The 576,716-nt window shown below is 47.3% G+C and overlaps 5 protein-coding genes and 1 long non-coding RNA gene across 18 annotated transcripts; 4 read left to right on the top strand and 2 right to left on the bottom strand.

Moving 5' to 3' along the window:
- Positions 1 to 92,211: 92,211 nt before the first annotated feature.
- Positions 92,212 to 128,578, bottom strand: SMUG1 (single-strand-selective monofunctional uracil-DNA glycosylase 1). Of its 2 annotated transcripts, none has more exons than XM_069233493.1 (3): positions 128,327 to 128,578; positions 117,172 to 117,465; positions 92,212 to 101,472 (listed from the first exon to the last, which is right to left on the bottom strand). In XM_069233493.1, the coding sequence occupies exons 2-3, from the start codon at positions 117,463 to 117,465 to the stop codon at positions 100,942 to 100,944; spliced, it is 825 nt and encodes a 274-aa protein (XP_069089594.1). In that variant the 5' UTR covers positions 128,327 to 128,578; the 3' UTR covers positions 92,212 to 100,941. The 2 variants fall into 2 exon arrangements, with proteins under 2 accessions (XP_069089594.1, XP_069089593.1); XM_069233492.1 differs by lacking the exon at positions 128,327 to 128,578 and adding an exon at positions 119,179 to 121,061.
- Positions 128,579 to 128,614: 36 nt separating this feature from the next.
- On the top strand, positions 128,615 to 202,481 carry LOC138295284 (NACHT, LRR and PYD domains-containing protein 12-like). Of its 4 annotated transcripts, none has more exons than XM_069233484.1 (13): positions 128,615 to 130,888; positions 135,258 to 135,567; positions 136,415 to 136,450; positions 151,311 to 153,015; positions 157,904 to 158,074; positions 163,429 to 163,599; positions 166,928 to 167,098; positions 167,752 to 167,922; positions 169,525 to 169,695; positions 177,843 to 178,013; positions 182,516 to 182,683; positions 188,533 to 188,611; positions 201,907 to 202,481. In XM_069233484.1, the coding sequence occupies exons 2-12, from the start codon at positions 135,291 to 135,293 to the stop codon at positions 188,600 to 188,602; spliced, it is 3,282 nt and encodes a 1,093-aa protein (XP_069089585.1). In that variant the 5' UTR covers positions 128,615 to 130,888; positions 135,258 to 135,290; the 3' UTR covers positions 188,603 to 188,611; positions 201,907 to 202,481. The 4 variants fall into 4 exon arrangements, with proteins under 4 accessions (XP_069089585.1, XP_069089584.1, XP_069089583.1 ...); XM_069233483.1 differs by having other exon boundaries at positions 128,615 to 130,922; XM_069233482.1 differs by having other exon boundaries at positions 128,615 to 131,014.
- On the bottom strand, positions 201,376 to 358,393 carry LOC138295285 (NACHT, LRR and PYD domains-containing protein 12-like). 6 transcript variants are annotated; one of them, XM_069233486.1, is made up of 13 exons: positions 358,306 to 358,393; positions 333,239 to 333,552; positions 319,997 to 320,032; positions 311,632 to 313,321; positions 309,816 to 309,986; positions 308,545 to 308,715; positions 305,844 to 306,014; positions 297,451 to 297,621; positions 279,125 to 279,295; positions 272,017 to 272,187; positions 239,441 to 239,608; positions 222,855 to 222,933; positions 203,925 to 205,171 (listed from the first exon to the last, which is right to left on the bottom strand). In XM_069233486.1, exons 2-12 carry the CDS (start codon positions 333,513 to 333,515, stop codon positions 222,864 to 222,866), a joined length of 3,267 nt encoding a protein of 1,088 aa, XP_069089587.1. In that variant the 5' UTR covers positions 333,516 to 333,552; positions 358,306 to 358,393; the 3' UTR covers positions 203,925 to 205,171; positions 222,855 to 222,863. The 6 variants fall into 6 exon arrangements, with proteins under 6 accessions (XP_069089590.1, XP_069089587.1, XP_069089589.1 ...); XM_069233488.1 differs by having other exon boundaries at positions 333,239 to 333,547; positions 358,306 to 358,376; XM_069233490.1 differs by having other exon boundaries at positions 333,288 to 333,552; positions 358,306 to 358,373.
- Positions 358,394 to 367,600: 9,207 nt separating this feature from the next.
- Positions 367,601 to 460,743, top strand: LOC138295282 (zinc finger protein 773-like). Of its 4 annotated transcripts, XM_069233479.1 has the most exons (10): positions 367,601 to 367,718; positions 373,587 to 373,720; positions 394,624 to 394,746; positions 402,878 to 403,004; positions 412,528 to 412,641; positions 430,262 to 430,369; positions 438,110 to 438,223; positions 446,025 to 446,140; positions 452,214 to 452,325; positions 458,301 to 460,743. In XM_069233479.1, exons 2-10 carry the CDS (start codon positions 373,670 to 373,672, stop codon positions 459,278 to 459,280), a joined length of 1,845 nt encoding a protein of 614 aa, XP_069089580.1. In that variant the 5' UTR covers positions 367,601 to 367,718; positions 373,587 to 373,669; the 3' UTR covers positions 459,281 to 460,743. The 4 variants fall into 4 exon arrangements, with proteins under 4 accessions (XP_069089580.1, XP_069089579.1, XP_069089581.1 ...); XM_069233478.1 differs by lacking the exons at positions 367,601 to 367,718; positions 373,587 to 373,720 and adding an exon at positions 376,335 to 376,550; XM_069233480.1 differs by lacking the exons at positions 367,601 to 367,718; positions 373,587 to 373,720; positions 452,214 to 452,325 and adding an exon at positions 376,335 to 376,550 and having other exon boundaries at positions 446,025 to 446,138.
- Positions 460,744 to 480,922: 20,179 nt separating this feature from the next.
- Positions 480,923 to 526,726, top strand: LOC138296928 (uncharacterized). The gene is made up of 9 exons (XM_069236449.1): positions 480,923 to 481,167; positions 482,091 to 482,405; positions 511,409 to 511,574; positions 511,961 to 512,345; positions 513,367 to 513,432; positions 523,600 to 523,751; positions 525,696 to 525,764; positions 526,090 to 526,155; positions 526,611 to 526,726. Exons 1-9 carry the CDS (start codon positions 480,923 to 480,925, stop codon positions 526,713 to 526,715), a joined length of 1,569 nt encoding a protein of 522 aa, XP_069092550.1. The 3' UTR covers positions 526,716 to 526,726.
- A 1,407-nt stretch (positions 526,727 to 528,133) lies between these two features.
- On the top strand, positions 528,134 to 533,174 carry LOC138295281 (uncharacterized). The gene is made up of 2 exons (XR_011203562.1): positions 528,134 to 531,808; positions 532,815 to 533,174. It is a non-coding gene; the product is annotated as an uncharacterized lncRNA (long non-coding RNA).
- The last annotated feature ends 43,542 nt before the right edge of the window (positions 533,175 to 576,716 follow it).

The following is a 576,716-nucleotide window of genomic DNA, read 5'->3' as shown; positions in this document are numbered from 1 at the left end:
CGGACAAAGGAGGCAATGTTGTTCTAATGAATAGAACGGATTATGTTCAGGAGATACGATCACAACTGGGTGACTTACATTGTTATGAAAAGTTGGACTTTAATCCAATCTTGAAATTGAGTGGTATTATCAATGAGAAATTAGAACCTTGGTACCAATCCGATTTATTGAATAGGGATGAATATCTGTACTTGATGGTAATGAAATCTAGATTTCCTTGTTTCTATACGCTGCCCAAAATACATAAAGATTTGCCCTTTTCCCCGGGTAGACCTATCATTTCAGGTATAGGCGGCCCAACTGAAAAACTGTCTGAATATGTGGATGTATTTTTGAAACCTATAGTACAAAAATTACCATCGTACATTAAGGACACAATGCATATTTTAAGTATTCTTAATGATGTAGAATGGGAAGACGGTATGTTATTGGTTACCTTAGATGTGGTTTCTTTATATACGTGTATCCAACATAATGTGGGTCTGGAAGCTACAGAGTGGTTTTTGAGCAAGCAACCTGTGAATAGGTGGCAACATACGAGGATGTTATTGGAAATGATTTCAATGATTCTTGAAAATAATTATTTAATCTTTGAGCATAATTGGTTTAGACAAAGACAAGGGGTGGCTATGGGCTCCAGATTCTCCCCCTCGTATGTAGGAATCTTTATGGGCCGGTACGAGGAAAGGTGGGTCTGGGGTCCAGGTGCTGCCCACTGGCCTACTCATATCCTCTATTGGGGTCGTTATATTGACGATTGTATCATGTTATGGACAGGGGGTGCCAATCAATTATTGGATTTTGTTGAATATTTAAACTCTAATGACATGAATGTTAAGTTTAAGTACAGCACGACCTGTATAGAATTTCTGGATGTAGAATTGTACATAGAAAATGGTCGTATTGAGAGTAAATTGTTTAGAAAATCTACTGCCTGCAATGTAGTATTACACGCAGCAAGTGCACATCCTAAACATCAAATTGAATCAATTCCTTATGGAGAGATGGTTAGGGCACGGAGGAATTGTAGTAATGACAGGGAATTTGAAAAGTGTATAGAAGAAATGGGTAATCGCTTTAGAAGTAGAGTCTACAGTGATAATATTATTACTAAGTCACAGAATAGAATAAAACATGTTCCGAGGCACGCAACGTTGACATCAAGAAATAAAAATGCACGGGTGCACAAGGGAGAGAAAGTGAGACTGGTTACAGATTTTACAGGTAGTACAGGGATTTTGAAGAAATATACCACCAAACAGTGGCATATTTTACTTCGAGATGAAATAGTGACTGAATTTTTAACCAGTAAACCTATCTTTACTTTTCATAGGGGGAGGTCATTGAAAGAGATTCTCAGCCCAAGTTTCCCTAGAACTGCTCCTAAGGCCAATTGGTTGCGAACAAAGAGGGTAGGATTTTATAAATGTGGAGATTGTGGACTCTGCAAATGGGCCTGCCATGGGCAGAAAGAATTCTCTAATGTATTGGGTGAAACATTTCCCATTAGGTCCAGTATGAACTGTAATACTTCCTTTGTGGTTTATGTTTTGGTATGCAAGTGTAAGAGATATTATGTCGGTAGTACAATCCGACCCCTAAAAGTAAGAATTGGAGAACATGCCAGAGCCTTGGCTCAGCAGGATTTTAGATACCCTGTAGTAGCGCATATGATCAACTGTGTATCTCAGAATGCAAGAGTCGGATTCACTTTCTTTGGCTGTGAACAGGTATTAAAAGATCAGAGAGGTGGGAATAGGGAATTAACGTTACGAAGAAGAGAAGCAATGTGGATAATGGGGTTAAGGGCAGTAAAAGATGGTCTGAACTCAGATAGGGAATTGGAATATTTTCTGGGGGCTTCAATATATTACTCTACAAGAGTTCGGATGGTAATCTTAGAAGCAACATTGTCAAATATGGCATTATACTATGATGTGACTGGTGTAGGTTATAGCATAATGTGATGATGTCTTTTGAATGATTTGTTATAAATTAACTACAAATTGTAAACCATTATGACAAATAATGTGATGGAATGGAATGTAATTATTATTCATGCACAACTCTATAACCTTCGGTGGAATATATGTGAAGTGATATTATGGATCAGTTCCCAACACCTTTCTTTTTCTCTTTCATATTCACCCATATATAGTTTATTATTATATTTTGTACTTTTCATATTTTAGTTTTATACTAATTAATTTTCAAACTTTAATTAACAACTGTTTGTTGTCATAGTACAAATAAGTGGGCTATGTTATATTAGAGTATTTATCTTATATTAACGTTTGGTTGAATGGATATACTAATTCATACCAGGGGTTTTATAGGATACTGTCTTTAATGAGACTTATTTATGATTTCCCGTTGTAAAGGAAGAGGAAGGTATCATCCTTTATAATTATAAAATGATGGTTTAATAATTCATATTTCATTTTGTTGGAGTAGTGCTTAAACGGGCAGTTTTGTTGTTGTAGTCCTCTTTTTATGTCTAGCGAAATACCAGGAGAATGGTCCTTTTTCTGTTTCGATGTAGGCTGAGTATTTATTAGTGGATGAGGGAAACGCCGAACACGGCGGTTACCTGTTTGATTGGTAACAACTCATGAGGAGCGTTACCGGTGTGTGATCTGCGTTTTTGTTTTTGGGAACGAGATAAGCGGCAAGTAAATTTGGAGGCGGTTTCTTAGCAGTACACGGTTCCCTCGAAGTGCATGTCGGAGGAATTTTGAGAAGGTACAAACAATCAAGGAGATATTAGAACTACTTGGCAGTAATAGGGCAACAGGAGGCCCTTTATGATCGCGGTTGCACAAAACATTTTAGGTATTGGTGGGGGAGTTGTGAATTTAATTATTTTCTGCTGAATTAATACACTATCTAGAGTTTGACAACAATGGGCAAATTAAAGAAGGTTTATGAACATTCTTTCGTTACAGGATAATCTTTGGTGATTTATATATGGGCCGAGCGGAAAGAACAGCTGTAGACTAACTGTGACAACGGAAGTGTTAGTTATTTGAAACCTTATTTTACTTAGCTTGTATTTTGGAATACTTTGAGGTAATTTTTGACCGGGCTTTTATCTCCCGGGTTACTTTTGACTATCTAGGGTGGACTGGTCTGTCTATTTGTATTGTGACAACAAATGGGTTATAACTTATTTGAATGTTAATTCTAATTCTTCTTTGTGTGGTCTTTAATTACAAAGATATTTGTAGTGCATGTATATCGTTTTTTCTTTCCACTTTTCGATATAGTGATTTCTAGTGCATGACAAGGGTAGTCACATATTGGGTGCTTGCATGAATAAATATTGGAATACTCTCAGAGTGATCTGGGTTATTTGATACTAATCCATTCACAAAATCTCGCTTAGATATGGGTTTTCACGTTGGCACCACTGCTCTACGTATCCGTCAATGAATTCATTATTATTATATTGAGTACATTTAATGTCTCTTTAATGACTCTTGGGTTCCAGAACTACATATTAAGAGAAGCGACTATATTCCAGCCCTGAGGAAGTCAAGTGACGAAACACGTGTTGGCTGTGAGGTCGTTGTAAAGAACTTGGACATTTTTGATTCACTATGGATTTCTATTTGAACTTTAGGTGATGATAAGGATTATGGGAACAATTGTGGTCAAATTAAATGGATTTTGGAATTTGATGGAACAACTCTAATATATCCAGTTCATTTTGAAGGAGATGGACCGATGAAATTGTACTTGTGTTATTATAATACTGACATGTAAGGGGCACTTTGATTGAGGGAGTGAATATTAAACTAGATATTTAAAACAATAAGAATTCAAGATCTTTTGACATGTCTATTATGTGTATATCAAAATAATTATTATTTCAAGAAAGTGGTTGTTCTTGCACATGTAAGGTGGTATATTCATTAATAAAATAGGAGTCTTTACATTAGGGAGTTTACTCTAGGTCAACGAGTGCCACAGCATGTGCATAGCCATGTAAGTATAAGTATGGATCTTATAAAAAATAGATTTATAAGCCCTGGTGAGGTAAAACAGCCAATTTCGTTTTTCCCTCATTGACGTGAATGGCCTCTATAGGCTAAAATGGGGAGACTTTATCTTAATTTACTAAGTCCCCTTAAGTGTCAGATACCTCAAGTTAGGTATAACATTAATTGGTATAATAAATCCCATAACTTACAATTGTTGGATTTAACATAACTTGTTTAGGTAAAAAGTTTAAAGCTCTACCTAAAAAGTTGCCAACTTCAGCCTGTAGTGCTCTCCTCTGATTGGCCAGCCTCTGGCAGCCTGGCCAGGATGCCTTGATGAGGTGTGAAGTGGCCTGGTTCAACACAAAGAAATGTGCCTGGGAGAGGAGATCCTCTCTCAGCAGATGGGGAAGCAGGAAGGGGGGAGGGCTGCCAAACTGGTCTTCAAAGGCAGGGAAGGACATTTGGAGCAACCCAGCACCTCCCTCACGTCCTGCAACCCCAGACAATTTGGTGCCCCTTGATTAGATTAGGAGAGGGCAGGAGAGGGGTGTGTTTAAGATTTTTAGCCACACCAGTGGGTGGGCTTAGCCAGGTGTAACCTCCAAAAATCAGTTTCAGCCATGATGGATTTTTGAAGAATGTTGCCCCCTGGGTTCGATTTTCGCCACACTTCCCAGGAAGTGGTCATCACAGAGGGAAGGACCCTGCATCTGATTGGAGAACTAGGACCCCCCTGTTTTTCACCCAGGAGCAAGGATAAAACTGGCAGAGCTGCATCCACACCTCAGTCCCCTACCACATCCGAAAAAGGAGGAACGTCAGAAGAAGAAGGACTGCTGGATCCCGTCCTGCACCTGAACACTGCACTCTGAAGGATTGAACCAGCTGCACACTTGGACTTCATCACTAAAAGGACTTTGCCTGTCTTCTACTGCTTTAAGAAGGGATTCCCTGTTTGCTACAGGTACAAAGGAGCTGCCCAGAGTCCCCTGCATCAAGTCCTGCAAGCAGAGCCCAGCTGACCAGCGTCCAGTGGCCATTTGAGGATTCTGGCCAGGTGCATTCTAGAAATTGTAGTCCCAACTCCCAAGGAGCAACTCAGAGCTTCTGGAGTTTAGAATCAAGTTGTGGACACTTCAAGGACCCAAAACAGACCTCTGGAAGAAGATCCAGAAGTTTGGAGATGTTTGGAGCATCTCCATAAGTTGGAAAGGTGCATTGTGGGAGTTGTAGTCCCAGATCCCAAGAGGCAAACCAGAGCCTCTGAACCCTTGGCTGGTGCTGTGGACCACTTTCCTGAATCAAGAAACACTTCTAAAAGTAAGTCTACCTCGTGGGTGGCCTGAACTTTGGACTTTGTCCCTTTCCAGTGTGACCTTTTTTAACCCTTTGAGCGATAGATGCTTCTATGCGCTAGAAAACATTAATTCTTTCAAAATTCATATATCAGGTTCCCCTTATCCGATTTTGGTCATTTTGTTGTCATTTTAAAGATAAAAATATAATCTATTTTTTATAAATCGGTGTTGGATTTTTATCGCGTTTTGTGTTTTACTTATTTACTGCTTTGTGATTTTTAAATGCTTTACACATTTGCCTCCTAAGTTAAGCCTTGTCGCTGGTTGCCAGGCTACCAAGGGTTGAGCTGGGTTTAATTTATTGAGACCTAAGTGGAGGTTAGTCGCCTATTCCTAAATGTAGGTACTTACCTGCCCTTACCAATAATCCATTTTCCAACATTCTCCCACTCCTGAGGCAATGAGAAAAACAAAATGGTGGCAGCAACTTTTCTGTCAGGTTGCAGCCAGCCAATCAGTTTCTTGCTTTTCCTCTGAATCCACTGAGGATCCGAGGAGGATCTGCATCCCTATATATACAAATTTGTTTTTTATTTAATAACTAGAAAACTACTGAACGGATTTACACCAAATAACAAAAAGACCTCCTTCTGGACCAAGAGCAACATTTCTGCCAAATTTGGTTCCGCTCAGTGGTTTCGGTGCTATCGCTGTTGAAAATCCATATGGAGAAATTAATGGGGGAAACTCGTTTTGGTACCCCCTTTTTTCTCTGCTCACCCCAAAACTTTCCAGACAGCAGCTAAAGTGACCACTTTTATTTTCTGGAAAATTTTGTGATGATTCATCAAACAGCGTCAAAGTTATTAGCGAATCTAGGTCCTAACTATAACTACCTAGTGGTGACCGCCACTAGGTAATATATATATATATATATATATACATATGGAATTGTAGTGATGGCCTCTGGCTATGGCAGATATATGAATATATATCTATATATAGATATATATATTCACTGAAAACACCAAAGGTTACAGGGGCATTATAGTTAGGAAATAGAATTTTTAAAAACGTGGAAATTCAGCAGTTATAGGTACCTCAGCTAACTATAACTGGCACTCCCGTAATGCACTGCTTATGACCTCACATATTACATCACTCATGACATCACTGATGACATCTAATATGACATCACTGATGACATCATCCACACAAACAGTCATACCCCACTCATTTGCTGATACAAACTATTCTATACCCACACACACACATCTACTCACATACTTATTCATAGATGCATAAGAGTAGTGATATACAGACATTGATTTAGTCAAACAGCCACTGACACAACAACCACTCACTCACCAATGCACTACTAACTGAGGTATTCACAGACTCATATAGTTACTGACACGCCCACTCACACTCACGCAGCCCATTAACAGATCACTATTCTAGTGACACATCCAGTTAATCAGCTGTAGTAACACTGACACACCCACACACTCACCCATAGAATCACTGACACAGTCACTGACTCATTATTACAGTCACTTACACACGCAATCACTCAATTATACAACTATTCACACACCAAATAACTCACATGAACAGGCACTTACATAAACACTCAGTCACCCATACAGCCATTCACACAGCCACTCACTGACCAACACAAGTTCTCACACATCCACTCACTATCTTATATAAAAACTGATTCACTGACTCAGTTTACGATACAGCTACTCATACACCCACTGACTCTCGCATACAGTCACTGACAGCCACTCAGTTATACTTTACAGCCATTCAGACACTCAGTGAATCATCCATACAGTAAGTGATTCACCAAGTCACTCACCAATACAGTGACACCCATTCACTTATCCAGACAACCACACTGACACCCACTCACTCACACATGGAGCCACCCACAGACCCACTCACTAAATGTAATGCAGCTGCTCACACAGTCACTTGCTCACCTATACAGCAAATTACACATCCATTCAGTCTCCCATACAGCAAATGATTCAACCACTCATTCACCCACAGACACACTCACACACCGATGCAACACTTACACTCACTGGATGATGTCATCAGTGATGTCATATGAGATGTCATCATGATTTCACTGACCATGTCGTGAGTGATGTAATATGTAAGGTCATAAGGAGTGCATTACGGAAGCACCAGTTATAGTTAGCTGAACTACCTATAACTGCTGAATTTCTACAGTTTTGTACAAGTAAATTTAGAACCTAACTATAACGTCCATGTAACCTTTGTTTTTTTCAGTGAATTTCTAAGGTTTGTTTCATTTTATATCCTAACTATAACGTCCCTGAAACCTTTGTTTTTTTCAGTGAATTTCTAAGTTTTTTTTAATTCTATTTCCAACTATAACCTGCCTGAAACCTTTGTTTTTTTCAGTGAATTTCTATGGTTTCTTTCACGGACAGTAATTTTAATTACTATATATTAATCCAACCACCGCAGTGCACGGCCGTGTCCATGCGTGGCGGCGGTTGGCCACAGGGCCTGGCCGGAGCCAAACCTCTATAAGCACCCAACAGTGCAAGTCCTTCACCCATACAAGGGGAGGTTACCTGCAAGACCTGGGCTGCAGCCAGACCCTGCGGCCAACACTCCCCAACCATCCAAAACCACGCTGCCCACAGCCCTTTCGCCGTGCATGGTGGGATTTAGTCGCAGCTTCTCTGGGTGTGAGAATAGGTGCGAGAGGGTGTATCTGGGGGTGAGAGTGGCTGTCAGATTGTCTGTCTGGGTGTGAGAGTGCGTACATCAGTGTTTAAGTGGGTGCGCCAGTGTGAGAAAGTAGCCTCTTTCTAACCTTGTTACCCCCACTTTTGGCCTGTTTGTGAGTATATGTTAGGGTGTTTTCACTCTCTCACTGGGATCCTGCTAGACAGGGCCCAGTGCTCATAGTGAAAACCCTATGTTTTCAGTATGTTTGTTATGTGTCACTGGGACCCTGCTAGCCAGGGCCCCAGTGCTCATAGGTTTGTGGCCTATATGTATGTGTTCCCTGTGTGATGCCTAACTGTCTCACTGAGGCTCTGCTAACCAGAACCTCAGTGGTTATGCTCTCTCTTTGCTTTCCAAATTGTCACTAACAGGCTAGTGACCAATTTCACCAATTCACATTGCCATACTGGAACACCCTTATAATTCCCTAGTATATGGTACTGAGGTACCCAGGGTATTGGGGTTCCAGGAGATCCGACAATTCTTACACAGGCCTGCCACTGCAGCCTGAGTGAAATAACGTCCATGTTATTTCACAGCCATTTACCACTGCACTTAAGTAACTTATAAGTCACCTATATGTCTAACCTTTACCTGGTAAAGGTTGGGTGCTAAGTTACTTAGTGTGTGGGCACCCTGGCACTAGCCAAGGTGCCCCCACATCGTTCAGGGCAAATTCCCCGGACTTTGTGAGTGCGGGGACACCATTACACGCGTGCACTATACATAGGTCACTACCTATGTATAGCGTCACAATGGTAACTCCGAACATGGCCATGTAACATGTCTAAGATCATGGAATTGTCACCCCAATGCCATTCTGGCATTGGGGAGACAATTCCATGATCCCCTGAGTCTCTAGCACAGACCAGGGTACTGCCAAACTACCTTTCCCGGGGTTTCACTGCAGCTGCTGCCAACCCCTCAGACAGGTTTCTGCCCTCCTGGTGTCCAGCCAGGCTTGGCCCAGAAAGGCAGAATAAAGGACTTCCTCAGAGAGAGGGTGTTACACCCTCTCCCTTTGGAAAAAATGTCAGGGCTGGGGAGGAGTAGCCTCCCCAGCCTCTGGAAATGCTTTGATGGGCACAGATGGTGCCCATCTCTGCATAAGCCAGTCTACACTGGTTCAGGGATCCCCCAGCCCTGCTCTGGCGCGAAACTGGACAAAGGAAAGGGGAGTGACCACTCCCCTGACCTGCACCTCCCCTGGGAGGTGCCCAGAGCTCCTCCAGTGTGCTCCAGACCTCTGCCATCTTGGAAACAGAGGTGCTGCTGGCACACTGGACTGCTCTGAGTGGCCAGGGCCAGCAGGTGACGTCAGAGACTCCTTCTGGCTCTTACCTGTGTTGCTAGCCTATCCTCCTTCCTAGGTAGCCAAACCTCCTTTTCTGGCTATTTAGGGTCTCTGCTTTGGGGAATTCTTTAGATAACGAATGCAAGAGCTCATCAGAGTTCCTCTGCATCTCTCTCTTCACCTTCTGCCAAGGAATCGACCACTGACTGCTCTGGACGCCTGCAAAACTGCAACAAAGTAGCAAAGATGACTACTGCAACCTTGTATCACTGATCCGGCCGCCTTCTCGACTGTTTTCCTGGTGGTGCATGCTGTGGGGGTAGTCTGCCTCCTCTCTGCACTAGAAGCTCTGAAGAAATATCCCGTGGGTCGACGGAATCGTCCCCCTGCAACCGCAGGCAACAAAAGACTGCATCACCGGTCCTCTGGGTCCCCTCTCAGCACGACGAGCATGGTCCCTGGAACTCAGCAACTCTGTCCAAGTGACTCCCACAGTCCAGTGACTCTTCAGTCCAAGTTTGGTGGAGGTAAGTCCTTGTCTCCCCACACTAGACTGCATTGCTGGGTACCACGTGATTTGCAGCTGCTCCGGCTCCTGTGCACTCTTCCAGGATTTCGTTTCTGCACAGCCAAGCCTGGGTCCTGACACTCTAACCTGCAGTGCACAACCTCCTGAGTTGTCCTTCGGTGTCGTGGGATCTTCTTTTGTGACTTCGGGTGAGCTCTGGTTTACTCTTCTTCGTAGTGCCTGTTTTGGCACTTCTGCAGGTGCTGCATGCTCCTGAGAGGGCTCCTTGTCTTGCTGGGCGCCCCCTCTGTCTCCTCACGCAATTGGCGACATCCTGGTCCCTCCTGGGCCACAGCAGCATCCAAAAACCCTAACCGCAACCCTTGCAGCTAGCAAGGCTTGTTTGTGGTCTTTCTGCGTGGGAACACCTCTGCAAGCTTCTTCACAGCGTGGGACATCCATCCTCCAAAGGGGAAGTTCCTAGTCCTCTTCGTTCTTGCAGAATCCACAGCTTCTACCATCCGGTGGCAGCTTCTTTGCACCCTCAGCTGGCATTTCCTGGGCATCTGCCCAATCTCGACTTTGTCGCGACTCTTGGACTTGGTCCCCTTGTTCCACAGGTACTCTGGTCCGGAAATCCATCGTTGTTGCATTGCTGGTGTTGGTATTCCTTGCAGAATTCCCCTATGACGACTTCTGTGCTCTCTGGGGAACTTAGGTGCACTTTACACCTACTTTTCAGGGTCTTGGGGAGGGCTAATTTTCTAACTCTCACTATTTTCTAATAGTCCCAGCGACCCTCTACAAGGTCACATAGGTTTGGAGTCCATTCGTGGTTTGCATTCCACTTTTGGAGTATATGGTTTGTGTTGCCCCTATCCCTATGTGTCCCCATTGCATCCTATTGTAACTATACATTGTTTGCACTGTTTTCTAAGACTATACTGCATATTTTTGGTATTGTGTACATATAACTTGTGTATATTTGCTATCCTCACTCTGAGGGTACACTCTGTGATACTTTGGCATATTGTCATAAAAATAAAGTACCTTTATTTTTAGTATAACTGTGTATAGTGTTTTCTTATGATATTGTGCAAGTGACACTTGTGGTTCTGTAGTAGCTTCACACGTCTCCTAGTTCAGCCTAAGCTGCTCTGCTAAGCTACCATTATCTATCAGCCTAAGCTGCTAGACACCCTATACACTAATAAGGGATAACTGGGCCTGGTGCAAGGTGCAAGTACCCCTTGGTACTCACTACAAGCCAGTCCAGCCTCCTACATTGGTTGTGCAGCGGTGGGATAAGTGCTTTGAGACTACTTACCACTCTTGTCATTGTACTTTTCATAAGAGAAAAATATACAAAACAAGTTCAGTGTGTGTACACATAGCTAAAAAGTTTTGCATTTCCTCTTTTCACTCTTTTCTAAAGTGCTGAAAAGTACTTCTAAACTTTCAAAAAGTTCTTAAAAGTTTAAAAAGTTTTTTTCTGTCTTTCTAAAAAGTTCTGAAAACTTTTTTCTCTTTTTCTATCACTTTAACTCTCTCTAAAAATGTCTGGCACAGGCCAAAATGTTGACCTGTCTAAGATTGCATATGATCACCTTAGCTGGAAAGGAGCAAGGAGTCTCTGCATAGAGAGAGGTTTGAGTGTAGGGAAGAATCCTTCCTTGGAACTGTTACTTAACATGCTTAGAGAACAAGATAAGGCTAAAAGTGCCCCATCTGTTGAAAAAGTAGCTAATGGTTCCCAATCTGATCCAGGGACTCCCCCAGGAAAAGATTCAGGAAAGAAAGTTCATAGCCTGCCCATTACAAGACAGTCTAGCATAGTTGTTACTGAGGTGGAGTCACATCATACAGATGATGTGCTCTCACATTACACTGTCAGCCAAGCTGTTAGGGTGCCCTCTGTAAGGGACAGGTCTCCTTCTGTTCATTCCCATCATACCTCTGTATCTAGGAATGTCCCTCCCACCAACCCTGATGACAGACTGTTAGAAAGGGAACTCAATAAGTTGAGGGTGGAACAAACCAGACTGAAGCTTAAAAAGCAACAGCTGGATTTGGATAGACAGTCTTTAGAAATAGAGAAGGAAAGACAGAAGTTGGGTTTAGATACCCATGGTGGCAGCAGCAGTATTCCCCATAGTCATCCTGTAAAAGAGCATGATTCCAGGAATCTGCACAAGATAGTTGACCCCCAATATGGCTGACCCAGTTACACCAAAATCCCAAGTTTCCATCTTTAAGTTGTTTTGGGACATTTTTAAGAACACACACACTAGCAAATGGTCAGTGTCCTTCCATTGCTCTCTTCAAAGTCGTTCCCCCACTATGGTTGACACAGTTACACCGGCATCCCAAGTTTCTATCTTTAAGTCATTTTGGGACATTCTTAAGAACGCACACACTAGCTGTGGCACCTGAGATTTTGAAACAGGTCCATGCTAGGATTCCTCCTTTCCTCCTGAAATTGCCAAGTTTAGGGGCTCACCACAATACAGTATCAACAACAAACAGGTCCATGCTAGGATTCCTCCTTTCCTCCTGAAATTGCCAAGTTTAGGGGCTCACCAAAATACAGTATCAACAACAAACAAGTCCATGCTAGGATTCCTCCTTTCCTACTGAAATTGCCAGGTTTAGAGGAGCACCACAATACAGTATCAACAACAAACAGGTCCATGCTAGGATTCCTCCTTTCCTCCTGAAATTGCCAAGTTTAGGGGCTCACCAAAATACAGCATCAACAACAAACAAGTCCATGCTAGGATTCCTCCTTTCCTCCTGAAATTGCCAGGTTTAGAGGCGCACCACAATACAGTATCAACAACAAACAGGTCCATGCTAGGATTCCTCCTTACCTCCTGAAATTGCCAGGTTTAGAGGCGCACCACAATACAGTATCAACAACAAACAGGTCCATGCTAGGATTCCTCCTTTCCTCCTGAAATTGCCAGGTTCAAGGACGCACCACAATACAGTATCAACAACAAACAGGTCCGCTTCTTGGAAGGTCGTGGGCAGTCAGCCACGGTGCCTTCTTTAGCATCGAGGGAAATCAACTGTGGAGTCCTTCAATGCTCAATACTGTCCTCGTTGTAATTTAGTATCAGTATGCGGTCCCTTCCAAAGCGACCCCACAAAGCCAGGGCTTGCTTCAGTGTGTGCACAGCTCCTTGAGTCCCTCACGGGTGAGTAGTGCGCTTTACAAATTCCTGATTGATTGACTGACTGTACATGGATAACACCAGCTGGCCTTCGGGTTGTTTCATAACTCGCAGCAGAGGGTCCAATTGCACAGCGCACTCATCAGTTGCTTATTTCACACTCACCAGTGGTACCTTGCTTGCTACACCTGGAGGCGTTGAAGGGACCATAATGTAAACAAAATTGCATTACGTACACTCTGGGTGTTAGTAAAATCCATATTTTGGGGGCACCATTTCATCGTTAAACATTTTGCGCATTTTGCAGCAGCCGATCTTATACTTCGTGTAATACAAGTTTAAAATAGTGAATTACATATTCACAGTGCTGTCTGTCACACGTTTGTCACAGGCTGCGACCTTGTGGCACTAAAAATACTCACCAAGCTAAATCTTACAACAAAAAAAATATTATTCACATTAATGCATTTACCAATGCTTGTTTTCTCTTGTTGTTACATAGGCAATTATTTTTATTTTTCTCCTTTGTGCATTATACATTATAGATGATCCCAGAGGTGTTAACATTATCTCTGGCAGATGTTTCTATCCAATAGTTGCTGTTGTTGTCTTCGATATATTTCTATAAACACATGGCCATATGCTTTTTCCATAGGAAATGGTTCTTGGAGTCCCCCTTTTTTGTCTTTTTACAGAGCAGGTTTGGCTTCTCAAGGCAAAGAGCTATTGCTCAGTGGCATTGCATTTTGATCCTGGTAGCCCAAGTATCGGCTGAACATTGCTTCAGATCCCATCATGGCAGCAAGTAGTTTTTGTGTTCATTTTGTTGGTTGTCTTCCAACACATTTTTGTCCTACTGCCCTGGGTAACACTGTTCCCATGCTTTTCAATGCTTTTATAACTTTACTTGCTATGGTCTTTTCCACAGTTCTTAGGGTGTATAGTCTGTTATTACTCGTCTAAATTCTTAAGAGCGTCCACACTCTTTTTTCTTGTTCTAGACCGTCTTGGTCTAGTCAGGAACTTTAGGAGAAATCAGTTTGCATACCCACCTCCTGGGATGGTATTACTTTGGTATCTAATTCAAAGGCAAGGAATCTGTAGTTAGATGTCTCTGTCAGATGAACAAGTTACTTACCTTCAGTAAAGCATCATCTGGTAGAGACAGGATCAAGCCGCAGATTTCTTCCAGACCCTCCCATCCCCCTGTTCTGCAGACTGAGTTCTCTGTTGTCTCAAAGATCCTTCTATTGACATTAACATACCTTCATTGGGATTTCGTAATTATTTGACACAAAGATGTCTTTTGCTTTGGTACACTGTTTCCACAGGCAGTGTCTATAAGTGGCTCTGCATTTTTGGCACGAAGAATAGTCATGGACCAAACTGACTCCGTCGATGTCACATCTGGCGGACAATGTTGGTACGGAGTCATGCAACTCCCTCTTCTGGCACGCAGACGTACTGGGAAAAAAGTTTCTGGATCAAGTCTGGCACCTGGGGAAGAATTCAAAGGTAAGATATCTGCATCTAGATCCTCTCTTCACCAAATAATGCGTTACCGAAGGTAAGTAACTTGTTCTTTGAATCTATCTATGTATGAAAACAACGGCCTTTCAAGGTTGGATTACTGAGTAATGTATGCAAAAAAGAGCAGGGAACCCTGGGTAGTTCCCAAGTTTGATTGTATATCTTTTCCTTTACACTCCACAACACCACCAACACTCCAAATCTGCTCACCTCAAATGTCTGTTTTTCTAGCAGAGGTTTAAAGCAGAGGATTAGCACAGTGAAATATAATATAGACATATTGCATATAAAAACTCATGCTATGATATGAAGATTGATAAACTACGAAAGCAAACCAGGCAAAGCATTATATTTCTTACCAATGCAACTGGATGCAAAAAGCTAAAAATAGAAAAAATCAAAAAGGGTACAAACTGTCCTTTTGGCACACTCTTCTCCAACTTATTTCAGAAAAGCATGAACAGACTTTTCACTTTTGTGATGAAATTGATTTGAGCTTTGCTTATTTCTTCCCAATTGGTGATGGGATCATGAAGTCTCCATGATATCGAGGAGTCTTCGTCGTGGGAGCTGTGACACTTGAAGCGTCATAGGATCAAGTGGTCAAGGCGATGATCCTTTGTTTTCGGCTTGCAATGGTGTGTGAAGAAGATGGGCATATGCACTGGAACAGATCATTTAGGTTTGGAGATCCCTGAGATGATGACATTTCTTGTGGATCGATTACTGTTGGAACAGGTAGTTGAAGCATTGGACTTATTGCCGGCTCGAACACAGAAAAAACAGTTTGCTCATCAAATTGAGTATACTTCACGAATGGCAATTGCAATGCTCGGCAATAAGTTGGCAGATGTTGATAAACACCGCTGGGAGCATGTCTATTGGAACTTCCAGGATGGTTTGTTGCAAACAGTTTATGCATCAAAGGACTGTCAGCCACTCACATACAAATAGAATTTCAGGTTTTCACTGCACTGCTTTTCGGATGGATAATCAAACTTAATGTTGTTGGTTGAATCTGACTTTTGTTTTTTGACAAGAAGAAAGATGAGAATACCACTGTCAATAAACAGAAGAATTGTTGGAAATTCGTCAAACAGACTTGAAAACAGTGAATGTAAGGAAGGAAAAAATAAGCCTACAAACAGTCTTAAAATCAGGCAAAAAGCCAGATCCAATGCTTTTGAAGGCATGCATTATGCCAGTTGTGTTTGATGAATGGAGGACGAAATCTCCAAAGTGAGTAGGACACTGGGGGCCAGATTTATCAAACTGTCACCCAGTGCAGCACAGTAGCAGCCAAAAAAGCTGTGCTGTGTGTCAGGGAGGGAGAGCACAATATTTACAGAAATATTATACTCTCCTCTCTCTCCCTAGCTCTGATGCAGAGTTTTGCTGCAGAGTCTCACGCACACACCTTTGTGTCATAGTGCAAGGGTGTGTGCATGCGTCTAGCATAGGTTTTATATTGGAAGGTTTCCCTTCCTGTACAAAATACTATGGCTAAACAACTTTTAAAAATGTTCCTGCTTTGTATGTATGTTGTACAGTGCTGCAACCATGAAAAGTCGGAAAAGAAAGGAGAAATTAAAACAGTTCTCCTTTTAACACCTGCTTTCAAAAGGCGTTAATTTATGACACAAAAGCCTGTCTCAGCTTTTTGGTAGATATGGTTTTGCAGCAAAATGCATGGGTGGTTGCATGGGAACGCCCATGGGACACCCCATTGTCGATAAGTAACACAAAGCGCACTTGGCTTCATTTTAGGCAATTTCCAGCGCAAAAGTTAAAAAGTAAATAATAAAAAAAACATTTTGTGCTGGTATGCATCACTTATTCGATGAATACACAGAGCTAAATGTTGGTAAATCTGCAGGAGTTTTTGAATCTCTGAGGCATGACGGGATATTTGTAGGTAAGAGGTTTCTGCTACTGAAGTTAAGGGAACCTCTCTCTGCATTAATATCACAACAGGTTTGTTTAACTTATCAAGCCACATATTATCCTAACTATTTTGGGCTAAGGAACATTTTCAAAACTCCTTCCAGGGCGGGTTGGGGGAGCATACAAGGTTATACCACATAATCTTAGGGTGTCTGATACTCTTGACAAATATGGTTGGCCCCTGCTCATTCTGCACCGTGTTTCATTTGTAAATACAAAGAGGAACCGGCATTCCCTTATTTAAATGCTGACAATCGCAAAGAAATGTATTGTTTTCGAACCTTTGGCCATCACTACATACATAAAACTAGCAGTGCCCGAGAAATATATAATTATACGCAATATGAACACTGCAAAGCACTGCCCACAAGTAACCATCCAATTTTTTTTTTTAAATTCCATTATTTCAGCAGTGCCGGCAGATCAAATGGGTCAGCTTTTTATTATTCACGAGAACCAGAAAGACTTCAAAAGAACCTGATTACTAATCTCAAACTGATATATTCCCATTAATTTATTAAAAATCTCACTATTCAAGTCCATGAGTAATGGAAAGAAAATATCAATAAAAAAGTATTGGAAACAGTTTTTATTGACTTTTGCAACTGAGTGTGCCTTTAAATTTCGAGTGGTTCCAAATCCCAGACAAGCTGTCTGCTGAATTGTTTTGTTCACAAAAATAATTTCTCTGGGAACTATACATGCTCAAAATGAGGCCCTTCTAAGAAATGTGATTACTGCTTGAGGGGGTGAAACCCTACTCAAGGAAAAACCTCAATCCTTGTAAGGGTGAAGTCACAGCAAACCCTAAAGTAACCCGTGCTCGGGCGCCTGGTAGCTTGGCACAGAGCAGTCAAGCTTAACTTAGAGGCAATGTGTAAAGTATTTGTGCAAAACTTCAAACGTAAACACAATTAAATTACAACACAAAAGGATCCCACACCAGTTTAGAAAAAAAATGCCAAAAAAATAAAAATCCAATCAGTCAAACCGGAGACGCAGGTTTAAAGCTTTCAATGAAAATAGCACCAAAAATCACAAAGTGCCAACTGTGGATATCTGATTGCGCCGGACCGTAACAAAGCCATAGGTTCAGGCTCACCGCGATGGAGCATGGGCCAGCTATAGAGACCCAGTTAGGCCCGCTGACCGAGGGTACCTTAAGTCTTGGTTGCAGAGGGTTCTAGATCCCACGCCAGGATGCGTCACACAGCTGAGGCAGTGCGTTCATTCCAAGGAGCTGGGAGGCTGCAATGCGAGAACCTGTGTTGTCGTCAAGGCTGCCATTGACAAGAGATTTGTGATACAAGGGCCTACGTCAGGAAAGCTTCGCACAGGCGGCCGTTCCGATGCAGGCAGCGAGGTCGATGCGGAGTCCTTTGCGTCAGAGAACCCTGCAGTAGAGATGATGCATTGGTTCTGCTCGGGTTTGCATTGAAGAGCAGAGGAGGTGCGTCAGTTCTGCTGGATCCACAGATGGGCTGGCAGGGCACATACAGGTCTACTTCCAAGAGTCAAGAACTGGGATGACACCGCTTGGCAGGGTAGGACTCACAGATGGCAGAGACCAGGTTCTGGGTTCAAGATTGCTGGAGCTTTCTGTCCCTGAGGCTCTAGTCAGGAGGCCATCCAACTAGCCCTTGGAGTCATTTTGGGGTCCTGTGTTCAACAAATGCAGGTCCAGTCCTTCTCACCTAAGCAATAGGGCAGTACATAGCAGGTCAGCACAGCAGGGCAGCAGCTCCTCAGAGCAGCAGTCCAGCAGAGTGGCTTGGCTTCCTGGCAGAGTATCCACAGGTGCAGAAATACACTGAAGAGGCAGTGTCTGAGGTCCAATATTTATACCTGGTGCCCTTCCTCTGGAAGGTAGTAGAAGATTCTAGAAATTCTCTTTAAAGTGCACAGGTGTCCTGCCTTCCATGGCCAGACTACCTACAAGGGTTATGTAACCCTTTGTGTAGAGGCAGGACACAACCTATCCAAGTGTAAATTGGGCTGTGCTCAGTTCTGCCCTCCCATCCTGCCAGTGATGGCCCATTCTGGCAAACCTAAGCTCTCTATTGTTTGTGGCTGTTTAAAAGGAATACACAAACTCCAACTGTCTGCTACACCCAGTTATGTGACTCAGAGACAGACTACAGGCACTAAATGGCTAAAGCAGGAAAATGTCAACTTTCCAAAAGTGGCATTTTCAAAATTGTAACTTAAAATCCAACTTTACTGTAACAGAGGATTTTCCATTACAATTCCAAAGAAACCAAACATGAACTGGTTACCCATTACCATTAGAAAATTAATGCTTATTAAATACAATAAGGTAACTCCAATGTAATGCTACGGGAGAGGTAGGCCTTGCATTAGTGAAAAATGTATTTACTCTCTACTGATGAAGGGCTAAACCCAGAAACACGTATCTAGAAATGACTGTACTACCAGCACCAACTTTGGTGAAAAACTACAGTAACTTTAAAGTAAGCACTGCATTTACCAGAATGCAATAGGGTGAACTGTGCTGGGATGAAAGGCAGTGTGCTCCCTCCGCCCTTGTGTTTATTTGAAGCACACTGGGACTTTCCCCTGAGATGAGGTCCAATATCAGCATGTGACAAGGTTGTGCGATGCTCCCCCTGCTATTTTAATGTATTTTGACGGTCTAGAGAAATTCCTGTGTTTTGAAGGGAACAATTTGCTACAGATAAAGATGCATTGATCCCTGTTCTGCTTCAAGCAGATGATGCAGTGTTAATTTTGAGAACTGCACTTGGTTTGCAAACACTTTTAGACAGTTTCAAAAATATTTAGGGATAATCCAGGCCTAAAAGCTAATCTTAGTAAATCTTTTATCATGAAGGTGGAGCCTAAACACACAAAAACTAGGACATTTCAACTACAAGGTACAGAGATAACCAAAGTAAAAACTTCACATACTTAGGGACTGAGTTAGACTTAAATGTGAGCTTTGATCCTTGATACAGATCACGTGCACTTCAATATCGAAGATCTATTGACTCAGTTTTCAAGTTTGCTAGGACTTGGTCACAAACCAGTACAGGAAATTGTCACTATCATACCAAGTGTGTTGCAATAGCATGTTATGTGCCGGGCTCTGGGGATTTAAGAAAGTGGACTCACTCCAGAATTTGGAAAATAGATTTTTGTGGTGATTGTTGGCTGTCCCCCAATCTCTGCCCTCCTCTGTCTGTCATTCTGAGGTTGGTGGTAATTTTTGGGAAGATAGAGTCAAACTCAACCCCTTGCTCCTTTGGTAAGGATGTGGGTGATGCCTGAAGCCAGCTTCTCAAGGGAGGTGAACTGTGACTGCCTATCCTTGGATAAGCAATGGGCCATTCCCTGAGGATTGCTCTCTGCGTATCTCTGAGGCTGTTTCAAAACCAGAGAATATTAACAGTGGCACCAAAGGAATGGTGAGAGAACTTGTTTTATAAACGGCAACAGGAGTGCTGCCGGAGGGATTTTTTTTTGATAAACAAATTTTTATTGTTTTAAAAAAAATAGAAAACTTCAGGTAAAGCAAATAGACAGAGCAGCGGACATTTACAGTGCAATACATTTTAGTGACAGACCACCAAGGACGACAGTGTTTGGACGCAAGCATGGCCCAAAAGGTGACATTCAGTGTTAGTTCCATTACCACAGCCATGCTTGTGTTCTCTGTCCATTTTATGGTCATACAACCATCCATCCTCCCCAGATTTTCTCAAATTTCTGGGGGCAGCCTCTGGATTCATATACCACTCTCTCTTGGTTTGCGCACCAGTCAACACCTTTCCTCCATTTTTTAAATGACGGGCCTTCAGGGGAGATCCAGGCAGCAGCAATGTCTCTTTTGGCGACCAGCATGGCTATGGCGGCCAGGGTTCGTTTAGCCCGTGATCCTCCCATCTCGTCCATCACCCCTAGCAGGGCCAGCTTCACGGACCTTTGTATCTCCCGTCCCAGGGCAGTCCCAACCTCTCGGAACACCCTGCCCCAAAATATCTGTATTACGTGACAGGACCAGGCCATATGAAAGAAATTAGCGGGCCTGCTCGCACATCGTGGGCATTGGGCAGAGGGGCGCAGACCCACACGGTGCAGTCTGGATGGTGTTAGGTAAGCTCCATGTAGATAATTGAATTGCACTGTGCGGAGTCTAACCGATACTGCCGGTTCCCTAGGTGCCATCAGGGCCTCCCTCCACTCTGACTCTTCCAGGGCCCCAACCCATGACGCCTATCAATCAATCAAAGAAACTTATAGAGCGCGCTACTCACCCGTGAGGGTCTCAAGGCACTGGGGGGGGGGGGGGGGGGGAAGGAGATCACTGTTCGAAAAGCCAGGTTTTAAGGCCCTTCCTGAAGAATAGGAGGTCCTGGGTCTTGCGGAGGTGGGTGGGGAGGGAGTTCCAGGCTTTGGGGGCCAGATAGGTGAAAGATCTGCCTCCAGTGGTGGTGTGTTTGATGCGGGGAACTGTGGCGAGAGAGAGGTCGGTGGAGCGGAGGTGGAGTGTGGGAGTGTGGAAGGTCACTCTTTCGTTGAGGTAGGTTGGGCCGGTGTTGTGGAGGGATTTGTGTGCGTGGATGAGGATCTTAAAGGTGATCCTTTTATCTATTGGGAGCCAGTGGAGGGATTTGAGGTGTGGTGAGATGTGTTCATGGCAGGGGAGGTCGAGGATGAGGCGTGCTGCTGAGTTCTGGATTCGCTGTATTTTGCGCTTGAGTTTGAGTGTGGTGCCGGGGTAGAGGGCGTTACCGTAGTCTAGCCTGCTGCTGATGAGTGCATGGGTGACGGTCTTTCTGGTCTCTGTGGGGATCCATTTGAATGTTTTTTTCAGTGTGCAGAGTGTGTTAAAACATGAGGAGGTGACGGCGTTGATTTGTTGAGCCATTGAGAGGGAGGGATCCAGGATGATGCCGAGGTTTCATGTGTGGTTTGCGGGGGTGGATGCGGGGCCTAAAGTGGTGGGCCACCAGGAGGAGTCCCAAGTGTTTTTGTGTGGGCCAAAAATGATTATCTCGGTTTTGTTGGAGTTGAGTTTGAGGCGGTTGGCTGTCATCCAGGCAGCGGTGTCAAGGAGTGCAGCGTGTAGGTTGGTTTTGGCGGTGGTGGGGTTGCGGGTGAGGGAGAAGATGAGTTGTGTGTCATCAGCGTATGAGAGGATGGTGATACCCTGAGGTTTGAGGATGTTGGCTAGTGGGGTCATGTAAATGTTGAAGAGTGTGGGGCTGAGGGAGGAGCCTTGTGGGACTCCGCAGGTGATTTTGGTGGCAGAGGATTGGAAGGGTGGGAGACGGACCTTCTGGGTTCTGTCGGTGAGGAAGGAGGTGACCCAGTCTAGGGCTTTGTGGCGGATCCCAGCGTTGTGAATGCGTGTGCGGAGTGTGTGGTGGCAGACAGTGTCAAAGGCTGAGGAGAGGTCCAGGAGTATGAGTGCAACGGTCTCGCCCATGTTGACTCTGGATCTGATTTCGTCGGTACATGCGATGAGAGTGGTTTCCGTGCTGTGGTTCTTGCGGAACCCAGATTGGGAGGGGTCGAGTGTGTGATTTGCCTTGAGGAAGTGGGATAGGCGGGAGTTGACTAGTTTCTCTGTGACCTTGGCTGGGAAAGGGAGGAGGGAGATGAGGCGGTAGTTGGAGAGGTCGTCTGGGTCGGCTTTGGGCTTTTTTAGGAGAATGGTGACTTCCGCGTGTTTCCAGGGGTCTGGGAAGGTGGCGGTTTCGAATGAGCTGTTGATTATGGCTCGGAGTTTGGGGGCGATGGTGGGGCTGGCCTTGTTATATATTCGATGAGGACAGGGGTTGGAGGGGGAGCCAGAGTGAATGGAGTTCATTGTCTTTTCAGTTTCTTCGTCAGTGGTGGGGGCCCAGGTGGTGAGTAGGATGGGGGGGTGTGTGGTGGGTTTGTGTTGGGCGGGTGGAGGTTTGCGTGTGGAGGGTGTGTGTGGTATGAAGCTGGTGTGTATGTCCTGGATTTTGCGGTGAAAATGATTTGAGGGGGAGTTGCAGAGGGTTTGTGTGTGCGTGGGGTCTAGGTTGCTGGCTTTGGGTTTGGAGAGCTCTTTGATGATGGTAAAGAGTTCTTTGCTGTTTTGGGAGTTGTTGTCAATACGATCCTTGTAGTGTGCTCTTTTGGTGGTGCGTAAGAGTTGGTGGTGGTTGCGTGTGGTGGTTTTGAGGGCAGAGAAGTTTGTGGTGGAGGGTTCTTGTCTCCAAGTTTTCTCTGCTTTGCGGCATTTGCGTTTGGACTCTTGGAGTTCAGCGGTGAACCATGGGGCGTTCTTGATGTTGCGGGTGGTGATGTTTTTTCTAAGGGGGCGCGAGAGAGTCTGCGCAGGTGGTGATCCATTTGTTGAGGTTGTGTGCGGCGGTGTTGGGGTCGGTGGTGTTGGGGGGGTTTGTGTCAGTTGGGAGTTCAGGTGCTCTGTAGGGATCTTGTCCCACATGCGGTAGGGGGTGGTGGGTTGGTGGTGGTGTGTGGGTGGTTTGTTGTAGGAGAAGTGGATGCAATGGTGGTCCGTCCATTGGAGTTTGGTGGTGTGGGTGTAGGTGACATGTTGGTTTGAGGTGAAAATTGCGTTGAGTGTGTATCCAGCCGAGTGGGTGGGGGCTGTGACCAGTTGTTTGAGTCCAAGGTTGGTGAGGTTGTCTAGGAGGGAGGAGGAGTTGTGGTCGTGAGGGTTTTCCAGGTGAAAGTTGAAGTCGCCAAGGAGTATGTAGTCTGTGGAGATGAGAGCGTGCGTGCTGATGGTGTCAGCAATGGTGTCACAGAAGGGGGGGCGTGGTCCTGGGGGTCTGTATACGAGTGTGCCTCTGAGGATGGTGGTGTTGTTGATGTGGATAAGGAAGTGCATGTGTTCTGCGTTGTTGAGGGTGTCGAGGGTGTTGGTGGTGACCTTGATGGTGTCTTTGTGAAGGATGGCAATGCCGCCTCCTGGTTTGTTAAGGAGGTCTTTGCGTTGGAGTTTGTAGCCCTCCAGGGTGGCTGTGGCTATATCTGGCTCAGATGAGAGGTTTGTCCAGGTTTCTGTGAGGAAGACGATGTCAGGTGAGTGTGATGTGATGAGGTCCCAGAGTTCTATGGCATGTTTATGTAGGGAACAGGTGTTTAGTAGCAGGCAACTGAGATGGTTGCGAGTGGTGTGGTTATTGTGATGTGTGATTGTGTTGGCGGGGTGCTTGTGGTGTTGCTGTGGGTTGAGGTGGTATTGGCGTGGGGCGTGTGCAGTTTGTGGGGTTTTTTGGTGGGTGCGGATGTTGTTGTGTGGAGGCTGTTGTGTTTGGTGTTGGTGTGGGGTGTGTGGGAGGTGGAGCAGGAGAATAGGCAGGTGCGGCAGGTGAAGGGGCCTTGTGTGTGGGTGGGGCTGGTTTGAATGCAGGTGGGGTGAGCTCCGGGGTTGAGGGAGTGGAGGGAGTGGGGGTGGTAGTGTTGTCTGGGGGGGTTTGGCTAGGTGGGTCGGGGGGGACTGGCGCTGGGCGCGGACGGGTGCGCCAGCTGCGCGGCTGCACAGCGACCGCCATTAAGAGGGGGAGGTGGGAGGGAGGAGCAGCTGGGAGGTGGGAGGCGGGCGGGAACGGGAGAGCGAATGGGGGGCGGGAGGGGTGGGGCCACAGGGAAGCAGAGGCGGGGAAAGCAGAAGCCGGGGGAGCGCACAAGGGTCAAAATGGCCCAAAATACGGCAAAAATATGAGAATAGATACGGTGAAAAACAGTTGAAGACGCACAAATAGGAATCTACATACAAAGCACAGTCTAGTAACGCTTACGGCAAACAGATGAAAATAGACACGGTGAAAAACAGTGGAAGACGCACAAATACAAATCCAGTACAGTGCACAGTCTAGAAACGCTTACCAGCACCCACTAGACACCAGGGATGAGGCGCAGGCGGGTGCCTGGGGGTGGAGGAGTGCCTCGAACACGCGATCAGCCGCGTGGGCGGGGGTCGGGGAAACGGCACAGCAAGGTGGTGCTGCCGGCGCAGGGGAGCGAGCTCCGGCCAAAAAGGTCAGGGATCTCTCACCTGCGTCGCGCAGCAACTGCCATTAAGAGGGGGAGGTGGAAGGGAGGAGCAGCTGGGAGGCGGGAGGCGGGCGGGAACAGGAGAGCGAATGGGGGCGGGAGGGGGGCCGGGCCGCAGGGAAAGCAGAAGCCAGGGGAGCGCACAAGGGTCTAAATGGCCCAAAATACGGCAAACAGATGAGAATAGATACGGTGAAAAACAGTTGAAGACGCACAAATATGAATCTACATACAAAGCAGGAGGAGGGCCTCGAACATGTGATCAGCTGAGTGGGCGGGGGTCGGGGAAACGGCACAGCAAGGTGGTGCTGCCGGCGCAGGGGAGCGAGCTCCGGCCAAAAAGGTCATCTAGCTCTGATGGAGTTCAGGTCCCCGGGAGCATTGTTAATTAGCATTTTATATATTTGAGAGACACCTTTCCCCCCCAGGCTACCCATAAGTAGTTTAGCCTCAAGTGGGCTAAATTCCGGCAGGGGGCCGGCGGTCGGCAAGTGGACCCTCAAGGCATGTCTGAGCTGAAGATATTTGAAGAACTGTGACTGGGTTAGTTGGAAATCTATCTGTAGGTCGTGAAAAGACTTCATAGTTTCACCCTTCCATACATCACTTACCAACGAAATGCCCAGCAGGTCCCAATCTGTGAACCCCTCTAGTGTCGCTGTCACGCTTAGCCACTTCCCTGTCCATAGTGGGGTCTGATGTGTGATAATGGCGTTCCATTGAGTATGTCTTAAAGCTGCGCGCCATGCCAAGAAGACCGCTCTGGTTATCTCTTCCATATCTTGGGGGAGGGGCTTTCCATACAGTATTCCCAGGGTACGTGGGAAACCCAGGATCCCCAGCTCCACTCGGTACGCCGGGTCACCCCATCCCCCATTAAACCAGTCGTGAATCACTATTAGCTGGGTGGCTAGATAGTACAGGTAGGGGTCTGAGGCACCTAGGCCCCCGTCATACGTCCCTCTCCGACAGTGGTGGGTCGCTACTCAGTGTCTGCCACCTTTCCATAAGAACTGTCCCGTGGCGCTTTCGAGAGCTCTAAACCAGGAGCGTGGGATTGGGAGGGGAAAGTTCTGAAAGATATATAGGAGCCTTGGCAGGATCATCATCTTGTATAGGGCCACTCGGCCCATTACATTCAGCGGCAAGGTTTGCCATCTCTGCAGGTCTGACTTGATGCGTGCCAGTAACGGTGTCAGGTTCTTGGCCCATGCTAATTCAGGTAGGATGGACACCCAAATGCCCAGGTACTTGAAGCTGAGTCGACGCAGCGGTATTGTGTCCTGCCAGTCAAAGCAGTCACGTGAACTAGCCAGCGGGATCAGTACTGATTTGGTGGGGTTCATTTTAATCCTGACGCCTGTTCATAGCGCTGTGGAAGACAAAGGCTACGTGGGCCTGTTGTACTGGGTCTTCCATGTATAGCAGAACGTCATTGGCGTATAGTGCTATCCTATCCTCTTGGGAATTACCCCATTTCCAACCGCGGTAAACCGGAGCCGCCCTGATCATCTGGGCTAGAGGCTCAATGGCCAGAGTAAACAGAAGGGGAGACAAGGGGCATCCCTGTCGTGTGCCCCGTTGAATTTCAAAAGTTGGAGACAAAGTTCCATTAACTTGCACGTGGGCTGTGGGATTAGCGTATAGTGCTTGAACCAAACAACAGAATCTAGGACCAAAGCCTGCGCGTTGAAGCACCAAGAAAAGGAAGCCCCAGTCAACGAGTCAAAGGCCTTTTCAAAATCTATGAGTAAAAGGGCAAGGTCCCGGTGTAGCCGGCGACGTTCGGCCAATGCCATGTGTAAGCGACAAATACAGTGTCGGGTACTGCGAGTAGCCATGAATCCACATTGATCTGGATGGATCAGTTGTGGCAAAACCCTTAGTGAGGATAGCGGCAAAGATTTTAACTTCAGTGTTGATCAGTGATATCGGTCTATAGTCAGCGCAGTGCAGTGAGGGGGTTTGGGTTTTGGGGAGCACCACAATGGTGGCGGTATCTACTTTTCAGGGGAAGGATCCACCCTTTTCAATCTCTGTAAAGAGCTGTAGCAAATATGGTGTTACATCCTCTTTGAAAGCTTTATAGTATTCGGAGGGGAACCCGTCGGGTCCTGGTGTTTTCCCGGCACCTAATGTCGATATGGCTGTTCCTATTTCCTCCGCATTAATAGCTTTGTCTAAAATCTGCACTTCTACCGCAGGCAAAAGCGGGAGGGGGACCTCATCTAGCATACGTCGAGCCAGCTCCAGATCAACCAGGGCAGACTTTCAATGCAGTGCTTGGTAGTACTTGCTAAAGGCGTTCGCTATCTCTGGGTGTTTTACCACAAGGCTACCCTCTCCGTCGTAGATTTCCGGGACAATCTTGGAGGTATGGTGGCGACTCACCAGCCAATATAGCATTTTCCCGAATTTGTCCCCCCACCCATAGACTTTCTCCGTGGTGGCTCTCCACAAGTGTTTTGCCACCTTCAGGGACCGATCCCGGATCTCCCCCCTCGGATTAGGATTAGTTGTCGTTCCGTTTTATCGTTTGGGTCTGTTGTGCTTTTGTTTTCAAGCTCCATTGCCCGGAGCTCTAATTGTTCGATGTGCTGGGCTCCTGCGCATTCTTGTTCCCGGTACAAAATTTTAGCTGTGCCCCTTAGTACCGCCTTACTCGCCGCCCACAGAGTACCCGCTGAGGCTACTGACCCTTCATTCATTTCGAAGTAATCTTGCTGCGCCCGTCGCAGTTGTTCAGTATAGTTCCTATCTTGGAGGTACCACGCATTTTAGCGCCACATGGGACGTGATTGAGACCGGGCGGGGCCCACGAAAACCAAAGTGGGGCGTGGTCAGAGACTCCCCTCGCTAATATCTCAATATGAGAGAGGGCTGCACAGTCCGTGCTTGGGAGCAGCACCAGGTCGATTCTGGAATGTGACCCCTGAGCTGCCGAAGTGTGAGTAAATTGTTGCTGTCTTGGGTGCCATACCCGCCAGGCATCACAGAGCCCCGTTGCCGAGAGCCATCCCGTGATTCCCGCCGCTGCCGCCTGTCTGTATACAGAGATCGGACCGGCAACGTCCAGGCCCGGATCTGGAGTTGCGTTAAAGTCTCCCCCCACCATCGTAAGCCCAGGTGGTAGGTCTGAGAATAGTTTGGTGACATCGTCAAGGGTTCTTCGAACCAGTGGAGGAGGAGCATAAACACTGATTATATTAATTGCAGCTCCCTCGACCCTTCCGGGGATGGCTACACATCGTCCCTGTCTGTCCCTCCGCACCTGGATGTTTGTCATGGGGAATGTGCGATGCAGTAGTATACCCCCCCCCCGGATCCGCGCATGAATCCGGCGTGATATACCCTAACGAAGCCCCTGCGGGTCAGGAAAGGGCAGTGGTCCCCCAGGAGGTGTGTCTCCTGCAGCAGGAGTATTTCCGGCCAATGTCGTGTATGAAGGTGAACATTGCAGTACGCTTAATTTTGTCCAGGAGGCCATTGACATTCCATGAGACCACTTGTGTTTGAGTCATGATGGGCGGGTGTTTGGAAAGTTCCCGTGGTGTCTGTCAACATTTCTTGTTTCTGGGCTTGGGGATAACGAGGGCCCCCATTTCGCCCATGTCGTCGTGGGGCGTGGGACACTTCTATGTCAGTTAAGTCTCTACTATCCCTGCTCTGTGCATTAAATGAAAAACCCAAACATGACAGTAACATATGAACCATAACATTTGCCTTTAAAACCAGCCCCCCCAACTCCTGCCCCACCCCATACTTCCCCCCAGAAGCATCTGTCGCCCATGTGTTGCACCTCACTTCTAGAACTGGTGAGGTGAAACATCAACTAATAGGGTAGCAGTGGTGGTGGACCCCTCCTTGATGTCGGATCGAGTTCAAGAGCACAATAGACGATGTTAGCTTATGTTTGATATAGCTGCCATCTGCCCAGCAAATTGGTTCTTTTGTCTGGGGATCTCTCCGTGAGATCACAGTGCCGGGCTGCAAGATAGGTCTGTGTCCTCTAGAGACCCGGACCGGGCCTGTGTTGTATCTCGTGATCCCGGTCTCCGGGGGCGTCTTCAGAGTCCCCCAGCGATCGTGGGTTCTGCAGTTCTATCTGGTGGGCCCCGGGGGGGAGCCCGAGTGGGATCCGCGGTGCACCCTGCGTCGCCTATAACGGGTGCGGCGACGTCGATCGGACTGCTGCCCCCTCTGGTGGTTCGGCATTGTTTCTTGTTGGAGTCGCGATCCGCCTCTGTAGGGACCCAAGGGAACTTCCTCTGTCAACCAGTTCCAGGCCGTGGTTGACCGATCAAAGGAGTAAGTCTTGTTGTTGTGGACCACCCGGAGTCGCGCTGGAAATAGAAGACGATATTGAATGCTCATCGATCTCAATTTCTGCTTCACTTCAGTGAATGAGCGGCGTTGCTGCTGCACTTCCCGTGTGTAGTCAGGGAAGAGGAGGACCTTCGCCCCGTCGCAGACAAGGTCTCCTTTAGAGCGTGCCTCCTGTAGCACTGCGTCCCTATCTTTAAAATTGAAGAGACGGAGTATCACTGATCTGGGTGGGGAGCCTGGTGGGGGTTTCGACTGAAGGGCCCTGTGGGCTCGTTCAATCGTGAACCATGGCGTAAGACGATCCGCCGGCATCCAGGAGCGGAACCAGGTACCTGGCCAGAGACGATTCTATTGTGGTTTCAGGAAGGCCCACCACACGAAGGTTGTTATGCCTCGACCTCTTTTCAGCGTCCTCAGCTCTCCGGTGCAGTTCTGAAATGCGGGTGGTCAGTGCGGAGGCCTGGGCCTTGAGAGCAGTCACATCATCCTCCATTGTGGAAATTCTGGATTCGGTTTCCGTAATTCGGGCTGTGGCATTGCGGAGGTCTTGCCGGATCAAGGCTACGTCCACTCTCACCTCTCCTATTTTCGTTTCAGCGGCCACCTGGGACGCCTGGATCACCCGAAGAATCGTTGCCAGGTCGCTGGATGCTGTCCGGGGTTCGCCACCTCCACTCGGGGTACGGTCCTCCGTCCGGGGACCAGTAGCGCCTGTGAGTGAACTGGTCTATACGTGTTTGCGCCGCTGCTTCCCGTGATGCCTTGTCTTTGCCCATGGTATTTCATTCCCGGTCTCTGTTCCACATAGGACTTGGTGGACATGTTTACGTCACCGTCCAGCAGGGTCGACGCACCACGGTGTAAGGCCAAGGATGTTAGATCAGGTAGGCCGTTCCGTCCCCGGAGGGGCAGCCACTTGGTTACAAGGATTCCGGGGGCCACAGTCTGCAACCACCAGCTTGCTCTCGTTCAGGTGTATAATGACCCCCAGGTGATTCCAAAGTCTTGATTACTCTGTCAGGTAGGGAGGAGGTTTCCAGTGGGAAAGAATGCCAGTCCCTACCTCTCAGCCTGAGTTCGCCAACTCAGTTGGGGTGTTGTTGCTTCCAGCGGAGGGGGAGACAGGGTAACACAGGAGAGGACCTCGCACCAGCAAAGCTGGTCCCCGCTTCCCACACAGGCGGCTGCTCCCCCTCACGGCTTCCTCCCAGCAAGTCTTCTTCGCCCCTAGGCTCCAGCGATAAGTTCTCAACTAGGCGGGGGAGCCCCCCGCTGGTGCACGTTGGTCACCCCGTGACCCGGGCGTCCCGGTGCCGCGGTGTCCACCCGGGACTCAGATCCCAGGGTCCGGGCAGCCGCAGGAAGCTTCTCGGCCCGCGACCAGGCCGGTGTTGCCTTCAATCCCCAGAGGTCTCGTCTCGGGTGGGGTGAGGCCGCCCAGCAATCGCCGTCTCAGCCAGTCCCGGCCGAGTCCGCCACGGCCCTCCGACAGCGGCGCGGCCTGTCCCCTCTCACCTCTCAGGAGCGCTGCTCCGCTCCCCCACAGCGCCGAGGCGCCGCTGCGGGGCACTTGAGGTCCACAGTTGCAGCGGAGTCCCGGTCACCAGCGTCCCGTGCCGCGGCCCCACCCGCCATCCGCCATCTTTGGCCGCGGGCGGCCGCTTTCAGTGCGCTTGCCTGCGGTCCGGCGGTGCGGCGCTCCGCTCCTCACCTCCAGATCCCACAGCGTCTAGGAGCCGCAGAAGGGCGCGCAAGATCCACAGGCGTTGCGGCGGCCCCAGTTACCAGCGGTCTATTCCGAAGCCCCGCCCGCCGTCCGCCATCTTGGCCTCGAGCAGTCGTTCACAAATCACCCATCTATAATCTGGCAGAAGGGTCGGAGAAATTAGCTTATGATTCCAGTGGGGCGGCGGAGTCCCTGGGGTCCTTCAGTGGTGCAGATGGAGCTAGATTGTGTGCTCTATAGAAGGCGGATGACGGAGGGGTCCGGAGCACTACGAAAGTACGACCGCCATCTTGACGCCTTGGCCTCGCCCCCGCCGGAGGGATTTTAATAACTCACAAATAGCCCCAAATTATAAATCCATCAGATCCTCAGCAGGGCTGGAGTTTTACTTGTCCTTTCTTTAAAATGAGAGATCTAGTTTTTATCTTCCTAGGTTGCGCTCTAACATTATCCACTGATTGGTGGCCTCTCCCTTGCAGGGCGCCAGGTTTATGAATCTCCCTAAGTGCCGCTGTGATTATGGTTCAAAGCACTTTATGTAGTCCTGCACATTGTACTCTTCACACAGGAAGTGTTTGTTTAGTTCCAGTATTGTGTGCTGCTAATGTTAGACATCATAAGATAGTCTTGTCTTCCTGCAAAAGCTGGATGCTCCACATTCCTGCTAAGCAGTGATTGATTTTATCAAAAAGCTCTTTAGCAACCAGAAAGAGGCAGGCTCAGAAAAGAAGAGTGATTATGTGAGTGAGCCTCTGTGCATGGATGAGGAGATTCGTTTTTCTCTTAGTTTGAAGTGTGTACTTCTTGTTACACGTTGTATCTGTATGTTTATATGTTCTTATGTAAGAAGTTGTGTTTTATTGTGTTTTACTTGAATTGTGATTTTATGGCTGGATTGTCAGCTAAGTAAAGTCCTTCCTTCTTGGTTTCTTTGACCCTCGTGCACAGTTGAACAACTCATTGCATGTGTGTGTTTGCCACCACCCACTTGAAGTGGTGTTTCAGCTGCAACAGTGGCCTTGGAGATGGCCTATGACCTGAACCTTTGTCCTAGGGTCCTACCCCATCCCTTCAGAGCACACACATGCCCTTTCTTCGTCGGTTAAGTGTGAGTCACTGGTGCGCGCAACCCACGTGTGACCCCAAACAGAGGTGTGGCTGGAAGTTATGGCCACTGGGGGCTCTGCCTTGTTTCAAAGTGAAGGAAGTTACAGTCCATAATGACCAGAACTTTCCACCAAGGCCCTGTGAAACCTCTCAACTGCTACAAGTTGTGATTTGTCCGACATCTTTTTAATCAAAGCACTTAGAATACACACACAGGCAGCGGTCGAAACACATTCAAAAATGTACGGGTACTGTGATGCTGAATGCTGTGGGGCCAGGGTAAGTGAGCGTGAGGGGGAGGTCAGTGAGCGTGGGGGAGGGGTCTAAGGTGGGGCTAAAAAAATATTCTGTAGGTTTTTTTGGTCTTTCACAGTCAAGTAGCTAAATATAAAATAACATGCAGGATAAATGAAAAATAAATGTTAAAACATTGTAACTCATTGGGAAATGCACTATAGTACATTAAGAGCCACAGAATTAAGACTTGATTGGTGCAGTAGAGAAACGTGACATGTATTTTTAATGGTTCGAGGTGACAGAAAGCACTGTGAATATGTAATTCATTATTTTAAACTTGCATTACACACAGTATAAGATAGACTGCTACAAAATGCGCAAAATATTTAACTTAAAATGGTGCTTCCAAAATACAGATTTTAGTAAGATAATGTACATAATGCATTTTTCTACTGTCCCTATACACAATATAAATACAATTGCAATTAAAAGCATGCACTTCACAGCTCAGTTGTTAATTCTTTGCACTAACACTCAAAAAGACTAAGGCCCTCATTACAACATTGGCGGTAAATCCCACTTACTGCCATGCAGAAGACCGCCAACACACCACCGCGGCTGCAGAATTCCGCTACAGCTATTACGACCCACAGCTCGGAATCTGCCAAAATCCAGACACCCACACAAGTCCGCCACACCAAAGGTCAGTGATAAACTGCAAAAACAAAACCTCCACCGTCACGCCAATAAGAATACGCCTACACTATCACGACCCACGAATCCACGCGTCGGTCTTTCAACCGCGGTATTCCATTGGCGGTACACACTGCTGCGCTCAAAATACACACACATCTCCAAAACACAGCCACATTGGACAAATCCAAATACACACACCTGATAAACATACACACACCACACCCACACACCCAATACAACATAAAACACACACCCACATCACCTACAAACCCTTTCGACCTAAAGAACGAAAGAAGGCCAGAGAGAGACACCACCAGAAACTACACCAGCATCCACAGGCACACAACACCATCACACATACACATCCACGCACAAAACACCACACACCCCGAAACATCACCCCACACATGACAACATACACCACCTCACACATCACCCACACCACCCCCACCACCCCATGGCCCCGCAAAGACACCCCAGGTTTTCTGAGGAGGAGCTCAGGGTCATGGTGGAGGAAATCATCCGGGTAGAGCCACAGCTATTCGGATCACAGCTGCAGCACACCACCATTGCAAGGAAGATGGAGCTATGGAGGCGAATTGTCGACAGGGTCAACGCAGTGGGACAGCACCCAAGAACTAGGGATGACATCAGGAAGAGGTGGAACGACCTACGGGGGAAGGTGCGTTCCGTGGTCTCAAGACACCACATAGCGGTTCAGAGGACCGGCGGCGGACCCCCACCTCCTCCCCCACAACTAACAACATGGGAGGAGCAGGTCTTGGCTATACTGCATCCTGAGGGCCTCGCAGGAGTAGATGGAAGAATGGACTCTGGTAAGACAAAGCTTTAACTACTTCATCCCCCACCCTACCTGCATGCTATGACATACCCCCACCCTCACCCCCATCACTCCAACCCCTCACATATGTCCACTATCACAAACCACACATCCCAACACCAAGCCCTGCATGCAACACCAAAGCATTGACACCCATCACCAATGCATGGCCATTGCACATACCCACACAGACCCCTAAACAATTAGCACACAAGCTCCAACACAGGAATGGAAGCACAGGGGTACAGGCTCACCCACCCATTGCACACCTTGGCACACACAGATGCAATAATCATGCCTTTAAACCCCTGCAGGACCCCTACCCAACATCACGGACAGGAGGTTCCAGCCATGTCCACTCCACCCACAGAAGAGGCCCAAAGTGCTGACAGTAGCTCTGTCCAACTGGATCTAGATGACCAGCCCGGCCCATCTGGGACCTCGGGACAGTCCGTTCCCCACACGCTGGCAAAAGCCACAACAGACCCTCCCCCCTCTGCCAACACCTGCACAACACCCACCCAGCGGGCCCATACCTCTGTCCCCAGGACACATCAAGCAGCAGTGTGTCCACCACTACAGGGAACCCAGGCTAACTCACCACCCCAACAACAGCAGGCACCTGGGGGCAGTGGCGGTGGGCACACGGTTCAGGGGACAGAGGCCTACAAAAACCGGGGAACTGGGAGGGCTGCTGTGTGACAGGGGGAGGACAGGCCCAGGGAACCCACTTTCCACAAGGCCCTCTCCAACATCATGGGAGCATACCACCATTCCCAGGAGACTATAGCAACGGTACTGGCAACTTTCAGTAGACCCAGTGGCTGCAGGAGGAACAGTATTTGGGGCTTAGGGAGGAACTCAAAGCCATCAATACCACCCTGGGCACCATTGTAGGGGAGTTGAAGGAACTCGTCCACACCTGGAGGGACACTGTGGTACAACAAGGGGCCCCTGACACTAGCCTGGACGATGAACTGCCCACCACCTCCGCCGGCGCTAGTGGACAGGAGGCACCGCCACAGGACCAACAGGCCACCAGCACCCCACCCCCTGCAGAAGGAGAACCACCCCGCAAGAGGTCCCTGAGATCCAGGAGAAAGACAGAGAACAGTGCCAAGACCCCCGCCAAGAAATTAGACCACCCTGATTGTCATCCCCCTGTCCCACTTCGTAACCCTGTTAATCCATCAACTGCCCCAGCTCCACTTCCTATGCCCCTTTGGACAATGCACCTGTGAGACTAATAGACTGGACTCTGCCATGGACAATCCTCCACCATCACCCCTCACCATTTTACAATCCCCTCCACTATTTAGCACTTCAATAAACACCCTTAAATCACAAAACAATCTGGAGTCAGTCTGTGCTTTCGTAAATGTGTATTTGCAATAACTGAAGTAAAAAGCCATATCCATTGTATTGTCAGCATACCTATGTCACACAGCTCTAGTCCATGAGGAAACAAAGCAGATGTCACACATTGGGACCCACATCTGTGAAATAGAAAGGGAAAGTGACAACTCAGGGTCCATACACTGGGTGTAAGTGACAGACAGATGAGAGGTACTACAAGGGTATTAGATGTAGCAGTCAGTGATGTCTTCTTACCTGTGTCTCACTGGAAGTATTGTTGAATCACTGTGTTCCTGTTGTCGATATCCTCTTCTTCTGCTTCCTCGTCTTCACTGTCCACAGACTCCACAGCTGCAACAACACCTGCTTCAGGACCATCCTCCTGCAGAAAAGCCACCTGTCGTCGCAAAGCTAGATTGTGCAGCATACAGCAGGCCACGATGATCTGGCAAACCTTCTTTGGTGAGTAGAATAGGGATCCACCTGTCATATGGAGGCACCGGAACCTGGCCTTCAAGAGGCCAAAGGTCCTCTCTATAACCCTCCTAGTTCGCCAATGTGCCTCATTGTAGCGTTCCTCTGCCCTTGTCCTAGGGATTCCTCACTGGGGTCAGTAGCCATGACAGGTTGGGGTAACCAGAGTCATCTGCAAATAGAGAGGGACAACTGTTAGACACACACTAACCCTAAGGGACTACCCCAGACCCAGACAAAGATTCACACTGTAAAGGATCCATGTCCTCACCTAATAGCCACACACGGTGCATCTGGAGTTGCCCCATCACATAAGGGATGCTGCTATTCCTCAGAATGTAGGCATCATGCACTGATCCGGGAAACTTGGCGTTCAGATGGGAGATGTACTGGTCCGCCAAACACACCATCTGCACATTCATTGAATGGTAACTCTTACGGTTTCTGTACACCTGTTCACTGCTGAGGGGGGGACCAAGGCCACATGTGTCCCATCAATGGCACCTATGATGTTGGGGATATGTCCCAGGGCATAGAAGTCACCGTTCACTGTAGGCAAATCCTCCACCTGAGGGAAAACGATGTAGCTGTGCATGTGTTTCAGCAGGGCAGATAACACTCTGGACAACACGTTAGAAAACATTGGCTGGGCATCCCTGATGCAATGGCCACTGTTGTTTGAAAGGACCCACTTGCCAGGAAATGGAGTACTGACAGGACCTGCACTAGAGGGGGGATTCCTGTGGGATGGCGGATAGCTGACATCAGGTCGGGCTCCAACTGGGCACACAGTTCCTGGATTGTGGCACGGTCAAGTCTGTAGCTGAGTATAATATGTCGCTCTTCCATTGTCGCCAGGTCCACCAGCGGTCTGTACACCGGAGGATGCCGCCATCTCCTCACCTGCCCCAGCGGACGTGCCCTATGGACAGAGTCACCCAACACTGAGGTATCAAATAGAATATTTATTGCACACATTTGTCAATCCGCTATGTGCCTGTCTTAGTGAGTATGCAAAGCCTAGATATGTGTGACGCATTTACAATTAATGCCATGTGGCCCCCTGAAATGGCGGCTGCCTGACTTGTAAGGTGGGACAAGGGGATATGAGGTAACTGCGCTGGCATTGTACACCGTCGCAAGAGGCGGTCATAGCCCGCCGCGCAATCCTGCATTGGTTAACATTGGGCCCTATGGGTCCCAGGAACCAATGACGATGTACGCCGGCGGTGAGGGTACGCACCGCCGCGGACGTGACCGCCATTTTCTCTCTGTACACTCACTTGATACCTGATCTTCGACAGGAGAGGACCTACACTGCATGTGCCGCTGTGACCTGTGTCTGGAAGCGACGATGGCTCGAGTGTCTGGGCAAAGGGCCCCTGCCTTCACCACTGAGGAGTTGGAGAAACTAGTGGATGGGGTCCTCCCCCAGTACATGCTACTCTACGGTCCTCCAGACAAACAGGTAAGTACACTGTGTGCATGCTGTATGGGCAATGCCTGTGTGGAGTGGTGTGGATGGGAGATGGGGGGGAGAATGAGGCGTGCATGAAACGATGGTGAGTGCATGTGCGTCATGGCAAGGGTAGGGACGCGGCCCAATGACTGTGATGGTCCGGACGGTTAAATCTTCTCCTTTTGCCCTGTACTATTCCTGTAGGTCAGAGCCCACCAGAAGAAGGATAATTGGCGTGCCATCGCCAAGGACGTCCGGACCCTGGGGGTCCACCACAGATGGAGCGCCCACTGCCGGAAAAGATGGGAGGACATTTGCCCCTGGAGCAAGAAGACGGCGGAGGCCCAGCTGGGGATGGCCCCCCAACGTGGGAGGGGTGCCCGTCGCACCATGACCCCCCTGATGTTCCGGATCCTGGCGGTGGCCTATCTGGAGTTGGATGGGCGTTTGAGGGCATCACAGCAGACGCAAGGGATCGAGTACACTCTCATTCAGCTGATTCAACGCGCATTGGAGGTGTCTGGGTGGGGGAGGTGGGCTGTGGGTTCCCCTAGGCCAGGGCGAGTTTAGTAAGCAAGGTCCCTTTGTAAGGCAGGCCATGTGGCACCGCACCCCACCAGTGTTCTGAGCCAACTACACCTAGTCAGGCTCCTGTGACTCCCAGGTGTGCAGCAAGCGGGCATAGGCCTTGTGCCCCATGTCCCTGTGATTAATTAGGGAACCATAAGTGCATGGCGTAGTGCAAAGGGCTGCTGTCTCTGTAGTGTCTGCCAACGATAGCGGTATTGCATACACTGAACATGTCTTTCTTCTGTCCCCCCCCTGTAGGAGGCTAGCCTGGTTTGTAGTGGTACCAAGGGGTACTTACACTCTGCACCAGGTCCAGTTATCCCTTATTAGTGTAGAAGAGGTGTCTAGCATCTTAGGCTGATAGAAAAGGTAGCTTAGCAGAGCAGCTTAGGCTGAACTAGGAGGCGTGTAATGCTCCTACTATACCACTGGTGTCATATGCACAATATCATAAGAAAACACAATACACAGATATACTAAAAATAAAGGTACTTTATTTTTATGACAATATGCCAAAAGTATCTCAGTGAGTACCCTCAGTATGAGGATAGCAAATATACACAAGATATATGTACACAATACCAAAAATATGCAGTAATAGCAATAGAAAGCAATGCAAGCAATGTACAGTCACAATAGATTGCAGTGAGAGCACATAGGTACAGGGGCAACAAAAACCATATACTCTAGAAGTGGAATGCGAACCACAAATGGACCCCAAACCTATGTGACCTTGTAGAGGGTCGCTGGGACTGTAAGAAAACAGTGAGGGTTAGAAAAATAGCCCACCCCAAGACCCTGAAAAGTGGGTGCAAAGTGCACCTAAGTTCCCCAAAGAGCACAGAAGTAGTGATAGGGGAATTCTGCAAGGAAGACCCACACCACCAATGCAACAAGGATGGATTTCCAGACGAGAGTACCTGTGGAACAAGGGGACCAAGTCCAAGAGTCACAATCAAGTTGGGAGTGGGCAGATGCCCAGGAAATGCCAGCTGTGGGTGCAAAGAAGCTGCCACCGGATGGTAGAAGCAGTGGATTCTGCAAGAACGAAGAGGACTAGGAACTTCCCCTTTGGAGGATGGATGTCCCACGTTGTGAAGAATCTTGCAGAGGTGTTTCCGTGCAGAAAGACCGCAAACAAGCCTTGCTAGCTGCAAGGGTCGAGGTTAGGATTTTTGGATGCTGCTGTGGCCCAAGAGGAACCAGGATGTCGCCAATTGCGTAAGGAGACAGAGGGGGCACCCAGCAAGACAAAGAGCCCACTCAGAAGCAAGCAGCACCCGCAGAAGTGCCGGAACAGGCACTACAAAGAAGAGTGAACCGGAGCTCACCCGAAGTCACAAAAGAAGGTCCCACGACGCCGGAGGACAACTCAGGAGGTCGTGCACTGCAGGTTAGAGTGTCGGGGACCCAGGCTTGGCTGTGCACAAAGGAAATCCTGGAAGAGTGCACAGGAACCGGAGCAGCTGCAAATCACGGGGTACCCAGCAATGCAGTCTAGCGTGGGGAGGCAAGGACTTACCTCCACCAAACTTGGACTGAAGAGTCACTGGACTGCGGGAGTCACTTGGACAGAGTTGCTGAGTTCCAGGGACCACGCTCGTCGTGCTGAGAGGGGACCCAGTGGACCGGTGATGCAGTCTTTTGGTGCCGGCGGTTGCAGGGGGAAGATTCCGTCGACCCACGGGAGATTTCTTCGGAGCTTCTAGTGCAGAGAGGAGGCAGACTACCCCCACAGCATGCACCACCAGGAAAATAGTCGAAAAGGTGGCCGGATCAGCGATACAAGGTTGCAGTAGTCGTCTTTGCTACTTTGTTGCAGTTTTGCAGGCGTCCAGAGCAGTTAGCGGTCGATTCCTTGGCAGAAGGTGAAGAAAGAGATGCAGAGGAACTCTGATGAGCTCTTGCATTCGTTATCTAAAGAATTCCCCAAAGCAGAGACCCTAAATAGCCAAAAAAGGAGGTTTGGCTACCTAGGAAGGAGGATAGGCTAGCAACACAGGTAAGAGCCTATCAGAAGGAGTCTCTGACGTCACCTGCTGGCACTGGCCACTCGGAGCAGTCCAGTGTGCCAGCGGCACCTCTGTTTCCAAGATGGCAGACGTCTGGAGCACATTGGAGGAGCTCTGGGCACCTCCCAGGGGAGGTGCAGGTCAGGGGAGTGGTCACTCCCCTTTCCTTTGTCCAGTTTCACGCCAGAGCAGGGCTGGGGGATCCCTGAACCTGTGTAGACTGGCTTATGCAGAAATGGGCACCATCTGTGTCCATGAAAGCATTTCCAGAGGCTGGGGGAGGCTACTCCTCCCCTGCCTTCACACCATTTTCCAAAGGGAGAGGGTGTAACACCCTCTCTCTGAGGAAGTCCTTTGTTCTGCCTTCCTGGGCCAAGCTTGGCTGGACCCCAGGAGGGCGGAAACCTGTCTGAGGGGTTGGCAGCAGCTGCAGTGAACCCCCGGGAAAGGTAGTTTGGCAGTACCCGGGTCTGTGCTAGAGACTCGGGGGATCATGGAATTGTCTCCCCAATGCCAGAATGGCATTAGGGTGACAATTCCATGATCTTAGACATGTTACATGGCCATGTTCAGAGTTACCATTGTGACGCTATACATATGTAGTGACATATGTATAGTGCACGCGTGTAATGGTGTCCCCGCACTGACAAAGTCCGGGGAATTTGCCCTGAACAATGTGCCGGCACCTTGGCTAGTTCCAGGGTGCCCACACACTAAGTAACTTAGCACCCAACCTTTACCAGGTAAAGGTTAGACATATAGGTGACTTATAAGTTACTTAAGTGCAGTGGTAAATGGCTGTGAAATAACGTGGATGTTATTTCACTCAGGCTGCAATGGCAGGCCTGTGTAAGAATTGTCAGAGCTCCCTATGGGTGGCAAAAGAAATGCTTCAGCCCATAGGGATCTCCTGGAACCCCAATACCCTGGGTACCTCCGTACCATATACTAGGGAATTATAAGGGTGTTCCAGTATGCCAATGTAAATTGGTGAAATTGGTCACTAGCCTGTTAGTGACAATTTGGAAAGAAATGAGAGAGCATAACCACTGAGGTTCTGGTTAGCAGAGCCTCAGTGAGACAGTTAGTCATAACACAGGTAACACATATAGGGCACACTTATGAGCACTGGGGCCCTGGCTGGCAGGGTCCCAGTGGCACATACAACTAATACAACACATATACAGTGAATTATGGGGTTAACATGCCAGGCAAGATGGTACTTTCCTACACCCCCCCCCTCTTTTTGTGGTCCCCCTGTTCTTGTGGGCAATAGAATCATCAGGGGGAGGAGCAGTGGCACCGGAGCAGGAGGGAGCTGCATCCCACATGGCCCTGGAGGGCGACAGTACGGAGTCTGAAGCCACCAGTGGGATGGAGGGCGAGTGGAGCTCCACGGCGGGGACAGGAGCTGAGATCAGCGACACGGACTCCTCCTCTGATGGAAGCTCCCTAGCGGTGGCGGGCCCCTCTGTGCCCCCCGCATCTACAAGTACAGCCGCCACCCCCCCTACCAGCACCGCCCTCCCAGCAGCCCCTCAGCCAGTGCCCCGTGGCTGCTCACCCAGGAGGGTGGGCATCACCTTCGCCCCAGGCACCTCAGGCCCTGCCCCAGTCAGCCCTGCTGCCCTCAGTGAGGAGGCCATTGACCTCCTCAGATCCCTCACTGGTGGGCAGTCTACCATTCTGAATGCCATCCTGGGTGTAGAGAGGCAGTTGCAACAGACAAATACATACCTGGAGGACATTCATTCTGGCCAGGCAGCCCAACAGCAAGCATTTCAGACTCTGGCCTCAGCACTGATGGCAGTCATTGTCCCTGTGTCCAGCCTCCCCCTCCAACTTCCTTCACCCAGACCCAATCCCCAGTACCTCAGCCTATCCCAAGCACACCCTCAGACCAGCATGCACACACCTCAACACACAAGGGTAGCTCTGGCAAACATAAGCACCACACATCCCACAGGCACTCACACAAGCATCATACCCATGCAGACATACCAACATCCACTGCCTCCACTGTGTCCCCCTCCTCCACGTCGTCCTCCTCCCTCCCAATCTTGTCTCCACTCACACCTGCATGCACTACATCCTCAGCCACTACCTCCATCATCAGCACGCCCATCACCACACACCGCTCATGTGCAATCACCACCCCACTACCATTCACACATCCCCTGTATCCTCTCCCAGTGTGTCTGTGAGCCCACCTCTCAAACGCAGCCACACACCCAGCCAATAGCCATGCACTTCACGACAGCCTCCAGCCCATGCACCTTCACCCAAAGTCAGCAAACGTACACCTCCTACATCCACTACCTCTTCCTCCACTCCCATACCCCTTCCATCTACCCATCCCAGTGTGTCTAAAAAACTTTTCCTGGCTAATATTGACCTCTTCCCTTCACCTCCCCCACCCCTTTCGTCCCCTAGGGCATGCCTTTCAAGGTCCCAACCCAGCACCTCAGCCACCACATCAGCCGGACCAGTGGTGGCAACAGTAACTGGCTTCTGGAGTGTGCCAGGCAGCAGGGCAGGCAGTGTGCAAAGGAGCAAGACTACGGACAGTCCCCCACCTCAGAAGCATAAGAAGTTGTCCACTGCCCGGAGGGAGAAGGGCAAAACACCTACCATCAAGCCCTCTCCCAGGACTACAGTTGGGAGTGTGAAGACAGCTGCGCCAACATCCAAGGTGGGGAAGGGGCACAGAAAGCAAGGCAAGTCCCCGCAAACCTGCACAGCGGACAAGACCGCCACCAGCACCACTGCCCAGGACACTGCTGCCACCAGCACCACTGCCCAGGACACCGTCGCCACCGGCACTGCTGCCCAGGACACCGCTGCCACCAGCACCACTGCCCAGGACACAGCCGCCACCAGCACCGCTGCCCAGGACACCGCCGCCGCCACCAGCACCACTGCCCAGGACACCGCCGCCACCAGCACCGCTGCCCAGGACACCGCTGCCACCAGGACAGCTGCCCAGGACACCGCCGCCACCAGCACAGCTGCCCAGGACACCGCCGCCACCAGCACCGCTGCCCAGGACACCGCTGCCACCAGGACAGCTGCCCAGGACACCGCCGCCACCAGCACAGCTGCCCAGGACACCGCCGCCACCAGCACCGCTGCCCAGGACACCACTGCCACCAGCACCGCTGCCCAGGACACCACTGCCACCAGCACCACTGCCCAGGACACCGCCACCACCAGCACCACTGCCCAGGACACCGCCGCCACTAGCACCGCTGCCCAGGACACCACTGCCACCAGCACCGCTGCCCAGCACACCACCCCACAACCAGAACACACCCAGCAACAACACCCTCATGCACCACACCAACACCACCCACCACAACCACCTCAAATGCCTGCTCCTCAACACCCGCTCCCTTCACAAACATGCCATAGAACTCTGGGACCTCATCACATCACACTCACCTGACATCGCCTTCCTCACAGAAACCTGGACCAACCCCTCCTCGGAACCCGACATAGCCATCGCCACCCCCAAGGGATACAAACTCCAACGCAAAGACCGCCGCAACAGGCCAGGTGGTGGCATCGCCATCCTACACAGGGACACCATCAAAGTCAACACCAGCTCCCAAGACACTATCGACAACACAGAACACATGCCCTTCCTAACCCACATTAACAACAACTCCACACTCAGAGGCACACTAATCTACAGACCACGCCCCACCTTCTGTGACACCATCGCCGACACCATCAGCTCGCACGCCCTCACCTCCATAGACTACATCTTCCTCCGTGATTTCAACTTTCACTTGGAGAACCTACAAGACCATAACTGTACCTCCCTCATAGACAACCTCACCAACCTCGGACTCAAACAACTGGTCACCGCACCCATTCACCCAGCAGGACACACGCTCGACGCAATTTTCACCTCAAGCCAACACATAGCCTACACCCACACCACCGAACTCCTCTGGACTGACCATCACTGCGTCCACTTCTCCTTCACCAAACCCCTCACACACCACCATCAACACACCACACCCTACCGCATGTGGGACAAGATCCCCACAGAACGCCTGAACTCCCAACTGGCTCACAACCCCCCCACACCAACGACCGCAACGCAGGAGCACACAACCTCTCAAAATGGATCACTACCTGCGCAGACACACTAGCCCCCCCTCAGAAAACACATCGCCACCTGCAACATCAAGAACACCCCTTGGTTCACCCCCCAACTCCAAGACTCCAAGCGCAAATGCCGCCAAGCGGAGAAAATATGGCGACAGGAACCCTCTACAACCAACTTCTCCACCCTCAAAGCCACCATTCGCACCCATCACCAACTCATATGCACCGCCAAAAGAGATCACTACAAAACACGCCTTGACAACAACTCTCAAAACAGCAAAGAACTCTTCACCATCATAAACGAACTAGCGAAACCCAAAGCCAGCAGCATAGACCCCTCACACACACAGGCCCTATGTGACGCCCTATCCAACCACTTCCACCACAAAATCCTGGACATCCACAACAGCTTCATACCACACACACACACCACACACACCCCTCACTCACTTAACTCAACCCCCACTCATGACCCCCCCACCACACTCACCACCTGGGCCCCCACCACACACAAAGAAACCGAAAAAAACATGAAGTCCATCCACTCCGGATCCCCCTCCGACCCCTGTCCACATCACATCTACAACAAAGCCAGCCCAACCCTTGCCCCCATACTCCGTGACATAATCAACTCTTCTGTTGACTCCGCCACCTACCCAGACCCCTGGAAGCACGCGGAAATCACTGCTCTCCTAAAAAAAAAGTTTGCCGACCCAGAGACCCTCTCCAACTATCGCCCCATCTCCCTCCTCCCTTTCCCCGCCAAGGTTGGCGAGAAACTAGTCAACGCCCACCTATCCCACTTCCTCGAAGAAAACAACACTCTTGACCCCTCACAATCCGGGTTCCACAAAAACCACAGCACGGAAACCGCCCTCATTGCATGCACTGACGACATCAGGACCAAAGTCGTCAAAGGCGAGACTGTCGCACTCATCCTCCTAGACCTCTCTGCAGCCTTTGACACTGTCTGCCACCACACACTCGGCACACGCCTCCACAACATAGGAATTCGCTACAAAGCCTTAGACTGGCTCACCTCCTTCCTCACCGACCGGACCCAGAGAGTCCGCCTTCCACCTTTCCACTCCACCGCTACCAAGATCATCTGCGGAGTCCCCCAAGGGTCCTCCCTCAGCCCCACACTCTTCAACATTTACATGATCCCCCTAGCCAACATCCTCCGATCACACGGAATCCCTATCCTCTCCTACGCAGATGACACCCAACTCGTCCTCTCCCCCACCCGCAACCCCACCACCACCAAAACCAACCTACATGCTGCTCTCCTTGACACTGCCAACTGGATGACAAATAACCATCTCAAGCTTAACTCCAACAAAACCGAGATCATCATCTTCGGCCCCAACAAAACCATATGAGACGACTCCTGGTGGCACACCGCCCTAGGCCCCGCACCCACCCCCGCAAACCACGCACGCAACCTCAGCATCATCCTGGACCCCTTCAGGACACAGCAAATCAATGCTCTAGCCTCCTCCTGCTTCCACACACTCCGCACTCTAAAAAAAATCCTTCAAATGGATTCCCCCACAGACCAGGAAGACAGTCACCCATGCACTCATCATCAGCAGACTAGACTACGGTAACGCCCTCTACGCCGGCACCACACTCAAACTCAAACGCAAACTCCAGAGAATCCAGAACACAGCTGCACGCCTCGTCCTTGGCCTCCCCGCCACAAACGAATCTCACCACACCTCAGATCCCTTCACTGGCTCCCCATAGACAAGAGAATCACATTCAAGATCCTCATCCACGCACACAAATCCCTCCACAACACCGGCCCAACCTACCTCAACGACAGAGTGAACTTCCACACTCCCACCCGCAACCTTCGATCAGCCGACCTCGCCCTAGCCACAGTACCCCGCATCCAACGCACCATTTTTTATTGATACAAATACTTTACACATTGCCCCTGAAATCAAGCCTGCCTGCTCGTGCCAAGCTACCAAGGGGGTCAGCGGGAGTTAACTGAGTGTGATTCTCCTTTACCCTGACTAGACTGGGGGTCCTTGCTTGGACAGGGGGTAACCTGACTGCCAACCAAAGACCCCATTTCTACCAGTATCTCAGACTACAATCCGAAGACCACCTGCCCAAACATCTCACCTCTCTTAATGAGAAACCCAACCAGGATGCTTCCGATGCTGCACTTATCCTGAAAGAATGGGTACCAAACTCTGCAGGTTCATCTCCCAATGTCCACAGCATCTTCCTTGTTACTGCCAAAACCTGCCCTGCTGTCAACATACAACCATCCTTGTGACTAAATACAAAAAACCTCCTTTGCTCCCACCCTCCCCCCCCCAAGGTAATCTAAAACCATGCCATGCTTCCACCGAGTACACTGGGCCTCCAATCTTGTGAAAAACAATTGACACTCCCTTCCCAACCTGATCTGTCTTTGATTTTGCCAAAAGGATCTTCCCTGCCCCACCCTTGGCCACCACATGTTCCACCTTAGACTCCCCCCTTGCTTGTACCTAAAGCTCAGAAACCCAAAAAGTTCCAAAAAACAACCATACCATACAAAGCTTGATTAACAACACTTCAAACATAGAATAACAGACTCCCCACAAACTTCTAATCATTATTATCACTTTTTGTATTGCTATCAGTCACCTGATTAGCTGTGCCCTCTTCAGTTCCTTCGACCAATCTGACAATATTCTCCTATCCAACTCACCTCTAGGAGGTTCGTAACCCCATAAGAATTTTCAATAGAGGCAAATACCAGCCAACTTTCCTGCAATTGTGGGAGTGGACACTCTTCTGTTGATGTTATTTGTGATAACTTTTACTACATCCTCCAGCCTATCAAGCCTCTCTCATCCTAGGCCCTACACTGAGCGCCTCCTCTCAAAAAGTCTTACCATACGAGCCTATAGGCATTCCCTGTGCTCACTGCAAGGGAATTCTCCACCAGTTCGATGATCCTTACTCCACCAAATTCCAAACCTCTTGTGGTACCTGGATCTTCTGCATATCTGCTCAACCATGGAATCTCTGCCAGTGTGAAAGGGGCAAAGTGTCTGCAGTGACACCTGGCACATGTCTGGCTCTGAACATAATGTTATACAGATTAATCTCTACAGAAGCCTCAACGATCTCTTATATTTTGTCCCATGGCCATTCACCAGGTCCACTTCTGTCTTGTTGTTCACGCAAAAAGTGACTCTTTTGTTCACCAGCTTTCTTCCCCTCACTACCAGAGCAAGCAACAAAGGAAAGAATTTAAAAAATGCTACACTAGGTAAATGGACAAATGTACACAAAACACAGTAGGACAGTATACACCAACAATATGTATTTCACAAATTGACAATAGACTTCTGTTTTCCATCTTAAGGGCCACTGTTCAGCACACCGCTGCCCTTCTCAGAAGATACCGAAACCTTTGGCTCCTGCCGCATCCGTGTAAATCTGGACCATCCACTGAAAATCTTAATTTATAGACCACATTGTGACTTCACTAAAACCTTCGAAAAACATCAACCACACTTCAAAGTCTACTTTGAGATCTGCTGTAATTCGCACCCTGTGATGAGGCAATCTTGCTCTAGCCATTGCAAAACCAAGCCTGTGACAGAATGTCCTGCCTGCACGCACCACCCGGCATGCAAAATTGAGGTGACCTAACAATTTTTGTATCTGCGTGAACTGGAGTTTGTTAGCCGCCTCCACCACCTGGTCAAACAACCCTACTAACTCCTGTACCTTCTGTCTGGGCAACCTAGCCTCCATTTGAACAGTATCCAACTGAGTGCCTAGGAAGGTCAAACATGTACTGTGTTCCTCTGTCTTTTCTGGCGCTAAAAGAAACCCCAACTCCTCTGTAACCTCTGAAAAGATTGCAGGGCTGCCTCACATGTTCTATCTCCACCTACGCCAACAAACAGAAATCATCCAAATAGTGGGTGAGTAGATCGTGATCTGTGCTGAATGAAATACACCACTGTAGGAAAGAGCGGGAGGTTTTAAGCAGCCTGCAAGATATCACCTTGCCCATCGGGAGCGCTTTATGCACGTACAACCTACCTTGGAATTGAATGGCCAGTAGAGAAACATCACTGGGGCAACCTGAAAGGAGATTTGATATCACATTTAGCTAGCTCCGCTCCAGGGCCCGCCCTCCTCACCAAAGCAATCGCTACATCTAAAGATGCAAACTTTGCTGCAGTATGCTCCTGTACAATGAAAACATCCACAAAAAGCCCTGCTGGTAATTACAGATGGTGAATGAACCGGAGTTCACTCCCGCAGTCTTTTTAGGGACAACCCCCAGCAGTCAAGTCATCAAGTCTGGCAATGGCCATGACTGAAAAGGGCCTGCATTCTCCCCTCTTTAATCTATTTCTCAAGTTTTTCGTGCACTAGCTTGAGGTGTTCTTTGACCAATCATAGGTTGTCTGCCCTGGGGCCGAGATAGCTGAAACAAAAACCAGTTTTCACCCCTATGTCAATAGAAACGCTTCTTCTCTGTTGGGATGGCGAGAGAGCCGCTCCCGAAGAGCTGGTTTCTTAATTGGAGTACAAGCCTTTGTTTCCAGCTGGGTAGAACCATATTCCACCTCTCCCCATAGCTTATCCAGTTTTAGGACAATCCTCGCCCTGAACTCCTCACACCAGGCCTTTCCCCATCCCCCACGCCGTCAAAACGTCTCCAATCAATAATCCTCTGATTAGTTGTCTTCGTCCCGCTGGGTGTCCATCCCCTGTTGTCGGGACGGTTGTGCTGAACTGCTCCCTGTCTTCGGTCCGGGTGGTCCAGGTCACCCCTGACCTGGACCAGTCTTGCTCCCCTCGGCTGCCGATCTCTTGCAGGGTTCTCCCATCGGTGTCCAGCAGGTCGCCCCAACCTGCAGGATCTGTGGTCATGGACCCTACCCTGCCCACCCAGCACTCCTACTGTTGGCTCCTTGATGCTCAATCCACACCCATCTACCTGCCTTCACCTGGGCTGGATGCAGGGGCTGAGTTCTGTGTATGTCTCTCCTAAAATGTCCTTGCATACCAAAGTTCTGTCTAATGTGCACGCTACTGGCTGATACCTGCACTCTTAAGGGCTGTAACTGATCTCTATAAAGCTCCACCGCTGCCATCATCATTGAACCTCCCTAATGAATGATTTGAGTGGCTTCCCACTCTCTGCTGACGTAAAGTTTGCCCCTTTAATTTGAGATGCACCGCCGTGCTTAAAAAGCAGCCTTTTTCCCCGCAGCCCTACTTCTTTGCCCTCAAACCTGTTGGCAGAGCGTTCCCTCTTGAGCACTGTACTGCCCCCTGCTGTTGGAACTGATCTGCAAGGTAAGCGCTCGGGCTATCGCGCAAGGTGTCACTGTGCTGTGCAGAGGTTGGGCAGACACTGCTCGTGCCTTTCCCCGGTCGCTGCATGCTGACTGGGCGTTTTCTCAGGGTGCCATGAAGGTGCACCCGGCCTCTTCCCACTGCACACCCTGCATCCTTCACCTCCCAGCTAACAGCACCATCACTCTCTGCATCTATGGGCACATTCTCAAAGGGGGAGCACAGAAGCAGCAGAGGCTAGAAAAATGGAGCGGCCCTCGCCACCTAGAGAGGTTTCCGAGCAATAAGCAGACCACTAGCGCCTACAACCATCATCAGCCTCCATTTTATGAACAGAAATATAGGGCCAGATGTATGTACCTGCAGGTTTGCGATTTCCTAATAGGGAATGTTTGTGATTCGTTATTAGCAAATTGTAAACTGCTATGTAGTACAGTGTGTTTTACACTGTTTGCGATTCCCAAATGGGTCTCAAGAGACCTGCCTCATTAATATTAATGAGGCAGGTCACAATGTAAGACCCATTTCGGAATGGCCACAGTCACAGGGATGGTGGCCTGCTGGGGTCAGCAGACCACCATGTCTGTGGTTGCTTTATCAATAAAGCAATCTTTTTTTTGTAATGAAGCCCGTTTTCCTTGAAGGAAAACAGGATTAATTACAAAACTAAAACTGAAAAGTTTTCTTTTAATTTTTAGGTCGAACATACTAGCGCGCAAGCACTGCTTTTCCGACGTGTTGGTAGTTATCTGAGCTGGTAACCACACCCACGGCACACCCATCACTATCACTCGTTCATGGCCTTGCCTTTAAAAAATCCTTTGTTATCATTGGTAAATGCTTTCCACTTGTCCCTCCTTCGGGCGGTTTTGTTACCGCCTTGGCCATCAACCCTGTTACATGGATAATTGCACTAATGCTGATAACTTTGACTGCGAGCAAACGTCTTTCTCCATTTGCCTCTATCCTTCACGCTCACGGCAGCGCTTTGAATCGGCTCGCTTATGTCAACTGTTTTACTTTTTATTTTCAGTTTGTGAGGCAAGAAAGTTCCAGTTAGAAATGTAAAACGCTAATAGCTCTAACTTGAGCAAACGCAAGACCCTTTGCATTACAAATGCTCGTTTAAAATGCAGGCACTTTAACAGTAGGCAGTGGTCTGTGGGACCATTAACTGCTCCTAAAAAATATTTCCATCCCCATTCACAAAAGGGTCCTTTGGGGACCCCTTCCTTTTTGCGAATGGGTTACCTCCAACTTGTTGGTGATAACTGCAAATGATTTCTGACTGCATTCCAAGTTGCAAAACATTCTTCCATCTTCCTGCAGCTCAATATTAGGAAGGGACGAGACTGTCAAACCTATTTGGCGAGTTGGTAATAGATTACAGACTCGCAAAATAGGGAATGATATATAGGGAAAGGCCTTTTACCTGTCGCAAATGGCCGGATGGGTTGTTTGACCGGTAAATGAGCTTCATACTTCTGGCCTATAGTCTGTAATGTGCTAAAACATTCAAAACGCTCTCCCAGAAGAAATTAGCTGTAAAGTCTGGTATTTAAATTGAGGAGCCCTATCAAAACCACTCCCAGTGTTCAGACATCTCTAGTTGTTTTTTCCTTTTTTATTTTGGTAGCTTTATCTAGCATGAACACATCCCAAAGGTATTGGAGTGCATTACACAAGCAGCAGTTACATTACACAAGGACACATTCATCTTTTGTAGGCACAGGGAGATAAAACGTATCCAGAATAAAAGGATGTTGAGCCGACCCCAAGACTCATACCTGGTTCCCCAGAGCCAAGGTGGGCATATCAGGCCGATAGGTCACATCCCCTCTCCCCAATACTGTTGTCACCGTATTCAGTGAAACGTCAGTCACTCTATCCTCATTCAGGCAGTATCACACTTCCAAGGGATAGCTTTTATAGTGGGTGGTGTGGAGCCCTAATCAATTAGTCAACATTTATAATTCATTTTACCTGGATGAACTCAAAGCAAACACACTCCCTCTGATGTGCTCTACCTGTGTTTTTTTAATAAAAATATTATAGAAACATGAAGTTTGTATAAGTTTACGAACTACATCAAGAGCAATGACCATGGACGTGAGTCAAGGATACCCTAATGCTAAAGGCCCTTGCCACCCTGGGGCAGAAATCTGAAAAGATGGGGCATGAAAAAAGCATAAATTGCTCTCTAGATAAGATATTTAGTTCTGTGGTTTCATTATTCAGATACTCACTTTAACTTTCTGCTGTTGTGCACCTCCCTTTAGGGATATCAGGATCTGAAAGAAAAAAAGGCAACACCCTTAAACCAGACATACACCCCTTAAGAGGACTCTGAAACGTCCGACCACTTCCTACCGAAAAGAACAAGTCGAGGGGATTTTGATGTTAAGTTATCAGCATTTATAAAGCATACATTTTCTTAAACTGGCACTCTTTTCATATGTGCCTAAGATTTACCTCACTGATTTGTGAACAGCTGTTCTGTAGTTTTTGCTGGGAAGAGACTTGTTAAAAGTCTTCTTCTCCAAGTGTTGGTTGAAGGCTAAAAGAACATAATTCTGGATAAGGATCTTGGCAGTGTGTTGTGTACGGATGGATGTGCCAAAGACGTTGCTGTTTCTTCACTAAGCTTCCTGGTGGACTTTCAGGCAGGTCGCGCATGTTCATGGTGTTTCTAGAGGTTGATGAACAGGTCATCACAATGATCCTGCGGTCTTTGAATCCAGTCATATTCACTTTTTGGTGCCCTCCTACAGACTACATTACAGCAGGCCTGGCAACACTTTAATGGGATTCCTTTCAGTTCCACTTGACCTGTTAATATCAGGATCTTCCTGTGAAGGATAAGACCAGTAACTACAGCACTAGCTTGTGAGAGGGATAAAAGCTGTGCATCAAAGATGATATCCAGGTCTTTTCACATTCTGGGATGTGAACACTAGGATGACCCAGCTCTTGGGCCAGTCAAACAAAGCTTGCCATTATCACTAAACCTATTGCAGGGATCTCTGCGGTGTGCGAAAGTGACATATTTCTTTGGGGTATTTGCAAACATCCAAGAAAATATCATAAAATGACAGAAAATGAAACTTTGAGGTTTGTTGGTGTCTTGCATAACGTTTGTCACATGAGTGCGCCCCTCATGCAAAAAGTCTCAAATGTGACTAGCTGAAGACTGGTTCGAACAGAAAAATGGCCCTCAGCCTAACATGTTCTCCTCACATCAGTCTTCCATGGGTAAAATGTTTACCAAATGCATTAATACAAAGGAAATTGTCTTTCAACCAATAGAAAATGAGGTCTAGATATTCTGTGATGTTTGACTCTCTCACTTGGTATGCAATCAGCAGTAGATTGAGTATCATTGGCATTTATTTATAAGCAGATCTAACTTAGTCTTGTACCCCACAGTAGCAGGCTACACCATTAGAGGCCATTAGAGGCCCACTCTGCGCTGCTAAAGTCCCAAGTCGAAAGCAAGGGCCTTTAACAAGGGAGTGGGACTTTAATGCTAATATAGCCCAGCTACTGAGGTCTATAAGGCTATTAGAACATTCTGCTACTAGCGAGCAGAATGTTCTAATAAATAAAACAAAGGCCTCATAGAGCCCAAAGAGATTGAAATCCCCAAGGTTCCGTGAGGTCTTTGTTGATAGCAACAGCTGTGATGGAATGTTGGCGCTCTGGGCTTCTACTGGACATTAGAAGCCCAGAGCACTCCATTGTGTCCAGTGGAGCTCCCAACGTTCCAATGTTCTAATTTATTGTCTCCAATGGAGCTCCCAACATTCCAAATTTCTAATCCATTGTCTCTAATGGAGCTCCCAACATTCCAATGTTCTAATCCATTCTCTCCAATGGCCATCCAACGTTCCAATGTTCTAATCCATTGACTCCAATGGAGCTCCCAACATTCCAATGTTCTAATCCATTGTCTTCAATGGAGCACCCAACGTTCCAGTGTGCTAATAATGCTGCAACATGTGTGCCAAGAGACGCTTCTACATTTTCAAAATTTGCAGTAAGACAGATGAACCCTATGAGAGACTGCAAGTCTCCATTCCTGCTGACGAGTCTTCTGTTCCGATGAAGAAATTACAAATCTATGTAAAGTTACGCCACACAATTGCCTGATTCATTGGGTCTTTCCATAAACTGAAGAGAGATCAAGGGGAGTCAGAGATTCTTACTTACACTAATCCGGAACTAAGTTGAAGCCTTTTTTTTTATTGTTGGCACCTATGGTTTCTAATCCAAATAAGGGCCAGAATCCGGTTGATGGTCATGGTTTCACTGCTAATGGTTTCTGCTGGGATTAATCTTGCTAGAAGTTGGCCAAGAATTTCCATGGTCTTCAGGGTTTACAGTGCTTTTTTCACAAGGTGTATAATGAATGCATGTTTGAGTTCACAGGAAACAGTTTCACTAGAGAAGGAGTTTTGAATCATGTGTGATGTCATCCGAGAACAGAGAGAAAAACTGCCTCAACTCTCTGCCAAATCAAGGTAAATTCTCAGGGTCAGAGGCTTAGGTTTTTTGAGCGCAGGTTGCCAATGCTTTGCGGGCTGACCTCGGAAACCGTAATTCAACAAATCAGCAAATGCAAATTGACTCTGGAAGACTGAAAAACCATACTAAAATCAGCATTTAACATCAGAGAGCTGTGCCGTTGCAGACAGGCAGTCATCACCTGCTTGGGTTCTTCAGACATTCAGCTAAACTGCAGATTGGTGAAATACCTAACGAGTAGAACAAAAATCAAAAGATGGCAGCTGTACAACCCTCCAAGCTGAGCCTAGAATCATGACTTTTTCTCCACAATAACCATTCTTGTCACAACCTACTCGTAGTCTGTGTCTGTGGCCCACGGGAAGTGTGGCGAGGTTCTTGTTCTTGTAGGTTCTGCCTTGGCCCAAATAGGGGCGACCCTTTCTGGTAGCCATGGTGCTGCTGACGCAGGGAACGCCAAAGGCAGTCCGTGCCCTCCAGTAGGAGGCCCGGAGGGAAAATAAATCCCAAAATGGGGAAAAACCTCAAAAAAAGAACTCCTGAAAAAAAACAAAGGTAAAAGAAAATCAGAACTAAAAGGCAAAAATGACCAGGAAAAAGCTGGAACAAGATCAGAAAATCAATATCTGGCGCAGAAGAACAGGAGCAAAGATCACCACCCAAAGGAAGTGTTGCCGTGCAAAGAGAAAAGGAATCACAAACCTTACATACCCAAAGAACAGGAAGTGACCGACAGGAAGTAAAAGTCACTATATTGAATTGGGATCAAGTCTTAGAATTCTATAGGAAAAGCACCATAGTAAATAGGGACCCGGTGCATGCAGGGGAAAAAGGAAGGCATGCTGGGAAAGAGAAAGGAAACATGGGTAGGAAAGGAAAGCATAAGTTAAGATGAAAACAAAGACAACAGAAAAGATGGAAAAAGAAAATAGAAGGTGAGTGGGGGATGCAGGAACTAACGGGGGCGCGCAGCACCACTGTAGAAACGAGGCCCCATGCCCAATATTAGGCCTCGCTAAAGATAAGAAAGGCTTGGGGTGCGGCGCGTCCTACTGCCGCGTCCTGAGCTGGACATTCGGCTCGCGCAGCGTGCCGCCTCACGACAATTCTGCCCTCTCACTTTATTATACCTTTTTGCACTGGCTAAAAGGGCACATCAGGCACTTTAGCCAGCTTGTTTTCTTTTAACGTTTGACGGGGGAAGCACCTCACGGCCAACCATCCTGACATAACAGTAACCCTGCCTTGAAGCCTAAGTTTAGTTTTTCAAATAGGTTAGACATAGGTAGGAATAGTCCTTAAAATTGCTATCTACAGAATTGAGTGGGTATCTTTATTCTTTCAGTGCCCTGGCTGTTTCTGAAAAGATTAGTTGTTGATGAGGACGACCACTCAGGTTGTTACAAAGGTTTTTTATTGCAGTTTTATATAGCAAGAGCTTGGCTCATGGGCATTACTCAGTGTTAAAAATGTGGTTTCTAGTTGGCTAAGGTATCCACCTCAGTCAGGCAGAACCCACCACTCTAGTCAGGGCAAGTAAGTTACACACTAAAGATGACATGAGCTCACCCATCGGTAGTGTGGCACAGCGTAGCCAGAATTATCCTCAGAGGTCATGTTGAAAGTGTTTGCACAACATACTCATTCCAGTGACACAAGGAATACACCACAAAAAGAGACTCCACACAGAGTTATATATGAATATGTCTTATATTGTAAGTATAGATCATGGTTCAAACAGTAGGTCATGAAAGGTAGTGACTTTGGTTTGGGGCAAACTGCTTATCAATCCCACAGTATTGCTATACAGATCCCTAAGGTGCTGGGCTACCCACGTGCCAACTAGGGAGATTACATTAAGTCTTGCAAGGAACACCCAGCTCGCCTTCCTGAATGCAGCGAGGGATCTAGATGAGGAGGAGGCTTCCCCCACAGGAAGGGTCTGCAGAAAAAGGCCACCCACAGGCACGGCTCCCAGTAGAGAGAGCGGGTTGAGACCTGTGCTGCCTCAGAAGTGTGGGGAAACCCTCCTTGGGTCCCCTTCTGCACGACAGTCTTTGAAAGGGTACACGGCAGCCACAAGTATAGCTGTCCTTTGGCGAGTCCACCACAGTACTCCCCAGAGGGTCCTTGGGGATGGCAGTGGGCAGCTGGGGCCCTCACTATCGTGCATAGGGCCTGCGGTACGGAGCAGAGTCACGCTGGGACACGGCTCAGTTGGACTGTTGGGTTCAGCCACTGTAGTCGGTGAGGCGCCCACCATGCGCTCTCTGGGAAACAAACACAGTGCCTACCACGTGCTGAGTGAATAATAAGAAAAGAGCTCCAAGAAATTACAGAGGAGCGCTCCTTTTGAGTTTAGTGACAGACTGATTGTGGAAACGGGCAGCGCTCGCCAAGCACTAGGGGTATACACCGACAGGGAACTTAGAGCAGCATTCCCTGGAGAGCACTTAGGGCACAGAGTATAAGGCACGCAGGCCAACACAGAAGTCAGTTTGCAGAATGACAGTCCCTTGACAAATGTAGCCAGTAGCAGGTCAGCACAACAAATTAAGTTCTCTAAAATGGGTGTTCCTCCTGGTAGCTCAAACAGAACCTAGGGACCCCACACTCAGAGAGCAGCTGGCAGCAGAGCAACAAACAGAAATGCATTCCAGGGAGTCCTGTATGGCACCCAGCAGCAGCCGGTAGCAGGGCAACCACAGAAAAGCAGTCTAGATGAGTCATTTTTGCAGTCCAGCAGTCCTTCCGGCAGAGGTTCAGTCCCAGTTCAAAAAATGCTCTACAATCATGGGGTAAGAGTCCCTGTACTTATACTCCAGCTCCCAGTTTCTAGAAGATGGGAGAAGGTACCAGCCAGATCTGACCAGTTCCACGGATTTCCCTTCTCCCCTGCTCTGGCTCCAGACTTTAGTAGGGGGTAGATAAGCCCTTTGTGTGAGGGCATGATGCAGCCTGTTAAAGTGTAAAGAATGCCCCACCTCTCTCTGTCCCAACCCAGGAAGACCATCAGTATGTAGATGTAACCCTGTCACACCTATCCCTCCCTGATGGATGGCTGTCTGGAGAGTATGCACAAAGTGGAGCTATGACCCTGCCCTAGATGTGGGTTAGAGTCAGGCTGCAAAGCACCAGAGTTATAAGCACAGAGAAATGCCGCCCACTTTCTAAAAGTGGCATTTCTAAAATAGTAATGTAAAATCCACCTATACTAGTAAAGTTCTCACTACCATTCCAACCATGCCCATGTTACTCCTTACAGATCAAAAATTACCACTGAGGGATATAAAGGAATTCTCAATGCAAACCTATGAGAGGAGCAGCACTCACAGCAGTGAAAAACGAAATAGGCTGTTTGTCACTACTAACACATGTAACACATAAAAATATATGTCCTATCTTTTCGCACTTACCTTATGGGTGAGTTAGCTGTAGTAAAAAAAAAAGAGTTCAGGCCTTGGCAATTCGTTTGACTTGCCAAGTCAGTGTGGCAGTAAACTGCGCACGCAGGCCCTGCAGTAGCAGGCCTGAGACAGGTTTGAAAGGCTACTTCTGTGGGTGGCACAACCTGCACTGCAGGCCCACTAATAGCATTTCATTTAAAGGCTCTGGGTATATGGTGTACCATCTTACAGGGGGACTTACAGGTAAATTAAATAAGCCAGGTAAGACAGGTGTCCACCAATTATACCATGCTTTAGGGGCGAGAGCACATGCACTTTTGCATTGATTAGCAGTGGTAAAGTGCGCAGAGTCCAAAAACCAAAAAAAAGAGGGTCAAACAAATGGGAGAAAGGCAAAACGTTTGTGGATAACCCTGCAGAGAGGGCCATTTCCAACAATCAGTTACATATGGGTCTTTGTAGGCATGGGGAGGTTAAGTGAGCATGGGGAGGTTAAGTGATTTGCTCAGAATCAATCACAGAATGTGGAGCCAAGGCCGGGATTCGAACCTGTTCCCCAGTTCTAAAGCTCTAAGCAGTGGGCCACACCTGCTCCTTTGTAGAGTGGTGGAAACTCTTTTATGTTGTCCAACAACTTGCTTTCTTCTGTACGGGTCTGAGACCTGCTGGCCATCCTCCACTGAGACCTGCTGGCCATCCTCCACTGAGACCTGCTGCCATCCTCCACTGAGCCGTGCTGGCCACCCTCCACTGAGACCTGCTGGCCACCCTCCACTGAGCCCTGCTGGCCACCCTCCACTGAGCCCTGCTGGCCACCCTCCACTGAGACCTGCTGGCCACCCTCCACTGAGCCCTGCTGGCCACCCTCCACTGAGCCCTGCTGGCCACCCTCCACTGAGACCTGCTGGCCACCCTCCACTGAGCCCTGCTGGCCACCCTCCACTGAGCCCTGCTGGCCACCCTCCACTGAGCCCTGCTGGCCACCCTCCACTGAGCCCTGCTGGCCACCCTCCACTGAGCCCTGCTGGCCACCCTCCACTGAGCCCTGCTGGCCACCCTCCACTGAGCCCTGCTGGCCACCCTCCACTGAGACCTGCTGGCCACCCTCCACTGAGCCCTGCTGGCCACCCTCCACTGAGCCCTGCTGGCCACCCTCCACTGAGACCTGCTGGCCACCCTCCACTGAGCCCTGCTGGCCACCCTCCACTGAGACCTGCTGGCCACCCTCCACTGAGACCTGCTGGCCACCCTCCACTGAGCCCTGCTGGCCACCCTCCACTGAGCCCTGCTGGCCACCCTCCACTGAGCCCTGCTGGCCACCCTCCACTGAGCCCTGCTGGCCACCCTCCACTGAGCCCTGCTGGCCACCCTCCACTGAGACCTGCTGGCCACCCTCCACTGAGACCTGCTGGCCACCCTCCACTGAGACCTGCTGGCCACCCTCCACTGAGCCCTGCTGGCCACCCTCCACTGAGCCCTGCTGGCCACCCTCCACTGAGCCCTGCTGGCCACCCTCCACTGAGCCCTGCTGGCCACCCTCCACTGAGCCCTGCTGGCCACCCTCCACTGAGACCTGCTGGCCACCCTCCACTGAGCCCTGCTGGCCACCCTCCACTGAGCCCTGCTGGCCACCCTCCACTGATTTCAATTGTTGAATGGCTCACACACAAAGGCAAAACCACGGTGAAGTTGCACCGGGACAGCCACGGCAAGCAAAATAAATATGGACAAAACATGTTATCAGCAACAAATGAGCATATGAAGATAATTTCACTCATACATGACCACAGTGCAAAGGTCAAATTCAATGTTATTTCCACAGTGCAGTCACACTCTACAGGACCCGAGACAGCAAGGGTTATTTTCTTACAGAAGCGTTCTGGGTCAGTGGAGCGAGAGAGCAAGTCGGGGGATCCTGGCAAGGCCTAGTTACTGTGACTCCATCTCACTGCACGGATGTAACCCTTGTGCTCTGGACATGAAGCACCACCCCTGCATACAACTGAATGTGATGTGGGTAACATGCTACTTAGAATGTCGGAATGTTAGGAAAAATATAATTGGACTGAAATTGTGTGTCACATATCTTTTTTTTTTTACACATAATATCCAATGTTACTGGTGTCATCAATCTACGAAAATCAACCTTATACGATTTTCATAAAAACCATAAAAGCACACAGCATAGTATAAAATACATATTCCAATATAGAATAAAATCATGTGAAGAGCGCGCAGTGACATGTCATCGCTTTACAACCAGCCTTTTGCTTATCTGGCCCACTGAGCTTCAAAAGCTGGTCATTCTAAGGCAGACAGCCACAGAGGCAATTATTGTAGAAACAAAAGTCGGGACGACATTGGTTAAAATTCATTTCTGAAAGGATAGGCCATATAAAGCGCCTACGTGAGGTTTACAAGGCGCCTCGCACAGATATGCTGTCGCAGGGACACCAGAGCAGTCGCTAAGCGCCTGGAAGCGGAGCGGCCACGGAAAGTGTCTCATCTAAAGCGGGACCTGTGGCGGGAGATCCGCTCCAGGCCAGACGGGGTGGGCCCGCTGGACACCGGAAGCCGCCGGGTTTGCGGGAGTCACACTCTCAGCATTAATAGTTTAGTGAACAATGATTACAGGGCAATGTTTCAGGCATAGGAAGGTCTGCTTGCAAGGGTCTGGTACCTTTCCATGTATTACTAAGGTGCAGGGAGTGGGGTCTTCCCCTCCCAGGAGTCCTTGTCCGCGCTCAGCAACGGACACAGAGCAGGTCACACTCTGAGCAACACACTGGAGTGGATCAGGCTTGAGTAATATGTTACAGTGGCTTTGTCATGAAAGTAAACATACATGAAACCTGTCTCAACTAGAGCAAGTCAGCCGTAGATCCACCAGGGCTACTAGTTACAAACTGAAAGCAGTCTTTCCCACATAGTCTTTACCACACAGCCTTTACCACACAGCATTTACCACACAGTCCTTACCACACAGCCTTTACCACACAACATTTACCACACAGGCTTTACCACGCAGCCTTTACCACACAGTCGTTACCACAGTCTTTACCGCACAGCCTTTACCACAGTCTTTAACACAGAGCCTTTACCACACAGCCTTCACCGCACAGTCTCTACCACAAAAGCTTTACCACACAGCCTTTACCACACAGTCTTTACCACACCGTCTTTACCTGCATGACTTCACCAAGCAGGCCCCTTTTAGTAATTTACACTGCATATTTTTACCACTTAGGTAAGTACGTATTTCTTTTTTAATGTCAAAATTCTGTAGTTTTCTTTTAAAAAAGCATTGACAGAGCCAACAGCTCTTCCTTTGTAATGTGTGCCGAACTATTGCCTTTGACAGCATTTCTCTGAAGTATTGCTTAAAAAATAGAAGAAAAAACAGGTCAAAACACTGGAGTAAACGCAATCACATACATCTCATGCCAGCTAAAAACTGAACCCCGAGTTTAATGTTCAAGAATCTACAAATAAGAGATAAGTGTTGGAATTTAAAGTGAAACGGTTTCCAGTCATTAGGTCCCATGTGTCAGCCCAGAGAGCGGATGTATGGCCCATGCTAAGTGTGGTGTATTGCAAGAGTGGAAGGGGCCAGGGCTCTGGTGAGAGCAGCTGTTGTTCCAGCAGTGTGTGGTGTGTGGCTGCACGTCCCTGGCCTCCAGTGTGGGCAGTCAGTGCATACAACCTGCACTGGGTTGCAGGGTGACTAGCAGGTGCAGGGTTTGCCCAGAGCTCTTGTTCACACTCACATTCACAGCGGGGGTGATGGTGTGAGGGTCCTGGACTCACTGGAGCAGTGTGATGGATGGCAGTGTGTGGCTGCAAGTCCCTGGCTTCCAGTGTGAGCACTGAGTGGACACAATATGCACTGGGATGCAGGGTGACTAGCAGGTGCAGGGTTTGCCCAGAGCTCCGGTTCACACTCACACACACAGCGGGGGTGATGGTGTGAGAGTGCTGGACTCACTGGAGCAGTGTGATGGATGGCAGTGTGTGGTGTGTGGCTGCACGTCCCTGGCCTCCAGTGTGGGCAGTGAGTGCACAAAGCCTGCACTGGGTTGCAGGGTGACTAGCAGCTGCAGGGTTTGCCCAGCAGCTCCTGTTCACACTCACATACACAGCAGGGCTGATGGTGTGAGAGTGCTGGACTCACTGGAGCAGTGTGATGGGTGAAATGTCTGTGAGGTCAGCACCCAAGAGATGCTTTGGAACAGTTGTGTGTGCACTGAATATGTTCCGGATGCAGCCACATGAAACATTCACACAATGTAATGACAAGTTCACAGTCTCGAGACTCTGGTCTGAACTTCTGCCTGTGTTACTAGTTTGTGGGGACTGGGTGTGGGGTGGATTGGCTAAGGCTGCAGTGGATGCAATGTAATGCATGTGTGCAGTGTGCAGACTGCAGGGCAAGCAGCCGGAGTAACCCCCCCGGGACGAGCCCTCCTTCTAGTAACGCAAATGTAATCGGTATTCCTCGTGCAGTGCAGAGGCGGGGCCTCCTGCGCACCTGAGAACCATCACTGATGAACTCAGGGTTAAAGGGACTGACCGCTTTCTTCTGTGTAACGTCCATTAAACCCAACTCTGTGAGGATGATGCTCACTAGCCGAACTCACAACAAATCTGGGTCCATTCTGGGACGTTCCGATGGCTCACACCAGTATCTGACTACTGCCGGCGCTATGTGGCTAGTACCTTCTATCTGAGGCTAGAGAGGCTTCCATGCGCTACACAAAGGGAATTCATGAAACTATTTAAAAATCAGAAGGAAAATCACCAAGGTACCTTGTGGCCACTAGGAATCTTGGCTCATGGCTTTTACACTCCATTGTTTTAAAGTTACTTATTAAATATTTAAAGTGTGTCTAACTACAGCAATCTCGTTTGTGGTTCGGTGAGACAATTAAATGACTCTTAATGGTGGGGTTTATTCTGCAGAGTGTTTGAAAGTGCTGCCCAGTTTAGTGTCTGGCGTCTTTGAACTCTTGTGACTGTTATTTAATGGTTGTTTCACACTGCACATTGTAGTTTGTAAAACAATAAAGGTGATTGACTTTAGTTAACCTCCTGGTGACATTTGTGAATGATCTGTTGGGTACGGTTGCACATCTTGCAGGGCCACTCATGCTGCCATCTTTCTGATGTTGACAAATTGAGCAGAAGAAGCTTTCGGGTGCAGGCACCAGCAGCAGGAGGTGGGCAAACAACACTCGCAAGTGTCTTCCGGCTTCACTCTTCGCCCCTCTCCCAGACCGAGGTCTCCAGCTACGCACTTATGCTAGGAAAATCTGTCTGAGATTGCCTCGTGGGGGGTAGGTTATTCTGTGTCAGGACCGGAGGCTCCGATTATGCTTCTCAATCTTTACTACTAAAAATACAGCAGCCAGTAAAAGAACAGTAAACACAGAAAACACACTAACATGAGGGTTTGAGCCACGCCCCTCGCATAAACACCAATAGCAGTCCAACACAGTCTATATACTGGACTCCACAGTCAGATAAGCCTCATCCTTTCATTGATGTGTACAGCTTAATGTGTTTGTATAATTTGTGAGAAAGTATCCTCTTTCTAGCCTTGTTACCCCCACTTTTGGCCTGTTTGTGAGTGTATGTCAGGGTGTTTTCACTGTCTCACTGGGATCCTGCTAGCCAGGGCCCAGTGCTCATAGTGAAAACCCTATGTTTTCAGTATGTTTGTTATGTGTCACTGGGACCCTGCTAGCCAGGACCCCAGTGCTCATAAGTTTGTGACCTATATGTATGTGTTCCCTTTGTGGTGCCTAACTGTCTCACTGAGGCTCTGCTAACCAGAACCTCAGTGGTTATGCTCTCTCTGCTTTCCAAATTGTCACTAACAGGCTAGTGACCAATTTCACCAATTCACATTGGCATACTGGTACACCCATATAATTCCCTAGTATATGGCACTGAGGTACCCAGGGTATTGGGGTTCCAGGAGATCCCTATGGGCTGCACCATTACTTTTGCCACCCATAGGGAGATCTGACAATTCTTACACAGGCCTGCCACTGCAGCCTGAGTGAAATAACGTCCACGTTATTTCACAGCCATTTACCACTGCACTTAAGTAACTTATAAGTCACCTATATGTCTAACCTTCACCTGGTGAAGGTTGGGTGCAAAGTTACTTAGTGTGTGGGCACCCTGGCACTAGCCAAGGTGCCCCCACATTGTTCAGGGCAAATTCCCCGGACTTTGTGAGTGCAGGGACACCATTACACGCGTGCACAATGGTAACTCCGAACATGGCCATGTAACATGTCTAAGATCATGGAATTGTCACCCCAATGCCATTCTGGCATTGGGGAGTGTAGGAGGCTGGACTGGCTTGTAGTGAAGAGGTACTTACACCTTGCACCAGGCCCAGGTATCCCTTATTAGTGTAGAGGGGTGTCTAGCAGCTTAGGCTGATAGAAAAGGTAGCTTAGCAGAGCAGCTTAGGCTGAACTAGGAGACGAGTGAAGCTTCTACAGTACCACTAGTGTCACTTGCACAATATCATAAGAAAACACAATACACAGATATACTAAAAATAAAGGTACGTTATTTTTATGACAATATGCCAAAGTATCTTAGTGAGTACCCTCAGTATGAGGGTAGCAAATATACACAAGATATATGTACACAATACCAAAATATGCAGTAATAGCAATAGAAAACAGTGCAAACAATGTATAGTCACAACAGAATGCAATGGGGGCACATAGGGATAGGGGCAACAAACCATATACTCTAGAAGTGGAATGCGAACCACGAATGGACCCCAAACCTATGTGACCTTGTAGAGGGTCGCTGGAACTGTAAGGAAACAGTGAGGGTTCGAAAAATACCCCACCCCAAGACCCTGAAAAGTGGGTGCAAAGTGCACCTAAGTTCCCCAAAGAGCACAGAAGTCGTGATAGGGGAATTCTGCAGGAAAGACCAACACCAGCAATGCAACAATGATGGATTTCCAGACGAGAGTACCTGTGGAACAAGGGGACCAAGTCCAAGAGTCACGATCAAGTCGGGAGTGGGCAGATGCCCAGGAAATGCCAGCTGTGGGTGCAAAGAAGCTGCCACCAGATGGTAGAAGCTGTGGATTCTGCAAGAACGACAACGGCTAGAAACTTCCCCTTTGGAGGATGGATGTCCCACGTCGTGAAGGGTCGTGCAGACGTGTTTTCGTGCAGACGTGCAGAAAGACCGCCACCAAGCCTTGCTAGCTGTAAAGGTCGCGGTTAGGGTTTTTGGATGCTGCTGTGGCCCAGGAGGGACCAGGATGTCGCCAATTGCGTGAGGAGACAGAGGGGGCGTCCAGCAAGACAAAGAACCCACTCAGAAGCAAGCAACACCTGCAGAAGTGCCGGAATAGGCACTACGAAGTGGAGTGAACCGGAACTCACCCGAAGTTACACAAGAGAGTCCCACGACGCCGGAGGACAACTCAGGAGATTGTGCAATGCAGGTTAGATTGTCGGGGACCGAGGCTTGGCTGTGCACAAAGGAAATCCTGGAAGAGTGCACAGGAGCCGGAGTAGCTGCAAAATACGCGGTTCCCAGCAATGCAGTCTAGCGTGGGGAGGCAAGGACTTACCTCCACCAAACTTGGACTGAAGAGTCACTGGACTGTGGGAGTCACTTGGACAGAGTTGCTGAGTTCAAGGGACCTCGCTCGTCGTGCTGAGAGGAGACCCAGAGGACCGGTGATGCAGTTCTTTGGTGCCTGTGATTGCAGGGGGAAAATTCCATCGACCCACAGGAGATTTCTTCGGAGCTTCTAGTGCAGAAAGGAGGCAGACTACCCCCACAGCATGCACACCAGGAAAACAGTCGAGAAGGCGGCAGGATCAGCGTTACAAGGTCGCAGTAGTCGTCTTTGCTACTTTGTTGCAGTTTTGCAGGCTTCCAGCGAGGTCAGCAGTCGATTCCTTGGCAGAAGGTGAAGAGAGAGATGCAGAGGAACTCTGATGAGCTCTTGCATTCGTTATCTAAGGAATTCCCCAAAGCAGAGACCCTAAATAGCCAGAAAAGGAGGTTTGGCTACCTAGGAGAGAGGATAGGCTAGCAACACCTGAAGGAGCCTATCAGAAGGAGTCTCTGACGTCACCTGCTGGCACTGGCCACTCAGAGCAATCCAGTGTGCCAGCAACACCTCTGTTTCCAAGATGGCAGAGGTCTGGAGCACACTGGAGGAGCTCTGGGCACCTCCCAGGGGAGGTGCAGGTCAGGGGAGTGGTCACTTCCCTTTCCTTTGTCCAGTTTCGTGCCAGAGCAGGGCTGAGGGATACCTGAACCGGTGCAAAATGGCTTATGCAGAGATGGGCACCATCTGTGCCCATCAAAGCATTTCCAGAGGCTGGGGGATGCTACTCCTCCCCAGCCCTGACACCTTTTTCCAAAGGGAGAGGGTGTAACACCCTCTCTCTGAGGAAGTCCTTTGTTCTGCCTTCCTGGGCCAAGCCTGGCTGGACCCCAGGAGGGCAGAAACCTGTCTGAGGGGTTGGCAGCAGCAGCAGCTGCAGTGAAACCCCGGGAAAGGTAGTTTGGCAGTACCCGGGTCTGAGCTAGAGACTCGGGGGATCATGGAATTGTCTCCCCAATGCCAGAATGGCATTGGGGTGACAATTCCATGATCTTAGACATGTTACATGGCCATGTTCGGAGTTACCATTGTGACGCTATACATATGTCGTGACATATGTATAGTGCACGCGTGTAATGGTGTCCCCGCACTAACAAAGTCCGGGGAATTTGCCCTGAACAATGTGGGAGCACCTTGGCTAGTGCCAGGGTGCCCACACACTAAGTAACGTAGCACCCAACCTTTACCAGGTAATGGTTAGACATATAGGTGACTTATAAGTTACTTAAGTGCAGTAGTAAATGGCTGTGAAATAACGTGGACGTTATTTCACTCAGGCTGCACTGGCAGGCCTGTGTAAGAATTGTCAGATCTCCCTATGGGTGGCAAAAGAAATGCTGCAGCCCATAGGGATCTCCTGGAACCCCAATACCCTGGGTACCTCAGTACCATTTACTAGGGAATTATAAGGGTGTTCCAGTATGCCAATGTGAATTGGTGAAATTGGTCACTAGCCTGTTAGTGACAATTTGAAAGAAATGAGAGAGCATAACCACTGAGGTTCTGGATAGCAGAGCCTCAGTGAGACAGTTGGTCACTACACAGGTAACACATTCAGGCACACTTATGAGCACTGGTGCCCTGGCTGGCAGGGTCCCAGTGACACATACAAATAAAACAACATATATACAGTGAAATATGGGGGTAACATGCCAGGCAAGATGGTACTTTCCTACAGAACCCCCCCTCCCCCAAACGAAGGACAATAAGACTAGCCATGACCTGATGAGTCTTCATTGTCTAAGTGGAAATATCTGGAGAGTCCATCTGCATTGGAGTGGGTACTCCCAGATCTATGTTCCACTGTATAGTCCATTAAATGTAGGGATATGGACCACCTTAACAATTTAGGGTTTTCACCTTTCATTTGTTTTAGCCAAAGTAGAGGTTTGTGGTCTGTCTGAACAATGAAGTGAGTGCCAAACAGGTATGGCCTCAACTTCTTCAGTGCCCAGACCACAGCAAAGGCCTCCCTCTCTATGGCAGACCAACGCTTTTCTCTAGGGGTCAACCTCCTGCTGATAAAAGCAACAGGTTGATCCTGGCCCTCAGAATTAAGTTGTGATAAGACTGCCCCTACCCATAATTCAGATGCATCAGTTTGGACAATGAATTTTTTGGAGTAACAGGGGCTTTTCAGGACAGGTGCAGAGCACATGGCCTGCTTCAGCTCCTCAAAAGATTTCTGGCAGTTTGCTGTCCATAATACCTTTTTAGGCATTTTCTTAGAAGTGAGGTCATTAAGAGGGGCTGCTATGGAGCCATAGTTCTTTATGAACCTCCTGTAGTACCCAGTGAGGCCTAAAACGGCTCTCACCTGAGTCTGATTTGTAGGGGGAACCCAATCTATAATAGTTTGGATTTTCCCCTGAAGTGGTGCAATCTGTTCTCCACCTACCAGGTGTCCCAGATAAACCACTTTCCCCTGCCCTATCTGGCACTTTGAAGCCTTGATAGTGAGGCCTGCCTTTTGCAGGGCCTCCAAAACTTTCCATAGGTGGACCAGGTGATCATCCCAGCTGGAGCTAAAGACAGCTATATCATCTAGATATGCTGCACTAAAAGCTTCCAGCCCTTGCAGGACTGTGTTCACCAACCTTTGAAAAGTGGCCGGTGCATTTTTCAATCCAAAAGGCATTACTGTGAATTGGTAATGGCCTCCAATGGTTGAAAATGCAGTTTTTGCTTTTGCATCCTCTGATAACTTGATCTGCCAATACCCTGCAGTCAAATCAAAGGTGCTTAGATACTTGGCAGATGCCAGTGTATCTATTAGCTCATCTGCCCTGGGTATAGGGTGAGCATCTGTTTTGGTTACCTGGTTGAGACCTCTATAATCAACACAAAATCTAATTTCCCTTTTACCATCTTTGGAATGAGGTTTTGGTACAAGTACCACAGGAGAGGCCCATGGACTTTCAGAGTGCTCAACCACTCCTGGTTCAAGCATTTTCTGCACTTCTTGCTTTGGTCTTGACATGGTCAGGCTGCCTACAGATCTTACTTTTGACAGGCAAGCTGTCTCCAGTATCTATAGTGTGCTCACACCAAGAAGTGGTGCCTGGCACAGTAGAGAAGAGTTCAGAAAACTGACCCAGGAGATTTATGCAGTGGTCTTTCTGCTCAGCAGTAAGACAATCTGCCAAAACTACATTTTCCACTAGAGCATCTAGTTCTGTGGAAGAGAAGAGATCAGGGAGAGGGTCACTCTCTTCTTCCTGTCCCTCATCTGTTGCCATGAGCAGGGTGAGATCAGCCCTGTCATAGTAGGGTTTCAGGCGATTGACATGGAGCACCCTAAGGCGACTCCTGGCAGTGCCTAAGTCAACTAAGTAGGTGACTTCACCCTTTTTTTCAACAATAATGTGGGGTCCACTCCATTTGTCTTGGAGTGCTCTTGGGGCCACAGGCTCCAAGACCCACACTTTCTGCCCTGGTTGGTACTGAACCAAAACAGCCTTCTGGTCATGCCATTGCTTTTGGAACTCTTGGCTGGCCTGAAGGTTTTTACTGGCCTTTTTCATGTACTCAGCCATTCTAGATCTTAGGCCAAGTACATAGTCCACTATGTCTTGCTTAGGAGCTTTTAAAGGTTGTTCCCAACCCTCCTTCACAAGTGTTAGAGGACCTCTCACAGGGTGTCCAAATAGGAGTTCAAAGGGGCTGAAGCCCACTCCTTTTTGGGGTACCTCCCTGTAAGCAAAAAGGAGGCAAGGTAACAGGACATCCCATCTCCTGCGGAGTTTGTCAGGGAGTCCCATTATCATTCCTTTGAGAGTTTTATTAAACCTCTCAACCAGTCCATTTGTTTGTGGATGATAGGGTGTGGTGAACTTGTATGTCACACCACATTCCTTCCACATGGCCTTTAAGTAAGCAGACATGAAATTGCTTCCCCTGTCTGATACCACCTCTTTTGGGAAGCCCACCCTGGAAAAGATTCCCAGGAGGGCCTTTGCCACTGCAGGAGCTGTAGTGGTCCTTAGAGGAATTGCTTCAGGATATCTGGTGGCATGGTCCACTACCACCAAGATAAACCTATTGCCTGAAGCAGTAGGAGGGTCAAGGGGGCCAACTATGTCAACCCCTACCCTTTCAAAGGGAACCCCAACCACTGGCAGTGGAATAAGGGGTGCCTTTGGAGTGCCACCTGTCTTGCCACTGGCTTGACAGGTTTCACAGGACTTACAAAATTCCTTTGTGTCCTCTGACATTCTAGGCCAATGAAACAAGGGGACAAGCCTGTCCCAATTTTTCATTTGCCCTAAATGTCCAGCTAAGGGAATGTCGTGGGCTAGAGTTAGGAGGAAACTTCTGTATTCCTGAGGAATCACCAATCTCCTGGCAGCTCCAGGTTTTGGATCCCTTGCTTCAGTATACAAAAGGTTGTCCTCCCAGTAAACTCTGTGAGAGTCACTGACATCCCCAGACAGCTTGCTGCCTTAGACCCTCTAGTGTGGGACAGGTATGCTGTGCCACATTCAGCTCCTCCCTGGCAGGCCCCCCTTCACCCAAAAGCTCAGCAGTGTCTGCTTCCAGCTCCTCTGATGTAGGTTCTGCACAGGGTGGAAATTCTTCTTCCTCAGAAGTTGAATCCACTGTAGAGGGAGGGATAGTAGGTAGTGTTTTACCTTTACTAACCCTAGCTTTAGGGAGCACTTGGTCCATTCTTCCAGGATCCAAGTCATCCTGTCCTTTTTGCTTTTTGGCCTGAGCCCTGGTCAAAGTAAAAATATGCCCTGGAATGCCCAGCATTGCTGCATGAGCCTCCAACTCCACTTCTGCCCAAGCTGATGTCTCTAAATCGTTCCCTAGTAGACAGTCTACAGGTAAATCTGAGGCAACCACAACTTTCTTTGGACCAGTAACCCCCCCAGTTGAGATTCACAACAGCCATGGGGTGGCTAAGAGTGTTGTTATGAGCATCGGTTACTTGGTACTGGTGACCAAGTAGGTGTTTTTCAGGGTGGACCAGTTTCTCTATTACCATTGTAACACTGGCCCCTGTGTCCCTGTAGGCCTGAACCTCAACACCATTTATTAGGGGTAGTTGCTTGTACTTATCCATATTAAGGGGACAAGCAACCAAGGTGGCTAAATCAATAGCCCCCTCAGAGACTAACACAGCCTCTGTGGTCTCCCTAACCAGACCAACCCCAACTAAATTACCAAATGTGAGCCCAGCTACTCCCTTGGATTGGCTATTAGTAGGTTTGCTCCCACCACCACTGCTATTACTAGGGGCACTAGGTGTAGCAGCAGGGGTTGTAGTGGTAGGAGGCTTGGTGCTTTTCTTTGGACAACTGGGATCTGTTGTCCAATGGCCTTTTATTTTACATAAATAGCACCATGGTTTCTTTTCTTTGTTTTGATTTGAAGAGGATTTGCCCCCCCCCCCACCAGAGTGTTTTTGCGGGCCTGATGATAACTAATTTTTAGATTTGTCCCCAAACTTGTCAGAAGACTTACCATCCTTCTTCTTGCCATCCCCTGTATGAACTTTTCTGTTCACCCTTGTTCTGACCCATTTGTCTGCCTTCTTTCCCAATTCTTGGGGAGAGGTCAGATCAGAGTCTACCAGGTACTCGTGTAACAAATCAGACACACAATTATTAAGAATATGCTCTCTCAGGATTAAGTTATACAGGGTTTCATAGTCAGAAACTTTACTGCCATGTAACCACCCCTCCAAGTCCTTCACTGAATGGTCAACAAAGTCTACCCAGTCTTGTGAAGACTCCTTTTTGGTTTCTCTGAACTTCATCCTGTACTGTTCAGTGGTTAAGCCATAACCATCTAGGAGTGCATTCTTAAGAACTGTAAAATGATTGGCATCACTTTCCTTCACAGTAAGGAGCCTATCTCTACCCTTTCCACTGAAAGATAGCCATAGGATAGCAGCCCACTGCCTTTGAGGGACCTCCTGTAAAACACAGGCCCTCTCAAGTGCAGCAAACCACTTGTTAATGTCATCCCCCTCCTTGTAAGGGGGAACTATCTTATGCAGATTCCTAGAATCATGCTCTTTTGCAGGATGACTATTTGGAATACTGCTGCTGCCACCATGGGGTCCTAACCCCAACCTCTGTCTTTCTTTTTCTAAATCAAAGGACTGCCTATCTAAATTCAGCTGTTGCTTCTTGAGCTTCAGCCTGGATTCTTCCACTCTCAATCTATTGAGCTCCCTTTCTAACACTCTGTCATCAGGGTGGGTGGGTGGGGCATGCCTTGAAACAGAAGTATGGTGAGAATGAACAGAGGGAGACCTGGCCCTAACAGATGGCACTCTAACAACCTGGCTAACAGAAGTAAAACTCCTACTATGATGAGAAGGAACACTCTTACTGTGATGTGAGGTAACACTATTACTGTGGTGTGAATTCACATCAGCACCAGCTATGCTAGGTGGTCTGCTAATGGGCAGGTTGGGAAGGTTCCCTTCTAAATCCTTTGCTAGGGGTGCCCCAGGGTCAGATTGGGAACCATCAGCTAATTTCTCAACAGAAGTGCCAACTCTGGTCTTATCTTGTTCAATGAGCATATTAACCAACAGTTCTCTAGAGGGATTCTTCCCTACCCCTAAACCTCTTTCAATGCAGAGACTCCTTGCTCCTTTCCAGCTAAGGTGATCATAAGCAAGTTTGGACAGATAAACAGTTTGGCCTGTACCAGACATTTTAGAAAGTGTTTAAGGGATAGAAAAAGGAAGAAAAAGTTTTTCAGAACTTTTTAAAGGACAGAAAAAAAACTTTTAAAACTTTTTAAGAACTTTTTAGAAGGTTTAGAGGTACTTTTCAGCACTTAGCAAAGAAGTGAGAGAAGAAAAGCAAAACTTTTTGGTTAGGTGTACATACACTGAACTTGTTTTGTATATTTTTCTCTTATGAAAAGTACAATATGACAAAGTGGTAAGTAGTTGCAAAGTACTTATCCCACCGCTGCACAACCAATGTAGGAGGCTGGACTGGCTTGTAGTGAGTACCAAGGAGTACTTACACCTTGCACCAGGCACAGGTATCCCTTATTAGTGTAGAGGGGTGTTTAGCAGCTTAGGCTGATAGAAAAGGTAGCTTAGCAGAGCAGCTTAAGCTGAACTAGGAGACGAGTGAAGCTTCTACAGTACCACTAGTGTCACTTGCACAATATCATAAGAAAACACAATACACAGATATACTAAAAATAAAGGTACTTTATTTTTATGACAATATGCCAAAGTATCTCAGTGAGTACCCTCAGTATGAGGGTAGCAAATATACACAAGATATATGTACACAATACCAAAATCTGCAGTAATAGCAATAGAAAAAAGTGCAAACAATGTATAGTCACAATAGAATGCAATGGGGGCACATAGGGATAGGGGCAACACAAACCATATACTCTAGAAGTGGAATGCGAACCACGAATGGACCCCAAACCTATGTAACCTTGTAGAGGGTCGCTGGGACTGTAAAGAAACAGTGAGGGTTCGAAAAATAGCCCACCCCAAGACCCTGAAAAGTGGGTGCAAAGTGCACCTAAGTTCCCCAAAGAGCACAGAAGTCATGATAGGGGAATTCTGCAGGAAAGACCAACACCAGCAATGCAACAACGATGGATTTCCAGACGAGAGTACCTGTGTCTCTAGCACAGAACCCGGGTACTGCCAAACTGCCTTCTCCGGGGTTTCCACTGCAGCTGCTGCTGCTGCCAACCCCTCAGACAGGCTTCTGCCTTCCTGGGGTCTAAGCAGCCCTGGCCCAGGAAGGCAGAACAAAGGACTTCCTCTGAGAGAGGGTGTTACACCCACTCCCTTTAGGAAATAGGTGTCAGGGCTGGGGAGGAGTAGCCTCCCCCAGCCTGTGGAAATGCTTTGATGGGCACAGATGGTGCCCATCTCTGCATAAGCCAGTCTACACCGGTTCAGGGATCCCCCAGCCCTGCTCTGGCACAAAACTGGACAAAGGAAAGGGGAGTGACCACTCCCCTGACCTGCACCTCCCAGGGGAGGTGCCCAGAGCTCCTCCAGCGTGCCCCAGACCTCTGCCATCTTGGATTCAGAGGTGTGCTGGCACACTGGACTGCTCTGAGTGGCCAGGGCCAGAAGGTGACGTCAGAGACTCCTTCTGATAGGCTCTTACCTCTCTTAGTAGCCAATCCTCCTTCCTAGGTAGCCAAACCTCCTTTCCTGGCTATTTAGGGTCTCTGCTTTGGGGAATTCTTCAGATAACGAATGCAAGAGCTCACCAGAGTTCCTCTGCATCTCCCTCTTCACCTTCTGCCAAAGGATCGACCGCTGACTGCTCAGAACGCCTGCAAAACCGCAACAAAGTAGCAACACGACTACTAGCAACCTTGTATCGCTTCATCCTGCCGGCTTTCTCGACTGTTACCAGGTGGTGCATGCTCTGGGGGTAGCCTGCCTCCTTCTTGCACCAGGAGCTCTGAAGAAATCTCCTGTGGGTTGACGGAATCTTCCCCCTGCAACCGCAGGCAACAAAAGACTGCATCAACGGTCCTCTGGGTCCACTCTCAGCACGACGAGCGTGGTCCCTGGAACTCAGCAACTCTGTCCAAGTGACTCCCACAGTCCAGTGACTCTTTAGTCCAAGTTTGGTGGAGGTAAGTCCTTGCCTCCCCACGCTAGACTGCATTGCTGGGTACTGCGTGATTTGCAGCTGCTCCGGCTCCTGTGCACTCTTCCAGGATTCCTTCGTGCACAGCCAAGCCTGGGTCGCCGACACTCTATCCTGCAGTGCACAACATTCTGAGTTGTCCTCTGGCGTCGTGGGACTCCCTTTTGTGACTTCGGGTGGACTCCGGTTCACTTTTGTTCTAAGTGCCTGTTCAGGTACTTCCGCAGGTGCTGCCTGCTTCTGTGAGGGCTCTCTGACTTGCTGGGTGCCCCCTCTGTCTCCTCATCCAAGTGGCGACATCCTGCTCCCTCCTGGGCCACAGCAGCATCCAAAAACCCTAACCGCGCCCCTTGTAGCTAGCAAGGCTTGTTTGCTGTCTTACTGCGTGGGAACACCTCTGCAAGCTTTTTCACGACGTGGGACATCCATCCTCCAAAGGGGAAGTTCCTAGTCCTCTTCGTTCTTGCAAAACACCAAGCTTCTTCCATCCGGTGGCAGCTTCCTTGCACCCTCAGCTGGCATTTCCTGGGCTCCTGCCCACTCTCAACAGTGTTGCGACTCTTGGACTTGGTCCCCTTGTCTTACAGGTACTCAGGTCCGGAAATCCACTGTTGTTGCATTGCTGGTGTTGGTTTTCCTTGCAGAATCCCCCTATCACGACTTCTGTTCTCTCTGGGGGTTGTAGGTGCACTTTACACCTACCTTACAGGGCCTTGGGGTGGGCTATTTTTCTAATCCTCACTGTTTTCTTACAGTCCCAGCGACCCTCTACAAACTCACATAGGTTTGGGGTCCATTCGTGGTTCGCATTCCACTTTTGGAGTATATGGTTTGTGTTGCCCCTATACCTATGTGCTACTATTGCAATCTATTGTAACTTTACACTGCTTGCATTACTTCCTTTTGCTATTACTGCATAATTTTGGTAGTGTGTACATATATCTTGTGTATATTTGGCATCCTCATACTGAGGGTACTCACTGAGATACTTTTGGCATATTGTCATAAAAATAAAGGACCTTTATTTTTAGTATATCTGTGTATTGTGTTTTCTTATGATATTGTGCATATGACACCAGTGGTATAGTAGGAGCTTTACATGTCTCCTAGTTCAGCCTAAGCTTCTTTGCCATAGCTACCTTCTATCACCCTAAGCTGCTAGAAACACCTCTTCTACACTAATAAGGGATACCTGGAGCTGGCACAAGGTGTAAGTACCTCTGGTACCCACTACAAGCCAGGCCAGCCTCCTACATAATTGCACTCACCTGGTATTCACTGTACGAGGAACAGTTCTGTGGCGCGTGCGTTTGTGGTGCATGTTGCGCCGCCACAACTCCTTTTACAAAAGCTTCCCCTTGGTAATGGCGGCCTTATGCACTTACCGACAGGAAACCAGGTTTTTCCGCTTTTAGAGCAGCTTTCGCCTCCTCTGAGGCATTGGCTTTCCGCCTTGCTGATCGGTGCAGCCGGAGGGTCAGGCAGCTCTTGCCTGACGTCCGATACACATGGGAAGAAGCGTACTGTAAGACGTGCAACATAGTACAACTGGGCTACGCACGCGTGAACGACCTATGGGAGGGGCAGTAACGTTTGGTCAGCTCCCCTCCCCATACATCGATTGACGCCAACCCCAGGCTGCAATAACAGGGGTTTTGTCGAGTGGTGGAATTAGAGATCCTGCTACTATCGGTTCGCTCCCGTTTTAGAGCGTTTTGCGAACCAGTTCCTGGTGCAGCTTCATTCTTGTTCTGACACCCCTGACCAAAGAAGGCTGGGGCTGCAATAATTACATTGTTTTTTTTCCAATATCTTCATTGGAACATCTTGAATATTGCTTCCCTTTGGGACTTGGACTGTGATATTATTATCATGTCAGATTATGAATCTCAACCTCCTTTATAGGCCTGGAGATGTATCAGCCTTACAAGGAGGAGGATTACTACTTTGAACCCTGCCTTGAACAAGTCATTCACTCCTCAGTGAAAAGATCAGCTAACTTCCACTCCTCTTCAGCCTTTGCTTCCTCCTCCTATTCTTTTTTCCCAACTAAACAAATCCTTTATCGATTGCGAAATTCAAGATCTGCTTGCAAAGAAAGCTATCGCACTAGCTTTCCAACACCCAAGGGGTTTTTGCAGCCACGTTTTTCTGGTCCAAAAGAAAGGAGGCGGTCAGAGGTTAGTTCTCAACCTCAGACCTTTCAACCTGTTCATAGTCTACTGCCAATTTCAAGATGGAGTGCATCCATCTTTTGAAAGATCTCCTTTAGGACAGAGACTGGATGGTCCATCTTATCAGTTCCCATTGCCCCTTCCCACAAAAGGTTTCTTCAATTCTGTTGGAGGGGCAATTGGTACGAATATTTGACTCTCCCCTTTGACCTGTTTACGGCTCCGTTGGTGTTCACCAAACTGTTGAAACCAGTGGTGGAACACCTATGCGGGAGGGGTATCCGCTTGATCATCTATCTAGACGATATGATTCTTTCGGCACAAGATCAGTCCTCGTTGTTAACTCATATGTCATGGGCGGGAAATCTTCTTCAGGGTCTGGGGTTTGTGATCAACCACAAGAAATCATCCATAAGTCCGTCTCAGCAAATGGAGATCTTAGGGTTCCTAGTGGATTCAGTCAAAGCTCAATTGCTACTTCCTTCCCAGAAAATTATATCGATCAAGAGAGAATTGAGGGTAACATTATTGAATCAGACGGACTCTTTGAGATCCCTAGCTCGGATTGTGGGCCTATTTGCTTCTTCGATCTAAGCAGTTTTTCCGGGGCCTCTGCATTACAGAACCTTACATAGACTGAAGATTTGCTACCTTCATCAGGGTCTTTCGTACGATCATCTGGTTCCATTACCTCTCAACGTCTGAGAGGAACTCCAATGGTGGCTTTCTCATGTAGAAGCCTGGAACGACAGGGCCATTTTAAGAGTGACACCAGAGATTGTGACACAGTCCAATGACAGTCGTTGGGGCGGGGGAGCAAGATGAGGACAGTTCTCGACAGGAGGTCAGTGGTCATCCGAGGAGCTTCGACTCCACATCAATTGTCTGGAGCTATTAGAGGGGTTTGTTCGCCATCAGATCCCTCTACCAGCTCAAGAGCAACTGATGCATTCTCTTGAGGATGGACAATGTGTCCGCGGTGCGGTACATCAACGGCTTGGGAGGGACAAGGTCCCACCTATTGGCGAATATTGCCAGAGAATTTTGGCATCTATGTCTATCACAAAAGGTCATGGTGATAGCAGAAATTCTTCCGGGCAAAGACAATCAAGTGGCGGACTGGAACTCCCGGTTCCTCAAGGTGGATCTGTTTGCATATCGTCTCAATTTTCAGATTCCCAAATTTTACAGCTGGAGACCGGATCCACTGGTGCTGGCAACGGATGCATTTTTACAGGATTGGTCACCTCAAATGAATTATGCCCTTCCTCCGTTTACCATGAATCCAAGAGTAGCGGCGCTCACGCGACGCCAAGCAGCATCTTTGATTCTCATCACTCTGGTGTGGAAGAGTCAAACTGTGGTTTACATCTCTTCTGGAGCTGTCTATTGCTCTACCTCTTCAGCTTCCGGTCTTCCCACAGCTCCTTCTGAACCCTGTGGGATCTCCTTGTCCCCTTCTGCTATCCGGCAACTGACTCTTATGGCCTGGAAGATATCAGGAGACATACACAAGTGCAAGGTCTTTTGTCTTCAGCTGCCTCTTTTATACAAGCTTGGGCTCCATCCATTTGCAAAAGATACTTTCTGGCATGGAGAAAATGGGCGGTTGGTGCCTTCGAGGGAAAGTGGAATCCGAGATCAAAGACATAATAAACTTCTTGTCAGAATATGCTGAAACAAGCGTGTTACAGGTCAGTAAATAACTTTAGATCAGCTATTTCTGCAGGTCATGAATGGATAAATAATAAACCAGTAGGTCAACATCTTCTGGTATGTAAATTGCTTAAAGGTATCAGGGTGGCGAATCCACCCAAACCATGTTATTCACAACTGTGGGATGTAAATATTGTGTTATCCTTTTTGAACGACTGGCCTGACAATCATTTGTTAACAATGAAACAACTATCGGCGAAGTTGACCATGTTGTGTTTAATCTCATGTCGCAGAGTTTCTGATGTGAGAGCTTTAGATTTAGCAGGGTTAGTCTCTCCTTCTGGAGTTTCGTTTCTTATTTCTAGACATACAAAATGCATATCTACTTCTGTTGATTATCCTGCTTTTCCTCATAACGAACATCTCTGTGTGGTTAAGTGTTTAAAGGTTTATGAGGAAAGTACAGCTAGTTATAGAATGGATCCTCTTGGACCTCTTCTGACATATTCAAAAAACTTTTCCGACCGGTCTCAGCTGCCACTCTGAGTTCGGTGGGTAATGTCAGAAGCAGGCATCAATGTATCCTCATATGGTGCTCATTCCACCAGAGGTGCTATGGCGTCAAAATCTTTTCTTTTGGGTTCTAGATTAGAAGACATTCTTAGAGTCGCTGATTGGTCCAGTGATTCTATGTTGAAAATGTTTTATTATAAGCCAGTAGTACATGTTTCTTCTTTAGTGGTGGATCAGCTTTGAACCAGCATAATCAGAGCCTCCGGTCCTGACATAAAATACAAAATGTTCTAGCTATGCAACAAGAATTGTAGATTCTATTAAGGACACAGAGGATTATCCCACCCATTGGGTCAAATATATATATTATGGAGGTTTATTTCTTGTATTGCATTATTATGTAGGTGTATTTGCCCTCCCTTGATTTTGTCCGTTAAAGTAGAATTGGATCTCATTTTTTTCTTTTCTTACAGAAACTGATTCCAAACAGTGGTAAAGATTTGTGGATCTTCCAGGTTCGTTGTTGGCAAGAGCTGGTGATCAGTCTGGGGATGTTGGAGCTATCCAGGAGGACCATGTCCGGAACTGTTCTGAGAGTGGTATTGGACTTTTGCAAAGAAAGAGGAAGTCAGATGGTGCCTCTCTAGTTTATAGGCTGTGTTGGTCTGCTATTGGTGGTTTATGCGAGGGGTGTGGTTCAAAGCCTCATGTTGGTGTGTTTTCTGTGTTTGCTGTTTCTTTACTGGCTGTTGTTGTTTGAGTAGTAACGATTGAGGAGCATAATCCTCGCCTCCGTGTCCTTAATAGAATCTAAAATACATGTCGCAAAGCTAGAACATTGTGTACTCTTCCTTTGCTTATAAATAGGGGTGAGCAATAAATTCTGCCCCACGTTACGGGTGTAGCCTCAATTAGTGAGCATGCCAAAACGAAATCAGCTGACGCTGGCCAATAAAAGCAAAAGAAATGAGAGTGACATTGAATTCAACCAACAGCAAGTAACGGGAGTGAGGGGGTTCCAAGCCTTTTTAATTTTTTTTGTCTAATTCACAAGTCTTGCAAGCGACAGTGCATGCGCTGTCTCAGGCAAGACCTAGGAAAGAGAAGGTCAGGGTTAAGGGATGGATAAGGGTCCAGGGCGGTAAGAGTAAAGATGGGTTGAGGTAAAGGGAGATAAGGGGCCTTTAGGATTCAAGTGTGGCTGGGGTAAAGGGAGGTTAGGGCTTTTAGGGTTCAAGGGAGGGTAGAGGTAAGGGTTTTCTAGGGCTCAGGGGCAGGTAAAGGAGGGTTTAGGACTGGGAAGAGGTAAAGAGAAGAGGTTTAAAAAAGAAATTGGGCGGGTTTGGGAGAGTTGCCACCCAAAACAGAAAAATAAAAAAAGATGAAAAAAGGGGGGTTGGGGAGTTACCGCCCCAAAATATATATTTTCAGGTAATATACATATATATTACCTACCTATATATATTACCACTGGAGGTCACCAGTAGGTAGTTATATTTAGGACCTAGTTTCTATAGACAAAGCTGTTTTTTGCTTCCCTGTATCTTTGGCGCCGCTTCACGAATCTTCACAAACTTTTAACAAAAACAATTCTACAGCCACGTGAGCTGCTGTCTGGAAAATATCGGGGTGATCTGTTAAGCGGGGACCAAGATAAAGAGGGAGGGGGTAGTGAAATTTAGAGCATTTCCAATGTTAATTTCCATAGGAAAAATTGAACAGCACAAAAACCACTAAATGGAATTACACCAAATTTGACAGAAAAGTAGCTCTTGGTCCAGAATGAGCCCTTTTTAGGGTCGAGCCTGCGTTGCGTGCGCTCGCGCATGCGTATCGCAGGGAGACTCTTTTGTATTTAGAAAAGGGCTCGGAGCCCTGTCAACTTCACGTCAGTGCTTTTTATTGGTTCGTGGGCTTCCCAGATAAAATCTGCTTGCTTTCATTAGTGGAAGGCACACATACGTCATGCCTTTTCCGGTGGCAAGCCCTCCTCGAGCGCAGCGACCAAGTACAGAAAACATGCGACGCTCGCTGTTTTCCATCGGGCTCGTGGACTTTTTTTTCTCTAATTTAGAGCGCGATCTCACTTGGCAGAAGTCGAGCGCTTTACATACTTGATTTCACTTTTTCGGGTTATGTACATAAATGTACTTTTGCCCCATAGGTGAAAAGTCGGGTTAAGAGTTCACACCGCGATCAGCTCTAACATGGCAAACGCGAGACCCGTCGCATTGTAAATGCTTGTTGTTATTTGGTGTAAATCTGTTCAGTAGTTTTTGAGAGATTTAAGGAAATCCAAATGTGTATATATAGGGGACCCCTGCCGATCTCGTGCTGAGATCTGGTTGGCTAATAACACTTTAACAAAAGAAGTGTCAGCCATCTTGAGACTCGGCTGAGTCCCAGAAACAAACATAATAAAAATACAAAAGGGACCAGGGTACGAACACCCTGACTCCTTAGCTCTGGTGCTGGGGTCCCTTAGGGACACCATCTGGGCTAAAAAGCATTTTTTTAAAAATTTGCCGGTCAGATCTGCGGCAGGTCCTCAGTAAAATAAAAAATAAAGTGCGGTCTCCTGCGCTTCCTTATCATAAAGCCCCTGGGTGGGCCCAGTCCCGGAGGCATTTATTTAGAAATGTGGGGGGGAATATGGGGGAGGCACCTTCCCGGGGCCTAGACTATATATGCGGGGGGCCGTGTCCCCCCTCTCCACTGCCCTAGGGACTGCCACCTCTCCAGAACTGTGTTATAATGCATGGGGGGGTGGGAAGGGGGCAGCCAGCCCCCTCATGCTGCCCCAGGGACCACCACGGCCACCCTGGGGTGTTTAAGAAATAATATGCAGGGGCGTGCGCCCCCCCGTGCCCCAGGGGCCACCACTCTCTGGGCTAAATGTAATTTATTTGTGGGACCACCAGCCCATGGGGCACATACTTAATAATGTAAAGGGGGTTTGTTTGGGACCCCTATTCGCCCCGGGCCCACCACCTCCCCGGGGCTATCTTAATGTTTTAGAGGGACCGCATGGTCCCCCTCATGGAGCCACAAATGGCCCTGGGGACCACCACCACCCTCCAGGGTCAGCTCCTGCTATGTCCCGGGGTGCCCAACCCCAGGACATTACTGTTTGTTACACTTCAGGTTTTGACAGCGGGACCTCTAAAGCAGGTCCCGCTGTCAAAATCCAAAGCTTTCATTTCTGTCCCCTACATGCGTGCAAGGGAGAAAGATGAAATGCTTCCGCAAGCATGTAGCTGCTGCTTCAATCAGCTCCTTGGTTGCAGAAGCAATGGGAAATGCGGGGGATGCCTTGAGGCGTCCCCTGCAGTCCCAGATAGCCCGTTAAGGGCTTGTTTTGAAAACAAATGTTAAGAATAAACACAAATACATATAGGGAGCGTGAGGGAGCCCTTGAGGGCTCCCCCACAGTCCTAGATAGCCCTTAAAGGGTGAAAAAAGAGAGCCAGAAAATAAAAAACAAGATAGCGCAGCTTGAAGGTCAAGGACTTTCACACTGAGCACTAAGGGGTCAAGTCCAGCTGGACTCATTTCTCTCTTTTTTAAAAAATTACAAATATTTAAATGAAAAATAAAAGGTGATTTTTTTTTAAAATAAAATATATTTTCATTTTTAAATTAAACAAAAATATTCCTTTTTAAGTATATCAAACATCAAAGCCTCTCACAGATCCACTCAGTTAGTTACGCACCCACGACGACTCTCACACACCCACTCACAGAACCATTGACAGCCTCATGCACCCACATGCCCGCACACACTGATGCACCCGCTAAAACACTGATGTACGCACTCTCACACACAGACACTCACAGCCATTCACCCCCAGATACACCCTCTCACACCTATTCTTACACCCAGAGAGGCTGCAGCCAACTCCCACTGCACACGGCCAAAGGGCTGTGCACAGCATGGGATTGGGTGGTTGGGGGGGGGGGGTTGGTTTCAGGCCAGGTCTTGTGGGCAACCTCTTTTGTGCACGGGTAAAGGCCGTACACGTTGCAAGGTTGAATGCTTATTGAGGGTTGACCTCAGGTGGCCAACTGCAGCTGCGCACAGTGGTTGGATTAACGTATAGTAATGAAAATTACTATACGTTAAAAAAACACAAAAATTCACTGAAAAAACAAAGGTTACAGTGACGTTATAGTTAGGAAATCGAATTTAAAAAAACAGAAATTCACCTAAAAATCCAAAGGTTACAAGGAGGTTATAGTTAGGCTCACATTTTAAACGTATGAAACCAAATAAATTCATCAGTTATAGTTGAGTTACCTCCCTGTAACCTTGGGTTTTTTAAGTGAATATATATATGAGTGTGCAGCTGTATAGTTGGAACATGGTGTTCTATAATGCACATTATGTAGATGTATTATTTGGGGGGTGTACTTACAATTTTTCTCAGGTCGACTTGTGGCGTGTGTATTTGCCAATGGTAATATAGGTGTTCGCTCTTGACCTTTTAGCATGTTATTCTAACCACCCTTGCATCATGAGACTTGAACATTTTTTCCTGTGTAAATAGTCATTAAATCTCTGATATCTATGGGATTCAAGGTAAGGGGTGATGAAAGCTAAAGGTTATGAAGCGGGTTGGATGGAGACCCCCACATTACAGACTGTCTCAACTGTGGCTTCGTAGAGACAAGCAGTAATACACAGCATTTTCTTTGGTAACAATTGCTGTTACTGAACAGCTATGGAGACTATGGGGGTTATAACAACTTTGGAGGAGGTGTTAATCCGCCCCAAAAGTGACGGTAAAGTGACGGATATACCACCCGCCGTATTACGAGTTCCATAGGATATAATGGACTCGTAATACGGTTAGTGGTATATCTGTCACTTTACCGTCACTTTTGGGACGGATTAACACCTCCTCCAAAGTTGTAATAACCCCCTATGTTGTGAAGCGCAGATGCGTTTACACTGTCACTATATGCTTGTCTGGAGTGTCAACTTAAAGCGAAATATTTGTAAGGAGTTTAAATCAATCAACATGTGGGAAATTGTTTTAAAGCATTAATGACTGCAATGAGCATAATGCACTGGTTGATTCGACAGGCTAATGAGAAACAGACTGGAAGCAATGTTGATGAAACAGCGTGACTGCAAACAAATATATTCCAGCCGCTTGCCTTTGGGCGGCCACGTTAAAGCTAGATGTGGCTAATGAACATCTGAATTCTGCACTCAGTACTCTGGAAAGTGGTGATGACAAAAGTGCATGACTGAAAAAACTCTGGACCTGCTCAGAATGAGACCTAGGAAACACAAGAGCCTGATTTAGAGTTCGACGGACGGGTTACTCAGTCACAACAATGCCAGAAAGCCTGTCAGCCGAAATATAAATCCCATTATATCCTATAGGAATCGCAATACGTCAGGTTATCCATCACTGTTGTGATGTAGTGACCTGTCCGCCGAAATACAAATCCCATTATATCCTATGGGAATCGCAATACGTCAGGTTATCCATCACTGTTGTGATGTACCAACCTGTCTGCCGAAATCTATATCAGGTCCTTAGGGCTAGAAAAAGAAGTCTTCGTAGCGAGTCCTAAAATCCTTGGTTCTTAATGACCTTGCGGGACACTGAGCTTCGTACTAGACAAGCTGAAGAGCGCTGGAGAAGATATGATTCCAGCGTTGACAAAGCTCCATACCATTGCTACACATCCTCGGTGCCTACGCAGCGATCAAGGAGGCCAAAGGGGATTTTCTTATTAACAAATCTGGAGAAGCGCCTGCAGCTTCCTAATGTACCTTTTTCACAATTAATTTCTTTCTTTAAGAAACCCAACTGTCCCACCGGCTAGAGACCGCGATTGCAAAAGGTCTGTAATATTTATGCATCATCCCTCTTTTTCTAACAAATGAGACCATTTACAACAGCATTATATCTCTCTGTACTTTGTCTCTGCCAGAGTTGTTAATAGCTCCCTGGAATGGCCCAGTCTGTGAGCTCTTTCGAACTGAACTCTTCATTGAAACACCGTAGTTCCTCCTCAAAGCCAAACCCGGTTTTCTCCCTGGACCATTCCCAGTGAAGGTACTATGCAAGTTGGCACCTTGCCTGATTTGGACCATCACAAAGTTCTTTCATACTAGTTTAGCAACAGGCATTGGACCTGACAGGTGGAAAGTGAGTGTGGGTTCTGAGTATCTGCCAACTACGCTAATACCAGTACTTCAGAAAACATTTTTTAAAATGGTGGCCACTCAGCTCCCCAAGTTTCAGGAACATTCCATTTTCTAGACCAACAACAACTGCCATTTCGACTGGGTCCATGGACTGACTTAATTCTTCTCTTCCTGTGGTGGACAATGGAGAAACCACCGCCTTGGTCTTATTAGATCTCTCTACTGCTGTACATGGCGGACGATGTCAAGCATTTGGCCACGATTGGGACAGAGGAGGCCGCTAATACCTGGCTCTATCTTTTTTGGCCAACTGCACCATACTTTTATCAGGGCCACCATCTCCGCCAGACAAGTCTACCAGTGGTTTTAGAGTTCCCCAAGGCTCTTCCTTACTTCAAATGACTTTTAACATCTTTGCATGATGCCTCCCTCCGTGTTCACACTGAAGCATTGTGTGATTTCTGTACAGATGTGACAGAGCCACAATTTTTTAAAATGTAAAGCTGGGAAAGAAACAAATCTCTGCTCTTGGACAATAATCCTACCAATGGGGCAATAGGCTGTGGCCCTCTGAGATGGGTTCTTCGTCCACCGAACCATCTAAGGCTAAAGGAGCTGGCATTTCAAGTGGTGTCCTTGTGTATTTTGGCACAATAAACTTTCTGTCTGCAAACATCCTGCTGTTAATGTTCTTTTCTCAACTGGATAAATGCAACAGCCTATACATGGCACTCCACTGGTTACCAGTTGTGCAAAGACCTTCGCACCATTTTCTATTCAATGTGCCTCGTGCTAAAAAATCTTCTCAGTGTGGCTGCTCCATCTGCTTCCTCACGCTTGAACTGTGGAACGCTCTTCTGCTGGTTCAGGAATCTGGACTATGATTGAGCTTAGAGATGACTCCATCCAGAACCCTCTTGCTGTACCAGTGACCTTTATAAATAATGAAAATGTCACTTACCCAGTGTACATCTGTTCGTGGCATCAGTCGCAGTAGATTCGCATGTTCTGCAATAGCTCGCCATCTGGTGTTGGGCCGGAGTGTTACAAGTTGTTTTTGTTCGAAGAAGTCTTTCGAGTCACGGGACCGAGTGACTCCTCCTTTTGTCTCCATTGCGCATGGGCGTCGACTCCATCTTCGATTGTTTTTCCCCGCAGAGGGTGAGGTAGGAGTTGAATTGTAGTAATAGTACCCATGCAATGGAGTGACTAAGTATGCACCTATTTAAGGTTGAGATGATACATATATAGATAATTGAAGGTAACTTCCAAACTGCTACAGGCTCCCGGGGAGGCGGGTGGGCACATGCGAATCTACTGCGACTGATGCCACGAACAGATGTACACTGGGTAAGTGACATTTTCAGTTCGATGGCATCTGTCGCTGTAGATACGCATGTTCTGCAATAGACTAGTAAGCAGTTATTTCCCCAAAAGCGGTGGATCAGCCTGTAGGAGTGGAAGTAGTCTGAAATAATGTCCTTAATACAGCTTGACCTACTGTGGCTTGTTGTGCGGATAACACGTCTACACAGTAGTGCTTGGTGAATGTGTGAGGCGTAGACCATGTGGCTGCCTTACATATTTCTTGCATTGGGATGTTTCCTAGAAAGGCCATGGTAGCACCTTTCTTTCTGGTTGAGTGTGCCCTTGGTGTAATGGGCAGCTGTCGTTTAGCTTTAAGGTAGCAGATTTGGATGCATTTAACTATCCATCTGGCTATACCTTGTTTTGAAATTGGGTTTCCTGCATGAGGTTTTTGAAATGCAATAAAGAGTTGTTTAGTGTTTCTGATGTTCTTTGTTCTGTCAATGTAATACATTAATGCTCTTTTGACATCTAATGTATGTAGTGCCCTTTCAGCTACGGTATCTGGCTGTGGAAAGAACACTGGAAGTTCCACTGTTTGATTTAGATGGAACGGTGAAATAACCTTTGGCAAAAATTTAGGATTGGTCCTTAGGACGACTTTATTTTTGTGTAGTTGTATAAAAGGTTCCTGTATAGTAAACGCCTGAATCTCGCTTACTCTTCTCAGGGAAGTAATGGCGATGAGAAATGCCACCTTCCAGGTTAGGAACTGTATGTCGCAGGAGTGCATGGGTTCAAAAGGTGGACCCATAAGTCTAGTTAGGACAACATTTAGGTTCCATGAAGGAACAGGTAGTGTTCTTGGTGGTATAATTCTCCTAAGGCCCTCCATGAATGCTTTAATGACTGGTATTCTATATAGGGAAGTTGAATAGGTAGTCTGCAGGTATGCAGATATTGCTGCAAGGTGAATCTTAATGGAAGAGAAAGCTAGGTTAGATTTTTGTAAGTGAAGCAAGTAACCCACTACATGTTCTGGAGTTGTGTGTAATGGTTGTATTTGATTAATATGGCAGTAGCAAACAAACCTCTTCCATTTACTTGCATAGCAGTGCCTGGTGGATGGCCTTCTTGCTTGTTTTATGACTTCCATACATTCTTGGGTAAGTTGTAAGTGCCCGAATTCTAGGATTTCAGGAGCCAGATTGCTAGATTCAGCGATGCTGGATCTGGGTGTCTGATCTTTTGGTTGTGCTGTGTCAACAGATCTGGCCTGTTGGGCAATTTGGTGCAGGGTACCACTGAGAGGTCTAGCAGCGTTGTGTACCAGGGTTGCCTTGCCCAAGTTGGTGCTATCAATATGAGTTTGAGTTTGCTTTGACTGAGTTTGTTTACCAGGTAAGGAAGGAGAGGGAGAGGAGGAAAAGCGTAAGCAAATATCCCTGACCAGTTCATCCATAGGGCATTGCCTTGGGATTGTTTGTGTGGGTACCTGGATGCGAAGTTTTGGCATTTTGCGTTCTCCCTTGTCGCAAACAAGTCTATCTGAGGTGTTCCCCAGAGTTTGAAATAAGTGTTCAGAATTTGGGGGTGAATTTCCCATTCGTGGACCTGTTGGTGATCTCGAGAGAGATTGTCTGCGAGTTGATTTTGTATCCCTGGTATAAACTGTGCAATTAGGCGAATTTGGTTGTGAATTGCCCAATGCCAAATTTTTTGTGCTAGCAGGCTTAACTGCGTGGAGTGCGTCCCTCCCTGCTTGTTTAGATAATACATTGTTGTCATGTTGTCTGTTTTGACGAGAATGTATTTGTGAACTATTATTGGTTGGAAAGCTTTTAGTGCTTGAAAAACTGCTAGAAGTTCTAGGTGATTGATATGCAGTTTTGTTTGATGTACGTTCCATTGTCCTTGTATGCTGTGTTGATCGAGGTGTGCTCCCCACCCTGTCATGGAAGCATCTGTTGTTATTACGTATTGTGGCACTGGGTCTTGGAAAGGCCGCCCCTTGTTTAAATTTATGTTGTTCCACCACAGAAGCGAGAGGTAAGTTTGGCGGTCTATTAACACCAGATCTAGAAGGTGACCCTGTGCTTGAGACCACTGCGATGCTAGGCATTGTTGTAAGGGCCTCATGTGCAGTCTTGCGTTTGGGACAATGGCTATGCATGATGACATCATGCCTAGGAGTTGTAATACCATCTTTGCCTGTATCTTTTGTGTTGGATACATGCGTTGTATGATGGTGTTGAAATTTTGAATTCTTTGTGGACTTGGAGTGGCTACTCCATTTGATGTGTCTATTATGGCTCCCAGGTATTGTTGTACCTTGCGTGGCAGAATTTTGGATTTTGTGAAATTGACGGTGAACCCGAGTTTGAAGAGGGTTTGTATGATCTGATTTGTGTGATTTGAGCACTGTATGAACGAATGGGCCTTGATTAGCCAGTCGTCCAAATATGGGAACACATGTATTTGCTGCCTTCTTATGTGTGCAGCGACTACCGCTAGACATTTGGTAAAGACTCTTGGTGCGGTTGTTAATCCGAAAGGCAGTACCTTGAATTGGTAATGTATTCCTTTGAATACAAACCTTAGGTATTTCCTGTGCGATGGGTGTATTGGTATATGGAAATAAGCATCCTTGAGGTCTAAAGTTGCCATGTAGTCGTGTAGTTTTAGCAATGGCAATACTTCTTGTAGTGTGACCATGTGGAAGTGGTCTGATTTGATGAAAGTGTTCACTACTCTGAGGTCTAGGATTGGTCTCAGTGTTTTGTCCTTCTTTGGTATCAGAAAGTACAGTGAGTAAACTCCTGTGTTTATTTGTGTGTTTGGCACTAATTCGATTGCATTCTTTTGCAATAGTGCCTGCACTTCTATCTCCAGGAGATTGGAATGGTGTGTTGTTAAATTTTGTGCTTTTGGTGGTATGTTTGGAGGGAATTGTAGAAATTCTATGCAATAACCATGTTGGATAATTGCTAGAACCCAAGTGTCTGTAGTGATTTCCTCCCATGCTTTGTAATAATGACCTATTCTTCCCCCCACTGGTGTTGTGTGGAGGGGGTGAGTCACATGTGAGTCATTGTTTAGTAGTAGGGGTTTTGGGGCTTTGAAATCTCCCTCTATTTCTAGGGAATTGCCCTCCTCTATATTGTCCCCGAAAACCTCCTCTATACTGTCCCTGGTAAGTGGACGGTGTTGCTTGTGAGGTGCTGGCTTGTGTGCTTTGACCCCGAAACCCCCCTCGAAAGGGCGTTTTACGGAATGTGCTGTAATTCCCTCTGCTCTGCGGGGAGTAGAGTGCGCCCATGGCTTTGGCAGTGTCCGTATCTTTTTTGAGTTTCTCAATCGCTGTGTCCACTTCTGGACCGAACAGTTCTTTTTCATTAAAAGGCATATTGAGAACTGCTTGTTGAATCTCTGGTTTAAATCCAGACGTTCGGAGCCATGCATGCCGTCTGATAGTTACAGATGTATTAATTGTCCGTGCAGCTGTATCTGCAGCGTCCATGGAGGAACGTATCTGGTTGTTGGAGATGGTCTGTCCCTCCTCAACCACTTGTTTCGCCCTATTTTGGAAGTCCTTGGGCAGATGTTCAATGAGATGTTGCATCTCGTCCCAGTGGGCTCTGTCATAGCGCGCAAGTAGTGCCTGGGAGTTTGCGATGCGCCACTGGTTTGCAGCTTGTGCTGCGACTCTTTTACCAGCTGCATCGAACTTGCGGCTTTCTTTATCTGGGGGTGGTGCATCTCCAGATGTGTGAGAGTTGGCCCTTTTCCTAGCTGCTCCTACAACAACAGAGTCTGGTGGCAGCTGTGTAGTGATGAAAACCGGGTCCGTAGGAGGCGGCTTATACTTCTTTTCCACCCTTGGTGTGATTGCCCTACTTTTGACCGGCTCCTTAAATATGTCTTTTGCGTGCCGGAGCATACCAGGGAGCATAGGCAGGCTTTGGTAGGAGCTGTGGGTGGAGGAGAGTGTGTTGAACAAGAAATCATCCTCGACCTGTTCTGAGTGGAGGCTTACGTTATGAAATTGTGCTGCTCTAGCCACCACCTGAGAGTACGCAGTGCTGTCTTCTGGTGGAGATGGCTTTGTAGGGTAGGCCTCCGGGCTGTTATCTGACACTGGGGCGTCGTATAGGTCCCATGCGTCCTGATCTTGGTCACCCTGGCTCATGGTGGTGTGAGCTGGGGAGTGAGATGGAGTTTGTGCTGGTGAAACGTTAATCACGGGCGGAGGAGAGGGTGGTGGTGTAATTCTTTTAACCACTTTTGGTTGTGGTGCTTGTTCCGTCTGGAACTCCAACCTTCTCTTTCTCCTAATGGGGGGAAGGGTGCTTATTTTTCCTGTCCCCTGCTGAATGAAGATACGCTTTTGCGTATGGTCCACATCAGTTGCTTGTAGCTCTTCCTCAAACCTATGCTTTTGCATTTGGGAGGTTAGCGAGTGCTCTTCTGTATAAGAGCCTGAAGCTGGGTCGCTTGCAGTTTGTTTCGGCGTCGAAACTTTGTCTGCGTGTTTTTTCGGCTCCGAGGTGACTTTTTTCCTTTTCGGGGCCGAAACCTCTCGGCGTCGAACTGTTTCGGTGCCGCTGTCTCGGCGTCGAGCCGTGTCCACACCGGCATCTCGGTGTCGAGGCTTGTCTCCAGCACTTTCTCGGTCCCGAGAAGGCTGCGTGCCGGTGTCTCGACCGGAGTCGGACGATCTCGGCACTGTTTGGGCCTTTTTCGGTGCCGACGGTCGGTCACCGAATTTATGGGTGGAGCCATGGCCTGGTGGCAGTGGCGTCCCCTGGGCCTTGTAAATGTTTCTTTGTGTGGTTTTCGACGTCTTACTCACGGTTTGTGTGTCGTCGAATCCTTCGGAGTCTGAGTCTTGGATCGAGAAGGTAGCTTCTTCTTCCTGTTCCTCGAACTCCCGTTGGGCTGTCGGTGCGGACGCCATTTGAAGTCTTCTGGCTCGACGGTCTCGGAGTGTTTTTCGGGACCGGAACGCACGACAGGCCTCGCAGGTGTCTTCGCTGTGCTCAGGTGACAGGCACAGGTTGCAGACCAAGTGTTGGTCTGTGTAGGGGTATTTATTGTGGCATTTGGGGCAGAAACGGAACGGGGTCCGTTCCATCGGCGTTCCTCAGCACGCGGTCGGGCCGACCAGGCCCCGACGGAGGATCGAAAAACTACCCAGAAGGGCACCGGAGCTCTTCGATCTTCGATGCGGTGTTGAATCTAGGTACGCCGATCCCGAACGCAACAATACCGACGAAAATCTTCCGAAATTAACTATTTTTTCCGTTCCGAAACTCGGAGCGACAGGAACACGTCCGAACCCGATGGCGGAAAAAAAACAATCGAAGATGGAGTCGACGCCCATGCGCAATGGAGACAAAAGGAGGAGTCACTCGGTCCCGTGACTCGAAAGACTTCTTCGAACAAAAACAACTTGTAACACTCCGGCCCAACACCAGATGGCGAGCTATTGCAGAACATGCGTATCTACAGCGACAGATGCCATCGAACATATAATAATCAAATAAAACTAAATGCAAGCTTCACAATACAATGAGAGACAATCAAGGGCAGATGGAATACCAAAGGCAGGATACTCCTTGTGCCTGTTACTCATAGGGCACACTTTCTCTGTTTGTGCCACTGCACACCTTGAAACAGGTGCGCCGGGTGCAAACAGAGAAAGTGAGCCCTATTACCTTGAATGCGCTGCCACCAGGGCAGCTGGGAACTTATGCTGCCCCCAGGGCAGCGCATGCAAGTAAAAAAAAGGAGCAGGAGCTTTGAAGCCGCTCTGTGTTTCACTGTATGACCATCAGCATTTTTAAGAGGGATTAGAGATTCCCGTTGTTAGACCAGGCATCCTTGGCGTGGGTTCCCTGGTCTTTTTGCCTCTGCTTCCCGTATTTTTGACTTTATGCTGGACTTCATTTTACTGGTTTTTGATACTCTGGGCACTTTACCACTGCTGCTCAAGTGCAAGTGCTCTCTGTCTAAATTGTATTGGTAATGGACTTTTCCAGAATTGGCAAATTGGAATTTCTAATAAGCCCCTAGTAAAGTGCACTAGAGGTTCTCAGGGCCTGTAAATCAAATGCTACTAGTGCCAATCTACCAAGGGGTTGAGCAGGGGTTATCTTAGGTGTGTGACTCCCTTACCCTAACTGGAGTGGGGGTCCCTATTTGGACAGGGTGTGAACTGAGTGCCAACTAGAGACCCCATTTCTAACACCCGTGCAGGCGGGTACATTGAGTGACTGCACCCGCCTGCAAAGGGATGTCTGGGGGTCCCTAGGACCCCCTTTCCCTCCTCAAGAGGGCTGCCATCAGGGGGTGTATTGTCAGTGTGCAACCTTTTAGGTGGCACAATAGCAGACCACCTACAGACCGCTTCTTTGCCTCTGCACACGCATCTATGATATGACACAGCGCCAGAGGCAGAGGGATTCCCTCACTTGATGGGGCCACACCCCATGCAAATGAGAGAACACCCTCTGATGATAGCGCTGGAACTTTCTGTGCACTAGCGCTATTGGTATTTCATAAGGGGCCCCACACGCATCTGCAGCCCCTTCTGTAATGCCAAAGTGCCCTAGGGTGCACAAAGCCGGCACACATGCCCGTTGCACTACCGGGGCACTTTGTATAATATGGCCCCTAGAAGTTAGCATGACCGGTTTACTAGAGTTTGTTTGTTCACATTATCTGACTACGACTCAAGGTATACCCTGCACACTAGTCATAATCTGTCCAGCTGAGACCTCTAGAAGTTACAGGAAAGCAAAAAGGTCTGTTTGACTGGATTGGGTATCCATCTTACCAATGCAATTTAAGGGACAGCCATGTTACCTTCCATGTCATCGTACACATCTCCTTTCTGGAGCAGGCCAATCCCTCCCACCCACCCAACACCCCGCCCCCCCCCCCCTAAGAAAAATGGAAAGCAAGAACATTAGTTTATATAGCAGGTTGTGTCGACAATTCGAAAACTGGTACAGTACACTGTGTTACTCCTTTCTGGGTCATAACTGCAATAAACAAGAAATATTAGGTGAAAACGTTAATCATTTTGTATACTTATTTGCCAAGAACTTTGCTTTTTGTCTTCAGTGTCATTTTCTGCATTTTTGCAGGGCTGATTTGACACGATCTGGTGACCGAACACTGAAATTAGACTTTTTGTTCCAATCTTTTTTCATCTCCGCTCATTAGGGGCCAATTTTGATGTTCCCAGAATTCAATCAATCTGGATTTGTATAGTGCGGCTAATCACCTGTGAGGGTATCCACGCGCTCAGATGGCCATGCCACAATCAAAATGCACTGCCTTGTTAGGCTCAAGCAATGAGAGAACAGTACAAAGCATGTGCTCCCGCCATGATAGAAAAACAGCATTTAATTTTCCAAAAATGTGAATGAAAACAGCTTCCTTCTAATCAGTCTTACCAAATCAGTATAAATTAAACACCAAATAAGTTGCCTGCATGCAGTTTGGGAACTCTACAATCCAGGTTAATTTCCTGGGACTCACTTTCATTGATGGCTTTTATAAATGAATATTTTCACATGCAGCCTCTGAAACCAGTGTGAAAAGTTTGAAAAACATGTGCAAGGGAGGTTAAAGCCAATATGTGCAGCAGACAATTACAGTACTTATGTACACAGATCCATCATAAAAAAAGAAGTCACATCATCCTTTAGCAGGGTTAGGAATGTGTTTGTGGCACTGATGGATGGACTGCTGGTATCCATATGTACTTAGACTGTTCTGCTATTTATGTTCATGTGGAAGACAGGCCATTCAGCAATCCATATTTTTCACACTTTGAAAACTTTTAAACTAATATATTTAATTAAAAAGTTGGTGAAAATAAATGCAGTAATCAACATTTGTCAACAAAGGAAAGGACCTTTTCACAATGCCTCCTGCTATAAAAGTAATTCCTTGTAGACAACATGATTGTGAAAACAGAAATACGAAGAATGATTCCGCAGGACTGCCCTGTTCTCCAGTTACAAGGTGCCTTTGCAGGATAGCTGCACTATCCCGGCTTCTTCCAGTACCACATCGCTATCCCTTTCTTCTTCGCCCCATCCATCGCCTCTCAACCTGCCCAACTTTACAAAGGTGCTTTTCACACCATCCTCTATGGCTTAGCGTTTCCTCTGACCTGAAAAACTACAAATGGGTTAGGGACACTGATGTTGATAACAGGTGTATTTCATCCAGTCCATTGCTCCGACCAAGTTGCCTGAATACAGCATTGAATTCCAAAACTGTAAAGGTATCACCAGAGAAGCCATTTAATGGAACTGTGGGTATCAATTCTAACAGGGACCATTATACGTATGGCCTCTGTCCCAGAGCAGCAGCATTTCAAGGCCTGCTCCCCCAGATACTGCCAACTCTGTCCTGCAGAGAGACTAGCCCTGGTGAGCTTGAATAATTCTTAAACAGCATTGTTTTCCTTTAATGTATTTTTAATGTGGGTGATGGCTGAGTCTGTAACAGGCATTTTGCAGATAAATGTTGCGTTTTTTTCATGCAACATCCATAAAAATGTTTCTTTCAGATCAAGAGGACCTCACCTGTGGGAAATTTGAGGGCATCGTGGTGATTATTTGCATATTAGCGAGCTGCTGCTGTATAAATATTGACAGCACAAATCATTCCCTCTGAATATTAGACGTAAACACATTTGAATTTGCATGAGTGTGCCTGTGCTGTGTCAATAACCTGGACAAACGGGACATGAAAGAACTGAAATTGGATCATAAATTCAAAGCTGTTCTCAACTAGGGCCCCCAAAATACATTTGGACCCCAAATTCCTTAGGATGTCCCTGAATTCTAATGCTCCCTAGTACAAACACTGATTGGCGAGGACTCTAGTGGGTACCTGGTGGCTCAAGATTCTGTACAAGATGCCAAAAATCCACAACTAACCCGAAATTAAGGTTGCTTGACTGCTAATTACAGCACTTCTTAAGCCAAACTAGAGAACATTTTCTATGGACTGGAAGACTTTCAACATATTGATGGTATCAATTATCCCATCTATATTTTTGATGGATTCCTTAGTCTTCTAAGCCATGGTAGACTCTGGGATCTTCAGAAGCAATGAATATGGTTCAAATGTCCCTGATGAGTCTACAGCACTCCCAATCAAAATGGGTCTCTACACTTACCAAGATGTTGGAAAACCTAGTTGCCATTTGCTACAAAGATAAAAAAAAAGGAAAATGTTACTCACCCAGTAGTCATCTGTTCGTGGCATGTAGTGCTGTAGATTCACATGCTTTGCATCTGGCATCTAGTGCTGGGTCCGGAGTGTTGCAAGTTGTTTTTGTTAGAAGAATCTTATCGAGTCATCGAGTGACTCCTCCTCTCGGTGATACTGCGCTTGGGGATCGAGTCCTTTGTTAGATTGTTTTCCCGTGGGCGGGCGAGGTAAGGAGTATATTTAGAGAATAAGAAAAAGAGATGTCCGTTTAGTGTATTTACATATATACAATAGTTATTTGAGTGCTACTACAACGACCACAGGTTTCTGGGAAGATGGGGGGGGGGCACTTGTGAATCTACTGCATTACATGCCACAAACAGATTTGTAACCACCTCTGAACGTGGGGCAAAGAAAAGTGCCTCTTTGTGAGGGGGAATGAAGAGCACCCATGGCTTTTGCGGTGTCCTGCTCAATGGGGTCCTGGTGCAGCTCAACATTATGGAAGGCGGCTGCCTGCACTACTACCTGCTGGTAGGATATAGTGTCCTCTGGTGGGGAGAGTCGTGCAGGATACATATCTGGGTCTGTAATTATCATGGAATCGGGGGTCAAATGTGTCCCACGGATCTGGGTGCTGCTGTGTCTCTCCCAAATCCTCCCTGATAAATAAAGGGGAACCCTGAGATGTCAGATCTCCAGCAGGAGAGGCAGGTGAATGAGGAGGGGAGCGGGTGGTAAAGAAGCAGGGAGTGGAGGTGGTGGAGATGGTGGATCAGGGGGAAGGGGAGAAGGCTGGGGAGGAGTAGTGTTAGCCTTGTCCTTAGTGACTTTTATGCTGGTTCAGTGTCCAAAGCCTGCTGGAAGAATAGTTTCCTCTGTGACAGAGGCGGAAGCAATAATGTGCCCTGTTCCCGTCCTGAATATGGAGGCGGCACTGTTGAGCTTCCATAGTCTCAAAAATAGGCTCCACTGGTGATGGCACAGCTGAAGACTAGCTGGAGTCATTAAGCTCCGAAGAAGTTGACCTCCTCGTTTTCGGCACCAATGGTTTTGGTCGGCGTCCTTTTGTTGGCACCGAAGCAGAGGTGGAAGCTGGTCGGCTTGGAATCAAAGTACTTGGTGCCAAAGTCTGGATCGAAATGGCTCAGACCAAGGAGCTGAAGGTTGATGTCAAAGACTGTGTTGTAGTCTTGGTTACTTTCGGAGCTGAGCCGGAGGGCAAGGCAGCCTAAACAGTTTTTCAGATCCGACCATGGCCTGAGGACAGTGGAGGTCTAGCGACCTCCATAAGGGGCCTTTTAGCAGTTTTAGGGTGCGAAGGAGGGGCCACAGTACTCACTGGTTGTGCTGATGTCACCTTGTGGCTTTCAATATCTGCCTGGCCGTCAGATTCCTGGATGGGGAAGGCCTCCTCTTGCTTTGGCTCCTCCTGGGTGTGCTCCTCCCCAAAGATGTCCAGGGTGTCGTCTGGAGTCTTGTGCACCATTTCCAACCAACAAGCTCTTCAGTCCCAAAGGATCTTCCTTGACCAGAAGAATTTACAGGTGTTGCAGGAAGCTTTCTGGTGATCAGAGTAGAGGCAAAGGTTACACACCAGATGTTGGTCGGTGTGGGGGAATTTTGAGTGGCACTGAGGACAGAAACGTAATGGCATCCATTTCATCAGCTCAGCATATTCTTCGGTGCCGTGTGTTTGAGGTAGGCTCGAACAGGTGAGGTCACCCCATAGGGTGCACAGTCAATGCCTGGACTGATGAGTGGAGATGAACGCGAAGATGGAAATACGCAATTGAGTAAACAATACTGTTGATAAAGGAAAGATGGAAGGAAAGTTTCAAACTGGAGTGAGTCGAAAGACAGAGCAAAGACGCATGCCCCAACCTGATGGCAGAGAGAAAACAATGTAACAAAGGAGTCAATGCCTATGCACTGAATCTCCAAGGAGTCACTCAATGCTGTGACTTGGAAAAATACTTATTTGAAAAAATCAATTAGCAATACTCTGCACTCAACACTAGATGGCAGGAGTATGCAGAGCATGTGTATCTAGAGCCACACATGACATCAAACATAGGGTTTGATCTTATCAGAATTTGAGAAGGTACAGTTCCAGCAGACTTGGTGAAAAAGGTAATTGTCCATGTGATTTTATTTCCTAAAACAATAAAGGGGGGATTGAGAGCGCTGGCATGCTAAGCCCACCGCACTGTCAGTTAATGCTGCCAACTCTCCTGAGGAGCCTATGAGAGCCACTGACCGATGTGACTGGGAGGCTGTCAGGAAACCATCAAACAAACTCATACTGAATGCTATTGCCCTCCTCCCCCCCCCGTTAGAAAGATTCAACACTTCAGAACCATTTAAGGGTTCTGGCCTTATTATAGGCTGTCCTATAGTTCATGGGTACTCTCAAACATTTTCCTAGGAGCTGCAATATGTGGTCAGTGGTGTGCCCGAGGGCCGCACTGATGCCAGCCTGGTGGGAATGGGGCTTAGTAGGGGGAGGGGTTAAAGTGGGTGCTGTGGCAAGCGCAGGAGATTCAAGTGGAAAAAGGAAGTAACTCAGTTATTGGATTGGAATGAAATAGAATTGAACATTGTGAAATGAGAAAACCCGAGATCAATCCTGGCTTCCCCAGCTGACTAAATGTGATCCTGGACGACTGCCTAATTCCACTTTGCCTCCTTTTTGTTCATCATGACATTTCACCTTGCAATACATGAGTTCAGGATGTGTGCTTTACAAAACCTTCTCTTGTGTTTTATATAATAAACTATAATGTTGCCCACGTATAGGAACAATCCCGACCGCCCAGAAGGTTCTACATGACAGATGACTTGCTCTTACTTCACTATTGGCATTGCTGTCAGGTTGGACTGATGCATTAATGTTTCTAGGTTTATTGTTTAAAGCTATGAGTTTTAAAATTACCACTGAATGCACTGATATTTTGTGATATACTAAGGTGAAACACATCCTCATGTTAATGAAATACACTTTTTTGAATTTTGAAGAGGCTTTGTTGTACAATGTCCTAACAAAATGAATGCATTCCTAAAGTTAAGCGGTGCTTCTTCTAGTTAGTTTAAGTACCCAAGTTGTTTATTTCGCATATGTCTGAATGTTACTGCTCGATCACACACACAGCCCAGTGCAGCAAGACAGGAGAAGTCTTGTTATGTTTTGGTCCTGAAGAAGCGTCATAGGATCTTGTTAGACCACTGTACGCGAAACATGTTGACCATGTCTTAGGAGCCTTGTGATAATTTCCCTTAGCTCCAGTACCAGGTTGAAAGTGGTTGAGCATTATCTCTCATTCCACACTTTCCTTATGTTTTTAATCTTGGTCCCAGTCCTATTATCCTGATTAATTAAATCTACCCTCCTTTTAGGACTGAGAACCAATTTTTATCATTCACTCTCCTGCCACAAAACAGCACTTTAACATCAGGTCTTGTAGTATCCGCCACCACGGCTGCTACCACAAAAGATCTCCGGCAAAGAGCCCCCTTCCGGGGAGCCCGTCAGACATTGCAGTGCCGGTCTGACAAGGAGCTACCCGATGATGAAGCATGACATCCACTTGGATGTGTGAGGGCTCTTGCTCCTGAACTTTTATGTTCCCCTAGTTCACCATTCGTTTGTTTGGAACAGTGTACACATGTTTGTATGTTCAGCTATTCGGGAGACCGTACACTGGACAAGCTAACCTCCCAGTCCCTCTCTTTGTTGATACTGTTATTGAGGTCATCTGTAAAACGTTTATGGTTTTAATTCATTGAATTAAACATTGTTTGGACTTTGGGGGCTGGTCACCGGGTGCTTTGAATAGAAGGACATTGTTGTACCGCTCATATCAGGTTTAAAGCACCCCCCTAGGAATCACAGTTTTCTGATTTCTAGTGGGAATATCCTATATTTGCACCAAATAACATTGGCGTTTAATTGTGTCACCATCCCGGTCTAGTCGCTCCTCATTCTAATGGCCAAGAAGGGCTGCAAAGGTATACAAGTGCCGGCTTCTTGATGGGGAGTTCTAATAACTTTGGATTAATAACCTCAAATGTCGATCTGAGCACATATCCAAACCGTGACTATTGTAAGTTGTTTGCCTCCTATTTAGTCAGTCCGAGTTTCTCTCTCGCTACCAATTACCTGCAGGTGCAGTGCCCTGGACTTCCACGGTCTTTACAAACAAGAAACCGACCCTCCAGCCTCTGCTCCCACTTACACACATCAGTATGTCCGATATGCACAGATCTAAAGAAACACATTTTGGAAAATGTTTTTAATAACCTCAGTCCAATGCATGGGGTTTTGGAAAGGAAAACGATCAATCCGTTTAGAAAACGTCTCATTGTCTTTCAGTAAAGAAGTGACTCAGAAAGGTGTCCAACTCCATGTCCCCTCCATGTCTTGAGGGGAGAGCTCCTGGGTTACACACCAGGAATACTCTTTCTGTTCCAGGCGGGCATCTGTCCCCTCGATGGAGACAAGCTCTGTACATGAACCCAGTGTAGTGTTTACTCCAAGGAGCAGCAAACGTTTCAAACTGCTCAGAATAATATGAAATAACTCCAGCCTTTAAAGCAACCTAAACCCTACATGTAATCTCAGCAGGTTTATGTCAACATATCATATAATATATTCTCACTCTGCTCAGAAATATGAACCCCAGACAATTACTGACAGTACCAACAAGCACCCACAATTTTAAGGTGAATATTTACATTCGCACAAAGTTACATTTCAGATCAAACCATTAACAGTGCACAAAATTAAACCCCAGACTCCAAGTATTGGCATTTAAAGGTCACACCAGACTACCAAGCATGTACTCTGCGGGTGGGACCCCAACGATACCTCACTGGAAGTGTCGAGTTTGACAGACTCACTCACATGAAAGCACTCTTGCTAAAGAGTGAAAACAAACTCATTTTGCATACTAACCACACAAAAAAATGTCCCCCTCAGAAACGGGCCACAACAGACTAAACACGATCATTTCACAATAATTATTATAATAATAAAGATTTGCAAAAACGTTTTGAATAGCTCAGGTTCTAGAGGGCATGCAAACAAAAACATATAAACACACATGCAGAAGGAGGTGCACCAAGTAACACAGCAGGAATATTCTCCATACACTTGTCTGCTACCAGAGAATGAGAGGCGAATGTAGTGTAAACTCAAAGACAAGAGGCTGGATACCGCTAGGTGCTAGGGCTCTCGCAGGGCTAGGTGAGCACAGGTTTGTGTAGCTCCTCAGTGTAAAACAGCAGTAATCCTTTCCATTACATTTAAATGTGCTGCAGAAGGATCAAGAGCTAAGGACAGTAAGTGTAACAGACTCTGCCCGATTAAAGATGGACCATGGTATTCAAAGCTGGCTTCTCCAATGAGTAGCTCGTGAGCTACTGGTAGCTCTCCAGCTACTTACAGGTAGCTCTCCTGTGTAAAGCACACCGTACTAAGTTATAAACTTTTTCTTGACTAAACACATGTATCCCAAAATTGAAAATCACTTATTTAAGACATAAGTGTGAATATTTTCAGAACACATAAGCTGATATTTGGGGTATAATGTTATTTGAAGCTCAGTGTTTGACTAATACATCATGCAGGATTGGAGAGATTACTCTTACTACCAAATGGGGAAAACCATTCTTCATAATACTGCTGGCAACCCTGCCTCATGCACTGAGGGCATCACTGCTGCTAATCCCGTGTGGGGAGGTAACTAATGTCATGTTTTCTGATATGCTCACTATCAGAACACTAATAATATCAGTCGCTTGGGATGATTTTCACTGAACATAAGTAGCTCTTTATATGGAAAGGGTTGGAGACCCCTGAATAAAATGCTGATGAGTGAGTCAACAGAAGTTCTTGGGGCGATTTAGCAGCAGGTCTTTACAGGTGGCAGCAATATAAGGTTTCTGCTAAGAAAGCACTAAAGGAGGAACGTAAAAACAGTGGAGCAGAAGAAGAAATACAAAACAGAATAATAAAACAGAGGTCCATTCAACTGGGTCTGAAAAAGAAGCATCTGTAAGAGTGGGTAGAGATACTTCAGTACATCAGATCAAAGGTTGCTACCAATGAAGATCTCCCAATGCCCATCAACATTGACGCTGGTAATCTGCTGAAATGATGTACAGCGCAGCCTAATGTAATGTGGAGGACAGCCGAGGGACAGGTATACCAAGCACTCATGGGGTCTGTGTGTCACACACCAGTGTAAGGCGGAGAGAGACTGCCCGCTGCTCAGATCAAATAAATGGAAACTCTATTGATTTACAGACTAAGGCTCGAAGAGATGTGGTGAAGGCGAAGAACTGGTTAAAAATGTGCGTCTGAGTTGAAAAGCTAATAATGAAGCTGTAAACACTTTCGAGAGCAGTGGAGGGGACCACAGCCTGGCCTAGTCCGGCTTGGCTCCATAATTCAATCACTAGCTGAGGCGCTAATCCCTGCAAGGTTTTAGGAAGTAAAAAACATAACAGCAATAAATAAAAGTTGCAAATGCTTTAGTCAATGACCTAGCTGAGCAAGTTGTGGCCGAACCGTGTGGTCCTGAATAAAACGTCACTGGTTCAGCTCCGGCTCTTTGTACACAGAAACGGTTGATCCAGAATTCAGCTGCTAGCGTCTACTGTCGAGTGGGAACTGTGGTCCAAGCTACATGAGTAAAATATTGTCAATATCTTTACCTGCCAAGGCCCTTCTTCCACAGTCATGGAATTTAATACAGACTGACCACTTAAAGCTGCCACTGATTAATAATGGCAAGAATGTGATCCTCAGTACATTCCCCTGAGCTTGTATTTGTAGTGTTGGTAACAGCTTCCTGGGCTTCGGTCCCCAATATCACTTCCTGGCTATGATGCCACCAGCAGAGGCATGATTCCCAACTCCTCCAGCTGTGTTCGTATAATGCAATCCCAGCCTTTATTGGCCTGAGGGTTTCGGGGTGATGGGTGCATCACCCCCTTCACACAGATATTCATCCCTGCAGATGCCAAGGCCTTCCGCGCCCGCTGCTCTGCATACCTCCCGATGCCAACCACAGTCCTGACGCCAAGCACTGTCACAGCCTGGCACAGGGCATCGTCGCAGACCCGCAGGAGGCTCTCGCGCTGTATCAGTGGGAGGTCGGTGGGCGTCAGGTTCTTTCCAGTGTGGTTCATGAAGATAAGTGGGCAGTGGTTGTGCACAAAGCAGCTGCGGAAGAAGACATCTGGCTCCTGACAGAGGTTCTTGAAGAAGCCCCAGAAGCGGGCACCACTCACCTCGCTCTGGGGACACTCCAGACCCCGGATCGGTCGCTTTGGATGCTCGGGTTGGGGCTTCTTCACCTCACCGCTGATTTGCAGCCAGCCTTTCACGTGGTTCACCTCGCCAAAGGGTACCTAAATAATGACAAAGGGAATGTTAAAAATAAAGCGCTAATCTGAACCCTCCATAGTGCTTTAAATGGGCAGGTACTGTCCGGTATTTAGTACCTGCACGTCTTTAATTTGAAAGGGAGAGTACCGGCACTTCTCACCTCTGCTGCAGTACACTTATTGGGAGAGTACCTGAAAATCTCAGCACCTCTTCAATACATTTAATGAGGGGTACCAGTACTTCTCAGCACAGCAGCAAAAGATTTACTGGGAGAGTAGCAGCCCTCCTCAGCACTGCTGTAATATATTTAACAAGTACTCACACTCCTCAGCATTGCTGCAATATATTTAATGAGTACTCACACTCCGCAGCACTGCTGCAATATATTTAATGAGTACTCACACTCCTCAGCACTGCTGCAATATATTTAATGAGCACTCGCACTCCTAAGGACTGCTGCAATATATTTGTGAGAGTACTCACACTCTGCAGCACTGCTTCAATATATTTAATGAGTACTCACACTCCTGCAATATATTTAATGAGTACTCACACTCCTCAGCACTGCTGCAATATATTTAATGAGTACTCACACTCCTCAGCACTACTGCAATATATTTCATGAGCACTCGCACTCCTCTGCACTGTTGCAATACATTTAATGAATACTTGCACTTCTAAGCACTGCTGCAATATATTTAATGACGGGTACCAGTACTAAGCACAGCGGCAAAACATTTAATGGGAGAGTAGCAGCCCTCCTCAGCACTGCTGCAATATATTTAATGAGTACTCACACTCCTCAGCACTACTGCAATATATTTAATGAGAGAGTACTCACTCCTCAGCACTGCTACAATATATTTAATGAGAGTACTCACACTCCTCAGCACTGCTGCAATATATTTAATGAGTACTCACACTCCTGCAATATATTTATTGAGTACTCACACTCCTCAGCACTGCTGCAATATATTTAATGAGTACTCACACTCCTGCAATATGTTTATTGAGTACTCACACTCCTCAGCACTGCTGCAATATATTTAATGAGTACTCACACTCCTCAGCACTGCTGCAATATATTTAATGAGAAAGTACTCATTTCTCAGCACTGCTACAATATATTTAATGAGAAAGTATTCGCACTTCTCAGCACTGCTGCAATATATTTAATGAGAAAGTATTTGCACTTCTCAGCACTGCTGCAATATATTTAATGAGTACTCACATTCCTCAGCACTGCTGCAATATATTTAATGAGAAAGTACTCATTTCTCAGCACTGCTGCAATATATTTAATGAGAAAGTATTCGCACTTCTCAGCACTGCTGCAATATATTTGAGTACTCGCACTCCTCTGCACTGTTGCAATATATTTAAAGAGTACACCCACTGCTGCAATATATTTCATGAGTACTCGCACTCGTCACCACTGTTGCAATGCATTTAATGAGTACTCGTACTTCTCAGCACTGCTGCAATATATTTAATGAGAAAGTATCCACACTTCTCAGCACTGCTGCAATATATTTAATGAGTACTCACACTCCTCAGCACTGCTGCAATATATTTAATGAGAAAGTACTCATTTCTCAGCACTGCTGCAATATATTTAATGAGAAAGTATTTGCACTTCTCAGCACTGCTGCAATACAATTAATGAGTACTCACTCCTCAGCACTGCTTCAATATATTTAATGAGAAAGTATTCGCACTTCTCAGCACTGCTGCAATATATTTAATGAGTACTCACATTCCTCAGCACTGCTGCAATATATTTAATGAGAAAGTATTCGCACTTCTCAGCACTGCTGCAATATATTTAATGAGTACTCACACTCCTCAGCACTATGGCAATATATTTAATGAGAGAGTACTCACTCCTCAGCACTGCTACAATATATTTAATGAGTACTCACACTCCTCAGCACTGCTGCAATATATTTAATGAGTACTCACACTCCTGCAATATATTTATTGAGTACTCACACTCCTCAGCACTGCTGCAATATATTTAATGAGTACTCTCACTCCTGCAATATATTTATTGAGTACTCACACTCCTCAGCACTGCTGCAATATATTTAATGAGAAAGTACTCATTTCTCAGCACTGCTGCAATATATTTAATGAGAAAGTATTCGCACTTCTCAGCACTGCTGCAATATATTTGAGTACTCAAACTCCTCTGCACTGTTGCAATATATTTAAAGAGAGTACACCCACTGCTGCAATATATTTCATGAGTACTCGCACTCGTCACCACTGTTGCAATGCATTTAATGAGTACTCGTACTTCTCAGCACTGCTGCAATATATTTAATGAGTACTCACACTCCTCAGCACTGCTGCAATATATTTAATGAGTACTCACTCCTCAGCACTACTGCAATATATTTCATGAGCACTCGCACTCCTCTGCACTGTTGCAATACATTTAATGAATACTTGCACTTCTAAGCACTGCTGCAATATATTTAATGACGGGTACCAGTACTAAGCACAGCGGCAAAACATTTAATGGGAGAGTAGCAGCCCTCCTCAGCACTGCTGCAATATATTTAATGAGTACTCACACTCCTCAGCACTACTGCAATATATTTAATGAGAGAGTACTCACTCCTCAGCACTGCTACAATATATTTAATGAGAGTACTCACACTCCTCAGCACTGCTGCAATATATTTAATGAGTACTCACACTCCTGCAATATATTTATTGAGTACTCACACTCCTCAGCACTGCTGCAATATATTTAATGAGTACTCACACTCCTGCAATATGTTTATTGAGTACTCACACTCCTCAGCACTGCTGCAATATATTTAATGAGTACTCACACTCCTCAGCACTGCTGCAATATATTTAATGAGAAAGTACTCATTTCTCAGCACTGCTACAATATATTTAATGAGAAAGTATTCGCACTTCTCAGCACTGCTGCAATATATTTAATGAGAAAGTATTTGCACTTCTCAGCACTGCTGCAATATATTTAATGAGTAATCACATTCCTCAGCACTGCTGCAATATATTTAATGAGAAAGTACTCATTTCTCAGCACTGCTGCAATATATTTAATGAGAAAGTATTCGCACTTCTCAGCACTGCTGCAATATATTTGAGTACTCGCACTCCTCTGCACTGTTGCAATATATTTAAAGAGTACACCCACTGCTGCAATATATTTCATGAGTACTCGCACTCGTCACCACTGTTGCAATGCATTTAATGAGTACTCGTACTTCTCAGCACTGCTGCAATATATTTAATGAGAAAGTATCCACACTTCTCAGCACTGCTGCAATATATTTAATGAGTACTCACACTCCTCAGCACTGCTGCAATATATTTAATGAGAAAGTACTCATTTCTCAGCACTGCTGCAATATATTTAATGAGAAAGTATTTGCACTTCTCAGCACTGCTGCAATACAATTAATGAGTACTCACTCCTCAGCACTGCTTCAATATATTTAATGAGAAAGTATTCGCACTTCTCAGCACTGCTGCAATATATTTAATGAGTACTCACATTCCTCAGCACTGCTGCAATATATTTAATGAGAAAGTATTCGCACTTCTCAGCACTGCTGCAATATATTTAATGAGTACTCACACTCCTCAGCACTACGGCAATATATTTAATGAGAGAGTACTCACTCCTCAGCACTGTTACAATATATTTAATGAGTACTCACACTCCTCAGCACTGCTGCAATATATTTAATGAGTACTCACACTCCTGCAATATATTTATTGAGTACTCACACTCCTCAGCACTGCTGCAATATATTTAATGAGTACTCACACTCCTGCAATATATTTATTGAGTACTCACACTCCTCAGCACTGCTGCAATATATTTAATGAGAAAGTACTCATTTCTCAGCACTGCTGCAATATATTTAATGAGAAAGTATTCGCACTTCTCAGCACTGCTGCAATATATTTGAGTACTCAAACTCCTCTGCACTGTTGCAATATATTTAAAGAGAGTACACCCACTGCTGCAATATATTTCATGAGTACTCGCACTCGTCACCACTGTTGCAATGCATTTAATGAGTACTCGTACTTCTCAGCACTGCTGCAATATATTTAATGAGAAAGTATCCACACTTCTCAGCACTGCTGCAATATATTTAATGAGTACTCACACTCCTCAGCACTGCTGCAATATATTTAATGAGAAAGTACTCATTTCTCAGCACTGCTGCAATATATTTAATGAGAAAGTATTCACACTTCTCAGCACTGCTGCAATACAATTAATGAGTACTCACACTCCTCAGCACTGCTTCAATATATTTTATGAGAAAGTATTCGCACTTCTCAGCACTGCTGCAATATATTTGAGTACTCAAACTCCTCTGCACTGTTGCAATATATTTAAAGAGAGTACACCCACTGCTGCAATATATTTCATGAGTACTCGCACTCGTCACCACTGTTGCAATGCATTTAATGAGTACTCGTACTTCTCAGCACTGCTGCAATATATTTAATGAGAAAGTATCCACACTTCTCAGCACTGCTGCAATATATTTAATGAGAAAGTATTCGCACTTCTCAGCACTGCTGCAATACAATTAATGCGTACTCACACTCCTCAGCACTGCTTCAATATATTTAATGAGAAAGTATCCACACTTCTCAGCACTGCTGCAATATATTTAATGAGTACTCACACTCCTCAGCACTGCTGCAATATATTTAATGAGAAAGTACTCATTTCTCAGCACTGCTGCAATATATTTAATGAGAAAGTATTCACACTTCTCAGCACTGCTGCAATACAATTAATGAGTACTCACACTCCTCAGCACTGCTTCAATATATTTAATGAGAAAGCATTCGCACTTCTCAGCACTGCTGCAATATATTTAAAGAGTACTCACACTCCTCAGCACTGCTGCAATATATTTAATGAGAAAGTACTCATTTCTCAGCACTGCTGCAATATATTTAATGAGAAAGTATTCGCACTTCTCAGCACTGCTGCAATATATTTAATGAGTACTCACACTCCTCAGCACTACGGCAATATATTTAATGAGAGAGTACTCACTCCTCAGCACTGCTACAATATATTTAATGAGTACTCACACTCCTGCAATATATTTATTGAGTACTCACACTCCTCAGCACTGCTGCAATATATTTAATGAGTACTCACACTCCTGCAATATATTTATTGAGTACTCACACTCCTCAGCACTGCTGCAATATATTTAATGAGAAAGTACTCATTTCTCAGCACTGCTGCAATATATTTAATGAGAAAGTATTCGCACTTCTCAGCACTGCTGCAATATATTTGAGTACTCAAACTCCTCTGCACTGTTGCAATATATTTAAAGAGAGTACACCCACTGCTGCAATATATTTCATGAGTACTCGCACTCGTCACCACTGTTGCAATGCATTTAATGAGTACTCGTACTTCTCAGCACTGCTGCAATATATTTAATGAGAAAGTACTCATTTCTCAGCACTGCTGCAATATATTTAATGAGAAAGTATTCGCACTTCTCAGCACTGCTGCAATATATTTAATGAGTACTCACACTCCTCAGCACTACGGCAATATATTTAATGAGAGAGTACTCACTCCTCAGCACTGCTACAATATATTTAATGAGTAGTCACACTCCTCAGCACTGCTGCAATATATTTAATGAGTACTCACACTCCTGCAATATATTTATTGAGTACTCACACTCCTCAGCACTGCTGCAATATATTTAATGAGTACTCACACTCCTGCAATATATTTATTGAGTACTCACACTCCTCAGCACTGCTGCAATATATTTAATGAGAAAGTACTCATTTCTCAGCACTGCTGCAATATATTTAATGAGAAAGTATTCGCACTTCTCAGCACTGCTGCAATATATTTGAGTACTCAAACTCCTCTGCACTGTTGCAATATATTTAAAGAGAGTACACCCACTGCTGCAATATATTTCATGAGTACTCGCACTCGTCACCACTGTTGCAATGCATTTAATGAGTACTCGTACTTCTCAGCACTGCTGCAATATATTTAATGAGAAAGTATCCACACTTCTCAGCACTGCTGCAATATATTTAATGAGTACTCACACTCCTCAGCACTGCTGCAATATATTTAATGAGAAAGTACTCATTTCTCAGCACTGCTGCAATATATTTAATGAGAAAGTATTCACACTTCTCAGCACTGCTGCAATACAATTAATGAGTACTCACACTCCTCAGCACTGCTTCAATATATTTAATGAGAAAGTATTCGCACTTCTCAGCACTGCTGCAATATATTTGAGTACTCAAACTCCTCTGCACTGTTGCAATATATTTAAAGAGTACACCCACTGCTGCAATATATTTCATGAGTACTCGCACTCGTCACCACTGTTGCAATGCATTTAATGAGTACTCGTACTTCTCAGCACTGCTGCAATATATTTAATGAGAAAGTATCCACACTTCTCAGCACTGCTGCAATATATTTAATGAGTACTCACACTCCTCAGCACTGCTGCAATATATTTAATGAGAAAGTACTCATTTCTCAGCACTGCTGCAATATATTTAATGAGAAAGTATTCACACTTCTCAGCACTGCTGCAATACAATTAATGAGTACTCACACTCCTCAGCACTGCTTCAATATATTTAATGAGAAAGTATTCGCACTTCTCAGCACTGCTGCAATACAATTAATGAGTACTCACACTCCTCAGCACTGCTTCAATATATTTAATGAGAAAGTATTCGCACTTCTCAGCACTGCTGCAATATATTTAATGAGTACTCACACTCCTCAGCACTGCTGCAATATATTTAATGAGAAAGTACTCATTTCTCAGCACTGCTGCAATATATTTAATGAGAAAGTATTCGCACTTCTCAGCACTGCTGCAATATATTTAATGAGTACTCACACTCCTCAGCACTACGGCAATATATTTAATGAGAGTACTCACTCCTCAGCACTGCTACAATATATTTAATGAGTACTCACACTCCTCAGCACTGCTGCAATATATTTAATGAGTACTCACACTCCTGCAATATATTTATTGAGTACTCACACTCCTCAGCACTGCTGCAATATATTTAATGAGTACTCACACTCCTGCAATATATTTATTGAGTACTCACACTCCTCAGCACTGCTGCAATATATTTAATGAGAAAGTACTCATTTCTCAGCACTGCTGCAATATATTTAATGAGAAAGTATTCGCACTTCTCAGCACTGCTGCAATATATTTGAGTACTCAAACTCCTCTGCACTGTTGCAATATATTTAAAGAGAGTACACCCACTGCTGCAATATATTTCACGAGTACTCGCACTCGTCACCACTGTTGCAATGCATTTAATGAGTACTCGTACTTCTCAGCACTGCTGCAATATATTTAATGAGAAAGTATCCACACTTCTCAGCACTGCTGCAATATATTTAATTAGTACTCACACTTCTCAGCACTGCTGCAATATATTTAATTAGTACTCACACTTCTCAGCACTGCTGCAATATATTTAATGAGAGAACTCACACTCCTCAGCACTGCTGCAATATATTTAATGAGAAAGTACTCATTTCTCAGCACTGCTGCAATATATTTAATGAGAAAGTATTCGCACTTCTCAGCACTGCTGCAATACATTTAATGAGTACTCACACTCCTCAGCACTGCTGCAATATATTTAATGAGAAAGTATTTGCACTTCTCAGCACTGCTGCAATACATTTAATGAGTACTCACACTCCTCAGCACTGCTGCAATATATTTAATGAGAAAGTATTTGCACTTCTCAGCACTGCTGCAATATATTTAATGAGAAAGTACTCATTTCTCAGCACTGCTGCAATATATTTAATGAGAAAGTATTCGCACGTATCAGCACTGCTGCAATATATTTAAGTACTCGCACTCCTCTGCACTGTTGCAATATATTTAAAGAGAGTACACCCACTGCTGCAATATATTTCATGAGTACTTGCACTCGTCACCACTGTTGCACTGCATTTAATGAGTACTCGTACTTCTCAGCACTGCTGCAATATATTTAATGAGAAAGTATCCACACTTCTCAGCACTGCTGCAATATATTTAATGAGAAAGTATTCGCACTTCTCAGCACTGCTGCAATACAATTAATGCGTACTCACACTCCTCAGCACTGCTTCAATATATTTAATGAGAAAGTATTCGCACTTCTCAGCACTGCTGCAATATATTTAATGAGTACTCGCACTCCTCTGCACTGTTGCAATATATTTAAAGAGAGTACACCCACTGCTGCAATATATTTCATGAGTACTCGCACTCGTCACCACTGTTGCAATGCATTTAATGAGTACTCGTACTTCTCAGCACTGTTGCAATATATTTCATGAGTACCCACACTCCTGCAATATATTGAATGAGTACACAATGAGCGGGTGCTTGCACTTCTCAGCCCTGGTGCAATATATTTAATTAGTACTCACACTTCTCAGCACTGCTGCAATATATTTAATTAGTACTCACACTTCTCAGCACTGCTGCAATATATTTCATGAGTACTCACACTTCTCACCACTGTTGCAATGCATTAATGAGTAGTCACACTTCTTAGCACTGCTGCAATATATTTAATGAGCACTCGCACTCCTAAGGACTGCTGCAATATATTTGTGAGAGTACTCACACTCTGCAGCACTGCTTCAATATATTTAATGAGTACTCACACTCCTGCAATATATTTAATGAGTACTCACACTCCTCAGCACTGCTGCAATATATTTAATGAGTACTCACACTCCTCAGCACTACTGCAATATATTTCATGAGCACTCTCACTCCTCTGCACTGTTGCAATACATTTTATGAATACTTGCACTTCTAAGCACTGCTGCAATATATTTAATGACGGGTACCAGTACTCAGCACAGCGGCAAAACATTTAATGGGAGAGTAGCAGCCCTCCTCAGCACTGCTGCAATATATTTAATGAGTACTCACACTCCTCAGCACTACTGCAATATATTTAATGAGAGAGTACTCACTCCTCAGCACTGCTACAATATATTTAATGAGTACTCACACTCCTCAGCACTGCTGCAATATATTTAATGAGAAAGTATTTCCACTTCTCAGCACTGCTGCAATATATTTAATGAGTACTCACACTCCTCAGCACTGCTGCAATATATTTAATGAGTACTCACACTCCTGCAATATATTTATTGAGTATTCGCACTTCTCAGCACTGCTGCAATACATTTAATGAGTACTCACACTCCTCAGCACTGCTGCAATATATTTAATGAGAAAGTATTTCCACTTCTCAGCACTGCTGCAATATATTTAATGAGTACTCACATTCCTCAGCACTGCTGCAATATATTTTATGAGAAAGTACTAATTTCTCAGCACTGCTGCAATATATTTAATGAGAAAGTATTCGCACTCCTCTGCACTGTTGCAATATATTTAAAGAGAGTACACCCACTGCTGCAATATATTTCATGAGTACTCGCACTCGTCACCACTGTTGCAATGCATTTAATGAGTACTCGTACTTCTCAGCACTGCTGCAATGTATTTAATGAGAAAGTACTCATTTCTCAGCACTGCTGCAATATATTTAATGAGAAAGTATCCACACTTCTCAGCACTGCTGCAATATATTTAATGAGTACTCACACTCCTCAGCACTGCTGCAATGTATTTAATGAGAAAGTACTCATTTGTCAGCACTGCTGCAATATATTTAATGAGAAAGTACTCGCACTTCTCAGCACTGCTGCAATACAATTAATGAGTTCTCACACTCCTCAGCACTGCTTCAATATATTTAATGAGAAAGTATTCGCACTTCTCAGCACTGCTGCAATATATTTAATGAGTACTCACATTCCTCAGCACTGCTGCAATATATTTAATGAGAAAGTACTAATTTCTCAGCACTGCTGCAATATATTTAATGAGAAAGTATTTGCACTTCTCAGCACTGCTGCAATATATTTAATGAGTACTCGCACTCATCTGCACTGTTGCAATATATTTAAAGAGTACACCCACTGCTGCAATATATTTCATGAGTACTCGCACTTGTCACCACTGTTGCAATGCATTTAATGAGTACTCGTACTTCTCAGCACTGTTGCAATATATTTCATGAGTACCCACACTCCTGCAATATATTGAATGAGTACTCAATGAGCGAGTGCTTGCACTTCTCAGCCCTGGTGCAATATATTTAATTAGTACTCACACTTCTCAGCACTGCTGCAATATATTTAATTAGTACTCACACTTCTCAGCACGGCTGCAATATATTTCATGAGTACTCACACTTCTCACCACTGTTGCAATGCATTAATGAGTAGTCACACTTCTTAGCACTGCTGCAATATATTCAATGAGCGAGTGCTCGCACTTCTCAGCACTGCTGCAATACGTTCAATTAGAGAACACCAGCACTTCTCAGGAAGTAGCAGCTAGTGTACATAAGGAGTACCTGCACTTCTATATTTCAATTTAAAGCACTGCCCTCCCCTCCCCCAACACTACTGTGAATCTTGCGCTGTTATGAAACATTGTCAGTCCACCCATCAATGACTTGGCCAGAGATGTGATTAAGCTGCAGTGCTGCTCCAAGGATACTGCTAACATACCAGAGTCGCCCTTGGTTTAGTCTTCCTCGAGGTGGCCCACAGAGCACTTTGGTTAGCATGTGCAGCCTCACCCTGTGCTATATTGTGACCAACACAAATGCTGATGACTGAGAGAAGATTTAGTATTGATGGCATCCATCCCAGAGAAAACCATAAGCAAATAAACCATTTCAGATACTAAACTCCAAAAATAGGATATTGCAAGTTTGGTGAGATTTACACCTTTTGCGCATTATTCCTGAGGAAGCATATATTTCCCCACTTGACTGATAACACAGTACAAGTTTTCACATTATATCACCCGTGTGCACAGAACACCCTGATCCCTTGCTATTCGTTCCTTTGCACGCCCTTTGAAAATCCTTGCTCTTCTGTGGACAATTGCTTGCATTTGTCCCTCCTTTTGGTGTGCTGCTCACACCCAATGAACTAGCCCCGTTACTTGTAGGCTTTCACTTCTGGGCCACTTGTCTTACGTTCGCGCACTATTTTTTTTCTTTTGCAGCTCAGCCTCAGGGAGCAGCAAAACTACGTGCTGTGCAACCCTGCACGTGAGCCTCTCATAATTCTGGTTTATTCTGCTCCCTCCGTGACCCAAAGCCCACAGCTTCCGCCCATCCTCCTCGGCGCTCTGACTTCAAGAAATCCAGTAATGCTTTCTCTAGTGCTGTTTCTCACCCAAGCCATTGTTTAGTTAACTTAAGTTCTTTCAAAACCATGCTCAGAGTATTAATGTTATTTTAAACTTTGGCTTTTTGAATTTTCATATAATGTCACTGCCAGTTCAACACTGTGTAACGGACACAGCGTTGACTCTTTTTGGAAACTTCCAGCAGGGTTACAGTGAAGATATGTGTTGAAAGGCCAAGGATCTGACTCGGTATATCCTGTTGCACATGGAGGAAATGTCTGGCCAAAAGTAACATGACTGTCAGCTATTTCTTTCAAGCTTACGAAATGTCAACTGTGGAAACTCTTTCAGACATTCCAGGGCAGTCAGGGTTTACTTGGCTCAGACAGTGATAATCAGAGCCTTTTATCAAATGTGGCCTGGGTTTTAACGTTATTACTGAACCCAAAAGTCAGCAGCAAGTAACCACATTATCACTTGACCCTCACAGTGGTGGAGTCCGGCTTTCTTAGGGAGTTGGTATGGGTATTCACTCAATAAACCATCTGATAAATAATGAGTCATTGTCCAACTAGTACTTTGGTCTGTACAAGAAAATGACTTCATTAGTAACACACAATGCTATCACTGCACATAAACCCCAACAGGCATGTCAAATGGAATACCAGTGGTAACTTAGTAATTATGATAATGCACTGGACAGTCTTTCTGGGGGCAGGGTTTTCTCTGGTAAAGTTTACTGGTGCTTGGCCCTCTGAAGGCAAAGATATGGGAGCTGTATCTGAGAAAGCTCTAATGGGCTCAGCTCATCCATCTGCTCAGGAGTTTGCATGTCCAGTGCCAAAACATACATCACCTTCATTGCCTTTCTGTCTTGGGGTGTGATTGGTGGAGGTAGGGCTGCAGTTCATCACTGGTCAAGGCGTCACTGCTCCTCGCAGTGTACACACTGCACGTCCCGCTGAGCGGGACTGGCCTGCTTGTCTTCCTGGCTCAGACGATGGTGGGGGTCCACCACCATGTGGTGGCAATGCCTTTTGTTGCTTTTTGGGCCTTTTTTCTATGTGTGCTACATTATTACGTTGAGTTAATGTTGTGTTGTACTGTGGTATTGTTTTACATTCCACGTTGACTGTTGAGTTATGCACCATTATGCGTTTGTGGTGTTGTTATATTACTTTGTGTTGTGCAGTATTCTGTTGTGCTGTGCAATTATGTTAACAAATGCTGCTACACTTCTTGCAAGAGCAGCACATGCCTTTTAGATTCCAGTGACCAAAAGCCATTTCCTACTGCCTAAAGTGGTAAGATACATCTGCTCTGAGCTCTTCATCTATAAGCCCCCAACCATCCCAGAAAAGTGAAAGAGAACTATCCTAATTTAGCACTTCCCATCTCATTTCACATAATAGCATCCTAGATGTTTGAGTGGTGCAGTCTACGTAGCACACCTCTGGGGAAAACATGTGTAGGTTGTGTTTTTTTAATCATAACAATCAATCCCCAAAGCATTCTGCACACAACTTCACCAAGAGTTGGGTCGACATTTTTGTCTCCCCTATCACGCCATCTTAAGCCTTTGCTGTACTGGATAAAGCTTTGGGCCACTCCAGACAAGTCATTTGGAGAGACACTGGGAGATCTTCCCTGTGGGTAAAGTGCCCTGTCCCTACCCTGGTTCAAACACATTTCATACCTTTCTTTAGACCCTCCCAATATTTTGCTCTCACCTCACAAAGAAGAGAAAGACGGCCTTTTAGTTACAAGTAATTATTATGAATGAATTTGGAGCAGCAACTCACAACTCATCTTATTGAGACATAAAGCCCCGAATTTAATTGCTAATTAAAGTTTCAGGGGTGGTCAGCTCGGGCTCGAAATCATGTATCCACTCCCCCATCCACTCTACAGGACTTAGAACTCGGCAGACAGGTAACACTGTCACAACGGTGGCAGATATCCCATAAACTGAAATCTAAATCCCATAGGATAGAATGTCCATCCGCCGAATTCTAAATCAGGCCCTTTATGGTAAATCTGCACAGGGAGAATTTACCAAATGGTGACTTTGCAAGAAAATTTAACAACATAATTGCCCTATCAGGGAAAGGATGACATGACTGAAACATGCACACTTTGTATTATTCTGTTCTTTATATGAACATGCTAGAAAAGATGGCTTTGACCACTTGTCTTTTCACATAAGGTGTCCTGTCTCACTCATCTACTACATAATAAAAATAACTTTGCAGTTGTACAGGGCTTCATACAACACTTCTATAGTTTTGTACTGCTACATATTACAGGTGTATCTGTTATCCAATTCAATGTCACTAAATTATGGGTGTGTGACCTGCTCTCAATGCACTTTCAAGTTTAGAGTATGTCATGTAATTTGTGCCGCCTTCATAATCCAGAGCTGGCCCTCCCGGTGCGTGGCCAGTGGTACACCGAATTAAGGCCACAGCTAGCGGATAAAAAGGGTTGGCTGGTGGCGAAATTCCTTTCAGCCAGTGCATCGGTAAATTACATGACTGTGCGGGCACGGTGTTTTTCGAATAATTATCGATTTTCCACATTTGACCAATAGTCCATCATCTGCTGCATAATCTGCAGTTGGCAACAAGAAAAATTGTTTCTAGATCAAACGGTTCAAAAGTTACTAAAAATGCAGCAATGCATGTGTTGCAGCAGAGATCTTTGCAGAGGTTGACTGGTCACCTTTCTGTTGCTTCTTGCTATATGTAAGTGTTAAACCGGGACCAGTAGAATGCAACCTATGCCCAGACAGTGTTAACAAGTGTAAAAACTACAGACAAATGAACCGCATTATGCTGTATAATTTGCCTTTTTTTGTCGCATAATTTACTCCACCCTGTTGCATAATTTGGCATTCCCTTGTCACATAATTCCAGTGGCCCTGCTTTCAACCATCGTGCATATGATGTCCCCAAGTAGACCATGGCCCCAAGGATTGTGGGTATAGTGCACAACTGAAAAGAGAGGAAGATAGTGGCAAAGTCATATCACTGATATTCTCATACATGGATTTAGTCCTAATATTAGGATGGGGGACACCGGGCAGCTAGAATACAAGGCAATGACAGAGAAGGCAGCCCTTATCCTTGGTCATTTGCAGGGAGTCAATGCGCAATAATCACATTTCCCATGTGCAGGAGGTGAGCAGCAGTGTGTTGGTGACAGAAACTTTGACTGGGGGTTGAGTGTTCAATATTCAACCTAGTAACCAAGTTCCTGAAGCAATGAAGCACCCGCTTAGATAACATTCCCTGTTGATGGAAAGCAGCGTTTGAATGGGAGCCCTTGGCACTGACTTACAACGCCTTCTCTCCCACCGCTCTAGTGGTCAACAAACTTTAAATCAGCCGAGCAGGTCGCGAAGGGCAATTCACTGCTTACGCGGAATCGAAACCAGGGCTGTTCACTGGAATCAATTGCCAATGAGCCTCTGTGGGCTTTGCCAACTCTACTCAACTCAAATATACCAGTGTATGCAAGGGTCCTCTCCAGAACTGCCAAAAAAGAACGCACCACCAGTGAAACCTTAAGTTTGTCCAATAGCTTCTAGTTTGACAGCTACCAATGAAAACAGCTAATACAACATTTAAGAAAAGGCGATACAACAAACAGATGCCTCTGCGTCCACCTAGGTAATGCACGCAAATCCTGAAAGAGAACTGCAGGGCCTTGCAGTTCATGATAGCCCCTTCCAAGAGTAAAATTACATTTTCCTCTGTCCAGTCCAATCCATCACTTTAACCTCACATAAGGCAAGACTTGAGATTGCTGTAGTAACAGCAACCACACTTTATTATTAGTTTAGAGTGCAGACAGACAGAGGGGATGAATTTCAGCAGATTACTTGAGTAGTAGGTAGATGCAAGATTTGCAGGCAGCAACAGTCCTCTTACCCCTCAACATTCACCTGCCTTGCAAAGGACCCTTTATGTTCTCAATTCTATCCCTCGAACAGTCACAGCACATGCAAAGACAGACACACGCCAGTCGAGCGGGCACCTGTCACCTTCATATCTTAGTAATAATTATTATGTAGGTGCACATTTACTTCCCAGTGGCTGCTGCAGAAACCCCCCTTGGAGAGGAGGAAAATGAAGCAGCGTCAGAGCTCAGAACCTGCACGTTTGCACTCATGAAATCAAGGGAGATCAGAAAGCGACACGGCTAAATATTATGCAAACGGCCAAGTATAGGTAAAAGATTCTGATCACAAACCAACGAGTGAGCGTGCAAACCTTTCTCTCAAACTGCAGGACCCTTAGATCTAGGGAGTAAAATATGAGATGTGGGAGGGGACTCACAGATTGGGTTGTTGGCATGTAACAATAGGCCCTGGTTCTGGCAAGATGTGTACTGTTGGTGTTCCCTGCGTAACGGGTGGCTTACCCCAGTCTGGGCCATCCCGAAGGGGCCGGGGTTCATGCCCAGGAACAGCACCTCCTTCTGGGACTTGCAGTACTTCCTTACGTAGGCCTGGTGGGGGTCCCAGGCATACTCCAGAGGGTTGTAAATGTACTGAACCGGTTCCTGGAAGGACAAGGCCTTTAGCCGGACGTTGAGCTCCAGCTCGGCCTGCAGGAAGCGGTCAGCCACACTCTCCCCTTCCCAGAGGGTCTTCATTTCAGACACAAAACCTCCTGGCCCATTGAGGGCAAGGGAACCTGCCAGCTCGGTCATCATCTAGAAGGCAGAAGAGAAGAAAATGTTGTTAATGCGGAAAATGCTCCTAACTGGTAACGGTCAGTACTGAAATCACAGCGAATTGAAAGAGGATCGGATGTCAAACATTTGTACCAAAAATAATTGATCAATCAGGATTTGTAAAGCAGAGCTAATCGCCTGACAGGGTATCCAGGCGCTTGTAGGTCACAGAGAGAGCAGTGAAAACGAGGGAAAAGCAAAGAGCAGGCACGCAAAGCAGAGTGAAAGCAGTGAAAACAAGGGAAAAGCAATGAGTAGGCACACAAAAAAACAGAAAAAAGCAGGGTGAAAGCAGTGAAAACAAGGGCAAAGCAATGAGTAGGCACACAAAAAAAACAGAAAAAAAGCAGGGTGAAAGCAGTGAAAACAAGGGCAAAGCAATGAGTAGGCACACAAAAAAAACAGAAAAAGGCAGGGTGAAAGCAGTGACAACAAGGACAAAGCAACGAGTAGGCACACAAAAAAACCCTGAAAAGGCAGGTTGAAAGCAGTGAAAAGAAGGGCAAAGCAATGAGTAGGCACACAAAAAAAAACAGAAAAAAAGCAGGGTGAAAGCAGTGACGGGAAAATGTAAATAATGTATAAATACTCAGTTGTATGCTAACTAGCAAAAGTATTTAGAAACAGAAAAGCAAAATTATGTTAAATAATGGACTACACAACTGCAGTAATCATTTAAGGTGTCCTATATGTACAAGCCCTGAAATCAGTAGACATCTGACATTTTCTAATATTTCAAGAGACGAGATACCCTGCCACTGGAGATAGTGAATATTTGTAAACATAACCCGTGCAGAGGAGTCCAAAAAATGTTCAGCTTTTGGATTGAACATTTTGACAGCAGACATGAGACCCGTGTTGTATGTAAATTGAGCATCAAGCTCTTTACAAATCTATGCAAAGTAGAGAAATAAACGTCCTTCTTTAGGTGCTCAGACGGTGGAGTTCGACTTGGAGACATCAAAATGGCTGGTTTGTTTTTTTCCCTACAGAGGTACTGACAAAATAATAGGTCAGTTTGTTACTCAATTTATGGTCTCAAGGGTAGAGCCCTTGGATTGGATTTTTCTTGCACCTCAGTTCCACACTGTTCTGCTAAACCTTTAGCCTGACTTAACAATTAAGTCCACGGACTGTCTTGACGGAGTTCCACTAAACCGATTCTTGTTAACTTAATTAGGTCACATGCTCTCTGCAAGTCAAGGTCTCTTTGTCTGTAGTACTTCAGATACAATGTGAACCTTTCAGAGAAAGAGTTCCATACACTGCAATGTAAGTAAGAAACCAAAAAGTGTTCAATGTTCTGAAGAACTCCTTTAGCTTCTGAACTAGCCTCCTTGTCACATTGTTGTGATTATATTACACGAAGAACAATGATACTAGGCTCAAATCTAATCTGTACTTTTCTAACAGGAGTACCAGTAAGGCCACCTCGTACCAGACAGTCTTTCTAGCTCCACTGCATATATATTACTCTCTTTCTGAGCTTTCACAAAACACTTGTGCCTTGGTGAACTTTGGGAGAGGAAAACAGACAGTTTGCAATGTTGAAAACAAATGTCTTACTGGTTGTATGTTAGTTACTGTTCCCACTAACGCAAGGTTTAGGCGATTGACATGGCAGTGAATACAAATTGATTGTGAAGCGATCTCTCTTATTTTTGCTTGGACACCGTTAAAACAGCAACTCACAAAGGACGCTCCATTATAGCAATGTGCAACACATTTCTTCCAGGATAAGTCCAGCTTTGTGTACTGCTTCAGCAATGGCCTCTGCATGGATGGAGGCATCTATCTTCTCCTTATTGTAACACCCTGGGGCATCCTCCTGAAGATTTCCATCAGCATCAACAAAGCCGATAATAAAACTCAGCTGCTCATTATGCGAAACATCTTTGGTTTCATTAACTAGCACTACAAAATATGTTGTCACTGTTTTAACAATGCACTCTCTGACAAGCGCTGCCACCAGAGTATTATTGTGTAAATAAGAAGAGGTACAGTGCCCATATCTCCCGGACATTTTTGCATTTAATCCTCTTATTGTTATAAGAAATAATCTCTAACAATTAAATGTTCCCTATTGTGAGAATCTTCAGTTTAATTCGTGGCAGGGAATGCAAGGCACGAACCATATTAACTTAAGCAGCTCCTTCACACGTCTATTCTACTCAATTTCTCGCTCTGCACCTCTTACTAGTATGGAAGAGACTGACTGCTGACAGTTTGTAGGTTGTTGTATCTTTTGAAGTTGGTTCAAGCAATAACTGATGGTGTATGCTTCCCTGACTTTGGACAAAGAACGAGTACGCTTTTCCCACTTACTGAAGCCAATATCAACAAATGCAACATTGCCACGTTCACGCCGCCCTCCTCCCACATTAACAGCACTAAAATGGCAGCATGCAAAACAATAAGCATCATCTTTAAGGATCGAATACTCCACCCAAGGCTGGGTTTTGTACTCTTCCTCTAAATATTGTATTGTATTGTAATCGTATTTATATAGCGCTTACTACCCCTGACGAGAATGATTGAAGTTTGGGTTGCTCTGGGTCACTATATGGATTCAGTGACATGCCGGCTGACAAGAATTCTCTTGCCGGGTGGGATTGTTATGTCGGTGTCTGACTAGTTTCTCTGATTTTAGGTACCTCTATCATTTCACTCCCCCATGAAAGAGCTGTCTGCATTGTCATCACAGTAGGATGAACAGCCAGCAAGGGAAGTAATGTCTAAGCTGCCAACATAAGAAAAGTCTTCAACCTCAGTGTGAAATGAGCACTCAGCACTGCCAGCGTGAAGAAATATCAGTTATGTAAACCACAGCAGAAGTGTCGCCGGGGAGAAGCAGGGGGCGGCGCAGGTGGTGTCTCGGGTGTCATGAGACTGAGCAGGTGCCTCGGGTACTCGGACACCTCTTGCTGCCTCCAGTAGAACCCGGGGGGGTCTCGGGTGTCATGAGGCTGAGCAGGTGCCTCGGGTACTCAGACACCTCTTGCTGCCTCCAGTAGAGCCCGGGGGGGTCTTGGGGTGTCATGAGGCTGAGCAGGTGCCTCGGGTACTCGGACACCTCTTGTTGCCTCCAGTAGAGCCCGCGGGGGGTCTCGGGGTGTCATGAGGCTGAGCAGGTGCCTCGGGTACTCGGACACCTCTTGCTGCCTCCAGTAGAGCCCGGGGGGGTCTTGGGTGTCATGAGAGCCCGGGGGGGTCTCGGGGTGTCATGAGGCTGAGCAGGTGCCTCGGGTACTCGGACACCTCTTGTTGCCTCCAGTAGAGCCCGGGGGGGTCTCTGGGTGTCATGAGGCTGAGCAGGTGCCTCGGGTACTCTGACACCTCTTGTTGCCTCCAGTAGAGCCCGTGGGGGTCTCGGGTGTCATGAGGCTGAGCAGGTGCCTCGGGTACTCGGACACCTCTTGCTGCCGCCAGTAGAGCCCGGGGGGGTCTCGGGTGTCATGAGGCTGAGCAGGTGCCTCGGGTACTCGGACACCTCTTGCTGCCTCCAGTAGAGCCCGGGGGGGTCTCGCGTGTCATGAGGCTGAGCAGGTGCCTCGGGTACTCGGACACCTCTTGCTGCCTCCAGTAGAGCCCGGGGGGGGGGGGGGGGTCTCGGGGTGTCATGAGGCTGAGCAGGTGCCTCGGGTACTCGGACACCTCTTGCTGCCTCCAGTAGAGCCCGGGGGGGTCTCGGGTGTCATGAGGCTGAGCAGGTGCCTCGGGTACTCGGACACCTCTTGCTGCCTCCAGTAGAGCCCGGGGGGGGTCTCGGGAGTCATGAGGCTGAGCAGGTGCCTCGGGTACTCGGACACCTCTTGCTGCCTCCAGTAGAGCCCGGGGGGGTCTCGGGTGTCATGAGGCTGAGCAGGTGCCTCGGGTACTCGGACACCTCTTGTTGCCTCCAGTAGAGCCCGGGGGGTCTCGGGTGTCATGAGGCTGAGCAGGTGCCTCGGGTACTCGGACACCTCTTGCTGCCTCTAGTAGAGCCCGGGGGGGGTCTCGGGTGTCATGAGGCTGAGCAGGTGCCTCGGGTACTCGGACACCTCTTGCTGCCTCCAGTAGAGCCCGGGGGGGGGGGGGGGGGGTCTCGGGTGTCATGAGGCTGAGCAGGTGCCTCGGGTACTCGGACACCTCTTGCTGCCTCCAGTAGAGCCCGGGGGGGTCTCGGGGTGTCATGAGGCTGAGCAGGTGCCTCGGGTACTCGGACACCTCTTGCTGCCTCCAGTAGAGCCCGGGGGGGGGGGGGTCTCGGGGTGTCATGAGGCTGAGCAGGTGCCTCGGGTACTCGGACACCTCTTGCTGCCTCCAGTAGAGCCCGGGGGGGGGGGGGGGGGGGGGGGGGTCTCGGGTGTCATGAGGCTGAGCAGGTGCCTCGGGTACTCGGACACCTCTTGCTGCCTCCAGTAGAGCCCGGGGGGGGGTCTCGGGGTGTCAGGAGGCTGAGCAGGTGCCTCGGGTACTCGGACACCTCTTGCTGCCTCCAGTAGAGCCCGGGGGGGGGGGGGTCTCGGGGTGTCATGAGGCTGAGCAGGTGCCTCGGGTACTCGGACACCTCTTGCTGCCTCCAGTAGAGCCCGGGGGGGTCTCGGGTGTCATGAGGCTGAGCAGGTGCCTCGGGTACTCGGACACCTCTTGCTGCCTCCAGTAGAGCCCGGGGGGGGGGGGGTCTCGGGGTGTCATGAGGCTGAGCAGGTGCCTCGGGTACTCGGACACCTCTTGCTGCCTCCAGTAGAGCCCGGGGGGGGGGGGGGGGGGTCTCGGGTGTCATGAGGCTGAGCAGGTGCCTCGGGTACTCGGACACCTCTTGCTGCCTCCAGTAGAGCCCGGGGGGGTCTCGGGTGTCATGAGGCTGAGCAGGTGCCTCGGGTACTCGGACACCTCTTGCTGCCTCCAGTAGAGCCCGGGGGGGGGGGGGGGGTCTCGGGTGTCATGAGGCTGAGCAGGTGCCTCGGGTACTCGGACACCTCTTGCTGCCTCCAGTAGAGCCCGGGGGGGGGGGGGGGGTCTCGGGGTGTCATGAGGCTGAGCAGGTGCCTCGGGTACTCGGACACCTCTTGCTGCCTCCAGTAGAGCCCGGGGGGGGGGGGGTCTCGGGTGTCATGAGGCTGAGCAGGTGCCTCGGGTACTCGGACACCTCTTGCTGCCTCCAGTAGAGCCCGGGGGGGTCTCGGGTTGTCATGAGGCTGAGCAGGTGCCTCGGGTACTCGGACACCTCTTGCTGCCTCCAGTAGAGCCCGGGGGGGTCTCGGGGTGTCATGAGGCTGAGCAGGTGCCTCGGACACCTCTTGTTGCCTCCAGTAGAGCCCGGGGGGGGGGGTCTTGGGGTGTCATGAGGCTGAGCAGGTGCCTCGGGTACTCGGACACCTCTTGCTGCCTCCAGTAGATCCCGGGGGGTCTCGGGGTGTCATGAGGCTGAGCAGGTGCCTCGGACACCTCTTGTTGCCTCCAGTAGAGCCCGGGGGGGGTCTCGGGGTGTCATGAGGCTGAGCAGGTGCCTCGGGTACTCGGACACCTCTTGCTGCCTCCAGTAGATCCCGGGGGGTCTCGGGGTGTCATGAGGCTGAGCAGGTGCCTCGGGTACTCGGACACCTCTTGCTGCCTCCAGTAGAGCCTGGGGGGGGTCTCGGGGTGTCATGAGGCTGAGCAGGTGCCTCGGGTACTCGGACACCTCTTGCTGCCTCCAGTAGAGCCCGGGGGGGGTCTCGGGTGTCATGAGGCTGAGCAGGTGCCTCGGGTACTCGGACACCTCTTGCTGCCTCCAGTAGAGCCCGGGGGGGTCTCGGGGTGTCATGAGGCTGAGCAGGTGCCTCGGGTACTCGGACACCTCTTGCTGCCTCCAGTAGAGCCCGGGGGGGTCTCGGGTGTCATGAGGCTGAGCAGGTGCCTCGGGTACTCGGACACCTCTTGCTGCCTCCAGTAGAGCCCGCGGGGGGTCTCGGGGTGTCATGAGGCTGAGCAGGTGCCTCAGGTACTCGGACACCTCTTGCTGCCTCCAGTAGAGCCCGGGGGGGTCTCTCGGGTGTCATGAGGCTGAGCAGGTGCCTCGGGTACTCGGACACCTCTTGCTGCCTCCAGTAGAGCCCGGGGGGGTCTCGGGGTGTCATGAGGCTGAGCAGGTGCCTCGGGTACTCGGACACCTCTTGCTGCCTCCAGTAGATCCCGGGGGGGGGTCTCGGGGTGTCATGAGGCTGAGCAGGTGCCTCGGACACCTCTTGTTGCCTCCAGTAGAGCCCGCGGGGGGTCTCGGGGTGTCATGAGGCTGAGCAGGCGCCTCGGGTACTCGGACACCTCTTGCTGCCTCCAGTAGAGCCCGGGGGGGTCTCTCGGGTGTCATGAGGCTGAGCAGGTGCCTCGGGTACTCGGACACCTCTTGCTGCCTCCAGTAGAGCCCGGGGGGTCTCGGGGTGTCATGAGGCTGAGCAGGTGCCTCGGGTACTCGGACACCTCTTGCTGCCTCCAGTAGATCCCGGGGGGGGGGTCTCGGGGTGTCATGAGGCTGAGCAGGTGCCTCGGACACCTCTTGTTGCCTCCAGTAGAGCCCGGGGGGGGTCTCGGGGTGTCATGAGGCTGAGCAGGTGCCTCGGGTACTCGGACACCTCTTGCTGCCTCCAGTAGATCCCGGGGGGTCTCGGGGTGTCATGAGGCTGAGCAGGTGCCTCGGACATCTCTTGTTGCCTCCAGTAGAGCCCGGGGGGGGTCTCGGGGTGTCATGAGGCTGAGCAGGTGCCTCGGGTACTCGGACACCTCTTGCTGCCTCCAGTAGATCCCGGGGGGTCTCGGGGTGTCATGAGGCTGAGCAGGTGCCTCGGGTACTCGGACACCTCTTGCTGCCTCCAGTAGAGCCTGGGGGGGGTCTCGGGGTGTCATGAGGCTGAGCAGGTGCCTCGGGTACTCGGACACCTCTTGCTGCCTCCAGTAGATCCCGGGGGGTCTCGGGGTGTCATGAGGCTGAGCAGGTGCCTCGGGTACTCGGACACCTCTTGCTGCCTCCAGTAGAGCCTGGGGGGGGGTCTTGGGGTGTCATGAGGCTGAGCAGGTGCCTCGGGTACTCGGACACCTCTTGCTGCCTCCAGTAGATCCCGGGGGGTCTCGGGGTGTCATGAGGCTGAGCAGGTGCCTCGGGTACTCGGACACCTCTTGCTGCCTCCAGTAGAGCCCGGGGGGTCTCGGGGTGTCATGAGGCTGAGCAGGTGCCTCGGACATCTCTTGTTGCCTCCAGTAGAGCCCGGGGGGGGGGGTCTCGGGGTGTCATGAGGCTGAGCAGGTGCCTCGGGTACTCGGACACCTCTTGCTGCCTCCAGTAGAGCCCGGGGAGGGGGGGTCTCGGGTGTCATGAGGCTGAGCAGGTGCCTCGGACACCTCTTGCTGCCTCCAGTAGAGCCCGCGGGGGGTCTCTGGGTGTCATGAGGCTGAGCAGGTGCCTCGGACACCTCTTGCTGCCTCCAGTAGAGCCCGGGGGGGGTGTCATGAGGCTGAGCAGGTGCCTCGGGTACTCGGACACCTCTTGCTGCCTCCAGTAGAGCCCGGGGGGTCTCGCGTGTCATGAGGCTGAGCAGGTGCCTCGGGTACTCGGACACCTCTTGCTGCCTCCAGTAGAGCCCGGGGGGGGTCTCGGGTGTCATGAGGCTGAGCAGGTGCCTCGGGTACTCGGACACCTCTTGCTGCCTCCAGTAGAGCCCGCGGGGGGTCTCTGGGTGTCATGAGGCTGAGCAGGTGCCTCGGACACCTCTTGCTGCCTCCAGTAGAGCCCGCGGGGGGTCTCGGGTGTCATGAGGCTGAGCAGGTGCCTCGGGTACTCGGACACCTCTTGCTGCCTCCAGTAGAGCCCGGGGGGGGGGTCTCGGGTGTCATGAGGCTGAGCAGGTGCCTCGGACACCTCTTGCTGCCTCCAGTAGAGCCCGTGGGGGGTCTCGGGTGTCATGAGGCTGAGCAGGTGCCTCGGACACCTCTTGCTGCCTCCAGTAGAGCCCGCGGGGGGTCTCTGGGTGTCATGAGGCTGAGCAGGTGCCTCGGACACCTTTTGCTGCCTCCAGTAGATCCGGGGGGGTCTCTGGGTGTCATGAGGCTGAGCAGGTGCCTCGGACACCTCTTGCTGCCTCCAGTAGAGCCCGCGGGGGGTCTCTGGGTGTCATGAGGCTGAGCAGGTGCCTCGGACACCTTTTGCTGCCTCCAGTAGATCCGGGGGGGTCTCTGGGTGTCATGAGGCTGAGCAGGTGCCTCGGACACGTCTTGCTGCCTCCAGTAGAGCCCGTGGGGGGTCTCGGGTGTCATGAGGCTGAGCAGGTGCCTCGACACCTCTTGCTGCCTCCAGTAGAGCCCGCGGGGGGTCTCTGGGTGTCATGAGGCTGAGCAGGTGCCTCGGACACCTTTTGCTGCCTCCAGTAGATCCGGGGGGGTCTCTGGGTGTCATGAGGCTGAGCAGGTGCCTCGGACACGTCTTGCTGCCTCCAGTAGAGCCCGTGGGGGGTCTCGGGTGTCATGAGGCTGAGCAGGTGCCTCGGACACCTCTTGCTGCCTCCAGTAGAGCCCGGGGGGGGGTCTCTGGGTGTCATGAGGCTGAGCAGGTGCCTCGGACACGTCTTGCTGCCTCCAGTAGAGCCCGTGGGGGGTCTCGGGTGTCATGAGGCTGAGCAGGTGCCTCGGACACCTCTTGCTGCCTCCAGTAGAGCCCGCGGGGGGTCTCTGGGTGTCATGAGGCTGAGCAGGTGCCTCGGACACCTTTTGCTGCCTCCAGTAGATCCGGGGGGGTCTCTGGGTGTCATGAGGCTGAGCAGGTGCCTCGGACACGTCTTGCTGCCTCCAGTAGAGCCCGTGGGGGTCTCGGTGTCATGAGGCTGAGCAGGTGCCTCGGGTACTCGGACACCTCTTGCTGCCTCCAGTAGAGCCCGGGGGGGTCTCGGGTGTCATGAGGCTGAGCAGGTGCCTCGGACACCTCTTGCTGCCTCCAGTAGAGCCCGCGGGGGGTCTCTGGGTGTCATGAGGCTGAGCAGGTGCCTCGGACACCTTTTGCTGCCTCCAGTAGATCCGGGGGGGTCTCTGGGTGTCATGAGGCTGAGCAGGTGCCTCGGACACGTCTTGCTGCCTCCAGTAGAGCCCGTGGGGGGTCTCGGGTGTCATGAGGCTGAGCAGGTGCCTCGGACACCTCTTGCTGCCTCCAGTAGAGCCCGTGGGGGGTCTCGGGTGTCATGAGGCTGAGCAGGTGCCTCGGACACCTTTTGCTGCCTCCAGTAGATCCGGGGGGGTCTCGGGGTGTCATGAGGCTGAGCAGGTGCCTCGGACACGTCTTGCTGCCTCCAGTAGAGCCCGGGGGGGTCTCGGGGTGTCATGAGGCTGAGCAGGTGCCTCGGGTACTCGGACACCTCTTGTTGCCTCCAGTAGAGCCCGTGGGGGGTCTCGGGTGTCATGAGGCTGAGCAGGTGCCTCGGACACCTCTTGCTGCCTCCAGTAGAGCCCGGGGGGGGTCTCTGGGTGTCATGAGGCTGAGCAGGTGCCTCGGACACGTCTTGCTGCCTCCAGTAGAGCCCGTGGGGGGTCTCGGGTGTCATGAGGCTGAGCAGGTGCCTCGGACACCTCTTGCTGCCTCCAGTAGAGCCCGCAGGACTCTGGGTGTCATGAGGCTGAGCAGGTGCCTCGGACACCTTTTGCTGCCTCCAGTAGATCCGGGGGGGTCTCTGGGTGTCATGAGGCTGAGCAGGTGCCTCGGACACGTCTTGCTGCCTCCAGTAGAGCCCGTGGGGGGTCTCGGGTGTCATGAGGCTGAGCAGGTGCCTCGGACACCTCTTGCTGCCTCCAGTAGAGCCCGGGGGGGGGGTCTCTGGGTGTCATGAGGCTGAGCAGGTGCCTCGGACACGTCTTGCTGCCTCCAGTAGAGCCCGTGGGGGGTCTCGGGTGTCATGAGGCTGAGCAGGTGCCTCGGACACCTCTTGCTGCCTCCAGTAGAGCCCGCGGGGGGTCTCTGGGTGTCATGAGGCTGAGCAGGTGCCTCGGACACCTTTTGCTGCCTCCAGTAGATCCGGGGGGGTCTCTGGGTGTCATGAGGCTGAGCAGGTGCCTCGGACACCTCTTGCTGCCTCCAGTAGAGCCCGTGGGGGGTCTCGGGTGTCATGAGGCTGAGCAGGTGCCTCGGACACCTTTTGCTGCCTCCAGTAGATCCGGGGGGGTCTCGGGGTGTCATGAGGCTGAGCAGGTGCCTCGGGTACTCGGACAGCTCTTGCTGCCTCCAGTAGAGCCCGGGGGGGGGTCTCTGGGTGTCATGAGGCTGAGCAGGTGCCTCGGGTACTCGGACACCTCTTGCTGCCTCCACTAGACCCGGGGGGGTCTCGGACTCCTTGTACTTAGTGAACGCATCCGATACTGGTCTTTGTGTTGGGTTTTCTAGCAGGGAAAGGCGTTGTATTTGTTCCTTTGTAGCTGGACTCAGGAATTTTACGCTAAAATGGCAAAAATCCTGAAGAAAAGAGCACAACAGAGGGGAGCGCAGGGCCTTGTGCGCGTTTCAAGAGCCGTTTCGTGCGCAGCTCTTGTACCGCGCGTTATTTTCCGCCGGTTGCGGCCGTGTGCGGCCGCGAGGGTCCGCCTCTGCCCCGGGGGACCGCGCGCGGAGACCGGCTGCGGGGGGCGCGGGCGCCAAACCGTGTGACGCACATCCTACACGTCATCTGTGCTCATCCACGTTTATTTTGTGATTTGTGAAAACAAACGCAGCTGAGAGTGGGTTCAGGGCCTGAGCCCCCGCGGAGGATCAATCACCACCCTGAGGAAACACCGGCAGGGTCGGCATGGACTTCGCGGGTCCCCGGCGCCTTTACCAACACCCCCCTCCCCTGAGGACACCGACAGTTACCGGGCCGAGCTCGCGCGCACTCCCGCTGCTCTCGCGGGACTCCCCGGGAGGACAGGCAGGCACTGGCGGGACGGAAGCTGCACGTATCGACGAGCACGTTCATGTGACGTCAGTGTCACGTGATGGGGTAGAGGGGTATTCTGCAGCTGACCCCCCACCCCGGGGAGGCTCCAGCCGTGAGGCGCGCTCTCCGTGCAGGTTGGAACTTGGCAGCGGTGATGGAAAAGCACTTCCGCTGTACACCCGCTAGTGACGTCAGTTCCTGTCGACAGTAGCACGGTCACCCGACGACAACGTGACGTCATGACGTCAACGTGACGCTGCGGACCCACGGCCTTGTGGTGACGGACGGGTAGAGCTGTTCGAAGCTCGTGTCCGTTGACAGCGGCCCCTCGGGGCTGCCGTATTACAGGATCCACCGCATTAAAGGAGCGTGCTCCACCTCACGCCTGTGCACGGGGCTCATTACACACACTGCCTCCGAACCTGTCAGAGCTCGGCCCGCGTGTGCGGGCTCAGGGTCCGGCTCGCCTCACGCCTGTGACAAGAGCCTCTCCCCTCAGACAGCCACTGTGAGAAGCGAGCGCCTCGCGAACGTAACCTCAAGCGCCCTAGCAGTAAGACAAGTCCTGAGAGGATGTACACAACGCACAGCCAGGTTTACACTAGAGCTGCCCACTTCCAGGCGCTATGCGCCTCACCCCGCTCTCCCCGGGGGCTGGCAGGAGGCGGGCCCCGGCCTCGGGCAGTGGCTCACTCACCCGGAAGAGGCGCGCCGAGGCCCAGCCAGGAACACACACCCTCGGGGACAGCCAAGAACAAGAGACTGCGGTAAAGCCAGGAAGGGGCACCCTCGGGGACAGCAAGGGGCAGAGCCACTGAGACACAGCCACCATCAGGGCAGCTAGGAATGTGCGCACTGAGGCCCATCCAGGGAGAGGCATCCTCAGGGACAGCCAGGAACAGAAACTGAGGCACAGCCAGGAAAGGGCACCCTGAAGGATACACCACCACCAGGGACGCCCAGGAAGGAGCACACTGAGCCACAGTAAGGAAGAAACGCACTGACGCCCAACCAGAAAGGGGCACACTGACACCCAGCCAGGAAAACACACTGAGACACCCTCAGAGACAGCCACAGCCCGAGGCACAGCCAGGAAGGGGCACCCTCAAAGGAAGACATACACTGAGACCCAGTCAGGAAGATACACCGTCAGTGACATTCAGGAAGGAGCACACTGAGACACAGTAAAGAAGAAACACACAGGTCCTACCAGGAAGGGGCACACTGAGACACAGCCAGGAAGAGACATCCTCAGGGACACCTACGAACAAAGACTGAGTCACAGCTAGGAAGAGACACCGAGGCACAGTAAGAAAGAGCGCACTGAGGCCCAACCAGGAAGGGGCATCCTGAGGCACAGCCATGAAGAAACACACATTCAGGCACAGCTAGGAAGAGGACCCTCTGGGACAGCCAGGAACAGGTTCGCTGCGGCACAGCCAGGAAGAGACACGCTGGGGGACAACCAGGAACAGAGACTGAGACACAGCCAGGAAGGAACACACTGAGGCACAGCCAGAAAGAAACATGCATTCAGGCACAGCTGGGAACATACGCCCCCTGGGACAGCCAGGAACAGACTGAGGCACAGTCAGGAAGAGACTCTCAGAGGCAGCTGGGAACAGATACTGAGGCTCAGTTAGGAAGAGACACCCCAAGGGACAGCCAGGAAAAGAGACTGAGACACAGCCAGGAACGGATACTGAGGTACAGCCAGGAAGAGACACCCCCAGGGACAGCCAGCAACAGAGACTGCGGCAGAACCAGAAAGAGACACCACCAGGGACAGCCAGGAACAGAGACTGAGGCACAGCCAGAAAGGGGCACACTGAGGCACAGCCAGGAAGATACACTCACCGAGGCACAGCTGGGAAGAGACACCTTTAGAGACAGCCAAGAACAGAAATTAAGGCACAGCCAGAGAGAGACATCATCAGGGACATCCAGGAACAGAGGCACCGAGGCCCAGCCAGGAAGGGGGCCACTCGGAGAGAGACACGCACTGAGGCACAGTCAGGAAGAGACACCCTCAGGGGAAGACACACTGACGCACAGCTAAGAAGAGAAACACACTCAGGCCCAGGCACCAGCCAGGAAGAGACACACACGCATGCCCAGACAGGAAGTCACACACTGAGGCACATCTAGTAAGACACACTGAGACACAGCCAGGAAGAGACACCATCAGGGTCACTCAGGAAGGGACACACTCAGGCCCAACAAGGACGGCCCCCCTGAATCACAGCCAGGAAGAGACACACTGAGGCACAGCCAGGAAGGGGCACACCTAGGGACAGCAAGGAACAGAGACACTGAGGCACACCAAGGAGGAGACACACTGAGGCACAGTCAGGAAGGGGCACACCCAGGGACAGCAAGGAACAGAGACATTGAGGCACACCAAGGAAGCGACACACTGAGGCACAAAAGGAAGAGACGCACCGAGACACAGCCAGGAAGAGGCACCTCGAGGGGTCTGCAGTGTCTTAGGAATCAGGGTGAGGTGTTTTTTGATCCCGTGGACCGGAAGAAGTAAGGAGCTGTATGTGGATTAAGATGAAGTGTGTCTCTCTGCTCTTCCCTCTCCCCTCACCAGGCGTCTGCCTCTTCGGGGGTCTGCTCTGGTAAAATCACATGCCTTTAGCTTCGGTAGTGTCCTTACAGCCTTTGTGTTTGATCATTGTATAAGTCAACGCCTCACCCTCTTTTATCACTGCCTCACGTATCCTGCACCCATCTTCCTTCAGCTCTTAACTCACCCCAGGCTCACCCACCCTCTACACATCTCTTCATCTCTTAACTCTACCTCACCCACCTTGCACATATCTCTTAAGTACCTCACACACCCTGCACCCTTTGTTCATCCCTTAACTCTACCTCACACACCCTGCGTCCCTCTTCTAATCTCTTAACTCTACCTCACACACACAGCATCCCTCTTCTAATCTCTTAACTCTACCTCACACATCCTGCTCCCCCCTTTTAATCTCTTAACTCTACCTCACACCCTGCATCCCTCTTTTAATCTCTTAACTCTACCTCACACATCCTGCATCCCTCTTTTAAATTTTTAACTACCTCACACACCCTGCACCCTCTGTTCACCCCTTAACTCTACCTCATACACCCTGCATCCCTCTTCTAATCTCTTAATTCTATCTCACACACCCTGCTCCCCTTTTAATCTCTTAACTACCTCACACACCCTGCACCCCCTGTTCATCCCTTAACTCTGCCTCACACACCCTGCATCCCTCTTCGAATCTCTTAACTCTACCTCACACACCCTGCTCCCCTCTTCTAATCTCTTAACTCTACCTCACACATCCTGCTCTCCCCTTTTAATCTCTTAACTCTACCTCACATCCTGCATCCCTCTTTTAATCTCTTAACTCTACCTCACACATCATACATCCCCCTTTTAATCACTTAACTACCTGACCCCCCTGCACCACCTGTTCACCCCTTAACTCTACCTCATACACCCTACATCCCTCTTCTAATCTCTTAATTCTTCCTCACACACCCTGCTCCCCCGTTAATCTCTTAACTACCTCACACACCCTGCACCCTCTGTTCATCCCTTAACTCTGCCTCACACACCCCGCATCCCTCTTCTAATCTCTTAACTCTACCTCACACACTCTGCTCCCCTTTTTTAATCTCTTAACTCTGCCTCACACACCCTGCACCCTCTTCTAATCTCTTAACTCTACTTCACACACCCTGCACCCTCTGTTCATCCCTTAACTCTACCTCATACACCCTGCATCCCTCTTCTAATCTCTTAACTCTACCTCACACATCATACATCCCCCTTTTAATCACTTAACTACCTGACCCACCCTGCACCATCTGTTCACCCCTTAACTCTACCTCATACACCCTACATCCCTCTTCTAATCTCTTAATTCTTCCTCACACACCCTGCTCCCCCCTGTTAATCTCTTAACTACCTCACACACCCTGCACCCTCTGTTCATCCCCTAACTCTGCCTCACCCACCCTGCATCCCTCTTCTAATCTCTTAACTCTACCTCACACTCTCTGCTCCCCTTTTTTAATCTCTTAACTCTGCCTCACACACCCTGCACCCCTCTTCTAATCTCTTAACTCTACTTCACACACCCTGCACCCTCTGTTCATCCCTTAACTCTACCTCATACACCCTGCATCCCTCTTCTAATCTCTTAACTCTACCTCACACACCCTGCTCCCCTCTTCTAATCTCTTTACTCTACCTCACACATCCTGCATCCCCCTTTAAATCTAACTCTATCTCACACACCCTGCATCCCTCTTCTAATCTCTCAACTCTACCTCACACACCCTGCCCCCTTCTTCTAATCTCTTAACTCTACCTCACACACCCTGAACACCTCTTCTAATCTCTTAACTCTAACTCACACATCCTGCACCCCTCTTTTAATCTCTTAACTCTACCTCACACCCTGCATCCCTCTTTTGATCTCTTAACTACCTCACACACCCTGCACCCTCTGTTCACCCCTTAACTCTACCTCATACACCCTACATCCCTCTTCTAATCTCTTAATTCTTCCTCACACACCCTGCTCCCCTCTGTTAATCTCTTAACTACCTCACACACCCTGCACCCTCTGTTCATCCCTTACCTCTGCCTCACACACCCTGCATCCCTCTTCTGATCTCTTAACTCTACCTCACACACTCTGCTCCCCTTTTTTAATCTCTTAACTCTACCTCACACACCCTGCACCCCTCTTCCAATCTCTTAACTCTACTTCACACACCCTGCACCCTCTGTTCATCCCTTAACTCTACCTCATACACCCTGCATTCCTCTTCTAATCTCTTAACTCTACCTCACACACCCTGCTCCCCTCTTCTAATCTCTTTACTCTACCTCACACATCCTGCATCCCCCTTTTAATCTCCTAACTCTACCTCACACACCCTGCATCCATTTTCTAATCTCTTAACTCTACCTCACACACCCTGCCCCCTTCTTCTAATCTCTTAACTCTACCTCACACACCCTGAACACCTCTTCTAATCTCTTAACTCTGCCTCACATCCTGCATCCCTCATTTAATCTCTTAACTACCTCACACACCCTGCATCCTCTGTTCATCCCTTAACTCTACCTCACACACCCTGCATCCCTCTTCTAATCTCTTCACTCTACCTCATACACCCTGCTCCCATCTTTTAATCTCTTAACTCTAACTCACACACCCTGCATCCCTCTTCTAATCTCAACTCTACCTCACACACCCGCACCCTCTTTTAATCTCTTAACTCTACCTCACATCCTGCATCCCTCTGTTCATCCCTTAACTCTACCTCACACACCATGCACCCTCTGTTCATCCCTTAACTCTACCTCACACACCCTGCATCCCTCTTCTAATCTCTTGCCTCTACCTCACACACCCTGCTCCCCTCTTTAAATCTCTTAACTCTACCTCCCACATCCTGAATCCCTCATTTAATCTCTTAACTCTATCTCACACACCCTGCACCCTCTTTTAATCTCTTAACTCTACCTCACATCTGCATCCCTCTTTTAATCCCTTAACTCGACCTCACACATCATGCTCTCCTCTTTTAATCTCTTAACTAACTCACACACCCTGCATCCCTCTTCTAATCTCTTAACTCTACCTCACACACCCTGCACCCACTTTTAATCTCTTAACTCTACCTCACATCCGGCATCCCTCTTTTAATCCCTTAACTCTACCTCACACACCCTGCACCCTCTGTTCATCCCTTAACTCTACCTCACACACCCTGCATCCCTCTTCTAATCTCTTACCTCTACCTCACACACCCTGCCCCCCTCTTTTAATCTCTTAACTCTACCTTTCCCACAATAAACCCGTCTCTCCTGTCATTTCTGCCTCACACAACCTGCACCCCTTCCTCTCTTAATATTATGTTTGTGTTCTTCATTTTCTAACTATACTTCAAACACCCTGCATCTCACTTAATGCATTATTGACCTCTTCCTCACCCACTGTCTTTTCATCTCTAAGTTCCCCACGCACCCTGTACTTGTCTCCCTCTTTATGTATCACCTGTACCTCAGCCTACACACCTATCTTTAATCCTGTGCCCTTTTCCATTAATGATGTGTCCTTGCACCATGAATGTTGGCCAATGTCCCATTAATGATGTGACCAGATCCCATTAATGCTCTGCCTCTGTCTCATTAATGATGTGCCTATGTCCCATTAACAATGTGCATACGTCCCATTAATCATTGACTCTGTGTCCATGCCCCATTAAGGCTGTGTCAGTGTCCTATTAATGCTGTGTCTATATCCCATAAATACTATTTCTATGCCCCATTAGTGCTGGGCCTATGTCCTACTAATGCTGTGACCATGTTTTATTGAAATTAAGCCCATGCCCCATTAATGCCGTGCCCATGTTCCATGAATACTGCCCCCATGTCTCATTGCTGCTAATCACCTCTCCAAGACATAATAGTGGAGCTTACTGGCAGGACTCGTCAATAATGCTTGACCCCGTCCCATTAATATGGTGCTCATGTCGTTTTAATAACGTGCTCATGTCCTGTTAATACAGTAGTACCTCTTCCATGTCCTATTACTACTGTGCCCCTGTCCTATTACTACTGTGCCCCTGTCCTATGAATACTGTGCCACTGTCCTGTTAATACTATGCTCATGTCCTATTACTACTTTGCCCCTGTCCTATTACTACTGTGCCCCTGTCCTATTAATACTGTGCCACTGTCCTGTTAATACTATGCTCATGTCCTATTAATACTGTGCCCCTGTCCTATTAATACTATGCTCATGTCCTATTAATACGGTGCCCATGTACTATTAATATTGTGCCTGTGACCCATTGCAGTTGATCACTCCTGCAGGACAGAAAGCCCTTTGGATGGCAGGACAGGCCAGGCACCTGCTGTTCTTACATTTCAAGGAGTTGGAAAAAAAGGAATTGCAGCAATGCAGATCACTCCTGGAAAAGTACCGTGCGAGAGAGGGGCACACTGAGATGTCCAGAAGACGGGGCAAAAAGGCAGCATACATTGTCCTCGCCGATCAGATGATCCAAGACTATGAAGATGATGGAGCCCTGGAGATAGCAGTGACAGTACTGGGTGAAGTGAGGCGAGAGGATCTGTCAGAGAGCCTTGTAAAGGCATCCCAGACATGTGAGCCACTGTGTGTATAGAGAGGGTCATGGGGGACTGCGTCTCGTAAAACATGTGAATCACTGCCATCTGTGGCTATTCATAGCTCCCAGACATGTGAGCCCCTGTTTGTATTGGGAGGGTCATGGGGGACTGCGTCTCGTAAAACATGTGAATCACTGCCATCTGTGTATTCATAGCTCTCAGGCATGTGAGACTCCACATGTGCTTGCTGGTATGTGTCTGTGGCTCCCAGACATGCGAACCACTGTGTGTATAGGGAGGGTTATGGGGGACTGCGTCTCGTAAAACATGTGAATCACAGCCACCTGTGTGTATTCATAGCTCCCAGACATGTGAGCACTCCACATGTGCTTGCTGGTATGTGTATGTGGCTCCCAGACATGTGAGTGAGCACACATGATGGGCTCCAGTGGGCTGTCCGATGGTTTCTTTAGCAAGGGAGTGATCGTTGCATTTTAAGGCACTAGGCACAGTACCTATTGCAGAGTTCTGTGTAATATGCAGATGAGTGCTTACAATTAATCTGAGATAGAGTTGTATTCGAATATATTGTTGGCTGAGAAGCACATATAGCTTCCAGGTCACAGGCCACCGTCCCTCTCAGAAAACTGTGGGCTTGATTCACAAATGTAACTTACACTTTTGTGTCAGTTTACTACATTTCAGTATTCACAAACCTGCCACTGGGAGTCTAGGTCCTTAACCAGTGCAGTCTGCAGCCTCAGACAAGCTCAAAGCGCACATCATCGTGTTCACTTCCTCCCCTTTCCTGGGTTTTTACTGCACAAGTGCATTTGCATGCTGAGTTTTTAACTTCTGTTCCTCTCATTTTATTGTTTTTCAGATTTGGATCAGAGACGTTGTGAAAAAAGAGAACAAAGTAGGTTTATGTTGCAATGTTTGATTGGTTTAAATATTGGGGGGGCCTCCCTCAAGAGACGTGAAGCTACTGAGGAGCAGAGCTCTGTACAAGGTGGCTGGGGTGGGACATGCATTTAGGCAGGAATAACTGTTTGTGGGGGCTGGCCCCCAGTAACAGCAACTAAATAAACAAGTGGTTTGAGGGATGAGTATATAACCATCCTCCCCAAAATGTGAACGTTTCAGCAGAACTGTAAAAACTGCTGCCAGTAGGACGGGAAGTCAGGGTAGGTGTATTGGTCTTGGGGTTGTGGGGAAGTGTGTGAAGCGTTTGTCATCAGTGAAAGAGACGATCCAACAGCACATCAACAATACAAAGGGCCTCATTACAACCTTGGCAGGCGGCGGAACTGCCGTGCCCATTTTGACATCCCCGCTGGGCCAGCGGGCAGAAACAGAGTTTCCGCCCACTGGCCCAGCAGGGATGTCGGCCGCAACATGGGAGCCGGCTCCTAATGGAGCCAGCGGTGTTGCGGCCGGGCGACGGGTGCAGCTGCACCTGTCACGCTTTTCACTGTCTGCTGTGCAGACAGTGAAAAGCAGTGTGGGGCTGTGCCAAGGGGCCCTGCGACTCCCCTTCCTGCTCGCCTTTCCATGGCGTTTCCTACCGCCATGGACAGGCTGGTGGAAAGGGGACTCATCGCCTGGACAGCGCTGCAAGCCGCGCTGCCCAGGCAGATTAAAACTGCTGGGAAGACCGCTGCAGTCATAATCAGCAAAATTGTACCGCCAGCCTGTTGGCGGTACAATCGCCGAAACAGCCCTGGCGGTCTTTTACCGCCAGGGTTGTAATGACGCCCAAAGTCTTCTTCTGCTGTTACACTTTTCTTTTCTCCTATAATCCCACAATGGTCATCCTTCAAACTCCTACCTCTCACACATCTCACCAAATTAATCATCTCTCTCAAATCCACTTCCTATGAATATCATGTCCTATCCTTGTCTGTCATCAAAGCCGTCTCGGGCACTCACTCACTTCTACTCTCCATTATCAATGTCTTTCCAGAAGCTCTAGAGGGAGAGGTCAGATCCTTCCACTTCTAAAGACATATACACTAGCCCCTCATAGTGTCTCCACCTACTGACCCACCTCTCACCATTCATCCTCAAGATCATTGAAAAAACAGTCTACGTTCAACTCCAAGATCAGCACTAACCATCTCCTCCATGACTGCCAATCTGGCTTCAGATCACACTGCAGCACAGAGACAGCTACCTTACACATTTTAGATAATACTCTCGTTACTACAGCTTTCCTCCGTATATCACTGGATCTTTCAGCTGCTTTTGGCACAGTCGACCATCCAACTCTCAGCCACACAGTGGAGTCATGAGTAGGATTCACCAACAATGTTCTTTACTGGTTCTCCTCTACCTATTCAATCTAAATCAGTTTGTCCACATGGGCATCTCAAGGTGCCAAACAGTTCCTTCACCAGCGGTGTCCCCCAGGGTTCCATACTCAATTCTTTCTTATTCAACCTCTACATCATGGAGTGTGGTGCTTGACTCACAGATAACAGCATCAAGACTCACCAGTATTCCCATGATACACCAGTCTCCTCTGCTTCAGACATTCAAAGCCATAACCACTGCTTGCACATCACCTAGACCTAGATGTCCAGCACCTACCTGCAGCTCAACCCTGCCAAGGACAACAAGCAAGAAATAGAGCAAACCAGACTCAATGATGTGAACTTTCAAGACTTCAAAACCCAACTTTCACCCAGTTCAAAGTCATTTGAATTCACTTTGGACAACTTTTTTATTCTTTATTTTGAATTACAAAACATGAGTTCCAGAGCACTGGCTCAACCGAGCAATGCCATTGGACAATGTAGAAAACAGTAGAAGCATAGGCCAGTGGGGATAACCCCAAGAATGCCCCAGCAGTTTAATTCCAATAAACTGTAAATAACTCTAAGAAGGGAAAGAGAGGGGATGGCCAGGGACTTTGGGGGTGCTCGGGGGAGGACGGCGAGCAGGGAATTGTCCTCACTCTCAAGGAACACATTGTCAAAAAAAAAGATAGTCCAGTACAAGCTCTCTCTCAGTTTCATTTTTTAATATCTTGAGAAAGAGATTTCCGCACCAGCGGCTCTTGATCAGGGGCTAAGGGGTGCAGCCCTGCCTCCTATGAAGCGCCAGTCTCTTCCCCTTGCTGCTGATGCTAAAGATTTAAGTGAGTAGCGTTCATGAGAAGGTTTCATGTTTTCATGAACACTGTCAATGCGCAGGTCAACCCTCTCGGCCTCCTCTCCAGGCTCCTGATGACAGGGGGGTGGTGGAAGGGGTTAGAGGGCTGAGACACGATCCAGCTACAAATCACTCTGTATTTGGATGTCTGGATTGCACATGTTTGGGGCTTAGGTGAACTACGGTTCCCTCACACAGGCACAATCCATTTTATTAAGGAGACCCACCAGACATGTCTCTGGGACCACAGTATATCTGCAAAAATGTAGCTGTCACGCCACACTTCAATTCCAGTGACCAGTGCCCAGCGCCAGATTCCTGCCCTGCTGCTGAATTGGACCATGGGTGTGTTTGTGAGTGACTGATAATCACTGAGATGAAATCAGACTGTGTTACAGTGTGTTTGAGAGGGTTAATGAGAATGAAAGTGAGTGGAAATCTGAGTTCATGAAGGAGTGTGAGTGAGCTTTAAGGAGTGAGTGATTGGAGATTGAGAGAGGGCATGGAAGCACATTCAGTGCCGCAGGTGCAGTTGCATCAGGGCCCAGAGTCAGGGGTGAGTGTGTGTTTCTGAATAAGAGCGAGAACCAGTAAGTATGAGTACGTTTGTGTGTGAACAACTGTGAGAAGGAGTGAGTATGAGTGACAGTGAGTTACAGTGAGAGGAGGGAAGGGAGTGATTGTCAGAGTGAGAGAGTGGGGGTGTGTTTGTTTACATGTTTATGATTGTGATTCTGCCGCTGGCCATGGCATACCCAATCTAGTTATGGGCTTATTGCAGCAGCCAAGGTAACATGTTGCTGCTGTCATATTATAGGTGATTCTTGCCATAACAAAGGGCACCCATGGCCAAGTGCAGGCGGTGACATACTATAAGTAATTCTTGGCTTAGCCCCTTTGGAAAGATAGTGGTGCTTGCATACTGCAAGAAATTCTTGGCATGGGGCACCCATGACAAAATGCTTTAGCTGGGACTGTGGAGGTAACTCTTGGCTTAAGGGTGGGCACCCAAGGCAAAATGCAGAACCTGAAACACTGTAGAAATACTAGACATGAAGGGACACATATGGGAAAAGGGAAACATCCTTTATTACGGAGTCGTGGTTAACGAAAGCGCAACAACACTTTTTTTTAACCACGACTCCGTTATTTTGTGCCTTAACTACGTATGTTCTGAACAACGAACATGCGTGGCTAAGGTACAAAGAAGGGAGTCGGCTAAGGAGGACGACGCAGGTGACGAGGGGACGACTAAGGTAAGTGGGGGTATTAGGTTTTGGGGAGGGGTGGGGGTCAGGGGGTTTTAGGTTTTGGGGTGGGGTGTTTTAGGTTTTGGGGAGGGGGTGGAGGGGTCATGTGGTTTTAGGTTTTGGGGTGGGTTGGGGGTGGGGCGTTTTAGGTTTTGGGGAGGGAGTGGAGGGTCAGGGGGTTTTAGGTTTTGGGGCGGGGTTGGGTGGTGGGGTGTTTTTGGTTTTGGGGAGGGGGTGGGGGATCAGGGGGTTTTAGGTTTTGGGGCGGGGTTGGGGGGTGGGCCGTTTTTGGTTTTGGGGAGGGGGTGGGGGGTCAGGGGGTTTTAGGTTTTGGGGCGGGGTTGGGGCGTTTTTGGTTTTGGGGAGGGGGTGGGGGGGTCGGGGTTTTAGGTTTCGGGGTGGGGCGTTTTTGGTTTTGGGGAGGGGGTGGGGCTGTTAGGTTTTGGGGTGGGGTTGGGGTGTTGGGGTGAGGGATGTAGGATCAATGGTACCTATTACTAATGCTTTTATCAGGAATGCCTTTACAACGAAATATCGTTGTTAAGGCATTCGTGGTAAAGGCATTAGTAGTAACAACGAGGTCGGTGTTCCAACCTCGTTGTTAAGGCACTAGTTGTTTCGGAAGTCGGTGTTCCGTCGTATAACCCAGGGAAAATACTGGTGCTGGTTCACTGGAGACAATTCTTTGCCTTTGAGAGGGCAGCCATGCCATATTGGGGCTGAGAAGGCAGACTGCGGGAAGCAAACCATGATCAAGTGCTGGCTCTGAAACACTGTAGGTAATTTTTGAGCAATGTGGGCAATATCAGTGAGAAAAATCTGGATGGTGTAATGCTCTGCTCCATGGTGTCCCAGACTCCACACTGGTACCGCTTAAGGGTGTCCTAAATGCTGCAGCAATTCCCAATCAGGGCCTAAAGAGATATAACCACATCAGCCCCATCCTGAAGGAACTCCATTAACTCCTCTTACCGGCTCACACCAGCTTTAAAACCAGCAGCATCATTTACGAAGCAAACAGCGCCCCCACTTATCTTGCAGACAAGCTCACCTTCTGTGGTTCTCCCCATACCCGCAGCAGTAGCTTGCCAAGCACTCCCTTTGTCCAAAGACTCATCCCTTAGAGTCTGGTTGAACTTCAACAAGACTCTGGGCACACTTGTATCATCGGTTCTCTACGTGGGCTTACCCCTCAGCTGGTTGGATAGCCTGTACACCCACACTAAAAACAATCCCTCCTGTCCATCCCATGCAGAAGGCCGGATTAATGACTCCCATCGCGGTGATGCCCAGTATGCAGCTACCAACCCTTCTTTGTACTGCCATGCACATGGCGCTTCTGTAGTAGAACCAAAGAAATCAAAGGCCTTTAACCGGTGCTGAAAATGAAAAACGTTTACTTTGGAAATTCAACATTTTAATTGTATTACAGTGTCTGAGGTTACTATGGTGGACTGCTTCTAGGTATTAGGTGACTGACTAGCTGCCTAGGTGAAATTTACTTGAGGAACTCAATATGTTTGCATCATAGTTGCACTAGTACTTCTAAAAAGGCCTCCATCTTCACTTTTTGTACTTGAGATCTCTCTTCTTCACTGGAAAAATAGCATATTTTCTGCAGCAGAAAGCAAATCTTCCCATATCAAAGGTACATGTCTCAGTGAGGAAATTGTCTTAGCAACCAAATAGTCCTAAAACATAGGGATCCGTTCAGTTGTGGCTTTTTGGCCAACAATATTTGGTATTCTGAGAATACTAGTTTAGCTTTTTGAAATAAAGATTGTTATTTACTAAGGGCCCCAATGCAAATTCTTGTGCTGCATCCGCGGGCTTTTAGAAAGGTAAGTTAATGTAATGCTTTACGCCATGCAAGCACCGACACAAAACCTTAGTAAATAACTCCCAAGTCTGAGCCTCAAATTTAAACCCTGCAGAGTGTTGACAGAAGTGCTTAGTTTGTAAAAAAAAAATAAGTGCAATGGCTCTCGCCACTCTAGCTTGTACCACCCATTGCCCTTGGCAGTGATGCCCCTGACAGTCCAAACACAGCTATTAACCATCAAATTCCTGCTGATGTGAGACTTCAGACTATTCTAGGCCCTCAAATGTAGAAGAATGACATAGGTGGCAGGTATTAGTTATTTTTAATATATATTGAATTAATGAACAAATGTTGTTATTCTCTTCTCTAAATAAAACAGGCAGCGCCACCATGTGGCAGACTGTCATTAGTTACAGTGTTAGCAATTAAGTGCCAGTGCTGAGCACCGGAAATCACCAGCTCAAATTAATCACTGGTTCACAGGCTGAAGCTAACACTGGTGGCAGTCGGCAAGTGCTGGTGAGTAAGGGTGTAGTGAAAAAGCTGGTTTATTCCCTTTAGCGAACCTGCCTTCATGGGTGAGTTCATCCCATACACGGTTCAATCTCTGCCTGCTGTTTAATTGGCTGAGCTGAGCACAGCAGTTTACTGAGCTCTGGGGATCACAGATCTACTAGCATGACACATACTGCGCCACGTCTCGCGCTGTGTACAGTGCCGTCCCCGAATGGTAAATAGAGTGAACGAAAGAGAGCTCTTCTTTGACAAGACCAAGGGGTCTTTGCCTACTCATGTATTTTCATTCATACATAGAGAACATGCACCCACAGCTCACTGGTGCACCCACTACAATTGTGCAGAGTTCTTTATTGATATCAGACCATGTTCAGAGTGCTCACTCTTCCCAGGTTCATGCATTGAATGGAAATCCCAGAATGCCAAGAAAACACCAAGGCATCGACCTGGAGGGGTGTGGAAAGCACTAGTCAGATGTCTAAGCAATGTGAGTTGTACCCATTCCATACTTCAGTAATATGAATAATGAGAAGGGGTGATAGCGCATTGAGGCACAGAGGTAGGGAGTAGAGACTAACCATAGCTATGGTGTGACTGTGATCTAATCTGAATGCCAGTAGTGGCTACATACTACATACATGCATGCACATCCTTCCTCGTGGGAGCAAAGAGGGAGGAAGATGAAAGACATAGGCCCTCATTACGACCTTGGCGGGTGGCGGCCGCCAATGCGGCCGCACTCACGCCGCAGCCATTAGGAGTTCCCCGCTGGGCCGACGGGCGGAAACCTAGTTTCCGCCCACCGGCCCAGCGGGGATCTCGGCCGCAACACAGGAGCCGGCTCCAAATGGAGCCTGCGGTGTTGCGGCCGTGCGGCGGGTGCAGTTGCACCCGTCGTGCTTTTCACTGTCTGCATAGCAGACAGTGAAAAGGTGCACAGGGCCCTATCAGGGGGCCCCAGCACTGCCCATGCCAGTGGCATGGGCAGTGCAGGGGCCCCGTGACTCCCCGTACCGCCAGCCTTTTCTTGGCAGTTCAAACCGCCAGGAAAAGGCTGGCGGTAGGGGGACTCGTAATCCCCTGGGCAGCGCTGCTAGCAGCACTGCCCTGGCGGATTAAAGACCGCGACGCTTCCGCCGCGGTCGTGATACCATGGGAAGCACCGCCAGCCTGTTGGCGGTGGTTCCGTCAGAACAGCCCTGGCGGTCTTGGACCACCAGGGTTGTAATGACCCCCTTAGTGTCTGCAGGAAAGCCTCAAAGGGACTAGAATATCTGGAAATCTGTTGCAATTAAGCCTCTGCTTGCCTTGAAAATCCACTGCCTAAAGCAGCACTACAACATCTCCTAAGCTTTTGTTCTTTTGTTACAGCACAGCACAAAACTTGCTTTGGGATCTACAAAGCCTGATTCCCTTGACTTTGGAACAAAGTATTTTATTTGAGTTCATTCGGTCTACAAATCTAGGCCATTTAAAATAACAGAGATAACAATCATACATAATAAATAGTGTTTGTTTGGGGAGAAAAAAAAAAATAATAATAATAATAACAGTATAAAAACAGTAGTAATCAGGACAGTATTAGAATAAGATCAACAAGACTAGATATTTGATTGTAGATAAAAAGTACAATAAATAAGACATGGGTTAAAATGTTAAGAGAGAAAGGATAAAAACTAGGATATAAAATTCTGTCTAACATACCAATGTGTGCAAGTGTTTCCCCGTAGGACCTGGTCATCATCAATCCTCATATAGGGGGCAACAGGTTCCTGCTAAGAAATTTCTACTGATACTACTAAAAAATAACAGCTGGGACTCCTTCTGTCGACTAATGTCAAGATGGCTCACATGCCCTTTAAAACAATAAGCCTACGCCGGATGTACCAGGCCTCCGCTAAAAATTTGGTAACTGTAATAGCTACCACGGATGTGTCGTATGTACAGATTCTGGTGGCGCTTGCTCTATCATGTAATGACATATTTTTGCAGAGGGGAATGATCCACCTCCCTCTGGGACTCTTATACGAAGGGCAAAAAAATAGTATGTGCTCTATTGTTTCTTTACGATTTTGGCAAGAGATACATCTATCATTTGAAACGATGTTAGAGGACCAGTGAGCCGTAAAACCATTGATAGGCAGTGTACCATATCTTAGTTGGAGATATAAAGCACGGGCGTACGGAGGCATGGGAAGGTTCAAGAAATTCTCAGGCCAGGGCTCGTGCTTAAGTTGGAGAAATTCCATTGTTAGCCTGCCCGCCCCTTTTTGATGCAAGGAGTCTTCATTTACTTTCTCCCAATATCTTTTAGTAACAAGTTTCCTTGCATTATCGGGGATTTGCTCCGGATATTTCCAGTAGGAAGGAAAACCTATTTTGACCCAGGCAGATTTCATTTCCTTCAGCCATGGAATTTTCTCCAGTGCCTGAGGGGTGGCTATGAGCTCTCTTATGGCCAGCCTGTATGGTTCGAGTTCAACAGATTTCCATAAACTAATCCAATAGGAAAGAGGCCTTAGGGCTGCAGTGGTTTTAATACTGTTTAAACCTAGGTCTAGCCTTAGAGGGGTCATTGGTGAGCCCATACCTAGGCGGGCGATCTGTCTAAGAAAATGGTTTTCCTTGGTTTGCAGGATATCAAGGTTTTTGTGGGACCCCCAAAGTTCCGCTCCATAAAGGGCCGCTGCTCTGATTTGGACATTGTAAATCTCTGCAAGTATGTTCAAGGGGGGGCTCGGAGCCTTTCTCGATCTACGGACAAGGGCCCCACCTCTCTGGCTTATAATGAGAGCCCCTTTGTCAAGGGCTGCCTTCCATTTGCCTGTGGTCGATAGTCTGAAACCCAAGTAGTCAAACTCTTCTACTTTCTCCAAAGGGATCGAGTTCATTTCTATGCTAGCACGTGATCGTTTCTTGGAGGTACTATATATCATGAGTTTTGTTTTCTTGATGTTTATGTCCAGACCATAATCACTACAAAAAACACAAAATTGGTTGATCAGGTTTTGGATTCCCATTGGCGATTTAGATATCAAAATTGTATCATCTGCATATAGCAGACACAGGATTTTTTTCCCAACCAATTTAGGTGAATCATTTATACAGTTCTCTAAGTAGTGAATGCAATTGTTGATATATAGCAGAAAAAGAGTGGGTGCCAGGACACATCCCTGTCTAACACCTTTTTTAATAGCTACGGGGTCAGTCAGCTCGCCCCCCTGGCCACATCTAATTTGAGCAAAGGTATCTTCATGCAGTTGAGCAATGAGTTTCAGGAGACCAGATGGCACTCCCATGTTAGATAATGTTGACCACAGCAGGTTCCTGGGGATCAAATCGAATGCGGCTCTGAGGTCTATGAAGACCACGTAAAGATTGCCCCTCCCCAGGTCAACGTTCTTCCATTTTATTGACATGAATCTTAGGGCTTGGTCAACTGTACTCACTGCAGGTCTAAAACCTGCTTGTAGGTCAGAGAGAGCTTCGGACTCCATAATCCATTCCTCGAGATGGAACAGAAGATGCTTTGCATAGATTTTCTGGGAGTTATCAAGGAGACTAATCGGACGATAGTTGGCAGGGATGCTCGGATTTCCTTTTTTGAAAATGGGTACTATTTCAGCCCCTTTCCAAGTGGGTGGAACGGGGGCCCCTGCTGCAATAGCATTGCAGATAAGGTTGAGGTATGGTGCCCATATGTCTGGTCTTGATTTGTATAGATCGCCTGGAATCTTATCTGGGCCAGGGGCCTTTCCCCATTTCAGTGAGTCTATTGCTGCTCTTGTTTCGGTTAGAGAGAATGAGATCGAGGTGGTCTCTTGGTTTATTGAGGCATCGGGGGCCCACAGGGATGCTTCAGATGGCCCTTCGTATAGTTGCCCAAAGTGCTCTACCCATGATACTGAGGGGATTGAAGAACCAGGTGCGGCAGGGGAATTGCTACAATCGTCAGTTATTAGTTTCCAGAACCTAGGTGTATCATTGGATTTAGCAGTCTCCAAAATAGTAACCCATCTGGCCTCTTCCCAACTTCTGCGTGCCTTAGAACATTCCTTCTTATAAACTTTTCTGGCTGTTCTTAACAGCTCAACATGGCCATCTTTTATTGCTTCCAGGAGAGACAGTTGTGCTTCTCTGCAACAATTGTCAAACCAAGGAGCGCAGTGCTTTTTGTTAGGATTATTAAGAATTTTTTTTGTAAAGAGATGCTTTAAAGATTGGAACAGGTCAGTGTGGGCTGCTAAGACTTTGTCACCCTCCCCATTTTCATTTAGCCGGATCATGCACTCCATCTGGTTGGCAAGCAGGTTGTAAATAGGTGCCAGATATTTAGGGGAAGAACTAATAGATTCCCATTTTAGGTTGCGTCTGTTATTAGTTAGAGCCAGGTGGAAGGCATGACTCTTGGAGTAGGGCACATTGAACGAAGGAAAAAGTCCTCTGGTCGATAAAATCAACGGGTCATGATCACTCTCAATTTGCTTTTGGACCCTCATATCGAACATGTGGCTCCACAGTCGGATGTCAAGAAGTATATAATCAATGCGACTGCTGAGCCTTCCGCGCCTAAAGGTAGCTTGCAAATTTACATCCGAGCGCGAGCGACCATTACAGGCTCGGAGGCCATGGGCTAGTGTGATATCGGCCAGTAAGCGCGCAGATTTGTTCAGCCTTGGTTTTTTGTTGGAGACTAGCTGAGGGATGCCCCAATGGGCATCCTCTTCTTTATAAATTCCTTGGACTAGAGGATTAGGTTCAAAAGTGACATTGAAGTCCCCTCCAATCAAAACAAAGAAGGAGGGATTGTTTTTGAGGAGACTGTCCAAAATGGACAGGACATCAAAATCAGCATGGGAGCTCACATTCCTGTTATAGATATTAATTAAAAGTAAAGGTCTCTCTTCAGAAATCATTATTAATAGGACTTGCAAGTCACGGCAACCCGTATCTATTTCTTCTATCTTGCACCTAAGAGAAGTGTTGATCCACACAAGCAGCCCTCCCGATGGTCTCCCAGAAGATGACTTGCGTGCTGGAACCCAATAGCTTTTGAAGCCAAGTCTATATTTGGGTTCTAATGCCCACGTTTCTTGGAAGAGACAGATCAGGTGATCATCAATAAGACAGCCCCATCCTGGGCTTTGTAATTTGCTCTCCAACCCTGCTATGTTCCAGCTGAGTACCTTATCGAGATCCTCTGTTTTTATGGACCCTGCTTTATTCTGAGGATATTTCCCACCGGGGGGGGAACTGCTAGGAACCATGCTAATTCCCTCAGGTATATTAGGACCAGTGGCTATCTCAATATGTGCCTTGTTAACCTCGCTGGATATAGCCCCAGCTATATATGAATTAGGTAGATTAGACCCCAGAATGTGTAGAACAGTTGCCGGGAACAGAATACATTCCTTGCTAGCTTGACTCGTGATGCTTGTGGGTGATCCCTGATTAACAGGATCTGCCAAGGTCAAAGGGGCAACAAAGTTAGAGATGCTGAGGGCAGTGGGATGAATGACCTCAGTCTCACCATTGCTCAAAGCCACTTCCGAAAGGTAATCTCCTAGTCAGTCTGTCTCAGAAAGAGATGACGAAGGGCATCTAGGGCCAGGTGCAGGGATAGACTGTGTGTGGATAGCCGAGGGAGCCCTGTATAACGTTGGCAGTTGTCTACTCCAAGCTGGCATGGGAGGTGGATAAAACACTTGTAGCCTGCAAAGGGAGGTTTTTTCAGTTGTAGGATAAGGTCTATTAGCGTTTAAAAAGAGCCGTTGAACAAGGTCAGGAGAATTGAAGTTGATGACTATGCAGTCCCCTGAACCGATCTTCGCTAGGGAGCCCACCCACCCTACCCTTCTCACCATCAGTATTGAGGGTGTCATGGAAAAAGCAAACCCTGCATTCATGTGCAACCAATGGATAACCTTGTTTTTAAGTTCGATAAAAGATTCAGTGGAATGAGGTTTGAGTTCAGGGACATTCGATATAATGAGTGCATAATGACATGATTCTGGAGGCAAATGAAGCACTTTTTGATCAGGGAGGCCCCTGGTCTTGTCACTCTTCTGGTGTTCTGTATGCGGGTACTCCCAAGTGGGGTTGCCAACTCCCAAAATAGTTACTGGATTATTCAATGGGGCGTTTCCTTTTATGAAGGGAACTGAAACCCTGTGGGGCTTATTCATTAAAATACTAGCTGTTTTGACGGTGCTGGGCCAATCTTGATTTAAAGAAGAAAAAGGGATTTTGGCTGTTTGGCCAGTGGATCTGTTAGCAGTGATGAGGTCATGGTTGACAAGGGGATGGGATTGGATTTCTACGGGTGTAACAGTTTTAGGTGGCTGACTATTAATAAGGCTTTCCAATTTGTCCTCGATTGATTGGAGGTGAGTTAGAATTGGGAGAAATAGTTTTGAAAGCTCATCTTTTATGAGATCCCTGGTGTGCTCATTTGCATGGCACTCGTTTGTGTTGTGTAAGGGGATTAATGCCGTATCCTTTTTAGAGGGTTGGGCCATGATAGGGGGGCTCAAAGTCCTAGATCGTTTATTTTTAAGAGCGGGTTCCCTTCGTTTCCTTTTTCCTTTGGTATTGGAATCTGCTAAGGTGAGGGGGCCTTCATTTATAAGACTCTGGGCCGGCAGAATAGGGACAGCGCAGGTGGTGATTACAGTTGTGGTTTCGTCCTGGTTCTCCTGGGAGTTTTTAGAGGGGGAAGGGAAAGGGGAAGTCAGTACAGGCTGAAATTCTATTCGCGGGGAGGGCTGTAGGGCCGAGCTATCATGGACTAGGATGTTGGTTGAAGAAGAGGGGGCGGCTAAGCGTCGCTGCACTAACTCAATTTCTTTTTCAAGTTCCCCAACAGCCTTTTGCAGGAAACCATCTAGGGTTCTGTTAGAGTGCTGCTTTCCTTCCAACCCACCCCCACGTCGACGGCCCATTATTCTTTAAATCAGGGGCCTTTAGTGAGCCCCCGGCTTATGTGGATGTGTAGGCCTTTGAGACCCAGCCACTGGCACTATAGTGTGATTAATAAGCTTCTCAGACCCTACTGTTAGCAAATCTCAAAGACAGGACCACAGTAAGATGCCCAAAGCGTATATATGAATATATATCGCCAGACCCAACCACTAATCGGGCGCAGACTGGCACAGTGCGGGTAATGAATTATGGGCTCCTGCCCTTGGGAGAGGAAGAATGGTGCCACCTCCTGCCACCCTCCAAAAAACGTGATTCAATAAGCAGTTATATGATGAACCGAAATAGATTCGGCTGGGTACACGGAAAAGTCTGCAAGTATCCGGTTAAGGTTAATAGATTTCCGCGTACTTGATGGGGCCTGGGGCTCTGTGAGAGGACTACCCACGCACCGAGCAGTGGAACTTGAGATCTCCTTCAGGCAGCCATAGACAAGTTTGCTGTATGGTCCACGTCTTTGGTTGGATGTCAGGGGGGTGGCCCTGCCCTGCCTCTTCCTGGCAATGACGGGCAAAGACGGGCCCGCCCTTGGCCCGGGCTTCGCCCGCGCGCGTCCTGCGCTGCGGGAGCGCGAAGAAAGTTTTAAAGGGCTCCTGCCCTTTTGGCACACCTCCCGGCACAGAGCAGCGCTTCCCGCGACGGCGGGAGCGCGAGAATAGTTTTAAAGGGCTCCTGCCCTTTTGGCACACCTCCCGGCACAGAGCAGCGCTTCCCGCGACGGCGGGAGCGCGAGAATAGTTTTAAAGGGCTCCTTCCCTTTTGGCACACCTCCCGGCACACAGCAGCGCTTCCCAGGAACAAAGTACTACAAGGCAGCAGATAGCGCTGCCTTGTGCTACTTTGCATCGGGTAGGCCATATATGGGTGGCTCATGGGCATTCACCCGTTTTTTTACGCATATCCATGTTATGTTCTGGTATGTGTATCTGTATAGCGCAGAACTCTCCCGAAAGGGTATCCTGGCACTGTAGCAGGAGCAGGATCCCGAGCCAGGGTTGGGGCTTGGTGAAGAGCCAGATCTTCAGTTTAATGTGAAATTCAAGAACTGATGAAGAGGTAGGAATGTTTGGCAAAGACACCATGCACTGGGACTCCACCTGAAGGGGCCCTAGGCAACAAACGGAAAGGACCTCACAATAGTAATCAACAGCCAACTCACCATGACTGTCTACGAAGTAAACGCAGGATCTGTTTCTTGCTTTCATACACTTAAGATGCTCAAGATCTTCAAATAGCTCCTTTCCAACACTCGCAGATGCGTCACCGAAGTCCTTATCACCAGTAAGTCAGACTACTGCAACACACTCTATGCTGGAATCAACGCTCAACTGATCAGAAGACTTCCGACTGTTCAAAACTCTGGACGGCCGTGCTTACACTCAACCTCCACCCCCACACTCACATCACATGCTCCTCAACAAACTGAACTGGATCCCAATCCACAAGTGAGCACTCTTCAAACTCCTCACGCACACATACAAGGCCTTACACAACGTTGGCCCCACATACCTCAACACCCGCATAAACTTCCACAAACGTTCCAGACACCGCCGCTGAGCTGGACTCTTACTCGCACACATCCCCCTGCAGATCAAGATCCATTGACCGGGCCTTCTCCTGCACCCCAACATCTTGAAGGAGCTGCTGCTGCAAACCAGAGCAGCCTCTTTCATTCTAGAGTTCTGCAAGAAGCTGAAGACATGGCTTTTCAACTAAGTCCCACCTACCCAGCCCTAGGCCAAATCAGGTTGCCCTGCTTAAGTGCAAGAACACCCTCCTTGGTGATAGAGCACTCTAAAAATACATATAACATAAAATAACATAGAGAATTTGGATGCATGTAGCATACAATCAAACAAAAGACTTGCAACCTCTTCCTTCACACAGATGCTTCTATTTTATACAGAGCCATTCCTTAGCAATGAAAAGGGCCCCACACAAACACACCAGAATAATATTATTTGATCTAATCCCATATTCTCTCTCCTCTCCTTGTTTCAATCTGATTGTGTACACCCTACTTAAAATACTTTCTAAATTTATTTTCTGTGTTCCAGTGAATCAGAGGAGACAGTACATGGAAAACACACTTGAAAAAGTCCAAGTTTCGAAAGAAAAGAATAGTGTCAGCAGAGAATGCTTCCAGCTGGAGGAAGAATACACCAGGCTGTTACTTATCAATAATCAATATCACCCGATGAGGGGGGAACAAGACACACTGTCCTCTGGAAGCAATCATCTGGAGATCATGAGCCAGCAAGGTGCTGATTCTTACACAGAGGTCAGTAGGTTGTTTGAACCAGATAAACATGGGAATTCTCCCAGAATCATTGTGCTGCTGGGAGTCGCTGGGATTGGAAAGACGACGACTGCTCTGAGGATCATGAAGGACTGGGCGTCTGGGCAGCTTTTCCAGGGAAGGTTTGATTATGTATTGTTTGTACCCTGCAGAGAGATCAGCCTGGCCTCTGGACAGCACAACATGGCCGACCTCCTGTTCCAGAGCTACCTTGAGGTGTTGAAACCAACTGAAGGGTTCAGAGTGGATCCTAAGAAACTGCTCTTTATTGTCGATGGCGTCGATGAACTTAAGTGCCCTCTGCTTCCGGTAGAAGTTGATCCCAAGAAGAAGGCTTCAATGGAAAATACACAGTGCAATTTTATGACAAAAACTATTTTTGAGAAGGCACACATAATAATCACCACAAGGCCAGCTGCTGTGATGACGCTCAGCGCGCATGTGAAGATTCACCGTTGTGTCCAGATTCTTGGATTCTCTGACAATGACAGGAAGGAATATTTTAACAAATATTTTGGAAGCCAAACGTTAGGCACACAGTTTTTTCACTATGTACAAGAGACTGAAATACTCTTTGCTGCCTGCTTTGTTCCCATCATTTGCTGGGTGGTCTGCAGTGTCATCAAACATCAGATAGAGACAGCCACAGAGTTCACATTTAATTTGCGAACACTTTCTTCACTGTACACATCCTTCCTCGCCCTTGCACTAAAACAGCCGAGGGCTGATTCAACAGAGCCAACTCAAAGGATTCTAAAGAGGCTTTGTGCCTTGGCCAGAGAAGGTATCTGTGAGCAGAAATCTTTCTTTGAGGAGGAGGAGTTAATCAAACATGGACTTACACTCTTGGAAATACAGTCACTTTTTCCAAAAACGTATATATTCCAGAATGTTACAAAGTCGAAGCATGTCCACTGCTTCATTCACAAGAGCTTTCAAGAGTTCTTAGCAGCTCTCTTCTTTGTACTTGAAGAAAGTGAAGACAATGTAAAAAGGACAGTGAGTCCTCAGCCAGATCTGCTCAACTTTTTGGAAAAGTCCAGAAATTACGAACACTGTCACTTGAGGTTTACTGTCCGCTTCTTGTTCGGCCTCCTCAGTAAAGAGAATCTGAATCACTTGGAACAGGGATTGAAACTAAAGGCTGCATTAGGCATAACATCTGAATTGATGCAGTGGATTAAAGAAAAGATTCAACCAGGCCCTGCGGGGAATATCCCTGACCTGATGGGTCTGCTGTACTGCCTGTTTGAGCTACAAGATGGAGAATGCGTCAAGAGTGCCTTTGGCAGTGTTCAAAATGTAGATATCTGTGGCATAACAAACAGCATGGATTGTAAAATTCTGCAGTTTTGCTTGGAAAACACTTCAGGAATTAGAAAACTTCATATATCTGACTCAAAGCTGAGCCCTGAACATCTGAAAGCCCTAAGCCCATGGCTGCTGACCTGCTCCAGTCTCAGGTATGCAGTCCTGTATAGTCTCTAAACAGTAGGATCTGCTCAACCATTGAGTTTCCATTTGTTCTCTATGCATACCTATTGTTTCTTGAAGAAAGCTAATATGTATGGTAAGTCAGTCTGTAGGATGTAGGCCTTATTAATGTGATAAGGTAACACATTGTTGTGTCCTCTTTTCATTCATGCCCGCATTCTAGAGCAGAAGAACCCACAAGGATACACTGAGCTGCTTAAGAAACTTTAATGTATGGGTTAAATTGCCTACTGCTGTATGTCGTAAGGATATTGCAAGTCACCAAGGAGTTTTGTGAGATGTAGAGAGTTCCTTTTTAAAGTCATGAAATTCCAAGTTTTCTTGCAACCGCTTTTTACTGTACGGCAGGGAGTACTTTATTCCTTATAATACCAGTAACACAATCTCCCTTCCCACAAACTGCTTAAATCCTCAGTGTTTTGCTCAATCGTAAGAAAGGGATGGATGTTTGCAGAGATGGAGAATAAAAGTAGAATCTGTAGTGCAAATTTAAACACACCAGAAAGCATTTTGTTACTAGTTGCAAAAATATATTAGAATCAGTTGACTGTAAATCCGATTTAAAAACAAGCAATAGTTCAGAATGTGTAGTAACATAAATAGGGATTCTATCTTTCGTGAAGTTACCTGAAGTATGCCAAACTAAACATGTTGCCATAAATATCTCCTTTCTGCTGATAACTTTTTCTGTTGAGAAAAACATATCAGAAAACATATCAAAAGAAAAAACACAAGTTCCATTATTGCTGTTTAAACTGCAGCTTAAGCTGTGCTCTTTGATCTAACTTTCCCCAGTAAATCATTCAGGCCTTTAGCCTTTTAAATTGGCTTGTCACCATAATCAACTCAATCTTGGTATATTGTACATAGCTTTTCCCACAAGACAATCTCTGCCAAGCAATCATAAAATTATAGAAATGAAGAAAATTAGAGCACAAGCTTCCCAATGTACTTTTTTTTTTTTTTTTTACTTTTACAGCCTTTGTGCTCTACGTTCTGAGAAAAATGTGTTCAAACACATATTGTGGAAATTAGTGCAGAAAGGGCTACAGACTTTCAGATGCCGGCCAGCTAGACGAGCTGCAGATCCACAGCAGGCTTCTTTTTGATAGAGATATATAACGCAAACTTGGCAAAGCAGCATTAGAGCACATAAATGAGTTTTCCAAGAAAGCCAGAGGTTACACATTTTTAAGGCATCTGGATTATGTGATGTGCCCAGAATCATTGGATGTTGAGTCGGCGACAAGACTTGAACCTGCATCCCCAGTTCCAACACTCACAGCTCTGACCATTATATATCTTCCCCGACAGCTCACATCTCACATTACTTTGCACATAACAAGGGAAAAAAATTATGACTTGCACAATGCGATTTATAATCAATTCTACAAAGCAGACTCAACAAGGCAAATAAAACATTGCTAAGCTGCTAAATTAATAGATTACGCATAGGCAAAACCTATTGCCTCTGCCAATGCTTGTTCTGCCTGGCATGCATTAGATTTCCCTCTGTTTTCTCTCTCTGTTTTTCAGTGCAAGTGAAAGTGTGTTACTGACATAAATATGTCCGAACTGGGGAAATATGAGAATCTGTGCTCCTCACTATTTTTGACTTTTTGCCCATTGTTCTCCTTATGAAAGGAAGTTGATTGTCTTCAGAGGTTTGAAGACAAGGAGAGAGTAATGTCAATTGCAACTGTTGAACCAGGCGATAAAACCTTTCATAGTACTATGAACCAGAATTGAGGACCAGGAAATCACTGGGACAATTGGGAAGCTGTTCTTGTAGTGAAGCCCCTCCGGCTTCCCAACCCAACATCTCAAAAAAGTCCCCCAGAGGCTGCTCATCATTTTCACTGCCTTGACAAGAAGATGAATCCTTAACATGGAGAGAGTGCCATGGCATTGATGCTGAAACATTAACATGAACACTTGCTGCTGGGTAGAGGCTCTTGAAAGCAAGTTTGTTCTTGATGCTGAGGGCATTTTCAGCTTCTAAGGGTTGCCTTCTGCAAGAAAATCCTCAAATTCATGAAGGCCTGAACACAGTGAGACCTGGTGGAGGTTGCTAAATCCACTGTACATTGGGTATTCATTGTGTGGTCACTGCAGATACTGCCTTAGGCCTTTGAGCCAGGGAAGGCAGCTGTCCGCAAGGCCATAACAAAAAGTGGTGATGCATAGACAAAGCTATTTTTCAGAAGGGTAGACCACATTAAACTGGGCTTTTATGCCCCAGGTTGATGTGGCTACACAGTTATGGCACTACGGTGCCACACGCACCCCATTTAAGAATTTTCATATCAGAAAGACAGTCCAATGAAAAGGTATACCCTGTCCACAGGCCGTGCCCTAAGCTTGCCGCTCTGCTAGATGACCTCCTTGTTCAGTGATTGCACTACCATGGGACCACATCTGTCAATGGGATGTACCGCTATAGGGCCGCACCTCAAAAGCACTGAGTTAACAGAGGCTACACAGGTAGTCAAGGAAGTCAGATGATCACAATCCTCAAGTAGATTGTGTCTTTGAGGGGCCACAACTTTATACATTCCCTGGAAGCCTATGTGGTCCATCGACTGATGGTTTTTGTATTAAGGGTCATGAAAATGTGAGGACCTGAACTGTTATGGAAAACTAGACCATTGTTACATTACATGGGCCTGTATGAGACTGTGTACACAGTGTTTGAAACAAATCCCAAGAAAGACCACACACCATGTAGAGCCGTATCACCAGTAGTCCCCATGATAGTTACACAGTGACAAAAGCTGATGTGACAAGCACATTGGTTATAGAACTGGGCTGCCCCACTCGGTTATCAATCTATAACGTTCATCCTAACCATATTCAAAATACTGTATCGCACCAGCTTCATGGGTCGATGTATTAATCACTCTTCATTTAATTAGTTTTAGAGAGGCAAATACCTCACTAACCTTGTTCTTTGTGGTATGATAGCCAAATCTTTTTCTGAGAGACAAAAATGACATCAGTGATGTCACTGACCATGTCATGAGTTACGTAGGTAACTATAACTGCTGAATTTCTATGATTTTGTACAAGTAAATTCAGAACTTAACTATAATGTCCCTGTAACCTTTTTTTTTTTCAGTGAACATATATGTATATATATATATATATATATATATACATATATTATATATGCATATATATATATGTATATATATATATATGCATATATGCAAATATATGCATATATACTAGAAGATAAAGGATCACAAGAAAACAGTAGCCAGCCGGGGCAAAAATATGGATCCCAAAAGATGCAATGAGTCACAAGAAAATATAATATCTAAGAAAGAAGTGACTCAAACAGGTGATCTCGCCAAAGAACAAAAATATATTTCTACTACGACGTTTCAGCTTCCGCCTTCCTCGGGTAGTACAAGATGGTTTGCTCAGTCGCTGCACAGCTGACACTGCTGGAGTTTAAAAAATCATCATGAGTGAAGATTCCAATTGGGATGTGGAATCAGTGCAGTCCTGAGACCTCTTCAGATATGCAGAAATCAGTGGTATTGTCAGTGATGTTCAGTCCATCTGGATGCAGTGATTTTAAATGGTTCATCCAGAAGTTTTCTCCGATGTCCAGTAGTTCTTCATTTAAAACCTGTTCCACAGGAATTTTCTAATCTGATAGTAAATGGTCCACAAAGTTAAAATGATTGGCTGCAGGCTGGTCAAGTTTCTTGTTAATTATTGCTGATTTGTGGTTCCTGAATCGTGTACAAAGGTCATTCACTGTTTGGCGAACATATTGTTTTTCACAGCTTTGGCGCTGGCACGGAATCACATAAATAATGCATGTTGAGCGACATGTAAGATGCTGTCTTATTCCATAGAGCTAGTTACTGATGATGTTTGTAAAAGGTATTCACATGTGATGCACCTTTTAGAATCACAGCAATGAACTCCTGCATTTGTTACAACTTGCTTAAGTTCAGCTCTCACAAAAAGTGATCGTAAATTGGGAGCTCTGAAGTAAGCAATGACTGGCGGTTTTGGAAAAAGCCTTTGTAATTTTTCACAAGTGGATTGTAAGGGAAACATTGTTTGTATTATATTTCAGTAGTAGGGAGCTGATGGATGAAGGTCAGCCACAAATTGGATTCTGCCACTTTTGTTTCTTCTGTTGGCATTCCAAATAAGTGCTTCCCTGGGTAACCGCAAAGACTTGTCAGTTTGTTGCAGAATGATATGTAGATGGTCTTTACAGGTGTCTTCACTGCTGCAAATGCGTCTTATTCTGAGTGCTTGGTAGGATGGATACTGTTGATATCCCTTACTAGTTGACCCTAAAGTCCATTTGCTCACCTCACATTGCTCTGTTCCTCCCTCTTCACGCATCAGTGCAGCCTGGGGGAACGCTGCAGGGCCCAGGCGCCGCCCAGTGAGACCGGGCCTTGGAGTTTTTCCTTTCGCGTAGCCTCAAGTATCACCTCTCTGAACAGGAGTAGCAGCCTTATGTATCAGCTTTTCTGATTAGTTGTATGCAAATCAGCATTATGCAGTGGGTGTGGGCATCAGAGAATCAAACACTGCATCACTGTCATACATTCAAGTATCAAGAATGTGCTCATATATATGTTTTAATAATTTGTTTCAAATCAGCTAGGAAGCGAAGTACCGAAAAAAAGCTGGAGCAAGAGTCACAGCGGTGGTTTTCCCTCTGTGACGATGGGAGGTTGGAGTCTTGACTGCCCTTGTTTTATGTCCCAGTCTGAATGCAGCCAAGGAGATGAGTTTACCCCTTCACCAAGCAATGCACATATCTCACGCTCTGCCTGGCATACAGTAGTGAAACACCTTTCTTCTCTCTGCCTCCTGCAGGGCATGGAGCTGCTCTCTCAAACCTCCATCCTGCATCGCTCTCTCGTCTGTGCTCCGCGCAAACTTATCACTCGTGGACCTGGACCTCGGCTTCAATGACCTGGAGGATTCTGGCACGAAGGAGTTATGTAAAGGGTTAAAAGATCAAGGCTGCAAACTACAGAAGCTGGAGTAAGTGCCTTACTTTTCATTTACAACGCATTGTATCTTCTCCTGTACCCCAGTTTCACTCTGTACTGTGTACCCAAGTTTGTGACATGTCAGAGTATGTGGTGTCAAGTGAAATCTTGACTGAGGATTTGGAGGTTTTGGAAGTGTTAGTCATAACCCATGAGAGAATCTGTTTGTTTCTGGCCATGGACAATAGTGCGTCACACTAGGTATGAGGATAAACATTTGTCTCGCTTCACCAACCTGCCATTCTCACTTTCATTGGATTTGATGCCATTGTGGCTGTCAGGTTAGGGTCTATCTCCAGCAACTGTACCTGTGCTCTGGCATTGTGGAAAGGCCTCAGTCTAGGGCCCATCGACAGCAGCCTGCGCGGCCTCAGCATAGGGCCCATCACCAGCAGCCTGCCCGGCCTCAGTCTAGGGCCCATCACCAGCAGCCTGCCTGGCCTCAGCCTAGGGCCCATCGCCAGCAGCGTGCCCGGCCTCAGTCTAGGGCCCATCGCCAGCAGCCTGCCCGGCCTCAGCCTAGGGCCCATCGCCAGCAGCCTGCCCGGCCTCAGTCTAGGGCCCATCGCCAGCAGCCTGCCTGGCCTCAGCCTACGGCCCACCTCTAGCAGCCTGCCCGGCCTCCGTCTATGGCCCACCACCAGCAGCCTGTCCGGCCTCAGTCTAGGGCCCATTGCCAGCAGCCTGCTTGGCCTCAGTCTAGGGCCCATCACCAGCAGCCTGCCTGGCCTCAGTCTAGGGCCCATCGCCAGCAGCCTGCCCTTTCCATGTAGGGATCACCTCTGCTTAGGGCCCATCCTCAGGACCCGAGTTTGGCACCTTGCACACAGGGTTCCCTCTGCCTAGATGGGCCGGGAGGGGAGGGGAATTAGACTGGAGGGGAGAGAGAGAACCCATTCTCAACCAGCAGAAACAAACAGGGTAGTCGAGGGTTTGTTGCTTCAAATAATTTCGAAAGCACAGATGCCACAACGGGGGAAATGTTCCCACAATTTACAAAACTTGTAGTTCCGAGATGCTAGACACAGAAACCCTTCCTATCCATTCCTGAGGTGAACGTGTGGATAATTTGCAGCTGTGTGGATTCAGTATGGCGGTGCTTAAAATCATCTCTCGAGCAGTGAGGCTGTGCTTGGTGGCACTTGGCTGCAGGGAGAAGCCGCCCTTTCTTCCGGCATTCATGAATGAGCACCACTGCATCCAGTCCTTGACATAGCTCCAAGGTCGCAGTCGCTTCAACCATGGATAATTCTGCAATTGAGCAACAAGTTTACATGTGGTTTCCAATCTTGAGATCAGTGAAGCCTCTCTTCGCCTCCGCTGGCAGGGTCAAGGGCTCACCACACTCTGTTGTAGTCAAGTCTTTCTCATTGGTGGCTGGTGCATGGTTTCCTGCACAGCTCCCAGAGGTCCTCAGATGAAAACAAAAGGTCATGGGTTGAATATTGAATTAATTTTAGCCACTGCTAATTACTCACGGATGCATTCCATTCCATTATCTGTTATTCTTCTTTGCTACTGTAGATGGAGACCTTCCATATGCAAATCAGCCTTGGTCCTGCTCTAATAGGGATGGCCCAGCCCACACTGCTAGGCCAGGTTCCCTCCAGGTGCGAACATAAGTAAACCCAGACTGGCTTCAGCCTAGTTAGGACTCGCCAGTGAGGTATAGCAAGATACCAATGGCACAGTAAGCACGGTGCCCATGGCTGTTCATACCATTCTCACATAGGGCACCTAAAAAGGTGATAGGTGGAATACTTAAATTAATCTCAGATACTGGTAATTTTCCGCCTGCATTGCAGCCCATCATTTAGTTGCCCACTATGCCATTTGGTGACAGTCACATGCAAACCAGGCTTGGTTTTGCTCCAATAGTAATATTTCTGTCTGAACTACCATTTTCAGTTTCATACTGCCTCATCAGAGGGGTGCAGTTTGATTCCGTGGTTCAGTGAGTAGTGCTTCCTAATGTCCTCAGGCAGATGGACTTGTGAACTCCTTCCAGGCAGGCTGTCGTTTGCAAACCAAAAGCACTTCCAGCAGATTTGTTGGCAATCTCAGAAGGAGTGGCAGCAGTCAGTAGACTTGGGCGCTGGATCTCAGCAGCTCCTCAACTGACCTGGTATGTAGTCCCTTCCTTGGCCAATGAGGGTTCCGGGAAGCAGGTACTGGTCAGGATGGCCAGTATGTTTGACTAGGATTGCCCATTAGGCCAGGTGACATCATTCAATTTGACATATCTAATCAGACTCCTTGTCCACTCCTTGAGCAGCACATTCTAGGGCCTTGGACAGCAGGAGTCTTATTTGGTTCCCAGCTGCTCAAGTGCCACGGTGCATTACGGTCAGTAAGTAAGACAGGTGGTTTGTGAGGCAGATCAGGCAGAAACTGAGAGTGGTCTTGCAGGGGAACAGAAGACTATAAAGAGAGGAAGCAAAGAATCCCAAACACAGGAGACGGTAACCCTCCACAGTAAGGATGTTGGGCAGTGTTAGATTTGACATCCTTGGCGTGGTCTCACCTAACTGTTTGCCTCTGTTTCCCAGATTGTTAATGTGTGCTGGACTCTGTTTTTGCTGTTTTTGTTGCTCTGGGCACTTTACCACTGCTATCCAGTGCTAAAGTGCAAGTGCTCCTATGTAAAATATATGTGTAACTGGATTTCCATGATTGGCATATTTGATTTACTGGTAAGTCCCTAGTACAGTGCACTAGAGGGACCCAGGGCCTGTAAATCAAATGCTGCTAGTGGGCCTGCAGCACTGGTTGTGTCACCCACATTAGTAGCTCTGTAAACATGCCTCAGACCTGCCACTGCAGTGTCTGTGTGTGCAGTTTTAAACTGCCAGTTTGACTTGGCAAGTGTACCCACTTGCCAGGCCTAAACCTTCCCTTTTCTTACATGTAAGACACCCCTAAGGTAGGCCCTAGGTAGCCCCATTGGCAGGGTGCAGTGTATGTTTAAGGTAGGACATATACTAATGTGTTTTATATGTCCTGACAGTGAAATACTGCCAAATTAGTTTTTCACTGTTACAAGGCCTGTCTCTCTCATAGGTTAACATGGGGGCTGCCTATAAATATGACTATAGCGTAGATTCCCTTTGGGAGCAGATGGACATATGGAGTTTGGAGTCTCCGAACTCACAATTTTAAAATATATATTTTAGTAAAGTTGGTTTTGAGATTGTGTGTTTGAAAATGCCACTTTTAGAAAGTAGGCATTTTCTTGCTTAAACCATTCTGTGACTTTGCCTGTTTGTGGATTCCCTGTATGGGTTAGTTTGACAGTTGGGCTGTTTACACCTCTCTCTAGACAGCGGCACAAAGGGAGCTGGCGTGTAGCCTGCATATCCTGATGAGCCATCTATGCTAGGAGGGAGGGGAGGAGTGGTCACTTACAACTGAAAGGGCTGTGCCTGCCCTCCCACAGTGCAGTCTCCAACCCCCTGGTGTGTGTCTGGGGCCTGGCCTGGGCTAGGCAGGATTTCACAAACAAGAAAGACTTTCCTTTGAAGTAGGTCTACCTTAAAGGCAGAAATTGGTATAAGAGCCCCCAAACCCCTGAAAATTAGATCACTTCTGGAAATCAAGAGGAACCTCTGCCTGGAGAAGAGCTGAATAGCGCGGTTTTCTGATACTGTGCAACCAGATTTTCTACGCAAACCTCGCTGGGAGCAGAAAAACCACGCAAAGCCTGCCCGGACCTAAGGGTGCCTGTGTGGACGCATCGCTTTCCCGTGGAGAAGAAAAATGACGCACGGTTTTACTTGTGAGTGAGAAATCGACGCATCGCTGGCCTTTTCCGACGCACTCTCGCATGTGCAGTGTTATTTTGACACAACCGAGGTACTTTTTCACGCTAACAGTGTTAGCACTGTTTTCTAAGGATTTAAGACTCTTGCTTTTTAATTCACAACTTGACTTGTGTATGGTGGATTTTTGTCGTTTTGGTCTTGTTTTGTTTAGATAAATGTTACCTTATTTTCCTAAATCTGTACAACACAGGTTTAGGAAAATAAGGTAACATTTATCTAAACAAAACAAGACCAAAACGACAAAAGTCATTTTGTAGTGTTTTCACTGAGTTACTGTGTGTGTGGGTACAAATACTTTACACCTAGACCCTGAAGTTAAGCCTGCCTGCTTGTGGCAAGCTACCAAGGGAGTGAGCTGGGCTGAACTGAGGGTGATCCTCCTTTACCATGACTAGAGTGAGGGTCTTAGCTTGGACAGGGGTAACCTGACTGCCAATCAAAGACCCCAGTTCTAATAGAGCGAATGAATGCAAGGTGCATGCTCCCAGGTAAGTAGAGAGCTGGACAGCCTGCACAAAACCCTTCTCCTTTTTGTGCTGCCATACATGTGCACAAGGACGCCAACATAGATCTACTGTTGCACTAACCATAACATGCACAAAGGCAATAAGTTCATCCTATACCTGTAACCGAGTGTACATGCATCTTTCATTCATAACCTACACATGTGGGAGTGAAGGACCTCAGTTAAGGGAGCTGGCAGAAAATCTTAGGCAGGATTTCCTGCAGGCGTCATCCTCTGAAGACTGGCAAAAAGCCCTGACCCTGCACTTTACCCTCTGTTGTCATCGCTGCCAGGTCCACAAACTCCAGGCAGAGAGGGAAGTGGCCACTCTTTCAAAGTGGGGGCCTTTGGTGCCACCTTGACCCCAGAGTACCATTCTGGGGTCTCAGTCCACGTAAGGGGGAGACGCGGTATAAACTTGTGTGATTGTTGGTTGGGTTCTTTGGGTGGAAAATCAAATCCAGTGCAACTGCACAGTATGGAAAAACAATAGTGCAGCGGAGGAGGCTCGTCAGAGCCAGGCGGGGGTGTTCAGTCCAAACAATGACTGTAGCTGGATGGGTGACGGTCATGGCTGCATGATATCATGTACAGGCCCCTACAGTGCTCTAATTATATGGATCCATCTAAACAGACACATTATCTTCATGAACTTTTTAGAAATGTATTTGGCACGTATGGCAATTTTTGTAATTTGAATTCAGTTCTTCACTTCCTTTGATGTCATCAGGAACAATAGTCACAGGCTGTCACTTGCAGTAATGTAATCACAGTGAAAGGTTTTATGACATCACTTCTGCTGAGGTCACGGGTTCAGATGTCACGTCATGTTGATTCCTGTAATGTCATGGATGGTTGGGACAGTCTCAAAGGATATGTGATGTCCCTTCCACTGGAGCTGGCTTTTTGATGAATCTTTTTCCTTGTCTGTTGGTCTTTAAATGCTTTATTCCCTTAACACCGGGAAGTAGGGGCAGAGTTACGCCCTCATTAAAACTGAGAATTTTCCACCTTTTGTAGTCTGAGGCGCTGTGGGCTGGCTGGATTGTGCTGTGGAGATCTCGCCACTGTCCTCTGTACAAACCCATCTCTCCTTGAGCTGACCTTGACAGACAATGAACTAGGGGATTCTGGTGCGAGAGAGCTGTGTGAGGGACTCAGACATCCAGACTGCAGACTGAAGAAGCTCGAGTAAGTATCCACCGTGGGTACCTACATTTTCTTGTTCACATTAATGCATTATGGGGGACTGGGCGCTAACATGCTCCTTCCAAGCTGGTGTGTCATAAGTTAAAGCAAGCAGGCGTCAACGTTTCTCTTTGGAAATATGACCATTGTGAACGCAGGAACCCTGGTGGACATGAGCGTAACCCAAGATATCATACACCAGGTAAGGAGTGCAGTGACTGTGCCAGCTCTGTGTTTGAGGAATGCTTGCACTACAGATGCCTGTGGGACACCTGGTCTTTGTCAGTGAAGCTTGTCCTTCTGGAATCCTGAGGCACTGTGGACCCACACTGAGTGCACTATATCACATCTTGTCCACATTTCATTTGTTGTATGCTCTTGTAGCGTGGTTTGGGGTCCCTACTAGTACTGCTATTTTGATAATAGTTTCTTGGAATATTGATAAAGCATGCAAATTCGACTTGTACGTTCTTACACATTTAATAAGGAAGCTGTGGGACTTGGGTGAAGTGTTATGAGTGTTTTGGTTACCGTAGTTTGGGTTGCGTTGATGACATGTTTTTTGCACTATTTGAAGACTTTCCTCCTGAAGTTGATGTAAAATCGATACCTTCCACAGAACTGTACAAGGAGAGGCACCTGTGGTCGACAGATTCCTGGAGAGTTGGTAGATGTATTTGCTTTGAAGGCGTTTTAGGTGCTTGTACCTTCTCTCACCTAGCAGTGTTCAGATGGAACAAACCACTACTTCTCAATTGTGAACTCACTTGACACAGAAAGCGTATTAGTTCGACTCCATCTCCCGTGAGAAGAAGGAGGTGCATCTCTGGTCTTTGCGTTCAACGTTCCAGAAGACATCTTCCACTAAGCTGCTCAATCACTGTTGGTATTCTCACCGTCACAGTTACCCAGCAGGATGCTCCACAGGCTTTATGGATCATAGTTCTAAGAAGGCAGCAGACACAAAGGTTTGAAGACTGTCAAGCACAGGTCTCTTCTTCTTGCTCCTCAGAGACACCATATGATGTAGATGCGGAGAGCCTTAGATACAAGTCTGTCCAAGATAGTTGCATTTCCAGTAGTTTTCCTTTACTTGCCCACAAGTTCAAGAAGGTGCTCACCTTTTTCCTGTGATGTCATATCCTGCATGGATAATATATGAGTCATTGCCTTGAGACAGATTCATATCGATGAACTCAGAACAAGAACCCCCTTGAGGAGACACATACCACCTTTCATCTATATGTTAATGGGTAGGTTGGCACCATGGCTCCTGGGAGGAGCCTTCAGTTTGTTTTTCTGGCGATCAAGAAGATAACTGCATAGGTCTTCCCTGCATCCCCTCCTTGGGAGAGCTCAAAGATAATGCTTTAAGAGAAAAGTTGTGTGTCATCAGCCCTGTTTTTACTAGAAGATGCATATACAGTGGGGGCCAAATGTATGGGGATTTGGCGTAGAGCAATGCAGCAAGTTATCTTGCTGTGCTGCCCTACGCCAAAGTGAAAGGGCAGGAATGCACGCACCTATGTAATACGGTGCATTCCTGTCCTTTTCCCCTACACTGGCACTGCCAGAATGCAGCACACATGGAAAGAGGAAAAAGCAGGGAGAAATTAAAATATTTCTCCTCATAATGCCTCACCTCAGGAGCTGTAAGGTTTTGGCGCTTCCCCAGGTTTACATGAATTTTAAAATCTGGGGCAGCATGAAAATCCATGGGTGTTGCGTGGGAACACCCGCCGCAACGCCCATGGAATGCCTCCCTTGCACAAAGTAGGGCAACAGCGCGGTTTACGCTGCCTTCCCTTACTCTATATCTATTTGGCCATGCAGAGCTTTGCAGGGTGGCTTTTCTTGCCTCATATATATGAGTTTATAGTAGGCGCCACCGGAGTGTCATGAGAAGTGAAGCTCGGCCGCACACAGGGCTCATAAATCTGCCCCTGGATCTTCTCTGTTGCTCTTTGGGTACTCCATAGGAAAGCAGATGTAGTCACCCAAACCCCCAGAAGACTCTGCCTCTGCCCATCTCTCTGGAAGTGGCTCATTATTGTCCGAAACCTGTGAGGAGGCGTGGCAGTGAAGCAGGGGAATGCTGAGGCTTGTTCCAGTGAGCATCACTGAGATGAAAGGAGAGTATCTTATTATACGTGTTCTCAGGGCTGAATCAGCCTTTCACAACCAATAATGCATAGGGGTAGAAACATTGTGGGACTGTGATGTTGCTCAGGACCTTCAACCTTCCTTGGTCAGTAGACCCTGCCCACCAACTTCTCCTACTGATCTAATAGAAGAGGTTTCAGTGATGACCCCTCTAATCCAGTGGCAGTCTGTGTACCCCAGGAATTCAGTGTGAATTAAAAAATACTTAAATCTAGCTGTAACCCTAAGCTTTTCGTTTTACAAATTGTTTTGTCAATAAGACCTTCCATGTTTATTAATCTTTGTGTCGCTGCATAAAATGCCCAAAGGCGTAATTTGGTCAGTAGGATTTTCCAACAGTCATGCTGGCATATCATTTTAATCATTACATGAGAAGCAGCACATGAGGGGGGGGATTAAGGGGTAGTGGAAAGGCAAAAAAGTGCGGATTGTGAGGGGGTACTTAAAACGTAGCATTTTGTGAAATAACCATGTTTTAAGACGTGTATTTGTGAGTGTATGTATGTGTGTGTATTTTTTTTCTGAGTGAGTATTTAAAAATCCCGGGTGAAATCATACAGACACCTCACCTAATCCTACTGAAAGCTCCTGTACCTCACTATTTATTAAATCAAATATTAGTGGGGTGTGACCCCCCAGACCACTAAAAAACCCTGAAGCTGTGCCTATGTGCCCAGGGCGCTACCCCTCCACTCCCCTCACTCTCCACCAGCAGCCAGCTAGAACTGATCATGTGAAATGCACAAAATACTTTATTTTCAGAAACTTAGACGAGGCCTCCAAATGATCCTGTGGGTAAAATATCAGCTGCTGGGCTCAGATGTCAAGCTTGATGTTACTCACAGTGGTACATGTTCAGCACATGGTTGCCTTCATATATTTAAAATAATGTTATGAGAGCTTTCTGGTGTATGTAAACTATTTTCTCGACGATGGCTCAGTGTGTGTAATATTTGACCTTGACATGTGCTGTGACCAGCAGGTTGCCAGTTGGAATTCGACCAGGCCAACTCAGACTTATATCATTTCAAGGTCCATAAAGTGGGCAGCGGGCACAGCTTTTCTTTGCGCAGCCTAGAGGAGGCAACAATCGCAGTACGCAGCATTGTGATTTCAAAAAGGCTATTTTGTTGTCCTGTTTCCTGTCTCAGTGCCTCTTTCTTTGCAGGATGTGGGGCTGCAGCCTCACAGATTCTTGCTGTGAACATCTGAGCTTGGTTTTGGGTATTAACCAGAACCTTTTAGAGTTGGACCTCGGGAATAACAAACTGGGGGATCCTGGAGCAAGACTGCTGTGTGAAGGACTGAAACATCCAGACTGCAAACTACAGAAACTTATGTGAGTAAATGGCAGTTTTATTTGTGATTGTAATCCTGACCTGCAGGCTTGGGGTTAATGGGGTGCGCAAAAACACAGAGCTCCTCAAACTTTTAATTGGTGTGACTCACTTTTGCTTTGGTCACCATCATTCACCAGGCATGTCCCTGTGACCACCAGTGTGATCTGCTGTAAGCTGGCCATGATCTGAAATGACTAGATCTCTGACCTAAGCAAGGTTTGTTTTCAGAGACCAGAGAGCCCTGACCTGGATAGAGTGGGGGTATCACCCATCAGTTGGGTCCTAGTGAATAACCTGTTGCACGTCTCATTGACAATGGGAAGGTCTAACTTCACATCATGCAATATTGAGTATTTGCAGCCGGACATCCTACCACTTGTAGACATCATAGTTTTTGATGTTTACTACTTGCCTGTGCTCCCTAATAATACCCAAACCGAAAGGGATTCCCCAAAAGTCAGCTAGAGCAATGGAAGCCTCCACGACATACACTTTGGGTGTCTGTACCTTGTGGGTCTCAGGCTGAGACCAGCATGAGAACCTGTGGTTTCCTCAAGGGATACAGGAAGTGGAGGAGTAGACCTCACCCTGAACAATGAGGTCACTACAGGGAGGGTATGTTGGGTCATTGAGTGTCTGTCTGTCTCCGCAGGCTGGATCGCTGCTCCCTTACGGAGTCTGGCTGTAGCGACCTCTCCTCTGTCTTCTGTGTCAATCATCGTCTCACAGACCTGGACCTGGCTGATAATGAGCTTTGGGACTCTGGAGTGGCAAAGCTGTGTGAAGGTCTGCGACACCCAGACTGCAAGCTACAGAGGCTGGGGTAAGTGCCCTTTCTGTGTGTGGGTGCTTGGGCCGCAGGCTGGATTGGATGGGAGGCATTGCAGGTTACGTGTGCCAGGCGTGCGCTAAGGGAACCATGTGTACCACAATCCAACCCATTCTGATCATAAATGCCTGATGTGGCCACAGTGAGACGTACAATATTTTCATTTGACAGTAACTGCATTAGTGTGGGGGCGACAATGAATTATGAGATCTGGAACCCTGATGGTACCCCATTATTTTTTATTATTTAAATTCTTATTTATAAATTTGTACATTTTAGCCCATACTATATATTACTAGGATATATCAGCTTAAGCACGTATCTGTTTTACCACCTACAAAAGTACAATCCAGGCTGGGACAAGATAAAAACCCACGCACCATAAAACAAATCAGCGGAAACTAAGTTTATGTTATAATATCTGTAGCACATCATTTTACTCGTATTAGATATGCAAAAAGGAAACATGTAATACAAGAACAAAAAGAGGATAGAAAGCTAATTAGACAGGATAAGTGTAAGACTGACAAAAGTTAAAAGAAACATAACTGGAAGGGTCGTGGCATGGTGGCCGTGTGAGGATTTCCCATCTGTGTTTCAAAACAAGTCCTGTGATAGAATGTAAATCTGCAGTTTAAAGATAGACCTGTTGCCTTTGACAGCATTTCTAGTAATTGCTTTCTTGTACAGGGTATTGCTGCTGATACCAGGTTTGGTAGCTGTTTGTTGTAACTGCCATCAGACCAACGTTAATCAGTGTGCTTCTCAGCTTCTCTCTGTGACATAGGAACAGGACACAGAGTGGATTTAGCTCTGACAAATAAATGCTGTTTCATGGAGGTACAGGCAAGACTTAATGGAGAGTTCTCAAGTGATCATTCTATCAACGTTTTGTTGAAATGTGTATTTGCCACTTGATACAAGGGATGTCTCAACAATTAAGGGCAAGAATAATGCAAATTTCAAAGGCTGGGCTTCAGATCATTTGACATCGAGGCCCAAAAGACTGCAGTGGTAATATCAAAACATATTTTCAGCTGAAGCTTGTTGTGCAATTTAGATATTGTGAATTTCTTCAATCTAAGATGTCCACTGGGCTAACACATTTATGTGGCAGCCACCAGATATGAGGGGATTTCTATCCCAATCCTATACTTCTAGGGGGCTGTCCTTATGTAAGATTTCCACAGTGTATGCCATCTTAACTGAGAGGAATAACTTCACAGCGTGGTACAAGACAGGCCAGCTGCAGCCTGGAGTGGGGGTCTGCCGCTCTCTACACAGTAGATGAGTTATTGTGTTAACATGTGCTGGCAGACTGCTCGAGCTGATAGTGGGAAGACCTGAAACATAAAGGAAAGGAATTGGTGCTGTGGTGTTGGGGAGAATGTATGTTCCCACTGATCCCCCAACAAACAATGAAACAAACCATCTAAAGCATTGATGTCTTACACGCCAGTATCTTGAAAGTGTGTTTGATTGTGGGTGGAAGAAGGGGTGGTTGGTCTGAGGCTGCTGGTTGATAACTCATGTATGGATTATGCTACTAATCTCGCGCAGCCACCTGCTATAACCCTGCATGTCCTTCACCCACAGGCTCAGGAGCTGCTCCCTCACAGGGTCCTCCTTCGCAGAATTGTCCTCCATGCTCTGTACATCATCATCCCTCACAGCGCTGAACCTGGGTGGAAATTCCTTGCATGATCCGGCAGTGAGCCAGCTGTGTGAAGGACTGAAGCATCCGGGCTGCAGGATCCAGGCTCTTGAGTAAGTAGGGGCCCACGTGGCCGCCCCGCCAGCTGTTTGTAGCGCATCACTGCAGCAGATGTCTACAACTTCGCTCCCCATCTCCAAAGCGCGCTTGCGCTCACACTCACACACATTTACGTTTTTATTTTCATTGTGTCTTTATGTACCCGCTGTAGGAGGGTGGCCTGGTTTGTAATGAGTACCTTGGGTACTTACACCTTATATCAGCTCCAGTTATCCCTTATTAGTAAAGTAGTAGTGTTCTAGCAGCTTAGGCTGATAGAGGTAGCTATAGCAGAGCAGCGTACGCTAAACTAGGAGACATGCAAAGCTCATGCAATACTACTTATAGTTACACAGTACTTATACACAAGTAAAGGCAATACTCAGTGTTACCAAACATAAAGGTATTTATTTGAGTGACACAGTACCAAAAATATCTTAGAGACAATACTCCTTCTGGAGGTAAGTATTATACACAATATATACACTAGACACCAAAATTAGACAAGTAAATAGTCATAGAACAATGCAAACAGTAGGAAATCATATAGAATGCAATGGGAGAAAATAGGTGTAGGGGCAACACAAACCATATACTAAGAAAGTGGAATGCGAATCACAAATCAACAGGACCTCAGGACAGTCTGTGTCGATGATGTCCACCCTCTGTGTCCTTAGGAGCACGCTCGTCGCTGTGAGAGGAGTCCCAGGGTACCGATCATCCTCTTGGAAGGTGCCTGCTTGGAGCAGGGGAGTGACTCTGTCACTCCACAGGAGATTTCTTCGGTCCTTCTGGTGCAAGATGAAGACAGGGAGTCCCCACACTGTGGAAACTGTTGCAGTTGCTGAATTGGAGCTGAGGTTGCTGATGAAAAGTGTCTCTTGTAGACACTTTGTTGCAGTTACAGTGTTTCTTGGAGGAGGCTGCAGTTGATCCGAGGTCAGAAGAGTCTGAAGTTGTTGCAGAGGATTCCTGAAGGAAACCTGCAAGCAGAATCGGAAGAGAATCCACAGGAGAGACTCTAAATAGCCCTGATAGGGGGATTGGCTACCTTATCAGGTATGGACCTATCAGGAGAGGTCTCTAATGTCACCTTTTGGCACTAGCCACTCAGAGCCCTCCAGAGTGTCCCCACACCTTCCAAAGCAAGATGGCTGAAGTCTGGGACACACTGAAGGGCTCTGGGCACCACCCCTGGGGTGGTGATGGACAGGGGAGTGGTCACTCCCCTTTCCTATGTCAATGTTTCACGCCAGAGCAGGGGACAAGGGGTCCCTGAACCGGTGTAGACTGGTGTGTGCAAGGAGTTCATCATCTGTGCCCTTTAAAGCATTTCCAGAGGCTGGGGGAGGCTACCCCTCCCCACCCTGTAACAGTAATTTCCAAAGGGAGAGGTGTTAACACCCTGCTCTCAGAGGAAATGCTTTGTTCTGCCTTCCTGCCTTCCTGGGACTGCATATATGTAATTCTCACATCACCTCTGTGTCAGAGAATTCCCAAACCTCCCACCCTGAGGATAACACCCTAGACAGGGAACTCAGAAAGCTGAGGTTGGAAGAGGCCAGACTGAAGTTAAGACAGCAGCAGTTGGCCTTAGACAAGGAATCCCTAGATGTAGAGAGGGAAAGACAGAAGTTGGGGTTAGTTCCCCGTGGTGGCAGCAGCAGCAATCTTGATAGTCATCCTGTTAGAGAAACAGATTCAAGAAACCTGCACAAAATTGTCCCCAAGGAGGGGGATAACATAAACAAGTGGTTTGCTGCACTTGAGAGGGCCTGTATGGTACAGTTGGCCCCTCAAAGGCAGTGGGCTGCTATCTTGTGGCTATCTTTCACTGGCAAAGGTAGGGATAGGCTCCTTACTGTCAGGGAGAGTGATGCCAACAACTACAAAGTTTTGAAAGATGCACTCTTAGGTGGATTTGGCTTAACCACTGAACAATACAGGATACAGTTCAGAGATACCAGAAAAGAGTCCTCTCAAGACTGGACAGACTTTGTAGACTGTTTAGTGAAGGCCTTGGAGGGATGGTTACATGGCAGTATGGTGACTGCCTATGAAAGCCTATATAATCTTATTTTGAGAGAGCATATTTTGATTAATTGTGTGTCTGACTTGTTGCATCAGTACTTGGTAGACTCAGATCTGACCTCTCCCCAAGAATTGGGAAAGAAGGCAGACAAATGGGTCAGAACAAGAGTGAGCAAAAAAGCTCATACAGGTGGTAACAAGGATGACAAGAAGAAGGATGGTAAGTCTTCTGACAAGGGTGGGGACAAAGATAAGCATTCTGAGTCTTCATTAGGCCCACAAAAATCCTCTGGGGGAGGTACCCCTAAAAGGAGTGGGCTTTAGCCCCTTTACACTTCTCTTTGGGCACCCTGGAAGAGGTCCCCTTGCTCTTGTGAAGGAGGGTTGGGAACAACCTTTAAAAGCTCCCAAGAAAGACATTGTGGATTATGTACTTGGCCTAAGATCCAGAATGGCTGAGTACATGAAAAAGGCCAGTAAAAACCTTCAGGCCAGCCAAGAGCTCCAAAAGCAATGGCATGACCAGAAGGCTGTCCTGACTCAGTACTACCCAGGACAGAAGATGTGGGTATTGGAGCCTGTGGCCACAAGAGCACTCCAAGACAAATGGAGTGGACCCCATCTCATAGTAGAAAAGAAAGGTGAGGTCACCTATTTGGTAGACCTGGGCACTGCCAGGAGTCCCTTTAGGGTGCTCCATGTCAATCGCCTGAAACCTTGCTATGATAGGGCTGACTTAACCCTGCTCATGGCAACTGATGAGGGGCAGGAAGAAGTGAGTGACCCTCTCCCTGACCTCTTCTCCACCACTGAAGCTGATGGCTTAGTGGAGGGAGTTGTGCTTGCAGGTTGCCTTACTGCTGAGCAGAAGGACAACTGCATAAATCTCCTAGACCAGTTCTCGACCTCTTCTCACTGATCCCAGGTACAACTACCTGGTGTGAGCACACAATCAACACTGGAGGCAGTTTACCTGTCAAAAGTAAGATTTATAGGCAGCCTGACCATGTCAGAGATTGCATAAAACAAGAGGTACAGAAAATGTTAGATCTGGGAGTGATTGAACCTTCTGAAAGCCCATGGGCTAGCCCAGTGGTGCTTGTCCCCAAACCTCATAATAAAGATGGTAAAAAGGAAATGAGGTTTTGTGTTGACTATAGGGGTCTCAATCAAGTAACCGAAACTGACGATCACCCTATACCCAGGGCAGATGAGCTCATAGATTCACTGGCCTCTGCCAAGTATCTAAGCACTTTTGACTTAACTGCAGGGTATTGGCAGATTAAGTTGGCAAAAGATGCTAAACCTAAAACAGCATTTTCAACCACTGGAGGGCACTATCAGTTCACTGTTATGCCCTTTGGACTGAAAAATGCACCTGCAACTTTTCAGAGGTTGGTGAATACAGTCCTGCAAGGATTGGAAGCCTTTAGTGCAGCATATCTAGATGATATAGCTGTCTTTAGCTCCACCTGGGATGATCACCTGGTCCACCTCTGGAACGTCTTGGAGGCCCTGCAAAAGGCAGGCCTCACTATCAAGATTTCAAAGTGCCAGATAGGGCAGGGGAAAGTGGTTTATCTGGGCCACCTGGTAGGTGGGGAACAGATTGCACCATTGCAGGGGAAGATCCAAACCATTATGGAATGGGTTCCCCCTACAACTCAAACCTAGGTGAGGGGCTTTCTAGGCCTCACAGGGTACTATAGGAGTTTCATTAAGAACTATGGCCATTGCAGCCCCTCTTAATAGCCTCACCAGCAAACAGATGCCTAAAAAGGTATTGTGGACAGCTAGCTGTGAAAAGGCTTTTGATGAGCTTAAACAGGCCATTTGCTCTCCGCCTGTCCTAAAAAGCCCTTGTTACTCCAAGAAATTAATAGTCCAGACTGATGCTTCTGAATTAGGGGTAGGGGCAGTCTTATCACAACTCAATTCTGAAGGCCAGGATCAACCTGTTGCTTTTATCAGCAGGAGGTTGACCCCTAGAGAAAAGCGTTGGTCTGCCATAGAGATGGAGGCCTTGGCTGCGGTCTGGGCACTGAAGAAGTTGAGGCCATACCTGTTTGGCACTCACTTCATTGTTCAGACAGACCACAAACCTCTATTATGGATTAAACAAATGAAAGGTGAAACCCCTAAATTGTTGAGGTGGTCCATATCTCTACAGGGAATGGACTATACAGTGGAACATAGACCTGGGAGTACCCACTCCAATGCAGATGGACTCTCCAGATATTTCTTCTTAGACAATGAAGACTCATCTGGGCAAGGTTAGCCTTATTGTCCCTTGTTTGGTGGGGGGGGGGGTAGATTGTGTAGGAAAGTACCATCTTGCCTGGCATGTTACCCCCATTTTTACATGTATGTCAGTTTGTTTTTACCTGTCTCACTGGGATCCTGCTAGCCAGGACCCCAGTGCTCATACTTTGTGGCCTGAATGTGTGTACCTGTGTAGTGACTAACTGTGTCACCGAGGCTCTGCTAACCAGAACCTCAGTGCTTATGCTCTCTCTGCCTTTAAAATTGTCACTATAGGCTAGGCAAATTTTACCAATTCTAATTGGCACACTGAAACACCCTTATAATTCCCTAGCATATGGTACCTAGGTACCCAGGGTATTGGGGTTCCAGGAGATCCCTATGGGCTGCAGCATTTCTTTTGCCACCCATAGGGAGCTCAGACAGATCTTACAGAGGACTGCCATTGCAGCCTGAGTGAAATAACACACGTTATTTCACAGCCATTTTACACTGCACGTAAGTAACTTATAAGTCACCTATATGTCTAACCCTCACTTAGTGAAGGTTAGGTGCAAAGTTGCTAAGTGCGAGGGCACCTTTGCACTAGCAAAGGTGCCCCCACATAGTCCAGGGCAATTTCCCCGGACTTTGTGAGTGCGGGAAACCATTACACTCGTGCACTACATATAGGTCAATACCTATATGTAGCTTCACAATGGTAACTCCAAATATGGCCATGTAACATGTCTAAGATCATGGAATTGTCCCCCCATGCCCAATCTGGCATTGCGGTGCCAATCCCATGCATCCCCGGGGATACATTATGGACCCCGGGTACTGCCAAACCAGCTCTCTGGGGTTTTCTCTGCAGCTACTGCTGCTGCCACCCCACAGACAGGGTTCTGCCTTCCTGGGGTCTGGGTAGCCCAGTCCCAGGAAGGCAGAACAAAGGATTTCCTCTGAGAGAGGATGTTACACCCTCTCCCTTTGGAAATAGGTGTTAAGGGCTGGGGAGGAGTAGCCTTCGCCAGCCTCTGGAATTGCTTTGAAGGGCACAGATGGTGCCCTCCTTGCATAAGCCAGTCTACACCGGTTCAGGGAACCCCCAGTCCCTGCTGTGGCGCGAAACTGGACAAAGGAAAGGGGAGTGACCACTCCCCTTTCCATCACCACCCCAGGGGTGGTGCGCAGAGCTCCTCCAGTGTGTCTAAGACCTCTGCCATCTTGAATCCAGAGGTGTGAGGGTGCACTGGAGGCCTCTGAGTGGCCAGTGCCAGCAGGTGACGTCAGAGACCCCTCCTGATAGGTGCTTACCTGACTAGGTGGCCAATCCTCCTTTGAGGGCTATTTAGGGTCTCTCCAGTGGGCTTTTCCTCATATAACGACTTGCAAGAATTCACCAGAGTTCCTCTGCACCTCTCTCTTCGGCTTCTGCCAAGGATCGACCGCTGACTGCTCCAGGACGCCTGCAAAACTACAGCAAAGTAGCAAGAACACTACCAGCGACATTGTAGCGCATAATCCTGCCGGCTTTCACAACTGTTTCCTGGTGGTGCATGCACTGAGGGCTGTCTGCCTTCACCCTGCACTGGAAGCCATGAAGAAATCTCCTGTGGGTTGACAGAACCTTCCCCATGCTCCATCAGGCACCAAACTTCAGCGTCACTGGTACTCTGGGACCCCTCTCATCCTAACGAGCGTGGCCCCTGGAACACAGGTGGTGGACCCAAGTGACCCAGACTGTCCAGTGGTCCAACTTTCCAAATTTGGAGGAGGTAAGTCCTTGCCTCCCCTCTCCAGACAGTAATCCTGTGCACTGCGTGAACTGCAGCTGCTAGGGCTCCTGTGCACATTTCCACGGAATCCTTTGTGCACAGCCAAACCCAGGTCCCCAGCACTCTGTCCTGCGATGCTCAGCTCCCTGAGTTGAACTCCAGCTTTGTGGGAATCTCTTTTGCAGTGTTGAGACTACCGCTGTGTTCAGACTTCTTGAACCCTTCTTCAAGTGCTTCTGTGGGTGCTACCTTCTTGTCCATGGGCTCTCTACGTTGCTGATGGCCCCCTCTGTCTCCTCTCCCAAGTGGCGATATCCTGATCCTTCCGGGCCCGGGCAGCACCCTTTTTCTTCAACCACGACTCTTGCAGCTAGCAAGGCTTGTTTGCAGTCTTTTGCCAAAGAAACAACTCTACATCCTCCAGCACTCCGTGGGACATCTTCTGCAGGAAGAAGAAGTTCCTAGCATCTTTTGTTGTTGCAGAATCTTCAGCTTCTTCCATCTGGAGGCAGCCATTTTGCACCTTCATCTGGGGTTTAGTGGGCTCCTGCCCCCCCTGGACACTTTCAAGACTCTTGGACTTGGTCCTCTTCCTTTGCAGGTCCTGAGGTCCAGGAATCCGTCTTCAGTGCTTTGCAGTCTGTTGTGGTCTTTGCAAAATCCTCTATCACAAGTTTAGTGTGTTTCTGGTGAAATAGTAGTACTTTACTCCTACTTTCCAGGGTCTTGGGGTGGGGTATCTTGGACACCTTTGGTGTTTTCTTACACTCCCAGCGACCCTCTACACACTACACTAGCCTAGGGGTCCATTTGTGGTTCGCATTCCACTTTCATGGTATATGGTTTGTGTTGCCCCTAGGCCTATTGCATCCTATTGTATTCTACAGTGTTTGCACTATTTTTCTAGCTGTTTACTTACCTTATTTTTGGTTTGTGTGTGTATTTTACTTACCTCCTAAGTCCTCTGAGATATTTTTGGCACATTGTCACTAAAATAAAGTACCTTTATTTTTAGTAACCATGATGTCTGTATGCTCCCTCACGGAGTTGTTGTCTCTCACAGGATGTCTGTGTACTCCCTCACAGTCTCATGTTGTATCTCAGAGAATGTATGTGTGCTCCCTCACAGTCATGTTGTTTCTCACAGGATGTGTGTGTGCTCCCTCACAGAGTCATGTTGTCTCTCACAGGATGTGTGTGTGCTCCCTCATAGACTTGTGTTGACTCTCACAAGATGTGGATCTGTTTCCTCACAGTCATGTTGTCTCTCGCAGAATGTATGTGTGCTCCCTCAGAGAGTCATCTAGTCTCTCACAGGATGTGTGTGTGCTCTCCCTAACAGAGTCATGTCTGTCAGGTAATTTGTGTGTGCTCCCTCATAGAGTCATGTTGTCTGTCACAGGATGCATGTGTGCTCCCTCACAGAGTCATGTCTCTCACAGGATGTGTGTGTGTTCCCTCACAGTTATATTGTCTCAGAGGATGTATGTGTGTGTCCTCACAGATCCTGTTGTCTCTCAGAGAATTTGTGTGTACTCCCTTACACAGTCATGCTGCTTCTCACAGGATGTGTGTGTGCTCCCTCACAGTTCTATTGTCTCTGAGGATGTATGTGTGTGTCCTCACAAATCCTGCTGTCTCTCAGAGAATTTGTGTGTACTCCCTCACAGAGTCATGTTGTCACTCACAGGATGTGAGTGTGCTCCCTCAGAGATAGTCCTGTTGTCTCACACAGGATGTGTGTGCGCCATCACAAAGTAATTTTGTCTCTCCAGGATGTGTTTGTGCTCCGTCACAGACTCCTGTTGTCTCTCACAGGCTGTGTGCTCCCCTACAGACTGCTGGTCTCTCACAGGATGTTGATGTGCTCACTCGCAGACTCCTTTTGTTTTTCACAGGATGTTGATGTGCTCGCTCACAGACTCCTGTTGTTTTTCACAGGTTGTAGATGTGCTCGGTTGCAGACTCCTGTTGTTTTTCACAGGTTGTGGATGTGCTCCCTCACAGAGTCCTGTTGTCTCTTACAGTATGTTTGTGCTCACTCACAGACTCCTGTTGTCTCTCTCAGAATGTGTATGTGCTCCATCATACACTCCTGTTGTCTTTCGCAGGTTGTGGATGTGCTCCCTCACAGAGTCCTCTTGTGTGGCGCTCTCATCTGTTCTCAGTACCAGTCCATCTCTCACAGACCTGGATCTGAGCGATAATGAAATTGGTGACTCTGGAGTGAAAAGGCTGTGTGAAGGACTGAAGCACACAGGCTGCAAAGTACAGAAACTGAGGTAAGAAAATCTAGCTTTGACCCTGAGCTAAACCATTTCTATACATCCGCAGGCTTGTCCACCCTGTCGTTAAGTCCTATTCCTTCATTGTTTGGCAGCCATACCATTACCCTTTGACCCCCGTTTTACCCCCATTGTTGTTTTTAACAGACCGTATCCTTTATCCCCAAAGGCTGACCTTCACCTTCATTGCCTCACCTGTCACACGCCCTCCATTCCTTTCAGAGCTTTCTTCACTCTGTACATCTCACTTAGGTAGAGTTACTTACATTCTAGCCAGTGGTAGCCCATGTGCACTCTGTCTCTTCAGCAGCCACTTGTGAATATGTTATTTGGTCAAGTTTATAACAAACGCGTAACAATAGTATGGCTACTCACCCTCAATCTGCGTACCTATGGATGCAAAGAAGACTTTTTAAGTTGTAGTCAGCAGGAAAAATGCTGCACACCTAAGCAAGGGAGCAGCATGTTTAAGAGGACATGCAGATGATACCAGGGGAATCGTCCAGGAGCAAGGGAGTGACTGTGAAAGACATGTGATTAAGCTTTGGCAAAGCCAAAACATTTGATGTATAAATGAAAGTACTTCTTCAAGGTATAGAACCATGATGTGGAACGAATAAGAGTCGACTGGTCCGCACAGTCTGCCCACTTGTGTCTGGAAAGATGGTCTTAGCTCGGAGTGTTTGTCTCAGAGTCCTTTGAAAGGTGGTCCTTTCTCAGTGTTTGTCTCAGACTCCTCTAACAGGTAGTCCTTTCTCAGTGTTTGTCTCAGACTCCTTTAACAGGTGGTCCTTGCTCGGAGTGTCTTTCTCAGACTCCTGAAACAGGGGGTCCTTGCTTGGAGTGTTTGTCTCAGACTCCTTTAACAGGTGGTCCCTGCTCAGAGTGTTTGTCTCAGACTCCTTTAACCGGTGGGCCCTGCTCGGAGTGTCCGTCTGACTCCTGTGAAAGGTGGTCCTTGCTCGGAGTGTCTGTCTCAGACTCCTTTAACAGGTGGTCCCTGCTCGGAGTGTCTGTCTCAGACTCCTTTAACAAGTGGTCCTTGCTCGGAGTTTCTGTTTCACACTCCTTTAACAGGTGGTCCTTGCTCGGAGTGTTTGTCTCAGACTCCTGTAACATGTGGGCCTTGCTTGGAGTGTTTGTTTCAGACTCCTTTCACAGGTGGTCCTTGCTCGAAGTATCTGTGTCAGACTCCTGTAACAGGTGCTCCTTGCTCGGAGTGTTTGTCTCAGACTCCTTTCACAGGTGGTCCTTGCTCGAAGTGTTTGTGTCAGACTCCTGTAACAGGTGGTCCCTGCTCAGAGTGTCTGTCTCAGACTCCTGTAACAGGTGTTCCCTGCTCAGAGTGTCTGTCTCAGACTCATTTAACAGGGGGTCCTTGTTCAGAGTGTCTTTCTCAGACTCCTTTAACAGGTGGTCCTTGCTCGGAGTGTCTGTTTCACAATCCTTTAACAGGTGGTCCCTCCTCAGAGTGTCCGTCTGACTCCTGTGACAGGTGGTCCTTGCTCGGAGTGTCTGTCTCAGACTCCTGTAACAGGTGGTCCTTGCTCGGAGTGTTCGTCTCAGACTCCTGTAACAGGTGGTCCCTGCTTAGAGTGTCCGTCTGACTCCTGTGACAGGTGGTCCTTGCTCGGAGTGTCTGTCTCAGACTCCTGTAACAGGTGGTCCTTGCTCGGAGTGTTAGTCTCAGACTCCTGTAACAGGTGGTTCTTGCTCGGAGTGTTCGTCTCAGACTCCTGTAACAGGTGGTCCTTGCTCGGAGTGTTAGTCTCAGACTCCTGTAACAGGTGGTTCTTGCTCGGAGTGTTCGTCTCAGACTCCTGTAACAGGTGGTCCTTGCTCGGAGTGTTCGTCTCAGACTCCTGTAACAGGTGGTCCTTGCTCGGAGTGTCTTGTTTCACACTCCTTTACAGGTGGTCCTTGCTAGGAGTGTCTTTCTCAGATTCCTTTAACAGGTGGTCCCTGCTCGGAGTGTCTGTCTCAGACTCCTGAAACAGGTGGTCCCTGCTCGGAGTGTCTGTCTCAGACTCCTTTAACAGGTAGTCCTTGCTCGGAGTGTCTGTTTCACACTCCTTTAACAGGTGGTCCTTGCTAGGAGTGTTTGTTTCAGACTCCTTTAACAGGTGGTCCCTGCTCGGAGTGTCTGTCTCACGCTCCTTTAACAGGTGGTCCTTGCTCGGAGTGTTTGTCTCACTCCTTTAACAGGTGGTCCTGCTCGGAGTGTTCGTCTCAGACACTTTTAGCAGATGGTCCTTGCTCGGAGTGTTTGTCTCAGACTCCTTTCACAGGTGGTCCTTGCTCGAAGTGTTTGTGTCAGATTCCTGTAACAGGTGGTCCTTGCTCGGAATGTCTGTGTCAGACTCCTGTAACAGGTGGTCCCTGCTCAGAGTGTCTGTCTCAGACTCCTGTAACAGGTGTTCCCTGCTCAGAGTGTCTGTCTCAGACTCATTTAACAGGGGGTCCTTGTTCAGAGTGTCTTTCTCAGACTCCTTTAACAGGTGGTCCTTGCTCGGAGTGTCTGTTTCACAATCCTTTAACAGGTGGTCCCTCCTCAGAGTGTCCGTCTGACTCCTGTGACAGGTGGTCCTTGCTCGGAGTGTCTGTCTCAGACTCCTGTAACAGGTGGTCCTTGCTCGGAGTGTTCGTCTCAGACTCCTGTAACAGGTGGTCCCTGCTTAGAGTGTCCGTCTGACTCCTGTGACAGGTGGTCCTTGCTCGGAGTGTCTGTCTCAGACTCCTGTAACAGGTGGTCCTTGCTCGGAGTGTTAGTCTCAGACTCCTGTAACAGGTGGTTCTTGCTCGGAGTGTTCGTCTCAGACTCCTGTAACAGGTGGTCCTTGCTCGGAGTGTTAGTCTCAGACTCCTGTAACAGGTGGTTCTTGCTCGGAGTGTTCGTCTCAGACTCCTGTAACAGGTGGTCCTTGCTCGGAGTGTTCGTCTCAGACTCCTGTAACAGGTGGTCCTTGCTCGGAGTGTCTTGTTTCACACTCCTTTACAGGTGGTCCTTGCTAGGAGTGTCTTTCTCAGATTCCTTTAACAGGTGGTCCCTGCTCGGAGTGTCTGTCTCAGACTCCTGAAACAGGTGGTCCCTGCTCGGAGTGTCTGTCTCAGACTCCTTTAACAGGTAGTCCTTGCTCGGAGTGTCTGTTTCACACTCCTTTAACAGGTGGTCCTTGCTAGGAGTGTTTGTTTCAGACTCCTTTAACAGGTGGTCCCTGCTCGGAGTGTCTGTCTCACGCTCCTTTAACAGGTGGTCCTTGCTCGGAGTGTTTGTCTCAGACTCCTTTAACAGGTGGTCCTGCTCGGAGTGTTCGTCTCAGACACTTTTAGCAGATGGTCCCTGCTCAGAGTGTTTGTCTCAGACTCCTTTAACAGGTGGTCCTTGCTCAGAGTGTCTGTCTCAGACTCCTTTCACAGGTGGTCCTTGCTCGGAGTGTCTGTGTCAGACTCCTGTAACAGGTGGTCTCTGCTCGGAGTGTCTGTCTCCGACTCCTTTAACAGGTGGTCCTTGCTAGGAGTGTCTGTCTCAGATTTCTGTAACAGGTGGTCTCTGCTCAGAGTGTCTGTCTCAGACTCCTTTAACAGGTGGTCCCTGCTCGGAGTGTCTGTCTCAGACTCCTTTAACAGGGGGTCCTTGTTCGGAGTGTCTGTCTCAGACTCCTTTAACAGGTGGTCCTTGCTCGGAGTGTCTGTCTCCGACTCCTTTAACAGATGGTCCTTGCTCGGAGTGTTTGTCTCAGACTCCTTTCACAGGTGGTCCTTGCTCGGAGTGTTTGTCTCAGACTCCTGTAATAGATGGTCCTTGCTCGGGCTGTTTGTCTCAGACTCCTGTAACAGGTGGTCCTGCTCGTAGTGTCTGTCTCAGACTTCTGTAACAGGTGGTCCTGCTCGGAGTGTCTGTCTCAGACTCCTTTAACAGGTGGTCCCTGCTCAGAGTGTTTGTCTCAGACTCCTTTCACAGGTCGTCCCTGCTCGGAGTGTCTGTCTCAGACTTTTGTAACAGGTGGTCCCTGCTCGGGGTGTCTGTCTCAGACTTCTTTGAAATGTTGTCTTTGTGGAAGCACCAGCTCAAGGCAGATAGACCAGGCTGAGCTGATGTGGCACCCAATCCTGCAGGGAAGGGCTCCGAAGCAGTGGGAGTTAGACAATATGAGCATAATCGATGAATCATACTGCGCAGATAAAGGAGAGGTTTATGGCCCTACATTAGAAGACCACTCTACCTGTAGCACACAGGACTGCACTTCAGCAAGAACAAACACATTACAAAGCACAGCCCTACAGAGTTCACTCCCACCCACCCAGAGTTTGCACTGAGACATTCTCTACTTCAAATACATGTTGATAAGCTTATAAAATCAGTGATCTGGAAAGTGTATGCTTCATTCGACCTCTGTCATTCAATCACACTTCAGTAATGTTCTACAAAAGCCAGGCCTCTTGGCTTTGTCCAAGCCTTGTCCTTTGATGGTGATCCTCTGTGTCTCTGTGATTGACAGGCTGGATGACACCAAGCTGACCGATGACTGCGTCCCAGAACTCTGTGCTGCGCTCTTGGAGAAGCGAGACCTGCAGAGACTGTCCCTGAGGTGGAATCTTCTGACAGACCTGTCAATCGTCTTCTTCACACCGCTCTTGGAGACCTGCAGTAGCCTGAGTGAACTCAAGTACGTGTATGTGTTATGGAATATCCAGGTTTGTGGCCTGATTACGATTGTGGCGTATGAAATACTCCGTTACAACCTTGATGGATATTCCATAAGTCGTATTACAAGTTCCATAGGGTATAATGGAATTGTAATTTGGTAGACGGGATATCCATTATGTTTGTGACAGCGTAACCCCAGCCGCAAAGATCATATTCAGGCCCTTACTTTGTAAAAGAATAAGGGATGAGGCCCAAAGTTATGCTCAAAAGCCTTTGGCTGGTGCTGCTGAAGTTCAGAGTACTGAATACCAAGGCTGCATTCCACCTCATGCCTCTTTGGTCCAATACCACACACTTTCTGCCCCTTTAGCTGACTGTTGCAGGTTCCTCGTTTCTCCTTTTGCTACTTTTCCCATCTTTCTCCTCCTCATTCTTTCCCTTGTGGGTTTTTGTCTCTTTTGCTTTGTGGTAAAGTCTGATGAGGAACAATAAGTGCTAGGTCCCAAAATGAGTGCTGGTGGGACCCACCTGCAACCACCGGCTCAAATTAAGCACTTTGGACGTCCTGTGGTGTCCTCACTGGAGCGATGCTTTGTCATTGAGCTGTGCCAGGGTCCTTGGTGTATGTTTCCACCAACATCGGTTTCAGCTTGGGTATCACTCACTGCAGAAGCCAGGACCCTGACCTTCACTGTAAAAAGACAGTCTCCCAGGATCTCGCATGGGTTTGGTGTGAGTTTGTCAGGTCTTTAGATGGCCTGTGCTGCTGTATGCTGGTGATGTGAGCTCCCATTTTTACCCTGTGCTCCTCCAAGGTGCAGCAAGCTCATCAAACTGCCAGTGCTTCTTATCTGCCCTGCAGGGTTCCTCAGCAGAGTGAAGGATATATCTGTTGCCCACCCGGACACATGTGTGGTCAAAAACAGGTGTACTCTATGGGTTATCTTGTCTGGGAATGTATTAATCATGGATAAACATGGTATGTTTTTGTGCCAGAAGACCAAGAATAAGTGTGCAAAGGCCTGGTGTACAGGCTTGATTATCTACTGGGGCTCAGATGTCAAAGTAAGACAATGACCTTGTCATGGCTGAGGCACTCTCCTTCAGCAACAACCGTGACGGAAATGCTGGATCTAAAGTTTATAGGAGCCCCTTGGCGTTGGTGACCCTCGCTTGTGACTTGAGCTTCTTAGGAACATGGGTCATGTATTCCCTTTCTTCCATACTCACAACGCTTAGGGAAACTCAAAGGACAGCAACAGAGCATTATACCACAAAGAGAAGGTTTATACTCATTGTTAAAGGCCCTCTCCTGAGCTGTAGGCATACGCTTCAGGAATGACCTATAGCAAAGGAGGTGGACTTTAAAGGCTGGTGTAGCTAGGGACATATGGCTCTAAATCACATTCCACAAACTAAGGACAGATTGTTGTGAATTAAAAAGGAAGAATCAGAAAGGCAAGAATTGGACCATTGGAGCAGGTCTCTCACTCCATTGTTCTACAATGCCGCTCTCAATATTCTAGTGCTCTAATTATAGCCTGATGCCAAGGGCTAGACCAGTTGTTAAACCCTGAACTCGGACCATGGGTCCAAAGTCCTATTGCGAGGGCGAAGGCCTTTAACAACCAGTATATCACAATGCAGAAGAGGTGTACAGATGTTAGAACATTCCAATCAGAATGTTCTCAGAAGGGGAGAAACAAAGACAGGCATTGAAATGTTGTAGCAGAAGGTCTGTAATGGACATTATTGTCCCTCTCTTCACAGAGGTAAAGTTAGACCTGAAGTCTAAGGCCCATTTCACAAAGGTAAACTTAAAGATGAAGCCTACGTTTTCCTTTGTGCGTAGAGCCGATTTCAGTTTATCTTTGTGAGCAGGGCCGTTAGACTTCAGGTCTAAGTTTACCTTCGTGAGTAGGGCCATTACACTTCAGGTCTAGGTTGATCTTTGTGAGTAGGGACATTACACTTCAGGTCTAAGTTTACCTTCGTGAGCAGGGCCATTAGACTTCAGGCCTAAGTTTATCTTTTTGAGCAGGGCCATTAGACTTCAGGCCTAAGTTTATCTTTGTGAGTAGGGACATTACACTTCAGGCCTAAGTTTATCTTTGTGAGTAGGGACATTACACTTCAGGCCTAAGTTTATCTTTGTGAGGAGGGCTGTTTAGACTTCAGGTCTAAGTTTATCTTTGTGAGTAGGGACATTACACTTCAGGCCTAAGTTTATCTTTGTGAGCACGGCCGTTAGACTTCAGGTCTAAGTTTATCTTTGTGAGTAGGGACATTACACTTCAGGCCTAAGTTTATCTTTGTGAGCACGGCCGTTAGACTTCAGGTCTCAGTTTATCTTTGTGAGTAGGGCCGTTAGACTTCAGGCCTAAGTTTATCTTTGTGAGTAGGGACATTACACTTCAGGCCTAAGTTTATCTTTGTGAGTAGGGACATTACACTTCAGGCCTAAGTTTATCTTTGTGAGCACGGCCGTTAGACTTCAGGTCTCAGTTTATCTTTGTGAGTAGGGCCGTTAGACTTCAGGTCTAAGTTTATCTTTGTGAGTAGGGCTATTACACTTCAGGCCTAAGTTTATCTTTGTGAGCAGGGCCGTTTAGACTTCAGGTCTAAGTTTATCTTTGTGAGGATGGCCATTAGACTTCAGGTCTACGTTTTCCTTTGTGAGTAGGGCCATTAGACCTCAGGTCTAAATGTATCTTTGTTATTCAGGCTCTCAGTTTTCTAATATGGGTTTACTACTTAGCGGGCTGACTTAAACATTGCGTGGTCTTTAGAAATAAATGAACTAAAATGAAACACTATCTCCACTCCTTCGCCCAAGTAATCATGCTTCCAGGCAAAGATGAGGAACAGCTGGGAGAGAAGGTGTTTCTTACTTTTGTTTCCAGGAGACGTGACTTCTGGGCAAGGCTGAGAGGGGCTTTGCTCAGGTAGGTAGATCAGGTTGTCAGGAGACTCTTCTGGTAAATGCAGTGGTTTACATCAACCAATGTGAGATGTGGATCGCTTAACCTTGACGGTGGGTACTGCCAGCCCTCCTGACCTTTCCTAGTATTTTAAATCCACCAAGAGGTGAATTCAGCACAAAGGGGAGACCTCAGTCTGCTAGGGGTGTCTCCTCTCTGGCCCGGGGTTCCTGTGGCCTGAGCTATACAATGATGGCTGGACTGGGTATTTATGGAGGTTTCAGAACAATCCTATAACCTTGATCAGTCCTAACACACAGATTACCACGGCCTGTTTTCTCAATTCTTGCATGGCGAGTGGCTGCTGAGCAGCATTGCTGGTGGGTACTGTCGTTAACCACAAGTGCTACAGGACCTCCAGCACCATTGGTTACTCAAGTACTCACTACACACAAGGGAAGCGTGTCGAGCAAGTAAGACTCACTCCAAGAGGTAGGAGCGGGTTTGGAACATGACACTTCCACAGAAAAGCAGTCTACTTAGGCTCTTACGGCTAAAGTCATCCAAGAGGGATGGTTAGAGCAAGCTTGATGGTGTTCGAAAGTCCATGTGGGAAATTGGTATTTTACTAAAGCAGCGTTTTTGGCACCTAGTTTAGAGGAGCAAATGCACTAGAGAGAGAAAGTTAATATAGTCTAATGGACCGCTGCCGAGGACTACCCTGGTTGTTAAAGGCCATGAACCTGAGTTACAGGCCAGATCCGCAGGGAGGGCCTATCCCCAGGGCGAGGGCCTTTAACAACCAGTATAGCCTGAGGTAGAAGAGCATCTAGACTATTAGAACACTCCATCCATTGAGGGTAGAATCTTCTAGATTAAAAGGGGAAGATATGAAGACAACATTGTAATGTTGGAGCTCCCAGCTTCAGCCATTGTAAACCTGAAGCTACTCATTGACTTCAGTGGAGCTCTCAGCTTTCCCATGTTCAAATCCATTGTCTCCAATGGAGCTCTCAGCATTCCAGTGTTCTAATCCATTGTCTCCAATGGAGCTCTCAGCATTCCAGTGTTCTAATCCATTGTCTTCAAAGGAGCTCTCAGCTTTCCCATGTTCTAATCCATTGTCTCCGATTGAGCTCTCAGCATTCCAGTGTTCTAATCCATTGTCTTCAATAGAGCTCCCAGCATTCTGACCTTCTCTTATGAATGTCACTTTGCACCAGTTTCTCAGCAGACACAGATACAGTGAAAAACATTTCTGAGAGTCTGAGTAGCGTTGGCTGAAAATCTTCTAAAATGCTCCATAAACACGTTAGATGGCCTCTATGTCACCCTAAAGCTGACTCCTCAAACTGAACAGGGGAGACCATACAAAACAAAAGGATGGATTTATGGTGCCAATGGACTGGTTTCAGAAAGTCTCAATGTCTTGTTAACATGACCAGCATTGCACAAGTGGTTCAGGTAGAGGTCGCTTCTGATGTGACCACTTTCTGTCTCAAATGGTATCTCCAGCCAACTGTTGGACATCTACTGGGCTGGAGCTGGCTTCCCACCCAAGGTTCATTCCTTGTATGTACTTTACTAAAGAGGTCGGTATCAAAAGCTGGCCAGCGGCATTTGGACTTTTGGTTGGCAAGAAATTCACTGGACCTGGGGAAACCATCCACAGTCACAGAGACGTACAGAGTGAAGGAGAAAAACCATTGTGTTCTTCTCTCACCAGAAACAGGGAGATGGCCAATGTAGGCAGCAGATATCGCAGCATGCTCTCGTGTCAGCTTATGTTACATTTTAGATGTTCGATGCGGTTATAGGTGCAGCAACAATGATAATTCCCTTCCATTAGAACCCAACACTTATGCCTCCGATGGCTCTTCTGGTGCCCGCTGCTCACGAATCAATCAGATGCATCAAATCCTGATCGAAATGGTTAATTATTCCAAAAGAACGTCTCACGCCAATGTAAGTACAGATTTCATCCAAATTTATTTTGTGTTTCATTCTTCAATAATTTTAAATCGATATTTTAATATTTTTGCATGAATTGTATTACCCAAGCCTAAAACAACCAAGGTTTTTTGAGTCCCAAGCTGGAGACCTCCTCCCAGAGGGCTTCCTTCATCCTTCATAATTTTTAATCATGTTATCATATCACTCTGCAAAACAAATGAAACAAACATTTGAGGTCATCTGCAGCACATCTGTTTCTAAAGTAATCATCTCATGGTCACCATGCCACAAAGGACATCTTCCTGGATCTGTAAGTCCCTCTTGTCATCCAGTTGGGTTCCCTGTCTCGTCGCTCGTGTCAGTGACCATGGTTGGCCATTCACAAGCTGTCCTGCCCACTCGACCCCGCGGGTTGATCGATCGTATCCATATCATCCCACTCCCAAGCTTGATATTGGACTTACAGTAGTTTCATAGAAATTAAATGAAGCAGGTCAAAGGCAGACATTGACCCAGAGTCCTCAGCTGAACAGTGTTGAGTCTTGTCTTTGAACCAGTAGCATTTGTTTGATGAAATGTGCGCCGACAGAGGAGCTGTGCAACTATTGAGCAAGAGTAGAATGAAATAAGACGCCATCTGAAGACCTCCAGGCCATATATATTAGAGGTGAGTGGAACTCGCAGACCTTCACTCCGTGGAATTCCGCGGTGTTGCATAAAAACTCTGCAAGCTCCTAAGGAGGAGAGATCTCGGAAACACTTGGATTTGCAGGTGACACCCGTGCAGCTGGTCTGGACTGAGAAAGCTCTCTGCAAAGAACTTAGGCTGAGTTACCAAGTTGGCCAGATGAATAAATGCCTTGTACCTAGAACGGGGTGCTTTACTTTGGTGAATGTAGGTAAACCTTCCTGGGGGCACAGAGTGTGCTAGTGGAGATGATCACAATTTAAAAGCTGATTTGTATACTGTATACATGTCATTCCTTCCCCCCAGACTGTCTGGCAATAAGTTTACTGATGCTGGCGAAGTGCAGGTGGGCTTGCTGACGAAGGAAGAGTTTTAACCAGATCAGGTATGTTCATCTTTCCTTTGCATCTCTCAAGTATGTCCTTTACGTATGTCATAGACAGGATACATGTTCTTTTACATAATTTGTGGACAGGGTACATGCATGTTCTTTTACATGCCATGGACAGGATGCTTGTATGTTCTTTTACATATGTTGTGGACAGGATACATATATGCTCTTTTACATATGTTGTGGACAGAATACATTTATGCTCTTTTACATATGTCGTGGACAGGATACATGTATGCTTGTGTACATATGTCGTGGACAGGATACATGCATGTTCTTTTACACATGTCATGGACAGGATACATATATGTTCTTTTTATGTACGTTGTGGACAGGATATATGTATGCTCTTTTACATATGTCGTGGATAGGATACATATATGTTCTTTTACATATGTCATGGACAGGATACATGTATGCTTGTTTACATATGTCATGGACAGGATACATATATGTTCTTTTACATATGTCGTGGACAGGATGCATATATGCTCTTTTACATATGTTGTGGACAGGATACATGTATGCTTGTTTACATATGTTGTGGACAGGATACATATATGTTCTTTTACATATGTCGTGGACAGGATACATGTATGCTTGTTTACATATGCCGTGGACAGGTTACATGTATGCTTGTTTACATATGTCATGGACAGGATACATGTATTCTCATTTACATATGTCGTGGACAGGATACATGTATGCTTGTTTACATATGTCATGGACAGGATACATATATGTTCTTTTACATATGTCGTGGACAGGATACATATATGCTCTTTTAAATATGTTGTGGACAGGATACATGTATGCTTGTTTACATATGTTGTGGACAGGATACATATATGTTCTTTTACATATGTCGTGGACAGGATACATGTATGCTCATTTACATATGTCGTGGACAGGATACATGTATGCTCGTTTACATATGTCGTGGACAGGATACATCCCTCATTTATATGCCGGACTCTGGAACAGACGCAGCTAGAGGTGAGCACAGGTCCACTTTTCAGGCCAGACTCTTGAGATGCAGAGAGTAGAAGTAAAAACTCAGGATGACGTGTCACCTATAGACCCAGCACCTGAAGACAGGTCGCTCTCAATAATGTACAACAATAACAGACACATGTAGATCTTTTGTCTCTAACAACTGAGGGTAAAATCTGGATTTTCCACTGTGTGAATCAGCCTCTGATTCTTGGGTGGTGTCTTGGCAGAGTACTGCAGTGGATGGGGGCAGTTGGGGTGGGGATGGGGGGTGTCAGATGTCCACCAGGAACCTCCCATTCATATTGAACACTACATTGGAGGAGACCTGTCATATCACACCAGCAAGGTCTACAGGCACCAGTTTTCTTTGGGCAGCCTGCCCATTCCAACCTGCATCGTGAGCCTGGGGGTGCTTTTTGCTATTTAAACAGGGCGGCGTCCCCGCTGCGCTGGACGAGTGAGGGACGCATCCGGGCCAAGAGCGGACCTGTCTGCGCCCGTCCGCATCCCTCGATCTTTGTTTTCCTGGGCGGCGCACTGCTGGTGCGTAGAGAACGGGCCCTGATTATTGCATATCGCCCTATGGGAAGAAGGAAAGCTGCTTGCTCTCCCAGAGTGACCCGATCAACACCCCCATAGACGGTATGCCCGAGAGAGCAGTGGGGATACTCTCTACAGAACGCCTCTCACTAGACAGTGACTTCAGAACTGAGGAGCGCCCCAGGGGAACAGCCAGCCAGCTGTTGTACAACCCCGTTTGTGGACATGTGGGCCCGATAGTGCAGATGTGACTGGATACTACATCTGGGCTGGAATCGTCACACTCTCCTACTCACGGTTAGAGTGCCCAGGTCTTAGAAGGAAGAAAACTGCTGGGAAAAGCCGTCTCCCTAACTGTACCAGTCAATTATTGGGCTCCAGTAGCCAAAAGTCAACTCTTCCGTCTAATCCGAGGCTACCCTGGTCATGGGCCTGACCTGCAGCCTCAGATAGATCTGCTCCAAGACCTGTCCTCGCAGGCCCCTGCTAGCCAGGATGATTTACTGCCTCAACTTCGGTTGGTTATGGCCAAGAACCTGCAGCCATTGCTGGACAGGCTTCACCCATTGCTGGACAGGCTTGCCCCATTGCTGGACAGGCTTGCCCCACTGCTGGCAAAGGCTTGTCCCGCTGCTGGACAGGCTTGCCCCATTGCTGGACAGGCTTGCCCCACTGCTGGACAGGCTTGCCCCACTGCTGGACAGGCTTGCCCCACTGCTGGACAGGCTTGCCCCATTGCTGGACAGGCTTGTCCCATTGCTGGATAGGCTTGCCCCACTGCTGGATAGACTTGCCCCACTGCTGGACAGGCTTGCCCCACTGCTGGACAGGCTTGCCCCATTGCTGGACAGGCTTGCCTCATTGCTGGACAGGCTTGCCCCATTGCTGGACAGGCTTGCCCCACTGCTGGAAAGGCTTGGCCGTATGGAAAGCCGGCTCACTGATATACCCATTGTGGGGCAGCCCAGTGTTAACTCTCACGGGCCCTATCCTGTGTGTTGGAACATGGTGAACCAGCCTAGCTCTGGCAATAACCCCGCAAGTGATGGAGCCATTCCAGCCTGGACTGGTCAGACAGGACCCGGCCCAGCTAACCCCCGAGGAGTGAAAGGGGCCAGTCTTCCAGCCCCTGCAGCTGCAGGCTAGCTCTACCTTTAGGGCACTCTCACCGACACCTGCTGTTTCAGCGCATAATTGTGCAAAACTGTGGGGACAATGTGAACCCCCTTACCTCGTGGTTATGATGGGTGTTCGTCCCTTGAAGGCAGAAGAAAGTGAATCCTGGGATCAGCTTCATAACAATATCATGCATTGGTTTAGCCGAAATAACTCTTGTAATTTGAATAACCACAATGAGATTGCAATGGCACTGAGGGTTAGTTAGGTGGGAAGACTTGTGAGGGGGGCTGTGTTGTGTTTCATAACCCTCATTTATGCCCATATTTCTACTCGGTTTGCTCCGAATTAGCGTTATTTTTTTATGCTAATTCAGTGCAAACCTAACTCCATCTTTATACAGAGTTATGGAGTTTGCATCAGTTTTTGCTTGCGGAAAACTACCTTGCGTCAAGGAGATGCAAGGTAGGCGTTCCCGGGCAAAAACCAATTCAATGGCTCTAGCGCCATATTTATCCTCCCGTGCTGAATTCACACACGAGAGAAGAAGGACCTTAAATAATGGCGCTAAGCCTGCTTAGCGCCATTATTTAACGCCTGGGTATGGGCAGGCATTAGGGGACCTGTGGGCCTTTTCCCATGGTCAGAGACCATGGAAACATCCCACAGGTGCCCTTCCCTGCCCCCAAGGTCACCCCCACCCACACCTGGAGGACACCTAAGGATGGGGGGACCCATCCCAGGTAAGTCCAGGTAAGTATTTTTTAATTTGTTTTCAAAGTGACATGGGGGGGGCTAACTTGAGCCCCTCTACATGCCACTGTGCCCAGTGGCCATGCCCAGGGAACATTTGTCCCTTGGGCATGGCCATTGGGCTGGGGGCATGACTCCTGTCTTCTCTAAGACAGGAGTCATGTCTATGGGGTTTGTGCGTAGATAGAATGGCGCTAATCAGGTTAGTGTCCGTTTTCTGACTCTAACCTGACTAGCGCCATTCTATCACGCAAAATCTCCATTTTCCCCTAAGACTCCCCCAACCGGTTAGCGTCAGGAATTTTGACGGTAACCGGGCCTTAGCGCCGCCTAGCAACAATCCATAAATATGACGCCCAGCAGGCGTCCAGGATTGGGACTAGCCGGCACTATACTTTTTGACACAAACCTGCGCTAGCGCAGGTTTGCATCACAAAGTATAACTATGGGTCTTAGTGCGCAGAATACTGGGTATGAAGGAGCAGAGTGGCTTTTATTGCGCAAGAATTTCTGTCCTTCACTTCGGTACTTTTCCAGTCGATCTTCCCAACTGTATCCAGGCCCTCGTTCACCTACATCTGCTGATCCATCCTCCCTGTTCCCTTGTGATAATAGATTTGTTAGTTCTGAATAATCTAGAGGATGTGGCGTGAGTAGCTAGTGAGCCGACTGTCTCGGTTAGACCAACCAGACAGGCTCCTTTTCTGTTTTACCTGGTGCCCCCACCCCCATCCTGGTACCCCACAAATTATGACAATATTATGTTCCATGAGACCTGGGGCATGTCATCCTTTTCTGTAGATGGTTATCAGTAACTTCACCCCTCCCACAGATCCCTCTGGAGTGGGTTAATGGCATCAGTGGTGGTCCTGCTCCTGGGTGTTTAGCAGGATGGGTGAATGGCGTCAGTGGTGGTCCTGCTCCTGGGGGTTTAGCAGGATAGGTGAATGGCGTCAGTGATGGTCCTGCTCCTGGGGTTTAGCAGGATGGGTGAATGGCGTCAGTGGTGGTCCTGCTCCTGGGGGTTTAGCAGGATGGGTTAATGGCATCAGTGGTGGTCCTGCTCCTGGGTGTTTAGCAGGATGGGTGAATGGCGTCAGTGGTGGTCCTGCTCCTGGGGGTTTAGCAGGATAGGTGAATGGCGTCAGTGATGGTCCTGCTCCTGGGGTTTAGCAGGATGGGTGAATGGCGTCAGTGGTGGTCCTGCTCCTGGGGGTTTAGCAGGATGGGTGAATGGCATCAGTGGTGTTCCTGCTTCTGGGGGTTTAGCAGGATGGGTGAATGGCGTCAGTGGTGGTCCTGCTTCTGGGGGTTTAGCAGGATGGGTGAATGGCGTCAGTGGTGGTCCTGCTCCTGGGGGTTTAGCAGGATGGGTGAATGGCGTCAGTGGTGGTCCTGCTCATGGGGTTTAGCAGGATGGGTGAATGGCGTCAGTGGTGGTCCTGCTTCTGGGGGTTCAGCAGGATGCGTGAATGGCGTCAGTGGTGGGTCTGCTCCTGGGGGTTTAGCAGGATGGGTGAATGGCGTCAGTGGTGGTCCTGCTCCTGGGGTTTAGCAGGATGGGTGAATGGCGTCAGTGGTGGTCCTGCTATGGGGGTTTAGCAGGATGGGTGAATGGCGTCAGTGGTGGTCCTGCTCCTGGGGTTTAGCAGGATGGGTGAATAGCGTCAGTGGTGGTCCTGCTCCTAGGGGTTTAGCAGGATGGGTGAATGGCGTCAGTGGTGGTCCTGCTATGGGGGTTTAGCAGGATGGGTGAATGGCATCAGTGATGGTCCTGCTCCTGGGAGTTTAGCAGGATGGGTGAATGGCGTCAGTGGTGGTCCTGCTCCTGGGGGTTTAGCAGGATGGGTGAATGGCGTCAGTGGTGGTCCTGCTCCTAGGGGTTTAGCAGGATGGGTGAATGGCGTCAGTGGTGGTCCTGCTCCTGGGGTTTAGCAGGATGGGTGAATGGCGTCAGTGGTGGTCCTGCTCCTGGGGGTTTAGCAGGATGGGTGAATGGCGTCAGTGGTGGTCCTGCTCCTGGGGTTTAGCAGGATGGGTGAATGGCGTCAGTGGTGGTCCTGCTCCTGGGGGTTTAGCAGGATGGGTGAATGGCGTCAGTGGTGGTCCTGCTCCTAGGGGTTTAGCAGGATGGGTGAATGGTGACAGTGGTGGTCCTCCTCCTAGGGGTTTAGCAGGATGGGTGAATGGCGTCAGTAGTTGTCCTGCTCCTGGGGGTTTAGCAGGATGGGTGAATGGCGACAGTGGTGGTCCTACTCCTGGGGGTTTAGCAGGATGGGTGAATGGCGTCAGTGGTGGTCCTGCTCCTGGGGTTTAGCAGGATGGGTGAATGGCGTCAGTGGTGGTCCTGCTCCTGGGGGTTTAGCAGGATGGGTGAATGGCGTCAGTGGTGGTCCTGCTCCTGGGGTTTAGCAGGATGGGTGAATGGCGTCAGTGGTGGTCCTGCTCCTGGGGGTTTAGCAGGATGGGTGAATGGCGTCAGTGGTGGTCCTGCTCCTAGGGGTTTAGCAGGATGGGTGAATGGTGACAGTGGTGGTCCTCCTCCTAGGGGTTTAGCAGGATGGGTGAATGGCGTCAGTAGTTGTCCTGCTCCTGGGGGTTTAGCAGGATGGGTGAATGGCGACAGTGGTGGTCCTACTCCTGGGGGTTTAGCAGGATGGGTGAATGGCATCAGTGGTGGTCCTGCTATGGGGGTTTAGCAGGATGGGTGAATGGCGTCAGTGGTGGGTCTGCTCCTGGGGGTTTAGCAGGATGGGTGAATGGCGTCAGTGGTGGTCCTGCTCCTGGGGTTTAGCAGGATGGGTGAATGGCGTCAGTGGTGGTCCTGCTATGGGGGTTTAGCAGGATGGGTGAATGGCGTCAGTGGTGGTCCTGCTCCTGGGGTTTAGCAGGATGGGTGAATAGCGTCAGTGGTGGTCCTGCTCCTAGGGGTTTAGCAGGATGGGTGAATGGCGTCAGTGGTGGTCCTGCTATGGGGGTTTAGCAGGATGGGTGAATGGCATCAGTGATGGTCCTGCTCCTGGGAGTTTAGCAGGATGGGTGAATGGCGTCAGTGGTGGTCCTGCTCCTGGGGGTTTAGCAGGATGGGTGAATGGCGTCAGTGGTGGTCCTGCTCCTAGGGGTTTAGCAGGATGGGTGAATGGCGTCAGTGGTGGTCCTGCTCCTGGGGTTTAGCAGGATGGGTGAATGGCGTCAGTGGTGGTCCTGCTCCTGGGGGTTTAGCAGGATGGGTGAATGGCGTCAGTGGTGGTCCTGCTCCTGGGGTTTAGCAGGATGGGTGAATGGCGTCAGTGGTGGTCCTGCTCCTGGGGGTTTAGCAGGATGGGTGAATGGCGTCAGTGGTGGTCCTGCTCCTAGGGGTTTAGCAGGATGGGTGAATGGCGTCAGTAGTGGTCCTGCTATGGGGGTTTAGCAGGATGGGTGAATGGCGTCAGTGGTGGTCCTGCTTCTGGGGGTTTAGCAGGATGGGTGAATGGCGTCAGTAGTGGTCCTGCTATGGGGGTTTAGCAGGATGGGTGAATGGTGTCAGTGGTGGTCCTGCTCCTGGGGTTTAGCAGGATGGGTGAATGGTGTCAGTGGTGGTCCTGCTCCTGGGGTTTAGCAGGATGGGTGAATGGCGTCAGTAGTGGTGCTGCTCCTGGGGGTTTAGCAGGATGAGTTAATGGCGTCAGTGGTGGTCCTGCTCCTGGGGGTTTAGCAGGATGGGTGAATGGCGTCAGTGGTGGTCCTGCTCCTGGGGATTTAGCAGGATGTGTGAATGGCGTCAGTGGTGGTCCTGCTCCTAGGGGTTTAGCAGGATGGGTGAATGGCGTCAGTGGTGGTCCTGCTCCTAGGGGTTTAGCAGGATGGGTGAATGGCGTCAGTGGTGGTCCTGCTCCTAGGGGTTTAGCAGGATGGGTGAATGGCGTCAGTGGTGGTCCTGCTCCTTGGGGTTTAGCAGGATGGGTTAATGGCATCAGTGGTGGTCCTGCTCCTGGGGGTTTAGCAGGATGGGTGAATGGCGTCAGTGGTGGTCCTGCTCCTGGGGTTTAGCAGGATGGGTGAATGGCGTCAGTGGTGGGTCTGCTCCTGGGGGTTTAGCAGGATGGGTGAATGCCATCAAAGGTGGTCCTACTTCTGGGGGTTTAGCAGGATGGGTGAATGGCGTCAGTGGTGGTCCTGCTCCTGGGGGTTTAGCAGGATGGGTGAATGGTGACAGTGGTGGTCCTGCTCCTGGGGTTTAGCAGGATGGGTGAATGGCGTCAGTGGTGGTCCTGCTCCTGGGGGTTTAGCAGGATGGGTGAATGGCGTCAGTGGTGGTCCTGCTCCTGGGGGTTTAGCAGGATGGGTGAATGGCGTCATTGGTGGTCCTGCTCCTGGGGTTTGGCAGGATGTGTGAATGGCGACAGTGGTGGTCCTGCTCCTGGGGGTTTAGCAGGATGGGTGAATGGCGTAAGTGGTGGTCCTGCTCCTGGGGGTTTAGCAGGATGGGTGAATGGCATCAGTGGTGGTCCTGCTATGGGGGTTTAGCAGGATGGGTGAATGGCGTAAGTGGTGGTCCTGCTCCTGGGGGTTTAGCAGGATGGGTGAATGGCGTCAGTGGTGGTCCTGCTCCTGGGGTTTAGCAGGATGGGTGAATGGCGTCAGTGGTGGTCCTGCCTCTGGGGGTTTAGCAGGATGGGTGAATGGCGTCAGTGGTGGTCCTGCTCCTAGGGGTTTAGCAGGATGGGTGAATGGCGTCAGTGGTGGTCCTGCTCCTAGGGGTTTAGCAGGATGGGTGAATGGCGTCAGTGGTGGTCCTGCTCCTAGGGGTTTAGCAGGATGGGTGAATGGCGTCAGTGGTGGTCCTGCTCCTAGGGGTTTAGCAGGATGGGTTAATGGCGTCAGTGGTGGTCCTGCTCCTGGGGGTTTAGCAGGATGGGTGAATGGCGTCAGTGGTGGTCCTGCTCCTGGAGGTTTAGCAGGATGGATTAATGGCGTCAGTGGTGGTCCTGCTCCTGGGGGTTTAGCAGGATGGGTTAATGGCATCAGTGGTGGTCCTGCTCCTTGGGGTTTAGCAGGATGGGTTAATGGCATCAGTGGTGGTCCTGCTCCTGGGGGTTTAGCAGGATGGGTGAATGGCGTCAGTGGTGGTCCTGCTCCTGGGGTTTAGCAGGATGGGTGAATGGCGTCAGTGGTGGGTCTGCTCCTGGGGGTTTAGCAGGATGGGTGAATGCCATCAAAGGTGGTCCTACTTCTGGGGGTTTAGCAGGATGGGTTAATGGCATCAGTGGTGGTCCTGCTCCTTGGGGTTTAGCAGGATGGGTTAATGGCATCAGTGGTGGTCCTGCTCCTGGGGGTTTAGCAGGATGGGTGAATGGCGTCAGTGGTGGGTCTGCTCCTGGGGTTTAGCAGGATGGGTGAATGGCGACAGTGGTGGTCCTGCTCCTGGGGGTTTAGCAGGATGGGTGAATGGCGTCAGTAGTGGTCCTGCTCCTGGGGGTTTAGCAGGATGGGTGAATGGCGTCAGTGGTGGTCCTGCTCCTGGGGTTTAGCAGGATGGGTGAATGGCGTCAGTGGTGGTCCTGCTCCTGGGGTTTAGCAGGATGGGTGAATGGCGTCAGTGGTGGTCCTGCTCCTGGGGTTTAGCAGGATGGGTGAATGGCATCAGTGGTGGTCCTGCTCCTTGGGGTTTAGCAGGATGGGTGAATGGCGTAAGTGGTGGTCCTGCTCCTGGGGGTTTAGCAGGATGGGTGAATGGCATCAGTGGTGGTCCTGCTATGGGGGTTTAGCAGGATGGGTGAATGGCGTCAGTGGTGGTCCTGCTCCTGGGGGTTTAGCAGGATGGGTGAATGGCGTCAGTGGTGGTCCTGCTCCTGGGGGTTTAGCAGGATGGGTGAATGGCGACAGTGGTGGTCCTGCTCCTGGGGGTTTAGCAGGATGGGTGAATGGCGTCAGTGGTGGTCCTCCTCCTAGGGGTTTAGCAGGATGGGTGAATGGCGTCAGTAGTTGTCCTGCTCCTGGGGGTTTAGCAGGATGGGTGAATGGCGACAGTGGTGGTCCTACTCCTGGGGGTTTAGCAGGATGGGTGAATGGCATCAGTGGTGGTCCTGCTATGGGGGTTTAGCAGGATGGGTGAATGGCGTCAGTGGTGGTCCTGCTCCTGGGGGTTTAGCAGGATGGGTGAATGGCGTAAGTGGTGGTCCTGCTCCTGGGGGTTTAGCAGGATGGGTGAATGGTGACAGTGGTGGTCCTGCTCCTGGGGTTTAGCAGGATTGGTGAATGACATCAAAGGTGGTCCTACTCCTGGGGGTTTAGCAGGATGGGTTAATAGCATCAGTGGTGGTCATGCTTGGGTTTTTGACTCTCCCAGCAGTGACTTCCAAGTTATATTAGTAAAGGCCCATATTTATATATACTTGGCCATTTTTATAACAATGATTTTGTTAACTTTCCCAACCCTTAATTGTCTGCACTGTTTGATTACATTAATAATCTAATTCAGTGGTTCCCAACCTGTGGTCCGGGGATCCCTGGGGGTCCGCGACTGCTTAGAAAATAAAAAAATATTTACAGATTAGGTCCCCAGCTTTCAGTAACGACTCAGTGGGGGGTTCCCAGATTCCAATAATGATTCAGTGGGGGTCCCTGGGTTCCATTGATGATAAAGTGGGGCTCCACAGAACTCAAAAGGTTGGGAACCACTGATCTAATTATTGAGAGAGGCTTTTTCCTGCCGGCTTATTTATCGGTGCTCGGTGGGAGTTTTTAATATCAAGCTGCCCGCACTGAGTGAGGCTGTATATGACACTGCACCCCATTCACACTCCCTGACCCCCAGAGCACTGAACGTGGTAGCCCATGGAGCACCACGTGATCTGCGCAACATCATGGAAGTCGCTGGAGTGTCATTTGAGGAAGAGTTTACCTACAGGCTAGGGGTACCCCTCAGTGATCGATTCCACTGTTATTATGTGTGGCATGGTGGATACTGTGGTGTCAGGGTCAGCAATGAAGACTGACTGGCAATCACAACCCTTTGGAAGCAGTATTTCTAATGTCCCCCAGGGAGAAACCAAGGGCATTTATTGGTGCCAAGTGTGCCCAACCTACAGCTGAGAATCTTAGGCTTGCGTGGCAGCTGCGTGAGCCAGCTAGGTTCTTTAATCTAGTTGTCCGCAACAACCGTAAACTAGTCTCGCATAGGAGGACATGGCCTCGCTAGTTACGGAGGCTTTTGCTGGGCTCTGTTTAAACATTAGGAAAGCGCTACGGAAACCTTTTCGGCCCTTGGCATACTCTCCATGGTGGTTCAACCGTGAGTGATCTCTAGCCAATCAGCATTTGCGCCAGGCCCTGGTAGCCAAACCCAGAGACCCCGCAGCTGGGAGACTAGCAGGAGGCATCATAAGGAAGTCACCAGGTTGCGATGGCGCGAGGTACTAGTCCACCCTGGGAGGAGTTAGCGCAGGCGGCCTCTATCAAAGATAGGAAGTCACACAGAGCTGCGGCCTAAGGGTAAGGACTCGAGGTCTGCTTCTTGTCTCATTACCAGCTCCACCTGGGAGGACCATTTTTCTAGCTTCTTCAAAGCCCCTGTCAGCGAGGTTGAGTTTGCCGTCGACCCTGTCTCAGTTAATGATTTTAAGATTAGTCTACATGAGGTGACTACCGCTCTCAATCACAGTGTTAGTGGCAAGGCCCCTGGTCCCGATGGGGCCCCTGTTGATATTTTTAGGTATAACAGATTTTTGGGTGCCTTCGCTAACTAATGTTTGTATAAACCTGCCTCATGCGCCTCTTCCCCCCTCTTGGTCTACATCAGTCATAGTGTTGATATTTAAGAAGGGAGACTGTTCCTCTCCGGGATCGTATAGACTGGTCTCCCTGATTGTCTTGACGGTAACATTTTGGGAAGGGCTGTTATAACAGAGTCAGGGATTGGATCCAAAAAGAGGCAGATCATACCTGTGTTATTATGAGTTTCGGAGTAAATTGGGTACCATAGAACAGTGCTTGAATCTGAACCTAGTGTTGGGGAACTACACCATCGCCAAGAAAATGCAGTTACATTTAGCGTTCATGGATCTGTCCTCGCCATTTGACTGCATTAATAGGTCAGAGTCATGGAACATGCTCATTGTACTGGGGATGGATCCTGTTCTTGTACAGTTTCTTGCTTATCTGCACATCGATGAGAAGGCGAGAATACAGATCAGTGATCAAGGGGAGGTCTCAGGGGATCTTTGTGTCGCCCGTGGTGTCTGTCAAGGATGTGTATTAGCGCCCTTACTGTTTTTAATTGTATATCAATGGGCTTCACCCACAGTTGACTAAAGTCACGCGGGACGTACCCATAATTAATGGTGCATCATTACCTTCCCTTCTGTACCTGGATGATGCTGCAGGCTTTGTGCCTTTTGGTGAATCTACCCTAGATTTTGTGTACCAACTTTTGCAAATCAGGTATCGTGGCATGTGGCCCCAAACATTCTCAGTTTACCAGCCTCGCCATAGGAACTGCTAAGCTAGCACCTTCTTACCTTGGGGGTCACTTTTTCATCTACAGGGACTTGGGTTCCCAACATCTTGCAGCATAGAGTAAAACTCTTGCCTGCTATATGCTCTATGTGTAGTCTGTCCCAGCCGTGGGGAGGTGGCGCGTTGGGACTCCTGCTCCAAATTTACAAATCTCAGTGCACTTCGATTGTGCTACATAGGGCGGAAGTTTGGGGCAAACACAGCGGGAGGAAAATCGGTTCTGTAGGTGGCTATTGCCATCTCCGATTTCTTCCGCTAGTTTTATTTGCCACAAAGAACTAAGTTTGAATTTTGGGAAAGATCTTATGAGTGTGGGACCTGTTTTGCTGTGCTTATCTATATGGAAGAATGAGCAAGGGAGGCTGTCCAGAGGTATCATTGTTGACTGTCTATCCTGTGAGAAAAACATGTTTATTCCATGGTTGGCATATGTTAAATCTGCTCTTCATATGATTAGTATGGCGAAGGCTTTTCAGAAGCCCGGTTTTTGTGCCACTCTTTGTAAGAAGCAGGTTAGTCGTGCACTTTATTACAACACCTCTCAGCAGCGTCCCTCTGGGGAAGCTAAGAAGGCCAGTGTGGCTAGGTACCTGCACGACTTTCCTTCTCATGGTATCTTCAACACTGGGAGCCATCTCTGTTGTTTCGATTTGGGGAAGGCTCGGTAAAGTTTCTGTTGAGTTTCCCTGTAGAGTTCTCGCAGCACTTAGGAGATGCTCTCTGGCCGTGTGATGGCACCTCATGCCAGTCAATGCTGCATTTTATTTTTTCTTGCAAATTTTACAATAGCTATACTAAGATGTTTTTAGTTCTGTTTTTAAAGAAGAGATACTGTAATATTAGACAGGCGGAAATCGCGTACTTATCAGTTTTTATTGCAACTTTCCGATTGTGATACTGTATTACATGTGGGCTTGTTTATAAAAACAGCAGTGAAAGCAAGCAGGACAATGTTAAGTGGTTTGGAATTACCACTCAGAGGATGTGGTAAATGTGTGTGGTAAATGTGGGAGATTCACCCGGTTAAGCAGTGTCAATGAGGTCTCTTGCAGGGAAGTAACCTAAAGCTCTGTGTGTACTTTACAATGACAATACAGACAGAGCATTCTGAAACCTTCCATAAAATAACCCGAGTTTCAAAGAACTGAAAACTAGAATGAAAAATACTCTGATGAGCCAGAGTTATGCATTCAGGGATCAGCCCAGGGTTGAGGGCTCACAAGTGTCTTCAAGGTGCCCTGCATCCTTGGACAGTTCACCTGTAGCCCTGCTCCCAGTGTCTCAGCCACTGTTGCTTTGTTTTTTTTTTTGCAAGTTATGAGTCTTTTTTTTCTTTCAAGCCTGGTTCTGGTTTCTATGTTAAACTTTCTCTTCTCTCTCTTCAGATTTGCAGATTTTAATGGCGGTGACTCATTGCTCATGATGAACAACAGCTAACTTTGAAAAAACTTCAGCTCTACACTGAAGAAGAAGAAATCAGATTTACTGGTTTTATTGGGATCTGCATGATACTTAAAACATAAAAAACTTGACATGGACTGGGCAGGACCTTCGTGCTGCTTAAGGTGGTTCTCCGACCCTGCGGTATAATGCGTCTCACCCTAAGAGCGCAAACCCTACACTTGATACCAGGAACCATGAGACGAGGAGCTTGATTCTGCTTCTGAGAGTTTCTTCAAATGAACCCCAGGACAAACAGGGTACAAAACAGATAAGGGTGTGGCCGGTGCTGACCTTCACCTTAGAGTGAAAGAGACGGAAGGGTCCCCTTCACCCCTATCCACCACCAGTGGTCATGGTTTCGATGGAAGACTGCAACGGAGATCTACACGCTTCTCAAAATATTCCTTACGACTACTATATTTCCTACTGGCCTTTAATACTGAGTTAAATAATTCTTTGGAGAGTTTAAACATTTGAAAAAGGAGTGGTATAAAAGTAAAAAATCTACAGTAAAATCTGCATTTTGTTTCTGGTAGTCATTTGGACAGACTAGTCCTTACGGAAGCAAGCAGGTGTTTTTGGCTCCCATCACCTCCTTTGTTTCCCCAGCATTGTGGAGTGGTGTTCTGTTTATATTGTTCCCCTCCATTTATCTATTATAGTTCACCTTTCATTTAGCTCCTTACTACCTAGTTCAGATGTTAGTGCGCTTTATGGATGGAAGTACAAGTAGAGAGATGGCTCTCTTACACCAACTCTCCACCTGAAGTGGTTCGAACATTGATCCATGCAGGAGAGATGGATCTCTTACACTAACTCTCCACGTGAGAGGTGGATCGAAGATTGATCAGCGCAGGAGAGATGGATCTCTTACACTAACTCTCCACCTGAGAGGTGGATCGAAGATTGATCAACGCAGGAGAGATGGATCTCTTACACAAACTCTCCACCTGAGAGGTGGTTCGAACATTGATCAACGCAGGAGAGATGGATCTCTTACACTGACTCTCCACCTAAGAGGTAGTTCGAACACTGATCAACTCAGGAGAGATGGATCTTTCCACTGACTCTCCACCTGAGAGGTGGTTCAAACATGGATCAACTCAGGAGAGATGGATCTCTTACACTGACTCTCCACCGATCTCTTCCACTGACTCTCCACCTGAGAGGTGGTTAAACATTGATCAACTCAGGAGAGATGGGTGAAGGCAGAGGCAGCCATGTGGGCTACACTTGTGTTTTTTTAAAACATTATGGGGCTCATTGCGAATTTGTCGGGCCAAAGAGGCCGCCTGCCAAAGTCCAGCGCCAGGATGACTGCCAATGCGGCCGTCCCCCTGCGGGCCCTATTATGAGTTTCTCGTTGGGCCGGCAGGGTCTGACCAGCAGGAAACTCACCACAATATTGACAATGGCTCGTAATCGAGCTGGGTGCAATGCTGCGGGGCATCAGGTGCGACAGCACCCATCGCGCTTTTCACTGCCCGTAATTCGGGCAGTGAAAAGTGCAACAAGGCTGTCCATGGGGGCCCCTGCACTGCCCATGCCAAGTGCCCCCAGTGCCCCCTGTCTGCCAGCCTTTGCATGGCGGTCCGACTGCCGAGTTATGACGGGTTATGATCGCCGAGACCGCAAGGCTGTCGACTGGTAGTAACCTGGCGGTCTTAAGACCACCACACTCGTAAAGAGGGCCAATGTCCTAAGTTGCAGGGGAATGCTGTGTTCAGTCAAGTCACTCTCAGCATTATTTTTGGCTGGGTCACTGCTCTTGTCTGTAATAGCACATTATAGCAGAGTATGGTATTATAAAATATATTTTTGTAAAATATAACGTAGACATTTTCTGTCGAATAAAGGTATTTTTCATGTTTTTGACCCAACTACTTAAAACAAGCTAATGCAAATTATCATTGCACATTTATAAAACCATCTAGAGCTTACAATTAACTGATGCTAATCATTTGTACATTTCTTATTCATTCACAAAATCATTTCAACTGACTTAACATTTTCAGGTTTCATACAGAAATGAATTACTGTGGTAAACAAGAACGTTTGATAACAATCCAGGAACTGACAGCAACAGGACCCTGATATGCTCTTAGACCAGCAGCGAAGTACACGTAGTTTCAAAGGTTACCCTGAGAGACGGCTCACTGGTCCACATGTCCTTCAGTACAGCCTTGTAGACGTAGTTTCAAAGGTTACCCTGAGAGACGGCTCACTGGTCAGCATGTCCGTCAGTACAGCCATGTAGATGTAGTTTCAAAGGTTACCCTGAGAGACGGCTCACTGGTCCGCATGTCCGTCAGTACAGCCATGTAGATGTAGTTTCAAAGGTTACCCTGAGAGACGGCTCACTGGTCCGCATGTCCGTCAGTACAGCCATGTAAATGTAGTTTCAAAGGTTACCCTGAGAGACGGCTCACTGGCCCGCATGTCCTTCAGTACAGCCATGTAAATATAGTTGAGTCATTTACACTGAAAGATGAAATGCTGCTCTACATTTTCTCCAGTACAGCCATGTAAACGTAGTTTATTAGTGTACATTTAAACATGAGATGTTGCTCTACATGTCCTTCAGTACAACTATGTAAACTTTGTTTCAAAGGTTACCATGAGAGAGAACTCACTGGTCTACATGTCTCCAGTACAGCGATGTAAACGTAGTTTAGTACTGTACATTTAAAGATAAAATGTTCCTCTACGTTTCCTTCAGTACAGCCATGTAAATGTAGTTTAACAGGTTACGTTTAAAGATGACCACCCCTCAACCATTTACATAAGTAAAATGCTTTATGCATTGTTTAGCAGATGTGGTTGAAAGATGATTCACCAATCTACATTTACTTTAGTTCATCAGTGTAAATGTATTTTAGAAAATTATGTTGAAAGCTGACCCGCCTGTCTACGGTCGCAAATCTGTATTTACTTTAGTGTAGCGATGTACCCACAATTTAGCAGTTTACATTGAAAGACAGCGTTCCCCACTACCATTTACTTCAGTAAAGTGATGCAAGCGTAGTTTAGCAGTTCACATTGAAAGATGGCCTTTCACTCGATCATTTATGTAAACGTAGTTTAGCAGGTTACATTGAAAGATGAACCGACCCTCATCCTTTTTTTCATTTCTGTGATGGAACTTTTCGCCTTCCCCCATCACCTGCCTGCCCATCAAATAGCTGCTTTGAGTATTTTTCCTGTAACCTGAAAGACAGATGATATTTGAACAGGTTAAGATAGAGAGACAGTAACTGGGTCACTTTATTACACTTGTAAAATTGCTATTAATTACAAAGAATATTTGTTACCTGTACCACCTTCTAGAATATAATAAACATACATTTGTGTCTCAGAGGTGGTGGTTAAATATAGAGACTAGCGGGCGTGATTCACAAAGACTTTACACTGGTGCAAAGTGCTGCAAAATGGGGCAAAGGTTTCTAAGGGTATTTCTGTGCAAAAGCAAGTTTGCAGTGTAAAGGTGCCCTTTCTTGAGCGAAGATAGCACTTTGAGCTGCCTTTCACTAAAGGGGCCACTCAAGTGGGCCTTGGGTGTTACAGTCCCAGCACACATAGTTTTTCAAAGCCCTAAGAGGATAGTTAGACCAGGCTACCCATGGAAAAAAAAAAAAAAAATGCCTCCTTGAAGCAGATGCCAACAAGAAGAAATGTTTTTCTTGCTCCAAACATTCAATATGTATGTGTGATGAACTGTGCCTTACACATACAATGTGTTCAATGTTTCAGAACATGTCTAGGCAGAGGACTTTGTATATGCTTCCACTACAAAGATTATGCCAGATTGCACACTGTCTTCGTTACATGGTGCAAAGGTTGAGCATGGCGCTAGGCAGCCTTAAAGAGCACCAGTGCAGGTGAGGACGGCGGTACTTTTAACCGCTTGGGTGCCTGGGACAAGCTGGGCTCGCCCTCGGCCACGGTTGCCGTGTGCTGAGGACGAGCCCAGCTCGTCCTGCACCCGGTGTAGGAAAGTACCATCTTGCCTGGCATGTTACCCCCATATTTCACTGTATATATGTTGTTTTAGTGTATGTGTCACTGGGACCCTGCCAGCCAGGGCCCCAGTGCTCATAAGTGTGCCCTGTATGTGTTACCTGTGTTATGACTGTCTCACTGAGGCTCTGCTATCCAGAACCTCAGTGGTTATGCTCTCTCATTTCTTTCCAAATTGTCACTAACAGGCTAGTGACCAATTTCACCAATTCACATTGGCATACTGGAACACCCTTATAATTCCCTAGTATATGGTACTGAGGTACCCAGGGTATTGGGGTTCCAGGAGATCCCTATGGGCTGCAGCATTTCTTGTGCCACCCATAGGGAGATCTGACAATTCTTACACAGGCCTGCCAGTGCAGCCTGAGTGAAATAACGCCCACGTTATTTCACAGCCATTTACCACTGCACTTAAGTAACTTATAAGTCACCTATATGTCTAACCTTTACCTGGTAAAGGTTGGGTGCTAAGTTACTTAGTGTGTGGGCACCCTGGCACTAGCCAAGGTGCTCCCACATTGTTCAGGGCAAATTCCCCGGACTTTGTGAGTGTGGGGACACCATTACACGCGTGCACTATACATATGTCACGACATATGTATAGCGTCACAATGGTAACTCCGAACATGGCCATGTAACATGTCTAGGATCATGGAATTGTCACCCCAATGCCATTCTGGCATTGGGGAGACAATTCCATGATCCCCCGAGTCTCTAGCTCATACCCGGGTACTGCCAAACTACCTTTCCCGGGGTTTCACTGCAGCTGCTGCTGCTGCCAACCCCTCAGACAGGCTTCTGCCCTCCTGGGGTCCAGCCAGGCTTGGCCCAGGAAGGCAGAACAAAGGACTTCCTCAGAGAGAGGGTGTTACACCCTCTCCCTTTGGAAAAAGGTGTCAGGGCTGGGGAGGAGTAGCCTCCCCCAGCCTCTGGAAATGCTTTGATGGGCACAGATGGTGCCCATCTCTGCATAAGCCAGTCTGCACCGGTTCAGGGATCCCTCAGCCCTGCTCTGGCGCGAAACTGGACAAAGGAAAGGGGAGTGACCACTCCCCTGACCTGCACCTCCCCTGGGAGGTGCCCAGAGCTCCTCCAGTGTGCTCCAGACCTCTGCCATCTTGGAAACAGAGGTGCTGTTGGCACACTGGACTGCTCTGAGTGGCCAGTGCCAGCAGGTGACGTCAGAGACTCCTTCTGATAGGCTCCTTCAGGTGTTGCTAGCCTATCCTCTCTCCTAAGTAGCCAAACCTCCTTTTCTGGCTATTTAGGGACTCTGCTTTGGGGAATTCCTTAGATAACGAATGCAAGAGTTCCTCTGCATCTCTCTCTTCACCTTCTGCCAAGGAATCGACTGCTGACCGCGCTGGAAGCCTGCAAAACTGCAACAAAGTAGCAAAGACGACTACTGCGACCTTGTAACGCTGATCCTGCCGCCTTCTCGACTGTTTTCCTGGTGGTGCATGCTGTGGGGGTAGTCTGCCTCCTCTCTGCACTAGAAGCTCCGAAGAAATCTCCCGTGGGTCGACGGAATCTTCCCCCTGCAACCGCAGGCACCAAAGAACTGCATCACCGGTCCTTTGGGTCTCCTCTCAGCACGACGAGCGAGGTCCCTTGAACTCAGCAACTCTGTCCATGTGACTCCCACAGTCCAGTGACTCTTTAGTCCAAGTTTGGTGGAGGTAAGTCCTTGCCTCCCCACGCTAGACTGCATTGCTGGGAACTGAGTGTTTTGCAGCTACTCCGGCTCCTGTGCACTCTTCGAGGATTTCCTTTGTGCACAGCCGAGCCTGGGTCCCCGGCACTCTAACCTGCATTGCACAACCTCCTGAGCTGTCCTCCGGCGTCGTGGGACTCTCTTGTGCAACTTCGGGTGAGCACCGATTCACTCCACTTCGTAGTGCCTGTTCCTGCACTTCTGCGGGTGCTGCTTGCTTCTGAGTGGGCTCTTTGTCTTGCTGGACACCCCCTCTGTCTCCTCACGCAATTGGCGACATCCTGGTCCCTCCTGGGCCACAGCAGCATCCAAAAACCCTAACCGCGAGCTTTGCAGCTAGCAAGGCTTGTTTGCGGTCTTTCTGCGGGAAAACACTTCTGCACGACTCTTCATGACGTGGGACATCCATCCTCCGAAGGGGAAGTTTCTAGCCCTTGTCTTTCTTGCAGAATCCATAGCTTCTACCATCCGGTGGCAGCTTCTTTGCACCCACAGCTGGCATTTCCTGGGCATCTGCCCACTCCCGACTTGATCGTGACTTTTGGACTTGGTCCCCTTGTTCCACAGGTACTCTCGTCTGGAAATCCATTGTTGTTGCATTGCTGGTGTTGGTCTTTCCTGCAGAATTCCCCTATCACGACTTCTGTGCTCTTTGGGGAACTTAGGTGCACTTTGCACCCACTTTTCAGGGTCTTGGGGTGGGCTATTGTTCTAACCCTCACTGTTTTCTTACAGTCCCAGCGACCCTCTACAAGGTCACATAGGTTTGGGGTCCATTCGTGGTTCGCATTCCACTTCTAGAGTATATGGTTTGTGTTGCCCCTATCCCTATGTGCCCCCATTGCATTATTTTGTGACTATACATTGTTTGCACTGTTTTCTATTGCTATTACTGCATATTTTGGTATTGTGTACATATATCTTGTGTATATTTTCTATCCTCATATTGAGGGTACTCACTGAGATTCTTTGGCATATTGTCATAAAAATAAAGTACCTTTATTTTTAGTATATCTGTGTATTGTGTTTTCTTATGATATTGTGCAAGTGACACTAGTGGTACTGTAGGAGCTTCACTTGTCTCCTAGTTCAGCCTAAGCTGCTCTGCTAAGCTACCTTTTCTATCAGCCTAAGCTGCTAGACACCCCTATACACTAATAAGGGATACCTGGGCCTGGTGCAAGGTGTAAGTACCCCTTGGTACTCACTACAAGCCAGTCCAGCCTCCTACATTGGTTGTGCAGCGGTGGGATAAGTACTTTGCAACTACTTACCACTTTGTCATATTGTACTTTTCATAAGAGAAAAATATACAAAACAAGTTCAGTGTATGTACACCTAACCAAAAAGTTTTGCTTTTCTTCTCTCACTTCTTTGCTAAGTGCTGAAAAGTACCTCTAAACTTTCAAAAAGTTCTTAAAAAGTTTTAAAAGTTTTTTTTCTGTCTTTTAAAAAGTTCTGAAAACTTTTTTCTCACTTTTTCTGTCCCTTAAACACTTTCTAAAATGTCTGGTACAGGCCAAACTGTTGATCTGTCCAAACTTGCTTATGATCACCTTAGCTGGAAAGGAGCAAGGAGTCTCTGCATTGAAAGAGGTTTAGGGGTAGGGAAGAATCCCTCTAGAGAACTATTGGTTAATATGCTCATTGAACAAGATAAGACCAGAGTTGGCACTTCTGTTGAGAAATTAGCTGATGGTTCCCAATCTGACCATGGGGCACCCCTAGCAAAGGATTTAGAGGTGAACCTTCCCAACCTGCCCATTAGCAGACCACCTAGCATAGCTGGTACTGATGTGAATTCACACCACAGTAATAGTGTTACCTCACATCACAGTAAGAGTGTTCCTTCTCATCATAGTAGGAGTATTACTTCTGTTAGCCAGGTTGTTAAAGTGCCATCTGTTAGGGCCAGGTCTCCTTCTGTTCATTCTCACCATACTTCTGTTTCAAAGCATGCCTCACCCACCCACCCTGATGACAGAGTGTTAGAAAGGGAGCTCAATAGATTGAGAGTGGAAGAATCCAGACTGAAGCTCAAGAAGCAACAGCTGGATTTAGGTAGGCAGTCCTTGGAGATAGAAAGAGAAAGACAGAAATTGGGGTGTGAACCCCATGGTGGCAGCAGCAGTATTCCCAATAGTCATCCTGCAAGAGAGCATGATTCTAGGAATCTACACAAGATAGTTCCCCCTTACAAGGAGGGGGATGACATTAACAAGTGGTTTGCTGCACTTGAGAGGGCCTGTGTTGTACAGGAGGTCCCTCAAAGGCAGTGGGCTGCTATCCTATGGCTATCTTTCAGTGGAAAGGGTAGGGATAGGCTCCTTACTGTAAATGAAAGTGATGCCAATAATTTTGCAGTTCTTAAGAATGCACTCCTAGATGGTTATGGCTTAACCACTGAACAGTACAGGATGAAGTTCAGAGAAACCAAAAAGGAGTCTTCACAAGACTGGGTAGACTTTGTTGACCATTCAGTGAAGGCCTTGGAGGGGTGGTTACATGGCAGTAAAGTTTCTGACTATGAAAGCCTGTATAACTTAATCCTGAGAGAGCATATTCTTAATAATTGTGTGTCTGATTTGTTACACCAGTACCTGGTAGACTCTGATCTGACCTCTCCCCAAGAATTGGGAAAGAAGGCAGACAAATGGGTCAGAACAAGGGTGAACAGAAAAGTTCATACAGGGGGTGACAAGGATGGCAAGAAGAAGGATGGTAAGTCTTCTGACAAAGGTGGGGACAAATCTAAAAATTAGCCTTCATCAGGCCCACAAAAACACTCTGGTGGGGGTGGTGGGCCCAAATCCTCTTCAAATCAAAACAAAGAAAATAAACCATGGTGCTATTTATGTAAAATAAAAGGCCATTGGACAACAGATCCCAGTTGTCCAAAGAAAAGCACCAAGCCTCCTACCACTACAACCCCTGCTGCTACACCTAGTGCCCCTAGTAATAGCAGTGGTGGTGGGAGCAAACCTACTAATAGCCAATCCAAGGGAGTAGCTGGGCTCACTTTTGGGAATTTAGTTGGGGTTGGTCTGATTAGGGAGACCACAGAGACTGTGTTAGCCGCCTTGGTTGCTTGTCCCCTTAACATGGATAAGTACAAGCAACTACTCCTAATAAATGGTGTTGAGGTTCAGGCCTACAGGGACACAGGTACCAGTGTTACAATGGTAATAGAGAAACTGGTCCACCCTGAACAACACCTACTTGGTCACCAGTACCAAGTAACCGATGCTCATAACAACACTCTTAGCCACCCCAGGGCTGTTGTGAATCTCAACTTGGGGGGGGGGGTTAACTGGTCCAAAGAAAGTTGTGGTTGCCTCAGATTTACCTGTAGACTGTCTATTAGGGAATGATTTAGAGACATCAGCTTGGGCAGAAGTGGAGTTGGAGGCTCATGCAGCAATGCTGGGCATTCCAGGGCATATTTTTGCTTTAACCAGGGCTCAGGCCAAAAAGCAAAAAGGACAGGGTGACTTGGATCCTGGAAGAATGGACCAAGTGCTCCCTAAAGCTAGGGTTAGTAAAGGTAAAACACTACCTACTATCCCTCCCTCTACAGTGGATTCAACTTCTGAGGAAGAAGAATTTCCACCCTGTGCAGAACCTACACCAGAGGAGCTGGAAGCAGACACTGCAGAGCTTTTGGGTGAAGGGGGGCCTGCCAGGGAGGAGCTGAGTGTGGCACAGAATACCTGTCCCACACTAGAGGGTCTAAGGCAGCAAGCTGTCAAACAAGCAAATGGGGATGTCAGTGACTCTCACAGAGTTTACTGGGAGGATAACCTTTTGTACACTGAAGCAAGGGATCCAAAACCTGGAGCTGCCAGGAGATTGCTGATTCCTCAGGAGTACAGAAAGTTCCTCCTAACTCTAGCTCACGACATTCCCTTAGCTGGACATTTGGGGCAAATGAAAACTTGGGACAGGCTTGTTCCCTTGTTTCATTGGCCTAGAATGTCAGAGGACACAAACGAATTTTGTAAGTCCTGTGAAACCTGTCAAGCCAGTGGCAAGACAGGTGGCACTCCAAAGGCACCCCTTATTCCACTGCCTGTGGTTGGGGTTCCCTTTGAAAGGGTAGGGGTTGACATAGTTGGCCCCCTTGACCCTCCTACTGCTTCAGGCAATAGGTTTATCTTGGTGGTAGTAGACCATGCCACCAGATATCCTGAAGCAATTCCTCTCAGGACCACTACAGCTCCTGCAGTGGCAAAGGCCCTCCTGGGAATCTTTTCCAGGGTGGGCTTCCCAAAAGAGGTAGTATCAGACAGGGGAAGCAATTTCATGTCTGCTTACTTAAAAGCCATGTGGAAGGAATGTGGTGTGACATACAAGTTCACCACACCCTATCATCCACAAACAAATGGACTGGTAGAGAGATTTAACAAAACTCTGAAAGGTATGATAATGGGACTCCCTGAAAAACTCCGCAGGAGATGGGATGTCCTGTTACCTTGCCTCCTTTTTGCTTACAGGGAGGTACCCCAAAAGGGAGTGGGCTTCAGCCCCTTTGAACTCCTATTTGGACACCCAGTAAGAGGTCCTGTAACACTTGTTAAGGAGGGTTGGGAACAACCTTTAAAAGCTCCAAAACAAGACATAGTGGACTATGTACTTGGCCTAAGATCTAGGATGGCTGAGTACATGAAAAAGGCCAGTAAAAACCTTCAGGCCAGCCAAGAGCTCCAAAAGCAATGGCATGACCAGAAGGCTGTTTTGGTTCAGTACCAACCAGGGCAGAAAGTGTGGGTCTTGGAGCCTGTGGCCCCAAGAGCACTCCAAGACAAATAGAGTGGACCCCACATAATTGTTGAAAAGAAGGGTGAAGTCACCTACTTAGTTGACTTAGGTACTGCCAGGAGTCCCCTTAGGGTGCTCCATGTCCATCGCCTGAAACCCTACTATGACAGGGCTGATCTCACCCTGCTCATGGCAACAGATGAGGGACAGGAAGAAGAGAGTGACCCTCTCCCTGATCTCTTCTCTTCCACAGAACAAGATGCTCTAGTGGAAGGTGTAGTACTGGCAGACTGTCTTACTGCTGAGCAGAAAGACCACTGCATAAATCTCCTGGGTCAGTTTTCTGAACTCTTCTCTACTGTGCCAGGCACCACTCCTTGGTGTGAGCACACTATAGATACTGGAGACAGCCAGCCTGTCAAAAGTAAGCTCTATAGGCAGCCTGACCATGTCAGAGACTGCATAAAGCAAGAAGTGCAGAAAATGCTTGAACTGGGAGTGGTTGAGCACTCTGAAAGGGCCTCTCCTGTGGTACTTGTACCAAAACCTCATTCCAAAGATGGTAAAAGGGAAATGAGATTTTGTGTTGACTACAGAGGTCTCAACCAGGTAACCAAAACTGATGCTCACCCTATACCCAGGGCAGATGAGCTAATAGATACACTGGCATCTGCCAAGTATCTAAGCACTTTTGATTTGACTGCAGGGTATTGGCAGATCAAATTATCAGAAGATGCAAAAGCAAAAACTGCATTTTCAACCATTGGAGGCCATTACCAATTCACAGTAATGCCTTTTGGATTGAAGAATGCACCTGCCACTTTTCAAAGGTTGGTGAATACAGTCCTGCAAGGGCTGGAAGCTTTTAATGCAGCATATCTAGATGATATAGCTGTCTTTAGCTCCAGCTGGGATGATCACCTGGTCCACCTATGGAAAGTTTTGGAGGCCCTGCAAAAGGCAGGCCTCACTATCAAGGCTTCAAAGTGCGAGATAGGGCAGGGGAAAGTGGTTTATCTGGGACACCTAGTAGGTGGAGAACAGATTGCACCACTTCAGGGGGAAATCCAAACTATTATAGATTGGGTTCCCCCTACAACTCAGACTCAGGTGAGAGCCTTTTTAGGCCTCACTGGGTACTACAGGAGGTTCATAAAGAACTATGGCTCCATTGCAGCCCCTCTTAATGACCTCACATCTAAAAAAAATGCCTAAGAAGGTATTATGGACAGCAAACTGTCAGAAAGCTTTTGAGGAGCTGAAGCAGGCCATGTGCTCTGCACCTGTCCTGAAAAGCCCCTGTTACTCCAAAAAATTCATTGTCCAAACTGATGCATCTGAATTAGGGGTAGGGGCAGTCTTATCACAACTTAATTCTGAGGGCCAGGATCAACCTGTTGCTTTTATCAGCAGGAGGATGACCCCTAGAGAAAAGCGTTGGTCTGCCATAGAGAGGGAGGCCTTTGCTATGGTCTGGGCACTGAAGAAGTTGAGGCCATACCTGTTTGGCACTCACTTCATTGTTCAGCAGACCACAAACTTCTACTTTGGCTAAAACAAATGAAAGGTGAAAATCCTAAATTGTTGAGGTGGTCCATATCCCTACAGGGAATGGACTATACAGTGGAACATAGACCTGGGAGTACCCACTCCAATGCAGATGGACTCTCCAGATATTTCCACTTAGACAATGAAGACTCATCAGGTCATGGCTAGTCTTATTGTCCTTCGTTTGGGGGGGGTTGTGTAGGAAAGTACCATCTTGCCTGGCATGTTACCCCCATATTTCACTGTATATATGTTGTTTTAGTGTATGTGTCACTGGGACCCTGGCAGCCAGGGCTCCAGTGCTCATAAGTGTGCCCTGTATGTGTTACCTGTGTTATGACTAACTGTCTGACTGCTATCCAGAACCTCAGTGGTTATGCTCTCTCATTTCTTTCCAAATTGTCACTAACAGGCTAATTTCACCAATTTACATTGGCATACTGGAACACCCTTATAATTCCCTAGTATATGGTACTGAGGTACCCAGGGTATTGGGGTTCCAGGAGATCCCTATGGGCTGCAGCATTTCTTGTGCCACCCATAGGGAGATCTGACAATTCTTACACAGGCCTGCCAGTGCAGCCTGAGTGAAAAAACGCCCACGTTATTTCACAGCCATTTACCACTGCACTTAAGTAACTTATAAGTCACCTATATGTCTAACCTTTACCTGGTAAAGGTTGGGTGCTAAGTTACTTAGTGTGTGGGCACCCTGGCACTAGCCAAGGTGCTCCCACATTGTTCAGGGCAAATTCCCCGGACTTTGTGAGTGCGGGGACACCATTACACGTGTGCACTATACATATGTCACGACATATGTATAGCGTCACAATGGTAACTCCGAACATGGCCATGTAACATGTCTAGGATCATGGAATTGTCACCCCAATGCCATTCTGGCATTGGGGAGACAATTCCATGATCCCCCTAGTCTCTAGCTCAGACCCGGGTACTGCCAACCTACCTTTCCCGGGGTTTCACTGCAGCTGCTGCTGCTGCCAACCCCTCAGACAGGTTTCTGCCCTCCTGGGGTCCAGCCAGGCTTGGCCCAGGAAGGCAGAACAAAGGACTTCCTCAGAGAGAGTGTGTTACACCCTCTCCCTTTGGAAAAAGGTGTCAGGGCTGGGGAGGAGTAGCCTCCCCAGCCTCTGGAAATGCTTTGATGGGCACAGATGGTGCCCATCTCTGCATAAGCCAGTCTGCACCGGTTCAGGGATCCCTCAGCCCTGCTCTGGCGCGAAACTGGACAAAGGAAAGGGGAGTGACCACTCCCCTGACCTGCACCTCCCCTGGGAGGTGCCCAGAGCTCCTCCAGTGTGCTCCAGACCTCTGCCATCTTGGAAACAGAGGTGCTGCTGGCACACTGGACTGCTCTGAGTGGCCAGTGCCAGCAGGTGACGTCAGAGACTCCTTCTGATAGGCTCTTACCTGTGTTGCTAGCCTATCCTCCTTGCTAGGTAGCCAAACCTCCTTTTCTGGCTATTTAGGGACTCTGCTTTGGGGAATTCCTTAGATAACGAATGCAAGAGCTCATCAGAGTTCCTCTGCATCTCTCTCTTCACCTTCTGCCAAGGAATCGACTGCTGACCACGCTGGAAGCCTGCAAAACTGCAACAAAGTAGCAAAGACGACTACTGCGACCTTGTAACGATGATCCTGCCGCCTTCTCGACTGTTTTCCTGGTGGTGCATGCTGTGGGGGTAGTCTGCCTCCTCTCTGCACTAGAATCTCCGAAGAAATCTCCCGTGGGTCGACGGAATCTTCCCCCTGCAACCGCAGGCACCAAAGAACTGCATCACCGGTCCTCTGGGTCTCCTCTCAGCACGACGAGCGAGGTCCCTTGAACTCAGCAACTCTGTCCAAGTGACTCCCACAATCCAGTGACTCTTCAGTCCAAGTTTGGTGGAGGTAAGTCCTTGCCTCCCCATGCTAGACTGCATTGCTGGGAACCGCGTGTTTTGCAGCTACTCCAGCTCCTGTGCACTCTTCGAGGATTTCCTTTGTGCACAGCTGAGCCTGGGTCCCCGGCACTCTAACCTGCATTGCACAACCTCCTGAGTTGTCCTCCGGCGTCGTGGGACTCTCTTGTGCAACTTCGGGTGAGCACCGATTCACTCCACTTCGTAGTGCCTGTTCCGGCACTTCTGCGGGTGCTGCTTGCTTCTGAGTGGGCTCTTTGTCTTGCTGGACGCCCCCTCTGTCTCCTCACGCAATTGGCGACATCCTGGTCCCTCCTGGGCCACAGCAGCATCCAAAAACCCTAACCGCAAGCTTTGCAGCTAGCAAGGCTTGTTTGCGGTCTTTCTGTGGGAAAACACTTCTGCACGACTCTTCACGACGTCGGACATCCATCCTCCAAAGGGGAAGTTTCTAGCTCTTGTCGTTCTTGCAGAATCCATAGCTTCTACCATCCGGTGGCAGCTTCTTTGCACCCACAGCTGGCATTTCCTGGGCATCTGCCCACTCCCGACTTGATCGTGACTTTTGGACTTGGTCCCCTTGTTCCACAGGTACTCTCATCTGGAAATCCATTGTTGTTGCATTGCTGGTGTTGGTCTTTCCTGCAGAATTCCTCTATCACGACTTCTGTGCTCTTTGGGGAACTTAGGTGCACTTTGCACCCACTTTTCAGGGTCTTGGGGTGGGCTATTTTTCTAACCCTCACTGTTTTCTTACAGTCCCAGCGACCCTCTACAAGGTCACATAGGTTTGGGGTCCATTTGTGGTTCGCATTCCACTTCTAGAGTATGTGGTTTGTGTTGCCCCTATCCCAATGTGCCCCCATTGCATTCTATTGTGACTATACATTGTTTGCACTGTTTTCTATTGCTATTACTGCATATTTTGGTATTGTGTACATATATCTTGTGTATATTTGCTATCCTCATACTGAGGGTAGTCACTGAGATACTTTGGCATATTGTCATAAAAATAAAGTACCTTTATTTTTAGTATATCTGTGTATTGTGTTTTCGTATGATATTGTGCAAGTGACACTAGTGGTACTGTAGGAGCTTCACTCGTCTCCTAGTTCAGCCTAAGCTGCTCTGTTAAGCTACCTTTTCTATCAGCCTAAGCTGCTAGACACCCCTATACACTAATAAGGGATACCTGGGCCTGGTGTAAGGTGTAAGTACCCCTTGGTACTCACTACAAGCCAGTCCAGCCTCCTACACCCGGCCCATGGGCCTCCCACTCATACCTCCAGTCAGGGATGGAAGGAGAATCACTTCCCCTTCCACCTCCGATTCCCCCCCCTCCCCCCCCCCCCCAGTGACGCCTGATGACGTCAGCACGCGATCACGTGCTGACCTTATCAGAGGTCACCTGCTCGGGAGGAGGGGGCAGGCAGAGACATCGAAAGAAAGGAAAGGCTTTTGCTTTCTTTTGATGATTCTGAGCATTTTTTTAAATTCCCTCTACACACCAGGGAGTTTGTTATTTACATATGAAGGGGAGCGACCCCTTGGGCAAGGGTCAGTCCCCTGGGGGCATTTAATTATTAGGCCTTTACTGCCCCCCTGGGGGGAGATCAGCCTATACTGATTAGCAGAAGCCACTAGACACCAGGGATTTTTTTTGATGAAATGGACATAAGGGGAGCGACCCCTTTAGCAAGGGTCGCTCTCCAGGGGGCAATTTTTTTATTAGGCCTTTTCTGCCCCCCCCCGGGGGCAGATCGGCCTATATTGATTAGCAGAAGCCACTAGACACCAGGGATTTTGTTTTTATTTGTTTACATTGATAAGAGGAGCGACCCCTTAGGCAAGGGTCGCTCCCCTGGGGGGAGGGGTGCAAATTGTTTTAGGCCGATCGGCCTATTTTTACCACTAGACACCCGGGATTTTTTTAGGTCAGTTTCACGCAAGGGGAGCGGCAAATTTATTTTAGGCCATTTCTGTCCACCTTGGGGGCAGAGCATCTTATTTTTCTTAGGCCACCAATTTCATGGTGCCAATTTCATGCAAGGGGAGCGACCCCTTAGGCAAGGGTCGCTCCCCTGAGGGGCAAATTTATTTTAGCCCATTTATGCCCCCCTTGGGGACAGATCGGCCTATTTTTTTAAGACTCATATGCCCCGCAGGGGAGTCAAAAACCCCACCAGACACCAGGGAAGATTTTTTTTTTGTTTGTTTTAAAGAGGGGGGTATGGCCATACCCCCACCCCAAATAAATGGGGACAAAGTTGTTCTGCCCACCGGTGAACAGATGGGGCAATTAGCACGATCCACTCCCCGAGGGGGCAGAAAGTCAACTGAAGGGGGTAACAGTCTTTCAGCTCTCTCCTGCACACTAAAACATGTTATCCCATGGCAAGCAAGAGGACATTTGATTATTTTGGGTTTAGGTTTTACATTTGGGCCATGAGAGCTTGGCTAACTCTCAAAATCCTCCCACGTGGAATGGTGAGGGCTGCACTTTATGGACTTTGGGACGCTGCCATGTATAAAAATCCACAAGACCTAGACACATCTGAAAACTAAACATCTGGGTGATTCCAGGGTGCTGTGCCTCACATGCACCCAGCACCATTTTCTTACCCACAATGCCCTGCAAACCTCCAACTTTGCTGGAAATCACACATTTTCCCACATTTTTTGTGATGGAACCTTCCAGAATCTGCACCAATCCACAATATTCCTACCACCCAGCATTGTCGCATCTATACTGATAGAAAATCAGCCTAAAAATACTTTTTTTTCAAACTGCCCTTTTGGATCCACTTTGGTTCCCCCTCAATTTCGACATGTTTTGGCTCTTCCCTGTCACACGCATTTGGCCCACCTACACAAGTGAGGTATCATTTTTACAGGGAGACTGAGGGGATCGTTGGGTGGTAGGAAATCTGTCCCGTTGCGGTGACCCCACACAGAAATGTGGGGAAAATGTGATTTTTTTGCTAATGTTGAGCTTTGCTGAGGATTCTGGGTAAGAAAACACTGGGGGATCCACACAAGTCACACCTCCCTGGACTCCCTCAGGTGTCTAGTTTTCAGAAATGTTTGGGTTTGGTAGGTTTCCATATATGGCTGCAGAGCCCAGGACCAAAAATTGCAGGTACCCCCGCAAAAACAGGTAGTTTTATATTTGATAACTTTGATGTGTCCAGATAGTGTTTTTGATGTTTGCAAAGGATTCTGGTTAACAGAACCTGGTGAGAGCCCCACAAATCACCCCATATCGGATTCCTCTAGGTGTCTAGTGTTAAAAAATGCACAGGTTTGGTAAGTTTCCTCAGGTGCTGGCTGAGCTAGAGGCCAAAAAACAGCACTGTTTTCATTGGGAAAATGTGATGTGTCCACGTTGTGTTTTGGGACATTTCTTTTTGCGGGCACTAGGCCTACCCACACAAATGAGGTACCATTTTTATCGGGAGACTTAGGGGAACGCTGGGAGGAAGGAAATTTGTGGCTCCTCTCAGATTCCAGAACTTTCTGTCAACGAAATGTGAGGAAAAAGTGTTTTTTTGGCCAAATTTTGAGGTTTGCAAAGGATTCTGGGTAACAGCCTGGTGAAAGCCCCACAAGTCACCCCATCCTGGATTCCCCATCCTGGACGTCATTTGGGACTTCACGCTCTTTGTTTTTTGTCAATTTGTATTACGCTAATAGTGAATACTATGCTATTATTCACTATTGGTGTAATAAACATGAGGTACAGTTAGCTGGAATATGCCCTTCCGTGGCAGCTAAGGTAAGTAAAAATGCTTTTCAATGTATGTTGGACGCGTGCTTGCGGGTGAGAATGTGTTTATGTGGTGAGAATATGTGTGTAAGTGTGAACGTGTGTATGTGTGTGTGCATGAAAGTGGAGGTCAAAGGGTGCGTGATGTCACTTCTGCTACCCCTGACATGTTGGTGAATTGACATCCATGCATGAGTGGAAGCCCACCTGGGGATGGGAGAGGGCCCACGCAAACTCCAGCCATGATGGAGGAAGAGAACTTGGGGACAGACCGTGGGTGAGAGAAGGCATCCAGAGCAAATTAATATTGGCCAAGGAGGACTAACTAAGAGATAAGGAAACGATGATCTGGGATTGTGTAGAAGTAGTGTGTTCCATCAAAAGCCAACCATGGCGTGAGCCACTAAACCTCAGAGAAGTGCGTCACTGTGGTCTTACATCTCTGTTGTTTTGTGTTGTAGTGGATCCTATTTACTTTTATTGGGAAACAGGAGTTTAGCTTAGCCTTCTGGCTTGCAGGCCCGTGCCCCCGTCACCTAGTGACTTTTAACCTACTTAGCCTACTCTATTTCAGCGGATTTATTTAATTATTTCTTCTAAGATGGCTGCTAAGTTTATAGTTGGGAAGATGTTTTGATTTGGTTATCAGTACCACTCTGTAAACGCGTCACTATCAGCATCAAAGATAAATGAGATAAGCAGGTATTCACATCATGCAGTTTCCCACTTACGTGTGACAGTAACATAATGTACCTTTACAGGGAACTGTTTATATAATTGCCACCCGCAGCATGCTTTCTTATCTATTGTTTGGGGACATACCTGCGTCAGCGGTCCTACAACATCTGTATAAATACTTCTCACACAGACAATGTTATCAGAGGGATTTCTACCAGATGTCATCAACGCTATGTATGCTACACGTCGCCTTGGTGCAGACCCAGCCTTCGTGTCACCATGGAGTCTGATCTAGAGACCTCATTCCAAGGTAACAAGGGTTGAGTGGCTCTTCTCATGAACATGGTCCTAGCAGATTATGTTTAACACACATAGCTCTCTTTAGGTTAGAGATTAGGTTCATCGTGATAGGATATTAGGGCCTATTTCACATCTCATGTTATTGCAAGTTGGTGGGGGTCTTTATATGACTCATTTTTTACAATTCTGTTTCTTGCATTGTTCATTATCCTAATCATTACAGCCCATGCAATTTACAGTCTTGTTAATAAAACCTATTGAACCCTTTACTACGTCTCCTTCATTTCCTGTGTGTGACTGAGACTTGTTGCTCATGTGAGAAAAGGGTAATCTCCATTTAACCACGATTCACCTGAGATGTCGCACTCTTGAGTCCATGCGTAAAGGCTACAACAAATCACCTTCTACTGTTTGGGTTGTTGGTGAGGTACCACTTGTGAGCCAGGAGGGTTGGGCCGACAGGTGCGACTTGTTGTAGGATTGGCCTAGTCGCCTACAAAGAACAGTGCTGTCATCCGTAAACCAGCAGTCTTGCCTACAGCACAAGCCCAACTACGACATAGCGCCCCCAACAATAGTGTTTTAACACTAATTTACGTCTCACACACAACAGGTACCCTGATTATCATTATACAGAGATATACATGGTCTTGGAGATAATCCTCAGCTGAACAGGGAGCACCTAACTAGGCTGTAGGTTGTTTGAGCTCAAACTCTTAAAGGGACTTTCTCCCTATTTGGTGTTCCATCTCTTTACCCATTTCACAATATGGATAATGCCACAGACATTCCTGAGAATGTCAGACATGCATTAACACTCCACCTGATAGGGCATGGCTTGTCAGATGAGGGCGTGGATGTTACTTTAATTGTAGGAGCTCTTGAAGCTTACCAAACAGAAGCATTCTATTCCTGGGTCACCTTTCCTGAGGAAGACCCTAGAACATATACATTCCACACATACAGAATTGTAAACATACCACAACGGTACCACGCATACCAGTATCTTTAAATACTGATTACTTATCATCAACATCAGAACTGGTTTAATGGCGCCCTATCACACGTAATACAACCTGTGAGAGTAGGTCCCTTAGGTAATGAATGACCAACGTGGTCTATGTTTCCCACATATACTTCGCACCCAGTGTACAAAACGTGCAGGCAGCTGATGGATTCCATGTTTATAGTTAGGAAGATGTTTTGATTTCACGTTATCAGTGCCACTCGGTGGAGGCGTCACTTTCAGCGTCAAAGGCAAGTGATATACATAGGTATTCACATCATGTTCTTTCCCACTTACGTGTGACAGGAACATAATGTGCTTTTGGAGGGAATTGTTTATGTAATTGCCGCCCCAAGCATGCCTTCTGATCTGTTGTTTGGGAACATACCTGCGTCAGGGTCCTACAAGATCTGTATAAATAAATCCCACGCAGACAAGGTTATCAGAGGGATTCCTACCAGATGCCATCGCCGCTATCTATGCCACACGTAGCAAAAATATTTTTTCAGAGCAAGTAGCGGGCTCTGCCTACCATGAAAAAATGAAAAGAAAACTTTTAATTTTTGTGTGTGAAATGCATCCCGTTTTCCTTTAAGGAAAACAGACTGCATTTTAAAAAAAACTGCTTTATTGAAAAAACAGTCACAGACATGGTGGTCTGCTGTCCCCAGTAGGCCTCCATCCCTGTGAGTGCAGCCATTCCCAGTGGGGTCGCAAATTGCGACTTACCTCATGAATATTATGAGGTAGGTCATTTGCGACCCCATTAGGAATCACAAACAGTGTGGTTGACACTGTAGTACATTTGGTTTTGCGACTCGCAAATGAACTGCAAATTGCAAGTCGCAAAACATACCCTCGTACATCTGGCCCTTAGTCATCGTTTCCCCTTGAATTGCCCTGACCTGGAGGCCGTCCCTCCGGTGTGGCAGCTTCGAAGCTATAGAATCTCTCTGGAGATAAACCAGCCTCTATGGTAGCACAGCTTCTCATGTTCAGACTACAGGACTCCTACTTGTCTGTGCAAACTACTGACTCATTCAGACATGACCTGTAAAGCTGTACTAGACAAATTTGTTTACACGTGGTGAGAGTTAGAGACCTGAAGTGCTGCCAGTTTACAGGGTTCAGATAAATGTCAACCTCATGAGAAAACTTGAAAGTGTGTGGGTCACTCCTACCTGTCCAGTTCATCCGCTGTCATCCATTAGCAGTTTTAGTTCTTCTCGCCCAGAAGAAGTGAAATTATTGCCTGCGGTCCTGCAAAAGATATTGTTGTATTACTAGGTGGGCGTCACACACTTGCTGAGAACTTCTTGCTTTTTTCTGTGTGCAGTAAATGGGATATTCGCATTCACTGGAGGCTCACTAGCGTTATGCATGTTTCCCGTTTTAAGTTTTAAGAACACATTTGTTGACAAGAGATGGAGGGTACTCGACCATAAGGTATGGAATGGCTTTGCTTGACCCAGGACTAATCAGTGGTCCGTTCAGGCACAACAAATGGTAAACAACAGTCCTGCTCCCTCAATTTACCACATAAATGGCACCCAAGGCAGATACCTAAACTCACATCTTGGTGCCACAATATTGACAGACCGCCACAATCATGGCTGAGTACTGTGGTGTGTCAGTATGAGGCAGTGGTATTATTACAGCTCCTTAGTGTGCAGACAATAGGTGAAGCAGAACAAGCTGGCGGTGCAGGGGTATGGCCCCCTGAATATCCAACCCACAATATCGGTATTGCAAACAAAATGTGAAAAAAAATACTGACAGGTAAGTCTAGGTTTTTTATACCAAACTCCACATATGTACCTCTAAGGTATGGGGGTTAGACTATCCCAACTGATCTGGCAGAGGGTACTCCCACTATGCTTTCTGTAGTATAGTCTTAATAACAGATAGGAGTGAGCCAACATTAGTAACAATTAACATGGTTCAACTGTTTATATTGTTCACCATCCTAATAATGCTTATTTTAGTAACCTGTATCACCTTTCTAATAATCGCAGCTCAAGTTTTCTTTGCAAAATACGATCAATGCAACAAATGTTTTGAAAAGGCATGTTCATATCTTTCTTGTATATACCGTTGGCATGCAAGAGTGGCAAATGGAAGAGTTAGATCTATTTCCAGGGATTCCTTGGGAATCGGAGTGTTCACGTTCGATGTTACCAATAACATCCACTTCCCTGGTCAGCTCAGGGGTTTGGCTGTGGTACTGTGAGCTCACCCCAGCAACATTTATTGATGCTTGATGTGGACTAAGGGCCTGGTTTAGAACTCTGTCACACAGAGACAGATATTCCGTCCGCCGAAATTTAAATCCCATTATATTCAGTGGGATTTAGAATTTAGCAGACAAGCTACCCATCACCTTTGTGACAGAGTAACCCGTCTGCAGAGTTCTAAATCAGGTCCTTCATCTATATTTTGTGAAGTTCTTGTGGTTATATAAACAGTCCTGCTAAACTTGTGCGAGCCATATGACAGTAGGTGGGCAGTTAAGGATAGAAAATATATACCGCCCTACATGCAATTATCTTTCGATATTTTGTCCCTCATCTCGATAATGTTAGTGTTAATATACCGAAGTACAATGGGTGCAGGGAGGATGGACATGTCTGCATGCACCAGGTTTATATGATTTTGGCAGGAACCTACTGGTAGAGTAGATGGATGTGATTGACCGCATCATATGAATTGTTTCTTAGTGTTAGTATGCAAACAGCACTACAGAGTGGTGTTTGTCCCACATAAAAAACAATATAATAAAAGCTTTCCTTGAATTTGCTGCTTTTGAAAAAAAATGTTCTCAAGCTATAGATGGCAATGGGTGTCTCTGAAAAATAAATCCATGTACCTCAATTCCTGAAGTCTGAGGACAGCCAGCCAGGCTCTTTGCATAGAGATGTTAAGCCCGGACATTAATCGATTTATACTCAGAAAGGTCTATCCACGCATAAACATAGGATAAGTGCATATCTGAAAGGCTGACCTGCAGACTCCTCAGAAATCCTAATGCACAGGTCTGAGGAAGCCTGACGCATCCATCAACACATGTGTGAAGACATATTTACGTACCTAGCTCGTGCCGTGCACTTACCCTAGCTCGTGCCATGCACTTTCCCAAGCTCGTGCCACACACTTACCCTAGCTTGTGCCACACACATACTCACCTTGGCTTCCACAACACGTACCTACCCTACATTGCACCACACTAACCCTAGCTCACACCATGCACTTACCCTAGTTCACACCACTAGATCGCACCATGTACTTACCCTAGTTCGCACCATGCACTTACCCCAACTCACAACACACATTTAACTTAGCTCACACCATGCACTTACCATAATTCGCACCAGGCACTTACCCTACCTCGCACCACGCACTTACCCTACCTCGCACCATGCACTTAACTTAACTCACACCATGCACTTACCCTAGTTCACACCATGTGTGTAGGAAGTTGGCTCTGTATATACTATTTCAAAGTAAGAAATAGTGTGCACAGAGTCCAGGGGTTCCGCTCAGAGGTGGGATAGTGGCAAAAGTAGATCATTCTAATGCTCTTTTTTGTGGTAGTGTGGTCGAGCAGTAGGCTTATCAGAGAGTAGTGTTCAGCATTTGTTGTACACACACAGGCAATAAATGAGGAACACACACTCAAAGACTTACTCCAGGCCAATAGGTTTTTATATAGAAAAATATATTTTCTTAGTTTATTTTAAGAACCACAGGTTCAAGATTTACAAGTAATACTTCAAATGAAAGGTATTTCACTCAGGTATTCTAGGAACTTTGAATAATCACAATAGCATGTACAGTTTTGACAAAAATGGCAATAAGCTATTTTAAAAGTGGACACTGCAAAAATCAACAGTTCCTGGGGGAGGTAAGTAAATGTTAAGTTCACAGGTAAGTAAAACACTTACAGGGTTAAAAGTTGGGTCCAAGGTAGCCCACTGTTGGGGGTTCAAGGCAACCCCAAAGTTACCACACCAGCAGCTCAGGGCCGATCAAGTGCAGAGGTCAAAGAGGTGCCCAAAACACATAGGGAGTCATTCTGACCCTGGCGGTCACCGACCGCCAGGGCCAACGCCCGCGGAAGCACCGCCAACAGGCTGGCGGTGCTTCCATGGGCATTCTGACCACGGCGGTACAGCCGCGGTCAGAAACGGGAAACCGGCGGTGTCCCGCCGGTTTCCCGCTGCCCCAGGGAATCCTCCACGGCGGCGCTGCTTGCAGCGCCACCATGGGGATTCCGACCCCCTTACCGCCATCCTGTTCAGGATGGCGGTAACGGGTGTCGTGGGGCCCCTGGGGGCCCCTGCAGTGCCCATGCCAATGGCATGGGCACTGCAGGGGCCCCCTAACAGGGCCCCACATTGATTTTCAGTGTTTGCCAAGCAGACACTGAAAATCGCGACGGGTGCCACTGCACCCGTCACACGCCTTCAACTCCGCCGGCTCCATTCGGAGCCGGCTTCCTCGTTGAAGGCGCTTTCCCACTGGGCCGGCGGGCGGCCTTCTGGCCATTCTGGCTTTCCCGCCGGGCGTGCGGTTACCGCCGCCGGCGGGAGTCGGAATGACCCCCATAGGCTTCAATGGAAACAGGGGTGCCCCGGTTCCAGTCTGCCAGCAGGTAAGTACCTGCATCCTCGGAGGGCAGACCAGGGGGGTCTTGTAGGGCACCGTGGGGGACACAAGCCGGCACAGAAAGTACACCCTCAGCGGCACAGGGGCGGCCGGGTGCAGAGTGCAAACAGGCGTCGGGTTTCAGATAGGAATCAATGGGGAGATCCGGGGGTCTCTTCAACGATGCAGGCAGGCACAGGGGGGCTCCTCTGGGTAGCCACCACCTGGGCTAGGCAGAGGGTTGTTCCTGCACTGGAGTTCGGTTCCTTCAGGTCCTGGGGGCTGCGGTTGCAGTGCTGGTTCCAGGCATCGGGTTCCTTGTTACAGGCAGTCGCGGTCAGGGGGAGCATCTGGATTTCCTCTGCAGGCGTCGCAGTGGGTGCTCAGGGGGTCAACTCTGGCTACTCATGGGCTCGCAGTCACCGGGGAGTCCTCCATGTAGTGTTAGTTTTCCGCAGGTCGAGCTGGGGGCGTCGGGTGCAGAGTGGAAAGTCTCACGCTTCCGGCGGGAAAAGTGGGGTCTTTAAAGTTGCTTCTTTGTTGCAGAAAGTTGCAGTTTCTTCAACAGGGCCGCTGTTCTCGGGAGCTGCTTGGTCCTTTAGATGCAGAGTAGTCCTCTGAGGCTTCAGAGGTGGCTGGACCCTGTTGGATGCATCGCTGTTGCAGTTTTCTTCGAAGTAGGGAGACAGGCTGGTGGGGCTGGGGCCAAATCAGTTGTCGTCTCCGTCTTCACTGCAGGGCTTCAGGTCAGCAGTCCTTCTTATTCTTTAGGTTGCGGGAATCTATCTTCCTTGGTTCTGTGGGGCCCTAAATACTGGATTTAGGGGTGTGTTTAGGTCTGGGAGGCCAGTAGCCAATGGCTACTGTCATTGAGGGTGGCTACTGTGAGAAAGTAGCCTCTTTCTAGCCTTGTTACCCCCACTTTTGGCCTGTTTGTGAGTGTATGTCAGGGTGTTTTCACTGTCTCACTGGGATCCTGCTAGCCAGGGCCCAGTGCTCATAGTGAAAACCCTATGTTTTCAGTGTGTTTGTTATGTGTCACTGGGACCCTGATAGTCAGGACCCCAGTGCTCATAAGTTTGTGGCCTATATGTATGTGTTCCCTGTGTGGTGCCTAACTGTCTCACTGAGGCTCTGCTAACCAGAACCTCAGTGGTTATGCTCTCTCAATTATTTCAAATTGTCACTAACAGGCTAGTGACCAATTTTACCAATTTACATTGGCTTACTGGAACACCCTTATAATTCCCTAGTATATGGTACTGAGGTACCCAGGGTATTGGGGTTCCAGGAGATCCCTATGGGCTGCAGCATTTCTTTTGCCACCCATAGGGAGCTCTGACAATTCTTACACAGGCCTGCCACTGCAGCCTGAGTGAAATAACGTCCACGTTATTTCACAGCCATTTTACACTGCACTTAAGTAACTTATAAGTCACCTATATGTCTAACCTTTACCTGGTAAAGGTTAGGTGCAAAGTTACTTAGTGTGAGGGCACCCTGGCACTATTCAAGGTGCCCCCACATTGTTCAGAGCCAATTCCCTGAACTTTGTGAGTGCGGGGACACCATTACACGCGTGCACTACATATAGGTCACTACCTATATGTAGCTTCACAATGGTAACTCCGAATATGGCCATGTAACATGTCTAAGATCATGGAATTGCCCCCTCTATGCCATCCTGGCATTGTTGGCACAATTCGATGATCCCAGTGGTCTGTAGCACAGACCCTGGTACTGCCAAACTGCCCTTCCTGGGGTTTCACTGCAGCTGCTGCTGCTGCCAACCCCTCAGACAGGCATCTGCCCTCCTGGGGTCAAGCCAGGCTTGTCCCAGGATGGCAGAACAAAGAACTTCCTCTGAGAGAGGGTGTGACACCCTCTCCCTTTGGAAAATGGTGTGAAGGCAGGGGAGGAGTAGCCTCCCCCAGCCTCTGGAAATGCTTTGTTGGGCACAGAGGTGCCCAATTCTGCATAAGCCAGTCTACACCGGTTCAGGGGACCCCTTAGCCCTGCTCTGGCGCGAAACTGGACAAAGGAAAGGGGAGTGACCACTCCCCTGACCTGCACCTCCCCTGGGAGGTGTCCAGAGCTCCTCCAGTGTGCTCCAGACCTCTGCCATCTTGGAAACAGAGGTGCTGCTGGCACACTGGACTGCTCTGAGTGGCCAGTGCCACCAGGTGACGTCAGAGACTCCTTGTGATAGGCTCCTTTAGGTGTTGCTAGCCTATCCTCTCTCCTAGGTAGCCAAACCCTCTTTTCTGGCTATTTAGGGTCTCTGTCTCTGGGGAAACTTTAGATAACGAATGCAAGAGCTCAGCCGAGTTCCTCTGCATCTCTCTCTTCACCTTCTGATAAGGAATCGAATGCTGACCGCGCTGGAAGCCTGCAAACCTGCAACAAAGTAGCTAAGACGACTACTGCAACTCTGTAACGCTGATCCTGCCGCCTTCTCGACTGTTTTCCTGTCTGTGCATGCTGTGGGGGTAGTCTGCCTCCTCTCTGCACCAGAAGCTCCGAAGAAATCTCCTGTGGGTCGACGGAATCGTCCCCCTGCAACCGCAGGCACCAAAAAGCTGCATTACCGGTCCCTTGGGTCTCCTCTCAGCACGACGAGCGAGGTCCCTCGAATCCAGCAACTCTGTCCAAGTGACCCCCACAGTCCAGTGACTCTTCAGTCCAAGTTTGGTGGAGGTAAGTCCTTGCCTCACCTCGCTAGACTGCATTGCTGGGAACCGCGACTTTTGCAGCTACTCCGGCCTCCGTGCACTTCCGGCGGAAATCCTTTGTGCACAGTCCAGCCTGGGTCCACGGCACTCTAACCTGCATTGCACGACCTCCTAAGTTGTTCTCCGGCGACGTGGGACTTCTTTGTGCGACTTCGGGTGAGCACCGTTTCACGCATCCTCGTAGTGCCTGTTTCTGGCACTTCTCCGGGTGCTACCTGCTGCTGAGAGGGCTCCTTGTCTTGCTCGACGTCCCCTCTCTCTCCTGGTCCAATTTGCGACCTCCTGGTCCCTCCAGGGCCACAGCAGCGTCCAAAAACGCTAACCGCATGATTTGCAGCTAGCAAGGCTTGTTGGCGTTCTTTCGGCGGGAAAACACTTCTGCACGACTCTCCACGGCGAGAGGGATCCGTCCACCAAAGGGGAAGTCTCTAGCCCTTTTCGTTCCTGCAGAAACCGCAGCTTCTTCTGTCCAGTCGAAGCTTCTTTGCACCCGCAGCTGGCATTTCCTGGGCATATGCCCATCTCCGACTTGCTTGTGTAGTGCTTTCCTCTTAGCTAGTTTCTAAGCACTAACATAACACACCAGAAATGCACTTCTGAGGTCAAAGAAGACTTTTATTGTTGTTAATTCTTCCCCAACCCCAATTTTTATGTATGACGAATTAGTAGCTTTCAAGTCCGCGTTAATCAAACAAAATATATCAGTTTGCAATATACACAGCAGGTTATATTTATAAGATATTGAATGCAAAGCAAAACAAATACTTCACCGTGTGGGAACTATTTACAGCTTCATCTTTCTAAGGTCTGCAAGCTGATGACCCCTGTCAGCCGTGAGAAAGAGATTCATCTACCCACACGGGATTGCTGGCAGCTGGCGCCAAGCTCCAGCACGAGGTCCGGCAGATTCAAATCTGACCCTCTGCAGCCTGTTACATTCGTTACAAAGGTGTGCCCCCTCCTCTCAGACCTGGGAAACTGAGCAAGCCTTTTGGAGACTGGCCAGGTCTCCAAGACTACTCCTGTTCCCAAGCTCAAGCGAAGAGAAAAACACCCATGTACTCTCTCTTATCATGTCTAGTCTACTGTGAGAAAAACATCTTGGTTCTCTTGTGCAAAAACACAGCTTGGAAAAATACAGCTTGGATTCTCAACTGCAATGTCTAACTCCACGTTAAAGGCAATAGGCAGCTAACCTAGATATCAAATGCAATGTCATGTTAAAGGCAATAGGCAGCTAACCTAAATATCAAATGCAATGTCTAGTGTCATGTCAAAGCCAATAGGCATCTAAGCTGAATACAAAATGCAATGTCTTATATCATGTCAAAGCCCATAGGCAGCTGAGCTGAATACAAAATGTAATGTATAATATCATGTCAAAGCCAATAGGCAGCCAAGCTGAATACAAAATGTAATATATATGATATCATGTCAAAGCCAATAGGCAGCGGAGCTGGATACAAAATGTAATATATGATATCATGTCAAAGCCAATAGGCAGAATATCTAATAGCATGTCAAAGTCAATAGGCGGCTAGACTGGATACAGCATGTCAAAGCCAATAGGCAGAATACAGAATGTAATGACTAATGCAATGTCAAAGCCCATAGGCGGCTAAACTGAATACAGAAAGTAATGGCTAATGCAATGTCAAAGCCCATAGGCGGCTAAACTGAACAAAACATACAATGTGCTACTGGTGAACATTGAGCAACTAATATGCGCAGTAGTGAAACACAAAGTCATTGGTCAAAACAAAATTTAACAAATGGCAGTACAGCTTGTGACTTTTGGACTTGGTCCCCTTGTTCCACAGGTACCCTAGATTGGAAATCCACAGTTGTTGCATTGTTGGTTTGTGTCTTTCCTGCATTATTCCTCTAACACGACTTCTTTGTCCTTAGGGGAACTTTAGTGCACTTTGCACTCACTTTTCAGGGTCTTGGGGAGGGTTATTTTTCTAACTCTCACTATTTTCTAATAGTCCCAGCGACCCTCTACAAGGTCACATAGGTTTGGGGTCCATTCGTGGTTCGCATTCCACTTTTGGAGTATATGGTTTGTGTTGCCCCTATCCCTATGTTTCCCCATTGCATCCTATTGTAACTATACATTGTTTGCACTGTTTTCTAAGACTATACTGCATATTTTTGCTATTGTGTATATATATCTTGTGTATATTTCCTATCCTCTCACTGAGGGTACACTCTGAAATACTTTGGCATATTGTCATAAAAATAAAGTACCTTTATTTTTAGTATAACTGTGTATTGTGTTTTCTTATGATATTGTGCATATGACACTAAGTGGTACTGTAGTAGCTTCACACGTCTCCTAGTTCAGCCTAAGCTGCTCTGCTAAGCTACCATTATCTATCAGCCTAAGCTGCTAGACACCCTATACACTAATAAGGGATAACTGGGCCTGGTGCAAGGTGCAAGTACCCCTTTGTACTCACTACAAGCCAGTCCGGCCTCCTACATTGGTTGTGCAGCGGTGGGATAAGTGCTTTGAGACTACTTACCACTCTTGTCATTGTACTTTTCATAAGAGAAAAATATACAAAACAAGGTCAGTGTATATACACATAGCCAAAAAGTTTTGCATTTCCTCTTTTCACTCTTTTCTAAGTGCTGAAAAGTACTTCTAAACTTTCAAAAAGTTCTTAAAAGTTTAAAAAGTTTTTTTTCTGTCTTTCTAAAAAGTTCTGAAAACTTTTTTCTCTTTGTCTATCACTTTAACTCTCTCTAAAAATGTCTGGCACAGGCCAAAATGTTGATCTGTCCAAACTTGCATATGATCACCTTAGCTGGAAAGGAGCAAGGAGTCTCTGCATAGAGAGAGGTTTGAGTGTAGGGAAGAATCCTTCCTTGGAACTGTTACTTAACATGCTTAGAGAACATGATAAGGCTATAAGTGCCCCATCTGTTGAAAAAGTACCTAATAGTTCCCAATCTGATTCAGGGACTCCCCCAGGAAAAGATTCAGGAAAGAAACTTCCTAGCCTGCCCATTACTAGACAGTCTAGCATAGTTGGTAATGATGATGAGCCACACCATACAAATAGTGTTGTCTCACATCATAGCAAAAGCATTTATTCTCACCATACTGGTAGTAATGTTTCTGTTAGCCAAGCTGTTAGGGTGGCTTCTGTAAGGGACAGGTCTCCTTCTGTTCATTCCCATCATACCTCTGTATCTAGGAATGTCCCTCCCACCAACCCTGATGACAGAATGTTAGAAAGGGAACTCAATACGTTGAGGGTGGAACAAACCAGACTGAAGCTTAAAAAGCAACAGCTGGATTTGGATAGACAGTCTTTAGAATTAGAGAAGGAAAGACAGAAGTTGGGTTTAGAAACCCATGGTGGCAGCAGCAGTATTCCCCATAGTCATCCTGCAAAAGAGCATGATTCCAGGAATCTGCACAAGATAGTTCCCCCTTATAAGGAGGGGGATGACATTAACAAGTGGTTTGCTGCACTTGAGAGGGCCTGTGTTGTACAGGATGTCCCTCAAAGGCAGTGGGCTGCTATCCTATGGCTATCATTTAGTGGAAAAGGTAGGGATAGGCTCCTTACTGTGAAAGAAAGTGATGCCAATAATTTCCAAGTTCTTAAGAATGCACTCCTGGATGGTTATGGCTTAACCACTGAACAATACAGGATAAAGTTCAGAGAGACCAAAAAGGAGTCTTCACAAGACTGGGTTGATTTCATTGACCATTCAGTGAAGGCCTTGGAGGGGTGGTTACATGGCAGTAAAGTTACTGATTATGAAAGCCTGTATAACACAACCCTGAGAGAGCATATACTTAATAATTGTGTGTCTGATTTGTTGCACCAGTACCTGGTAGACTCTGATCTGACCTCTCCCCAAGAATTGGGAAAGAAGGCAGACAAATGGGTCAGAACAAGGGTGAACAGAAAAGTTCATACAGGGGGTGACAAAGATGGCAATAAGAAGAAAGATGGTGAAAAATCTCAAGATAAGCATGGGGATAAGGGTAAAACCAAAGATCCCACTTCAAATCTTAAACACTCTTCAGAGGGTGGGGATAAAACAAATTCTTCCTCTTCTTCCCAACCTGCACACATTAAAAAGCCTTGGTGCTTTGTGTGTAAAAACAGAGGCCATAGGCCAGGGGATAAGTCCTGTCCAGGTAAACCCCCTGAGCCTACCACCACTAATACATCAAGCTCTAGTGCCCCTAGCAGTAGTGGTACTAGTGGTGGGACTGCTGGCAACAGTCAAGATAAGGGTGTAGTTGGGTTCACTTATGGGTCCATCATAGAAACTGGGGTAGTCAGTCCCAAGACAGTTTCTGTCTTACCTAGTGGCATTGGCCTTGCCACACTGGCTGCTTGTCCCCTTACAATGGATAAGTACAGGCAGACAGTTTCAATAAATGGTGTTGAGGCCTTGGCCTACAGGGACACAGGTGCCAGTTTCACTTTGGTGACTGAAAACCTAGTGCACCCTGATCAACACATCATTGGACAACAGTATAAGATTATTGATGTCCATAACTCCACTAAGTTTCTTCCCTTAGCTATAATTCAGTTTAGTTGGGGTGGAGTTACTGGTCCTAAGCAGGTGGTGGTATCACCTAGCTTACCTGTAGACTGTCTCTTAGGTAATGACCTAGAGGCCTCAGGTTGGGCTGATGTAGAGTTTTATGCCCATGCAGCCATGCTGGGCATCCCTGAGGAATTGTTCCCTCTCATTTCTACTGAAATGAAAAAGCAAAGGAGAGAAGGCCTGAAAACTCAGGATCCCTCTCCATCAACAGGTAAAAAGGGTATCACAGTATCCCCTAACCACCCTACCATTCAGGATACCATTCCTGTGGTGGGAGAAACCTCTCCTGGGGTGGCACCTGTTCCAAGGGAATCATCAGCTGGCAAAGCTGGACTCCCTGAGGTAGAAGTACCTCTCTGTGGGATAACTAACATTGGTGACAAAAAGAGCACCATTTTAGTTAACATGGAGCATCCCTCCAACCCTCCCAGAGAAACTTTAGTGCGGAAACCCTGCACTGCCTCACAACACTTAGGACAGCATCCCTGCCCTAGTGTGGAGCTCATAGGACAGCATCCCTGCCCTGCTCCAACTCAAGAGAAACAGCATCCCTGTTCTCTCTTCCAGCCATATGGACAAAGTTTTTGCCCAGCTATGGCTTTTCTGAGACAGCATCCCTGTCTGGCATTTCCATCACTAAAAATAGGTTCAGTGGACAATTCCCACTGCTCTAAACTAAAACTTACTGATAGAAACTCTGAAAATACATCTTCACATTGTTGCTTAGCTAAAAAACTTCAAACAGGGTGGTTTACATCCCCACAGGGAAGTAACCATATAGTGGATGATAAAGGGAGTAACCAGTCTATTGCAGAGCTACTCTCTACTTATCACCACTTAGACAATAAAGTCTCAACTGGCCAAGGTTAGCCTTATTGTCCTTCGTTTGGGGGGGGTTGTGTGAGAAAGTAGCCTCTTTCTAGCCTTGTTACCCCCACTTTTGGCCTGTTTGTGAGTGTATGTCAGGGTGTTTTCACTGTCTCACTGGGATCCTGCTAGCCAGGGCCCAGTGCTCATAGTGAAAACCCTATGTTTTCAGTGTGTTTGTTATGTGTCACTGGGACCCTGCTAGTCAGGACCCCAGTGCTCATAAGTTTGTGGCCTATATGTATGTGTTCCCTGTGTGGTGCCTAACTGTCTCACTGAGGCTCTGCTAACCAGAACCTCAGTGGTTATGCTCTCTCATTTATTTCAAATTGTCACTAACAGGCTAGTGACCAATTTTACCAATTTACATTGGCTTACTGGAACACCCTTATAATTCCCTAGTATATGGTACTGAGGTACCCAGGGTATTGGGGTTCCAGGAGATCCCTATGGGCTGCAGCATTTCTTTTGCCACCCATAGGGAGCTCTGACAATTCTTACACAGGCCTGCCACTGCAGCCTGAGTGAAATAACGTCCACGTTATTTCACAGCCATTTTACACTGCACTTAAGTAACTTATAAGTCACCTATATGTCTAACCTTTACCTGGTAAAGGTTAGGTGCAAAGTTACTTAGTGTGAGGGCACCCTGGCACTAGCCAAGGTGCCCCCACATTGTTCAGAGCCAATTCCCTGAACTTTGTGAGTGCGGGGACACCATTACACGCGTGCACTACATATAGGTCACTACCTATATGTAGCTTCACAATGGTAACTCCGAATATGGCCATGTAACATGTCTAAGATCATGGAATTGCCCCCTCTATGCCATCCTGGCATTGTTGGCACAATTCGATGATCCCAGTGGTCTGTAGCACAGACCCTGGTACTGCCAAACTGCCCTTCCTGGGGTTTCACTGCAGCTGCTGCCAACCCCTCAGACAGGCATCTGCCCTCCTGGGGTCAAGCCAGGCTTGTCCCAGGATGGCAGAACAAAGAACTTCCTCTGAGAGAGGGTGTGACACCCTCTCCCTTTGGAAAATGGTGTGAAGGCAGGGGAGGAGTAGCCTCCCCCAGCCTCTGGAAATGCTTTGTTGGGCACAGAGGTGCCCAATTCTGCATAAGCCAGTCTACACCGGTTCAGGGGACCCCTTAGCCCTGCTCTGGCGCGAAACTGGACAAAGGAAAGGGGAGTGACCACTCCCCTGACCTGCACCTCCCCTGGGAGGTGTCCAGAGCTCCTCCAGTGTGCTCCAGACCTCTGCCATCTTGGAAACAGAGGTGCTGCTGGCACACTGGACTGCTCTGAGTGGCCAGTGCCACCAGGTGACGTCAGAGACTCCTTGTGATAGGCTCCTTCAGGTGTTGCTAGCCTATCCTCTCTCCTAGGTAGCCAAACCCTCTTTTCTGGCTATTTAGGGTCTCTGTCTCTGGGGAAACTTTAGATAACGAACGCAAGAGCTCAGCCGAGTTCCTCTGCATCTCTCTCTTCACCTTCTGATAAGGAATCGACTGCTGACCGCGCTGGAAGCCTGCAAACCTGCAAAAAGTAGCTAAGACGACTACTGCAACTCTGTAACGCTGATCCTGCCGCCTTCTCGACTGTTTTCCTGTCTGTGCATGCTCTGGGGGTAGTCTGCCTCCTCTCTGCACCAGAAGCTCCGAAGAAATCTCCCGTGGGTCGACGGAATCATCCCCCTGCAACCGCAGGCACCAAAAAGCTGCATTACCGGTCCCTTGGGTCTCCTCTCAGCACGACGAGCGAGGTCCCTCGAATCCAGCAACTCTGTCCAAGTGACCCCCACAGTCCAGTGACTCTTCAGTCCAAGTTTGGTGGAGGTAAGTCCTTGCCTCACCTCGCTAGACTGCATTGCTGGGAACCGCGACTTTTGCAGCTACTCCAGCCTCCGTGCACTTCCGGGGGAAATCCTTTGTGCACAGTCCAGCCTGGGTCCACGGCACTCTAACCTGCATTGCACGACCTCCTAAGTTGTTCTCCGGCGACGTGGGACTTCTTTGTGCGACTTCGGGTGAGCACCGTTTCACGCATCCTCGTAGTGCCTGTTTCTGGCACTTCTCCGGGTGCTACCTGCTGCTGAGAGGGCTCCTTGTCTTGCTCGACGTCCCCTCTCTCTCCTGGTCCAATTTGCGACCTCCTGGTCCCTCCAGGGCCACAGCAGCGTCCAAAAACGCTAACCGCACGATTTGCAGCTAGCAAGGCTTGTTGGCATTCTTTCGGCGGGAAAACACTTCTGCACGACTCTCCACGGTGAGAGGGATCCGTCCACCAAAGGGGAAGTCTCTAGCCCTTTTCGTTCCTGCAGAAACCGCAGCTTCTTCTGTCCAGTCGAAGCTTCTTTGCACCCGCAGCTGGCATTTCCTGGGCATATGCCCATCTCCGACTTGCTTGTGACTTTAGGACTTGGTCCCCTTGTTCCACAGGTACCCTAGATTGGAAATCCACAGTTGTTGCATTGTTGGTTTGTGTCTTTCCTGCATTATTCCTCTAACACGACTTCTTTGTCCTTAGGGGAACTTTAGTGCACTTTGCACTCACTTTTCAGGGTCTTGGGGAGGGTTATTTTTCTAACTCTCACTATTTTCTAATAGTCCCAGCGACCCTCTACAAGGTCACATAGGTTTGGGGTCCATTCGTGGTTCGCATTCCACTTTTGGAGTATATGGTTTGTGTTGCCCCTATCCCTATGTTTCCCCATTGCATCCTATTGTAACTATACATTGTTTGCACTGTTTTCTAAGACTATACTGCATATTTTTGCTATTGTGTATATATATCTTGTGTATATTTCCTATCCTCTCACTGAGGGTACACTCTGAGATACTTTGGCATATTGTCATAAAAATAAAGTACCTTTATTTTTAGTATAACTGTGTATTGTGTTTTCTTATGATATTGTGCATATGACACTAAGTGGTACTGTAGTAGCTTCACACGTCTCCAAGTTCAGCCTAAGCTGCTCTGCTAAGCTACCATTATCTATCAGCCTAAGCTGCTAGACACCCTATACACTAATAAGGGATAACTGGGCCTGGTGCAAGGTGCAAGTACCCCTTGGTACTCACTACAAGCCAGTCCAGCCTCCTACAGCTACACCCTCTTTGTGCCTCCTCCCTGTGGGGAGGGGGGTACATCCCTAATCCTATTGGGGGAATCCTACTTCTACAAGATGGAGGATTTCTAAAAGTAAGAGTCACCTCAGTTCAGGACACCTTAGGGGCTGTCCTGACTGGGGGATGACTCCTCCTTGTTTTCCTCATTATCTCCTCCAGACTTGCCGCCTAAAGTGGGGGCAGTGGCCGGAGGGGCGGGCATCTCCACTAGCTGGGATGCCCTGTGGCGCTGTAACAAAGGGGGTGAGCCTTTGAGGCTCACCGCCGGGTGTTACAGTTCCTGCAGGGGGAGGTGAGAAGCATCTCCACCCAGTACAGGCTTTGTTCCTGGCCACAGAGTGACAAAGGCACTCTCCCCATGTGGCTAGCAACATGTCAGGTGTGTGGCAGGCTGGCAAAAACACTGGAAGTCGGGTATGTTTTCAGGGGGCATCTCTAAGATGCCCTCTGGGTGTATTTCACAATAAAGTGCAAACTGGCATCAGTGTGCATTTATTGTGCTGAGAAGTCTGATACCAAACTTCCCAGTTTTCAGTGTAGCCATTATGGTGCTGTGGAGTTCGTGTTTGATGGACTCCCAGACCATATACTCTTATGGCTACCCTGCACTTACAATGTCTAAGGTTTTGCTTAGACACTGTAGGGGCATAGTGCTCTTGCACATATGCCCTCACCTGTGGTATAGTGCACCCTTCCTTAAGGCTGTAAGGCCTGCTAGGGGGGTGACTTAACTAGGCCACAGGCAGTGTGAGGTTGGCATGGCACTCTGAGGGGAGTGCCATGTCGACTTAGTCATTTTCTCCCCACCAGCACACACAAGCTGTGAGGCAGTGTGTATGTGCTGAGTGAGGGGTCCCCAGGGTGGCATAAGACATGCTGCAGCCCTTAGAGACCTTCCCTGGCATCAGGGCCCATGGTACCAGGGGTACCTGTTACAAGGGACTTACCTGAGTGCCAGGGTTGTGCCAATTGTGGAGACAAGGGTACAGTTTAGGGAAAGAACACTGGTGCTGGGGCCTGGTTAGCAGGGTCCCAGCACACTTTCAAATCATAACTTAGCATCAGCAAAGGCAAAAAGTCAGGGGGTAACCATGCCAAGGAGGCATTTCCTTACAATGTGCTTACCCTAACTCGCACCACACACTTAACTTAGCTCACACCATGCACTTACCCTAGTTTGCACCATGCACTTACCCTACTTCCCACCATGCAGTTAACCCTAACTCGCACTACGCAGTTACCCTTGTTTGCACTATGCACTTACCCTAGCTCACACCATGCACTTACCTTATTTGACATCATGCACTTACCACATTACGCATCACATGCTTACCCTAGCTCAAACCATACTAACTTGACTCATGCCACAACCCTAGCTCATGCCACTCACATATCCTAGCCCATACCAAGTACATTCTTACCCTAGTTCATGCCACACATTACCTACCCTGGCCTGCAACATACTTGTACACCCCCTAGCTCATGACACATACTCTAATTTGCACCGCACACATATTCAGCCTAGCTCACACCACACTTGTAGTCACCCTGGTACATTTCAGACATATACTGACGCTAGTTTGCACCATGCATGTACTCATCCTAGTTCATACCACGCATGTACTGACTCTAGTTTGTGTCATGCATGTACTGTTCGTACCACTCATTCACTGATGCTAGTTTTCACCATGCATGTACTCACCCTGATTTGTACCACACATGCTCTGACGCTAGTTTGGGCCACAGGTACTCACCCTGGTTCATACCACACATGCACTGATGCTAGATTGCGCCACGCATGTACTCACCCTATGTTGGGAAGGGTTCCACGGGTCTTCCTCAGCTGGATGAAAGAGGAGATGGAGGCGTCTGTCAGGTGGTTACAGTTCAGAGTCAGAGTCTGCAAAGTATCATTGGCAGCCAGAGCAGAGCACAGGTCAGGGATGGAGTCATCGGTGAGGCCATTGGTGTCCAAACTAACGAAGAAAGACCAATGGGGTTATGTGTCAGATCAACACAGACAGAGACTGACCAGAGCAAACAAAAAGGTATGGAGGATTAATCAGGCCAAGCAAATAAAAAGAGAGATAATCGATCAGACTGACCAAGAAGATCTGGTCAACTGAAGATGAAAGGTCTGGTGCACAGAGGACGAAAGGTCTGGTGCACAGGGGGTGAAAGGTCTCATGCACGAAGGATGAAAGGTCTGGTGCACACCGAATGAAAGGTCTGGTGCTCAAAGGACGAAAGAAGGTCTGGTGCACAGAGGATAAAAAGTCTGGTGCAGAGTGGATGAAAGGTCTGGTGCACAGTGGGTGAAATGTCACATGCACAGAGGATGAATGGTCTGGTGCACAGGGGGTGAAAGGTCTGGACCACAGCGAATGAAAGGTCTGGTGCACAGAGGATGACCGGTCTGGTGGACAGAGCGTGAAAGGTCTGATGCACAGCGAATGAAAGGTCTGGTGCACAGCAGGTGAAAGGTCTGGTGCACAGAGAATGAAAGGTCTGGTGCACAGAGAATTAAAGGTCTGGTGCACAGTGGGTGAAATGTCTCATGCACAGAGGATGAATGGTCTGGCGCACAAAGGATGAAAGGTCTGGTGCACAGGGGGTGAAAGGTCTAGAGCACAGCGAATGAAAGGTCTGGTGCACAGAGTATGAAAGGTGTGGTGCACAGGCAGTGAAAGGTCTGGAGCACAGCGAATGAAAGGTCTGGGGCAAAGGGCATGAAAGGTCTGGTGCATAGCGAATGAAAGGTCTGTTGCACGGCAGGTGAAAGGTCTTGTGCACAGAGCATGAAAGGTCTGGTGCATAGCGAATGAAAGGTCTGGTGCACAGCAGGTGAAACGTCGGGTGCACAGAGAATGAAAGGTCTGGAGCACAGCGAATGAAGGGTCTTATGCACAGAGCATGAAAGGTCTGGAGCACAGCGGATGAAAGGTCTGGTGCACAGTGGGTGAAATGTCTCATGCACAGAGGATGAATGGTCTGGTGCACAGGGGGTGAAAGGTCTGGAACACAGCAAATGAAAGGTCTCGTGCACAGAGCATGAAAGGTCTGGTGCATAGAGCGTGAAAGGTCTGGTGCACAGTGAATTAAAGGTCTGGTGCACAGAGCGTGAAAGGTCTGGTGCATAGCACGTGAAAGGTCTGGTTCACAGAGAATGAAAGGTCTGGTACATAGAGAGTGAAAGGTCTCGTGCATAGCGAATAGAAGGTCTGGAGCACAGCAGGTGAAAGGCCTGGTACACAGCGGATGTAAGGTCTGGTGCAGAGTGGGTGAAATGTCTCATGCACAGAGGACGAAAGGTCTGGTGAACAGAGGATGAATGGTCTAATGCACAGGGGGTGAAAGGTCTGGAGCACAGCGAATGAAAGGTCTGGTGCACAGAGCATGAAAGGTCTGATGTACAGCGAATGAATGGTCTGGTGCACAGGGGTGAAAAGTCTAGTGCAAAGAGGATGAAAGGTCTGGTGCACAGAGGATGAAAGGTCTGGAGCACAGGCAGTGAAAGATCTGGAGCACAGGCAGTGAAAGATCTGGAGCACAGCGAATGAAAGGTCTGGTGCACAGCGAATGAAAGGTCTGGAGCACAGCGATGAAAGGTCTGGTGCACAGTGGGAGAAATGACTCATGCATAGAGGATGAATGGTCTGGTGCACAGGGGGTGAAGGGTCTGGAGCACAGAGAATGAAAGGTCTGGTGCACAGAGCATGAAAGGTCTGGTGCATAGAGCGTGAATGGTCTGGTGCACAGAGCTTGAAAGGTCTGGTGCATAGCGAATGAAAGGTCTGGTGCACAGCAGGTGAAAGGTCTGGTGCACAGAGAATTAAAGGTCTGGTGCACAGGGGTGAAAAGTCTAGTGCAAAGAGGATGAAAGGTCTGGTGCACAGAGAACGAAAGGTCTGGAGCAGTGGTTCCCAACCTTTTGACTTCTGTGGACCCCCGCTTTATCAGTACTGGCACCCGGGGACCCCCATGGATTTATTATTGGAATCCAGGGACCCCCCAATGAGTCATTACTGAAAGCTGGGGACCTAATCTGTTAATATTATTAAATTTTCTTAGCAGTCACGGACCCCCTGAGGAGGCTTTGCGGACCCCCAGGGGTCCTTGGACCACAGGTTGGGAACCACTGATCTGGAGCACAGTGAATGATAGGTCTGGTGCATAGCGAATGAAAGGTCTGGTGCACAGCGGATAAAAGGTCTGGTGCAGAATGGGTGAAAGGACTCATGCACAGAGGACGAAAGGTCTGGTGCACAGAGGATGAAAGGTCTGGTGCATGGAGAGTAAAAGGTCTGGTGCATAGCGAATGAAAGGTCTGCAGCACAGCAGGTGAAATGTCTGGTGCACAGCAGATGAAAGGTCTGGTGCAGAGTGGGTGAAATGTCTCATGCACAGAGGACGAAAGGTCTGGTGCACAGAGGATGAAAGGTCTGGTGCATAGCGAATGAAAGGTCTGGTGCACAGAGCATGAAAGGTCTGATGTACAGCGAATGAATGGTCTGGTGCACAGGGGTGAAAAGTCTAGTGCAAAGAGGATGAAAGGTCTGGTGCACAGAGGATGAAAGGTCTGGAGCACAGGCAGTGAAAGATCTGGAGCACAGCGAATGAAAGGTCTGGTGCACAGCGAATGAAAGGTCTGGTGCACAGCGAATGAAAGGTCTGGAGCACAGCGATGAAAGTTCTGGTGCACAGTCGGTGAAATGACTCATGCACAGAGGATGAATGGTCTGGTGCACAGGGGGTGAAGGGTCTGGAGCACAGAGAATGAAAGGTCTGGTGCACAGAGCATGAAAGGTCTGGTGCATAGAGCGTAAATGGTCTGGTGCACAGAGCTTGAAAGGTCTGGTGCATAGCAAATGAAAGGTCTGGTGCACATCAGGTGAAAGGTCTGGTGCACAGGGAATTAAAGGTCTGTTGCACGGCAGGTGAAAGGTCTTGTGCACAGAGCATGAAAGGTCTGGTGCATAGCGAATGAAAGGTCTGGTGCACAGCAGGTGAAACGTCTGGTGCACAGAGAATGAAAGGTCTGGAGCACAGCGAATGAAGGGTCTTATGCACAGAGCATGAAAGGTCTGGAGCACAGCGGATGAAAGGTCTGGTGCACAGTGGGTGAAATGTCTCATGCACAGAGGATGAATGGTCTGGTGCACAGGGGGTGAAAGGTCTGGAGCACAGCAAATGAAAGGTCTCGTGCACAGAGCATGAAAGGTCTGGTGCATAGAGCGTGAAAGGTCTGGTGCACAGTGAATTAAAGGTCTGGTGCACAGAGCGTGAAAGGTCTGGTGCATAGCACGTGAAAGGTCTGGTTCACAGAGAATGAAAGGTCTGGTACATAGAGAGTGAAAGGTCTCGTGCATAGCGAATAAAAGGTCTGGAGCACAGCAGGTGAAAGGCCTGGTACACAGCGGATGTAAGGTCTGGTGCAGAGTGGGTGAAATGTCTCATGCACAGAGGACGAAAGGTCTGGTGAACAGAGGATGAATGGTCTAATGCACAGGGGGTGAAAGGTCTGGAGCACAGCGAATGAAAGGTCTGGTGCACAGAGCATGAAAGGTCTGATGTACAGCGAATGAATGGACTGGTGCACAGGGGTGAAAAGTCTAGTGCAAAGAGGATGAAAGGTCTGGTGCACAGAGGATGAAAGGTCTGGAGCACAGGCAGTGAAAGATCTGGAGCACAGCGAATGAAAGGTCTGGTGCACAGCGAATGAAAGGTCTGGAGCACAGCGATGAAAGGTCTGGTGCACAGTGGGAGAAATGACTCATGCATAGAGGATGAATGGTCTGGTGCACAGGGGGTGAAGGGTCTGGAACACAGAGAATGAAAGGTCTGGTGCACAGAGCATGAAAGGTCTGGTGCATAGAGCGTGAATGGTCTGGTGCACAGAGCTTGAAAGGTCTGGTGCATAGCGAATGAAAGGTCTGGTGCACAGCAGGTGAAAGGTCTGGTGCACAGAGAATTAAAGGTCTGGTGCACAGGGGTGAAAAGTCTAGTGCAAAGAGGATGAAAGGTCTGGTGCACAGAGAACGAAAGGTCTGGAGCAGTGGTTCCCAACCTTTTGACTTCTGTGGACCCCCACTTTATCAGTACTGGCACCCGGGGACCCCCATGGATTTATTATTGGAATCCAGGGACCCCTCAATGAGTCATTACTGAAAGCTGGGGACCTAATCTGTTAATATTATTAAATTTTCTTAGCAGTCACGGACCCCCTGAGGAGGCTTCGCGGACCCCCAGGGGTCCTTGGACCACAGGTTGGGAACCACTGATCTGGAGCACAGTGAATGATAGGTCTGGTGCATAGCGAATGGAAGGTCTGGTGCACAGCGGATAAAAGGTCTGGTGCAGAATGGGTGAAAGGACTCATGCACAGAGGACGAAAGGTCTGGTGCACAGAGGATGAAAGGTCTGGTGCATGGAGAGTAAAAGGTCTGGTGCATAGCGAATGAAAGGTCTGCAGCACAGCAGGTGAAATGTCTGGTGCACAGCAGATGAAAGGTCTGGTGCAGAGTGGGTGAAATGTCTCATGCACAGAGGACGAAAGGTCTGGTGCACAGAGGATGAAAGGTCTGGTGCATAGCGAATGAAAGGTCTGGTGCACAGAGCATGAAAGGTCTGATGTACAGCGAATGAATGGTCTGGTGCACAGGGGTGAAAAGTCTAGTGCAAAGAGGATGAAAGGTCTGGTGCACAGAGGATGAAAGGTCTGGAGCACAGGCAGTGAAAGATCTGGAGCACAGCGAATGAAAGGTCTGGTGCACAGCGAATGAAAGGTCTGGAGCACAGCGATGAAAGGTCTGGTGCACAGTCGGTGAAATGACTCATGCACAGAGGATGAATGGTCTGGTGCACAGGGGGTGAAGGGTCTGGAGCACAGAGAATGAAAGGTCTGGTGCACAGAGCATGAAAGGTCTGGTGCATAGAGCGTAAATGGTCTGGTGCACAGAGCTTGAAAGGTCTGGTGCATAGCAAATGAAAGGTCTGGGGCACATCAGGTGAAAGGTCTGGTGCACAGGGAATTAAAGGTCTGGTGCACAGGGGTGAAAAGTCTAGTGCAAAGAGGATGAAAGGTCTGGTGCACAGAGAAAGAAAGGTCTGGAGCAGTGGTTCCCAACCTTTTGACTTCTGTGGACCCCCGCTTTATCAGTACTGGGACCCGGGGACCCCCATGGATTTATTATTGGAATCCAGGCACCCCCCAATGAGTCATTACTGAAAGCTGGGGACCTAATCTGTTAATATTATTAAATTTTCTTAGCAGTCACGGACCCCCTGAGGAGGCTTCGCGGACTCCCAGGGGTCCCTGGACCACAGGTTGGAAACCACTGGTCTGGAGCACAGTGAATGATAGGTCTGGTGCATAGCAAATGAAAGGTCTGGTGCACAGCAGATAAAAGGTCTGGTGCAGAATGGGTGAAAGGACTCATGCACAGAGGACGAAAGATCTGGTGCACAGAGGATGAAAGGTCTGGTGCATGGAGAGTAAAAGGTCTGGTGCATAGCGAATGAAAGGTCTGCAGCACAGCAGGTGAAAAGTCTGGTGCACAGCAGATGAAAGGTCTGGTGCAGAGTGGGTGAAATGTCTCATGCACAGAGGACGAAAGGTCTGGTGCACAGAGGATGAAAGGTCTGGTGCATAGCGAATGAAAGGTCTGCAGCACAGCAGGTGAAAGGTCTGGTGCACAGCAGATGAAAGGTCTGGTGTAGAGTGGGTGAAATGTCTCATGCACAGAGGACGAAAGGTCGTGCACAGAGGATGAATGGTCTGGTGAATATCGAGTGAAAGGTCTGGAGCACAGCGAATGAAAGGTCTGGTGCACAGAGCATGAAAGGTCTGGTGCACAGAGCTTGAAAGGTCTGGTGCACAGGGGTTGAAAAGTCTAGTGAAAAGAGGATGAAAGGTCTGACGCACGGGGTGAAAGGTCTGGTGCACAACGGGTGAAATGTCTGGTGCACAGGGGATGAAAGGTCTGGTGCAGAGTGGGTAAAAGGTCTCATGCACAGAGGAAGAAAGGTCTGGTGCACAGAGGATGAAAGGGCTGGTGCACCGGGTGTGAAACATCTGGTGCACAGACGGTGAAAGGTCTGGTGCAGAGTGGGTGAAAGGTCTGGTGCACAGGGGGTGTGTAGGAGGCTGGACTGGCTTGTAGTGAGTACCAAGGGGTACTTACACCTTGCACCAGGCCCAGGTATCCCTTATTAGTGTATAGGGTGTCTAGCAGCTTAGGCTGATAGATAATGGTAGCTTAGCAGAGCAGCTTAGGCTGAACTAGGAGACGAGTGAAGCTCCTACAGTACCACTAGTGTCACTTGCACAATATCATACGAAAACACAATACACAGATATACTAAAAATAAAGGTACTTTATTTTTATGACAATATGCCAAAGTATCTCAGTGAGTACCCTCAGTATGAGGATAGCAAATATACACAAGATATATGTACCCAATACCAAAAATATGCAGTATAGTCTTAGAAAACAGTGCAAACAATGTATAGTTACAATAGGATGCAATGGGGACACATAGGGATAGGGGCAACACAAACCATATACTCCAAAAGTGGAATGCGAACCACGAATGGACCCCAAACCTATGTGACCTTGCAGAGGGTCGCTGGGACTGTAAGAAAACAGTGAGGGTTAGAAAAATAGCCCACCCCAAGACCCTGAAAAGTGAGTGCAAAGTGCACTAAAGTTCCCCAAAGAGCACAGAAGTCGTGATAGGGGAATTCTGCAGGAAAGACACAAACCAGCAATGCAACAACAATGGATTTCCAAACGAGGGTACCTGTGGAACAAGGGGACCAAGTCCAAAAGTCACAAGCAAGTCGGAGATGGACAGATGCCCAGGAAATGCCAGCTGTGGGTGCAAAGAAGCTGCTACTAGGCAGTAGAAGCTGAGGATTCTGCAGGAACGACAAGGGCTAGAAACTTCCCCTTTGGAGGATGGATGTCCCACGTCGTGAAGAGTCGCGCAGAAGTGTTTTACCGCCGAAAGACCGCCAACAAGCCTTGCAAGCTGCAAATCGTGCGGTTAGGGTTTTTGGATGCTGCTGTGGCCCAGGAGGGACCAGGATGTCGCCAATTGCGTCAGGGGGCAGAAGGGGTGCTCAGCAAGACAAGGAGCCCTCTCAGAAGCAGGCAGCACCCGCAGAAGTGCCGGACCAGACACTACAAAGAGGAGTGAAACGGTGCTCACCCGAAGTTGCACAAAGGACTCCCACGCCGCCGGAGGACAACTTAGAAAGTCGTGCAATGCAGGTTAGAGTGCCGTGGACCCAGGCTTGGCTGTGCACAAAGGATTTCCGCCGTAAGTGCACAGAGGCCGGAGTAGCTGCAAAAGACGCGGTTCCCAGCAATGCAGTCTGGCGTGGGGAGGCAAGGACTTACCTCCACCAAACTTGGACTGAAGAGTCACTGGACTGTGGGAGTCACTTGGACAGAGTTGCTGGATTCAAGGGACCTCGCTCGTCATGCTGAGAGGAGACCTAGGGGACCGGTGATGCAGTTCTTTGGTGCCTGCGGTTGCAGGGGGAAGATTACGTCGACCCACGGGAGATTTCTTCGGAGCTTCTAGTTCAGAGAGGAGGCAGACTACCCCCACAGCATGCACCACCAGGAAAACAGTCGAGAAGGCGGCAGGATCAGCGTTACAGAGTTGCAGTAGTCATCTTTGCTACTTTGTTGCAGTTTTGCAGGCTTCCAGCGCGGTCAGCAGTCGATTCCTTGGCAGAAAGTGAAGAGAGAGAGATGCAGAGGAACTCTGATGAGCTCTTGTATTTGTTATCTAAGGAATTCCCCAAAGCAGAGACCCTAAATAGCCAGAAAAGAGGGTTTGGCTACTTAGGAGAGAGGATAGGCTAGCAACACCTGAAGGAGCCTATCAGAAGGAGTCTCTGACGTCACCTGCTCACCCTGGCCACTCAGAGCAGTCCAGTGTGCCAGCAGCACCTCTGTTTCCAAGATGGCAGCGGTCTGGAGCACACTGGAGGAGCTCTGGGCACCTCCCAGGGGAGGTGCAGGTCAGGGGAGTGGTCACTCCCCTTTTCTTTGTCCAGTTTCGCGCCAGAGCAGGGCTGAGGGGTCCCTGAACCGGTGTAGACTGGCTTATGCAGAAATGGGCACCATCTGTGCCCATGAAAGCATTTCCAGAGGCTGGGGGAGGCTACTCCTCCCCTGCCTTAACACCTTTTTCCAAAGGGAGAGGGTGTAACACCCTCTCTCTGAGGAAGTCCTTTGTTCTGCCATCCTGGGCCAAGCCTGGCTGGACCCCAGGAGGGCAGAAACCTGTCTGAGGGGTTGGCAGCAGCAGCAGCTGCAGTGAAACCCCTGAAAAGGCAGTTTAGCAGTACCAGGGTCTGTGCTACAGACCAGTGGGATCATGCCAACTATGCCAGGATGGCATAGAGGGGGCAATTCCATGATCATAGACATGTTACATGGCCATATTCGGAGTTACCATTGTGAAGCTACACATAGGTAGTGACCTATATGTAGTGCGCACGTGTAATGGTGTCCCCGCACTCACAAAGTCTGGGGAATTTGCCCTGAACAATGTGGGGGCACCTTGGCTAGTGCCAGGGTGCCCACACACTAAGTAACTTTGCACCTAACCTTTACCAGGTAAAGGTTAGACATATAGGTGACTTATAAGTTACGTAAGTGCAGTGGTAAATGGCTGTGAAATAACGGGGATGTTATTTCACTCAGGCTGCAGTGGCAGGCCTCTGTAAGAATTGTCAGAGCTCCCTATGGGTGGCAAAAGAAATGCTGCAGCCCATAGGGATCTCCTGGAACCCCAATATCCTGGGTACCTCAGTACCATATACTAGGGAATTATAAGGGTGTTCCAGTATGCCAATGTGAATTGGTGAAATTGGTCACTAGCCTGATAGTGACAATTTGGAAAGAAATGAGATAGCATAACCACTGAGGTTCTGGATAGCAGAGCCTCAGTGAGACAGTTAGTCATAACACAGGTAACACTTTCAGGCACACTTATGAGCATTGGGGCCCTGGCTGGCAGAGTCCCAGTGACACATACAACTAAAACAACATAGATACAGTGAAAATTGGGGGTAACATGCCAGGCAAGATGGTACTTTCCTACACCCCCCCCCCCAAACGAAGGACAATAAGACTAGTCATTACCTGATGGGTCTTCATTGTCTAAGTGGAAATATCTGGAGAGTCCATCTGCATTGGAGTGGGTACTCCCAGGTCTATGTTCCACTGTATAGTCCATTCCCTGTAGGGATATGGACCACCTCAACAATTTAGGATTCTCACCTTTCATTTGTTTTAGCCAAAGTAGAGGTTTGTGGTCTGTCTGAACAATAAAGTGAGTGCCAAACAGGTATGGTCTCAACTTCTTCAGTGCCCAGACCACAGCAAAGGCCTCCCTCTCTATGGCAGACCAACGCTTTTCTCTAGGGGTCAACCTCATACTAATAAAAGCAACAGGTTGATCCTGGCCCTCGGAATTAAGTTGTGATAGGACTGCCCCTACTCCTAATTCAGATGCATCAGTTTGGACATAGAATGTTTTAGAGTAATAAGGGCTTTTCAAGACAGGTGCAGAGCACATTGCCTGCTTCAGCTCCTCAAAAGCTTTCTGACAGTTTGCTGTCCATAATACCTTTTTGGGCATTTTCTTTGAAGTGAGGTCATTAAGAGGGGCTGCAATGGAGCCATAGTTCTTTATGAACCTCCAATAGTACCCAGTGAGGCCTAAAAAGGCTCTCGTCTGAGTAGTAGCGGGAACCCAATCTAAAATAGTTTTGATTTTCCCCTGTAGTGGTGCAATCTGTTCTCCAACAACCAGGTGTCCCAGATAAACCACCTTCCCCTGCCCTATCTGGCACTTTGAAGCCTTGATAGTGAGGCCTGCCTTTTGCAGGGCCTCCAAAACTTTCCATAGGTGGACCAGGTGATCATCCCAGCTGGAGCTAAAGACAGCTATATCGTCCAAATATGCTGCACTAAAAGCTTCCAGCCCTTGCAGGACTGTGTTCACCAACCTCTGAAAAGTGGCAGGTGCATTTTTCAATCGAAAAGGCATTACTGTGAATTGGTAATGGCCTCCAATGGTTGAAAATGCAGTTTTAGCTTTAGCATCTTCTGATAATTTGATCTGCCAATACCCTGCAGTCAAATCAAAAGTGCTTAGATGCTTGGCAGATGCCAGTGTATCTATGAGCTCATCTGCCCTGGGTATAGGGTGAGTGTCAGTTTTGGTTACCTGGTTGAGACCTCTGTAGTCTACACAAAACCGCATTTCCTTCTTTCCATCTTTGGAATGAGGTTTTGGTACAAGTACCACAGGAGAAGCCCATGGACTTTCAGAGTGCTCAACCACTCCCAGTTCTAACATTTCCTGCACCTCTTGCTTTATGCAGTCTCTGACATGGTCAGGCTGCCTATAGATCTTACTTTTGACAGGCAAGCTGTCTCCAGTATCTATAGTGTGCTCACACCAAGAAGTGGTACCTGGCACAGTAGAGAAGAGTTCAGAAAACTGACCCAGGAGATTTATGCAGTGGTCTTTCTGCTCAGCAGTAAGACAATCTGCCAGTACAACACCTTCCACTAGAGCATCTTGTTCTGTGGAAGAGAAGAGATCAGGGAGAGGATCACTGTCTTCTTCCTGTCCCTCATCAGTTGCCATGAGCAGGGTGAGATCAGCCCTGTCATAGTAGGGTTTCAGGCGATTGACATGGAGCACCCTAAGGGGACTCCTGGCAGTGCCTAAGTCAACTAAGTAGGTGACTTCACCCTTCTTTTCAACAATTATGTGGGGTCCACTCCATTTATCTTGGAGTGCTCTTGGGGCCACAGGCTCCAGAACCCACACTTTCTGCCCTGGTTGGTACTGAACCAAAACAGCCTTCTGGTCATGCCATTGCTTTTGGAGCTCTTGGCTGGCCTGAAGGTTTTTACTGGCCTTTTTCATGTACTCAGCCATCCTTGATCTGAGGCCAAGTACATAGTCCACTATGTCTTGCTTTGGAGCTTTTAAAGGTTGTTCCCAACCCTCCTTAACAAGTGTTAGAGGACCTCTCACAGGGTGACCAAATAGGAGTTCAAAGGGGCTGAAGCCCACTCCTTTCTGGGGTACCTCCCTGTAAGCAAAAAGGAGGCATGATAAAAGGATATCCCATCTCCTGCGGAGTTTTTCAGGGAGTCCCATAATCATGCCTTTGAGAGTTTTGTTAAATCTCTCCACCAGTCCATTTGTTTGTGGATGATAGGGTGTGGTAAACTTGTATGTCACACCACACTCCTTCCACATAGCCTTTAAGTAAGCAGACATGAAATTGCTTCCCCTGTCTGATACCACCTCTTTTGGGAAGCCCACCCTGGAAAAGATTCCCAGGAGGGCCTTTGCCACTGCAGGAATTAGAGGAATTGCTTCAGGATATATGGTGGCATGGTCCACTACCACCAAGATAAACCTATTGCCTGAAGCAGTAGGAGGGTCAAGGGGGCCAACTATGTCAACCCCTACCCTTTCAAAGGGAACCCCAACCACAGGCAGTGGAATAAGGGGTGCCTTTGGAGTGCCACCTGTCTTGCCACTGGCTTGACAGGTTTCACAGGACTTACAAAATTCCTTTGTGTCCTCTGACATTCTAGGCCAATGAAACAGGGGAACAAGCCTGTCCCAAGTTTTCATTTGCCCCAAGTGTCCAGCTAAGGGAATGTCGTGGGCTAGAGTTAGGAGGAACTTTCTGTACTCCTGAGGAATCACCAATCTCCTGGCAGCTCCAGGTTTTGGATCCCTTGCTTCAGTGTACAAGAGGTTGTCCTCCCAGTAAACTCTGTGAGAGTCACTGACATCCCCATTTGATTGTTTGACAGCTTGCTGTCTTAGACCCTCTAGTGTGGGACAGGTCTGCTGTGCCACACTCAGCTCCTCCCTGGCAGGCCCCCCTTCACCCAAAAGCTCAGCAGTGTCTGCTTCCAGCTCCTCTGGTGTAGGTTCTGCACAGGGTGGAAATTCTTCTTCCTCAGAAGTAGAATCCACTGTAGAGGGAGGGATAGTAGGTAGTGCTTTACTTCTACTAGCCCTAGCTTTAGGGAGCACTTGGCCCATTCTTCCAGGATCCAAGTCACCCTGTCCTTTTTGCCCTGAGCCCTGGTCAAAGCAAAAATATGCCCTGGAATGCCCAGCATTGCTGCATGAGCCTCCAACTCCACTTCTGCCCAAGCTGATGTCTCTAAATCATTCCCTAATAGACAGTCTACAGGTAAATCTAAGGCAACCACAACTTTCTTTGGGCCAGTAACCCCCCCCCCCCCAGTTGAGATTCACAACAGCCATGGGGTGGCTAAGGGTGTTGTTATGAGCATTGGTTACTTGATACTGGTGACCAAGTAGGTGTTGTTCAGGGTGGACCAGTTTCGCTATTACCATTGTAACACTGGCACCTGTGTCCCTGTAGGCCTGAACATCAACACCATTTATTAGGGGAAGTTGCTTGTACTTATCCATGTTAAGGGGACAAGCAACCAAGGTGGCTAAATCAATAGCCCCCTCAGAGACTAACACAGCCTCTGTGGTCTCCCTAATCAGACCAACCCCAACTAAGTTACCAATAGTGAGCCCAGCTACTCCCTTGGATTGGCTATTAGTAGGTTTGCTCCCACCACCACTGCTATTAGTAGGGACACTAGGTGTAGCAGTAGGGGTTGTAGTGGTAGGAGGCTTGGTGCTTTTCTTTGGACTACTGGGATCTGTTGTCCAATGGCCTTTTATTTTACATAAATAGCACCATGGTTTCTTTTCTTTGTTTTGATTAGAAGAGGATTTGGGCCCACCACCCCCATTAGAGTGTTTTTGTGGGCCTGATAAAGACTCATTTTTAGATTTGTCCCCACCCTTGTCAGAAGACTTACCATCCTTCTTCTTATTGCCACCTTTGTCACCCCCTGTATGAACTTTTCTGTTCACCCTTGTTCTGACCCATTTGTCTGCCTTCTTTCCCAATTCTTGGGGAGAGGTCAGATCAGAGTCCACCAAGTACTGGTGTAACAAATCAGACACACAATTATTAAGAATATGCTCTCTCAGGATCAAGTTATACAGGCTTTCATAATCAGTAACTTTACTGCCATGTAACCACCCCTCCAAGGCCTTCACTGAATGGTCAACAAAATCAACCCAGTCTTGTGAAGACTCCTTTTTGGTCTCTCTGAACTTCATCCTGTACTGTTCAGTGGTTAAGCCATAACCATCCAGGAGTGCATTCTTAAGAACTGTAAAATTATTGGCATCACTTTCTTTCACAGTAAGGAGCCTATCCCTACCCTTTCCACTAAATGATAGCCATAGGATAGCAGCCCACTGCCTTTGAGGGACATCCTGTACAACACAGGCCCTCTCAAGTGCAGCAAACCACTTGTTAATGTCACCCCCCTCCTTATAAGGGGGAACTATCTTGTGCAGATTCCTGGAATCATGCTCTTTTGCAGGATGACTATGGGGAATACTGCTGCTGCCACCATGGGTTTCCAACCCAATTTTCTGTCTTTCTCTTTCTATCTCTAAGGACTGTCTATCTAAATCCAGCTGTTGCTTCCTGAGCTTCAGCCTGGATTCCTCCACTCTCAATCTATTGAGCTCCCTTTCTAACACTCTGTCATCAGGGTGGGTGGGAGGGACATGACTAGAAACAGAAGTATGGTGAGAATGGACAGAAGGAGACCTGGCCCTAACAGATGGCACCCTAACAGCTTGGCTAACAGAAACAGCACTTCTACTATGATGAGAAGGAATACTCTTACTGTGATGTGAGACCACACTATCTGTATGATGTGACTCAACATCAGTACCAACTATGCTAGGTTGTCTGCTAATGGGCAGGCTAGGAAGTTTCCCTTCTAAATATTTTGCTAGGGGTGCCCCAGGATCAGATTGGGAACCATCAGCTAACTTTTCAAAAGAAGTGCCACCTCTGGCCTTATCCTGTTCAACAAGCATGTTAACCAACAGTTCTCTACAGGGATTCTTCCCTACACTTAAACCTCTTTCTATGCAGAGACTCCTTGCTCCTTTCCAGCTAAGGTGATCATAAGCAGGTTTGGACAGATAAACAGTTTGGCCTGTGCCAGACATTTTAGAAAGTGTTTAAGTGATAGAAAAAGTGAGGAAAAACTTTTTCAGAACTTTTGGAAAGACAGAAAAAAAAACTTTTAAAACTTTTTAAGAACTTTTGAGAAAGTTTAGAAGTACTTTCAGCACTTAGAAAAGAAGTGAAAGGAGAAAAGCAAAACTTTTTGGTTAGGTGTACATACACTGAACTTGTTTTGTATATGTTTCTCTTATGAAAAGTACAGTGACAAAAGTGGTAAGTAGTTGCAAAGTACTGATCCCACCGCTGCACAACCAATGTAGGAGGCTGGACTGGCTTGTAGTGAGTACCAAGGGGTACTTACACCTTGCACCAGGCCCAGGTATCCCTTATTAGTGTATAGGGTGTCTAGCAGCTTAGGCTGATAGATAATGGTAGCTTAGCAGAGCAGCTTAGGCTGAACTAAGAGACGAGTGAAGCTCCTACAGTACTACTAGTGTCACAATACACAGATATACTAAAAATAAAGGTACTTTATTTTTATGACAATATGCCAAAGTATCTCAGTGAGTACCCTCAGTATGAGGATAGCAAATATACACAAGATATATGTACCCAATACCAAAAATATGCAGTATAGTCTTAGAAAACAGTGCAAACAATGTATAGTTACAATAGGATGCAATGGGGACACATAGGGATAGGGGCAACACAAACCATATACTCCAAAAGTGGAATGCGAACCACGAATGGACCCCAAACCTATGTGACCTTGTAGAGGGTCGCTGGGATTGTAAGAAAACAGTGAGGGTTAGAAAAATAGCCCACCCCAAGACCCTGAAAAGTGAGTGCAAAGTGCACTAAAGTTCCCCAAAGAGCACAGAAGTCGTGATAGGGGAATTCTGCAGGAAAGATACAAACCAGCAATGCAACAACGATGGATTTCCAAACGAGGGTACCTGTGGAACAAGGGGACCAAGTCCAAAAGTCACAAGCAAGTCGGAGATGGGCAGATGCCCAGGAAATGCCAGCTGTTGGTGCAAAGAAGCTGCTACTAGGCAGTAGAAGCTGAGGATTCTGCAGGAACAACAAGGGCTAGAGACTTCCCCTTTGGAGGATGGATCCCCCACGCCGTGGAGAGTCGTGCAGAAGTGTTTTCCTGAAGAAAGACCGCCAACAAGCCTTGCTAGCTGCAAATCGTGAGGTTATGGTTTTTGGACGCTGCTGTGGCCCAGGAGGGACCAGGATGTCGCCAATTGCGTCTGGGGACAGAGGGGGCGTCGAGCAAGTCAAGGAGCCCTCTCAAAAGCAGGCAGCACCCGCAGAAGTGCCGGAACAGGCACTACGAAGAGGAGTGAAACGGTGCTCACCTGAAGTTGCACAAATGAGTCCCACGCCGCCGGAGGACAACTTAGAAAGTCGTGCAATGCAGGCTAGAGTGCCGTGGACCCATGCTTGGCTGTGCACAAAGGATTTCCGCCGGAAGTGCACAGAGGCCGGAGTAGCTGCAAAAGACGCGGTTCCCAGCAATGCAGTCTGGCGTGGGGAGGCAAGGACTTACCTCCACCAAACTTGGACTGAAGAGTCACTGGACTGTGGGAGTCACTTGGACAGAGTTGCTCGATTCAAGGGACCTCGCTCGTTGTGCTGAGAGGAGACCCAGGTGACTGGTGATGCAGTTCTTTGGTGCCTGCGGTAGCAGGGGGAAGATTCCGTCGACCCACAGGAGATTTCTTCGGAGCTTCTAGTTCAGAGAGGAGGCAGACTACCCCCACAGCATGCACCACCAGGAAAACAGTCAAGAAGGCGGCAGGATCAGCGTTACAGAGTTGCAGTAGTCGTCTTTGCTACTTTGTTGCAGTTTTGCAGGCTTCCAGCGCGGTCAGCAGTCGATTCCTTGGTAGAAGGTGAAGAGAGAGATGCAGAGGAACTCTGATGAGCTCTTGCATTCGTTATCTAAGGAATTCCCCAAAGCAGAGACCCTAAATAGCCAGAAAAGAGGGTTTGGCTACTTAGGAGAGAGGATAGGCTAGCAACACCCGAAGGAGCCTATCAGAAGGAGTCTCTGACGTCACCTGCTGGCCCTGGCCACTCAGAGCAGTCCAGTGTGCCAGCAGCACCTCTGTTTCCAACATGGCAGAGGTCTGGAGCACAATGGAGGAGCTCTGGGCACCTCCCAGGGGAGGTGCAGGTCAGGGGAGTGGTCACTCCCCTTTCCTTTGTCCAGTTTCGCGCCAGAGCAGGGCTGAGGGGTCCCTGAACCGGTGTAGACTGGCTTATGCAGAAATGGGCACCATCTGTGCCCCTGAATGCATTTCCAGAGGCTGGGGGAGGCTACTCCTCCCCTGCCTTAACACCTTTTTCCAAAGGGAGAGGGTGTAACACCCTCTCTCTGAGGAAGTCCTTTGTTCTGCCTTCCTGGGCCAAGCCTGGCTGGACCCCAGGAGGGCAGAAACCTGTCTGAGGGGTTGGCAGCAGCAGCAGCTGCAGTGAAACCCCTGAAAAGGCAGTTTGGCAGTACCAGGGTCTGTGCTACAGACCCGTGGGATCATGGGATTGTACCAACAATGCCAGGATGGCATAGAGGGGGCAATTCCATGATCTTAGACATGTTACATGGCCATATTCGGAGTTACCATTGTGAAGCTACACATAGGTAGTGACCTATGTGTAGTGCACGCGTGAAATGGTGTCCCCGCACTCACAAAGTCCGGGGAATTTGCCCTGAACAATGTGGGGGCACCTTGGCTAGTGCCAGGGTGCCCACACACTAAGTAACTTTGCACTTAACCTTTACTAGGTAAAGGATAGACATATAGGTGACTTATAAGTTACTTAAGTGCAGTGGTAAATGGCTGTGAAATAACGTGGACGTTATTTCACTCAGGCTGCAGTGGCAGGCCTGTGTAAGAATTGTCAGAGCTCCCTATGGGTGGCAAAAGAAATGCTGCAGCCCATAGGGATCTCCTGGAACCCCAATACCCTGGGTACCTCAGTACCATATACTAGGGAATTATAAGGGTGTTCCAGTATGCCAATGTGAATTGGTGAAATTGGTCACTAGCCTGTTAGTGACAATTTGGAAAGAAATGAGAGAGCATAACCACTGAGGTTCTGGATAGCAGAGCCTCAGTGAGACAGTTAGTCATAACACAGGTAACACATTCAGGCACACTTATGAGCACTGGGGCCCTGGCTGGCAGGGTCCCAGTGACACATACAACTAAAACAACATATATACAGTGAAAAATGGGGGTAACATGCCAGGCAAGATGGTACTTTCCTACAGGGTGAAAGATCTGGTGCACAGGGGGTGAGAGGTCTGGTGCACAGCACGTGAAAGGTCTGGAGCACAGCAGGTGAAAGGTCTGGTGCACGGCAGGTAATAGGCCTGGTTCACAGGGGGTGAAAGGTCTGGTGCACGGCAGGTAATAGGTCTGGTGCACAGGGGGTGAAAGGTCTAGAGTACAGGGGGTGAAAGGTCTGGTGCACAGCGGGTGAAAGGTCTGGTGCACGGCAGGTAATAGGTCTGTGCACAGGGCGTGAAAGGTCTAGAGTACAGGGGGTGAAAGGTCTCTTTTCCCAAACCAAGGCTATCTCTAAGGTGCCTAGAAGCTCAGTGCATAGTCCTGTACGGGTTCACTGCTTGATTGTCATGTGGAAATACTTGCCAACTAAGACTATTGTGGTTTTCCTGGTAATTCCATTCTGCTTGTATCTACTCAACAGACAGCATCAACATTTCACATGAGGGATAATACGCATGTGATCGTGGCTTACCGTAGACCTGGCCGTCACCCTGACCTGTCGTGGTAGCCGTGATGGCCCTGGTGACTAGTGCCGGGCCAGGTGTGATTGTGTGAATGGCCGGCGACCAAAAAACTGAACCTTTCTTCAGGGGTGGGGAAGCAACCAATCATATTTAAAGCTCATTCCTGCAGAATCCATAAAGAAAAGCAGCGGCCAGAGATCCACTGCCATAAGGTTCAACCAATCACATGAAAGCGCATTTCAGCAGACTCCACATATATATCAGCAGAGGCCAGATATGCACTGCCATCACTTTCAGCCAATCACATTAAAGCTCGTTCCTGCAGAATCCATAGAGAACAGCAGAGGTCAGAGGTGAATTAGCGTAAGATTCAACCAATCACATTAAAGCTAATTCCTGAAGATTCCACAGAGATCCAGCAGAGGCCAGAGGTGCACAGCCGTCAGATTCAACCAATCACATTAAAGCTCGTTCCTGCAGAATCCAGAAAGAACAGCAGAGGCCATAGGTGCAATGGTGTCAGATTCAACCAATCACATTAAAGCTTATCCCTGCAGAATCCATAGAGATCCAGCAGAGGCCAGGGGTGCAATGGCGTCAGAGTCAACCAATTACATTAGAGCTCATTCCTGCAGAATCCATAGAGAACAGCAGAGGTGTAATGGTGTCAGATTCAACCAATCACTTTAAAGCTTATCCCTGCAGAATCCATAGAGATCCAGCAGAGGCTAGAAGTGCAATGGCGTCAGATTCAAGCAATTACATTAAAGCTCATTCCTGCAGAATCCATAGAGAACAGCAGAGGCTAGAGATGCATTGGTGTCAGGTTCAACCAATCACATGAAAGCGCATTCCAGCAGACTCCACATATATATCAGCGGAGGCCAGATATGCACTGCCATCACTTTCAGCCAATCACATTAAAGCTCATTCCTGCAGAATTTACAGAGAACAGCAGAGGCCAGAGGTGAATTAGCGTAAGATTCAACCAATCACATTAAAGCTAATTCCTGAAGATTCCACAGAGATCCAGCAGAGGCCAGAGGTGCACCGCCGTCACATTCAACCAATCACATTAAAGCTTGTTCCTGCAGAATCCATAGAGAACAGCAGAGGCCCTAGGTGCAATGGTGTCAGATTCAACCAATCACATTAAAACAATCACATTAAAGCTCATTCCTGCAGAATCCATAGAGAACAGCAGAGGCTAGAGATGCATTGGTGTCAGGTTCAACCAATCACATTAAAGCTCCTTCTTGGAGCATCCCTAGATCTCTGCAGAGGCCACAGATGCACTGCAATCAGATTGAACGATCACCTTGAAGCTCATTCTTGCAGAATCCATAGATCTCTGCAGAGGCCACAGATGCACTGCGATCAGATTGAACCAATTACATTGAAGCTCATTCTTGCAGAATCCATAGATCTCTGCAGAGGCCACAGATGCACTGCAATCAGATTGAACCGATCACCTTGAAGCTCATTCTTGCAGAATCCATAGATCTCTGCAGAGGCCACAGATGCACTGCAATCAGATTGAACCAATTACATTGAAGCTCATTCTTGCAGAATCCATAGATCTCTGCAGAGGCCACAGATGCACTGCGATCAGATTGAACCGATCACCTTGAAGCTCATTCTTGCAGAATCCATAGAGGACAGTAGAGGCTAGTGGTGCAATGGTGTCAGATTCAACCAATCACATTAACGCTCATTCTTGCAGAATCCATAGAGATCAGCAGAGGCAAGAGGTGCACTGGCGTCAGATTCAGTCTTGAGACCCGCTGGGGTTCGATTTTTTAACATTTTAGTTGTCTCTGAGTGTCCTGAAGTGATATGATATTCAAACTACCAGCTTGCGCAGGGCAGGCACAGGTTCGCCTGGAGTTTAATTTGACTCGTCAAGAGCACGTGCTCAATGCACGTTTTCTGTCTCTGTGCTATGTTATCAGCAGACGATCCGGGGCCCTTTAAGCAGCTCCTGTGGGGCATCATTCAAGATAAATCCTCAGAAATGCGCAATTTTTGTCAGGCTGCAATTAACCAACTCGCCGCCACAGAGCTTATGTGAGCCGCTTTACCAGCAAAATGATGTTGAACACAGCAGGGAGCTAGTGGGTGCTCCATTTGTATGTTTTTAGGGTTGAGCGCACAAGCGCTCTGGCCCCTGCTGTAATCTGTCTGTGGGCTTTTAATCCCGTCCATGTCACACCCATCAATTTCGTTGGTTTGTGGGCTTGCCTTTTAAAATTTGCTTGATTTCATTTGTGAAAGGCATTAATTCGTCATGCCTTTTCCGGTGTTTAGCCCTCCTCGAGTGCACAGGTCAACTACTGAAAACATACAAAGCTCCATGTTTTCCGCATGGCTTCTGGACTATTTTTTCTTTTTATTTCCTGTGCAGCACGATCTTGCTGGGCAGCCATCGAACACTTTGCATGACATCAACCCTGTTACATAAATAATTGCATAACTGCCGATATGTTGATTGCGAGCAACCTTCTGTTTCCTTTTGTGTGCTCCTTCACGCTCATGGCGTGGCACTTTAAATCGGCTCGCTTATGTAAAACTGTATTACTTTTCAATTTCAGTTTATGTGGCAAGACAAGTCCAGTTAGGACTTTACAACGCTAATAGCTCTAAGTCGAACAAATGCGAGACCCATTGCATTTTGTTCCACCCTTTAGCAGTGCTTAATCTGTAAATTAAAAGGTGCCAGTGCCCAAAGCTCTCCTCTGAAAACTCGCGGCTGCTGCAATTAAATGTGTGAGCACAGAATACAGAGGCAGTGTAATCCTGAAGCCATCTCTGGCCTCTTTAATCAATTTTCAGCCACTCACTGCCCCTTCAACTCATTCCTGCAGCTTTCTGCTTTCTCCCTTTTTTACACATTTTCGTTTTTCCCTTCCTCAGTCTTTCCCATGTGTCTTTTGCTCGCAGTAAATGCTTGAGGCAGAAGAATAAGTGCCGGCCCTCAAAACAAAGTGCAGGTGCCCCCCATCGAAAATCACAGGCTCAAATTAAGCACTGCCCTTTAGTCATGCTGTTCACCCTATTGCACCTTTGGCACTGGAAGTCATTGCCTACACCTTTGATCGTGATGGTAATTGCACAGAATTGTACTGGCACTTTACTTGTTATGTGCAGTGGTTCCCAACCTGTGAGTCACACTCAGCTCCCTGGTGAGTAACACTCAGTCACAGTGAGCTCCCTGGTGAGTAACACCCAGTAACACTCGGCTCAATGGTAACTACTACCGTGTCACATTCAGCTCCCTGGCGAGTAACACTCAGCTCACTGGTGAGTACCATGCAGTCACACTCAGGCTCCCTGCTGAGTACATCTCAATCACACTCATACCCCTGGGGATTACCTCACAGTCACACTTGGCTCACTGGTATGCAATACAGGGTCGCATTCAGCTCCCTGGTAACATCCAGTCACACTCAGCTCCCTGGTGAGTAACACCCAGTCACACTCGGCTCACTGGTGAGTACTACAGAGTCACATTCAACACCCTGGTGATTAACACTCAGTCACAGTCAGCTCCCTGGTGAGTAACACTCAGTCACACTCAGCTCACTGGTGAGTACTACACAGTCACACTCAGATCCTTGGTGAGTAACATCCAGTCACACTCGGCTCACTGGTGAGTACTACAGAGTCACACTCAGCTCCCTGGTGAATAACACCCAGTCACATTCAGCTCTCTGGTGAGTAACATCCAGTCACACTCGGCTCACTGGTGAGTACTACAGAGTCACACTCAGCTCCCTGGTGAATAACACCCAGTCACATTCAGCTCTCTGGTGAGTAACATCCAGTCACACTCTGCTCACTGGTGAGTACTACAGAGTCACACTCAGCTCCCTGGTGAGTAACATCCAGTCACACTTGGCTCACTGGTGAGTACTACAAAGTCACACTTGGCTCCCTGGTGATTAACACTCAGTCACAGTCAGCTCCCTGGTGAGTACTACAGAGTCACACTCAGCTCCCTGGTGATTAATACTCAGTCACAGTCAGCTCCCTGGTGAGTAACACTCAGTCACACTCAGCTCACTGGTGAGTACTACACAGTCACACTCAGCTCCCTGGTGAGTAACATCCAGTCACACTCGGCTCACTGTGAGTACTACAGAGTCACACTCAGCTCCCTGGTGAATAACACCCAGTCACATTCAGCTCTCTGGTGAGTAACATCCAGTCACACTCAGCTCCCTGGTGAGTAACACCCAGTCACATTCAGCTCCCTGGTGAGTAACATCCAGTCACAATCAGCTCACTGGTGAGTACTACAGAGTCACACTCAGCTCCCTGGTGAATAACACCCAGTCACATTCAGCTCCCTGGTGAGTAACACTCAGTCACACTCAGCTCACTGGTGAGTACTACACAGTCACATTCAGCTCTCTGGTGAGTAACATCCAGTCACACTGTGCTCACTGGTGAGTACTACAGAGTCACATTCAGCTCTCTGGTGAGTAACATCCAGTCACACTGTGCTCACTGGTGAGTACTACAGAGTCACACTGCCTGGCACAGTTGAAAAGAGTTCAGAAAATTGTCCAAGGAGATTTATGCAGTTGTCTTTCTGTTCTGCAGTCAGACAATCTGCCAAAACTACTCCCTCCACTAAAGCATCATTTTCAGTGGTGGAAAAGAGATCAGGGAGAGGGTCACTTCCTGTCCCTCATCTGTTGCCATGAGCAGGGTGAGTACAGGGTGTCCAAAGAGGAGTTCAAAGGGGCTGTAGCCCACTCCTTTCTGGGGTACCTCCCTGTAAGCAAAAAGGAGGCAAGGTAACAGGACATCCCATCTCCTCCTGAATTTTTCAGGGAGTCCCATTATCATACCTTTCAGAGTTTTATTAAACCTCTCTACCAGTCCATTAGTCTGTAGATGATAAGGAGTGGTGAATTTGTAGGTTACACCACATTCCTTCCACATTGCTTTCAAGTATGCAGACATAAAGTTGCTACCCCTGTCTGATACAACCTCTTTAGGGAAACCCACCCTGGAAAAGATTCCCAGGAGGGCCTTTGCCACTGCAGGAGCTGTAGTGGTCCTTAGAGGAATTGCTTCAGGATATCTTGTGGCATGGCCCACAACCACCAAGATAAACCTATTGCCTGAAGCAGTAGGAGGGTCAAGTGGGCCAACTATGTCAACCCCTACCCTTTCAAAGGGGACCCCAACCACAGGTAGTGGAATAAGAGGAGCCTTTGGTCTGCCACCAGTCTTGCCACTGGCTTGGCGGTGGCAAGACTTGCAAAAATCTTTAGTGTCCTCTGACATCCTAGGCCAGTGAAACAGGGGGACAAGCCTTTCCCATGTTTTGATCTGGCCCAAATGCCCAGCCAAAGGAATGTCATGTGCAAGAGTTAGGAGGAACTCTTTGTACTGCAGGAGAATGACCAATCTCCTGGCTGTTCCAGGTTTTGGGTCCCTTGCCTCGGTGTACAAGAGGTTGTCCTCCCAGTAAACTCTGTGAGTCACTGACATCCCCATTTTGCTGTTTGACAGCTTGCTGTCTGAGACCCTCTAGTGTGGGACAGGTTTGCTGTGCCACACTCAGCTCTTCCCTGGCAGGCCCCCCTCCACCCAAAAGCTCAGCAGTGTCTGCTGCCAGCTCCTCTGGAGAAGGTTCTGCACAGGGGGGAAATTCTTCTTCCGTAGAAGGAGAATCATCTGTAGAGGGAGGGATAGTGGGTAGGGATTTACTCTTGCTACCCCTAGCTTTAGGGAGCACTTGGTCCATTGTTCCAGGATCCAAGTTACCCTGTCCTTGTTGCTTTTTGGCCTGAGCCCTTGTCAAAGCAAAAATATGCCCAGGAATGCCCAGCATTGCTGCATGAGCCTCCAACTCCATTTCTGCCCAAGCTGATGTCTCTAAATCATTTCCAAGTAGACAGTCTACAGGTAAATCTTAGGAAACCAAAACTTTCTTTGGACCAGTAATCCCCCCCCCCAGTTGAGATTCACAACAGCCATGGGGTGGCTAAGAGTGTTGTTATGAGCGTCTGTCACTTGGTACTGCTGACCAAGTAGGTGTTGTTCAGGGTGCACCAGTTTCTCTATCACCATGGTAACACTGGCACCTGTGTCCCTGTAGGCCTGAACCTCAACACCATTTATTAGGGGAAGTTGCTTGTACTTATCCATATTAAGGGGACAAGCAACCAAGGTGGCCAAATCAATGGCACCTTCAGAGACTAACACAGCCTCTGTGGTCTCCCTAACAAGACCAATCCCAACTACATTACCAATAGTGAGCCCAGCTACTCACTTGGATTGGCTATTTGTAGGTTTTCTCCCACCACCACTGCTATTACTAGGGGCACTAGAATTTGCAGTAGGGGCTGTGGTAGTGGGAGGTTTGGTGTTTTTCTTTGGACAACTGGCATCAGTTGTTCAACGGCCTTTGACTTTACACAAATATCACCAAGGCTTTTTAGGTTGATTATTGGAAGAGGATTTGGGCTCACCACCCCCACCAGAGGATTTTTGTGGGCCTGATGAAGTCTCAGTTTTACTTTTGTCCCCACCCTTGTCAGAAGACTTACTGTAGGAGGCTGGACTGGCTTGTAGTGAGTACCAAGGGGTACTTGCACCTTGCACCAGGCCCAGTTATCCCTTATTAGTGTATAGGGTGTCTAGCAGCTTAGGCTGATAGATAATGGTAGCTTAGCAGAGCAGCTTAGGCTGAACTAGGAGACGTGTGAAGCTACTACAGTACCACTTAGTGTCATATGCACAATATCATAAGAAAACACAATACACAGTTATACTAAAAATAAAGGTACTTTATTTTTATGACAATATGCCAAAGTATCTTAGAGTGTACCCTCAGTGAGAGGATAGGAAATATACACAAAATATATATACACAATAGCAAAAATATGCAGTATAGTCTTAGAAAACAGTGCAAACAATGTATAGTTACAATAGGATGCAATGGGGAAACATAGGGATAGGGGCAACACAAACCATATACTCCAAAAGTGGAATGCGAACCACGAATGGACCCCAAACCTATGTGACCTTGTAGAGGGTCGCTGGGACTATTAGAAAATAGTGAGAGTTAGAAAAATAACCCTCCCCAAGACCCTGAAAAGTGAGTGCAAAGTGCACTAAAGTTCCCCTAAGGACAAAGTAGTCGTGTTAGAGGAATAATGCAGGAAAGACACAAACCAGCAATGCAACAACTGTGGATTTCCAATCTAGGGTACCTGTGGAACAAGGGGACCAGGTCCAAAAGTCACAAGCAAGTCGGAGATGGGCAGATGCCCAGGAAATGCCAGCTGCGGGTGCAAAGAAGCTTCTACTGGACAGAAGAAGCTGAGGTTTCTGCAGGAACGAAAAGGGCTAGAGACTTCCCCTTTGGTGGACGGATCCCTCTCGCCGTGGAGAGTCGTGCAGAAGTGTTTTCCCGCCGGAAGAACGCCAACAAGCCTTGCTAGCTGCAAATCGTGCGGTTAGCGTTTTTGGACGCTGCTGAGGCCCAGGAGGGACCAGGAGGTCGCAAATTGGCCCAGCAGAGAGAGGGGACGTCGAGCAAGACAAGGAGCCCTCTCTGAAGCAGGTAGCACCCGGAGAAGTGCCACAAACAGGCACTACGAGGATGCGTGAAACGGTGCTCGCCGAAGTTGCACAAAGGAGTCCCACGTCGCCAGAGACCAACTTAGAAAGTCGTGCAATGCAGGTTAGAGTGCCGTGGACCCAGGCTTGGCTGTGCACAAAGGATTTCCGCCGGAAGTGCACAGGGGCCGGAGTAGCTGTAAAGTCGCGGTTCCCAGCAATGCAGCCCAGCGAGGTGAGGCAAGGACTTACCTCCACCAAACTTGGACTGAAGAGTCACTGGGCTGTGGGGGTCACTTGGACAGAGTCGCTGGATTCGCGGGACCTCGCTCGTCGTGCTGAGAGGAGACCCAAGGGACCGGTAATGCAGCTTTTTGGTGCCTGCGGTTGCAGGGGGAAGATTCCGTCGACCCACGGGAGATTTCTTCGGAGCTTCTGGTGCAGAGAGGAGGCAGGCTACCCCCACAGCATGCACAAGCAGGAAAACAGTCGAGAAGGCGGCAGGATCAGCGTTACAGAGTTGCAGTAGTCGTCTTTGCTACTATGTTGCAGGTTTGCAGGCTTCCAGCGCGGTCAGCAGTCGATTCCTTATCAGAAGGTGAAGAGAGAGATGCAGAGGAACTCGGATGAGCTCTTGCATTCGTTATCTGAAGTTTCCCCAGAGACAGAGACCCTAAATAGCCAGAAAAGAGGGTTTGGCTACTTAGGAGAGAGGATAGGCTACTAACACCTGAAGGAGCCTATCAGCAGGAGTCTCTGACGTCACCTGGTGGCACTGGCCACTCAGAGCAGTCCAGTGTGCCAGCAGCACCTCTGTTTCCAAGATGGCAGAGGTCTGGAGCACACTGGAGGAGCGCTGGACACCTCCCAGGGGAGGTGCAGGTCAGGGGAGTGGTCACTCCCCTTTCCTTTGTCCAGTTTCGCGCCAGAGCAGGGGCTAAGGGGTCCCTGAACCGGTGTAGACTGGCTTATGCAGAATTGGGCACATCTGTGCCCAAGAAAGCATTTCCAGAGGCTGGGGGAGGCTACTCCTCCCCTGCCTTCACACCATTTTCCAAAGGGAGAGGGTGTCACACCCTCTCTCAGAGGAAGTTCTTTGTTCTGCCATCCTGGGCCAGGCCTGGCTGGACCCCAGGAGGGCAGCTGCCTGTCTGAGGGGTTGGCAGCAGCAGCAGCTGCAGTGAAACCCCAGGAAGGGCAGTTTGGCAGTACCAAGGTCTGTGCTACAGACCACTGGGATCATGGGATTGTGCCAACTATGCCAGGATGGCATAGAGGGGGCAATTCCATGATCATAGACATGTTACATGGCCATATTTGGAGTTACCATTGTGAAGCTACATATAGGTAGTGACCTATATGTAGTGCACGCGTGTAATGGTGTCCTAACCTTTACCAGGTAAAGGTTACACATATAGGTGACTTATAAGTTACTTAAGTGCAGTGTAAAATGGCTGTGAAATAACGTGGACGTTATTTCACTCAGGCTGCAGTGGCAGGCCTGTGTAAGAATTGTCAGAGCTCCCTATGGGTGGCAAAAGAAATGCTGCAGCCCATAGGGATCTCCTGGAACCCCAATACCCTGGGTACCTCAGTACCATATACTAGGGAATTATAAGGGTGTTCCAGTAAGCCAATGTAAATTGGTAAAAATGGTCACTAGCCTGTTAGTGACAATTTGGAAAGAAATGAGAGAGCATAACCACTGAGGTTCTGATTAGCAGAGCCTCAGTGAGACAGTTAGTCACTACACAGGTAACACATTCAGGCACACTTATGAGCACTGGGGCCCTGGGTTACCAGGGTCCCAGTGACACATACAACTAAAACAACATATATACAGTGAAAAATGGTGGTAACATGCCAGGCAAGATGGTACTTTCCTACACTTACCATCCTTCTTCTTGCCATCCTTGTCACCCCCTGTATGAACTTTTCTGTTCACTCTTGTTCTGACCCATTTGTCTGCCTTCTTTCCCAATTCTTAGGGAGAGGTCAGATCTGAGTCCACTAGATATTGGTGTAACAAGCCAGGCACACAGTTATTCAGAATATGCTCTCTCAGAATAAGATTATACAGGCTTTCATAGTCAGATACTCTACTGCCATGTAACCACCCCTCCAAGGCCTTCACTGAACAGTCTACAAAGTCTGTCCAGTCTTGTGAGGACTCTTTTTTGGTGTCTCTTAACTTCATCCTGTATTGTTCAGTGGTTAAGCCAAATCCATCCAAGAGTGCATCCATCAAAACTGAAAAATTGTTAGCATCACTTTATCTAACAGTAAGGAGCCTATCCCTACCCTTTCCAGTGAAAGATAGTCACAATATAGCAGCCCACTGCCTTTGAGGGACCCCCTGTAACATACAGGCGCTCTCAAGTGCAGCAAACCACTTGTTAATGTCATCCCCCTCCTTGTAAGGGGGAACTATCTTGTGCAAATTCCTGGAATCATGCTCTCTAACAGGATTACTATCAGGAATACTGCTGTTGCTGCCACCATGGGGTCCAAACCCCAATCTCTGTCTTTCCTTCTCCAGGTCTAGGGATTCCCTATCTAAGGCCAGCTGTTGCTGGTTAAGCTTCAGTCTGGTCTCTTCAACCCTCAACTTTTTGAGTTCCCTTTCTAACAAGTTATCCTCAGGGTGGGTGGGTTGGGAATACTTGGACACAGAAGACAAATTGGAAACAACAGAGGGGGATCTGTCCCTAACTGACTGGACCCTAGCAACTTGGCCTCTAGGAATAAAGACTTCTCTACTGTGATGGGAACCTCCATTACTACCAACATTACTGGGTGTCCTGTTAGGGGGCAGATCCTGATCAGAACCCTCCCTACCTCCCTCAAGGAGATCCCCTGAGTCAGATTGGGAACCTTCTATTAACCTCTCATTTGATGTGCCTGCTTGGGACTCATCATTCACAATAAGCATGTTAAATAGAAATTCTTTGGTAGGGTTCTTTCCTATCACTAAACCTCTTTCCAAGCAGAGACTCCTTAGGCTCTTGTAATTCAAATTGTCATAAGTAGTATTGACCATTTTAAGAGTAGAGTCTTCTACAGACATGATAGTAAAAGGTTTAGAAATAGTGAGAAGGAAGAAAAAGTTTCAGAACTTTTTAAAGAACAGAGAAAAAAACTTTTTCTAACTTTTAGAAAACTTTTAGAAGTTTTAGAATACTTTTCAGCACTTCAAAAAATGTTTAAGAGGAGAAAAGCAAAACTTTTTGGTTAGGTGTACATACACTGAACTTTTTTGTATATTATTCTCTTATGAAAAGTACACAATGACAAAGTGTTAAGTAGTTACAAGAACTTATCCCACCGCTGCACAACCAATGTAGGAGGCTGGCCTGGCTTGTAGTGGGTACCAGAGGTACTTACACCTTGTGCCAGGTCCAGTTATCCCTTATTAGTGTAGAAGAGGTGTTTCTAGCAGCTTAGGCTGATAGAAGGTAGCTATGGCAAAGCAGATTAGGCTGAACTAGGAGACATGTAAAGCTCCTACTATACCACTGGTGTCATATGCACAATATCATAAGAAAACACAATACACAGAAGTACTAAAAATAAAGGTACTTTATTTTTATGACAATATACCAAAAGTATCTCAGTGAGTACCCTCAGTATGAGGATAAGTCATATACACAAGATATATGTACACAAACCAAACTTAGGTAAGTAATAGCAAGAAAAGTAATGCAAACAGTGTAGAATTACAATAGATTGCAATAGGAGCACATAGGTATAGGGGCAACACAAACCATATACGCCAAAAGTGGAATGCGAACCACGAATGGACCCCAAACCTATGTGAGCTTTTAGAGGGTCGCTGGGACTGTAAGAAAACAGTGAGGGTTAGAAAAATAGCCCACCCCCAAGACCCTGAAAGGTAGGTGTAGAGTGCACCTACTACTCCCAGAGAGCACAGAAGTTGTGATAGGGGGATTCTGCAGGAAGAACAAACACCAGCAATGCAACAACAGTGGATTTCCAGACCTGAGTACCGGTAAGACACGGGGACCAAGTGCAATAGTCGCAACAGTGTCGAGAGTGGGCAGGAGCCCAGGAAATGCCAGCTGAGGGTGCAAGGAAGCTGCCACTGGATGGAAGAAGCTTGGTGTTCTGCAAGAAAGAAGAGAGCTAGGGACTTCTCCTTTGGAAGACGGATGTCCCACGTCGCGATGAAGCTTGCAGGGGTGTTCCCATGCAGAAAGACCGCAAACAAGCCTTGCTAGCTGCAAGGGACGCGGTAGAGGTTTTTGGGTGCTGCTGGAAGAGACAGAGGGGGCACCCAGCAATTGAGGGAGGCCTCACAGAAGCAGGCAACACACGCAAAAGTACCTGAACAGGCACTTGAAAGTAAAGTGAACCAGAGTCCACGCAAACTCACAAAAGGGAGTCCCACGACGCCGGAGGACAACTCAGAAGGTTGTGCACTTCAGGATAGAGTGTCGGGGACCCAGGCTTGGCTCTGCATGAAGGAAATCCTGCAAGAGTGCACAGGAGCCGGTGTAGCTGCAAATCACGCGGTACCCAGCAATGCAGTCTAGCGTGGGGAGGCAAGGACCTACCTTCACCAAACTTGGACTGAAGAGTCACTGGACTGTGGGAGTCACTTGGACAGAGTTGCTGAGTTCCAGGGACCACGCTCGTCAGGATGAGAGGGGGCCCAGAGGACCGGTGATGCAGTCTTTTGGTGCCTCCGTTAGCAGGGGGAAGATTCCGTCGACCCACGGGAGATTTCTTCAGAGCTCCTGGTGCAGGGAGGAGGCAGGCTACCCCCAGAGCATGCACCACCTGGAAACAGTCGGGAAAGCCGGCAGGATGAGGCGATACAAGGTTGCTAGTAGTCGTCTTGCTACTTTGTTGCAGTTTTGCAGGCGTCCTGAGCAGTCAGCGGTCGATCCTTTGGCAGAAGGTGAAGAGGGAGATGCACAGGAACTCTGGTGAGCTCTTGCATTCGTTATCTAAAGAATTCCCCAAAGCAGAGACCCTAAATAGCCAGAAAAGGAGGTTTGGCTACCAACAAAGGAGGATTGGCTACCAAGACAGGTAAGAGCCTATCAGAAGGAGTCTCTGACGTCACCTGCTGGCAGCGGCCACTCAGAGCAGTCCAGTGTGTCCCCAGCACCTCTAAATCCAAGATGGCAGAGGTCTGGGACACACTGGAGGCGCTCTGGGCACCTCCCCAGCCTTCACACCTATTTCCAAAGGGAGAGGGTGTAACACCCTCTCTCAGAGGAAATCCTTTGTTCTGCCTTCCTGGGCCAGGGATGCCTGGACCCTAGGAGGGCAGAAACCTGTCTGAGGGGTTGGAAGCAGCAGCAGCTGCAGTGGAGACCCCGGAAAGGCAGTTTGGCAGTACTGGGGTACTATGCTAGAGACCCGGGGATCATGGAATTGTCCCCCCAATGCCAGAATGGCATTGGTGTGACAATTCCATGATCTTAGACATGTTACATGGCCATGTTCGGAGTTACCATTGTGAAGCTATACATAGGTAGTGACCTATGTATAGTGCACGCATGTAATGGTGTCCCCGCACTCACAAAGTCCGGGGAATTTGCCCTGAACGATGTGTGGACACCTTGGCTAGTGCTAGGGTGCCCACACACTAAGTAACTTTGCACCCAACCTTCACCAGGTGAAGGTTAGACATATAGGTGACTTCTAAGTTACTTAAGTGCAGTGGTAAATGGCTGTGAAATAACGTGGACGTTATTTCACTCAGGCTGCACTGGCAGGCCTGTGTAAGAATTGTCAAAGCTCCCTATGGGTGGCAAAAGAAATGCTGCAGTCCATAGAGATCTCCTGGAAACCCAATACCCTGGGTACCTCAGTACCATATACTAGGGAATTATATGGGTGTACCAGTATGCCAATGTGAATTGGTAAATTTAGTCACTAGCCTGTTAGTGACAAATTTGGAAAGCAGAGAGAGCATAACCACTGAGGTTCTGGTTAGCAGAGCCTCAGTGAGACAGTTAGGCATCACACAGGGAACACATTCAGGGCACATACTTATGAGCACTGGGGCCCTGCCTGGCAGGGTCCCAGTGACACATAGACTAAAACAACATATAAACAGTGAAATAAGGGGGTAACATGCCAGGCAAGATGGTACTTTCCTACAATATTCTACTTCTGATATTCTTGTATGACAATGTTAACGTCTATGACCTTCTGACATTCACCTAGCACCATTCTGCTTTGCATGCACTGTCCTTGCCAAGGACATACCCCACATGGTAACATTTCACACCACATATAAAGATGCTTGGAGGAATTATTGATCCCTGTCCCAGGAGACCATGGACTTGCTGAGAGAATACGTAGACACCTCCAACTGGGGAAGAGATGAAAATGCCTTCGTGTCTGCAGTATAAATCAGCATCCCCCCAGTGACTACAGGTTCTCGGACCAGTAGAGTATAGTGCACTGCAGAGGAAGCAACAAAACACATGCGATGCATCCTCCAGTGACGAGGGATCCTCAGACCAGAAGAGCCCATCGCACTGCAGCACAAGCAACAACGCAAAGTTGGTGTATCCCAAGTGATCGGAAGTGATTCAAGGCCACTGGTCGGAAAAATACAAAACGCACAATATGGTAGGATATCACAACAGACCACCTGTGTGAAGACTTTCTTCCAAACCAACCAACGACTCAACAGAGAGTGTCTCTAAAACACTAGAACTTTTAGAAAGGTTAGCACATTTGTAGTGGTATGTCCGAGTATGGGCTGTTACTAAACATGTGTATGTTAAATACGAATGAGTGGAATGAGATCGGAGGTGTGGCTGGAGTAACCTATCAGCCAGGGTTGCCATCTCAAGTTAGGGAATGCTAAGCTAAAGATATAAGTAATAGGATGAGAAATGAGAGGGTGAATTCCCACAAGGGATGCAAAGATCATTCAATGAAAAAGTGTATTTACTTACTTCAGGGTCTGTACTTTGCAACCTGGATTCCTCAGCCCATCGCACAGGAGCTGCAGCCCAGAATCGCCCAGTTTGTTATCTGACAGGATCAGCTCTGTGAGAGCTGGCGAGCCTATGACAGCAGAGGCCAGGTCAGGACAGCAGGAGGCACTGAGGGAGCAGAGCCACAGACTGCAGGGGAAGAAAACAGCACATCAAATGTAGAGTGAAGACTAACCCACCCGTGGCTCACACATCACACGTAGAGTGAACACAGTAACCCACCCGTGGCTCACACATCACATGTAGACTGAAAACTAACCCACCCGTGGCTCACACATCACATGTAGAGTGAAGACTAACCCACCCGTGGCTCACACATCACACGTAGAGTGAACACAGTAACCCACAGCTCACAGATCACATGTAGAGTGAAGACAGTAACCCACCCGTGGTTCACACATCACACGTAGAGTGAACACAGTAACCCACAGCTCACAGATCACATGTAGAGTGAAGACAGTAACCCACCCGTGGTTCACACATCACACGTAGAGTGAACACAGTAACCCACCCGTGGCTCACACATCACACGTAGAGTGAACACAGTAACCCACAGCTCACAGATCACATGTAGAGTGAACACAGTAACCCACCCCTGGCTCACACATGACATATAGAGTGAGGACAGTAACCCACCTGTGACTCACACATCACATGTAGAGTGAGGACAGTAACCCACCCGTGGCTCACACATCACATGTAGAGTGAAGACAGTAACCCACCCGTGGCTCACACATCACATGTAGAGTGAACGCAGTAACCCACCCGTGGCTCACACATCACACGTAGAGTGAACGCAGTAACCCACCCGTGGCTCACACATCACACGTAGAGTGAACACAGTAACCCACCCGTGGCTCACACATCACATGTAGAGTGAAGACAGTAACCCACCGGTGGCTCACACATCACACGTAGAGTGAAGACTAACCCACCGGTGGCTCACACATCACACGTAGAGTGAAGACTAACCCACCGGTGGCTCACACATCACACGTAGAGTGAAGACTAATCCACCCGTGGCTCACACATCACATATAGACTGAAAACTAACCCACCCGTGGCTCACACATCACACGTAGAGTGAACACAGTAACCCACCCGTGGCTCACACATCACACGTAGAGTGAACACAGTAACCCACAGCTCACAGATCACATGTAGAGTGAAGACTAACCCACCGTGGCTCACACATCACATGTAGACTGAAAACTAACCCACCCGTGGCTCACACATCACACGTAGAGTGAACACAGTAACCCACAGCTCACAGATCACATGTAGAGTGAAGACTAACCCACCTGTGGCTCACACATCACATGTAGAGTGAAGACTAACCCACCCGTGGCTCACACATCACACGTAGAGTGAACACAGTAACCCACCCGTGGCTCACACATCACATGTAGACTGAAAACTAACCCACCCGTGGCTCACACATCACATGTAGAGTGAAGACAGTAACCCACTGGTGGCTCACACATCACACGTAGAGTGAAGACTAACCCACCGGTGGCTCACACATCACACGTAGAGTGAACACAGTAACCCACAGCTCACACATCACACGTAGAGTGAACACAGTAACCCACCCGTGGCTCACACATCACATGTAGACTGAAAACTAACCCACCCGTGGCTCACACATCACATGTAGAGTGAACACAGTAACCCACCCGTGGCTCACACATCACACGTAGAGTGAAGACTAACCCACCGGTGGCTCACACATCACACGTAGAGTGAACACAGTAACCCACAGCTCACAGATCACATGTAGAGTGAAGACTAACCCACCCGTGGCTCACACATCACACGTAGAGTGAACACAGTAACCCACAGCTCACATGTAGAGTGAAGACTAACCCACCCGTGGCTCACACATCACACGTAGAGTGAACACAGTAACCCACAGCTCACATGTAGAGTGAAGACTAACCCACCCATGGCTCACACATCACACGTAGAGTGAACACAGTAACCCACAGCTCACATGTAGAGTGAAGACTAACCCACCCGTGGCTCACACATCACATGTAGAGTGAAGACTAACCCACCCGTGGCTCACACATCACACGTAGAGTGAACACAGTAACCCACCTGTGGCTCACACATAACATGTAGACTGAAAACTAACCCACCGGTGGCTCACACATCACACGTAGAGTGAACACAGTAACCCACAGCTCACACATCACACGTAGAGTGAGGACAGTAACCCACCCGTGGCTCACACATCACATGTAGAGTGAACACAGTAACCCACCCGTGGCTCACACATCACATGTAGAGTGAACACAGCAACCCACAGCTCACAGATCACATGTAGAGTGAGGACAGTAACCTACCCATGGCTCACACATCACATGTAGAGTGAGGACAGTAACTCACCATGCATCACATGTAGAGTGAGGTTACCCACCGGTGGCTCACACATCACATGTACAGTGAACACAGTAAACAGTGATGGGTCACACAGCACATGCAGTGAGAAAAGGTACCAGTTTCAAGTCTGCAAAGCATTCTGGGGACTATCACATAGTGGATCTATGCAAGTCAACCACCGACACTCCCCTGGAATTCTAGTTTTCTGTAGAGAAAACGCAGAGATTATGCGTTCACATGGACTCAACATCATCTCATACACCTCTCCGAAAACCAAGCCTCCCATTGAGACAACTTCAGCAACGCCATGACCCACATTGCCAAATTAATGAAATCCAACTGCCTGAAACTGAACACAGACCAGACTGAGGTGATCATCTTCAGAAACAACCCCTCCCCCTGGTATGAATCCTGGTGGCCCATCACGCTTGGACATCCCCCGACAGATCGATCTCGGCATCATCATCGACAGCAAACTCACCTACAAACAACAGATAAAGGCAATGGCCTCCTCCAGCTTCCTTAACCTCTGCATGCTACAGAAGATTATCAAATGGATCCCCATCGAAACCAGAAAGACGCTAACCCAAGCCATCATCACCAGCGGACTGGACTACGGAAACTCCCTCTACATCGGACTCCCCGCCCAACTCCTCCACTGCCTCTAGACCATCCAGAATGCGGCCGCGAGATTCATCCTGGGTTTCCCCAGGTAGACCCACATCTCCCCTCCACCTCAGGGATCTCTACTGGTTGCCCATGCACAAGAGGTAGAAATTCAAGATCCTCACCATAACATACAAAGCCCTCCACATCAGACCCAGTCTCATCAACCACAGAATCTCCTTCCATGGGCCCACCAGGGAGCTATGATTGTCATCCCTCGCCCAAGTCCAGAGAGCTTGACACAGCCGCAGCGGAGGACGTGCCTTCTCCCACCTCATCGCCAAGATCTGCCACCACCTGCAGGCCATGCACAACCTCATTGACTTTAGGAGGAAAGCTTCAAAGAATAGCCACCAGCCTGCAGAGACAACCCCCAGCGGCTGGATACCCCTTGGGGTGATAAGCCGTGCTCTACAAATCTAATGATTGACTGAAAAGTCTATTAGGCCTTCCTAGGTGCACTAAGCCAGGGCCCAAATACTGCAACTACCCACATTGCCAAAATATGTCAGTTTTCAAGTTTTACTCTTGATGTTTCAATGTTTTGTTTTGGGGGCATTCCTGTCATACGCAACAGGCCCAGCCACACAACAGCAGTAGAGTTTATATCAGGAGAAGAGAGAGGATGCTGCTTGGTAGGAATTGTTTGGATCCCTGCAGATTCAGGTAAATTACCTCACAGAAATCTGAGGTAAACTTATGATTTTAGTTAAAGGATGACACTTGGAGGACATTCTGAGTGAAAAAGCATAGTGCTATGCATGCAGGTCATGCCAAACCGGACTCCCGTGGGTGTCTAGTTTTCAGAAATGTCTGGGTTTAGTATGTTCACATGGGTGGTGACCAAGCCAATTTTGGAAATGTCTGGGTTTAGTATGTTTACATGGGTGACTCCCTTGGTGGTCTCATTTTCTAAAATGTCTGGGCTTAGCGGGTTTTCCCTGAGTGGCGAGCCCAGGACAAATACCAAAGCTACAAGCATTGCCAAAATGGGCCAATTTTCAAGGCAAAAGTGTGATGTCTCCCTGTTGCTTTGGGAGGCTTTTCCTGTTGTGAAAGGTAAGCCTGACCATACAAGTGGGGTATTGTTTTTATTGAAAGAATGAAAGAAGTTTGAGAACGCTGGGTGGACGTAAGTCTCTGTGTCACTGCAGTCTCCAGAACTTTCCCTCTAAAAATGTGAGAGAAATAGATGATTCAGCCAAAGTTTGATGTTTGCAGGGCATTCTGGGTATGAAATCCTAGTGGGACCCATTCAAGTCACACCACACTGGACCCCACTGAACACTTAGGCCCTCATTATAACCTCGGCGGTCTTTCAAAAAGACCGCTGAGGCTGCGGAAGACAAAATACCTCCAGTGCCGGCGGTATTTCTGGCTCCCTATTATGACTTTTCCGCTGGGCCAGCGGACAGTAACAGTGTTACTGTCCGCTGGCCCAGCAGAAAAGTCACATCAACATTGCTGCCGTCTCGTAATAGAGCCGGCGGCAATGCTGATGTGCAGCGGGTGCATTAGCACCTGTCGCACATTTCACTGCCCGAAATTCGGGCAGTGAAATGCACGACGGGGCTATGCCTGGGGGCCGCTGCACTGCCCATGCAAAGTGCATGGGCAGTGCAGGGGCCCCCAGGGGCACCCCAAGCCCCCCTTACCGCCAGCCTTTCTATGGCAGTGTTTACCGCCGTGGCCAGGCTGGCGGTCGGGTGCTCATAATCCTTAGGGCAGCGGTGCTTGCACCGCTGACTTTGGGATTATAACCGCCAGATGAAAGCCTGGCGGTATAGTGGAGGGGCCGGCGGTATGGCCGTGGCTATTGTGCAACAGTCGTAATAGCTGGAGTAACACTGCCAGCCTGTTGGCGGTGTTACCGCCAGCTTACCGCCGCCCACCAGGGTCGTAATGAGGCCTTTAATTTTCAGAAAATGTTGGGTTTATTTGTTTTGCGTGGGTGGCTGCAGAGCCCAGGCTGAATTACTGCAGCAACCCACATGACAAAATGGCTTAATTTTAAAGGCAAAATTTTGATAACTCCACGTTATGCATTAGGGCTTTTTCTGCCATGGGCAATAGGTCCGGCTACACAAGTGTAGTCCCATTTTAGTCAGAAGAAGAGTGGAAGCATTGAATATCAGGACTGCTGTAACTTTGTGTAGATTCTGGAACCCGCCCTCACAGAAATGTGCAATTTAAGCCAACTTTGACATTTGGAGGGCATTCAGGGTAGAAAAAAAAGATAGTGGGATCCAGGCAAGTCACACCACCATGCACTACCCAAGGTTTCCATTTGTCAGTAGTGTCTGGGTGGTGGCTGAGCCCAGGTTCAAATATGACAGCTCACCACACCATCAAGATGGGTCCATTTTCAGGTCGAGATCTTCATGGCTACATGTTGCTTTTTGGGTCCTTTCCTGTCATTGGTCATAGTTTAAGCCACACAAATTAGGTATCTTTTAATCAAAATAAGTGTGGTAAGATGGGCAGGTAGAAATTTTGTGTAGCCACAAAGATTCAGGATTTTTCCCTAACAAAAACGTGAGAAAATGAGTATTTAGCCAAAGTCTGACTTTTTGTGGGCATTTTGGGTAAGAAAACTTAGTAGAATCCAGGAAAGATTCCCTCTCTGGTGCGTAGTTTGCAGAAATGTCTGAGTTTGTTAGATTTCTTTGGGTGGCAACCAAGCCCGGGCACAAATATGGCTGCTACCCACGTTGCCAAAATGGGTCAATCTTCAAGGCAAAACATTGATGTTGCATTGTTGTGTCCATCCCGAAGCACCAGCCAAGGCCACCTGTTGAAGGGAACTCAAGCAACTCAAGACTGGTTTTGGCCTTGTTAGGTCTCGTCAGTGCGGCTCACTGTGCCATAGGTACCAAGTTGTTCCTCTCTGATGAGGCACACAAGGTCGAAACGCGTCTGGGGTGGCTTGTATTCCATCCTGGAGGGAGACATGCCTGGCAGTTCTTGTTTAAATGTTCCCATCAGAACCAAGATCAGTCCTGATTTACTTTTGATGGGGCTTTGTCTAGAGTGGCACAGTGGATGAAAAAACAATAGACTGAAATGCTATTCAAACAATTGTCAGTGGTTGGACTATTCCTCCCATCACCTTTTGTGTGATTGACATAAACAATCACACAAGTACATACTTGCATATTGAACCTGGGTGGTTAGAGGTGAAATTGAAAGTCATGGAGGACTATCAGCGAAGAGCATGCGCATTTCTAATAGTCCAGACAAGAGGGTTTGGCACCAACAATGCACCTCAGCAAGAAACAGTGCTGTCATGGAAGCTCTTGATGCCTGGGGGATACTTTGTCTCTTGAAGCAAGATCATTCCTAGGGTTGGCGCAGTAGGTTGATTGGTGCAGGAGAAAGATACGTTAGAAGCAGGGAAACAAGTGCTCGGTGATCCTTGGGAGAAGCTTGTAGGTGTGCTGCCACCAAATGCATGCAAAGCCAGAAGGGGAGGGGCACATCCACAAATCAAAGCTTTGAAGTGAAGCTGAAGTACACTATTTGATAGGTGGATCGTGTAGGATCAGAACGCTGTCACTCACAGTGAAGTAAGCCAATGGCTGAAGTAGGCTGACCCTTTGCCCCATTCTGTATTTTTGTTTGGAAAGAAGCAAAATGAATGACACAGTAAGAGACCAATGGATAAAGATAGATGGAGGGAATCCTACTTGGTAAATATATTTTTTAGAAAAATGTTTACCAAAATCAAAAGGTCTTGGCTAACACCAACCTCCAATAAAAGTACATCTGGACATTTGCCCTAAATAGAGAGGACATTCTAATGCCTTAATGTCCTTGGGCTGTCGGTCTAAGGCTTCCACCAGCAGAGCCAGGGGAGGCTCCAGGGGTGCAAGTGGGACAGTCACACTGGGAGTCAGCTGGATCAGGGCGGAAGGGATCATCTGTAATGTAAGCACCTGGTGTGTGGAGGGCGCAGCCAAGCACCTGGGATACACTTGACAAAGTTTGTTAAACATAATTATTGATAGAGTCTTACTCTAACGTCTGAATTTTGCAGCCTGGCTCTTTCAGACCTTCACACAGCTGCATCACTGCAGGATCTCCCAGTTCATTCTCCGCGAGGCAGAGCGTCGTGAGAGTCTGGCTGGTGGCGAGAAGAGAGGCGAGGGCTGCACCACACGATCCACTGAGGGAGCATGACACCAGCCTTGATGAGACAAAGAGAGACATGACAAACCAGGACTAGGCAGAAGAGCACAAGAAAAGACAGTTACCTGTGGGGGAAGAACACAGGGAGCCCCATGCATGCAATCTGTTCATCTCTCACTTGTGTTGAACAAGGTCCACTGCCTGGACTTCTCTCAGTCGCATACACAGTGTCACACACGTGCAGTCATTGTACTGTGTTCATCTGGTAAATATCTGTAGAATGGGTGTACGTGGTGGTACACACGGTGCCACGTACAGGCAGGCCTTGCGCTGTGTACACCAGGAGCATGAACTGGACATGATCACCAAAGTCAGCAAGTTAGTGGTGCACATTCATGACTTGCAAGAGATGATTACTGTGATCTATAAAGACAGATTTTAACTAAAGAATTTACCATTACCCAAATAAAAATATTGGCTGCGGCTGCTTGGATGGCAGGTTATTTTTTTTAACTTTCTATCATTCTGCATTAGTGACACAGGGGACTTACTGCAATGTGAAGACTATGCCACATTCAACCAACTCCAAGGATGGGGGCTTCCAGAACTAGTTGCAGCTGCAGCCAGGGACACTTTTGAGTTAACAACAGGTTTGAAAGTGTCGCTAGCAGTCGTAGAAAGTTTGTTTTTCATCGGAGCAGTGAGGAAGGTGGAGTATTCTGTGGACTTTAGAGAGAACAGGGCTCAACCCCATCCAGAACCTACAAAAGGTGAGAAACTGGGCAGTTGGGTAACAGCCGTCAGCGCCGTCCGCAGCGGTAACAACTACCCCTTCGCTTACCCTGCACTACGTTTGGTAGCAGGGTCAGAGCGGTAAGGAAACCTTTACTGAAACTACAGGTCAATATATGTAACTGCACAACAGAGCACAAAGAACAAATTGCAAGCAAGTTTACTTAAAAAGATTACTACTAAATAAAATACTTAAACAATTATAAGAAAAGTATCACCGGATCAAAGGATATAGCTAAATTAATAAGAGTAGGGGGTGTGGCCAAGCTAATCACCAAGATGTCCTTCACCACCTGATCTCAGCCCTTGTCCTGAGCTCTTCCTTCCTTTCTTCTTGATTCGCCGGATCCTGTCTACCCCCCACTTGTTGGTGGCCGGGGAGCACTGCGGGGGGGGGTCCCTTAACTGATCCTTTATAGAAGGTCCCACCACTGGTGGTGGAACCTGGAACTTCCTAGACTCTTGTTGTGGATCTGGGACCCCCCCTCCTTTACGTGATGGGGGCTGGCAGCAGACTCAGACTAGTGACCCTGTCACATGCAGGGGGTGAAGTGCCCAACCTGCCCCTCATCTGACGTCACTCCTCACAAGCAGCTGACGGCCAGGTCAGCCATTAGGGCTGGTGCACTGAGATGGATGGCTCACTGCACACCACGGCTCTCCTTCAGAACCCAGGGGAGGCCAACCTGAATCCTCCAGGCCCGGCCCTTGTGCCACTTTGGGGGCATAGTCAACTATCAGTGCCAATGGTCTCATCCTGAGGTGCTTCTAATGCCAGGTCCTAATTATTCTGCAAACCCATCCATCAAGAGAAGACAGCACTCACAGATCCAGCAGGTCACTGACCAGGGAAGCAGTCAGGACAGGACGTTTAAGACAAGTGGGCTTTGCCAACTTCAAGGACCTCCACGGATGGCGCAGCTGCTGCAGCTTCCTACTCCTCGCAGGTTAAATACCAGCTTAAAGACGTTGTGGACTCTGCACAGCATGACGTACGGCTCTATAGAGACCTTCATGGAGGGGTTGCAGGGTTATACACGTTGGTGCCATCATAACCCTTATGATATAAAATGATATCTCCAAGCAGATAATTAGGCTAGTAACAACTTGGGAAACATTCTTAACTTTCTCACGGAGGATGAGGCACTCCTTGAAAGTCCTGGCTTACGACATCTTACAGTGGAAATTAGATGTTGGTAAAACCGCCTACGGTACCTTAATATCCAACTCACTGTCCTGCTTAAGAAACCAGAAGGTGCAACTATGACTGACTTTACAATCCATTTAGCTGAAAGGAGATATGAGAGGTGTTCTCAAGCCAGTAGCCTTGGCCTCTTCAGTCATGGGCCACGCACACAGGATCCCCACTGGCCCTCCGAACCCTGGTGCACCATGACACCCGATCCTGCTTCATTTTAGTGATTTTAATAAACGGTGGAATTGACAACTATAGGATTCCACGCAAGGAGACTGATTGCAGAGATCCATCGCTGTTCCTGCTGATCCCCACTCCACATCACCCTCAGGGGATGGGGCTTCCATTGTCCAAGAACTTGAGGTCCTGCCTCTAGGTTGGCCCCACCCCATCTTGGCACCTGCGGTCACAGCCCTAAGGGTGGGCCGAGGTACTTTCCTCTCTGATCTCGGGTGGGGGTCCACTTACTACCGCTCAGTGTATTTCATCCCGGTTTGAATTCAATTCTATCCTGCTGCAAATAAAATTAAATTCTGCAGCCCAGCAATCAAGAAACAAGGTTTATTGTGTGGCAGTACAATCCTTGATGTATTCTCAGATGCTGTATAACAATAGAACAAAGCAGCCAACACGTGTTTCATCACCAGGCGTGACTTTTTCAAGGCTAAAACATAATATGTAGATTTCCTAAGCATATGCAAGACGACTGGTAGATCACAGTAACAATACGTATCAAAACTAGATACGATAAAATTGGTCAGCAGATCGCATCTGTAGTAAAGATGGTCTGGAAAGTTCCTCCAGATAAACTAAGCTGTACTGAGTGTAAAAATACCTTCAGCGCTCAGTAATGTATAACTACAAAATGCGGGTAGAAGTCGCCGCATAAGTTAGATTAAACGGCCATGATAAGCCGCCCTGGTGTGAGGGAGAAGAATACATGTCCAGGTGGAGGACCTCTCTGTGTATGTCACCCTGCGTGGAGGACCTCCTGTAGGAAGGTAGCCTCTTTCTAGCCTTGTTACCCCAACATTTGGCCTGTTTGTGAGTATATGTCAGGGTGTTTTTACTGTCTCACTGGGATCCTGTTAGCCAGGGCCCAGTGCTCATAGTGGAAACCCTATGTTGTCAGTGTGTTTGATATGTGTCACTGGGATCCTGCTAGCCAGGACCCCAGTGCTCGTAAGTTTGTGGCCTGTATGTGTTCCCTGTGTGGTGCCTAACTGTGTCACTGAGGCTCTGCTAACCAGAACCTCAGTGTTTATGCTCTCTCTGCTTTTAAAATTGTCACTGCAGGCTCGTGACTATTTTCACCAATTCTGAGTGGCACACTGGAACACCCTTATAATTCCCTAGTATATGGTACCTAGGTACCCAGGGTATTGGGGTTCCATGAGATCCCTATGGGCTGCAGCATTTCTTTTGCCACCCATAGCGAGCTCAGACAATTCTTACACAGGACTGCCACTGCAGCCTGAGTGAAATAACGTCCACGTTATTTCACAGCCATTTTACACTGCACTTAAGTAACTTATAAGTCACCTATATGTCTAACCCTCACTTAGTGAAGGTTAGGTGCAAAGTTATTAAGTGTGAGGGGTGCCCCCACATTGTTCAGGGCAATTTCCCTGGACTTTGTGAGTGCGGGGACACCATTACACGTGTGCACTACATATAGGTCACTACCTATATGTAGCTTCACAATGGTAACTCCGAACATGGCCATGTAACATGTCTAAGATCATGGAATTGTCCCCCCAAGCAAAATCTGGTATTGGGGTGCCAATTCCAGGCATCCCCGGGGCACCAGCATATACTGCCAAACTAGCTCTCTGGTGTTTTCTCTGCAGCTACCGCTGCTGCCAACCCCTCAAACAGGTTTCTGCCCTCCTGGGGTCTGGGCAGCCCAGTCCCAGGAATGCAGAACAAAGGATTTCCTCTGAGACAGGGTGTTACACCCTCTCCCTTTGGAAATAGATGTTAAGGGCTGGGGAGGAGTAGCCTCCCCCAGCCTCTGGAAATGCTTTGAAGAGCACAGATGGTGCCCTCCTTGCATAAGCCAGTCTACACCGGTTCAGGGAGCCCACAGCCCCCGCTCTGGCACGAAACTGGGAGTGAAAAGGGGAGTGACCACTCCCCTGTTCATCACCACCCCAGGGGTGGTGCCCAAAGCTCCTCCAGTGTGTCCCAGACCTCTGCCATCTAGAATTCAGAGGTGTGAGGGCACAAAGCAGACCTCTGAGTGGCCAGTGCCAGCAGGTGACGTCAGAGACCCCTCCTGATAGGCTCTTACCTGGCTAGGTGGCCAATCCTCCTCTGAGGGCTATTTAGGGTCTCTCCTGTGGGTTTCTCTTGAGATAACGAATGCAGGAGCTCACCAGAGATCCTCTGCACTTCCCTCTTCAACTTCTGCCAAGGATCGACTGCTGACTGCTCTAGGATGCCTGCAAAACCTCAACAAAGTAGCAAGAAGACTACCAGCAACCTTGTAGTGCCTAATCCTGCCGGCTTTCTCAACTGTTTCCTGGTGGTGCATGCTCTGAGGGCTGTCTGCCTTCACCTTGCACTGGAAGCCAAGAGGAAATCTCCTGTGGGTAGACGGAATCTTCTCCCTGCCAACGCAGGCACCAAACTTCTGCATCACCGGTCCTCTGGGTCCCCTCTCATCTTGACGAGCGTGGTCCCTGGAACACAGGAGCTGGATCCAAGTGACCCCGACAGTCCAGTGGTCCTTCTGTTCAAATTTGGTGGAGGTAAGTCCTTGCCTCCCCATGCCAGACAGTAATCCTGTGTACTGTGTGAACTGCAACTGCTAGGGCTTCTGTGCACTTTGGCAAGACTTCCTTCGTGCACAGCACAGCCCAGGTCTCCAGCACTCCGTCCTGCAGTGCCCAACTCGCTGAGTTGACTTCTGACTTTGTGGGACCCTCTTTTGTTGTGCTGAGACGACCGCCATGCTCAGATTTCCTGAATGCCTGTTCAGGTGCTTCTGCGGGTGCTGCCTGCTTCTGCGTGGGCTCTCTGTGTTGCTGAGTGCCCCCTCTGTCTCCTCCTCCAAGGGGTGACCTCGTGGTCCTTCCTGAGCCCTGGCAGCACTCAAAACTTTCAACCACAACTCTTGCAGCTAGCAAGGCTTGTTTGCAGTCTTTCTGCGTGGAAACACCTCCGCACCCCCCAGCACGCCATGGGACATCTTCTGACCAAAGGAGAAGTTCCTGGCACCTTCCGTTGTTGCAGAATCTTCGGCTTCTTCTACCCAGAGGCAGCCCTTTTGCACCTTCATCTGGGGTTTAGTGGGCCCCTCCCCCCCCCCGGACACTTGCGTGACTCTTGGAGTTAGTCCCCTTCCTTTGCAGGTCCTCAGGTCCAGGAATCTGTCTTTAGTGCTTTGCAGTCAGTCGTTGTCCTTGTAGAATCCCCTATCTCGACTATACTGTCTTTCTGGGGTAGTAGGGTAACTTTACTCCTACTTTTTAGGGTCATGGAGTGGGGTATCTTGGACACCATTAGTGTTTTCTTACACTCCCAGCAACCGTCTGCACACTACACTAGGCCTGGGGTCCATTCGTGGTTCGTATTCCACTTTTGGAGTATATGGTTTGTGTTGCCCCTAGGCTTATTGTGTCCTATTGCATTCTATTGTGTTCTACAGTGTTTGCACTACTTTTCTAAGTGTTTTACTTACCCGATTTTGGTTTGTGTGTATATTTTGTGTATTTTACTTACCTCCTAAGGGAGTTTATCCTCTGAGATACTTTTGGCATATTGTCACTAAAATAAAGTACCTTTATTTTTAGTAACTCTGAGTATTGTGTTTCCTATGATATAGTGCTATATGATATAAGTGGTATGGTAGGAGCTTTGTATGTCTCCTAGTTCAGCCTAAGCTGCTCTGCTATAGCTACCTCTATCAGTCTAAGCTGCTAGAACACTACTAATCTACTAATAAGGGATAACTAGACCTGGCACAAGGTGTAAGTACCACAAGGTACCCACTATAAACCAGGCCAGCCTTCTACACCTCCACACAGACACGTATTCTTCTTATTGACAATGTCACTGGTGACATCACGCACTGCATCACTAAAAACGATATCACTGGTGGCCTCACACACACAGCATCACCAGTGACAGCATCTACAATGTCATTTGTACTGGTGACATCACACACAGAATCACTAGTGATAGCATCAACAGTATCACTGGTGACATCACACCCTGCATCACTAGTGATAACATCTACAGTTACTGGTGACATCACACACAGCATCACAAGTGATAGCATCGACGATGTCACTGGTGACATCACACACCGCATCACTAGTGATAGCATCAGCAGTATCACTGGTGACATCACACACAGCATCACGAGTGATAGCATCTACAGTTACTGGTGACATCACACACTGCATCACTAGTGATAGCATCAGCAGTATCACTGGTGACATCAGACACCGCATCACTACTCATAGCATTGACGATGTCACTGGTGACATCACACACAGCATCACTAAAAACGATATCACTGGTGGCATCACACACACAGCATCACCAGTGACAGCATCTACAATGTCATTTGTAACGCCACACACAGAATCTCTAGTGATAGCATCAACAGTGTCACTGGTGACATCACACCCTGCATCACTAGTGATAGCATCTACAGTTACTGATTACATCACAGAATCACGAGTGATAGCATCAACGATGTCACTGATGACATCACATACTCCATCACAAGTGATACCATCAACGCCGTCACTGGTGACATCACACACTGCATCACTAATGATAGCATCTAGAGTTACTGATGACACCACACACAGCATCACGAGTGATAGCATTGACGATGTCACTGGTGACACCACACACAGAATCACTAGTAATAGCATCAACGTCATCACTGATTACATCACACACTGCATCACAAGTGAAAGCATCAATAATGTCACTGGTGACATCACACACTGCATCACAAGTGATAGCATTTACAGTTGCTGATGACATCACACACAGCATCACAAGTGATAGCATCTACAGTTACTGGTGACATCACACACTGCATCACTAGTGATAGCATTGACGATGTCACTGGTGACATCACACACAGAATCACGAGTGATAGCATCAACGATGTCACTGATGACATCACACACTCCATCACAAGTGATATCATCAACGCCGTCACTGGTGACATCACACACTGGCTCACTTATGATAGCATCTACACTTACTGATGACACCACACACAGCATCACGAGTGATAGCATTGACGATGTCACTGGTGACACCACACACAGAATCACTAGTAATAGCATCAACGACATCACTGATGACATCACACACTGCATCACAAGTGAAAGCATCAATAATGTCACTGGTGACATCACACACTGCATCACAAGTGATAGCATTTACAGTTGCTGATGACATCACACACAGCATTGCAAGTGATAGCATCTACAGTTACTGGTGACATCACACACAGCATCGCAAGTGATAGCATCGACAATGTCACTGGTGACATCACACACTGCATCACGAGTGATAGCATCTACAGTTACTGGTGACATCACACACAGCATTGCAAGTGATAGCATCGACGATGTCACTGGTGACATCACACACTGCATCACTAGTGATAGCATCAACAGTGTCACTGGTGACATCACACACTGCATCACTAGTGATAGCATCAGCAGTATCACTGGTGACATCACACACAGCATCACGAGTGATAGCATCTACAGGTACTGGTGACATCACACACTGCATCACTAGTGATAGCATCAGCAGTATCACTGGTGACATCACACACTGCATAACTAGTGATAGCATTGACGATGTCACTGGTGACATCACACACAGCATCACTAAAAACAATATCACTGGTGGCGTCACACACACAGCATCACCAGTGACAGCATCTACAATGTCATTTGTAACGCCACACACAGAATCTCTAGTGATAGCATCAACATTGTCACTGGTGACATCACACACTGCATCACTAGTGACAGCATCTACAGTTACTGATGACATCAGACACAGAATCACGAGTGATAGCATCAACGATGTCACTGATGACATCGCACACTCCATCACAAGTGATATCATCAACGCCGTCACTGGTGACATCACACACTGCATCACTGATGATAGCATCTACAGTTACTGATGACACCACACACAGCATCACGAGTGATAGCATTGACGATGTCACTGGTGACACCACACACAGAATCACTAGTAATAGCATCAAAAACGTCACTGATGACATCACACACTGCATCACAAGTGAAAGCATCAATAATGTCACTGGTGACATCACACACTGCATCACAAGTGATAGCATTTACAGTTGCTGATGACATCACACACAGCATCGCAAGTGATAGCATCAGCAGTATCACTGGTGATATCACACACAGCATCACAAGTGATAGCATCTACAGTTGCTGGTGACATCACACACAGCATCGCAAGTGATAGCATCGACGATGTCACTGGTGACATCACACACAGCATCACTAGTGATAGCATCAACAGTATCACTGGTGACATCACACACAGCATCACGAGTGATAGCATCAGCAGTATCACTGGTGACATCACACACAGCATCATGAGTGATAGCATCTATAGTGACTGGTGACATCACACACAGCATCGCAAGTGATAGCATCGACGTTGTCACTGGTGACATCATACACTGCATCACTACTGATAGCATCAGAAGTATCACTGGTGACATCACACACAGCATCACAAGTGATAGCATCTACAGTTACTGGTGACATCACACACAGCATCGCAAGTGATAGCATCGACGATGTCACTGGTGACATCACACACTGCATCACTAGTGATAGCATCAGCAGTATCAATGGTGACATCACACACAGCATCACGAGTGATAGCATCTATAGTGACTGGTGACATCACACACAGCATCGCAAGTGATAGCATCGACGATGTCACTGGTGACATCACACACTGCATCACTAATGATAGCATCAGCAGTATCACTGGTGACATCACACACAGCATCACGAGTGATAGCATCTACAGTTACTGGTGACATCACACATTGCATTCCTAGTGATAGTATCTACAATTACTAATGACATCCATACAGCGCTTCAAGTGATAGCATCGACGATGTCACTGGTGACATCACACACTGCATCACTACTGATAGCATCAGCAGTATCACTGGTGACATCACACACAGCATCACGAGTGATAGCATCTACAGTTACTGGTGACATAACACACAGCATCACAAGTGATAGCATCCACGGTGTCACTGGTGACATCACTAGTGATAGCATTTACAGTTACTGGTGACATAACACACAGCATCACAAGTGATAGCATCTACAGTTACTGGTGACATCACACACAGCATCGCAAGTGATAGCATCGACGATGTCACTGGTGACATCACACACAGCATCACGAGTGATAGCATCTACAGTGACTGGTGACATCACACACTGCATCACTAATGATAGCATCAGCAGTATCACTGGTGACATCAGACACCGCATCACTAGTGATAGCATTGACGATGTCACTGGTGACATGACACACAGCATCACTAAAAACAATATCACTGGTGGCATCACACACACAGCATCACCAGTGACAGCATCTACAATGTCATTTGTAACGCCACACACAGAATCTCTAGTGATAGCATCAACAGTGTCACTGGTGACATCACACCCTGCATCACTAGTGATAGCATCTACAGTTACTGATTACATCACAGAATCACGAGTGATAGCATCAACGATGTCACTGATGACATCACATACTCCATCACAAGTGATACCATCAACGCCGTTACTGGTGACATCACACACTGCATCACTAATGATAGCATCTAGAGTTACTGATGACACCACACACAGCATCACGAGTAATAGCATCAACGTCATCACTGATTACATCACACTGCATCACAAGTGATAGCATCAGCAGTATCACTGGTGACATCTCACACTGCATCACTAGTGATAGCATCAACAGTGTCACTGGTGACATCACACACTGCATCACTAGTGATAGCATCTACAGTTACTGATTACATCACACACAGAATCCCGAGTGATAGCATCAACGATGTCACTGATGACATCACACACTCCATCACAAGTGATACCATCAACGCCGTCACTGGTGACATCACACACTGCATCACTAATGATAGCATCTACAGTTACTGATGACATCACACACTGCATCACAAGTGATAGCATTTACAGTTGCTGATGACATCACACACAGCATCGCAAGTGATAGCATCAGCAGTATCACTGGTGACATCACACACAGCATCACGAGTGATAGCATCTACAGTTACTGGTGACATCACACACTGCATCACTAGAGATAGCATCAGCAGTATCACTGGTGACATCATACACCGCATCACTAGTGATAGCATCAGCAGTATCACTGGTGACATCATACACCGCATCACTAGTGATAGCATCAGCAGTATCACTGGTGACATCATACACCGCATCACTAGTGATAGCATTGACGATGTCACTGGTGACATCACACACAGAATCACGAATGATAGCATCAACGATGTCACTGATGACATCACACACTCCATCACAAGTGATATCATCAACGCCGTCACTGGTGACATCACACACTGGCTCACTTATGATAGCATCTACACTTACTGATGACACCACACACAGCATCACGAGTGATAGCATTGACGATGTCACTGGTGACACCACACACAGAATCACTAGTAATAGCATCAACGACATCACTGATGACATCACACACTGCATCACAAGTGAAAGCATCAATAATGTCACTGGTGACATCACACACTGCATCACAAGTGATAGCATTTACAGTTGCTGATGACATCACACACAGCATCGCAAGTGATAGCATCAGCAGTATCACTGGTGACATCACACACAGCATCACGAGTGATAGCATCTACAGTTACTGGTGACATCACACACAGCATCGCAAGTGATAGCATCGACGATGTCACTGGTGACATCATACACTGCATCACTACTGATAGCATCAGAAGTATCACTGGTGACATCACATACAGCATCACAAGTGATAGCATCTACAGTTACTGGTGACATCACACACAGCATCGCAAGTGATAGCATCGACGATGTCACTGGTGACATCATACACTGCATCACTACTGATAGCATCAGAAGTATCACTGGTGACATCAAACACAGCATCGCAAGTGATAGCATCTACAGTTACTGGTGACATCATACACTGCATCACTAGAGATAGCATCAGCAGTATCACTGGCGACATCACACACAGCATCACGAGTGATAGCATCTACAGTTACTGGTGACATCACACACTGCATCACCAGTGATAGCACCAACGATGTCACTGGTGACATCTCACACTGCATCACATGTGACAGCACCAACGATGTCACTGGTGACATCACACACTGCATCCCAAGTGATAGCATCAATAATGCCACTGGTGACATCACACACATCACCAGTGACAGTATCTCCGATGTCATTTGTAACATCACACACAGAATCACTAGTAATAGAATCAATGATGTCACTGATGACATCACACACTCCATCACAAGTGATATCATCGACGACGTCACTGGTGACATCACACACTGCATCACTAGTGATAGCATCTACAGTTACTGATGACATCACACACAGCATCACGAGTGATAGCATCCACGGTGTCACTGGTGACATCACACACTGCATCACTAGTGATAGCATTTACAGTTGCTGATGACATCACACACAGCATCACAAGTGATAGCATAGACAATGTCATTTGTAACACCACACACAGAATCACTAGTAATAGCATCAACATTGTCACTGATGACATCACACACTTCATCACAAGTGATATCATCAATAATGTTACTGATGACATCACACACAGCATCAAAAGTGAAAGTGTCAATAATGTCACTGGTGACATCACACACTCCATCACAATTGATATCATTGACGACGTCACTGGTGACATCACACACTGCATCACTAGTGATAGCATCTACAGTTACTGATGACATCACACACAGCATCATGAGTGATAGCATCTACAGTGTCATTGGTGACATCACACACTGCATCACTAGTGATAGCATCAACAGTGTCACTGGTGACATCACACACTGCATCGCTAGTGATAGCATCTACAGTTACTGATGACATCACACACTGCATCACTAGTGATAGCATCAGCAGTATCACTGGTGACATCATACACCGCATCACTAGTGATAGCATTGACGATGTCACTGGTGACATCACACACAGAATCACGAGTGATAGCATCAACGATGTCTCTGATGACATCACACACTCCATCACAAGTGATATCATCAACGCCGTCACTGGTGACATCACACACTGGCTCACTTATGATAGCATCTACACTTACTGATGACACCACACACAGCATCACAAGTGATAGCATTGACGATGTCACTGGTGACACCACACACAGAATCACTAGTAATAGCATCAACGACATCACTGATGACATCACACACTGCATCACAAGTGAAAGCATCAATAATGTCACTGGTGACATCACACACTGCATCACAAGTGATAGCATTTACAGTTGCTGATGACATCACACACAGCATCGCAAGTGATAGCATCAGCAGTATCACTGGTGACATCACACACAGCATCACGAGTGATAGCATCTACAGTTACTGGTGACATCACACACTGCATCACCAGTGATAGCACCAGCGATGTCACTTGTGACATCTCACACTGCATCACATGTGACAGCACCAACGATGTCACTGGTGACATCACACACTGCATCCCAAGTGATAGCATCAATAATGCCACTGGTGACATCACACACATCACCAGTGACAGTATCTACGATGTCATTTGTAACATCACACACAGAATCACTAGTAATAGAATCAATGATGTCACTGATGACATCACACACTCCATCACAAGTGATATCATCGACGACGTCACTGGTGACATCACACACTGCATCACTAGTGATAGCATCTACAGTTACTGATGACATCACACACAGCATCACGAGTGATAGCATCCACGGTGTCACTGGTGACATCACACACTGCATCACTAGTGATAGCATTTACAGTTGCTGATGACATCACACACAGCATCACAAGTGATAGCATAGACAATGTCATTTGTAACACCACACACAGAATCACTAGTAATAGCATCAACATTGTCACTGATGACATCACACACTCCATCACAAGTGATATCATCAATAATGTTACTGATGACATCACACACAGCATCAAAAGTGAAAGTGTCAATAATGTCACTGGTGACATCACACACTCCATCACAATTGATATCATTGACGACGTCACTGGTGACATCACACACTGCATCACTAGTGATAGCATCTACAGTTACTGATGACATCACACACAGCATCATGAGTGATAGCATCTACAGTGCATTGGTGACATCACACACTGCATCACTAGTGATAGCATCAACAGTGTCACTGGTGACATCACACACTGCATCGCTAGTGATAGCATCTACAGTTACTGATGACATCACACACAGCATCACAAGTGATAGCATCCACAGTGTCACTGTTGACATCACACACTGCATCACTAGTGATAGCATCAACAGTGTCACTGGTGACATCACACACTGCATCACAAGTGATAGCACCAACGATGTCACTAGTGACATCACATACTGCATCACGAGTGATAGCATCAATAATGCCACTGGTGACATCACACACAGCATCACCAGTGACAACATCTATGATATCACTAGTGACATCACACACACACAACATCACCAGTGACAGCATCTACCATGTCACTGGTGACATCACACACAGCATCATTAGTGATAGCATCAACGGTGTTACTAATACCATCACACAATGCATCACAGCGATATCGACAATGTCACTGGTGACACCATGCACAGCAACACAAGTGATATCATCGACTATGTCACTAGTGCCATCACATGCATCATCACTAGTGATAGCAACTACAATTAGACTGGTGACATCACACACTGCATCACTAGTGATAACATTGACAATATCACTGGTGACATTAAGCACACATCACCAGTTATATCATCGACAAGGTTACTGTTGCCATCACACACTGCATCACTAGTGACTTCATCAACAATGTTACTGTTGCCATCACATACTGCATCACTAGTGACTTCATCAACGATGTAACTGTTGCCATCACACACCGCATCACTAGTGACTTCATCAACAATGTTACTGGTGCCACCAAACACACAGCCTCACCAGAGATAGCATCTACGATGTCACTGGTGACATCGTACACAGCATCACCAGTGAAAGCATCGATGATGTTACAGGTGACATCACACACAGCATCACAAGTGATATCATCGATGATCTTACTGGTGCCATCACACACACAGCATTACCAGTGATAGCATCTATGATGTTACTAGTGACACCACACGCAGCATAACTAGTGATAGCATCAACAATGACACTAGTGACATCACACACTGCATCACAAGTGATAGCATTTACAGTTGCTGATGACATCACACACAGCATCACGAGTGAAAGCATCCACGGTGTCATTTGTAACACCACACACAGAATCACTAGTAATAGAATCAATGATGTCACTGATGACATCACACACTCCATCACAAGTGATATCATCGACGACATCACTGGTGACATCACACACTGCATCACTAGTGATAGCATCTACAGTTACTGATGACATCACACACAGCATCACGAGTGAAAGCATCCACGGTGTCACTGGTGACATCACTAGTGATAGCATTTACAGTTGCTGATGACATCACACACAGCATCACAAGTGATAGCATCGACTATGTCATTTGTAACACCACACACAGAATCACTAGTAATAGCATCAACATTGTCACTGATGACATCACACACTCCATCACAAGTGATATCATCAATAATGTTACTGATGACATCAAACACAGCATCACAAGTGAAAACGTCAATAATGTCACTGGTGACATCACACACTCCATCACAAGTGATAGCATCTAAAGTTACTGATGACATCACACACAGCATCACGAGTGATAGCATCAACAATGTCACTGGTGACATCACACACTGCATCCCTAGTGATAGCATCCACAGTTACTGATGACATCACACACAGCATCACAAGTGATAGCACCAACAATGTCACTAGTGACATCACATACTGCATCATGAGTGATAGCATCCATAATGTCACTGGTGACATCACACACAGCATCACCAGTGACAACATCTATGATATCACTAGTGACATCACACACACACAACATCACCAGTGACAGCATCTACCATGTCACTGGTGACATCACACACAGCATCATTAGTGATAGCATCAACGGTGTTACTAATACCATCACACAATGCATCACAGCGATATCGACAATGTCACTGGTGACACCATGCACAGCAACACAAGTGATATCATCGACTATGTCACTAGTGCCATCACATGCATCATCACTAGTGATAGCAACTACAATTAGACTGGTGACATCACACACTGCATCACTAGTGATAACATTGACAATATCACTGGTGACATCACACACAGCATCACAAGTGATAGCACCAACAATGTCACTAGTGACATCACATACTGCATCATGAGTGATAGCATCCATAATGTCACTGGTGACATCACACACAGCATCACCAGTGACAACATCTATGATATCACTAGTGACATTACGCACACAACATCACCAGTGACAGCATCTACCATGTCACTGGTGACATCACACACAGCATCATTAGTGATAGCATCAACGGTGTTACTAATACCATCACACAATGCATCACAACGATATCGACGATGTCACTGGTGACACCATACACAGCAACACAAGTGATATCATCGACTATGTCACTAGTGCCATCACATGCATCATCACTAGTGATAGCAACTACAATTTCACTTGTGACATCACACACTGCATCACTAGTGATAACATTGACAATGTCACTGGTGACATTAAGCACACATCACCAGTTATATGATCGACAAGGTTACTGTTGCCATCACACACTGCATCACTAGTGACTTCATCAAAGATGTTACTGTTGCCATCACATACTGCATCACTAGTGACTTCATCAACGATGTAACTGTTGCCATCACACACCGCATCACTAGTGACTTCATCAACAATGTTACTGGTGCCACCAAACACACAGCCTCACCAGAGATAGCATCTACGATGTCACTGGTGACATCGTACACAGCATCACCATTGATACCATTGATGATGTTACAGGTGACATCCCACACAGCATCACAAGTGATATCATCGATGATGTTACTGGTGCCATCACACACACAGCATCACCAGTGATAGCATCTATGATGTCACTAGTGACACCACACGCAGCATCACTAGTGATAGCATCAACAATGACACTAGTGATATCACACACTGCATCACAGGTGACAGAATCTATGATGTCACTGGTGACATCATACACAAAGCATCACCAGTGATAGCATCTATGACATCACTGTTGACATCACACACAACATCACTAGTGATAGCATCAATGATATCAGTGGTGGCATCACACAAAACATCACCAGTTATATCATCACCAATGTTACTGTTGCCATCACACACTGCATCACTAGTGACTTCATCAACTGTGTTACTGTTGCCATCACATACTGCATCACTAGTGACTTCATCAACGGTGTTACTGTTGCCATCACACACACTGCATCACTAGTGACTTCATCAACTGTGTTACTGTTGCCATCACACACCGCATCACTAGTGACTTCATCAACGATGTTACTATTGCCATCACACACACTGCATCACTAGTGACTTCATTGACGATGTTACTGTTGCCATCACACACACTGCATCACTAGTGACTTCATCAACTGTGTTACTGTTGCCATCACACACCGCATCACTAGTGACTTCATCAACGATGTTACTATTGCCATCACACACCGCATCACTAGTGACTTCATCAACGGTGTTACTGTTGCCATCACACACACTGCATCACTAGTGACTTCATCAACTGTGTTACTGTTGCCATCACACACCGCATCACTAGTGACTTCATCAACGATGTTACTATTGCCATCACACACCGCATCACTAGTGACTTCATTGACGATGTTACTGTTGCCATCACACACACTGCATCACTAGTGACTTCATCAACTGTGTTACTGTTGCCATCACACACCGCATCACTAGTGACTTCATCAACGATGTTACTATTGCCATCACACACCGCATCACTAGTGACTTCATCAACAATGTTACTGTTGCCATCACACACTGCATCACTAGTGACTACATCGACGATGTTACTGTTGCCATCACACACAAAGCCTCATCAGAGATAGCATCTACGATGTCACTGGGGACATCACACACAGCATCACTAGTGGTATCATTGAAGATATCACTGGGGACATCATGCACGCATCACTAGTGACATCACTGAAGATGTCACTGATGACTTCATGCACACGTCACTAGTGATATCATTGATGATGTCACTGGTGACATCACACACAGCATCATTAGTGAAAGCATTCACAATGTCAGGGGTGACAGTATGCATACATCACCAGTTATATAATTTACAATATTACTGGTGCCATCACATACGCATCACTAGTGATATCATCAACAATGTCACTGGTGACATCACACACACATCACTGGCGACATAATACACAGCAGCACTACTGATAGCATCGACAATGTCACTGGTCACATCAGACGGCATCACTGGTGATAGCATTGACGATGTCACTAGTGATATCACACACATCACTAGTGATATCATCAACAATGTCACTGGTGACATCACAAACACATCACTGGTGACATCATACACAGCAGCACTACTGATAGCATCGACGATGTCACTGGTGATCGACGATGTCACTAATGACATCACACACATCGCTAGTGATATCATTGATGCCACTGGTGACACCACACACATCACTAGTGATATCATCGACAATGCTACTTGTGACATCACACTTGTAACTGAGTAAAGAAGAGGTAGAGGAAAGTGACTTCACCTGGAAGGTGAGAGAAGGACAGAAAGGATGAAGGCACAAGTCACTGAAGTATCTTTCAGAGATCACTTACCACAGCTTCTCAATCCTGCAGTCTGGACGCTCCAGTCCATGACACAACTGTATCAGCCCGGAGTCGCCCAGCTCATTGCGGCCAAGGTTCAGCTCTATGAGGGATGGAGTCTCAGAAAGAGCGACGGCGAGATCTGCACAGCAGGCACCAGTGAGAGAGCAGTGACACAAGCTGCAACGACAAGCAGAGCAATGTGTGCATCCTTAACAAAACTAGCATGGGTAAATGCAGATAGTTTGGCTTCTCTATGGTGTGTGTACACAGAGCACGCAACACATGGGCACTCATGCCCCCTAAAAACATTAGCACAGAGGCAGCACACACCGAAACCCACTGGAACAAAGTCCAACAGACATACAGGCATCCGTGCTCAGTGACCAGCAACATGCAGGCATCAAGGCGCACAAACCCATATTCATTCCTAAACAATGCGCTGCAGGAGGCATAGTGTGGTGAACCACCCGAGGTGTAGAGCCATGTGCACTAGGAGAGCGCTACCTCCGGCGCAGGGTGGTGCGACCCAAAGGAACCCTGGGTAATGTGTCTCAGAGCAGCACTGGGGCCTGTGCATCAGGGAGCACTGGATGTGTTGCCTCAGAGGAAGACTGAGGGGTCATTACGACACCAGCGGTGGGTGGTGTAGTGGAGGTATTACCGCCAACAGGCTGGCGGTACCTACCTCCACTATTATGACACTGGCGGTATGGCCAAAGACAAACTGCCAAGTCAACACACTGACCGCCACAGCGGTAATGACCGCTGGGCTGGAGACATCAGTCTCCAGACCGGCGGCCATCACTAGGCTGCCCATGGCATTATGACTCCACCCACCACCATGGTTTCAGTGGTATCTGTACCGCCACTGAAAACATGGCGGTAGGCCCTATCAGTGCCAGGGAATTCCTTCCCTGGCACTGATAGGGGTGTGCCCCGCCCCCCTCCCCAGAGTTCTCCCCACCCTTCCCCTCCCTCTCCCGACCCCCCGCACATTTAAACACATACATATACACCCATACACACATGCATACACACATTCACCCACGCATTCATACACACTCACAGCAACATTCACAAACATACCTCCAGGGACACACGCAATCGCACGACACAACATGCATGTACACTCACACCCTCTCATGCACACACATATTACACATGCATGCACGCATTCACACACAGTCATACACACCCCCACACACGCACACAACACCCCCCACCTCCCTCTCCTGTCAGAGAACCTGACTTACCTGCTTGCAGATGGTCCTCCGGCAGGAGACGGGACAACAGCTCAGCCTTCTGGTGGAATTTTGTCTACAGTCATAATGCATGGACGGTCAGAAGCCACGGCAACGATATGTTGGCGGCCGTCGCCGTGGCGGTAGGCGGCATTTGACGCCAAGGTCCTAATGAGGGCCTGAGTGTTCTATATCAGAGAGACCATGGCTGCTGTGCATCAGAGGAAGACTGAGTGCTCTATATCAGAGAGACACTGGCTGCTATGTATCAGGGGAGACTGTGTTATGCATCAGAGGGACACTGTCTGCTGTGCATTTAGGGAGTCTGGGTGTTGTACATCGTGAAGACGTAGTGTTGTGCATTAGAGGAAAATGAATGCTGTACATCAGAGGGACACTGGCTGCTGTGCATCAGGGCTGGCTGAGTGTTATTCATCAGAGGTACACTGGCTGCTGGGCATCTGGGGAGGTTGAGCATTATTCATCAGAGGGACACTGACTGCTTTGCATCTGGGAATACTGAGTGTTATTTATCAAAGAGACACTGACTCCTGTGCATCAGGGGAGACTGAGTGTTAATTATCAAAGAGGCACTGGCTGCTGTGCATCAGGGGAGACTGAGTGTTACGTATCAGAGGGACACTGGCTGCTGTGCATCAGGGGACACTGACTAGTATGCATCAGAGGGACATTGATTGTTGTGCATCAAGAGAGACTGGGTGTTATTTATCAGAGGGACACTGGCTGCTGTGCATCAGGGGAGACTTAGTGTTACGTATCAGAGGGACACTGGCTGCTGTGCGTCAGGGGAGACTGTGTGTTATTCATCAGAGGGACACTGGCTAATGTGCATCAGAGGGACATTGGTTGTTGTGCATCAAGAGAGACTGGTGTTATTTATCAGAGGGACACTGGCTGCTGTGCATCAGGGGAGGTTGAGTGCCTCAGAGCGACACTAGTCGCTGTGCATCAGGGGAGACTGGGTGGTGTGCATCAGATGGACACCTGCTGCTGGGTATCAGGGGAGGCTGGTTGCTGTGCATCAGAGGAAACTGAGGGTTATTTATCAGAGAGATACTGGCTATGGTGCATCAGGGGAGGCTGAGTGTTATGCATCAGGAGGACACTGGTTGTTGTGCATCAGGGGAGACTAAGGCCCTCATTTGGACCTCAGCGGAGGTACCGCCGTGCTGAAGGCTGCCAGTGCAGGCGGTTTTCCGCCCAGCATATCATGACTGCTGGCAGCCCTCTGCCCTTTTTCAGACAGAGAGCCGCCAGCAACCGTACTGGCGGTCGGCGGAGAAGTGGAGGCTGCTGCACCTCCACCGCCACATCATTAGAACACCGCCCACCGAATCACGTCCCAGGGTTCGGCGTGGAGTTGTTCTGGTGACGGGGTGCTGGCGGTGGAGCAGCCCCCATGGATCCCGTTCCCTCCCGGAGGATCACCGGACCAGGTAAAGTGATCGTCCGTTAGGGGAGGTGGTTGGGGGGGTATTGTGTATTGTGTGCGTGCATGGGGGTGTGCTTGTGAGTGTGTAGAGGGGGTGTGTGAGTGCGTGTATGCATGTGGGGGTGAGTTGTGTGTGTGAGAATGAATGCTGTACATCAGAGGGACACTGGCTGCTGTGCATCAGGGCTGGCTGAGTGTTATTCATCAGAGGGACACTGGCTGCTGTGCATCAGGGCTGGCTGAGTGTTATTCATCAGAGGGACACTGACTGCTTTGCATCTGGGAAGACTGAGTGTTATTTATCAAAGAGACACTGACTGCTGTGCATCAGGGGAGACTGAGTGTTAATTATCAAAGAGGCACTGGCTGCTGTGCATCAGGGGAGACTGAGTGTTACGTATCAGAGGGACACTGGCTGCTGTGCATCAGGGGACACTGACTAGTATGCATCAGAGGGACATTGGTTGTTGTGCATCAAGAGAGACTGGGTGTTATTTATCAGAGGGACACTGGCTGCTGTGCATCAGGGGAGACTGAGTGTTACGTATCAGAGGGACACTGGCTGCTGTGTGTCAGGGGAGACTGTGTGTTATTCATCAGAGGGACACTGGCTAATGTGCATCAGGGGACACTGACTAGTATGCATCAGAGGGACATTGGTTGTTGTGCATCAAGAAAAACTGGGTGTTATTTATCAGAGGGACACTGGCTGCTGTGCGTCAGGGGAGGTTGAGTGCCTCAGAGAGACACTAGTTGCTGTGCATCAGGGGAGACTGGGTGGTGTGCATCAGATGGACACCTGCTGCTGGGTATCAGGGGAGGCTGGTTGCTGTGCATCAGAGGAGACTGAGGGTTATTTATCAGAGAGATACTGGCTATGGTGCATCAGGGAAGGCTGAGTGTTATGCATCAGGAGGACACTGGTTGTTGTGCATCAGGGGAGACTAAGGCCCTCATCCCGACCTCAGCCGTGCTGAAGGCTGCCAGTGCAGGCGGTTTTCAGCCCAGCATATCATGACTGCTGGCAGTCCTCGGCCCATTTTCGGACAGAGAGCCGCCAGCAGCCATACTGGCGGTCGGCGGAGAAGTGGAAGCTGCTGCACCTCCACTGCCACGTCATTAGAACACTGCCCACCGAATCACGTCCCAGGATTCGGCGTGGTGGTGTTCTGGTGACAGGGTGCTGGCGGCGGAGCAGCCCCCATTCCCTCCCGGAGGATCACTGGACCAGGTAAAGTGATTGTCCGTTAGGGGAGGGGGATGGGAGGGTGTTGTGTATTGTGTGCGTGCACGGGGGTGTGCGTGTGAGTGTGTAGAGGGGGTGTGTGAGTGCTTGTATGCATGCGGGGGTGAGTTGTGTGTATGGGAAATGTGTGCGTATATGTCTGCATGTATGTGAAGTAGTTGTGTGAGTGTGTGTGTAGGGGGTGGGAGGGTGTGTGTCAATGTTGGGGGAGGGTGTGGGGGGTGGTTCTGCCACCTTTGGGGGGATAGTAGGGGGGTCGTGGGTTTGGGGGGGGACTCTGGGGAGGGGGGTGGGGGAGACCCCTATCAGTGCCAGGGAACGTATTCCCTGGCACTGATAGTGCCTACTGCCATGGATTTTGTGGTGGTACAGAACCCCACGAAATCCATGGTGGTATGCGGGGTCGTGATACCACCGGTGGTCTAGTGACGGCTGCTGGACTGGAGACTGAAGTCTCCAGCCCAGCAGTTGTTACCACCCTGGTGGTCGGAGTGTAGAAGTGGCGGTTTGGCATGGCGGTAACTGCCATGCTTGTAATATCTTTTTTTTTCAGCCGGCCTGTTTGTGGTATTACCGCCACTTCTACACCAACCGCCAGAGTTGTAATAAGAGCCTAAGTGTTATATATCAGTGGGACACTGCCTCCCCAGGGGAGACTGAGTGTTATGCATCAGAGGGTCAGTGGCTGCTGTGCATCAGGGGGGACTGAGTGTTATGCATCGGAGAGACACTGACTGCTGTGCATCAGGGGGGACTGAGTGTTATGCATCAGGGAAACGGACTGTTGTGCATTAAAAGAGAATGCATGTTGTACCTCAAAAGCAGACTAGCTGATGTGCATCAAGGGAAGCTGGGTGTTGTTCATCAAGGGAGGCTGGGTGTTGTTCATCAGGGCAGAATAAATGTTATGCTGCTATACATAGGGGAGACTGAATTCTGTGCATTAGGGGAGAAGGAGTGTCGTACATCAGAGGGACACTGGCTGCTGTGCATTAGGGGAGAACGAGTGTTATGCATCGGACAGACTCTGGCTGCTGTGTATTAGGGGAGAATGAGTGTCGTAGATCAGCGGGACGCTGGCTGCTGTGCATTGGGGAGACTGAGTGATATGCATCGGAGAGACAGTGGCTGCTGTGCATTAGGGGAGAATGAGTGTCGTAGATCAGCTGGACGCTGGCTGCTGTGCATTGGGGAGACTGAGTGATATGCATAGGAGAGACAGTGGCTGCTGTGCATTGGGGAGACTGAGTGTTATGCATCGGACAGACTCTGGCTGCTGTGCATTAGGGGAGAATGAGTGTCGTAGATCAGCGGGACGCTGGCTGCTGTGCATTAGGGAAGACTGAGTGTTATGCATCGGAGAGACACTGGCTGCTGTGCATTGGGGAGACTGAGTGATATGTATTGGAGAGACAGTGGCTGCTGTGCATTGGGGAGACTGAGTGTTATGCATCGGAGAGACACTGGCTGCTGTGCATTGGGGAGACTGAGTGTTATGGATCGGAGAGACACCGGGTGCTGTGCATTGGGGAGACTGAGTGATATGTATCGGAGAGACACTGGCTGCTGTGCATTGGGAAGACTGAGTGTTATGGATCGGAGAGACACTGGCTGCTGTGCATTGGGAAGACTGAGTGTTGTGGATCGGAGAGACACTGGCTGCTGTGCATTGGGAAGACTGAGTGTTGTGGATCGGAGAGACACTGGCTGCTGTGCATTGGGGAGACTGAGTGTTATGCATCGGAGAGACGCTGGCTGCTGTGCATTGGGGAGACTGAGTGTTATGCATCGGAGAGACACTGGCTGCTGTGCATTGGGGAGACTGAGTGTTATGGATCGGAGAGACACCGGGTGCTGTGCATTGGGGAGACTGAGTGATATGTATCGGAGAGACACTGGCTGCTGTGCATTGGGAAGACTGAGTGTTGTGGATCGGAGAGACACTAGCTGCTGTGCATTGGGGAGACTGAGTGATATGCATCGGAGAGACAGTGGCTGCTGTGCATTGGGGAGACTGAGTGTTATGCATCGGACAGACTCTGGCTGCTGTGCATCAGGGGAGAATGAGCGCTGCACATGAAGTGAACATACAAGATAGGCAACAGGGGCACAGGCTGATGTAGAACAGGAGAAACAACTCGCCGTGTTTCATGTCATGTGAGACGCACTCACCCAGCTGTGGTTTCATATTGAGATTTTAAAGGCTACACAGGTCCCGGAGTGGAAACCTCTGTTGGCCACGGAGCCACACACGGCAGAATGTGTCACACACGGCAGAATGTGTGACACACGGCAGAATGTGTGACTCATGGCCTTCATTGTGTATCCCCTAGACACATGAACTGACGCATGGCAGAAAACAACATGCAAGGTTACCTCTATGTGTTGCAGGTTTGATGTTTTTGTTCATACTTTGATGTAGTCTGCTTTTCTTGTTGTGCCCTACATTCTGAACAAAACAGTGTTTTGTATGTAACAATTTCAAGTATTTCCTCTCACGGTACCCTCGCACAAGGCAAAACACTGAACGCTTCTAGGTGAGAGTCCAAAGCTGCGCATCACCCGTGGGCACCAGAACCCGAAGGAGACGCGAACAGGGTAAGGATGCGACGTCTACCCAGAGGAGCCCTCACAGCTGAGGAGGAACCTGTGAGGGGGCTGGTGTGTCCCCCTCACATGATCCACACAGGACAGGGGAGAGGCAGCGAGGCTCCACGAGGACACCGACGAGGCTCAGAAACAACCGACGTCAGCAGAATCTAAATGTGGGGGTCCCAACACAAGGATCACTACACTGGACTAGGCCTTGGCAGCGCTGAAAGGAAGGGGGTGAACTGGGGTTCAGAGAGGAAAGACTCCCTCATGCGCCCGGAGTGTGAGGGCAGTTGTACAGCCCGGGGGCAGGGAGTCGGTCTGCAGTCCTGAGCCCTCCTAGGACTGAGGAGAATTGGGACTAAATGATGTGGAAAGTCAGATGCAACCTCCAGGGAAAGACCGGGCACCAGCAATGAGCCTTCTGCCTGAAGACAAGGGCACTGATATATGCAATCCTCTAAAAACAATAACTGAACTTCCTTTCACTGCCTGCGCCGGGCCATGTTGGATAGAGACCCGTGGATTGGAGGTGTAGGTACAGAAATCATTCGGGAGGTGCACACTGGATGAAAGTAAGTCCTGGAGGTCCAATCTCTATGAATGTTTCAAGACAATGTATAATTTATGATTTGAAACAATGCATGATTTGTGATTTGTAATGTCTTCAAACGTAAAGGAAGGACAGAAAAGACAATACAAATAATTCACACATAAGGTGACCTGAGCAACCTTAGAGATGCGGCCAAATCATGATCGCCTGTGAGTGGGTGGATCAGCCGAGGGCCCGAGAAAACTTCACAAGAATTCAGAAAAATGGGAGGATGTTAGATTTATCAAGGTAACCAGAGAGATCTAGCAGAAATCCCACTGACAGCCCTCCAACTACTGTAGCATGTTGGATAAATGGAGATGGAATTTGTGTAATATTATTTTTTCTTTGTTCCAATGCAACACTGCATCATGGCTGAAGGGAGATGCCTGGTGCATACGTCAGTTCATAGCTCTCTCCCTGGACCCCAGGGTGCAGTCTGAGATCTACTAGACAACCTGGCCTGATGATTCCACGTTAAACCCAGGATTGGAGGTCAGTAGTTCTCACGTGGTAAATAAATAAGTGCCAGGGCCCTCGTCAGGAATCGACTGCAGCTTGGACCACCCATCGCCCCTGTCAACACAGCCAATGGCAGCACTAACACAACTAACCATCAGCCCCCTACAAGCGCGACAACTCAGACCCCAGACCACCTAAAGCACAAGAATGGATTGGGTGGCAGGTATTAGTCATTTTTTATGTACATTGAATGAATAAACAGCTGTGGTTGTGGTCATCTCTAAATTAGACAAACAGCGCCGCCATGTGGCAGACTGTCATAAGTGGCAGTGTTGACCATTAAGTGCCAGTGCCGATCACCGGAAACCACTAGCTCAAATTAAGCACCTGAGATCTGTCTCTTTCGACCCTGTAGAAGTCCCTGCTGACTAGTCTAGCCCATTTGTTCTAGAGTAACTAGGACTCTCTAAGCCACGGCACACCAAGAGACTCTCTGGTGGTAATGCACTTTGTAAAACTTCTCCAACATAACACAACAATTACATTACCACTTATTTCCACAGGATTATATGTTACCACCGCTGCCTAATTGAGGCATTTCTTGTACACAATACGATTGCTATGAATTTACTAGAACAGTGTAGACTTTTCTCAACCTTTTAGGGTTCTCTTGCTTTCCCTACCACCTTCGCACGACAGCTTAAGCAGACAGAGTATGCGTGAGGGATCTTTGACATGATGCTAAAAATAATGGGGACCTCACTCTGTCCTCCTCTCATTGACACAGTGAAGTGTAGGTCCTCGGGTACTTACTCTAGTTTTTGGAGTCTGATGCCCGGGTGATTTAATCCTTCACATAACCGTCTCAGTCCCGCGTCCCCCAGCGCATTATGTCGCAGGCTCAGTTCCGTGAGAGATGTTTTTGTCCTGAGCACAGAGGCAAGATCTGCACAGCATGAACCCGTCAGGGAGGTTTGGTCCAACCTACAGGGAGCAAAGAGACACAAGAAGGATTGTTTCCTTGGCTCTATCCATGCTGAGGTTGGCGTTGTGCACCCCTCCACCATCACTTCCCAAACCATGTTCCTAAATGCCACTGCTGACTCCTGCTCCCTCTCCCCCTTCTTATACGTCTTCAATGCGATTGCGACTACCTCTGATGGCCTACCTCATGCTTTACTCATTCCATCCTTTTGGACACTCCTTCTTTTCTTACACAGACTCACTATTCACATTCCTCTCTCCTTAGTCATATTTACGACTGAAAAAACCTGCGCTGTGGCCACTGGGTCTAACATCGTGGCTACTTCTGCACAGCGCCGCCTTCCCAAGGCAGGTATCTCCTGGTTTGCTACACACACCCTTCCCTCAATCAATCAATCAGCAAATTTATAGAGCGCTACTTGCCACCCGTGAGGGAATCCAGACGCTGGAATGCGCTCCCTGCAATTCGAGCAGCACAAAAGGGTGATGGACGGAGTGCTGACAATGCAAACACTCACCCCCAGTCACAGATCTGGGTTTAATCCATTGTTCTTTTGCTCACCATGCCACCTCAGTTTGGGCCCAGCCATATGCAAATCAGTCTTGACCCTGTTCCTCATGGGAACAGTCCAGCCCGAACTGCCAGGCCTGGTCCTCCCTGGACCGGAAACAAGCATCCTGGGACCGGTTTCAGGGTATCATCCTTCATCAGCCAGGCTAGCTTGAATCCAGTGGCACAGTGAGCAAGGGACCCACGTCTCTCTCAGTCATCACTTTGAGATCTCACAAAACCATCTGGGATTTTCCTTCAAGTGGGTGTAAACTGTTCTCCTGTCTGGCCTAATCCAAAGTGGTGTGTAATGAACTCAAGGACTACCCTACATGCCCAAGAGGACCAGGGTGTTCACACGTAACAAACACTATTGTCCTGTGAAACTTACTCCAACCAACTCCTCTTTGGGCAATTTGGAGGCAGTCACATGAACTCTGCGCCATTAAGATACCCAACACATTACAGGATTCATAAGAAATCAGTTCATGAGACTTTTCTCTTGGGTCCACATTTAGTAAGTCAGGTGTTGAAACCAAAGTGTGATGTGTAGCGAGAACAGTAGTGCAGACACCACAGAGCTACACAAAGTGGCCACAGAAGCACAATGTGTACATAGACACTGTACAGAGCCACCAGGTTAACACAGTATGTGACTGAGTGTCTGAAGAGCTGTGGATCAGTATCTGCACACTTTACCCCAAGGTTTGAATCAAGGAGTAGTTAAGGGGACAGGCTGTCGTTGTTTCGACCCACAGTTAGTTGGCGGGTCTCATCAGGACCTGGCCATCTCTCTCCTGCAGCCGAAGTATTCAAGGTCTCTGGTTATCAGTATGTGGTCCAACGGAGTGAGAGCGGAAGCCCGAGTCCACTCAAAAGCCAACTGCGTCTGCACTGCTTTGCTTACATATGGGCTATTTTTACATCTAACACATGTTGGACTTTAAATTCTATTCTGAGTGTTGTGTTTTCTTTTACAGTCTGCATGCACACACACAGACACACAAATACACACACAGACTCACACACACACACTGACACACACATACACACACACACACTGACACAAATACACACACTGACACACACACACTGACACACACACACATACAGACACACACACAGACTGACACACACACTGACACACACACACTCACACACAGACTGACACACACACACACACACACCACACACACAGACTGACACACAGACATGCACACACAGACACACACTCACACACTGACACACATGCATATACACTCACACACTGACACACACACAGACACACACACAGACTGACACACACACACACACCCCAACACACACACACACACACATACACTCACACCCACACACACATGCACACACACAGACACACACCACGCCACACACACACATACACTCACCCACACACACAGACACCACACACACAGACACCACACACACAGACTGACACACACACAGACACACACACACTGACACACACATACACTCACACCCACATAGACTGACACACACACACAGGCACGTACACACAGACACACACACACACACTCGCACATACACTCACACACTGGCACACACACAGACTTACACAGACACTGACACACACACTAACTCAAAACGCAGACACACATGCACTGACACACAATGACACAGACACATGCTGTCAATAATTAAGGGAATCATTCTCAGAGGTGCAAATCCCAAAATCAAGCAATTTTTTTTTCTGAACATGAGTCGAGAAGAGGGCATTGATTCCCATTGTTATCAATATTCTGCCCCTGTGTGAAGAAAGAGTGACCTCCTACCAGCCACACTCTGTTGGACGCCACTACTGACCCACGAAGGAGGGACAGGGTGGGACTCAGCACTTGACCGAAGGCCCTGCTCTAAAGTGAACACACTTCTGAGACATGCATCTGTGCTCCCAGTGGTGTAGGGAGAGGAAGACTGAGTCCAGTGACCATCTCAACTTACTCCAACCTCTGTAGTTTGCATTGTGACTGTCGTAGTCCCTCACACAGCTGCGCTATTCCCAGGTCCCCCAGTGCATCGTCACTCAGGGCCAGCTCCGTGAGAGATGGGGTGGTGCTGAGAACAGAGGCCAGATCTGCACAGCACACGCCTGTGAGCAAACAGTTGCACATCCTATGGAGACAGAAGAAAGAAAAGTGAGCATGCGCAGAAAGGACACAAGGTTCGCATTACAAACAATAAGGTAAAAGTAACTTGAGAAGGCAGCCATCTCAAGGTCTTACATTGTCATTGCATTTCACATGCCCAAAAGAAGCCTTCTTATACATACCAGCCACTTCAAGGGCCAGATCCTTTACCACTCTACACCGGTGCAAAGTCAACCAAACTGGTGCACACTGGTGCAGAGTGCGGATTTGTTATTTAGTTTCCAGCCCAAAACGTATTGGGCTGGCAAACTGCCTCCCAGTAATGCCAGGTAGCGCTTTACCGTACTTTGTGTTACTTTGCATCAAGGGGCACCCACTGGTGGTTGACGATTGTTACCACACTAACACCCATTGGTTTTGACCAATGAATAGTGAATAGTAGACAGGGTTTTGCACCAAAAATAACAACTACTTAAGGCCGGCATTTACAGGATAAATGTTGATATTTTTCCACCATTTTCAGACTTTGCATGTCTGCTGTAATGTAAAGCACACATATAATGTTTGAAAAGTGTTAAAGTATGTCTTAGCATCGTTTTTAATATGTGAGTACACAACCTATGCTAGACATCGGACACGCCTTTGGGTGTGCGTGGTGCTAGGTAGCCTAAAACAGCGCCAGCGTTGTGCAAGAGAGCGGCAGGAGCAGATCAAAGTAGCCACAACTTTGACCACGGTATTGCATTGCACAAGTTTGAGGAAATCTCCCACAACTGTCACTCATTGGGTGTGACTGATACACTCTGGTGAACAGTGTCACTCTTGTTTCAATGACCCCTTTGACTTTAACAGAATGTTACCCTGGGAACAAGCATTTTCCCTTAAGCTGATTGACCTTGAGCCACAAGCCTTAGAATGTCAATGATGTGGACTTCTGGGCTTGACCTATCTGCATTAAGATAAGGAGCTGAGACAGATATGGCCATGGATGGAGAAGAGGGCGATGGAACAGCAACAGGAGATGGAGAGAGGAAAGTATTCATATGGAGAGAGGAAACAGGAAGATAAGAGTTGGAAGGGAAGGTTAACTAGCTAGATATGGAGACCAAACCAAAAGCTACTCACTCAAGCCTCTGTATTCGACAGCCGGATCGCTTCAGTCCTTCACACACCAGTCTCACTCCAGAATCCTTGAGCCCCAGACAGTTCAGACTCAGCTCTGTGAGAGTCGGGTTTGTGCTCAGCATGGTCCTGAGTTCTGCACAGCCAGGTCCAGAGAGGGTGCAGTTCCAGAACCTAGGGAGATAGGACATCGCAAACAAGTTTACACTGTTTTTCATTCCATCTAGCTCCACATTCAGGTCTTGAACATCAAAAAATGATTTCCCCTTGAATGGATTTCCCTTGCGTGGATCCTTGAATGGATTTCCCTTGAATGGATCCCTTGAATGGATTTCCCTTGAATGGATCCCTTGAATGGATTTCCCTTGAGTGGAATCAAACCAGGAGGATCTGAGGACCCACCAGTTGTGATGACCGTCAAGAGGCTCTGTGTCCAGCTGTGCATCAAAGCCACCAACAGCGCAACAGATGTGCACAGCGTGAGGCAGTCCTAAATAAAACCAGTTACACCAGCAGAAAATAATGTCAAGCCCCTCCCCCATTGTCAGAATCCTTTACCATAAATGAAAAGATCTTGATGTGAAAGGATGGGGCCTGGGTGTTGTTACAGCTTGCTGCGGATGCGGTTCACAGGGGCCTGGAGCTGGAGCGGAACAGGATACAAAGGCTGGTGGTGCACTGAGAAGAAGAGAGCCCAGAGTGCACAGCGCTGGGGTAGGAAGGACTCAGGCCTTTCCAGTACTTGATAAATACTGCCCCACGGTAGAGCGGCAGTGGGAGCGAGACCCCTAGGGCTCAATACTGTGGCTCTTTTGGGAGGCCAGTCTTCTATGTCCAGCTGGCGCCCTGAGACCCAGGCTCAGCTCTCCCCTGTGCTGCTGCATAGCTCTTGCTCCTGTCTCCTCCTTGCTATCCCCTCGTTTATACTGCCTCCTCCTTGCTTTTCCCTAATTTTCAATGCTTTCTCCTTCATTTTTGCTCATTTTTTATATGGCGTTTCCCTGCTTTTTCCTCGTTCTCACTGCTTTCTCCTTGCTTTTCTCCCTGATTTTAGAGTGCCCTCTCCTTGGTTTTCCTTCATTTTCACTGCTGTCGTCTTGCTTTCTTTTTCCCCCGATTTTTGTGTGCCTTCTCCTTGCTTTTTCCTAGTTTCCAATACTTTCTCCTTCCTTTTTGCCTGTTTTTTTTATGTGCCTTCTCCTTGCTTTAACCTTGTTTTCACTGCCTTCTCCTTGCTGTTCCCTTGTTTTCACTGCCTTCTCCTTGCTTTTCCCTTGTTTTCATTTCCTTCTCCTTGCTTTTTCCCTCATTGCCGCTCCACCTGCCACCCGTTTTTTCCCGCCTCCTGCCTAGCTGCCTTGTGCCCCTTTAGGGGGTGTGATACTGCAAAGAGTTTTCACCTCCTGAGGGTTCTTCCGTCACACCTCAGAATGGCAATCAATCGCTGGGTCTTCCCAAGTATGCGGCTTAACGAAGGGGTTTTTAAAGAGATTTTATTTCTAAACACTGGTGATTTCTCAACATTTTCCCCAAAATATTCTGGGAGAATTGTTCTAAGCTTCTCCTCCAGAACTTTCAGCAAAAATGCAAAACAGAGCTAAAGCTATTGCTGCGGCCAAGGTTTTGGGGGCTGAGAGTTTACTGCGTGTGAAGATATTATCGAAGCACTTGTGCATAATCCAGTTACTAGTCAGGGTAAGATCAGTGGGACCAAAGAAGAGGAGTACCTAGCGAGTGCACCATGTCACAGAGCAGCTGTCCCCATGAGCAGGACACCTGGCTTAAGTCAAAGATACCTGGGCAGTTGCTTCAAACTTACGTTAAACTGGAACACGTCTGCGTCCATGGGATCAGGGATTTCACGTCTTCTGCCTCAATTGTAAGTTGTGAAACACTGAGCTTCTGAATTGCAGCAGAGTTTTTAAAACAGAACAGCAACACTTTCATGTCCATTGTGTCCATTTGTCGGCCAATGTGAATTTCATTGAAGGATTCAAGGGCTATTTTCGCAAACTCTTCATCCTGGATTTCATGCAAACAGTACAACAAGTCCATCAAGTAATCAGTGAGGTAATCACTGTTGTCCTGGATTTGTTTTTTAATCCAAGACAATAAATCACTTTTTGTTTCTGATGAAACCTTCCATTCTAAGCGTTCCGCCATTTGCTTCACTGCTTCCGTGTTTGCGAAGCCGAAGATGAAACGCACAGTAAGCAATAGGTGATTCTGGTCACGTTCCATGTAGTCTCTCAATAAGTCGCTCAGGGATTGCTCTGGATTCATTGCATGTGCCGTTGGTTCATCGTTATCCCCTAGTACGTAGAACAACGCTGCAAAAAACTCTTGAAAGATGGAGTGGGCGAAGCTGTAGATGTTGGGGTTACCGGCATCCTCGTGAAATAGGTCTTTACTTTGGAGCAGTGAATGAATATGCAGAATGGACAAGCCGTGTTTGTGGAGGTCTTCTTCTCCGAACTGTGTTTTGTTCTCGTAGAGTCCATTCTTGGCCAAGGCGCAAACTCTCTTCAGGGTATCTTGGGCTGGCTGCCTCTCTGCACTGTTCTTTGTTAAACTGGATAGAAAATAAATGAAGAACAACGCCACCGTTCTTGGAGCATTCCTGAGATCCTCTCCCTTCTCCATCTGAAGCTTCAGGACTCTGCAGATGATCCAACACACAACTGGGATGAAGCAAATGCTGTGAACAGCAGGCCTCTCTTGGATGACTTCGAAAGCCTGTGCTCCCAATTCTGCACGTCCAAAAAACTTGCTGAAGTATTCCTTCCTGTCCTCTTCAGAAAATCCAACTATCTCTTCCAAACGTTGGATCTTCACACATTGCCTAAGTTTCTCCAAAGCGGTTGGACGTGTGGTGATAATTATGAACGACTTGGAGAGAAGTGTTCGTCTTAGTAAACTTTTCTGTGCACACTGCAGCGGTTTATCGTCGCCTGATGGTGGAAATAAGGGATGCCTCAATTCGTCAAAACCATCAATTAAGAAGAGTAATTTTGCTGGGTCTACCACTGAGCCAAGCTTGGCCTTGGGCATCTCAGAATAACTCTGCAGGAGGAGGTCAGCCATGACTGGGTATCCAGGAAGCGGGTCAATATCTCGGCACTGGACATAAAAGACATACTCAAACCTGTCCTCAAAAAGGTTCCCTGAAGCCCAGTCAAGCATGATCTTCTGAGCTAGGGTTGTCTTTCCGACCCCTGCAGCTCCCTGGATCCCAATGATTCTCGCAGTATGGCCATGTTTATCGGGGTTAAATAATTCTGACACTGAGGAGTAGGAGAACATTGGGACTGGAGATCTGACTTCCCGCTGCTTCCGCCCAGACGACACAATCTCATGCACTCGCCCTGCCGGCTGACTGTGGTGCTTTAAGAAGACCAGTTTTGTATATCTTTCCGTCAGATGAAAATGTTCACCGAAACCAACCTTCTCAGCTTCTTGTAACTTTAATTTTTCAATTACGTCCTCCATATATTTCTTCCTCAGAAATTCTGCAAGACAAGCAAGAAATAATCAAAAATCACTCTAAACAAACTGCTATCATTTGTCCTTGCTACCATCTGCGACCCTTATTCCAATTCCTGCGGCAATGCACATTCAGGCTCCAACAGGAGCCGGTGCCTGAGTCTGGATTTCAAGATGTGCAGAAACTGCTGGACTCTGTGGGTTTTTCCCCTACAATAATTTCATTGAGAAACAAACTATCACTGAGTTAACCCCATGTTGAGATGTGGCAATTGGAATAATTCAGTAATACAGTGCCCAATAAATATGCACCCCCCAGTGTTGGTAAATTCTGGGTGTGGTATTACCAAACCAAACTACAAGCCCGACAGAATGAGGTTGTTAGTACTAACAAGTCAGGTGTCCTGCAATTACTTACGAATTAAACATTATTACGTTTATTAATCAGGTTCCCTTTTGTTCTCATTGCACTTGTGAGCAATAGGATGCAGATATTGTTCATCTGATACAAGACCTGGCTTCTCTACACCAACCACCAAGCACGGCTAAACCAGGACCAGCAAGACTATTGCTTCACCTGCCCCCAACAAGCGCTGGGGCTTTCCAGAAAAGGAACCTCCCTCTTCTTCAAGGCCAGGGTTATGGCAGTGTTGGCCAACCCTGGCTGGCAAGAGCCGGGGCAAAGCCAGATTTTCATCATAGCTGTAGAGTTCTCCCCAGCCTGGGTACCGGCCAATGACTATTCCACACACAGAGCTTAACATCACACGTCTTTATTCATCTGCGTGTATCTGTGAACTCCGCACCGTAAGCCAAGCTTTCATTGCATTCCGCTCGGACACCTACGTCACAGCTCTACGGAGTCCATCAGAAGCCAAAAGGGTTCCATCATAAAACTCGAAAGAGCCACTAAGAATGTAAACCATTATCACTGAGTAGCACAGGGACTGACTGACGGGGACTGATTCACATACATATGTAGGGGTACTTTAAAAGGTACTCCCATAGACTGCGTCCTGTACCCATAAATGCCTTTGTGAGTCATTCTCATTGTATGAGAATGTATCTTAGGCGGTTGTCTTTTTAATCAGACTTTGCCTGGTCCTCTCAGAACAACTTTGAAAGCCCTTCTTTTGAAGACTAGTTCCTGGTGCTTCTAGACAGGTCTACAATGCCACCAGGAGTGTTGTCGTCGAAATCCTAAAGTGTGTACTTTTATCACAATATGACATCTTTGACGTGCATCACATCAGCCCAGTGCAAATCTTTATCTGTGAGCTAACACTGCAGGGAGTAACTTCTTTTGGTTGTGGTCTGAGATACCTCACCATCCCTGGCAACAAGTCTTCTTATCTCCACTAACCGTCCCTCAGAAAAACTGAATATGAATGGTGAAGGTTTTGACCAACTAAAGCAATCGTTCATTACTCGTAATCACCATAATTGATACTGTTGCCATTACTACCCATCTCTTCCAGGGCCAGGAGCTGCAGATACTTAGAGACAGTGCAGGAGAAGAAGACGCCCCTTGATGGCGTGTTCATACCACCGGCCACAATACCCCGGGTCCATCCGTCTTGTCCCTTGTTCGTGCCCCACTTCTCCCTGAATGGAAGATGTCGTGAATTCATTTTGCTTTCTTGTGATTTAGGCTGATTTGTGCTGCATTTAGCCATTGCCACGCGGTTGAGCTCACGTCCATTTTGTATGCTCAAGTAATACCCAGGGGCGCTCAGCCTCCTTACTTCTGACGTATGCATCCTCCTTTTCATGGTGGTACCTCTGAGGAAGGATTCACGCGTGACTGGCTCAGCATCTGAGATTTCACATTATCTGTATCCCTTCTTTTTTGTTCTTCTCACAAGAAAGTTTTGCACCTACTGATGCCAACTCTCTATGTTTCAATTTCCATCATGTTTTCTACTGACTGCTTATGTGCAAAAAACCCTCCTGTGTAGGCAACAGCTCTGCCACATTAAGATATGATAGCATCTTTTCATAAGACATCCAGACTTGATAGATGTCCTACCCTTAACCACACTACATGGTACCTTCCATTCATCTTCTCAGGTGTGGCTCTGGGATATTTCACAGATGGGGACCGACCACCCTTACCACCCCATGAACCTTTGACTCCACCTCGCCTGATTCACTAATCGGTAGCATTGAAAGGCGATCAGTCGGTACATTGCTAGCTCTAGGAACGCATTCTACTTGAAAATGAAACTCTGGTAATCCTCACTGCCATCTTGCAGCCCAAGGTGTTACCCTTCCACAGCCTTCTGTGATTAGTAATTCTACAAGGGGTTATGATCACTTCTTACAATCAATTCTGATGCGTATAGGAACCCCAAAAATATTCAATGCCCCAATAGAACGCTAATGTTACCTTTTCTAGAGTTGAATATTTAGACTTAGCTCCCCTAAATGACTTAGAGGCACATGTCACAGTTACCACCTTAATGTGTTGTTCTTGCATTAAAACTGGTGAGTGCCAACACTGCTTGCAAGTGTTAGAAAGATCTTTTTGCATCTAGTGTCGCAGGGCACAGGGATGCATCAGACGCAATCCCCTCTTTCTGGGCTAAAATTCCTTACCACACTCTTCACTTCAGACAAATCTTTTTACTCATCACATTTTTCATATATTCTGTGAGCAAACATTGGAATATACTTTGAATAACATTCATCTAAACCTACAAATTATCAAAACTGGCATTTGTCTATTAACTTGGTTGCCTCCTCAATGGCCCTAACCAGGCTTATTTTGGAGCTACACATTCCTTACATATACACAGGGCAACTGGAATTATGCGGCATGGGAGGGCCAAATTATGCAGCAGGGTTAAGTGCATTATGGGGAAAGAAAAGGCAATTTATGCAGCATAATGTGGCACATTTTGTGACAGTATTACATCAGTTCTTGTCATTTTTACACTTATGAACACTGTCTGAGCACTGGCTGCACCTCATTAGTACCCGTTTTACACACAGATATTGCAATAAGGAACAGAAGGTAGACGGGTAAACCTTGGCACAGGGCCTTCCACAGCAGAGCAACATGTGAGCCTGCTTTTTAGTAACTTTTGAACGGTTTGAGCTAGAAACACATTTTTTGTTAAAATCTGCAGATTAGGCAGCAGGTGGTGGATTATGTAGCTAATTCGGCAAATCTCTGATTATGTGATAAACACCGCGGCCACACAATCAGAGTTCGAGTGGCCCTGCCTACACAACAGCCCAAAGAGTCAACATAGCCTACCTCAAATTTGCAGCTTTCTTTAGTGATTGCTAACCAATATTCCCCATAGTGGATAGTGCTTTGCACAACGTGTCATTACGATACTTTTTGCTTAACTCAAAAATCAAGATGTCATCCTGAAAGTACCTTGGGCCTCATTCACAAAGGTAACTTACACTTTTGAGGGAGTTTACACGTTTTAGTAAGCTTACTACTTTTCCGTATTCGACTATAACCGCTGGAGAGCGGATCCTATGCAATGGGCGGTAGCAGAAGAAATGCATATGAAAAAAGTCGTCATGATGTGGGGTTCTATAGGGGAGGGTGGACACGGGCATGAAACTGATGGGATGCTTTTCTATTGTACAATGGAATTCACTATGTTTGTCTGCCTTTTTCTCTATGTGCCACCGTACGATGCAGTTGTATGTTTTTGGTTAAAACATAAATAAAGTTTTTTTAAAATGATAGTTTTAATTTAAATTGATTTAATAGTGCTGAAGCATTATTTCTATTTTGTTTTACATATAAAGTAAATGCATAAAATAATTTAGATTAATATTCACCTAAGAAATATTTGCAATATTTATTTTCCAGCTAAACACATTTTTTACATATTCCCTACAATTTACCAAATGGAGACTCTGCAGTTGGGATAGAGACCTCCACAAGGAAAGTATATACACATTTTTTTTTAAATACTCATCTAACAGTAATGGTGGTAAATGTTTCAAAATCCTTTTCCCACTGCTGCAAGAGAGTGTTGCAGCATAGCTAATCTGCGTCTTTTATATATATAAAAAACTGACCGGAACCCACTGACAGTTGCCAGTCAGTAGGTATAGTTAGGTCTGCTTTTCCACAGGAAGAGCGGTTTTGGTTTACTAAAAACTTTGGTGCTGTTTGACTAATCTTCATGAAACTTTCTAAAAACATTCATCCACTTAGCTCCTTCCTAAAATGTTTGGCGATGATCTGTCAAACACAGGGCAGAGAAAAAAGGGTAGGGGGTCCCAAAACCAAATTTACCCATGCATTTTCCATAGACTTTTTTAGTCAAGGCTACCACAAAAACTATTGACTGGAATTACATCAAATTTGGCAGCAAGTTAGATAATGATACAGAAGGCGTGCTTTTTATTCATTGGTGTAAATTCGTTCAGAGTGTTTTTTGAGATATTAAGGTTAAAAATAATTGTATACCTCAACGGTTGGGTTCGAGGGCCTCTTCCGAGAGTCCCTCGGCCGAAATGTAAAGAAGCAGAACTTCTGATTGTCCCAGGGGGCGTTTTCACTCCTGGGCCATCTTGCTTCCATGGGAGCAAGGGTCTGATGCCTGCCTCAACATGAGGAAAAACACTGCAGGCACCTTTACAGGACTCAGGGACTTCGTCCACTGTTCTGAGGTTATTTCACAAAATAATATAAATGGGCAGGGTAGGGGTACCCTGCCCCTCAGGCCCCGTGGAAGGGCAAAATATATATATATATTTTCAGCGTTGAACGTTCTATAATATTTAAGGGAGGGGACATGCGGCCTCCATCCCCGAGCCAGAGATGGGCCCTTGGGCCCTATCCCTGGAGCCAAATTAATAAAAAAGGGGACCTGGCATGCCCCCACCACCCGAGCTTTAAAAGGCTCCTGGGACCCCTTACCCCAGGGGCTGAAAATATATTAATAGGGAATGGGGGGGTGTGGCCACAGGGACTCCATCCACTGGCCAAAGTTTTTAGTTTTAGGGTAATGGGGTATGCACCCCAGTCCCTGAGCTCAAGTGGGCCCTGGGGACTCCCTCTCTCTCTCGGCCAATGAATAACTAGAGAGGAGGGGGCACGTACCCTCCCTCCCCAAGCCTTACAAGGCCCAAGGGAACCATCCCCCTCAGGGACAGCTCTTTACCTGTGTCCCGGGGAGCCCGCTCTAGAGACACAGTGGATTTCCCTTGCAGCAGGATCGTGGGCAGGAAAATAAGTGTACTCGCACCCAACGGGAGCTTTGAAAATGCTCCCACCGGGTAGGAGCACACTCATGTTTCCCTGCCCACGCTCTTGCAGGCAGGGAAACTACGACTGCTCCCACCCGGCGGGAGCAAGTAGAAGTTGTTGCTCCCGCTGGGCAGGAGAAATGCTGACCCCTGCAGCCTCAATCGTTACGTTTGTGTGTACCCGGGTGAGCACTGTGGTATCCACATATATAATTAAAAGCCCAGGGAGATGGGGTTCCGAGACTCCTAAGGCTTGGAGAGGGCAGCCACATGCCTCCCCCCTATAATTAATCTATGGCCCAGGAAGATGAGGCCCCTAGGGCCCATTTAGGCTCAGGGAGGGAGGATGTGCACCCTACTTCTCTTATATACATGATTTTGGCCCCACAGGGTGGGGTCCCTTGAGCCTCTACAGGCTCAGGGGGGCACACGCCCATTCCCTTTTTAAAAAAACAGAGGCTAGTTGGATGTTACCCCTGCGGCCAATAGTAGCTATGGGCCACCCTCCCCTGTATTAAAAAAAGAAGGCTGCATGGATGTGGTTACCAGGGCCTGAAGAGGCTCGGGTGGAGGGTCATGTGCCCTCCTCTCTAAACATTAAAAAGATTCAGCCTGGGGGGTGGATCTCTGGGGCCTGTAGAGGGTCGGGGAGGGGGTTATTTCAAGTAACTATATCACAAGCCCCTAAGATAACGAACACTCACGCCCTCACCATGCACTGTTAATTACCCCACAAATTATGGCACGCATGACATCTTTGATAACATCATTAATAATACTGCTGCAATATTTTCTGTAAAATTATTAATAAAAAACTGTGCAAGGCGAGGGTGCGAGTTACAGAGACCTTAGGGCACGAGTTATAGTTACTTGAGATAACTCTAACAGCTGAATTTATATGGTTTGTACTTTTAAAACGTGAGTCGAACTATAACGTCCCTGTAACCTTCGTTTTTTTCAGTGAATTTCTATGGTTTTTAAAAATCTATTTTCTAACTATAATGTCTCTGTAACCTTTGTTTTTCTGTCCAAGTGACATTTATAATCTCCTGTGTCACCTGCTGTCTATGTCTGTCTCTTCTCTTGTTTTGGAAAACTCAGCACAAGGCCAATCTGTTCAAAATAATGTTTGAGGAGGAATCTGTTCTTTGTGTTTTCTCTGTGTTGTATCACGCTTGACGATTCCCTCCCCAGTGCTTCCACGTCCCTCGTCCATGTCCTCTCCATCCATTCTCTTCGCTCTGTCATGTGTGCTGTGGCTGGTGATACATACGTGAGCTCTGTGGGTACCTCACCTGAAGATCACTCTGAGGTTTTATGAACACCTGAAGACAATGTGTAATTCTAAACACTTGTTTCGTGCATCTGAGGGGAAATAACAGAAGACATCTCTCGGTGTGAAGCAACTCAGAATTATAGTAACTTCTATCATTGATGCACAAGAGCACACAGTGTGACATGTGAACACAACATACCCTTCTCCTCGAGCTCACGCTTTCTCTGATCCACATCTGGAAGACATAAGTGAAATATGGTTAGACACATCCTAAATACTTTAGTCGGAGAGTCTGCTGCTGGGAAGTCTCATGGGCCCAGGGTAAGGCACTGGTCATTACGCAGAGGTTTGTAAGGTAATACCCTAGAGGGTAAGATGTACTGACCAGTCATTATAGGTGTTCTGCTTTCACAATCAGAGGAACTTGAACCCAACAGATTCTGATGACGATGCTTCAAGTCTCTCACAATGTCTCATTCCCCTCACACTCTATAGTGCCTCCCTCACCTCATAATCCTTCACTCTCCTCATCCTCTCACCCTCACCAAACTTTACAGACAGAGCTTGACTCTCCTCATACTCAAAAGACAATGCATTACTCCCTTCATACTGTGGAGATGGGGTCTCACTCTCCTCATACTAGGAAGAAGAGGTCTCACTCCTCTCATACTAGGAAGATAGTGTCTCACTCCCCTCATACTGTGGAGATGGGGTCTCACTCCCCTCTTACTGTGAAGATGGGGTCTCACTTCCCTCATACTGTGGAGATGGTAGCTCACTCCTCTCATACTGTGGAGATGGTAGCTCACTCTCCTCATATTAGGAAGATGGGGTCTCACTCCTTTCAAACTAAGAAGATTGTGTCTCACTCCCCTCGTGCGGTAGAGATGGGGTCTCACTCCCCTCATACTGTGGAGATGGGGTCTCACTCTCCTCATACTGTGGAGATGGGGGTCTCACTTCCCTCATACTGTGGAGATGGTAGCTCACCCCTCTCATACTGTGGAGATGGTAGCTCACTCTCCTCATATTAGGAAGATGGGGTCTCACTCCTCTCGTACTAAGAAGATTGTGTCTCACTCCCCTCATACGGTGGAGATGGGGTCTCACTCACCTCATACTGTGGAGATGAGGTCTCACTATCCTCATACTAGGAAGATGGGGGTCTCACTCCCCTCATAGTGTGGGGATGGGATCTCACTCCCCTCATACTCAAAGGACAATGCTTCACTCCCTTCGTACTGTGGTTATGGAGTCTCACTCACCTCATACTGTGGAGATGGTAGCTCATTCCCCTCACACTGTGGAGATGGGGTCTCACTCCCCTCATACTGTGGAGAAGGGGTCTCACTCCCCTCATACTGTGGAGATGGGGTCTCACTTCCCTCATACTGTGGAGATGGTAGCTCACTCCTCTCATACTGTGGAGATGGTAGCTCACTCTCCTCATATTAGGAAGATGGGGTCTCACTCCTCTCATACTAAGACGATTGTGTCTTACTCCCTTCATACGGTAGAGATGGGGTCTCACTCTCCTCATACTGTGGAGATGGGGGTCTCACTCCCCTCATACCGTGGATATGGGGTCCCACTCTCCTCATACTGTGGAGATGGGGTCTCACTTCCCTCATACTGTGGAGATGGTAACTCACTCCTCTCATACTGTGGAGATGGTAGCTCACTCTCCTCATATTAGAAAGATGGGGTCTCACTCCTCTCATACTAAGAAGATTGTTCTCACTCCCCTCATACAGTAGAGATCGGGTCTCACTCTCCTCATACTGTGGAGATGGGGGTCTCACTACCCTCATACTGTGGAGATGGGGCCTCACTCCCCTCATACTGTGGAGATGGGGTCTCACTCCCCTCATACTGTGGAGATGGTAGCTCATTCCCCTCATACTATGGAGATGGGGTCTCACTCTCCTCATACTCAAAAGACGATGCTTCACTCCCCTCAAAGTGTGGAGATGGGGTCTCACTCCCCTCACACTGTGGAGATGGTAGATCACTCCCCTCATACTGTGGAGGTGGGGTCTCACTCCCCTCATACTGTGGAGATGGTAGCTCACTCCCCTCATACTGTGGAGATGGGGGTCTCACTCTCCTCATACTAGGTAGATGAGGTCCCACTCTCCTCATACTATGAAGATGGGGTCTCACTCTCCTCATACTGTGGATATGGGGCCTCACTCCCCTCATACTGTGGAGATGGTGGCTCACTACCCTCATACTGTGGAGATGGGGTCTCACTCCCCTCATACTCAAAAGACGATGCTTCACTCCCATCAAAGTGTGGAGATAGGGTCTCACTCCGCTCATACTATGGAGATCGTGACTCACTCCCCTCATACTGTGGAGATGGGGTCTCACTCTCCTCATACTGTGGCGATGGTGTCTCACTCGCCTCATATTCAAAAGACGATGCCTCACTTCCCTCAAACTCTGGAGGTGGTCGCTTACTCTCCTCATACTGTGGAGATGGGGTCTCACTCTCCTCATACTCTGGAGATTGTGTCTCACTCCCTCATACTGTGGAGATGATGTCTCACTCTCCGCATACTCTGGGGATGGTGCCTCACTCCTCTCATACTCCAAAGCTAGGGCCTCACTCTCCTCATACTCTGGAGATGATTTCTCACTCTTTTCATGCACTGGGGATAAGGTTTCAGTCCCCTCATACTCTAAAGATGGTGTCTCACTCCCCTCATGTTCTGGAGATGGTTGCTCACTCTCCTCATACAAGGGAAAGGGGTCTTACTCTCCTCATGCTCTGGAGATGGTCTCTCACTACCCTCATACTCTGGAGATGGTGTCACTCTCCTCATGCTCTGCAGATGGTGATACACTCTCCTCATACTCTGGAGATGGTGGCTCACTATCCTCATACTGTGGTGATGGGGTCTCACTCCCCTCATACTCAAAAGACCATGCTTCACTCCCCTCATACTGTGGAGATGGAATCTCACTCTCCTCAACTGTGGAGATTGGGTCTCACTCCCCTCATATTGTGGAGATGGTAGCTCACTCCATTCATACTGTGGAGATGGGGTCTCACTCTCCTCATACTAGGAAGATGAAGTCTCACTCCCCTCATACTGTGGAGATGGGGTCTCACTCCCCTCATACTGTGGAGATGGGGTCTCACTCTCCTCATACTGTGGAGATGGGGTCTTACTCCCCTCATACTGTGGAGATGGTAGCTCACTCCCCTCATACTATGGAGATGGGGTCTCACTCTCCTCATACTCAAAAGACGATGCTTCACTCCCCTCAAAGTGTGGAGATAGGGTCTCACTCCCTGCATACTGTGGAGATGGTAGCTCAATCCCCTCATACTGTGGAGGTGGGGACTCACTCCCCTCATACTCAAAAGACGATGCTTCACTCCCCTCAAAGTGTTGAGATGGGGTCTCACTCCCCTCATACTGTGGAGATGGGGGTCTCACTCTCCTCATACTAGGAAGATGGGGTCTCACTCTCCTCAAACTAGGAAGATGGGGTCTCACTCTCCTCATACTGGGGATATGGGGTCTCACTCCCCTCATACTGTGGAGATGGCTCACTACCCTCATACTGTGGAGATGGGGTCACACTCCCCTCATACTGTGGAGATGGTGGCTCACTACCCTCATACTGTGGAGATGGGGTCTCACTCCCCTCATACTCAAAAGACCATGCTTCACTCCCCTCATACTGTGTAGATGGAATCTCACTCTCCTCAACTGTGGAGATTGGGTCTCACTCCCCTCATACTGTGGAGATGGTAGCTCACTCATTTCATACTGTGGAGATGGGGTCTCACTCTCCTCATACTAGGAAGAAGGGGTCTCACTCCTCTCATACTGTGGAGATGGGGTCTCACTATCCTCATACTAGGAAGATGGGGTCTCATTCCCCTCATAATGTGGAGATGGGGGTCTCATTCTCCTCATACTCAAAAGACTATGCTTCACTCCCTTCATACTATGGAGATAGGGTCTCACTCTCCTCATACTGTGGAGATGGTGGCTCACTCCCCTCACACTGTGGATATGGGGTCTCACTCCCCTCACACTGTGGAGATGGGGCCTCACTCTCCTCATACTGTAGAGATGGGGGCTCACTCCGTTCATACTATGGAGATCGTGACTCACTCCTCTCATACTGTGGAGGTGGGGTCTCACTCCCCTCATACTCAAAAGACGATGCTTCACTCCCCTCAAAGTGTGGAGATGGGGTCTCACTCTCCTCATACTAGGAAGATGGGGTCTCACTCTCCTCATACTGTGGATATGGGGTCTCACTCCCCTCATACTGTGGAGATGGTGGCTCACTACCCTCATACTGTGGAGATGGGGTCTCACTTTCATACTGTGGAGATGGGGTCACACTCCCCTCATACTGTGGAGATGGTGGCTCACTACCCTCATACTGTAAAGATGGGGTCTCACTCCTCTCATACTCAAAAGACCATGCTTCACTCCCCTCATACTGTGGAGATGGAATCTCACTCTCCTCAACTGTGGAGATTGGGTCTTGCTCCCCTCATACTGTGGAGATGGTAGCTCACTCCTTTCATAATGTGGAGATGGGGTCTCACTCTACTCATACTAGGAAGATGGGGTCTCACTCCTCTCGTACTAAGAAGATGGTGTCTCACTCCTCTTATACTGTGGAGATGAGGTCTCACTATCCTCATACTAGGAAGATGGGGTCTCACTCCCCTCATAGTGTGGAGATGGGGTCTCATTCTCCTCATACTCAAAAGACTATGCTTCACTCCCTTCATACTGTGGAGATAGGGTCTCACTCTCCTCAACTGTGGAGATTGGGTCTCACTCCCCTCATACTGTGGAGATGGTAGCTCACTCCTTTCATACTGTGGAGATGGTGTCTCACTCTCATACTAGGAAGATGGGGTCTCACTCCTCTCGTACTAAGAAGATGGTGTCTCACTCCTCTCATACTGTGGAGATGGGGTCTCACTATCCTCATACTAGGAAGATGGGGTCTCACTTCCCTCATAGTGTGGAGATGGGGTCTCATTCTCCTAATACTCAAAAGACTATGCTTCACTCCCTTCATACTGTGGAGATGGGGTCTCACTCTCCTCATACTGTGGAGATGGGGTCTCACTCCCCTCACACTGTGGAGATGGGATCTCACTCCCCTCATACTGTGGAGATGGGGCCTCACTCTCCTCATACTATAGAGATGGGGTCTCACTCCGCTCATACTATGGAGATCATGACTCACTCCCCTCATACTGTGGAGGTGGGGTCTCACTCCCCTCATACTCAAAAGACGATGCTTCACTCCCCTCAAAGTGTGGAGATAGGGTCTCACTCCGCTCATACTATGGAGATTGTGACTCACTCCCCTCATACTGTGGCGATGGTGTCTCACTCGCCTCATAATCAAAAGACGATGCCTCACTTCCCTCAAACTCTGGAGGTGGTCGCTTACTCTCCTCATACTGTGGAGATGGGGTCTCACTCTCCTCATACTCTGAAGATTGTGTCTCACTCCCTCATACTGTGAAGATGATGTCTCACTCCGCATACTCTGGGGATGGTGCCTCACTCCTCTCATACTCCAAAGCTAGGGCCTCACTCTCCTCATACTCTGGAGATGATTTCTCACTCTTTTCATGCACTGGGGATAAGGTTTCAGTCCCCTCATACTCTGAAGATGGCGTCTCACTCCCCTCATGTTCTGGAGATGGTTGCTCACTCTCCTCATACAAGGGAAAGGGGTCTTACTCTCCTCATGCTCTGGAGATGGTCTCTCACTACCCTCATACTCTGGAGATGGTGTCACTCTCCTCATGCTCTGCAGATGGTGTCTCACTTTCCTCATACTGTGGAGATGGTGGCTCCCTACCCTCATACAGTGGAGATGGGGTCTCACTCCCCTCATACTCAAAAGACCATGCTTCACTCCCCTCATACTGTGGAGATGGAATCTCACTCTCCTCAACAGTGGAGATTGGGTCTCACTCCCCTCATACTGTGGAGATGGTAGCTCACCCCTTTCATACTGTGGAGATGGGGTCTCACTCTCCTCATACTAGGAAGATGGGGTCTCACTCCCCTCATACTGTGGAGATGGGGCCTCACTCCCCTCATACTGTGGAGATGGTAGCTCACTCCCCTCATACTATGGAGATGGGGTCTCACTCTCCTCATACTCAAAAGACGATGCTTCACTCCCCTCAAAGTGTTGAGATTGGGTCTCACTCCCCTCATACTGTGGAGATGGGGGTCTCACTCTCCTCATACTAGGAAGATGGGGTCTCACTCTCCTCAAACTAGGAAGATGGGGTCTCACTCTCCTCATACTGTGGATATGGGGTCTCACTCCCCCTCATACTGTGGACATGGTGGCTCACTACCCTCATACTGTGGAGATGGGGTCTCACTCTCATACTGTGGAGATGGGGTAGCACTCCCCTCATACTGTGGAGATGGTGGCTCACTACCCTCATACTGTGGAGATGGGGTCTCATTCCCCTCATACTCAAAAGACCATGCTTCACTCCCCTCATACTGTGGAGATGGAATCTCACTCTCCTCAACTGTGGAGATTGGGTCTCACTCCCCTCATACTGTGGAGATGGTAGCTCACTCCTTTCATACTGTGGAGATGGGGTCTCACTCTCATACTAGGAAGATGGGGTCTCCCTCCTCTCGTACTAAGAGGATGGTGTCTCACTCCTCTCATACTGTGGAGATGGGGTCTCACTATCCTCATACTAGGAAGATGGGGTCTCAATCCCCTCATAGTGTGGAGATGGGGTCTCATTCTCCTCATACTCAAAAGACTATGCTTCACTCCCTTTATACTATGGAGATGGGGTCTCACTCTCCTCATACTGTGGAGATGGGGTCTAACTCCCCTCATACTGTGGAGATGGTGGCTCACTCCCCTCACACTGTGGATATGGGGTCTCACTCCCCTCACACTGTGGAGATGGGGCCTCACTCTCCTCATACTGTAGAGATGGGGACTCACTCCGCTCATACTATGGAGATCGTGACTCACTCCCCTCATACTGTGGAGATGGGGTCGCACTCTCCTCATACTGTGGCGATGGTGTCTCACTCGCCTCATAATCAAAAGACGATGCCTCACTTCCCTCAAACTCTGGAGGTGGTCGCTTACTCTCCTCATACTGTGGAGATGGGGTCTCACTCTCCTCATACTCTGGAGATTGTGTCTCACTCCCTCATACTGTGGAGATGATGTCTCACTCTCCGCATACTCTGGGAATGGTGCCTCACTCCTCTCATACTCCAAAGCTAGGGCCTCACTCTCCTCATACTCTGGAGATTATTTCTCACTCTTTTCATGCACTGGGGATAAGGTTTCAGTCCCTTCATACTCTGAAGGTGGTGTCTCACTCCCCTCATGTTCTGGAGATGGTTGCTCACTCTCCTCATACAAGGGAAAGGGGTCTTACTCTCCTCATGCTCTGGAGATGGTCTCTCACTCCCCTCATACTCTGGAGATGGTGTCACTCTCCTCATGCTCTGCAGATGGTGCCTCACTCTCCTCATACTCTGTAGATGGGGTTTCACTCCCTCATACCAGGAAGATGGTGTGTCACTGCCCTCATACTCTGGAGATGGTCGCCCACTCACCTCATACTAGGGAAATGGTGTCTCACTCCTCTCATACTCTAAAGACAGGGCCTCACTCTCCTCGTATTCTGGAGATGGTGTGTCTACTCATACTCTGGAGATGGTTTCTCACTCTTCCTCCGCTGGGGATAAGCTCTCACTCCCCTCATACTCTGGAGATGGTGTCTCAATTCCCGCATGCTCTGGAGATGGTCGCTCACTACCCTCATGCTCTGGAGATGGTCACTCACTCATGCTCTGGAAATGTTCGCTCACTCCTCTCATACTCTGGAGATGGTGTCTCACTCTCCTCATACTCTGGAGATGTCTCAGTATCCTGGCTATGTTTTGTCTAGATAGTTGGAACAATGTTCTCCCACACACCCTAAACGGTTGTTTCAAGGTCATCATGCATCAAGGACAATGGCCGTCAAACTCCAAAAGATGCTACAGGGACTAGAGATTGTGGCCTCACACACATCAAGTTCTTTGTGTGCTGCTTCTCTATATAGGGGGCAGTGCCAAGGAAAATGACATGAAGCAGGCCCCTCTCTGCCCCAGCCACTGATGGTACAGAGCTTTTTAGGGATGGTCAACCACTAAAGACTTCTCATAAGGAGCCTGAGATCATTACGCCGCCCTCGGTGAGCTGATCAAGGCGTCCACCCTTTGGCTTTCGGCAGAGCTCATGATGTTGCCTTCCAGAAAATCAGGCGTGTGGGTGGTGGACGCTGGTTGCGGATGCCAGATGAGCACTTACTCCAATGGAGTAAAGATACTCACAAATAGAGGGGGAAGTTAGAACGACCGATTGGAGGTGCAGGCACTTCCATTCATATGGGTAGGGACATTTATTTGTAGTGCGCACAAATCACAAGCCTCTCACCTCTCCCCCTGGTACCACACTCCCCACTGGTTAGCACCACAGGTGTACACTCCCCGCTGGTTAGCAGTGCGGATGTACACTCTCCACTGGTAAGCAGATCAGATGTACACTTCCCACTGGTTAGCAGTGCAAGTGTACACTCTCCACTGGTTATCAGTGCAGGTGTACACTCCCCACTGGTTAGCAGTGCGGATGTACACTCCCCACTGGTTAGCAGTGTGGATGTACACTCTCCACTGGTAAGCAGATCAAATGTACACTTCCCACTGGTTAGCAGTGCAAGTGTACACTCTCCACTGGTTATCAGCGCAGGTGTACACTCTCCACTGGTTAGCAGATCAGATGTACACTCCCCACCGGTTAGCAGCACAGATATACACTCCCCACTGGTTAGCAGCGCAGATGCACACTCCACACCGTGTAGAAGCGTTGATGCACACTCTCCACTGGTTAACAGCGCATATGTATACTGCCCACTGGTTAGAAGCACTGATGCACACTCTCCACTGGTTAGCAGCGCAGATGCACACTCTCCACTGGTTAGCAGCGCAGATGTACACTCTCTACTGGTTAGTAGCGCAGGTTTACACTCCCCACTGCTAAGCAGAGCGGATGTACACTCCCCCTGGTGAGCAGAGCAGATGTACACTCCCCACTGGTTAGCAGCAGATGTACACTCCCCACTGGTTAGCAGTGCAGGTGTACACTCCCCACTGGTTAGCAGTGCAGATGTACACTCCCCACTGGTTAGCAGCGCAGATGTACACTCCATACTGGTTAGCAGCCCAAGTGGTTAGCAAGTTCTGGAACTGTGCGAAATAGCTTTACTAAGTACATGACAAATAGCAGACATTTACTATTCACTATTCTTGTGTATTTTACAACACATCTACAACACATGTTCTCTCTGTAGACACTAACCTGGTCTAATGGACATTAGAATGCTGACATGCCACAGGGCTGAGTCACATCAGGTTTGCACAAGTGCAGAATGTGCAGCAAATGTGTGTAGAAGCATTTTTCCTACATGCACGATAACCCTGAATGAAGAAGGCATTGTTTCCACCAGTCCATAGTACATGCAGGTGTTTGCTCTAAAGCAGCAGCCAAACAAACCAAATGGATGTTTTTATTAAACAAGGGGAATAAGGGTATGGATCAGGCGTTTCATTATTGTTTTGCAATGATTAAATGCTTAATTAATGTCCCTTGTGTCTGTTCTGGTACAAACGTTTCCAGAGCACCAATACAATGCAAAAACAAACCCCCTCTGATTTTTGCATTGGTGCAAACTCTACATAGAATTGGTGCAAACTTTACACAAACTGACTAAGGAGTGATTATAACACTTTGCATGTAGTTCCAGAAACCACACTTCTGCCATTTCTACGTGGTTGATATGGCAGGTGCTAGTGTTAATTTAATGGTACTCACTTTAAATACTGCAGAAGGATGGGTGGCTGAGGCCTTGCAGACTATAGCCGATGGCAGCAGAGAGCGTTTAACTCACTGAATCGACTTGCCATCTACATTAGCAACATTGGGGTGAGCTGCCAGTATTAAATGCCTCTGCTTGGCTTGCATGATGTAAAAGCCTGCATGCTCTTTTGGCGGTCTCATTTTCAGAGATGTTTTAAGGCCTAAGCAAAGCGGGCTCTGGCCCAGGCCCCTAGCCTTTCAGGGGGCCCTGATAGCTCTGTTCTGCAGGGAGGCTTGCCCTGATTACCTTTATTAATTCTAAAACAGAGTGTTGTAAATAACATTTTCCTTTATTTTTAATGTGGTTGATGTGTGAGAGTCTATTACAAACATGTTGCAGACTAATGTGTTTATGCTTCATGTAACATTGATAAAAAAGTTTCTTTTAGATCAAAACACGACCTCGCTTATGAGAAATGCGAGGGTGTCACAGGGATTATTTGTATTAAGATTAGTGAGCTGCTGCTGTGTTACAATATTGAAAACACACGTCACTGACCCTGAATATTAGATATAAACACATTCAGAATTTGGACGCGTGCCTCTGTGCACTGTCAGTGACCTGGCCAAAGACAGCATGAAAGAGATGAAACTGGATCAGAAATTCAAAGTGCTCCTAACATTTCCCCCAGAATACGTTTGGCCCAGAGACCCCCAAAATCCTTAAAATGTCCCTGCTCCTCTTTGGACAGAGAATTTAGCTTTCACAGCTATTAACATGGGACCCTCAGTCCCTACCAGCACCTATTTCTTCCCCTTAGACGTGCGTGCACACTAACATTTAGGTCCCTGCATGGATCGGATTCCAACAGTTCGGGTTTTACTATTGTATGACCATTCTGCAGCATTGCATATGTCTATTACACAAAGTGCACCTTCCTCACAGCTCCTCTGCAACTTGTCATTAAACTATAGCTCCAGAAAAACAAGCATTTGCAATGCAATAGGACTCGCATTTGCTTGAGTAAGAGCCTTTGGCGTTGTAAGTTCATAACTGGACTTTTCTTGCCACATAAATTGGTCAACCCTGCCTTATAATTTCATCTTTTCCTGCCATGTAATTCCAGTGGCCCTGAATATAACAAATGCACTTCCATTTACCTTCTCCCTCTATCTGCAGAAAAAATGAAAATGTTGGCATTTAGCATCCTAATTTAAAGCATGTAACTGTTACGTCCTCGGTGCCTCCACTGCAAGGATGGAAGGGGAAACGCTTCCCCTTCCACCCCTGCCCCCTCAGTGTCGCCTGATGACATCAAGCGCGCAATCGTGCGCTGACCTCATCAGAGGCCTGCCCCTCCATGCAGGAAGCTGAGTTTTTGCATTTCTCCTCCGATCATGTGGAGGGGCAGAGTAAGGCATCAAAAGACAGGAAAAGGTCTTTCCTTTCCTTTCCTTTGATGTCCTTCTCAGCATTTCTGCTGCCCGATCGCGATGCGATCGGGTAGAAGAAATGCCCACTAGACACCAGGGATTTTTTTTTTTGGTGGTGATTGTCATAAGGGGTGCGGCCCCTTGGGCAAGGGATGATCCCCAGGGGGCCAAATTATTTTGTAGGCCATTTCTGCCCCCCCCTCCCCTAGGGGCAGATCGGCCTAATATAATTAGGCAGAGGGCAGAAACTCCCTAGACACCAGGGATAATTTTTTTTTAAATATATGTGGAGAGCGACCCCTTAGGCAAGGGTAGCTCCCCGGGGGGCAAAATTACTTTTAGGCCATTTCTGCTCTCCTTGGGGGCAGATCGGCCTATTTTTATAAGGCCAATCTGCCCCCAAAGGGGGCAGAAACCACTAGACACCAGGCAAATTTTATTTTTATATATTATTGAATGAGGGGAGCGGGCCCTTGGGCAAGGGCCCCACCCCAGGGGGGCAAAATATTTTTAGACCTTTTCTGCCCGCCACGCCCCCAGGGGCAGATCGGCCTTCTCCAATAAGGTCGATCTGGCCCCAGGGAGGGCAGAAACCCCTAGACACCAGGGATATATATATTTTTTGTTTACCTTTTTTTTTATATATATGGGGAGCGACCCCTTAGGCAAGGGTTGCTCCCCTGGGGGGCAAATTTATTTTAGGCCATTTCTGTTCCCCTTGGGGGCAGATCGGCCTATTTCTATTAGGCCGATCTTCCCCCGGTTGGGCAGAAACCACTTAGGCACCAGGGATTGGTGTGTGTATGTGTGTGTTTTGTTTGGAGGGGCAGCCCCTTGGGTAAGGTCGCTCCCCATGGGGGCACACGACTGTTGGCCATATCTGCCCCCCTTGGGGGCAGATCGACCTATTGCTGGAAGGCCCATCTGCCCCCAAGGGGGGCAGAAAGCCCACCAGAGACCAGGGAAGTTATTTTTCCAAAATAAGAGTGTGGGGTATGGCCATACCCCCACCCCAAATAAATGGGGCCAAAGGTGATCTGACTACCAGTGGGCAGATAGAGCAATTACCCCTGAGCCACACCCCAGGGGGGGCAGAAAGTCTACTAGATGCCAGGGAAAAAAAGAAAATAGTGGGGTGGTGGTTACCAACCAGTATGGGCATGGTTATGCCCCCACCCCAACTGAAGGGGGTAACAGTCTTTCAGCTCTCCCCCATACACTAAAACATCTTATCCCACGGCAAGCAAGAGGACAAAGAAACACTGAATGGTGGGAGGGGTTATTATTTTGGGGTCCCCACTAACTTAGTGTGGGGACCCAGAGATGACCTAGATAGAAGGTGTGCATTGTGCTGAACGTTTTGGTGGTGGTCCCATTGTCCCAGGACCACCACAGGCTGAGTTATGGGCAACAATGTTGTGAAAAAGAAAGTTTGCAAAGCATTATGGGTTGAGTTTCCCGAGTACAGTGAATATTGTAGTATCAGCTCTCCCACTGTGCCGGGAGAGCCCCTTTTGCTCTGAGGATCTCTGTTTTAGTAAATCATTTACCAAGTTTAAGTGTTTTAAGGGGAGAACTACAAGAAATTACTCTAATTAGGTAACTGTGAACAATATGACCAGCGTTCCAATACCGCGATCAAGTTCACGCTGTTGTGTCGGTTCGCTCTGTGAGCACCATGGGCACCATGTAGCACAAAGGGGAGAGACAAAAGAAAAAAAATTGTTTGCACACGCTGAAGTATATCGGCAATCGTGCAATAACCCATGTAACAGGGGCAGTCTGCGAGGTATGACAAAAACAGCCTTAAGGCGGAACAAACGTATATCATTTACCAATGACATCAAGTGATATTTGATAGGCAAGCCCACGAACGAGTGAAAGTGATGGGCATAAGGTGGGTATGGTTAAAAGCCCACAATACTTACAAAGACCTAAAAATAAATATTTGAGTAGATCTGGTTTACTTGTAAATTACTCCTGACTTACTCCTGTCTTCCATGAGTAAGGCGCATTCTCATCCACTGGACAATGGCCTCTGCACTTCAGTACACAGAAACACTTGTGAAAGTAGTGGTGGGGATAGGTGCACACTCACATGTCTGTGTGACTCGTAGGAGTCCTTCTGCACAATCCAGGCTGCTGACCTGTCCAAGTAAACCAGCTGCTGTCACCAGGGCCTGCTCTTCACCATAGGTGTCAACCAAACGGCAGGCAAGGGCTATGTAGTCAGCCTTCTTGGACCGCCCTCTGGGGGCCTCTGACCTTCCACCTCCAGACAGGCGTCTCTCCAGCAGTGAGCACAGGTCACTGAACTCTTCCTTCCCTAGTTCCTTGAAATGGGTGAAGAGGATTTTCTTGGCGCTTGCAGCCATCACTCAGGTCAGTTTCGTGCTCCAGGCAGTAGCTGTGCTGACAAAATGAAATTAAAAATAGTTTTAGGGTCACCTTAGTTGCAACTCAAGTCGACAGGGGTAGAGCAGTGACCGATTCCAAGTGGTGCTGTGGGATTTGGGCGTGTGTAGCACCTGCTAAAATAGCTTCAGCATCGGAAGGGTTACCTGGAATACATTGCACTGTCTTATACCATTCTTAACTCATCTCTGGCCTCAGGTCACTCCAAGACAGATGGAGGCACCTATACATTCTGGGAGAATCAATCACTGTAGTACAACTGTGAGATGGGGGGTGAGCGGTATGGAAAAGAGATTCATTGAAGTGCCCTGAGCGAGTTTTAAAAAAAAGCTTAAAACAATGACAGCATGGAAAATATTTTATTTTTAAATGGCAAAAAAACAATTAGAGACCAATATAATGAGACAGCTTGAAGGAAGGAAAGATGAATACAAATAAGAAAAGAAAGATGGAAAGTTATAAGTAACTGGCTAGAACAAGAGAATAGAAAGAAGGAGGGAAGAAGAAAACAGGAAAAGGGACAGAAGAGGGAAGGAAACAAACTGACATTTGGAAAATGGGGGAACAAGAAAAAGGGAAGGAAAGAAAACTAATCATGAAAAAGAAGGACAGAGCTAGAAAGGACATAAAATGAGAGAAGAATGGACATAATGAAAGAGACGGAAAGAAGGAATTTCAGGAGAATGGAGAGGGAGGAAAAATAAATAGAAATGTAAAAAAGATGGAGAAAAAAAGGAAAGAATAAATAAAAGAAATAAGTTAATACTGGTAAATGTGCAGCTTTTTGCCACATTCCTTTAAAATATAGCATTCTGAAAGGTTTTTTTTTTGGGGGAGGTGCAATTCCCACTGGCTCCTTGAGGAAAAGGGTCAGGATCGTGCACTTTGGTGGGACATTGCCTTCCATATGGCTCAAAGCGGGGGAGGGGTATTTTGTTTTCGTACATTTTCACTTGAGGTGCTGCAGTTCCCCCAGACAAACCACAAAGAGTTTAAGGGTGGTAACTATGGCATTTGGAAGAGGAGGGTTGGGCTAAACCATCGGAAAACGTAGGGCCTGACATACTGGAGGTAAGTTTAGACACATGGGTCACCCATGGCATGAGGCGGAATACAAGGGGATAATTCTGGTACTGGTATAATCTACATAATTCTTGGCATAAGGGGCACCCAAGGTAAATGCATGGCACTCATGACAAAATGCTGGCAATGGCCGACTTGAGGTGATACCTAACATACGGGAGAGGGGGTACCCATTATAAATTTTATTTAAAAAATAGGGTCAAATGGTGGTAAGCTTTGGGCTTTATTAGCAAACAATGAAAGTATAGGGACGTTTCCTAAGCAAGTTTGTGTGGGAATTTAATTTTAAACTGGAATATTCAGCAGCATTTTTCTCTAAATGTTCTCGGTGGAGATATGCACATCCCCCAAAGCTCACTAGAAAACACATGGCTCACTTTCTTTGCGTACTAGAAAAAGGGGCAAGTATGACACCCCACCACTTCCAAAGATCCCGAGCCACCACTGTGCTACACGTGACTTGAATTCTTCCATTAGAAATATCTAGCGAAATCTACCAAACTCAGACATTTTTGAAGATTAGACACCAAGGACAGGCCAGGGTGTAGGGACCAGCATGGCTGGAAAGTTTTTTCACCCAGAAAGCATTGCAAAACTCAAACCATTGCAGCCAGCGACCTCATCGCCCTCAATCCTGGCCACAACACAGACTGCTTCCAGTCCTCTCCAAGGAACACCAACGGTCCCTTCGCCTGCCACACCTGCAAATTCACCTGCGACAGAACGACAAAGCCCCCCAAAGCCGGATCCAACCATCTCCACTGCATACTCCTCAACACCCGCTCCGCACGCAAGCACGCCATCGCACTCTGGGACCTGCTCGACACCACTGCCCCAGACGTAGCCTTTCTGACCAAAACCTGGTGGAACGAATCCTCGGCGCCCGACATCGCCATAGCCATCCCGGACGGCTACATGATCACCTGAAGAGACTGCACCAACGGCATCGGAGGAGGAATAGCCATCGCCCACAAATCCACCCTCAAAGCCTACACCCACACGGACGACACCCTCAAGAACGCCGAGCACCTACTCTTCCAGATCCACACCGACCCCAACACCACCCTAAGAGGAACACTCATCAACAGACCCCCGAGACCACGAGCACCCTTCAACGACTCCATCGCCGAACTCGCCAGCACCCACGCACTCCCCTCCACGGACTACATCCTCCTCGGAGACCTCAACTTCCACATAGAGAACAACAACGACCTCAACTCCACCACGTTGATCGCCAACCTCGCCAACCTCGGACTCCGACAACTCGTCACCACACCCACCCACATCGCCGGCCACACGCTTGACCCCATCTTCTCCACAAGCGCCCACGTCACCTTCAACCACACCACCGAACTCTACTGGACCGACCACCACTGCATACACTTCACCTTCAAGAAACAAACCAAGCACCACCGCACCCAACAACCACCCCGCCGCTGCTGGAGCAAAGTTACTGAAGATCAACTAACAAGCACCAGCACCCTCGCCCAGAACCCTCCTACCGACCCCACCGACCCAGACACCGCCGCTCCCAACCTCAGACAGTGGATCACCAACTGTGCCAACTCCCTAGCACCACTCAAGAATCCCCCCAACAACCAAGCCTGCAAAAAAGCCACCTGGTTCACCGATGAGCTCCAAGCCTCCAAACACGACTGCCGGAAACTAAAAAAGAAATGGCTCCACGAACGCACACCCGACAACCACACAGCCCTCAAGGACGCCTCCCGCAGGTACCACCAACTCATCAGAATAACCAAGAGATCCTTCTTCAAAGACCGCCTGGATAACAACGCACATGACAGCAAAGAGCTCTCAACATCGTGAAAGAACTCTCCAATCCCAGCGCCAACGTCAACGACATCCCACCATCACAAGAACTCTGCGACTCTCTGTCCACCTTCTTCCTCCAGAAAATCACCGACATCCACAACAGCTTCTCCACCACAACCACGCCAGACCCCATCCCCGCAAGCACCACCCGCACCAACCACCTGACTTCCTGGACCAACGTCAACGACACAGAGACACTCAAGATCATGAACTCCATCCACTCAGGATCATCGTCTGACCCATGCCCACACCAAGTGTACAACAAAGCCGACGCAATCATCGGCCCCCAACTACGGAAGGTCATCAACATCTCCTTCGAAACAGCAACATTCCCAGAAATCTGGAAGCACGCCGAAATACACGCCCTTCTCAAGAAGCCCACAGCTGACACTAAAGACCTCAAGAATTTCCGTCCCATCTCCCTGCTCCCGTTCCCGGCGAAGGTCGTCGAGAAAATCGTCAACACGCAACTGATCCGCCACCTCGAAGACAACACCATCCTGGAATCATCCCAGTCTGGGTTCAGACGGAACCACAGCACCAAGACCGCCATTCTAGCCACCACAGACGACATCGGACGCCAACTGGACAACAGCAAAACATCAGCCCTCATCCTCCTGGACCTATCTGCCGCCTTCGACACAGTCTGACACCACACTCTAATAGCACGCCTCCACGAAGCTGGAATACAAGACAAAGCCCTCGACTGGATCACTTCCTTCCTCTACGGCCGAACCCAAAGAGTCCGCCTCCCCCCCTTCCGATCCAAAGCCACCGACATCATCTACGGCGTACCCCAGGGCTCTTCCCTCAGCCCAACACTGTTCAATATCTACATGGCACCCCTCGCACAAGTGGCCTGCCAACACGACCTCAACATCATCTCCTACGCCAACGACACCCAGCTCATCCTCTCCCTCACCAAGGACCCTCATACCGCCAAAACCAACCTTCACGAGGGTATGAAGGCCATCACCGAATGGATGAGAAGCAGCCGTCTGAAGCTGAATTCGGACAAGACGAAGGTCCTCATCCTCGGACCCACCCCATCAGCCTGAGATGACTCGTGGTGGCCGACCACACTGGGAACCCCACCAACTCCGACCGACCATGCACGCAATCTAGGCTTCATCCTCGACTCCTCCCTCTCCATGTCCAAACAGGTCAACGCAGTCTCCTCCTCCTGCTACAACACCCTCTGCATGCTCCGCAGGATCTACTAGCAGCAGGCTAGACTACAGCAACGCACTCTACACAGACATCCTGGCCAAACACCTGCAACGCCTCCAACGCATCCAAAACGCCTCCACCCGACTGATCATCAACCTACCCCGCCGCAACCACATCTCCCACCACCTGAGAGACCTTCACTGGCTCCCCGTAGGCAAGAGGATCACTTTCAAGCTCCTCACCCACACACACAAAACCCTCCATAACACCGGACCAGCCTACCTGAACAACAGACTCAGCTTCTACACCGCCAGCTCTGCTCCGCGAACCTCACCCACGCCGTCGTTCCCCGCATCCAGCGAAAGACCTCCGGCGGCAGATCCTTCTCCTACCTCGCCGCCAAGACCTGGAACTCCCTTCCTACCAACCTACCCCAGACCCAAGACCTACTCGCCTTCAGAAGACTCCTCAAGAGTTGGCTCTTTGATCAGTAGCAGCACATCCCCTCTCCCCCCTTTCCCCAGCGCCTTGAAACCCTCACGGGTACGTAGTGCACTTTATAAATTAATTGATTGATTGAACCATGATCACAAGAATTCCTCATTTATTTTTTTACACAGTTTGTATAATGCATACATTACTCAAAGGTGTTAGAGCACTTCACAGTACAAGTGGAAATCTATATTTAAATAATACATTTCACAAGCAATACAAATAGAATGACAAGCTGTAAACATGCACAAACCTAAGTAAAGTTTCATACAGTGTTAAGTACTGCAGCAATACAAGACTCCGTGAAAAACCTCATGGCCACATGAAAATACGTTAGCAATTGTGATGTCCTAATTGCAATTCCATACGGATAGCAATTCGAAAATCAAATTTTCCAATGTGCGAAACTCTATTGAGTTCCATTTGCAATTCCCAGTGGGTCGCAAATAGACCTACCTCATTAATATTCATGAGGTAGGTCGCAATATAGGGACCCCTTCCCATTTGCAAATGGGTCACCACTAAATTGAATTTGGTAGTAAAAAGAGAATGTTTTGTGACCGCATTTCGGTTGCAAAACATTCATACATACCACTGCAAGTTGCTATTAGGACGGGATGCCTTAAATACGCCCCTTCCTAATACCAAACCACTAACCCATTTTACAATTCGGTAATAAATTACTGAATCGTAAATTTGGGTTTGGTGCATCCAAAAATGCTTCTTTTTTGCTAGTTGCAAACAGCCTGATTCTGCGAATCAGGTTGTTTGCGACCAGAAAAAAACTTTGTACATCTGGCCTTTAGTCTGCCAACACCAAGTAGTCAGATCCTAAAGGTTAATGAAGAGTAGTGTTAAGAAGAAACGAGTAGGGAGCAGTGAAGAGGAGTGGAGGGGGGCTAGAATGAGCAATCCTCAGCAGGAAGTGAAAGTGTCAGGCAGAACAGCTAGAGGGAGTTGCAGTGAAATGGGAGATTAATTGAAGTACCTTTCGGAGAGAAGGGCTTTAAGTCCAAATTGAAGACAGGCAGAGAGGTGAGGTATGTAAGGCTGGAGGCAGGGTTCTAAATTCTGATAGCATTCCTTGGATAGTATTGGGCCATAATGCATTGCTTCTTGAAGGTCTTTACCAAACAAATACCACTGCCAAACCAAGTTCACAACTTTTCTTGGTTAAACAAATATCGCATTTGTGCCAAGCATACAATCCTGTTTTTGCACACTAACATCACTTAGTAAGTGAAACACATAACAGAAAGTGCCACACTCCCTGAAGGCTCACTGCCTATGTTCAAATAGGGCTGTGGTGCTGTACTACTGCATGACCAGGGAGCACCACTTTCATACTCCTGGCATTTTGTTTCAAAAATCATTGATTCAGACATTTGATTCTATGTCAGGACCAGAGGCGAGAATTATGCAGTCCTTTTTCCACTTTTATAAAATACATTAAGTTCAAAGTTCAAACAAAAAACATTGTAATATACTACAACTCCCATGAGTTCAACAACGTAGTTATGGAAACCATAAATCAATCATAACAGTATCCGAATATCCACATATATGTCCCTTTGGTCCAGTTCTTCCTCTTTCTTCACTGCTGACCTGTCAGTTAAGTCCCTCGCTTCCTTAATGTTTCTTATCGTGTTGGGTTGCCAGGGGATTGCCTTGTGTCAGTAACACTTAGCGTTATTACAAATGTGTTTACCTGCACACTAAATTTTATTCCTGCAGCGTGCAGCAGGCTACGGCCCGAGCGCACCTTTCGGTACCTCACGGGCCCTTTAGGTGGCGCACTTTCGGGCCGCACTTGCTCCGTTAGGCGCCCGGCAGTCATTTCTAGCGCTTTTAGCAGACCTCCAGCACGCGATGAGGGGAACAAGCCGATCCTAGCCCTCAGGGTGTGCTGGATCGTGTTACTCCCGTCCAACCCTCGCTGACACTGCTTAGCGCGGTAAACAACAGCAAGGCCTGCTTCACTAACGCCCTCTGATGGAAAGTTTCTTCTATTGCTGCAGGTCATGACCTGCACAGGGCACCTTCTGAAGGTAATTCTGAAGAGTTTGGGCCGCAGATCGTGGCACTTGAGCACCAGCAAGGGGGCTGCCTGTTGTATAGTGCTCTCACCCCAAGTGAATACAAACAAATTGATATTGTTAAAGTGACATTACATATCGTTAGAAATGGGGTCTTTGGTTGACAGTCAGGTTACCCCCTGTTCAAGCAAGGACCCTCACTCTAGTCAGGGTAAAAGAGAATCACCCTCAGCTAACCCCTGCTTACCCCCTTGGTAGCTTGGCAGAGCAGTAGGCTTAACCTCAGAGTGCTAGGTGTAAAGTATTTGTACCAACACACACAGCAACTTAATGAAAACACTACAAAATGACACAACACCGGTTTAGAAAAATAGGAAATATTTATCTTAACAAAACAAGACCAAAACTACAAAAATCCGACATACACAAGTCAAGTTATGAATTTTTAAAGATTAAACTCAAAAATAGCGCTTAGAAACAAAAATGCTTCAATGAGATGTTAACACGGCGTCGTGACGGAGTCGTTCCCAACAAGCCGACACCAGCGGCGCCGGACACGGAGTCGTGTAGACCCCCAAGTACTGTACCTTTGGTGTAGAGTGAAAACAAGCCGAGGCGCGAAGTCAGGAATCGCGGCGTCTGTGCAAAACGTTGAATCCGTGCACTTCAAGCGGCGTCAGTCACGACGTGGTGCGGCGACTTCCACGGAGTAGCGGACTTCAGCGGGGCTGCTGCAGCGACGGGCCTGCGAAGAGTGTCGCGTTCCAGCGAAGGTCCCGGCGTCAGGTGCAGGCGGCGTTACCGGATTCAGCAGCGGCGTCGGTCCGAAGTCGATTTCCTTGGATTTCCACCAGCTTTCCTTTCAAGGGCCCAGGGACTGGGTAGGGCACCACTGGTCAGAGCAGGAGTCTCTCCAGAGACTCCAGGTGCTGGTAGAGAGAAGTCTTTGCTGTCCCTGAGACTTCAAACAACAGGAGGCAAGCTCTAAATCAAGCCCTTGGAGATTTCTTCACAAGATGGAAGGCACACAAAGTCCAGTCTTTGCCCTCTTACTCTGGCAGAAGCAGCACTGCAGGAAAGCTCCACAAAGCACAGTCACAGGCAGGGCAGCACGTCTTCCTCAGCTATCAGCTCTTCTCCAGGCAGAGGTTCCTCTTGGTTCCAGAAGTGTTTCTAAAGTCTGTAGATTTGGGTGCCCTTCTTATACCCATTTTAGTCTTTGAAGTCACCTTTCTTCAAAGGGGACTCACACCTACTTGTGAAATCCTGCCTTGCCCAGGCAAGGCCTCAGACACACACCAGGGGGTTGGAGCCGGCATTGTTAGAGGCAGGCACAGTCCTTTCAGATGAGAGTGATCACTCCACCCCTCCCTCCTAGCAGAGATGGCTAATCAGGAAATGCAGGTTACACCCCAGCTCCCTTTGTGTCACTGTCTGGTGTGAGGTGAAAAACAACCAACTGTCAAACTGACCCAGACAGGGAATCCACAAACAAGGCAGAGTCACAGAATGGTTTAAGCAAGAAAATGCTCACTTTCTAAAAGTGGCATTTTCAAACGCACAATCTTAAAATCAACTTTACTAAAAGATGTATTTTTAAATTGTGAGTTCAGGGACCCCAAACTCCACATGTCCATCTACTCTCTAGGGGAATCTACACTTTAATCATATTTAAAGGTAGCCCCCATATTATCCTATGAGAGAGACAGGCTTTGCAACAGTGAAAAACGAAATTGGCAGTATTTCACTGTCAGGACATATAAACCACATTACTATATGTCCTACCTTATCCATACACTGCACCCTGCCCTTGGGGCTACCTAGGGCCTACCTTAGGGGTGCCTTACATGTAAGAAAAGGGAAGGTTTAGGCCTGGCAAGTGGGTACACGTGCCAAGTCGAATTTACAGTGTAAAAATACACACACAGACACTGCAGTGGCAGGTCTGAGACATGATTACAGAGCTACTTATGTGGGTGGCACAACCAGTGCTGCAGGCCCAGAAGTAGCATTTAATTTACAGGCCTTGGGCACCTCTAGTGCACTTTACTAGGGACTTAACAGTAAAACAAATATGCCAATCATGGAGAACCAATTACGTACACATTTTAAACAGGAGCACTTGCACTTTAGCACTGGTTAGCAGTGGTAAAGTGCCCAGAGTAACAAAAACAATAAAATCAGAGTCCAGCACACATCAACAACCTGGGGAACAGAGGCAAAAAGTTAAGGGAGACCACGCCAAGGATGAAAAGTCTAACACATATATTGACAAGAATAAACATATTTGTTTAGGTGACAATACATTTTTTCTACAAGGTAATATGGAGTCCTTCGAGGATCATGCTTATGCCCCTAACCTGGCAGCAAAGGAGGAGTGGCCTACTCAGCGCCACCTGCCTGCAGGGGTAGACAGACTCCTATCACAGGTGATTGCCAAGGTGCTGCAACCCCGGCAGGACAGGATGGACAAGCTCATGGACCAGGTTTCGAACACCCCAGGCACCCTGGGGGACTCTGGGGAAGGGACCAGCGCCTCAACCAACTCCTCCTCTTCCAGGCCATTAAAGCACAATGTGAGGCAACTGGAAGGCTTCAACAGATTACGGGAAGCATTCCGTAAGAGTGCGCGAACGCTAAAAAATGTACCCTGTCTGGAGGATGCATTACCAGGAGAGCTTGGTGGCACGGCCACCCCAGATATGGGCTCCGACCTGGGGTCTCCCCCATTTGGGGGGTAATTCTGATGATGAGGGCTCATCAGATGAGGGGTGCGATTCGGGCAGACCTTGGCGCCCGACTGCAGGCTCCTCTGGCTATGGGGAGGAGAAGCTGGAATACACTGACATGTTTGAACCCAAAGACATTTACCATCCTGGCTCTTCGGAGTGTGTCCCAGATGCGAAGGTGGCGACATACGTGGCCAAGGAAATTAGACACCCCTTGGATAAGGAGGTTAGTGCCCGCTTGGGTGCGGAGGGCCCCAGGCCTGCTTTGGAGGGCAAAGTGGCAGCCACTCCCTTCACTGACCCAAAACTATGTACCTTTTTCACCAAATACATGCAGGAACCCAAAAAAGGGATCTATCATTCCTGGCAAGCTTGCCACAACAGGCTCCTGGACGTCTTGGAGCCCCTAACCAAGATAACTGAGTTGGCGGAATCGTCCAGACAGTCGGAGGTCACCATTGCCAACGGACATAATAGCGGGCTGGGCACAGCAGGCGGTCTGCCTACTTGGAAATGACAATTGTGCCATCTCCACAGAGAGACAACAATCTCTCTTGATACACAAACTGGATCTCCAACTGCGCTGACAACCTTGCTCCCCTCAAACGCACGCATCGACAGACCAACACCAAAAAACCTCTCTGGTTCTCTGACACCCTCAAAGAATCAAAGAAAACTTGTCGTGCCCTTGAGAAGGCCTGGCGCAAGGACCACACCGCTGACAACATGACCGCCCTCAAGAACGCTACACGCGAACACCACCACCTGATCCGCACTGCCAAAAGGAACTTTTTCACCGACAGACTAGACAAAAACAGCCACAACAGCAGAGAACTCTTCAGCATCGTCAAAGAGTTCTCCAACCCCAGCGCCAGCGCCAACGCCGTCACGCCCTCACAGGATTTGTGCGAATCCCTCGCCACTTTCTTCCATCGCAAGATCAGCGACCTCCACGACAGCTTCGGACACCAGACCCAACCATACACCACTGAACCCGCTTCCTCGGACATCACCCTCAACAACTGGACCCACATCAACACGGAAGAAACCAAATCCATCATGAACTCTATCCACTCCGGCGCCCCTTCGGACCCCTGCCCGCACTTCATCTTTAACAAAGCCGACGACATCATCGCCCCGCACCTCCAGACCGTCATCAACTCTTCTTTTTCTTCTGCTACCTTCCCCGAATGCTGGAAGCACGCTGAAGTCAACGCCCTACTAAAGAAACCTACGGCTGACCCAAGCGACCTGAAAAACTTCCGCCCCATCTCTCTTCTACCTTTCCCAGCCAAGGTAATAGAAAAGACCGTCAACAAACAGCTGACCACCTTCCTGGAAGACAACAACCTGCTCGACCCTTCACAAACCGGATTCCGAACCAACCACAGCACGGAAACCGCCCTCATCTCAGTCACAGACGACATCAGAACCCTGATGGACAACGGTGAAACAGTCGCCCTCATTCTCCTCGACCTCTCGGCTGCCTTTGACACCGTCTGTCACCGCACCCTAATCACCCGCCTACGCTCCACCGGGATCCAAGGCCAGGCCCTGGACTGGATCGCCTCCTTCCTCGCTAACCGCTCCCAAAGAGTTTACCTCCCTCCGTTTCGCTCAGAACCCACCAAGATCATCTGCGGCGTACCTCAAGGCTCATCGCTCAGCCCGACACTCTTCAATGTCTACATGAGCCCCCTCGCCGACATCGTACGCAAGCACGACATCATCATCACCTCCTACGCCGACGACACCCAACTTATACTCTCCCTCACCAAGGACCCCACCAGCTCCAAGATCAACCTACAAGAGGGTATGAAGGACGTCGCAGATTGGATGAGGCTCAGCCGCCTAAAGCTGAACTCTGAAAAAACGGAAGTCCTCATCCTCGGCAACACCCCGTCCGCCTGGGACGACTCCTGGTGGCCCACGGCCCTCGGCACCGCACCGACCCCCGCAGACCATGCCCGCAGCCTCGGCTTCATCTTGGACCCTCTTCTCACCATGACCAAGCAAGTCAACGCCGTGTCCTCCGCCTGCTTCCTCACTCTCCGCATGCTCCGCAAGATCTTCCGCTGGATCCCCGCCGACACCAGAAAAACCGTGGCCCACGCCCTTGTCACGAGTCGCCTGGACTACGGCAACACCCTCTACGCCGGGACCACCGCCAAACTCCAAAACCGCCTGCAACGCATCCAAAACGCCTCGGCCCGCCTCATCCTCGACGTACCCCGCAACAGCCACATCTCCGCACACCTGAGACACCTGCATTGGCTCCCAGTCAGCAAAAGGATCACCTTCCGTCTTCTCACCCACGCACACAAAGCCCTCCACAACAAGGGACCGGAATACCTCAACAGACGCCTCAGCTTCTACGTCCCCACCCGCCCGCTCCGCTGGCCTCGCACTTGCTGCCGTCCCTCGCACCCGCCGCTCCACGGCGGGTGGGAGATCTTTCTCCTTCCTGGCGGCCAAGACCTGGAACTCCCTCCCCACCAGCCTCAGGACCACCCAGGACCACTCCGCTTTCCGGAGACTCCTAAAGACTTGGCTGTTCGAGCAGCGATAACCCCCCCTCTCCCCCCTAGCGCCTTGAGACCCGCACGGGTGAGTAGCGCGCTTTATAAATGTTAATGATTTGATTTGATTTGATACAGTTTGACCCAGAGCTTGGGGAACTATCCACTTCTGAGGCTGGCGCGATTGCACAATGCAACCTTTTCGGGGAACACTTCGTAAAGGAACTCGGGAAGTTTGTGTTGACCTTTTTGGAGCTTGATAAAGCGCAATCTTCTATTAAGAAAATGTTCCCGGGGAAGGTTTTCTATGGGGCCGGACGAGGCATTGGTCGCTCCTCTGGCCGCTCCTTTCAGGCTGACCCCTCCAGAGCACAAGCCCACTGCAACAACGGCTGGAACGATGGAAGCCAGGGAACCTTCTTCCCCAACCAAAGAGGCAGTAGGGGCGGACCCCACCGGGCTGCAAGAGGAGGTGCTATTGCCCCAGGAGGCTCCAACAGTAAGCAGTGCCCTTTTTTCCGCTCGAAGTCTGGGAGGGAGACTGAGACGGTTTGCACACAATTGGAGACAGATCACATCCAATCTTTGGGTGATGGAAACAGTCAGAGGGTTTCACATAGAATTCTATGGCATCCCAGTTCAAAATGTGAGAGCACACTATAGTCAGTAAAACTTACAGGATTCTCAAATGATAGAGGCAGAGATACAGGATCGCCTATCCAAGGAAGCCATCACCCAATCAAACCTCCACCAGAGGGGTTTCTTGAGCAACCTTTTCCTCGTTGAAAAGAAAGACAAGAGCTTGCGTCCGTTAATAAACCTCAGGGAGTTCAACGAGTGGCTAGTTTATCGCCACTTCAAGATGGAAGGTATTCACCTCCTTCGAGACCTCCTCCTACAGGGCGACTGGCTAGTTCGCCTGGACCTCAAGGATGCATACTTGATGGTCCTCATCTTTCCTCCACATTGTTGCTTCTTGCAGTTTCAATGGAAGGACCAGATATACGAGTTCCAATGTCTACCATTGGCCTTTCGTCTGCCCCTTGGTGCTTCACGAAGTTGCTGAAACTGGTTGTAGAGACCCTGAGGACTCAAGGCATCAGACTGATAATATATCTTAATGATATCCTCCTGATGGACCAATCCCACACGCAGTTGCTGGTCCACCTGAGCATGACTATTGTCTTCCTTCAGGACTTCGAGTTTGTCATCAGCAAGGAGAAGTCAATGTTGACCCCTTCACAATCCACGATTTTCCCGGGGTTCCTAATAGATACCATACCAGCCACCCTAAAACTCCTGCAATGCAAGATTTCCAAGATCAAGAAGGAGCTCTCAAAGGTGATCAGGAGAGACAGGATCTCCCTCAGGCAACTTTCGAGGATTGTGGGACTATTTTCATCCTTGATTCAGGCTATCTTTCCGGGTCCGCTACACTACAGAGCCCTACAGCGACTAAAGGCATCTCATCTCAGGAAAGGCCTCACATACTCGGAACTGGTGGAGTTATCACCGGAAGCCAGATCGGAGATCCAGTGGTGGACAGACAATATGGAGGCATGGAATGGGAGAGCGATCTTTGGCTCTCTCCCTGACATGATAATAGAGTTGACAGAAGCAGATAGGGCTGGGTAGCCAGTGCAGAGAAATCTCCATGGGGGGACAATGGATACAGGAGGAGCTAAATCTTCATATGAACTGCCTGGAGCTTCTTGTGGGTTCATTTGCGATCAGATCCCTAACGCAGGACTAGGTCTCCTGTCGCATCCTTTTGAGGATGGACAACACTTCAGCGGTTCAGTATATCAACAGACGGGGGAGCATCCAGTCCAGGGCTTTGGCGGAGCTGGGCAAGGATTTCTTGCACTTCTGCCTGCAGAAGCAGATCTTTGTAACAGCGGAATATCTCCCTGGATCACAGAACATGGTGGCGGATTGGAATTCCCAGGTACCTCAAGGACTCAAGCGACTGGCAACTGGATCCTTTAATTTTCCAGTCTCTAATGGATCGTTGGGGACCCTGCAACATGGATGTATTTGAATCCAGATTTAACACCCAGCTAGCTTCCCAGGTACTTCAGTTGGAGACCGGATCCGGGAGCAGAAGCAGTGGATGCCTTCCTTCAGGACTGGACACACTATGCTTTCCCGCCTTTCCTTCTGATTCCCAGGGTGGCAGCTGAGGTACACAGACAGAGAGCTTCGCTAGTCCTAGTCACTCTAATTTGGAAGTCACAAGCAAGGTTCCATACTCTGCTGGAATTTTCCTGGATGGAACCATTTAAGTTACCCGTCTCATTGGGGATCCTTTGGGATCCGGAAGGACGCCCACATCCATTGGTGCCACAGGGACATCTCAACCTCATGGCATGGAGGATTTCAGGAGACGATGGCAAGACATCGAGCTTTCGTAGGAGGCTGCCAACCTCATCAGACACTATTGTACACCAGTCATGACTAAGAGATATAAATCAGCCTGGAACAGATGGGCCCGTTGGTGTATGGAGTGGAACGTGGATCCCATCACTCTCATAATCAATTTCTTGGCAGAACCTTACAACTCTGGATTGGCGTATCACACGATCAATTCCTTTCGGTCAGCCATTTCAGCAGGACACCTGCACATCAATAATTTACCAGTAGGGGATTACCCGTGGGTGAGTAAACTCCAGAAAGGGGTCAGACTATCTAGACCTCCGGAACCCAGGTATTCAGGGTTATGGGATGTAAATAGGGTACTTCAACTTCTTTCAGACTGGCAGGATAATCAACTCCTACCTAGGAAAGAGATTTCAGCCAAGCTGACCATGTTGTTGTGTCTTATTTCTTGCAAAAGGGTTTTGGATGTCCGGTCGCTGGACATTACGGCAAGGGTTTTTCACCCTGTTACATTTACAGTTTCTAGATGGACCAAGACAAGTACCAGGTCAGTATCGTACCCAGGTTTTGATACTTATCCTAAGCTTTGTGTGGTGAGATGCCTTAAAGCGTATGAGGAAATTACTGAAGAGATAAGGCCTCCAGGGGAGAGACAGTTGTTTATCATTATTAAGAAACCACACAGGGTGGTTGCTTAACCGTCTATTGCCAGGTGGGCTCCATGGATCATGATGGAAGTGGGTACTGATATCCATCTTTTTGGTGCTCATTCTACCAGAGGAGCATTGGCTTCTAAGGGCATACAGGTAGGTAGTAGACTGGAAGATATTATGAATACGGCTGACTGGTCATCAGAATCTACCTTTAAGAAATTCTTTTTTTAAACTATACTTAAGGACGCATCTTTGGTGATAAGTTTTGAACCTGCATAATTCTCGCCTCCAGTCCTGACACAGAATGAAAAATGTCCTACCTATTGTGAAGGAAAGTTTCAATTCTATTAAGGACACGGAGGCAAGGATCATCCCTCCCCATACCCGTAAATTATAGGTATTATATATATTGGTTTCCATATTTATGGTGTATATATATATTGACTCTTAAGATGTTGTTATGGAGATTATTCTATCTGGCTATCAACTGTTTCATGGCAATTGTATTATTTATAAGCATAGGTTTACTGTGAACCTGGATGCAATACTGATTTGTGTAGACTCATTTGGTTAATACTTTCCTTATGTTTTAGGACACAATTCATAAACGGATTGAGACCGCTTGTACTTAACTTCCTACAATGAAGAAGAAGAAGGACTGGACCCGACAGACATTTATATGGACATTCAGATACTGTTATGATTGGTTTGTGGGTTCCATGACTATGTTGTTGACCTCATGGGAGTTGTAGTATATTACGATGTTTTTTGTTTGAACTTTGAACTTGCTGTATTTAATAAAAGTGGAGAAAGGACTGCATAATCCTGACCACTGTGTCCTTAATACAATTGAAACTTTCTTCTGCGATAGCTACAAATTTTTTCAGTCTACTTAGGTCATTGGAAACAAACACTATAGATTCCAGAAGGCAGAACTGGGCTAAGTGAAATTACAGTACTGCAAATGGGGAGGGTGCTTTACAAGGAGAAAAAGGTGAAACATAATGAAAAGACTAACACTGTTCACTAGGCACCCCACATACTGCAAATATGCAGCACAACCTCTTGGCACCAATATTAAAGCTAAAGCACGGGCTATCGCTCCTACACTCAGTCCTACAAAACCATACACAACAAATGTTCATGCTCATCACAAGCTTTTAAATAAAAATAAAACAAGGCCTATTGTATTTCTCAGTAATTGTACTGTCTACTCTTTGCAGCACAGGCTGGCTTTCATTAGCATGACAGAAACCAAACATTAAAAAAAATGAAAATGAGTCTATGTCCCAAGGAACCTGGGAGTCGAGGGCTGGAGGATGAACCTCAATGTGTCATCTTGGTGGAACTATAAAATATATATGTTTTGGTATTTCTTTCACAGCAATCAAGAGGTCTTATACTGATATTTAGGTGCATTACTTGTGGTGTTTATGTTCTATATAGAAAATGATATCTGCGGACTCAAAATTCATAATGGTCACTTTTTAGCACCTGCATATCCAGGGCTTTAAGCGGGATGAAAAAACTGGGGGGGGGGGGCTCTTAAAGGGGCATGGCCTATGTAAATAAGGGTGTGCCTTAAAAACACATAACCTAAAAATCTGTGCTCAGTTTAGTGTGCTATCCAGATGGTATTTTGCGGCTTTATTCTGTCATTGTATGCAGATATGTAAGATAACAACTGACATTACACCTAAAACAAGGCAGGACTATTAGCTTTGTCAGTGGCTGTTTCATAAGATAGGCAAGTACAACAAAGGCTTTATTGTATGTAATATTGGAAATATGTCAGTTCTGAAATGATGAGACTGTGAAAGAACTGTAATGAGCCTCTCTGGAGTTACAAAGGCAGTGAAGGGTGGTGCTGCTGTTGAGTTAGGATGTTTGTTATATCCTGATGGTGAAAGCAATAATAGAGAGCCCGAAAGGGACCTGTCTCAGCAGATGCTTTTTAGAACTGCTGGTGCTGAACACCAGCTGTAACCGGTCGACTTAAAGACCTGTGCATACCATGTCTGGTTGCGAAAGCTCTATTGTGAACTTACAGTGGGCTTATGGGACACCCTTTGCTTACCACTGGTTTGCTTTATTGACACTCCCATGTGCTTGCTTCTTACTCAAGGTTTGCTTTCCTATTCTTGTATTTTTGCCCTTCCTGGAGCATGGTCTCTTTATTATATTTTTAATTGGCTGGTGTGAATTATTTTTTTGTTTGCGTTTCTATTCTTGTATTTGTTCCTTCCTGAAGCATAGTGTCTTTATTATCTTTTTAATGGCTGATGTGAATTTTTACACTGCTCAAAAGTAGTGAACCATTTTCTTTGCATTCAGTACTCCATGAGAGTGCATATGTTTTCTAGCTCTTGCCCTCATGTGCTGCTTCCTCTGGGGTACCACTGATCAACCATACAAGAAGATGGGGTTTTGGGACACAAGAACCATCACTATTAAGGCCCTTGCAAACAAGGCTCACCCGAATCTCGTCTCAGTAGTTCCCCAACATGGTATTAAAGCAGGCACAGGCAAATGGAAACCTTAGTAGAGGAACTTGCACCTCTCAAAAGCAAGCAAAGCAGACCCAACCTTTTTCTACCTTGGTTTTTAAGACATTCTTGAGGAAAGGAAGTATCTCAGAAAACTTGAAAAAGAATGGAGAAAATCCCATCTCCACTGAAGATGGTTAGGCTGAGAATTGCAGAATAAACTGCAATGACCACATTTCCAGAGCTAAGTCAGTACATGTCAGATCCCGCATGGACTCGGAAAAGGACAGACCTAAACTTCTATTTGACGTAATAAAGCAGTCAAACAACTCTTCATCTGAAATCACACCTATGTCCTCTGAGGTCTGTTGCAATGAGTTTGTGGAGTTTTACAACAACAAAAAATAAGGGCCATAAACATTTCCCTATTGACACCTAACAATATAGTAAGTCTAATTTAAGTTCTAAAGCGGAGCAGTCCTTGCCCAGTTCTGGGAGATCAGGCAGCTCATTCCAGAACAGGAGCTAAAGTCAGTTTGTCAGGGGTTGGTTCTCTTCAGACTAGACTATGAGAACCGACTCCACTCAGGCATCCCCACAGCACTCTTAGCTCTGCTCGGAGCAGGTCTTCATGCTGCGGCGCGCTTTGTGACCGGACACAAGAAGTTTGCAAACATCTCACCCATCTTGTCACTAAAATGGATTCTTATTGAGGCGAGAGCTCAGTTTAAACCTGGCTGCACTACACCCAAGGCCAACATTCTGAAATAAGAAAGAGGGAGATACTGAAAAAAGAAAACGTGGGGACTGTATTACTCCCACAGGACTTTAATTGAGGCCGAGGCAATTAGTGGCGGGAGAGAGATAAATTAAAGCAGTTTTTGGCTTCCAAATTTGGATTCTATGGCAGGACTGGAGGCTCGGATTATGCTTCTCCTTCTTTGCTGTTTATTACACAATTAACACCCAACATGTCTGTGATGACATCAGTTCCTCTACATCAATCCCGGTGCAGCAGTCTATATAAGCAGCGAGGAACCATAATACGTCCTCTTTCTTTGCTGCTAATGCGACAGATAAGTGCTTTCTTTCTTTCCTTTACTGTAATATTTGAGATATTTCACCCGGCGTTATCGCCGACCTGGGCAACGAGGTGACGCAAATATTTTCATCGCGTGCCGTGCTCACCCACTGATCCTGCTGCATTGTTTAGGCACCTGAGCTGGGTGCAAGGAGGCGGAGGGACGGTGCGCCTCGGCGCGAAGAAAGCTTGTCCTATTTCTGACTCGCTGCCCGCCCGCCTGCGCGCGAAGTGCTGCGGGTCAGTTTCACTGTCAGATAGTGACAGCGAGCCCATGCCTCGACTCAGCTATTTCAGTCAGCTCCCGAGAGTATTTGCGGTTGAGCAAATAACGTCCCTCCTACGCCTGTTGGCCTGAACTGTACCTTGGGCTATTACAGGTTATATCCTGAGGGGGTTGCGCACAATAGTGCCTGATTTGCCTTAAGGCTTCAATCTTCACAGCCTCCTGAGCAAAATATTGATTTGGGGTGCCCCCCCTTAATATACCGGCCTTATTTCATATTTGGACAGCCCTTTCAAGTCCTACTGCCGCATCTGCTGCCTACGAACTACAGACCATGGCGGAGAGGCAGTTTACGGATGAGCCAGCCCTCTATCAGGAGCAGGAAGACCTGCTTTTGGCGGAAGACATTGTCCACGCTTTGGATGCTTCAGTGGCCCAATCAGTTAACAGGGCCCTTGCGGTGGCACTGCAGCCAATTGCTAGACAATTGAAACAATATGCACTGACGGTCCCAGCTTATGGACAGACTAATCCAGGGCCTTCCGCACCACAGACGGACGTCCAGACTTCCCACCCCTCAAATTGGCCCCATGCAGCTCCTTTGGCCTGCCTGTCTCAGGCTATGGTCACTGACCACGAATACTCCGCTCAGCCCTCCACCAGCACTCAGGGTATGCCTCCTCCACCTAACACTCCATCAGATGAGTCTCCTGCCTCACACACTGACTCCAACGAGGACTCACCTCAACCTAAACGGCAACGACATTCTCCTGCGGCCCCCACGCCGACTTTTGAGGCCCCGGAATCCCTTTCCTCTCTTAACTTTGACCCTGAGGCAATAGTACACCCGAGATCCTCAGACTGGACTCCCCTCTCAACGGTCTCTGACTATGTGCAATCACATCTAAGGAAACCCCTGGACAAAGAGGTACGAAACCAACTTAAGTCACTGTGTCCCTGGCCAGATATTCCAAATGAAGTAGCCCTTATACCCAACTTAGACCCCAATTTGGCCACCTTCATTAAGAGGTCTTCCAAAGACCCAAAAAAGGGTATTGACAGGTCCTGGAAAATGTGTCAGGACAAAGTCCTCGATCTGACCGGGCCCCTATGTAAAATCTTAGACCCGGCTGTGTCGGCTAAGGAATCTGGCTCTAGCACCGACCTGGACATTTTGGCAGGATGGGCTCAATGACCACTATGCATGCTCAGGAATGCGAATTGTGCCCTCTCCACTGAAAGGAGAAAATCTATTTTGATGTGTATAGACCCCAAGTTAATAGAATTGGCCACAGTGGAGCCAGGTCCTCTAGCGGACGGCCTCCTCTTTGGGGACAAATTTGTTAAAGACCTGGGGAAGTTTGTCCACACCTTTACGGCGTTGGACAAAGCTCAAACCTCTCTGAACAAGGTCTTCCACCAATGCATTTATTCCAGGGCCGGCAGAAATCGAGGGCGTCTGTCCAGCCGCAATGCCTCTCGCAACTACAACTCATCAGGAAGAGGCTACAAAGTCCAGACCAGAGACACCTTCTATCCTGTGAAAGCGCAATCTGGACGTGGCCGCTTCAATAGTGGCTCCCATCCCCAATACAGCACCAACTTTAACGCCACCACTCAAGGTAAGGCTGATATCCCCTTCAACAGTAGACTTGGGGGGGCAGGACCGGTCAGTTCTTACACAATTGGAGTCTCCTAACGTCCGATCACTGGGTGCTGGAGATGATCTCGGGGTTCCATCTAGAGTTTTTTGGGACACCCCTCCAAACTGTCATACCTCAGCCGATCCTTTTTTCCCGTCTAGACCACGCCTTTAGTCAACAACAAATAGACCAGCTATTAAACAAAGGTGCGATCGCCCCTTGCCGGCCGGATCCATCGGGGTTTTGCAGCAATATTTATGCGGTGAGCAAGAAAGTAGGGGGTTCCCGACTGGTGATAAATCTGAAAGATTTCAACAATTGGATTATTTATCAGCATTTCAAAATGGAGGGGATACATCTACTCAGAGACACTCTCAGGGAAGGGGACTGGATGGTCCAACAAGGATGCCTATTTATCGATCCCAATTTTTCCCCCACACAGGAAATATTTACAGTTTCAGTGGGATTACCAATGGTTCCATTTCAAGGTCCTTCCCTTCGGCCTTCCTTCACTGCCTTGGTGCTTCACCAAGGTCATGCGCCCGGTAGTAGAGAAACTCAGATCCCGGGGAGTTCGGATGATTGTCTATCTAGACGACATCCTTCTCATGGCACAGGACGTTCAGGCCCTGGTGCAACATCTCGAATGGACCATTCACCTTCTACAAAGTTAGGTTTCCTGATCAATGCCTCCAAATCCGAGCTGACACCTGCTCGCCAAATGGAGTTCCTGGGATTCCAGATAGATTCTACCACTTCCTTCCTGTCTCTGCCGGTCCAGAAATTACACTTAATCCAGGAGATCCGGTCAGTCCTTCACAAAGACAGGATTTCTCTCAGGATCTTAGCCACAGAAGTGGGCTTACTGGCATCCTCCATTCAGGCCATATTTCCAGCCCCTTTACATTACAGGGCGCTGCAATGCCTCAAGATCCATCACCTTCAAAAGGGTATAAGTTACGCAGAACTCGTAGATCTCACGCCAGAGACACGCAACGAGTTGCAGTGGTGGCTGGATCACATGACAGCCTGGAACGGCAGGGCCATATTCGGATCTCGCCCGGATGTTATCCTGGAATCCGACACCAGCAGGTGGGGCTGGGGTGCTCGTTGCGGCACCGTCTCCACTGGCGGTCGTGGTCTTGCGACGAATCAGATCTTCACATCAATTGCTTCGAACTACTAGCAGAGTCCTTCGCGATAAGAACACTAGCACTGCGGTCCAGTTGTTGCGTGCTGCTTCGCATGGACAACATATCTGCGGTCCTTTATATCAACAAACTTGGAGGAACAAAGTCTCAGGCTCTACTCCAGATAGCCAAAACATTCTGGCAATACTGCTGCAGAATCGAATTTCAGTAATGGCGGAATATCTACCAGGCCAACTCAATGTAGTAGCGGACTGGAATTCCAGATATCTCAAGGATCCCAGCGAGTGGAAGCTCCACTGTCCGTATTTCAATCGTTACAGACAAGATGGGGTCAATGTCATACAGACCTTTTTGCATCCTGTCTCTCGTACCAAGTAGACCAGTTCTTTTCTTGGAGATCAGACCCCATGGCCATCGCTTCGGATGCGTTCCTACAACATTGGACAGGCCCACTCCTTTATGCGTTTCCACCGTTTATAATGCTTCCGAGAGTAGCATCTCAACAGCGAGCAGAATTAATTCTAGTCTCACCAGTTTGGAGAGCACATGCATTGTTTCCTCTCCTGTTGGAACTATCCCAAGATCTTCCAGTTTCCTCTCCTGTTGGAACTATCCCAAGATCTTCCAGTTCAGATCCCGACCAGTCCCAAGCTTTTATTGGACCCATTGGGACAGCCTCACCCTCTCATTGTCCAGACCAAATTACAGCTCATGGCCAGGCACATTTCGGGCAACGCTGGTGTTTGCTGAGCCTTTTGGAGTGCGCTCTCTCTTTCATCTCTCTGCTTCCTGGGCAGACTCCACTCATAAGCGATATCTATCCGCCTGGCGTAGGTGGGTGGGTTGGTGCAATCCACAGAACCTGGATCCCTTGGGGGCCCACATTACAGATGTAATTAACTTCTTGGCTGAATTGGCTTCAGAAGGCCTGAGTTACTTCTCAGTCAATAATCACAGATTAGCTATCTCTGCTAGACACACCTTTGTAGAGGGGAAGCCAGTAGGGGAACATCTGATGGTGAGTAGAGTAATGAGGGGTATTCGATTGGCTAATCCTCCTCAACCTAAGTATACGTTATTATGGGATGTAGATATCATCCTAAAATGTTTGCAGAGATGGCCATGCAATGCAGATTTATCCAGAAAACAATTATCTGCAAAGCTAACCATTTTGTTATGCCTCCTCTCCTGCAGGAGAGTTCGGTTGTTCACGCCCTGGATATCGCAAGTAGAGAATTCTCTCGTGATGGAGTTACCTTTTCCATATCCCGGAGAACGAAAACATTTTCCAGGCAAGTAAATTATCCTAGTTTTCCTGAGAATCCTAAACTGTGTATTGTACAATGTCTAAGAGAATACGAAGATCGAACCAGGGAATTTGTCAATCTCCTGGGGGTCAACTACTGACTTCTCTGCAGAAGCCGTTTCACCCCGTGTCTTCAGCTACATTGGCGCGTTGGGTGAAGTGAATTCTGTTGGAGGCTGGTATCGACACTTCCAAATTTGGTGCCCACTCTGTCAGAGTGGCAACGGCGTCAAAATCTTACACTCTTGGGTCTCAATTACAAGACATAATGAGAGCAGCAGACTGGTCAAGACTCTACTTTTAATTTTTACTATAAACCTATCCTAGATGTAGCTTCCATTGTTGTACACCAGCTTTAAACAAGCATAATCCGAGCCTCCGGTCCTGCCATAGAATATACACATTTCTAGCATTTGCATCAAGAATTTTCAATTCTATTAAGGACACAGAGGCGAGGATTATCCCACTCTAATAGTCATCATGCCCACCCTTTTTCTTGTCGTGGGCAGCTACTTTTTTCTTATGACTCAAATTCTGAATGTTATTGTTGAATACGTTTAGTCAATTGCATCACGTGTTAGAGTGACATGAATAAGAACATGATGGTCTATTTACGACTCTTATCGGATTGTTTATATGAGGCATTTTGTACACAACAGATGATTATGACAAGAATATGTCTTTGTTTTCGTTTGCAGTTCCAGATCAGAAGACTGGATAACTGAAAGTCTCCAGATTTCTATGCAGAGCCACAAGTTTCTTCGTCTGATCAACTCAGACTGTTCTTTATGATGATTCAACCTGCAGAGCGTGCTTTGAGACTGGTTCTATACTGTTTTTTGGTTTCATAGCAAAGAAAGAGGACGTATTATGGCTCCTCGCTGCTTATTTAGACTGCTGCGCCGGGATTGACATAGAGGAACTGATGTCATCACAGACATGTTGGGATTTGTAGTTTTTTATAAAGATACATTTTTATTGGCTGCGAGTTAATTGTATAATAAACAGCAAAGAGGGAGAAGCATAATCCGAGCCTCCGTGTCCTTGATAGAATTGAAAATTCTTGACCAGAATGCTAGAAAATGTTATAGTCTCCCGCCCATCCACCCAGCTGGACAACTGAAAATTCCACGCGGAAATGGGATTGAAGGAACACACGCTGCCTTCCCTGGGCCCCCGCCTGCAGAGGAGACAATAAATGAGCCGGTCGCTCTCTGGGGAGCGCCCCCGGGGTAGAAGGAAGGGTGATTCGCGTGTTAGAAGAGGCCCTGGGATTACGCGGCTGCAGATGGCCGGCTTCTGCGGCAGCATCGCGTCGTTATTTTCTCATTTTGGTCACTCTGGGCATTTGTGCATCTCATCAGCCCCGGTGGAACACCCGAGCACAGCCACGAGCGACAAACAACACTTTTTGTTCAAATCTGCGGAGCTTTTCCGCGATGCAGGGCTCAGAACTGTCGGGAAGAAACCCGCGCTCCCCGGAGAGCGTGAAGTGTTTCTAAGGAAGAGTCGCCCCGGAAGTAATCCTGCCGCGCCTCATAGACGTCCTAGAGCGTTCGCTGCGCAGTCCGTCGTCTGAGTCACTGACCACGCACGGGGTCAGGAAGCGGCGCCTAGGCGCTCATTGGCTATGTGCCATGGCATAAATTAGCATACGAAGCATACGGTGCTAACGGTGACACCTTGCGCAGCGCGTGTCGTCCACAGCACAGCGCCCTCCGTGTCACCGGAGCCCGCGGCTCACTGGTTGCTGCGGGAGGCAGGGAGCCGACGGGTGGGGTCACCCTCACATTCAGGGTAGTACCCCCTCTCGGGGTCTTCCTCCCGCGGAAGGCGTGGAGTTCTTCATGGTTCTCTTGAGTGAGGAGTGGGATGGCACGCGTATGCGTGACAGGAGTTTCCTCCACTCTTGTTATGTCGGGACATAGACTAGCAGAGTTGTAAGCAACTGGGTGAGAATTACCTGTGCACAGGTCCCTGGGGTTCTTCCTCAAGGCAGCACCATCTCCACCCCAGCTGGGCTTTAACTCCACCACACTTCCGGGGGAGTGAGTGACTGTGACTCACCTCCCTCAGGCCACACTTCCGCTTCTGGTTGGCACCTGTCTCCCTCTGCTGCCAACCTTTCCTCTGAGCAGAGCCAGCACCTTTAACAAGCACACAGGCATCTCTTAGGCCTGGCCACAGACTGCTGCTCATTGAACCTCAGGCTAACGCTCTGCTTTACTGGCATTTAACAAGCACACAGGCATCTCTTAGGTCTGGCCACTGGCTGCTGCTGAATGAACCTCAGGCTAACACACTGCTTTACTGGCACGTGATTGGGAGGTGCTATACTAGCCCTGCAAAGTGCTCCCATTGTTCACGACTCATCACCACTCTACCTGGCACCTCAACAGTCAAGTGCTAAAGAGGTGTGCTTGATGCTCAGGTTGGATCCATTGGTAGGGGAGGCCTGGGCTTGGGCATCAACCCTTCTTTGATCTTCTAGGCTGGCATTTTCTTGGGTAGCAGTTGTATAAGCTAGCCCGTTACCTACTCTTAAGCTCACACCAAAGACCCTGTAAAATAGAGGAAGGAGGCAGATTGTATGGGTAACCCCATGACACATATAGTAGGATCCGATTTACACTGTAAACGCTGACAATTCAGTAGGAAGCAGTTTTACATTGTGAATTCTCTAACAAATAGGAATGGGGTTTACACTATGAATATTGACACAAATACAATAGGAAGGGGTTGTAGACTGAATTCCATGACAAACACCTTAGAGAATACCATGTAACACCACAAGACCTTCATGCACACATGCAGTTCAGGAGGTGCTCTGCAGTTCTAGTTTTCATTGTTAACATTTATTTTTATAGTTAGTACTTAGTTCTAAGTCAATGAAAGTATATTTTTTCTTTATATAAAGAAAAAATATTGGCTACGCATTGACTTATTGTGTTATTTTGTGTGACTCAGTCCTGAGTTTCTAAACTACGCCACACATCCTGAAGATTGAATGTTCAGAGGGTATACGTGGTGCTCAGTTTCTGTCTACTAGTAATGTGGGCCCAGGACACTTAGGAGCATATTTATGAGTGGTTTACGCCATGCTTGCACCATGCAACACAGTACATGCGTGGTGCAAACCACTAACTAATATTTTTGAAGCCACGCAAAGCCAATTTGCGTAGCTTTGAATACCTTCAAAAATATAGAGCAAGGCAGTGCAACATGCTGCTTTGCCTTACTCTGCACAAAGGAGGCATTCCATAAGCATTGCATGGGTTTTCTGACACAACTGCCATGGTTTTTGATGCATTGCCAAATTTACCAAATCTCATAATCCCGGGAATGCACCAAAAAGATAAACCTCCCCAGGAGAGGTGTAACAAGAAGAAATATCTTTATTTCTCCTTGTTCGTTTTTTCCTCCTCCTATCTGTGAAAAGCCTCTCAGGATTGCTTTTGTGCAGGAAGGTGCCCCTTCCTGCACAAAAACAATCCTGCTTGCAATGCAGGCACCCTTGCACGATGGTGCAAGGGTGCCTATGTTGGTGCTAGGCTGCCAAAAGGCCACCAGCACATCGACAAAGGACAGGAATGTGCCGTATTGGATACATACAGCATATTCCTGCCATTTCCCTGTGCCGCAGGGCAGCCAGCAAGGTGACTTGCTGAGCTGCCCTGCGCCACAAAACCTATAAATATAGCCTTAATTTGTTGTAAGTGAAGACAAGTAACTATTCCCTCAGTCCTCCCATACCCCACCACAACTTTCATTTTCCACATTCATATTTGAACTGCAATGGAGGTGCACTGTTTTTGCACATTGACACAAAAACAAACTGCCCAGGTACTAGCCGGCTCCCTCAGCACCCCTCCTGTGACCCGGCAAGTGCCGATAGCTGCAGTGCTGCTTGTCGCAGAAAGAACAGCTATAGCGTACCACGCTGCATGTGCCAGAAGCAGCAGGGCCAGTATAGCATGGCACAACACTGTGCAATCACTACGATTAAGCTGGTTGCCTTGTCCAAATGTACTGATGTAGCAGAACTTTATGTGGGTTGGAGAGTGGCGTGGGCGGCACCAAAGAAATCACTGTGGTATGCTCCATCTTCGGTATGGATCATGTTGTCTAATGTTGTGAGCACTGACCAGCATCCCAAAGAGGCCTCCGCGGGCGATGATTGTGGTGGGTGGGGTCTGTCCTCACTATACTGGCCCATCTAGTGTGTAAATATGATTCTCTTTGGTGCATGGCAGTGCACATGCTCTTTGGAAAATGTGCTGGATAGTGATTCTGCATAGTGGCCAGAGAGCAGCTGCTAGAAACTATTGCAGAGTTGTTCGTATGAGTCCAGGCAGAGTCCCTGAGCAGAAGGTGAGTGTCTGCGAGCACAAAAGGGCCCAGTAAGAGGGGACTGAGACTCTTATCCGTGGCATTAACTAACATTGGCAGCACCAGTAAACACAACCAGTTGCGTACATGATGTGTAGAGGTGACTGATCCCTGCAGGGGGATGCTGAATGGAGGGAGGCTGCTAGTGGTCACTGGAGAAGAATTCATGAAAGTAAATAATGCCCGACAATCTTTCAAGCAGCATCTTCTTGGATGCTGTGCTGAGATGTTGATCAGTGTAGCAGTAGGGAAAGATGCGGAAGACATTGTAACGCGAAGGGTTAATTAGCTTGAACAGTGTAGATGAGCGTGATGCCTGCCGAAGCCAGAACAACGTGAAAGAAATTCACAATGTTCGCTTTCAAGCTTGTTTTCTTTTGACATTCCATAGATAAACTTATTCGCAGCTGCATGTGTGAGAAACAGGCTGTAAAGGAGAGTCAGTCTCAGCCTTGAGAACGAGACCACAGTAAAAGATGGAATGAAAACAATGGCCAGGGAATGGCAAGGCAGCCAAGAGACATATACTGATAACATACATAGCTAGAAAATACTGGAAGGGAGTAGAATCCAAGCTTCAGGTTATTTAAACACTGAAAGGTGGGTGAGGGAATTTTGAAGCTCGCAGATGGAGTTATGAAACTGTCATCTTCAGACCCAGCGCTGCCTCCCTGTTTTGCTGTTCCAAGACCGTGATTCTCGAGGGGGAGAGAGGTCCAAGCGGGCGGTAGAGGGCTTCCCAGTACTCGTGGACTAAGTGACTAAGTTAAGTTCCACCCAGGGATGAAAGGCTTTTCGTTTCTCTGCTCTATTATTATGATTGATTATTATACTTGCACTGTGTTTATAATCTGAGAAATTCAGCTCATTTATAGTTCTTTTCCTGCTTTACTGAACATCGTAGTGTGAGTCTGCCACAGTAACTGAAATGTGCATTTTAGTGTGCAGTAAATCAAAGCTTATCTGAAGTGCTCAACTCGTTAATATTCTGCTCCCTGAACATCGTAGTGTATCACATGTTGGTATACAGTTATTCCAAGTTTATATCTGTCAATGAACTCTGTACTCAGACGTATGCATAGATGCTCTTTGTAGTGTACTGATATATAAACATTTATATAGATATTTTTTTTATTTACTATTCTTACTCTGTCAATGAACTCTTTGCTCATTCATATACATAGATACTATCTGTAGTGTACATATATATGAATAGGTGCTTTTCATTGTCATGCTTATTTCACTATTGTTAATGTGCTAAATGCCTGCATTTATCTGAAATTGTAGTAAAGCCAAATTTATTCATAATTTGCGTGTGGTCCTTCATTGAGCGTCCTTATTGACTTATACCGAACAGGTGAACCAGCCACCTGGATAGAACAGATGTCAACCGTTGAATCTCTTACCAATATGTTTTCTTGTCATTGCTGCCACAGTACATTCCATAGCCCCTTGGGTACCCCTGGTGCTTAAGAAATCCAACCATGCCAGGCACTTTACATTAGAGAGCCTTCTAAACAACTTGTGTCTTTTACAGGGATTCTGGTGAACAGTCACCAGAACCTCCTATTAACTTCAGTTGTAGCACAGTGGACTAGCTGATTTTTGTGGCATTTGCCCATCACTGCCCCGTAATCCCCCTTTGAGAGTCCATTGCTTGCTACCTTTTAGTTTGGCCCTCCATTGCACTCTTGGAAGGTGGGTCTGCTGGTAATTCTGTAGATCCTGAGAAGGTTTGTAGTAGATGTCGGAACCGTGTATGTCCCTTACATAAGAGTAGAACAGATCTCAGGTAGTACAAACAAAAAATACCTTGTATCTTTAAAGTCTAACCAACCAAAGATGGTGGCTTCCAAGTGAGAGCAAGCAAGAGGCCGACTGTTAACACCACACACAGAGTCCCTCCACAGTGGATCCAAGGGCCACGAACTTGGTTCATTGAAAATACTCTTCATAGACTTGAGGGTTATGGAGAACTATAGTGCTTGGGTGTAGGGATCATAGTCACATTTGCTTTTCATCGTGTATGACTATTTTATGTGTAGTGTTCTCGAGAATATTGTTTTTTACCAGGAAATAAGGCCCCCGGACTGATATCACTCATTAAAACCACATATGGCCCTGGTGAATTATTTTGAAAATGTGTTGAAGGGTCAGTGGGAGCAATTCACATGTACATTACTCCATGTAACACATTATCTGTAATTGTTCCTTTGCCTACAATTAGGACAAGTGAATTTACAAAAACAAAAACTTCATGACGTCATCTTAGGGAAATTCCAGTTGTTATTCTTCAGTTTACAAGAAATCACATAATACAAGTTTCTTGTAGACAGCTAACACCCGATTTGTGGAATTCCTTTTTATCAAGGCAAATAGGTGAAGCTGACATCAGAAAGTTACAAGAATAAAGAGGTTTGCAAAACACTTTTCATTCGAATTATACATTTAGTCATTCCCACAGGGTTTTCAAAATACTGTAAGCCTATAAAGTTCCTCCACACATTGTGTGTAGGTGCTCTTGTCCACAGTGAGATTCAGTGCCTGATTTATAGTTTGGCGGAGGGGTGACTCCGTCACAACGGTGACAGATAGCCCGTCCACTGAAATCTATTCCCAGTATAGCCCATGGGATTTAAATGTCGGCGGATGTGGTATCTGTCGCCGTTGTGATGCCAAACTCTAAATCAGGCCCTAAATTAGTGGTTTGTAAACATTTTAATGCAGCGCCCTCCCCAGTGGAAAAACTAACTCATCGGGCCCCCCTCCAAATTTTTCACAATTATTCTATTAAATTGGCAATTTTAAATATATCTAGACTTATTTCAACATTACAGTTAAGGTCTGATGCTGTTTTAAAAATGCAATCAAATACATGATGCCAAACATACTGCTCTGGTCAGGCAGGCCTCACGTGTAAAAGTATATACAGTATGAATATTAGAAATGAGGGTGGGGGTTTTGAAGAGTATTTGGAGCCCCTTCCCTTTTGACACATACTTCTTGCTTGAATATAAATGACAAAACGTTTGTGATGGCCCTTACAGAGCAATTTACTGCTGCTCATTTTTTTCAGCTTAAAACAAACCACTGTTATCAACCGAATGCTTTTTGTGGGCCCCTAGACCTAGAATGCTTTTTGTGGGCAGAGCCTGCCCCCCCCCCCCCTTGGAATCATTTGTGCCCCACCCCCCAGGGGGCCCATCCCCTAGTTTGAAGACCCCCTGCCCTAATGATTGTCAGACAGGGTCACCACTCAGCTAACATGAAGTTGTAGTAAGTGGTTCTTGGATCTCAGGTGAAGGATGGAAAGAGGGCTTCCAGGCACTGTGGCCACTGATCTGGACTCCTTGGACTCCTGGAGGCCTCACAGCAGGCAGGATCAGCAGCAAACAGGGAGGTAGAATTTCAGCTGGGCATTAATCTTCGTTTTTAGCATGAACCTGACACTCACCAACAGATGACAGGTTTTAAAAGAATGCTGGGTTTTTCAAAATAAAATAGATGTATGTTTATTACAAAAAAGTGGGCAGACAGGATATTTTTTCTGCTGAGTCAGCATTGCATATGTTAGACAAATTACTTTATTGTGAGAGATAGGTAGGAGAGTACTAAAACATGGTGTTCCTCTTATTGCATGCAACACAAAATTGTGACCTGTGGATGAATACAATTTGTAATAGCACCTTCTAAATGCGTTTAGTTTGCTGTATAATTTGGTCCAGCTTTGCTGTATCATTACCTGTCATACTTCACAGCAGTGACAATTGTTCGACCTGAAAAAAAGACAATAAGACCAACATCGTCACATGTCATAATCACCTGCCTCAGTGGATGAAAATAGAGCTTCCTGGGTTTTAATGGTGCTAAAGCCAACATCCTGACATTGAACAGTACCAAACTTACCTTTAAATAACGACAAGGCTTGGTGCGTGTAGGAGGCTGGCCTGGCTTATAGTGGGTACCTTGTGGTACTTACACCCTGTGCCAGGTCCAGTTATCCCTTATTAGTAGAATAGAAGTGTTTCTAGCAGCTTAGGCTGATAGAAGGTAGCTATGGCAAAGCAGCTTAGGCTGAACTAGGAGACATGCAAAGCTCCTACTATACCACTTATATAGCACAATATCATAAGAAAACACAATTCTCAGATTTACTAAAAATAAAGGTACTTTATTTTTATGACAATATGCTGAAAGTATCTCAGTGAGTACCCTCAGTTAGAAGATAAGTAATATACACAAGTCATATGTACACAAACCCAAAACAGGTAAGTAATAGTAAGAAAAGTAATGTAAACAGTGTAGAATTACAATAGGTGAACATAGGTCTAGGGGCAACACAAACCATATACTCCAAAAGTGGAATGCGAATCACGAATGGACCCCAGACCTATGGGAGCTTGTAGAGGGTCGCTGGGGCTGTAAGAGAGCAGTCAGGGTGTCCAAGATACCCCACCCAAGACCCTGAAAAGTGGGAGTAAAGTACACCTACTACCCCAATAGGACACAATAGTCATGATAGGGGGATTCTGACAGAATCACAAACACTAGCAAAGCACTGAAGACCGATTCCTGGACCTGCGGACCTGCAAGGGGACCAAGTCCAAGAGTCGCAATAGTGTCCAGGGGGGGCAGGAGCCCAGTAAACCACGGATGAAGGTGCAAGAAGGCTGCCTCTGGGTGGAAGAAGCCAAGGATTCTGCAACAACGAAAAGGGCTAGGAACTTCTCCTTTGGATGGAATATGTTCCACGGCGTGCTGGAGGTTGCAGAAGTACCGCAACCAAGCCTTTCTAGCTGCAGGGGTCGCGGTAGAGGTTTTTGGGTTCTGCTTGGGACCAGGAAGGACCAGGATGTCGCCCCTTGGAGGAGGAGACAGGGGGGCGCTCAGCAACTCAGAGAGCCCCCCACAGAAGCAGGCAGCACCCGCATAAGTACCGGAGCAGGCACTTAGAAGATTTGTGAACCGGCATCCACGCTGAGTAACAAAGGAGGGTCCCACGACATCAGAGTCCAACTCAGAGGGTTAAGCACTGCAGGACGGAGGCTAGGCTGTGCACAAAGGAATCCTTGGAGAAATGCACAGAAGCCGGAGCAGCTGCAAATCACGCAGTACACAGGTTTCCAGTCTAGCGTGGGAAGGCAAGGACTTACCTCCACCAAACTTGGACTGAAGGATCACTGTACTGTGGGAGTCACTTGGATATAGCTCCTGTGTTCCAGGGACCACTCTCGTCGACATGAGTGGGGACCCAGAGGACTGGTGATGCAGAAGTTTGGTGCCTGCGTTAGCAGGGGGAAGACTCTGTCAACCGACAGGAGATTTCTTCAAGATTTCCAGTGCAGGGTGAAGGCAGACAGCCCTCAGAGCATGCACCACCAGGAAGCAGTCGAGAAAGCCGTCAGGATTAGGCACTACAATGTTGCTGGTAGTGGTCTTGCTACTTTGTTGCGGTTTTGCATGCGTTCTGGAGCAGTAAGCAGTCGATCCTTGGCAGAAGTCGAAGAGGGAAGTGCAGAGGAACTCTGGTGAGCTCTTGCATTTGTTATCTGAAGAATACCTCAGAGGAGAGACCCTAAATAGCCAGAAAAGGTGGTTTGGCTACCAAGAAAGGAGGATTGGCTACCAAGAGAGGTAAGAGCCTATCAGAGGGGGTCTTTGACGTCACCTGCTGGCACTGGCCACTCAGAGCAGTCCAATGTGCCCCCGACACCTCTGTTTCCAAGATGGCAGAGGTCTGGGACACACTGGAGGAACTCTGGGCACCTCCCCTGGGAGGTGCAGGTCAGGGGAGTGGTCACTCCCCTTTCCTTTGTCCAGTTTCGCGCCAGAGCAGGGCTGGGGGATCCCTGAACCGGTGTAGACTGGCTTATGCAGAGATGGGCACCATCTGTGCCCATCAAAGCATTTCCAGAGGCTGGGGGAGGCTACTGCTCCCTAGCCCTGACACCTTTTTCCAAAGGGAGAGGGTGTAACTGTCAAAGCCCAGCTCACCTGAGTCCTTGTTCAGTTCTGGTGGAGGTTGAAGACAATCCGACCCCACCCTGAAACTGCTTGCTCCAGCACACTAGTTTTTAAAACAGTGCACTAAGAACAGAAGCTCAAGGGAAGGGGGGAAGTGGATAAAATAAAATAAAGAGACAACACCGTTCTTGCGTTTCCACTGTTGAAGTGCTGCACAAATCTGCGGCCCTCTCTGACTTTTGTAGAAACTGGTGCCTAATGAAACATAAACAAAGAACAGATAAGTACAACCTATTCCTAACTGGGTTCCTGACTATCCCTTTATTTATTAGAAATTTTCTTTAAAAGTACCTCTTGGATCCTGGTCTCTAGTTTCCAGGTTTGGAATGTGTTACTGCTCTGGGATGTGCTTTCTATTACTCTAAAGCTTCTAAAACATTAAACAAATACCGTTATCAGAATTATCAATATCAAACATTCATCTTAATATAACTAAAGCCTAAATTCCCAATAGCAGACTCACTTTTCCCATATTTCCAGAATCTTTTATAAAACAAATACTGTACTTTTACGTCAAAATACAGCATGTAATTTGTGCAAGTCCTTGATTTACTGTTTGCCTTGCTGTTAATGGTTTCCACGGTTCGATTCTTAAAAGTTCCATAAAAAAAAAAAAAAAAAAAATGTTTGCTTCACAAAGTTCCGCAAAGTATTCTTGTAACAAAGAGTTTGAATCACAATGTTCGTGGAAGGTATCTTGTTTCAAATTGTCTATACACGAATCCAGAAATTGTTGTCAAAGTTCTTTCAGGTAATAAAAGTTTTGCACTTACTTGTTGCTGGCAAGAGATACTGATCAGTCTAACCTTGTCTTCTTTCTCTTTTGCAGGTTGCTTGTAGGAGAGAGGCTAAGGCAAGGAGGAACCGGAAACCGGAAGAAGGAAGAGCCAGCAGCTGCGCCCATTGAAGCCAATGAAAGTCTGTAGAGAGCAGGAGTGCCAGCGCCGAGAGATCTGTCCTCAGGTAAGCGGGAGGTAAACGAGCACAAGCACTGGGTGAGGCTCGGGGGCTGCCTTTTATAGACAGGGCTGGGTGTGGTCCTCACATGCTGCACATGTTCTTGAAAGGTGTGCAGAGCTGGGTGTGGTTTGAAGAGCTGGGTGTGGTCCTCACATGCTGCACATGTTCTTGAAAGGTGTGCAGAGTTTCAGTTATTATGCAAATGAGTTAAATTAACACATGGCCTAGAGAGGAGTGTTTTAAAGAAGCCTTGGTAAAAGCAAGGCCCAATGTGTAAACAAAACAGCACATTAAACAACATACACAGAAGCCTAGGGGGGGGGGGAAGGTGAGATAACAAGAAAGGCTTTCAATAGTAAGTTTAAAAGGGAGCTATTACAGAACCCACTAGTGCAGTGAGAGGGGACATGCTCTTTGCTGTGCACAAACCCTAACAGTTGCCCCCCTCAAAGGCCCTCCTACAGGACGGGGTTTTCCTGGATTTTTTAAATAAAACCGTCTAATCAGCTGTGGGGCATGTACATATGATGCTGGTTCCCATGAATTCTCAGATTCATCATATCCTTTCCATTCTACTAAATAAAACAGACGTCCACTAATTCTTTTTGAGTCTTTTATGCTTTTCACTTCATATTCTAAATTTCCCTTAATTGGTATGGGTGGAGGTGGTGGTTCAGGTCGGGTTTTTGGATTGTACGGCTTAAGCAAGGACACATGGAATGTAGTATGTACTGGATATTCTTTTGGTAAATCTAATTTTACTGTTACCGGGTTTACTATGGCAGTTATACTAAAGGGTCCAATGAAACGTGGTTGCAGCTTTCGGGATCCCTCTATGTTTAGGTTCTTTGTGGAGAGCCATACCTTGTCACCGATTTTATACATTGGGGCCTCAGATCTGTGTTTGTCTGCTTGTCTTTTCATGCTTTCCTTGTACTTTAATAAATGTTTCCTGGCTTTGTCTTGTATGTCACCTAACCTCGTTAGTCTATCCGTTACTGTAGGTAACAGAGAATCTTCTAACAAAATGGGTATAGCTCTTGGATGATACCCCTGCAAGAAATAGAATGGTGAGCAAAGTAGAGCTGAATGCTCAGTATTATTATAAACAAACTCCGCTACAGGGAGAGCTTCCAACCATTCACTAGAATAATCAGCCAATAAACAACGTAGTGTTTGAAGTAAGGTTTGGTTAAGTCGTTCAGTCTGTCCATCTGTCTCTGGGTGGAAAGCAGTGGATAATGCCACATCTATTTTCAGTTTTTTACATAATTTTTTCCAAAATTTAGAGTTGAACTGGCTCCCTCGGTCTGACACCACTTTGCTTGGCAAACCATGTAAACGCACAATTTCCCTTATAAAAATATCGGCAAATTCTGCCGCCGTGGGTAATTTCCGTAATGGTACAAAATGTGCCATTTTAAATAAAAAATCCACTATAACCAACACTGTTGTGAAAGATTTTACAGGTGGTAAACCTACAATAAAGTCTACGCTCACAGTGTGCCAAGGTCGTTTGGGTGTTGGCATTGGTATTAACAAGCCGTCAGGGGCCTTATGAGAAGATTTATGTCTTGCACAAATTGGACAGGTAGTGACAAATTGCTTAATGTCCTTTCTTATAGTGTCCCACCAAAAGTGTTTTTGCACATTTTCCAGGGTTTTTACCCAACCAGGATGACCTGCCAACGGTGAGGCGTGATGCCAAATTATCACCTGTGTTTGTAATTCAGAGGTGGGCGCTAACAGCATGTTGTCGTGATACATTAAACCTCGTTGTATTGTGTTATGGGAATCCTTTAACCAATCCTGAGGTGCTATTTGCATGTGTGCATTATATAGATCTGTGATGAAATCCTTCTGTTGTACTGGTGCCAAAAACTTTTGGGGAGGAATAATGGGTTCTCCTATTTTATCTTGTTTCATGTCTGAAGTATGTCCGTATCTAGATAACACATCAGATTGAATTTGTTGTGCACCTGGTCTATAGGTTATTACAAAGTCAAATGTGCTAAAAAAAATTAACCAGCGCATCTGACGTGGTGTTAGTGCTTTAAGTGATCCAAAAAACTGTAGGTTCCTATGGTCAGAAAAGATTGTAACTGGGTACTTGGCTCCCATTAAATGGTGCCTCCATTCTGAAAAGGCTACTTTGATAGCTAGTAGTTCCCTTTCAGCCACAGTGTAATTTTGTTCAGCTGGTAATAACTTTTTGGAATAGAAGTCTATAGGATGTAACTGGCCATCTACTGCATCTCGTTGAGAGAGAACTCCTCCTAAAGCTACTTGTGAAGCATCCGCTTCAACAAAAAAAGGCAAGTCAGGATCAGGATGTTTCAGAATTGGGGCTGAAGTGAACTTTTGTTTTAGGAGTTGAAAGGCGTGTGCCGCCTCATCAGTCCAAAGAAATCGTTGCCCTTTCCGCAACAAGGTAGTTATTGGGGCCGCAATGTCTGCAAAATGTGCAATAAACCTCCTATAAAAATTGGCGAAACCCAGAAATTTCTGAATATCTTTTATAGAGGATGGTTCTGGCCAATCAGCAATAGCACTGATTTTCTTTACATCCATAGTTATTCCTTGAGGTGACAGGCAGTATCCTAAAAAGTCCACCTTGCTGACATTAAAAGTACACTTTTCTAACTTAGCAAAAAGATGATTTTCTTTTAACTTTGATAATACTGCACGAACATGTTGGGTATGTTCTTCTGAGTTCTTAGAGTAAATGAGGATGTCGTCTATGTATACTATGACACAAACGTCCAGGAATTCGTGTAGGACCTCATTTATAAAGAACTGAAAGGCCGCAGGGGCATTACATAACCCAAAGGGCATTACTGTGTACTCAAATAAACCAAACTTTGTCTTGAAAGCTGTCTTCCACTCATCCCCCTCTTTTACTCGGACCAGGTGGTAAACTCCCCGCAGATCTAGTTTAGTGTATACAGTAGAATGTCTTAATTGATCCAACAACACAGGTATTAGAGGAAGAGGATATTTATTCTTTATTGTAGCCTTATTTAGTCCTCTATAATCGATACACGCGCGCAGGGATTTATCCGGCTTCGGGATAAAAAAGAGTGGAGATGACACCGGAGATGTGGAATGACGGATGAACCCAGACTGTAGTAGGTCATCTAGGTAGGTTCTTAAGTATTTGGTTTCTTCGTCAGTCAAAGCATATACTCTGTTATTAGGTAAAGGGGCCCCTGGGATAAGATCTATACGACAGTCATAAGACCTATGTGGGGGCAGCACACTAGCCTTTACTGGATCAAAGACGTCTTTAAAGTCAGAATATTCAGGAGGGAGACTTGGTTCATCTTGTGTAACACTAGCACAGTGTAATACTGTGCTCTGCTCTGTACCTGCTTCTTGATAGCAATTGGTTCTACAGAAAGAGGAATCCAAAGTAACAGTTCTATTCACCCAATCAATTTTTGGGTTATGAGTTGTTAACCAGGGTACCCCGAGAATCAAACCAAAATTAGGAGTATCTATCAGATCAAAGCTAATCACCTCTGTGTGCCCGTTCTGACAGATCATAACAAGTAGACTTGTTTGTTTTGTGATTAATCCAGAGGTCAATTCTGACCCATCCACTGCACATACTGCTTCTGGACAAGGCTTTAGGCACATAGGAAGTCCTAAGTTTTCAGCTAACTTATTATCCACAAAATTTCCTGTCGCGCCTGAGTCCAGTAGGACAGGGAGAGAATGCCTCACTTGGGTAGTAACAATTAAAACGACCTGAATTATGAAATGTCTAGGTATGTGCGGTACCATGAAGGCTGCAGCATTAGAGGTTTGATTAAGATGTTTTCTCGAACAAGTAACCTCTCCCCTTGTCGAGCTTAATCGTTTCCCGATTCAGTTGAGGAGGTGGAGGAAACAGCACCCTTTCGTGGATTTTTAAGCGTTACTGGACATTCTCTGGCAAAGTGACCTGCCCTTCCACAATATAAACATAATTGAAGTTTTCTCCTTCTTTCTTTTTCCTCTTATGTGAGTGGACCTCTGAGTGTCCCTATTTGCATAGGCTCAGGTTCAGGGAGTTTATTATCTGGGTCTTTCTTCTCGTGTCTAATAAAAGTTAACCGTGATTCCAGTTTGTATTTATCTCCCTTTCTTTCTCCTAGTCTATGTTCTAATTTCACAACTAAATCTACAAAGTCTGAATAGTCTTCTGGCAAATCAACGATATGAGCCAGCGCGTCTTTTAACTCGTCTCTCAAGCCTTTATAGAAAAGGGAGACACGCTTTTCTTCTGGCCACTGTGTCTCGGTGAGTAAACGATTAAAACTAGTGAGATAGGTCAATAAATCCTTGTTACCTTGTTTAAGATTTAAAAGCTCATTATCACTTGCCTGCATGAAAGTGTGTTTTGCAAAAAGGCTGGTCATGGTACGTTTAAATTGATTCCAATTATGGAGGATGGGATCATCTCTCTCCACGAAAGGAATTGACCAATTGGCTGCTGTGCCACCCAAATAAGACAAGACGAATGCCACATTCGTAGCATCAGTAGGGAACTGTTGTGGCTTACAAACGAAGTGTAATTGACATTGATTGATAAAAACATGGAATTTGTTACTATCTCCATGAAAACGTTCAGGAGCTGCTAAGGGCACAGCATTAGGAACATTAACAGTAACCTCAACTGGGGGAGGCAAAGTTGTATGTTTTGATGGCGCCCCTGTCTCTGAGGAGGTTTTAAACAAAGGCGTAAAAGCTGTGTTCCACTGAGATACCCTAAATTTATACCTGCTTAAATCCTGTTTTAAAGAGGTATTCTCCATCTTTAATCTCTCTATTTCCTCTTGCATATGTTGCAAGATGCCAGACACTGATTCATTATGAGCCAAGTCCTCATTTAGGGCCTGCGCCATATCCGTGACGTCAATGCCCTCTATTTCTTCCCCGATATTCATCGTCCACCAGAACTGAAAATTATTATTATTATTTTTTTTTTTAAGGCTTGTGCTTCTGTCAAAGCCCAGCTCACCTGAGTCCTTGTTCAGTTCTGGTAGAGGTTGAAGAGAATCCGACCCCACCCTGAAACTGCTTGCTCCAGCACACTAGTTTTTAAAACAGTGCACTAAGAACAGAAGCTCAATGGAAGGGGGGAAGTGGATAAAATAAAATAAAGAGACAACACCGTTCTTGCGTTTCCACTGTTGAAGTGCTGCACAAATCTGCGGCCCTCTCTGACTTTTGTAGAAACTGGTGCCTAATGAAACGTAAACAAAGAACAGATAAGTACAACCTATTCCTAACTGGGTTCCTGACTATCCCTTTATTTAATAGAAATTTTCTTTAAAAGTACCTCTTGGATCCTGGTCTCTAGTTTCCAGGTTTGGAATGTGTTACTGCTCTGGGATGTGCTTTCTATTACTCTAAAGCTTCTAAAACATTAAACAAATACCGTTATCAGAATTATCAATATCAAACATTCATCTTAATATAACTAAAGCCTAAATTCCCAATAGCAGACTCACTTTTCCCATATTTCCAGAATCTTTTATAAAACAAATACTGTACTTTTACGTCAAAATACAGCATGTAATTTGTGCAAGTCCTTGATTTACTGTTTGCCTTGCTGTTAATGGTTTCCACGGTTCAATTCTTAAAAGTTCCATGAAAAAAAAAAAAAAAAAAAAAAAAAAAGTTTGCTTCACAAAGTTCTGCAAAGTATTCTTGTAACAAAGAGTTTGAATCACAATGTTCGGGGAAGGTATCTTGTTTCAAATTGTCTATACACGAATCCAGAAATTGTTGTCAAAGTTCTTTCAGGTAATAAAAGTTTTGCACTTACTTGTTGCTGGCAAGAGATACTGATCAGTCTAACCTTGTCTTCTTTCTCTTTTGCAGGTTGCTTGTAGGAGAGAGGCTAAGGCAAGGAGGAACCGGAAACCAGAAGAAGGAAGAGCCAGCAGCTGCGCCCATTGAAGCCAATGAAAGTCTGTAGAGAGCAGGAGTGCCAGCGCCGAGGGATCTGTCCTCAGGTAAGCGGGAGGTAAACGAGCACAAGCACTGGGTGAGGCTCGGGGGCTGCCTTTTGTAGACAGGGCTGGGTGTGGTCCTCACATGCTGCACATGTTCTTGAAAGGTGTGCAGAGCTGGGTGTGGTCCTCACATGCTGCACATGTTCTTGAAAGGTGTGCAGAGTTTCAGTTATTATGCAAATGAGTTAAATTAACACATGGCCTAGAGAGGAGTGTTTTAAAGAAGCCTTGGTAAAAACAAGGCCCAATGTGTAAACAAAACAGCACATTAAACAACATACACAGAAGCCTGGGGGGGGGGGGAGGTGAGATAACAAGAAAGGCTTTCAATAGTAAGTTTAAAAGGGAGCTATTACAGAACCCACTAGTGCAGTGAGAGGGGACATGCTCTTTGCTGTGCACAAACCCTAACAGTAATACCCTCTCTCTGAGGAAGTCCTTTGTTCTGCCTTCCTGGGCCAAGCCTGTCTGGACCCCAGGAGGGCAGAAACCTGTCTGAGGGGTTGGCAGCAGCAGCAGCTGCAGTGAAACCCCGGGAAAGGCAGTTTGGCAGTACCCGGGTCTGTGCTAGAGACTTAGGGGATCATGGAATTGTCTCCCCAATGCCAGAATGGCATTGGGGTGACAATTCCATGATCTTAGACATGTTACATGGCCATGTTCGGAGTTACCATTGTGACGCTATACATAGGTAGTGACCTATGTATAGTGCACGCGTGTAATGGGTCCCCGCACTCACAAAGTCCAGGGAATTTGCCCTGAACGATGTGGGGGCACCTTGGCTAGTGCCAGGGTGCCCACGCACTAAATAACTTAGCACCCAACCTTTACCAGGTAAAGGTTAGACATATAGGTGACTTATAAGTTACTTAAGTGCAGTGGTAAATGGCTGTGAAATAACGTGGACGTTATTTCACTCAGGCTGCAGTGGCAGGCCTGTGTAAGAATTGTCAGAGCTCCCTATGGGTGGCAAAAGAAATGCTGCAGCCCATAGGGATCTCCTGGAACCCCAATACCCTGGGAACCTCAGTACCATATACTAGGGAATTATAAGGGTGTTCCAGTATGCCAATGTGAATTGGTGAAATTTGTCACTAGCCTGTTAGTGACAATTTAGAAAGTAAAGTGAGAGCATAACCACTGAGGTTCTGGTTAGCAGAGCCTCAGTGAGACAGTTAGTCATCACACAGGGAACACATACAGGGCACTGGCTGGCAGGGTCCCAGTGAACATAAAACAACATATATACTGTGAAATATGGGGGTAACATGCCAGGCAAGATGGTACTTTCCTACAGTAACTTGCAGCACCCTATCATATCCATAAATCTATACAACCAAAGCAGTGTGCTACCCAGTGTAAGGAATAGTAAGCACTATATAAATGCAATATAAAGCACTATAGAAAATTCCAAAATAAATATATCTTATCTACTGTTGAGGGGTTGGAGGAGCTACCGAGATTGGTTGATGGTAGGTTTGCAGGGGATGCGAAAAGATCAAGGTGAAGGATGGAATGCATGAATTAATCTCAGCCACTGGCAATCGCTTGGGTCATATCCTAATCAATTGGTCTCAGAATGCTTGTTTACAGTGCAGTGATGACCTGGCCTGGCAGTTCGGGCTGGACTGTTCCCATGGGGGAAGGTCAAGACTGATTTGCATATTGCTGAGTCCAATCTGGGGTGACATAGCAAGCAAAATAATGATGTCTTAAACCCAGATCTGTGACTGAGGGTTGAGTATTAAAAAAGTTTCAACACTCTGGCCATCATTTTATTTTGCGTTGTTGCTATGTTTGCCCTAGGTAGTCAGGGATTCCCAGACGCCTGTCCTGTGATTGTTATGCAACCATATTCAAGCTAGCCTGGCTGATGATGGGTGATACCCTGAAACCGGTCCCAGGATGCTTGCTTCTGGTCCAAGGAGGACCTGGCTTGGCAGGTCGTGTGGACTGTTCCCAAGGGGAACAGGGTCAAGACTGATTTGCATATGGCTGGGTCCACATTGTGGCGGCTGGGTGGCAAAAAATGATGGATTAGGATGGTACCCTGGGCGATTCCAATGGATGAGATTAATTTAAGTATTCCATCCATCACCTTGTGATTAAAGGGGAGCCTACATTTGGTGACTTTCCTTTTATATCTTGGTGCTTTTATGTGTTCTGGTTGCCTCAGTGTGCGCATTTCTATAGGTATGAGTACATGTGAGTTGTATGCGCTATACAATGTAGTTCTATAGACTTTGCTCTCTCTTGATTACTTTTAGATAATTTTCAGTGTGGCCAATTAAAGTGCACTGCTTTCGTCCAAATTTCAAACTGCCCTTTAAGATATGTATTTACAAAAAATCAGTAGGTTAACTCCCCATTTTATTCACGCTTGCCTTCTTTAATTCTCTGTTTGAAATATCAAAATGCCGCTGCTCTTGCACTTACAACATGGCGCTCACGGGGGGACCATGGGTCAGCGCTCTAGTTGTTCATTCGAGGTCTGTGCCCAGGCTCTGTACAGATGCACGGACAGGAAGCGGGCGGTGGGATCGCGGTAGGAAGAGGCGACGTGCGGCCATATTTATTTGGGCATGAACAGGAAGTACAACACGTGCCACTGCTTTCACCGGAAGTACAGCCATCTTTGTTAGGGGCACATAGGTGGGTGTAACATGTCTGCCCCCATAGCAGTGTAGGGACGCCTCAGAGGCTGATATACTGGAGGAGTCAGGCGCTCTGCTGTGTGCATTCACTCTTCATGCTCCTGATGCCCAGGGACCTGCAGGCCACCGGGCCTGCCCAGACAGAGGGAGGCGTGCTTGGAGAAGCCTCTGCCCAGGTAGGGGAGCCTGCAGTGTGAGGGAGGGCGTGTGAGGGAAGAGGTGAGTGGCAGGGGGTGAGTGTGAGGGAGGGGGTGACTGAGGGAAAAGGTGAGTGTGGAAGGGGGTGAGTGTGCGGGAAGAGGTGAGTGTGGAAGGGGGTGAGTGTGAGGAAAGAGGTGAGTGTGGAAGGGGGTGAGTGTGAGGAAAGAGGTGAGTGGCAAGGGGTGAGTGGCAGGGGGAGAGTGTGAGGGAAAAGGTGAGTGGCAGGGGGTGAGTGTGAGGGAAGAGGTGAGTGGCAGGGGGTGAGTGTGAGGGAAGAGGTGAGTGGCAGGGGGTGAGTGTGAGGGAAGAGGTGAGTGGCAGGGGGTGAGTGTGAGGAAAGAGGTGAGTGTGGAAGGGGGTGAGTGTGAGGAAAGAGGTGAGTGGCAAGGGGTGAGTGGCAGGGGGAGAGTGTGAGGGAAAAGGTGAGTGGCAGGGGGTGAGTGTGAGGGAAGAGGTGAATGTGAGGGAGAGGGGTGCAGCTCTGACAACTTATCAGCTCAAGAAGGGAACTCTTGTGGTTGGAGCTGCTCCTATGGCGGTGCACCTGAGAGCACAGGTGAGGGAAGAAGCCTGTTTACAGGCAGGACAGGTACCCTGTCTGCTCCTCTATTACAAACATGATAAAAGGCTCCTAGGACACTGTCGGAGCCTGTTCCTCTCTGAAACAGGATGAAGGACTCCTCTGACAGTGCCAGGATCTGCCCCTCTGTGTGTGAAACAGAATGAAGGACTCCTGGGGCAGTGCCAGGGCCCGCTCCTGTGCGTGAAACAGGTTGAAGGACTCCTAGGACAGTGCCAGGGCCTCCCGCTGTGTGTCTGAAACAGGATGAAGGACTCCCAGGACAGTGCCAGGACCACCTCCTGTGTGTGAAGCAGGATGAATGACTCTTAGGACAGTGCCAGGACCTGCTCCTCTGTGTGAAACAGGACGAAGGACTCATAGGGTAGGGCCAGGGTCTGCTCCTGTGTGTGTGAAACAGAATGAAGGACTCCTGGGGCAGTGCCAGGGCCTGCTCCTGTGTGTGAAACAGTATGAAGGACTCCTAGGACAGTGCCAGATCCTCCCCCTGTGTGTGTGAAACAGGATGAAGGACTGCCAGGACCTCCTCCTGTGTGTGAAACAGGATGAATGACTCTTAGGACAGTGCCAGGGCCTGCTCCTCTGTGTGAAACAGGATGAAGGACATTTAGGATAGTGCCAGGGCCTGCTTCTCTGTGTGAAACAGGATGAAAGTCCGCTAGGATAGTGCCAGGGCCTGTTCCTGTGTGTGTAAAACAGGGTGAAAGACTCATATGACAATACCAGGGCCTGCTCCTCTGTATGTGAAAAGGGATGAAGGGCTCCTAGGACAGTGCCATGATCTGCTCCTGTGTGTGAAACAGAATGAAAGGCTCCAAGGGCAGTGCCAGGACCTGCTCCTCTGTGTGAAACAGAATGAAGGACTCCTGGGGCAGTGCCAGGGCCTGCTCCTGTGTGTGAAACAGGATGTAGGACTCCTAGGACAGTGCCAGGGCCTCCCCCTGTGCGTGAAACAGGATGAGGGACTCGTAGGACAGTGCCAGGGCCTGCTCATGTGTGTGAAACAGGGGGAAGGGCTCGTAACAGTGGCAATGCCTGCTCTTCTGTGTGAAACAGGATGAAGGACTCCTAGGACAGTGCCTGGGCCTGCTCCTATGTGTGAAACAGGATGAAGGACTCCTGGGACAGTGGCAGGGTCTGCTCTTCTGTGTGTGAAACAGGATAAAGGACTCCTAGGACTGTGCTCCTCTATGTGAAACAGGATGAAGGACTCCTGGGGCAGCGCCAGGGCCTGCTCCTGTGTGTGAAATAGGATGAAGGACTCTTAGGACAGTGCCAGGGCCTGATCCTCTGTGTGTGAAACAGGAAGAAGGACTCCTCGGACAGTGCCAGGGTCTGCTCCTCTTTGTGTGAAACAGGAAGAAGGACTCCTAGGCCAGACCCAGGGCCTGCTCCTGTGTGTGTGAAACAGGATTAAGTACTCCTAGGACAGCGCTCCTCTGTGTAAAACGGGGTGAAGGACTCCTAGGACAGCGCCAGGGTCTGCTCCTCTGTGTGTGAAACAAGAGGAATGCCAGGACCTGCTCATCGCCATGTGAAACAGGATGAATGGCTCCCAAGACAGTGTCAGGGTCTGCTCCTATGTGTGAAATAGGATGAAGGACTCCTAGGACAGTGCCAGGGCCTGCTACTATGTGTGAAACAGGATGAAGGACTCCTGGGACAGTGGCAGAGTCTGCTCTTCTGTGTGTGAAACAGGATAAAGGACTCCTAGGACTGTGCTCCTCTGTGTGAAACAGGATGAAGGACTCCCAAGACAGTGCCAGGGTCTGCTCACATATGTTAAACAGGATTAAGGACTCCTCGGACAGAGCTCCTCCGTGTAAAACAGGGTGAAGGACTCCTAGGACAGTATCAGGGTCTGCTCCTCTGTGTGTGAAACCAGAGGAATGACTCATAGGACAGTGCCAGGGCCTACTCCTCGCCGTGTGAAACAGGATGAAGGGCTCCCAAGACAGTGCCAGGGTCTGCTCCTGTGTGTGTGAAACAGGATGAAGGACTCCTGGGGCAGTGCCAGGACCTGCCCCTGTGCGTGAAACAGGATGAAGGACTTCTAGGACAGTACCAGGGCCTGCTCCTCTGTGTGTGAAACAGGATGAATGAGTCCTGGGATAGTGCCAGGTTCTGCTCCTGTGTGTGTGAAACAGGATGAAGGACTCCTGGGACAGTGCCAGGGTCTGCTCCTCTGTGTGAAACAGGATGGAGGACTCCGAGGGCAGTGCCAGGGCGTGCTCCTCTGTGTATGAAACAGGATGGAGGACTCCTAGGGCAGTGCCAGGGCCTGCTCTTCTATGTGAAACAGGATGAAGGACTCCTAGGACAGTGCCAGGGCCCGCTCCTCTGTGTGAAACAGGATGAAGGACTCCTGGAACAGTGCCAGGGTCTGCTCCTCTGTGTGAAAGAGATTGACACATACCTGTTAATCTTTTGTCTACAAAAATATGGCAGAAGTCAGGCTTTGAAGAGGGTGATCCCATTAAGGTCAATGGGAAATTAGAACTTTTTTAAAGGAAACTGAAAGTTCACTCTTGTCCCTAATATAATCCCTTCGCCCCTGAAGGCCTTAATGATGGACCCGCTCTCCGAATCTGCAAAGATGAACCACACTCCCTTCTCCTAGTGTCCTCCCAAAACCTTTAGTAACAATAAGTAGTAACCTAGTAACCTCTGGAATCAAAGAAGCCATATATAGTATTCTGTGATCTCAAAATCTTCCACCACTGCCCTCGAGATGGTCATATTTAGGTTCAGGGATAACGGAGTTGGTTAATGTAATTCTCTCAACCTGTTGCGTAGAGTAGGTTTGTCGCTTGGTGCGCAGGACACAGTGTGGACCCCTTGAAGGCTCTTCTTCAGAGGTTCCCTAGTTTGCACTCTTGCTGACTCATCAGGAGTGTATGGCAGGCAGTCAAGGGGTACATTTGATGTCTATGACCTGAAAATATACACTTGGGTAGCTAGAAAAACTATTCTACCCAGTCACTGTCCTTCTTCTGCCCTGAAAACCCATCTCTTCTAAGCTAAATTGCAGTGTATGTTGGCTAACATATACTAGAATCAAGAAGGGCTCCAGAAGGTTGGATAGTTGTCCGAAGAGGTCCCGGTGAAGTTGCAGTTTTTTGTCAGGAAAGTTCTGAGTGTTAGAAATGTGAATTTCACATCCAATGAAGGTCTGTGGCCGGCTGGAGTCTTTTGGTGCCTTGGCCCAGTTAAGACTTTTTTGTTCACACTTTCTCACATATCATTGGAACCAAAAAGCTTCTAAGTCCCAGTTTTTAAGGGTGGCAGGAACCATCCAGCCAAACACAGCCATGAGTTCTAGGACCCCACGAACAGCTGAAGGGCATTCCAGCGGCCAACAGCACGGACCACGGCAGGTCCAATTGGAACTGGTCAGCAGGACAGTTTCAGGAAAGGCCTCTTGTAGCTTGTTGTGTCCCTATAGCTTGAACAGGAGATCAGGTTAGTGAACCTTGGAGTCCACGTCTTTGGCCTGGGCACAAGAGAGAGCAGGTCCAGTCCTTCAGGTCTCAGCAGGTTCAGTCCTCTTCAGATCCGTCTCAGGTCCAGTATTGTTCCGAGAAGCGTATTGAGGATGCCACATTTATGCCTGGCACCAGCTTGTGGGTCGGGCGACTCCTGGCTTCTCCCTAACCAAATGGGCAAAAGTTCCCTTGGGTTACCCTATCCTTTTTTGCAATGTTTCCTTTGTTTATTACTTATAACAATCCCACAGTGCCCCCTCTGCTTGAATCCAAGATGGTGAAACATTTCTCCCTTTGTGAAGAGCCTGTGTGCCATCCCAGAGGAATGAGCAAGCTCTTCTGTGGTCAATTCAAATCAGTTGGAAGTGCTTCTCCCTCCCCACAGGAATTGAAGCCTGGCTGACTGAGGAAGCAAAGGAAGGGAACTGTGCAGGTGTCATCTGATGTTTGCCTGTGACAGGTGAGGTTCCCAAATGGTCATCCTGCCAGTGAAACAAAAACACATCCTTACACCCAGGCCTTTGCTTCTGCTCTAGGACCAGTTTTCACATCTCATTTAGCGCTTTAGGCGGGGAACATGTAACTTCCTAAACACACCTTTATGTTAATATTTATTCAAAATTCCTTATCAACAGTGGATTTGTCTTTTCATAACCATTGCAGAGAGTCCAAGAATGACATTTCCAAATGTTTCCTAGCAGAAGGTAGCATTATTAAACTTACTATTGTGTCCCAGTGTTTCTCCACTGAACAGCCAGCCTTGATACAGTGAAAATAGCTTTTGGGAGCTAGTCATTGTAAGGACTTATATTACAATTAAATTTGTACATGTCCAACTTCTAAATACCACGTACCCTGCCTTTGGGTTGTAGGGCCTATTTACGGGTAACATTAATATTTAAAAGAAATGTTTTGACCTGTCAAAAGGGCTTATTTTGACAGGTTGAATTGCTATTTTTAAACTGATCCAGTCAGACTACATTAGTAAACCTGAAGCCATGTTTTACACTGTCACTGTGTTGGTGGGCCAATTTATAAGGATCTGCTCCTTACCTGGGTCACAAGCCCATGGCCCTCAGCAGTTCCCAATTGCTCTTCCGCTGCGGCAAGGATGAACCACTGGGACGCGAGTGCACGGATCACAGAGGCTCCCTGATGCAGCTGCGAGGACGTGACCGCGTCGTCACTCGCTGCCGTGTTGTCTGTGTGCTTCAGCGCACAAGGAATTTCGGAGTGATTACTGTATGCGAGCTCTTGACATGTTGCATGCAAAAGAAAATGAAAGGAAATATACACATTATTAGCACCCTGATTGCTGTGCTTTAACAATTTGAGAATGTTGTATTCCTTTATTTTATTTTATATTACCTTCTCATCCCAATCCAGCATGGCTCAACCTTTTTTCACGTAGGTCATTTCCTGTTCTCTACTATAAATGAGAGTCCATGAAGCAGGCCAGTTGCATCACCAATGTTTATTCATTGCTTGCTGCTGATTTCTTTGGATCTCCACAGTCTCAAGATTCCTCTTTGCCATCTTCCTTTGTGGTATCATATTGCCTTCTCCTGTATCCTGTCTCCTGTTGGACCAGCCTAAAAGTTTTTTCTGGACTTCAGTTTTTCCTTCTTGATGGATTATTTCCTGGATCAGTTCCAGACTCTTGGTTCCATTCTGGTGTCCACTCCTGCCTCTGGAGGTAAACGGCCTTATCTTCAGGAAAAGAAGCCATCACAAGCTTTGCCAAGAAGACCAGCTCTTGGGCGGTTGGGACACCAACGAACATCGAAGATGGACCAAGTTCAAGAAATATCTCAGGTGCAAGAATTATTGGCAGCAGTTAATAATCTTACGGTGCAAGTCCAGAGTTTGACCTCAGAGAACGTGTCTCTTCGACAGTCATTAACCGTATTACAACAAGGGTCCCTGGATCCTCCTCTGGCCGGATCGGCGGAGATGAAGTTCAACGCGAATTCTAAAAAGCTGAAAATGTTCTATGACACCTGTCAAGCCCATTATACGTTTAAGCCTCATCTATGTTTCAGACTGAGGTAAGGTGATCTTTATTATCAGCAATAAAATCAAAAAGGTCCTAGCATGGGTGGTGCCTATGGTTTATGGATGACTATCCTGCCTACTTAACAGCGATTTGTCAAATGTTTGACCATCAGGATCATAAATTTGTACTCAAGAAGACATTTTTGAACTTTCCCAGGGTTCCACAGAGCTGCAATTTTCAGATAACAAAATTCAAAGGGCTGACCATTGAGATTGATTGGACAGATTCAACCTTGTTTACACTCTTCTGGATAGGACTGAGAGGAGTTGAAGGATGAGTTGGTGAGGGTGGACAGACCCCTTAACTCTTCAAGATTTTATTCTGTTAGTCCTCCAGATTGACATTCGCCTACAAGAAAGATGTCAAGAAAAAAGAAAACAATCCTTAAAGATCAATTTAGGACATCTTTTAAACCTTCGCCCAAGGCTATTGATTCCGAAGAACCTATGCAGGTTGGAGTTACAAAGGGTCCTTTAATAGAGAAAGTGAAGGCAAGGAGATAGAAACCTAGTCAGTGCCTATACTGTGGTCAGGAAGGGCACTTTCTTAACTCCTGTTCTGTACGACCGGTCCATACATCACAGAAGTCGGGAAACTAAAAAGTGTGCAAGTAGTGAAGGGAATAGAGATGAGTGAGGATCATCAATCCCTGCCTCCATCATTGCAATCTTCCAGATTTGTGCTGCTGCAGGTTGAACTCATCATTTAGACTAATCTAATTGTAGTACCGATTTTCATTGATTGTGGGGCCCTCAAACATATATATGGACATTCAATGGGCCTCTCATCATCGAATTCCTGTGCTCAGAGTAAAGCTTCCAGTGGCAGTGGAACAGTGGAAGCTGTGAAAGGGACTCTGGTTGCTTCTATATTGGTTGTCATTTCATCTGACGATAGCCACTCATTACAAGGCTATTATCTTTGATTTAATTGCGTCTCCTCTCTACCCGGTCATTTTGGTAATCAACTGATTGGCAAGACACAGGCCCTATTTGGCTGCCAAGACACTCTTTTTAGGGTGTGAGTTCTGTGTTCACCACTGCAGCGTGAACCATTGTATCCTAGAAACATCCACATTTCCCTCTAATATTCCTGTTTCATCTGTGGCTCAAATCTTTGAAGTGCCAGATGTCTACCATGAGTTCTTGGATGTATTCCAAGAATCCACAACGGAGGAGTTACTACCTCCTTGTCCTTTCGATTGTGCTGTTGAAATCCTACCAGATGCCATTGTTTCCTACAGAAGAATATTTTCCTTATCTCTCTCGAAAGACAAGCCTTAAGGAATTATTTGGGTGCCAATCTGGCAAATTGACTAATTGTTCCTTTCAAATCACTGGCTGCAGCCTCTTTGTGTTTTTATACCCAAGAACGGGACCTCTGAACTTTATCCCTGTATTGAATATATATATTGATGCCTAAATAAAGTGACAGTAAAGGATCAGTGCCCTTTATCTTTAATTTCAGACATAATTTAAACCGTCCAAGAAGCCAAACTCTTTATTAAACTAGACTTGAGGAGTGCACATCCCTGGAGGTCCCTGAACTGGTGCAGACTAGTTTATGCAAAGAGGGCACCAATTGTTCCCTTCAAAGCATACCAACGGCTTGGGGAGGCTACTCCTCCCAAGCCACATAACACCTATTTCCAAAGGGAGAGGGTGTTGCCTCCCTCTCCCAAAGGAAATCCTGTGTTCTGCCTTCATAGACTTGCGCTACTTAAGTAGCAGGTGGGCAGAAACCCGTCTGAGAGGTCAGAGCAACTTGGACTGCCCGGAAAACCCCAGAAATCTGGTAGGAGCAAGGCTGCGTGTCATCTGAGGAGACCCCAGAGTACATGGAATCTTACTTTCAATACTGACAACACTATTGGGGTATGATTCCAACATGTTTGATATCAAACATGCCCAGGTTCAGAGTTACCATTATGTAGCTGGACATAGGTAGTGACCTATGTCCAGTGCACACGTAAAATGGCGTCCTGCACTCACAAAGTCCAGGCAAATGGAGCTGGAGTTTGTGGAGGCACCTCTGCTTATGCAGGGGTGCCCCCACACACATGTACCTGCACCCTGCCCTCTGGGCTAGGAGGGCCTAACATAGGGGTGACTTACAGAGACCTGGTGCAGTGACCTGTAGTGAAAAAAGGTGCATGCACCCTTTCGCGCAGGCCGCAATGGCAGTCCTGCAGATGCACTTTGCATGGGATAATACATGCTGCAGCCCATGGGGGACCCCTGGTGCCCCAATACCCTGGGTACCATATACTGGGGACTTATAAGTAGGCACCAGTATGCCAAATGTGGGGTGTTTGTGGTCCAAGCAACCAAGTTAAACAGAGATAGAGCATAGTCACTGGGGTCTTGGTTAGCAGGATCCCAGTGAACACAGTCAAAACATACTGACAACGGGCAAAAAGTGGGGGTAACCATGCCAGAAAGAGGGTTCTGTCCTACACAACCTCCCCCACCACCAATCGAAGGACAATAAGGCTTACCTTGCCCAGATGAGTCTTCATTGCCTAAGTGGAAATATCTGGAGAGTTCATCTGCATTTGAGTGGGTACTCCCAGGTCTATGTTCCACTGTACAGGGAGTGCAGAATTATTAGGCAAATGAGTATTTTGACCACATCATCCTCTTTATGCATGTTGTCTTACTCCAAGCTGTATAGGCTCGAAAGCCTACTACCAATTAAGCATATTAGGTGATGTGCATCTCTGTAATGAGAAGGGGTGTGGTCTAATGACATCAACACCCTATATCAGGTGTGCATAATTATTAGGCAACTTCCTTTCCTTTGGCAAAATGGGTCAAAAGAAGGACTTGACAGGCTCAGAAAAGTCAAAAATAGTGAGATATCTTGCAGAGGGATGCAGCACTCTTAAAATTGCAAAGCTTCTGAAGCGTGATCATCGAACAATCAAGCGTTTCATTCAAAATAGTCAACAGGGTCGCAAGAAGCGTGTGGAAAAACCAAGGCGCAAAATAACTGCCCATGAACTGAGAAAAGTGAAGCGTGCAGCTGCCACGATGCCACTTGCCACCAGTTTGGCCATATTTCAGAGCTGCAACATCACTGGAGTGCCCAAAAGCACAAGGTGTGCAATACTCAGAGACATGGCCAAGGTAAGAAAGGCTGAAAGACGACCACCACTGAACAAGACACACAAGCTGAAACGTCAAGACTGGGCCAAGAAATATCTCAAGACTGATTTTTCTAAGGTTTTATGGACTGATGAAATGAGAGTGAGTCTTGATGGGCCAGATGGATGGGCCCGTGGCTGGATTGGTAAAGGGCAGAGAGCTCCAGTCCGACTCAGACGCCAGCAAGGTGGAGGTGGAGTACTGGTTTGGGCTGGTATCATCAAAGATGAGCTTGTGGGGCCTTTTCGGGTTGAGGATGGAGTCAAGCTCAACTCCCAGTCCTACTGCCAGTTCCTGGAAGACACCTTCTTCAAGCAGTGGTACAGGAAGAAGTCTGCATCCTTCAAGAAAAACATGGTTTTCATGCAGGACAATGCTCCATCACACGCGTCCAAGTACTCCACAGCGTGGCTGGCAAGAAAGGGTATAAAAGAAGGAAATCTAATGACATGGCCTCCTTGTTCACCTGATCTGAACCCCATTGAGAACCTGTGGTCCATCATCAAATGTGAGATTTACAAGGAGGGAAAACAGTACACCTCTCTGAACAGTGTCTGGGAGGCTGTGGTTGCTGCTGCATGCAATGTTGATGGTGAACAGATCAAAACACTGACAGAATCCATGGATGGCAGGCTTTTGAGTGTCCTTGCAAAGAAAGGTGGCTATATTGGTCACTGATTTGTTTTTGTTTTGTTTTTGAATGTCAGAAATGTATATTTGTGAATGTTGAGATGTTATATTGGTTTCACTGGTAATAATAAATAATTGAAATGGGTATATATATTTTTTTGTTAAGTTGCCTAATAATTATGCACAGTGATAGTCACCTGCACACACAGATATCCCCCTAACATAGCTAAAACTAAAAACAAACTAAAAACTACTTCCAAAAATATTCAGCTTTGATATTAATGAGTTTTTTGGGTTCATTGAGAACATGGTTGTTGTTCAATAATAAAATTAATCCTCAAAAATACAACTTGCCTAATAATTCTGCACTCCCTGTATAGTCCATTCCTTTCAGGGATATGGACCACCTCAACAATTTGGGATTTTCTCCTTTCATCTGTTTTAACCATAGAAGAGGCTTGTGGTCGGTTTGAAGAAGGAAGTGATTGCCAAACAAGTATGGCCTCAGCCTTTTCAAAGCCCAATCTACAACAAAGGCCTCCCTTTCTATGGCTGACCAACACTTTTCCCTGGGGGTCAACATTCTGCTTATAAAAGCTACAGGTTGCTCCTGGCCCTCTGTGTTAAGTTGTGACAGTATTGCCACCACCTCTACCTCAGAAGCATATGTCTGAACTATAAACTGCTTGGAGTAGTCAGGGTTCTCAGATTAGGTGCAGTTTGCATGGTCTGTTTAAGATCTTCAAAAGCTTTTTGACAGCTACCTGTCCATAAAACTTTCTTAGGCATCCTTTTAGAGGTGAGGTCATTAAGAGGGGCTACAAAGGAGCCATAGTTCTTAATGAATCTCCTGTAGTACCCGGTGAGGCCTAAAAAGGCTTGGGTTTGGGTAGTAGGGGGAGTCCAATCCAAAATGGTTTGAATCTTCCCCTGCAGTGGTTGAATCTGGCCTCCACCTACTAGGTGGGCCAGATGTACACCCTTCCCCTGCCCTATCTGGCACTTAGAGGCCTTGATAGTGAGCCCTGCTTTCTGCAGGGCCTCCAAAACATTCTGCAGGTGGACCAGGTGATCCTCCCAGGTGGCACTAAAGACAGCTATATCATCCAGATAAGCTGCACTATAGACTTCCAATCCTTGGAGAACTGTATTTACCAGCCCCTGAAATGTGGCAGGTGCATTTGTCAGCCCAAAGGGCATCACTATGAAGAGATAGTGCCCACCAATGGTTGAAAATTCTGTTTTTGGCTTTGCATCATTTGATAATTTAATCTGCCAATAGCCAGCATACACCTTGAGGGTGCCACTGACATCCCCTGCCTCTTGAGTGACAGCTCGCTGCCTCAAGTCCTCCAGTGTGGGACAAGTATTTTGTGCCCTATTGAACTAAACCCTGGCAGCCCCCCTGCATCCAAGAGTTCAGCTGCGTCAGCTTGTAGCTCCTCTGGTGTAGGTTCTGCCAACAGAGTGGAATCCTCCCCCTCTAGGGTTGAATTCTCACTGGAGGCTGGAGTAGGGGGCACCTTTTTGTCCTTTCTACTTTTGGGTTTGGGAAGGTCTTGCCGGTGCTCTAGCCAAGGCAAAAATATGCCCTAGGATGCCCAGCATTGCTGCATGGGATTCAAACTCCATTTCAGCCCAAGCTGAAGTCTGCAAGTTGTTCCCTAGTAGACACTCTACAGGTAGGTCTGTGGACACCACAACCTTTTTAGGACCAGTAACTGCCTCCCCCAACCTGAAATCAGCAACTGCCATGGGGTGGCACACAGTGTTGTTATGAGCATCAGTCACTTGGTACTGGTGACCAAGTAGGTGTTTCTTAGGAAACACCAGTTTTTCAGTCACCATGGTGATACTGGCACCTGTCCCTGTAGACCTCAGCCTCAATACCATTTATCTGAGGATGCTGCCTGTACTTACCCATGTTAAGGGTACAGGCAGAAAGACTGGCAAAGTCAGTGCCCCATCAGAGACTTAACACTGCTTCAGTGGTCTCTCTAACCAACCCAGACCCCACTACAGTCCCTAAAGTGAGCCCAGCTACACTCTTAGACTGACTACTGTTAATCGTCCCACCACTTCTGCTATTGCTAGGGGCACTAAAAGTAGAAGTTGGGTTGGTAGTGGTGGTTGGCTTGGTGCCTTTCTTAGGGCAGGAGCTGTCTCCTGGCCTATGGCCTTTGTTCTTACAGACATGGCACCAAGGCTTTTTGAAGCTAGAGGAAGAGGATTTGCACCCACCTCCAGAGGAATGTTTTTAGCCTGATGAAGACTCTTTTGATTTTTCTTTGTCCCTACCCTTCTCCTGATGCTTACCTGTATCTTTCTTTTTGTGGTCACCCCCTGTGTGAGTTTTCCTACTGACCCTGATGCAGACCCATTTGTCTGGCTTCTTTCCCAATTCTTGGGGAGAGGTCAGATCAGAGTCTACCAGGTACTGATGCAAAAAATCAGACAGACAGATATTCGAAATGCTCTCTCAATATTAGGTTGTGTAATCCCTGATAATTACTGACTTTACTCCCATGCAACCAGCCTTTCAGGGCTTTTAGAGAACAGTTCAAAAAATCTACCCAATCTTGGGAGGACTCTTTCCTGGTTTCCCTGAATGTTATTCTGTATTGTTCAGTGGTTAGACCAAACCCATCTAGAAGGGCTGTTTTGAGCACTCAGTAATTGTCTGCATCCAAATCCAAATTCAGTTTTTCCTTATGCCATAAACTAAGTATTTAAAGAGCCCTAACCTGCAAGCTTTCATCCCCAGTCAAATGGTCAGACCGAAAGGTGAAATAAAGCTCTTGAATAGTTTTTGAGATGCTATATTTTTGTTATCTAAGATAATTGGAAATCCTTTTTTACCTGCAACAGAATTCACATACAAAAATGCTATCCATACTTGCACTGGTTTCCTACTTTTTTGCTTTAATTAGATTCCACCCGCAAATAATTTTTTTAATCCTTTAAACAGAAGATTTTGTCCCTGAAGTCAGAGTCTAATTGGAGAGTTAAAAAAGAATAAGGTTAAAACTAGTCCTTAATTTGCAAAAGACCAAGAGCAATCAAAGGATTCAAGCTAATAGACATAGACGACCAGCTCCTGTGTACAAAATGGGCGACAATGTGGTTCTCATCTATTAACCTACTACGTACTATTTGCTGGTCAAACATTTCTACAAGACTTTATGCTCCCTTTGAGATATCCAAAATAATAAATCCTGTCACAGTTCATTTAAGACTTCCCTCTTCTTGGAAAGTTCATCCCGCCTTTCATATATCCCATTTAAAACCTTACCGTTCGCGCGAGGGTTGTCCTACTAAAAGAAATCCTCTTACTATAATTATTAGTGGACAACTGGAGTATGAATTTCAGGAAATGTGGGACTCCAGGTATAGAAATTGGAAAGTTGCAATACTTACTTGACTCGAAGGGTTAAAATCCTTGTCATCGTTCTTTGGAACCAGGAGATCAGGGCCATGCTCCTCAACTGAACAGACAATTTTTCTTTAAAACTCTGTGTAAACTTAGAGCTCCTAAGAGGAGGCAAAGTGTAAGGAGGCACTCCTTACCTGGACGGCGAGCGCACAGCCTGCGGCGATCCCCTTGGCTCTCTTGCTGCTGCAAGGATGTAATCCTGGGTGGTGAGCGCATGGATTGTGGTAGCTCCCTATGGTTCTTTCGCTGCAGGGGAGAGGACGTGACTGTCTTTGTCCGCCGCCATGTTTCCTGTGCGCTACAGGAATTTATTTTATCCCCTTTCTAATTACCAAAAAAGCTTTCTTCCATTTCTGTACCAAGGCAGTTGTTAGTAGCCTTGCAAAAATTGTGTATGCATGTGCCTCGGTCCACTATCACCAAAACCTAACAAGCATGTGTGACACTTGCAAGCTGCTTTTTGTAAGGGGAGAGGCCCCTTCCGGGTACAGATGCTCAACGCGGAAGTTATTGTTGGCGGCTCTGAGAACTCTTGGCCGTCTTAATCTGTGGATACGCTGCCTGAATTCTCTTTCAAATAATTTCTTTTAAGAAATCTCCAGGTAAGACTCCATAAATTTTGTTGGAATTGCTTCCACAATTCTTCATCTTTTGATTAGCTGGACCTTTCTCTCTGCTAATTCTCTTGGGTATTCCCTACAGACAACCTGTATTTGAATTTCCTGATTCTGGAGAATTCCCGGTGCCCAGCCTTCATAATCTGGCAGTTTTACATGACAGGATTACTAGCCTCTCTCCTGGTAGGTTGAACTTTTTTCAAAGGTTCTTTTTTGTGGCAGAATTATCCTTACTAAATAAGCCCATACCCTCTTTCTTTCAGGGTGCTTTCCACCTGATGCCCCAATTTATTTTGTGAACCAGATGTTCCCATGACCGACCAGGCAATCCTGCTTAATTGACTTACTAGGCAAATCTTTTTATACAAGATCTCTCGTAAGTGATTTATTTGGCCCGCTTTCTGGATGGTCCTCCTTATTCTACATATTTTCTGTTGGAGATATCTGGTGCTCATTTCTGTCTTGATGACCTCGTACTTAACTGAGATCAAAACGCTGTTGATAATAGACATCTGTAGCGGTGTCTGTTGGTAATTTTAGGCTGGGGTGCGGACGGGACACACATGCACACTCCTTCATTCACACACACACGTGCAAACACACACATCCATTCACAACACTCATTATCAATTATGCAAACATGCATTTAAAAAAAAAAAAACACACACACTTACCTGCAGCTCAGCCTTGGAGGCCCCAGCAGGGTTGGGACTGCTGCCTTCCCTCATTGGCTGACCTTAGGATCCAACCTTGTCACAGAGTGGGATGGGGTCAGTGAGGCTGCTGACCCCATCCCACTCTGTGACGAGGTGTCAATGATTGACACTCACTCTGGGCGCTTTAGGGCTTAAAACTTAAGCGCCCAAGTCAGAGGCAATGAGTGACACTACCATTCATCATAGAGGGGGAGAGCCTCCAGGGCCTTTGCTGAGCTGAGGAGGTGACGCCCACAGGAGCTGTGACCTCCTTAGCCCAACAAAGTTCAGATCAGGCAGCCAAGAGCCTGCGCAAATAGCGCATGTCTAACTCCTGGCTGCCTGGCCTGAAAATGAGGAGTGTCTGTCAGACTGATCTTTGCTCAGCCTGACATACACTCTTCTTGAGGGGCAAAAGGCAGGGGGCACAGCCCCTCAGTCCCAAAGGATGGGCCGCGGCTGATCTATAGACTTGTACTCCCGTATCATATAAAGAATTATTTGAGGAATAAGGAGTCATGTCTTTTTTACCCTTTCTTGGTGCATTGTTTTGTCACTTGTCACAGCACTTGTCTTCATGTGTGTGAGTAATGGATTTCGTAAAAATATTTTAAAAAATAATAAATATTGCAAGAATAAATTGCTTAACAGTGATTGTTGTATTGGTCTTGTAAACAAGCCAAGTACCATTGGGGGGGTTATATGTATAATAATATCAGAGAACATTTAAAAAGAAAAATATTCGGTCTCTAGACTCTAGATACAGACTGGTGTTTGTTTTTTTATTAAGAAAATTGTGAACTGTTCTTTATGAATACTGTATTATAGGGGTCACCCTTGTAATCCTCAATCCTGGGTACTCGGCACCGAAGAACAGTTACATCTGTGGTATCCTGTATACTCTGCACAGGACATAATACACACTTTTCAATATCAAGCTTAACTCTCATTGTGTCTTCCAATGCTGATTATGTAAGTGTTACTGATAGAAAGTGCCATAGTTTGTTATATTGCATAAGCGATGCAACATATCTTCCCATGTTGCAAACAGAATGCATAGAGCACTTTATTGTTGTATTTTGTGAACTGTTGGAAATCAGTGAACATGTTGTCTGATGCTTAAAAGATATTGCCTTTTGATAAAGTTCCTAGCTTTCTACTGATAAATGAATGTAATTAACTGAAAGGACTTTTTTTAAATTGTAAATTTACATTAAAAAAATAAAAAATGAGCAAAATAATTTTATACTTGATAAAACATTTAAAAAATTCACACACTTCTATAAATAATGCGCTTATGAATGGCTCAAGTGATCTGCTTTGACACACTCGAGCAGAATATTTGTTTTGCCTGTGTTACGAGTAAAGCACATTAACCAGGCCTGCTGGCTTTGCCAATCTTGGTTCTACTTCTGGAGTATCTTGGAGTACATCTGTATTGCATGCACATAACGTCTGAACTAGGTGATTGCGTGTTTTGATAAACATGTTTTTTTCCTAACACCTCTCCTGCTCAGCCATCACAGCCTGTGTTTTTATTTTGTTGCACTGAGTGCTTTTGTACTGCTGGCGCCTGTTTGCTCCTAAGGGCTCTTTTACGGCCTCTCTTTTCTGAATACTGGCTCCATTATTCTGCTGCCAACCTTGCTTGTCACACACAGGATTTTCTCATTGCTGCCTCATGTTTTGAGTAACTATTAACAGTTTTATATGCCTGCTCGTTATTTTGTATTACTGTTCTCAGTTCATTATTGTTGCCCTTGTCTCTTTTTTTGTGCGATCTTTTTATTACTCTGTATTTGTGTGTAATCTTTACTGTCTGTTCTTTTTATTGCAACCTGGTTTCTTACCACTCTTCTCTGTCTCTTGCTCTGTGTTCATACTGCTGCTTTGTGTTTATTGCTTACCTCTGTTTCTTATTGCAAGTGGGTTTCGTACCACTCTTCTCTGTCTATTGCTCTGTGTTCATACTGCTACTTTGTGTTTATTGCTTACCTCTGTTTCTTATTGTAGACCAGTTTCTTACTCCTCTTCTCTGTCTCTTGCTCTGTGTTCATACTGCTACTTCTGTTTTTATTGCTTAGCTCTGTTACTTATTGTAGACGGGTTTCTTACCACTCTTCTCTGTCTCTTGCTCTTGCTCTGGGTCTGTGTTCATACTGCTACATTGTGTTTATTGCTTACCTCTGTTTCTTATTGCAGGTCGGTTTCTTACCACTCTTCTCTGTCTCTTGCTCTGTGTTCATCCTGCTACTTTGTGTTTATTGCTTACCTCTGTTTCTTATTGCAGACGGGTTTCTTACTACTCTTCTCTGTCTCTTGCTCTGTGTTCATACTGCTACTTTGTGTTTATTGCTTACCTCTGTTTCTTATTGCAGACTGGTTTCTTACCACTCTTCTCTGTCTCTTGCTCTGGGTCTGTGCTCATACTGCTACTTTGTGTTTATTGCTTACCTCTGTTTCTTATTGCAGGTGGGTTTCTTACCACTCTTCTCTGTCTCTTGCTCTGTGCTCACACTGGTGCTTTGTGTTTATTGCTGACCTCTGTTTCTTATTGCTGCTCTTACTATAATTCAAACCCCCCCCGTCCTGTTGAGGTTCTAGTTTTTTGTGCTGCTTTCTCCTTCTCATTGCTGCTCTGTTTCTTCATGCTGGTCTCCAGTTGCCATCTTGTGTTTGTTATTGTTGGCCTATATTTGTTATTGCTGTCATGTGTTTCGTATTTGCACTCTCGCTTTCATATTGCTGTTTTCTGTCTCTTAATGATGCTGCCTTTTTTTTTCTTTTGCCACTCTGTCTTTATTCATGCTGCCCAGAGTGTCTGATTGATGCTGTCTCCTCATAGTGCCAGTCTCTTTTTGTTATTACTGCACTAGGTTTCTTGTTACAGCTTTCTGCTTCATACTGCTGCTTTAATATAACTGCTCTCTTGTTTATTTATTGCTGATATTTTGTGTCCATTCTCTGATTATTTTTCACATTATACTTTTTATTATCCTCGATCTCACGTTTGTTCCTGCTGCTTTTGAGATTTTACTGCTCTTTGTTTGGAGTATGGAACTTAGATGAGGACTCTACATGGGGAAAGTTTAGGCTCAGGGCCTGGTTTGTCTAATCAGATTATTGCGCCAGTTAGCTCTTTGAATGTTCGTATGGGTGTTTCTAGTAATGGCACGAGTCATCCGTTTGTCCATTTTTGAAGTATGCTAGTGCAGTTTTCTCTAACGAGCACAGCTGAAGGGGAGTTCTCATGGTGGAGGATGGATGCTGACAGACATCTGTTGTGCACTGTGCATGTTTGGTCCCAACTCTTTGAACTATGCAAGAACATGCTGTATGCAGAAAGATATGAAACTTGATGTCCTATGTCAGTGTCAATTATCTAAAGTATTTGCTTCTCCACCAGCATCTGTACCTAGGAAGGATCCCCCATTCACTTTGCGCTGGAAACCATCCAGCCCCCCTATTGATTGACTACATAAGAGGAAGGCAACAGGAGAAAATGTCAAAACCAGCTTCAGTTGCGTGGGTAAGATACCAGCCTGTACTGTGCCCTGTACTGTTTACAGTGCTTGTTTTGTGTTTTACGGTCAATATAAAGCCAAGTTAATGACGGATTGCGCTTGTAATGCCTCACTCTTGCTATTTGTTGTTCTGAAAGCTCAAACATTGGCAGTGGCCCGTACTGTGTCTTGGCATATGGTAGGTCGAGGTGCAATAAGAATGACTCATCCCATTTGGAGCCTGCTTTCTTGCACCCACATAGCACCTATACTTCCTCCCTCACCACACACATATTGCCCTGGTTGAATTGCATACAATCATATAGTAGAGACCATAAGACAAAAGACAAGACCACACCAGTTTGTGTTGGAGAGAACCTTTCTGTAGTTTTATTTTTCATATGTAGGCAAGGCAAGCTAATGGGTTTACTTTTGGGGAATACAACGGTGTCCACCGAAGGTGCAACCTTTGCTGACCACCCACCTGATTAGCCAATGAGCGCCTGGACTACACACCATCAGGCGCTATGCCTTTGGGGTTTCTCCAACCTCTGGACCCCATAATCTAGAACTGGCGTGCAGGGGCGGAGTGTTGCAAGCCAAGCCCCCAGTTGTTCAGGTTTACAACTGACTGTAGGACTAATCAGGGTGGTGTCAATTTCATCCCTGGGTCCTGCCATAAAGCCTCCTGAGGATTTGACTGGAACACCTCCTTCGTGCACACTGCATGGTTGCTTTCTGCACCAAAATCCTTTGGATCACCCCATAACTCCACCTGCAATGCAGAACAATGGAAAACAACGTTGCAACAGACGACCTTGTTTGTTAAATACATCCAAGTTCAAGGGTACGTGGTAGGTTGGGTTTACATAGAAGTGCCACCAAAAGAGGAGGGGGCCTGGCGATGCCAGGTATTTAACGCCCCCCACCCCAAGCACCCACCACTCTCCAGCAGTAACTTCTCCTGAGCTGAGTGAGGGGTGAGTGGTAGTGACGGGCTCCTTCCACCTCTGTACCTCTGAACCCTGCCCCTCCAACCCTGACGGGTGTGTGAGGAAGGGGTGTGCTGTAGGGCAGGGGAATGCGGCGCCAAGCACCTGCATGCCTAAATAGCACACAGAACATGACGGAGGCAGCTGAATAGCTCCAGTATTCCATAGGCCACCACACACACATTGCCCTTGTTGAAATGCATAAACCCATAGAGTAAAGACTATAAGACAAAACACAAGACCACACCAGTTTTTGTTGGCGAGAAGTTTGCTGCAGTTTTTTTTTCTCAAATGCAGGCAAGGCAAGCTATTGGGTTAACTTACGGACGATCCAAGGACAGCCGGCAGAGATGCAGCCTATGCTGAAGCCCCACCTGATTAGCCAACAAGCATCTGGGCTACACACCATCATGCGCAACAGCTTTTAGGGTTTTCCCAAACTCTAGACCCCATAGTCAAGGAATCAGAATTCATGTGCAGGGGCGGAGCGTTACAAGCCAAACCCCCAGTTGCTCAGTGTGAGGAAAGTGGTGTATTATATTCTGTGGTTATGTGACCTCACCATGTAATACACTCAATACCATCTTGGGTGCAGTCCGGCTCGTTTATTAAACCTTAGCTCAACCCTGGGTAGCTGTTGCTTTGAACAGTCAGGCTTAAACAAAGGAACAAGTGTAAACCATTTAGAAGCTCCAAACAACATAATAAGAAAGTCACACAACGTGAAATAAAACCAACACCAAATTATAAAAATAGATCTTATTTTTTATAAATTTTTTGACACCAAAACGAACAAAATTGACTGGAGGGATTTTGAATTAAAAAGTAAATTGCAGCTTTCACTCAAAATGCAAACATGCATTGGTAGCTACTGTGGTTAGCGGAAACTTTGGAACCTTTGAAAAACGTCTGAGGAGTTGTGTTTGGGTACTTCATCACTCTTTTGGCGACCAACTTTGGCAGGGAACAGGTCAAGGGGGCCAGTAAGAAGTTGTAAGAAAGTTCCCTTGTCACTAGAAGTCTCCAGTCCCGTTCCTGCAAAAATCAAGTTGCCACTGGTCTCCAGTCTGAGCGAAACCAGTGGTTCCCTTTGGTGCAGGCTGATGTCTTCCTTGGGCCACCGAACTGCACTCGGATGACTCTTGTGGATCCAGCGGACTTGGGTGCAACACTTTTGAGTGTCAGACATAGACAGTGGAACGTCCTCTATCTTTGGGATCGAGTTTAATAAGAAAAGCGGGTCGGAGTGTGTAAAAACCTTGAAGGAAAGCATAGGCTTCACCTGCATGTGATGCCACAGTAGGGTAGATTGCTGGGGGTGTGTGGTGTACATGAACATGCACTTCAAAGCATCTCTGATGTTGGCCTTACTGCCCATCTAATGTTATCCAGCAACAGTAGTGGTGATGAGCTGCTATGGAGAAGCAGTTTGAAGACCGCCATCCTCGTTCAGAGACAATTTCCTATGAAGATCTGTTGAAGTTAACACATGACAAGAAGAAAAGGAGAGTCGTACTCCAGATAGAGATGCAAAGTTACTGTTATGTAACTCACAGACATGAGGTCCGTTAACCTAACCTTCATCTGGCTGAAAAGAAAAACTTCAGAATTTCATAGACAGTCCCCTCAAAAGGAAGTCGCATTGTAGACTGTCAAACCCCAGAAGTATTAGAAAAAGTGTGAATTGCCAGTAAATGTGAAGTCAAAAAGGAGCACACCAGCTGTGGTAGTCCTTGGGACAATTGTGTTAACTGCAACACTAAAGCAATCTTAAAGCTCCTGACCACAAACCCTAGAAGGCGCTCAGCAGTCTTGCCGTGGCCTGACCTAATAATCACAATCGACAAGAGGAGTCTTATAATGGGAACTGAAGAATCTAAAACAACTTAGAACTTCAAAGAGAGTCAAAGCATGAGTAATACCGGTGTACGTGGAAACTGAAGCCTCTCCAGTACATCATGGTGATGCCGAGTGTTTGCTAAAAAGCCTTCTAATCTCATACTAGTACTTTAATCTTTTCCCCAACACTCTTAGTATGTCAACCAAAAGTTAGTCATATGATCATTTAGGAAGTATACTTTGATGCCTGGACTTCAGCAGTCACTCTAAAGGTTTTGTTTAATGTTGAGCACTCACTTGAATCATTCTCCTGATTCATTCCAAGTTCTTGCACTTGAGTTATTGAAGAGCCCACTCTGCTGTGATTTCTGCAAGAATTCTGTTATCAAAGTTAGTTAGTGACGATGACTTCTTGAAGCCTCAAAAAGTTTGGAATTTTCCTGGACTGTGATCATAGTTTCCTTCTTCAAACATCCTTAGCAACTCTACTGCCGATATGCCTGAAGAAGACGCAAAGACCATCTGGCTCAGGGTTATATTCCCTGCTGGGGTCTTGAGCAGTGGCTGCTAACACTTCAGGATTGACGGGGCGTTCCTACCCTCATGTCTCTGACTAATAATCTGTAATCGATCAGGAATGTTTGCACTTCATCACATCAGGACACTGTTTCATGTAATCCATTACAGATTTTTCTATTTTGTGTATTACTTGATTGTTGGCATTGTTTAATAGCTTTCTTTGATGTGATCATTGAGACAATCAACATTCCCAACCATTTTTGGATAGCATAATTTCTAACTGTGATCTTCTGTACAAGCAATCACATTTTTTGATTTGCGGAATCATTTTCTTCATCTTTCTGTATGTCCCTCGGCGTCTTTGTTGTTTTGTGTTCTTCTGTGCCATTTGTAGATCCTTTAATCCAAAGAAAACATATTATCACAAACGTTCGTGCCCCTCATAAACTTTCCAGAGTGTTTCATATTTCTCAACGATTCCTTTAAAAAACAATGTTGTGCAAAGAATTCAGCCTAAGGCAGCAAGCCTGTTTCAAATGTCTATCTAGATGTATATTGTCTTTCACCTGGTGTAGCATGTGCTTTCAAGCATTAAATTTAAGTAATTAACTGTAGTCACTGCTTTGAAGGGCTGCCTAACTCTCTCAGTAGATCTTCTTAGTGTACTGTCTCATTTACTGTTGATAGCACTGAAATTCCTAGAATTTACAATTCCCCTAATGAGTAATCGTTAACAGTAGCTCTTAGTCTATGGAGACTAAGGCCCTCATTCCGACATTGGCGGGCGGCGGGCACCGCCCGCCTAGCGGAAACCGCCATTTGGCCGCTCCGCGGTCAAAAGACCGCAGAGGCCATTCTGGCTTTCCCGCTGGGCCGGCGGGCGCCCGCCAAAGGAGCGCCCGCCGGCCCAGCGGGAAAGGCCCTGCAACAATGAAGCCGGCTCCGAATGGAGCCGGCGGAGTTGCAGGGGTGCGACGGGTGCAGTTGCACCCGTCGCGATTTTCACTGTCTGCAATGCAAACAGTGAAAATCTTTATGGGACCCTGTTAGGGGGCACCTGCACTGCCCATGCCAGTGCAGGGGCCCCCAGGGGCCCCACGACACCCGTTTCCGCCATCCTGGCGGGAAGGGGGTCGGAATCTCCATGGCGGCGCTGCTTGCAGCGCCGCCATGGAGATTCAGCCCAAGCAGGGGAAATCCGGCGGGAAACCGCCGGATTCCCGCGGTCAGAATGGGCATTGAAGCACCGCCAGCCTGTTGGCGGTGCTTCCGTGGGCCCCGGCGGTCTTGGACCACCAGGGTCAGAATGACCCCCTATATCAGGCCACACATCTATTAGGACTATTCTAGTGCCATATATTGGCCCTGTGGCTATTGCGTTCCTGCCTGGTTGTGGGTCACCAGTAGGTTACTGGAGCACTAGGATTTGGACGTTGATCCTACTTGTGTGTGGTGGTGTCATTGATGTCTTTTTTTTCTGTGATTTGTAGACCACTCCTACTCTGTGATAAATATCTCTTTGCTGGTCTCCATCTGGTCATACTCCCACTTCTGCTCATTCTATGAGTTGGTGCAGTGGGCCCAGGTCCAAGAGTCCCGGGGCTGGCCATGGGCACATTTCGTCTGGCATCGCTACCCTGCCACAATCACCGTTGATGGGTAAGCAGCACAGTTCACTCAGGTGCATTCAAAGTTGCAACTCCCCGGTCCGCGGCAGCAGAGAGCTGTACCATGTTGCAGTGGCACCGTCCTTTCTGACACAACTTCACAATGTCGCTTTGGCACAGACCACTTGGGCACAGCTTTATGATGCTGCAGCAGCGCAGTTCACTCCGGCATCACGTCTCGTTGCGGCAGAGCGTGTTTGGGCACAACGTCACGACAGTGCTGCAGTGCAGGCTGCTCCGGAGAGACTGCGCTCTTGTTAATGAAGCCCGCAGATTCTTCAGGGGTGGAAACCCGCCACGGCTTCTGGTTTATCCTGTACAATGCCACTTCCTGCAGGCTTGGAACACTGCTTCCCTCACCCGGCAGGCAGAATGGACTCTTGCTGCCTAAGGACAGAGACAGCTTGTCTTTTCATGGTCAGTGTTGGTGATGTCCCCTCCATTGTGGCCCTCTAGATGTCAGACAGACACATGCTCTGTGCACAGCAGCCCTCTGAGTACTCTGGGAACCATTTCTTTCTTGGTCAAAGGAAACCTAGAACTAGAACAACACGTGGGCCAGTGGTTCACACTTTTCGACAGCCACGGCAGACAGAGCATGTGGCTTTTCCAACTGTTCTTTCAGAAGTGGTTTGGGATGGTTCTTCTTCCAGATATCCTCTCTGGGCAGCTCTCAAGAGATTGCTTTGTGTAGAGTGATGCTCCTCACAGCAGGGCACTCTCCAGCCTGGCATACCCACAACACATGCACAACAAGGTCTATGCTGTCTGCTCTCGGCCAGCAACAGCTAGGCTGAACAGCGGCAGAAGGGTGGCCTTACCTAGAGGAACCTTCCTACTCTGAACAGCAGAGACTGCGTCCCACCCTTCATACCCGCCATCTAACGAAAGCAGCAGTCTGGACAACTAATCTGCCACTCCTCTCAGCAAAAGGACATCATCAGATGTATAAAGGTTTTCAGAATGAAACGTACAGGCCTCGATTACTCTGGTTCACTCATACACACAACGCATGCACCACACAGGCCATTCACATGCAATGCATAATGTGAAATTTGATATTAGCTCAAGGATCTGGGTAGAGTATAGAAGCAGATCTTTACATGATTTGGCCAGTAGCCGTCTAGTCCAGTGGCACGGATACAATTGTCTGTCCAAGAGAATGGTATGCTTCCTCTTATCAGAATACACAGCAGCCATGAAACTACACAATGTGCTGTCCTCAATAAAGGCAGATCAGGTCTTCGGTCACTGTTAATCCATATATTTCTTACCATATAACTCCACATAAAATACACAAAGATCATGCCAATTTTACTCAAGATAGTAATCACTGTTATCTAAAATGCAGTGTGCTGTGTATTTTCATTTCTCTTTCCTCCCCTTATCTCTTTCCCAGTGATAAACATTATTCAACCTTTTGAGAATTCAGTAGTAAACCAATTCAGTCTCATGTAATAAGCGATGAGGTAGAAAGCTCAGTTCTCTACCATGTTGTGTAGCACACAAATTACAAATATCTGGGTTGATAAATACTAAGGAAGAAGATGGATAGGACACATAATTCATGCAATTTCTAGAAACCAGTAAGGACTCCTTGGCTAGGACCTAGAGCAACTCATCAATCATCTGATTACCCTACAATGTCCTCAGCTAAATTATCATATGTGTGCCTACTACAGATAGTACGATATAATTAAGAATAAATGTTAAATCCCTCTCAGGCACACTGGAGCATCACTATCTTGCATTACTAGACACTTGTCCTTACAAAAGCTTACAATTACCTGAGCAGTTTTGCTAACTCATTTCGAGTCCTAAATAGCAAAGCTGCATCCTTGAGACTTTTTTAAGAGTGCCAGTGCTTGCAGCATCAGCATGTACATCCTTCTAGCATCTTTCAAAGTCTGCAACTTTGGCGAACGCCCTTTAAAGTTCCTGTTAAACAGGGATGGGCCCAGCAAGTTCTTCATTAATTTAAAATCTTTCCAGGTACAAATGGCACAGTAAGAATGCTTTACAGTACAGTGCACTCACTGAGCCACTTATCTCCCTCCGCATCACCCAGCTGGATTTTAGGGCTAATGTCTTTTTGAGCTGCTGTTCAACTTATAATTTTGCTCTATTTTGTAGCCATTTTCCTTTCCTCACATTCTCTGCATAAATGTTCTCATTTTGACTTTAGGTCACTCTGCTACAAATAACATAATCTCTGCATGAGATGACCTCTACTGGAGCTCAGCCTCGCTTACTAATTGCCATTATTTAGCCGCCTCTTTGAAGACCTTTGCAGAACCTCTCATGGTGTGCATGATCCCAATTGATAAGCAAAGATGAGCTGTGAAGAGCGAAGGGATTTGGAGTCTTTTCTTAAAACAGGTCAAGTATATGAGATCAAGAACTGAGGCACGCTCGGAATAAAACCAATACTCAAAAGATTAGACTGTAAGACACCGACTGCTAACCGCCTACCACACAAACTCACCTACAGCCCATCACTTGCTTTTGCCTTAACATGCTGGGTATAGAATTAGCAAAGTGGATTAATCCAGTCCCACCAATGGCCAAAGTGAGGTTTGCTGAATTTTGGAATATAACACAGGGCAGCATTTTTGTTGGAAGACATGTATGGTCGATAGCTTGAGCGTCACTATTTTTGTGTCTATGCTTTTTAGTTTGTTTTCTCATAGAACCGCCATTGGACACTGAGGCAAGATGTCGATAGAGGGTTTTAAGTCGAGGGAAGGTGATGCTCAACTCTGCATCCCTAAAAGTGTCTAGCCTTTACGCTTTAAGCAAGAGTCACAGCTCACTTTGGTTTATTATGTTTATCTGATTGTGGGCACTACTTGATGAAGGGGTTTGCTATTGAGTTTCCTGAATGCTTAACTTAATAAAAGCATACATCCTACAGTTCTCACGGTAGACTACTAGATGGAGCCTGAATGTAAAGTACAGGTTCTGAAAGAAGATTCCTTCTAATACTGAATTAATTTTAATATTTGACTCCATCGCTCACACTTCCACATGCCCCGGAAGTACCCTTCTAACATACCCCTACTTTGAGCTCTGTTCCACAACGCATGTCCGTCTAACCCTGGAATAAGGACCATGCTGAACCCCACCTCTTGTTTCTTCAGGAATCGGTGACCTTCCAAGACGTTGCCATGTGTTTCTCGGAGGAGGACTGGAGGCGGATGAGCGACCGGCAGATGGAGGTCTGCAGACGCGTGATGGAGGAGATCCACACCGCCCTTCTTTCTCTGGGTAAAGTCCTCTGTCCCAGGTGTACATAGTGCTGTGTGTAGCAACACTGGATCTATGGAGTAGGAGAGATAAGGCTGCTAGAGAAACTAATTAACAAACATTGATTTAACAAGAATGTACAGCTGTAACACATCTTTTTATGATGAACTCTGTTATGGAGAGCGTTCCTTGCACTTGCTGCCCCAGAACCGAGCTTCACTGTGTCCCCATCCCTAACATTATTCCCAGCTCTAAACCCTTTCCAGCCCTAATGCATACACAAATCCTACCCTTGGGCGCCGGAAACTTGGAGTTGACCTGTAAGTGCTAGATAGCGCGGGCCCACAGTGATCCTGACAAGTGTGCTTCTGCATCTATGGAGTTGGAGTCAACTCCATCCTCATAAATTGAGGAAATGATACTGATCAGTTTGAGTGAACAAGGAGCAGAATGGACCCCCTGTCATGAAATAGGGAAGGTTTTACTGCCAAATATACTCTAGTTCTAATCACAGTGAGTTTTATTGGACAGATCTGAGGAAAAGAACTCTGTAAGACAAGTGGGGCCATGAACTAGCGTCAATGGTACCTCCCAGTTTGAAAATGATCTGGTGTTACCGCACAAGAGGTCTAGGCGGCATCCAAACCTTTATTTTGCCAGGCAATTTTGACATTGTGCTAGAACAAATTCCAACATGCACTAAGGCTGAGCTTTAAATTGTTTATAATAAAATACCAGCAACACAAAAGGATGATGGACGGAGTGCTGAACAATGCAAACACTCGCCCCCAGTCACAGATCTGGGTTTAATCCATTGTTCTTTTGCCCACTGTGCCACCCCAATTTGGACCCAGCCATATGCAAATCAGTCTTGACCCTGTTCCTCATGGGTACAGTCCAGCCCGAACTGCCAAGCCAGGTCCTCACTGGACCGGAAACAAGCATGATATTGCCTTGTGCGCCCTAAGTGGCTAAGGTATGCCCAGACATGGGCCCCTTGCTTGCTGCGCCATTGGATTCAAGCTAGCCTGGCTGATGAAGGGTGATACCCTGAAACCGGTCCCAGGATGCTTGAATCCTATCCAGGGAGGACCTGGCTTGGCAGTTCGGGCTGGACTGCTCCCATTGGGTGCAGGGTCAAGACTGATTTGCATATAGCTGGGTCCAAACTGGGGTGACGTGGCAAGCAAAATAACGATGGATTAAACCCAGATCTGTGACTGAGGGTGAGTGTTTGAAAAGTTTCAACACTCCGTCCATCATTTTATTTTATAATAAAATATCAACACAGTGCTGTCCATGGTGACTTCATGCCTACCCCAGGCCATCTTAAAAACTTAATCAAATCAGTTAGTACTATCATAGATCCCTTTGTCTCTAACTCCTTGAAGCAGGCAGTATCTGGGAATTTGCATATCTGGGCAGATTTCCCAAACTACACTCACCTTGACCAAAAAAGCTAAGTAATCAACCAACCACAATAGATAAATCATATTTACATATCATCGGCAAATCTTAACTGCACTTTGGAGAAATTCTGCCTTCCTTGGACCCACCTTATGGCGGTAGTCTATCTTTTTTCAAAGATATGCACAGATACTTAAGTCCATGTCTTTGTCTAAACCTAAAGCATCCTATAGACTAGACCTATAGGTTGAGTCCTTTTACTCGTGATGTTGCGGGTCCCTTCCTACTGTGGATCCCGCTCAGCTGGGCCAAGTACCCCTTCCGCCCTTGACTCTCAGTGGAATCTGTGTATGAGCAGTCAAAGGCTTCCTCAGGGAAAGGGAGTGTAGATGTAGAATAGTGAACACGACTCATAACTCTAAAGTGCACTCAGCAATGCCATTAAATCAATGTCCAGTCAAGTATTTGCTTTTAGATCTAAAAATACATATTTTATTTCTGACTCTACACAGTCAAAGATATAACAGCACTTGTAAGCAACAACACAAGCACCTTGAGGTTGGGGCTCTAATGTTTATCTGCAAATCCCTGCCCACCCTCGTCCATGCAGTGTGATCTGGGTCATTCCCCATGGTGGCTGCATCCAGGGAATGTGGACTACTAGGCCTTACCCAGGAGTTCCCTTTGACTCTTTAGGAAACAGTCAAAGTGTCTGTGGTGCCGCAGCACCTTCAGCAGCGAATACCACGGGGCCCGACAGGCCAAACTGAAGTCTTCCTGGCTCCAGCAGCGTGGAAGCTTTCAGCAGGTACCCAGACTGTGGCCAAGCCCTGGTCCTGATGAAAGGATTTGGCTGCTCTCATTTCATGCAGCAGCACCTGACAGACGCAGGCTCTCTCTCTTGAGTGGTGCTGCCAGCCTCAACAGCGATCCGAGATGCTCCCAGCTTTCATTAGCTCGGTAAGTCCAGTTTCCCTGCCCCAGGGGTGTTCTCCGTGCTCCCGACCAGAGCCCAGCAATGGAGCGAAGTCCTCACAGCTTCCTCTGGCTTCCTCAGGGTTTGTCCGAGGGCAGTTGTTTGACAGTTGGCAGCTTCAATTTTCCAAGCGACGGGCTGATCTTTGGCAAAACTCAGCACCAGCAGCCTCACCTGGCTTATAGGGGTTACGTCGGTATGGGCAGACAAGGCATAGACTTCTCCAGTGCGATTGCCGACACCCGTCAGCCCCTCCTGGCATATGAGGTTGGCATCAAGGCTCACACAAGTCTTAGCACTTTTTCACACAATAATTTCTACAGTGGACCACTCTGGCATATGGGGTCACTGCAACGAGGTGGTGCGGGCTTGGCTATCCCCGCACAGCACTCGATGCATGGGTCAGTCCACAGTGGTCCTCTCCTGGCATAGGGGGGTCGCTGAATCGCTCCTGCACAGGGCAACAGCCCGATCGGGGCACAACGTCTCCCCACACCTTGCTCAGGGAGAGTCCTATAGGTTGGGATCCCTATTGGACCTTGCTCCCTCCACTGTCTCCTCTTCACAGGGCAGTCTGATCTTGGTAAGTAAGCAGGCAGGCACTGGGGCTCCAAGCTCCATAGCAGGTGGTCTTGACTTCCTTGTCCCCTCACTCAGCAGGGTGACCAACAAGCCTTGGCTCCCCCAGTCCTGGTCACAGGCAGAAGTCTTGCAGAACTTTCACTTCTCACACAGTCAGTCTGGCTACTTGGCAGATGACAAATTTGGGGGTCTCAACCTCCCCTTCCTATACTCCCATTTCTAAAATGTGATTTAGGGTCTCGTTCTTGTAAGTTTTATGTCATGGGTTCAACTTCTTTTGAAGTGTACTGTATTCTTTCTCGTCTTGCTCTTGAAAGGCTGTCTGTCAGAGCAGGAAAGGCTCCGAAGCGGACCCACAACACAGGTCATATTAGTAACTAGAGTTAACAGCTGGATGTCAGCCACATTGATATGTGCATCAAAAGGGTATTCCTGGGCTACTCTTGATGATTCCCTTATCAACCCCATCTCCTTCCTAACGTACGTTTCTGCCCCTTCACTTGTGATTTACTACTGAATAAAAGAGCACCCTTTTGGAAGCGTACAGATGGAGTCTCCCTCCCTTCCTCCATAGTGTCTTACCCAGCTCACAGGAATGCAGCAGTGTGCAAACATATCTGGGGGGATTTCTCTGCTCCTCCTGTCTTCACCAGGCAGGCCTGGGCTTCCCAAAATGGAACCCAGGGTCCTTCATTTAATGCACTATTGCAGGTACAGTTTGCTTTCAGTGTATGTGTGCAGCACACACACTGTCCAGTACTGTCTCCTCCATGTAGTGTGCCACCACAGGTGCACATACATCTAGAACACACCACTCTCCGTACTGTTCAGTACTGTATCCCTTCTGTATTGTGTCATGGTGTGCTATGTGCAAAAACACACACTGCCAGCGCACGCACACAATGCATGCTCTACACAACACTTCCACCCTTCATGTACTGTACTTCTCGTAAGCACACAAAACACACATACACCCAGCACATGCTTTCATTGCGCACGCAATGCACAGCACTGCATCTCTCATGTAATGCATTCCTTACAGGCATACATCCACCAGCACATGTACTCACCATGCTTATACTGGACAGCACTGCTCTATCACTGTACGTACCGTTCACGGGCACATACATCCAGGGCATCATAATTACTTAGCCTGTGTTTGCAGCACTCTACATCCAGCTGATGTAGGCCATGGGTACGTTAAGCACACAACAGCAAAACTTTAAAAAAAAGGTGAGTGAGTCTGTAGGCCACGCTCCAGTGACACGGGGTAAAGGACCCGCCCACTCCTGATACTACACGCTATGCTGCCACAGCCGCCCTAGTGCTGCTTAACTCCTGGTGAAGGCGTAGCCTTCCACCACTATGAGGGCAGAGTTTGGGCACCCCGCCTGCTCCGACAGGACTACATTCCTTGATACAGGCCTCTGTCATGGTGCACACGCATGATCCGTGTTTGCCTATGACAACAAATATCGGCATTAGGGATCCAGACAACAGTACAGCAAGGCACTCAGGGCAAGGGTGCACATCTTTTACCATGGAGAGCACTTTTCCGTCCCAACAACCTCAATTTGTTCCCTACTAAAGGGCTCCAGCTTATTATTATCAACTAGCTGGTGATTAATAGCGTCTTACCAAAACTCTGAACGAACGCTCCTTGGACCATGACAGAACGTACATGTCAAAAATCACCTGCAAACAATCTGCAAGCCTTTGGGGCAAGCACGCCTCTACCATGAGAGGTTGCAGCAGTAAAATTAGCCATTTTATCTCCTGTAGACCATACTACCAAGATAAGAACTTCCATGCATCAAACACCTTCAAAGTTGCTTTTGGAATTACAAAAGACCTATGTGACATTCTGTGCAAACCACACTTGTACGTCTCTGTCTTTAAAGCTCGGGAGGATTTATCACGATACTGTCCTGGAACCATTACCTCTTTAGAGCCTATTTTCTGACCACTTACGTCACAGCTGTGCCTTTTTCTCAACACACGGATCCCACAGTTGACTCTAAGTCCTCCAGTACGAGATGCCTGGACTACTATCGATAGGGGAGGATACCCTCAAGGCAACTACAAGTGGGTTCATACTTAGTAAAGCCATGGGTGGGGAGACGCAGTGGGCAGAAACAAAACTCTGTTCCTGCCTGTCTACTTCAGTGCCACAGGGTAAGTATTTCACCTAGAGAGACACAGCCTTTCCACCCCCTAAGACACCCTTTCCGCCCAACACCCTTGACCTGCACCACACCACACCACCCACACTTATTTATTTCTTTTTTTTTTGTTAAAGTCCACAGAATTGGGGAAAACTAACTTTAAAGTACCCAGTAATTCCAGCTCCTGCAGGTTATTCCCCAGTCTTGGGAGTTTGACATCCCTGTTAACTCATGGGGAGGATAACAGCCAGAATCTGGAATCTGAACCCACGGTTTGAGCAGACATGACACTGCCTGGATTAGTAGCTCCGGCATGTGATAGGTCTGGAGAGAGACAGAAATAAAGCCGCCTCCAAGGCCAGTGAAGCACCAACCATGGAGCAATTAAAGCACTGACTCCAGGGTCGATCAGCGGCACCTTTGGAGGCTCTGACAAGCAACTCCAGGTCCTCGTTGGGACTGTAAAGAGCACGAGTGGTCCACTCTGTACTAATCCTCTCTAAGAGGCAGCCTGGTAGAGCAACTTTAAGAGGTCAAGAGAGACCTTAAGGAGCAGCGAGAGTGAGTGTTTTCGTTGGAAGAGTCTAGTTAAAAAAAGATCTGAAGAAGGTTCAGAGACTTAAAACATCGTAAGAATGTGTATGCAGCCATGGGGAGGAAGGGAGGAACATAGACACAAACACCCAAAGATTGTTCAAGACACTCCTTTTGAGACATGATTCACAACCCTGCAAGTAAGACAGAATTCAAACATTGATGATCTGCTCAAGCCAACAGGTCTGTGGACATATTGACACAGGGCCACTACGTCCAGCAAAATAAAACTTTCATGACAGCAGCGAGATAGAAAAGTGAGTTCATGTTTGAAGGGCACTCAATCCTCCTGTTCCAAAGTGTTAGCAGTTACACTGCAAAAACAGAAGAGCATTCTGCCTGGTGACCGATTTTCTCTCTGCATGCGATGCCGAGTACCGTTGAGGTCACTCATTTCGACTAATCTTCAGAAGTCTTGGAAATTGTTGAGTGAAGTAAAGAATATCCTCCACATGACGGGGGTCCAGTCAGAAGAACAAGACAAGCCAGGGAGCAGCCCAGAGGACTAACTCCAGGACCTGCAAGGGGAGAAATGAAGGGTGCCTAGGTACATAAACAAGGCACACAACTGAACTTAGCAGACATCGACAAGGAAAGGAAGGCAGTTTCGCAAAGCTGACTGTACCAACCTCAGACATGCCTCCAAACAGGAGAAATCCTCAGGTGATGAAAGGGAATAAGGAAGCAGGCATTTGCTGAAACAAAGTCGATAGAGTTGCCATTTTGTTAAGATGGAATCACAAGGGAGGAGAACTCGGAGGGTAAGATTATGGAACACCATTGCCACTGAAATCCACCAAACATCCCTCCTCTTCCCCTACTGAAACAACCTTAATTCTCTTCCCTTGAAGTAAAACCTGGTTACAGTGTAACCTCCTGATCACCGGATAGTCAGAGGACTATCACCCTTGGACCCATTAATTCCTTAGACCTGTGGTTCTTAACCTTTTGACTAATGTGGACTCCCACTTTATCATTACTGGAACCCGGGGAGCGCCACTGAATCATTACTGGAACCCGGAGAGCTCCACTGAATCATTACTGGAACCCGGGGCGCTCCATTGAAACATTATTGGAACCCGGGGACCTCCACTGAATCATTACTGGAACCCGGGGACCTCCACTGAATCATTACTGGAACCCGGGGACCTCCACTGAATCATTACTGGAACCCGGGCACCTCCACTGAATCATTACTGGAACCTGGGGACCCCCACTGAATCTATATTGAAACCCAGGGAGCCCCACTGAATCATTATTGGAACCCTTGGAGTCCCACTGAATCATTATTGGAACCCGGGGAGCTCCTCTGAATCATTACTGGAACCCGGGGAGCTCCACTGAATCATTATTGGAACCCGGGGAGCCCCACTGAATCATTATTGGAACCCGGGGAGCCCCACTGAATCATTATTGGAACCCGGGGAGCCCCACTGAATCAATATTGGAACCTGGGGAGCCCCACTGAATCATTATTAGAACCTGGGGAGCTCCAGTGAATCATTATTGGAACCCGGAGAGCTCCACTGAATCATTACTGGAACCCGAGGAGCCCCACTGAATCATTACTGGAACCCGGGGAGCCCCACTAAATCATTACTGGAACCCGGGGAGCCCCACTGAATCATTACTGGAACCCGGGGAGCCCCACTGAATCATTACTGGAACCCGGGGAGCCCCACTGAATCATTACTGGAACCCAGGGAGCCCAACTGAATCATTACTGGAACCCGGGGAGCTCCACTGAATCATTATTGGAACCCAGGGAGCTCCACTGAATCATTATTGGAACCCGGGGAGCTCCACTGAATCATTATTGGAACCCGGAGACCTCCACTGAATCATTACTGGAACCCGGGGACCTCCACTGAATCATTACTGGAACCTGGGGAGCCCCACTGAATCATTACTGGAACCCGGAGAGCTCCACTGAATCATTACTGGAACCCGGGGACCTCCACTGAATCATTACTGGAACCCAGGGAGCCCCACTGAATCATTACTGGAACCCAGGGAGCCCCACTGAATCATTACTGGAACCCGGAGAGCTCCACTGAATCATTATTGGAACCCGGGGACCTCCACTGAATCATTATTGGAACCCGGGGAGCCCCACTGAATCATTATTGGAACCCGGGGAGCCCCACTGAATCATTATTGGAACCCGGAGAGCTCCACTGAATCATTACTGGAACCTGGGGACCCCCACTGAATCATTATTGAAACCCAGGGAGCCCCACTGAATCATTATTGGAACCCTTGGAGTCCCACTGAATCATTATTGGAACCCGGGGAGCTCCTCTGAATCATTACTGGAACCCGGGGAGCTCCTCTGAATCATTACTGGAACCCGAGGAGCCCCACTGAATCATTACTGGAACCCGGGGAGCCCCACTAAATCATTACTGGAACCCGGGGAGCCCCACTGAATCATTACTGGAACCCGGGGAGCCCCACTGAATCATTACTGGAACCCAGGGAGCCCAACTGAATCATTATTGGAACCCGGGGAGCTCCACTGAATCATTATTGGAACCCGGGGAGCTCCACTGAATCATTATTGGAACCCGGAGACCTCCACTGAATCATTACTGGAACCCGGGGACCTCCACTGAATCATTACTGGAACCCGGGGAGCCCCACTGAATCATTACTGGAACCCGGAGAGCTCCACTGAATCATTACTGGAACCCGGGGACCTCCACTGAATCATTACTGGAACCCAGGGAGCCCCACTGAATCATTACTGGAACCCGGAGAGCTCCACTGAATCATTACTGGAACCCGGGGACCTCCACTGAATCATTACTGGAACCCAGGGAGCCCCACTGAATCATTTTTGGAATCCGGGACTCACCCCCACTGAGTCGTAAGTGGAAGCTGGGGACGCTGATCTTAACATGGTCAATGATTTAAACCGCAAAACAATACACACAAAAAATACAGAAACAAGCAGTCATCAAACACATACCCAGATGATAACACATTTTATTTATTTTGCAAACAAATATAACTAAAATAAAAATGAATTTTAATAGGAAGATCAGCACTTTTCTGCATTCAGTTGAAGCCACACATTGATAATACTATATTCTGCACCTGCACTGCTCTCTTGAAACAATCTGAGGATACTAATTTCGTTTTTAGCCTCCGATTTCAAATTCTTTGACATTTATAGTACGTTTCAATATTTTCGACTGTACAGTTAGCTACTTTATATACGCTTTATTATTGTGTTTAATGTTATTTAATTTTCTAAGCAGTCACATACCCCCTGAGGAAGGCTTTGCGGAGCCCCAGGTGACCCCGGACCACAGGTTGGGAACCAGGTCCTTCGACTTTTTTCTCCCCCACGCTGCACCCAGTCTTGCTATGGACCGTGTGCACTTTCCCCACCCCTTGACCTGTCCTTTGCTAGCCGTGTGCCCACGTTGCCAAGTGACCTGCCACCCCTCTGTTCATTTTTTGTCTTACACTCGATCCTGTGCTCAGCGGAGTAGTGCGTCCAATCCAGGAATCTGTGTTTGTCTCCCATGGTCACAACATTGAATCCTGGTGCAGCCTCCCACCTGACCAGGGTTCATGACATGAGCACAGCTTGGAAGAGTAACAGTTACTCTGGAGAAAGGCTGAAACGCCTCGCTGACTGTTCTTGTGATAATGGGAGGTGTTTGACACCAGATCACTCAAGGAAGCAGCCAGGCATTTTGATTCAATACCATTAGAATATGCAATGTATGAAAATTCATTATAACTATAAAACTGAAATGTTTTATTCAGTGTGATTTTAGAATATAATATTTTGCTGTCCTTTCTCCAGGCTATGGAATTGTTAATTCTGAAATCCTCATCAGGGTTGAGAAAGGCGAGGATCTCTTCAACACTGATGGCTTACGTCAAGGAAAAGGAAATGGCAACTTGAGGCCAAAGTCAAGTAAGTAGGGGACATGTCAGAGTTTGTGAGTGCTTCCTTCACGTACAAGGATAATTCAACAAAATCAGCTTTTCCTGAATAGAACAAATAACTTTACTAGGAGTGACCTCTAAATGCCATCTGCTTCTTGACGAGCATACCACTGTGCACCGTCCTTGAGCTCTCCACAGCGGCATTTGCAGTAAAAAAAAAAATCTGTGACTCTGGAAAACTCAAGATCTATCCATGAATCAGGAGTTTGAAGGAGCCCAGTATTTCAGTGGGACCTTTCAACGTTTTTCTCTAAGTTTCTGAAAAGGTTGCTTTGGAGCCATTTATTCAGGTGTATATGATAGAAGGCTTTCAGTTGACCTCCAACGCATTTTCCGTAATGTAAGGTGTTTTCAGATGGTTTAAGAGCTTTGTGTAAGTACTACACGCCTGTAAGGCTGCCTCAGTGCTGCGTCGTGCATGAATATTATGCAGCGCACTACAAAAGGTCCATAATCTAAGGGCCGTATGTACGAACACATTTCCCCATAGACACAGAATGGGCAAAACTGCTTGATACATCTGGCCCTAAATGATCAGTCCAGAATAATGAGACCAAGTTGGAAACCCATAATAATCACCTGAGTTGAGTGACAATCTGATGGAGCCATGAGTGTCCATCACTTGTCCAGGAGTTGTCAAGGTATTATTGTTAAAGAAAATCCAGTCACGCCAGTCGAAGTCTGAAAGGGTTTATTAACACAAGAAAAATGAGTAGTCTGTGAACCACAGATTCAGACAGCCCAAGGGTCCCCCAAAAAACTGTGTGTACCCGTGCTCAACAAGAAACGGCAAAACACGCATTTATAGAAGTGTACTAACCTGGAATGGAGACATTATCAGTTCAAACAAACTGAGCATCCAGGTGTCTGAAAACTGAAATGATGATATACAAAGAAGACATCTTTCAAACTGCAACGTGTGTAAACCTTTCAGCTGAGCAAGCTGTTCAAAACTTTCTCATATCGAGAGCGAAGATGTGAAAAATAGGCTTGAAACTTCAGCGATGGTTACTTCTGTTTTTTTCCAGTGTTAGTATGAGCAGAAAATCATGGCTGAAGCAAGTTCCAGTTTGTTGCACCACGGGCTGCCGCAGCCCGGGCAGGAAAGCTGGCTCGGGACGCAGTTGGGACTGCAGTCCTTCTTTCCGGCCACGGGGCTCGACATGGCCCTTTTTATTTCTTGGCTTAATATCGCCCAAGGCCCTGAATTGGGCATCAGGCCTCGGCGAGTTCAGGGCATGCCGCACCCTCGGATTTAGGAGTGCGCGCCCCCCCACCCCTCACTTACCTGGTGACTGGCCTTACTTTTGAACTCCTTTTTCTGTCTTCTTTCCTTTCTTTTTCTTTCTTCTTTTCTTCCAAGTAGGGGCCATATTCTTCTTTATCCCAGCATGCCTTTCTTCTTATCTCCTTCCCTGCATGCATCAGGTTCCCTTTCTAAAATTACCTCCTTATCTATCTCCTTATATAGTCCTTTCCCAATCCAACATTGCGTCTTTGCCTTTCCTGTATGTCACTTCCTGTTTAGAGGTATTTAAGGATTTGGATTCTTGTTTTCCTTGCGCTGCAACACTTCCTTTGGTGGTGATCACGCTCCCGTTGTTTTCTTCTGATTCCAGCAGTTTTTTCCTGCTTGTTCCAGTTTCCTTCCAGTTATTTTTCTTGTTTGGAAGTCTGACATTTTTTCCTGTGTTTTATGCTTCTGTTCCAGGGAGTTCCTGTCATAGAGGTTTTTTCCCTTTGGGGTTTTTCCTCTGGGACTCCTTCTGGAGGGCATGGACTGCCCTAGATGTATCATCGTCAGCAGCACCGTGGCTACCAGAAAGGGCCGCCCTTACATTGGTCAGAGCAGGACCTACAAGAATGAAGGTTATCCTTCAATTCCAGCGGACCAAAGCCGTAAGCGACGAGTAGACCGTGACATAGTTGTTCTGCTGATAATTCATCTTCTAGGCTGTCCTGGAGAACCCTTCTGTTGTACCAGCCGGGAAGGATTCCATACTGACTGTTTAGCACATAAATTGGCAGCACCCCAGAGGAGGGACATAAACCTTTGAGGTCTGGTCAGATTTCACGTGTTGTTTCTTAACACATTCTGAGGTGTGCACATTGTGGTGGCAAGGCTAAGAATAAAGCTTCTCTTTATGCATTTAGTGAAATAATGACACAGTCCCATACTGTAATAAAAGACAGAGCTGCACGTGCATGCTCTTATGCTTGTTGTAAGTCAAGTGTTACTGTGAAAGTCGGGCTTCGGAAGGGTCTCTTGCTACACGAAGTGATACGTGGAAGGCGATGTCTAGTTGAATGAAAGAGATTCATGCAGTGCTGCACCAAGAACTAGTTCAACTCCTTGTGCTGTCTACTTAGCCCTGGGAGGGTCAGAATACAAATATGAGGTGCCTCCTTGCGAGGTGGGGCCTGAGGGAAGATCTGCAGTAGGTGTTGTTCTGACTATGTAGGAAGTTGGCTCTGTATGTGCTATTTCAAAGTAAGGAATAGCATGCACAGAGTCCAAGGGTTCCCCTTAGAGGTAAAATAGTGGTAAAAATAGATAATACTAATGCTCTATTTTGTGGTAGTGTGGTCGAGCAGTAGGCTTATCCAAGGAGTAGTGTTAAGCATCTGTTGTACATACACATAGACAATAAATGAGGTACACACACTCGGAGACAAATCCAGCCAATAGGTTTTTATATAGAAAAATATCTTTTCTTAGTTTATTTTAAGAACCACAGGTTCAAATTCTACATGTAATATCTCATTCGAAAGGTATTGCAGGTAAGTACTTTAGGAACTTCAAATCATCAAAATTGCATGTATACTTTTCAAGTTGTTGACAAATAGCTGTTTTAAAAGTGGACACTTAGTGCAATTTTCACAGTTCCTAGGGGAGGTAAGTTTTGGTTAGTTTTACCAGGTAAGTAAGACACTTACAGGGTTCAGTTCTTGGTCCAAGGTAGCCCACCGTTGGGGGTTCAGAGCAACCCCAAAGTCACCACACCAGCAGCTCAGGGCCGGTCAGGTGCAGAGTTCAAAGTGGTGCCCAAAACACATAGGCTAGAATGGAGAGAAGGGGGTGCCCCGGTTCCGGTCTGCTTGCAGGTAAGTACCCGCGTCTTCGGAGGGCAGACCAGGGGGGTTTTGTAGGGCACCGGGGGGGACACAAGTCCACACAGAAATTTCACCCTCAGCGGCGCGGGGGCGGCCGGGTGCAGTGTAGAAACAAGCGTCGGGTTCGCAATGTTAGTCTATGAGAGATCTCGGGATCTCTTCAGCGCTGCAGGCAGGCAAGGGGGGGATTCCTCGGGGAAACCTCCACTTGGGCAAGGGAGAGGGACTCCTGGGGGTCACTTCTCCAGTGAAAGTCCGGTCCTTCAGGTCCTGGGGGCTGCGGGTGCAGGGTCTCTCCCAGGCGTCGGGACTTTAGGTTCAAAGAGTCGCGGTCAGGGGAAGCCTCGGGATTCCCTCTGCAGGCGGCGCTGTGGGGGCTCAGGGGGGACAGGTTTTGGTACTCACAGTATCAGAGTAGTCCTGGGGTCCCTCCTGAGGTGTTGGATCGCCACCAGCCGAGTCGGGGTCGCCGGGTGCAGTGTTGCAAGTCTCACGCTTCTTGCGGGGAGCTTGCAGGGTTCTTTAAAGCTGCTGGAAACAAAGTTGCAGCTTTTCTTGGAGCAGGTCCGCTGTCCTCGGGAGTTTCTTGTCTTTTCGAAGCAGGGGCAGTCCTCAGAGGATGTCGAGGTCGCTGGTCCCTTTTGGAAGGCGTCGCTGGAGCAGGATCTTTGGAAGGCAGGAGACAGGCCGGTGAGTTTCTGGAGCCAAGGCAGTTGTCGTCTTCTGGTCTTCCGCTGCAGGGGTTTTCAGCTGGGCAGTCCTTCTTCTTGTAGTTGCAGGAATCTAATTTTCTAGGGTTCAGGGTAGCCCTTAAATACTAAATTTAAGGGCGTGTTTAGGTCTGGGGGGTTAGTAGCCAATGGCTACTAGCCCTGAGGGTGGGTACACCCTCTTTGTGCCTCCTCCCAAGGGGAGGGGGTCACAATCCTAACCCTATTGGGGGAATCCTCCATCTGCAAGATGGAGGATTTCTAAAAGTTAGAGTCACTTCAGCTCAGGACACCTTAGGGGCTGTCCTGACTGGCCAGTGACTCCTCCTTGTTTTTCTTTGTTCCCTCCAGCCTTGCCGCCAAAAGTGGGGGCCGTGGCCGGAGGGGGCGGGCAACTCCACTAAGCTGGAGTGCCCTGCTGGGCTGTGACAAAGGGGGGAGCCTTTGAGGCTCACCGCCAGGTGTCACAGTTCCTGCCTGGGGGAGGTGTTAGCATCTCCACCCAGTGCAGGCTTTGTTACTGGCCTCAGAGTGACAAAGGCACTCTCCCCATGGGGCCAGCAACATGTCTCTAGTGTGGCAGGCTGCTGGAACCAGTCAGCCTACACAGATAGTTGGTTAAGTTTCAGGGGGCACCTCTAAGGTGCCCTCTGTGGTGTATTTTACAATAAAATGTACACTGGCTTCAGTGTGCATTTATTGTGCTGAGAAGTTTGATACCAAACTTCCCAGTTTTCAGTGTAGCCATTATGGTGCTGTGGAGTTCGTGTTTGACAAACTCCCAGACCATATACTCTTATGGCTACCCTGCACTTACAATGTCTAAGGTTTTGTTTAGACACTGTAGGGGCACAGTGCTCATGCACTGGTACCCTCACCTATGGTATAGTGCACCCTGCCTTAGGGCTGTAAGGCCTGCTAGAGGGGTGTCTTACCTATACTGCATAGGCAGTGAGAGGCTGGCATGGCACCCTGAGGGGAGTGCCATGTCGACTTACTCATTTTGTTCTCACTAGCACACACAGGCTTGTAAGCAGTGTGTCTGTGCTGAGTGAGGGGTCTCTAGGGTGGCATAAGACATGCTGCAGCCCTTAGAGACCTTCCTTGGTATCAGGGCCCTTGGTACTAGAAGTACCAGTTACAAGGGACTTATCTGAATGCCAGGGTGTGCCAATTGTGGATACAATGGTACATTTTAGGTGAGGGAACACTGGTGCTGGGGCCTGGTTAGCAGGGTCCCAGCACACTTCTCAGTCAAGTCAGCATCAGTATCAGGCAAAAAGTGGGGGGTAACTGCAACAGGGAGCCATTTCTTTACACAAGCCCCCCCCAGCCCACAGGCCAGGAGACTCAGCCAACGCTGGAAGAGTCTTCCTAGTCTGTCAGGCGAGGAAGAGTAGAGGAAATGGCTGGTTTGTTGCAGGGCCTACTCTGCCTTACATCCTCCTGTTCAGGTCATTCCCTCTGGGGAACTGACCCACTTCCACAGTGATAGGACCTAGTCTGAACTGCCTCTTGTCTGTGCTTTTTATGTCTTCACCCATTCTCTCTATTTTGAGGTCAGAGGTATCCACCTCTGCTAATCTGATCTTAGCCAGGGTCACCCCTAGCTTACCCAAAGAGGTTACCCAGAGCTGGAGTAACCCCACCATGACCAACAGGGTCAGGGGGCCTAACTTGTTATTTGGCATGGGGTCAGACCACCATGCCAAGGATAGTGCAGCCATAAAGGCTAACACCCAGCAGAGGCCACTGACAGCTGTCAGTGCCCAGAACCACATCTTGAGCTCTTCACCTACAAGGGAAGGGGCTAAGTTACAGGCTTCTTTGGGTTCAGGTTGCCTGTCTGCTGTATTAGAGTGGGGGGTTACCACATCTTGTAGTAAACACCCTTCTTCCACTCTTTCTTCTGTTAGCTGAGGAGCCACCCACTCAGGTTTAACAGTTGCCTGACTAGCCAGGACTTCTTGTGGGTCAGGTTGGACTTTATCAGGGCCATTTTTGGAGTTCTCCCCTACTGGAGCAGAATCTCCTTGGCTTGCTGTAACCTTGGCTAAAGGTTGTCCACCCTTCCTACTCTGTTTTCTTTTCTTCTTCTTCTGGGGCCTGCTTGCATTTACTGCAGAGGCAGGGCTTCCAGAATCCTTGGGAGAGGACTGGCACTGGACCAGTTCCCCTCTTGGGCTCTGACTAACCTCTGGGTAGTCATTTCCAAGGAGACAATCAAGGGGGAGGTCTGTACTGACTACTACCCTTCTCCAGCTAAGAGTGCCACCCACTTCTATGGGCACTAAAGCCACAGGCCTCTTAGTGACCCTGTCTAGGCTAACTCTTACCCTGGCCGTCTCACCTGGGATGTACTGGTTTGAGAGCACCAGCCTGTCATGCACAATAGTGTGACTGGCACAAGTGTCTCTCAGGGCAGTGGTTGGGATTCCATTCACCAGTAGGTGGTGGAAGTGTCTACTTCCCTCTGGAATCTCCAACTCACCTGTTGGGCCCTGTTTCCAGTTGAAGGCTAGGAAGACCTCCTCATCTGAGGAGTCATCTCCCATGGCTACACTGGTTACCCCTGGAATTTTGTTCTGGGGTTTGTTTTTGGGACAAGAAGTGTCCTTGGTGTGGTGCCCAGACTGTTTACAGTTGTGGCACCATGCCTTAGTGGCATCCCAGTTCTTACCCTGGTACCCACCTTTGTTTTGGGTTGTGTCTTGGGGCCCACCCACCTGTTCTGGTTTTTGGGGGCCTACAGAGGACTCTTTTTCTTTGTTTCTAGTGTCACCCACTTTCTCCTGGGGAGTTTTTGTAACCCCTTTCGTTTGGTCACCCCCAGTGGAAGTTTTGGTTACCCTAGTCTTGACCCAGTGGTCTGCCTTCTTTCCCAATTCTTGGGGAGAAATTGGACCTAGGTCTACCAGATACTGATGCAACTTTTCATTGAAGCAGTTACTTAGAATGTGTTCTTTCATAAACAAATTATAAAGCCCAACATAGTCACACACTTCATTTCCAGTTAACCAACCATCTAGTGTTTTTACTGAGTAGTCTACAAAATCAACCCAGGTCTGGCTCGAGGATTTTTGAGCCCCCCTGAATCTAATTCTATACTCCTCAGTGGAGAATCCAAAGCCCTCAATCAGGGTACCCTTCATGAGGTCATAAGATTCTGCATTCTTTCCAGAGAGTGTGAGGAGTCTATCCCTACACTTTCCAGTGAACATTTCCCAAAGGAGAGCACCCCAGTGAGATCTGTTCACTTTTCTGGTTACACAAGCCCTCTCAAAAGCTGTGAACCATTTGGTGATGTCATCACCATCTTCATATTTTGTTACAATCCCTTTGGGGATTTTTAGGATGTCAGGAGAATCTCTGACCCTATTTAAGTTGCTGCCACCATCGATGGGACCTAGGCCCATCTCTTTTCTTTCCCTTTCTATGGCTAGGAGCTGCTTTTCCAAAGCCAATCTTTTGACCATCCTGGCTAACAGGGGGTCATCTTCACTGGAGTTATCCTCAGTGATTTCAGAGGTGTTGGTCTCTCCTGTGAGGGAACCAGCATCTCTGACTATTATTTTTGGAGTCAGGGTTTGAGGGACCCTGTTCTCCCTAGATAGGACTGGTAGGGGGGAATTTTCCTCCAAGTCACTATCCTCTTCCTCTGAGTTGCCACCCTCAGAGGGGTTGGCCTTTTCAAACTCTGCCAAAAGCTCCTGGAGCTGTATTTTGGTAGGTTTGGGGCCCATTGTTATTTTCTTTATTTTACAGAGTGACCTTAGCTCCCTCATCTTAAGATGGAGGTAAGGTGTGGTGTCGAGTTCCACCACAGTCACATCTGTGCTAGACATTTTGCTTCTAAAAGTTGGAATACTTTTTAAGAATCTACAACTGGTTCCAGAGTCTAATTCAAACTTTTACAAACTTTTAAACTCTAAAAGAAATGCTAAACAGGATCTAACACAAGGCCCTAGCAGGTCTTTTAAGAATTTAGAAAACTTTTCAAATTGCAAAAATCAATTTCTAATGACAATTTTGGAATTTGTCGTGTGATCAGGTATTGGCTGAGTAGTCCAGCAAATGCAAAGTCTTGTACCCCACCGCTGATCCACCAATGTAGGAAGTTGGCTCTGTATGTGCTATTTCAAAGTAAGGAATAGCATGCACAGAGTCCAAGGGTTCCCCTTAGAGGTAAAATAGTGGTAAAAATAGATAATACTAATGCTCTATTTTGTGGTAGTGTGGTCGAGCAGTAGGCTTATCCAAGGAGTAGTGTTAAGCATCTGTTGTACATACACATAGACAATAAATGAGGTACACACACTCGGAGACAAATCCAGCCAATAGGTTTTTATATAGAAAAATATCTTTTCTTAGTTTATTTTAAGAACCACAGGTTCAAATTCTACATGTAATATCTCATTCGAAAGGTATTGCAGGTAAGTACTTTAGGAACTTCAAATCATCAAAATTGCATGTATACTTTTCAAGTTGTTGACAAATAGCTGTTTTAAAAGTGGACACTTAGTGCAGTTTTCACAGTTCCTAGGGGAGGTAAGTTTTGGTTAGTTTTACCAGGTAAGTAAGACACTTACAGGGTTCAGTTCTTGGTCCAAGGTAGCCCACCGTTGGGGGTTCAGAGCAACCCCAAAGTCACCACACCAGCAGCTCAGGGCGGTCAGGTGCAGAGTTCAAAGTGGTGCCCAAAACACATAGGCTAGAATGGAGAGAAGGGGGTGCCCCGGTTCCGGTCTGCTTGCAGGTAAGTACCCGCGTCTTCGGAGGGCAGACCAGGGGGGTTTTGTAGGGCACCGGGGGGGACACAAGTCCACACAGAAATTTCACCCTCAGCGGCGCGGGGGCGGCCGGGTGCAGTGTAGAAACAAGCGTCGGGTTCGCAATGTTAGTCTATGAGAGATCTCGGGATCTCTTCAGCGCTGCAGGCAGGCAAGGGGGGGATTCCTCGGGGAAACCTCCACTTGGGCAAGGGAGAGGGACTCCTGGGGGTCACTTCTCCAGTGAAAGTCCGGTCCTTCAGGTCCTGGGGGCTGCGGGTGCAGGGTCTCTCCCAGGCGTCGGGACTTTAGGTTCAAAGAGTCGCGGTCAGGGGAAGCCTCGGGATTCCCTCTGCAGGCGGCGCTGTGGGGGCTCAGGGGGGACAGGTTTTGGTACTCACAGTATCAGAGTAGTCCTGGGGTCCCTCCTGAGGTGTTGGATCGCCACCAGCCGAGTCGGGGTCGCCGGGTGCAGTGTTGCAAGTCTCACGCTTCTTGCGGGGAGCTTGCAGGGTTCTTTAAAGCTGCTGGAAACAAAGTTGCAGCTTTTCTTGGAGCAGGTCCGCTGTCCTCGGGAGTTTCTTGTCTTTTCGAAGCAGGGGCAGTCCTCAGAGGATGTCGAGGTCGCTGGTCCCTTTTGGAAGGCGTCGCTGGAGCAGGATCTTTGGAAGGCAGGAGACAGGCCGGTGAGTTTCTGAAGCCAAGGCAGTTGTCGTCTTCTGGTCTTCCGCTGCAGGGGTTTTCAGCTGGGCAGTCCTTCTTCTTGTAGTTGCAGGAATCTAATTTTCTAGGGTTCAGGGTAGCCCTTAAATACTAAATTTAAGGGCGTGTTTAGGTCTGGGGGGTTAGTAGCCAATGGCTACTAGCCCTGAGGGTGGGTACACCCTCTTTGTGCCTCCTCCCAAGGGGAGGGGGTCACAATCCTAACCCTATTGGGGGAATCCTCCATCTGCAAGATGGAGGATTTCTAAAAGTTAGAGTCACTTCAGCTCAGGACACCTTAGGGGCTGTCCTGACTGGCCAGTGACTCCTCCTTGTTTTTCTTTGTTCCCTCCAGCCTTGCCGCCAAAAGTGGGGGCCGTGGCCGGAGGGGGCGGGCAACTCCACTAAGCTGGAGTGCCCTGCTGGGCTGTGACAAAGGGGGGAGCCTTTGAGGCTCACCGCCAGGTGTCACAGTTCCTGCCTGGGGGAGGTGTTAGCATCTCCACCCAGTGCAGGCTTTGTTACTGGCCTCAGAGTGACAAAGGCACTCTCCCCATGGGGCCAGCAACATGTCTCTAGTGTGGCAGGCTGCTGGAACCAGTCAGCCTACACAGATAGTTGGTTAAGTTTCAGGGGGCACCTCTAAGGTGCCCTCTGTGGTGTATTTTACAATAAAATGTACACTGGCTTCAGTGTGCATTTATTGTGCTGAGAAGTTTGATACCAAACTTCCCAGTTTTCAGTGTAGCCATTATGGTGCTGTGGAGTTCGTGTTTGACAAACTCCCAGACCATATACTCTTATGGCTACCCTGCACTTACAATGTCTAAGGTTTTGTTTAGACACTGTAGGGGCACAGTGCTCATGCACTGGTACCCTCACCTATGGTATAGTGCACCCTGCCTTAGGGCTGTAAGGCCTGCTAGAGGGGTGTCTTACCTATACTGCATAGGCAGTGAGAGGCTGGCATGGCACCCTGAGGGGAGTGCCATGTCGACTTACTCATTTTGTTCTCACTAGCACACACAGGCTTGTAAGCAGTGTGTCTGTGCTGAGTGAGGGGTCTCTAGGGTGGCATAAGACATGCTGCAGCCCTTAGAGACCTTCCTTGGTATCAGGGCCCTTGGTACTAGAAGTACCAGTTACAAGGGACTTATCTGAATGCCAGGGTGTGCCAATTGTGGATACAATGGTACATTTTAGGTGAGGGAACACTGGTGCTGGGGCCTGGTTAGCAGGGTCCCAGCACACTTCTCAGTCAAGTCAGCATCAGTATCAGGCAAAAAGTGGGGGGTAACTGCAACAGGGAGCCATTTCTTTACATTGTTGCCAAGAGTTTTCGCAGCCTTTTTTCAGTGTAAATGTGAGGGAGGCAGCAGCGCTTAAATTGAGCCAATGGGGCTCACCAGCACTCATTTGTGGGGGCAGGCATACATTTATCCTCATCGGATATTGACCGAAAGCAAGAGAGAGAAAAACAAACACAGGAAAGAAGGAGGAAGAGAAAGACTGAAAAACCCGTCCCAAAGGGAGAAAGTGGGAACCTGCACGAGAACGATAAAGGGACGAGTAGTGGCTGGTAGTGGATGAAAGAAGCATGAGATGGATTCAAGGCTACGCTGTCGGTGCGTCGACAGTTAACAGCAGCAGCTGCGACCTTCTGAGCAGAGCTTTGAGCACCAGCACTCATTCTTTTACCAATTAAGCACTGGGAGGCAGAGGGTCTAAGAGGTGATTTGGACTCTGCAGGGCGCCAGTTCAGTTATACCCAAGGGCTTCCTACCAGTTACCAACCCGCTGATGTAGAACAAGAGAAGAGTTGCCTTCCTGTGAAGATGGAGGATTATGTAGCAAGGGTTGGTGAATGCAGTGCTTGGGTGGTCCTGGATTAGCTTCCTTCTGTATCTGGTGCTGAGAATAAGCTTCAGACATATAAAGTTCAAACATAAATTAGCTGCTTTAACTACGTAATCCTATATTGATATCACGCATACACTTGGACTCTTTCTTCAGAAGGGAACTCGAGCAGCAACGAAGATCAGAGACGTCTGAAGCAGGTTCTGCTGCCTCAAAGGATGCGAAGGCCCAGTTTTCTTGCCACCGATCCCTTTGTCTGCTGTTCTGGCTCATAAGCCCATCCCCAGGGGCATAGCTTGGTCAGTATGATTGGGGGGACGTGTGGGTTCAGATTTCCCAACAATGATGCTGGACATCTTGTTAAAACACATTATATGAGAAGCAGGGCATGATGGGGGCTTAGAGGGCAGTAGAAAGAGAGGCGTGTGGACTGTTAAGGGCACTTAAAACTGTATTTTTCAAACTAATCAACACTTTTCAAGACCTTCGAAACCGAAACGAGAGTGTGTGTGTTTTTGTCAGTGTGGGCATTTAAAAAACCCAACAGACTCTTTACATTACCCAACTGAAAGCTCTTCCACCCACTAATTGCCACAGAATACATTTTTAGGGGGTTGTAACTCCCCAAACACCCCCCTGGAGTTACGCCCCCGCCCATCAGCCAACGGGGTCCGTAGGTACATTCCACCCTGTGCAAATAATGCCTCTGATTCCCCACCCCACGTCTGCCTCTGCTCTACCCTCTCGGATGATGGCTTGAGCGAATGCCCCCGTCTGATACCCGCAGACGACGAATATCTCCTGTACGCACCTGCAGTGGGCGCTATTTACATGAGGGGTTACTGATGGCTTAACGAGCATCGCATTCCCCTCTTTCTGCGCATTGTAACCGGCTCTCGGGAAGAGCCTTGAAACAAAATACATTCCCGACCGACACATTACCAGCTGGAACTGAGCCCAGCCCATTCAGCATTAAGTGCAATAGTATGTCATTGTTGTTATTCTTATTATGATTATTATTATTATTATTAGTGTTATTGTTATTATTGTTAGTGTTATTATTATTAGTATTATTGTTGTTAGTGCTATTATCATTATTATTAGTATTATTGTTAGTGTTATTGTTATTATTGGTGTTAATGTTACTATTACTGATATTATTGTTATTAGTATCATTGTTATTGGTATTATTAATCTTATTGTTATTAGTATTATGACTATTATTGTTATTGGTGTTATTGTTATTATTGGTATTGTTAGCCCTATCAGTGCGTGTGTCGGCCAATGGCCAACACTCGCACACCCTCCCTGGTGCGGGCCACGATCAGGGGCCGACGCTAGGGAGGGGTTCTAAAAATCCTCTGCTGCTTTGAACCGGAAGATTTTGTTTCTTTGTTTTTTTACCCCCTCGGGAGACGCGGAAAAGCTTCCGTGTTTCTCCCCGTGTCCCTCCCCTGCCCATCTGTGACGTCAGTGTGCCGCAAGGACCCAGGGATTGCTTTGGGGGGGAGGGGAGCATGTAAGTGGCTATGCCACCCTCTCTACCACCCCGGTTAATTTTTATAAATAAGGGTTCCCCCCTCCCCCCCCCCCCCCCCCCCCCCCCCCGGGAGAGCTATCGCGTCCCCCACCAGGGGATATATATATTTTTTTTTAAGTAAAAAAAAAAATGTATTTAAAAAAATGTCAGGTCAGTCGTTTCGACATTAGCCAACCCATATGGGGGCATGATTTTTATTTTATTTGTTTTTTAATTTGTGTGCTTTTCTTGTGGCCGCGATCGGTTCCCAGGGAAACCACACGTATCAAAAGAAAAAGAGAGACAGAGAGAGTGTGTCTGTCTGTCTCTCTCTCTATCTCGCTCTCTCTCACACACACAACAGAACCTGGTGAGAGCCCCACAAGTCACCCCATCCTGGATTCCCCTAGGTGTCTTGTTTTAAAAAAATGCACAGGTTTGGTAGGTTTCCCTCGGTGCCGGCTGAGCTAGAGGCCAAAATCCACAGCTAGGCACTTTCCAAAACACGTCAGATTTCAATGTAAAAATGTGATATGTCCACGTTGCATTTCCTGTCGCGGGCGCTAGGCCTAACTACACAAATGAGGTACCATTTTTATCGGGAGACTTGGGGGGACACAGAATAGCAAAAAGTGTTATTGCCCCTTGTCTTTCTCTACATTTTTTCCTTCCAAATATAAGAGAGTGTGTAAAAAAGACATCTATTTGAGAAATGCCCTGTAATTCACATGCTAGTATGGGCACCCCGGAATTCAGAGATGTGCAAATAACCACTGCTTCTCAACACCTTATCTTGTGCCCATTTTGGAAATACAAAGGTTTCCTTGATACCTATTTTTCACTCTTTATATTTCACCAAATGAATTGCTGTATACACGGTACACAACGAAAACCCACTGCAAGGTGCAGCTCATTTATTGGCGCTGGGTACCTAGGGTTCTTATAAAACAAAAACAACTCTTATCTTTATTGTTATAATTTTTATTATTATTCTGTTATTGTTATTGTTATTCTTGTTGTTTGTATTAATATTGGTATTATCATTATTATTGGTATTATTTTTATTGTTATAATTGTTATTATTATTATTATTGTTGTTATAATTCTCCAGTTTATTGTAGTACCTGAAAGGTTACCAAAGCACAAAAACTCCTCCATGATAGTGTCCAGATGGACCTGTGGATCTGGTACATATAGAGCGACATCATCCGCGTACATGGACACCAGAATTGGACGCTGCCAGAATGCAAGCCCTCGGTTATGATGATGTTGCCTCAAACCTGCCGCCAGTGGCTCCATCGTCACTGCAAACAGCAGCAGCGAGAGAGGGCAGCCCTGCCTAGTGCCTCTGGCCACCGAAAAGGGGTCAATCACTGTCCCATTAATTCTCAGTCTAGCTGTTGGGTTTGTGTAATGTAAGGGGATTAATTGGATAAAACTAGGACTCATCCCCAACCTGGCCAGTAGGCCGAACATGTAGGGCCATGTGAGGGAATCAAAGGCCTTTGTGGCATCAAGGAATACTGCTGCAGCTCAGTCCTCCGGATCCGCCATCCGGGCTGCCGCAAAAAAGGTACAGAGGTTGTATAGGGTTGAACGGCCAGGCACAAAGCCAGATTGGTCTGGGAGAAGCAAGCTCAAGAGCAGGGGCTCTAGCCGGGCTGCAATCAACTTCGCGAGGATCTTATTGTCAACGTTTGAGCGACAGAGGTCTGTATGAATCACAATGGCAAGGGTACTTGCCCGGTTTCAATATATTAACAATAAGGGATTCATGGAGCGGGGTTGGGAGAATCCCTTCCTCTAGTGCCTCCGCGTACATTTTCAACAAGTGTGGCGCTAACAAATCTGCATACTCCTTATAAAAGGCTGCCATAATCCCATCCTGTGTTTCGCCTTCTATAGATCTACAACCACATGTTCTGACATAATAGCAGACAAGATCTTCGCAGCTGCTTGGTGCTGAGGGCGCACGCAACTATCTCGATCCGCTTCAGGATCTAGCACTACGTTAAAATCGCCGCCCCGGAGCAAGGACCCGGCACCTTAGGAATTACCCATGTGCCAGACCTCCACAAAGAACTCCGGGTCGTCCACGTTTGGGCCATACATCGACACCAAACGAAAAGGCATGTTCTGAAGTGTGCCCTGCAGCATTACAAAACAACCATTCGGATCCACGAGCACTTGCTCAATGCGCCATTGCAACCCCTTTCGTAAAAGTATGGCCTCCCCCAGAGCATAGCTTGAGTAAGTGGCCATGTGGCACTCCTCAATCCAGCCTGCTCTCACCCTTTGTTTAGTATCGGTAGCCAGGTGAGTTTCTTGTAGCATACATATATCTATTGCATGATGCTGTAAATATGCCGACACTAGCCTCATCTTCCGAGCATCATTCAGTCCCCTTACATTCCATAACAAACACCTCACTGTGGCAGACCTACTCTGTGTCATAGTATGGCAACCTCCATCTCAATTCTGCAGCAGTCCCCACCAACACAACTTCTCTAACATTTTTGAATGTGGGAGCAGGAAGGGAAGGGGAGGAATGAGGGAACATCTGCAAACTTACTAACCAATGTTACGCCACCCACCACCCACGCTGGCCAGACCACCCTTCCCTCTCATACCCAATGGCATGTGCAAACCCCATCCCCTGAAACACAAGAGTATACTTGGACTTATCCAGAGGGGCACTGGTATGGCCGCAAGCCCCTCCCCATTGTGGGTGGGTGGGTGGGCCGGAGCCGTAGCAACATCAGGTACCCTTTGGGCTGGCAGTCACGAAGTACGACCCAGAAGCAGCACCGTTCATTCTCTGGATCCGGCTTGATTTGGTATTTGATCAACAATAACACAGTATCTCAGTCATTGTCACTAAGATGGTTCCCACCATCTCCATTCTCCTGCGAGCCGGCCGGGTCCACTACCTTTGTGCTGGATTCTCAACTTAGCTGGGTATGTGAGGGAGTATTTTGCATCCGTTTGACTCAAGAGTGTGCTTGACCAGGAGAAATGCCCAGTGAGCTGCCTGTACCCCAGGGGTGTAGTCCGGGAAATACTTAATGTGTTGTTATTGTAAACAATGGGTTTGCGGTTGCGGGCAAGATGTAACACTGTGTCTCTGTCCCTGTAATTGAGCAAGCGCGATAATGGTGTGCGCCGGCGTGCCAGGCGGCTGCCTTGGGCCAAGCGACCTATGCGCTTGCTCCACCACCAGCATCGGGGAGAGCTCACCCAGAAAGAGCGTGGTTAGCATTGTTTCCACGTAGTCCTCCATGCGACCCATATCCGTTGACTCTGGGACCCCCAGGATGTGGATGTTGTTCCTGCGTGAGCGGGCTTTGAGAGCCTCATTCTTATTACGGATTAATTCCAGCACCCGCTCCATTCAAGGAAGGCGTTTGCCCTCCCTGCGCTGACCATTCTCCAGGTCTGAGGTGCGGGATTCCACCTGATCTAGGCGGGTGTTGTGATCATCCACTCTGTCCTTCAAGCGATCTGTATGGTCCGTGAGGTGGTCTAGTTTGGCATCTATCCCTGCCAGGCATTGCTAAAGATCCATAAACATGGCTTTAATGGAGGTGGACTGTGATTCATTTTCCTGGGGCTGCTCCATATCAACCATCTCTTATGTCTGTTTGCTAGCATGGCTGCTCTTTCTCTTGCCCTCAAAGGACAACTTGATTTGCTATGGTCTGCTTTCCCCATGGCACTACGCCTGAGGAGCGAAACTCTGTCCTCCACCCTACCGCTATCAGGCCTAAAGATGGAACCGCTGTTGCCTGCCCCCAACTCAGTCTCCTCCAGTCACCTCAGTAGCGCTGTAGCCACAAATCTCACCTTCTCTCACACTGCCTGGCATTACGGCCCCCAGCATCACAGTCCACCGTACATATCATCGATGCGCCACTGCCAACGCACCGCAAGCCCACTCTCACTCCTCACCTCTCTCTCCGGTCGGGCCCAGGATGCAGTTTCCTCCACCTCTCCCGCTCAGCAGATCTCTGAATCGCTCAGGGGCCTCCAAGCACCCCTCAGTTACCGGGAACATCCCCCCGGTGCGGCGCCAAGTGCTGCCGAGACCTGCACACCTAGGCCGGGCACTGCAACCTCTCACCCGCGCAAGCCAAGTCTTTGTTATCCTTGTCCCGTGCTGCAGATTTCACCCACAGGGCGCAGCCCAGTCCAGCGTCTCCACGCCTTGCACCCCAGCCGTGCAGGGCACCTCACTTCTGGGCCTCCTCGTTAGGCCTGGGCAGACGCCAATCCCACGTGCGTCTGCCCTGGGCTCTGGTTTCCAGCACCCGGACCCTTCAGGCCGCAACGCTCCTCCGCCGTCCCCTCCTGCCGCAAGCCCACCGCCGGGACGGTCACCGACACTCAGCGCCTCCACAGCCCAGGAGCCCGACCGGGGGAGGCCACACCCACCTCCGTCAGGCCCACTGGCTCCTCTTCCGCCAGCCATCTTTGAGCCTGCGATGGAACCCAATTGCTTACGCTTCCAGCATTTCGGCAATCAGTTACCCTTCAGGATGGCACTCTGGGCGGCCTTCATGCCTGGATTGTGGCAGGATTAATGCTCCTGCCCGCAGAGCCATACAGAGTGTTGCGGACGGTCAGACCACACCCATCCGGCTGCTTTAGCTCCTTAGTGTGCTATTACTATTATCATCATTGGTATTATTATTATTGGTATTATTGTTAGTGTTATTATTGTTATAATTATTGCTATTGTTCTTATCTGTTGCTCTTATCTTTATTGTTATCATAACTGTTGTTATTATTTCTGTTATTATGTGCTCATTAATTAATTTTAAGTTCCACGTCAGAGACTTTGCAGTGAATGTCTGGGCGCTTCTGAGATGCTGAAGAGTTGTTTCCATAGAAACTAATGTGACGTCATTGTAATTGCAGCAGGTCTTGTGTCCAACCCGGACCTTTTATTCTGGTTAAAGAAAGAATCCCCCATGAGGAGCCCCTTGGACTGCACAGGAAGAGATGGTGGCGAGAGCGTGAGTGCTGGTAAGACTATGAGATTCCCAGAAACATCAGCCTTTTGCAAGCAATTGATGTGTGATTGCCGGGTTGCAAGGTGAATGAGTGAGGTGGGTGCAAGGTGAATGAGTGAGGTGGGTGCAAGGTGAATAAGTGAGGTGGGTGCAAGGTGAGTGAGTGAGATGGGTGCAAGGTGAGTGAGTGAGGTGGGTGCAAGGTGAGTGAGTGAGGTGGGTGCAAGGTGAGTGAGTGAGGTGGGTGGAAGGGAGTGAGTGAGATGAGTGGAGAGTGAGTGAGGTGGGTGAAAGGGGAGTGAGATGGGTGGAAGGTGAGTGAGTGAGGTGGGTTGAGGGTTAGTGAGGTGGGTGGAAGGTTAGTGAGTGAAGTGGGTGAAAGGTTAGTGAATGGGGTGGTTGATTACTAAGTTGACTGATGCATTAGAGAAATGGCTGCATGCTTAGTGGAATAGCTGGGTGGTTACTGGTTAACTAATTCGTTTAGAGTTATTCAGTTGGCAGATTTTTAAGAGGCTGGCTGGCTTTTAAGTTAGTTTAGGTAGTTAATGGGCGGACTGGTTGCTTAAAGGATTGGGTGGCTGGTTTATGAGGATGAGCAAATCTTTTAGCACAATCACCTAAATCAGTGTAGACATTTCAGGTGGGAGGACAACCCACTCATTACTCTGGCACATCTAGTACAAGTTTGAGCTACTCCGAAACATTGATGTTGAATGTAGGAAGCTGGCCTGGTGTGCGGTGGGTCCCTATGGTACTTACACCTTATACCAGGTCCAGGTATCCCCTATTGGTGTAGTGTAGGCAGAGTCTAGGAAGCCAGGCTGTCTAAGGGTAGCTGTGGATGAGTAGCCAAGGCTTATCTAGGAGACATGTAAAGCTCATGCAATATCACTGAAGTCACACAGCACTTACACACATGAAAGAACCACACAGTGTTAAAAAAATAAAGGTACTTTATTTTAGCGACACAAATACCAAAAGTACTAGAAAGGCGACTCTCCAATAGGAGGTAAGTAAACACACTAGATTTGTACACTAGTAATCAGAAATAGGCATAAAAAGCAATAGAAAACAGTGCAATAGCAATAGACAATAGTGACCCTATGGGGAGCCAAACCATATACTAAAAAATGGAATGCGAATGCAAGACCCCCACCCAGGTAAGTGGAATCTGTAGAGGGGAGCTGGAGGAACCAGGAACTCCAAAAGGAAAGGACCACAGTGCCCCCCAGCTGCCAGGAAGAAAGGAGTAAGTTACTGGGTTTTCCCCAAACCCCCAAAAGGACTGAAAAGAAGAATAATGCACCACCCAGACAAGACTGCAATAAACCAGTGGTGGATCCTGAAGAAGGAAGACCTGAAAGAGAACGGGACCAAGTCCAGAACTCGTGGATGTATCCAGTTTTTGCAGGAACCACTACCCACCCATCTGTGGTTGCAGGAGTTGGTCAACGGTAGGACGAAGACGGTCAGCAATGCAGTCCTGGAGTCAGTGAAGAGTTCATGGAGAATGCAGTTGGCGTCCCATGCCGGATGGAAGATTGCAGTTTGTCTGTGGCATGGAAAAGCCACCAACAAACCTTGGCAAAGGTGAGAGTCGTGGTAGACGAAAAGTGGAGCTGCCAGGGACCAGCAAGGTCCAGGGGGACTCAACCCATGGAGGGGAGCCCCAGGGTGACCCTCAGCAATGCAGAGAGTCTACAGAAGAAGAGGCAGCCCCCACAGGAGACCCACTGGAAGAGGACCCAGGAGTCGCAGAGGAACCCAGCCAGCACAACTGAAGAAGGGTCCCACGCAGCAGGAGAAACAGGAAGAGGGCTGTGCGTCGCAGGGGAGAGTGCTAGGGGCTAGGACTACACTGAGCCTGAAGATCCATTGGAGGAGATGTCAACAAGCCTTGGTAGCTGCAAGAGATGCGGAACATGGGGGTACTGTCCTGCATGGGAACGCAAGGGCTTACCTTCACCAAAGTTGGACAGCTGGCAGAGAGGACCAAGCTGACCACTCCAGACCACCACCTGTGATGTAGGATCCACGCAGCTCAGGATGAGAGGAAATCCATGCAGCCGGTTGTCGTTGCTGTTGGTGCCTGCGGATACTCCAAAGGGAATTCCTTCTTGCTTCTTGTGCAGGCTAAAGACTTGCTGCCCTCAGAGGATGTCCAGCCGGGGGAAATGTTGCCGTTGCTGGAAGGAGCCGGAGAAACAATATTGCAGGGCGAAGTTGTCAGTGTTTCTGCAGATTGTAGGTTCCTGTGGAGTCCAGTTGCGGTTCCAGTGGCCAGAAGTCAAAGTAAATGGTGCAGAGGAGTCCTGCTGGAGTCTTGCCCATTGAATCTGAGGACTCAACCAAAGGGAGACCCTAAATAGCCCTGGAAGGGGGATTGGTCACCTAGCCAAGTGACCACCTATCTGGAGGGGCCTCTGGCATCACCTGCCTGACCTGGCCACTGAAATACTCCCAGAGGCCTCTGCCCACCTTGGATTCAAGATGGCAGAATCAAGGAGCCCCTTAGAGGAGCTCTTGGCACCACCCCTGGGGTGGTGATGGACAGGGGAGTGGTCACTCCCCTTTCCATTGTCCAGTTTCACACCAGAGGAGGTCCCTGAACTGGTGCAGACTGGTTTATGTCAGACTGGTTTATGTAAGGAGGGCACCAATTGTGCCCTTCAAAGCATACCATGGCTTGGGGAGGCTACCCCTCCCAAGCCACTTAACACCTATTTTCAAAGGGAGAAGGTGTTACCCCCCCCCCTCTCCCAAAGGAAAACGTTTGTTCTGCCTTCCTGGGCTTGAGCTGTTCAAGCAGGAGGGCACAAACCTGCCTGCGGGGTGGCAGTAGCTTGGCCTGCCTGAAAAACCCCAGAAAGCTAGTAGGAGCAATGCTACGGTCCGCTAAGGAGCCCCCAGAGTGCATAGAATCATACAACCAATACTGGCAACAGTACTGGGGTATGATTCGGACTTGTTTGATACCAAACATGCCCAGGTTCAGAGTAACCATTATGTAGCTGGACATAGGTATTGACCTATGTACAGTACACGCGTAAAATGGCGTCCACACACTTACGAAGACTATGAAACTGAAGCTGGAGTTCGTGGGGGTACCTCTGCTCATGCAGGGGTACCCTTACACACAGGTACCTGCACCCTGCCCTCTGGGTTAGGAGAGCGTACCATAGGGGTAACTTACAGTGACCTGGTGCAATGACCTGTAGTGAAAAGGGTGCATGCACCCTCTCACACAGGCTGCAATGGTAGGCCTGCAGATACACTTTGCATGAGTACCCCATTGGTGGCATAATACATGCTGCAACCCATGGGGGACCCCTGGTGCCCCAATTACCTGGGTACCATATACTAGGGACTTACAAGGGGCACCAGTTTGCTAAATGTGGGGTGTTTGTGGTCCAGGCAACCAAGTTTAAAGGGAGAGCGCACAGTCACTGCAGTCATGGCTAGCAGGATCCCAGTGAACACAGTCCAAAACATACTGACAACAGCCAAAACGTGGGGGTAACAATGCCAGAAAGAGGCTACTTTCCTACATTGAAGGTGGAGGCTTTGAACTATTGTTAATGGTTCAGATTCATATTTCATCATTCACTGACAGTCAGATCTGGTTCAGGGGTCACAGGGCAAGCAAGGGCTTCTGGGTCACAGCTGTGGGATTGAAGTCAATTGCCCCTAATGTTCAGGCTCTGCAAACTGGGCCAAGTACAGCCCTGTCCATAGCGGACTCTGAAGGTGGTGAGGGCGAGCATTCACATGCTTCTCAAGGAGGTGGTGGGCGCTTGTCAACCAAACAACACAATCTTAATATGGAGCCCAGTGCTTTTCTTTTTAAGAAAGATTGCACTTTATTCACACAGTTCTACTCAATTCTGTGCAGATCCAATGAGCACATAAGTCAGTGTCTCAGAGTGCAATTCCCTAAGGGCACTACACACTCACTTCTACCTCTGCTGAGGCCTCTCTGGTGGCCCACCCCCTCTGTTTTTAGAAGTCCGGAATTAGTTTGAATTAAGCTCAGGTGCAGTATTTATGCCCACAGTCAAATGTGTGCCAAGTCTTTTTTTAGTCTTAGCCCCTCCTTGGGATGGATGAAACACATGACTCCTCATTTGCCTCTTGTTATCAGTGGAGCCCTCCTGCACATGTAGCGATGGTCACTGCGAGATGGAAAGTCTGCTAGAACACATTGAAAGCAAGGCGTGGGCTGCACCGTTCAGCATGCTCAACCATCCCCAGCGAGTGCCCGCTGTAGCGGTAGTCAGAAGATGCAGTGATGCGTCTAGTCCTAGACAGAGGAAAAAGGCAGTTATAATCATACTTGGAGTTGGCTGGTCACAGCAAATAGTGGTCTTGATTAGACCAGAGGTAGATGCAGCCCTGATCGGGCCTGTGCCAATCATGCAGTTGCATCCCTTGTCCGGGCCTGTGGCAGTCACGCAGTCCTCGAATGGGTCTCTGTCCGTCATGAAGTTGCAGCCGTCGTCTAGGCCTACTGCAATCACACAGTTCCATCTCTAGCTCAGGCCTTCGGACAGCACACAGTTGCATTCCTTGCCCAAGACTTTGGCAATCACAACCTAAATCGACATATGATGATTATAATGTTGCAGTTCCCACCGGGTTCTCACCAGGAACCTTACACGCTCTGACTCTCCCTAGTTTACTCTTCTACAGTCAGCTCTCATTGGACATCTCACAGCCACCAAAGACCGTCTCTCCTGAAGGGCTAGGAATGCACCTTCCATTTCTAAGCAAGCAAGCAGCCGGGCTTCTTAATGCTTCATGCAGAGCCACAGCTTCTCCAATAGAAAGTTCAGACTTCAGGTAACATCCCCTCACCTCGAGGACTCTGGCTGTCAGGCAGACACCCGCCATGGTTGCACAGCAGCCCTTTGAGCATTCCTGGGAGCTCATTCTTCCTTGTAACTGGCACCAAGTGGAGTAGTTTAAGTCACACTTTTATGTTCAACTTCTAGACAGTGGAAGAGAATCCACTGGGTCAAAGTGTGGAATCAGTTTGGGGTGGTTATTATTTTAAATGTCCTCTTCAGGTTCTCTAGACACAGCCTTTGTGTAGGGTGATGATTTTTATAGCCAGTAGCACTGAGGTTGTGTCTAACCTGGAGCATCCTCAACATATGCACAGAGGTCTGAGGTTTCTGCACATGATAGTCACCAGCCAAACTAAAGGAGTAATCTGGCATAGACAAAAGGTCAGGACTCGTCTAGAAACTTCCTCACCTCGCAACAGCTTAGGCTGTCGCACCCCTCAGCCCTACAAAATCGCATTTCTCAGAAATGCTAACCGTCAGCTCCTTGGTAACAAAAGGCGCCATATAATTTCTAAAGGTAGCCCAGTCTCCTTCCTGCGCACTCTGGTGTTTGGATCGCCTCACTCCAGCTCAGGAACACAGTCCTCACCCTCCATCCTGTGCAAGGGCCAGCACAAAATGGATCCTTGTGGTCTCCATTACTAAGGGTCTCTTATGCACATCTTAATAACATGCATCTGTTACACTCACTACTTGACATTCATACTAGATGCCGAGTCCAAGGGTCTGGACCTACACATGGAAGCACAATTTTACAAAGGAGGGCCAGTAGGCCTCCCCAATGGAGAGAGAGATAAAATATCTATTCATACTCGTAGTTTACTCTAAAACGTGGTATGCTGCAACCTCTCCTTCATGCCCTATACCCAGGACAGGGACAGTAGTTCACTGCCAGCGATGAAGACACACTTGGTGCGCCCCTCTAGGTCACAGGACAGGTACAGGACATAATATAGCCAGGAGCAGTCTTGACCTCTGCACACCAGCTGATATAAGTGTGATGCCGGGGCCAAAATAAAAGTCAGGATACCAAATATACACATAGTTGGGCACTCATCGCAGGAGAATATGCATGTGTAGCACGCAGGGAACATTATCCCCCCAACATGACAATCTGCATTTAGTACCTGTAGGACAATGGCCCTTGTTGCAGTTAAGTCCCTTGTAAAAGGTACCAGTGGTGCCAAGGACCTTGTGACCAGGGAAGGTCCCTAAGGACTGCAGCATATGTTGTGCCACCCTAAGGGACCCCTCACCTAACCCATGCACACTGCCAGTGCAGATTGTGTGTGTTGCTGGGGGAAAAAAAGGCAAGGTTGACATGGCATCCCCCTCAGGGTGCCATACCCACAAAAAACTGCCTGTGGCATAGGTAAGTCACCCCTCTAGAAGGCATTACAGCCCTAAGGCAGGGTGCACTACACCACAAGTGAGGGCATAGCTGCATGAGCACTATGCCCCTACAGTGTCTTTAAGTCCATTCCATTCTTAGACATTGTAAGTACAGTGTGGCCATATTAAGTATATGGACTGGAAGTTTGTCAAAACGAACTCCACAGTTCCATAATGGCTACACTGAATACTGGAAAGTTTAGTATCAAACTTCTCAACACAATAAACCCACACTGATGCCAGTGTGGGATTTATAAAAAAAATGCACACAGAGAGCATCTTAGAGATGCCCCCTGGATTTTACCCAATCCTCTAGTGTAGGACTGATGGGTCTATGCCCACCATATCTCATTTTGATACAGTATAGACAGAGCCAGCTTCCTACAGTACCTGATAAAATATCTGTTTAATTATTATAAGCAGCCAAACCTGCATCACACACAGATTCTCTGTTTATCTGAGAGGTGGACGAATGGGGATAAATAACTTATTCTATTATGATTTATCACCAGTGTCTTTTTTAAAGTTAGGGCAAACCTTCTGTATTCAGAAATCTGAGCAAGTATCTGCCTATCTCCAGTTGAGATGGCTCTGAAGGTCCTCGACAGTGTACGTGTGCTGTAAAGCTCGTGCTTTGGCAGCATTCTGCTTTGTTTTTTTGGACACTTTGTCTGTTTGGCACTTAGGCAACAGCTGGAACTGCAAGATGCCATGATCTAACCTGAAGTAAACCAGAACACCCACCACTACTGCCCTGTTAGGGTCTGAGCTGTCACATCCAGTCCTCAACAGCTGGTCCTGTCTCCCCACAGTGCAGAGCTCATTTGCATTGTGCATGTACAACAGTATTTAAGATTAAACCAGATTCCTTTACTGTTACTGAGCTGGGAATGGAAGCAATACATTGTTCAACCAGAAACAAACCAGATTTGGTTTGACAGCCGATGCCAGGGAACCATCTTGATGTCACAGATACCCATTTAAGGTAACCTGATGAATCTTGGGGCTCCATAATGACCCCTTATATTCTTGGTCTCCAAACAAGATGCATCACTGCAAAGCCCACATCTGACTGTGGACCACAGTTTTGTCTTCATGCAGTCACGTCCGTTGACCACCCTATTGCATTCTCATGTCAATCCTAGAAAAAAGTGCTGCTGGAAATCCCTTGTTTGCTCCAGGAGCTGTCCCAGCTTGTTTCTGGTTGTTCTCAGAGTCCACAAAAAAGTCCTGCACCTGTTAGCCTTTGTTTCACTTGGGTTTTCTGAGTATCTTGAAATAAAAGATTTGATTAAGAAATTAGTTTTGATTGTAAATGAGTCCCAGTCATACGCGGTTCTCTGATCTAACAATGGTTACTTATTTATTGCGTTTTTGTGACCATCGATTTGTTTAATAAGCAGAATAAAATTGGGTTTTATACCACATTTTGTTGAGATTTGTTTTGTGTGTAATTGTTGATGATAAACTTGTTTGCAGTCCAGCCTTAAGTGTTGTCCTTGTGGCTACAGCTGATCCTATCCTCCGCCGTGAGGGCGCATTTCTGCTGAAGAAAGAAAAGGAACTAACCCACGTGAACCACTGGGACTCTGTGGAAACAGAGGATAGGAGTGATCTGAACACAGGTGAGTACGCCTTAGAAAAATGAGCATGTTATTTTAGCTTGTTGCATAGTGATATGGCCAGGTAAGCTATTGGATTGTCTGGTTACTTAATTGATTATGTTTTTGCTGAGGGTGTTTGATTATTGATAAGTGGATTGTACTTTAGGTGACTGGGTTGGATTGTTAGTAAGTGGGATGGTTGGTTAGTAGATTAGACTGGTAGCAAGTGGGATGGACTGAATGTGAATGGTGGATTGGCTTGGTGGTGAGTTGGATGCTGATAAGTTGATGGGATGGGATGGGAGGTTAGTTTGAGGGTTGGACTGCTGGTGATGGGCGTTGGATTGTTGGTGAGTCATTTTAATTCTTGGTGACTGGATTGAATCATTAGTGAGAGAGATGGGTAATCAGCTGGTGTGGTGGCTAGTTAGAGTGGTGACTTGAGTGGGTTGGATTATTGGTGAGGGTGTTGGACTGTTGGTGAGTAGATAACTGATAGGTTAGTGGCAGACGTTTTTGAGTGTCATATCGTTGAGGAATATTGAGTGGGATGTATTGTGACTGGGATGGCTGGTCGGTTAACAGGATGGTTGGTTAGTTGGTAGATTGAACTCTTGGTGAGTTGGTTGAATTGTTGAAGAGTGGTAGGTCTGGGTTAGTGGAGCAGCTGGTTTATTACTGTGGTGAGTGGGTTATATTGAGTGGATGGTTGGCGAGTGGGTTTGCTGATAAGTTACTGTAATGGCTGCGAGCTTGGTCTGAATGTTGCAGAGTGATGCTGAGGTTGTGCAGGGGATTGTAGGAGGTATGCAGTATGGGAGAGGGTTGAAGTGCGTAGCAGAGGGCATGCAGAGTGTAACCGAGCATGGCTCAGATGTGTAAAGTGTACTTGAGTGTAGTTGAAGGATTGCATGACGTCGCTGGTCATGGCTTAGAGTTTGTAGTGTCGCAGAGGTTAATGCATTTCGATCCTTCACATGGGTGAGGGTATGCAGGCTGAGCGAGGGAGCAATTTATAGCAAAATGATGACTCATTACTCAGTAACCCAGTATGTTTAGCTCATTAAGGATAAGAAGGCATAACAAATAAATTGGGTTATTAGTTGAGGCATATAAGTACCCTCCTCAAGCAATAATCACAGTTCTTATCAGGGTGAACCCTTAAAGTCCCTAAATTAACCTAAGCTCTGGCATTGAGCAGAAAGATGTAACTTAGAGACAATTTGTGAAGTATTTATGCAGTATTAAAACAGTAATAAAGTTGAAATGCAAACAACAGGAATCCCAAAAAGAATTAGAAAAATAGAGTAAAATGTAAAGAAAACTAAGGGCCACATGTATTAAGGTTTTTCTGATCGCAAACAGGCCGATTCAGAGAATCGGACCATTTGCAACCCGAAAAAAGCATTTTGACATGTATCAAGTCAAAACTGTGATTAGATAGCAAGCTACCTAATCTGAACTTTGGTTTACGACCAAATACTGATTTGATAATTGAAAGGGGCGTCCCTTTCAAATACTGAATTGTAATTCTATGTCTTAATGTTTTGCAACCAAATTCCAGTCGCAAAACATTAATAATTTACTACAGAAGTGTAATGGTAATGCAATCACAAAAGGAAAGGGGTCCCCAAGGAGACCCTTTCTCTTCTGAGAATGTAAATAATATTTTTTTAAGAGCAGCCAGTGGTTGCACATACTGCTGCCTACTCCTAAAAAATGAAACTGCAAAGTTTCATTGTTTTCTTTTAAACGCATCCCATTTTCCTTTAAGGAAAATGGGCAGCATAAAAAAATACTTTGGTAAAAAGCAATCACAGACATGGTGGTCTGCTGACCTCAGGAGGCCACCATCCCTGTGATGGCTGTGATTCCTAATGGGTTGCAAATTGCAGCCTACCTCATTAATATGCATGAGGTAGGTCTGTTTGTGACACACTTGGAATTGCTAATGAAACTCAAAAGATTATCATACATGAGGAATACCGATTTCCTAATTGCGATTCAGAGAGAATTGCAATTAGGAAATCAGTATTCCTAATGTGAGTACATCTGACCCTAAATGACACCAAAATTACACAAAAAACTGTATGTGGAACCAGAGATATGCACTTCTAAAGTTTTAACTGGAAATAGCGCCAAGAAGCACAAAGTGCCAATCATAGTCAATGGTCTCTGCAGAACAAGACCTAGGCACCCTTGACACTCACTGCTATGGAAGTCAGGCCAGGCACACCTGCCCGGTTTGTACTGGACAAAGGATTTCATCTTCTGACTTTAGTCCTTTGAGTCCTGATCCACCATAGGCGTACACTTCTGAAGTCACCCAGGACCTCAGGGAAGGCACTTAAAAGAATCACAGAGGATCAGGTAGAGCCCAGTCCATCTCCAGTTGCCACTAACTGGCAGTTGCAGGAAAGGCCTCTTGGCGCTTGTATCCCTGTAGCTTGAACAGGAAGTCAGCCTTACGATGCCTGGATGCCACTTCTTTGTCCTGGGTACAAGAGAGAGAGACGGTCCAGTCCTTCAGGCTCTCACCAGGTCTCCGACATCCAGTGCAGTCCTCTTCTAATCTTACACTAGTACGTAAATATTCTGACATGGGTTCCTGGAGATGCCACTTTTATGCCTGCTATAAGCTAGTGGGCGGGAATGACCTCGAGGGGCGCCTTAACCAATGGGGAAAATGTTTCCAGGGCTAACCCTATCCACTTTGGGCATTTTCAAGATGGCTGAAGTCTTCGGCCACACTAACCTTGGGTCCTGAGGGCCGGAGGTTTGCGCAGGGAGCGTAGGCCACCATCTAACACCAAAATCGTGTTTTATACGGTCTTTGTACCCACAACATCAGTGACCGGAGTCTGGTTCAACCAAGCTGAGGTTTCAGCAACCAGACAGATGATCCACACTAATTGTCTGGCATTCTGTTTTCCTCCTTTGAAGTGTGTCCCAATTGTCATATGAAAAACTTCATTAGACATGTCAAACAGGTCTTAACACTCCAGCAGGATCTGACTCTGTGATGTCAACAAGAGGCCCCCTGTGATGGAGGCTGGTCTGGCTGGCATGGGGAGGTGGGACACCAGAAGGGTGCAGGCCTGGCTATTAGCTACTTTTGCTTGTGAGAGGGTAGGTCTTTTTGAAGTTAATCAAGCACTTGGGCCCATAGGACAGGCCATCCTGTCAGGGGCACGAGAACACGTCCCCAGACCCAAGGCCTTTGTATCTCTCCTGGGAGTAAATTCACACCCTATTCACGCCTTTTGAAATGCCAATTACTGGCTGGCAGAAGTGTGAGGGCAAAATGCAGATTTAGCTTCCAGAGACTTCAGACAAGGACTTTCTAAAAATATCTAGAAAAACCCCCAACTTCACCATTGATTTGAGTTAATACCTATTAAAAATAGTTTCATTATTTTTCTAGCTTGTCCCCTTCTCGAGATACAGTGTTGGTATTTAATACTGCATCCCAGTGCATTCTTATGGAACAGCCAACCCCGTCACAGTGAAAATAGTTTTGAGGTGCTAGTCATTGTAAGGACGTGTTTACTATTACCCTTTACATGTCTTACTTTTAAATACCATGCATCTTGCCTTGATGGGCATAAAGGCTTACTTAGGGGTCTCATATACATATTGAAAAGGAGGGTTTTAGGCAGGTCAAAAGGGGTTATTTTGTGAGGGCGAATTTGCAATTTAAACCTGAACAACAAGGCTACTGATGGCAGGCCTGCAGTCATATTTGCATTGCAGGGGTTGGCACCATGAGTGCTGCAGCCCACTGGTGACATACAACTTACTGGCTCGGAGTTCACTTTGGGATCCTCATACTAAGGACTTCTCAGTAAGTTAAATATGGCAGTTAGGGGAATGCCAATTTCAACATGTGGAAAAGAGGAGCACAAACATGTTACCACTGGTTAGCAAGCGTAAAGTGCACAGAGTTCTGTAGCTAGCGAAAATAGGGTTCATCAAAACAATTTAGGTCGACCCTGCAGAAAGGACAAATTTCCAACAAAGTCCAGTAGTCAGCCAGCAGAGGAATCCTAATTTCTAGCACAGCAGATTTACCATGAGTGACACATTAGCCGATATTGAATCATTTTATCTCCATATAAGAGATCGATACGAGTTAGTGAACATGACCTCCTGGCTCCTATTGGAAGCTCCTAAAAGCAGAGAAGTCAGTTTTTCCTGACCAATGCTATAAAATACAGCCTGCGTATATTGTGCACATTTTGTTACGTCTCTGGTTGGTAGAGTACTGCTGTTCATTCCAGAAAGATTAGGGGGCTGCATACCAGGTGTTCACTGTACCTTGGCCCGTTGCACTGTCTCCATCAAAGTCAATACAAGAATGCAAAGCCCGCAGAGACCATACGCAGTAGCGCTCCGAGATCTGTGTGCTGGCTGCAGGGAGGCTGGATTATAAAGCAGGTTTTTCACAGTTCATCCTATTCAGATGCTTCCCTAGATCTCAGTCCTTCCTGCCTCCCTGGTGAAGCAGCTCCCACACTTGTTGCACTGATGCAGCATTGGGACGGGTGGCTGGTAGTGTTGTGGGGAAAAAGGATTTCTTGAAACACCTGTTATAACAGTATGCCATGTATGCATAAAATGTCTGATAGTATCTTCTGGGCCACTTCGTTATATTCTTCCTACAGATGATTCAGTCCCACTGTCTTAAATACACGGCCAACATACACAGGAGTGTTCTTAACTAAAGATGACGTGCTTCATCATGCATTAACAAATACTACCCTGGCACACATAACCTAGCGAGTGTATCCAGAAAAGCACTATAGCAGCTCATAGAAATTCAGGGACCCGCTTTAATAACCCAAGTCCTAATCTCAGCAGGTAGGATCACATTCACCCGTATCTGGCCAAGTGTTCATCTCTACAGCTTACTTCTCAGACAGCTTAGGCAACTTCCAGATATTCTTCCTCTGCCTCCATGCATGCCATGAGAGAATATCAGTACGTCCTAAGTTTAAACATCATTTGTCCTCTTGCGCTCCCAGGGTGTTTGCTTTCTAGTTATTACCCAACCTTGCTTAAAACTGGACTTAACCAATATGCCCTCCGTTCAGAGGATTTGGTTTGCAGTGCTGAGCGAGCTCGCCAAGGTACTGAGTTGGGAGGCCCCCTCAACCCCCAGTGGTTCTGCTGGGAGTGTTGGATGAGGATGGGGTATACAAGCAGAAACCCCTTTCCTTGGAACATACGGCCTTAATGGTGGCCAAGAGGGACACTGTGACCTGCCGGAAATCACCCACTCCTCCCACCCTCTCAGGATGGCACCGAGGGGTAGACAGGTGCGCAAGGCATGAGCGGCCGGTTTATGAGGCCCCCGGCTGTCCCCGCAAGCATGATTGAGTATGGGGGAAATGGCTGGGGCAAATCCCTTGAACATTCCTTGGAGCCCTGGGTCCAGTGAAGTTGCTGTATTGCTATCTGATTGTTGTATACTGGTGAAATCTGTACTATGCTTGCTAGGTTGTGATGTTATATTGTTCTCCAAGACTGGTTGTGCTAATACTGACCTTTTCACTGAAAACTCAATAAAATGTGTTTATTAAAAAAAAAAAACTGGACTTAACCAATAACTTCCTTAATGGTGAATAGAAAGGATAAGGGAAGGAAAATGTGCATCTCATTCTCCACGGGTTTAGCGTCACACATATCCTTACAACCAGATGAGTAACTGCACATAGGCTTAAACTTTGTAAAGGCAACGTTCCTAGCCCTCCTAACAGTGTATGTAGGGTAGGGAGGCTGAATCTGGATAAAGTTTTATTCTTAGGACTTGCCTAAAATGCATAGTGCCAAGGCCCTTCTTAGTGTGTGTGTGTGTGAGTTCTTTCATTTCAGGACGTTCCCAATACTCTTGCTTTATCACTTCCAACCTCTAGTGGTAAACATTTCATTTTCTGACCAGACCGAAATCAGACCCACAGTCATAAAAATACTGTGTATAGGTTTGAGTGTGGCTCGTCCGATGCAGTATCAGGGTAGACACGGAATGAAAGTGCTTTTGGTGGTAAGGGGACCAGCTTACCTTATCCTGGCATGCGCCTCGTTGGGCCTGAAGTCCTTCAGGGGCAGAGTCCCTGCCCCAGGGGGGTTCTTCCTTCCAGTTGCCCATGACACTCATCTGCAGTCCCAGTGTCCAGCAGTGAACTATCCAGTTCTGGCCTATCCAGATGTGCCACATCACTTCCTTGCCTCGTCCCCTCCTTCCTGCACAGTCTTCTGGGATAGCTCAAAATGGTGTCATCTAGGAGTTAGTTGCCACATGACAGCTGGCTGATGGACACAAGGCCCTGCTCAGGCAGCTGGACAGAGCAGTAATTGTCCCTAATCCTGAGCTGAGTCAAAGAAAGAGGACATCCCTGGATGACCCAAAAGTTGTACAACTATGCTTTTGCATTCTACTGCATTATTCTTTTCTTACAGTTTACAGTGTGTATTAGTGTGACTGTGGTCTCGGTGAACCCCATAGGACTGGAGTTGCTCCCCAGACCATCCTTTTCCATTGACATTTAATGGAGCGTCCCTATAAGGCAAATACAGTGAGCACACTGACATTGGAATTTAATGAAGTGTCCCTACAGTGAAAATACAGTAAGCACACTGACTATCCCACATGTGTACACCCATCTCATGAGACCACCTACTTTGTATAGTCCCTTCTGTGCTAGGCTACCCAAGCGCAGTTCTTGGGCTCCACACGACAGGAATCCTCCCCGCGCAGCCCTCACATGAGTGCACACGCGTGTACATACATGATCATGTAACCAGCACGTGCCTCCTACTCTTCCTGCGCCACAACAGCCTTTCCTTAACAAGGCCGCACTAGCGGTCACACGCGCAGTCCATTTTACCATGAGTTTACTGTGGGTGAGTCCCCGCCTAGGAGGCTCCTCACGGCAAAAGGTCAAAAACCAGGTGGTCCAAAAGCAAAAAATCAGGACAGACCAGATGGTCAGAACTGTCCTCCCACACATTTTAATTTGAAATTTTCAGTAAGATATAAAAATAGTAGGACACATGATCAACATAAAATAACCTAAATCACTGGCAACGTGGATAGCAGCAAGAAGCTAGGTTTGTAGTATGGTATTGAGCCTGTGTAAACATTGAATAACATCTGCAAAACAAACCTGAGCGCATACCCCCTTACGTAGAGCCTTCGGGATGCCCCCAAATTGTATTCCCACTGATGAAACTTCAAGCCAGTTATTCCACTCTGATAAAGCAATTTAACAGCATGTCCATGGAGCTCACAGAGGTATATCTTCACAAATGAACCCCATATTCACACACACTTCTACATTTATGACTGTCCAGAGGGCTTGACGTTCCTTGGTTGAGCCTGGAATTGAAGTCATTTGCTGGACCCAGTAACTGCAACAAATGGTAGATGCCACATTTGGTTTCTTGGAGGCAGATATTCGTCAGTTTAAGGAGTCATGGGAGCATGCACTTTCCAGAAATATTCCCAATTTTGATCAACATTTTGTCCCATGCAGGCGTGGAGCAGCATACAGAAGTCGGCTGATAATGTGTAGAAATCTTTGATTTCCTTGAAGATCATCTGCAGAATATATAGGTTTTAGTTACATGTTTTGCTTCTTTTCAATGAAGTTTTACATATTAAATAGGAAAAATACAATGAATGTCTATTCAGAAATGCTTCCAAGGTGGCTACAGTTAGTAACTAAAATGTTATTTTAGAAAGCTGTTCAAATATTTGTCAGAGCGGCAATAGTTACAAGAGTGTGGTGATGAACCACGTAATCTGACTTTATCTTTACAGAGTCTTCCTATGAGAGTCTCGGGCTGCATATTGTTGTCAAGCAAGAAAAGCAGCCCTGCCTGATCAACCCCTCGGATGCTGAAGATGAGCAAACCACAGACCACCTCTTCCAAGGTGAGGACCCCTATTTAAGCTATGTAGTGGAGCCAGGTAGGTTGGCTGGTTGGTAGAGGTGTCTGTAGTAACCACTCCAGGCAAGAAATGGATTTGATGTAAGATTTATTAGGGACAGCAAGCAGCAACAGTCCAATCACAGCCAGAACCTCCTCCAACTGTCCCTCCGCATTCTAAATATCACGCTCTGACCCGACATGTTACCAGGGTTGCGCAAGCACAACCCTGATACCACAGAGCCCTAAGCTGCAGCCAGCAGTGCCCCGTGTACATTAGAGTACATTGCGCTGCTAGTGCTCGCTTTTCTTGGAGTCATCTGAAGTCATGTCACTGCTGGGACATTGACGTGAAGGATATCGTTGGAAAGAAGAGGCCCTCCCAGATGCAAGCTTCAGCATCTGAGTAGCAGGTTTAGGTCTGTGTGGGCATCTCTTGGCTGCTGTTGAGACACTCTCAGTCCCTAATGGTCTTAGCGGCTCCCAGGAGGCACAATCTTTACACACCTGCGACGGCTCTTAGAGAAGGGCGTACTGCATTCTAAAGTCCCATCAGCTGTATTAAGCTGAATAGTGGGTACATACCGTGTAGAAATGACTCTGGGTCAACCAAGCTTTTAACCATGAACTCCCTGGCATTGCAGCAATTAGTAAACCATGGGTATCACACAGTGCTTAGTTTGTAAATAAAAACGTGCCGGTGCTCAAAGCCCTCTTCTTAAACACGTGGCTGCTGCAATTAAATGTGAGAACACGGAATACTGAGGCAGAGCACACCTGAAGCCATCTCGGGCCTCTTTAATCCATTTACATCCACTCCCTGCCCTTTCGGTTCACTCTTGCAGCTTTCTAATTTCTCCCTTTGTGGCGCTTTTTCGTTTTTCTCTTCCTCCGTTTTTCCCATATGAGGTTTTTGCTCGCAGCAAATGCTTGAGGCAGAAGAATAAGCCCGGCCCTCTAAAATAAGTGCCGGTGCTCAGCATCGGAAACAGCAAGCACAAATTAAGCACTGGTATCACATTATGGAGCTGTTCATAACTGCAGTCTGCTCCACTTGCCTAGTTCATCGATCCTCTCTCGTTTGATTAAGATCACCTTAGCTGGTTGGTCATTTAGACTTCACTGACTGTTTTCTGTATATTTCCCTTTCACTTCATTATGCAGCATCTTCACGGGTTATAGCTTCTTTGCGTCCGCCGTGCTGGCAGCGGACAGGACTACGGGCCTGATGTGACGGATATCCCGTCCGGTGTATTACGACATCCATAGGCCATAATGGCCTCATAATACAGCAGACGGGATATCCTTCACGTATGTGATGGAGTAATAACCCCCTCCACCAAGCTCATAATCAGGCCCTGAGTCTTGAAACCCTTTGTATGTCGGTGCATATAACAGGCAAGCGTGGTCTACGCACTGTATTTCCTGATTACCTCTGCCACCGGGGTCCCCGTTTTACCCCAAGCTTCTGAACAACTGCAGTACTGGCTTACATTTGGCGCAGGTAGCAACTTTCCTACACATAAAAAGGCAAACTTTGGATCAAGCATTCCATCGAAAGCTATAGAATGAAACCCTAGTTCTCTACCCTCGAGTCGGTATGATAATGTAGGAGTAACATCTCATGCTTTTTAAAAAAAACTAAGAATAAACCATTGACTTCCGTGTGTTTTACAAGTTAAAAAGCATTAAAAAAAGTGACAACCTTCCTTTCATCACTGTGCTACAGGATTACTCCTCAAGCTCCCCACTCATTGCACTCTTAAACTTTTTTTTTCAAGTGATCGGTCTGAAAAGTGCTACAACACTGTCCCCTGGGACCAAAACCAAGGTGTACTCTCATGCGGTCCCACGTTATACTCTGGAACTGAAAACTGTACATCAAAAAAGAGGCCAACATAAAGCCAAGGTGTGAAAGAAATTTCAGGATATTGACAAAGTTAATTAAAATCATATTTTCTGGCCATACTAACCTCCAAGTCTTCATGTTGGGGCACAAAGAAATATTTTCGATTAAAAACAACCAGAAAGAGCTTTTCAGAACATTTCAGATGCTTCTCATCCCTAGAGAATGTATGTTCCGTGTGACAATATTTGTAACTTTTTCTCTCTAGAAACATTTCATTAAATTTCTTTTTACACTCCAGGCAGACCTCTCAGATCCTCCTCAGCTATGTTAGTCACAGTTCCAACAGTGAAGAAAGCAAGATGGGGAGGAAGGTCGTTGTCATATCAAGGTGCTATGCTCTGGAATAGTCTTCCTCTTAATATTAGATTAAGTTCCCAAGAGATCCCCTTTAGGAAGGCCTTAAAAACCTGGCTATTTAGAGTGTGATTTCCTATGCGATTATGAACAGTGATGAGTCTGCGTTGCAGTATAAGCGCTATGAGGCCCCTGGGCAGTTTAGGCACTATATAAGCAATTTTAACATAACATAATCAGGAACAACATAACAGGCAGTGTGACAACATACTGTGTATTTTGTGTTTACTTTAAGAGGTTGGAAGTTGACACTCATGCTTCCCAGGGAGATCACATTCCTCTGACATTCTACCTTAGGCCAAGCTAACTATCAAGGCCAACATGCCTCATCAGTCTCCAGCAGGTGTGTTGTAATCCAGGGAGAAATCCAGGAAGGCAGTAACTCGGAGATGATACTGGTGCCAGCTTAATTGAGAAGTGAAGTGAAAGTGATAAGAAGCTGAAACAGAACCAGTGAAGAGCCAAAGGAGACACTGGTGTCCAGCGAGAAATCCAATCCAGATTGGCTCACTGGACAACAAGAACCCCAGGCAGATCCCATGGCCATGGCACAGCAACATCACAAGTAAACATTAAAGGTATCACACTAATGTAAGTTTTGAGTCATAACATCAGGTCAGATCTCTTGAAACCACAGCTCAGATCTGTTGAGCTTCCTCAAACCATACGCAGGACAGGGCCATTCTAGGACTCACCAGACTCTAGAGTACCTTTGTGGCCAGCTGTTGAGCTCCACCAGACTAACCTACGAAGAAGCACCCAAGAATGTCCTCGGTACTGCTGAGCATCGAAAGCCCCTCAGGCTTTGGGCCGTTGTGCAGGTACATGTTCTTAGGCTTGTACTCTGTTCAGCCTTCAGTGCACAGACTGATGTCTCTGACAAGCGAGTGAGAGCTATGCTGGCCCAGCTTTGGGAGATGGGAAGGGAATATCAAGTGCCTTACATTACTTACAGACTGGAATGTAAATGAGAGGAGTGCTTGACATTTGTTTGGCCCTAAAGCGCTTTAGGCCCTAATTGCACAGGACTCAGATTATCAAACAAAAAACTATCAGGTCCTGGATAGTGTGAAAACACTAAACTTCGCTGTGGTCCATAGTCCTTCAAGGAGTTATCTTGTACAAGCCTCTGATACCAGGTCCGAATGGAGACAGGCTGTCATACATGGATTTTTAGCTGTATAAACAGGAAATATCCTGGACAGGAGCAGTGCCTGTAGAACTTGTCCAACCCTCAGAGGCCAGTATGTAAAGCTTCTGTTTATCCATGGTTCATATCCAAAAAAGTCAAAGCTTTCTCTTCCCAAGGGCCAACTTTCAACAGTTTTCATCATGAAGCGCTAAGACACTCATGTATCTCTACTTCCTTCACAAAAAGTACAAAGCACACCTCTGCCAAGGAAATTCTTTAGGCTTCTCATCAAGAGAATGTAACAGGGTGGTGTGTGTTGTATAAACATAGGTACATTTGTAGTTGGATAGAATTACAATTCCTGTATAGCTGTAAGAACAATGCCGCCCTCCCCCTGTATGGCTGTTCTTGCCTGGCCTGTGTTTCTCTCCAGTAATCTCTCTATAGGCTGTTAGTACAGCAAATGTGCCCTTTGTTTTTTACACTCACCAGCATAAAGCAAGGCACTGTTTGCCAGAGGTGCGCCCAAAGTGTACTCCCTAAAGGACATGCTGCACCTAAAGTACACCTAAAGTTGTAGATGACTACCGCCCCCTCCTATGAGGCTGTGGACCACTGACACTTGTGACAGCTAATCACAGTAGTGGTTGTACAAGGCTTTTTCATTGTTTTCATGCATGGGGGTGGCTATCCTCCCTATTAAATTTGTGCACTCCCCCATTACATGCGATTTTACTTTCTTCTCCTTGTTAAATGTTGCCGTGTGTGGTATGTGGGAGGGGCGGTGTATTCACACGAGTGTTGTGTCAATGGGAGAAGATGCACAGGGTGGATGACGTCCTTGGGAGGACACACAAACTCTTGCATTCCTTCATATGTCTTGTGGATGCTGCAACCTGCCTGCTGTTATTCCTTGGAACCTGATCCGGAGACCATTTAAATGTCTGTTGGGCAAACTCCTTTCCTGTGTTCTGAGTATGGCCCAGATTGTTGGCCGAGTTGGACTCTAATCCATGTGGCATTTGTGTCAAATCATAAGTAGCTTCTGCACGGATGTCCTGAAGACAGATGAAATGCCGCCTCACTCACTGAGATCTCTTGGAGATGTAATGTAACCGCTGACTCATGGGAAGGGGCATCTGATGGCAAAACAAACAAGAGCAGTGCCCTCATTCAGCAAGGATCACCATCTTCATCATCATCACCTTAGAGTGGTGAGAAGAAAAGACAGTATAATAGTAAGGAGAAATTTTAGCAGGTGATTGATCAGAGTAGGAAGACAATTTTCTATATTTATAATCAACAACATATACCTATTCATAGGGTCATCATAGCTACAGCTTGCCTTCTCTTTTTAGCTATCTGTGTCTCCAGTATCCAAAAACAATAATAATATACTTTTCTTGGATGGCATTAATACATCCAAATTACCATATTAATCCAGTAACTGAACCCAAAGATCAGTCTGAGAGTAGAAAGGCAGTGGTTGCTTCTTTGCAGCAACTCAGTCAGTGCTGACACAAACAATGCTTCAGACTTTTCTAGGATACGGTACAACACAATCCTATCATGTCCTTGAGTGCCTTTAGAACATCTTTGTCCAGATGGTTACACTACTAAATAATCCTTTGATTGAAGTAACAAGTTCTTAAAACTTCCTACGTGTAACTGAAGGCAAGGGGTACCTCAAATCAGGGTTCTTAAGATTCTGGAAAAACACTTGTGAAAATCCAACAGAGACAGAGATTCCATTTAGAGTGGTCGGGAAGCACTGACAATATGCCAAGCACTTCCTTACCTACTGAAAACTGAACCTGACCACCACACAGCAAGTCATGAGGCCTTGCAAGACCAACAGATAAAACCTTTAATAACATGAGTTATATAAAAGTGAATCCTCGCCACTGGATGTATTTCATGAAGGGAGAGAAACAGGCCCCTGACAATTAGGCAGAAGAGGAAATCTTACCTCCCTGAAATGTGTGCAGAGGTCACCTCCGTTACAAACATTGACCATGAACCTGACGGCCCTAACAGGCCAGCTGGCAAAACAAATCTAAGATACATCCGGACATATGTGAAATGGGGGCCCTTGATGTTCACTTTCACCAAAAAGTATTATTTTGGGTGCTATCTCATCTGCGTCACAGTCAGTTTATGTTAAACTGTGATTAAATGAGCACAGGGGATGAAAATGAAGAGAACTATGGCAAGCGAGATGGCAGAGAGCAGAAAACTATCGTCTATGGAAGCAGAGGAAGTTTGAGGGCAGTGATCCAAACATAAGAGGGATGCTGGTGAGTGGAATGCAAGTCACAGTAGGGTTCATGGACGAGACCCCATACAAAGTGGATGAGGCACTGTGATGGTGCTGTTTGTTGTATCTTGACAGAATTGTGCTAGAAGTTCCAATAGGAAAAAAGCAAAACATGTTGTAGGTCAGCACTGAAGTCTGTGCAGTCTAAGGTATGAGATTCCTTATTGGGTTTTTCAGGGTCTTACTGACCAGGCAGCAGTGTGTGCAGTATGCCCGGTGCTGGACCCAAAGTGGAATAGAAGAATTTCTACAAGCAATGAGGATTGTTCATGAGGCAATCTTGGTGTATTCGGCATCATTCTTCAGGGCATGTGGTAGCTCCTACCTGATAACCCTAACTCCTCTTTATGACTTTCTTCTTCCACGTTGTGAAGAATCCAGGTCTCAGGTGATGGCAAGAGCGGACAGTAGATGGACCTCCCCGGTCACACAGCCCCAGGATACAGAGAAGGGAGAGCCTGCGGTAGTACTCATCGAAGGTGAGGCATGAGAGGCTGAATCTCGGACAGTGCCTGATGCAAAGCAAATAGATCCACCTCTTTAGTTTGCTTGAAGCTCCATCCCTGAGATGGGTGCTGTCCGTTCAAAGGCCTTTGAGAGGCACGTAAAGATTCAAACATGCTGAAGACTCTATCCAAAGGCTCCTGAGAAGCACACAACACTTCATACCTAATAAAGAGACTTTTAGCCACAGATTTCATATCTTAGAATATTCCCCAGGCGTCAGACTGGATCCAAAACATCTTGAGCAGTACCTCTGTGCGGCAGTAGGTGGTGCTAGTTGGCTCTGCATCTGTATTGTAGGCCTCCTCCGCACTAGATGTGACCTGTGCAGTGCCTATTTAGGCGCCATCCCTGCATGCTGGCATGATATCTTTTCTTTCCGCACATATCTATAAGAGCTCTTTCCTTTCCGCACCATCCGCGGATCCAGAAGAGTAACTTCAGTTTTGACAGTTTTTTTTTACTTAAGGTCACCCTCACTAGGAAGAAACCTGTGGGTTTTAAGCTCAGTGGAGCCTGCCATAGGCAGATGTCTGTGACAGACCCCCACCTGGTTTGCTTATAGTGCCAATAGCCGGACCAGACTCCAAGGCCTTCTGTCACTGCTGTGCGATGAACCCCAAAGCATCCTGGGAGTGTGCGTTGGAGCTCCTGATCGCTTGGCACCAGATGGTTCCGCACTGTTCCAGGTCATGTTGATCGTCCTGGGCCCTCTCTCAGAGTCGTTCCTGTCGGTCGTCGGCAAGGTCAAAATCTTTGTCAGTTAAATCGCACAAGAGGAAGAAAACCAATAAGCTGAAACATTCTTTGACTCCTCCATGCTTGTCTAAGTCATTGGATGTGGCGCAGGAACAACGCAACACATCTAGGCCCTGTTCCCACACTTCCCCCACAGTGCCAAAATCTGGATCCGCTCCGCGCCTACCAGAATTTCCCAGAGCCAGGACCATTGAACCAATTTCGCACACCTGAGACACCTGCATTGGCTACCAGTTAGCAAAAGGATCACCTTCCGACTTCTCACCCACGCACACAAAGCCCTCCACAACAAGGGACCGGAATACCTCAACCGTCGCCTCAGCTTCTACACCCCCACCCGTCTCCTCCGTTTCTCGGGCCTCGCGCTCGCTGCCGTCCCTCGAATCCGCCGCTCCACGGCGGGTGGGAGGTCCTTTTCCTTCCTGGCAGCCAAGACCTGGAACACCCTTCCCACCAGCCTCAGGACCACCCAGGACCACTCCGCATTCCGGAGACTCCTCAAAACCTGGCTTTTCGAGCAGCAGTAACCCCCCTTCCCCCTAGCGCCTTGAGACCCGCACGGGTGAGTAGCGCGCTTTATAAATGTTAATGATTTGATTTGATTTGATTCTATGAGGCTATGCATATCATTTTTGGGCAAGCTGACCCCTCAGCAGTGCCCTCATGCCCCATCGGTTCGGAAGGTGCCATGATGGGATTTTTGGTGGCGGGTTCATCCTCGGTGCCAGTCAGGCTCTTTGGATCCATTCTCAGATCCGGACCTTCACCATAGTCGAGTCTAGTGGAACTGTTCATGTCTCCACCGACCCTCCCATTGTCATTCCTGACTCTGATATGGAGCGGGCCACCATCACCAGACGTCGACTTCGGCGTCAACTGGGTCGAAGACAGTGCTTCCATTTTCCGACAGGCCCTGTGAGGAAAATGCTTGGGGTGGATCTGAGAATTCTTGTGGTTACCCTAACTTGCTTGAGAAATTCTTGGCCAAGGATATCTGGTATTAGAACCTAGCTGATGTCAGTGGTCTGGACATCTCACCAGACACTACCACCCCATCTCACTGCGCCCATTCCCCGCCAAAGCTCCGGAGGAGGCCATCGACCAACATCTCACCGAACATCTGGGGAAGAAACAACTTACTAGATTCCTCCCAATCAGGTTTCCGGGCCAGCCACAGCAGTGAGATCTCCCAATCACTGCCACGGACAACATCCACACCCCACTCGACAGAGGAGGATCCGTGACCCTGATCCTCCTCAGCTTTCAACACGCAATTCCACCACAGTCTCTTCGAGACTGCACCAGATTGAAATCAAGGGAGGCACACTCAGATGGATTGCATCATTCCTCACGGGACACACGCAGAGAACCTGCCTACCACCCTTCTCCTCTGCACCCATCTGCGGCATACCACAGTCTCCTCCACCTGCTTCCTTATGCTCAAAAGAATGGATCTGCAGGATTCATATTTCTATATACCCATCCTGCCAGCCCACTGACGTTACCTGTACTTCACGGTAGCCACAAGCACCTAAGTTAGCTGTACCCCCCTTTGGCCTTACCAGTTTTCACAAAAGTGATGATGGTAGTTACAGCTCATCTGAAGGTCAGGGGTTCCAGTCTTCCCAAATTTCAATAACTAGCTGCTGAAGGTGGGTGACCCCCTAATGCCCTCTCCCACCCTGACAGTCATCCCCAACCCAAGACTACGGCAGACCTCCTGCATTTGCTTAGGTTCACTATAAACAGGGCAAAGTCACACCTGACTTCCTCTCAGACACTACCTTTTATTGGAGCCATTCCGGATGCAGTGCAATTTCAGGCCTCCGGAGTGGCAAGTCCAGGATATCTGGGCTATGATTCTGATGTTTCAGCCTCTATCCTGGATTTCGGTGAAACATACCCTGAGGCTGCTGTGCCTTCTTGCCTCCTACATTCTCTGGGCAAATGCGGGCTCTGCAGAGGGACCTGAAGGCCCAGTGAGCACAGCATCAGGGGAATCTCTGCAACCTAGTTCAGATATCGAAGCAAACAGCAAAAGCCCTGCATTGGTGGCAGAAGCAGCGTGATTTGGTTCAGTGGCCAACCTCTCTCCCTTCTCCGTCCAGATCTCATAGTAGTAACAGATGCATCGCTTCTGGGTTGGGGCAGTCATCTGGGAGAGGTGGAGATCAGAGGAATAGTCTCAGTGGGATCCTCAGCTCTACATAAAGTTGTTGGACTTAAGAGTGATTTGCTTTGCATTGAAAGCCTTCCTTCCATCCATCATGGGGAGGCTGGTTCAGGTGTTCACGGACAACACCGCCACCATGTGGTGCTGCAACAAGCAGGGCAGCTTGGGATCTTTGCCCCTGTGCCAGGTGGCCCTGTGCCATTGACAAGCGGACATGGCTGGAATGTCGATGTCGGACATATTCCTGGTCATACAGCACCTGGTGGGATCTCTGAACGCCATGGCGGACAAACTCAGCTGTCGATGCCTTGTAGATCAAGAATGGCATCTTCACTAAGCGGTGCAGTAAGGTCTCTTCTGTGACTGGGGAGAAACTTGGCTGGATCTATTCGCCACCGATAAGAACACACCATGTCAACAACTCTGTGCTTTGGAGTTTCAATCACAGCTTTTGCTTGGAGGTGCATTTTGTCTTTAGTGAGGCTCAGGACTCTTGCACGCCTTCCTGCCGATTCTACTGTTGTCACGAGTTCTGAAGAAGATTAGGATGGACTGGGCCCAAGTCATCCTTGTGGCTCAGGTTTGGGCATGGAAAGTGTGGTATCCCGAATTCCTGAACTTGAGCATCGGTCCTCCAATCAGCCTGCCCTTTGGGAGGATCTCCTGTCGCAGCAACAGGGCAAGGTTCTGCACCTGAACCTGCACACGCTCTGCCTCTATGCATGGAGATTGAGCGGCGGCAGTTGAGTCTTAGATCTCCCTCTTGAAGTCTGTGAGATTATCTTGACAGCAAGGCATCCATCCACAAAGACTGTATACACCTGCCATTGGGACAATTTTGTGGATTGGTGCACTGAAAAACATGTTGACTCTTTTTCTGCACCCTTGTCCGAAGTGTTGGTGTTTCTTTTGTCATTAGCCTGGTAAGGCTGTGGACACAGTTAAGGCATATCTTTCGGCCATCTCTGCTTTCTTGCGATTTCCGTACTGGCCCTCTCGGCTCAAGTCACCTGTCGACACACATTTCCACCCAAACCTTTTATTGTGCCCAAATGGAATCTTAATCAAGTTTTAACCTATTTCATGTGTTCCCACATTGAACCCATGCACAGCTTCCCTCTATGACATCTGACCATCAAGCCAGTCTTTTTGGTGGCCATCACATCCGCCAGGAGGGTCAGTGATCTCAAAGCGATTTCTCTTCAATCTCCATACACCAGATTTTTCCCAAACTGGTTCTCCACACCCACACCACCTTTCTGCTAAAGGTGGTGACTCCTTTCCACATCGGCAAAGCATCACAAGGGGATCTTCTTTGCTCTCCCTCATCCTTCCAAGTAGGAGAGACCCCATCGCTGGACTGGAAAAGAACGTTGTTGTTCTACATCAACCACACCAAAGAACACTAAGTGTACGATCAACTCTTTGTTGGGTTAACTGGGGCGAAGGAGAAGAATGCAGTGGAGAAACAGACTATCTCCTGATGGATTGCACCCTGCATTAAGACCTGCAATGCACTGGCCAGGAAGCAACCTCCCTGCAGGCTTGCAGGCTGATTTACTCGAATGAAAGCTACGAGCACTGTGTTAGCTCGTTGAGTTCCCATCCTGGACATCTATTAGGCAGCGATGTGGGTATCCCTGCACATGTTTACAAAACACTAATGCCTTGACAGCCAGGTCTGTTGTGATGGTCACTTTGCCTGTTTGGTCTCCAGGACATTTTGGTGTAAGCCAGTTCACAGACCCACCTCTAGGGAGGTGTTGCTTTGATATCTATTCTAAAGTAAGGAATCTGCAGCTAGAAGTCTGTATCAGATGAACAAGCTGCTTACTTTTGATAACACCATATGTAGTAGAGGCTCTATCTAGCTGCAGATTCCTTACCAACCATCCCTGTCTCTCTGCGAACTGATCTTTTTACCAAAAAAGGTCCCCATAGACCCTTAGTTTCTGCACAGTGGTAAATTAGCCTTCTGACGTGGCTCTGTGCTTCTGGCGTGCAGAGTCATGTACAGAAGTGGATGTCAGCACAGTGGGGTGGGGCCTAGATGGGCACCGCCTACATCTCATCCGCATGGGCAATGCCTATGACACTAACGCAGAGCCTATCCTACTTGTAAAGTTACTGCTCAAGATATTCCGGATACAGTCTGACGCCTGGGGCGTGATCTAAAGTAAGGAATCTGCAGCTAGATAGTCTCTACCAGTTAGGGCATTACCAAAGGTAAGTAAATGTCTTATTCTGTCTCAAGGACATGGAGTAGAACATGCAGCTTCAAACATACTGAAGACTCTATCTATCCAAAGGACCTGAGAGGCACAGGAAGCTTCATATATGATAAAGACTCTCCCTATCCAAAACCCCCTGAGAGCCATGTGAAGCTTCAGACATGCTAAAGTCTGTCTCTGTCCAAAAGACCCTGAGAGGCACATGCAGCTTCATGCATGTTCAAGATGGTCTCTGTCCAAAGGACCTGAGAGGCACATAAAGGTCCATACATGCTACAGGTTCGTTATCTCATAATCCATTGTTTTTCTTTTTTTTTTTTTTTTAACTCTTCCCCTTCGTCATACTCACGCTCTTCACACATGCGCAGAGCTGATTTAGAGTTTTGCAGACTCAAACATCTGTCAAACATTGACGGATATCCTGGCTGCCCTATTTACAGAGTATATCTGGCTTTTCTACTCTAAAAAAAGATGGACGGGACATCTGGCAATTTTTGGCGGATATTCTTCATCTGCCAAACTCTAAATAATGATGTAAATGTTTTTGACTGTGCTTCAAATGCAATATTCCTAAAGTGGAAATTAATAGAAATGTACTTATAAATTATTTATTATTTTTAATGCTAAAAAATAACCTCTATTTGTTCTTCTACTGACATTAAAATACTGATATATTCACCTTTTTGTTACCCTTTAATAACTGTGACAAGATCCATTACCTTGCACTCCCAGCCATATATTCTCAATGATCACCTAACATTCTGAATGGGTCTTGTTTCTCCCACAGAAAATGAGGAGGTTACCAAGCAGAAGAGCTCACACTCGAACTTCAACAGATGGGCAGCCCCAAGAGAAAAGAGAAGAACCAAAAAAGACAGGGAGGATCAGCTTTCACGGAAACAGGAGCCCTGTGCAGAAGAAAATACCCTCGTGTGGACTAAATTTTGGAAGAATTTTACGGATCAATCCCAGTTGCCCAACCACCAAGGCTGCAACGGTGAATCAGGACCACACAAGTGCATACATTGTGGGTTGAGCTTTATTCAGCATTCCCAACTTACTGCACATCTTCAGGTGCACTCAAAGGAAAATCTGTTTTCCTGCAGTGACTGTGGGAATTTGTTTAGCACCAGGATCCAGCTCATTAGACACAGGAGAACTCACACAAAGGAACGGCCCTTCAAATGTAGCAGGTGTCAGAGAAGCTTCAGGACAAACTCTGATCTGAGCAAGCACGAGAGAATCCACACTGGCGAGAAACCCTACAAATGTACGGTGTGTGGTAAAAGCTTTAATCAGAGCTCCTACCTCAGCACGCATCTCAGAATCCACACGGGAAAACTGCCCTTTGCCTGTGCCCACTGTGGTAAACGATTTAATTCTAGGCCCAATGTAGTAAGACATGAGAGAACCCACACAGGTGAGAGGCCGTACAAGTGCACTGAGTGTGGGAAGAGGTTCACACAGAACTCAGACTTAAGCAAGCATCAGAGGATTCACACAGGAGAAAAGCCGTACACATGCCTGGAATGTGGCGGGTGCTTCCGTCAGGCATCCATCCTAATACAGCATCAGAGCATTCACACGGGTCAGAAGCGCTACAAGTGCTTAGAGTGTGGAAAGCAATTTCACCGGATGCCCATACTGGTGCAGCATCAGAAGATTCATAATGGGGACAATGATACCCAACTTGGAGGCACTAACCCTGGGACCAGCTATAGGCGTGCATGGAATGTGGCAAGCGCTTCAGGGAGCTATCAATCCTAGTACACTGTGAGATTATTCATACTTAGCAGAAACGCTACGAGTGCTCAGAGTCTGTAAAGCAATTTCATCCGGAGTCCACCCTGATGCGGCATCAGAAGTTTCATACCATGGAAAGTGAAATTGGGCATGGGCGTACTAACCCCAGGACTAGTAGTAGACTGACCTAGAATGTGGGGAGTCACCCATCCACCCTAGAGCAGTGTGAGAAAATTCACTCTGGAGAGAAGTGAAAAGCAACTTCATCTGGAGTCCACACTGGTGTGGTATCAGAAGCTCATGATAGAGCCACCTTGGAGACTCTAACCTCAGGAAAAGCCCTACATGTGTATGGGGTGGAATAAATGCTTAGTAAGTAACTTATAATTTACATGAAGACGAAGAAAGCAAAACTGAGAAGTCCGATCATTTGAGAGGTGAAGGCTCACCAAGGATCTCAGACACATGAATTATGAAAAAGACTCTGTTTTATAATGCACATGCACAAAAAGTGATGGGAGGAATGCTTCCAATAGTCTAACTGGCAATCGCTTGAGGTAACATTCCACACCATTGTTTCTTTACTTACTATGCCACTTGAGATTTGACCCATTCATGTGCAAATCAGCCTTTGTCCTCCTCAAAAAAAGGACAGCCCAGGCCAAATTGCCAAGCCAGGGCCTCTGAATGGAAACACAAGCAACCCAAGATGATGGACTGGAATGCAGCACAAATAATTACCAGTAGCTGAGATTAATTCAAGCATTTCACCCCTCACTTTTTTGTTTACTTCAGTTCAACACCATAAATGCAGAGGGCTTGCCCAGATGTGGATTCCCTGCTTGCTGTGCCACTGGAGCCAGTCTGCACCCAAGTAAAGAGCTCCAACTAGGGCGAAACCGGCCCTTAGTTGCTTGCCAGGTCCTCTCTGAACCGGAACGCTTGTCAGTTTGGGCTGGACTGTTGCTATTGGAGCAGGACCAAGACTGATTTGCCTATGACTGGAGCTAATCTGGGTGGCATGGTGGACAAAAATATTACGGACTGGAATATGGACTGAATGATTACCAGTGGCTAATCATTCAAGAATTCACCCATCACTTTTTTGTTTACTTCATTGTTTTATAAAGCAGCCTCCCCATTGCCAGAAGAGATACCACCATGTAGTAACAGGTACGGTCTGTTCGCTCAGCTACCTCGTATTGGGTTTGAAAAGGAAGCCCAGTGTGATACTGTGAAATGGGCCAGGGAATGTAAACTCTTGCTTAGTAGTCCTCTACCCTCATGCCTTGTTGGAACAAAGACCGGTACCTGTATGATCCAAAGACTTTGTACAACTATGGGTGATGTACATAGGTTACAATTAATTTCCTATTTTATGGTGTTAAACTGGAAAAAAACATTCTTTCCAATTTTTAACTAGCTGCTACGAAGAACTGGGGAACTTGTGATAATTTACTATATGTGAATAAAATACTAGAAGATTCCTAGGATGTTGTTTATAGTTAACAGATATTAGAAATGTGTTTTGTCCAGCAGACTACCAAGCTCCTAAAACCTGCATTACTAAGATCCTGAATCGCTTGAAGGTGGCCACTGTATTGAAATATTGAAAAATAATCCTAGAATTTCCCACCCTATGTGTACCCACGTTACACTCACCCTCACTGACGGCTAATGTACTGTCCTTCACTCAGACTGTATATGCTCAGGTGTACCCCGCAGTAGTGTGCATCTCCCACATTAGAACAGTGGTTCCCAACACCTTTTGACTTCTTTAGACCCCCACTTTATCATTACTGGAACCTGGGGACCCCACTGAATCTTCATTGGAATCCAGGGCCCCCTGCTCTACCCCTTCCTCCCCCGGTCATTACTGAAAGCCGGGGACCCAGGCCTAAACATTGTTGATGATTTGAACTGCAAGACAATACCCCAAAAATACAAAAGCAAGCATTCATCACACAAATAAACAAATGAAAACACATTTCACTTACATTTTCAAACAAATAAAATAATTTTAGAAATTAATAGGGAAGTTGGAGTTTTTCTAAATGTAATTGAAGCCACACATTATCCATACCTTATTCTGTTTGACGCACCTGCACTGCTCCCACGAATCAATCTGAGGATACTCATTTCTGTTTTAGCCTCCGATTTCAAATTCCTTGACACTTACAGTATGTTTTAAAATGTTCAGTTGTCCATTTAGCCACTTTATTTCTATGCACTTTTTTAATCTGTTAATATTAGTTCATTTTCTAAGCAGTCATAGACCCCTTGCGGAGACTCCGCAGACCCGCGGGTGTCCTCTGAGCACAGGTTGGGAACCACTACTCCAGAAGATACCTGCTCAGGGTCACCCATGCTTTGCCTACCTGCAGCCAGGTATCCTACCCTCAGCCATTCTGACCATACCCTGTGCCACACCAGACGCACCCTCAGGAGTGCCTGGCAAGTATTCAGCCAAGCTTCACTCGACATTACCCGGTGCATTCGCACACTGCACACCCAAATCAACACATATCAAGCCATCCCTTCACACATACATTGTGCACACCCTCTTGCACCCACGTCACATGCTCGGCCACATATGTACACCCAGAGCTCAAGCTGTGCAGCCATAGTCATACCCTGCATACCCTCAGCATTCCTCTGTTACTCCTCACTGGTACTCCACAGACCATCGGCCACACACCAATACCTGAAGCTGTGTACATCAGCCCTGCATACCTTCACCCTTGCTCTGTACTCCCTCAGTTGTCTTCTGCTGATGTACTGTAGTGCTCTGCACACTTCAGGCCAGCTCAGCACACCCTGACCCAGGCTCTGCACTGCCTCAGTTAGTCTTTGTAAAGACTGAAAGTCATGTTCTACGCACATCAGCCAGTACTGCACATGCTCGAGTGATAGCACACAACCGCATGTGTATCGATGCTCAGCATTAAGTAAACTTCGTGCTGTCTGCCACAGTGCATGCAATCTACAGCCAGTAAGTACAGAGAGGGGAATGGGTCAGATTCCCACCCAGGCCAGAGCTCATGTTCTTTAGCCAGAGATGCTTTAGGGGTATGAAAGGTGGTTCCTGTCAGAGAGGAGCAGTATGCTGGGCCTTATTCCCTGTGCCCTCCCTCCACACACAGATTCCTGCACAGTGCCTAGGCCAGAGGTGACCTTTTCTTTCTTTTTATTATTTTGTTTTACTATTTTTTGTGTAGATCACCAAAACTGGAGTACATAGCCAGTACGACAGTTGCGAAACCAGGAACAGAGTGGTCCATGTTTGCAGTTCGCCATTTATACCACTGAGCATGAATATGCATAAATATTTTTAAATTACCGACTCGTACAATAACTTGCAGATCGTTGGTGTGCGGCTAGAGGTGAACTCGCATCAGAAGAGGCTTACTCGCTGCATCGACCCTTTAGTGACTATACAAGGTAGAGGTGGATCCAGCGACTCCTCCCTGACCTCCATGCCTGCCAAGCACAGACTGCTCGACGTGAATCCCACAGGAGACTTAGCGAGACCTAGTGCCCGGCGGGGCTGCCCAGCCGTTGGGTTTCCTAAGGTTGGTACTTTTGTAATCCAGGGGGCAGGGCTAGCATGGTCCTTCTGTCTAGAGGGACATTGTCCCCCATGCTTAATTTGGCAGGGCCCATAGAGCTGTCTTGTAGACACATCACCTGTGAGTGCTCTGCTCTCCTCCGAGACTAGCTCTTGAACAAACACCAACTCCTATTGGAAACGTCCATGCATACATGGTCAGCAAATCAGGCAACTTTAACTCCTACCATTCATACAGAAACCCATTACATCACTTCCCCTTGCATCATGCGTCCTTCCCGGAGAAGCTATAATATTTGCTACCCCATACATTCCAAACAAGTGTCTTCTGCAATGAGAAATTGTTAGTGCTTCAGCTGTATTCTTACAAGCACACTGCACCCCAGCATTGATAGTGGCTTTATAGCCACATCTAGGAAGATGTGTGGACCCTCCAACAAGGCAGCTTCAGGGGGCCTGTGCAGACGGACAGACTTCAATGGTTTCCAGCAGCAGAAAAAAGTGATGGGATTCAGAGATAGGGTTACCAGACATCCCAGATTTGTCCAGATAATTCCTGTTGTCTTTGGCCTGTCTACAAATGATTTTCTAATTTAAATGCACTAGATAGAGGGACGGGTGAGCATGGCCACTTTTACTGTCCAGCTTTATTTAAATATCAGCAATAGCAGAATGTAATTGCTTTGCAGACTTCTTCTGTGCTGCAGCATCATTCATGCTTCACAGCAGGATGAAAAGAGGGAGAATCCGCATCTCAGGAGACCCTCAGCTGATCAGATTTTCACTCAACTTCATCACCGTGTATGCGAGGAAGAGGGTTTACAAGATGAAAATATTATTTTGCACCGTTTTCATTTGACATGAACAGAGATTGGCACAATTTTAGTGCTCAGTAAAAATTAAAGATAGCCTCTGCTTGTTCTTTTAAATCTCCTCTTGTAGGACATTAAAATAAAATCTAATTGTTCCATGTGCATCTCTCTATCACATTTCCCTTTGCCTCATGGGCAGATATTGATGCTTACTTAGCACTGGTTCTATACTGTCATATTCTGGTACTTGTAGTTCTTTTTTCCAAACTGCATCACCTCAACTCCCAGAATCCAGAGAAAATCAGAAATAATAAACCACTAGCTCCATATCTTTATTATTTTTCCTTGGCCATACAACAATTTCTGCAATGGAACAAAGGGCGGAAGCTTTAAAAACTGATCTTTTGTGCTTAACTTACATGCAGACCATCTCTTAGGTGTGTGGGATGCATCACTGTACTCTTTGTAGTTCATGGTTAGTAGCAACAGTTATTCCTACCTCTGGGTCTATCGCCGTTGCCTGTCTTTTGTATGTCTGGACTAAAGACCACTTTAGCTGTACAATACAATATCATACAAAAAAATACATAGAAATATATATATATGTTCGATGGCATGTGTAGCTGCAGATACACATGCTGTGCACAGTCCGCCGTCTGGTTTTGGGCTTGGAGTGTTACAAGTTGTTTTTCTTCGAAGAAGTCTTTTCGAGTCACGAGACCGAGGGACTCCTCCCCTTTCGGTTCCATTGCGCATGGGCGTCGACTCCATCTTAGATTGTTTTTTTCCCGCCATCGGGTTCGGACGTGTTCCTTTTCGCTTCGTGTTTCGGGTCCGAAAGTTAGTTAGAATCTCGGAAAAAATCGTCGGTATTGTTTCGTTCGGTATCGGGTTAGTTAGCACAAATCGACACCGAATCTTGAAGAGCTCCGGTGGCCCTTCGGGGTAATTTCGATCCCCCGTCGGGGCCTGGTCGGCCCGACCGCGTGCGACTTCAAGACTGATGGAACGGACCCCGTTCCGATTCTGTCCTAAATGCCATAATAAATATCCTTATACGGATCAACATTTGGTCTGTAACTTGTGCCTGTCCCCCGAGCACAAGGAGAATACGTGCGAAGCCTGTCGCGCGTTTCGGTCGAGGAAAACGCTCAGAGACCGAAGAGCCAGGAGATTGCAGATGGCGTCCACGCCGACAGGACAACAATGGTTCGAGGAGGAAGAAGAAGAAACTTTCTCCATCCACGAGTCGGATTCCGAAGAACTCGACGCCGAAGAAACGTCAACCGTGAGTAAGACGTCGAAACAAAAAGCTCACGAAAAGACTGACAAAGCCCAGGGGACGCCACCGCCAACAGGCCATGGCTTAACCCCAAAAGTAGGTGACCGTCCATCGGCACCGAAAAAGGGCGGGCTGGTGCCGAAGTCATCCGACTCCGGTCGAGATACAGGCACGCAGCACTCTCGGGCCCGAGAGAGTGGCGCAGAAAACATTCGGCACTGAGAAAGCGGCACCGAGATTGGTCGGCACCAAGAGGGCACGACGCAGAAAAGAAAAAAGATTTTGTCGGAGCCGAAAAAATCTGTAGAAAAGGTTTCGGTGCCGAAACATCCGGCATCCGAACCAAGAATCAGTTCCTACTCTGAGGAACAAGGACTGTCCTCTCAAATGAAAAAACACAGATTTGAAGAGGAATTACAAACAATAGAGCCAGATCACACGCAAAAGCGGCTCTTTATTCAAAAAGATACTGGGAGGATCAGCACTCTTCCCCCAATCAAAATCAAAAGGAAACTTGCCTTCCAACAAGGAGACAAGCAACCACAAGCAAAGGTGGTGAAGAAAGTAACTCCACCACCTTCTCCACCACCATCAACTCATGCATCACCGGCGCAAACTCCACCATTAACACACTCGCCAGCTCATACCACAATGAGCCAGGATGATCCAGATGCATGGGACCTCTACGACGCCCCAGTATCAGACAATAGCCCAGAGTCGTACCCAACTAAACCGTCACCACCTGAGGACAGTACATCATATGCACAGGTGGTCGCTAGGGCAGCCGAATTCCATAATGTATCACTACATTCGGAGCCTATTGAGGATGACTTCCTCTTTAACACCCTGTCCTCCACTCATAGCCATTATCAAAGCCTTCCCATGCTCCCGGGAATGCTAAGGCACTCGAAACAAATATTTCAGAAGCCAGTTAAAGGCAGAGCTATAACTCCAAGGGTGGAGAAAAAATATAAGGCACCCCCACAGACAGACCCTATATTTATTACAACACAACTGACACCGGACTCAGTAGTTGTGGGGGCAGCTCGTAAGAGAGCCAACTCGCATACATCAGGCGACACACCACCTCCGGACAAGGAGAGCCGCAAATTTGATGCAGCGGGAAAAAGGGTTGCAGCACAAGCAGCAAATCAGTGGCGTATCGCCAACTCGCAAGCACTCTTGGCGAGATACGACAGGGCTCATTGGGATGAAATGCAACATCTCATCGAACACCTACCCAAAGAGCTCCAAAAAAGAGCGCAACAGGTGGTGGAAGAGGGACAAAGTATCTCGAACAATCAGATACGGCTTCCATGGATGCAGCGGATACAGCTGCACGGACAATAAACACTGCAGTCACAATAAGGAGACACGCATGGCTGCGCACATCTGGGTTCAAACCTGAAATACAACAGGCTGTGCTCAATATGCCGTTTAATGAACAGCAATTGTTTGGGCCAGAGGTGGACACTGCCATTGAAAAACTAAAAAAGGACACCGATACAGCCAAAGCCATGGGCGCACTGTACTCCCCGCAGAGCAGAGGCACATTTCGGAAAACACCTTTTAGGGGAGTGTTTCGAGGTCAACCCACAGAAACCAACACCTCACAAACAAGACCACCTACCTACCAGGGACAATATCAAAGGGGAGGTTTTCGGGGACAATTCCCAAGAAATCGGGGAAAATTTCAAGGTCCCAAAACCCCTCAAAATAAACAGTGACTCACAAGTCACACAACCCCTTCACACAACACCAGTGGGGGGAAGACTAAGCCAGTTCTACAAATCTTGGGAGGAAATAACAACAGACACTTGGGTCTTAGCAATTATCCAGCATGGTTATTGCATAGAATTTCTCCAATTCCCTCCAAACGTCCCACCGAAAACACACAATATGTCAAAACAGCATATAGATCTTCTAGGACTAGAAGTTCAAGCATTACTGCAAAAGGACGCAATAGAATTAGTACCAAGTCTACAGAAAAACACAGGAGTTTACTCACTGTACTTTCTAATACCAAAAAAGGACAAAACTCTGAGACCAATACTAGATCTCAGAACACTAAATACCTACATCAAATCAGACCACTTTCACATGGTCACATTACAAGACGTAATCCCACTGCTCAAACAGCAAGACTACATGACAACATTAGACCTAAAAGATGCGTATTTCCATATACCGATACATCCTTCACACAGGAAATACCTACGGTTCGTATTCAAAGGAATACATTACCAATTCAAAGTGTTGCCATTCGGAATAACAACCGCGCCAAGAGTCTTTACAAAATGCCTAGCAGTAGTAGCTGCACATATCAGACGGCAGCAAATACACGTGTTCCCTTACTTAGACGACTGGTTAATCAAAACCAACACGCTAACAAAGTGTTCATATCACACAAAGTATGTCATACAGACCCATCACAAGCTAGGTTTCTCCATCAACTATGCAAAGTCACACCTTTTGCCTTGCCAAACACAGCAATACTTAGGAGCGACAATCAACACAACAGAAGGGATAGCCACTCCAAGTCCACAAAGGGTTCAAACATTTCACAAGGTAATACAGGCCATGTATCCAACACAAAAGATACAAGCAAAAATGGTATTAAAACTCCTAGGCATGATGTCTTCATGCATAGCCATTGCCCCAAACGCAAGGTTACACATGCAGCCCTTACAACAGTGCCTAGCATCACAATGGTCACATGCACAGGGTCAACTTCTAGATCTGGTGTTGATAGACCGCCAAACATACACCTCGCTTCAATGGTGGAATCCTATAAATTTAAACCAAGGGCGGCCTTTCCAAGACCCAGTGCCTCAATACGTGATCACAACAGATGCTTCCATGGTAGGCTGGGGAGCACACCTTAACCAACACAGCATCCAGGGACAATGGGACACTCAACAGAAATAACTTCATATAAATCAGTTAGAACTACTAGCAGTGTTTCTAGCGTTGAAAGCATTTCAACCACTAATAGCCCACAAACACATTCTTGTCAAAACAGACAACATGACAACAATGTATTACCTGAACAAACCGGGAGGGACACACTCAACACAGCTGTGTCTCTTAGCACAGAAGATTTGGCATTGGGCGATTCACAATCACATTCGCCTAATAGCGCAATACATACCGGGAATTCAAAACCAGTTAGCCGACAATCTGAGTCGGGATCACCAACAGATCCACGAATGGGAAATTCATCCCCAGATACTACAAACTTACTTCCAAAACTGGGGAACACCGCGAATAGACCTATTCGCAACAAAAGAAAATGCAAAATGCCAAAACTTCGCATCCAGGTACCCACAGCCGCACTCCAAGTGCAATGCGTTATGGATGAGTTGGTCAGGGATATTTGCTTACGCTTTTCCCCCTCTCCCACTCCTTCCGTATCTAGTAAACAAATTGAGTCAAAACAAACTCAAACTAATACTAATAGCACCAACTTGGGAACGACAACCTTGGTACACAACACTACTAAACCTGTCAGTATTGCTTCATATCAAACTACCAAACAGACCAGATCTTTTAACTCAACACAAACAGCAGATCAGACACCCGAATCCAGCATTGCTCAATCTAGCGATCTGGCTCCTGAAGTTTTAGAATTCGGACACCTAGACCTTACACAAGAATGTATGGAGGTCATCAAACAGTCTAGAAAACCTACTACAAGACATTGCTACGCAAATAAATGGAAACGATTTGTTTATTACTGCCATAATAATCAAATTCAACCATTACACGCGTCTGCTAGAGACATTGTAAGCTACTTACTACACTTACAAAAATCTAACTTAGCTTTTTCATCCATTAAAATACATCTCACAGCAATTTCAGCTTATCTGCAAATTACACATTCAACTTCACTATTTAGAATCCCAGTCATAAAAGCATTTATGGAGGGTCTAAAAAGGATCATTCCACCAAGAACACCACCAGTTCCTTCATGGAACCTCAATATTGTATTAACGCGACTCATGGGTCCACCATTCGAACCCACGCACTCTTGTGAAATACAATACTTAACTTGGAAAGTAGCCTTCCTAATAGCTATCACATCTCTCAGAAGAGTAAGTGAAATACAAGCCTTTACCATACAGGAACCCTTTATACAAATACACAAACATAAAGTGGTTCTACGCACAAATCCCAAATTTGTGCCAAAAGTTATATCACCGTTCCACTTAAATAGTCTGACCTTAACCCACAACCATGTTGTTGTGGCTTGGATAAAGAAGCACCTGTCTTAGTTGCTGAATATAATGTGGTGGTAAAAATAAAGTTTTTGGGCAGGGCTGTGCTTTCCATTCTTACACTGAATGGACTTAGGAATATGTAGTGGGGCTTGTATGATGGAGAGCTAATCTTCCTTGCTCCAGTGGGTGTTTCAATCTCTCTGGTGCACAAGGGCCGAGTAGGGTGTCTGACCTCCAGGTTGTGGTTCTTTTTCTTTTTCTTTATTTGTGCAGACAAAGAGAAAGGTATGCTCTGTCCTCTTGATTTGTGGTCCGTCCACATCTACCTCCACAAAGACAATTATAAATGCATACCCTGGCTGAGGTGTTGTCAGTGCTCAAACATGATACTTTGTTAGTGCTGTACCTTTGCAATGCTTATTTACACACTTGCATCCTGAAGTTTTCAAACTTGTTAACTGTGTTTCAAAAGTGAGCCAGTAGCTTTGTAAGTTTACAGTGCTCACCTTTCGTGTCTTCACAAAACTGATGATGGTGGTGTCAGCTCATTGGCGTGGGACTGTTGTCATCCTAGAGCACAAACTAACGATCTTTCAGTGTTTCCAGACTGTTTGCGGGTACCTGGACTGATCTTCCATGTTAGTCGCCAGCTGTCAATAGTATTTCAAGCAGTTTATTTCACTATAGTAACTTAAAAAAACATTTTTTAGAGCACACTGAAATAAAAAATTTCTTTATGACGTTTTTCTCGAACTCCATTTCAGCCTTATCACTATGTTTCTTGACAGTACAATTGTTTTATTTTTCACCGCAATTACTTCTTACATAACAGCTAACTAGCATCTAACCCTCTCTGTATCCACACATTTAACTCCCATGTATTGAGGCATGCTTGTTCGATTTTTCCAAAAGTGTTCACTCTTTCACGTTGTTCTAAATATTGTCCGGACTGCTTTTTTCTTTACCTCCTGATTCTTACAAATACTTGACCCCCATCAATCATTCATCGTACTAAACAAAGCCAAATGGATGATCAGATTTTTATTTCCATAATTGCAGTGAAAATTTGGCAAGCGGATGAGAGAAGAGTACCATCTCCAACTATCTTTTTCTTTCTAATAAAAAATGCAATGCCTTTTCGAAGAAGCTGACTTCTAATGGCTTATGTGCGCCTTCCACCCGAGCGGAGGCAGCTACTATGGAAAGATATTCTTATGGTATCCATTCTCATAAAACTAATGTGTGGGTGTAGTTTGTAAATCAGAGGAACATACTAATTCCCTTTTGTTAACGTATATTAATCCATGTTGTGTTTTATTTTTTTACAATTACGATGTTTAGATTTTCTTCAGATTTTTTTGTTTTTGTAAAGAACAATGGATGCCACAAAGTACAAGCAGATTCTCAATTATATACGCCGTAATGTGTACCCTGATGATTTCACTAAAATAATGAAGCATGGATTACGGAGACTTTCCAAAAATTTTACCATTGATGGTAAGTTACTTTTCAAATTGCTTTGGAATTAAAAAATGGTTATACATTCATAAAAATTACTGTTGTGTTAACAAATATTGTTTGGTCTGATTCATTTACTCATATATTTTTTTTTTTTTATGATTGTTAACATCTGTGTGTGTGTGTGTGTGTGTATATATATGTTAGATGGCATGTGTAGCTGCAGATACACATGCTGTGCATTATCCTGCCATCTAGTGTTGGGCTCGGAGTGTTACTAGTTGTTTTTCTTCAAAGAAATCTTTTCGAGTCACGAGATAGAGGGACTCTTCCCCTTTCTGCTCCATTGCACATGGGCGTCGACTCCATCTTAGATTGTTTTCTTTCCGCCATCGGGTTCGGGCGTGTTCCTCTTCGCTCCGTGTTTCGGTTAGGAAAGTTAGTTAAATCTCTGAAAATTCAACGGTATTGTTTGTGTTCGGTATCGGGTTAGTAATAGCAGATCGACACCGAATAAAAGAAGAGCTCCGGTAGCCCTTCGGGGCTTCCATTTCCCGGCGGGGCCTGGTCGGCCCGACCGCGTGCGTCTTCAAGGCTCATGTAACAGACCCCATTCCACTTCTGCCCCGAATGCCGCAATAAGTATCCTTATACAGACCAGCATTTGTTCTGTAATTTGTGTTTGTCACCCGAAGACAAAGAGGATACCTGCGAGGCCTGTCGGGCATTTCGGTCGAAGAAGATGCTACGGAACCGGAGAGCTCTAAGGCTTCAAATGGCATCGACGCCATCAGGACACAACGACGTCGAAGAAGAGGAGACTTTATCCATTACTGATTTGTACTCTGACGAGGCCGAAAGTGAGCAGCCGGCGAAAACCGTGAGTAAAACTGCACCGGCCAAAACTCACACCAAAATAATGAAAGCCCAGGGGACGCCACCGCCGGAAGGCCATGGCTTAACCCATAAACACGGTGACCAACCATCGGCACCGAAAAAGGGCACACACGTGTCGAAGACATCCGTCTCCGGTCGAGATACCGGCACAGACTATACTCAGCACCGAGATACTGGCTCAGACCAAACTCAACCCCGAGATACCGTCTCCGACCAAAGTCGGCACCGAGAGATCTGCACCCCGAAACCGAAAAAGGTAGCTTTGGAGCCAAAAAATATTGGTGAAAAACTTTCTGTGCCGAAACACCCAGCCTCGGAGCCAAAACAGAGCTCCTATTCCGAAGAACAAGGCCTTTCATCAAGAATTAGAGATGGGAGAGCCAGACTATACACAAAGAAGGCTCCATATTCAGAAGGACACAGGGAAAATAAGAACTCTTCCCCCTATTAAAATGAAACGGAAACTCCCTTTCCAAGAAACAGAAAGACAGCCAAAAGCAAAAGTGTTTAAAGAAAAAACTCCACCACGTTTTTCGCCACAGCCATCGCCACAGCACTCACCGCAACTGTCACCAATAGCAAAACACCCCCAATGATACGATCTCCAACACACACAGGGATGAGCCAGGATGACCCAGATGCATGGGATCTATACGATACACCAGTATCTGACAATAGTCCGGATTGCTACCCAGCAAGACCATCACCACCAGAAGACTGTACTGCTTACATGCAGGTGGTGTCCAGAGCAGCTACTTTTCATAATGTAGCACTGCATGCTGAACCTATTTAGGATGACTTCTTATTCAATACTCTGTCAGCAACACATAGCCAATACCAGAGTCTACCAATGTTACCCGGAATGTTAAAACACGCAAAACAAGTGTTTCAAGACCCTGTCAAAGGCAGAGCCATTACACCTAGGGTGGAGAAGTACAAACCTCCCCCTACGGACCCTGTGTACATCACGCAACAACTAACACCTGACTCAGTGGTAGTAGGCGCAACCCAGAAAAGGGCAAACTCACAGACTTCTGGGGATGCACCACCACCTGACAAAGAAAGTCGAAAGTTTGATGCAGCGGGGAAAAGGGTTGTAGTACAGCAGCCAATCAATGGCGCATTGCCAATTCACAGGCTTTATTGGCAACATATGACAGGGCTCATTGGTACGAAATGCAGCATTTTATTGAACATCTTCCCAAAGAGTTTTAAAAGCGTGCACAGCAAGTGGTGGAGGAGGGCCAAAGTATCTCCAACAACCAGATACGATTGGCTATGGACGCAGTGGACACAGCCGCCAGAACAGTAAACAGAGTGGTCACTATTAGGAGACACGCATGGCTACGCACCTCCGGATTTAAGCAAGAGATCCAGCAGGCTGTGCTTAATATGCCTTTTAATGGACAACAGTTGTTTGGGCCGGGGGTGGATAGAGCTATAGAGAAGCTAAAGAAGGACACGGACACCGCCAAAGCCATGGGCGCGACCTACTCCCCACAGAGCAGAGGCACCTTTAGGAAGACACACTTTAGAGGGGGGTTTCGAGCCCAAAGCTCAGAACCCTCAACCTCATAGGCCATAACCACATACCAGGGCCAGTACCAAAGAGGAGGCTTTCGGGGACAATATAGAGGTGGACAGTTCCCTAAAACAAGAGTGAAATTCCAAAGCCCAAAAACCCCACAAACTAAACAGTGACTTCAATGTCACAAATCCCCAACACATAACACCAGTGGGGGGGAGATTCACAGATTATTACAAAAATTCGGAAGAAATAACTACAGGCTCGTGGGTCCTAGCCATTATCCAACATCGTTATTGCATAGAATTCCTACAATTACCACCAAATGTGCCTCCAAAAGCACACAACATGTCCAAACAGCACTTGGATCTATTACAACTAGAAGTCCAGTTACAGAAAGAGGCAATATAACTGGTACCCAACCATCAGAAAGGAACAGGTGTTTATTCCCTGTATTTTCTAATGCTAAAAAAGGACAAAACGCTGAGACCTATCTTAGATCTCAGAACACTAAATCTTTACATCAAATAAGATCACTTTCACATGGTAACACTTCAAAACGTGATTCCCTTGCTCAAACAAGACTACATGTCAACATTAGACCTCAAGGATGATTACTTCCTTATACCCATACATCCTTCACCCAGAAAATACTTATGGTTTGTAATCCAAGGAATACATTACCAATTCAAGGTGTTAACATTCGGGATAACAGCACCAAGAGTATTTACAAAATGCCTTGCAGTAGTAGCCGCACATATCAAAAGACAGCACATACACGTCTTCCCGTATGTAGACGATTGGTTAATAAAAACCAGCAATCAGAAACGGTGTCTTCAACACACAAAATACGTCATAGAAACCCTTCACAAACTTGGGTTCTCAATAAACTACCTAAAATCACACTTACAACTATGTCAAATAAAACAAAACTTAGGAGCAACAATCAACACAAAAAAGGGATTGCCACTCCAAGTCCACAAAGGGTACAAGCATTCCAAAATGTAATACAAAACATGCACCAAAACCATCAGTATCAAGTAAAGTTAGTGATGAAACTTCTAGGCATGATGTCTTCATGCATATCCATTGTCCCAAACGCAAGATTACACATGCGGCTCTTGCAGCAGTGCCTAGCGACACAATGGATACAAGCACAGGGTCAACTTCAAGATCTAGTGTTGATAGACTGCCAAACACACACCTCGTTTCAATGGTGGAATTTAAACCAAGGGCGGCCTTTCCAAGACTCAGTGCCTCAATACGTGATCACAACAGATGCTTCCATGGTAGGGTGACGAGCACACCTCAACCAACACAGCATTCAGGGACAATGGGACACTCTGCAAAAACAACTTCATATAAATCAACTAGAACTACTATCAGTGTTGCTAGCATTGAAAACATTTCAACCTTTAATAGCCCACAAACACATTCTTGTCAAAACAGACAACATGACAACAATGTATTACCTAAACAAACAGGGAGGGACACCCTCATCACAGCTGTGTCTCTTAGCACAAAAGATTTGGCATTGGGCGATTCACAATCACATTCGCCTAATAGTGCAATACATCCCAGGAATTCAAAATCAGTTGTCTGACAATTTCAGTCGAGATCACCAACAGATCCATGAATGGGAACTTCATCCACAGATACCTCAAACCTATTTCCAAAACTGGTGAACACTGGAAATAGACCTATTCGCAACAAAAGAAAACGAAAAATGCCAAAACTTCGCATCCAGGTACCCACATCCTCACTCCAAGGGCAATGCGTTATGGATGAGTTGGTCAGGGATATTTGCTTACACTTTTCCCCCTCTTCCACTCATTCCGTACCTAGTAAACAAATTGAGTCAAAACAAACTCAAACTAATACTAGTAGCACCAACTTGGGCACGCCAACCATGGTACACAACACTATTAGACCTGTCAGTAGTACCTCATATCAAACTACCAAACAGACCAGATATGTTAACTCAACACAAACAACAGATCAGACACCCGAATCCAGCATCGCTCAATCTAGCAATCTGGCTCCTGAAGTCTTAGAAATTGGACATCTAGACCTTACACAGGAATGTATGTAGGTCATTAAACAGGCTAGGGAAACTACTACAAGACATTGCTACGCAAATAACTGGAAACGGTTTATTACTGTCATAATAATAAAAATCAACCATTACACACATCCACGAAAAACATTGTAAGCTTCTTACTACACTTACAAAAGTCTAAGCTAGCTTTTTCATCCATTAAAATACATCTCACAGCAATTTCTGCCTATCTGAAATTTACACATTCAACATCACTCTTTAGAATCCCAGTCACAAAAGCAGTTATGGAGGGTCTAAATAGAATCATTCCCCCAAGAACACCACCAGTTCCTTCATACAGGAACCCTTTATACAAATACAGAAACATAAAGTGGTTCTACGCACAAATCCCAACTTTTTACCAAAAGTTATATCACCGTTCCACTTAAATCAAACAGTGGAACTCCCAGTATTTTTTCCACAACCAGACTCTGTATCTGAAAGATCATTACATACATTAGACATAAAAAGAGCACTAATGTGTATTACATTGATGGAACCAAACAATTTCGTAAAACAAAACAATTGTTTGTAGCTTTTTAAATTTTTTAAAACCTCATGCATGAAATCCAATATCCAAACAAGGCATTGCCAGATGGATAGTTAAGTGTATTCAAACCTGTTATGTTAAAGCAAAGAGAAAACTGCCTATTACACCAAAGGCACACTAGAAAGAAAGGCGCCACCATGGCCTTTCTAGGAAATATACCAATGACAGAAATCTGTAAGGCAGCCACATGGTCTCCGCCTCATACATTCACTAAACATTACTGTGTGAATGTGTTAACAACACAACAAGCCACAGTAGGACAGGCAGTATTACGAACATTATTTCAAACAACTTCAACTCCTACAGACTAAACCACCGCTTTTGGGGAGATAACTGCTTACTAGTCTATGCACAGCATGTGTTTCTGCAGCTACATATGCCATCGAACGGAAAATGTCACTTACCCAGTGTACATCTGTTCGTGGCATGAGACGCTGCAGATTCACAGGCGTCCTCCCACCTCCCAGGGAGCCTGGAGCCGTTATAAGTTGATAAAAATCAACTTGTACATTTGTCAATTTGTAAATATATATATATCACTTTTAGACACATTATGTACATACATACTTACTCCATTGCATGGGCACTATTACTATATAGACAACTCCTACCTCACCCTCTGCGGGAAAACAATCTAAGATGGAGTCGACGCCCATGCGCAATGGAGACGAAAGGGGAGGAGTCCCTCGATCTCGTGACTCGAAAAGACTTCTTCGAAGAAAAACAACTTGTAACACTCCGAGCCCAACACTAGATGGCAGGATAATGCACAGCAGGTGAATCTGCAGGGTCTCATGCCACGAACAGATGTACATGGGTAAGTGACATTTTCCATATATATATAAAATCATTTTTATTGTATCTTACGTGCAACATCCGCAATACATAGAAATCTCCCTTTAAACGGTCTCTTTTTTTTTGGGCAAATTAGGTGACAAGTTGTTCTTTGTAGGAAAAGGGAAGAAGGCACAAGTTATCATTGGTGAAGAATTTGCAAAACAAATTTTTCATCAGTTCCATTCTTCACTAATTGGAGGTCACTCTGGAATTACCAAAACCAAAAAGAGTATTGGCAGCCGTTTCTATTGGCCAAACATGACTGTCGGTATTGAACAGTGGGTGAGTTATGTATTGATGATCTTTCCAAATAACTTCTAGGTAAAACTTTTTTTTCTTTTTTTTAATGTTTGTATATAATCATACTTGTAAAGCTATTGTTAGGCAAAAAAAAATCAGGGGGTCATTCCGACCCTGGCGGTCAAAGACCGCCAGGGCTGTGAATGACGGAAGCACCGCCAACAGGCTGGCGGTGCTTCCTTGCCCATTCTGACCGCGGCGGTAAAGCCGCGGTCAGAAAACCGGGGCCGGCGGTTTCCCGCCGGTTTACCCCCGGCTGGGCGAATCCGCCAGGGCAGCGCTGCAAGCAGCGCTGCCTTGGGGATTCTGACCACTTTCCCGCCAGCCTGTTTCTGGCGGTTTTTACCACCAGGAAGAGGCTGGCGGCAACGGGTGTCCTGGGGGCCCCTGCACTGCCCATGCCACTGGCATGGTTAGTGCAGGGGCCCACTAACAGGGCCCCAGCATGCTTTTCACTGTTTGCCTAGCAGACAGTGAAAAGCGCGACGGGTGCAACTGCACCCGTCGCACGCCTGCAACACTGCCGGCTCCATTCGGAGCCGGCTTTAGTGTTGCAGGCCTTCTTCCCGCTGGGCTGGCGGGTGCTACCTTGGGTAGCGCCTGCCAGCCCAGTGGGAAAGTTGGAATGGCACCCAGCGGTCTTTTGACCATGGAGCGGACAAATGGCGGTTCCCGCCAGGCGGGCGGCAACCGCCGCCCGCCGGGGTCAGAATGACCCCCTCAGTAATCAAAGTTTGTGATGGATACAACTACCTGTGGATTCCTCAACTAATGAATTCTCCCCATGCTTAGCATTCGATGGAAACTTTCCAGCTCTGCACGTCGGCGAGGACGTCACAACTGCCCGACTCCACGCGGCTCCGCATGACGTCATCGAGGCAATAAGAGTCCTTCGCCGGCATGCTGACGTCAGTTCCCTTTTTTCCATGCCTTCGATAACTGTTACTTTTCCAGCTACCTGTATCGTTTGGTGTTCGGAGGGATACTTTGTGTTTGTGTCAATGTCAGCACCGAAGAAGTCAGGCTTAAAGCCTTGCCGGGAATGTGGAGCTCGGATGTTGGTTACTGACCCCCATAACGACTGTTTATGTTGCCTGAGTTCGGATCACGACATCCAGGAATGTGGTTGATGCCAAAAAATGAACCCTAAAGCCTTGGATGAACGTGAGGCTAAATGGTTTTTTGCAAAAGCTAAGACAGAGAAAAAAGGCACCATAGATCATCGTCTAAGTCGAGTCACAAGAAGCGTCGTCATCGTGAGTCCAGGTGTCGATCCAGAGGAAGCGGGTCGGAGTCGAGGTCTCAGTCTCCCTGACGCCATAAGTCCTGGGAGGTCAGACCGACGGTGTCCCCTGAACCATTGACTCCGCAATCTTCTCCGCCGCTGTCTGTCTTTGAGGTAGTGGAGACTCAGAGTGAACATGGCTCTCCGGCGCATCCAGGAGCTCAGGATTCGAGTCCGGCGCCGGTACCGGCTCCTCAAGACTATCATGCTTTCCCAGCTCCGGGGACGGATCCAGCGGCATTTCTTAATGCTGTGGTACTATTTTTCAGAACATGGCGCTGGGACGTGGTGCGCCGGCTGGTCCCTTGTCATTTAACTTATGCGTTCTGGCTCCGTACAGGACGACGCCGTTTATGCCATTCTGTCCGGCAGGAGACACTAGCCCGGCGCTGGTGCCGGCAGTGCAGCCGTCGACGTCGAGAGAGACCTTCAGCGCTGGTGTCTGAGATGTAGTCCAGACGACGAATGGCATCGTATGGGTGCAGGTTGTGGATACACGGCGCTGATGGATCCATCTCCGGCGTCTGGAGGATCTGGCAATCCTGTGATGACGCCTTCTCGGCGACACTCTCTGACGTAGGTACACTGTCGACTGCGGGGCTGGAGGCCAAATTGCGGTCCAGGAGAAAGGCCCTCAGGTTGATTTGAGGAGAGGGAGTACCAGAGGCAGCTCCTTGAGCAAGGGGAGACTGCGGAGCCCCAGAGTGAGTTTCAGGGATTGGACACGGCCAGTGGACTGGATAATTCCCCGTTCTGGGATCTGGCCTCACCAGGGGAATATACTGAGGAAGCAGCCACGTTCTATTCTGTCGTCAGGAAAGCTGCTGATTTCTGGGAACTCACCCTTCCTATGGCACAGGTTAAAACCATCATCCTGACTGAGGTGCTTCATCCTGCCACGGCCATTGCGGATCCACTGTTACCATTTAATGAAGCTCTCATGGATCCAATTTGAGAGGTGTGGAAGAAACCTGTTTCTTCGTCGGCAGTCGGCAGGTTGGTGGCCAGACGGTATAGGTCTGCACCTGGAGACCCCAAATTTATTTCAAAGCATCCGTCTCCAGAGTCTGGTCGTGCAGGCGTCCTGTTCGTTACGGTCTGCTCCTGGCTCCTTCCCTGGTGTACCATCTGACGGAGTCCAAGCGCATGGAGCAGTCGGCCAAGAAGATTTTCTCCTCATTCAGCCTGGCATTGAAATCGGCTAATGTTACGTGTATCCTAGGCAGATACATTCAGGCGAAAATGGATGCGGAAAAGGCAGCGTTGCCGGATATGCCTCAGGACTTGCATGGTCTCCTCTCGGATGCCCAGTCAGCGGCTAAGCGACTCATACAGTCGGGGCTGGACACCACTGACTCTGTTGCTAGAGCCATGGGAACCTCTATCGCCACCAGGCGTCATGCTTGGTTGCGCACATCTGGGTTCTCATCGGATGTTCAAGCCATGATCTTACTTTCCTTTTGATGGGGCTAAATGATTTGGCACTAAAGCTGACTCTGCGTTAGAGAGCTTTATGCAGTGTAGAGCCACTGCTAAATCCTTGGGCCTGCAGGCTGTTTAGACCCTGTTTAGGTCTTTCAGGCAGCTTCAAGCTTTTGGACGAGGGGCTTCCTTTAGTGGGAGATCGCAGCAAGCAGTCCAGCAGTCTTCAAGCCTCCCTTATAGATCATTTAGGGGGCAGGGTAGAGTCCGCACTAGAGGGGTCACAAAGCAGCAGCACCCTTCCTCTTCCTCAGGGGGAATGCAACAGGGAAAGCAGCCCTAGTCCTCTCTCCATCTAGTACTGTGTCTCTCCGGTAGGGGGAAGGTTGTCTCTTTTTATTCCCATGTGGGATTCGATAACATCCGATTCCTGGGTCATCAGGGTGGTAAAGAAAGGACATGCCCTTCCCTTTCAGGAGATCCCTCCTCCTTTCCCTCCCGTCCTTCCTTTTGTTCACAAGATCATCTCCTGTTGCTAGAACAGGTGGTTCTGTCCCTGTTGTCAAAAGGTGCAGTGGAGTTGGTTCCTGCGCAGGAGAGGGGGGGTCAGGGATGTTATTCCAGGTACTTTCTGCTCCCCAAAAAGGATGGTCGTTTGAGACCTATCCTGGACCTGAGTATTTTGAATTGGTTCCTCAAGCAGGAGAAATTGAAAATGCTGACTCTAGCGCAGGTGCTTATGGCGTTGAACAAGGAAGATTGGATGGTGTCTGTCGACTTGCAGGATGCTTATTTGTATATTCCCATTCTCAAGTCACACAGGAAGTATCTCTGTTTTGTGGTAGGCAAGCAACACTACCAGTTTGCAGTCCTTCCTTTTGGTCTTACTTCCACCCCTCGAGTCTTCACGAAGGTGATGGCGGTGGCTGCAGCAGACCTCAGAAGGAAAGGGATAGCACTATTCCCTTACCTGAACGATTGGTTGATCAAGGCCAAGTCTCCGGAGCTTGCGTTGCATCATCTGCAGCTGGCAACACAGTTGTTGTTCAGTCTGGGCTTTTTGATAAATGTGCCAAAGTCTCACCTGGAGCCTTCTCAACGCCTCCTGTTCATAGGGACAGTACTAGACACTACATTGAATCGGGCCTTTCCTCCGCCACAGCGAATTCAGGACATTCATGCGTTGATTCCAATGTTTCAAGAAGGAGCGGTTGTTCCAGTCCTCAAGGTCCTTCGTTTGCTTTGTTTGTTCGCTTCTTGCATTCTGTTGGTAACTCATGCACGCTTGCACAGGAGGGATCTTCAGTGGTGTCTCCGCAAGCAGTGGTTTCAGCACAAAGGGGATCTCAAGGAGTCGATAAGGATCTCCAGAGACTGCAGTGGATCTTCGATGGTGGGCTGCGGTCAGCAACATGCCTCAAGGAAAGCCGTTTTCGCTGCCAACTCCAGTGACCGTAGTTATAACGGATGCCTCCACTTTGGGGTGTGGTGCTCATCTGGGGGACCTGGAGATCAAGGGTCGTTGTTCTCCAGTGGAGCAGATTTTTAATATCAATCTGCTGGAATTGCAGCCGATTCGTTTGGCCCTTAAGGCCTTTCTCCCTTCCCTTCGTGGTCAGTCGGTTCAAGTCCTGACAGACAACACAACAGCGATGTGGTACATCAACAAGCAGGGAAGAGTATGGTCGTACCTTCTCTGCAGAGAGGGTCTGCGGCTCTGGTCCTGGGCACAGGACCATCGAGTTTTCATAATAACAAACCATCTGGCCAGGGTTCAAACGTGCGTGCTGACAGTCTCAGTCGTCTCTTTTCAGACTATCACGAGTGGCGTCTTCATCCGGACCTGGTTCTTGACATCTTTCCGATGTGGGGTTTTCCCCAGATAGACCTATTTGCCACTTGGGAGAACGCGCACTGCAGCCTTCAGTATCCGATGCAGGGAAGGGACGACGAAGGGTGTGGTACGCAGACCAATTCCAACTCTGACGTGCCCTCCGCTCCGTCTCCTTTTCAGGGGAGACCTCCTCTCACAGGTGCGGGTTCTACACCCCCACCTCTAGACCCTGCACCTTCATGCCTGGAGATTCAACGGGGCAACCCCAATGTTTTTTTTTTTATTTTTTTATTATTATTATTTTTTGGTTTTCTCTCCCATCAATTGTGGTGGGAGTTATTTTATCGCCACGGCGACACTCCACCAAGTCTGTCTATGCGGGCAGATGGGCTAAATTCATTCATTGGTGTGTAGAGTGACAAATTAATCCCTTAAGTGCCTAACTTTGAGATATATTGATGTTTGCTTTGTCGTTAGTGCGGCATGGTTACACTGTGGCCACTATCAAAGGCTATCTCTCTGCTCTTTCGGCTTTCTTATGTCTTCCTGATCGACCCTCTTTGTTCAAACCCCCTTTAGTGTTAAGGTTTTTTAAGGGGCTTACCAATAGGTTTCCTCCCACTCCGTTTATAATGCCCCAGTGGAATTTAAATCTGGTGTTAACCTTTTTGATGAGCTCACCTTTTGAGGCACTTCATTCTTGCCCGTTAAGGTTTTTAGTTCTAAAGACTGTTTCTGATGGGCAGGCGTTCGAGTGAGCTTCAAGCTCTTTCGGTTCACCCACCTTTTACAACCTTTCATAAGGACAAAGTGGTTCTGAGGACCAGGGCGGCTTTCCTCCCCAAGGTAGTGACTCAGTTTCATTTGGGACAGTCCATCACTCTCTCGACATTCTACCCTGCTCTGCATCCATCGAAGGAGGAGGAGAGGCTCCATCGACTGGACCCAAGGAGGGCTCTCAACTTTTACAGGACGAGAGAGTTCCGCTTGGATGACCAACTCTTTGTCGGATATGTGGGGAAGAGGAAGGGGAAGGCCGTCCACAAACGAACGCTATCCAGGTGGGTCGTTCTTTTTATTAAGATATGTTATTCATTAGCGAAGAAAGATCCTCCTGAGGGTATAAGAGCCCAATCCAACAGGGCTAAATCTACCACATCTGCCCTGGCTGGAGGTTTTCCAGTGGCGGACACTTGTAAGGCTGCGACGTGGTCTTCCCTCCACAACTTTTAAGTATTATTGCTTGGATTCAGAGTTGAGGCGGGATGTTCATTTTGTGTGGTCTGTGCTGCAGGAGTTCTTGGTATGACCAGACGGACACCCTCCTCAGAGGTGGTACTGCTTTCGGACTCTATTCATTAGGTGAGGAATCCACAGGTAGTTGTATCCGTCAGAAGAACAAGTTACTTATCTTCGGTAATGCTTTTTCTGATGGATACACTAGCTACCTGTAGATTCATCACGGTCCCTCCCGCCTCCCCGTTGTCTGTCTGGTCATAACGAGATTTCCTTGGGTATACATATGTGTTTTATTCTTTCTGCTTTTTGATGTTATGCGCATATATATATATATATATATATATATATATATATATATGTTTCTATTTGTGAGTTTGATATTTGTTCGTTATTCTGGTGAACTTTTATGAATGTGCGTTGGTATCGTTACTATTATTGGCTTTTGCTTTTTCCATAAAGGTTTATTGGTTACAGATATGAAGTGTTTGGAATGTCAGTGTTTATCTATTCGTCTCAGAGGCACGTCAAAAAATGCGTAAACTGACATCAGCACACCGGCGAGGGCTTCTTATTGCCTTGATGACGTCAGGCGGAGCCGCGTGTAGTCGGGCAGTTGTGACGTCCTCGCCAACGTGCAGAGCTGTAAAGAAGTTTCCATTGAATGCTACGCATGTGGAGAAATCATTAGGTGAGGAATCCACAGGTAGCTAGTGTATCCACCAGAAAAAGTGTTAACGGAGGTAAGTAACTTGCTCATTTTTGCAAACATCAGTCAATCAATCGGACACTTTTAAAGGGCGGATTAAAAGCCATGAGGGCTCAACTTGCTGTTGTGGTCCTGCTGCACTCTTGGCGCTCCATGTTTTTAGATCCTTTGTGAATTGGTTCAGTGAGGCTGCATGTCGGAGTTTGATGGGAAGCGTGTTTAGTGGTTGTGCTACAAGGTAAGAGAAGCATTGGGCTTCAGCTGTGCTCTTACTGATTATGTGGATGGCAGAAAGGGTGGGGTTTGGAGGATAAGACCTGCCTGGTGGGGGGGGGGGTGAGGAAATGCCTTCCTTTGCATGATTACACCCTGACTTGTTGCCTTTTCTTAATGCCAGTTAACATTGAAAGTGTGCTGGGACCCTGCTAAACAGGACACAGCGCCTGTGTTTCCCTAACCTGTACCGTTTGTTCATACAATTGGCACAGCCCTTGCACACAGGTAAGTCCCTTGTAAATGGTACCCTGGTACCAGGGGCCCTGTTGACAGGGGAGGTCTCTATGGGCTGCAGCATGCCTTAGGACACCCTGTGGACCCCTCACTCAGCACATGCACACTGCTTGCCAGCTTGTGTGTGCTGGTGGGGAGAACATAACTAAATCGTAATGGCACTCCCCTCAAAGTGCCATGACCACCTCTCACTGCTTGTGGCATAGTTAAGTCACCCCTCTAGCAGGCCTTACAGCCCTAAGGCAGGGTGCACTATACCACAGGTGAGAGCATAAGTGCATGAGCACTATGCCCCTACAGTGTCTAAGCAAAACCTTAGACATTCTAAGTGCAGGGTAGCCATAAGAGTATAAGGTCTGGGAGTCTGTCAAACACGAACTCCACAGCACCATAATGGCTACACTGAAAACTGGGAAGTTTGGTATCAAACGTCTCAGCACAATGAATGCACACTGATGCCAGTGTTCAATTTATTGTAAAATACACCCAGAGGGCATCTTAGAGATACACCCTGAATATCAGTCCGACTCCTAGTGCTAGGCTGAACAGTTTCTGCTAGCCTGTCACAACCAGACGAGTTTCTGGCCACATGGGGTGAGTGCCTTTGTCAATTTGTGGCCAGGAACAAAGCCTGTACTGGGTGGAGGTGTTTCTCACCTCCCCCTGCAGGAATTGTAACACCTAGTGGTGAGCCTCAGAAGCTAATGCCTTTTGTTACAGCACCCCAGGGCATCCCACCAGGTGGAGATGGCTGCAAATCCGGCCACTGCCCCCACTTTAGGCGGCAAGGCTGCAGGAGATAATGAGGAGCAAGTCATCAGTCAGGACAGCACCTAAGGTGCCCTGAGCTGAGGTGACTTGTGCCTTTAGAAATCCCACATCTTGAGATTGTAGGATTCCCCCAAATGAATAGGGATGTGCCCCTATCCCCTCAGGGAGGAGGCACAAAGAGGGAGTAGCCACCCTCCAGGACAGTAGCCATTCGCTACTGCCACACAGACCTAAAAACACCCCCAAATTGAGTATTTAGGTGTGACACTGAACCCAGGAATTCAGATTCCTGCAACCTGAAACAAGGACTGCTGACCTGGAAGCCCCGCAGAGACAACGGAGACGAGAGCTGACTTGGCACCAGCACTACCGGCCTGTCTCCAGACTCAGACAACCTGCACAGCGACACACCTAGGGGGGAACAGTGACCTCTGAGGAATCATAGGACTGCTTTGAACTCCAAGGACCAAGAAACTCCTGAGAACAGCCGCACTGTTCACAAACTGCAACATTTTTGCAACCTTAAAAGAACTCTCCCTTCACCTGGAAGCGTGAGAATTCTCACTCTGCACCCGACGCCCCAACCTCGAGCTGCAGAGAACAAACACCGCAAAGAGGACTCCCAAGCAATTGCGATTACCTGAGTCCCTCCCCCACCCCGCACACCCACTGTGACGCCTGCAGAGAGGATACAGAGTCTACCCCTGACCGTGACTGCCTGGTAACAAGGAACCCAACGCCTGGCCCAGGCACTACACATGCAGCCCCCAGGATAGAGGAACCACCCACCAGTGCAGTAGTTAACAGCAGGCGCACCTCTTCTTAGCCGAGTCGTTGGTTGCCCTGAGAAGCCCCACCATGCCATGCCTGTATCACCTAAGTGACCCGCGGGTCCCTCTATTTCGGGTCCACATCCACTAGAATGTTGGGGATGCATCTGCACTCTTGGCAAATAGAAGACAAGGTGGCTGTGGGGCATTTAGAGAAATACACTACTCTGAGCAGACTTACAAAAGAGTACAGTATTCAGCAAGCTCATGTTTGTACTAATACACAGAAAAGCAGAGTGCACTTGACTGTAAATGACTCACACAACAACAACATAAGTCTCTAGAAAATAATATTGCATCCATTGTGTAACTTAGTAAATAGGCTTTATAATCCATCGGGTGACTAAGCTTTATTGAAGTGTCGGGTAAGCTTCGAATAATGGAAGGTTTTTATCTTGAAGTGAGCCAGGCATCAATGATGGAGGGAAAGGTATTCACATTAACATTACATGTGAATTTTTGGGCTAAGAATTAAGATGTTGTAAATGTATGTTTGGGTGAGAAATAAGCGCAATTGATTTGTTTGTTGTTTCTTAATTTGTTTTTAATAGATTAAGGAGTGTGATTGTTGCCAAAAGGAACAACCAGCACTGAGGATTTCTTCAGAGTTAAAACCAATTAAAGTATGTAATACGTATTATGCTTTACTTTATGACTGTGTAGTTCTGTCTGCACGAAGTTACAATAGCGAAATTTCTATGTTTGAAAACAACATTGAAATATTTTTTTTTTTTAACAAAATGTAACAAATTTGTGGATAATATATATTTGTAATATTTTTAAAAATAGGTTAAAGAAGTTTGGGAACTTTTGGGAGTGGATTTAATTGGACCGCTACCCACCACTCCTACAGGCAACAAATATATTTTAACTGCCACCGATTACTTCTCAAAATGGGTGGAGGCATTTCCACTAAAAACAAAGACTGCAGCGGAGGTTGCTTCTCGGCTTCTGAGTATGTATTTACGCCATGGAAGCCCGAAAAGGGTTCTCTCGGATCAGGGGCGTGATTTTGTCAATCAAGTGAGTACATAATATAGCATTTAAATTGTGGATATGCAAGTAAAGAAATAGTGTGCTTTGTGACATATAGATTTGACTATTTGAATATGTTATAATTGAAATGATATCCCTAATTTAATTATGAAGAATGTATTGTTGGTTGTGGCAGTGCAAGCAGTGGCAGCAAACACTGGATTCTGAGCTTTTCTCACTGACTAGACCCTTATGCTAAAATGCAAAGTGCCACAGCTGCCCACAACCCGGGGATGAAGATGGGTGCATACTACTTTAGGACCAACATTCACGTGGGATTGGGAGTTCCTTGGGGCCAAGCCCCTCCATGAGATTAGCAGCAGGCTACCCGATGTTGCACAAGTAACAAACGAAATGCACCATTTAGTAGCTGCTTAACAAACTTTCGTTGAGTTTGGATGTCTTTCCAAACCAGACTGTGCTACGCATAGTGGCAGCCCCACACCGTGGAGACCGTGGCGTGTTTCCTGTGTTCCTGCACTGTTACACCTCTGTATGAACCAAGGCAGAGACTGTGCACATGACAGCTACCCATGGATGTTCTATATTTGAAGTGTGGCCATGCACAGCCCTAGACTTGTAATACATCGGGTGGCCGTAGGAACGTATCAGTTGAAAGCCTGTATGTGGACAGCAATATACGCTGCATGATAAATGATTCCGGTCAAGTCTATAGTGTGGTCGGCAGAGAGTATCCTTTCAATAGATGCAACAATACCTGGGCCTCAAAGGTTCACAAGACTTGCAGGGAGTCCATACCCAAGAGAGGGGGTGTTTCGGGAGGACCACTGCGGTGCGCAACTGTACAATAACCCAGGCACTATTGACATTGTCTGCAATAATGAGGGGATTACTTTCTGGTGCGGTGATTGGGAAGAATGTAACCATGATATTACAAAGGCATCAATATGTGAATGATGCACAGGTCCCCTGATCTCCCCTGCATGTAACCTGTGTGTGGGGAGTTTGATAAACTGTGAGGTGAGACTTTTCAGAGGGACAGCTATCTGGAATGCTACCGAATGTATGAATAATTTGCCTGATTGCTGACATTTGTCTACCATGTGCACTCTTCCCGTAGCCCCTATGATATTGAGCTGCATAATTTGTGAACGGTGGGGAGATCAGGACAGGCATACAATATAGGTAAACTTAATGCATGGAGGGGGAATAAACCATGGAAGGCACAAAAGGAGAATGGAGAAGACACTGACCCTGGGGACACAGGACAACCCATTGGAGGCCCACAATTCAGTGACATTAGCAGCCAGAAGAAAGACAGTGCAAACACTGGCAGCATACAGAGCACCATTGGTAAATAAAGTGGCCATCATTAGCACAGAACTTACAATGAGCCCATAGGAAAAAGAGAAGACAGAAAGTAACTTAGTGGTGAAATGATTGACGGTACAACAACAGCTGAATAAGGGAATGCCAAATATTGATGAACACCTGGAAGGGAGATGTAGGAGAGACAACGTGCGCCTCATTGTAGTCCCTGAATTGGCGGAAGGACGCCGAATTAACTATTATTGGAAGAATGGTTGTCTAAGACGGCGACACAGGGCAAAACTTAGCAAATCATGTTTGTAGAACGAGTTCAGCGAGTACATTTGAGGGACCTAATACACGGACAGCCTCTTTGGCTCATTTTATGTTTTATCGACTACAATGAGCGTGATAAAATTTTAAAACTCTCACACAGGCATGGCCATCAGCTCATAGATGGTGAAGTGTTCTTTTACCATGATTATACGTCACAGATCCAGATACAAAGTGATAATTTTGTGCCAGTACAAAGTGTTGCGTCAGCCAGACCTCAGGTATGCCCTTGGCTTTCATGCAAATCCTAGGCCCATTTCGAATTTACTATACACAATGCATGGAACTTCCATGTGCAATACGGTATATTGAGGAAAAATTAAGGTTGGCTGCAGAACATTGCAGGAGGAGAGAACATACAGGATTCAGATCCTGCAAAAACCGAAGCCCAGATGAAAGTTGTGTAGGAACGCTCAGTAGCTGTCTTCATTTAATGTAGTGATATACTGGGCAATAATAAGTGGAGGTATCCTCAATCTGATGTAGGGGCTTGTAGTGTCACTGGCTCTGTGGGTTCTGTGTCAAACTGAAGGTGAGCAATCAGTGGTAGTCTCCCCGCACAGAGACCGACAAGTTTAGTATGAAAGCGGAAGTTCTCTACTACCACTTCCTAGAACTCTTAAATACAAATCTTGAACAACATGAGAATGGTTAGATGGACTGTGCTGAGACTGCGTTGTGAATTCTCTTTATTCAAAAGTTCATGCATGGGGTCAATGTGTGTGAGGACATTTGCAGATGTAAAACTTACTGGAATTGTATGCAGAAGACTTCCTTCTCAACCTGTCTGATACAAACAAACCAGTGACTTCCAGCATATACAGTATAGTTATTAACAATATTGTTGCAAACTTTATTTTTTGGTTGAAATTGTAAAAGTAACTTCAATATGCGATGATGATCCCTGCAAACCATATTACACTTTTCTCTGAGTGCAACAGCACAAGTTTAAATAGTTATCTGCCTCAACAGAAAAATTTCCTCATTTATTCAAATAATTCTTGACCCTACTGGGAAGGCTAGAGAAGCACATGAGAAAGTTTAGTATGTTACTGGTATCCTTGATTGGCAAGACTGCTATGTTCTAAATGATGGACCTCCCCCATCTGCTGTGTATTGCAGAGAAGACCATACGCAAATAAGAGGCTGTTTTTTACGTATGTGGACTCTCTGAGAAGGGCACTACTATGGGCTGGAGTGCAACGGCATATACCACTACGGACACTTCAACGTTCCATTTATTAAGTGGGTATAGCACTGGACGATGTCATAAAATACTACGAGGCGCCTTTCTGGAGAACGAACGTGCTTACGCAGGCAAGAAAGTTAACGCAGTATGGATGGTACAGATGGTGATTGGGGAACAAGAGCTATTTGCACACTAGGGCCCTCATTCTGACCCTGGCGGTCGGTGATAAAGCGGCGGCCAAGCCGCCAACAGGCCGGCGGTCTAAAATATGCAATTCTGACCCTGGCGGGAACCGCCAACACAGCCCGCCAACTTAACACTCCGACCGCCACAGCGGTACAAACAAACAGCGCGGCGGTTCCCGCCAACAGCCCGGCGGCAGACAAAGTACCGCCCACCCTATTACGACCCACCAATCTGCCACCTTTTCCGGGGCGGGAGCACCGCCGATAAGAACACGGCGGAAACAGACTACGAACGGGAAAACGCTCACCTCTACGCACTCCACGCGAGATTCCGGCAGTATGGAGCCAGAGTTGCAGGTCATCCCCGCACTCCTATTCCTGCTCATATACCAGGAGCACGCCCGGCGGCGCGGAAGACATCGGTGAGTACGGCACCTACGACACAGGGGAGGGAAAAGATTACCGGCACACACCCACCCACCCACACCCACTACAACACACACATCAATGCATTCCCACAGATCACTGTCACAACCCACAAACCACCCCCCTCCGAAATAATGCAAAGACCAAAAGAAGAGATCATAAACGGGCAGATATATTGAAATATGTACACCAGTAATCCCAATAAATAAATAAACTATGTACAAAATATATACAGCTACTAAATGTAGTCCAACCACTGTCCGTGGATCACAGGGGTCCTGTGCAAAGGGGCAAGGCCCAGTCCCACGACAAGAACTCCACGGAGAGAACACTGCAGGGGCATCAGAAAGAAAATAGGACAGGCACCTCAGGGGGAAGGGAAGGGGGGGCACCTCAGCCACTTGAGTACACGACGCCAGATCCACGAGGGGACTCCATGACCACTGGGCCATCCTGGGGAGAGCAAAGCCACAGTCCAAACAGTCCATACAGTGGGTGGCCTGCCCACTAGGCCATCCTGGGGAGAGCAAAGCCACAGTCCATACAGTCCATACAGTGGGTGGCCTGCCCACTGGGCCATCCTGGGGAGAGCAAAGCCACAGTCCATACAGTCCATACAGTGGGTGGCCTGCCCACTGGGCCATCCTGGGGAGAGCAAAGCCACAGTCCATACAGTCCATACAGTGGGTGGCCTGCCCACTGGGCCATCCTGGGGAGAGCAAAGCCACAGTCCATACAGTGGGTGGCCTGCCCACTGGGCCATCCTGGGGAGAGCAAAGCCACAGTCCATACAGTGGGTGGCCTGCCCACTGGGCCATCCTGGGGAGAGCAAAGCCACAGTCCATACAGTCCATACAGTGGGTGGCCTGCCCACTGGGCCATCCTGGGGAGAGCAAAGCCACAGTCCATACAGTCCATACAGTGGGTGGCCTGCCCACTGGGCCATCCTGGGGAGAGCAAAGCCACAGTCCATACAGTGGGTGGCCTGCCCACTGGGCCATCCTGGGGAGAGCAAAGCCACAGTCCATACAGTCCATAACAGACCCCACTGCCACTGGAGGAGGCAAGTTGGCCAGAGGACATCCTGCAGCCCTGCCCGAGATAGATCCTGCCCTGCCACGTCTGCCAAAGGGCCAGCGGTTCTTGCCCTGAAGGGCCCAGTTCAGCGGTTCTTGAGACGGCGGGGCCCAGTTCAGCGGTTCTTGCCCTGAAGGGCCCAGTTCAGCGGTTCTTGAGACGGCGGGGCCCAGTTCAGCGGTTCTTGCCCTGAAGGGCCCAGTTCAGCGGTTCTTGAGACGGCGGGGCCCAGTTCAGCGGTTCTTGAGACGGCGGGGCCCAGTTCAGCGGTTCTTGCCCTGAAGGGCCCAGTTCAGCGGTTCTTGAGACGGCGGGGCCCAGTTCAGCGGTTCTTGAGACGGCGGACGGTCTATGGCCAACTGCTAGTGCCTGGTGGTGCCCTCCTGGGCAGCGGGGATGGTGCTCCTTCACTGCCCACCTGGGCTGTGGGTGGTGGGGCCCTCCTGGCCAGCTGGGCTGGGTCCTCCCTGGGCAGCGGCTATGGGGGTGGTGGGCTCTCCCGGGGCAGCTGTGCCGGTTCCTCCCGGGGCAGCGGCTATGGGGGTTGTGGGCTCCTCCTGGGCAGCAGGCCTGCTGCCTGACCTCTCTGACTTGCTGCCCTTGCCCTCCTTAGTCGTGGGCCTGTGGCCCTTTCCTCCCTTTGGAGCTGTGGCTGGTGACTGTCTCTGGGTGGTGTCCGGGGGGGATGTAGAAGGCGGGCTCCTGCGGCGCCCCTTCCGCCTTCTGCTCCTCTTCCCAGGGGGTGGGCTGGCTGTCCCCTTGCTGCTGGGCGAAGATCCAGACATGCGGGCTGGCGGGCTCCAATACCCCTGCACCCTTGTCAAGGGGGCTGCAGGGCTGGTGGTGGCTGAGGTGCTCTTCTTACCCCGACGAGAAGGAGGGGGGGGCTCAGGGTCAGGAAAGAAGTTAGTAGTGGCGAGGAAGAGCTTCTTGGGACAATGGAGAGTGGTAGGTACAGTGGGAATGGGAGTGGAGGGAGAGGATGTGGTTGTAGGTGAGTCACGTTTGCTGTCTTTGGGTGCAGGTGCAGGAGGGATAGGCTGTCGTGAGGTGGATGGCTGTTGGGTGGGTGGGTGGCTGCGTTTGTGTGGTGTGGAAGAGGGGGTGACAGACACAGTGGGAGAGGACACAGGGGACGTGTAAATGGCAGTGGGGGTGGTGACTGCACGTGTGCGGACTGGAGTGGAGGGTGTGCTGGTGATGGAAACACTGGCTGATGGTGAGGTGAATGGAGGTGTGAGTGTAGACGTCACAGGGAGGGAGGAGGGAGACGAGGAGGTGGGGGTCACAGAGGTGGTAGTGACTGTTGGCATGTCTGCATCGGAATGTTGCGTGTGTGAATGTCTGCGTGATCTGTGGTGCTTATGTTTGGATGAGCTTCTCTTGGGTGTTGAGGTGTGTGCAGGCTGGTCTGATGGTGTGGGTGGGACAGGCAGAGGAACAGGAGACTGGGAGGAGGGAGTTAGTAGAGGCAGGCAGGAGACAGGGACAATGGCTGCCGTCAGTGCTGAGGCCAGAGCCTGGAACGATCGCTGATGGGCAGCCTGACCCGAATGAATGCCCTCCAGGTACGCATTGCTGCGATGAACCTCCCTCTCCACCCCCTGGATGGCATTCAAAAGGGTAGTCTGCCCAACAATGAGCGTTCGGAGGAGGTCAATGACCTCCTCACTGAGGGCAGCGGGGGTAACAGGGGCAGGGCCTGAGGTGCCTGGGGCGAAGGAGATGCCCGGCTTCCTGGCAGAGCGGGCACGGGGCGAACGCTGAGGGGCTGCTGGGAGGGCGGAGATGGTGCGCTGGGTGGCGGCTGTACCTGTAATGGCGGGGGGCACGGATGGTGCCACCCCCGCAAGGGAGCCCCCTTCCGAGGACGTGTCCGTGTCGCTGCAGGGTCCAGTCGTCCCCGTCGTGGAGCTCCCCTCGCCCTCCGTCTCACTGGTCCAGTCTGACTCTGTGGCATGGCCCTCCTGGGCCATGTGAGATGCAGCTCCCTCCTGCCCCGATGCCACTTCTCCTCCGCCTGATGATGCTGATGCACACAAGCACAGAAAGACAAACAAAAAGGGGGGGGGAGAGAGAAATAAAGGGATATTGAGTACATGGATCTCCGGTACAGTTAGCGGACATGACAGACACAGATGCCCCCTGCACTAAGTTGCGCACTTGGGGTCCGCTACGCATTCCGTGGAACATGCCCTACACGCCTAGAGTTGACAACTGCACCCATGGATGACACGGCCCAGGGATGGCTGTACTGACAAACTACTGAGGGTGGTGGCTGGGGACACAGGGGCTTACGGGGGTGCCCAGCCTACAGATATCGCCCTGGCCTAGGGGGACCCCCAGCCCTCCTCCCCCACCCAGACACCTCCACTGCGCGACAACAGAGTAGATAATGCTTGTACTCACCCCCTTGTGTCTGCTGTGCTGCCCTCACGCGCCCATCCAAATCAGGGTAGGCCACCGCCAGGATCCGGAACATCAGGGGGCTCAGTTGACGGCAGGCACCCCGCCTACGTTGGGAGGCCATCCCCAGCAGAGACTCGGCGGTCTTCTTGGTCCCGCGGCGGATGTCCTCCCACCTCTTGCGGCAGTGGGTGCCCCGTCGATGGTGGACCCCCAGGGCCCGGACTTCCTTGGCGATGGCACGCCAAATCCCGATCTTCTCATGGGCGCGGACCTATGTGACACGTACAGGGAGGGAGAAATACCACGTTCAAGTTTCTCAGCATTTTCCTTTCCAGTGGCCCAACGCCCCCCATCCCCGCCAGGCCCCCCGCCATGCCCCCTGCCAGGCCCAACATGCCCCCCATCCCCGCCATGCCCCCCGCCAGGCCCAACATGCCCCCCATCCCCGCCAGGCCCCCAAGCCAGCCAGTGGCCCCAAATCCATATTGAATTAAACTCACTTGTTGGTCTGGAGGACCGTAGAGTAGCGCATACTGGGGGAGGACCCCATCCACAAGTTTCTCCAACTCCTCTCCAGTGAAGGCAGGGGCCCTTTCCCCAGGCGCAGCAGCCATTGTCCCTTCCAGACCGAGGTCACAGCAACACTTGCAGTATAGGTCCTCTCCTGTGAAAGTTCAAGTCGCAAGTGGATAAGTAGATAGAAAATGGCGGTCACGTCCGCGGCGGTGCGTACCGCGGCGGTGCGTCCCGCCACCGCCGGCGCCCTTCGCCATTGGCTCCTGAAACCCATAGGCTTCAATGTTAACCAATGCGGCTGTGCGCCGCGGTCTTCGCCCGCCGCCCGCCGCGGTGTGCCACGCCAGCGCATTGACCTCACATCCCATTGTCACACTTCACAGGTCAGGCAGCCGCCATTTCCAGGGCCCACATGGCTCAATTTCAACTGCGTCACACAGGCCTAGGCCTTGCATAGCCACTCAGACACGCCATTCACTGCATAGAGAATCGTAGACTGTGCTAGCTGTGAGTACGTACCTGTGGGTTGCTTGACTGTGTGCTCCATGTTGTCCTTCCTAGGCACCGTCCGCTGGGTTGGGCGAGGAGACGGATGAATCCTCCCGTGTACCGACCGCTGGTGGACCTGTCGACAATGGAAGAACGCCACATTATCCTGACCTACCGTCTTAACCGTGCCACTATCCATGAACTGTGTGCCCAGCTGGAGCCCGACCTGATGTCCCCCATCCGCCAACCCACAGGGATTCCCCCTCTGGTGCAGGTCATGTCAGTACTACATTTCTTGGCAAGTGGGTCATTTCAGACAACCATGGGAATTGCTTCTGGGATGTCTCAGCCCATGTTTTCGAAGGTGTTATCCAGAGTGTTGTCTGCCCTGATGAAATCCGTGAGGAACTACATCATTTTCCCTGAGGTGGGCGAATTGGCTACAGTGAAGGGTGATTTCTACGCCCTTGGACATATTCCCAACGTAATTGGTGCCATTGATGGGACCCATGTGGCTTTGGTTCCCCCAAGAGACAGGGAGCAGGTGTACAGGAACAGAAAAAATTACCATTCAATGAACATCCAGGTGGTGTGTTTGGCTGACCAGTACATCTCGCATGTAAATGCCAAATTCCCAGGGTCAGTGCATGACGCCTACATCCTCAGGAATAGCAGCATCCCTTACGTGATGGAACAGCTACAGAGACACCGTGTATGGCTAGTGGGGGACTCTGGGTACCCCAACCTGTCGTGGCTACTGACCCCAGTAAGGAATCCCCGGACCAGGGCAGAGGAACGGTACAATGAGGCCCATGGGCGTACTAGGAGGGTGATTGAACGCACCTTTGGCCTCCTAAAGGCCAGGTTTAGGTGCCTGCATATGACAGGTGGATCCCTAATGTACTCACCTAAGAAGGTGTGTCACATCATCGTGGCCTGCTGCATGCTTCACAACCTGGCTTTGCGCCGCCAGGTGCCTTTCCTGCAGGAGGATGGTCGAGACGGTGGTGTTGTGGCAGCGGTGGAACCTGAGGAGAGTGACGAGGAGGAAGACGACGGGGCTGAAACAGACAACAGGGACAGAATCATTGAACAGTACTTCCAATAGGACACAGGTAACATTTCAAAGATAATTTAGTAAAAGTTAACTACTCTCCAGCATCTCTGCTGCCTGTCTATTTGCCCCAGTGTATGATGACTGAGTTTTGGCTTTTCCCTCCCTATTTCAGATCTGGGGTCCCCACTACGAGTCCTGTGCTTCGTTTCCCCATGGACTACAGCTTTGTGGCAGCTGTTTGTTGACTTCACCATGTACAAGGACATATTTGCACTGTCATGTCAATTACAATCTATTGAAATCACAGCCAGACTCCAGATATTTTGGTGCAAAATAGGTGTTTATTTAAGTGCTCAAAATGGGATGGGTGGTTTCAAGTGGGTGGGGGCTATGGTGAAGGAATGTCCATGGCAGAGTCCAGAGTAACAGTCACACAGGTGCATTGTCCAGAGGCCTGTGGAGAGATGGAGCATGGGCAGTTCAAGGATGGACAGGGTGACAATGTGGGACAGTGGGATGACATCAGGTGGTATCCATTGCTGGCGGGGGTCTTGACATCCTACTCTGTCTTCTTGCGAGATCTCAGGGCCCTCTTGCGGGGTGGTTCTTCTCCTGCAGGAGGTGGGGGTCTGGTGGGCTGCTGCTGTGCGGGGGCCTCCTGTCCACTAGCGCCGGCGGAGGTGGTTGGCTGTTCTTGGTCCAGGCTAGTGGCAGGGGCCCTTGGGTGTTGTTCAGTGTCCGCTCTGTTGTTGACGAGGTCCTGCAGCAGCCCTACCATGGTAACCAGGGTGGTGTTGATGGCTCTGATGTCCTCCCTGTACCCCCGATAGTGTTCCTCCTGCAGCGCCTGGATCTCCTGGAACCGGGCCAGTACCGTCGCCATCGTCTCCTGGGAGCGGTTGTATGCTCCCATGATGGTGGTGAGGACCTCGTGGAGAGTGGGTTCCCTGGGCCTCTCCCCCCCCCCTGTCGCACAGCTGCCCTCCGAGTTCCCCTGTTTCCCTGGGCCTCTGCCCCCTGGCCGGTGTGCCCACTACCACTGCCCCCAGGTCCCTGTTGTTGTTGGGGTGGTGGGTTATCCTGGGTGCCCTGTAGTGGTAGACACACCGCAGATTGACGCGCCCTGGAGACAGAGGCATGGGCCCGCTGGGTGGGAGCTGTGCTGGTGTTCCCAGAGGGGTTTGGGTCTGTAGTGGCCTGGGCCTGTGTGAGGGGAACCGACTGTCCAGAGGTCCCCGATGGTCCGGGCTGGTCATCGGTGTCCAGGTCGACAGAGCTGCTGTCATCGCTGACGGCCTCTTGGGTGGGGGGTGTGGAGAATTCTGGCCCCTCCGCCGCGGTGTGTTGGCGGTCGGGTCCTGCAGGGGTATAGAGGTATGGTTATAGTTTCAATGTGTGGCATATGGGTGTATCTGTGGGTTCTCGTGTCCCCAAGTGCTGGCATTCGTGTGTGGGGGCTTTGGTGAGGGTGGCTTGTGGGGGGGATGTGTATATGCATTGGGCATGCTTTGGTGATGGGTGTCCATGCTTAGTGGACGCATGCAGGCCTAGGTTTTGGGATGTGTGGGTTGTGACGGTGAGACATTGGCGGGGAATAGGTGTGCTGGGGGTGGGGGTGAGGATGGTGGTGGGGGTGAGGATGGTGGTGGGGGTGAGGGTGGGGGTGACGATGGGGGTGGGGGTGAGGGTGGGGTTCGAGGATGGGGGTGAGGTTTGGGGTCTGATTTGGCATGCAGGTGGGGGGGAAGCAGTATTGAAGCTTCAACTTACCAGTATCCATTCCTCCGCCGACTCCTGCGAGGCCGTCAGGATGCAGGATGTTCAAGACTTCCTCCTCCCATGATGTGAATTGTGGGGGTTGAGGTGGGGGTCCTCCGCCAGTCTTCTGCACGGCGATGTTGTGCCTGGATACCATGGAACGCACCTTCCCCCGTAGGTCGTTCCATCGCTTCCTGATGTCTTCCCGATTTCTGGGGTGCTGTCCCACTGCGTTCACCCTGTCGACAATCCTCTGCCATAGCTCCGTCCTCCGGGCAATGCTGGTGTATTGTATCTGTGTGCCGAACAGCTGGGGCTCTACCCGAACGATTTCCTCCACCATGACCCTGAGTTCTTCGTCTGTGAAGCGGGGTTGTCTTTGGGGTGCCATGGGGTGGTGTGTATGATGTGTGGGGTGGAGTATGTGTATTTAAGTGAGTTGAGTGTGGTGGTGTGTGTTGTTTTGTGTGTGGATAGTGTGTGGGTGATGGTGTTGAGTGGCTGTGGCTGTTATTTTTTGGATGCTGGTGTCTCGCTCTTGCCTTCTTGACGAATTTTTTAGCGTAGGGGTTTGTGGGTGATGTGGGTGTGTGTTTTATATTGTATTGTGTGTGTGGGAGTGGTGTGTGTATGTGTATCAGGTGTGTGGGATTCAAATCGTCCAATGTGGCTGAGTTTTGTTCGTTTGTGTGTATTCTGACCGCGCCGGTGTGTCCCGCCAATGGAATACCGCGTTTGAATGACCGCCGCGTGGATTCGTGGGTCGTAATGGCATGGGCGTATTTCTGTTGGCGTGGCGGTGGAGGTTTGGTCACCTCCACCTTTCCGCCGACCGCTGGTCTGGCGGTCTGTTGTGGCGGTCGGATTTTCGGAGGTTTGCCTTCTGCGGGTCAGAATGACCGTGGCGGGTTTCCGCGACCGCGGCGGGATTATGGAGGATTTCTGACCGGCGGTAGGCGCCTTTTACCGCCGAGGTCAGAATGACCCCCTAAGTGCTTGATAAAGCAAGCATGCCTGGTAATAACACCAATAATAAAGTGTAAGGAAATGGCTCCCTGTTGCAGTTACCCCCCACTTTTTGACGGATACTGATGCTGACTTGACTGAGAAGTGTGCTGAGACCCTGCTAACCAGGCCCAAGCACCAATGATCTTTCACCTAAAATGTACCGTTGTTTCCACAATTGGCACACCCCTGGCACACAGATAAGTCCCTTGTAAAAGGTAGCCCTGTGACCAGGGAAGGTCACTAAGGGCTGCAGCAAATATTGTGCCACCCTAAGGGATACCTCACCTAACACATGCACACTGCAATTGCAGATTGTGTATGTTAGTGGGGAGAAAAAGGCAAAGTCGACATTGCATCCCTCTCAGCATGCCATGCACACAAAATGCTGCCTGTGGCATAGGTAATTCACCCCTCTAGCAGCCCTAAGGCAGGGTGCACTATACCATGGTTGAGGGCATAAACACTGTAGTGGCATATTGCTCATGCAGCTAAGTCTATTCTTTGACATTGTAAGTACAGTGTGGCCTTATTAAGCATATGGTCTGTGAGTTTGTCAAAAACGAACTTCACAGCTCCATAATGGTTACACTGAATACTGTGAAGTTTGGTATCAAACTTCTCAGAATAATAAAACCACACTGATGGCAGTGTTGGATATATTAAAAAATGCACACAGCGAGCATATTGGAGATGCCCCCTGTATTTTACACAATGCTTCAGTGCAGGACTGATCTGTGACAGCCTGCTGCTGAGAGACGAGTTTCTGACCCCCGGGGGTGAGAGACTTTGTGCTCTCTGAGGACTGAAACAAAAGCCTGCTCTGGGTGGAGGTGCTTCACACCTCCCCCCTTGCAGGAACTGTAACACCTAACAGTGAGCCTCAAAGGCCCAGGCTTCGTGTTACAATGCCCCAGAGCACTCCAGCTAGTGGAGATGACTGCCCCATGGACACAGCCCCCACTTTTGGCGGCAAGTCCAGGGGAGATAATGAGAGAAACAAGGAGGAGTCACCCACCAGTCAGGACAGCCCCTAAGGTGTCCTGAGCTGAGGTGACCCTTACTTTTAGAAATCCCCAATCTTGCAGATGGAGGATTCCCACAATAGGAATAGGGATGTGCCCCCCTCCCCCCAGGGAGGAGGCACAAAGCGGGTGTAGCCACCCTCAAGGACAGTAGCCATTGGCTACTGCCCTCCCAGACCTAAACACACCCCTAAATTCAGTATTTAGGGGCTCCCCAGAACCTAGGAAAATAGATTACTGCAACCTTAACAAGAAGGACTGCTGACCTGAAGCCCTGTAGTGAAGACAGAGACAACTGCTTTGGCCCCAGCCCTACCGGCCTGTCTCCCAACTTTAAAGAAATCTGCAACAGATACACATCAAAAAGGGACCAGCGACCTCTGAAGCCTCAGAGGACTGCCCTGCAACTAAGGACCAAGAAAATCCAGAGAAACAGCAGCCCTGTTCAAAAATCTGCAACTTTTACACAACAAAGAAGCAACTTTAAAGACTTCACGTTTCCAGCCGGTAGCTTAAGACTTTCCACTCTGCACCTGACGCCCCCGGCTCGACCTGCGGAAAAGTAACTCTACAGGGAGGACTCACTGGCGAGTGCGAGCCTGTGAGTAGCCAGGGTTGACCGCCCCCACAGCGACGCCTGCAGAGGAAATCCAGAGGCTACCCCTGACCGCGACTGCCTGCAGCCCCCAGGACCGGAAGGAGACAAACTGTAGTGCAGGAGTGACCCCCAGGCACACCTCTGCCTAGCCCAGGTGGTGGCTACACCGAGGAGCCCCACCTGTGCATGCCTGCATTGTTGAAGAGACCCCCGGGTCTTCCCATTTCTTTCAATACAAAACCTGATGCATGTTTGCACTCTCTCTGCACCCAGCCGCCCTTGTGCCGCTGAGGGTGTACTTTATGTGCCTAATTGTGTTCCACCACATCCCCGTGCCCTACAGAACCCAACCCACCCCCCACCCCCCCACCCACCCCCAGTCTGCCCTCCGAGGACACGGGTACTTACCTGATGGCAGACTGGAACCGGGGCACCCCCTTCTCCATTGAATCATATGCGTTTTGGGCACCAATTTGACCTCTGCACCTGACCGGACCTGAGCTGCTGGTGTGGTAACTTTGGGGTTGCTACCTTGGACCCAAACTTGAACCCCGTAGGTGGTTTACTTACCTGCAACAACTAACAAACTCTTACTTACCCTAGGAACTGTTGAAAATTGCACTAAGTGTCTAGTCTTAAAATAGCTATATGTGATTTATGTGAAAACTGTATATGCTATTTTGCTAATTCAAAGTTCCTAAAGTACCTAACTGCAATACCTTTCATTTGAAGTATTACATGTAAATCTTGAAACTGTGGTTCTTGAAATAAATTAAGAAAATAGATTTTTCTATACAAAAACCTATTGGCCTGGAATTGTCTCTGAGTGTGTGTTCCTCATGTATTGCCTGTGGGTGTACAAGAAATTCTTAACACTACTCCTTTGATAAGCCTACTGCTCGACCACACTACCACAAAATAGAGCATTAGAATTATCTCTTTTTGCCACTATCTTACCTCTAAGGGGAACCCTTGGACTCTGTGCATACTATTCATTACTTTAAAATAGTACATACAGAGCCAACTTCCAACAGTGGGCTACCTTGGACCCAACTTTTAACCCTGTGAGTGTTTTACTTACCTCTGAACTTAACATTTACTTACCTCCCCCAGGAAGTATTGATTTCTGATGGATACAACTACCTGTGGATTCCTCACCTAATGAATACTCCCATTGCGCCAGCACTCAACGGAAATCTTCTTCCTAGCTTCTGCACGTCGACGAGGACGTCACAGTTGCCCACGCGACGCCGTCTGACGTCATACAGGCAATAAGAGGTCCTCGCCGACGTCAGTTTCCTTTTTTCCGGGCCATTCGAAACGTCGTCGTCGAGAATCACGGCGCCGGTCGAGTAAAGAGAGGTCTCGGGCGAGGTCACCATCGACTCGGCGTCGGAAGACTTGGGAGGTCAGTCCCACTGTCACTCTCCATCAGTCGACGCCGTTGCCTTCTCCAGCCTCACCGACTTTGTCCGGGTCATCGGGCCAACCACCTTCAGTGTTTGAGGTTCCGCAACCTCAAATGTTTTCTCAGACGTTGCAGACGTCGAGGCGGGCGTCGGTGTCGCCTTTGAACCAGGCACCCCAGTACCCGGCTTTCCCGGCCCCTGGAGCTGATAATACCGCATTTTTAAATGCGATGTTCTCCATCTTACAGCAGATGGCTCCAGGTGGTGGACCGACTGGGCCTTTGAGCCCTTTGGCTTTCAACATGGGTGCTCCGGCTCTCCTTCGACCGGCACCCTTTATGCCCTTTCTCCCCCTGGGGAACGTGGGCTCGGCGTCGGAATCGGCTCCGGTGGCTCCTGAGACTTCGACATCTTCGGCTCCGGTTGCTTCGATGTTTCAACCAGTGGCGCCGTCTAGACCTCCTACGACTCCGAAGCAGTCTTCTCTCCATCTGACTCCTGGTTCGGCACCGAAGGTACCTGTGGCGCCTGTAGACCCGGCGTCGGACAGATCCGGAGATCGGCGTCGTTCTTCGACATCTGCTGACACCATGTCGACGCCGAGGATTGAGGAGAGGCTGCACTCGAGGAGGCTTGCTCTCCGCCTCCTTGAAGAACAGGAGTACCAGAGACAGAACCTGGAGGAGGGAGAGATTGAGGACTCTCATGAGGGTCTCCATGGGCTGTACACTGCTAGTGGCCTAGATACTTCCCCCGAGTGGGACTTGTCATCTCCTGGGGAGTATACAGAAGAGGCGGCCACTATTCATGCTGTTATCAGGAAGGCAGCTAACTTCTTGGATCTTCCTTTGCCGGTGACTGAAGCCAAGCAGAATTTGTTGACAGAAGTGTTGCACCCGGCCTCTACATCGGCAGAACCACTTTTTCCGTTCAATGAGGCGCTGCTGGAACCTGTTTTGGAAGTCTGGAAGAAGCCGGTGTCTTCTTCAACTGTCAATAGATCTGTGGCTAGGAGGTATCGGGCTGCACCGGCTGACCCTGGTTTTCTTACCAGACATCCAACACCGGAAAGCTTGGTGGTCCAGGCTTCCTGCTCGGCAAGGTCTGCTCCTGGTTCTTTTCCAACTGTGCCCTCGGATAGAGACTCCAAGAAGATGGACATGGCATCCAAAAAGGTGTTCTCGTCATGTAGCATGGCATTAAAGTCCACCAATGCTACATGTATTTTAGGGAGGTACATTTATGCTCTGATGGACGAAATTGCATCTACGCATACGAAGGTCCCTCAGGGGCTATTGAATCTGGTATCGGACGCTCAAGCAGCTGCAACTCAGGTTATCCAATCTGGGTTGGATACAACTGACTCTGTGGCTAGAGCAATGGGCACTGCTGTAGTTACGAGGAGGCAGGCTCGCTTCGTAACTCAGGATTTTCCTCGGATGTACAGTCGACCCTACTGGACCTTCCTTTTGATGGGGACAAGCTCTTTGGTGCCAAGGCGGATTCGGCCTTGGAGAGGTTCAAGGAGAGCAAGGCCACGGTCAAGTCGCTGGGCTTGCAAGCCACTTCTTCTGCCTCCTCCAGATTGTTTAGGAGGTTTCGAGGATTTGGGCGTGGCTCCTCCTCCTCCTCCTTTCGAGGGAAATTCCAGCAGCCTACATCTGCTCTCTCATATAGATCTTTTAGAGGGAGGGTTAGGGTCCGTACCAGGGGAGCCTCTCAGCAGCACTCTGCCTCTTCCTCTTCCTCTGGAGGGGTGCAGCAGGGGAAGCAGCCTTAGGCTTCCACCAATTCCCACTCACTCCTCTCCTGTAGGGGGGAGGTTACTGTATTTTCTCCACAAGTGGGAGGTCATCACATCAGACTCCTGGATTACCAGCATTGTGAGAAAAGGCTACACCCTTCCTTTTCGGGAGTTTCCGCCCCCCATCCGGCCCGCCCATCTTATTGTTCAGAAGAACACCTCCTGTTGTTAGAACAGGAGGTTCAAGTCCTCCTTTCAAAGGGCGCGGTGGTGTTGGTTCCAGAGCAGGAAAGGGGTCAAGGTTGTTACTCAAGGTACTTCCTGATTCCCAAGAAGGATGGTCGGTTGAGACCAATCCTGTACCTGAGGATCTTGAATTGGTTCCTCAAACAGGAAAAGTTCAAGATGCTGACCCTAGCTCAGGTGCTTTTGGCATTGAACAATGGAGATTGGATGGTGTCTGTCGACTTGCAGGATGCTTACTTTCATATACCGATACTCAAGTCGCACAGGAAGTATCTCCGGTTTGTGGTGGGGTCGCAACACTATCAGTTTGCGGTCCTCCAGTTTGGTCTTACTTCAGCACCTCGAGTCTTCACGAAGGTGATGTCGGTGGTTGCGGCAGAGCTCAGAAGGAAGGGGATAGCAGTATTCCCTTACCTGGACGACTGGTTGATCAAAGCAAAGTCCCCGTAGCTCGTGTTGCATCATCTGCAGTCGACAACCCAGTTGTTATTCGACCTGGGCTTTTCGATGAACGTGCCCAAATCTCACCTAGAGCCCTCTCAGCGCCTCCTGTTCAGAGGGGCAGTACTGGATACAACATTGAATCGAGCCTTTCCTCCACCTCAGCGGATTCAAGACATTCAGGCGTTGGTTCCAATGTTTCAAAGTGGAGCGGTCATTCCAGTCCTCAAGGTCGTACGTCTGCTCGGTCTGTTTGCCTCCTGCATACAGTTGGTCAAGCATGCTCGCTGGCACATGAGGGCTCTTCAGTGGTGTCTCCGGAGGCAGTGGTCTCAACACAAAGGGGATCTCGAAGGTTCGGTAAAGATCTCCAGAGATGCTACCACGGATTTGAAGTGGTGGATTGCGGGCGACAATCTTTCCTGAGGAAGGCCGTTCATGCAACCTCCACCAGTGACCACGGTAATAACGGATGCTTCCACTCTAGGGTGGGGAGCTCATCTGGGGGACCTGGAGATCAAAGGGCTTTGGTCTCCAGTGGAACAGATGTTTCATATCAATCTGTTGGAGTTACGGGCTGTACGTCTGGCTCTCAAGGCCTTCATCCTATCCCTTCGCAGTCAGTTGGTTCAGGTCCTGACGGACAATACTACCGCAATGTGGTATATAAACAAACAGGGAGGGGTAGGGTCGTACCTTCTCTGCAGGGAAGCTCTTCGGCTATGGTCCTGGGCAAAGGACCATCAGATTTGCTTGGTAGCAAATCATCTGGCCGGAGTCTTGAACGTACGTGCGGACAGTCTCAGTCGCCATTTCTCGGCCGACCACGAGTGGCGTCTCCATCCAGATCAAGTCCTTCTAATCTTCCAGATGTGGGGGTTTCCTCGGATAGATCTGTTTGCCACCCGGGAGAACTCGCACTGCCCGTTATTCTGCAGCCTCCAGTATCCGGTACAAGGAACGTTGGGGTACGCGTTTCAGATGACCTGGTGCAACTAGTTGCTTTACGCGTTTCCCCCCCCATACCCTTGATTCCTCGATTATTGAGGAAAATACGCCAAGACCGGGCCCAAGTAATCTTAATTGCTCCGGATTGGCCAAGGAGGGTGTGGTATTCCGACCATCTCCAACTCTCACTGTGCCCTCCGCTCCGTCTCACTCTCAGGGCAGACCTCCTCTCGCAGTCACAGGGGCAGGTTTTACACCCCAACCTCCAGAGCCTGCACCTTCATGCCTGGAGATTGAACGGGGCAACCAGAGTTCCTTTTCTCTCCCGCCTGAGGTAGTGGATGTTATCTTATCGGCCAGGCGACACTCCACTAAATCTATCTACGATAATAGGTGGTCTAAATTTGTGGTATGGTGCGGAGAGAGGCAGATTGATCCCTTACGTGCTCATTTGTCGGATTTTTTATCTTTTGCTTTTGTCTTTAGCACAGAGGGGTTGTGCAGTGGCTACTGTTAAGGGTTACGTGTCTGCCTTGTCAGCCTTTCTTTGTCTTCCAGACCAGCCTTCTTTATTTAAATCTACAATAGTACTTAGATTCTTGAAGGGCATTATGAATAAATTTCCTCCAAATCCTCTCGTTATGCCTGAATGGGATTTGTCCTTGGTTCTAACTTTCCTTATGGGGTCCCCTTTTGAGCCTATGCCTTCTTGCCCCATAAGATTGTTAGTTCTTAAAACAGTTTTCCTGGTTGCTATTACATCTGCAAGGAGAGTGAGTGAGTTGCAGGCTCTATCGGTAAAACCCCCTTATACATCTTTTTATGGGGATAAGGTGGTGTTGAGGGCCAAGGCTGCTTTCCTTCCGAAGGTTGTTTCACCCTTTCATTTGGCCCAGACAATTACTCTATCCACGTTTTATCCTCCGCCTCATCCGTCAAAGGAAGAAGAGAGACTACACTGCTTGGACCAAAAGAGGGCGTTAAGCTTTTATATAGACAGGACAAAGGATTTCAGGCTGTAGGATCAGCTTTTCATCGGATACGTGGAAAGAGGAGAGGAAAGGCAGTCCACAAAAGAACACTCTCCAGGTGGGTTGTTGTTTGCATTAAAATGTGTTATTCTTTGGCAAAGAAGGATCCTCCTGATGGTATAAGAGCTCATTCCACCAGAGTTAAGTCGGCCTCCTCGGCCTTGGCTAGGGGTGTTCCTGTGGTCGACATCTGCAAGGCCGCAACTTGGTCGTCCCTTCACACTTTTGCGAAGCATTACTGCTTGGACTCTGAGGTCAGAAGGGACGGCCATTTTGCACGGTCAGTGCTGCAGGATTTCTTGGTTTGACCATTCAGGCACCCATCACCGAGTGCGGTACTGCTTTGGGACTCTATTCATTAGGTGAGGAATCCACAGGTAGTTGTCTCCATCAGAAGAACGAGTTACTTACCATCGGTAACGACTTTTCTGGTGGATACATTAGCTACCTGTGGATTCCTCACCGTCCCACCCGCCTCCCCGTTGCCTGTTTGGTCTAACCAAGTAATTCTTGAGTGTGCTCCTCTTGGTTTTGAGGATTGGTATATATTATGTATATATGTTTATATGTAAAAAAGAGAATAGAGAACTCTGGGTAGTTCCCAAGTAATGGCTTTTGCCATTTTACAGCTCGGCAAGGTTGATACTGTGTCAAACCTACGCTTAAAGACTTTGCTGTATAAATGGCAAAAGACTTTGTCACTATCTAGCTCGGCGTGGATAGCACTGTGCTGATCCAATGCTTAAATACTTTGCTAGATAAACAGACATTTGAGGTGAGCAAATCTAGAGTGTCGCTGGTGTTGCAGGGTGCTCCTTACTAGAGCTGCTCTCCACCTAAACTTGGGAACTACCCAGAGTTTTCTATTCTCTTTTTTGCATAATGTATGCGTCACTCTAACCCTGAAAGGGATTTGTTTTGATATATGTTTATATGTATATATATATATAGTTCATATATTTATTTAAAAAATAAAAATGGTAGGTTGAATTCTCATAATGATGTGTTTGTTTAGAATGTCATTAAGTATTACTATTGTTCTTTCATCTCAATGGCCTATTATTCTCAGGCACGTAAAAAATGTTGGTACTGACGTGGGCACGTCGGCGAGGACGTCTTATTGCCTGTATGACGTCAGACGGCGTCGCGTGGGCAACTGTGACGTCTTCTTCGACGTGCAGAAGCTAGGAAGAACATTTCCGTCGAGTGCTGGTGCAATGGGAGTATTCATTAGGTGAGGAATCCACAGGTAGCTAATGTATCCACAGAAAAGTCGTTACCGAAGGTAAGTAACTCGTTCTTTTGCACTGTGTCCACTTTTAAAATAGCTTCTTGCCATTTTGGTCAAAACTGTACATGCTATTGTGATTATTCAAAGTTCCTAGAATACCTGAGTGAAATACATTTCATTTGAAGTATTACTTGTAAATCTTGAACCTGTGGCTCTTAAAATAAAGTAAGAAAAGATATATTTCTATATAAAAACCTATTGTCCTGGTGTAAGTCTTTGAGTGTGTGTTCCTCATTTATTGCCTGTGTGTGTACAACAATTGCTTAACACTACCCTCTGATAAGCCTACTGCTCGACCACACTACCACAAAATAGAGCATTAGAATTATCTCTTTTTACCACTATCTTAATTCTAAGTGGAACCCTTGGACTCTGTGCACGCTATTTTTTACTTTGAAATAGTATATACAGAGCCAACTTCCTACAGTAAGTATTTGTTAACTATATAGATAAACCTCTTCATTTAGATTGTCGCAAGAGCTGAGTTAATACTTACCGAACGTTTGCCATTGCGAAGATAGTTATGTTTAGAAATTTATTTTATTATTACCTACATAAACTAAGTGAGACCTCGATATCAAAAGAATTGTCTGCAGGTCTTTAAAATCGTAATCCTATTTCACAAGGTGTTAGGAGATTAACAGCAGGTCAAATAAAAATATTGTCCATGCCCTTGCTATCTTGTACATCCGGTGGACAAACGAGCAGGAGCATTCACGGGCAGTGCAGTTTAAAAAAAAAAAAAAAAACCCTGTCTGTAACACAGTGGATAATAGCACCCTCTTGGTCTGCAGAGTTATAATCAATAAGAGAGAAGATCCCTTATAGGAATAACTTACGATGTGATGTGAGTTAAGTTGCTCCTACAGCTCCCTTCCTTTAGTAGTTATTTCAAACATCAGATAGCAAGTACAAACAGATTAGCAACTTGTTGAAGTAAGAGTTAAAGCCATCTGATTACAATAGTATTTTTGCTCATTTGTATCTAAAACACAAATATTTCAAAAATTGCCCGTAGTTGAAAGTGATTATGACTCTCATGCTAATTGGATAGTGTCTTTAAATGAGGCTTTAAAATCTGTTATCTATATAACCACTTCATGCGCCATTTTTTAGTTTGCTTTTGATTTGACAGTGTTTAATGTAAATTTATAACTCATTATGTTACGAAAAAAATGTATAGGTAAATTCTGAATTATCAAGACTGCTGGAAATAGAAAGATCTGTTAGTGCAGTGTAGGAAAGTACCATCTTGCCTGGCATGTTACCCCCATTTTTCACTGTATATATGTTGTTTTAGTTGTATGTGTCACTGGGACCCTGGTAACCCAGGGCCCCAGTGCTCATAAGTGTGCCTGAATGTGTTACCTGTGTAGTGACTAACTGTCTCACTGAGGCTCTGCTAATCAGAACCTCAGTGGTTATGCTCTCTCATTGCTTTCCAAATTGTCACTGACAGGCTAGTGACCATTTTTACCAATTTACATTGGCTTACTGGAACACCCTTATAATTCCCTAGTATATGGTACTGAGGTACCCAGGGTATTGGGGTTCCTGGAGATCCCTATGGGCTGCAGCATTTCTTTTGCCACCCATAGGGAGCTCTGACAATTCTTACACAGGCCTGCCACTGCAGCCTGAGTGAAATAACGTCCACGTTATTTCACAGCCATTTTACACTGCACTTAAGTAACTTATAAGTCACCTATATGTCTAACCTTTACCTGGTAAAGGTTAGGTGCAAAGTTACTTAGTGTGAGGGCACCCTGGCACTAGCCAAGGTGCCCCCACATTGTTCAGAGCCAATTCCCTGAACTTTGTGAGTGCGGGGACACCATTACACGCGTGCACTACATATAGGTCACTACCTATATGTAGCTTCACAATGGTAACTCCGAATATGGCCATGTAACATGTCTATGATCATGGAATTGCCCCCTCTATGCCATCCTGGCATAGTTGGCACAATCCCATGATCCCAGTGGTCTGTAGCACAGACCCTGGTACTGCCAAACTGCCCTTCCTGGGGTTTCACTGCAGCTGCTGCTGCTGCCAACCCCTCAGACAGGCATCTGCCCTCCTGGGGTCCAGCCAGGCCTGGCCCAGGATGGCAGAACAAAGAACTTCCTCTGAGAGAGGGTGTGACACCCTCTCCCTTTGGAAAATGGTGTGAAGGCAGGGGAGGAGTAGCCTCCCCCAGCCTCTGGAAATGCTTTGTTGGGCACAGAGGTGCCCAATTCTGCATAAGCCAGTCTACACCGGTTCAGGGACCCCTTAGCCCCTGCTCTGGCGCGAAACTGGACAAAGGAAAGGGGAGTGACCACTCCCCTGACCTGCACCTCCCCTGGGAGGTGTCCAGAGCTCCTCCAGTGTGCTCCAGACCTCTGCCATCTTGGAAACAGAGGTGCTGCTGGCACACTGGACTGCTCTGAGTGGCCAGTGCCACCAGGTGACGTCAGAGACTCCTGCTGATAGGCTCCTTCAGGTGTTAGTAGCCTATCCTCTCTCCTAGGTAGCCAAACCCTCTTTTCTGGCTATTTAGGGTCTCTGTCTCTGGGGAAACTTTAGATAACGAATGCAAGAGCTCATCCGAGTTCCTCTGCATCTCTCTCTTCACCTTCTGATAAGGAAACGACTGCTGACCGCGCTGGAAGCCTGCAAACCTGCAACATAGTAGCAAAGACGACTACTGCAACTCTGTAACGCTGATCCTGCCGCCTTCTCGACTGTTTTCCTGCTTGTGCATGCTGTGGGGGTAGCCTGCCTCCTCTCTGCACCAGAAGCTCCGAAGAAATCTCCCGTGGGTCGACGGAATCTTCCCCCTGCAACCGCAGGCACCAAAAAGCTGCATCACCGGTCCCTTGGGTCTCCTCTCAGCACGACGAGCGAGGTCCCTCGAATCCAGCGACTCTGTCCAAGTGACCCCCACAGTCCAGTGACTCTTCAGCCCAAGTTTGGTGGAGGTAAGTCCTTGCCTCACCTCGCTGGGCTGCATTGCTGGGAACCGCGACTTTGCAGCTACTCCGGCCCTTGTGCACTTCCGGCGGAAATCCTTTGTGCACAGCCAAGCCTGGGTCCACGGCACTCTAACCTGCATTGCACGACTTTCTAAGTTGGTCTCCGGCGACGTGGGACTCCTTTGTGCAACTTCGGCGAGCACCGTTTCACGCATCCTCGTAGTGCCTGTTTCTGGCACTTCTCCGGGTGCTACCTGCTTCAGTGAGGGCTCTGTGTCTTGCTCGACGTCCCCTCTCTCTTCAGGTCCAATTTGCGACCTCCTGGTCCCTCCTGGGCCCCAGCAGCGTCCAAAAACGCCAAACGCACGATTTGCGACTAGCAAGGCTTGTTGGCGTCCTTCCGGCGGGAAAACACTTCTGCACGACTCTCCAAGGCGAGAGGGATCCGTCCACCAAAGGGGAAGTCTCTAGCCCTTTTCGTTCCTGCAGAAACCTCAGCTTCTTCTGTCCAGTCGAAGCTTCTTTGCACCCGCAGCTGGCATTTCCTGGGCATCTGCCCATCTCCGACTTGCTTGTGACTTTTGGACTTGGTCCCCTTGTTCCACAGGTACCCTAGATTGGAAATCCACCGTTGTTGCATTGCTGGTTTGTGTCTTTCCTGCATTATTCCTCTAACACGACTACTTTGTCCTTAGGGGAACTTTAGTGCACTTTGCACTCACTTTTCAGGGTCTTGGGGAGGGTTATTTTTCTAACTCTCACTATTTTCTAATAGTCCCAGCGACCCTCTACAAGGTCACATAGGTTTGGGGTCCATTCGTGGTTCGCATTCCACTTTTGGAGTATATGGTTTGTGTTGCCCCTATCCCTATGTTTCCCCATTGCATCCTATTGTAACTATACATTGTTTGCACTGTTTTCTAAGACTATACTGCATATTTTTGCTATTGTGTATATATATCTTGTGTATATTTCCTATCCTCTCACTGAGGGTACACTCTAAGATACTTTGGCATATTGTCATAAAAATAAAGTACCTTTATTTTTAGTATAACTGTGTATTGTGTTTTCTTATGATATTGTGCATATGACACTAGGTGGTACTGTAGTAGCTTCACACGTCTCCTAGTTCAGCCTAAGCTGCTCTGCTAAGCTACCATTATCTATCAGCCGAAGCTGCTAGACACCCTATACACTAATAAGGGATAACTGGGCCTGGTGCAAGGTGCAAGTACCCCTTGGTACTCACGACAAGCCAGTCCAGCCTCCTACATGCAGCATATCACCCGCAGACTAATGGATTAGACGAGCGCACAAATGCCAACATAAAGAGGTAAAGCTAATAAAAAAAATTGAAGACACATTTTAAATGCAAATTTATTTCTTGTATTTAATTTTTTAATTTTTTTTGGTATTATGGCATCTTTCCAAAACTTTTTTTTAATTCTAAGTAAAACCTGAAAAAATCTGAAACTTTCTTTATTAATTTTAAAATTTAAATCGTAAACACTTGATTATAAATGGTCAAGCAAAATAGTTTATTGTACACACATATACTTATCTTTTACAGCACGTTATCCAAATATGTCAACAAGCATCAAAACGACTGGGACTTGTATTTGGATCATGCTTTGTTTGCTTTGCGGTCGAAGCCACATACAACAACAAAAGTATCTCCATTTAAGCTCCTGTATGGCCGGGAAGCAAGATTTCCAGTTGAGGTTGCAGAGGATCTGGTATGAAAAAATAAATGTGTATTATTTTAAAACCAGTTATTTCTTTCAATTCATTACCTCCCTGTGCATCTTTCGACTGTACATTAGTTTATTTATTTAGCAGTTGGTTTATCCGAAGAATCACTAGTAGCCACTGTTGGTGTTCTGATAACTATATGGTTTACTTTTGCTCCGTCACCTTTGTTGTACCTAACATCTACTTTTTTAAATACCAGATTTAATGTTACAAATCTGTTTGAGAGAAATGTAAGGTGAAATAGTGATTTGCTTTTCATGATTTTCCTTGTGCCACCTGCACTTCAAATATTTCATTTGAACTTCAAAATCCTTGACTCTTTGTGATTTTTGACACGATTAATAATTAGCCTTTTATGTTTTCTTCATAGCTTGATTTTACCCTACCGACTGAGTCAGACTATGTCGAAATAATGGATGAAATGGAGAGTAAAAGAGCAGAGTTGCAGATTCAGACCAAGATCAATATTGATATTGCTCAGGAGAAGCAAAAAGAGAATAATGAAAAGAGGGTGTCAAAGCGATACAAGCCATGCACCTTTGCAGAAGGACAGTTGGTGCTCCTAAAAAACAGCAGGAGGAGTACAAGGAAAGGTGGCGTTTTGGAGCCAAAATTTACTGGGCCATACATAATCACAGAAATTAATGAAAAGAAAGTTAAACTGGCCAATGCCAGTAACGTTCCCTTAGCTAGAACGTTCAATAGTGACATGTTGAGGCCTTACAAGTCGAGCACCGTCATCAATACTCCTGAGGGTATGTTTTTTTTTTTTTTTTTTTTTTTTTTTTTTTTTTAAATATGTAAGACAAATGTATGTTAGGGTATTTTTAAAGATCACAACCTAGTGAATATGGTCCCGTATTAGGTTTAAAAACAAAAGTTTTAGTGTGAGAGAAAGGATCAGAAATTTAGCTGGAGAAAGGGTATGTTTTAGAAGCACAATATATATATTTTTTATGAATCGTCCGAATTTAGGGGTTCATTACGAGGATGACATGCTGAAATTCCGCCCACCTCCCATGAAGTGATGAGACTGCAGGTGACCAGGCGGTCTTCAGACTAGGCATATTTAGAGTTTCACACTGGGAGGACAAAGAGAAAGCAAGTCTTATGCCCATCATACCAATGGTAAGGTGGCTTCACAATTGATGCTGCAATGGCCAAGCACGCAGGGTGCATGAGCATCCTTAAAATCATCATTTTCTGGACAGCAGACCGGCCACATTCTGACGGTAGACAGGGGGACCACTGCAATGCTCAAGCCATGCACATGTGCAGTGGAGCGGCCTCCCCGCCCAACATACTTCACTGCCATCTTCTTCATGACGGTAGAAACCACCATGTAAAGGCTGTAGGTGACAGTGGAATGATCCGCATTTCGTTGACTAAGTCAGCACTGCCACGGCTGTTCATGGCACAGACTGAAGTGAGTTTTTTAAACCAGCTTGACGGCGCTGCCCGGGCAGGTCCGCCCACAAAAGTTCCAATGTGGCCATTTGTACTGCCTCATTAAAGGCAATTTGGAGGACAACATGAGCGTTGTGGTCCGCGGACCCCCATGGCTCGTAATGAGGCCCAAAGTTTGATTCAATAAGGGTGAAAGTGGTTCGGATTAATTCTGGCCATACGATCCACATTTCAGAAATGTAAAAAAACAAGCTTGGTAATGTAACTTATAATGTGGGTTGATGTGTTATTAATCTATTTTGGATGTATAATGCCGTCAATACTTTGTTGAAAACATTTTGTACTGGTGTAACATTTAATCTTTTACAGAAAGCGTTAGCATTAGAGAATCTACAGCTTCTGTCACAGATGAATCCCCTTCAGTGGATATGCCAGGTACTGCATGAAATTTAAATTGTGTAGAGTGCATAGTGAGTTTTCAAATGCTTGTTAGCATACAGATGGCAATAGGACAATTCTCTTATACATATTGACAACAGTGTGTGAAGGGTTTTGTCACAAGCAGCTTTGTATGAATTTTTTTCATTTGTTTTAATGACATCTTTTAAATTCCAACTGTCAACAAAAGATGGAGTATTTATTGTATTCAATGATGTAAATGTCAATCATAGGTTTACTTCATTAATAAGTACTTATAGGATTAACACGTATTTAATTGAATGGTGTGGACAGCAAGATGGCCAGCTAGATGCTACAGTAGAAGCTACTACCATTTAAAACATAAACACAGATTGATCCACACTCATGTTATGTTCTCTTCCCCCCCTACATACAGACATATGCTGCACGTACCAAGATACTACCCCGCAGAGTCATTGATGACGAATAGAGGTCAGTACTGTGGATGGCATGGATGTCAGACTCAGCCGCATGAGTGCTTGATAGACTGCCTGCAGCTGCCCATGCTAATACTTTGCCTCCCTGCCAGACGAACCTGTTGTCCATACAGGATTGTCTAAGTGGATGTGGAAACAAGGGTGAATCTTGCTTTTTTTTTATTTTTTTTATTACATCCCTCCAGGCGTGTAGCAGGCAGACTATTAGGGGAGGGGCAGTGGGGTTCACAGTGGCGTACCCAGGTTAGGCTCGGGAAGAAGCACTGTAGACATGCTGTGATGAAGACAAGGATCGGCAACCTTTGCCTACGTAGGGGACTCTACAGAGAACGGGATATGTGTACCCTCTAGCACACTTCATAAAGTTGTTATAAACAGTTATATTACCTAAAAAGACACCGATCCCACAACGCTATGAACCGTAGGGCAAAATGGGTTAGACGAGCGGACGGTGGCGTCTGCGATGTGGCGTGCTCACCCCAGGTGTCTGGGTATTTAAACAAGGTATTTAATTATGCTCAACAGCTGACAGACAGCTCATCCCAGAGAAGGAGGACTGATTGAAGGATGGCGTGAAGTCCATTTCTTGCATCCTGGCCTGCCCTAAGTGATTGTGTACCTTGGACCTGCAGTGAGCAAAAATGGTACTGTCAACTGCTCATTGGCTGCTGGCAATACTGATCTTCGTGACTTGACACAGTAATATGCTGCGCAAAGACTGAATGAGTAAACAGTATTTTGCTACCATTACTTCTTCCTCTTTTAAGAAACTTACTGAGCCAGCAGAGAATATGTTGGTATGAAAGACTCCTATATACTGTTAAAATATGTGAAAAGGGGGAATTGGAAGTATTGAATTATGTCCGTGGATGACCACTAACAGCAGGCAGTACTACTGTTTACCTCAGCACAGTTTATTGAGGGACTGTGACTGAACCCCACATTTAAGGTTATGAATGCATGGACCGCCCTCACAGGGCAGTCCCTGGATTGCGTTTTATTAAAATGCTCACAAGCGCCTAGTAGACACGCAGTGTGACATAAGCTTGATGGTGTGGGAGCACTCTGTTTTACTGTGCACCTTTCAGCAAATTGCCTACAGCTTTATCCGTTTGAGTGTGCTTATTGTGTTTGCCATGCCCAATTGGAACTAATATCATTGGGGAGACCCCTCAGATGTCTATAGTAAAAATGCTGAACCATAACACAATGCAACTGCTAAAGGCCACCAAAATTAACAACTATACTCATACAACAGTGACAGAAACCATGGACATTCAGACAAGCATCAACCATGAATCTACCCCGACACAAGTGACCCAGTGCCCTGCAATGTCATGGACGCAAACAAAGGTAACTTTTCTGAGCTGGCAACAAAGATTTGGCTGATAAACCTTCAGTAGACCGACTGTTGTAAATTGCCAGACAGGGTGAACATAGTGGAGAATATTGGCAACCTACAAGTTTAAGATTCCTATGCAAGAATGAAGATGATTATTTATCTTTTTGTGTGGTTTCCAGAGAAGGCAGAGGGACAGTCTGTAGAAACCATCATGGAGGAATGGTTTATGCCTGTCATGCCTATACAAGTAATCTCCAACTTTTTCACAATTGACATAGCACGTCAACCCATGTCCACCGTATGCGGTCCACCGCCCAGCCACACAAAATTTTTGCTCATTTTTTCAATTATAGGGACTGTGGCAAGATCCTGCACCTTATCTATGCAAACGTAGAGGCAAAGCTAATTGTAGTTTTTCTCAATCATACTCCTAGTGCACTTAATTTGTGAAAAAGTCTTTATTGAAACTAAATGTTCGATGGCATCTGTCGCTGTAGATACGCATGTTTTGCAATAGCTCGCCATCTGGTGTTGGGCCGGAGTGTTACAAGTTGTTTTTCTTCGAAGAAGTCTTTCGAGTCACGGGACCGAGTGACTCCTCCTTTTGTCTCCATTGCGCATGGGCGTCGACTCCATCTTCGATTGTTTTTTTTCCGCCATCGGGTTCGGACGTGTTCCTGTCGCTCCGAGTTTCGGAACGGAAAGTTAGCTAATTTCGGAAGATTTTCGTCGGTATTGTTGCGTTCGGGATCGGCGTACTTAGATTCAACACCGCATCGAAGATCGAAGAGCTCCGGTGCCCTTCGGGGGTAGTTTTTCGATCCCCCGTCGGGGCCTGGTCGGCCCGACCGCGTGCTGAAGAACGCCGATGGAACGGACCCCGTTCCGTTTCTGCCCCAAATGCCACAATAAATACCCCTATACAGACCAACACTTGGTCTGTAACCTGTGCCTGTCACCTGAGCACAGTGAAGACACCTGCGAGGCCTGTTGTGCGTTCCGGTCCCGAAAGACACTCCAAGACCGTCGAGCCAGAAGACTTCAGATGGCGTCCGCGCCGACAGCCCACCGAGAGTTCGAGGAACAGGAAGAGGAAGGTACCTTCTCAATCCAAGAATCGGACTCCGAAGGATTCGACGATACACAAACCGTGAGTAAGACGTCGAAAACCACACAGAGGAAGATTTACAAGGCCCAGGGGACGCCACTGCCATCAGGCCATGGCTCGACCCATAAATTCGGTGACTGACCGTCGGCACCGAAAAAGGCCCAAACAGTGCCGAGATCGTCCGACTCCGGTCGAGACACCGGCACGCAGCCTTCTCGGGACCGAGAAAGTGCTGGAGACAAGCCTCGACACCGAGATGCCGGTGTGGACACGGCTCGACGCCGAGACAGCGGCACCGAAGAAGATCGACGCCGAGAGGTTTCGGCCCCGAAAAAGAAAAAAGTCACCTCGGAGCCGAAAAAACACGCAGACAGGGTTTCGGTGCCGAAACAAACTGCAAGCGACCCAGCTTCAGGCTCTTATACAGAAGAGCACTCGCTAACCTCACAAATGCAAAAGCATAGGTTTGAGGAAGAGCTACAATCAACTGATGTGGACCATACGCAAAAGCGTATTTTCATACAGCAGGGGACAGGAAAAATAAGCACCCTTCCCCCCATTAGAAGAAAGAGAAGGTTGGAGTTCCAAACTGAACAGACACCACAACCAAAAGTGGTGAAAAGAGTTACCCCACCACCCTCTCCTCCGCCCGTGATTAACGTCTCACCAGCACGAACTCCATCACACTCCCCAGCTCACACCACCATAAGCCAGGGTGACCAAGATCAAGACGCATGGGACCTATACGACGCCCCAGTGTCAGATAACAGTCCGGAGGCATACCCTACGAAGCCATCTCCACCAGAGGACAGCACCGCGTATTCTCAAGTGTTGGCTAGAGCAGCACAATTTCACAACGTAAGCCTCCACTCAGAACAGGTCGAGGATGATTTTTTATTCAACACACTCTCCTCCACCCACAGCTCATACCAAAGCCTGCCTATGCTCCCTGGTATGCTCCGGCACGCAAAAGAAATCTTTAAGGAGCCGGTCAAAAGTAGGGCAATCACACCAAGGGTGGAAAAAAGTATAAGGCGCCTCCTACAGACCCGGTTTTCATCACTACACAGCTGCCACCAGACTCTGTCGTTGTAGGAGCAGCTAGGAAAAGGGCCAACGCTCACACATCTGGAGATGCACCACCCCCAGATAAAGAAAGCTGCAAGTTCGATGCAGCTGGTAAGAGAGTCGCAGCACAAGCTGCAAACCAGTGGCGCATCGCGAACTCCCAGGCACTACTTGCGCGCTATGACAGAGCCCACTGGGACGAGATGCAACATCTCATTGAACATCTGCCCAAGGACTTACAAAATAGGGCAAAACAAGTGGTTGAGGAGGGACAGACCATTTCCAACAACCAGATCCGCTCCTCCATGGACGCAGCAGATACAGCTGCACGGACAATTAATACATCTGTAACTATCAGAAGGCATGCATGGCTCCGAACGTCTGGATTTAAACCAGAGATTCAACAAGCAGTTCTCAATATGCCTTTTAACGAAAAAGAACTGTTCGGTCCAGAAGTGGACACAGCGATTGAGAAACTCAAAAAAGATACGGACACTGCCAAAGCCATGGGCGCACTCTACTCCCCGCAGAGCAGAGGGAATTACAGCACATTCCGTAAAACACCCTTTCGAGGGGGGTTCCGGGGTCAGAGCACACAAGCCAGCACCTCACAAGCAACACCGTCCAGTTACCAGGGACAGTATAGAGGAGGTTTTCGGGGACAATATAGAGGAGGGCAATTCCCTAGAAATAGAGGAAGATTTCAGAGCCCCAAAACCCCTACTACTAAACAGTGACTCACATGTCACTCACCCCCTCCACACAACACCAGTGGGGGGAAGAATAAGTCATTATTACAAAGCATGGGAGGAAATCACTACAGACACTTGGGTTCTAGCAATTATCCAACATGGTTATTGCATAGAATTTCTACAATTCCCTCCAAACATACCACCAAAAGCACAAAATTTGACAACACACCATTCCAATCTCCTGGAGATAGAAGTGCAGGCACTATTGCAAAAGAATGCAATCGAATTAGTGCCAAACACACAAATAAACACAGGAGTTTACTCACTGTACTTTCTGATATCAAAGAAGGACAAAACGCTGAGACCAATCCTAGACCTCAGAGTAGTGAACACTTTCATCAAATCAGACCACTTTCACATGGTCACACTACAAGAAGTATTGCCATTGCTAAAACTACACGACTACATGGCAACTTTAGACCTCAAGGATGCTTATTTCCATATACCAATACACCCATCGCACAGGAAATACCTAAGGTTTGTATTCAAGGGAATACATTACCAATTCAAGGTACTGCCTTTCGGATTAACAACCGCACCAAGAGTCTTTACCAAATGTCTAGCGGTAGTCGCTGCACACATAAGAAGGCAGCAAATACATGTGTTCCCATATCTAGATGACTGGCTAATCAAGGCCCATTCGCTAATAGAGTGCTCAAATCACACAAATCATATCATACAAACCCTCTTCAAACTAGGGTTCACCGTCAATTTCACAAAATCCAAAATTCTGCTGCGCAAGGTACAACAATACCTGGGAGCCATAATAGACACATCAAAAGGAGTAGCCACTCCAAGTCCACAAAGAATTCGAAATTTCAACACCATCATACAACGCATGTATCCAACACAAAGGATACAAGCAAAGATGGTACTACAACTCCTAGGCATGATGTCTTCATGCATAGCCATTGTCCCAAACGCAAGACTGCACATGAGGCCCTTACAACAGTGCCTAGCATCACAATGGTCACAAGCACAGGGTCACCTTCTAGATCTGGTGTTAATAGACCGCCAAACTTACCTCTCGCTTCTGTGGTGGAACAACATAAATTTAAACAAAGGGCGGCCTTTCCAAGACCCAGTGCCACAATACGTAATAACAACAGATGCTTCCATGAGAGGGTGGGGAGCACACCTCGATCAACACAGCATACAAGGACAATGGAACGTACATCAAACAAAACTGCATATAAATCACCTAGAACTTCTAGCAGTTTTTCAAGCACTAAAAGCTTTCCAACCAATAATAGTTCACAAATACATTCTCGTCAAAACAGACAACATGACAACAATGTATTATCTAAACAAGCAAGGGGGGACGCACTCCACGTAGTTAAGCCTGCTAGCACAAAAGATTTGGCGTTGGGCAATTCACAACCAAATTCGCCTAATAGCACAATTTATACCAGGGATCCAAAATCAACTCGCAGACAATCTCTCTCGAGATCACCAACAGGTCCACGAATGGGAAATTCACCCCCAAATTCTGAACACTTATTTCAAACTCTGGGGAACACCTCAGATAGACTTGTTTGCGACAAAGGAGAACGCAAAATGCCAAAACTTCGCATCCAGATACCCACACAAACAGTCCCAAGGCAATGCCCTATGGATGAACTGGTCAGGGATATTTGCCTACGCTTTTCCTCCTCTCCCTCTCCTTCCTTACCTGGTAGACAAACTCAGTCAAAACAAACTCAAACTCATATTAATAGCACCAACTTGGGCAAGGCAACCCTGGTACACAACGCTGCTAGACCTATCAGTAGTACCCTGCATCAAATTGCCCAACAGGCCAGATCTGTTGACACAGCACAACCAAAAGATCAGACACCCAGATCCAGCATCGCTGAATCTAGCAATCTGGCTCCTGAAATCCTAGAATTCGGGCACTTACAACTTACCCAAGAATGTATGGAAGTCATAAAACAAGCCAGAAGGCCATCCACCAGGCACTGCTATGCAAGTAAATGGAAGAGGTTTGTTTGCTACTGCCATATTAATCAAATACAACCATTACACACAACTCCAGAACATGTAGTGGGTTACTTGCTTCACTTACAAAAATCTAACCTGGCTTTCTCTTCCATTAAAATACACCTTGCAGCAATATCTGCATACCTGCAGACTACCTATTCAACTTCCCTATATAAGATACCAGTCATTAAAGCATTCATGGAGGGCCTTAGGAGAATTATACCACCAAGAACACCACCTGTTCCTTCATGGAACCTAAATGTTGTCCTAACTAGACTTATGGGTCCACCTTTTGAACCCATGCACTCCTGCGAAATACAGTTCCTAACCTGGAAGGTGGCATTTCTCATCGCCATTACTTCCCTAAGAAGAGTAAGCGAGATTCAGGCGTTTACAATACAGGAACCTTTTATACAACTACACAAGAATAAGGTCGTCCTAAGGATCAATCCTAAATTTTTGCCAAAGGTTATTTCACCGTTCCATCTAAATCAAACAGTGGAACTTCCAGTGTTCTTTCCACAGCCAGATACCGTAGCTGAAAGGGCACTACATACATTAGATGTCAAAAGAGCATTGATGTATTACATTGACTGAACAAAAAACATCAGAAAGACTAAACAACTATTTATTGCATTTCAAAAACCTCATGCAGGAAACCCAATATCAAAACAAGGTATAGCCAGATGGATAGTTAAATGCATCCAAATCTGCTACCTTAAAGCTAAACGACAGCTGCCCATTACACCAAGGGCACACTCAACCAGAAAGAAAGGTGCTACCATGGCCTTTCTAGGAAACATCCCAGTGCAAGAAATATGTAAGGCAGTCACATGGTCTACGCCTCACACATTCACCAAGCACTACTGTGTAGACGTGTTATCCGCACAACAAGCCACAGTAGGTCAAGCCGTATTAAGAACATTATTTCAGACTACTTCCACTCCTACAGGCTGAGCCACCGCTTTTGGGGAGATAACTGCTTACTAGTCTATGCAGAACATGTGTATCTCCAGCGACAGATGCCATCAAACTGAAAATGTCACTTACCCAGTGTACATCTGTTCGTGGCATCAGTCGCAGTAGATTCGCATGTGCCCACCCGCCTCCCCGGGAGCCTGTAGCAGTTTGGAAGTTACCTTCAACTATTTATATATGTATCATCTCAACCTTAAATAGGTGCATACTTAGTCACTCCATTGCATGGGCACTATTACTACAATTCAACTCCTACCTCACCCTCTGCGGGGAAAAACAATCGAAGATGGAGTCGACGCCCATGCGCAATGGAGACAAAAGGAGGAGTCACTCGGTCCCGTGACTCGAAAGACTTCTTCGAAGAAAAACAACTTGTAACACTCCGGCCCAACACCAGATGGCAAGCTATTGCAAAACATGCGAATCTACTGCGACTGATGCCACGAACAGATGTACACTGGGTAAGTGACATTTTCAATACAGGCTTTGAAGTACAGATGCTTCCTTACGTTCCCTGAGGAATGCCGATTTGGGCATGAGGAGAAAGTTAATTTTAGCTTTTGTGCTGGCGATGGAGTTGGCTTAAATGTTGGTGTTGGCTACTGTTGAGGGACCTTTACTGACTATTAGACTGTTTAGTTCTACATACTAGCAGGGGCAGAAGGGACTATGGGGGTTATTACAACTTTGGAGGGGGTGTTAATCCGTCCCAAATGTGACGGATATACCACCAGCCGTATTACAACTTCCATAGGATATAATGGACTCGTAATACGGCTGGTGGTATATCCATCACTTTACCGTCACTTTTGGGATGGATTAACACCTCCTCCAAAGTTGTAATAACCCCCTATGTGCCTTAGGCCTTGTAGGATGAAATTAAATGTTTGGGCCTTGTGGCAACTGCAACATAATGTCATCTAGCAAATGTATGACAATCATGTCAGTGTAAAGTGTTGTTTTAACGGATTTTAATATCTACAGTATCAAAGTGTGGAGAGTTAAGCGTGTGACCATAGTTTTTATAGACTGGGCAACACAGCTTTACTGCCCAAAGGCAGGTGGGGTTGTTGGTTGTTGTTACGGTTGGTTTTGTTATCAATGTACAGAGAACGGTTGCTGCTTGTGTGTATGTATGATATGGTGTCCGCAACAGTGGGACCTCACATGCTCGATGTTCTGGTGCGCTAGAGAGGGCACTTGACACTACTTCTTTTAACATGGACGGCATGTAGTGGATATGTAATATAAATTCATGACATGAAAATTGAGAGGCCTGACACAACTTGAGAAGCACCGCGGAGTTGATGCTTGCATGACATGAGTTTAGTTGTCGTTTCACTTCCTTCAGTGGACACATTGTATGAGGGGCTGTAGAGGTAGTCCCTGGCCATGTTTGTTGGGTCAAATATTGAAACATTGTACTTCAGGATTCCATGCGGTGTACTAATTTTTGATGTCCCTGGCATAACACTCCAACATCAATGCTAGATTCCATACTCTGAGGGAAGATAGGTGATACTTTTTGTTAATTTTCAGACATGAGATGTCTCGAAATGTCTATGCCCCTAATCTTGTTTCCCGAGAATTCAATATTAAGGGCTTTTGACATCTGCTGCTTTTTTGTACAGCAGATATTGTTTTAGCGGTTGATTGTAATTGTGTTCTTGATTGTGTAAGCGACTGAGAATTTTCACACAAGCACAACCTGATGCTGCAGTTGTTGAATCTTTTTTCAAGAAAACAATCTGAGGTAACCATGAAGACAGACTCCAAGGTATAACCCTGTTGTACGACTATTACATGAAAATGTAACTTGGTTGATTTAGTGTTTTGTTTCAACTACTTGGCCCAACAATTAAAGGATATTTTTTTATCTTTCCGTATATTTCTCGGACTCTAGCAGCGATTGATAAGTCAGTGTACCATGCAGTTCCGAGCAGGCGTCTGTAGGTAGGAATGTAGTTAGCAGATGGATCAGTCTACCAACACATGCATACACACAGCTTGTAAATTATACAATGTTATGAGTATTATTGAAAACAGACGGAAGGTGTGTGATTTCTTCAAATGGGGTGCAATCTTCCAACATTTTTTTTTTTTTCTGGAATCAGTACGTTTTTCTTGTACAGTTGTATGTCTGCCACGTAAAAGTCATTAGGAATTATGGAAATTAACATTTGCATAAAGATTTTCAGTCTTGATGCGAATTAAACTTTTCACCAAACTCAAAGTTTGATTGTCTTTCAAAAACAATTCATTGTTGAAATATTTTAAGTCTACAAGATCCTATTTTGCCTTATCATATCCAATCAAGAATAAACCACTTATTCGAAAAGTGCCTTTACAATTGTCAAATTTGTTTTTATTATACTTTTTAAATTAGGTTTTGGTATTGAAAGTTTAGATTTATTATTTGCACGGAAAAAGTGTACATGTGTAAAAACTTAAAAGTAATTGTCACTGATTTCTCCACAGGTGGGAATGATCGTGGCTCATACACTCTACAGAAACTTCATGCAGTATGGGACAAACCGGCTATGGGTCGTTTGGAAGCCATAGTATCAAACATAAAATTATATGACACTTCTTTACAGTCACTGAAACCAACAGAATGGATTGTTGATGAGGTTTGTCTGATACCACAGCTGCTGTGCTCAAATCTAAAATTACTTGTTATCTTATGTACAATAATTTTTTCTTATTTTTTTTTTATTTATTTTTTTAGCCAACACTCATAAGCTCCACCTAAACATTGTACAGAAAATATCATACAAATCCTTTGTGCAAAAGCAGTACATACTTATTTATAAAAAAAATCATTAATGTTAATGTTTTTTAAAATGATTTTTTTTTTGTCTTTTTCTAGATAATAGATGCTTATTTCGGGAAGCTATGTTTTGATAGAAGAAATGTACAGGGAGTGCAGAATTATTAGGCAAGTTGTATTTTTGAGGATTAATTTTATTATTGAACAACAACCATGTTCTCAATGAACCCAAAAAACTCATTAATATCAAAGCTGAATATTTTTGGAAGTAGTTTTTAGTTTGTTTTTAGTTTTAGCTATGTTAGGGGGATATCTGTGTGTGCAGGTGACTATTACTGTGCATAATTATTAGGCAACTTAACAAAAAAAAAATATATACCCATTTCAATTATTTATTATTACCAGTGAAACCAATATAACATCTCAACATTCACAAATATACATTTCTGACATTCAAAAACAAAACAAAAACAAATCAGTGACCAATATAGCCACCTTTCTTTGCAAGGACACTCAAAAGCCTGCCATCCATGGATTCTGTCAGTGTTTTGATCTGTTCACCATCAACATTGCGTGCAGCAGCAACCACAGCCTCCCAGACACTTTCAGAGAGGTGTACTGTTTTCCCTCCTTGTAAATCTCACATTTGATGATGGACCACAGGTTCTCAATGGGGTTCAGATCAGGTGAACAAGGAGGCCATGTCATTAGATTTCCTTCTTATATACCCTTTCTTGCCAGCCACGCTGTGGAGTACTTGGACACGTGTGATGGAGCATTGTCCTGCATGAAAATCATGTTTTTCTTGAAGGATGCAGACTTCTTCCTGTACCACTGCTTGAAGAAGGTGTCTTCCAGGAACTGGCAGTAGGACTGGGAGTTGAGCTTGACTCCATCCTCAACCCGAAAAGGCCCCACAAGCTCATCTTTGATGATACCAGCCCAAACCAGTACTCCACCTCCACCTTGCTGGCGTCTGAGTCGGACTGAAGCTCTCTGCCCTTTACCAATCCAGCCACGGGTCCATCCATCTGGCCCATCAAGACTCACTCTCATTTCATCAGTCCATAAAACCTTAGAAAAATCAGTCTTGAGATATTTCTTGGCCCAGTCTTGACGTTTCAGCTTGTGTGTCTTGTTCAGTGGTGGTCGTCTTTCAGCCTTTCTTACCTTGGCCATGTCTCTGAGTATTGCACACCTTGTGCTTTTGGGCACTCCAGTGATGTTGCAGCTCTGAAATATGGCCAAACTGGTGGCAAGTGGCATCGTGGCAGCTGCACGCTTGACTTTTCTCAGTTCATGGGCAGTTATTTTGCGCCTTGGTTTTTCCACACGCTTCTTGCGACCCTGTTGACTATTTTGAATGAAACGCTTGATTGTTCGATGATCACGCTTCAGAAGCTTTGCAATTTTAAGAGTGCTGCATCCCTCTGCAAGATATCTCACTATTTTTGACTTTTCTGAGCCTGTCAAGTCCTTCTTTTGACCCATTTTGCCAAAGGAAAGGAAGTTGCCTAATAATTATGCACACCTGATATAGGGTGTTGATGTCATTAGACCACACCCCTTCTCATTACAGAGATGCACATCACCTAATATGCTTAATTGGTAGTAGGCTTTCAAGCCTATACAGCTTGGAGTAAGACAACATGCATAAAGAGGATGATGTGGTCAAAATACTCATTTGCCTAATAATTCTGCACTCCCTGTATGTATATTTACATATAAAATTTGTCTTTGAATTTTCTTAAAGACCACATTTCTGTTACAATCTTTTCAATGCAATCTTTTACTTTCCCCTCAGTGTATTGCATTTTCAGCAACTGTGTCATCTGCTATTTTCATGGGCAACTATCGATCATCAGTTTTTCGGGTAAGAAATTAAATATGATATCTGATTTTTTTTTTTTTTTTTTTTTTACACTGTTAGGTTGTGTTGTCAGTAGTCAAATTGTTTTGTGTGTGAATGGCAAAGGGCACATTGTTAGAAGCTCAAGATTGTATACTACCACATCCGATAACATTTCAATGTTAATCTAAAAAAACAATCTGTGTGTGATTTTTTTTGTTGTTTTTAAAAAAATGTTTTTCATAGTTGTATCAAAGCCATTTTCTACCTTTATATTCCTGCATCTGTTTGCCTCTGTAGTTTAGATATCAGGAAGAGTTATTTTTGACCTGATTCTATCCATGTGCAGGTACCATTTGAAGATAAGGAAACTGTTCTTTGTCCAACAAATACTGGTATCCATTGGCTCCTTTTGGTGAGCTGCTACACATATTTTTTAAGTAAAAATAAGTTTTAAAGTTATTAAATTATGATATGTAAGTGCTTATAATGTTGCAAGAGGATGTAATATGTCCAATTAAATTGTTCATTTATATGTCCTATTGTCTTTTGAAATTTAGCACCATGAAGACATTTTCAACTTCCTAATTAAGAAATATGGTCAGAATAATTTGGAAATACTGAAAACATGATGTAAAAAGACCTAGACTAGTAGTGGCGGTGTACAAGCGTGTTATGCCAAATTCATTTTGATGTTTGTATTAGTTTGATCATTTGCCACACAAGTTCTCTTCTTACCGCCTCTATTTAAATCATTTTGTTGTTTTTAAATACTTTTTGGAGTTACTCAAACATACTTTTCATAACATCCAAATAATAATATAAATGTATTGCTCTTGTTTTCCACACACTTGTATTTTGTTTCCACAGGTACTAAAACCCACCTCAAAGAAAATTCTGCTATATGATTCCATGGTGGGAAGTCTTCCGACATACACCAACTTGTTGTTAAACTGGAGGTACTATTTAGAATAATAACAGTTACCTATTTAATGTGTTCAAATTTCAAAACAAACAATGGAGAGAACAGTGAAGTCATCTTTTTATTGAAATATCATTTGTGACTATATTTTATAATACTTAGTATTTAATTGCTTCTGATGGTTAATATTTAATAATTATCTATTTGTATGCTTTTCAAGGGCTTTTCTTCAGGCTGTGAAGTATCCGGATTACAATCTGTGGGAATTAACGGTTTAGTCAAGCCCAAAACAAATTGACAGCTACAATTGTGGTATTTTTTGTATGCTGGTAATGAGACTTTTATTCTAAATTGTGACATACATTTGTTATACAATTGTTTGCAAAACAAATTGTACAGGGAGTTCTTTTGACAAATAAATATTTGTTATTACATCATAATAGCAACATATAGACTTTGCTTAAAAATATTACTGTGACATGTGTGTACAAGTAACTTAGAGCCTCATTACGAATTAAAAACGGTAGGGTCGCAGTAGCGTTAGGACTGCCGCAAATGTGGCAGGAACAATACTATTGTGGTGGTTTTGCTGCAGTCGTACAGCTAGTACCTACAGATCACCAGTTCTCTTAAGTGTGATGGTGGTCCTAATCCACTAGTGAAACAATGCCCTGGGGGTTAGTAGACCCTTTTCTCCTGGGGGATACATAGTGGTAGCACCACCATGTAACTGCTGGCAGAGACGCTGTTTAGGGGGCCCCTTGTACGGCATGGGCAGTGCAGCGTCCCCATGGCCAGCCCTATCGCGATGTTCACTGTCTGCTTTACAGTGATCAGCGCGACAGGTGCTGGTGCACCCTAGGCACAGCAGCACTACCGCTGGCTCAATTATGAGCCTGCTTCAATGTTGTACACTGTTTCTTACTGGGCCAGCGTCAGAAAACAGTTTACGCACGCTAACCCAGCAGAAAAATGTTAATGGGTTACTCGGTAAGGAAGTCGCATTGGCAGCAACCTGATTGTCTGCAATTTGGCAGATGGAATAAGCCATCTTCAAAAGTCGTAATGAAACCCTTAGAATTATGTTATACAAAAAAAATATAAATAAACATTTTTTGAAGCCTTTACAATTACAGTTTGTCATTTTAAAAAATTTAAATGATACTATTCTGTTATTTTTGAGAATAATTAATTCAACTATATTCCCAGTTTGCAGATTCATACCTGAGCCAACAGAGTGTAACAGTGATTTCCAACAATTGTAAAGCTATGGAGATTTATAGAAAGAACATTGCACTCGATTTGATAGAGTCATCAGGTTGGACTTTCACTATTTGTTTAATTTTGGATAAGTCTCCTGATGTGACAAAGGAAACCTTCAATCCTTTTGTTTGCAAATGGTATTTCTTACAACTGTGTTTTAAAATGTCATCACCATAAATAGTGTAATGTATTAACTGCGGACATGCTGACCATTATTTTTTTTTTCCTTTGAAAAAAAAAAAAGAATTTTTATTTATTTCTTAAAATATTTGCAAAATTTTTAATATGGCACATGGGGGATGTAGTAACATACAAAATACTACAAAATAAAGGTTATTGCCTTAGCAGCTAAGGGCCTCATTCTGATTTTGGCATTCCTAATATCAAAAGACTCTTGGTGGCATGGCGTGGCGTAGACCGCACTCCCGGAAGCATGACTGCCTGATTACGTCCCTGGTGGTACAACCACCAGTGGACTCCCACCACTGCCAGAATCATGGCTCATGATGGGTCGGAAAGGACGGAAATTTTTTCACCCAAAGTGGTTCCCATGGCAGCACTGACGTGCTGATCAAGAGTTCACTTCCCACAGCCTTTATATGGCAGTTTCACTGCCATGAAATGGATGGAGCAAATACAATGATTGTGGGCCACAGGGCAGCCCCTGCACTCCCAGTAACCATCGGCATAGGCAATGTGGGTGTCCCCCATGCCAGCAAGTTGTGCGATGGCATTGTCCTTCGCTCCATTAAGAGAGCCCTTGACCAATGCCGCCGCTCTGTTTACACTAGGCTGAACATTAGAAACCTGCAAAAAAGAGTTTTCTAAAAGTCCACCCAGTGGAACTTATGTATGTTGCCCATTGATAGATTGGTGTATTTATTTCAAAGACCTTTTGCTCATTAAACTTTAACAAGACACTAGATATATACACTGAAACGTATAGTGCTAGAGTTTGCTTGAACAATATTTCCAGTGTAGCATGATCCTGTGATGCTATTAGTCAGGATGAAAGATTAGAATTGTTTGACTCAATTTCCCTTATAGAATATTGTTATGAATGTCCTTTCCTAGGTAGAGAAGACTTGTAGCATGTAATGTCTATCAAAATTAATAGACATGTAATCTGTAAACGTGTTTTTTTTTTTTATGACGAAATATGTTAGTGAATACGTCAATTAATGGAACTTTGAACCTCAGCAGTATATTGATCCTTTCGTAGCTGTTTCTAAAGTGATGACAATTATTTAATTTCTTCTATTGTGAAAATTGTTAAAATTTATTTTATTTAAATCTGTTCCCTTTGTTGTGATTCCTATTGAAATGTTATTAATAATCTTTCTAATTGTTGTTATTTTTTAAAAGATTCAGTCGATGAATTTTGTGGCACCTGCAGCGAGAAACGTAGCGAAAACGCAATGGTAAAACTCATTTTTTTTAGAAACAAACATGATAGTAATGACCCACAATTTATCAATGAAAACATCCTCCAAGTTTATTTGGAACCTAAAGAAACTAAGTGCATCCAATCTAACATAGTATTGTAAAATGGGCATTCCCATATGTACAATGGTTCATACAATTAACTGAGTTTAATTAAATATATAGGAGCCCTATCAAATTCTTCAGGTTTAAGCATGCCAATAGAATAACTATAGTACCAATAGTTAAAGAAATGTGATTAGTATATAGATATGAAAATAGCCCTTGTTGCTGTTACCCCCCAGGTTTTTACCTGATCTAGTTCGTGAATTTACTGAGAAGTGTGCTGGGACATTACTAACCAGGCCAGAGCACCAGTGTTATTTCCATAAAAATGTACTATTGTTTCCAGTTGGCACACCCCTGGTACACAGATAAGTCTCTTGTAAAAGGTACCAATGGTACCAAGGGCTCTGTGACCAGGGAAGGCCCCTAAGTGCTGAAGCATGTGTTGTGACACCCTAATGGACCCCTCACCTAACACATGCACACTACCGTTGCAGATAGTGTGTGTTGGTGGGGATAAAAAGGCAAAGTCGACATGGAATCTCCCTCAGGATGCCATGCACCCAAAACACTGCCTGTGGCATAGATAAGTCACCCCTCTAGCAGGCCTTAAATCCCTAAGGCAGGGTGCACTGTACAACAGGTGACAGCATAGCTGCATGAACAATATAACCATACAGTGTTTAAGTCCATTCTTAGACATTGTAATAAGTACAGTGCAGCCTTATTAAATATAGGGTCTGTGAGTTAGTGAAAACAAATTCCACAGTTCATAATGGCTACACTGAATACTGTTAAGTTTGGTATCAAACTTCTCCTAATAATAAACCCACACTGATGCCAGTGTTGGATTTATAAAACAAATGCACACAGAGGGCATCTTAGAGCTGCCCCCTGTATTTTACACAGTCCTTCAGTACAGGACTGACTGGTCTGTGCCAGCCTGCCCCTGAAAGACTAGTTTCTGACCCGCGGGAGTGAGACCCTTTGTGCTCTCTGTGGCCAGAAACCAAGACTTCACTGGGTAGAGGTTCTTCACACCTCCACCCTACAGGAATTGCGACACATAGTGGTGAGCCTCAAAGGCTCAGGCTTCGTGTTACAATGCCCCAGGGCATTCGAGCTAGAAGAGATGCCCAGCACACAGACAAAGCCCAACTTTGGGTGGCAAGTCCAGCGGGATACTAAAAATGAGGAGTCACCACCTTAAGGTGTCCAGAGCTGAAGTGATCACCTCCTTGGAGATTCCTCTACCTTGGTTTTGAGGATCAGGGTGAATAGGGATAGGAATGTGCACCACTTCCCAAATGTAGTGGTCACCGGCAGGGTGTAGCCACCCTCGGGGACAGTAGCCATTGTCTACTGCCCTATAACCATAAAAACACACATAAATATTGTATTAAAGGGCTCCATGAACCCAGAGAGTCTAATTACTCACGAACTCACAAGAAGGACTGCTTAGCGGAAACCCCTGCAGAGAAGGAAAGGAGACAACAACTGACTTTGCCCCAGCCCTACAGGCCTGTCTCCTGCTTCAAAGAACTTTCAGGAAAAAAGTGATGCATCATGCAGGTCCAGCGAACTCAGGAAAAACATCGAGGACTGCCTGCATCACAGAGGATCAATAACTCCAGTTAATAGCGGCCCTGTTTAAAGAACAGAAGAAGAAACCTCTTCTGAAGGACTCCCACCTCACTGCAGAAGCATCAATCATAATCACTCTGCACCCGACGCCTACGGCCCGAATACAGGTGTCCAAACCGACCACAGAGGACACCCAGGTGACGTGGAACAAGTCCCCACCCTGGGTTGACCTCTCTACCCCTCCACGACAACTCCTGCAGAGGGAATCCTGGGCCACCCCCAAGCGTAACTGCCATGGACAAAGATAACAGACAGCAAAGGCCCACTGCAACCGCAGCCACCAGGACTTGGAGAAATCAATACGTGGTGCAGCGTCAATCAACAGGTGGCCCCCATCCCTGTCTGACCAGTGGTGTGTCCTAGACACCCCATATCATCTCCTCCCCCCAGTACATGACCTGCAGCGCCTCACTGATCCCCGGGCTCCCCTCATAGACTTTCATTGGAAACACGATGTGCTGTTTGCAACATGCACCCGGGCGACCCAGAGCTGCTGAGGATGTGTGATTTGTGCCTACTTGAGGCCACTCAAGTGGTCCTCTAATTCCCCCCACCCCCGGTCTGCCATCCAAGCCGCGGGTACTAATCTGCTTGCCGACTGAATCCTGAGTACCCCACATTCATAGGACCCAATGTTAAAATTGGTCAAATTTGACCTCTGCACCCGGCCGTCCCGTGTTGCTGTTGGTGGGTGTTTGCGGTTGACTTGAACCCCCAACGGTGGACTACCTATGAACCAGAGGCTGCAACTGTAAGTCAAATACTTATCTCTAAAATTATACTTTATTTTATTACCCCAAGAACTGTTCTGAAAATGCAGTGTCCACTCTTAAAGTAGATATTCTCTGTTTTCTTAAAAACTGTTTGCTTGACTAAAGTGAAACAAAGTAACATTGATGTCTATGCTAAGTACTTAGTTGAAACAGTACTTAGTTCTTAACTCAGAGTTGTGGTTCTGGTAATAAGGCACCCTAAAGAATATTTGTGTATATAAAATAGTATTTGTTTTGAATTAAATCATTAAGTGTTTCTTCCATTGCTTGTGTGTATGCAACAAATGATTAACACTGACCTCTGATAAGCCTAACAGCTAGACCACCCTACCACAAATAGAGCATTAGTATTAGCTGTTATTGCCCCTGTCTTGCCTTTGGGGAACCCCTCGACTCTGTGCACACTTTATCTCATTTTGAAATAGTATATACAGAGCCAGTATCAAACAACATATGTAATTGTTCTCCTGATGTTCGGATGTTTTGAAAGTTGTGGTGTTAGTACAGCCTGACATTATTGGTTTCCAGGACTGTAGAATATAGGAGTGGTTACAAGACAGTGAAGAAGAGCACCGGATAAATGTTCTGTGAAGCCCTTTGTCCTGTTTTTCCAAAGATAACAGGTACATTCCTTGAGTGCTCCACTCAGGTGACAAATATAGTACCTACTCCCCTCCTCTCCTTGATGAAGTCAATGATTTGTTTTAGAACAGTTAGAATGGATACTTCCATTGACGAAGGATTGATTACCCTAATCCATCCTCCAATACTGGGATGCACCAATTGTAGTCTGAGATGGATGCTGCCCCGATAGTGCCTCTGACGTCGGACACCCTCATTTCAACTTAATAAAAGCTTTTGCCAATGTACAAATCAATAAATGGTGGCTTTTCAAGAAATGTAACAAAGATTACTAATTTGACAGAGTTAAAATGCATATTGAGGATAATGCCAAAATATTTATTTTTTCTCTTTTGCAAACAGATAATATGTGGTGAATGCTGGCGAGGGCTCCATATAACATGCATTAACACAGATGGGGAAACGTTACTACAGCCAAACGGATTTCATTGTAGTAAATGTATTAGTTAATAACGTTTTTGATGTTTTCCCAAATTGGGAATTAGTAGACAACTTCAAATGCAGCCCATTCCAATGACAGTTCATTCGTCAAGAAAACAGTGTGCTGCCACCATCACTGCCATAAATGGACACATCCCAAAGACTGTTGTGACATTTTCTTGATGAATATGCCAATGTTTATAAAATGTGTTGTGTTTCATAATGTTTTTGAAAAAAAAAAATCATGTACATAGTCGTCATTAAACGGAATATTTACTCTGGTGATTAGCTAGTGTGTCTTCATTGCGATTGCATTTCCAGTTGCCTTTCTGTAGCCATACTGATTGCACCTTGGAAGATATTATACTTTGGCTGCTAAATACTAATCGTTTGCAAGATATTATGTTTCCCAAATGTGAAGACATTGCACACAGTTAATTGAGATCTCACACGGAGCCAGGAAGGGTACCATCAACTCTTTGATTATGTTTATGCCTCAGCTTAATTTTTGAAGCAGGGAGTATGCATGTTGAGAATTTATTGGTGGTCATGATATGCAAGTAAGACAACAGATGGGATGGGTGGCTTATGCCTCAGTTGGTAAGACATGCAGAGAATGAAATGTAGAAGTCAAGTTTGATGTCTAAATTAATGGTTGGCGTAGAAAACAAAAACAAACAGCAAAGACAGAGCAACTGTGCCCAACAAAGACTTCAGCGTCCCGCAGAGATCGGCATGGAGAAGAACAAATTCCACAAGCGGCATCACCCGCCTAGGGTGAGTCATGGGTGACAGGATATTAGGAGGAGTGAGACTTTAAACTTGTGGGGAATAAACATTTTGAGCTCTGGTACCCTGTGAATCAATGCGTCCACGATCTTAAGTTCACAGCTGAGGAATGAGGCACATATTGTTAATGATTGTCTGCATTACAGTGGGATGGAGGTGGATGGAACCGAGGAGTGGTGCTTTTTCAATTTTTTTAAATGTGACAGATAATGGATGACATCTGGTCCCCTGGGACACTGTCTCCTTTTGGTGCTAGTCCGGTCTATGAAACCACACCATTGTACAAAAGGGGGAAAAGTTATTTACTAAATGGCGTGAGGGATGGGTAAGAGTCTTTAACATGCTGGTATCTTGCAAGCCCTAACAAAAAGTTTTTCCATTGGCAAGGAACACATGGACCATTGCTTACCTTTACATATCAAAAAGGGGTGTCGCCACTGATCTCAAATGCCAAGTCCCCTCACTTGATCAGTGACCAGGTTGAAGTCAGTCCACCTGCATAGCACAAGTGGAGAAAGATCATGGAAGAGTTGGATGGTATGTGCAGAAATTACGTGGTCTTGGTTGATTTTGGTTGTCTGCATGATAGCTTCTTTAGTAGTAGGAGAAGGAACTCTAGTCTTGATGTCAGGAAGTGAGTCGGGGAACCCATATATAGGTGACATATGGTGTGCTATATCGATGGCTGGGAGGGTGGACTCCTTATAGAAGCAGATTGTCTACAGGAGATCAGCTGTAAGGGGCACACGGTTGCTTCCTTATGCTCCGTTAAGCACACTTCTGATGCATAAAGTGATCCGGCAGCTCTCTTTTTCATTATGCGTGGTTTGGAAATGTATCTTTTCATCCTCAAACTCTGCACCACACCATCTGCTGGTCCTTGGAGTGAAAATCAACTGTTTGTTCAACATCATCCACCCACTCGCTATGCCTGAGATATCACACCAATCTTCCTGATACAAGCCTTAAAGTATGCTTTAAGTGAACCTATTTCATAGCGGATGAACTGTCCAATCCAGAGTGGCACGCTTCTTCTCAGACAAAACGACATTTAACTGTATCAGCACTAATGGTTACAGCCAGGGACAAGTGTTATCAAAAGTCTATTGAAGGCTGAACATGCTCCAGGGGTAAGACAGACTATCTCTGCTGCAGGGACCAAGCATGTATTCAAGTAGGGCCTGTGACACACCACCCCAGAAAAGAGGTGCAGTTGCCCACGAAAGGTCCAGTAGTGCATGTTATGCCGGGGCAGGTAGTAGGTTCTTTGCGGATCAACAGCTGTCCACGGTCCCACAGGTTTCAAGTTTTATAGACCCAGGGGCTGCTGTTCACAATGATGATCCTCAAATGTGGCAGAAAGCACAGGCAAGTGACTTGTGGTTACCCCTCTGCTAATGGATTTCGAGTACTCAAGTAATGGAAGGTAAGAGAAGACATGTCCATGGCTATTGACGATTTAAGTCAGCCCAATGAGATCAACCTGTACAGGAGTCCAGGTGAGCGGAATAAGTGGGGCAGTCCTCCGCATACCACACCACCAGTGCAGCGTAAGCCACAGCCAACAAGCCATGCCATGTGCACCAGACAGTCTGCATACAGGTGCACATCCTCAATGAGAGCAGGTGAGTGTCCCAGGATGCCTCCACAGGGAGAGCATAACATCTGGAGGGATGCAGCAGGGTGGAGAGATATAGCAGCTGTCCATCCTGCAGTGATCCAGAAGGCAGTACCAGTGAAGCTTTTGCTCAGCATGCAGTCACCATGGAGGTGGAGCAGGAATATATATGTTCACTGATGTGCAACCAGTCCTTCATGTCACCCACTAAGGCCAGTGGGGTAGATCGGGGGGGGGTCTCGACCAGTACACCTTAGTCTCAGCCCACACAGGCTGCAATCCACCAACTGTGTAGAAGTGATTTTGTTCCCCTGAAATGAAATTCACCTCCCCCCAACACACTGCCAGTTCTCAAGAAGCAGGCATAAAAGTACATGGGCACTACCGCAAAGGCAGTCAACAGACCTGTGCATCAAAGCCACTGTGACTCCACCTCAATCTCCGTGGCTTGAAACTCATTCCTATGGAAGTTGGCGGTCACACAACATCAGGCCACAATGCAGCAGTGATCTTGCAGCAAATATGGTCACGCGGTCAACCAGGACACTCGCACATGCACACAACCAACTGTCTACACTGCACTTTTTCTCCAGGAGGGTTCACAAAAAAACACAGCCATGAGCCACTGCCTCAGACTTCGCGGGAATCTGCATCGACCTCTGCAAAATGGAGGTCATGCCTAGCCATGACGCACAAAATAGTGCATGATGGTACCAGAGGGAACGCTACAGTGGATCCATAAGCTCACCTGTACAGAGAAAGGCCCTAGGTATTCTATTGTGGCTAACACTGCTCGTTCATGGTCCCAGGACTGAGGATGGCGTTGTAATAATGACTGAGTCCTGGAGGAAAATTGTAAGACACCCTAATATGTTGACTGATAGGATGCGCTTACTAAGGCATACTTTTTACATACCAGCCAGATTACATTTAAAGCCTAATGGTAAATCTATCTTGGACAATTCAGTGTTTGCTCAACCACTACTGATAGCCCATAATAAACATTTAACTTTAAATCCAGCATTAATCTCTATTCCATTTAATAGTGAAAGAATGCTAAATTTAATAATCCAGTCTTGGATTTGCGAATTCGCACCGCAGAGGAACGATGGAAAATCTACTATGTAATGGTGAGAATTGTATCAAAACGGCGTGTAACCAGGCAAGGGAACATGGCACACTTCAATACAATACCAATATTCGTTTGTTTTAAAACCTCCAATCGGGCAAGTGCATTAACCCCATATGAACAATGTTAAGTGTATATCCTTATGTGACCCTTATGTTTCCCACAGCTCAGAACAGAATGAAATAAATATGTGCTGGCTCATCAATATACGTAGTACATCTCGTGCCATATTACATATCAGAGTTTAAAAAGCACCATGCACATAGTTTTACTGGAAAGCAATAATAATGTCGAAGATGTGATATATTTCATATGAAGTGTGATTGCGTGAAAAATGGATCATGTGTATTATGATATATTTTACATCCTCCAGGTGTGTATTTGTGGCACAGCATTTGTTTACCAAAATGTACTGTGAACTATAAGTAGGATTCGAAGAAATCATGTTAGGAAAGTAAATTATATATACAAAATCTATACCTTTAAAGAATTTTATCTTTCAAATACAGTCTGATTAATGCTTTTGTGAGTATGCATGGGTGTACACAAAATGAATCAATGAGGCAAACTCGGAGTCGTTGGTACTGAAACCTTTTCCCATATATAAGAAAAATTGTAGACGTGTCAAGGATTTAAAACATCTACAGTTTGGTACAAGTTAATGTACCATCAATCCCAGCCTTCCTTCAAGACTCCCACTTAAACATTACATTACATATTGCAATGCCAGCGTTATTGCATATAGGTGCCTGAGCATGAATACAAAGCCAACCCCCTCAGCGCAAAGCTCCATGTTATCATGATTTTTTCAGTGATGGGTTCTCAACTCTTCACATTTAGTTACGTGAATTATGTAAGGTATAGACTTGCTTAGCAACATAAAACCCTCAAGTTGTCGCCACACAGAAATGTCCATTTCCCATTACAATCAGTATGTCATATGAGAGAGAGATGAATAGCTCTATAAAAAAATTACATTTGTAGTAGACGCAGGCCTCATGCCTTTAGTTGGGGATACAGTTTAGTCATCAGGTTAAAGGGCTTACTCAACCTTACTAGTTATGTAACCATTCTATTGAGACCCTTTGACAAATATTTTTGAACTGTAAGCGGTGGCATAGCCATGACATTATGAAACCTTAGTGAAAGATAATTTTAATAATCTGTGCACAACCTGTTCTTTTCGAGGTGGGTATCGCATTGTCTTTACCATGTTCTACCAACAGGCCATCAATAATAATGTTTATGCATTGTTAGATGATATGACTCTTGCTGTATCGAATAACTAGAATGTCAGCGCCTTCACAGAATTAGGATCTGTAATGTACCCTGACAGTAGTCTGTAAAATACAACATCAAACCGTCAAAGATTTTACATATTGGCCAAGAAAGCAAAGACTGATAATATAGTATGGACATACTATGGTTATCTACACAGACTTCCATATATGTTAGCAAAAACTTTAATCGGGGTCAACCTTTACCACAATCAGGATATTGACCAGAGTTCTGATCTTCGTAATATAGACTTTTAATAATATTGTTTACATGTTAACAATTAGAAGTTAAATCTAATATGAAGGATTTCTTAACGGGTGGCATGTCTAGTATAGTAGTGTGAAAAGGTAAGATACTTATAGTTATGGAAGCAATTTACATAATAATATTTAAAGTGTCTGTTTACGCTGGTGGCAAATGTAGACAACATTCATACATGTTTCCCGCCCCTGTTTGGACATATTTTAAGCTAACGGACATCAGTCAGATCTAAAATACATATCTGCTCCACAGAAAGTGGAACTCTGACCAAACTTAAAAACAAGAAGTGAAAATAAAGAAATTCATAGATCAATCAGTCAGAAATTGTAGAGTGTGGTGCTGTATCCATGGGGGGGATATGGGCGCTGGGGGCAAGGTCTCTGTAGAACTGCCAGATCTTGAATATGTTACTGAATTCCGAAAGAGAGGGTGCTGTCCAAAGGAAGATAGCCAGGTTGTTACAGACTTTAGCGCACATGTAGGAGAAGGAGTCCGACTACAGGGTGCTGTATCTTATGCAGTCTATTGAGAAGCTGGGAGGAGATGCTAGCATAGAGTGCCTTGCCGTAGTAGAGGTAGCTGGTGACGAAGGGATGGGTAATGACTTCCATGGTGTTGAGTTGTACCCACCGGATGAATTTTGGATCATGGAGATGATGTGGAAGCAGAAGGTGTGGTGACTGTGTTGATATGGAGCCTCATGGTCAGTATGCTGTTGAGTATATTGCCACGGTTGCATGGGTGGTCTGTTTGCATGTGAGTGGGACTGAGTTTAGATGTCCACCACATATGGTCCCATATGAATGTTCCTGTCCTGAAGATTAGCACTTCGGTTTTGTTGGTGTTGATTTTGAGGAAGTTTGAGTTCATGCAGTAAGCAATCTTAGGTATGGCATTGTGAAAGTTAGTTCTGGTAATAGAGGGATCTTCAGTGAACGAGAAGATGAGCTGAGAATTATCTGCCTAACAGTTGATGTTACATATGTGAACTCTGACAAATTCGGTCGAGGGGGCAATGTAGGTGTTAAACAGTGTGGGACTGAGTTATGATCCTAATGGTACACAGCATATGATGTTCTTGGGTTCAGAGGTGAAGGGAGCCAAACAGACAGTCTGAGTGCGTCCTTTCAGGAAGGAAGGGGATGCATTTGTGGACGTCCTCATTTATGCCATTGCCGTAGAGTCTGTTGATGATGGTGTAGGCAGAGACGCTGTCAAATGCAACTATTAGGTCAAAAAGGATAGGGCATCCCTTTCACTGCGATTGGGGAGTGCTCAAACGTCATCCGTGGCAGCGTTAAGGGCAGTCTTAATGCTATGGTTGATACAGAATCCTGATTGGGAGATGTACAGTAAGATGTCTTCCAGGTAGTTGGTGAGCTGTTAAGGGCCTTCTAAAGTACTTTGACAGTGGAGGGGAGTAGGGAAATAGGTCATTAGTTTTTTAGTTTTCTATGGTCAGAGGAATGATTCTTTAGTATGGATCGAATATCTGCATGCTGCTATTTGTCGTGAAAGACTACTGAGTTGGTGGCAGTGTTGATGATGCTGGTAAGTCCTTGCATGATGTGGTTGGTTACGAGGTTGAACAGATGGTGAGGCATGAACCAGTGAGTTCCCTGGAGTGGACGAATGACATGATGGCTGAGTTGGATTATGTGTCGAGCAGTGTCCGCGTCGTGATTGTTCTATTGGTGAGTGTGTGGGGGATTCAAGATAGATGAGGTTGCAGATCATATTTTGGGGGTGAAAGTTGTTGTAGATGGTGGTGATCTTGTTGTGGAAATAGTCTGAGATGGTGGCATCTAGTTCCACAAAAGGGTGGAGGGTGTTTTCTGTGGCTGTTGTGTTTGAATATTCTTTGACTATTGGGAAGAGTTTTAGTGCGGTCGGCTGGTATGTCAAAGTAGGCAGTAATGATGGCTCACTTGGCTTCTTTGATTTGGCGTTGGTAATCACTGAGGGCTGCTTTGTGGGTGGCTATGTCCTAGGAGTTCCTGGTGAATCACAATTGATTCTCAAATGGGTAGCAGCTGTGCTTCTGGTTATGAGTTTTGTGGTATAGCAGCTGAATACTCCTGTAGTTTTCTTGGTAGTAGCTGGTTTCAACAGAATGACCCAGACAGCGCATTGGATGATACAGGTGGAGGAATTGTGGATAGCGTAGTCAAGGTCATATGAGTGTTTGGTTTGGGAAGTGCAGAGGGCCTGTGTCAATCCCATCTGTGTTACTTTGCCCCATCTGCAGTAGTTGAGTCTGTGGCCCTTTGTGTTGATGTGCTGGGCGCTGGAGATGGTAAAGTGGATGATGCTGTGGTCAGATCAGATGAGTTCGGTGATGTCTGTAATTATGGGTCTGTCGCTGGAGGTGAAGATAGTGTAAAGTCAGTATCCCGCTTTATGTGTGTCTGCAGTTGGGCCAGAAATTAGTTGTTCAAGTTCTTAAGGAGAGTGGTGCGGCTGGGGTCATCATGGGCATATATGTAAAAGTTGAGGTCTCCAAATAGGATGTAGTGGTTGGAGTAGATGGCTAGTGGTGTGATGATGCCATTACAGAAGATCTGTAAAGGTCATGGAGGTCTGTATATGAGGGTGCTTCTCAGATTTTTCTTGGCATCAGTTTAAAGATGGAAATGTAGATGCTCCATGAGGGCTGTGGGATTGGCCGTTGGCGATGCATTGGATGGTGTTCTTGAAGATAATAGGGATGCCCCGAAGGTGTTTGTTGGTGCGGTGCGTGTGTATCATTTTGGAGCAGTCATGTGTTGCAGTAGTGATGTCGATGTTCAAGGAGGAGTTTCGCAACGTTTTGGAGGTGAAGGCCATAGCTGTTGCGAGGAAGGCGATGGGGTCACGGATTTCAGTAGCAAGCTTGGACAGGGATCGGGCCTTCAACAGGATGTAGTCGAGCTGTTCAAGATGTTTGTCATCTTACGGATAGGTATAGATCAGGGTGCTGTGTGGGTTGGCATCTCTGTGTTTAAGGCAAAGTAGCAGCGTCTGCTGCTGAAGGGTACCTTGGTTGCTCGAAGGGGAGGAGGTGTAGCAGCTGCCTTTGTGGCATCCCGGTTCTAGGAATCTGAGTTCCCTGGCAGTGTAGGAGCTGCCTTTGTGGCAGCCCGGTTCTAGGGCTCTGAGTTCCCTGGAAGTGTAGGAGCTGTCTTTGTGGCAGCCCGGTTCTAAGGCTCTGAATTCCCTGTCAGTGTAGCGGTGGTTGGCGGTGGGGACAACGTTCATAGCTCTAAAGGAAGTTGGACTTGCATTTAGCACATCAGTAGTGTGTTCATGCTGCTGCTTCCTTATAAATGTCCTGGAGAAGGTGGGGTGCAACTGAGTGGGTGAGGAAGGAGGCAGCGAGAGAGGGTGGGAAAGGAGCAATGCATAGAAGGTGTGAAAAACAATACAGCACAAAGGAGCTAAATCAGAAAAAAAAAAACATAAAAAAGAACCATAAATGACGAAAAGAGATCTTTAACACAGTACACAACCAGAAATGCATAAACCAATGCACTAACAGAGCAAAAGGAGACAAAGAAACAGGAATTTAAAGTAGAAAAACAGACAGACAATGAGGACGCAAGTGGTGTAGACTAACAGAGAGGTAGAGGGGAGATGAAGAAGACCGAAAATGGCCAAAGGAGCAAACAGGTCATGATGGCTGCGAATGGGTGAAAGAGCCTGCAAAGTGCTGGCAGCTGGTACAAAGACAGTGCCCGGGGGGCTGGCACAGGACGACATAAAACTTCAAAAAGAGCTAAAATAATAAGAGACAATTATTTGGAACCAAAGAAGGTTCTCCAATAAAATAAAACTAACCCAGAGTCTCAGCACCAGTCACTATGAATACAATTATCATATTGAGAGATTACCCAAAGTCTGTCATTTGCAGGGGGAATGTTAAAAACCAATTACACCTGGGGAATGTATTTGAAAACTAAATACTTTCGGGACAGTTCACCTCAGCCTAGTTTACCCACTCTTGAACTTGAACATTTTTGGATTTGGAGTCAATACACCTCAATGGAACCGAAAACCTACTACATGCCATGGGAGATTGCAAAATGAGCAATATCAAAAACAATTGGTCACTTCTTTTTAATCGACATTGGCTTAGAAGTGGAGTGGCCTAGCGTTGCATTTGAAGTGTGTAGATTGCAGAGGAGTTAAATAGCGAAAAGTGGATCAATGTTCTGTGGCATGAAATTGAGTGGCACAGAGTGAAGTTGAGTGCCTTGCATGAAGTATAATGTTTTTTGTGACATGGAGTGTAGTGTATTACCATTTAGTGTACTGGTATGGTCTGAAGTATCATGGCACAAGACGGAGTAGAGAGGAATTGTGTGACAGAGTAATATGGCATTTTGCGTCATGGAGTGACACTGTGGATTAAAGTGCAGTGGAGTGACATTGAGTGATGTGGAGTTGCATTTACAGTTGTGGAGTACTGTACATTGTAAAAAGCAGGGGTCTTTAATTTAAGGGGCTCAAATTATACAGCTAAAGGTGCTTGGCTTAGGCTAAAAGAAGTATTTGCTGATTACACCACTTTGTCTCAAAGTTAATCGAAATGGGTATCAGTTATCTGTTCTCTAATAGGCCATCAATAAGAACAATTGTCATTTGGAATCAAGCTGGGAGTGTGTGTCAAAAGAGAATGTACTCCAAATACTCTAAAAACTACCACTCCACTACAATCCCTTTTTAAGAATCACAAAAGGAATACTTTTACATTTGATTAGACCTGGCTGACCAGTATAGTATTGTTGACATCTATTTCATTGCATTTTTGAAACTGTGTGAACTTATCTGTACTATTTAAATAAGTCGCAACGTGTCTAAACATTGCAAATTTAAGAAAATAATTGTGAATAATACAGAGGGGGACACAAGGTTTTTTAGTTTCTTCCACAGATGGGGGAGGAGTGACATGACATTAAAAAGTTAGAAGAACATTGGTGTTGAGTGTGGTGGCTTTGTACTAGTAGAGTAGAGTTGGTAGTGTGTGGTGTGGAGACAGGGTAATTGTGTGGCATTGGGTTTCATTGTGTTGCTTACAGTGTTGTGGCATAGAATAGTATAGAGTGAAGTCATATTATGTGGTGTAGAGTGCAGTGACCTGTGGAGCAGTGTGGCACCTGAGTGGAATTGATTGGGTGGTGTGTGTGAGAGGAGTCCTCTTTTTGCCTCATGTTGATGTGTCCTAGAAGTTGGTAGTGCCAAGTCCCCTAGTAAACAGGTTCACTGGGACAGAACTCTTTCCCTAAATCTGTTGTGATGCTTGGGACAGTTGGACACACTCTTCAATATAAGTGCCTAGTATCACATGGCACAAAATGTTAATAGTAGGCACATGAGGGCAGCATCACTGCTTGTGGCACACTGTAGGGCCCTCCACCCAGATGCACCCAGCACTGCCATTGCACACTGAAGGTACTGGGGCAAACCTAAAAAGACAAAATTGACATGGCACACTCCCTGTGTGCCCTGTACACCATACAATGCCTATGTTATGGGTACGTTACCCCTCTAGCAGGAATTACAGCCCTAATGCAGGGTGCATCATACTATATGGGAGGGCATAATTGCATGAGCAATATGCCCACACTGTGTCCTTGACAAACCTGGCACATGCTGAGTGAACAGAGCAGCCCTTTGAAGTACATGTACTAGAGAGTGGTCAACCACACGTTCCCCACCTACATGATGGCCTCTCTAACGTAGGTTGTTTAGAATAAAAAAACTCAGAATATGAAATCAAAACTGGTACCAGTATTGTAATCACCTTACAGGTGCCCCCTGCAAAAGCTTACACTAACTGGCATAGTTGCTGACTGGTGCCATCCAGCCGGCCTCTCCAGACAGGCAATATTCAGAATGGGGGCTGAAACATGGCTCTCGGATTTGTAAGACAATACCCTTTGTGGGTGGAGGAGATACGACCCCACACCCTCAGAACTGTGCAAAACCCTAGTGGTGAGCTTCAACGGGGTACAGCCCCTGAAACTCGAATCACCAGGCATGCTGGTAGTAGCAGACTCTCCTCTCCCCCCCACCCCCCCCCCCAGCCTCCCTCTTCCCCTGGAAAAGCACCAATTTTGGCAGAAACAAAGTTTGGAAACCAGACAAAGGATAGGAGTGTGCTCACTGATGATGAAACACCCGTAAGGGATTGCACAGAAGTGGACCCGCAATATAATTTTCAACCATTTTGGGTGGCCGGAAATTAGGCAGTAGGGTTTAGGGAAGTGTCCCTTCACACAGGAAGTGGTGACTGTAGTGGGTGTGGCCACGAAAGGGCATGTGTCCCATTGAACATTACCAGGTTCCTCCTAAAATACCTACTAAATCACGTATTTGGCAGGCTCACCAAGAACAAGAAATTATATACATCTGTAAGAAAATGAGGCAGACACAAAGAACCCACTGCACCAGAAGAGGATCTAACACCCCTGCTTGTTGCACCAGTACCTTTACAATCACCACTGCAGAGGAGCTGACTTCTAGAATGACCTCAAACGCCACAGAGGAACTACTGCCTTCGCAAATAGCCCAAGAACTGCATTGTGATAGGAGGCAACACTGAATAAACTACACGTACATGCAAGGAAAGTAAATACTGGTGAGGGTCACTTCACCGACCGGATGATATGTCCCCTAACGGAAGCCGCAGCTGGACTAGATGACACAACAATGACAGCCCGTACCTGAACTGCAACTGTGCCCAGTTTGGTGTCACAGCACCCTCCCGCGGGCGAGTAGTGGCAATACCCTGGGTGCTGACCAGTGCACGTCAGACATCAACAACAACAGCTCCACCAGAGCAGCAACCGGACCAGGAGGAAGCACCAGTCGAGTCACTTCAATGACCCCCGGACCTACTACCAGAGCGCAAGCGCGATCCTGTGAGACCCGCAGAAGAAAAATCACATCCAGCTGGAAAGGGTTACTTTGCGCACAGCATCCAAGACCTCAAAATCGCCCTGCAACTGGCCGCCATGAACCTTACATCACTGGATTTGCTGTTTGCCACGGGTCCCCAACCCCTTGCGACCTCAACAGCCCAAGGGGACCACCAAGCACCCATCTAAAACTTGCAAAGAAGCTCCTTTTCCGTATGGCCCATGCAGGTGTCCCTGTGACTTTACGATGAGGTTTTCCAGCGCTGCTCCGACCGGAATCAGGAGCCAGACAAGGTTCTCAAGTTGGCACAGTGTGCCTAAAGACCACTACGGCCACCCTGCAAGAGAACAGACTGGACACCAAACTGTCTGATTTTTAATGCACTTTTAAAGCTGACTGCATTTACAATGGTGCAAAATTACACACAGAAAGACTAACGTTATTAAAAATTATACAAGTTATAACTTTAAAAGTACTCAACCTATTCAAAAGATCTTGGCCTTATAATTTATATCAAGGTATGAATTGTTTTTAGAAAATCTGGTCTCGAATTATTCATTGAGTGTGTTTGGTGCATGATTGGATTTGTGAATACAGCAAATACTTAGCACATCTCCTGGATTGGCATACCTGCTCGACCAGTTATCCTACCAAAATGGAGCATTAGGGGGTGCAGCTTTCACCTCTAGAGGCCTTGGTGTGGTTGGCCGGACCCTCTGCATAGAGTGCTCGGTTTTACACACTACATAGAGGGCTAGCCTACTACAGTGTGGAGTTGCATTTAGTCAACTGTAGGCATCCTGGAACATGCAGACACAGATAAAAATGGTAATATGAGAAATGTGAAAACAATAGGAATAATGTACTGATCCGGAAAAGGAATATTATGGCCATAGAGATAGAGGAGTGCACCATACATGAAAGAGGAATACATGTTGAAATTTGAATAGGACACTATAACATCATTGCACTAACAGCAGGATAAAGAGAAAACTGCTGAAAAAAAAAGTGAAGAGTGTGAAAGAGAGACACACACTATGAAAAAGACATAACCAACAAGCTTGAAGTAACAATGACAAGGGGCTAAATTGAGCAGTGAAAAAAGCAATTCTTGAGAAAGAACATGGTCGGAGACGGTGGGTGTAGGAGGCTGGACCGTTACATGTGGTGGTCAATTATAGTGTTACACCCGATGCTGGTTCCAGCCAACCCTTATTGTAGAGTGCCAGACAGTGCCCCAGGTAGCAAAGCTCTATGAAGGTAGTGGTGCAGAGCAGCTGAGGCCTAACCAGGATGAGTCAAAATCAATTAAAAACATGAGCCCAGTCACCCAATAACTTCCCACAAGAAGAGAGACACCACAAGATTACAAAAAGAAAGGGACTTAAGTACAAGTACACTAGACTAGCAAGTACATATACATCCCAGAAAGATTGTTAAAGAATAAACACAAATTAGAATCTTAGAAAAGCAAAGAACTGTATAGAGGCTGTACTGGGAAACCAAACCATATACTATAATAACAGTGGTATAAGATAAGTGTTGGCCACCAGTGAGGGGGGATCAACAGACAAATGCAGAGGGAGTATTGAAACACCAAAGGTAGGTTCGGAAACAGTACCCATCCGTCATGAGTAGATAGGTGAGTAGGAGCAAGATCCCATAGACATGTATAGGAACCTCCTGGTTGTCGAAGGAATCAAATCAAATCAAATCATTAACATTTATAAGGCGCGCTACTCACCCGTGCGGGTCTCAAGGCGCTAGGGGAAAGGGGGGGTTACTGCTGCTCGAATAGCCAGGTTTTTAGGAGTCTCCGGAAAGCAGGGTGGTCCTGGGTGGTCCTGAGGCTGGTGGGGAGGGAGTTCCAGGTCTTGGCCGCCAGGAAGGAAAAAGATCTCCCACCCGCCGTGGAGCGGCGGATGCGAGGGACGGCAGCGAGTGCGAGACCAGAGGAACGGAGGAGGCGGGTGGGGACGTAGAAGCTGAGGCGTCGGTTGAGGTATTCCGGTCCCTTGTTGTGGAGGGCTTTGTGTGCGTGGGTGAGAAGTCGAAAGGTGATCCTTTTGCTGACTGGGAGCCAATGCAGGTGTCTCAGGTGGGCGGAGATGTGGCTGTTGCGGGGTACGTCGAGGATGAGGCGTGCCGATGCGTTTTGAATGCGTTACAGGCGATTTTGGAGTTTGGCTGTGGTCCCGGCGTAGAGGGTGTTGCTGTAGTCCAGGCGGATCGTGACGAGGGCGTGGGTCACGGTTTTTCTGGTGTCGGTGGGGATCCAGCTGAAGATCTTGCGGAGCATGTGGAGGGTGAGGAAGCAGGCGGAGGACACGGCGTTGACTTGCTTGGTCATGGTGAGAAGAGGGTCCAAGATGAAGCCGAGGTTGCGGGCGTGATCTGTGGGGGTCGGTGTGGTGCTGAGGGTCGTGGGCCACCAGGAGTCGTCCCAGGCGGACGGAGTGTTGCCGAGGATGAGGACTTCCGTTTTTTCAGAGTTCAGCTTTAGGCGGCTGAGCCTCATCCAATCTGCAACGTCCTTCATACCCTCTTGTAGGTTGGTCTTGGCGCTGGCGGGGTCCTTGGTGAGGGAGAGTATAAGTCGGGTGTCGTCGGCGTAGGAGGTGATGATGATGTCGTGCTTGCGAACGATGTTGGCGAGGGGGCTCATGTAGACATTAAAGAGTGATGAGCGATGAGCCTTGAGGTACGCCGCAGATGATCTCGGTGGGTTATGAGCGAAACGGAGGGAGGTAAACTCTTTGGGAACGGTTTGAGAGGAAGGAGGCGATCCAGTCCAGGGCCTGGCCTTGGATCCCGGTGGAGCGGAGGCGGGTGATTAGGGTGCGGTGACAGACGGTGTCGAAGGCAGCCGAGAGGTCGAGGAGAATGAGGGCGACTGTTTCACCGTTGTCCATCAGGGTTCTGATGTCGTCAGTGACTGAGATGAGGGCGGTTTCCGTGCTGTGGTTGGTTCGGAAACCGGTTTGTGAAGGGTCGAGCAGGTTGTTGTTTTCCAGGAAGGTGGTCAGCTGTTTGTTGACGGTCTTCTCTATTACCTTGGCTGGGAAAGGCAGAAGAGAGATGGGGCGGAAGTTTTTCAGGTCGCTCGGGTCAGCCGTAGGTTTCTTTAGTAGGGCGTTGACTTCGGCGTGTTTCCAGCATTCGGGGAAGGTAGCAGAAGAAAAAGAAGAGTTGATGACGGTCTGGAGCTGCGGGGCGATGATGTCGTCGGCTTTGTTAAAGATGAAGTGAGGGCAGGGGTCCGAAGGGGCGCCGGAGTGGATAGAGTTCATGATGGATTTGGTTTCTTCAGTGTTGATGTGGGTCCAGTTGTTGAGGGTAATGGCCGGGGGTGCGGGTTCGGTGGTGTTATGTTGGGTCTGGTGTCCGAAGCTGTCGTGGAGGTCGCTGATCTTGTGATGGAAGAAAGTGGCGAGGGATTCGCACAAATCCTGTGAGGGCGTGACGGTGTTGGCGTTGGGGTTGGAGAACTCCTTGACGATGCTGAAGAGTTCTCTGCTGTTGTGGCTGTTTTTGTCCAGTCTGTCGGTGAAAAAGTTCTTTTTAGCAGCGCGGATCAGGCGGTGGTGTTCGCGGGTAGCGTTATTGAGGGCGGTCATGTTGTCAGCGGTGTGGTCCTTGCGCCAGGCCTTCTCGAGGGCGCGACAAGTTTTCTTTGAGGGTGTCAGAGAACCATAGAGGTTTTTTGGTGTTGGTCTGTCGATGCGTGCGTTTGAGGGGAGCAAGGTTGTCTGCGCAGTTGGAGATCCAGTTTGTGAGGCTGAGGGCTGCGTCGTTGGGGTCGGTGGTGAGGGTGGGTTGGTTGGCGGCGAGTGCTGAGAAGAGTTGCTCTTCGGGGATCTTGTTCCACTGTCGACGAGGGATGGGTTGAGTGCGGAGGTGGCGGGTCTCGCGTCGGAATGTGAAGTGGACACAGCTGTGGTCGGTCCAGTGTAGAGCGGAGGTGTGGCTCAAGAAGACGTGTTTGCTGGCGGAGAAGATAGGGTCAAGCGTGTGTCCGGCGATGTGGGTGGCGGTGTTCACCAGTTGTTTGAGGCCGAGGTTGGTGAGGTTGTCGAGCAGGGTGGTGGTGTTGGGGTCGTTGTTTTGTTCCAGATGGAAGTTGAGGTTGCCTAGGAGGATGTAGTCCAGTGAGGCGAGGGCGTGCGGGGAGATGAAGTCGGCTATGGCGTCGCTGAAGGGGGCGCGCGGTCCGGGAGGACGGTAGACGAGGGATCCTCTGAGGGTGGTCCTCGGGTCGGTGCGAATCTGAAAATGCAGGTGTTCAGCGGCGAGGGGGGTGTCTTCGGTGGAGGTGGTGACGCTGATGGAGTCTTTGAAGACGATGGCGATACCTCCTCCTACTTGGTTGGTGCGGTCTTTTCTGGAGATCTTGTAGCCTTCGGGAATGGCGGTGGCGATGTCTGGAGCAGAGGAGGCGTTCATCCAGGTCTCCGTGATGAAGGCGACGTCCGGTGCTGTGGAAGAAAGAAGAACACCTGAAAACCACATAAGCCAGACGCAACCAACCATAGAAGACCCAACAGGACACAGTACCCTACACATGAGTCCTGTAGCAGAAGTAGCAAGTGTAGTCAGAAACACTCTTGCACACTCAAAAGGGCTTCAGGAAAGCTAGTTGCTGTGGAGGCTGAACTGTTCAACCAGATGAGTCAAAAGGCAGCATTCTGGAGAAGGAGTCAAAGAAGAAGAGCAGACAGTGTCCAAGCCACACAGTGGTGGGCAAGGAAGCACAGGACACCCGTGTGGAAGTTATGGAGAGAGAAGTCCTGCAGGAGAGGTCCAGAAGGTGACCACAAGCTGTCACATGACACGCTGAGGAGGATCCACTAGTTAGTAGCCATCAAGGCCATCAACAAGCCATGGAAGTTGTAAGAGGAGGTAAAGAAAAATTGCAAAGAATGATGGTATCACCACGGTTCCAGGGTATTTATCCTTAAGGGGGAGTCGCAGGCAACCCACAAGAAGACGAGGAGCCAGCATCAGAGAACAGAGCCCACACGAGTGACCCACTGGAGACAAGAAGAGGAGACACCGTGAGACGCAATAACGCACAACAATAACATGCCCCACAGCGAAGAGAATGCAGCTACGAGCCTGTGCATGCAATAGAAGAGTGCTGAGGATCAAGCTTCATGGAGCATGAAGCACGCCTGGAGCAGAAGCCAACAAGTCTTGGTACAGACAAAAGATGTGGTGCACAGAGGTTCTGTCCCAGTGGGAGAACAAGGGCCTACCTTCTTCATCTTGGTGCAGACGTCAGTTAGGAGCCACTGAATACCACTGAAACACCTCCTGTGTTGCTGAGTATTCAATGATCTCTATGGCAGAAGACTCCAACAGCCAGCCATCGTTACCTGAGGTGCACGCAAGTGAAGGGGAGTGTCTGCTCCACTCCAAAGGAGATCGCACTTCAGCTGCACCAAAGAAGCATGAAGCAAACGACCCCAGGGGATGCACAGCCATCGAGATGTTGCAGATTACAGACTGGAGCAAGTATACACTGTTTCAAAGAGACATCTTCTACTATTATGCAGACTTGTCTGGTTCCTGCGTTGGCTCGGATCTGAAGAGTTTTGAAGAGGGTTCCTTCTTGGTACTTTCAAGATGAATCTGAGGAACCACCTGCACAGGAGTGCATGACATAGCCCAACAAGGGGGTTTAGAAACTGTCTGCAGTAACCACCAATCAGGAGGGGTCACTTACATCAGTTACATGCCATGAACTCTAGAATACTACAGGGGCCTCTGCAATTCTTGATTCCAAGATAGCAGAATGAAGTGGCCACCTGAAGGAGCTCTGGGTGTTACCACAGGGATGGAGTTGGAGAGGGGAGTTGACACTCGCCTATCCTGTGTACAGTTTTGTGCAAGAGCAGGGCTGGGGGATCCCGGAACCGGTGTAGACTGGCTTATGCAGAGATGGGCAGCATCTGTGCCCATCAAAGCATTTCCAGAGGCTGGGGGAGGATACTCCTCCCCAGCCTTCACACCTATTTCCAAAGGGAGAGGGTGTCACACCCTCTCTCAGAGGAAATCCTTTGTTCTGCCTTCCTGGGCCAGGGCTGCCTAGACCCCAGGGGGGCAGAAACCTGCCTGAGGGGTTGGCAGCAGCAGCAGCTGCAGTGCAAACCCTGAAAAGGCAGTTTGGCAGTACCCGGGTTCTGTGCTAGAGACCCGGGGGATCATGGAATTGTCTCCACAATTCCATGATCTTAGACATGTTACATGGCCATGTTCGGAGTTACCATTGTGACGCTATACATAGGTAGTGACCTATGTATAGTGCACGTGTGTAATGGTGTCCCCGCACTCACAAAGTCCGGGTAATTTGCCCTGAACGATGTGGGGGCACCTTGGCTAGTGCCAGGTTGCCCACACGCTAAGTAACTTTGCACCCAACCTTCACCAGGTGAAGGTTAGACATATAGGTGACTTTTAAGTTTCTTAAAAGCAGTGGTAAATGGCTGTGAAATAACGTGGACGTTATTTCAATCAGGCTGCACTGGCAGGCCGGTGTAACAATTGTCAGATCTATCTATGGGTTGCAAAAACAATGCTGCAGCCCATAGGGATCTCCGGGAACCCCAATACCCTGGGTACCTCAGTACCATATACTAGGGAATTATAAGGGTGTTCCAGTATGCCAATGTGAATTGGTCAAATTTGTCACTAGCCTGTTAGTGACAATTTGTAAAGCAGAGAGAGCATAACCACTGAGGTTCGGGTTAGCAGAGCCTCAGTGAGACAGTTAGGCATCACACAGGGAACACATACATATAGGCCACAAACCTATGAGCACTGGGTTCCTGGCTAGCAGGGTCCCAGTGACAAATAACAAACATACTGAAAACATAGGGTTTTCACTATGAGCACTGGGCCCTGGCTGGCAGGATCCCAGTGAGACAGTGAAAACACCCTGACATATACTCACAAACAGGGCAAAAGTGGGGGTAACAAGGCTAGAAAGAGGCTACTTTCTCCCCCCCTCCCCCCACCACAAAAACAGGTAGTTTTGTATTTGATCATTTTGATGTGTCCAGATAGTGTTTTGGGGCATTACCTGTTGCAAGCACTAGGCCGAACTACAAAAGTGAGGAGCCATTTTTATTGGGAAACTTGGGGGAACCGGATTCCGGAACTTTCCGTCAAAGAAATGTGAGGAAAAAATGTTTTGGTACCACATTTTGAGGTTTGTAAAGGATACAAGGTAATAGAACCTGGTGAGAGCCACATAAGTAACTCTATCTTGGATTACACTAGGTGTCTGTTTTTCAAAAATGCCTAGGTGCCAGCTGAGCTAGAGGCCAAAATCCACAGCGAGGCACTTTTCACAAAAAAGCTCTGTTTCCTTTAGGAAAATGTGAAGTGTCCACATTGTGTGTTGGGGCATTTCTTGTCACGGGCGCTAGGCCTACCCACAAAAGCGAGGTAACATTTTTATTGGGAGACTTGGTGGAACAATGGGTTGAAAGAAATGTGTGTCTCCTCGAATATCCCAGATCTTTCTATCACCAAGATGAGAGGAAAAAGTTTTGTTTTTTTCAAACTTTGAGGATTGCAAAGGATTATGGATAACAGAAGTTGGTGAGAGGCCCACAAGTCAACCTATTCTGGATTCCCATAGGTGTCTAGTTTTCAGAAATGTCAAGGTTTTCTCAATTTTCTTAGGGGCTGAATGAGCTGGAGGCCAAAATCAACAGCTAGGCAGTTTTCAAAAAACACGTCAGATTTCAATTTAAAAATGTGTCGAATTTGCATTTCTTGTCGCATGAACTGGGCCTACACACACAAGTGAGGTACCATTTTTATCAGGGGAATTGGGGCAAAACAGAATAGAAGAACAAGTGTTATTGCCCCTTGTCTTATTCTACATTTTTTCCTTCCAAATGTAATACAGTGTGTAAAAAAAGGGAAATGCCCTGTAATTCATATGCAAGTATGGGGACACCAGAATTCAGAGATGTGCAAATAACCAGTGCTTCTGTACAGCTTACCTTGTGCCCATTTTGGAAATACAAAGGTTTTCTTGATACCTATTTTTCAATGTTTATATTTCAGCAAATGAATTGATGTATACCCATTATAGAATGAAAACACATTGACAGATGCAGGTCATTTATTGGCTATGGGTACCTAGTATTATTGATGAACCAACAAGCACAATATATCCATGCAACCATAAGAGTCCAGCAGACGTAACAGTATATCATTTTAAAAAATATAACATTGCATAAAATCTTTTGAGTAAAATGTTGAGAAAAATGGCTATGTTTTTTTCCACTCAATTTCAATTAATTTTTTTATTTCATCTGCTATTTCTGCATGAAAACATTGTAGGATCTACAGAAATGACACCTTGTTGAATTATAAATGTAGTCTATATTTCAGAAATGTTTTGCATCACACCCATTTCTGTCTTTCTGTCAGTAAGTGAAGGGAGGAGAAAGCATCAAAAAATCTTTAAAATGGGGTACGTGCCAGTAAAATGCACTGAAGGGAGGAGAAAGAACAAAAAGATCTTCAAAATGGGGTATGTGCCAGTAAAATGCAAAATAATTGTATAAAATTTGCGTTTTATGATTAAAGTCTGCCTGTCCCTGAAAGCTGGGAAGGTAGTGATTTTAGCAACGCCAAACCTTTGATGTTGCCATTGTGAACGATAAAAACACAAGCCTTCTTCTGAAGCCCTTTTTTCTCTTTTTTAAAATAAAATACTTTTTCTTGTTAAAATGTCTTGGTCTCCTTAAGTGGGACACACAAAAATACGTAAAATTGCATTGTGTAGCTTATGTGGACAATGCGCAAACTGCCACAAACAGACCAAACAGTGCCTGACAGCTGAGAAGGAAAAGTCCTGGCTGCGAAGGGGTTAAACATTGGCAGCGAAGGGGTTAAACACCTCGTTTGAATCTGTGCTGCTGTGACTGGTCGTGCATTGCGCAACATCGCGTTGGGGGAGCGGAGACGGACAGACGAGCTGAAACATGCAGGAAGCAGCTGAATGAATAAGCACCCTCTGACGTAGGGGGTGCAGATTCGGACGGGGGAGCGTCAAGAGGCAGTACACCGGCAGCAACTCGCAGCGCCGACCCATCACCGGAAGTGAATGGTGTGCTCCACTCCAGTAGAAACCACATTACGCCACGTACACTCTCCTGCGCATGCTCCCAAGCGTTACACCGATCCGCGCGCTGATTGGCTGTGGGGGCGCATAGCATGCTGGGTAAACAGCGCGCCTCACAGTTCAGTGGTTGCAGCCTGAGGGTGGACGTTCTCCTCACAGGATGAGAGTTAGCTGGGGTCGGGCTGTGACCTCGGGGCCCCTGGGGACCACGGGGGCAACTACAGGACATCTCCCCGCGGGCAGAGGGCACAGCACCCATGTTTGAATGCAGGACTCCTGGTGTAAGGGTCTGTAAGGGGGGTGGGGGACTGTCACATCCCAAGACTCCTGGGGGCATATTTATACTCCGTTTGCGCCGAATTTGCGTCGTTTTTTTCGACGCAAATTCGACGCAAAACTAACTCCATATTTATAGTTTGGCGTTAGACGCGTCTAGCGCCAAAGTTCATGGAGTTAGCGTCATTTTTTGGCGTGAACACCTTCCTTGCGTTAATGATATACAAGGTAGGCGTTCCCGTCTAAAAAAATGACTCCGATGCTATTGCGTCGGATTTATACTCCCGGGCAAAAATGACGCCCGGGAGTGGGCGGGACTAAAAAACCCGCATTTGCGCCGGATTTTAGCGCCTGGGTCAGGGCAGGCGTTAAGGGACCTGTGGGCTCAGAATGAGCCCAGAGGTGCCCTCCCAAGCCCCCAGGGACACCCCCTGCCACCCTTGCCCACCCCAGGAGGACACCCAAGGATGGAGGGACCCACCCCAGGGAAGAAAAGGTAAGTTGTGGTAAGTATTTTTTTTAAATTTTATTTTGGCATAGGGGGGCCTGATTTGTGCCCCCCTACATGCCACTATGCCCAATGACCATGCCCAGGGGACAGTAGTCCCCTGGGCATGGCCATTGGGCATGGGGGCATGACTCCTGTCTTTGCTAAGACAGGAGTCATGTTAATGGCGTCTGGGCGCCAAAAAAAAATTGCGCAAATCGGGTTAAGACGTTTTTTTTGCCTCAGCCTGACTTGCCCCATTTTTGGACGCCCAAACGCCATTTTTCCCTACGCCGGCGCTGCCTGGTGTACGTGTTTTTTTTTTCACGCACACCAGGCAGCGCCGGTCGGCTAACGCCGGCTAACGCCATTCAATAAATACGGCGCCCGCATGGCGCTTCAGAATGGCGTTAGCCGGCGCTCATTCTTTTGGCGCTAAACTGCGTTAGCGCAGTTTTGCGTCAAGAAGTATAAATATGGGCCCTGGTGTAAGGGTCTGCGAGGGGCTGTCACACCCTTAGACTCCTGGTGTGAGGGTCTGTCACATCCCAAGACTCCTAGTGTAAGGGTTGGTGGGAGTGGCTGCACACCCTTAGACTCCTGGTGTAAGGGTCTGTGGAAGCTGTCACATCCCAAGACTCCTCTTGCAGGTGTCGGTGGGGGGGCTGTCATATCCCAAGGATCCTGGTGTAAGGGTCTGTGGGGACTCAGATCCCAAGACTCCTGGTGTAAGGGTGTGCGAGGGGCTGTCACATCCCAAGACTCCTGGTGTAAGAGTCTGTGGGGACTCAGATCCCAAGACTCCTGGTGTAAGGGTCTGTGGGGACTCAGATCCCAAGACTCCTGGTGTAAGGGTCTGTGGGGGCCTCTCAAATCTCAAGGCTCCAGCTGTAAGGGTCTGTGGGGACTCAGATCCCAAGACTCCTGGTGTAGAGGTCTGCGGGGGCTGTCGCATCCCAAGACTCCTGGTGTAAGGGTCTGTCACATCCCAAGACTCCTGGTGTAAGGGTCTGTAGGGACTCAGATCCCAAGACTCCTGGTGTAGAGGTCTGTGGGGGCTGTCGCATCCCAAGACTCTTGGTGTAAGGGTCTGTCACATCCCAAGACTCCTGGTGTAAGGGTTGGTGGGAGTGGCTGTAACATCCCAAGACTCGTGGTGTAAGGGTCTGTGGGGGCTGTCACATCCCAAGATTCCTGATGTAAGGGTCTGGCGGGGGAGGGGGAGGTTGTCACACCTCAAGCCTCCTAGTGTAAGGGTTGGTGGGGGCCTGTCACATCTCAAGGCTCTTGGTGTAGGGGTCTGTGGTGGGCTGTCACACCCCAAGACTCCTGGTGCAAAGGTCTGCGGGGCTGTCACATCCCAAGACTCCTGGTGTAAGGGTCTGTGGGGGGCTGTCACATCCTAAGATTCCTGATGTAATGGTCTGTGTGTGGGGGGTGGGGGTGCTGTCACATCCCAAGACTCCTGGTGTAAGGTTTGGTGGGGGTGAGGATGGGGGTGGGGGAGGGAGGGGGTGCCACATCTTAAGACTCCTGGTGTAAGGGTCTGCGGGGGCTGTCACATCCCAAGACTCCTGGTGTGAGGGTCTGTGGGGACTCAGATCTCCAAGACTCTGGTATAAGGGTCTGTGGGGGGTGTCACATCCCAAGACTCCTGGTATAAGGGTCTGTGGGGACTCCGATCCCAAGATTCCTGGTGTAAGGGTCTGTGGGGGCTGTCACATCCCAAGACTCCTGGTGTAAGGGTCTGTCGGGGGCTGTCACATCCCAAGATTCCTGGTGTAAGGGTCTGTTTGGGGGGGGGAGGGGTCACAGCTCAAGCCTCCTGGTGTAAGGGTTTGTGGGGGCTGTCACATCCCAAGACTCCTGGTGTAGGGGTCTATGGGAGGCTGTCACACCCCAAGACTCCTGGTGTAAGGGTCTGTGGGGACTCAGATCCCAGGACTCCTGGTATAAGGGTCTGTGGGGGGCTGCCAGATCCCAAGACACCTGGTGTAGGGGTCTGGGGGGGCTGTCACACCCCATACCCCTGGTGTAAGGGTCTGTGGGGACTCAGATCCTGAGACTCATGGTGTAAGGATCTGTGGGGGGTTGTCACATCCCAAGACACCTGATGTAGGGATCTGTGGGGGGCTGTCACACCCCGTGCCCCTGGTGTAAGGGTCTGTGGGAACTCAGATCCCAAGACTTCTGGTGTAAAGGTCTGTAGGTACTCACACCCCAAGACTCCTGGTGTAAGGGTTGGTGGGGGTGGGAGTGACTGTCACATCCCAAGACTTCTGGTGTAAGGATCTGTGGGGGCTGTCACATCCCAAGATTCGTGATGTAAGGGTCTGTGGGGGGGGGTCACATCTCAAGACTCCTGGTGTAAGGGTTTGCAGGGACTGTCACATCCCAAGACTCCTGGTGTGCAGGTCTATGGGAGGCTGTCACACCCCAAGACTCCTGGTGTAAGGGCCTGTGGGGACTCAGATCCCAGGACTCCTGGTGTAAGGGTCTGTAGGGACTCAGATCGCAAGGCTCCTGGTGTAAGGGTCTGTGGGAGGAGGGGGTCTGTCACATCTCAAGACTCTTGGGCCCGTATTTATACTCCGTTTGCGCCGAATTAGCGTCGTTTTTTTCGACGCAAATTCGGCGCAAAACTAACGCCATATTTATACTTTGGCGTTAGACGCGTCTAGCGCCAAAGTATGGGCAAATAGCGTCATTTTTTTGCGTGAACGCCTTCCTTGCGTTAATGAGATGCAAGGAAGGCGTTCCCGTCTAAAAAAATGACGGCGACGCAAATGCGTCGTATTTATACTCCCGGGCAAAAATCACACCCGGGAGTGGGCGGGGCAAAAAACCCCGCATTTGCGCCACTTTTTAACGCCTGGGTCAGGGTAGGCGTTAAGGGGGCTGTGGGCTCAAAATGAGCCCACAGGTGCCCTCCCATGCCCCCAGGGACCCCCCTGCCACCCTTGCCCACCCCAGGAGGACACCCAAGGATGGAGGGACCCATCCCAGGGACATTCAGGTAAGTTCAGGTAAGTATAATTTTTAAAAAATTTGTATTTCTTTTGGTGGCATAGGGGGGCCTTATTTGTGCCCCCCTACATGCCACTATGCCCAATGACCATGCCCAGGGGACATAAGTCCCCTGGGCATGGCCATTGGGCAAGGGGGCATGACTCCTGTCTTTACTAAGACAGGAGTCATTTAAATGGCATCTGGGCGTCGAAAAAATGGCGCAAATCGGGTTGAGGCGATTTTTTTGCCTCAACCTGACTTGCCCCATTTTAAGACGCCCTAACGCCATTTTCCCCCTACGCCGGCGCTGCCTGGTCTACGTGGTTTTTTTCCACGCACACCAGGCAGCGCCGGTCTGCTAGCGCCGGCTAACGCCATTCCATAAATACGGCGCCCGCATGGCGCTTCAGAATGGCGTTAGACGGCGCTAAATTTTTTGACGCTAAACTGCGTTAGCGCAGTTTAGCGTCAAAAAGTATAAATATGGGCCCTGGTGTTAAGGTTGGTGCGGGTGAGGGTGGGGTGGTAGTGGCTGTCACCTCCCAAGACTGTTGTAAGTTGTAAGGATCTGTGGGGGGTGTCACATCTCCCAGCTCAGTGTCCAAATGGCAGGGCGGGGATGACACAAACCCATTGGAGGTTTTAGAATCAACCCAAAATATTTCAGTATAAGCCCCTTTGCCTCCTACACTTTGTCCAGGGGTCAGTTCACAGATCCAGGCACTGGTTCTGGATCTGAGGAGCAGTTCATGTCGCCCCTCTAGTGTTCCACGGTCTGGGGGTCTCTCTAAAGCATTTCACCTCCTCTGGAACCCCCCCCCCCGCAAACTAGGAATCTGCCTTGGACAAATCACCTCTTGTGGAGCCCCCTCCTGGACTAGGGATCCCCTTTGAACATTTCCCCTCTGGAGTCCCTTCCTGGACTAGGGATATGCCTTGAACATAGGGATGTGGCTGTCGCACATACGTTCGTGCCTCCGAAATCACTACGGTGTACTCCTCGGAAGGGAGTAGAGAGTGCATGGTGTGGGGTGAGGCACGGGGACCAATACTTAGGATCAACTCGATATTGTTGATCCGACAAAAGAAATCCAGGAAGATTTATTTGTTGTTGTTGTTGGTTTTGTTTTACGATTTACTTTGTTTAGACTGGCTAACTAACGTGCACCAGGGGGACGGTCAGATTAACAGTCCTCCTCAACTAGTTTGCTTGAGTCACTTGGGGAAGCAGAGAGGGAGAGACACTGCACAACTTGGTGACAATTCGGGTGCCTGCAAAAGGGCAACCTACCACCCCACCCTCCACCCTGCACCCTGCACTTCCCATACTAACTATATTCCGAAAGCGCGGACAACCCCACTTACCTCTCCTTTTTCTTCTTTCCTTTCCGCTCCCAACGTACATCCCGCTGAGCCTTCCGGTTCTACTCGGACGACGAGGAGTGTGTCACGAAAGAGGGACCTCCTAAAAGGAAAACAGAACAACAGTTAAAACTAAGGGAAGGGAACCAACCAGAAAAGACTATCAAAGCACAAAGGAATAGACTGAGAACCCAGAGAACAAGGACTGAGTAGAACACCCAAAAGGAATGAAGACACTAAAACACACAAGACAATAAAACTACCATAACTTTAAAAACCCGATTCTGTCTCTTATAGTATCATTCCCCCTACCCTGTTAAACATGCTATCACCACACCTCCTACAGTGGTGCCAGAAGTGGGATAGCGGTTATAAAAGAGAGTCAAAGAGACAATTGAGTATCCCCTGCCATGAAGGTTAAGCCTACGATTGAAGATATGATTCAGCAGCTGGCGGAGGGGCAACACAATTTGCAAGTTGTGTGGGAGGAACACCAAAGGGAAACCAGGACAGACCTAGAGACCCTCCAAAGTGCGCTAAAGAGCCAGGCCACCATTATAGCAAATAACCAGCTGGTGAAGATCCTGATGCGTTCTTCACTAACTTTGAGAGGGTGGCAGCCTCCGCTACGTGGCCAGAAGATAGATGGGGACAGTACGTGGCCCCATTATTGACAGGTAATCTCCAAGCTGCGTATCAAGCAGTTAACCTGGGGGGAACTACACCTTATGCAGATATCAAGAAAAGTATATTGGAGTGAGTTGGTTATGATACGGAATACTACAGGCTCAAATTTAGGAAAACCAAGTGGTGCCCATCGGAGAATCCCCGTGCCCTTTTATTTCAGGGTAAAGGACTTGGGATTGAAGTGGTTAGGTCCTATTGGTACTGATAGAGAAGATAATTTTCAAACGATTCTCCTCGAACAATACCTGGAGGCCTTACCTCCAGGTACCCGCAACTGGATCAAGCAACACCCCAACGTAGATACCACTATGGTGATAGATCTGGTGTGTGCGTATCACCGCACAGACCGGTCCGTTAAAAGGAGCTAATCCTACCGGTTGGCCTATAGGATCCCTCTATCGTCCTACCTCTCGGAAACCCCCGAAGAGACTTTTATTCCCCGGTTTAATGAGAAAACTCTGACCCAACAACCCCAGTGCTATAGTTGTGGAGAGTGGGGTCACATCGCCCGTGTGTGTCCTTCCGGCATAAGAATACCAATTTACGCATACTTCATTGGTTTATGGAACTGCAACCCTTTACCTTTCAGGTACAACACCTCCCAGGAAATCAACTGTGTACTGCAGATTATTTGTCGAGATACCTCATGGACCAGGAAACTCCCAACAGTCCCTTCCTAGGGGAGCGATGTGTAAGTGGGTCGCTAGTGCCCAGGTTACTGACATCGACTGCGGCCGACCGACCTGTACCCCAGGGGCAGTTCACAGATGAATCCTGTGTAAACCCAGATATCCGGGTTTCTATGGAGATAAAAAAGGGACTACAGATGCGCATAGCGTCGGGAGAGAAGCCAGACGACGGAGAGCGAGAGACGACAGAAGAAGAACACCCGAAGACGGAGAAAGAGGAAGAAGCCGGAGGAGACTTGGATCCGATGACACGGATCACTGAACAGCGAAAAGGAACATTTTCCTGCCACGTCCCTGGAGGAATAAAAGGAATAAAGACACTGAAACACACAAGACAATAAAACTACCATAACTTTAAAAACCCGATTATGTCTCTTATAGTATCTTTCCCCCTACCCTGTTAAACACACTATCACCACACCTCCTACAGTGGTGCCAGAAGTGGGTTAGCGGTTATAAAAGAGAGTCAAAGAGACAATTGAGTATCCCCTGCCATGAAGGTTAAGCCTACAATTGAAGATATGATTCAGCAGCTGGTGGAGGGGCAACACCATTTGCAAGTTTTCCCTTCCTGGACTAGAGATCTGCCTTGAACATTTCACCTTAGGAGTCCCCTCCTGGACTAGGGATCTAGCTTGAGCATTTCATTTATTCTGGAGTCCCCTCCTGGACTAGGGATCTGGCTTGAGAATTTCACCTCTTCTGGAGTCCCCTCCTGGGCTAGGGATCTGCCTTGAACATGTCACCTCCTCTGGAGTCCCCTGCTACCTGGAAATCTGCCTTGAACATTTCACTCCTCAGTATTACCCCTTCCCCCTGGACTGTTGATCCCCCTTGAATATTTCACCTTTCCTGGAGTCCCCTTGCTGGGATTGAGATCTGACTTGAACATTTCACCTACTGTGATGGAGAGTCTTCAAGTGAGTTTAGATTTACAACATTTCACCGACTCTAGAGTGCTCCCTCTGCCACCAGGCTGCACATCACCTGGAGTAGACTCCTAAAGTGCAGATCTGCCTCTTGCTGCTCTCTGAGGTAGGCAAGTCAGCTCAGGACCTAACTTGAATATGCCACTCCATCTCTAGTGCCTCCCACCCTCCCTTGCTGAGAATCTTTCTTAAATTCTTAAACATTTAGCCATCTCCAGTAGGTGCCTGATCTGGGGGAACATTTGAAACATTGCTTTCCCTCCTACCTGATCATCATTTTTCCGCAAGGCATCTGCCTGGGGCATTTTACACCTTCTGTAATTCTGTTCATCCCCACACTAGTAGGCATCTGTGCTGAAGCTCTGCCTGGGTAATTTCCTTTCACCAGGTTTACATTCACGAGCTGAGGGCCTCTCAGGACATTTCATCCTTCTGAAGTGGATACGTGACATTAAGATATATTTGAAATACTTTAGCCCCTGAGATGGACTCCCTGTCTAACAACTTCTCTTGAACATTTCAACCATCCCAGGAGTGTACTTCTATGTTGAGGATCTACCTTGTACATTTTGCCCCCTCTGAAGTGGGTACCTGTAGTGAGGGTCTACTTGAACCACTTCACAACCATATGAAGTGAGTCTACTTGACACATTTCACCCCCTCCAGAATGAACTTTCGATCTATCTCAAACATTTGACCCACTCCAGCAGAAAGCTCCTAGGTTAAAGCACTACCTGGAACATTTTAGGCTTCTTGGTGTCAAATTTGACTTCATTTGATGTACATTGATAAAAGTGGCCACCATAGGTGCTCTTGCACCAGAAATGAAACTAATGAAAAGTTGCCAGCAAATTGTTCCGCCTCATAAATGCCAGGAGGTCAGGGGAAGAATAATTTTATCTTCCACACTAGCGCCCGGAGCACATTCTTGTATAAAACAATTTAAACAGCCCTGACCATCACATTACAGGCATTATTTTCTAGACTTGCCTTTATAATTCCTTTTAGTTGAAGGCTTGCATGAGGATAGGGATGCAGTCTTGGCATTCTGTAAGGGCTATCGTCATACTTACATTGGGTATAAATTGTGATCCTTGTCAAGCTCTCTGTGCAAGGTATCACAATGAGCTTGGTGGTTCTTTGTGGCTTGGGAGGATGATGGAAGATTACATCAGTTACTTTCAGATATTAAAGTTCTAATACCTACCACCCCTCATCCAAATGTCATCCTGTTCCTTAAGACTAGGCCTAGACCTTAGTTGAATAACTCCCTACAACTCACAGCTCTTGACTTCACTGTCCTTTTACACCGCCAGTGCTTTAGCCTGCACTCTGGTTTCACTGCTGTAGATGGAGGCAATTGTTTATCCAAATATCCAAAAACACACATACTGTGCCTAATTATCGACTAGAAATAAGTATAGATTTCCTACTTTTAATTCTACGGAATTGCACCAAATTTGGCAGAGAACTAGCTTTCTGTCCGCAGAATGTACTTTTGGTGTTTGGTGTAAATCCGTTCAGTAGTTTTTGAGAAATGTAAGGAAATCCAAATTTATATATCCCTGGCTGCGATGACAATTCGGGCATGGTGATAATGTTCTGCATTTTATGATGAATCCTTTTTTCCACTTTGCCCACTGAAGGCACACAAAATGATGCTGTCTTTAAACCGCTTTTTTAAGGGGAGGCTTTCTTCTCCCGTTTGTTCTGCCATCTAGCTCAATGCTCTTGTTAGATCAAGCGTGCAAGCGCTCTGGCCTGTTGTAATCTCTCTGTGGGCTTTTAGCCACACCCACCGCACGCCCATCACTATCACTCATTCATGGGTTTTCCTTTAAAAAATCCCTTGTTATCATTAGTAAATGCTTTACGTTTGTCCCTCCTTGGGGAGGTTTTGTTACCGTCTTGGCCAACAAATGGCCCTGTTACATGGATAATGTGGTTCTTAAAATTCTGGACCCATGTAATTTACTTTGCCACAGCAGTACGATTTTAGTATCAAAAGACCGATAATGACTAGTACACTAAGCATGAGCATTTTCGCTCAATTCCAGCAGCGTTTTCACCTCGAAATCGCCATTTTCGTCCTGCACTCGTGGCTCCCATTTTATAAACGGCAGCCATTTTTAAAAGTTGCCCTCACATAGGCTTATAATACAGTCAGATTTGATTCCAAGGACACGTACACCTTGATTGACTTTTCTCTGACCTGGGCAAGCTGGAACCATTGCCTCAGGCCAAACCTGTTTGGTCAGTCCCTCTCCCAGTGGCCGAATCAGATAGCATCAAGGCACACCATGCCATAAAACCCTTATTATCGCTCACACACCCTGCCTAATCTTGCTCACACCTGCACCTGCTCTTTTCTTCTTCTTACTTTACGAGGGGGAGGTGCCCGTTTTTATTGGGGGTCCACACTTATCTGATGTAAAATACTAGGCCTTGCCGGGTAATTTATTATGGGTTGGATGACATGAAATATGAGGTTTCATCATGACACTGTTTTTTCCTTTGTAATGAAAACATGTGAATGACCAACCAAAATGTCAAGAATGTTTGCCTGAAGCTTAAAAAACTGTATATAAGGAAACCTGACTTTGCATTGAAACACAGTCTCCTGAGAACATACAAACCGTGCTGTTGTACTTCTAGGACGCTTGTTACTTGGTTGCAGCCAATAAATTCGATCTTTGACTTCACCTAGAAGACTCTGAGTTTCTGTGGTGTGAATCAGGAAAGTACCCGAGGTCTTTGGGTGTACCCTGGCACCACTGGGTTACCGGATCAGTACCGGTTCTGAAAAAAACAGTACCTCAGTTGGCGCCCAACGTGGGGCGATACCAGCGGTACCGGTCCAAGCCTGAGGTCCGTGGGGAGCTTCGTGTGAAAATTCTGGAGGAAGGCCGCCACTTCATCGACCCCTGCATGTCGACGTGGTCCGAAAGTCTTTTCTGCGAGGTTCCCCGCTTCCCGACGGCTACGAAGGACTGCTGCCCTGGCTATCGCCCTGATTTGGACCCTTGATGTTTGGTAGAGCAAAACGATAAGACGAGTCTTCTGGTGACGTCATCGATATTTTTAGTTAAGTATAAGTGGAGCGTCTCCCAGTCCTTAGTTGGACACTTGGTTTGGTCCTTAGTTGGACATTTGGTTTGGTATCCCTTCGGGATCACTTTGATTTGGAACTTGCAAGTACCAAAGCCGAAGGACTCGTGTATTCACGAGACTATCGTAAACGATAATCCTTTGAAGTTTGAAGCTAGACTAGTGAGCGAAGATGCCTGGTCTTAGCAGACTTGGAAATTTGTTTTGTCTTGGTTGTAAAAGGGACTCCCGGTTGGAGGACTCATGTCCGGTTCCTCCGATTGGAACTCCAACCTATGAACTATATGTGAAGCACGGAGTGGGCCCCATCACGTTTAATAAAGTATGGGTCCGCTATTCTTGGAAATAAATGTCTGTGAGGCTGTTTTTGCAGTTTTTTGGAACACTATTGAGAAAAGTTTTCTTTTCTCTTGTAAATATGACTTACAACTAGGATCTGCAAACGGTTCTGTAAGTAAATTGCGACGGCGCTATTTATGAAAAATGGCTAAAGCGCGCTGTATTGTGTGTCCTGAGTGTTTTCTGTTTATATCTGAAATGAGCTCAATGTGTGTTTGTGGGTCTTCTTGATGTTTACAGTTTGTTAAGTAAAATGTTGATTAATTAATATTAAGTAGAAACTTAGAAAAAATCCAGAAATGAACCATGTGATGTGCTAACATAGCTATATGTTGCTCTTTAATTTATAGAATGAGCAATTGTGCACATATACAAAACTGCCGTTAAATGCTTAATAAATTAGAAAACACATTCAATAGATATAAATAGGGCCCCAAAAAAAAAACGAAATTATCTATTTTTGCAAAAAAATAAATACATTTACAGCATTTTTCTTAGATGCATTGTATTAGATGTTCACAGGCAAACTTTTCAGCTGCAGTATATTTGATAGGAATGTTCAATTCAGCCAGCACTTTCCCAGTTAAACACGGGTGGAATTTTGCATAACCTTCCTTTTAAATGAAAGTGGCGCAAAAATGTGACGCATTTCAAGTTAGGCTTATGCGCTTAGGCTTGTGAGTTAATGTATCCCAAATAATAGGCAAGGGATGCAGCTTGCTTTTATATGTGGAATTATCACAAAAAAAAGAATAATTGGGTTTTTATTTCTTTTTAAAAAGAAAATTATTAATTATGGAAACATTATTTAAAAAATAAGTGCCTTTCAAAATCGTTTTTTAATATTTATAAAGCTTAATACCTATACTATGACCTCCTAGCATTAAAATTTAATTTAAGTTATGTTGCACCGCTAAAATGACATTTGTATGTGCAATTTTCCCTTGGCGCAGGAGCAAACAAGCTAATTTCTATAAAGTATAAGTTAATATTTTCAATGGCTGACTCATGGATTGTGTAATAGACATTCTGGTAATGCATATTATGCAAGAAAATTGTAGGATATTGATTTTTTAATGCCTAAAATATCAAAGTCGATTTTGGGCAAAAGCACTGTTTAAACTGCATTTTCTTTCATTCAGAGTACTTTTTAAAGTGTCTCAGGCTTCAGTAAATGCATACATTTAGGTTTGATATATATTTGCAGGTTGTGCCTTCTTATGATTCAATGAGTCAATGTGCCAGTACAAAGGCTTGTTTTAATATCAAGGTTGAAGGTTCTAACTTCAGCTGGGCCTACTGAGACGTTCATTCATTCGAGGTTGATGAAATATGTACCATTGCATGGGATTGCAACAAGCATTTATTCTAACAACTGGTATGTGTGTTATTAAGGTTTGTGAATTATTCACAGTAAATGTAGTTTAATAATCTGGAAATAGAGATAAAAAAATGTTAGCGCCAAAAAAGGATTTTTTTTTTTTTTTAAATAGAGTGAATTATTGCAGGTTAGTAGGAAAATAGGAAGGCCTACTGTCTTTGACAGATTCAGAGTGGCAGAAGTTAGGAGAGCTACAGAGGCTGGCTCAAGTCACGCTGCTGAGATGCTATCTTTAGTTTTCCCATAAACAATGGAGGAGGCTGTCATGTTGACACTTGTGACCTTTTAAATTAGGGCCTTGTCTCTGTGAAATGCAGAATGATCCTACGGGCCTCTAAAAGTGGGATTTCTGGTTTCTCCAGAAGAACATCAATACAATTAAAGAACTTAATTTCAAAGGGAAAATATAAAAAAAAGGGGTTTCTTCGAAAGTCCCAACATCTTGTTAAATGCTCTGCAGAACTGATACATTTGTGTCTCCGCTCTAAAAAAATAAAATGATGCCTGCTAGTTGCTTTTATTTGACAGAAAACGAAGTGTTGCATTAAGTCTTAGACAGAAAATAAGATGCAGCCCTTTTCTAAAATTTTGAAGGCTACATGCCTTAATGAGAACGATTTACCAATTAAGACTTATTTTTCACAGTGGAAATTGTAGGTGCCAAATTAATATGGAGTGTCAGTGTAACAATTTTTACTTTTAGAAAGGTAAAACTAAGGTGGCTTGATGTTGCGAAGTAACTGACAAGAGGGTAACAGTTAAGTAATGGAAATTTATTTTCTATATTTGGTCCTATCATGAATTGTTCTTGCTGGTCCTGTATGTTAGAAGAGAAACAATAAAGTTATATTTGACAGCAGATTTCCATTGCCTGGTGATCTACTGTCAAAAGGAGGGTAAGGATTTTAAACCTGACAAATTAAACAGGCCCAAATATTGGGTTTTGGGCTGCAGGTTTACAGTGCATAAAGTACATGACATGGTATTGTGTGTCACCGCTTATTCACACATGCTATTGTTTTGTCTATGCTTTTTGTGCTTGATACACAGCAAGTATATCTGATAGCTTGACGTTTTGTGCGTTTTTATTATTTTTTATTTGTTTTTTTTGCATGTTTGTTGCTGCTTTTGATACTATTACAAGCTCCCCTGTGTTGTGAGGGGATGGTCATGACGATGCCCATCGCTACGCAACAGTTGGTTGAACTTGTTCTGGTTACTAAATTCCACAGATAATGATATTTCATGCTGTGAACATAAGAGACAACACTTCACCAGTGCATGTCTATTTGGCTATAATGGTATTGAAGGAAAATAAAAAGAGATATACAGGATCAAAGTGTGTCACCTGCAGTTAGTCACGTTACTGCCCCTTCCCTTAAAGGAACAAGCAGCCCTACATTTATGTAGCCTTGATTGGACCTAAGGATGAAATTATAGATCTGTGACTCAAGGTGGCCTAATTTCTATATTACATTAGTTAATGATGTTCTGTTTCCTAAGTAGCATATGGCTTTTGTTCCTTAAAAGAAAACCAGGTTTTCATTTTTTCCTGAAGAAGGAACTGAAACATTAGCTAGGAGTACCGTATATGGTGTAGTCACCAACGGTAGAGTTAAAATTTGTGTAACTTTGGCCTTTGTGTATCACCCGTACTCTCGGTGTTGTGTCACATGCCTGACTATCACCCAAATAATTTTTTTGTTCTTCCTATAGATTTTTTTCTTTTGTTACTTCCCCTGACCAATGTCGCATCATGCTTAGTTATTGAGATTTTAGCTATGTCCTAGTCCCATTTCTCTTTTTCAAATTCCTTTCACCAGTCAGACCTTTTATTATTATTGATGTATTGTTCAGGTTCACATTTCCAGACTGCAGTGATGTACCAGGGACCCCCATGTTATGTATAATTCCCTTTGGTATGACCAGACTGGTTTTCAAGAATTTGCCTTAGGCCTGCTTCAATGTTTTCCAGCCTGACTGTCAGGGTAGCGATAGACTGGTTAACTGACTCAATATTATAGTAAGACAAGTTTTCCATCTCAATAGGAGATATCTTATGTTTACCTTTTTGAACCTGACGAATTTTCAATGTCTATTTTAATTTGGTTTTCGGTTCCCTTCTGTTCCTGCTACTTTTATTTTTTTTTTGGTGGGATCAGATGTGTCCTAATCATGCAAATATCAGGACCCTCTAGTTCTTGTCTTTTTGTTTGCACATTTGACTATTAGCCTGTGTATTGCATAGTGCACCTGATGCACAGTTTTTAAAGGAAGGTTTCTACATGTCCCTGATAATCGGTATCATGTGATTTCTCTATTGAGATGTTCTAAGATAAGGAGGAACACCTAGATTTAATCATTGAGGAAAATATGTGTTTACCCCATTAGACAATGCCACTGTGTGAGGAAATCCATTCAGATAGAATTCTCATGTAGCTATAGATGGCAGAGAATAATGGAGAGAACCCAATTAAAGATGCTAGAGACCCTGTTTTGCCCTTCTGCCTTTGTCTTTGTATTTTATGCCCATGGTGTATGGCTACTCCTTTGAAGATTGCAGACCACCTGCTTGCAGTCCCCTTGTTAAAAACCATGAACTGTTTTTGTACTAAATTGAAGGGAACTAACAACTGTGGCACATTTCCTACGTCACTAGATTCTGCGGGTATCAAGTCATAATAACCTGCAGGACATTGATTTAAGCCTAATTCCCATCAGTGACAGCTACAGATGAAAGACGGACGTTTTGGCCCTACAGTCTCAGCACCCAGAAAGTAGCAAAGCTGGACAGCGATCGCCAGCGCATGGTATCGTACTTGCTCCATCAGATGGCGTTGGACATCACAAAACCAAAGTTTCAGTGTAAAAGAGCTAAAGAGAAGGATTCCTGTTGTTGATGGCAGAGCTGTTTTGAGGTTTCATTTCTCTACCTGTCATGTGCTGGTAACCTCTGACAGTGTGCAATCCCTTGAGCCCCTTGGCCTGAGTTTTGGCCACACCCCCCCTTTTCTTTGCTCCAACGGAAGAAGGGCAGTGCACCGGAGATTTCAAGTTTGGAAAAAGGCACTATATTGTGGTGCCCATGAAAGAGCAGCTTGAGCGTCCTCTGACACTAAATAATGAGTGTTGGAGTCTGAAAGTGCTGCTGAGCTTGAGCTATTTCCCAATTAATGGTGCCTGGGTCTGCACAAGATGATTTGTGCCCTTGATCAATGAAGAGCACATTGTTTGTAGTGTCTGCCACAGAGGAGAGACACTGGTGCATTGCTTTAAGACATTGAGACTTTCGAGTGAGCTGTGGGTGTTTGCCAGGAGGGCACTCCAACTAAGCAGTACTTTTCTCACGAAGAGGCCTGAATTGAGAGGCCCATGCAAAAGAAAACAACAAAAGAAAATTTGATGGACAATAGAAGCCTGCCAGAGAGGCTTTTTGAACGGACTCTGGGCATAGTTGGTTTCACAAGAGGTTTCCGTGTGATTGTATAGACTAGGTGTTAGGAGACTGATTGTTTTGCTGGCATTGTTTTAAAGTACTATTCTGTTTAGTAAAAGCAGAATAAAGTCCATTTTCTGTGGAAAGAGTACCCCCTTTTCACCTTAGAGCATTGATGAGAGTCACCACTGTTCCACCTGAACATACAAAAATTACTGAAATGCAGAGTAGCCCTAAAAATGTTACTAGATAATTTTAGGATTTGCTTTTTGGTTAGGGTTGTGAAAAATTATTATTTCATTTGTAATAGTGGTCACTACTTTCTCCCGTTGTCTATATGTTCTTAATAACGTGTTTTCTAGTGTCTTTCAAACATGGCGTTGTCATTTATGGGTGGGATTGTTTTTCTCTACTCAATTGACTTCTGCACCCACTTCCCAACCTATGTCTTTTCCTACTATTGTTTCTTTGCACTCTTTTCACCCTTTTCCTGAACATGAGCAGGTTAGAAGATCAGAATTCGTAAGCAATTCTTTTGTACAGCTTCTGCATCAACACTAGTTAGTAGTGAACATCACTAATTGTTGGGTGTGTGATCTTATGCCACCTACTGCAGATAGAGGTATTCCTTATTTTGTCCTGCCATATGTGGCCTTTTGTGGCCTACTTCATGTTCGAGGAGACCTGTCCAGAGAGAATTACCAAGTACTAGAATTTTGCTCCAGCAACATCTCCATGGCCTTATAAACATAGACCTGGACTCAGATTAGCATGAGAATAGGTTTATTGCCTATGTAAGGGCAAAAGGAGGGTTTGTGGTTCTAAAAATTCTGGACCCATGTAATTTACTTTGCCACAGCAGTACGATTTTAGTATCAAAAGACCGATAATGACTAGTACACTAAGCATGAGCATTTTCGCTCAATTCCAGCAGCGTTTTCACCTCGAAATCGCCATTTTCGTCCTGCACTCGTGGCTCCCATTTTATACACGGCAGCCATTTTTAAAAGTTGCCCTCACATAGGCTTATAATACAGTCAGATTTGATTCCAAGGACACGTACACCTTGATTGACTTTTCTCTGACCTGGGCAAGCTGGAACCATTGCCTCAGGCCAAACCTGTTTGGTCAGTCCCTCTCCCAGTGGCCGAATCAGATAGCATCAAGGCACACCATGCCATAAAACCCTTATTATCACTCACACACCCTGACTAATCTTGCTCACACCTGCACCTGCTCTTTTCTTCTTCTTACTTTACGAGGGGGAGGTGCCCGTTTTTATTGGGGGTCCACACTTATCTGATGTAAAATACTAGGCCTTGCCGGGTAATTTATTATGGGTTGGATGACATGAAATATGAGGTTTCATCATGACACTGTTTTTTCCTTTGTAATGAAAACATGTGAATGACCAACCAAAATGTCAAGAATGTTTGCCTGAAGCTTAAAAAACTGTATATAAGGAAACCTGACTTTGCATTGAAACACAGTCTCCTGAGAACATACAAACCGTGCTGTTGTACTTCTAGGACGCTTGTTACTTGGTTGCAGCCAATAAATTCGATCTTTGACTTCACTTAGAAGACTCTGAGTTTCTGTGGTCTGAATCAGGAAAGTACCCGAGGTCTTTGGGTGTACCCTGGCACCACTGGGTTACCGGATCAGTACCGGTTCTGAAAAACCCAGTACCTCAATAATTGCACGCTTGCTGATACGTTTGACTGCGGGCAAACTTATTTTTCCTTTTGTGTCTCTACCTCGCGCTCATGGCGGCCGTGGCGCTTTGAATCAGCTCGCTTATGTCAACTATTTTACTTTTTATTTCCAATTTATGTGGCAAGAAAAGTCTAGTTAGGAATTTACAACGCTAATAGCTCTAACTCAAGCAAACAAGAGACCCATTGCATTGTAAATGCTTGTTTAAAGGTTACAACCCTTGCCTTGCTAATTAGGGATAAAAGAACACGGCAATAAATCACCCAGGCCAAATGTACTGCTTTTCTTCAACCGAGACGTGTTGCAAATACAGAACAAACAAGCATTTGCAATGCAATAGGCTTCGCATTTTCATGAAAAGGGAACACCAAAGAAATAACAAAAATAGTCCATCACAGCAACAGATTAAGAAACCAAAGTGCTCTGAAACAGAAAAAGGAAGGAGGAAAAAGGCAGAATTGACCACTAGTGAGCAAGAATTTTTGAAGGACACTGCAACCAACAAATTAAATTGCTTTAAGCCATAAGAAGTGTACTAAAAGTATACATGAGGTTGAATGCTTACGCTCAACCTAAAAACTTATCTCGCAGTCCCCTGGGAGTCCCTCGAGCATATATTCAACCAAACTACAGCTAAAGACGCTTCAGCTTGTATCCTTTGGAGCTAATGCAATGATGATGGCAGCTTCCAGCGCCAGCATGGCTTTTCATGGCAACTGCATACATATATATAGCCTAGTGACAGGCATTATTAGGTAGTTATAGTTAGGTCTGCTTTTCTATCGAAAGAGCATTTTTTGGTTTTCTGATAACCGTGACCCCATTTGACAAAACTTTCCCAAAAAAATGTCATCTACCTCAGCTCCTTTCTGGAAAGTTTCTGGGTGATCCGTCAAGCGGGTGATGAGAAAAAGGGGGTCCCAATATGCAAACTCACTATGCATTTTTCATAGACTTCTTTAAGAAGGCTACAGTAAAAACTGTTTATATGCGGAGGAGTACACACTTCCCTCCTCTTCGAGGTGCCAGGGAGTCCACCCTGGGCCGACATTACATTTGATGGTTTGATGGGGGTGGAGCCGCACTGCTCCTTCCCTGAGCTTCAGGTGGTGCACAGGAGCCCACCCCAGGGCTGAAATGTACAAAAATGGGAGGGGACCATGTCTTCCCCCCTCCCCGAACCTCGAAAGGTTGTAGGGAGCCCACCCTTGTGGTCAACATTATTATTTATGGGGAGGGGTGTTAAGCGGCCCCACTCTTCGAGAGGCCCCAGGGAACCCACCTCGGGCGTAAATATAAGAGCATGGGGGGGTTTGCACTGCCAACCTGCACGAGCCTTGAGAGGCCCCGGGGAGCCCACCCTGGGGTTGAAATTTAAGAAAATGGGAAGATGGGCCATGTGGCCTCCCCTCTACAAGCCTAAAAAGGTCCTGAGAAGCCCAACCCTGGACAAATTCCCTAAAGGGAGAGGGGCCACGTGGCTTCCCTCTCTGAGTCATTATCGGCCCCTGGGACCCCATTCCCCAGGGTCGGCCCAGGTGCTATGTCCCGGGGAGCCCACCCCCGGAACATAGTAGTTTACCTGCCCACAGCAGCGTGGGCAGGGAAACCTGCATTTGCTCTCCTTGGCGGGAGAATTTTTGAATTTCCTGCCAAGCAGGAGCAAATTCCAAGTCCACTCCCAGCGGGAAGGAGCTTTGAAAATGCTCCCGCCTGCTGGGAGCGGACTTTAGATCTCTTTCTCTGCCTGCAATGATGCCGGCAGGGAAACATATCTAAATATTGCTCCGGCCCACAGGGAGCAGCATTAGAAACATTGCACTGGGCCATTTGGGATGGGGACCCAGGGCTGAAATCGGCCCTGGGTGGGGGGTTGCATGCCCCCTTCCCATAAAAATTGTACGGAGCCCTGGCGGGTGGGTTCCCCGGTGCAAGATGTGGTCCAGGGAGATGAGCTGCGTTCCTCTCTCCCCAAACAAGCATGCCGGACCTTGGAGGATGGGTTCCCAGAGCTAAAATCGGCCTGGGAAGGAGGGCAGCACAGAGGCGTAGCTTCAGGGGGGTTGTTTGGGTTTTACACTCCCTAATAAATGAATTTTGTGATAAATAGTTGGGTGCAGGTGCTTTTCATTTGGGTGTGGTGAGGTGTCTGTCAGATTTCACCAGGAATTTTTACACACAGAATAAAATGCACACACTCTCTTGCTTGTTTGGAGAGACTTCAAAAATGTTGGTTATTATTTCATAAAATGATGTGCTTTCTGTCACCTAGTACCCCTACCAATACGCATTCCACTCCATTTCCACTGTGTGCCAGCATGATTATTGGGAAACCTGATACTCACTCCCCAAACATACCGACCAAGCTACACCCCTGGGGCCACGTGCTTTCCTCTCTCTGACAATAAAGCAGAGCCCTGGAGGATGGGATCCCCCGGGCTGAAATCGGCCCGGAGAGGTGAGCCACATGCTCCCATGCCCCCCCGCCAACCCTACAAGTGCACCTGGCACTGGGAAATGGGTTCCCCGGGCCCACATTTGGCCTGGGGAGGAGGGCTGTGTGTCCCCCTTCCCATAAAAATTACACCAGGGGATGGGATCCCTGAGGTCAAAATCGGCCTCCCCTTTATTTAAAAGAGTGTTCCTGGGGGATGCGGTCCCAAGGGCCTAACAAGGCTTGGGGAGGGAGGCCACACGGCCCCCTCTCCTTTATTTAAATAAGAGGCCCGGGGTGATGGGGACCACAGGCTGATAATTGGTCTGGGAGAGGGACGCATGGCCCCCTCCCCTTTAATTAAAACAAAAATGGTCCTGGGGATGGGGTCTCCAAGGCCAGGCCCTGTGGCCAACCCTCTACTGCATATTGCCAAAGGCTGCGCTCAGCGTGGAGTTGACTGTTTTGGGGGCTGTGGGAGGGTGTTGGTTGCAGGCCCTGCAGCCATTCTCCTGCCATGTGTGGACAAAGGCCTTGCGCGGTGGAGGGTTGCATTCATGTATGGTAATTAGGTATTAGTTTCTGTTAAAAAAAAAAAACTAGAAATCACTGAATAACAGAAAGGTCAATGTAAAGTTATAGTTAGGTGTGATAAAAGGATCGGAGGATAGAAATACACTAAAAAAAACAAAGGTTAAAGTAATGTTATTTTTATGTGAATATGTCAGTGAGAACATTATTGTTTTGAACTAAAAAAACACATAAATTCACCAGTTATCGTTAGCAGCCCTCACTATGTGTTGCCGCTCCGTCATGCACTGCTTATGACTTCACATATGACATCACTAATTACATATTTTTTTTACATCATTCATGACAGTGCAAGCAAAGCCAAACTATTTATTGAGTGTCTGACTTTGCTTGGATGGTAGGAGGTAGGGCACAGCGCCTGAACCCCTCCTCGCAGCACCTGAAGGCGGTGCACAGTAGGTTTGGGGGACCTGAGTAGGATGGGCACAGACTGCCACAGGGGTGTTGAAAATTAAGTATATAGTAAAAAAAACGAATACAATTCCCTGAAAAGAAAACACTGTTAAAAACTGAGGGGTCTGGAGGAAATGTGGCACATGTTCATAACTATAACTAACGAATTTCTGTGATTTTACATGTTTGAGCCAGAAGCGTAACTCTTCAACTTTTTAACAATATGTGGAGTTAATTATATTAAATCTACACTTAGCTATAAATATTTATCAGAAGATTTTTGTGTAACAATGTTCTGCCTACGATATTGTGGCTGACCAGGTGCGGCTGCTGCAACCTCGCTACATTTTGTTCCCTTGTTGCTGCTTCAGGCTTCAGTAGTTTTGCAGCACAACCTGCCATCACCACATGTGCGGGTTATCGGTATTTATGTGAAGGATGGAAGTGCAGGGTAGTGTACCATCTGCTCATGTAAGAGTGGGATGTGACGTATGAGTCTGCCACCTGGCGCTCAGCTTCTCTAATGTTAGGCAAGGACAGGAAGGCACATTTACTATTATTTTACATAATGCATACCCTCCCGCAGCACACCTGGAAAGAGCAAGTAATGGGGACAGATAAAGGTGTTTCTTCTTGTTCGCCTCTGTTGGGTATTCCACCACTTGTGTGCAAAAGCACGTTTAAAACTAGGTTTGCCTTAAAATCCATGGGTGGATGCAGAGGAGCGCCCATGCTCCACCCATCCGATGTCTATTTGATGCAGTTAATGCAAAGCAGAGCTTTGCAATCCATTGCTTTACTTTGTATTTTCTAATGCCACGGAAAGTGGCTTTGTATGGCTTAGTAAATGCCAAAAGATATTTTGCAGCGGGGCTGTGCCACAAAAGTGATGCAACCTGACACAGAATTATAGTAAATCTGGCTCAAAATATATGACTAATTTTCTAATCTTGAGCTCTTTGACACTAAAGTCTATGGACTGAAAGCATGATGTGAGCTGACTGACATTTATTGACATCATACATTGGTGGTTTTGCGTGAGTTACAGCCTAGGGGGGCAGCAGTACTGAAAGTTTTGTTTCAAAGCCTGACCTTATTTATCTCTTCCTTGCTTCTCCCCAGGTGGCAGCAGACACGGGCCCTGGATTTTCCTTTTGACTCAATCAAGGAAACACCTCTTCAGAAGAGCATCAAAGCAGAAGAGTCTGTTGGAACTTGACGGAGCCGGCATCACCTCTGGTAGGGGATTCTGAGATCTTTCAGTATTGCATGGAGCCTGTATGATTCCTGTTCGAGGATGACACGGGCTCCTTTTCTGTGTCATCAGTTTATCAGAGCATGCACCATGGCTGCCGTTGTATCACAGGTCACCCAGAGAAAGTGCTGTTACATTGATCTTCAGTGGCCTGTATCTTCTTATTACATTATATAGATTTATATTAGCACACACTGCACTCTTCAGCAAGTACAATTTATTTTCTTTATCCAGAAAAAAATGTGCTGGCTGAAAATAATTATAAACGCATACCTTATCATCAGTGTTTACCTTGTCTGTACCATTACAGAGGGGACCCACCCTACGAGGACAAGTCCAGCCCAGAACCGTCACATTAAGTCCCCGCAGAAAGGGATCTCATGTGTTGGCCTTTTGGACCCAACGGTGAGGTGCCGTTTGAGCCTCCATAGAGATTGAGCGAAAGACCCACCTCTAGCCATACCAAGGCCACTGCCTGGGAAAGTCAAGCAGCTGAAAGGGATCTGTGCAGACGCTGTAATTAATATGAACCTTTGGCAATTAGTTCACTTTTCATAAACTGGTCATATTCTGACTTGGGTGGAGCATTTCTTCGGTGGTTAAAAAAATATT

This window comes from Pleurodeles waltl, chromosome 5 (genome assembly GCF_031143425.1).
Source record: "Pleurodeles waltl isolate 20211129_DDA chromosome 5, aPleWal1.hap1.20221129, whole genome shotgun sequence".
NCBI classification, from domain to species: domain Eukaryota; kingdom Metazoa; phylum Chordata; class Amphibia; order Caudata; family Salamandridae; genus Pleurodeles; species Pleurodeles waltl.
The sequence above is the reverse complement of the archived record's forward strand: the minus strand, read 5'-3'. Positions and strand labels throughout refer to the sequence as shown.

What these genes read in the sequence shown, in the direction of transcription:
- SMUG1 (XM_069233492.1), bottom strand. Translation starts at nt 119,277, where the DNA reads ATGCCTCCATCCATGCAGAGGCCATTGCTGAAGCAGTACACAAAGCTG. An exon ending in GCTATAATGGAGCGTCCTTT is followed by an intron (nt 117,466 to 119,178) that starts GTGAGTTGCTGT and finishes TCTGCCTTCTAG; the next exon opens with ATGATGACCGAGCTGGCAGG. An exon ending in TCGGGATGGCCCAGACTGGG is followed by an intron (nt 101,473 to 117,171) that starts GTAAGCCACCCG and finishes GTCATTATTTAG; the next exon opens with GTACCCTTTGGCGAGGTGAA.
- LOC138295284 (XM_069233484.1), top strand. Translation starts at nt 135,291, where the DNA reads ATGGCAGGACAGGCCAGGCACCTGCTGTTCTTACATTTCAAGGAGTTG. An exon ending in TGCAGACTGAAGAAGCTCGA is followed by an intron (nt 163,600 to 166,927) that starts GTAAGTATCCAC and finishes CTTTCTTTGCAG; the next exon opens with GATGTGGGGCTGCAGCCTCA. An exon ending in TGCAGGATCCAGGCTCTTGA is followed by an intron (nt 169,696 to 177,842) that starts GTAAGTAGGGGC and finishes TGTCTTTCGCAG; the next exon opens with GTTGTGGATGTGCTCCCTCA.
- LOC138295285 (XM_069233486.1), bottom strand. Translation starts at nt 333,515, where the DNA reads ATGGCTGCAAGCGCCAAGAAAATCCTCTTCACCCATTTCAAGGAACTA. An exon ending in TGCAGGATTGAGAAGCTGTG is followed by an intron (nt 279,296 to 297,450) that starts GTAAGTGATCTC and finishes TGTCTCATCAAG; the next exon opens with GCTGGTGTCATGCTCCCTCA. An exon ending in GGAACCCTTCCCAACATAGG is followed by an intron (nt 222,934 to 239,440) that starts GTGAGTACATGC and finishes TATCTTTTGCAG; the next exon opens with GACCGCAGGCAATAATTTCA.
- LOC138295282 (XM_069233478.1), top strand. Translation starts at nt 376,470, where the DNA reads ATGCTCCTGATGCCCAGGGACCTGCAGGCCACCGGGCCTGCCCAGACA. An exon ending in CACCGCCCTTCTTTCTCTGG is followed by an intron (nt 403,005 to 412,527) that starts GTAAAGTCCTCT and finishes TCCTTTCTCCAG; the next exon opens with GCTATGGAATTGTTAATTCT. An exon ending in TGCGGTAGTACTCATCGAAG is followed by an intron (nt 452,326 to 458,300) that starts GTGAGGCATGAG and finishes TTTCTCCCACAG; the next exon opens with AAAATGAGGAGGTTACCAAG.
- LOC138296928 (XM_069236449.1), top strand. Translation starts at nt 480,923, where the DNA reads ATGCCTCAAGGAAAGCCGTTTTCGCTGCCAACTCCAGTGACCGTAGTT. An exon ending in GACAACACAACAGCGATGTG is followed by an intron (nt 481,168 to 482,090) that starts GTACATCAACAA and finishes TCTGATGGGCAG; the next exon opens with GCGTTCGAGTGAGCTTCAAG. An exon ending in CGTCATCAATACTCCTGAGG is followed by an intron (nt 512,346 to 513,366) that starts GTATGTTTTTTT and finishes AATCTTTTACAG; the next exon opens with AAAGCGTTAGCATTAGAGAA.